Source organism: Ammodytes marinus (assembly GCF_949987685.1).
Source record: "Ammodytes marinus genome assembly, chromosome: 9".
Classification (NCBI taxonomy): Eukaryota; Metazoa; Chordata; class Actinopteri; order Uranoscopiformes; family Ammodytidae; genus Ammodytes; species Ammodytes marinus.
In genome coordinates this window covers 14,136,469-14,690,793 of record NC_137213.1, presented here as the reverse complement: position 1 = coordinate 14,690,793, position 554,325 = coordinate 14,136,469, and the positions used below count along the sequence as shown (strand labels likewise).

The 554,325-nt window shown below is 40.0% G+C and overlaps 18 protein-coding genes across 21 annotated transcripts in view; 6 read left to right on the top strand and 12 right to left on the bottom strand.

Annotated features, from left to right (window-relative positions):
• Nucleotides 1-50,650: 50,650 nt before the first annotated feature.
• On the bottom strand, nt 50,651-53,002 carry snai2 (snail family zinc finger 2). Its single transcript, XM_080033622.1, has 3 exons — nt 52,786-53,002; nt 52,067-52,582; nt 50,651-51,615 (listed from the first exon to the last, which is right to left on the bottom strand). Exons 1-3 carry the CDS (start codon nt 52,862-52,864, stop codon nt 51,434-51,436), a joined length of 777 nt encoding a protein of 258 aa, XP_079889748.1. The 5' UTR covers nt 52,865-53,002; the 3' UTR covers nt 50,651-51,433.
• A 4,384-nt stretch (nt 53,003-57,386) lies between these two features.
• Nucleotides 57,387-83,248, top strand: sntg1 (syntrophin, gamma 1; the record flags this gene model as incomplete). Its single annotated transcript, XM_080034224.1, has 19 exons — nt 57,387-57,527; nt 65,649-65,849; nt 66,655-66,704; nt 68,334-68,468; nt 69,779-69,835; nt 70,055-70,112; nt 70,213-70,256; nt 70,693-70,734; nt 71,048-71,150; nt 71,817-71,899; nt 72,239-72,369; nt 73,373-73,502; nt 76,194-76,232; nt 77,648-77,764; nt 80,242-80,313; nt 80,779-80,931; nt 81,125-81,217; nt 82,807-82,917; nt 83,066-83,248. The coding sequence occupies exons 3-19, from the start codon at nt 66,678-66,680 to the stop codon at nt 83,246-83,248; spliced, it is 1,578 nt and encodes a 525-aa protein (XP_079890350.1). The 5' UTR covers nt 57,387-57,527; nt 65,649-65,849; nt 66,655-66,677.
• A 3,732-nt stretch (nt 83,249-86,980) lies between these two features.
• On the bottom strand, nt 86,981-101,607 carry pcmtd1 (protein-L-isoaspartate (D-aspartate) O-methyltransferase domain containing 1). The gene is made up of 6 exons (XM_080034247.1): nt 101,391-101,607; nt 95,593-96,055; nt 94,659-94,761; nt 93,953-94,124; nt 90,092-90,215; nt 86,981-89,756 (listed from the first exon to the last, which is right to left on the bottom strand). Exons 2-6 carry the CDS (start codon nt 95,897-95,899, stop codon nt 89,374-89,376), a joined length of 1,089 nt encoding a protein of 362 aa, XP_079890373.1. The 5' UTR covers nt 95,900-96,055; nt 101,391-101,607; the 3' UTR covers nt 86,981-89,373.
• Nucleotides 101,608-106,953: 5,346 nt separating this feature from the next.
• Nucleotides 106,954-147,746, bottom strand: st18 (ST18 C2H2C-type zinc finger transcription factor; the record flags this gene model as incomplete). The annotated part of the gene is made up of 23 exons (XM_080034599.1): nt 106,954-107,094; nt 107,233-107,379; nt 107,475-107,578; nt 107,701-107,789; nt 107,966-108,187; nt 109,519-109,599; nt 110,050-110,112; nt 112,134-112,202; nt 112,536-112,598; nt 113,234-113,343; nt 114,423-114,668; nt 116,594-116,793; nt 117,072-117,283; nt 117,840-117,932; nt 118,036-118,126; nt 119,058-119,192; nt 120,180-120,887; nt 124,329-124,516; nt 124,749-124,779; nt 125,621-125,675; nt 128,216-128,331; nt 146,514-146,688; nt 147,693-147,746. The coding sequence occupies 23 exons, from the start codon at nt 147,744-147,746 to the stop codon at nt 106,954-106,956; spliced, it is 3,393 nt and encodes a 1,130-aa protein (XP_079890725.1).
• Nucleotides 147,747-154,366: 6,620 nt separating this feature from the next.
• rb1cc1 (RB1-inducible coiled-coil 1) lies at nt 154,367-168,915 on the bottom strand. 2 transcript variants are annotated; one of them, XM_080034594.1, is made up of 23 exons: nt 168,604-168,915; nt 167,645-167,778; nt 167,425-167,551; nt 167,154-167,324; nt 166,763-166,965; nt 166,032-166,467; nt 165,774-165,944; nt 165,501-165,685; nt 165,206-165,392; nt 163,985-164,066; nt 163,809-163,873; nt 163,592-163,695; nt 163,230-163,356; nt 161,071-163,004; nt 160,604-160,790; nt 159,719-159,827; nt 159,171-159,471; nt 156,804-156,855; nt 156,655-156,702; nt 156,155-156,213; nt 155,827-155,954; nt 155,512-155,582; nt 154,367-155,261 (listed from the first exon to the last, which is right to left on the bottom strand). In XM_080034594.1, exons 2-23 carry the CDS (start codon nt 167,713-167,715, stop codon nt 155,184-155,186), a joined length of 4,896 nt encoding a protein of 1,631 aa, XP_079890720.1. In that variant the 5' UTR covers nt 167,716-167,778; nt 168,604-168,915; the 3' UTR covers nt 154,367-155,183. The 2 variants fall into 2 exon arrangements, with proteins under 2 accessions (XP_079890720.1, XP_079890721.1); XM_080034595.1 differs by lacking the exon at nt 156,655-156,702.
• A 7,601-nt stretch (nt 168,916-176,516) lies between these two features.
• Nucleotides 176,517-436,367, top strand: agap3 (ArfGAP with GTPase domain, ankyrin repeat and PH domain 3). 3 transcript variants are annotated; one of them, XR_013845012.1, is made up of 19 exons: nt 219,297-220,969; nt 228,296-228,354; nt 230,490-230,577; nt 233,982-234,067; nt 235,870-236,011; nt 236,543-236,677; nt 239,189-239,316; nt 239,588-239,743; nt 244,739-244,822; nt 249,341-249,445; nt 251,273-251,444; nt 257,486-257,635; nt 264,479-264,634; nt 275,415-275,569; nt 276,065-276,155; nt 276,719-276,941; nt 286,252-286,507; nt 287,665-288,631; nt 435,096-436,367. XR_013845012.1 is itself a non-coding variant. In XM_080033721.1 (18 exons), exons 1-18 carry the CDS (start codon nt 176,881-176,883, stop codon nt 287,896-287,898), a joined length of 2,790 nt encoding a protein of 929 aa, XP_079889847.1. In that variant the 5' UTR covers nt 176,517-176,880; the 3' UTR covers nt 287,899-290,671. The 3 variants fall into 3 exon arrangements, 2 of the variants coding, with proteins under 2 accessions (XP_079889847.1, XP_079889846.1); XM_080033721.1 differs by lacking the exons at nt 219,297-220,969; nt 435,096-436,367 and adding an exon at nt 176,517-177,250 and having other exon boundaries at nt 287,665-290,671; XM_080033720.1 differs by lacking the exon at nt 435,096-436,367 and having other exon boundaries at nt 287,665-290,671.
• gbx1 (gastrulation brain homeobox 1) lies at nt 297,140-298,827 on the bottom strand (the record flags this gene model as incomplete). Its single annotated transcript, XM_080034349.1, has 2 exons — nt 297,140-297,654; nt 298,377-298,827. The coding sequence occupies 2 exons, from the start codon at nt 298,825-298,827 to the stop codon at nt 297,140-297,142; spliced, it is 966 nt and encodes a 321-aa protein (XP_079890475.1).
• asb10 (ankyrin repeat and SOCS box containing 10) lies at nt 301,641-305,913 on the bottom strand (the record flags this gene model as incomplete). Its single annotated transcript, XM_080033505.1, has 5 exons — nt 301,641-301,829; nt 302,384-302,497; nt 303,040-303,544; nt 304,206-304,473; nt 305,589-305,913. 5 exons carry the CDS (start codon nt 305,911-305,913, stop codon nt 301,641-301,643), a joined length of 1,401 nt encoding a protein of 466 aa, XP_079889631.1.
• On the bottom strand, nt 311,101-311,535 carry h2bk1 (H2B.K variant histone 1; the record flags this gene model as incomplete). Its single annotated transcript, XM_080034500.1, has 2 exons — nt 311,101-311,337; nt 311,422-311,535. The coding sequence occupies 2 exons, from the start codon at nt 311,533-311,535 to the stop codon at nt 311,101-311,103; spliced, it is 351 nt and encodes a 116-aa protein (XP_079890626.1).
• Nucleotides 390,079-404,759, top strand: asic1c (acid-sensing (proton-gated) ion channel 1c; the record flags this gene model as incomplete). The annotated part of the gene is made up of 11 exons (XM_080033794.1): nt 390,079-390,726; nt 393,181-393,331; nt 393,874-394,001; nt 398,353-398,503; nt 398,597-398,653; nt 399,022-399,175; nt 399,411-399,502; nt 399,861-399,940; nt 400,829-400,900; nt 403,436-403,488; nt 404,654-404,759. 11 exons carry the CDS (start codon nt 390,079-390,081, stop codon nt 404,730-404,732), a joined length of 1,665 nt encoding a protein of 554 aa, XP_079889920.1. The 3' UTR covers nt 404,733-404,759.
• Nucleotides 408,818-414,616, bottom strand: cdk5 (cyclin dependent kinase 5). Its single transcript, XM_080034885.1, has 12 exons — nt 414,460-414,616; nt 414,051-414,139; nt 413,884-413,951; nt 413,722-413,782; nt 413,584-413,640; nt 413,374-413,469; nt 413,085-413,159; nt 412,230-412,326; nt 411,927-411,996; nt 411,692-411,752; nt 411,522-411,602; nt 408,818-411,334 (listed from the first exon to the last, which is right to left on the bottom strand). Exons 1-12 carry the CDS (start codon nt 414,494-414,496, stop codon nt 411,248-411,250), a joined length of 879 nt encoding a protein of 292 aa, XP_079891011.1. The 5' UTR covers nt 414,497-414,616; the 3' UTR covers nt 408,818-411,247.
• abcb8 (ATP-binding cassette, sub-family B (MDR/TAP), member 8) lies at nt 417,296-424,899 on the bottom strand. Its single transcript, XM_080033489.1, has 16 exons — nt 424,752-424,899; nt 423,605-423,929; nt 423,337-423,492; nt 422,378-422,472; nt 422,114-422,219; nt 421,841-422,002; nt 421,526-421,611; nt 421,313-421,410; nt 421,094-421,199; nt 420,968-421,001; nt 420,713-420,849; nt 420,512-420,606; nt 420,300-420,433; nt 419,864-420,011; nt 419,534-419,784; nt 417,296-417,626 (listed from the first exon to the last, which is right to left on the bottom strand). Exons 1-16 carry the CDS (start codon nt 424,844-424,846, stop codon nt 417,543-417,545), a joined length of 2,112 nt encoding a protein of 703 aa, XP_079889615.1. The 5' UTR covers nt 424,847-424,899; the 3' UTR covers nt 417,296-417,542.
• On the top strand, nt 425,208-433,792 carry atg9b (autophagy related 9B). Its single transcript, XM_080034651.1, has 13 exons — nt 425,208-425,854; nt 426,022-426,067; nt 426,387-426,449; nt 427,258-427,428; nt 429,386-429,527; nt 429,670-430,418; nt 430,646-430,799; nt 431,007-431,186; nt 431,318-431,563; nt 431,863-432,101; nt 432,221-432,314; nt 432,718-432,802; nt 433,384-433,792. The coding sequence occupies exons 1-13, from the start codon at nt 425,746-425,748 to the stop codon at nt 433,533-433,535; spliced, it is 2,430 nt and encodes an 809-aa protein (XP_079890777.1). The 5' UTR covers nt 425,208-425,745; the 3' UTR covers nt 433,536-433,792.
• A 7,019-nt stretch (nt 436,368-443,386) lies between the features above and the next one.
• obscnb (obscurin, cytoskeletal calmodulin and titin-interacting RhoGEF b) lies at nt 443,387-507,775 on the top strand (the record flags this gene model as incomplete). Its single annotated transcript, XM_080033443.1, has 80 exons — nt 443,387-444,452; nt 446,462-446,731; nt 447,197-447,457; nt 448,275-448,580; nt 448,671-448,937; nt 449,130-449,236; nt 449,697-449,865; nt 452,271-452,546; nt 452,675-452,956; nt 453,270-453,551; nt 454,119-454,394; nt 455,268-455,549; nt 455,885-456,166; nt 457,142-457,423; nt 457,706-457,987; nt 458,395-458,670; nt 458,766-459,038; nt 459,137-459,403; nt 459,490-459,759; nt 459,849-460,115; nt 460,282-460,548; nt 460,687-460,799; nt 460,896-461,049; nt 461,157-461,318; nt 461,440-461,544; nt 462,529-462,795; nt 463,601-463,870; nt 464,003-464,269; nt 464,388-464,654; nt 464,808-465,074; nt 465,194-465,463; nt 465,552-465,821; nt 466,823-467,089; nt 468,225-468,491; nt 468,649-468,915; nt 469,119-469,385; nt 469,801-470,067; nt 470,289-470,555; nt 478,810-479,076; nt 479,211-479,480; nt 479,950-480,216; nt 480,712-480,981; nt 483,491-483,757; nt 484,697-484,975; nt 485,411-485,668; nt 485,921-486,187; nt 486,415-486,687; nt 489,338-489,604; nt 489,810-490,085; nt 490,390-490,662; nt 490,928-491,218; nt 491,746-491,775; nt 491,876-493,195; nt 495,239-495,520; nt 495,931-496,012; nt 496,126-496,247; nt 496,379-496,576; nt 496,681-496,713; nt 496,820-496,918; nt 497,182-497,400; nt 497,550-497,580; nt 497,691-497,743; nt 497,859-497,957; nt 499,421-499,477; nt 500,327-500,466; nt 500,685-500,885; nt 501,005-501,090; nt 501,174-501,344; nt 501,482-501,641; nt 501,837-501,953; nt 502,085-502,249; nt 502,348-502,506; nt 502,604-502,781; nt 502,889-503,002; nt 503,156-503,323; nt 503,571-503,673; nt 503,795-503,924; nt 504,142-504,235; nt 504,445-504,487; nt 505,470-507,775. The coding sequence occupies 80 exons, from the start codon at nt 443,387-443,389 to the stop codon at nt 506,617-506,619; spliced, it is 19,653 nt and encodes a 6,550-aa protein (XP_079889569.1). The 3' UTR covers nt 506,620-507,775.
• Nucleotides 507,776-507,939: 164 nt separating this feature from the next.
• Nucleotides 507,940-514,130, bottom strand: guk1a (guanylate kinase 1a). The gene is made up of 7 exons (XM_080033598.1): nt 514,007-514,130; nt 510,904-511,017; nt 510,462-510,503; nt 510,128-510,363; nt 509,922-510,006; nt 509,748-509,833; nt 507,940-509,413 (listed from the first exon to the last, which is right to left on the bottom strand). Exons 1-7 carry the CDS (start codon nt 514,125-514,127, stop codon nt 509,375-509,377), a joined length of 723 nt encoding a protein of 240 aa, XP_079889724.1. The 5' UTR covers nt 514,128-514,130; the 3' UTR covers nt 507,940-509,374.
• Nucleotides 514,131-514,177: 47 nt separating this feature from the next.
• On the top strand, nt 514,178-521,576 carry cUnh1orf35 (chromosome Un C1orf35 homolog). The gene is made up of 8 exons (XM_080033597.1): nt 514,178-514,781; nt 515,716-515,863; nt 515,956-516,001; nt 516,102-516,184; nt 516,607-516,679; nt 517,053-517,129; nt 517,281-517,403; nt 520,877-521,576. The coding sequence occupies exons 1-8, from the start codon at nt 514,685-514,687 to the stop codon at nt 521,130-521,132; spliced, it is 903 nt and encodes a 300-aa protein (XP_079889723.1). The 5' UTR covers nt 514,178-514,684; the 3' UTR covers nt 521,133-521,576.
• A 1,036-nt stretch (nt 521,577-522,612) lies between these two features.
• On the bottom strand, nt 522,613-526,882 carry arf1 (ADP-ribosylation factor 1). The gene is made up of 5 exons (XM_080034417.1): nt 526,810-526,882; nt 525,068-525,263; nt 524,775-524,885; nt 524,558-524,682; nt 522,613-523,994 (listed from the first exon to the last, which is right to left on the bottom strand). Exons 2-5 carry the CDS (start codon nt 525,210-525,212, stop codon nt 523,839-523,841), a joined length of 537 nt encoding a protein of 178 aa, XP_079890543.1. The 5' UTR covers nt 525,213-525,263; nt 526,810-526,882; the 3' UTR covers nt 522,613-523,838.
• Nucleotides 526,883-539,422: 12,540 nt separating this feature from the next.
• wnt3a (wingless-type MMTV integration site family, member 3A) overlaps nt 539,423-554,325 on the bottom strand; it is a 15,187-nt gene continuing 284 nt past the window's right edge. The window contains exons 2-4 of the mRNA XM_080034687.1: nt 549,383-549,624; nt 542,216-542,481; nt 539,423-542,121 (exon numbers count right to left, since the gene is read on the bottom strand). Coding sequence (XP_079890813.1) covers nt 541,642-542,121; nt 542,216-542,481; nt 549,383-549,624 — 988 coding nt within the window. The 3' untranslated portion in view covers nt 539,423-541,641. The remainder of the gene's footprint in view (nt 542,122-542,215; nt 542,482-549,382; nt 549,625-554,325) is intronic.

Below are 554,325 nucleotides of genomic sequence, written 5' to 3'. Positions count from 1 at the left end.
CCTCCCCCCACTCTATTTTTTTCCCTGTCTTCCGCTCTCTCTCTCTGCCTTTATCAGCAGTAACACACCCTCGGGTGCAATGCATTGAGGTGCGTGCCAAAATGCATGCCAAATGAAGAGCAAGAAGGAGGAAAAAGTGGGGCTCTAAGTCTCTTTATCTGGATGTGATTGAAATCCCCTTTAAAGAAGTAATTCATACAAAGTAACTTTCAATTGGGCTGTGCACAGAAAAGTGTAGTCTTTTGACCTAAGTGTTAAGGCACCTTCACTATCTGTTTTATCTAGAATCTAACCCAGAAAAGAAAATATATTGTGCTTCAATTTAACATTTTCCTCTCCAACAGCATGCATTTCTGTCTGCTAGAGTTCCTGTTAAAATGAAAGGAGCCTTAAGATTCATCAAAATTAATTAGAAGCTTTTCATCCATTGTTTTCAGTATACCCAAATTGCTTTCCTGATATTCATATAAAAGACTTAGGCATATTGTTTACGTCTGCTCTATTTAGTATCTCTACATTGCTGATTCTGTCTATTGTCACTGCGGAGCCTACAATACAATTAACATTCGAGTTGTAACCAGAAACCATCCTGTCAAAGGTGTATATGTAACATCAGAAAATTCAAATCAACAAAGAAATTGCTTTTCACCTTGGTTTGCCTGAGAGAAACAGTGCAGTGCACTGTGCAGCAGCCTCACAGATCAACGTGACACACTTTCTCTCGTCTGCTTGAACAAGGTTAACCCAAACACGCAGACAAAAAGGAAAAACATTTCCACATTACTGATGTGACATAATATTCATTCATCCAGCATCACCTATCTGACTTGCTCCTTACTATCACATACAATTAACCATTTATATCCTGCTTTGTCAAAAGGAAGAGATGTACATTTCACCTGTAATTGTGGTAAGAGTATTGTGGATTTGTTGATTATGTTCATCTTTGTATAATTTTTCTATAGGAGTTTTGGAAGTAGCCTAATGGAACAATAACACAATTCACATTTAATAGTTCAAATAAAACAAGGATTTTGCTCGGGGAATATACAATTAAATGAATGACAATCACAATTTCATGACAATCCAAGACATTTCACTAAAAGCCCAAGAATTTGCGCTATTTTCAAGGGATAATAACTTTTAGGTCTGGATCAAAATAGCGGACGGACTAGCTAACTTCAATAGAGCCACTGGCTTGGCTAAAAACAATGATATGGTAAGGAAATATATAAAAATAACGCACAGGCAGAAACAGAAAAATATGTTATTTTTTTTATAATATGATCATTTGTAGTCATATTTCACTAAATACAGTATTGTTCACAAAATAAAGTATAAGTTTACCGCTATAATAACCTACCTGTGTGCAATGCCTGGACGATCTGCATCTGGACCTCCTCTGAATGATCTTCCTACAGTATATAAGGGTTAAGGTCACTAATTCACAGGCAGTAACTTTCTGTCGGACTTCATATTAAATCCTGGCCATGCTCAACCTATGGCGTCTCTCTGAAGCCCAAACATTTTGACCTCTGACCTCCTGGGAGGTTTGGTTTACAGCCGGAGCTAACAGCGCTGATAGCATGCTGTGAAGCTGCCCATTTGATCTGGGAGACAGCTTGCTGGGGCCTGGTTTACAACCTATGTCATCCAGAAGATTATCAAAGTCCATTAATAATCCTTAAAATAAGAATGTACATGTTTTCTTTCCCACTTCCATGAGTCCATATATTGATATCCAGTGCTAAAAATGAAAGTATCTGCACACAAGAAAACAAGAGTCTTTCCGTTAACTAGAGAATTGATACATAAAATATTTGCTTTATTATTGGTTAAAGAATTACCTTTAAATACTTTATGTCAGTTACAAGTTATTAATAAGAATAACTTTCATTAAAAATCCTAACTATCTAAATGATAACTATCTTTTAAATTTGGTATTAATTCAATAACAAATGTTGGTCATCCATTTTTATAAGCTTATGGGTTTGTCACTTTGAATAACACCTTCAGGTATATAGTTGGAAATGTTAATAAGTCATTAAGTGTTTGTTTTTTTGCATTTCACTACACATCATGTTTACTTTACAGTACTGCCGACCTTCCTGGCAGCCATTTGTTTCCATTTATTGCAACTCAACATGGACTTAAACTTCAGCACAAACAGCATTTACTTGTCAAGGTTATGTTATTGTTGTGTTGTAATGCAACACAGACCTCTCAAATAAAAATAAGATGAAGCATTTAGGCAAATATGAATGTTGCAAATAGGATTATATTACTATTATTGTGTTGTTTAGCAGCTTAACAACCACAAATAAACAAAGCATATTGGCACAAATATTGGCCTACGCTTACAGCTGTGTAGCTGTGCAACAATAACATTACGCAGACAAAAAAAGGAAGCAAATTAATGTTCACATACATTCTTTAAAAGAGTTTCTCCAAGTTGATTGAATACACTTCAAATAACTATACGCTTTGTTGTGCCTTAGGAAATGGTCAGCAGAATGTAAAGTACGTGTGACTTGCAGTGAATTGGAAAAATTATTCAAAACCACCAGTGTGACCTTTAGAGTAAAACTGAACAGCATCTTATTAAAAATGTAAAAGGTCAGTAAAAGTTCCATGTGAACTTTCCCCTGCAGAACAAAAATTAGCAGAAGTTCAGCCTGTGCTATGGTCTTAAGAAAATGTTAAATTATGAAACTGTTTACAAAATTGCATTGCGCTCATTTTCATACCAAATTTTACTATGACTTGGATACCATAATCTAATCAGTATATTTCAAACGTTGAGCCTAAGATGCAACTAATGATTTGTGAAACTGGACATTTGTCATTTAGGCAGCCAAAATAAAACCCTTTTTAAAACATGGCATACCTTCTGTTGATGAATTAATGGAAGTAAATGGTAATCTATTTTATCAGCCACTGATAAGAACAATATATTTGGTCAAGAGCCAGTTTCCTTCTTCAGCCGCAGAGTTTAAGCTTTCGTCCCAAGACAGTTAACACTGGATTTTAATTTGCTTTCAGGATCATTTCCCCCCCTCCTTAATTGAGATAGAAAACCATGTTGTGCCAGGCTGAAACCAATATATTGCAGCGGTGCTCTTGAGTGAGTCTCGCTTCGTCACCGCCATCTGTCTTATTGATGGCCCATAATATCCAAGCCCTTGATTTGATGTCACAAACTCGAAATGGAGGGCACAACACATTTCAACTGTTGAGGTATTTGTTCCGAAGAGGTGCCATGTACAAAATATTAATATATTTTTTTGTTACATATGAGGCAGCTATTTATATACATGATCCCAATGGGGTCAAACTGGAAAAACATTTTAAATCCATGAACTTAAGTTATAATAATTTTGAACCCAAAACGATTGTATGCTTAGTTCTATAGGTCGAAATCAGTGAACATATTATAGTGAATAATAATGTTTGTTTAAGATATTGATATACGTATGAATACTATAATTATATCATAACGTTTATTTATTTCAATATTGTGAAATATGTTATTCTTATTCTGATATTCTCATTCTGGAATAACCAGGACATTTGTGTTCACACTTACATCGCACCTAGCCTGGCTCCGCCCGCCTACCTACTTCCGCTCAATTTTCATTTCACTTCAATAGTCAGTCTGGGGGTGCGGTGTGTTCATGGAATTCTGCTTGTCCAGACTTTTGGCGGTCCAATCAGCGAACAGAGCGAGTGGCTGAAGACAATGACGTCGAAGTTGCGCTCCAGTTTCAGTTGAATGCTGCGTTCCTTTATACTCGGAAATCGAAAATGTACAACTTGGTAGTTCCGAGTTCGACCTGTCTGTGTTCCAGTGCATCTGCTCGGGAAAGTATGGACATCTACAACCTTTCTCATCCAAATAACTAAACGTTAGGCTCTAGCAAGTTACCGTTGCCAGGTACGGTAGATCCATAGACTACAATATGTAGTGAAGTCGGAAATTTCCGAGTTCCCTGTACAACTGAAACGCACCGTCAGAAGCTGGCTCATAACATACGTCTGACCAAACGTGATGCGATTGGTTGGCTAATCCAGAGTGGCACTGGGCAGATCCAATAGTTTTAAACTTCAACAGACACCCGCCTCCAAGTGAGTGAACGTTTGCCAATTACAGCACTTCCAGACCTTCTGTACAAATGAAATGAAGTACGATAGTCTGGTAGCACCAGGCTACATCGCACCCGGGTAAACTCCGGATAATGTCTGAGTCACAGTGTATGTGTGACGGGGCTATATAGTTAGATTATATATACTTCCTCCTAAAATAACAATTTGTCCCTTTTTACATCTGCGTTTGCATACGATTTAAGCAAACTAGAATCAGATGTTTAGACTTTGTGGTTAATAAATCTTTTCATTTTCTCTCTCCGGAAGAAAGAAAATAATAATCCTAAATCATTGAACTGTTCCTCTTGTGAATATGATGTATTTTTTTATGTTAATGACATTGTCAACTGGACAGTCAACTTTTCAACAAATCAACCATACAGATGGATTACGTAAAAGCAATTTATGTATTTCAACTCTAATGCTACAACAACTTGCTTAAACAGGATACAAGTATATACAATTTACAACTGGTCAATTTCCGATGCAGTGTTGAAAACCAATATAAATGAGTGAATAGAAAAATACAGGCCAAGTAGCTGAGGAAATTAACAAAAACATACTTGTGAAAGGTACTAACTTAAACCTTAAATGGAACAAATACCCACAGGGTTTATATGGAAGTAAATTTAAGTTTATTTTGTTATACAAGCTCTAACAAACAGTCTTTGAGTCCATGATGATTGCTTTCAGTTCTGTAATAATTTATCAAAAGAAGCCATCACTGATAAGAACTGTAGCCGTCTGCTCTCTGTATTTGGTAGTGAGTGGTCCATATCTAAAGCTGGCCATGACATTACTAAAATAAGCTTTTGTATAGATTATACTTAAATGCATGATGTGAAATTGCCAAGATAATTAAAGTGATATTAGGCGGGAACATTGTGTGACGTCTTTGATGCTGACTTTTGGTGGCGCCTAACAAAACAAACACCAAATCTAATGGAACACCATAAAAAGCTTTTCTGATCAAACAATGCTTTGTGCGAATGAAGCAAATGAGCTCTAAATGTCCATTAAGAGGGTTCCACATTAACTACCTCATCCCAGACTCTTTTACCACACGTTTATTTCCCAATTAGCAGTAATCCTCTGAATGGCTGGCAGAGCATCTTGCTAGCCTCTCTTTAAATAGGCTACAATTAGACATATTGTATTGAATTAGCATTGTGGAGCCTTGAGTCACACTCTTGTGAGGGCTAGTGTTTTATTTGTCACCTGGGAGCTCTGCTCTGCGGCCGGGTCACAGCTCCGCACAGCAGGGACCCTGTAAATCGTCTGTCGCTGCCGCCTAGGCTGACCTGCAACAGGGCTGCCATTCAACCATCTTGAGAGGAATGTCTCCTGCACCAGTGGGGGGGTTGAGCGGAAGTTAGATGAGGTTAGAAGGGAACAGACGGATGAACCGTGTGCAAACAGTGTTTCCTTTGAACGGCCATTCAAAGAATCCTTTGACAGCCACTGTGTCAGCTGATCAAAAGTCCTTTGACTCTTTTCTCTGGTGTCTATGTGCTGAAACAGTGACACCACAATATAAAACTATAGTATTGTACTTAATTAGGAATACAAGTACTTGAGTACTTCCATTTTCCATTTTTTATATGGAAAGTTGTGCTTATAGTCCACTTAATTTAATTTCAGAAGTAAGCATTGCAGGCTACTATTTATTTAAGATCTTACATACCAAACATGTACCTCTAAAATGTGATAATTTATTTTTGATTAAACTATCAGTACATTAGGCTACATGTTGATGGACCGGTAATATGATTTCAATAATATGAACATTTTAATTGGAATTCTTGTGACCTAATCTTAGCTAACAACATTTTTAGCATTATTTTAGTTTAACATTACAATAATGCCACTGGACAAGTGCTGAAGTTATCTATTGGGAGTTTGGGTTGTTCAAAAGTACTTAAAAAACATTTAAGGATAAACCCATTTATAATTATTAAGTGGATTATTCTGAAGCTTAGGTTAGCTCATTAGCTCATTCAGAAAAATACAGTAGGTCAATACGATTGCATGCACCTCACAGTCACACATTTTGTTACGAATGTTGTTACATTTTATTGAAATTGACAATATTATAGGCAAAAACAAAACAAAAAAGTGTGTTCAGATGTATTTCATATAACCACTGGTTAGATTATGTTCTACCTCATGTGAATAGATTCTAAACAGCTGAGAATGTCATCCCTTAATTGAATCAGATTCAAGTGTGTCCAGAAAAATGTTTCTCACTTTATTTAAAAAAAGAGGGAATATTTTTTTTTAAGTTTATTTTAAAATAATATTAAACTTCTACAAGTATATTTGATATTCACAAAATATGTATAATGTGTCACCCTTACAGAGTATTGTACATAAACTGGATCTATCAAGTGTTAATTGACTCATTGCTCCTGTAAGTATTTATTTTATGATGCCTAATATTTTTTCACATGCTATTAATATTTTATCATCGACACATTATGACAACACCTCATTACTACTTAATGGAGTCAATGCTTGGTTTTTGTATTAAATACATTTTCACCAAGCGACAGGAGTCAGAAAAAGGAAAATTCTGAGGTGATTAAAGGGGTCAGTCGGGATTGCTGGCTGAAGATGGAAAAATGGCGTGAAACACTAAAGCTCACTCTCTGCAGCCAAAAGCACCACGACTTGTGCGTCATCAAATTACCACGAGTGTTGCCAGTCTCAATTGTAGGGTAACATAATGAGTGTGCTTTGCCGTAATAACGAATAATTGCATTTCTAATGGCACGGCATATTTTGTCTTCAGTTTTGTATAGTTTCATCATGCCTCCTACTGTTTTTCTTTCTTTCTTTCTTTTTCTTTCTTTCTTTCTTTCTTTCTTTCTTTCTTTCTTTCTTTCTTTCTTTCTTTCTTTCTTTCTTTCTTTCTTTCTTTCTTTCTTTCTTTCTTTCTTTCTTTCTTTCTTTCTTTCTTCTTTCTTTCTTTCTTTCTTTCTTTCTTTCTTTCTGTTGATTCCAGTTTATCTGTAATTCTCAGTCTGCTCCGACAATCATGTTGGAAAACCATATTCAATTGAGACATTTGAGTGTCAAGAAACATTCCAGTAGTTGTATGAGCCTGTGATTACGTTTGTCCTTCTGCATAGCCACTATCATCAATCTACTCTCTATTATTCCTGCACAAATGATGAAGGAAACCATTGAGCAAGATATGTCAGTCAGTTTTTAGTCAGTTGATACTTGCCTCCAGCTAGCTGTGACAGCGAATAACCCATGACTGGAGCACAATTAGCTGCAGCAGCAGGGGGCCAACCTTAACAATGCTGTTGTTTTCCTCCTGCCACTGCAGTACAGTTTAATGGACAACCTTAAGAGCACATTCTCACCTCTGTTTTTACAAGGTATATCGTCGGTGGAGACGTGATGTAAGGAGTACACAGTGGCAAAGGCGATAAAATATTTATCACATTTATTATTTAGTCTACTTTGGCTGGTGGCAGCGTTCATCACCTTCAAGAACACAACATATTCTTTTTGTTATTTGCAATCGCTGGGAAACCATATAAATAACTCTATTGTATATTTTTCTAACAAGTCAAGTGTCAGGTTCATGAACGCATCAATGCTGCAGCAACCTGCCATAAGCAGCTAGCGCTGTAATGAAATGGCATGCTGAGGTGACCTGTGCCAGCTTGCGGTCGGACCTGTGAGTGTGTATTGCCTTGGAGAATCGGCGCAGTCAGTCGGCCGCGAGTTGAAAGGGCGAGGGAGGTGGTGGCAGGAGTGTGGCGCGGAGCAGTCAAGGATAGACCTCTAGTGTTTGTGGAGGGAGGGAGGCCAGCCAGCTCGGGTTCTGGGGGGACTGTGGGGCTCATGGGCTGGCTGGGGGTGGGGAGGGGGCGGCGGCGGTGGTGGCGGGCAGGAGGGTTTTCTAACCAAAAGACTGTAACTCATTGTAGCCTGACTCCACTGGCTTGGGTGGCAAAGATCGTGAAGTCCTGGACATTCATCAACCTGCCGAGGAGGCCCGACTGACTGGAGCCAGGCTCTGTTTTCTTCCCCCCTTCTTCTCCCTCTCACCGTGTCAATGGGATCCAGTGCGACTGTGCTGAGGCGGCCGCCCTGAGGAGACAGACCTGGGTCAGTGCAAATAATCAGGCCTCTGACGCCTTGCCTCGTTACTGGGCAAGGGGGGAAAAACCCAAAGTTGAGTGTGGGGGATCCCAGAGGAAGCCAGCGACAGGGGGTCGGGCCGTGGGTCTTTCGAGGAGTAAAAGGTCATGATATGGGCATGCCTACAGAAGGTTAACAACACAGTCACCATTATGATATATTTACGTCCAGGATGTTAAGTTCTGTGTTTGTTGAACTTTGAATGGAATAAGTTTGAATATGAGGCATGTGTAATGATCCCCCCTCTCACCCTGCCATATTATAGGCTATGTAATAAAATATAAGCCAACATCAATATCAATCAATCAATTTTGATGCAGGTTTGATGGATTGTGAGTCGTATCACATGTAAGCAGAGAGTTGTTGTCAGTTTGCGTCTCCTATACCGCTTTAATTTTTGAAAATGTACCAAAAAAAGAAACAATCAAGAATCAGACGGACTACATGAAATGCCAATTCTGCAAGGTGACTTTGATGTAAATATGTTTTTTAACAGCAGCATAACACAGTCAGTCGGTTTACAGGGTTGCCAGATTGGCCAGTTTAGCATTATTTTTGGCAAAATAAGGCAGGAAAGAAATTTGTACCATTTAGAACATTTCCTAAACTAAATGATAGACTGTATTTCAAATAAATTGGCTTCTTCTGTAGTCCAAAAAGAAATACTGAGATTGACGGGACAACGTTTAGTGGGCACAGCTTGAAATGCAATAACTGACAACCGATGATAGAAAAATACATATTTTAGTTCATCTCGTCATAAAAGTAGAGTGCATTTCTTTGTTATGAATATAATTGGGGCTACTTGGCGTCAGTCAAGTGGGTGGGCTTCGCTCACAGTATGACAACCATAGATTTCACCAAGAGAAAACGCAAAAAGGTCTGAACCCAATAATTTAAGTGCATGTTAACACACTGAGGGCCGGTTTCACAGACAGGGCCTAGATTAAGCCAGGAGTAGGCCTTAATGTGGACTAGTTAAACTGGGACGTTTAACTCACTGTCATGGATATGGCTTAAGTTTGGTTTAGATAGTCTGAGACTATGAAGTCCTGGAGTAAAGTAAGTAAGCCTGATTGTGAACACCTGCCCATGAGCACGTGCTGCTGTTCCAACGGTGATCATAAAAACCCGGAGTGGAGCAGAAACACCATTGCTTGTGAGAAAAAACAAGGGCAGAGGCTAAAAAAATCCCATCAATAAACTTTAATGAATTTAAAAAAAATCTCTTAAAAAAGAATAGTTTGAAACCATCCGGTTATTGAATCTAAAAGCCATACAGCTGGGACTGAGCAAATAAATAGTTGGGCCGCAATTTGCATCAAATTCAATTAATGAAAATGTTACTAAGAGAACAATACACCAACTTCAGGTTATCTTCATTATTATCGGTATTTCACATCTTTCTCATTTATAATTTTGACATTATATTTAATGATATCTGCACTGATAGACTCTGTGGAAAAACCCGAATCTCGCCTTATAGAAGAGCTTGCCACAACCTTTCAACAAAGGACAAAAAAGATGACGTTGCATGAAAGTTAGCCCGAGAATTCCATGGACAGAAAATGCAATATCTGAAGGCATGAAAATTAAAATTCTACAGGTGGAATTGGACATTATTTAACCTTTATTTTACCAGGCAAAATTGCTTGAGGTCAAATGACCTCTTTTCCGAGAAAGGCCTGGCAGAAAATGGCAGCAGTTAGAATGAATGAAATATAAGACAAACATAAGAAGAAAGCACAGACATGAGAAAACAGAGAAATAAATACAAATACATTCCAGAAGGCGAAGAAGAAGAACAATTTTGAGGCAATGAGAAAAGTTTTAAAAATCATTCTTAGTGATGAGTTCCTGCAATTTGAGTGTTTTTTTAATAGTGTTCCAGGCGGTGGGAGCAGAGTACATGAAAGCCCTCTTCCCAAACTCAGTATGGGTTCTGGGGACAGAGGTGGAAAGAAAGTCCAGAGAGCGTAAACTGTATGACATGAAGTTGGAAGAGAGAGCTATGATTCAAACAAGATACAGTACTGAGACAATTGTGATTACTAATCACAGTGAAGATATACGTAGAAAATCAAAGGTGTTCATGTTGTATTTTTTGTCATATTGTTATTCATGTGTGTCAGTATTTTAAATCACAACAACCACATTTGAAAACACAATTGTTTTAGACACTCATTGTATTGTGCTGAATACGTCTTCAATTTAAATGCATCCATCTAGTAAGCTCAGGCAAAGTTGTTATTTCCAGTGCATTTTCCATATTTAAAGCGGTCTCAAAATGTAAATTCATCAAATAAATGTTTTGGATAAGACCTATCCACAAGTACTCTTCTGGCTGGCCTCTGCAGTGGGAGTTAGTTAGATATTCCAAATAGTCCATGCTCTCTCACAAACACCACTAAACTGAAGTTAAACCTGCCTCCTTGGAGGATTAATTTAAACTCAAATTTAGACCTAGAGTAGCTCTAGTCATCTGTCTTGCAATTGGCTTTGTTTAATCCAGAATATCTTTAATCTAGGACTATTTTAAACTGAGTCTGTGCAAGTAGTTTTCAATTAATCCAGCTCAACAGGCATTTTAGTCTCGGACTAGGCTTAAACCTTGTCTGTGAAACCGGCCCTGAATGTTGTCATAAAGCTTTTAACCAGGTGACAGTTTAAACTAAAAAAGTCACCCACTTCATTCCATTGCTATCTGTAGCTTTCTCATGCCTCAGACTGTTTAACTTGACAGAAACATGGCTGACCCTCGATGACATCAGAGGGGAGGAAACCACATCTAGGACGGAGCTAAAACATTAGTCTGGACATGAGGGCTTCACTCTGTAAGTCATCAGCAGCTTTCCTATGACATGGTCCCAGTGATAATGGCGCTGAGTCAGAGCCTTGAGCTCTGAGCATGGGAAAATGTAAAGGGAGGAATGTGCGGGGGAAACACTGTCTGCCCTGATGGCACTCCAGAGTCTGCTCCAGGTCCTGTCCGAAACAGAGCTTCGTCTTTATTATGACTCAAGACTTGATGTATTAACAATAACTGAGTGACTGATGTTATATTTCATTTTCTGTATTCATATTTTGTGTTTGGCACTATACTATCTACCCCTGGTCACCATCAGGACTAACCATTTCTAACCGGTAGCAGCTCTGCATTTCCTTTCAGAAACTTCTATCGTTGTATTTACTTAGAGCTGGATGATTAGATTTAAGGCACGCTGAAATACCCCGGCTGTGACCTGCTTCCACACTTTCGTCCCGCGGATACATTTCTCTGCGAAACTCATCATTTATTCTCATGGCGACGTCATTCTCTGCTGCTCATTTGCCCTCCCGGCCTCCGCAGAGCCAACTGAGCTCATTATCCCTTTTGGACGAGAATATTCAGACATTTGCTGCACCTTTTGTTCGTGTTAACAGTCTCCGTCCCTCGCTGCTCATCAGTTTCAGTTTGGAGTTCTCACTTCCAAATATCCTCCCCTGCCGCCTCCCCCCCCCCCCTCCACTCCCCTCCACCCCCTCCACCTCCCCCCAAGGCCTCATGGGAGCTCAGCAGTACAAATTTCCGTTTATACCAGTGGCTGGGGCTGACGACACCGCAGCGCTCTACCCCACAGATTGACGAGCCCTCAGATGCCGATTTACTGTACATGGCAGCCACTCTGGAGCCGCCGCACATCTGGAGTGGAGTACGCTTACTGAAAAACAGGGGCCAACCTTGGCCCAAACAAGTGTAGCAGAGCAAAACCGATGAAAGGCAGCCCCCCTCCCCAACCCCCTTATACACACACACACACACACACACACACACACACACACACACACACACACACACACACACACACACACACACACACACACACACACACACACACACACACACACACACACACACACCACACACACACACACACACACACGAAAACCTACCCCCCTTCTCCAGATCTCTCCAGCTATTACAAAGACCTTGGAAAGACTGGATTCTGTAAACAAAAACTTGAGAGAGGCATTAAGAGACATGGTGGGGCTAATGATGTGATTGTGGTGGGAATGTCTTCACTGGAGCTGCTGAAATCTCCACTTTAAAAGTGTGACTGTGTGTGTGCTGTTGCAGCAAACACTTGATTCTTGGAAAAACAATGAGCCTTCAGCTTTGATAAAGTTTGCAAGAGGAACAGTTTCAAAGCTGACAACTGAAAGGAAATAAAATAGCAAAAGAGAGATTTAAAAAAATACAATAATTCTGTGACAATTTTATTTTCTCAACATTTCCTGGGAATCCATTTTATTTGGCTTTTAGACGTGACTTAAAAATAATTATATATATAAAAAAAATCCAGAATGAGTAATGACATGCCACTGTGATTCAAAATTATTTCACAAACTGACGTGGCATCCAAAAACAACAGAGGAAAGCAGTTGGCTTCCTGTAGGAACTTCATATTTTGTAATCTGGTCTTTTGCAATTCACAGCTGATATTGTTCCGCAGAAGAAGGAAGGGTTTCATAAAGCTGGGACTTGGCCAAGTCGGGAAAAAGACACTGTAAAGTGTCAAAATATCACTTAACAAAAAAGGAGAAGTCAAGTCTGCAACCTGTGTCCGTTAAAAGAAAAACAAATGTAGGAGCAACAACTGTACTTGTGTGTCACAACATCAGGTTAAAATAGTTTGAACCTCCTCATTGACAAAGCCACATTTTCTAGATTGTTGCTACATTTTATTCTCATGTGTAAAAAACCTTAAAACAGCCTCGGTTCGCCTCTCAAAATGTGCCTCTACATCCTGCCGGTATTAACTCTCAGATCTGGCTCGTTGCTGAGCTCAAACCGCAGAGACAGCGTCAGGAGTCTCTCCTGTTCACCACATTGAAAGTGTGTTAGTGTGCGCTGCTGAGAGAGTGTCGGCGCGTCTGTGAGTGTGTGCGAGGTGAAAAAGTGTCAAGGAATTCATTGTCTGTTCTCCACCTGTTATTATTCTGGTCCCAATCAACCTGCTAGCCAGTCTGGAGCCAGTGGCCATCTGGAAACACTGCTCTGTTTATAAACTTGGCAAGGATCAGCACTCCGGGGCTCTGACCTCCCACACAAATCTGGAAACAATTAGAGCAAGACAGTCTGGCTGATTACTGCGAAAGGGCCCAGCGTGGATCCCCACTGACGGCTTGTGGGGACGCCAGACCCTAGTTAGAGAGAAAATGCAAACTCAGAGCTAGACTTTTTGCACTATTATCACACAGACACTTACACTTTCAGGATTATGTTGCCCTTTTCATCTAGTGACTCTATTTTTGTATTTCACGACTTGTTTTGTTTTGTTTTGCTCTCACGGACGGATGGACACACACAGCCACCCACACACTCACACACACACACACACACACACACACACACACACACACACACACACACACACACACACACACACACACACACACACACACACACACACACACACACACACACACACACACACACACACACACACACACACACACACACACACACACACAGAAACAAACACAATTTATTGATCTTTTTTTTTTTGCACTGTTCTTGGAATGACTTGCTTGATCTCCCTTTTATATAAGGAAACAGGCTGCCATAAACTCTGTTCACATGTCGACTCATGCTCTTAAAAATCTGCCAAAGTAAAAATCTATGTTTAGAAAACACCTCTGAAAAATGATAAAAGGAAAATAAAACATTTCTTTGCAGACAATTACTTTTTGGATCATGTTCAAGCTTTTCTTTTTATTTGTTGCCATGAATAACATTGATAAACCTCAAGTTGATTACACACATACACTGGCTGTGACTGTGTATGTTCCCTGGGATTTACAGTAACTCGAACTGGTGACAGCTCAGACAAGGGGTTTCCCTAAGAGCAGGGAGGTCACTTTAGATCATGGCTTTATTGATTGCTGGCTGCATCGTTTTGATCTTTCAAGCCTTCAGTAAATCCTCCCGTTGTTGTCTTGACATGCGATACTGCGACTCGTAACTGACAAAAAAGCATTCTAGTTTATCTGAACATTTGATTAAATCCAAACTAAATGGAATTGAGTTTATTAGGATTCATTTGCAATGTAATGTATGCGTATTAAAGCAAACAGAAAAGTCTGACACTAATTTTTAAAAGTTTTGAAGTATGTTCTCATCCTGATGTTATAAATAGAAGTCTGTGCAATGATCCAGGGTCAATATTAACAAGATACCCCAAAAGATTAATTAACAGCTGCATGATTTTTCCTGTAAGAAAGGTCTTATTAATTTCTCACACGGCAAGGCCAACAGAAAAGTCCCAAAAGCTTGATTTTGCACTGATTATTTAATACCAAGCATGCATTTATTACCGGCAAATATCAAAGCAATATATCAAATAATGAAAAACTTACATGATTCACATTTTGTTGATGGTCTCTGTCCAGCACTTTCTGCCTCACTGATTACTGGCAGTTTAAAAATTATTAATAATGTACATTTTGCCATTAACTCCTACAAATGAATGGTTCCTGAATGTGATGTATTGAGCCTAGATGATATAGATACTGAGGAAAAATGTGATACATCATCCCACTCTCTCATGTCACTGAGCCAATCTGAAAAATACTTACCTTCACAGTTAAGGTTTGGTATGTTATGATGTTTCCAATGTGTATCTCAGGGCCCACTCACACTAGTGCCACGGCCCCGTGCCAAAGCTCATTAGCATACTAAAGTCTAGAACGTTTGGCTAGTGTGACCACGCCAACTGTATTCCAGCACGGAACAGCCCCTTGGCCACGGCACACCTGGGAGAGGTGTGCCGTGGCCAAAGTACAGATGCTAATGAGATGACACGCGCACAAGCAAGCGCACAGGCGGCGTTCCTGACGTGAATTTATTAAGGATGCATTGTCCGTTAACGTCCGCTGCCTTACTAGTCGGCACCAGAATTGCCCACCACTTGGACTTGTAGCTATAATGTGTGAGAATTAACGTGTGTGTAGGCCTAGGTGTGGGCTAATAAAAGAGGGAGAGAGCTAATTAGGTCGGCTCAGAAAGCAAAGCAAAAATGTTTTCGTGTTTACTCACGTTCGTCAGATGATTTTTTTTTTCCTCCCGTCAGCTGTCATAACTGCATTTACGCATGGCGGTGGAGACGCACCCAAAACAACACACCGCGGCCCGGTGATAAGGAAACAGTAGCCTACGCTAAGGTTTAACAAGAAACTTTATAAAGACACTTAAAAAAACGATCTCTGCCCATACAAACAGTTCTGACTTGGATTTGATGGAGCGATCGATGTGTACAAAACCATCCGGATACATAGCCTATGGTCTGATGACGGGCCGTTATATTAATAATAAACAGCGTGCTGCACAAATATGAGACTGTCCACCGCGACCTATTACGTCAAGGCTACATTTAAAAAAACAATAGCTTAAGGATTCTCGTTGCTCTAATGTGGAAGTGGAATATTTGATGCAAATTTGGCCGGATGAAAATATTCACAAACAGTCGTATAGCCTACAAGTAGACTACGCTCCAAATCCTAAACGCGCACGGTGCAAGTATGCCCAGGCCACGAGCAGTGTGAGCACGGGCCTGCGGGGGGAGTGGGGAGGGGGGGGAATCGTGCTGAATCGTGCTGAGCACGGAACAGGCAAACGGCACTAGTGTGAGTGCGCCCTCAATAAACATGAGAATAATCAAATTTTCTCAAAGATAAATCCCATTCTACACTTATAGCGATAGTGAATAATTGCTCTGGCCATTTCTCTTTCTCTCGTTCCTCTTCTCTCCCTCTCTCTTTTACAAGGATTTATAGTATTCTGTTGCACGGAGCATGTGAATAAAGCAGGAGGGGCTGCTTTTAATTAGCAAAGATTATAGGAAATGGGCCCAGAGCCCAATAGAACATTTCCAGCTGGAAGTCCAGCCTCTGTGCTTAGCAGGAGTGCAGCTCAGCAGCTATAGTTTAACAAGCAGGGAGATGGAGATTGGATGCAGATACTACATTACATGGTACTTTCCCATTTCTGTTTCATTGCTTATGATGTTGGCCAAGCTGCTCCCGTGCTCCTAGTGGTTGAGGAAATAGTCCGATTCTTTACTCGAGTGAAAGTACCATTGCATTTCTGTCAGAATAGTGCTAATATATGTGCATTTTCTGTCAGATGTAGGTCAAAAGTACTTTGGCAATAAAATGTATTATCCTATAACTTTTATCAGGGATGGATCTACACATAAGAAGCATTACTGTTACAGCTACGAATAGGAGCTAGTACTAGATAGGTAGTTTGTCCAGTGGTTCCCAACCAGGGATTGTATATATTATTTTGATTTTCGGAATCATTTTACTTCTTTCGGCCTTAAAGCTCCCATATTGTGCAAATGCACTTTTCCAATATTTTTGAACATAATTATGGGTCTACGGTGTGCCTACAGACTGCCAAAGAATAAAAAAAAGAAAGCTCTCTCCTTTTCTCACTCTCCCCTTTTCTGAAACCCTCCACCTCTCGCCCCAATATACTCCAGTCAGAATTCTCCCCGTTTCTGACGTCAAAAACTGGAAAGCCAGAAGCTTCCACTGTGCAGTCCACCCCCCTATTTCTTATTGGTCCACGGCCCAGAGATCCTCTCGAAAAATATTCCTTCACCCCCATGTTGTTTGCTTGTTGCTAAGCGACATGATGCCTGTAGTACGGCAAAGCATGATGAATGTTGCATAATCCACTAATTTATCTTAACCACAGCAGCCTCGTTTTTAATAACACAACGGATAGGAAGCTACTTGTGCTTTTTTTCAAACAGTGAAACTGAATAAATGTTTTTATTGGTATTTTTGCCTGACTGGTGTATAGCTATTAGCTTTGGGACAAGCATTCAGCTTTTGCTCATAAAAACATATTTCTATTCCCCACACCAGTCTGGAAATGCCTCGTTTTTAACAGGACAAAGGATTGGAAGGTATACTGAAGAAGTCTGACTTTGAAGAACATTTTTTCACTGATTTTAGTGGTATTGTTAGCAGCTAGCTCCCGAGCTAGCTTCGCAGTAGCCACCATCTTTTGCAGCATTTTTATTGCGAACATGCCGTTTCCATTAGCGTGTGGCTGTAGTCTTTCATGTAGACAAGGATAGGTCATGTCAAACTGTTCAAAGTGCGTTACTAGCACTAGACTTGGTTCTTCTCATGGGTAGGCTAAACCTAACTGTGCTAACAGGCTCAGTATACATCATCATTGTTTACAAACAGACAGAGGGCGAGGCGTATCTGGCTTCGCTTCCGGACAGGGGGTGGGGGGAGCTCAAAGAATGTATATTTACGAGGGGAGCTGCAGCTCTTTTTCAAAAATAGGCCATCGTGAGATTAGCTGAACATCAGCATAGTACAATAAATTATCTGAAAGTTTTTTTCAGCAAACAATTAAAGAAAAACGTGTTAGGGACCACTAAGACCATATACTATGGTGTATAATAGAACCAAAAAATGTATAATATGGGAGCTTTAAGTTGTTATATGAGTGAACCCATCCAAGTTGTTTGAGGGGGAAATCTCTCTTTGGTTGAACAACTCAACATCTGGAATGTGTCGGGATGTGCCAACGAGACATATATTTTGTAACGGGTCACGAATCAAAAAGGTTGTAAGCCACTGGTTTAGTCTTTACCAATACATTGTATTTAAGCTTAATACATGTTTATAGGGTCAAATAAAATTAATCTGAAAAGAAGTGGAAGTTTTCTTGTGTATTTATGACTTTTATATCACATAATTATGACTAAATACAAGATTTGGAAAGTGGTGTTACACTGCATTCTTTGACCTGGATAGGAATTTCATCTACAGTATCAGTTTTCATCAAACCTTATTACATATGCTTTAATTTGATAGCTAAACATAACGTTATCATGAGCACTGCTGTCAAACTGTATAAGGAGGAAATATAAGCAAATCAAATGACGTTTCTGTCTTCTCCAAAAGCAAAGAACAGATACCTTAACCTTTTCTTATAATTACGAGATTAAATTGATTTGTTATAACCGTACAGGCCCACGCTGTTTAAACACAGCAGCCTTGGCACTACAGCCCGTACAATTACTACCTGTGACATATCTCATGTTAAAGGTCACAGAGAAAAATGTGACTATTCAAGAGCAATTTGAATAATGTCAAGTGACTTATGAATCACTGTCACTGCGTTATTGTGACATGGATCGAGTTAGTAATAGCTCAGTGAATCATTGCAGCGCTGCAATAATCACTTCCTCATACAGCGAACCTGTTGGAAGGCCTGAACATCTACACAGTCTATAGCGTGATAAGCCATCAATTATTCCCACCCTATCATCATGTGCTGCTTCTAAATATAGACACCATGCCACTGCTCATAGGAAATCATTAAAGCATCCAAAATGATCCACATGTATTGTACAACAAGAAATACGTCAAACCCCTTCTCATTTTTTGTCAACAATATAAAATGTGGAACAAAAAAAGAAATGGAGTGAAAACAGGATCCTGATGGGGCAGCGTCTGGTGCCTGTAGCTGGTGTATTTTTGACGTAGAGGAAGAGCGAGGGCAGTGTCCTTCCTGGTTTTCTACAGCTTCCTGTGCAAACTGGAATTTGATTCAGAGCCACTTGTTACATTCACTCCCAATGCCATTGTTTCACTGGCCATTGATCTTTGCAGATATGCGTCCACTGACAGCCAGGCCAGCTCCTGTGTGGTAGAGTGTAACTAATTATATTTACTTAGGTACAATTTTATGATACTTTACTTGAGTGTTTTTTTTTTATATTATGCTGCTTTATATTACTATATTTCAGAGGAAAATATTGTGGGACTACTAGATTTATTAAACAGTTGTATTTACATGTAACTGTGCTAATTAAGGCTCTGGCCATCCCACACAGGTGTTTTCAATTAGACCTCCGCCTGGTCAGGTGTAAGTTGGGTGGATCTTTGCAGGGGATAGCATCATGTCACCAAGCTTTGTACTCATAGGGTTCATAACAGGTATGTTTTCTGCCTTGCCCCCTTACCTTTATGAGTCTCCAGAGGGGGCTACATGAAGCATGATATATTGCTTTAACTGATGTTACATGAGAGTTGGTTTAGACCTAAAAACTACAAGTTTGAAATCAAAAAATAAATGTGAGGGTATGGAGCAAGAAAAAGAAGGTAGCTTAAGTGTATCTTATCAGTAGCCTGCTCTTCATCTCTGATTGAGGCTAGCCTCTCGAGGCTACTTAAGCCGCTACTAGCATAACACAGTTAAAGCCCTGACCAAGCCCCAACCTCAGCGATTTTTACCAGCATCCAATAAGGAAGTGACACACATTGTAGTACATACCGGTGGCCACTGGGGGTGGTACCAGGACTGAGCAATTTTTCTTTGACTCACTTGTTAAAGAGGCCGTTTTCGCAGTCTTATTAAACCTATTTACAGCCTGGTCCAAAAAGCCATTCTAGTCTGTATGTTTAGGTCATATCTCCATGACAACACTGAGGGGGGTGAATTTTTTTCTAGCAGGCGCGATCTCTTGAGTGACAGCTCTCCGCCTGTTGTCCCTCACTTTGCCTCTGAGGTATACGTCAGCTAGATGGGCGTATCTTCTTCCCCCCGACGTGAGGCGGAGTAAAAATCTCACAAGATGGCGACGCGCATAAACCAGGATTATTGGATGCCGTGTGAATAACTGAGGTCAGCACGGATGATACATCCATATTATATACTATCTATGGCCCTGACCCAACTGTTGGTGGTTGAGTTGGATTGAGGGTAAAGTATGACCCAGGTTTTGGCAAGGAAGAAAATATTGTTGACAAAAAAAAGCAGTAGGCCTACCTTCTTTTCTGTTATGCTTTGTAATTTCTTTTTTTACTGTCAATTCTGATTCAGACTGTGTTATAGGAGTACAATGATAAATCAATCAATCTCGTTTAACTGGTACAACTTAAGACAGGCGAAGGACCTCTGTGTCAAACAAGAGCAGTGTGTGCACCTAAGTGGACCTGAGGTAAAAAACACATCACACTTCTGGTCTAGGAATTTTCGCTAAACCTTTAACTTTAGATAGAAAACACTGATATACTGTGTTTGGAAATGAAGAGGTTATTCTACAACCTAGTGTGTTATATCAATGTATTTAGGGCATCATCACACGTCATACTAGGGTTGCACAATTCTTGCTAAAATGTGCATCACAATTTTTTGTCCCCATACCCCCCCATGAGACTATTTTACTGTTGCATATCATTTTCTCTATAGCTGTTAACCCAGCTACAGGATTAAAACACAATTTATGTAGTAACAAGTCATTAATATATAATAAAAGACTTACATGGTTTACATGGCTTAATAAGTGCTTTAGCTTTTGATACTTTAGGTCAATTTTTATACTTGCATTTTGAATGACAGACTTTAACTTGTAATTGAACATTTGTACATTGTGGTACTGTTATTTGGTTTGGATGTTTCTTTAATCCTCATCCTGTTTCTGCCTCGTGCTCCTCTTCTTCAGATGATGATCATTTCTTACAATTTTGTCATTGCTTTTGGCACACAGCATGCCTCGCACCCGATGTTTTAATCCGTTTTCCAGTCACTTGCAGTAAAGTGGAGGCAAAGGCTGTCATGTTTCATACAAGATGTTATCGGTTAGTTGCAATGCTCATCAGCATCACACGGAGATGCTAAACACAGCCATCATGGTGGGGTGATTGCTCTTAATTAAAAAGCTTTTTGTGTTTGTGTTTGTGTAAAAAGCAACCTCTGCAGAATGAACACACATTTCCAACATTCATTTCACCTTTTCCTATGAACATGCTGCTCTGACCAACCAAATAATTTTGGTGTATGTTTGCGCATTACTCATTATAGTGGATGTACTCACCTGTCTGTTTGAGTCCAGGTGTTCCCTGCAGGTGATGATGCACTGCTGCTCTGCTCCAGCTGGTGGCAACAGGCCCCTATTTCATCAGGTGCAACAACCATCTTACCGCTCCAATGCAGATCTGTCTGATTCAATATAGGAGGCTATTTAGTGAGCCACAGGCAATATGATAAACATCATTGGCCTAAAAAAGGCTACCATTACAGATTCAAATACTATCCCTTTGTTCATAAGCAGGCTTAAACTGTTTCCTGTTAAGCTATGTTAGTGGCAGAGAATAAACTTACTGTAATCAGGTAAATTCATTTGTTTAACCACCGTTTAGTGAGTTAATAGAACGCATTAGAACAATTCTGCACATATTGTCTGATCAAACATGGTTAATTTTGTGGGCATTTTTCCATTTTGGTAAAATTGTAAAACTTATTGCCCTTTTCAACTAAAAGGCCCTTTTGCGATGTTAGGCAGTCAATGCATCACCATTGGGCTTGGCCATGATTGACACCCGCCTGTAAACAATAGCTGAAATTTGCCCAGTGAGGTAAAATTTGAAGCAGGTCAGACGTTCTCCTGGATATGTGTGGGTTTGCGTCATTCGAACTGAACAAGCAGCAGCAGCTTTGTTGAACATGCAACATCCAGAATTTTGACTGTTCATGCTCAAAGGATTTATTCCTCCAATCATACCAGTTTAAGAGTATATTCATTTGCAACACAGCGTACAGAGCATCACTTTGATCCTGGTTTTAATATAATGTTAATTAAAAAAGGTGTAACTGAAAAACTTTCACCCCATTTTATGCTACTAACCCACTTTATATGTCCACCTTGTTTATCCAACAGCTGTAATTCCTGTTTCCTGTGAAGATGAACATAAGATATGATCAACAAATCGGATATAATGCATTTGAAACTGTTAAATGTTAAAAAATTAAAAAATACAGTGCATCAAATCAATGTATAGCAGTGAAAAGTACATAACCCCTTCCGAAATATGTAGAGTAGAGGTGGCATCAAATGGAAATACAGTGTCTCAAATTTGAACTTGAATGCAGGACTATAGTAAAGGCACTAGTCCTGTATTAAGGGCAATGGAGGCAGGGCTGTGCATGCAGTGAGCTATTGCTACTTTTTAAGAAAACAATCTCCATCATTGGTCCACCACAGATGAAACAAACGCTTCTTTGTGGAAGAAAAACTGAGTATCAGACCTTATCTCGATGTGGTGTGCAGATGTGAAAAGAGAACAATTCAACCACAGCATCAGACAGGATTGTAAACAACAGAGCAAGTCAAACGTGTTGCAAAAGGGCAGTGAATTACAATGAGAAAACCGTCAAGGCAGAGCGATACTATATGCTTATTATCAAGTCAAGTTGAAAGGATGCAGCAGAGCATGCTGGACAGAGCTAATACACAGTCCAGTGGACAGGGATAAACACACTCTGTTATGTCCTGTGCAATCCTGTAGGTGGTGTGGATCCTCCTTCCTCTATGTAATGTTCCTACCAAGCATGATCATCAGTGTGCCATCTAAATCACACTGATCTGCCCGTAATGCCCAGCCCTGCTCTTTATTGCTTGAGAATATGGAGCGCTACACAGTCACACTAGCAAGTCTGTTTGATTAATGTTTCAATTAAAGAAAGGACATGGGGAAAAGATTACAGAGTAGATGCGGGGAGTGGCTTTTATTATTAGGAACATTTTCTGTTTGATTATGTTGGATGGGAATTCAGGAAACTTCCTTTCATAGCTCAAGCAACCCCTGGACAACTGGAATGTAAGTGGGAAAAAAGAGCATGGTTAAAGGAGAAAGGATAAGTATTAGACAAGTGGGGGATATACAGGTGCTAGGAAGTATTCCTATGACTGTGTATGGGATTAATTTAAAAAAGATTGTTGGCCCTGGGCTGGGTTAGAATTTTTTAATGACTATTTTAGTGATTTCTGCAGTGAGCCAGCTGGCGGTGGACACTGTGGAGGAAGCAGGTGTTTCAGATTTGAGTGTCAGGTGGTGATGAATGCAGATCTATGCAGCCGTAGTGAGCCACTGGATACATCCATAATCCATAATTTCTTATTACAGCATGAGAGACACATCTTTATTGCAGGTCTTGTTAGAGCACTTGCAAATATTACCTTTATACATTTATGTTAAAAAAAAGAAAAGTCAAATACACGTTTAATTAAAGGAATTTTTTTTTTACATTTTTGGAAATATGCTTATTTGCTTTCTTTTCTGAGAGTTCGATGAGAGATGGATACCACTCTTACGTCCCCACAGTATATGAAGCAGACGACAGATAGCTTAACTTAGCACAAGGATTGGAAACAGGGAGAAACAGCTAGACTGGCTCTGACCAAAGGTACAGACATCTATTTACCAGAACACTTTAATCGCACAACTTAACATTTTAGTGTGAACCTGTCATTGGCTAGCGCTTTCCACCTGTTTCTATTCTTTGTGCTAAACTAAGCTTAGCTTGAAAATAAAAAAAGAACCTGTTATAACATGGCCCGGAGTTTTTCTGTACAATTAAACAAACATAATATAATGTGTTAACAAGTGCATGTGGAGGTGCTTGTAGGTGGATTACAGACCAAGGCTAGCTTTTTCCCTTTGTTTCAAAGGTGTGTGCTTAGCTAACAGCTGATTGTTATTTCATAAGAAGCGTAGATATCAGAGTATCATCTAACTCTCAGCAACTCACCAAATAAGAATATTTCCTTAGAGAATAGTCCTATTTCTGTAAAACAGGTGAAGGAGATTTTCCATTTTCACCCTTCAAGAAAACTGGACAACCACAACAAACAATCAGTGTTTGGGAAATCAATCCCACCCTTGTCCTAAAGCTATGATCTCTAAACACTAGCTCTGAAAGTATCTACTAAAACATTGGTGGCTCCCGGCTGCGTGTTTTAACTTGTAATCTGTGCTCAGATGCACAGCTCGCAGCCCAGGAATGTAAGGCTGTTCTCCTTGCTTGGGGTGGTGCTGTCGCTCCCACTGTCAGTCTATCATTATGTCAGAGTTGACACAAACACACACATACATGCATGCACACACTCGCACACATAAACATGTGTACACAAATGGTGCAAGGTATTGCATTGGAAAATGGAGCCTGGAAGATTTATTACTAAAAATCTGCACAAAATAATAATTAAAAAAAGCACATTGAGCCAGAATAAATGTCCAAATACTTTGAATGCTGTGCCAACATTTTTGTCTGTGTGCTTTTAGATCACACCAGATTATTGTATTCATTATACTATTAGCTGTGCTGCACACACTCACCCACACACACACACACACACACGCACACGCACACACACACACACGCACGCGCACACACACACACACACACACATACACACACAGGCACAGAAGATACATTAGGATGTTGATCACACCTGTTCTCTATATCTGAGAGGCTTGAATGATCAATGAGACTATGAGATGAAAAGGAGAGGCGAGAGGATTCTCATTGCAGTACAGAAAGTGATTCCAATCAATTTGAGGAGAGATACACACTGCTCTGCTAGACTATTAGATCCTTGCCTCCAATGACAGATCTTTCTTAGAAAGAGGGAAAATAAAAAAAAAGAGACATAGACTTCTCTGCTCCTGTGAAAACTTTAATCCCCTGTCCAAAACCTTTATCCTCAGAGAAAAAATGGCAGCAATGACAGAGATGATTGAATTGCCAGTGTGTAAATTGCAATTACATAATCCTGATGAGTGCTTCTGTGGGGGGTAATTAACATAATGTGCGAGCATTTGCGTTTGCTATGAAATACATTTTTTATAGCATTTTTCATGGAAGACTACTAGAAGAAGAGTGTTGACTGGATTTTTATTAAATTTTTGTCATGAAAAAGTCAAGACCTGGAGAAGGTAACTGCTGCAGGTGATTTGCATTATTTAGCAACAGGGAGTCAAGTATATGGCATGGACCAGTGCCACATACCACAGAATTTATAACCCAGAGCTCGCCATTCCCATCCCATAGATAAGCCTTCGTAAAAATGAACACCCATCAAAAGGAACATCCAAAACAGCACAAAACACAAGCAATGATACAGTAAAATGTACTATACATCTCAAAGACAAGCATCAAGACTACATGGCAACAGGACTGGCCCCACTTTAAAAGCCATTTCAATTCTAATATTTTACTTTTAGCATACCGTTTAGAATTTTATAACTTTTTTTGGCAGTTATTTCATAGTTTTATTAATAAAAACTTATATATTTGCATTTAGAAGAAAAGAATGGATCATAATCTGTAATTTTATTTTGTATAAAATAAAAATTAACCTAGTTTGTCACACTATATTTTTCTATATGACATTAGGTTTTTGATCATTCCAATTGTGTTATGGGTCCCCCCAAACAGTCTGCATTTTCCAAACTCATTACACAATTTGTTGCTCAATTTGATGCTTTTGTTTTGTGGAGATCAGTGGATTGACTCTGTGAGCGATGAACTCTTAACCTCGGCCTTTGGGCTCTTCACAGAGGAACTTCCTGTTGTTTTCTTAGTTACACAGATTGAAAACTGTGAATGGGTTGGAAAGAGCCCCCTTTACTCTCAGCCTTGGGCTACCCTTCTAAAATAACAGATAGCTGAAAGCAATCCGAAGATAGTTTTAAGAAAAGACCTACTTGAACCTGTCCTCTACAAGTTGTAGTACATGTAATACATCTTAGAACGACTAAGTAGGTTTCCAATGTTGAAGTTTCAACTCTTTGCACTTTTATAATTTATAATTACCTTAACTTTATTAGACATGACTTACTTTAATAGATGTGTATTTCTGTCTGAAAGGCAAAAATGGTCAGCAGTGTGTGGGATATTTTATATACCCTGGCAAATACTTTTGGCAGCTAATTTTCAGTTGAAACGTTCTCTATTTGTGCAGGTATATTTCCCAGTAGTGAGAGTTCCTAAACCCACCGTGCAAGTACATGTCTCAGGAGATTGAGTGACATCCCCTGCTTTTAAGAGGATTTTAGTTTGGGAAGCCAGGGAGATGGACCGTGGTGCTAATCTATTCTGACACTGCCATGCTGGTGGATCTGCTATTCATTCAGGCAAAGCAAACAGAGGAGGGGAAGACGGATCATTTTGCTTACCCTGCCCTCATTGTTATGAAACTTCTCCACTCCTTTTAGGTGTCTATGCTGATAACTGCAGCTAAACTTTGTGTTTTTTTAAAGATTCATATCATTGCATTTCCAGCTGCTGATTAATAGCATACACATTGTAATAGCAACATGTAGTGCAAATTCACTTTGCAATTACCTGCTGATAAATTGCCCCAGGCTATGGGCTTAAAGAGGGCTTAAAGCGGTATATTTAAATTCCTCTGACTCCATGTTGTAGGGCATTGATGTGATTCTTTGATTTTCTCTCAACCAGCATGAGGGCTAAAAATCTTCCATATCATCTCAGTCAGTGATGGTTTCTGCTTCTCTTTTTTCAACACAGGCTGAAACAGGCTCTGGATTGATAAATTCTGGGTTGGAAGCTCTCCCGCTCTCTCTCTCCCTCTGCAGCGTGTCATAAATACGTTTGCATGGAACATCTTTGAACCTGAAAAATGAATGCCTTAGGCCATCCATTGCCACTCCTACAACAAGAAAATGTTTTGAGCGAGTGTAGCACATGGTGAGTCACATCTTCAGGAGATTCTTCTTTCGCATTTTTCACGCTCCAGCCTTTTCATTCGCTTTTTCTCCTCCACTCTGTGCGGATGATTACTGTTGCACTGTGATGACAGGAATCCCATGACATGGCCGGACTTGCAAGCTCACATTTGCTGGCGATTCGCTGCACTGTTTCCTCAGCTACAGGTGCCTCTGTGGCGTAAACACCAGAGAGGCCGAGTTTTAATCAGTTCCTCCTGACGCAATATGGCAGAAGGCACTATAAAGAGAGAGGACTTAATAAAGCAAAAAGATGGTTTTATTAAGAAATACAGCCACATTTCTTAGGAACCCTTCAGTAGAAAATGAAAATCTGCTGATCTAAAGCTTCATAGGTGCCCCGCTTACCGTTTTCAACTTTAGCTTAAGGATAAATTCACTCCCATAGAAAGGAACATATTGAAGTTTAAATACAACTGCGGAGAACTTGGGAATGATATGTGACTTTATTTTAAAGTCTATAAATGCTTTCAGTGCTTTTTTTTAAGGGTGGAACATAAAAGAGACAATTCCACAGATTGTAATTGCTGTTATGATGTATTATCTTCCACATTAGCCTCCATGACAAGCATCACAACAATCCTATAATTTTATGTTGGAGCAATGGGATTTTCCAGTTCCTCCATCACATCTTTAGAAGTGCAAGTCATAGTGTGCGGATCTGGTTAGCTTTTCAGAGCAGGGTGGTGACTGAATCCTCCAACTTGTCCCGACAACTCGGCAGGTTGGGTACTTCTCAATACAAACACCTCGGCAGCGTCACGTCTGCTACCTGCACCTGCCACAGGCAAGTGCTTCTGCCTTACAAAGGCATAACTTAATGCTGGAGCAGGTCCCAGCCTGCATCCCCCCCACCTCACCTCCTGCATCCTATTACTCAGCCCTGCCTTGTTGTTCTCACCACCTCATTGTAAGACCACAAGGAGGGCAGGATATAGTGTCTACTTGATCTTTTTCGGCTGCTGTCTTTGCCATGACTTTTGAAATAGTAACTTTTCCCCTTGTTGGTATTATAAAACTTAGCTGGAGAATTTGAAACGCCCCCCCCCCCCCCCCCCCCCCCCCCCCCCAGCTGATGTTATGGGGTTTTGGTAGGACTTATATTGTCGACAAAGCAGCTCACAATGTGTCTTCTATGGTATTAGCATATCCAATTTTTATTTATTAAAAACGTTAGTTAACCAGGTTAGTCTCATTAAGATTACAATCTATTTTGAGAGACCTGGCCAAGGACAGCGTTAGACAGTGACACTAACAACATTACAATTCCATCAAGACCAAATACACGTCACAATGCAGCTGAAGTGCAATAGGGAAAATACATTTAAATTATTGAATAAAACAATTTCCAATGTTCTCAAACAGGGCTTTAAACTCTTTGATAGTCACTAGGTCCTGAAGTCTGGGCGCCTTCTGCACGTTATTCCATTGCAGAAGCTGAAGGCCTTCTTACCCAGCTCTGTCGGAGCATGAAGAATATAATCATAAACACAATGACCTGAGACTGAAACCCACGGGAGACACATTTTCCAGTTGTGTAGACAAGAGTTTACCATATCATATGTATTCCTCTACAATATCACCATGCTGTTGCACTGAAATGTCAGATTTCCATAGCCATAGCACCACAAAATGAAAGCACTTGGCCAACAGTGATCTAGAGAGACAAAAGTCATAACATGATCCCTCTATGCGCATGATAACCCCCTAGATGCATGCCCAAGCAGATATTATTTTGAATTCCTTCTCCTTTATCTCCATCTTCCTCCGCATATGCTGCCAATTACATCATCAGAATGCTTCAGTTCCTGTTTCCTGCCTCCCATGAATGGCCGATCAGACCCATGATGGAATACGATTTAGAAGGTGCATGTACTAGTGTATGTCTGAAAACAATGAAGAGGAGGTAACAATGCTTAGGAGATTCAGTATGGATTGGGCCAAAGAAACATTGTTCTGCTCTAGGGTGAGATTACAATTCAGAATCAGGAAACGCGTAAACTGTAGTGTCTAAGGCTCTTAATATGCAATGGTGGTCGACAAGATAGCAGCTTAGGCTTCAAAAAAGGCTTTCAATATTTGACTAATTTCTGACATTTTATAGGCCAAGTAAACCGTTAATCGAGAAAATAGTCTGCAAATCCAAGTCCAAAAAAAGCACATTTCCCTCAAATGACTTTTTATCTGTAAAAACTTAATTTGTTCATTCCAATAAGAAAAAATCACACACAAATAAACCCATTTAGTTCATTCTAGGATTGAGAGACTTGTAAAACATAAAAATATGCACAGAACTCAAAAGCCTGGAGAGGAAGGAAAAATCCACAGTTCAATGCAAAAAAATAAAAAAATAATTAATCAAGAAATTGCAAAATATATGGACACTGTGGATCAACTTCCAGGTGAGATAAAGGCTCAAGTTTGTGGCATTGCAATACATGTTCTCATATTATTCCTGTTATTTTGTCCACCTGTCCTGTCCATGCAGTCTACTGTCTAACCACTGCAGCCAAATTCCAGACTGACACTGACAATGTTTTGCATGGTTGAGGGACTCGGGCTGAATCAATAGGCCTATACGGTATACTAAAAATTACTTTTTATAATGACTTATGCCGAATTTTTACTCAGTCTATTATTTAATGGAATTGTTTTTTTAGCCTACTTTCAATGATTGACAGGAATATAATGATTGTAATAATAATTTAAAAATGTCTGTTCTTTTCTCAGTGTGCTAGCATGAGAAAAAGCCCAAGTCATTGGTCATTGATTTTTCCCACATTACCTTCAGATTACTCTTGCTCCTTGTCAACGCCTAATGCATCTGGGAGAGCGCAGGAAGAGAAAGAAGGGCAGCTACACCTGTGGCTGCTGAACAAGTGTATCACCGTCTGGGTGCTGTGTCCTGGCTTGTCGGGCCCTCTCACCTGGAATGTGCCGATGAGACAATCAGGTGCAATAGGCGCGTGGCAGCTTGCTGCAGGGAGAGATAACCTGCTCTGAGAAGAGAGCAAAGAGCGGCAGAGGACTTTCCACCCTCTGAGCGGCCTTCACATGATATCGCTCACCGCCAGGTAGGGCGCAGGGGCGCAGAGGAGCTGCAGCCTGCCAGACAGCGTTGCTAGGCAATAGGAGCACCGCATACCGACGTACACAAACAGCTAAGCTAACGTTAGCATTTCAGCAAAATGTACTTTTCCTTCTGAGATTGTGGTATTTTTAAAATACTGTGTTCGGGGCAACACAAATAATGAAGTTTTCCTCCATTTATCTCACCCTACGCTGCTTGGTGTCGCTTTCATTTTGCCTCTGGCAACATCACATAGCCTACAGGTGGTATCTCATCGTTTGTAATTTAAATGTTCCGCGAAAACTACGTCAAAGTTCAAATGATTTGAACTTTGTCCAAGCGGTGCGCAGCAACAAGGGTAACAGTGCTGCTTACGCCCTCTTCATAGGAAAACAATGGGAAAGCTGGCGGAAAGCAGTTTTACTGCTGATCATGTTTAGGGGCCTTTAGTCGACATCTCTCTAAAATCATGACAAGCTCGGCGGCTGATTGCTAAACAGCCCCTCTCTCCGGGACTATGTCTGTAGTCTCATCGTGCAGGCTTGTTTGACTATCCCAGCATGACTCACTCAAAGGGTGGAGTGCTGCGAGATTTTGTTTAGCCTGAGGGAAAGAAATTTTCATTTCTATCAAGAAAAGGTCACGAGCAATGTTCCAGCTTCACAGGAAATGGATCAACGCACATAATTGGATAACCTATCAGTTTTGAGGGCACAATGATTGAAGTGACACTATTTGCCAGTGATATTTGGTCAACTGGATTGAAAGTGAAAGAAAAATGCCAAACGCCAAGTAGATCTACTGCTGCTTAGGTCCAACTGTTGATGTCAACTGCATGAATCTTTTATTAGCATGTGATCATCTTGCGTTTGAATATTCTGTCATGTTAAGCTTTATATACTAGTTGTTTGATTATATTTAGGTATAAGCAACTCTCAGTCTGATTTCCAACTTAAAATAACATTGCAATTTTTTTTACACTATTTTTATAAGTAATCCAAAAAACCACAAAACCTCTAAACTGTTTAATTTCCCCAGAGTTATGAGCTTCCACACCAGTCACAAATCCCCTCCCACAGAGTTAAACAATTTCAGTCTTGGGTCACAGTGTAGTTTTTTTCACTCTACATAAGACATCGTAACCCTTCACTACTTGTAAATTTAGATTAATGGTTTGATAACAACAAGACTTGTGTGTATTATCTCGGGGCAATTTTTGTAAGCTGAGCATGATTTTCCCCCTTTCTGAAGGGAATATCAGTTACCGCTGAAACCCAAGCAAGACGTTTTGAGGAGAAAACGACCCCTCTCAAGTGTTCATTTTTCCAGAATGTGTGTGTTTTTGTTGTCTAGGTTTTCCTTGGTGGCAGTGAACAAAGCGTTCTACTGTGGAGTAGTTTCAGCAATCGCAGACACAGTGTCTGTACAGGGAGTTCCTGTCCCTGGCCCAAACCCACAGACCAACAGCAAAGAAGGACAAGGTCAACTATTGCCTCTGCTTTCTCCTGGCATTGAGGCAGAGGAGGCTTTACCTCAGGCTCAAGCTGTACGCCTCCAGGCTTCAAGTCAGTGGATTTGTTTTGCAGGCAGAGGTGAAAATAAAACCAAGACAAATGTTAAAATAATTATTTCGGTAGTGCTTCATCAAATGAAGTCCAATCTGCACTTATTATGGCAATCAGTTATTAGCTGTGTCAACTAGTTTATTATCAAGTGAAAAAATAAGAGAGTAAGATGAAGGGATGAAGGAAATGTTTACAGTGGGAGAGGGGGAGGGGCAGCTGCCTCAAAGCTCAACACAGGTATTACACTGTGATGTATTTACAGTGTTTTATCTGAGTTTACGCAGAGCCTAGTGGTGACATAATTCAGGACAGTTTGACAGTTATTCTCAGGGGAAACATAAAGCATAGGCCTTCTCTACTTTTAAATAACAGTTTGACTTTTTGGAAAATACACAAATTCTTACCCATGCTGAGTGTGAGATGAGATATATGCATGTGAATGCATACTGCCAGCAGCCAGTTAGCTTAGCCAAGCAAAAAAGACTGGGAAAACAGCTAGTATGTCCATGGTAACAATACTCCTGAACACGTTATAATGTTTACCAACATTGCTCACTACAAAATGTCTGGCACATATCCCCCATAACAAACAAACAGGTTATCTAATCTGTTTCCCCTTTCTCTGTTTTAGGGGCACTTTACACGACAACACGAAACGGTGCAAACGCGGAAAAATTCCCGCGGATGCACTATATCATTTACAGGAAAACAGCAAACGCAGGCATGAAACCGCAGGTTTTTGAGATCACCTCCCAGGGAGGATTTTTTGGAAAACTTAACGGTTTTGGTTTCCTGTAAACACCGAAACCATTTCCCCTGATAACGCTGACGTCACGGCTCCACCCTCACACATGCGTAGTCTATAACATTTGCTGTCAAAATACCCACAAGCGAGTTATAAAGTTAGAAGACAACATGAACGGTGTCTCCACGGCACCATCACTGTGATCAGCGGAGAGTGACGTGCAGGGCTAAAATATAGGCTAACACTCGCCAATTTAGTCCAAGCGATTACCGCAGTAAGTTATTGAGACCACCCGCCACTTTGGCTGGGGAAAGATTTGTGCTCTGCCTGTTTTTCTAGCTAAATAAACGTGTGTCACTTCTATATGCCAGGGACACGGCTCTCTCTACATTAAAAACACTATCAGCGTGCAGCGGTTAAGCTAGCGGCTACTGTTCAACAAAAGGAGCATTAAGGCTACGGCTTCAAAGTAAAAGCATTTCACTGGCTAAACATTAATAGCATTTCACTGGACACACGTGAGTTGACTTTTATTTTGAAGTACGCCTAACAGGAAGGTATCCGCTCACGAAGCCCCTTCACTATCAGCATGTCTTCTGTTTTTACGAGTTCAATGCGGTGAAATAAGAGGACAGAAAGCTTGTCTTTTACAATATTTGTAACCCCAAGCTTACACCAACCGCTTTATGAACGTTAGTGGCATTAATTTTTGGTTACAGTAAGGTTTTATGCATCAAATTGTACCGGAAGAACTAGGCTCTGTCACCGCTGACTATTGGCTTGGCATGTCTACTACAGCGATTTCGGCCCGTTTCCTCTGAAAACTTGTGTACGGGTGAAGATGTCAGATAAATTGTGTCTGAACAGGGTTTTTTTTTAAACCAAAAACTGGAAAACTGTCACGTTTTCACAGTGTAAAGTGCCCCTTAGTGGTAAGCTAAGCTAACCAGCGGTCGGCTGTAACTTTTATTTACCATACAGACGAAATTGTTCATTAGAATGTATTTACTCGCTCTCTTGCCATGAGAGATGATAAGACAAATACTGACGTCATACAAACGAAGCAACAGACGGCTGAGAAAAACAGCTAACAGCTAGCCTAGCTCTGTTAAAAGGAAACAAAATCCTCCTATCAACACATAAACATGTCATTTGTACACTTTGGTTTTTGTATATCTTAAACAAATGAGATATTACGTGTTGTTTAGTGAGCTTTTGGGCAGATTTTGTCAACTTCAGACCGAGCCTAGGTGAGCTGTTTCTCCATAGTGTAATAGGTTTGATCTAACCTAAGATGGTTGCTCGCTGTAACCTGGACAATTGCCATACACATGAAAATGAAATGAATCTTCAAAGCAAGAAAGGGACTAAATGTATTTTCCAAAATGTTTAATCATTCTTAAACATATTGCTCAACTAACAAGACAAGGTAAGCTTGTGAGCAAGTTTGTGAAATATCTTTACTGTCCATGTTGGATTTAACTCTTTGCTCGGGTACACCAAGATTAGGAGACAATTATCAGAGGCTGGAATTCCAGACCATGCTGCACACGATAAGAGAAGCTCACCAGTTGTAGAAGATAAAAGCAGAGACACTCACGAATTAAAACACATAGAAGTCTTATCAGATTGCAATAGACTTTGTAGATCCTCCCTTATCTGTGTGTGTATTTGCTTTGAAAAAGGCTTTCACTGTCACATTCACTCTCTGCCATATGTGATTCGTCCCCTTGGCCTGTGTGGGAATTCAGGCTGTTGTTTCTGTTTTGTTTTTTAAAATTAAAGCTTTTATTCATTAAGGAGAATTTATTTACTTGTTTTAATTAGCTGCATGTTCTAGTACTCTTCAAAGCAGACGGCCAATTAGGCCTATTCTTTCACATTTGAAGACCTTGATCATATCCGGATAACAGTCCAAATTAATTATGGCAAAACAGCGAGTGACAAGATAAATATCCTCAATGTGCTTGTTTTTTTGTTTTTGTTTCAGGTGTGCCTCTGTCAAATAAAAATAAAATAACAAATGTGCTGCTAGCACAGAGAGAACAGGATTTCATAATATGTCAATGTGTAATATGTTCAAATGATGCACCATTAAATACACCTCACAGGATATCAAAGATGACTCAAGGTTTGTTTTACTTGGTATTACTCTGACAGAGAGCTTACACATCCTCTTTGACAACTGCAGGCTCGCTGCGGTGATATCTGGCCTTTTGCAATACTATCGGCAGTGTCATTCGAGTTGCATTAGTCCATGCAACTGTATCTGCAAGGCCGGCTCTCTACAAGGCTTCAGCAGAGTTTTGGCGATTCTACACCTTTGACTTTATGCTTACAGTGTGTTCAGAGCTGGCAAAAAAAAAAACAGGATCACTCGACATAATCTGTGACAAAACCCACGTCACTCTGAAGGGTTTTTGCAGTTAATTAGGATTCTGCAAAAAATCAGGTCTTGGCTACCGCGCAAGCTGAAGGGAGGGAAAATCTCATTATCGCACTCTCACCAGTGAGCCTGTGCAATGTGCAACTGGAGTTTTGGGATTGACGCTGAAAGATTTGGCTTGTTTTGTGTGTCCTCTCTTAAAAGTGTAGTTGCTGAAAGTAATTGGCACCAGCTAGTACCTCTCTGCTACTTTTCAGATGGAGGACATTTGCTATGACAGCTGGAACTCAATGTAACATGGCTATATCCAAATATGATAAGACATGTTGTAAAAAATATTCTTGAGTAAGCTATAACAGGTTAAATAATATGTCTGATGATATCTATATGAATAGATATTTTATTGCCAACAAATCAAATGAAAATACCAGCTTGATACTATAGATTGTTGAAGGCTGAATAGAAACCCTAAAAACACACAAAATTTAATATTTACACTTGGATTTTGTTCATATTCAGAAAACATTATAAAAAGTCTTACCTAGGAAGCTTTTCAGATGCTGATATGGATTTTGGGATCAATTTTCTCAACTCACCGTTGGAAAGAACGCAAATACGCACATTTCTAAAGAATATTTAACAATTGCTTTAACTTCCATATGAAGTGATGACATTACAAATTCGAAAAAGAAAAAAAAATTACAGAAACACATTTTTAGTCTTACAGGTTTTTATGAAACTCCTGAATCGGAATGAAGATAAAAAAGGATACATTACTTTGGCAAAAGAACAACTTAAATATATATCATCACCTTGAAATATGTAACAGAAATGTACTTCCAACCTCACAACTTTGGGTAACAAGTCTTTGATGTGACACCCCACAGAGAGAAAAGCACAGCATGATAACAATAGGACATAATTGGCCATGGTCATTGCTCATTTGAACAAATCATGCCTATGCAAGCGGACCCCACTTGGGAGCTCCCTTGTCTGCACCACATCCTAGTGAGTAAGAGCAGCTCCAGACGCTGATGTACCCCGGGCCTTGCCTACTTCTCCACTCCTACCCCGCTGTGTCATCACGGTCAGGGCTACTTGCTGAGATGTAATTACCTTAGGGCTGACACACACAACAAGGGAGATGCCTTCAAGTAAACACAGTCCAGATTCTGGCCCAGCTCACTTCAAAGCTGGAGCATGCTGATAACAAAGCAGGCCCTGGAGAGTCCCCCCCCTCCCCTCCCGCGGAGAGGGTGGTAGGGGGTTGGCAAAGGGCACGCGGGGGGTTGGGGAGGCGATAGTTGTGGTGTGTGGTGTGTATGTGTGAGAGAGAGAGAGAGGAGGTGTGAAGTGGCTTTGGACAGAACAGCACCTGCTGCGTCTTCACTTTACCAAGCAGGTCCTCGCCATTTGTCTCAACTGACCGGTTAGCACGGGGGATCGGGGATAAGAGCTTGGGTGGAGGGGGGTTCAACTAGGAGGCATGTTGATGGGGAAGGGTGGTGTTGAGAGAGGTGTGTGTGTGTGTGTGTGTGTGTGTGTGGGGGGGGGGGGTGTTGTTGTGTGATCGGACACACCTTCTGTCATCCCGGTGGAACATTCCAGCTGTCTGTGGCAACTAACGCCGCTGTTGTGGGATGATGACGTGTCTGCTCCTACAGGGCCCTCGATTCATATCCAGTCCATGTGCTCAGTGGCATGTCTCATATTGACGCTATCATCAGTGACAGTGATCTCAAGCCAGTGTGTGTGTGTTTTTTTCTTTCTTTTGGTGCCACTTCAATCACAAAGATCTAAATTAGTCTTAATCTGAACGTCATTAGCATTATTTCCCTAATGCAATCCAAATGCTGCCTGTTGCCTTTAAAGTTCCGCCTTATCCCACATCACTCAGTGTCTTCTCTGTCTCTTATCAGCCATGGTTTTCTCTGTGACTCATGACACAGCTGGATCAAGTCTCCTGTGATCAGTCCACTGGAATGAAAGCATCGGTGCAGACCAGGCAATCTCCGAAAATACTCAAAGGCTGCGGTGAAGGCAGAGGAATGCACCAATGACAGCAGATATTTATGGCAGGGAAGACTCTGTGACTACTAGCTTGGAAAGGCAAACAATCTATTTCTCAGAGGGGGATTGTATTATTGTTTATAAGACCCATAATTGCAAAATATCACCCCGGACAAGTATTCAGCTGCCTGTTATGTTTGAAATCTTAAGAGTGCTGAAATATTTCCGACTCCTCTTGAAAAACCGGAAAACGGCAATAGCAAATTGTGTTCAGCATAAATAAAGACCGGCTGTCCCAGAAGAGTTTTCAGTTCACTGTGGACAGTTTGTTGGATACTGCTGTAAACATTGCTGTATATATTCTGACTCAAAAATCACATTTGAGACCTTTGATTCGAGCCAAAAAAAAGAAACTGGTCATGCTGAAAATGTTTCTGAAAAGTTACTTTTGCAAAGTTGCCCATTAGTAGACATCATCATTTTGAGAGGTAGAAGTTACTCTTAACATCATTAAGGCAGGCAATTAAAACTACAAGCTGAGTTATTTATTGTGAGAAAAACTAGTTTACTGTTCAAAGCTTTGGTTTTTAGCTCATCAACTGATAACAGACCACATAAAGAACAAAGAATCAATTAGTAACTGAACTGATAACTGAAACTAAAAGTGTTCAGTAAAGTTCTAGAGATATTCTTATAGCCTACTAAAGTAGACTGTAGTGGTACATGTACACATGGACATTCAAAAGCATGAATTAAGTATAAAGTCATGTCAGTCTGCCCAATCAATGTTAATATTTCTGGTTTCAAACTGATATTTTGGCCGGTTCAAACACTAGAATGTACCCTCTGTGGACCATTAATATCTGGAAATGTGGGCTTCAGTCTTTACATACCTTGTCATGAACCAAAGGGTGTGTTAAAAGAAGTAAAATTGGACAGGATGGCTTATATTAATTTTCTTAAAACCATCCAGATCCATAATCAAATTTGATGACTCATTGTGTGAGACGAAGTGTGAGACGATAGAACCAACTGTCTGATTTGACCAACATACCCAATATAGTAAGGCAAACACCTTAAAGAAGTCTTGTTCTTTTCCAATTTCATCCTATTTGAGATTGTATAATTGTTATTGATAAGATGTTATTGAAGGCAGGGGTTCCTAGCTTAGGGTTTCGACAACCCAGAGAGAAGTTACATTTAAGTTACTAGATGATTGTTCCACTAGGGAACACTAAGGGAAGACTTATGTTTTGGTTTAACTGTTCACAACCTGTTATCATATGCCCCGAAGTAATGTACCTTGTATATATAAGTATACACCAAAGTAAACTTAACTTTACACAAAACAAAAAGGTTGAAAACCACTGTACAAGAAGAGATTTTGCAATGGACCATTTAACTATCTAAAGAAGTTCCTTTTAGCACTTTTCAATTAGTACAGTCAAAACACTTTAGTTTAAGCTGTTGTTGATATGATAACATTGTATTGTAGGATGTTTCTTAAGTTTTGGCTCATGCAATGAAAGATATTGGGAAAACATTTAAATACAACAAACTCAACAGAAAATACAGCTTTTAAATGTACCACTGTCAACACAATAAAAGTGAAGTTGTACCTCTTGCAGGGCTGCTGTTTTACATTGCATAATATCTTACAGGTGCTTCATTAATTCTAACTCTTGTGATTTATTACTTGGCTTTGCATCACGCAGTGGTAACGATACAGAGTTACCTACATCACTTAATCCGCTGAGATCCTTGTCAAGCAAAGGAGTCCTACCCATCGCCGGAAAAGCTTCTCGGGAGGTGCATGTCCTGTTGAGGCTTGTCAGGAGAGTACAATACCCACAGTCTGAATAATGTGGCCGGGAGCTAGTTTATTCAAGCACCTTTTGTTTGCGCTCCATACTCACCTTTTCCCTTGACTGATGATCAGATAACCACTAGACAGAATGGGGGAGAAAAATCCAAACTATCTCAGGAAATGGCCTAGCTGCCACTGGCTCTTTGCAAAGTGTGTCTCGGTGGATATTGTAGACTGATTTCATACAGTGTCATGGTTTGGGGCTAACACATCCATCTAAGAAATCCTAAACATTCCTCAATCCAAGTCCTAAATGGGTTGTGGATGGAGCCTAATACTATTCTCATGCCCAATGTCATGCCAAACTACAAGGCGAGCCTTTCTCAAGCCCCCAGAGTATTCTGTTTCACTATTTACCCATAAGTTAAGAGAGGTCATGCAGTAATATGTGTGTCTCTGAACAGCTGCTCTTTGATGTCTGTACCTGGGACTGGATAGGGATACACATATTTTTATGAAAATTTAGATCCAGCCAGTTTTTTTTGTTTGCCTTAACAGAAAAGTTAGAAATCAGATGTTATGTAAGAAGAGAACATTGATATTACCATTCTAATGAATGTTCATGAAATAAAGCAGCCTGTTGTTGTTCTGTAGTTTAGCATAAAGTCTAGCAAAGGGAAGGACATCTGCTTACCAGAACCACCATATCTCATTAATCAATATATTTTATCTAGCGTCTTTAACACAAAAACACAAAGTGTTCATCTTATTTTCCACGCTGTCACCACACTTGTTTTCTCGTCCCTCTTCCGGCTGAGAGGGACCTAAGCTAGCTGGCCATAGACGATCGACGAAAGGATGTCAAGTATCATGTTCACTTAAGTGGTTTAATATTAATCAGATTAATATGAGAGAATGTTGTGACCATTGAGTGAGCAGGTTGGAGTGTTGTGTGGCGTTCAACAACCTGCACCCACCTCCCAAAGAGAAGAAGCAATTGAAGCTAAGGGGCACTTTACACGGTGAAAACGTGATAGTTTTCCCGTTTTTGGTTTAAAAAAAAACCCTGTTCAGACACAATTTATCTGACATCGTCACTCGTACACATGTTTTCAGAGGAAACGGGACGAAATCGCTGTAGTAGCAGTGTAGTAGGCATGCCAAGCCAATAGTCAGCGGTGACACTTAGCCCAGTAGATAGCTCTTCCGGTACAATTTGATGCATAAAACCTTACTGTAACCGAAAATTAATGCCATTAACGTTCATAAAGCGGTTGGTGTAAGCTTGGGGTTACAAGTATTGTAAATTACAAGCTTTCTGTCCTCTTATTTCACCGCATTGAACTCGTGAAAACAGAAGACATGCTGATAGTGAAGGGGCTTTGTGAGCGGCTACTTTCCTGTTAGGTGTACTTCAAAATAAAAGTCGACTCACGTTTGTCCAGTGAAATGCTATTAATGTTTAGCCAGTGAAATGCTTTTACTGTGAAGCCGTAGCCTTAATGCTCCTTTTGTTGAACAGTAACTTAACCGCTGCGCGCTGAACTGTGGATAGTGTTTTTTAATGTAGAGAGAGCCGTGTCCCTGGCATATAGAAGCTACACACGTTTATTTTGCTAGAAAAACCGACAGAGCACAAATCTTTCCCCAGAAAAAGTGGCGGGTGGTCTCAATAACTTACTAATTGCTTAGACTAAATTGGCGAGTGTTAGGCCTATATTTGAGAAATCCTCCCTGGGAGTAGATCTCAAAAACTTGCGGTTTCATGCCTGTGTTTGCTGTTTTCATGTAAATGATATAGTGCAACCGCGAAAATATTTTCGCGTATGCACGTTGCATGTTTTGTGTTGTCGTGTAAAGTGCCCCTAAGGCTGACAGTACTAAACTTAAAGCACCCCTCCAAGCGTCCATATGTTTGTTTTTTATCATTTTGTGGACTTGGCTCGGCTATGAGGCTCTAAGGTATTGAATAAGGTATTCATGTCGGGGGATGAAGAGGTTGTCAGATTTACGCAAGCTAGCTAGCTGTTGAATTAATTCCTTGTTGGCTAACGCTAAATGTTCCCTAAACCTCTGATGCTGCTGCTAGGGTGAACTAAATATAATATACAAGACAAAATAATATTGGCTCCACCATCACAGTCTTGCAATAGCTCACATTATTTCTGTGTTGGTATCATAGATAGTAAATAATATGGATGTAGCATCCGGGCTGACCTCAGTTATTCACACGGCATCCAATAATCCTGGTTTGTGCGCGTCGACATTCTGTGAAATTTTTACTCCGCCTCACGTAGGGGGGAGGGAGATAGCTGACGTATACTTCCGAGGCAAAGTGAGGGACAACGGGCGGAGAGCTGTCACTCAAGAGATCGCGCCAATACATTTTAACCTCCGATAAAATAAAAACTAGCCTGGTAGAAAAAAATTCACCCCCCTCAGAGTTGTGATGGAGATATGAACTAAACATACAGACTAGAATGTTTTTTTAATCCAGGCCTGAAATAGGTTTAATAATGCTGTGAAAACAGCATGTTTAACATTGGAGTCAATGAGAGATGGATGTCTTCTGCATACAGCCCCCACTTCCTTACTGGATGCTGGTAAAAATCGCTGAGGTTGGGGCTTGGTTGGTATGCCTGTAGACTATCTAGCTAAATCTCTCATTGAAATATTTATATACATCCTGCTGGTTGTCCAGACACCAGCAGGGTGATTACAAGATAGTGTGTATTTTGTCTCATTTATTTCTCTCACACTGTGTAACATGGTTGTCAACATATAGTGAATGAATTATTCCTTAAAATACTCCCCTAAAAATTAAACCAACTAATTTCTAAAATGAAATAAATGAAGCCTATTTGATTTAATTTATTCATTGTATTTCCATAGATATAGGCCTACATCAATGGGTATCAGCTATGCATTGAAAATTGTCTGCACACCATGATGCAAACACAAATGGAGGTTGCATCCAACCATGTCCACAACTGCGTTTTCAAAACCCCACTCCACTTGAGGCCCCCTACATCAGCATATGGGCACACAAATGGCGCTTTTCCACCGCACATGTAGCTCGACTCGACTCAACTCAACTCGACTCAACTTGGTTTGGTAGCAGCACGGGTCGTTTTCCACCGCAAATAGTACCTCCTGAACGTGGGCGGGGTTGTCGTAAGGGGCTGAAAGCCTACTCCGGAGCAAAGTAGCAAAGCAGAAATTACGAGCAGTTGTTGCACTATTAACTGAACCAACCGGCAAAAACACGGATGAAAAATGTTTAAGAAATACCCCCCTTGTATCTGTTTGCTAAAAGAAGTAGAAGAATATTGCTACGGGCCATTAAAAGGGATGGTTGTCCCGATGTGTGACTCTGCAAATGCAAGCCGTGTCTCAGCCTGAATATTTTATTGAGGTAATCAGTTCAGTCCGAGGCTTGTAATGTAATCGCTCGCTATCATGTCTGTCCCAGCTGGCTACTATTTAGCCTAGCTGCTAGCTGCCCTACATGTCTCCTCTCGTATGTTAAAAGTAACTTCCCCAACAACCAACACTGGGTGAGCTTAGCGAATATATAGAAAAAAAAATCGGATCTGTGATGCAAATCAAATGAAAGGCTGTAGGCTGCACGCGGCGTAAATACACTCAAAAGTCCCGGAGAGTTGGGGAGAATAAACAACATAATGAAGCCGGTAGTCTCTGGCCAATCAGAAGTGTCGGCAGACGGCCGGCCACTAATTGGCCAGACAATAGTCTCTGGCCAATCAGTGGCCGGCCGTCTGTCGACGTCACCTTTTAGCATCGGCTCAGCTCGCTTGGAACCTAGAGCGAGGCGATACCAAAAAAGCAGACGCTACCAGGTACCAGGTACCATGAAATTGCGGTGGAAACGCCAAAAATGCGAGTTGAGTCGAGTCGAGTTGAGCTGATACCATGCGGTGGAAAAGTGTTGAGCCGGCTGCGTTCTACATAACTCTGCTGATGAACAGCCACCTACTGCATATCAGCCCTCTACAAGGTTTACATTGGATGCTTTCCCTTCCTTAGCTGAGGACCTTACCAATTTAACAACAGATTCGAGCTACAGCCACGGCATCAGCTCCTGATGAAGCTGTGTCTGAACTTATTGCAGGGCGAGCTTGCTGAAAGGTTTGGCATCTCTCAGTCTATTGTGAGTGAGGCTTGACCTCATGGAGGAGAAAATGAGGTGTTACATACCATGGCTTCCCAGGGAAACAATCCAAGAAACAGTGCCTCAGTGTTTCTGAGAATATTTCCCCAAAAACAACATGTGTGATCGATTGTTCAAAGACACCCTTACAAAAGCCACAGAACTTCAACTTTGAGGTACAGCCATTACTGTGGCAAGAATACCATCAAATAGCTACATCTTCTCAACTGCATCATTGATCGTGTTCATCTCAGCAGCATACAGAGGAAGGTGTAGTGATATTCATTACCTGAAATGCAGGGTTCCTGGAAAAGATATCTGTGTCAAGTTGCTAAAGTCTTGTTCAACAGATGCTTCACCATCAAAGATATGCATTCACCAACAGAGGCATGCAACTCTCTGAAGAAATCACCACAACACTCGATGCATGGCCAATTTACAGGGCCAAGTTGTGCTGGTCTTATTAATCGGAGCATGAATGGCAGTTGGTGTCTCTAGTGCTCTGAAAAACAACAAACACTTCTCATATCATATTTGACCCCAATTACCTATCCTATCCAAAGACCTAATTATCCCAGAGGAAGTTCCTCTGCTCCCCCCCCCCCCACACAAACACACCTACAGTACAAGATAATTATTATTATGATGTGCATAATAGGTATGAGTCTTATGCCTTCCATATTATTGAGGCTGTGACCTTCCAAGGCTAGTGATGCATGAATATCGAGGAGTTTCCACCGATCCCCGGCTGGTAAAAAGTGAAGACGCAGAGCGAGCAGCTTGACTGGCTGAGGTTCACACCTGCATTCAAAGAGACAATATGACCAACACTGTGTAACAGTACAAAACACACTTTCCCGCTGTGTAGATATAGATGAGCTTCTCTAATTCTATAAGGTTCAACTAGGCAAAGTATTAAAAGTGGCTGTGGTGGAATAGGGAGAAAAATACTGCAAATTGTGGTTTTACAGGGATTATGTCTGGGATTGTTTCTTCACAGAGCACAGTGACTTCATGGAGTTTGGCAACCACCAGAGTCTACACAAGGTCACATAACCCCCAAAGATCTAGCGTATCTATTGAGCTTTTGATATACAGGTGGGAAAATGTTGTGAACTTGCTAAGGAGCCAGGCTAGCTATTTTCTGCCTCAGTGGAGCTCATAGCATATATATTTTGACTTGTTAGGGCTGTTCATGCTGTTGCAGTGAATTGTAAAACCACTTAGAAAAGGTTGGTGACAAGAGAGCATTTCCCAGCCCAGATTCATCATATTTAGGTCACAGTCTCGGTCTGCTGGCCTCTCATGGATCATATCACACTCTCACGTACACCTCTTTGCAGCCAACGCTATAAAAGATAATGAGTGATCAAAATAGTATACCTGAAATGAGAATGCAGTCCTTGTATTTAGAAACCATCTTTTTTCAAATCCATGTCCATTTATTTTGTGAACTCATGTGCTGATCTTCCTCTTATTTACTCTTGTGTTTTTGGCAAAGATTCTGAGAGTTGAATCAATTAAAGATAATAGCATTTACTTTATTTACTCAGTGGACATGAAAAAGTGACATATAACTATTTCTTTACTCAGACTATCTAATGGATTGAAAATGTACATTAAGATGCAGAGCACTTCCCACAACAGGTACACACAGTGAGGATGTTAATCTGAATAAATGACTTAGGACTCAGCTGTACAATTAGAAGTTGAATCCCATTTCCATAATGATTATTTGATTATATGTCCGGTGCTTTCTGTTTTGTAATTTCTCCTCCCTATCAGGATGTGAATGAACGCAGCCACAGTTGTGATTGGACCCAGCTGCTAAATATGCAACTGGCATAAACATACCCCAGAGTTTGTTTGTTGCTCAGAGCGGAATTGATTGTGAAATAGTGTAATCACCTCTATGAGTGGAGGGCCAGTGTGGGGATGTAGCTCAGACAAGCTGGCCATGTGTGCCTCAATAAAGTATAGATTTACCAACAGCTTGTTTGGTCACTAAATTATCGTTGTTTATATAGACCCTGTTTCCACCTGGGATTAACATCTGACTTTTGTTATATGTCTTTTGTTCTCTTAGAGCTCCTTCATTCACTGATACTGTGAGCCTTTTTCATGATTTGGTTAAAGAAAATGAAACTTTTGGTGCCTAAAATCCCTTATGATAACCAATTACTGAAGGTACCATCGTGGGTGAACACAGGCTGTATGTGTGAAGAGCCAGTGGGATCAATTTACTTGCAACTTCTGACAGCTGTCAAAACATCCTCTGAAAGAGGTATACAAAGTCTTGTGCTGTCTTACTAAATGAAGAAAATATTATTATTCAATGTTTTCAAAAAACACTGCTGCTGAAAATAATGATCAAAAGCATTGTTTTTGTCGTGAACACAAAATCAAATGAAAATATGACAAAAAAGTAGAACAGGTCATACACAAACAATGGTGTTATGATGGTTTTGTTCCTCAGGAAAAAATGATTTATTCAAGTTAAACTTCCCACATGAAACACCAGTTAACATGCAAAGAAAACCTCTGAAACGCTGACTGTTCCCCATCGGCACTACAATGCCAACCCAGTCTTATCCAGGTTATCAACTTTGGATTGGTATTTCAAAAGATACATTTTCTTTATGGCTGTAATTGCTTCCATTGAATATAGAAATATTTAATCTGTTTGAGCCTTTTAATCTGTTCTGTGTTTGGAGATGACCTTGGTTTGTCCTGAAATGTGCTTCTGCAATTAAAATCTAAATAAAAATCTGTTTGCTGAACCATGAACCTCATGGTGAGATTTTTTTTTGTCAAAAAGTGTTTGTTTAATCTACAAGGTCAACAAGGAACTTTTAATGACAACGTTAAGGCCAAAACGGATGAGAAGTCCAACTTTTCAATGACAACGGTGTGATGCAAGAGAGAGCTCAAGAAAAGCTAATGAACAGCTCCTGCGGTTAAATAGTTTGATAACAACTATTTCCGAGAAAAGAAAACTGAATCCCAAACCTTTCATTTTAAACTATCTCAAATGTGTCATAACAAAATGAAGACTCCACAGCTATATTAGCAGATGTGAGGCTGAGCTTTCCACTTAATTCTTACATTGTCATGCTAAAATGCTAACACGCTGATGTATTGCAGGCAGCTATGTTTACCATATTAAATATCTAAGCACAACTGATGCTGATAGAAAAGTTATTTGTTTTTAAAGTATTTGGTAACGATTGAGGAAATGATTTAATTAAATTTTTGACATGTTAGTAGATTAATAGTGAGGGACAGGTTTATAAAAATCAAATTGTTTTGCAATTACAAAGGTTCATTCAAATCTATTGGGTTGAAACGGACCATTAGCATACCCTGAATGTTCGGTCAATAGTTATTATTTCAGTTTTGGATCAAAGTGGTGGGTTAACTGACAGGCCGACATCCCCATCCATTGAGCCACGCCGGCAGCTATGCTAAGAACACCCACTGTCTGAAGAGTTCAGGGCTGTTTTTGAGCGTAACAAGACTATTTGGATAGTTAGGATTGATAGAAAGTATAGTTACATATCATCGCCATAGCAACACAATTAAACATTGTTTTTATGTGATACTTGGCCCTGGGGAGGGCATGTTTGAAAAAAAAAGGGTTGGGCCAATGATTGAGCCCTAAGGAACTCCAGATAGAAGATGACTTTCTTTGGGTGAAATAAAACTTTTTGTTTAAGTGAAGGGAGATGAATCAGTCAAGCACAGGGCAGGTAACACCACCCAGTACTTATGGTGTTCAAATTTAAATTGGATGATGAGCGGTGTCAAATGCAGCTCTGGGGTCTAAAAGGATTAGAAAATGAGCAATTTGCTGCATTGGCTTTTCAACACCGGCTTCACATCAAGTTACAAGTGTCCCGCACCACTTTGCGAAACCGACAGGCATTCAGAGTTCCCTGCAAGAAGTATAGTTGATAACTCTGATGTCTGTCCTGCATCACCTTGGCCTGAAAATTCAGTGGAGAGGACTCTGAGAAATTTTTTTCGCTTGGACGGTTTCCATTAGGGAAAGGACTCATGACTCGACTGTGAAGAGATGCATGTTGAACGGAATTCAATTCAAATGAAGCTGTTGTCAGTGCCATAAGCTATATATCATGTGGATATACGCCAGTCAGCTTTTCAAAATGTCCATATATGCATAGCACAGCTCATCCTGCATATTTGGAGATTGCACTGAATATGTAAAACTGAAGAAAAAATCAGTGAAAGTTCAAGGGGGTTGTGTTGAAAGAAGTGACCGAACCGTGAACTCAAACCATCGAAGGAAAGTGATTTCCCAACAAATATAAAGAACCATCACAACAGTTGAGGAAATGCTTTTAAAATATTTCCATGCAGCTTTATCGGCTAGTACTTTAACCCTATTAAAACAAATGAGTACTAAAGTACACTTTATAAATAGTTTATAACACACTATAATGTAACTATTAGCAGATGAAATTACCTTTGTTTAGGATTTGTCAAAAAAGTTAACCCCTTGTTAAAGAAATTGATTATGTTGATTTCTATATAGACATTATTAGTAAACAGAGACACCTGCTTGCAAAACAAAGATAAGCCCATATAGTCGATATGAACTATGGACTCTAAATAGTCAACCTCACTCCTCCTGTAGTGCTCTCAGTGCAGTTTAATACATTAACGATCATTTAAAAAAACCTTATCTCTGCTTACATTAACAATATATTGTGTTATAAACAAACAAACATTTGTGTAATGCAGTTTATAAATGCTAAATTGGTGCTAAAATATTTTTTGTGAAATTGCTTTACAATTTCGTCTGTGGTAACTGCTACGGGGTGAAAAGTTTTCATAAAAAGGACCCGTCAAATCCTCTGTGGCCACAAAAGACTGTGTTGTTGTTTACAGAGCTGATCTGTTACAGCTGCGATCATGGGGTTTGCTGGGTTGAACATTAAAGAGGAAATACAATCAAGTAAATATGATCACAGGATCTTTTGACAGCTGACCTCTGCTCAAACAAGAAGGCAACAAAAAGAGACCGCAGAGCTATTGATTAAGACAACACAGCCTTGTCTATCTGTGCTGGACTCATTTTTGACCCACATGGAGAGCCAGCCACCATTCCTCAGATCTGCCACAGATCTCACAACAATAAAATAAACCTTAAAATAAGTATTTTAACAAGTGTGTTTGCCTCTTTACATTAACCCCTTTGCTTTTTAATGAGATAAAACACATACGATTATAAGACCCAGAGAAAACTTCAAACGAATCCATCCTCCCTGGTGATTAAATTGTATTTGCTAGAACTGCATGAAGCCAATTTATCAACAAAAAAGACGTCCGATGCAAAGGACCCTACACAATTAGAGGCAAAACATTACTATCTGGAGAGTATGCACCTCCAGCTGAAAAGCAGCACCACTCTTAAGTAGCTATGCCCAGTCACTTGAGGAGACAAGAGAAATTAAAGAGAATAGTTTTTAACAAGATGCGGGAGCTCAATAAACAGGCAAACATTCCTCCAGGCGGTCGGAGTTAAGGGGAATACGCAATCATCTCCATTTTTCTGATGTGGCTGGGGTTAGAGAGAGGAGGGCTGGGGATCATGTCTCGGGTATAGAACAATCAGCCCACAGAGGACACCCTTAACTTTATTTGTTCCACTTGATGGTCGTAAAGGACTCATGCTCCCCGTTTTGTCATAAAGTCAGCAGGTTTCTGAGAGCTGTACACTTTACATCTAATACATTGCTCTCGAAGGCTGCTTTGGGGGTTTTTATGTCGCCCTGAGCGCTTATATGTGTAAGAGCGAGGACATTTATTTTACATGCGATAGAATGTACATGATACAATGAAGAGTGTTGTGAATTTCAGGCATTAGTGACAGTGAAAATTAAAAGCGTGAACTGCCAAAAGAAAATGTACAGATAGCTGAGGCAAAGATGGTAAAATCATATTTCATGTACACAAGAGTTGCAACGATTAGTCCATCACACATGTAACACTCTTAGTGTTTTGGACTGAATCAAAGAAGCAATTTGAATGCATCACCCTGGGGCTTAGGGAAATTATTACAGGCATTTTTCACAACTATCTAACATTTAACTGACTAAAATGAATTGATTTATTGAGAAAATAATAAGCAGATTATATAATAATGAAATGAATTGTTAAGTGCAGCCCTAAATTGAACAGAATGAAGATAAATGACTTAATCAAGGGCCAAATATGTTAAATTTCGTTCAATTTTGGGAGGGAACAAATCAACTTTAGACCTATCGTCACAATATTTCGCTGGCAAATGAATTGAATTAAGAGCTAAAGTAAAATATTGCTGTGGGCATACTAATACTTTATTTGCACTGAAAATGATAAACGACTAAAATCAGCCCTCTGATATGTTCATCAGGACTCCTGGGAATGAACAAATCAAATTTAACCTCGTCATCAAGATATTGCAGCACAGAGATCGTTCCTTTCTTTATTTTCCTTCTTTTTTTATCTACTTGCAAAAACACCCACAGGATATCTACTTGCATTTGTCTTCTGCGGAATTCACAACAACAGTGTGACTGCTAACAGTCTCCACACCTAACAAATATTTGATCTCACATTCTTTAACACGTCCTCTAACAGCCATATGCTTTAGAAACAAATGAGTTCCTGCTCCTTCTCCTCCCCCTTTTGCTCCCGCTATCATCACTACGACTGAATCAAATATTCATGTTGGAGGGGAAAGCCTTTTAACACGTTGTTGTTATCTGAGAATTCAGTCATGCAGTTAATTGTTGTTGTAAAAGGGGAAATCTTGTATCATCAGGACGCTAATTGGCATCATGCAGTCAGGTTTTTTAGTTGTTTTTTCACCCCCCTTTGACACAGTGTTGCATATAGAATTGAAAATATACAGTATTAAACTCTCCAAAGGAAGCGAGGACAAACAGCTCCACTATCTCTGCAGCATTAGCGTTTAGAGTGCCCTCTCAATGGCACTTTACTTTTATGAGGCAAATGATCTGAAGTATGGGGTGAAGCTGTGGCTGTGGTCTGTATGCTTCAGGCTGCACCTGCTTCTTAGCAAGGTTGTTGAAGAGCCCTGATCCAAAGTGTGGCCGTGAGCACCTGCAATAGCTTGATGGTGACTCACAGTGAGGAGAATCTATACCTACAGGGGAGTTCAGCCCCTCACAGCCAGAAAAACAAGTGTCTGTTTGTCAGATCACAACCTTCAGGTCAGCAGCTTTTGGGCATTAGGGCAAACGGGGGGAAATACACTCTGGGCTTTGTTATAAAGAGTTCAGCTTCGACTGTATCCCTTAAAGCATTGCTCCTTTTGTGCCCTAGTCTTTTTCTGCTGCAAGTAGACATCATATGGCAAAAGACAACAAAATGTAGCCCAAAGGGAACCTATTTAATCCTTGATGGCAAGCATCCCAGAAGTTCAAGGACGTTGTCAAAGTAAAATGCAAATTTGAGCTTTTTGTGAAAACATATTACAATCTAGATATCCTTTTGCCCTGTGGGCCTTCGCAGTGATTGTTGTGATTTGAGTTTTCAAAATTAGGATTACGTTCTAAAACGAAACTTCGCCCTCAGATTTAGACTTTACACACACATTCAGAAATAAAGAGTCATGGGCCCTCAAGGGGTATGGCAAGTGAGTGCAGATCAATATAGCCAGTATGTGTTAGATTTCAAGATTGTTTGATGTCTGGACAGGTTCACAAGGAACAGGTTCAGGCCTGATTCGGAGCTGAGTTACCTCTCTCCTAATTTTTTATTATTTTTTTATTATTATTGTTATATATTTTTTTTACATCTCCATAACATGAGATGTTGCAAGCCGGATTAAATATCATTTTGCCTTTTGTGAGAGTTATTCCACTTGAAGCGTGAGTCCTGCTGAGTCTTGTGGAAGGAGCTAAACAAACAGAAAGCTTTTCCAAATGAAAAAGAAACCTGAAGGATGCCAGAAAATTATACAAAATGTCATGAAACTTTATTTTTCAAAGAGTCATGAAAAATATCAAAATATTAAAAGTCATTCAGCATCACAGTTTTCACTGTTACTATACAATCATCTCAGTCACACTTACATTCAATATATAAAAATATAAACAGAAAACTGTTGTTGAAAAAATACATATTATTGCCAAGTAAAACAGAGGCACTTTGAGATCATTTGTTTTGCTTTTTGAGTGCTGGCAAACTGTTTCTAATGGCTGTGCAAAACTTAATAATTTCACCCTAAAAGCTAAGTTTGCACATCTTCCCTAAGTAACAATGGCTTCAGTATTCCTCTAGTTGTGTTTATACTGTCATTCATAATGCACTTTTTGGTATCGTTTGTGTGGTTCGTATAAAAAAACAGAGTGGAGGACTACATAACAGCCCTTTGAGAGACATTTGTTACAAACACTGAAAATAACATTGTGAAGGCATATAAAACATTCTAGACATGCAGAAAAGTGCATGAATAGCACAGGTAGGTGAGTACATGGCATGACAAAGCTCGAGTCGACACTGATTGCAATCACAGAAACACTGCTTGAAATGAGAAGCACGTGAGCACGGAGCTATTTCTCACTCTGAAATGAAATCAGCCACTTGTGAAAAAAAATAGAAAGAGAAGTGTCTTGGGAACAAAACCGCCCTCGATGTGATTCTCTGACAGTTCAGTTAAAGGAGCAACAGAGGGGTTTCTGTTTTTTTTTCTTCTATTTTTCTTTCTGCTGCTGCTGGTGGAAAACGTATCCCAGTTCAGTGTGCTACACAACAACCAGATTCCTCATGCTTGTGCAGAAGAGACATCCTGGAGAAGGTTTTGGAGCAGTTCTTGCATTGGTATTTTTTCACATCCGAATGGGTCTGTAGGTGAGCCCTGAGATTGGACCTGTCTGCGAAAGCCCTGTTGCAGTGAGGGCAGGAGAACGGCTTCTCACCTGTCAGGGGGGAAGAGAATTGAGAAGGTGTCAGAGATGTTGCACAGACATATTTGAATACAAATTATGTTGCAGAGGAATCTTGGCCTGTTATTTTAGGCTGTTTTTTTTTTAGAACAGCACTCTGCTGGGTATACTCTGATGATGATTGATAGTAACATGACATTTCATCAAAAAAAGAAGGAATATTTTTCTTTTCAACACACTGCCAAAAATAAACCTAATATAATAACATTCTGGGAGTTAAAGACCATATTCTTAGAGCAACATCAGCCTGACTATAATAGAACAGTGCAAACTGTGTAACAGGGTTTCCTGCAGCTGTAAAGGCTTTTAAACCATGCCCTATGGGTTGAACACACTTTAGTCTGTGGCTGCATAAGCCAGCAAAAGCTTTTTCAGCCTCTTCACTCATAAGGCCCCTCTATTATTTCCCATTTAGCCTACTCACCGGTGTGCGTTCTGATGTGTCCTTGGAGCAGCCACGGTCTGGAGAAAGCTTTCCCGCATATTTTGCAAACACAGGGCAAGGTGTGAGTCCTGATGTGCATTTTGAGAGCTCCCAGGCTCACATACTCCTTCTCGCAGTATTTACAACTAAAGGATTTCCTCGTTTGGGCGTCGCAGTGCAGCTGTTTGTGCTTGAGCAGTCCAGAGTACGTGGAGTAGGACTTGCTGCACAAGCTGCACTGGAATTTCTCTGCCTCCACGCCGTGAGGGTCCGTCAACTTGGGCAGCATCTGCTCGTCTTCATCGCTCCTCGGGCTTTCAGAGCCGCTGTGGTCTTTGGAGGAGGTATCAGAGAGCGACGAGGGGTATCCGGAGATGGGCGAGAGGTCATGGGGGAGCGGAGACAGCGGCAGGCTGCTGGTAGTCCACACTGTGATGGGGCTGTATGCTGCCGGGCTCAGGATCTCCGGCTGGGGGATGACTGGCAGGCTCCTGTAGATGTGCGGCGTGAAGAACACTGAAACATAGAGAAAACATGAAATGAATGATCAACTCTTGCCTGTCATCATCATCTGGAGTGAGCAGCACAGATTTCAAAGCAGGTCAATAAGTTTCAAAACAACAAGAAAAAACGTTGTCAAAGCAAAGACGCCACAGAATGTATAGCCCAAAGAAACATAACTTTGAAAAGTCTGTTAACTTTTACTTTGAACACTTTACCTGTTGGGCTCTCCAGCTCACTATAATTTGGCTTCTTTGCGGAGTTTATGTGTTTCTTGACCAGAAAAGAGCGTGGCATCTTGGAAAGCAAGTTGACAACTTTTGGCAAACTTTTTTGTCTTGGAAAACACAGCGGCGTGAGCGTCAGCTTTTACTGTGTAAAGACGGAAATTCCTATATTGCTTAAGTCCAGTGGAGTATCATGGTGTTGCGCTGCGCTCTTGGAAACAGTGCAGTGGGTAGCAGTAAAGAGCCGTAAATACTCCTATCAGGTGCATGGGAGGAGCCTTTCCACGCCGACTTCATGCACTGGGAGCTCAAACCAATTAAATCTCGCTTTTACCACGGAGCCTTAAAATCGCACTTTTAGCCTATAGGATCGCGTAACCGCCCGAGGGGCTGGGTTAGTGCCATTCTACTCCAGTTAGACAGGTGCTTTGCGCGAGACTTGTCTGTGCGTCAAGGATGCAAGTGTTCATGTCATCATTAATTTTGCATTGGTTGTTTCCCAGGGGGACAAGAACGAGGCAGTGCAGAGTAAATCCGCCGAAAATAAAAGAAATCAAAGTGTGCAGAGAAATATAAAAAAATTATTCTGTAAGTACAGAGACATCATGAAAGAGTAAAGTAAGGGGAAAAGAAAGGAATAATAGCTACAGGGTGAGGCAGTCTTGGCAATGGTATTCAGAATCTGAATGCCATTGCTAATGCAATCACTGCACCGGGTTTGCATGTTGCTTCTGATGATTGTTGTGTTACATACCTCTGGGGGCTCGATTATCCTGAATGGTTGGCATATTTAAATATTTAAAATTGGATAACGCTCCTACCATCACCAGATGATGATGATAATGACTCAACTGAAGTAAAAGAGAAGGTTTATTGTCTATATGTACACTCGTATTTCTTCATATCCAAACATATTGAACAGACTTGGACTTCATGATTCATACTTAGACATACAACTGGACCAAATTGCATCTCCTGCCACTCCTCATCTTTATTCTGTGGCTTAGGTAAAGGATGGCCCTTTCCTAATGTAGCTGTGTGTGCAGAAAGCCACACGTTTCCTTGCCAATAACGCATTAAGGCCTCCCCTCCTTGGAAATGTAAATTCAAATGGAGTTCCCTCTCAAGGTCAGACGTGATAATCAAATACGATTCCTGCTGCATCTGCTGCTTCTGCTACTTCTGCTGCTGAACTGGACAAGGAGAGGCAAAGTTAGCAGTCTACGCCCCCTTGTGTTCAACTCAGCTCCTCTGAGGGGAGCGGCGTGAGTTGAACATCTGAAAAGGAACAAGCCAGGGAAAGAAAGAAACACACACAAAGGCAAAGGCTTAGCCACAGTGATATTGAAAAAAGCAGCTCCTGGAGCACTTTGATTGGCTAGGTCAGCAGATATGAAAAGCTCCTTATGTCTGGGGCAAGCCTTAAGTTAATTGTGAACTGCTTATCTTATCTGGGAAACATAATTGCAGATCATGAATAGTTTCCCATTGTGCCCGCTTGGATTATAAAGGGAAGGGAAGGTTATCTGTGTGCACAATAACTCCAGGCTACCATCCCACGTTCAGCTCTCTGTGTGTATGGCAAGAAGGATGGGAGAGGATTGGCTGGGTATTGGTGGTGATCCAGCAGAAAAAAACATGGTGCACCGCAGCAGATAATGCTTTGAAATCAATGGTACCCATCCACCCAAACCATATCCAGGAGAAGCAGACCATGCATGCATGACCAGGTGTAAAATGCCTTCTTGCAGTTTTCTTTTTCATGCTTCATTTCTGTTCTCTGCATTCCATTAATTTGGATGCTGCTGCTCTACTGACAGAGCTGAAGAGAAGGGGTGGGGAGGGGTGGGGGGTGGGTAATGAAAGCATGGTGTGCCAACTCAAATCATATCACTGAGTCTAAAAAGCAGAGGTGGTACTTAATTAATTAACAGAAAGAAAAGCTGTGTCTCCTTGGCCCGGCATTGTGTCACAGCAGGATAGTGGTTATACCAGTGTAAATGTGCTCCATTAGAACGCTAACATGCTTTTGATTTCTGTTCAAGCACAGTCAAAGAGGAGAAGATCTACAGCTGCTCAATACAACAACTATGTGTTTACTATTTGACCATGGCATTGTCATCCATATTCCTCATCCTCTTCTCTCAAAACACATATTCAACCAAACATCTGTTACGTCCAGATTAAAACGCTCACTGATGAGAAAATGCTGGAATAAGCAGAAGTTTTTAAATATATATATATATTTTGTTTAGTAATTGCCATTCCATCCATCATTATTTGATGAATTCCCGCTTATCTTAGCCTGGGTTTTCAGGGAGAGTTCTTTGTATATGGCTTTCGGCTTCCCACCTTTCTTGCACAGGCTTTTGTTTACTCTTAGTCCAGATATAGTGTGTGAGTATATGTAAGTGTGAGTGTCCTTCACTCTCCGAAAATAAAAGCACACTATTGTAGCCTACCTTTAGGCATGCAATGTGTTATCACTGGGGCAGTATCCTCTAAGTTACAGCTGTGACATTGGGTACTTATTTGTACGCTTGTCTTTCATATCCACAAATCTCAAACCTTAAAGAATAATTATTAATTTCATTTTCAGGCTACTCAACCATAGTATACAAGTGAAAATCTAACCTTATCCAAAAAGGACATCGCAAAACCAACTAGTTTATTTTGTATTTGGCCAAACACACACTGTCTCTTGATACTGTACCTGAACATTGAGAAGAAACAGTAGGCTACATGTATGTACCTTATACTGCTTGGGAACATATGAGTATCTTTGTGGACCTAAAAGAGGTGCAGTATCTTGTTAGTTAGTTAGTTGTTATAAACTTGAGGTCCAATAATAGCCCTACATTACTGTAAATTGAATCATCCTATGGGGATAAATACAGTTGTTTGAATTTAATTGAAGTTCCCAAGGTAAATTCCCCCAATTTCTGTCAGTGTTGTATCCTTTTTTAATTTTACATGTTATTAATATGTCAACATTTAAATCAAATAAATAATGTATAAAAAAGACTGCAGTTTTGGTTAAAGCTATAGTGCATAACTTTAGCATATAAATGAATGACGGTGAGATTCAAGCTATCGCCAAACGATTTGACACAAGTAGATTAATTCTATCAGCTCCAAACTTTCTGTATTTCAAAGTATGGTAGCATTTAGGGACAAGCCTGAGACAGGTAGGAAGCAGAAGGTCAGATTATTTAAAGGTAGCCTACTATATAAGGTCAAATGAAGCACACTTACAAGGTCTATGGTAAAACCTGGAGGGGAAAGAGCCATAATCTGGATGTGAATTAGCTTTATTTGCTAATGGATCACAGCTAAGCCATTAGGGTGGACAGAAAGGGATGGACAGCTTCCCAGTGCTACAGGGCTTGGCTCATAGCCTACTTGACATTTCAGAATAAGACACTTGATCTGTGATGGTGAAATGCCCACGTGCCCCTCCTCTTATTAGTGAATAAGAGCTGTCTGTGACGTGCTGCTTCTCAGCTCGGTAGGAACATGAAACGTCAGTAGAGTGTACAGAAAACAGCGGGGGTCTTCAGCTGGCACGACGACAGCTTTGAAAATGAGGTGCACCTGGTCCGCCCCTCACGCAGCTGCTCACGGGAGGGCCAAGTACTACTGTCTGAACACGTATGTAGGCTATGGGCCCACAGTGTGTGCGTGTGTGTGTGTGTGTGTGTGTGTGTGTGTGTGTGTGTGTGTGTGTGTGTGTGTGTGTGTGTGTGTGTGTGTGTGTGTGTGTGTGTGTGTGTTCTTGTTCATTGACAACCAAAAGTGACTAACGAGAAGACTGAAACAATACACCCATCAGCTGTTCTTCCCTTTCCTTTAAAATAACATTTAGCTGAGGGAAGTTGTTACCCACACACAAAGGCACACAAGGTAAACATAACTTTGAGCTTGGAGCTGTGAGTTGAAAAAAAAATCGAATATTATTTTTCGTTTGTCTTTTGCCGCAGATTTCAAGGCAAACCCTTGGTGTGAACCCCCTGTGAATTCCCACATTGACACACACACACACACACACACGCACGCACGCACGCACACACACACACACACACACACACACACACACACACAAACACGCACAACCGCAGTGCAAGCAAATGTAATTGGCAGAAGAAGGGAAAAAAGAGACACAAACCTCTTTTGCGCGAGTGTTGTGTTGAAAAAGAGCAGCAGCTGGCATCACAGGAAACAGAAATATGAAATTAAGAAAAAAGTAGTATCATGTAATATTTAAGAACCCAGAGTTGTGCGGGTGCCTGGGGTAAACGGTCGACGCGCGCCTTAAACCAGCCGCATGTGATTTCCAGCTCACACAGTCATTTTGGCAGCACGATGCGAGGCAGAAGAGACGGACACGGAGCTGTGAGACTGGACCCTCTGCCAGAGATGTCGACGGAGAGGAATCCCTGAAAAACGCCGATGCTCAGGAAATATGGACAAAAATCTCCTTCTCTGTGCTAGTGCGGGCTGATTTTCTTATTATTTTCTCCTGTCGGTATTTTTTTTTACACCTCGCTATACAGAGAAGTGGACCAGGATGCCGTGTGGGCGATGCTGCCACAAGGGATACATTGTGATTTCACAGAGATCTTGTAGCAACCGTTGCATCAATTAAAAGATAAGAAAAAAAAAGCCGTCACCCAAGGGCTCGGAGACCGATGGTGATCTAATAAGACTTCACCACCTGTTACTAGAAATATCAGGTAAGCCTCACACAGAGCGTTTTTTTCTTCTGCCTTTACATTGACAGTGCCTCAGAATACAGAGCTTGACGTTGGTAGTTAATTACTATGGCAAACACCCATGAAACGAAACATTAATCCTGTTATAACGTACTTTTTCTTTTTTAAATCTAACACGTAATATGCTTAAATGCTGCACACCAAGATTTATGAACCAATCAGCTTTATGATCCTATGGATGATAAGGCAGCACATCCTCATACGGTCACATTTTTGTGATGCACTGAGCTGAACACTTATAATGGGTCCCATGGTAGGAGCACTGATACATTATTGTATGATTTGCAGGGAATATATATGGGCTCCCAGAAACCTTTGCATTGCCTCAGACACAGTGCAGGCAGGTAGACCAGCATGCACCCGCAGTTCCTCCAGCCAGTGCAGTTGCAGCAGACCTTATCATCCACAGTAGCTACTCTCTCTCTGCACAGGATGCCAATAACGTCAGCATAGCTACTTAAAAAGGCTATTTTATATCTCACACAACCACTGAACTATTCTATAATCCCCCACCCGCAGTTTTAAGGCGACGTCCGCCAGTGATTAACCAGAGGAGTGTTTCAGCACAGCCTGGGCTGCTGCTGGTCCAGGGTGTTTTATTAGCCTCGCAGAAAAGCTCCTGAATCCTCCAGTATTTCACAAAATTTATGTGGCGTCTTTCCACTATTAACTGGTGGTGTGGGTTGTTTTTTCTCATGGTGGTGGTGCTGGCCAGGTGACTGACCTGTCAGTGCAGTCAGTTTGTATCTAAAATGCCCCTTTGAGATGCAAAAAATCTCAACTTCACATCAGGGATTTCTAGGTTCTGTCAGCCCAGGACGACTTGCAAACAAAACCTCAAACGAGCCACAGTGAGGCGAGCTGATCCATTCCTGCGGTCATAGGTCAGGAGCAATCTCTTTGATGTAGTGAAGGTCTAGCCGTCCTGCGGAAAGGGAGAAAGACGTTGACATGTCATTGACGATTTTATGCCCCGGCTCACGCATCTCCCCCTCCCCCTCATTTCTGCCTATGTTCTAAATCAAAGGGCAGTTGTGGCCAAGTGAAAGACGAACACTGGCAGACAGTCAGGCCTGAGTGAAATGGTGTGTCAGTCATTGTCTGGTCAATGTGTCATACAGAGAGAAAGAGAGAGAGAGAGAGAGAGAGAGAGAGAGACGACTTGTTTGAATCCGTCATAACGCTGACAACTGGTAAAAAGCCAAGACTATCACAAAGTTTTACCCACCAACACTATCACCATCATCAATCGTGATCTGGAAACACAATGTCCCACGCTGCACATCAAGGAGTAATCAATAATCCGCTGTTCGTCCTGCAACTGAATCCCACTGGGTCATTTAAAGAGATCCGGACTAGTTAAATGTCTTGAAATATACAAGTGGGAGAGGTTTGTCCTTGGGCATTACTAGAAGCAGTAAATGTACATATTGTCATCAATTATGTATGTTCACACATTTGCACTGCTGTTACTCTCCCCCATTGCATCACCCAGCAGATTCACATGTAGCAGTTGTGCTGAATATTAAAGGGTAACAACAACACTTTGAGCACTTCCCAAAGCATCATTTCACTTTTTAATGCCACACACGGCTTTATGCAGTGACCTATTTGGACCATAAATAAAGGAGCTTCTCGCCTGAGAACGATGCGACAGAAAACTTTTTAAAGAGGTCCCAGAGGAGAATGGATGAGCAGCAACGGGTTACACAGGGAAAGTAAAAAGTAAAAACCGAGAAACAGGATTACGCTGTTTGGTACCTCACAAAGTGAGTGATCCTTTAACATTTCCCTCCGGCGGTTGTTCCATCTAAAGGGCAGCTTGGAGAGCCTACAGTATGTCATTGTAAAAGCTGGACATCTTCATTACAATCCAGCCCCAGAGACCCGGCAGCAGAGAGACAAATGCACCACCATGCCTGTGTGCTGTATTCTGTGTGGCTTTTATAGTGACTGTGTGTTTGGTCGACCGTCCATTACAAACTGCTCCAGATGTTCAAATTTGCAGACGACAAGAAGCCATATGCTTTTATTGTGGTGTGATGTATGAGCGACATCAGCACAAATAAACTAAAGCTGTAGATTTTCTCTTGTCAGAAAGTGCAAAGAGACATGTCCATGTCACAAAGTCACTGTCATGCAACACGAAAACCATTAGCCTGGCTTGGCGGAGAGACTGATTGCTAATGAAGCGAATGCACAGCAAACTCTCATGGCTGGTAAGACGGAAGACACAACCCCTCATTAATATGCGGCTCATATAGCAGCCCATCTGATTTAGAGGTTCAGGACTGCAACACAGACCCACTGCTCTGGAAGCTACATGAAGGTGATAACTGCCCCCTATGAGCACTGAGGGGGTTAGATTACACATAAAGATTTATGATACTAGCACGGTGCTAAACATACAAGTGACAAAACCTTACATAGACAACATCTTTACCTCCAACACTGGCTTTCTGTTGAGGGCGAGCAGCATTTTCCCTGTAAGCTTTACAGAGTGTAAGTAAGTAGCCCAGGCTGGACTATTTTAGGTCACACTTGATTAATGTGCAGCTTCTGCTTATTCGTTAAGCACCGCTGCTTTGACAGCTCGCTACAGACGCAGCTCAACCTGTGATGGAAGGCAGTCTCATACACTGTAAATTGCATCATTGTGTTTTCTGGGAACATTTGCAATCCATCCATCCATCCTGTGAATAGTAAAATAGCCCCAAGCAGCAATTAACCCATTTTTATTTTATTATTTTTTGCTTATGAAGGAATACACTGTATGGCCATGGCACGTTCTGTAAACTTAAACAGCTGTGAAATTGTCCACACCTCCAGCGTTTCTTAAACATTTAAATAGCGCTGAAACAATTTGTCGATCGATTGAAACTTAATTGCTAATTATGAAGACGATTGATTAATCGTTGAAGTTATTTAATCCAAGCACTGAAGCATTCAGGCATTAAATTCAAGCTTTTTTTTTAGTTTTTTCGACGTTGAATATATTCATGCTTTGCACTCTTGTTCTAACAAAAAAAGTTTTTTTAAGAATTCTCTGCGGGCTCTGGGAATCTGAACAGTTTTTTTTTTAGAGCAAACTTTATAGTAAAAATAGTTGCAGCCCTACATTTACAGTATGTTGTCATATTTTGCAGTTGATATGCTGTATATATATACAGTATATTTGCTGTTTCTAATTGATTGGTCACATTTCACTGATGGAAATGGCCATAATGGGAAATAATGTAAACAATCGCAGTGCTCCACAGGACTTAAATGTGTCATTCCGGTTGAAGCCATAAATAAGTTGCCAGAACAATTGAGAAATAGTTGTATATTTCCCTACTTTATATTTAGTAAGTGAGCAGATGTGTCCCTCGACTGTGCGGCTTCATTTGTGGCCTTGCCTTCAGCAATATGCTGAGCTTTTTAATCCTTTCATGTCCCCTCCACACAGCATGGTGCCTGTCCAGACCCCCAAGTCTCTCCAGGCGAGGCTGTTCAGGCCTCTATGGCTGATATACAAAAAAAATAACTGCATGCACGAGGATTTTTACATTTATTGTATAATAAGGAGAGTAAATGATGATATTCATAGTATAAAGAGCCTGTGTTCATTTGTTGAGCCTAATGAGGACCTTCATGTAAGATAAAGCGCTTAAATTGCCCATTCAATTTATCCACGGGCGTTGCACGATAATATCATCATAAGCTTAAGAACAAAAAAAAAAGATCAGGACCCCATTAAGGGGGCCTGTCCCTTATCCCATGCTGCAGCATCAGTTTCTTCTTGATATAATTTATGATCCTGAATGTGTCTATTTCCGCTCCCTGATATCCAGTGATATAACAGGGAACCGGTTTTTGATATGATTTTCACTGATCTAAGTTGGCACCCACCTGATATCTCGTGACTCCCTGTGGCCAAAAAACATACATCATAGTCAGCAAGGTCAAGAGCTTGAGTCTATAAATATGTCCATCACTAGTTTACTCCTCAGCCTATCATTCATAAAATGTGGACATGCTGAGAGCCGCCGGCTGTTACTTGGGCTCAGGAATTGACTAATGAGGTAATGGAAGACTTCTTTTTTGACAAATGCTCATGAAAGAATTCCAAACACGATAAGTATACTCTTCCTGCCTGAATCCATCTTCAGCGTAAGATGAAAGAAAAGAAAGAGAAGTAGTACCTCCAGCAGCACAATAGACAGACCCAGTTGAATGCCAGATGAGCTCTGTAAATACAACTGTTCTGAGAGTTTGAGTTTGATAGGTTTTAATAATAATCATACCGTGCAGCCCTATAATTTTCAAACAAAAAAGCTGTAAGCAAATATGTACTTTTTCCAGCCTCTTAAATGTAAATATGTGTTGTTCAGTCTTCCATGATAGTCAATTGAATATCTTTCAAGTATTGTTGTGATGTATGGGTCAAAACAAGCAATCTGTAAACCTCACCTCAGAGTCGAGGAATATGTAATCATCATCAACACCAAACCCGTCAAGTGATTCATAGGAAAGATCATTGGCAGACGAATCAATACTTTACAAGATTGTTATTTGCAGCCCTGAAATCAAAGAAGGAATAGTTAAAAAAACATATTTTCTAGAAGCCACTTGATTTTTTTTCTTTGACTAGGGCATATTTCATAAAAAATACCAAATAAAATCATATCACTGCACTTTAATTACATTCTCCATTGCATTCCATACTTATTATATATCTAACTCTAATAAATACACAAAAAACAAGGCAGATACAAATAAATTTGAGAAGGGAAGAAGACTACTTACAACTCGCTAACATTGTTTATCAAAGAACCTTAACATCCCAGCAGCATTCACAGACACCCACAAAAAATCTGCCTTTATAGTCAGGACTGCCTCCAGATTCAGATCCATTAGTTTTTTTGTACATTTCAAAGTCATTATTACTGAAACATGTCCAAATGGGAAAAAAGGGGTTCCAAACATTTTAAAAATTGATCAAGAAATAACTTAAATCTTGGATTTATTTTTCAGACTTAACAAAAATGGGTAAAAAGATTAAATAGATTCAAGATGTTGTACATTGCTGGCAACTCACAACACAACATGTCATTATGTTTTCTAATATTAAGTGTGCAGAACCTGTGAAACATCGCCTCTATAAAGCTGTTGAAGGTGTGCTGGTCTCCTCTGGGATACTGTAATATTTTGAGTAACAAAATATCGGCTATCAACACTTGCCAAATTAAAAAGCTGCACTCTCCCAGGCGCCATATGTTCCAGGTCGCAAAACAAGTGAACATACAAGTAAGTAAAAAGCAATCTCAATTTTTCAAGCGGTAAAACTATATTTGCAGAGCACTCTGCAGACAGCAGCTCCACCTGCGCGCACAAGTGGCCATTCATCATCCTCTATGGGCCACAGCTGTCTTCAGGTCTGAGAGGAAGATGTCATGTTACAATCTCCACATCAAGCGGGCTATCTAACTCCTCTGCTCTCTCTCTCTCTCTCTCTCTCTCTCTCTCTCTCTCTCTCTCTCTCTCTCTGTTGCTCTGCCATTGTGTCAAAGACGAGAGCATCCTTTGAACAAAACGTTGCTTGGCAAATTGGTAGGACTGAAAAATATCTGATGGCGCAGTTGTAAAGAGAGTAACGCTGACTCGACTGTAAAGAGGCACAAAAAAGGGTCAGCCTATTGCATCTCCGGATTCTCCAGGAAAACAAAAGGGAAGTGCTGGCGTCTTGAGGTGGAGGGGTGGGGGGGTTTGTACATGAGTCCACCTGCTTAGACAAAGTGCTCGTCTCTGAGCACTCAGACACATTTTTTTCAGCTGACCATGTGAAGACATTCATTTTACTCAAAGCAGGTCCACAAATGATGTCAGGATTTCTCTAACATCCATTACAGAGCTGGCTTGGTCTCTGACGCCGACAGCTCGATGCTGTAGATTGCAGGAGCAGGTGGAGAAAGGCCGAAGACAAACTCTGATGTATTTCAAATAGATTTTTTCTACTGTCAATTAAACTACAATAATCTGTAAAATCTGTAAGGCAAGGCAAGGCAATTTTATTTATATAGCACATTTCAGACACAGGGCCATTCAAGGTAAGACACATATTGACGGAAGACAACATAATAGATTACAAATACTTGGAAGGGCTGAACGTGTGATGAAATGCACCACAATAAGAGTTTATAATACATTACATTATATGATATTAACATCACTTGATTTTTATTATTTGTACACATTGTACATAATGGATGTATACCATTTAATAGAAATTGTATATTTTGCCGTTTATTAAACTAAAACTCCCAACAAATACCTCATTTATTCAGGGATATTATCTGACAAATCATGTGAAATACCCCCCCAAAAAATTCACAGATCTCTTTAAATTACAGTTCTGAACTCAATGATTTTTGATTTATGATCAGAAAAGACCAAGAAAAGCAGAACATTATCAGAGGTAGAAACATGTTTGGCATCCACAAAATGACTTAAGGTGCTGTAAGCGGAATGGTTCTTTTTGCTAACTTCCTGTCAGTTACTGCAGTTAGCAGTCCCCTCGCTTGTCCCTACGTCACCATATTAATGCACTGCGGTCTTCAAGCAGCGAGTTATCTAGCATCATCTCAGATGAGTAATTGTGATAAAACATGATAAAAACCATCAAAATAGACATTGGGAAGGATTTTTACCTGCTCCGCCATTGTAGGCGCATAAACATTCACCCATCTGTCCTCTGGCATGCACTGGCAGTGAGACCATGAGTGAGACGGGTGTCGGTTTGTAGAATTCTCTCTTGTGATTGGATATTAATTTCGGGATCTGACAAAAAGTTTATTTGCCGATTACATGCAGAGCAGCTGACTTGAGAGATCGGCTTTATGAAATGCGCACATTATGTAAGTGATCACTGTATGAATAAAGAGCGATTTAACACTTATATTAACATAAATAAATCGCTTACTTCACCTTTAATTGATTATCAGAATTCTGCCAGATGAACTTCCTGTCAAATGATTAATCAATTAAATCATATTACATATACAAGATGAGCAGTATTACCATAATTTTCAGTATTCTGTAATTATGTATTCCACACCTACGCTGCAAATTCTATTAAAATGTAGACTCAGTTGCTAGGTACAAGTCCAAATGAATTCATGCTCATTTCACCCATATTAATGAGGTGAGCAAAACATGAGAAAGTGCCGAAGGATGTAATTTAAGAGTTGAGTAATATTATTAAATACACAAAATACCACTCGTAATTACAAAGGAAACTAAACTAAATGTAAGTAAAACGTTTCAAGTGGTGAACTGCTTCAGGAAATGAACCTTTTCTGCATTGACTGTAACATAATATAAATGCATCACTCTCTTTTCTCTCTCTGCACTTTAACACATAACAAACAAACAAGAATGCATTTTCAAGTTAATTCAAGGCCGCTCTTACTGTATAATCAGCAGTGGGTGACTCTGATGCATAAATTTCAGCTTGAGATACATATACATCTGCATGTTTTTTTGATCCTGTGTAGAGCAACATCATAGTGGCAACACTTACAACAATGCATACTAACAAAGACGGGCTTCTCAAGGGTTTGCGCTTATAGTTGGCATACTAGAGATCCAAGAAAATGGAAGAATATGAGTTAATTGCATTTTGGCGTTCGTGCACCTGAATCCACAGGTTTTTTTGTTTGGTTTTCTTTAACGAGTGTGGTATTTGAGAGGGTTCTTCATCACAGGCTGAGGAATGGGATTTGTAGTTTTGAGTTTGCTTTAAAAATGTCGCTTTCTTGTAGCAGGTGACTTTAATTGAGGATTTACGCTGTGAATTGCATCTGATTCAGCATCCCACATACAGTACATGCACGTAGACATGTTGACATAACACTTTCCTGTATGGTTGGCAACTGTATGATCGCATCATTTCAGTCACAGTCAGAAGCTTCTCATCAACAGTGTTTAATTTGTTATTGTTTTGAATTTGTAGGCTTAAATTCAATTCCATTTCATCATCTGCGTTTGGGTTTTTCAGTATTTCTGAATGTTACCATAACCACATCCTCCTGTTCTTACCAGAGCGCGACCACCAAACACTCGGAATAATCCTGCAACACCCTACAGCCAGCCAGGTAGAGTTGACAGCATTGGTCTACCGCCACCCAAGTCTGACAGCCATGATTCGGGAAGACCCTCTGCTGCGGCTTCCATCAGGGACCAAGTCGCTGCTCCATGGCTAGATCCCACCGTAACAAAGAGCAAGGGGCCTTTTCTACTGAGGTAAGTACATAGACTGTCTCCCCGGAACAGGTTCTGTAATTGAAGTGCGAAACCTTTTTTCTGCCTGCACTCGTTTTGTCGAGTAAAGCGGCAGTCCTGTCTGATTAAAACTGAGTGGAACTAGTTTATGCAAATTAGGCTCTGTGTGCATGCTGTGTGTCTGTTTAGAGCCAGTCAGATGATTAAAGTGTGTGTGTGTGTGTGTGTGTGTGTGTGTGTGTGTGTGTGTGTGTGTGTGTGTGTGTGTGTGTGTGTGTGTGTGTGTGTGTGTGTGTGTGTGTGTTGTGTGTTGTGTGTTGTGTGTGTGTGTGTGTGGGAGCTATTGGTGAGCTTACAATACCAATACCTCTCAGGTTGTGTTACTTTTATTGGATTTCTTCTCTCCAAATTGTGACTCCAGTTGTGGTTTAATGCTCGCTCTGACGAGGCATAAAAAAGCTAAGGTTTCAATGAGCGATGGATTGGATATTGAAACATTTATAAGAATACCTGGTTTCTCACCTTTTTGCCTTTGAATTATTCATCACCTTTTAATGGTTTCTGCTTTCCTCCTGGCATTGCTCAATGGGATGTTATACCTCACAGTTGAGTTTAGAGTTTAGAACACATTTAAATGAAAAATCTATTTCTCTCCATAGTCTAAGTTCCCCCATGCGAAAGGCAAGAGCAGGACTATAATGTAAATCGGCATCCTGCTCGCAGTGCTAGTTTAAATCTGCAGTACAGATTTGCTGCAGCGAGTCGGTCATTTCATTAGGCATTTGCCTTCCCCGGTTTAACTCGGTTTTGTTTTTCTCCATTGCAGTATCCCTCACTGCGTAGTAGCACATGGATTTCAAGACTTCAAATGAAGAGGTTGGTAGGACTCAATCCAATGTAACATATTGACAGTGAATTGACTATGACTATAGAGTCTAACTTGGCATGTTTGACTACATATTCAGCATCATCACTCTCCCTTCCCTTTCTTAGACATCCATTGTTACACCAATACAAATAGCTGTATAAGTCAACATGTAGAATATATGAACTCACCTTGACTCAAATCGGCAGTTACATAAGAAGATGGCGATGATGGTCCAGACTATGTGAAAGTGTTAAAGCGGCACCGTTAGCAAGTTGCTTTCTCTCTGATTGTATTATTTCTCGCTCCTGACTTGTTTTGTTTGTTTTTGTAACCTGATTGTAAATCACAATTTCTTCCTCGTCAGCAGCGGTATAATAACCTCATTTGGAGACAAAATTTCAATCCAATTTGCTGCAGGAATGCAATAATCTGTAATGTAACAATTTACAGATCAAACATTTGCACCAAAGCTCTAACCCTCTTCATGTTGTGGCTCTAGGTCCTGGGCACAAGAGATGTCCTTCTTCTACATCTTTGTCCGATCACACACAGTGCAGACTACAATGGAGTAGTCAGTAATAGAGAGGCATAGGCCTAAAAAAGGGGGGAAAGATGAGGCTAATTACGTACAACACAAGAGCTACAAGGGTTCCAGCAAGGCCTGACCACGTGAGACTCCTCCTGTCCCAGCTATAGCCCTCGTTTTGCTTCGGCTAATGACTCTCGCACACACATTACTTTCAATAATGTGAATTAATGCGTCCCTCATTTCATTTCTCATGCTGCAGCTGCAGGCGGAGGCTCATTCCTTCTTCGAGTTTTCTCATTACGGGTGAAAGATAATGTGCTCCATAAACTGACTTTGATTCAAGTTTGACCTGCAGTTGCGATACCAGCCTCTCTATCTAAGAATAGCAACAACGCCGCCAACTGTCTTGTTAAATGATGAGCCACGTATCCCGGGCGACAAGGATGCTGACACCGGTGTCTTTTCTATTAGCAGTCTTGTCAGGTGAAGGTGCTTCTCTTATTTATAATTTTTTTAAGTCAAGGACGACACGGGCATCGCAATTAGCCGGTGAGGAGGGATACGCGGAATGCAAATTTATGCGGATTAGCATTTTTTAAATGGATCACTGGAAATAGACAAAGTCCTCACACTGGCGTTTATAAAGCAGGGAAATTCAAATGTATGAGGGTGAGCTTGGTTACATCCACTTAATTTCACAGGTTCCTAATTTGCCATCATCCTCATCATCCTCCTTATGCTTAGAGAGATGGAATTATTTGAGTTTTTCCCCCTTCTGTCAGAGTGGACGTAAACAAAGCACACAAAGAGAAAGCAAATGTTATCACAACTCAGAAAAAGCTGCACTGTTTCAGAGCCTGCTCATTATTTTACGTTTGGTCTAAATATGGGATTATTACCAGAGCTCCAAATATGTTTTTTTAATGTTCCAACATTAGCATTAACAAGTAAATAAAAAATAAATAACAGGCATCGCATATACACTGATTGCTACCCGATTTCCATTTTCATTCTGCAACAAGTATTCTCAACAAGATTTCATTTCATGGCCAGTTAATTTAGTCACGGAGGGGATGATGAACGATGTTATCTTTTTGACCGTTCGCAGACAAAGACTGGGATTTATTTGATGCAAGAAGGTAATGAGGAGCCATTTAATATTCGACTGCACTTGGCCAAAGATATTCTGACCATTCAGGAACAAGATGTCATCTGTGTGTCGGGGGAGCCTTTTTATTCAAGTGTAAGTAAAACCCAGTTCCTCAATGCCGACACCACACCACGCTTCATATGCTCATAGTACATAGATAACAAGCAACACGTCCTGCACAATAAATGAAGGTCACAGCACAAAGACACTGAGTGCATTCAGTCTCAGTCTGTGTTAATGACAAACAGTTCATGTATTCCTCATACATCAAAATGAGCTATTAAATAGTGACTCACCTGCCACATCATGCAGGTAGAGAGTGAAATTGTTAGGCCACACTTGTCATCATGTCTGACGACTTTTTACTCGCCGGGTCCGTGACCTTTTCTCAAAAAGCCATTATTCATTCTATAACATTTTTACAGGGTGAAAACCTTCAAAGACAAAGTGGAAACATAATAATAAAGACTGACTGAAGACGTTGGTCTGTTATACAACCTTAGCATGTCAGGAATGTGGCTGTAGCGACCGATTCGACCTTTATATTTAATAGAAAGGGTTGAATATTCTGCTCACTATCGGCGCTAAATGTATTTGGAAAAAAAATGTCAGGCATCAAAATCGTAATATGAAACACGAAGGCCTTTGGATCCACAGGCTGTAACAAATCAATAGAAAAAGGGTGTCAAATCACCAAACCCTGAGACAATTACACAATCAATAACATCTCTATTATGATACAAACCAGATAGAATTCAATAGAGAATATCAAACACAAACAAACAAGCTGATGGACTGTAGAAAAGTGTGACGTTCAAATAGGGGAGAAGGAAAGGAGGTTTTGACAGCAACTATTAAGAATTTCATATCCATACTTGAAAAAGTCTTGATATGATGCAATTCTCTCAGGTGGTCTGACACCCCTTTGCGCTTGCTTGTTGCTTGTCGAGACTATTGACTGTATTTGAAAGTTGGTTGAGACCTGTGGCTCTAAAATAAAGAGGTTGTTGTTTCATATGGAGCGAAAAGGTGCATTTTTCATTAAATGTTTGGGGCTGGCAGTGTGCCAGAAACACTTTTTTTTGTTTTTTTTGCAATATTATGCCTCGTTTTGCACCTTTTCTACTGCCACTCAATAATCATCAATATGTATAAGAAACAATTTGTGGAGGGATCACATGTGAATATCCTAACATGACTCCATTGAAAATCTTGTGCTGTTAGAAATGAATTATAACGGCTTACTATGTGTCATAAGTTATACTGGAAAAAACACACACTGATACTTTGAAATGCATGTTATCATTTAATATACAATCCATATGTTTTAAAGTTGTTTGTTCTGTTGTGAGCGCTCCCACCGGCTCGGCAGCATCAGTCTGAACTCATTTCATCTCTTCCAGGAGAGGACTGTAACGATCAGGAGGCAGACAATCGGAGGGTACGGCCTGAGCATCAAGGTAATTTAGATCCCAGCTGATTGGGCTGCTCCTTCCAACTTCTTTAGATTAACCCCGTACATGTGTTATTGATCACCCTCTTGTCAAATGGCAATAACAGCGTTAGCCGAGGGGATTCACAAGACAATTGAGTCGCCCCTCGAGTGTCTTCGTGTCTTGCTCAGTGTCTGTGATGCCCTTTTTTCCTCCTGATTCACTTAATTACATTTCTCTCCTCAGGGTGGAGCAGAGCATAAAATCCCTGTTGTGATATCAAAAATATCAAAAGAGCAAAAAGGTATATTGTTGTTATTCGGAGAACTTTTTTGACACCTTACATTTCATTCCTCTGGTTTGTTTTTCTTTGAAGTGATTACATTTTTAATGTTTGTCCCTAGCTGAACTCTCTGGCCTGCTATTCATTGGTGACGGCATCCTTCAGGTAAACTATGCCAAAATTTGCATGAACGCCCATTGTTTACACATTTCTCACTCCTTCTCTGCAAAATAACACCTACTTTATCCCTCACAAATTCACGTTACGCATTTCCCACAACACTGTGTTGTATTAATTATACACCCCCTATAGGTATATGTCACATTCCAAAGTCTTTCATTTTGTGACACGTATCTGGGTATAAAAATATCTCCCTCATCTCGTCCCTCTCGGCTAATATCGGTGCAGAGGAGACGTTTAGAAGCCAGCCAAGGGGTTTTCTGTATTCATGGCAACTGTGTGGATGTGTCTCTTTTGTTTACAGTGTTGCAGTAACGGTTATTGTGCTTGCCTCATTAACCATTTTGAAGATAAGAGCTAAAGTAATATGAAGCCAGTGGTCTTATTTAGGGTAACGATTTTTACTGTTGTTTTTTTCTAGATAAACGGAATCAACGTGAGAAGCTATCGCCACGAGGAAGTGGTAAGCTGTCTGCCCACATCTCACATATTTCCTCCACTGCAGCAGCTCTTTCAGAAAACTTATCTTGCATCACGTTACGAGCTGTATCTTTTTTCGACACTTGAAGGCATTTTTTACTACTGTATTCTAAAATTTAACTGTGAGAAATACGTGTGTAAGCAGCAGCATAACGTGTGTCTGTGTGATTCTCTTATCTTGGCTTATCGTTGTGCGTTAGAAATTAGCACTCCATGTTTCATAACAGCAATCTATCTGCACAGAAGCCTCACAGTTTACAGCTCCCACAATAAAACATATCGTTTCTACTTTCCAGGTGCAGGTTTTGAGAAATGCTGGGGAAGAAGTAACACTAATGGTCTCTTTTCTAAAGAAGACTCCGGCCTTTCTGAAACTGCCTTTGTGCGAGGACTGCACATGTGAGAAACCTCTACACACACACTCTCATTAAAGTATATAACCCCTACTGCTGCAGTGCAACAAAAAATATATTAAACATGGGTATTTATAGCAGGTATTATTTTCTGTCAAGGATTGGTTGTCCTGGTGACTAAACTCCTGCCTGAAGAGTGTGAATTCAGTTGCCCCCGACCCTATCGCTTTTATTAATCTCATCTTGACAACCACTAAGTAAAAATGCTCCCTTGTTAAAGAATGGGTAAATTAAATAAAAAAGGGAAAGGCGCAGACAAGATGCCAAAGTCTATACAGAAAGCCTGGCATTGCTTTTGCATTTCTTGTGCAAGTGTCCGCCTGCCCATCATCGGACGTGAAAGCTTATATAAACTTCATTCATACTCGTATGTAGGCCAGGTCTACTGGCCATACAAGCAGTCAACTGACTACAAATGGGCCCAGAGCAGGCGCTAATACACTAGAGGAGAACAAAGCGACACACTCTCTGTTGTTGATAGCCGTGATTCACTGCAGTGGGGAGACTTCAAACAGATGGAGGTGTCGCTCTGAGTTTGAAAGGTTTATCGGCCTTTTGTGTGTGTGTGTGTGTGTGTGTGTGTGTGTGCGTGCGTGTGCGTGTGTGTGCGTGTGCATGTGTGTGTGTGTGTGTGTCCCTGCTGTATTTACAGGCATCCCCAGTGACCAGAGCAGCGGGACTTCCTCTCCACTGTGTGATAGCGGTCTGCATTTGAACTACCACCCCAACAACACGGTACTTCTTTTCACTGGCCTTCTCCTCTTGACTTGACTTGACTGACTGTGAACTGTCCCTCTGTTACAATGCAGCAGCAGAAAGTCGGTTCCATTCAACCATTCAACTGTCACCGCTTGCTGCTGATAACCGGGGATGCTTCTAGCTTTATCTTTAGAGGCAGAAGGGGGTGAATCAGCTCTCTTCTGTTAGCTCGGGCTCACTCAGCAGCAGCATAGGAGGATGCAGGACTCAAGCTCTTGACATGTTAGCTGTTTGAAATGTGTTTTCTTGAGGTGCACGGGGAAACAAACGACAAGGCCTTTTTTTCTAAATTGTGCTTCACCACGCCTTCTGCAGGACACGCTGTCTTGTTCGTCGTGGCCCACCTCCCCAGGGCTTCGCTGGGAGAAGAGATGGGTGGACCTGCGCCTCATTCCACTGCTCCACTCGCGGCTGTCACAGTACATGCCGGGCTCTGACGTCTGCAGGTGAGCTGTAGTGGGGTGGGGGGCGGGGGGACTTCATCTTGAAAGAGTAAGGTCGGTTGTCTCTCCCTATGAGGCTCCACACAACGCTAGTACTTCTTAGATTCTTCTTTTTTTTCTTTCCATATACTTCGTCTCTTTTAGTAATTTTATAATTTTCTTCTATTTGATATATCTATTTATATGCTTTGATATGCTGTAGACTCTATAGTGTATGCTTGACATTATAACCCATTAAGGCTGTCGATAAATACATTTCCATTTTGCTACACTGTGATTTATAGAAACAGTAATCTTGTGGATTGACTCCTAATGGACCACTTGGCATGGTGGAGCTGATTAACTGAACATTGCACACAAAGATCCTGTATGTTTTGTTTTTAGATTGATAAGCCATGGGTTAAGTTTATTTTACAGCAAAATGAAGAACAACTTTGATTTTGTTTTCATCATTTTAGACTTAAAGCAGGCTAGAGTAAAGAGGCAGTTTTGCTTTATCATATTTATTGTGGGTTATGAAAGTTTAAGTATGCTGTGTTTTGAAACCGTGTTGATACATTTAAAGTGGCTTTAAGTGTTATTTTTATAATAGCAATGTATCAAATGACAGTGTGAAAGCAATATGATAATGTGAGTTTCAGCTCATTGTTAAGACATCTGGTCTGCTTTCTTAGTGCTGACAGCGGGCAGCTGTTTTTACTTATAAAAAGCTCTTAAAACACATGGTCCACTACCTGCTATGCAACAAATAACAGCCACACAGTATGCGACTAGCTGGTGAACACAGTGGAGCATGTAGCAACCCTTCTGCATTTTATGTTTGTAGTGAAAAGCAGAGTGAATATTGGACTTAAATCCATCAAGTGAAAAGATGAAAAATGTAAACTAATGGCTTCCTTGATTGTTGTAAATCAATAACAAGAGTAATGGTCTCAATGTACTTCGCAGTTATTGGGCTACAAACTACAAAATCACACTGCTCCTGTTTCTCTCTTAATCCTATCAGGAAAAATGCCTTCCAAGTCATAGCTGTGGACGGAGTTTGCAGCGGAGTTGTACAGTTTCCCGCAGCTGAAGACTGCCTGGACTGGCTTCAGGCACTGGCGAGCAACATTTCCAATCTCACCAAGCACAATGTGAGTTTGAAACAATAATACTTGTTAGCTCCACAGCCACTTCCAGACCCGCATGAAAACCAATAAGATATTGGGTTTATGTGCTAATGCAACAGAATTTCAATTGGATTGTCTAACATTCCCTTTGCAAATGTCACAGTTTTAAGTAGACACATTCTTATGTCTTTTCACACTATGAGTAAAGTACACACTTGTGTCCTGCCTGAAGTCACAATAACCATGATTACACTTACTCTCTACAAACAGGGATTTTTAATTATCATACATCCATTGGTGAGGCTGTGTGTGTTTGCGTTTGTGTGAGGGATGGCTTTGTCTGTGTCTGTGGGTGTGTGCTTGTTTGTGTAAGTCTCCCGGGAATAATGGAGCCCTGGTTAATTGGAGTGGACATGAGGGACATACTAAACACTGCACTGATCACCCACTGCCAGCATGGCCTCAATAATCTAGAGTGTATTTCTCATTCTGGCTTTGGCATGTACTGAGGTGTTTGAGTGAGCTGGTGACCTACAGTAAAAGGGTGTAGGACACACAGAGGTCCGCCAAAAGAATGTCTCATTGTAAATATTATGTGATTTTGAAATGGCTGAACCATCAGTGATGTCAATAAGTAACTTTGTGACAGTTCATAATATGCTTCAAGTAAAAAAAAAAAAAAAAAGGGAAAATTCAAGCAAGGCTAGCAATCACTGCTAGCATCTCTGTGAGGCTGTGGGCACATAGGCGCTTTGAGATAAATGCTAATTTTAGCATGGAAACATGCTGCTGGCCGCAGGACTAATGTTCACCATCATCATTTAGTCTCTTAGCATGCTAAACTGTGTTAATTAGTACTCAACGCAAAGTACAGCTGTGGCCAATGGTGAGGCCATAAGTTCTGCAAATATTTGGTCAAACAGACATTTTGACCTGACGATGGCACTTGTTGGAAAATGTAGGAAATCACCAAAGTTATTACCATATATACCCAGAGGGGAACCTGAATGTCTTTACAAAATCCCATGGTAGTCCAGCCAATTGTGGTTGAAAAATGTCATTCAAAACCACAAGTGTCAACAGCATGGTGACGCTGACAGAAAAGTGAGGGGATCCTCAAAATCAGTAGGATTAATCTTTTGGTGACTATAAATGTCTGGACCAAGTTTCATGGCAATCCACGCAATAGTGGTTGATATATTACAGTCAGAAATTAAGTAGTGAACCGAGAATTATGGTGGGGCTAATACATTTTTCATATTTTTTTTATCATTGTTTTAAAAAAATTAAATGATTGCTACACACACACACACACACACACACACACACACACACACACACACACACACACACACACACACACACACACACACACACAATGGTTATACTGGTTTATTTGATACTCTGCTTTTATACGATGTGTTTATGTGCTATGTGTTTTCATATGACGGTTATGCAGCCAATTGCCACAAGGGACCAATAAAGTGATTTATTGATTGGTTTACCGCGCTGAGGATCAGTCAGTCCCACAAAGTAAAACCAATAAACCTTCATGCATTTGATGGGCCTTGTGTTATCAAATTACCATCCATATTTTAAATTCATAGTTAGACCTTTTTTTCTAATTAAATTTAAATAAATGAACAGGAAACCCCCTGAAAATGGGACGATGGGACCCAAAAAATATATAAATATCAACGACCTATTAAAGAGAAAGGTCATCATTTGCTGGCTTTTTCATTTTGATCTGTTTATTGTTGACCTCCATTATTCTACACATCCTCAGGGTTCCGTTGAAGATGAGACTTAAATCTTAATGGGATCAACCTTCAAATAAAGGTTAAAATAACAGATGCCAGTAGCAGATATCATAAAACAGTAAAGGATTGCAGTGTGATGTTATTTTAATTGAATGTTTAATGAAAAAAGCAAAAAGCACAAAGAGGTGTCACATGAATGTGGTGGAGTTAAAAAAACACATACTCTGAAATTATGTAGATTATAGCAATACATAGTATAGCCTATACATACGTTCTTTAAATCAGAAATACCAATGTCAATTCCCTGTTTCCTTTACAGTCTCTCTCTCTCTCTCTCTCTCTCTCTCTCTCTCTCTCTCTCTCTCTCTCTCTCCACAAATTAAATACCAAACATCTTTATTCCTCACTCTAAACTTGGTCTACATTTCAAAATATGCTGCTGTGACTTGTTCTCGCCTCTATGGGAGGACAGGATAGGGTCCGGATGGCTTAATTTAGTGTGCCGCTTCTAAAGAAAGAGTAATAGTGATAGTACAGGCGTGGATTAGGAGCGAGTGATACCTGTGATGTGAGCAGAATGTTTTAATTTGAAGCCTGACTGCTCCCTCAGTAGTTTCCCCCTAGCTTTTATTATCACAGAGAGAATGGATTTTTTTAATGGATTTTTTTTTTAAGGAAGAGCCTGCGGTCCTTGTGGAAATGACTCTATCTATCTCATTTTGTAATTTGCATGCGTTGAATAAATGAAGTAGCTCTTACAGTGTTCCTTCAGCTGTGGTTAACATGTTAGCGCCGATACCCAGGATTCACAGTTTATTTGTTCTTTCTTGGACTTAGGTTTTCGAGGTCCCTACGGGGTCCCACAACACTTTCAAAGTCTACCAGTAATTGGTGTCTTGTTTGCTAGCAGGAGACATTTTAATGAGATATTGATGTTCTTGTTATATCTTAACAGGTGAAGAAGATTAACCGAAATTTTCCAGTTAACCAGCAGGTAAGATCTTTCTTCAGCCGTGGGCGGAGTGAGCTCCTGCTGCTTGTTTAGATTTGTCTTCCTTTAATGTGTGTATTTATTTTCTATTTTTATAATGAAAAAAAAAAATCAAGGCGTAAATCCAACCATGTCAGTCATTTAGATGGAAGGACACAGTCCCAACTTGCCTGCTATTAGAGCACTCTATTTGCATCATTAAAGTCCATCCACAAGAGACATGATCAGAAAAAACAACTTAAGTGCCTTCCGTCAGTTAGCTGGCTGTGGCATCTTTTCGTGCAAACGTGCAGAGTAAATGTAACTGTGGGGGTTCCTTTTTTTATGGGACTTATTTATTCTGGTGCCTGCCTCACAAAAACAAAGTGTGAATTCACTCGACAATACATTTGAAAAATCAAATGACATGAGAAGCGACTGCTTGTCCTGAATCTTTCACTTGCTTGTTTTGCCATCCATCATAAAAAAAACTCCAAAGAGATAAAGACATTTTTTCGCTGGCTGCAATCACCCTGACTTTAATGAGCTGTGGTGCCGAGACACACTCAGTGTCTAAAACTATGCCTCAGAACATTTGCGGTAGACACTTTGCTTTCTGCGTCTCCCTGTTGGACTAGCCTCTTTACTCTTGAATACGTTTGCCTTCCATAGGGACTCGCAATAGGACCATAGCGTGACACAAAAATACCCTTTCCATCCCTTTGACACCGTTTTGGTTACATCTCAAGAACCGTTGTGTGTATTCGACCATTGTGAGCAATGTTACAAATGAATGAGCAAGAAGACTGAATGCCCTTTGCATCAGTGTGACGAACCTTGATTTTTTAAACCAAAAAACAAGAATCTGCATTGTTAATCTTTAAAGCCTTCTGAGAACTTCTCGATACAATTTAATATTCATGAATAAAGAAGTAACAATCCCATTTTAAATTAAGAAGAAAAACATGCTTAAGAATAATTAGTCAAATGTTCAGTGCTTTTGAACTCTGGGTGTTTGGATCAAATTGTATTGACAGTGACTTTAAAACATTAATTATTTCCATGAATATATCACTTCCCCTTCATAGAAACACAATCACAGAAATCTTGCGTGGATAGCAGAGAAAGCGATTTTTGGTAGAGCGATACCATCACATAGATGCTAAAACAAATTAACAAATATTTTTTTGTGAATCTTATGACACAAACTTTATGATTGCTGAGGAAGAGAAGAGTCTTGATTTAATGTGCAACATGATATATTGATCCTATCGTTGCTAGTGTTGACACTCACAGTCACACGACTTAAGTAGTACCCGTGCTTTAGGTATAGATCCAGTCACCCCTTCCTGTGACATTGCAATATTGATCACCTATGATCCCTGTTAGCCTAGTACATTCCTCATCAATCATGACTTCTCTCTTACACTGTTTGATAGATTATCTACATGGGCTGGGCTGACGAGAAGGAGCAGGACTCCGTTCAGGACCGAATGTATTCACCAAAGTTCCTCGCTTTGAGGGGTTCCTCACTCTTCAAGTTTTCAGCACCTCCTGTAAGTTCTCAGCTTGGTCCTTACTACTACTACTTTCTTAAAAACGCCAAACCTCTGCAATTTGACTGGGTGTTGTTCAACTCAATGTTAATGTGTTGTTGAGAGGAAAAGATCTCCCGTTAGAAAACAAGGACGCTCATAATCATTTGTGCTACATCGATCCTCCTCTTGATTGATGATGATCATTAAATCTGTTTACATTCTGCCAGCCACTTAAGTGATCATGACAAGAGGGATAAGCCGTCGATGCGACTGGAGATGGGGAAAAGATTGATAGATAACCAAAATTGCCTGTGCGACTTGAATATGCTGATGTAAATGGAATATGGTAATGTAAGTGGATGGTGGAATATCGGAGCTGGCTTGTTCAGACGATGTGACAAGCTTCTTCATTACTGAAGATCTAGAATATTTCCCGCCCCAAGTGGCAAGATGACAATTTTGAATTCAACAACCATTCATCAATAATTGACTGTTCGCTAAACCCAGAAGAGAGACTGTCCCATCATAGCTTAGCAACCATGACTAGGCATGGCAGGCCCTTCAAGCTTTGGGGTTTTTACACACGATTATGCAGTGAGCATGGGAGTGTAGTTACGATGACTAAACGTCCCGGTTTCTCCAGATTCAAGATGTTTTTCAACATTCACTACCTAATTGCCCTGGTTGTAACCACAATTTCAAAAAGATTATAGACTATTATATTATACTATGTATTAATATAACAACAGTCCCCCATTCTGATGAAAAGGCCTATCATGCATGCCCCCTGAAACTTAAGCATCCCAGTTTGGGTTTTGAAAATGTGGTAATTCTAAGTGGAGTAGAAGATTGATAGGTTACCTATAAAATACAGTAGGGGAGAACGGGGTAATCTGTGCCACTTTTTACATTTGCTCCACTCTAAGCGAGCTAAAATGATTTATCACTCAAATTTACACATTTCCCATTAATTCAGGATGTTTCCTAGAAATGGGCATTAGCAGAATTTTTTCAAGACAAAGGGCAGTGAAAATATGATTGTTTTAAAAAAAGTTGTCATGTGGCTCACTTTACCCCAGCCGTGGGGTAAACTGATCCACTTACTTTTTCCACTCTGAAACTACCATAACAACACATATTGTAACAGTAAGAATTCTGAAAGCTAGCCACACATTCCAGAAAATCAGAACCAGCGAGAACAGCCTGGGACTCAGAACACAGGAGAAGACCCAACTGGATTATAACATCAGCCTGTCATACTCTACAACTAGGCCTACTCTACATTCCAGCCCTGAAGGTTACAGGGAAAGATGAGAAGGTGCTCTTTCTGTGTGTTTGCCCCAGGTCGTCTTCCTGGTGTATTTCCTTGGCATGATGGCTTTTCTACAATGTGTATGACATTTAAATAAAACACATGTCATGTAATATTACATTAAAATATGTTTAAGACTAAACTTAACTTGTGCCTCATGGTGGGGGAAAGTGAGACAGCATTTGGCTCACTTTCTCCCACCACCACAATTTGAGAAAAAACTACTTCTCTTAGCATTTCAGGCTAATCTTTAGCTAATATCATCACATGGTTTTTATATGTTGGTAGTTCATCAACACGTATGATAGAAGTTTTTCTACGTGAATACATTTGCTTTGGCACAACAGTTGATTAAGTTGACAGCAAGAACATTTACTTTTACATGCAAAATACCTATTTTGGTGAAAAAAAATGCTTACCACAGCACCATGAGGTCCTCTCTTTCAGGGCCATGGGGAAATGAGAGGGGCTTGAAAACATATATCTCACATGACCACAAATGTTTTCCGTTGCCTAGATACAGGGGATGGCTCACATTACCTGATGCCTCAGATTCCCCCGTTCTCCCCTATGTGTTTTCCCACGTGTGGGAGCCAAGAGGCTAGTATATTATGGTTAGAACAGCGTCCTGCTCTATAGGCTATTTGGCTTGGGTAAATCCAAACTTGTGTTACAAGGTGTAACGTTTGCCAAAAATATCAGTTCAATTAAAAGTAAATAATATTGTTTGAAATTACAAACATTAGGTTTAAAGCATAACTCTATTATGGCATTGGTTGTCCAAAGTCCCTCTCCTATGGTGGTAGGCCAAAGCATCCAAACCATATAGGGTTAGGTTCGCGAAAATAAATATTTATTTTAAAATGATCTATTTATCATACTAGGATAATACGACTATAGCTAAACCTTGAATACACAGAATAATGCTATTTCTAGCTGACAAAAAACTTGGTGGGATCGCTATATACAGTATGAGAATCCTGCTTTTTTCCTTCTGTGTGAAACCATAGTTACAAAATTGTAACAGTGGTAGCTGAATCTGTCCTTGTCCTTGTAAACATTACAATGGGGAGTTTGACAGCCATGGCATTTGTTTACTGCTAGTGAAACTTTTTCTGCTCTTCCATCACTATAGATAGAGCCACTCTTTTAATCAAACATAACATTTTTGTTACATTTTCAGGTGACAACATGGGACTGGACCAGAGCAGAGAAAAGCTTTACAGCGTACGAAATAATGTTCAAGATTTTAAAGGTGAGGCAGCCTGTTCCATTTTAATTGCTTGAACATTCAGAGCAGCAGACCCCGTCACATTGAGAGAATATAAAGCAGTTCACAGAGGAATGCACTCAACAAAACTATATAACTCACGATTTATTTGCCTGTGTTCTACTTCAGTCCCACAGAGACACTCAAGATTCAGATTGTGTTGTTCCTGCTCTGCAGGTTCAAGGTTACTTTGGATTTGACTGTGAGAGTATCTGCAATGATTTTATTGAAACTTTGTGGGTTCAGCTTGCTTTATGCATTCCCTCTCTCTGGGTGGTAGATATAAAGAAAAATCATTCATGTGCTCTTAAAGCCTACAATTTTTACACTTCAGTTAATAAGCCTCCCTTTAGCTTTGGGAAACTGCATTGCTGTTGCGTTGTCTTATCTGCGACATCACTCTGCCCATCTGTACCTGATCAGTTTGGCAGCCATACTGTCTTCTCTTAGGATAATGACCTTCTGGACAAGAGGAGGCACTGCTTCAGCGTGCAGACGGAGAGCGGGGAGGACCTGTTTTTCAGCGTGGAGCTGGAGTGTGAGCTGCTGACCTGGGAAAAGGCTTTTCAGATGGCCACTTACCTGGAGGTGGAGAGGATACAGGTCAGGCACCCCAACAGCAGGGCAACGTGCAGGGAATTGTGATGCTTTCAATCTAGCACACAGTTCCAGCTCAGTTGCTTCCGTTACAAAGATTGATAATGCTCATATGACATTTTTTGGCAGAAACAAAACGGTTTTCTTTTGTGCCCTTGTGTAGCTCTTGTGGATAATATTTTGATCTCCCATTCTGTAGTGTAAAACGTATGCCTGTATCATGGAGAGCCACCTCATGGGACTTACGGTTGACTTCAGCATGGGCTTTGTGTGCTTTGATGCAGCTTCAAAGGTGAGTGTGGGACTTTATCATGAATAAAAATATGCTAAAGGAGACTCAGTGGGCGATTTCAGACGACTGTTTTATACACAAACAGTAAGATGAAAAGAATCGTGCTGTCTTTTTTCGGAGCTACTAACTTGCTCTGCACTGCGTTTTGGGAGTATGAGCACATTTGTTTTGACGGCTGGTTCCCCCTAGCTCAAACCTCTTATTCTTCCCTGCAGTTCAGTTTGGCCTCTCCTCAAATCTGAGATCCTTGGAGACTACTCCACATTATGTGGATGAGCAGGACACAAGCCCTGCCATATTGTTCTCTAAGATGTTGGCCCTAATTCCTGAAATGTGAAGCAACAATCTACCCCAAGGACATTCAAAATGTTGCCAGCGTATTGTTTACAGAGAAAAATGCACAAAACACGATCCATATGTAGACTGCAATCAGAGACAATATACTTGGTGCGATTACCCTGTAATTAGGTCCCACTGGCAAATTTCAAAAACCATGTTTACAATTGGTTTCAATCGGAAATGGCAATAACATAACTCTGTTCGACAAGTTTAGATGTAATGTGCTGTAATGTTACACATTGGCTCCAGTTTTGATCAAAAGCAGCAACGTTCCTGTATATGGCACAAAATTAAAGCATTGTATTTGGAACATAGTAAACACTGATGACACTACCAAATGTTGCATCATTATATTAAGCAATGTCAGTGTGTTTTGTAATTGTTTTTGAATGTGAAATCCTTATCTGTAAAGTAACCGATATCTGCAGCTGTCGCATGAATTAGAGTAAAATTTAGCGTGCAATATTTCCTTCTAAAATGTAGGGAAGTAAAAAATATACGATATACAGTATTTGGGAAAATGCATACGCCTGAGAATGTAGTAACTTTCTGAGGAACCAGAATTTTTCTATTTAGGTCTGATAAAGATATGTAATAGTAGGCGCTTGTGATTGACACACCTTATCTTCACCTCTGTCACGGTGAGTGCTGGATGGGCTTTCTAAATGAAAAGTTGGAAGTGTTCAGTTTTAGGAATATCTGCACTGATTAAAATTCTTTTTTTTTGCCACGTTAAAAAAAAATCAATGCAAGTTCTTGTTTATGGTATGTGAGACATCCTATGCCATAAATAATGAGATTGGTGTTAGACTTGTTATTATTACAGTGGCAGGAACAGTTAGCAAAGCATTGCAGTATGTGCTGAACAGATTCATATTCATGTGAAAAAGCATGGGCAGCTGTCTACCTGAGGAGTCTGTCTGGAAACGGACTGTCTACTTGGCTGGCTGTGCAGCTTCGGTTTGTTCAGTTCGCCACTAATTGAGTCAATGAAGCTCTGCTATTTCAGGTGAAATTTCTGTGGCTTGTTAAATTTCCCAATGGCAAAAAAAATAACAAGTTCACAGCTCACAATGACTGCTACCTGGTTGATCTGCTGACGTGCCCCGTTTTTCACCCGATCCGTGTGGATTCTAACATGCATTATTCATGAAACGGTGAACCAGGAAAGAATTGAGAAGTTAGATTGCTGTAAATAAGGATTTATAGTTTCAAACCAATATACTCTTTGTAACTTTTCTACATTCCAGGCGGTACTGTGGAGATACAAGTTCTCCCAACTAAAAGGATCGTCTGATGACGGGAAAAGCAAGATCAAGTTTTTGTTCCAAAATCCTGACTCCAAATCTATTGAAGCAAAGGTAGCTTACCTTTGAGAGATGTTTGATGCTGCATGTCAAGGAAAAAGTTAATCAGCAACTATTTCTAAGCAACAAAGTCATAGAAGAAATATGAATTACTTCCTCATGAATTGAGTATAGTATGTCTTTTTTATTCCCTCTCTTTCAGGAGCTGGAGTTCTCAAACCTCTTCGCCGTGCTTCATTGTATTCACGCCTTTTTCGCTGCCAAAGTTGCTTGCCTGGACCCAATTTTTGTGGAGAGTCAAGGCACGGCGACTACAACCGGGTTTTTGTCTCTCCCCAGTATCTCATGTAATTCACAGACACCTAAACTCAAATATGCCACTTGACAGGCGCTGCCCAACCCCTGGCCCCCTCTGAAAGGACGCTGCACTTAGTTTTGACCGTGGCCCTCAAATGGTCGGACAGGGAGCAGTGAGGAAATGTTCAGGGTATGACATTATGATGGACAGCTGTATACAGCGATGGATTAAAAGCCCTTTTGGGGAGGACGATATACTTGATATGTTGAAAGCCGTTTTGGATTTTCTGGGATTTTCTGGAATAAACTGTGGACCTAAAACACAAACCTCTACCTGGAGAAACCTTCCCAAAAAGACTCAAAATGTGTGATTCAAAAAATAGTTTTTAGTTAACTTGTCCTTATCTGGATCCTCAGACGTCATTATAATCAACACATCACCAGGAGAAAAAATGCAGTTATTTTCCCAAGGTAGTCTGCCTTTATGTGTGATTTTTCTGTTCCACATCAGACGGTACCTTACTTGATAGGTCTGGACGCTGGATATGATGGCGCTATCTATATTCCCATTTTTTTTAGTGTGTGTGGTTGTGTGTGTGTTATTAAGGTGAAATCTTTTACCTACATTCACAATTCAAATTAAAGTGAAATGTATTTTCCACTGTAGTCCAACTAAAAGCAAAATGGCAACATCGATCTAATTTCTGAATCGGAATTTTGACTAAACTTAATTACATAGAAGTTTGCTGGCAGTGTTGAACAAAATAAATTTGTTCTATGAGTATACTGTATAACCTGGCTCCTTTTATCTCTGTACATGACGTGTACTCACAGGTTGAGGTGTCCTTATGTGAACTCTTTCTTGGATAACTGAAAAAGTGTAGTTTTTATTGTTCGGGTGAAGAGTGATAATCCACACAATACCACTCTAGACATGATTAGAAAAGCCTTCCATCTTGTTTATAGCATTTTTTTTTTACCCCCCTCCAAAACTCGATTATGTAAATAAACACTGACACTCAGATGAACTCAAAGAGTCATGAATTATGGCGATTACTTGAGGGATTACTTGTTTGGATTATGGCATTTGTTAATTTGATGTGCACCAGAGACGACCGGGAGACAGCGCTCTTTATCATTTACTCTGTGGACCAATTTAGAAGAATAAAATCAGCTATGGTGTATTTTTGGAATATTTTATCTTTTGAACTCAGCTTGTAAATATGAATAATAACCATTCACTGACGCCACAAGGAAAAAAGAAGTATGTTGCTTCATGGCCTCCAAAGGTTTCAAGATGCCCCTTTAAACCTGACTGTATTAAACTGTTAATATATGGGTGAAAACAAAATGGTCATATTTAAAATAATAATAATAATAGTTGAATTAGTCATGTTCTTACCTTCCATTTACACTGTAATATCCAAACACGATTCTAAAGGATAATAGGCCTAAAGTGCTTTGAACTGTGCCGGCTGTGAGGGGAACTGTTGGTGGTGCATTCTATGCAAGGAAAGTCTGAGTGATGCTTTTGGTCTTTGAAATGATGACTCCGTTGCATTCCCATCATAATACAGGATCTAGAGAGTGCGGTTAATTTTATTTTTTGCAGATGTTTTATTAACAAATATACTGTATAATAAAAACAATAAAAGAGAAGTTTTTTAACATGGCTCACTTGTGGTTGTTGTTTTTTTCACACAGGGTTTTACACATGAAGTTCAGCGTAGTTCTCAAATGTTTAAATTTTCAGTTGTTAATAAAACTATATGTGGAAAATGTATTTTGATCATACTTAGTGTGCTATGAACTCAACTGCGGGTATTTTAGTTGTACCAATTTAAACATAGTGTAAGCCTAGGCCTATTATTGATGTGTAGGCTAGGCTAAGTAGCCTAAAAACGCTTAAAGTATGCTTGGTTCACTTAAAACATATTTCTACATTTTGAGAAATAAAATTGACGCAAAAGTATAGCATTCAAAGTTAGATGATAGTATTGATACCACTTTGTGCACATCTTTGTGCTTTGAATATAAGGCTTGAGCCAAGAGACAATAAACTTAGCTTAGCATAAAACAGGTAGCCAACCAGCACCTCTGAAGCTCACAAATCAACACATTGCATTGCTTTTGTTCGATCCCCATTTAAACCAAAATTTTAAAACAGTTTTGCTATCTGTGTCCATCTTTTTCCATCATTTACGGTAAGCTAAACTAAGCTAACTGCCCACTTATGGTAGGTTCATGTATTAATGTTCTTGTCTAATCCATTTTCTAATCCAGCCATTGTCCCCCCACTCAAAACTATGGAAGAGTGGCCATGCTCGTATTTATCTCGTGCTAATGTGGTAACAAAGCTAGTTTCCACTCATTACTTTAAATATGAGGTTCTGTTATATCGAAATCAAAAGTTAATTAACTTGTTTTCACAAGAAAATGAGCTGTTTTCTCCAGATATCAAGATAACGCTTGAGTTAATTAACCCTTGATCTCCAGAAACGGACAATAATAATGATCTAATGATCAAAAGATAACAGAATAAAAAACATACGAGCATAGCCACTCTCGGCTTCCATACAAAACTATTATTTTAATGATGTATACAGGTGTTTTGTAAGCAGTATACTTGAATGCACTTGACTGTTCCATTTTGGGACACCATTAAATTATAATTAAGTATATGAATATATTTGTTAAGTACTCAATATATACTTAAACTATAGCTAAGTGTGATATAATCTTAATTAAGGTTTTGGTTTATTGAATGTTTATGGTTTTGAAAAATGTTGTTCTATGTTTTTTGAGACACAAACTGAAGCAATTTTCTGTCACTAAGTAATAGACTAAATATATACATTTTAAGTTTAAATAGGTAAAATAATTTAACTATACATTGAAGATCCTATACTGCAAAAAAAATAAGTGCAGTGACATGCAATTTAAGGGTTTTCAAGTTAGCCAGTTAACCTTGCACAGAGTCTACAAAATAACCCTGAAGATGTCTTAAGCATTATAAGAATATAGAATACGAAACTAAGATTAACCATATCTTGGCTCTTGTGATTCTCCCCAACTTCTCTGCTGCATACCTGTTCTAAGTTTAGTGAATTAAAAATCTGAAAGTGCTTTGCAGGTTCATATTTCAGAAAATAAAATACATGTTTAACAAATTCAAGGTTCTAAAAAGTGTTTTACACAGCAGCTTCTGTTTCCATCAAAACATACCCCTACCCTAACCTCTCTCCCTCTGTTTCCATACAAACCAAAACCAATTAGGCCAGTCATTGTAAACTCACTTACTCAAATTATACGGAAGATATTAAATACATCAGGCTGAATTAGAGAATTTAGGAATAATAATTCAAGTAAATGAGAATGATAATTCTAGTAAATGTTCTTAGGTATGTTAACTTATGTTAACTCGACGTCATTGTAAATGAGGGTCACCCCTCAATTGGTCTCTCAAGGATAAATAAAAGTTAAATGAAAATGAAAATGAAAGGTACAAGCATTAGGTTCAGGGAATTTCTAATCTGAAACAGTTGCTGAACAAAAACAAAACATTTCCTGCAGGCAAGGCAAAGGCAGTCCTGTCAGAAATCCAATGTACTGTACTATACATTTGTAATGCATCCATATATTTCACCCAAAATGTGTCAGAAAATCCAAATATATCAATTAAGAAAAGAAAAGAAAAAATAAGTCTTAACACAAGCTCGCCAAGGATAGTAGAACTTGCAAAAGTTACACACGTTGGACATATCCGGGAAACCATATAAGACGCTAAAAAGAGCAGTTGCAATGATCAGAAGAGGCATAATGTGATTGTGACCTTTATTTGTGTGCCAAACATTTACGGAGGAACAACACATTTTCAAAATTAACTGCACACACTATGGGAAATGAACCTAGGCCTGAAAAAAAAACATAACTGTTTTGGCTCTCAATGGATTAACTTCAAATAATAGCACAGAAAATGGTTATGACTTGGTCTCCGCCGGGTGCCATTTTTTGTAGTCGACTCTCATCCACACCAAACGTAATCACAGCAGTCCTATTAACTTTGGTGCAAGGCATGACCTGAGATTTGAAGTCGTAGGTCCCCTGCTTTTGGATACTTTGTGTGCTTTCTAATTAGGCATACCATTTTAGATAATGGCGTATTAACTGTCCCATGCCTGTAATTAGCCATTTGAATTTTGATGGATACTATGCAAATCAAATGGGACTATGGTGTTGTTGGTAATTAAAAGCTAAGACATGATTCCATTATTGCTTACTTGCAAAGCTTTCCCATCAATGTAAAAAGAAAACCTGGAGGGCAAAAGAATAAATGTTACCTCTTCACACATAAAACTACCAAGAGAATAATCACCCCCTTTTTTTAAACAAAATTTTTTTCATTACACCAAAACAAAATCAAGATCTATAGCACTAATATATCTTTATCTATTTAACAGACAGCAGTGGACTTATGATTTTATAGTTCCCAGTGTCAAGATACAGTACAGCAAGAGGGCGCTACAACAAACCAAATGCAAATTAAACTGTATGCAGAATCCTATGATAACAATACACATATCACTTTTAGATTGAATAGAATTAATATCAACAACATTCAACTCAGTTTTTTGGAAATACTAAATTATGCATTCAAAGTAAGAAGAAGGATATTTCCAAGTCTGGAACCGTAAAGCATGACTAAAAAGAAGTGTGACATATATCAGTGATGTTCTGTTTTTCATCATTTCTTTCTTCTCACAGTGGAATGTTCTTTTGTAGAAATATACTATAGTTTTTTGGGTAAATTTGCTGTGCCAGAAAACTCACAGAAGAACCTACTGTGATGGGGTATGTTGGCACTTAAAAGCCATCACTATGAGGGAAGTTCTGCAAGCATATTGAACTTTCATTAAACAAGATTTAACATTATAGGAAGTCCAGTCCACAAATACTATTTGGAGGACTGCAGAATAAGGTGCTTGGTGGACACTTCTACAGTCCAGGATACAAAAAGGCTTCAAAATCCTCACAGATTCTTGCATTGTTGTCGATACAAAAAAAACAAAGTACTATACAGAATTTCAGATCCGTCTCAAGGCCATCAAATTGATTAATATTTTTTACATATCCCCCCCAACACCTTTTTTTGTCGAAACATATCCTGACTTTATAACTAGGGACATCACCTCCATTGACAAATCATCACATGTGAAGCAGAGTCAGGAACACCCAACACATACAGTATAAAGTATATTCATGCATGTATTCATTATGGATTAAAATTTCCCATTTACCATTTTACAACAAAAAAAAAGATGTAAATGTGAACCACCTCCATCAAACGGCTTAATTGTTATTTTTAATCCCCTGATATGATCCAATAAACACATTTTCTATTTACATCAATGATGGAAAGAAAACCATGGAGAGGGGAGAAATACACCCTATCCCTAACACCTTATCATACAGAGTAGGATGTCAGCTACTCATCTCCCAAGTGAGGAAACACAAGTGCGTAAGCACTCCGTAGAAAAAGTTACATTTAAAAAGGCGCCCTGTAGAAAAAATTATGAACTAATCTAGCTTCTCTGGTAATAGGAAGATACAAAACACTTTGACAAAAAAATGGAATATCATTACAAGTAATGACATCAAGTGCCCCATTAATGAGTATGCAAGAATTTCTTACTCTTGGATTTAAATTGGGGGGGATGTGGCCTCATTTAGCCTCAGTGTCTTTTCCACTTTTCAGCATCATTAACCCCAGCACTTGTAGTAAGTTAAAGCTTTTAAAAAAGCTGCAATATAAGTCTTTATCTGCTCATGATCATATTTTAACAAATATAGAAATCATTTCTTATTTTTCTTTAAACAATTTTCTATCTGCACTCTTCTGCAGACATTCTCACACTGTGATAAAATTTGAATCTGAAAACGGGCTTTCTGAAACTATGATCATTTAGTAAACTTTTTTACTTTTTACATATTTGTTGATATACAAATCAAAAGAAAAATGTCAACAACAACAAAAAGAACATCTTGAACTGACAATCATAACATTATTATCCAATATTATCTATATGACCTCTCTTTCCATTACAGTTTTGCCATCAAGATTGAATGGAAATAATGCTACATTTGAAAAGTGTGACGAGGAGAATTTCAGCAAGCCCTGCACCAATTAAGAGTGTATACTGGTGGGCGCGTATGTCATTTCTCTCTGTAGTACAGCAAGTATGCCTTTAGTGACTCGGGTAGAGGTAGAGCCATTATTTGGTCTCTCAACATGTTGACTTGCTTGAGGAGTTCAATGTCGCCAAGGTCCCTTTCCTCCTCCTCCTCTTCCTCCTCCACCTCCTTGTGTTCTTCCTCAGTGTGCTCTTCTTCCTCACTCTCCACCATTTGGGGGATCAGCTGGTTGCCTACAAAAACGTAGGTGTTGATGCGTCGCCGTCGGCAGCGCCTGCGTTTGCGCTTCTGGGGAACCCTCTGCACTAACCCTTTGCCCTGACTGTCCTCGTTGGTCAGGTCTCGGAGGGTGCGGCGAATGTAGATCCGAGAAAGATCCTGCAGGCTGCGCACGGTCACCAGAGCTGAGGACAAAGAGAGATGACATGGTACTTCAGGGCAACATAAAGGCAAAATAAGAATTATTCTTAATACAGCACCAGTCCTTCAACTAGGTCAGCGCAAAACAAGTGAGGCCATCCAACAGAAAAAACTGCATCTCTGTGTTTCAAGGAAAAAAATAACTGGAAATAGCTGCAAGGCGAGCTTCATATGTCAAAGGGAATATTGCTGCCGGAAACATCACATCACTTTGAATGTATTTTATAACATTGCCTGCTTTACACTTCATAACCAGTTAGGCATGATAAAACAATGACTTTTGTTGGGGGACAGGAGGGACAGAGGCTGGAGAACTTACGCAGCTGGACACTGTCAGGCTTCTCTCCATCAGCTCTGCTCTGCTGGACCAAGGGGGCAAAGGACACAGCCAAGATGTTTTTGCTCTCCCATGCGCACTGACCAGTCCTAGTTATCTGGGTCAGCTGCATAAAGAGACAGAACCTGAACTCAACACTGAACACTTGTAAAAATGTAAACACTGTGTAACATTAGCAGTCAAAGAGCTAAAGGCCTAAGCCAGCACAGCTTCTTTTGACTTTTTTCCCCATCATGTTTGCCACTGTGTCATTGCTTATTGTGTATTTTGTGAATAGACATGATAATGAGGATGAGTCTCTGTTTGATTCTCTGCAAACACCAGCAATATGCTGTTCCAATTGTCTCTGTATAAATACACTCTTTGGTCATTTGTTAACATTAACACTTCTAATGATCCCACTCAGAATTCCAGGTGTTGACTCCAGTCTGCAGATGTACACACACCAGAGAAATACAAATAATGCTCCAAGAGAGGAAATGGGCCCTCCTTACATTCGCATCAATTCTGTTACATCAAGCAGGTGCAAATGTTAAACTACATTTCCACTCTTGATTTGTATGCAAGCAAATTACTGCCAATAGATTCAAAGAACAATCTCACAGACTTTGAACAGGTGAGGTGGAAGAAAAATGTCTTCATCAAAGCAAATTTAAATGTATAAAGGTGAGAACACACCAAACGCGTTGGGTGCGGTGGCGGCGTTGAAAAATCCTATTTTTGCATAGGGAACCATTGGTTTAGGCGCGATGATCCGTTGGCCGCGGCAAAGCGGCGCTTTGGGCGCGTTACCAAAGCATCAACGCGCCACCAAAGCGTCACCGCACCATCGCCCGAGATGAAAAAATGTAACTTTCAACGCTCCAGCGCGTGACGTTTAGCCGTGTTGGCCAATCAGCGGTGAGCTTGACCCGACGTCACAGACATCGGCACCATGCATCGGCACTGTGGGAGGACAACACAGAGGCTGAGAAACACCGTGGAGGAAATGCGGCTGGCTGGTGATATGAAGCCGCTCGGGGTGGGGAAAGTGAGCCAGGAGAATGGGCTTCCTGGTTAATTCAGTGAATATGTGTGGCTGTGCTTAAGCCGATAAACCAAGTTAGCACCGGTCGGATAGCGTTAGCTAACTCACCCGGCTGTGTGCGGCCACCACCTCCATATAATGAACCCAAACATAACAGCTAAGTCCGGGGAACTTTCACAACGAGTAAAGCGAAGCACCGGTGTTTATGCCTGCCCTATAGGCTATCTACGCCAGCCACGGTCCCGTCACAGCCAGGTAATGTAGGCTACTTGCCTTTATTTTCTACTGCCCTGCGCACAATGCTGCTGTAAATGTGTTTGGTATGGTGCTGCCTTGCTGTTTGTGTTCATTTCCGAGTGGCGTGAATCTTCAATGCTGTTTTAAGGCTATTTGTTCCGTTCACTTGCTGTTTATTTGTCTTTTGGCACAATTGTTGTTGTTTTTGTGCTGACATGAACGCTGTTGTGTCGGGTCGGGTCTGATCGCAGCCATGGTTGATTAGGGGAATAAATATATCGGGGGGGGAGACTAGCTGCGTAGCGTTGGGCGCGTTGGACCATTTTTTGACACAAAATGACCAAGCGTCAGATCGGGCGCGTTGGGCGCTTTGGCCACCGCGCCCAACGCGTTTGGTGTGTTCGCACCTTAACATTTATTAATATATATTTTTTAAATCTTTCCAACATAAATTAACAATATTTGAATAATTTAAAATACAAATCAGAAGTAATTTAGGCCTATAACAATTATAATCATTCATAAAAATAAGAGGGAAACCAATACCTTCATCATCAGAAACAATCACAGATGTCTCTAAAAAGACGCCCAAGGCTAAGATTTCTCAAGTTTAAAGTTCTTGATTTAAAGTTGTCTTGGTCCGTAACCATAAACAGTATATAAACAACATAGAATACATCTTTAAATGTCTAGCTTCTTCAGAGACAATTATTACGATACGATATTTAGCTCACTATTCCATAAGACAAGGAACAGCAGGGATTCTGACATTTGAGAAACTGGAGCCATCAAATGTTTGTCATTTTTGCCTGAAAAATGCCTTAAACAATTATTCACTTAATAAAAGAGTAGGCAATTCATTCTGAAGATTTCAGTGTTCGTCTAATCGCTGAATTCATAGTGAACATCACGTCGTCATGACGCCCACCCCTGCCAGACACACATCATTAAAATGTCAGCTGGGGTGAGAAGTTATCTATGTCAGACACGGTCTTCATGAGATGACAGATATCTGGGGGCTCGGGCCACAACAAGTCATTACACAGTCCACAGAATGACAGTTATCAAAACACATCTAAACCATGTTAGGCTGTGGACTGTGCACGGGTACAAAGTAAGTGTGTATCTTGGTAGGGGAAGATGCAAACGGTTTAGTTTAATTCCTGTTAGAACTGCACAACTTTTAAATAGTATTGTGATGAAGGTTCAGAAATGCTACATGCTAAGTGAGGCTAACAGTAATTCCTGAGCATGGAGATCCTTTAATGTTTTGTGGTTTTGAGTGCGTCTACCAGCATAAACATGGCATCACGCCATATTAGTTACACTAAGACACAAAATGATTAACACATGACAGAACTTGTTTCTTAATGTTGCGTCTTCACATTTGTACCCAGCCGCGCCTTTAATTAGGCTTAATTTCATTATGTCAGCACATTAAAAAATCTCTATTCTCCTAATAAGACATGATGATTCATGTCTGAGTCACTTTAAGCTTTTGTTTGTTTGTTTTTTCGGGGTTGGTGGTGGATAAGAAAAAGATGAGATGGCAAAGTGTTTGTGAAGTGCAACTCAGACTGTGAGTTTGGCGCGCACGCAAGAGAGAGAGAGACAGAGAGAGAGAGAGAGAGAGAGAGAGAGAGAGAGAGAGAGAGAGAGAGAGAGAGACAGAGATAGAGAGAGAGAGAGAGAGAGGCACATGGCCAGACAGATGGCACCTGTAAGACCTAGAAGGGGGAGGACAGAGCTGTCAATCCCTAGATCCCTAAAGAAAATCTCTGAATTGCAGAAAACCCCTAGCTCAATTCAGACGACAATGCTAGTGTTCTTTTAGATTTTTCTGGTTTAGTGCTGATGAAAGGCCTCGACAAAGAGAAAGAATAACGTTGTGCTTTGTGAAGTGTTATGAAAATCACTCCCATTACTGTGAACACAGTCTCATGTGAGTGCGAGTGCTTTCATGCCGCTCAGATCCCTGCAAATATCTAATCGAAATGAGGTCTAATTATTTGCTCCGCCATGACTCATAAGTGTGTGCTGTTTCCGTTCCTACTAGTGCCTTCCACCTCCTTGAAGAAAACAGAGGACAACATCCATCCAGTTGATTTTAAGTGTACTGCGGTCTCTGAACACAATCAATGAACACACTCCAAACTTGGGTCACAATACCTAATCTTAGTCGAGCATTCGCTTCACTTCAGCTCTGTCTCTTTTTAAGATGTCTCCAATTGTCCCATATGCTTGACCAAGAATGTGTCAAGATCTTTACCATCCTCACCGGAAAAGGCCCCTGCCAAGCGTTTTCTCCACCGACTTCCCAAAATATTCTAAATGCCCTCTTGCATGCCCCCGAGTCTGTCCACATTCACACATTAATTTTAAATACAACATTAATTTATACAGCACTGTGTGTGCTCCTTATAAATCCAGGGGAAGTGGCTCAATATTGCATGGGAAAGTTACATAACCAGCCCTAAGGGGCAAAGCTATTTTACCTTGTTTCCCTTCCTGTGTTGGCAATTTGAATTGCAATAATGATGTCTTGATTCTGTCACATTCTGACGGCGTGTGGCACTTACCTGATCCTCTATAGGCATCACCAGAATGCCTCCAATTTTGAGCAGTACTTTCATGTAATTTTCATGGTCTTTCTGCACTCCTGCGCCACAGTAAATGCGATCGTATTGGTGACTGTCTGCTGAGATTTCAAGGCAATTTCCCACCACGAAGACGGGTTCACAGAACTCAAACCTGTGACAAAATTATACAAAAGTAGAGAGGAAAAAATACATAAAACAACAAATAAAAAACATGCTTTTTCTTCATTTCTTTCAAGACTCCTCATACTATTTCTGAGCTGTGATAGAAATATGAAAATTAGAAAAGTATAATCATGGATATGTCACCGACTGCAGTGCCTAAGCTTTGAATAAAACAAGTTTTTGTTGAAGGAATAGACATATTGTGAAATTAATTTTTCCACTTCCCTTCTGAGAGTTCGGTGAGAGGATTGATACAATGTTTTAATCAATCCATTAAATATAAGGCTTCTTCCAGCAGCTGATTAGCTTAGCTTAGCATAACAGCAGGGGTCGGGGATGAATGATACATAGCTTCCACCTGTTTCAAATCTTTATGCTAATCTAAGCTAACTAGCTGCAGGCTGTAGCTTTATATTTAAGAGATAGATCATAGAGCTGTATCAATATTCTCATCCAACTCACAGCAGGTGATTGAATCAGAACATTTGCCAAAATTAAACATTCCTTTAAAGTATGTGTTTACCTATCGAAGCTGTCACTATTCTTTACGAAATCATCCAGTTTCTCTCTGGCATATTCAACCACGTCCTTATGGAGCTCAACTCCATGGTTCACACCAAATGGCCCTTTGGGAAAAATAGCACAACAAGAACAATATTGTCAAAGATTGCAATTTGAAACAATGTGATAAGCACAGAGCCTGCGATTAAGGATATACATTATGCAGTGCTTCTGACCAAGGGTTTCAAGACATTATGTCTAGTAACATCATGACAAAGTGAATATTAAGTTTTTAGTTCTTTAGAAAATTGTATTGCAAATCAAATTACAATTGCAAAAATCAGTCAGAAAAGTCAGAAAAATAGCATTTAGATATTTCCCCCAAATAGTTCAGCCCTACTATCTATTACCATATCACGTAGAACAAATATACCAATGAACACAATAAATGTTAAAATAATTTAGGAATATTTTTATATCCTTTTGCTAACACAAATGCCAAATGTGGGTATTAGTTGCTTTTCTTTGATTTTAAAGCTATAGTGCATAGCTTCTGTTGCCGCCATGAGGATTTCTGAGGAATTACAACAACACAACAACACTGTCATCGCATCTACATGAGGTAAGCTTTCGGTGATCGTGCATGGATTTTATACCTTCTGCTGTACGTCCAGTTTTTTTTCTTAGCAGTAGAATCAACAACTAAAACATTTATTAGGCGCTTCTTGGGATTTATCTGAGCTCCAGTGTCAGTGACACCATTTTGTAAACGGACTTTTGGCCAAACAATAGCATTTTTTTGTAGAAACTCCCTTTGCCTGTAGGAAATTGTGATGGGCATCTAATTTAGACATTCTATATAGACCAAACAATTATTTGATGAACTAGGAAAATAATCGTCAGAGTAATGGAAACATTCTGACACCTCTGTGAAAGGGAAAACAACCATGCCTTACCTATGATAAGACCAACCATTGTGCTCAGGTAGCCGGTTCCACTCCCCAGATTGAGGAAAGAAAGTCCTGGCTGCAGTTTGAGGGCCTCCATCACCTCGGAGTATATACACGGAGCAGACAGGTGTATGTTGCCGTGCTTCCACGCCAAGTCTTTGTAGGCACTGTCCCGGTAGCCGTCCAGATAGTAGTCCCCACGGTCTATGGCCCGAAAAGCCTGTTCAACTTTCTCCGTGCGAATGTACTGGGCTTCTTTCAGATTATCGATGAGGTCGTCATTGTCCTCCCCGGCGCTCACCGCTCCCCCCATGGTGACAAGAGAAGAGAAACACACACAAGGGCCGAAGTCTTTCTCAAGTCGAGCAGTTCCTCCTCATGGAGAGATGAACTGACGGCTGAAGGACAATGCCAATGTGAGTCCTCAAGTGTTACTTCAGACCACAGTCATGTCCAGGCAGTAGGAGACCTGAGGAAAACAACAGAAAGATCACAGTGCCTAAATTAAATCTGAAAGCAGGGTGCAGATTTATTCATCTTCTGGGATTGTCTTTTGACGACAAATTAAAAAAACTTGATAGCAAGAGGCTCAAGGATGAACAAAGTAATACAAAGAAAGCAGTGATTTTGTAAATAATTTCCCTTCCAAATATTCACCAAAATGTCGCAATTAAAACTATTTAATAAAGCAACATTTAGACATTTAAATTTGGATATATAATATGGACACCTTTTGGCATGTCATATCAGCTGCGCAGAACTAACCTCCAAACACAATTCCTTTATTCCAGTTGTTTACGCCCATTCACTATATACTGGCCTTTTTTACAACAGATGTCGAAGCAAGAAGAGAAGAGGTGTAATTAATAACCTTACGTGACGGCCTTGCTATATTACACGCCAGCCTTCCTGAAACACTTAATGGAACGGAGCCATCATTGGTGTAATTTGTTGAACCTGTGATTTTCCTGCAAACACATTACAAAATGTCTGTTGTTCAAAAAGCTCTATTTGTCATGTTTAAGTGGTTGAGCAAAATAAAGAATGAGCTGTTTTCAGAAGGCGTAACAATATATCTAACACAAAGAAATGTCCTACATGTACAATGTGTGGTAATGTTAACCATTAGTTTATTGATTTAATGAAAAATGTATCTGCAATTTACAGAGACATGCCAGAATTCACAGCTTGGAAGCTTGAATGTGAATATGATGGTACTGGTTACTTACTGGTTTTCCTAAACATACTGTTTATGACAGTGAGTGCACTGATTATCTTTAGGTTTTAGACCATTTACCAGACAACAGAGGATGTCAACCTGGTTGAGAAATAATGTTTGACATTCAATTTATAATGAAAATAATCATTTGTTGCAGCTGTACTATTTTTATAAAACAAATTGTATTCAGTTACTAATACACTGTCTCAATCAACACCTTGTGTAAGACATCTGATGCTGCTGACACTGTCACATGCCTAAGTGCCAAACGACTTACGACTAGAGTCTGTTAAGTCTAGATAGGCTTATAGTTAAGTGATATATAACTGACATTCAGACAGGGTATAAAAGTATTTAATTTCTTAACCTGCTCACATCATGTCCATACTAAGCGGTGATGTGGTGCCACAAGCTTACATTCCCCTTCATTTTAAGTGTACGTGAGCTAAAAATGGCAAATGTTTGTGGAAGGGGTCAAATAAAACATGCACTGACCTCTGCTGGTCTAAAGGTTACCTACTCTGTAAATATTGTGCTACTTGCTTTTATATGCAATACTGTACTATTTGGGACGATGTTGTATCAATAAAGAGGAACATCCTAAAACATGCTGGTCTTTAAACATTTTATGCTTGGAGAACTAAAACACCTCACACTGACACAGAGTTAATGTGTGTAGCTGGAAAAGCAGCCAAGGAGTCAAGTCTTGAATTCCCTCTCTGCCTCCTCAGCATCTCCACATCTGACTCAGCTAATAAAGATTCAATTCAGAGGTGACTTTGTAGCGGAAGGCCCGCTAAGGTAATTTTCCATTGGCTCTTTTTCTCGCAAGGAAAAATAATCATTCAGTCGCTCACGATCACTGATTCTACAGCAGAGCATTTTTGTATTCATTTTTTTCACCCCTCCTTCCTCTCTCTGTAATGCATAGTCCCCTTGAGTTTGCCTGTAGTTGAAAGAAAATCTAAGAAAGTGGGTCAGGCGAGGTATTCTACTAGCAAATTGCTTTGGGGCACTGCCGTACATACAGTCATGGCAATGACAATACTTGAAAGGGGAGTCATTACTCATCCACCCCTTTAAGACAAATCAACAAAGGGACCAGATGGGTAATAACATTTGTTGCTATAGTGAAGCTTGCCCAATACAGAAAATGAAAAAAATGCTTCTTTGTTCATTAGAATCCACCGGTAGACACACACACACACACACACAGGATGTCCAGGTTGACCCCTTGTGTTAATAATAAAAGTATCTTGGGACAAGCTCAGGTCCGGACAGGCGTCTATGACCTTGTTAGGGACAACTCACTTAATACGCAGGGTAACGAAACATGTAACAGATCCATGGGCAACACAAGATCAAGTGCAGTACTGTAACTTGATACCAAAGGCCTGTCGAGGCAGCGCACCAAGCTACACACAGAGCAGAGCAACAGAAGGTGTGAGATGAACTGATAATCGCCCTGGTTACCAGCATTTATGGTGTGAATTTAGACATTTTGCTATTTTATCAGCTAATTTGCCGTTCTGCCAGCCCGGAAAATTATGTTCATTCATCTGTGGCAAAACACCAGAGCGATATAATTTGTAATACTAGAAAATACTTACAAGTGTATCAATAAATCTCATCATGAATTTACAGTGACGAGTCTCAAGAGTGCAGAGAATTAATTTGTGATGTTGTAATGGCAGATTACACAGCCGCCACTTAATAATCAATTTCCATATTTTTTCACAACAACTTGTACAAATCCTGCCCGGGGATTTAGATTGTATGCGGCCGGAGTTTTGAATGTTTTTTTCCATATCCACTGTGGCAAATTATGTGTGAGAGTGCTAGATTTCACGTTGAGGCACAAGAAAGTAGATAAAAGTCATGAGGAGTAATTAAATTGGATCTTCAATTACACTGAGTGATAGCTTTCTCTCCGATGTCAAATGTATCATTAATGCAACATCATGTTTGTAGACATGCCATTCTCAGGATGTCTGTCCGTCTGACTTTTCAACTTGTCCAACACTTTATTTCATTTAAAGATTCCTTAAAAAAGCTACCAGGAACAACCCACTTCCCATTAAATCTGCAGAATCTAAAACCATAACGATTTTGGTCAATCAATTATCTTAATCCGATAGCTCCACCAAGTTACACTGGCACCTCCAATTAAAAGCAATATGCCTCAAAATCTGTAAAGTGGAAAATGATCATTATATTAATATACATTGAATGTTCCTTGGAGGATACATCCTTTGGATGTGATGACCTACTGACCCCTCCTCCTCTAGAGCCTGCCCTGGGGGCAAACGTTTACACATAAACTCTCATATTTTATTCTGAAAGGGCGGCAAGGTTATGCTCCCGACAGTTCATGTTTTTGACTGCTGTGACCTTTTTTCTACTTCTATTAAATTGTCAAGGGACTCTGTGGGTGGGACAATGGTAATATACAAGCACAGATATCATGGAACATTATTGATATGAATACATAAAAAGGAGAGGCATATCCGACATTTAGACGCTTATTCATTTTTTTCAAATGTGTTGTAGCATGCCAGGAAAACCTCTGAACATGTTTTAATGGTGAGCCGTGAATAAACCCTTTTGATTAAGGTAACAATGGGCTTTCCCTCTGACTCCACCCATAGGCTAGGTAGTGATATTATGGCATGTTAGACTGGATGTAGAGTGAACTGTCATACAGAGGTGTGCGTTCAATTGAGCTAGAGCAACAGTGGAAAAATCGATAATGAATCGACTAAAAAATCTTTAGTCTTTTTCAGCCATAAAAATTCTGGCGTTTCATTAACAAAATGAGTACCCAAGAAAAAAAATATGAGTTAATTCTTTGATCATTGCTAGCTGTAGCCTTTGATATTATCATGCGGAGTCTTAAAAAATAAATGTTTTAGGTTTTCACTTGTGAACTGAAAATCTGCTGCTTTTCTTATGTGAATGTCTTTGGTTTTGGGGAATTGAAAGGAGTCCAAAATAAGCAATGTGATGACATTTCCTTGGGATTTAGGAAATTGTGATGGGAATTATTTGACATTTTCTTAGTTTAAAGACCAAATTAAAAAAATTAGATAATTTGCAGAGAAGCCTAATTGATACAGACAATAATCACAAGTTGCAGTGTTCTTAACTGTTTAACCTGTCGCCCCCATGAGGAATTCTGAGGAATTACAACAACACTGTGGGTCTATCTACACAAGGTAAGCCTTTGGTGATGCATGGATTTTGTTCCTTCTACTGTATGTCCAGGTTTTTTCTTAGCAGTAGAATTAACAACTGAAACATTTTGTGGGCGCTTCTTGAGCTCCTGCGCCAGTTTCAGGCGGTGACACCAGTTTGTAAACACTGCCATAGGCTACTGAGAAATACAGAGAGGTTTTTGGAGCTGATAGGCTTAATCAACTTTGTGTCAACTCATTTGGCAATGGCTTGAATGTAACCAACATACATTTATATGAAAAAGCTACGCACTCTAGCTTTAAAGTCGTTTAGGCAGGCTAACTTTTTAGTAGTTTGTGCATTAGGATACTTTTAGTGAAATAGGCCCATCCATGTAAATTAACTAACCAAACTATTGGTAAACCTTGTTCACGTGAATGTGTGTTGTATATTGTATGGACATGCAGCGGTGTCCACAGATGTTCCCACAACTGACACCTGGTGAAGCCAATCAGAATTTTACCTGGTCACGTGCCACGGTTGCCACACAGACAGCAGCCCGTCAGCCAATCAGCTGCCGGAAGCACTTTCTTCGCACTGCGTGTGACGAAGGAGCAAAACAACAACAGCGTTTTTTCTCGAAGTGCTGTCAAGCGTTATTAGGTAATCATGGCTGTTCCCTTAACCCTGCCCACACCTGCAAGATTTGTGGCGAGTGCAGCCATTCATTGCACAACCTTACAAACACCAACAGAGCCTGCGCGTGTGCTTATTTTCTGCCTTCATCCTGCTTTTGTTCCCACTTATATAGAACCACACGCAGTTACTGTGCCAGCCGCTCTCTGCAGTGCGATTAACCTCAATCTTTGTCGGCGTCTAGCTAAACCGACTGAACTACCGACCCTGTAGGTTTCATAAGGAACCGCTACAGAAAAATCCCACAAAAATACCTAAAGATACCGCTTCTCCCTGTTATCTTCTTCCTGCCTGATAAAGCCGTAAAAAGTCCCTTCGAGCGCGCGTCTACACACATAAATAAAGGACGAGTGTGTTAATTGTACACAAGATAAAACGCTGGTCACACTAACATGAGATAGCCTAATGTTTTCATTTTTTATTTGCAGTTCAAGTGTTTAAAGTGTCGGGACATCGCCATCTGCCAATGAACCAAGCTAACGTTAGCTTGTGTGGGCCTGAGTGCGCCATCGTCAAAACAGAGACAAAGCAGGTTAGGTAAGCTTGCCTCTTTATCATGCCTACCCTAGCAAACATTCTCCACACAGTTACACCGGTGTTGTCACGTTCAATAAAGCTGAAAAAACTATCGCATATATAGACTGCAAAGGATTCAGACCCCTATAACTCACAAATAAACACTTAAAAATGCATTTAACAAGAAAAAAATACTCACAATGCCGTGTCGCATTAACTCACTCCTTGTAACTGGATGTGCACTGCGACGGTCGGTGGCAGTGACTTTCTTTCGCAACGCAGCCTCCTGCAAAGGCGAACTGCTCGTTAACCGAGTTAAATAAAGTATCTAGTGAACGGCGAAGTAAAGAGGTAAAGAAGTGACGAAGAGTCGCTGTGTCGAAGTGGAAGAAGAAAGAAACAGCTGAGAGGAGGATGTAAACACGCGTCACGTGGTTTCATAATGTTGTCGACAGAGGGAAGCACTGACAACCTCAGCACTGTTACCCCATCTATCTATCTATCTATCTATCTATCCATCTATCTATCTATCTATCTATCTATCTATCTATCTATCTATCTATCTATCTATCTATCTATCTATCTATCTATCTATCTATCTATCTATCTATCTATCTATCTATCTATCTATCTATCTATCTATCTATCTATCTATCTATCTATCTATCTATCTATCTATCTAGCCTATCTATCTATCTATCTATCTATCTATCTATCTATCTATCTATCTATCTATCTATCTATCTATCTATCTATCTATCTATCTATCTATCTATCTATCTATCTATCTATCTATCTATCTATCTATATATATATCTATCTATCTATCTATCTATCTATCTATCTAAGCTACACAGCACTAGGCCTATATGCTAAACAATTATGCCTACTTTTATATTTAAAGTGATAGGCCTACATTTGGATAATCAATCAATATACAATAATAAATATGAATTGTTCTGCACAATTACTTTAATTGTTGGTACTTAAAATCTATCTATCTATCTATCTATCTATCTATCTATCTATCTATCTATCTATCTATCTATCTATCTATCTATCTATCTATCTATCTATCTATCTATCTATCTATCTATCTATCTATCTATCTATCTATCTATCTATCTATCTATCTAAAAACATACAGAGTAAGAACTATTCCAGGAGTAACATGACTGGTCCACTGTGACAAGCTTGGTTCATTATCATTACCTTTAACAAGAGAGTACAAACTTAGAAATGTCTTGGAAAACCTCACCCGCCTCACCTAACCTCTTATAGGCCTAAATTTAGCGCCCAGCTGGTTTCTGGACAGTTTTGGAAGTGTGGGAATAAGGCAGCAGTCCTGGACCGCAGACACACATGGGTCTGATCAGGTCAGCAGGCCAGGTTTCAGGGACCTCGCTTCACCTCATCCTTTGATTATCATTGACTTTGTAAGTTAATAAAACTTTAAAAATAAAGCTTAATTTTCCTGTTTCCAGTATCTTTGCTCAGACTATGGAGTTGTTATTAATTAAAAAGCTGATGATGCATACTGAAGGTCCATACCTATGTTATTCAACATGTATAGCAAGGATAGTCAACTAGTATCAACTGCAACTGTTTTCTGCAGTGTGAGCTGTTTCTATTCTGCTGTAGGTTGTCCTCTATGGTGAGTCAATTGTTTACTTCTGCAGATGGATTTCATTGCAAAACACTGTCTGAGTTATTAACCCTAATTCTGTGATTAAAAACTACACAGTCTTGCAGTTTACAGTGGGGTTCATTCTAGTTTTTAGTAATTGAATACTGCACCTTGTCATCTGGGATTATTAGTCATGTCAGTCATTCATATATGCATGCCACTTTACGTAAGAGGCCTGACCTCAACAGGGTCTCCCACTCCAAGTATGGCCTGCTTTTAGCATCATAATTAGTATGTGATATATGAAACCAGGACAGTAGCCAGGAATTTAGAAACACTGAGGTCAGAGGAGTCTCCCCTACTTCTAAGAAAGTTTTAAATTTACCCCCGCTCAAAACAATTATGAGAATTTGTAGTCTAATAATAGTAAAATGTAAATATGGTTCCTCTATACATAAATCACAGTAAGCTCCTAATGTCATTACAGGTCTGAATGAGGACATGACCGTGGTGCCCCTCAACAGTAGCTCAGACAAAATAAAACATATTCCTTTTAGACAAAACTCTAGAAGCAGAATCCTGGATAATTGTCCCCCCACTTGATTCTTTAACGGAACCACTTGTATTTTAGCCACCTGGCGTTGTTTGATAAATGTAAACAGATATTGTTTACTGCAGGGTTAGGTTGAACCTAGCTGTCGAGCTACTCTATATATCTGCACCCGGTACCACTGACATTCTCATCAGTCTGCACACACAGTATGTTACAGACAGTCTGAGGCCTTGTCTGACATGATGGAATCTGTGTGTGGTACTGTTGAGTGTGAGCCAACAGACTTATGTCTCGATGTTGTGAATGTTACTACACCGCAATTGAAACAATGTGAACTCTGGATTGTTATCTTTGTTATCTTGAGCCCTTGTTTCAGTGGCACCTTGCAATATAACGAAGGTTAAGGAATAAATCAAAGTCACAGAGGTTTAAATATGTTTTGGAAGACGTTTATTTTTGTTTCACTGTCACTATTATTACAAAGCATTACTGCAAAATCATCACCTCAAGGAGGTGCATTTAAAAACGCTTGCTTCTACAATTGGTTTGACTCCTGATCCATTAGGAAAAAGAGATCCAACCAGACTTCAGTTTGAAAGTCAAACCGTTTTTTCTAATGGTGTTAGACATCTGGAAATTGTGTTGAGTTTGGTTTGTAGGATGCCAAAAAGATATTTTGTGCCCACAGCTGTGAACATTTTCAAAGATGTGTGAAATTTTCTGGTTTCCTGAGACACATTTTATTTTTATTTTTTTACATTACTTATTTTGTGTTCCTGAGGTTTCACATGTTGTCTACTGTAAATCGTCTGCCTTGGGATTAATAAGGTATTATCTAAGTAAGAAATAGAAAGATTAGTCAACTGTTTACTTTTTTCCCCCCAATATTTTTATCATAACAATGACCAAACTTTAATGTTATTTTCCTGTAAAATCTCCTAACATTAGTCAATTGTCAGTTTTCTTTATCTTCTGATTATAAACAAACTTTCAGTCAGTCGGCCAAAACAAGCAATGGAAAGACGTGATTGGACTTTTAGTTTGACCATTGTGACATGTTATACCATGACATTTTATAGGTCAAATGATTAAAAGAGACAATAATTGGCAGATATATTTATAATGAGAGTAATAATTAGTTATGGCAACTGAATTAATTGAAAACATTTGTTGTGTGCTCTTTAGTTTGATTTAGGTCATTAGTTAGGCTATTTAGTGTATTTGATACAAACAAGGACCAATTAAGAGAGAACTTGACCCCGGGACATTGCAGTTACATGGTTAGGCATCTTACACCATACACACCAACACACCCCCCGCTTGTGGTGGGCAGCTTTAACTATAGTATCTGGACCCCATTGACCACTCCCTGTCACTATAGATGTAATACTTTGAATTGACCACTTGGTGGCGGTGACGCCAAAGGAAACTCGATAACTCACTTGATACTTATGGAGTGAATGTGTTTTACATTTCAGAAGCTTTGACAAAAACCACAAAACCATTTGAAAAGTTTATTTCTACCATACACAAACTGTACAACACAGCGCATATCTGTTTATTATGAAATAGTAAAAGTAATAGGAAGTTTCAATTTACAAACTACTTCAACTGAAAAAAAAGCATTACATTTTAATGTAAAAGAAAAGAAAAATACAATACAATTTCATATCATACTAATATCGGTCCACAAAAAAGCATTTCACATTACAAAACATCAAATACTAACAGGGGAGAAAATAAATATTATTCACAAAACTTCCTGAGCAAACAATGTGTGGTATAGGAATTAAATATAACAAATTATAAATAAAAGGATTGTTAAGTTTAAAGAATCATTCAAATTTCTAAAGATTAAAATTCTTTAAAACGTATTGAATATTTGGATAAAATAGGGCGTTATTTTTCTGTAATTTGGCTCATTTGCTATTACATTTTTGTTGTTCCTCAACATGTCCTGCGCAACATGTATTTTACTTCTTTCCTGCAGAAATGAAAAATGTATTGCTCAAATGAACCGGTTTAATTTTTTGTTGTAGCTGGGATTTACCTTTACGTAAAACTTAGACGTGTTTTGTACAGTGATGCGACTGCAGCGTCCCATTTCCCTCTTTTTGTTGGAGTCAAGGGCAGTGTGGTTAACTAAAAATACTTAATAATTAAACATACAAAAGTGCAATTGATGCAAACAAACAATTGATTAGCCAACAACTATCAATTATCTATGTTTTCATTTAGTTACTTTTCTTTCTTTTTTTTTTCTTTTTTTTGCATTTAATGATGAAAATTGAAATACGAGTTGTAGTGCTGGCCAGAACAGTTTTAACAGCTACTATTCAAATCTGCCCCAAGCGTTACAAGAATACTCAAAGACTGGTTGAAATATTAAGGCTTGTAAGCAGTTAAAGATAAAACAGGAGAATGTTTGTTTTGTTTTTTTAAATCACTCCTTTCTTTCTTTTAAAAGTTTAAAATAAATCACCAGAATATTCAATCTCAGTCGCGATATTTTCAAAACCTGACTCTGAGATTACAGCTACTGAGACAACGGTATTAAAACAGTCATCAGGACCGTTCCTTCTCCTATGAAAATAATTGTACCGTATAATAAATTAGACACCATCCACATAATACTGTCCTACCACAAAACATAGTACTCGTATATTTTTATGGATTCATATACATTTAGGCACATACTATATGCACACTCCGGAGTGTGTGCACAGAAGGCAGTTTAATATCTATATTTATATAAAAAAGAGAGAAAAAAATTAAAATAAAAAAATTCATCTCGACAAAGTGGATTTTTTGATTTTTGATGCACAATGCAAAAGGGAGAATCTTAACATTCGGTTCACCCAATGATGTTGCATCTTTGCTCAGTGTCACCTGCCGGTTGCATTCAGCTGTTATTGGTTTAGAAGAGAAAAGGTACAGTATAGTTGCATTGCATTTTTTTTCTCAGTGTTCCCTTTGTCTTTCCATACATTCAGTTTCCAATAAACAAAGCAAAAGCAATGTTTAAAAAAATTGATGCTTAAGTCGTTTTGGTAGGTATTTACTTTGAAAGGAGATCCAACTTATGGTCTAATAATAATAATATACGTTTTTTCAACACTAGATGGCGAAAGTATGCCATGAAATTGGAATGTGCTTCTGTGTAATTTACAATGTGCAGAAAGTCCAACGGATCTTCTCAAATATTAAGCATTTACAATTCTAGAAATAAATGAAACCCGAGGAAATAAATACACTGATGAACAAATATATTAATAAATAGCAATTATATAAGAATGACATGAACACGTACAGATTAAAATCAAGCAAACCATACAAAATCATTAAGTGCAAGAGGGGGTAGAAATCTCACCGGGATAAACATATCAAGTGAATGCAGAAACAGTACAAGCATTACAAATCTGGCTGGTCATTTTCTCAGTGCAGTGCATTTACCGGGAAATGCCAAACACATCTCCAAAAAGCCTTGTCTTATACATGCAGCCAAGCCAGCACTCTTCAGTAAAATAGAGCTATCTAGTGCCATTATTCCAAGTCAAAGAAACCTCCTGGTAGCTCAACAGCTTAAACGTGGATGCCCTTAATAGCCTGTTTGATATTATCCAAGAGGACCTTGCACTCCGGAGAGTATTCGTGCTCCGAGTTGTTGTACATATCAGTTAATGTGTTCACATAGGCTTCAAAATTATGCTCACTGATGGGTCCCTGCAACAAAAAATATGTTTGACTATTAGTGAAAACAGCAAAGCAGAAATGACAATTTATAGAAAAATAGATTTTCTTCCAGAACAGGTCAGAAATATAATGAGTTGTATTGGAGTCTATGGTCAAGTCTTACTATACCATTTGCGGCAGCTGAATGTCTGTTAGACTGTTAATGAGAGCTTGGCTAAGGCGAGCCAGCTCCTTCAGAAGGCCGTCGTTGTGCTGCTCGATCATCTTGTTCTCCTCCTCAATTGTCCTCAGGTTACATTCCATTGACGAGATCTGCTTTCGAAAAGAAATAAAAAACCCATTCAAAATGAGCGAGGGAAGATCTCAAAGCTTTTCGTCCTTAAAACCAACTAGGCAGAGTGGATAGTTACCTGGGTTTGAAGTTGCATCATGTCTGCTTCTATTTTCATATTGGATTCATTCAGCTCCTCGATTTCATGATCCAAATGCTGAATATCTTCCTTGTTTTCAACACCTGAGTTTAAGAATACCATCTAGTTTATTATGTGAACTGAAAATCTTAATATCAAGATACATGTAGCTGCATGTAAAAAACTAAGTATTTCCATACCATAACAGTATGTCAGAAAAGCTTACCACTGCTGGCTTTCAGTTTGATAGTCATCATCTCTTCTTCTGAGTGTTTTTTCTTGATACTCTGTGCGTTCAGTGGGCAACCCGACAAGCTATAGTTAAGCGGATCATAAATGACAAATATTTAGGCTGGAGAACATCATGTTACTGACATAGTTTAAGCATCGGCAGAGATCGTGAATGAGAGCAAAGGTGCCATTGTGAGAACTCAACAACATGTCGACCAGCAGCATTGTTTAGAGATAAAATGGTGGACAGGCGACCTCACCTTCTGTGAGTGGCAAACACATTATTGGCATGTCCAAGGCCATTGCAGCCAGGCAAGGGACAATGTGGCAGTTCCTGTTTATTGGCCTTCCAGGCAAAGGGCAGGCCATTGATGGACGACTCCTTCTGTCTTTTGGCAGCAAGTGGACAACTGCCTGCGCTGCGATGGGATGTGTATTTCCCCGATATATGGCCCTGTCCGTCACATCCAATCACTGGACACCTACCAGAGGAACAAACACAAGAGGCGTGCATGTTGTAAACCTGCAAACACTGCTGTTTCACATGGTGGAAATGTGACTAACTTGCATTTTTTTAAATGTTTCTATGCTACAGACAAAAACAACGACATTTAAATGCTCAAAAAAACAACAACCACATCATTAAAAAAAATCTCTCTTTTAATAACTAGACCGGAAGATTTGTTAACCATTAAGTTGATTAATCCAGCCAAATGCTGATTAAAAATAAAGTCGCCAAAACTAGAAATAATCGCATTAACTCTAAGTTACTAATCCACTGAAACTTGAGGTAGAATGAACACTGTTTACGGTGCATACATTTTCCAGCTTGCTGATGTTTGTGCTTGAAAACACGAGCACAACTCGCGCTGAATGTCATTAAGAGTTTGTCAGTAGGAATCCAGGCCTGTTTTCTGCAGGTCAGTAATGGAGTGACATGAATTACCGATAATTGTCATGTATCCCCTCATGCGAAAGAATGTAATTTGGAGGTGGCTAACCCCTTCCCTTATTGATAAAGGTGAAAGGTCACCTGAGATGATACAAATGGCACGCATGCTGTAGAGTGCTGCTGCAAAAAGCATGTTTCAGCATTTTGTTACTCCACAGCAGCGCAGCACTTAGAGGACAAAACAACACCAGTCCCATTACTTTCAACTACCACAGGTAGATAGCTTAATGCAAGGCACCAGGACAATGGAGGCATGCCATATGGCCCACTATTTACAATAATCTAGGGACATTTACTACCCTCCCCCTTACTCTCCCTTTCTCTGTGTATGAGATCTATTCCAGTCTAATTCCTAAGCTCATGCCCTTGCATTAGTAATTAAAAAGAAAAAAAAATCTCTGTGTCCAGATGTATAAGTAAACAAGGGCTCATATATCTGACTTTGGATTTGAGTGAAAATCAATTACATTATTATTTTTTCAATAACACTTTCACGGACAATGATAAAGCTGCAAGTGAGCGCAATGCCATAGGAGCGGGCAAATCAACATTTTCTTAATATACTATAATTATGAAGAAAGCACTCAGTGAAGAGTAATAAGCCAGATATTCCATTCAGAAAACTGGGGGGAAAATACAAAAGCCTGAAAATAAAAATCCCACAAAAACACGTCGCTAATCCTTACAAAAATAATTCACTAATGTTACCACAGGAGAAGTATTATTTTCTTTGTTTAACTTAATGGCCTACAGGTTTATTACCCAGGGCACAAAAGCCTGACACATTTTCACAATGTTCTATTTTTTAAAACAAAACAAAATGACAGCATGGGATGCGAAAAAGAAAAAAAAATCTCTTACTTAAGCTCTTGCTCATCTTTGTCATCCTTGTTTGGTGTGAGCTTCAAACCTCCCTTTCTGGCACGTGGACATCCTGACAAGCTAAAAAAAACAAAAACGTTTGGAGATAGTATGGGTTAACATGAGGGAAATCTATTTAGGAATAAAAAATAAAAAAATAAGCTAAATTGTTATAGGCAGCTATGAGGTTTGTGGACTTCCACTTGCAGGTTTAAGTCTATAATTTTAAATAAATAAATATTAATAATTGCAAAAGTAATACTCCTATGGTTCACATAGCAACATTTTGTGTTGTTGTAAAGTTTCACTAAACAGACAGCTTGACATGTGACAAAATTTGGATTTCCAAACGATACATAAATGCATAGATAGATGGATGGATAGATGGTTGAAGTGGCAGCCAAATGAATCAATCGACACGAGAAATTCAAAAAGTGCAGCATAAAGTGAGACTTTCCCCATCTGTTTGAATGTCATGATGCATCTGACAAATGTATTTCATGCTCAGTTGCGATGGCTTTTCTCTGCTACCTTCTGTGCGAAGCGTAGTTCCCAGTCACATGTCCAGATCCATCACAACCTGGTGTTGGGCACCTGCAGGTTGAGAGGCACAGAGACCAGGTGCTTTTTACAGCAAGAGCGGTGGATTCATGCTAATATACAGAATGGTAAATACAAACTAGAAAATCCCGCGGAGATTTTGAAAGTACGGGCAGCCCGGGGCCGACCGCCAATCCCCGCTTCGGCGGTGCCTCGCCTGTCGGCCGGGCCAGAACGCTTCTACGAGCCGCCGCCGCGGGCTTTCCGAACTCCAATCCCGAGTTGCGGCCGATCGAAGGTCGCAATCGTGGCAAAATGCAGAAAAACGGCCGTTCTCGCAAAGACGTTTTCGTTAAGGGCGGCCATGTTCTTTGAGCTATCTCGCTAAAACTTCGTACACACGGGTACGTCGATCCCCTGATGCTGTGTATACAATTTGGTGATGATAGGTTGGAAATCCACAAAGTAGATGTCACGTGACTGTATTTCAGGTCACACAAATTTGGGATGAAAAAAATAATCATGGCTGACCCCTATGGTCCGAGAGGCTATATTGTAGAGCACCATGAGCTGTACAAGTGTAAGAAATTTCAAGTCAATCAGAGTCAGGGGGCATTTGTGGCGCCCCCTATGGGTTAATCTCGATAAGTTTAGAGGGACATGCTACCACATGACTTCTGCACATACCCAGCAAATTTGATGATGATAGCCATCAAATTTGACGCCCCTGCGTAAACGTTTTGGTCAATGGCGGCCATATTTTTCAAGCTTTCTTACTAATCTTTTACGGGCATGTGTGTCATAGTCCCCCGAAGCTTCGTGAGAAATTTGGTGTTGATAAAGTGAAATTTGAGAAAGTTGTGGTTCAAACCCTGTTTTTCAGTTTATGCTAATTAGCAAAAAATATTCCCAGGCGGATTTATATGGTCCCAGAGGCTTTTTTGTAGAGCACCCTAACATACACCTGTGTGAGAAATTTCAAGTCAATCGGACTTACGGTGTGAGGGGCGTGGCCTCTCAAAGTTTCTTCAGTCGGGGCTTAATAACAGCGCCCCCTAGCGGAAATTCAAAAAACTGTATAATAGCACACCATTCGGGGTAGGGAGGGACGTTCTGTGAAATTTTTGCGTTTCTAAGGGCCTGTTCTCACGGTGAAAACATGACAGTTTTCCCGTTTTTGGTTTAAAAAAAAAAACCCCGTTCAGACACAATTTATCTGACATCTTCACCCGTGCACATGTGTTCAGAGGAAACGGGACGAAATCGATGTAGTAAGCATGCCAGGCCAGCAGTAGGCGGTACAAGGTAGTAGTAAATAGCATTTCCGGTACAATTTGATGCATAAAACCTTACTGAAACCGAAAATTAATGCCACTAACGTTCATAAAGCGGTTGGTGTAAGCTTGGGGTTACAAGTATTGTAAATGACAAGCTTTCTGTCCTCTTATTTCACCGCATTGAACTCGTGAAAACAGAAGACATGCTGATAGTGAAGGGGCTTTGTGAGCGGCTACTTTTCCTGTTAGGCGTACTTCAAAATAAAAGTCAACTCACGTTTGTCCGGTGAAATGCTGTTAATGTTTAGCCAGTGAAATGCTTTTACTGTGAAGCCGTAGCCTTAATGCTTCTTTTGTTGAACAGTAACTTAACCGCTGCGCGCTGAACTCTGGATAGTGTTTTTTAATGTAGAGAGAGCCGTGTACACAAGTTTATTTTGCTAGAAAAAGTGGCAGAGCACAAATCTTTCCCCAGACAAAGTGGCGGGTGCATGGTATCAATAACTTACTAATAGACTACAGACTAAATTGGCGAGTGTTATAGGCCTATTTAAGCCCTGCACGTTAATTGTCTTCTAACTTTATAACTCCCTCAATACATTGAGGGCCCGTACTTAAAAACAACTTCATGTGGAGCACATAGAAATCATTCATAATGGGGGAGTAGAAAGGGAAAATAAAAGAAAGGGGGAAGGAATAGGAAAAGCATTGACCTAAAACCAAGGCAAAAAAAAACAGGGTTCTAGTTCTATGTGAAAAATCCTTTAGCAACAATAACAGTTTTCAAAACACACATACTTTAGTTCCTGAGAGTTGGCTGCCATCAGTGATTTGAGTGTTTTGTCAGCCAGGGGACATCCAGACACACTGGAGAGGATAAAGAGCTAACAGTCATTTTAATGCACTCTTTGATCACAGCTGAATGGAATAATCTTAATACAATGTCTCAATGCATATTTATACAAAATTACGGGGAAAAACACAATTTCCACTTTCTCGTCACACGGGAAAGCTTTTTCATGTCACTGTGTTTACAAGAAAAAAAATAGATAAGAAAAAAATGACATGTGATATAAAACTCTACAAGCTATGTGACAAGTTTTCAATTGTAATAATCAACATAATTAAGCAATCAGCACTGTTTCCCTTGTCTACATCTCTGCTAGCGGGCGCTAATGAGAGTGTAATTAATTACAGTACCTCCGATGTGATGCATAATTCCCCGTCACATGGCCGCTGCCGTCACAGCCTGGGGTCGGACAGCTGCAGGAGGACACAAAGCGTTTAATGCACAGATTACTCTACTTCCCACAGACTTTGCCAAGCATGAACTTAATCTTTCTTTATTTTTTTTCCTTTTTTTTTTTTACAATGACAACCTTTTCACAAGCAATGAAGAGAAAAACCAAAAGAGTTAGTACAGCTGAAAGTTTAGTAGGAGAATTGTTATTTACGCTGCTTGACATTCAGTTTTAATAAAGTCTCTGAATGTCACTGAAGAGATCTGAAGGGGGGGTTTCTGTGCTGCAGGAAACTAGAGGGCCAGGGTCCTACTTTTCTGGTGGTATGATTCTCAAGAGGAGACCCAGCAGAGCATGCACTCTAAACTACAAGAGTCAAGAGTTGTAAGCTTGTACAGGGAGAAAGAACTCACTTCCAAATAGATACATTTCTGCTCCGCAATGAACCTGCAGACACACCAGTTGCAATAATAGGTAACACACAGTGAGTTTCAGGGCATTTTTTTCGACTCACTGTCCCACTCAAACAAAGGTATGGTGTGGCGTTTTTTAATCGTTATTTACTGACCATCTGCCAGCCATGAGGGAAGCTCACATTATACACAGTTGGCTGGATATAGATGCCTGGAGATGTTTCATTCTTTTAACGCGACATACCTCAAAAGCTCTTTCTTTGATTCTCGTAGCAGCAGCTTGGCTTTGGGACTCAGCATGCTGAGGTCTCCTTGGTAGTGTTGGTCCTCCAACAACATATGATCGTATTCATCCTGCAGAGTAGGAACAGAGAAGGTAAAAAAACATGACCTTAGCTGTCAAACTATCAAACCTGACCACAGATCTGCATGACCTAAAAGTGAATAATTAATGATAAGCCCAGTGTAATGCTCTTAAAAACCGTTGGCCCTAAAGGGTTACAAGATTGCGCAGTCAAGATGTTGTGTATGATATAAAAGCAGGTCAATCGCGATAACTCCCGATACTACAAATGAATGCCACCGCTTACACACAGAAAAAGAAAAACCTTAAGATTAAGATTTATTCAGGCCCCTGGGTAAAAATGACACGTGGAGACCAGATTAACACCGGTCCTGATCGTAAAAATATGTTATATCTCCAGAAAAGTTCCGACTGGAGAAAGTTGTCTAAGAAAACTGCGCCATAAATGTTCTTACCAACAATGTTCCTAGCAGGGCCTTAGCTTGTTTGTTATGGAAATGTGGGGGAATCGAATAACCTTGGTGAATATGATATTATACAGATAGTAAATAGTTACGAAACCCTTTTATAACCTTTTTTCAGTCATTGCTAGACTAAATTAGACACACTTGATTATTTTTAGTATTTGACTATATCCTACACTGAATTTGCCTTCTTCAAGTATTTTTAAACTCATGACTACTTTTGACTATGAACGTTTCCTGGAAAGAAGGATCTAATCTCGGAACAAATGTAGGGATAATACAGAGAGAGAGAGACAGAGAGAGAGAGAGAGAGAGAGAGAGAGAGAGAGAGAGAGAGAGAGAGAGAGAGATAGCTCTGGGACAGGCTTTCGAGTTCAGTATGTTGTGTTTGTGCCAGAGAGATCTCAAATAGAAATATATTTAAAACAGTTAAACTGTAAAATTTCAAATGATTTCAACAGTTTTGTGAAATTTAGACGCATGACCTCTGCTCGCCAGTAACAGAATGCACCGTATTCTCAATCTACACCAGACACTCTATAGCATTTGATCATCAAATTCTCATCTTTCATCCATCACATTTCTTTTGTACATTATGCCTATCTTACAATTACAGATTACACGCAAGATGTCAGATGTTTGGTGCTTTGTTTTTTTTGGGTTACCTCTGCCTCCTGTAAAAGGTGTGCTTGGCTGAAGTTGACAGGGATTGGGCTCTCCCAGCTGTCTCTCTCACACAGCGGCTGGTAGAAGGCGGGGCTGATCAACACACTCCCGCCATTGGCCACGGCGGACTCAGAAGGGCACAGCGATTCGTCCAGAAGTGTTTTTGTTTGGGCTTTTCCATTTTCCTTGGACTTCTTCATACTCAAGTCCAGGGTGCCATTCTCATCCACCTCTATGAGCGTGTCCTATAGGCAGAGAAAGGTTTAATCATCAACATTTAATCAAGTAATATTACATGTTACAGCATGCTGAGGAAGGTTCCTATAAATAAAGTATGCTTCCCATATCGTTGCTGCGCATACGAACATAGGAAAACAAATGATTCAGGGGATAAAAATAGGGCCGGTTTTCTAATTACACTGCAAGGAATATAAATAAAACAGCACGATGTCTCATTAATATGACAGCAGCGATATGGTTAACTTGAACCCAACAACATTCCTCTGTAAACATGAAAAATGACTTGAAACGCAGCGCAAACAAACAATGTATTTAAATAATACATACAGTGGTTATCTCACACCAGACAAAGTACCAAACTAAGCCTGTGTTAATTCTGCTGAACACAAAAAAAAGAAAAAAATCACTGGTGTGTAGTTTTTTTAGTGACAGCTGTGTCATCTGTTTTCTAGGACACACAACCAAGATGGCAGCTGGGGGGGTGGGGTGAGGGCGGTTGTTTTAGGTCATCATTATTATGGCAAAAATTAAAAAGCTTAATGTGGCATAAGTTTCCCCCACTGACAGATGTGTTTGTCGTTTCCGTGCTGAAACGCAATAGCACGATGATGACTTATGGCTGTTTTATGGTATTAAAAGTTTTACCTCATTAAATGCAGAAATCCTTTTCCATAAATGAAACCAATTATTCCATGCATATGTTTCATTAAACCCTATCCATCATTATTTTTGTGGTAACAAAGGGGAGCTTTTCAAATTAATTAAAGGGGATAATTTATATGAACATTGGATGTCCACTTTAATTATCCAGCCATTTGATGATGTGTGTACCTAATCAGAATAACACCAGTGTAAAGGATGCACAAGACTTTTTGTGATTTATTTAGATTTTAATGTTTTTAGTTGGAACCAAAAACTAAAACTCTGCATTTTTTGATACTATTGATTAATTAATGATGGCATTTAAGCGGCTAAATAACTCAAATCGGCTTATATCCCGATTTAAAGGCCAGCTATTTGGTGCTAAAAGTGTGCTGTATTTCTACATGTCATTTACATATGCATATCAGATAAAGCATATAACATATAACACTCTAAATATGGCCCCCCTTTTTTCAGACCTGAAAGCTGTTCTTTATTTTGTACATCTCACAGAGACAAATAAGCTGCAAATGAGAGCAGATGATTAACTTGCTAACACTGTTTTATTCATTCAGTGGGCTGGTACCTGGTACAAGGCCACATTCTCAGCGCAACAAGCTGGGAGACAAGGATCTGTGCTGTGTAGGTGTGTAAAACCTTGAATAATCTACAGTACAGTGTGCACGTATGTAACCCACAGAATGCAATCAATATTAATCATGAAGGGGGTTTTGGAGATCGCCAAACACAATGCCGTGGCGGAGATAACGACAGCCAAAGAGATTTTGGATCCGCGCACATTACCAAAAAGAGTTTGGATTTTGTGCGAATTAAACTTTTCAGATGTTAACTCCTTTAGCTGTTTGGCTTAATCCGTTCAAATGCTTTAACGACTGTTGGGTGTAGACACACAGCCTATGCTGGATCATATAACTAAGCAAAATATCCCCTGCCATCTGCAGCAGGCAAGATGCAGTTTCAGACAACAGTTCAGGGTTTTTACATGCCAGCTGATGTCGAAACAAAATACACTACCACATGTTTCCTAAAACAAATATGCAAGTAGTTGTAATTGGGAAGGAAGGCTGATTGTATTTCTTCTTTTGATGTGATTACACAAATTTTCATTTGTGTACATTAAAGCTTTATGGAGTGGAAACCTCCTTGTTTTCCTGCCACCAGAGCGCCGGCTCCCTTTGCCAAATTCTGTCTTTTGATGTCTTTCCTTTTTATACACAAATCAGTGTTGCTTTAAAAATGACCACATTAAGTGGTCTAATTTGATTACCTTTGTGGAGGTTGCCAAAGGCCGGCCGGCGACAGCCTCCATGTTCTTCCGGTAGCGAGTGGAAAGGTTAAGGATGGCGGCGGTGGCTGCTGCAGCTTGGAGGCCATCTTCTTTTTTGAATTGACTCGGCGGGCTGTGCTGACCAGAGGTGGGCAAGCGGCCACCCAGAGCACCAAGGAAGCCAGGATACTGCTGAGGTGCTAAAAGACAAATAATTAGAGAATAATTTAGTAACTAAGACACCAGGTGTCTCTACCCAGACTTAATAATGCATAGAACACAAGTCACACATTTGTTTTTATTAGCAACAGCAGCTGACTCAAAAAGAGAGATGCAATCTTTGAAAAATGCAGATTTGCTTTTACATCTCTGGTTGTCGTGGGTTTATATTTATTTTGTGGCTGATATTAAGCACATATCAACACCATATAGACATACAAATAACCTTTTTGCATCATATATCATGTATTCCACTCACAGTCAGGGTAATGTGGCATTTCCAGGTCCTGGTTGTTGTTCCCCATCAGAGGCTGTTTGCCGAAGACCTGCGCATCGAAGCTGGCGTAATCAAAGCGGATTCTGCTGTACTTGTCCATGTCTTTATCGAGGCTGGTTTGCAAGGCTGCTACTGGATGAGAGAGCCTGTAGTTCAACTGGTTCATCTCCAACTTCTTTATCAAGCCGATGGCCCTATGAGGAGACCAAATGAGAAGAAAAAAAAAGACTTCACTTTATTGTGCAAAACTTGAAATAACACGTGCCCCACACACTCATCTTAATCACTTAAGCATAGACATTGTTTAAAAACATTCAGGGATGCCAGTGCTTTTGTACGCATAGAGTCTGGGATCTGATGTGTGTTGTAGATCCACAGCCAGGTTGCCAGACTAATTAATATAGTAGGAGTGGGCACCCTGCCCATGATATATCCACAGGGAACAAAGAGTTCTGCTCTTTTATCATCTCTAATAGAGAGGAACTCACACGGCGAGCAACCGTTGCTTGTGTCTGCTTGGAAAGCTCCAAATGGGCTCTGCTGGGATCAAGGAATAAAAATATCCCACACTCTTCTCAACAATGATAGTGTTTATCACTCTTTTGCATAACCTCAGTTACACTATCACAACTTCAGTCCACTGCAGAGCTGAATGCTATTTCTGGATAACTCGCTGTAATTATTTTTTCCTGCACATTTGACCACATAGATCACAGTGAAAACCCCTTCAAACGTAATGTGGCGGCGTACCTGGGCGAGCGGTCAGGTGTCTGTCTGCATTTCAGGCTCTCGTCCTGAGGTTTGGAGACTTTCACGGCGGCAGCAATGGGGCAGCCTGAGAGACTGGTTTGGGAGGGGGGAGGAAATCAAACACATTAGCCTAATACTGCCACTCATGTATTACAAGGGGGCAGATTTTCTAATAGCTCTTTTTTTGTGGATGTACCTCCGGTGGGTGCTACGGTTGCTGTTGACATGGCCTCTCCCTGTGCACCCGGGTGTAGGGCACTTGAGAACATTCTCATGCATGGCCAGGACTGAGGGGATGAAGACAGAGAGAGGAGTTTTAGTTTAGAAAGATGTCCAACATAACATAACAAGTAAGACATAATCAAGCTGAGACACACACAAACACTTATATGTGTATAAATATGTTCAAACACACACAGACCATTATGGTAAAAAAACAACTATATTTTCCTACATTAAATGGTGATTTGTGTAACTAGCTGGTACATTAGTGCCTATAGAGCAAAGATCCTTCAGACACAGAAACAGAGGAAAAAAGCAAAAGGCATCCTCACAGTGAGGAAAATGCTGTAATGTGGCCGAAACGTAAATAGCTTAGTGCAAAAAGGAGCGTAACAAGACAGCTGATTATATTCTTCAAAACAAACGCGTCGTTAAAGGTTCCGCTCTGTATCCTTAGAAACTTCGTCTCTGTACATATTCTCCAATTAGTTTGTTGGAGTTGTCTATTTATTTTTGAATGCTGCGTTAGCTAGCCCTTTGATTTGCAAATACTGCCTCCAGACTAAGAGCACGCGCGTTTTTGAAAAGTTAATTACTTTTTCTGTTCCTTTTGTAACATTTCTGTTTAATGTTGAATGTTTGTGGAGTTATATTGAAATGACTTAACAATCGCCAATGTGAAGAGAAAGAGAGAGAGAGAGAGAGAAAAAGAATTCAATATTCACATAACACATTATGAAAATGGGAGAGAGAGAGAGAGAGAGAGAGAGAGAGAGAGAGAGAGAATCCTTTAAATGTATTTGAAAAGTTTCATGTACATCTTTGAATTGAACCAAATGTGTAAGCAGGTCTTTCTTGTCTTTGGGTCTGCGCTAAGAGGATTGCAATTACCGTGACTGATTGTAAATCCTGAAACTGGCAGTTTTTCAGTTTTTTTTTTAAGTATAAATCATCTCTTATACAGCATGTATACACACAACTGCTTTTGTGACTTACTCTCTGGAGGAACTCGGACTTTATGAGGACACCCTGACAAACTCCTGTGGTGTGGGTACAGGCCGGTCACATGACCGGTGCCGTCGCAGCCAGGAGTTGGACACTTTATATCCTTTTTATCTGTGCGTGGAGAATCTGGCAAGAAAAAAAACAAACATACAATACATATAAGACAACCACTGTTCTGCTGCCTAAACCTGCCACAAAGACCTTCTGTCAAAGAAATGTATAAATAAGTGAAACTTACATATAATGCACTCATGCACATTGTACACAGGTCAACAGATTGAAATATCATGCAAAGCTCAACACTTTCCCCCCTCCACAACATGCATCTATTAATCTGTCATTTTAGTTAAGGCTGCAGGTCATTCACTTCTTAATGCCCATCCATCGAAAGATTACATGTAGGATTACACATTTAGCTGCAGTCATTTGAAGAATCAGAGGGAAACATGAGAGGTACTTTAGGAGGATTTAAGACTTATGTTCATGGTTAAATATCCAGTTGATTCCTATCAAAATCCAATTTTCAGAGTTGTAGCAAAATTCCGTCAGAAATGTTTTGTTCTTCATTTTAGTCAGTTTATTTATCACTTCACTTGTTGCCAAAATGTTGTAGTACTTAAGAGGATTTCCTCCCTCTGATTTCTATCCCGTCTTTTATTCCTTTTAATGCTTTTTTGAGCGCCCAATCTGATTTTATGCTGGACCAAGGTACATTCGTGAAAACTGTTAGTTGGCATAACTTTTGATTCTTAAAGGTGGACTTGGGCGATTCTGGAGAATGCGAAATCAGTCAATTTCTCCTTACGATTCGCTACCTGTCCGTACTGTGTGTTTGCTGAAAAAAAAACTGCTGTTAATACACAGCCGAGGCTCTTTAAATAGGCATGTTGCTAGCTACAGCGGGGCCCCTTTCTTTATATACCCATTTACAGAGCCTTGGCTGTGCATAAACATCAGATTTTTTTTCAGCACACATACACAGGTAGCAAATTGTAAGAAGATATTCACTGATTTTGACAAAAAGTGATTTTGACAACAAGCGTTCTCCAGAGTCGCTCACTCCACTTATAAGACTGTGTTTATCTTTCATTTGAACTTCATCCTTGCTTTTACCTTTCCCTCCGTGAAAGTTCAGTCTGCCGTCCATCTCCATCATCCTGTGATGCCTTCTCTCGTTGGTCATCTGCTCCATGAGGAAGCGGTCCATCTCCCTGTAGGCGTGGTGTAGGACCTGCCTCTGCTCCGTCTGCAGGGCCATGGCCTGCTCCAACATGTTGAAGTTCACCGTCCCTCGGCTCATCTCCAGGCCTCTCTCGTGGAGACCCAGGGCCCAACCCTCCAGCCTCGGGGGCCTCTCCATCTCCTCCTCCTCACTGTCCTCCTCTGTGGGATGCGGCCGGTATCTAAGAGCCTCAGCCTGAAAGATACCAGCCCGGCCCATTAGGCCGCCCAACTCTTGCCGAGGGTCTTTTGTCACATGGCCGTTCCCGATCCTGCCTGAAAGCTCGTGGGAGGCTCTGGAGGGGCTGCAGCTGGAGCCGTTCACCCTGGCGGATAGAGCCAGGGGCCCCCACTCAGCCTCCCTCATGGCTTCGTATGGACTCTGTGGTGGTGATGGTGTCCTGGATAGCCTGTCTTGACTTTGTCCTTCTTCTACGTTGTGAAGGACCTCCTCATCAACATCATCTTCATCATCCATCGGACGTTCAGATGTGTCGGGCTCGCACCGCGGCGAAGCGTTAGATGTCACCTCCGACCATCCTAGAGAATCGCCCGAGCCATTTTGGTTGGCAAAACCATTCATTGCACTTAAGTTTCCATCTGAAGGAAAAACAAGAAAGCACTTATTGTTTTATTTTGAAAGAACACACATGTTAAAGAGAAGAATTTGTATGTCCTCGATAATCTTCTCCAAATCCTTTAAAGGTTTTAAAGATTTTTTGGTTACTTTTCCACAAATAATATCCTCAGAAAAACATGTTTTTTTGTTCAACCTTCTAGAGGATTAATAAGAACACATGTTGCAATAGCAATGATAATCATAAGGTTGCAAGATTCCCAAGCAATCCAAGTATGTTTTTAGATAACATACAGTATATGACCCTTCCTTCTACTAGTTTAAGATGAAACGTTGAGATGAGAAACACAATTGTTTTCTTCTTCCTCTGTGTTTCCGATTGAAGCAACAACCCAATGGAGATTTAGGATGAGATTATGGAAGGATTTACTGCGTGGTAGACGGCGAACATCACTTTTCTAATTAGTTATGTGTATATTTAAGTGTGAGCTAAGCAGCAACATGTTGTCGTCTAAACCAAAAAAAAACATATTTTAAAAGCAGATAATTGTTGTTTTCTAGGGATGAGAGCGAGGAGAGTGTAGAATGAATGATCCCCTGAAAAAACAGAGGGAAGAAACCGCAAACATGAAGATAAAAAGGAGAAATCTCAGTGAGCTGCTAGCTGTCTGTGTGGCGAAACCCGGTTTAAGAACTTGTATTTTAAGTTCACCTGCAGTTTATTGAGAAGAAAAAAACTGTGGTTGAAGAATGAAATCAAAATCATAGACGTCACGGTATAAAGAATACATTTGATTTTAAAAGTGATTTGTCAACCAGTGTGCACAAAAAGAAGAAAGAAAGGTTAAAAGAAATGTCCTACTATATACAGAACATGTCCTGAAAAATCACTTATCTTAATACATTAGTGTAAAAATATTAACAACTTACAATGACCATTTCAATGCAAGATTCTGCAGGAAGAAAAAAATGACTCTAATAATGTCATGTATTTGTTCTGAAAGATGACTCGCTAAATTCCTGGCTTTAGAGTTTTAAAATCCCTGTGGGTGTGATAGGATAACGCATATGATAAATCTAGTACCATTACTGCAGATTAATAAAATATATATGTATTTCTTCTTATTATTATTTTTTACAGTGATTTCCTATAATCTCTTTTTCTCCTGCTTATTTTCGCTCTCAATAATTTAATTTGCTTTGACCTTTTGCCATCTATCTTTTTAGTATTAAATCCAGAAATCCCCACTCATATGTACAGACAGCCACAAGATAGTGTGAAGCCCTACACATTGAAAGTCTGATCAGCGGGAACAGACAAAGAGGGTTATCCCTTTAAAATGCCCCTGAAACAACACTTTATTAACACCACTGATTATATGAAGTCGCGGAGAGTGATTAACAATGGAAAGCTATCATCTGGATTGATTCAACAAAATCTCTCCTGATCCTCCAAAATCGTTCTAACTTATGCTCGATTAATGCTCTTTGGACTGGGAGAGTTTTTACTTTAAGTTGGCTGGACCGTGGGCCTATATCCTCTTAAGTGGCTAGACATCAAAACCAAAAAAAGTAGGATTGGAGAGGTTCAGGAGATGGATAACGATGGATTGTGAGAATCAGATCACAAACTGATACAGGCATTATCAGACAGCTATGACTTATTAATGGGAGCAGCGCAAAAACTAAATCCTCACCAAAAGAGCTTTTACATAAATGATGTGGTGCTAATGAAAAGACAAAATGCTCATATAAATATAGGAATTTGTACATCATTAAAATAAAGTGGAATTTCCTATGCAGTTTGCTCAGGCAAAACATTACAGTGTGTCATTTTCAGTTCCCCGCTGTTGAAGATATTGGAAAAGCAATGTCTGAAGACCAACCCTGTTGAATGAAAATTTAAAGCCAGTTACAAGTATTTACATTTATGAGGCAAGCAACAAGGGTTTTGTTTTTCATCCAGATGGACTTCCCGGCCTGACACAGCCGCATACAGTCAGACAAGCACAAAGACGTGTACACACGCAAGCACACACACACGCACACACAGAGAGACACAGAAGTGCGGTGAAAAAAGGAAAGAGATGGAGGGAAAAAAACTTGGATCCCTCCGGTGGTTTGTGTGTTGGAACAGGTGAACAGTTTGTACTCCAGAATAGCCATTACCAGCACTCTGCAGCAGGGCTGCAGTTGGCTGGAGTTGAACGCAGTGTGGCTCAACCAAACGAGAGGCTTATTTTTCTCCCTTTTTTGTTAAAATGCAGATATGACCAGCTTCCCACCGCAAAAATTCTTACTGCCTCCAGTCCACTTTTCCAATTTACGTTTTTACCACAGAAAATAGCCCCCAAATCTGACGATAACAGCAAAATATGTTCTGATTTTCAATAGCCGTGTTCATTTGACACTCTTCAGATACATTTGTGTCCATTCTGGCAGTATTTTGTTTTGTTTTAAAGCCGATCCACTGAATATTAGGTTCAGATAAGGAAAATATACAGCAGTCAAACAACCGTTAAAAAAGTATTTAGAATTCACCACAACAAAAGGGAAAAACTGATGATGCATAGTGAATTACTAAGATAATTGTAATGTAATATGAACCCAGGAAACAAATAAATTCCATTTCCAATGAATCCACACAATTCAGTGAGCTACTCTCCTGGTCCATTTAACTACACACATGTGTACTATAATGAGCCGTAGACATTATGTCTAATTATGTATTAGACTGTGTTAGAGGGCCTAACAAAAGCTTTTGAAAGGGACAATTACGTTTGTTGCTTAGTTACATCGTTAAAAATATACCAAATCAGTGCAGATTATAGTGGGCGAGAATGCACACGCACACGTCGAGCATTGTTGCCAAAATGCACAAAATTCAATTCATTAGGAAAAAAGAAAAAAAATTTGCTCCTGAAAATAAACAATTTTTAAATGTTGTTGATGAAATGTCACCGTGGTTTAGTGAAGTCCTCGTAAAATAAATAGATTAAATAAACTGCAAAACATCAGCCAGGCGCTGTCGATGCCTCATTTGTTTTCCACAATGGGCAACTTCAATAAGAAATTCTGCTTAAGAGAATGGGAGAAGTTTAATTTAAATCAAAGTGAACCGGTGCACTCCCCCATTCAGTGTCTCATTCTATGGATTCAATGGGGTTTGGCCTGGCTTTTGAAAAAGGACAGATGAGGGGTCTGAAATACTGGCCTCATCAAAGGAGGGGGTAACGCCACGCCAGAAATATCATGGCAGATCAGCTGTCAAAACTTCAATTTGCGGACGTGAGACACAACTAATGTGGACCCAGCAGTGTTAGTCTTTCACTTTCCACTGCACAATGACTGAGGCTGCTGGCTGATGGCAGAGGGAGGGGGAAATATGAATGCAACAGATGGGATTTTAAAATTCAGCGTCAATTGTTCATCAAAACAGACAAAACAACAGGACATCTGTTTACCTGCTGGAGTGTCAATGTTCCTCAGCTCTTCTTTGTCCTGTGGCGGTGCCAGGTCCTCGCTCTCCTCTTCACATGCCTCACTGGGGCTGTAGTGGCGCGGCTTCATCAGCAGGGACTTTCTCTTGTTGACGGGGGCGCCCTGCACCCCATCCTGAGCACTCCTCTTCCTAGCCACGGACCCATATGGGCTGGAGGGGAAGAGAGAGGAGAGAAGGAACGGACAAAAAGCACAGCAGGGTCAACAAAGGCCTCAGTTGGCTCATTTAAAAGGCCCCAACAATTAAAAATTTAAGATTTATTTTTTAATTGAAGTTAAAACCCTTGTAATGAACCACATCCATGATCTAGGAACATTTTAGTTTGTTGGCATGCAGATGAAAAAGAGATGAGAAAAGTGTTCACATCATAAAGAAAATTCACCTGTGAGTCTCAGTGATGCAGTCGGCCAGCCCTGTGTAATAAAAGCAACAAAAAAAAGATAAAAAGTTATGTTTACATTTCCACTACAGTAGCGGCAGCATCTGTCCACATATTCTTCATCAAAGGTTAAAAACCGGGCTCACTACTTTTGGGCTACTGCTAATGAAATGTTATGTTCTGTAAATATTTGTTTTGTCGATAATGTTTTAAAAGGGATGACACCAGCCGGGCTAATACTGCTTTTATACACAGCCGTTTCACCTCAGATTTCCATTGTCTTTTTACAACACCATTGGGTATAATCAGAATTAGAATGGAGACGTGGTTCTTTTCATTGATCTGCGAGGCCTTTTTCATTCAGTTTGCTCATTCTCCGGGACACTGACAGACGCTCATCCTTTGATGGCGTTGACAACATGATCTGAAAGACTAAATCAATTTTCCCTGAAGCCTGTGTCAATCTCATTCACAAGTTTATTCACCTACTCTCGTCAAGCACAAGCAATAATAACACTTTTCATGAATGTTCCCCAGATGTAGTAATAGCTCCAGCGCGAGCAGGCAGGCCTCAGAGTCCCCTGAACACTTGTATAATGACATATCCAGTCTAGAGGTTTTCAATCACACGATATATACACACTCCTTAACTAATTTGAGCCAGTGTTTCCGATTTAATGAAGTTATTCCCCTCTGAATAATGAAATGGCAGTGCAGTGCTCTTGAGACCGGTAAGATAATACATAAAATTGACAGTTATAAAGTTGGATTGTTGAACTGATACCCCTAATCCATGACGGTAAGTGGAACATTGTGTGTGCGCGCATGTGTGTTTAGGCAAAAAAAACTGAACTAAAACGGGAAGCTGTACTCACCTGTGCTACTGTTACATGTTACATTCAGGGTTTGCTCTTCACCTTCAGAATCCATCTGTAAATAAAAGATGCAATGTACAAATGAGACACAAAACAGGCATTTGAACGTGCCCTAATTTATGATTTCTATTTTATTTCTTTTAAATAGAAACGGGCAGGAACACTTTCTGGATTATTAGAGATTTCTGTCAGTAAACCAGAGGCAGTAGTGCACCTTAAATAACAATTTGTGTGAAGGACAACATCACAAAGAGCTCCTAAAACATCACTATTATTCAAACACATAAAGTATAATATTAGGGGGGGAGTAGAAAAAAGTTTTAAAGGTGAGCAAAAATGTAATGACACCCAATAATGACATGAAAGTACGGACTGTGCGTCTGTTTAGACACAAATAGTTGCTAAAATCCATCCACTCTCTCTGGCTGTTTCTGGTGGGTCCCAAATAAAACCTATTAAACATAATTATTCCGGGCTGATGGTGGCGTATAGTGGTCACAGGCCAGTGAAATGTGTGAGTCATAGGATATGCTGTTACTTTTCCCTGGTAATGGGAAACATGACTCCTCTCTCTCGTTTGCTGTTGTGATTGAAGGCACTGACCTGTCATACATTTATAATAGGGGAGCAGGTGTGGCAGTGATGGACCTTAATTTCCTTTAATAAACCTTTTATGTGCCACACTCTTAATGCCACGCCGGGCCCTCAGAGGTCCTGCTCGTAATAGGTTCATTACTTTTGATTACTACAGCCTATTGAGACAAACAACTCCCCAACACTATAGATTACATTCTGTAAAAAAAACGAAATGTACCTCATTAGTTTTGGAACACTTTTGCACACAGACATGCTTCAACATTTTGTATAGATTTTTTGTTGTTATGAAGGCAAAAAATGTTGCTCTGACATCCTGTAAAACTGAGATTGTAACGTTGACATTAATCAGTAATCAAGTTCAAACGATGTTATCGGTGTTACGGAAATATCACGACTGACTCACGCACGTTTATTTACCCGGGAGTGTGTTTTTTCCTTCATTTGACATTTTAGAATTCCCCTTTCTGTGTAAATGTTCTGAAGACAGTATTGTATCATTAAACTTGTTATACTTTAAAGAACAAATATTTATTCTCTGCATGAATTAAGAATTATATGTTTGCAATGATATTGATATCATAAAAAAACTACAAAAAACAGAATGCTACATTAATTGCATGTTAATGAGCTATGGGGTCCAGAACCTCAGTTTACAGTCAAGTCTTATGCAATAGGGCTGTACTGTCTGATTATCGCAGTTTTTTTCATCCTATGAGCTGCATATCCAGTTTCACACATTATATAAGTTTGAGTCGCACAAGCAAATCTTAACCATTCTTCTGTGAGCAAGCTTGTGGCGTGTGCATATTTCGACAAAATTATGACAGGACTGGTTTTGACGAAGCAGAGGCTACTGTGTATATCTAATTCACATAACAAGAAGTGACAAGTAACAAGACAACAAGGAAGGCCTCGGCGGATGCTCTGGCGTACTAACAGGTAGTCCTGGCAAAGGCAACAACGTGGACAAACATGTGACACTGAGTGTTTACAAAAGCAGATCAAATAGATACATTCAGGGTCAAAGCGGAGCTTGTATTTGACCGTCCCTACCAGTCTGGCTGAGAACATTATAGAATTGACCTTTTTGTTTTGTTATTTGTTTGGATTTTTTATTTATTTTCAATGTATAATTTTTTCTTTAAAAATAAAAGAAGGCCTTATTCCAGCATACTAGTCCCAGATATTAATTTATTTAATAACATTGTGCTACTACAAAACAATGCTCTATTTTTTTGTAGAATCTCCCTATGGATAATGTACGTATGTATTTTTCAGTGATTTTGCCATTTTATTATTTCAGTAACACAACATAACCTGGTTGTGTTGGTGTTATGGTGAAATGATTGGGATTGTTGAAGGATCACTTTTCCAAAAGTCAACACACGGAAATAAGGCCACTAATGTTTAAGCGCAAAAATAGTGTAAAAACAAAACACGCTCCAAATCACTGCTAGGTTCTTATGTCTTACAGTAGTCTAGTTTTGATCAAATGTCAATGATTTCCATTCATTTTTACTAAATATTTTTAAATACACACTGACATGGCCTTAAAACTTAGTTGATGACAGTGAACATTTTGCCTGCTTTAATGATTATTATATCTAAAACACTGGTATGTCCGTTTTAGAACATAATAACTAGTAACAACAGCATCTCTCTAAACGTCCTGGTATGGTTTTAAAGGCAGTTTGTTTTAGCTGGGACAACCTGACAACTAAAGGCAACCACTACTTTGGGAAAAAGCCTACTCAGCAATGCCTTTTTAAAGAGCAGCCACCCACAGCTTTGCATAAGTCAAAAAAACCAACTCTGCTTATGATCACTGTGGTCAAAGGAGCAGTGGCACTCCACCACTCAGTATGCTATATATCCAAAACACTGTTACACAATCATTTTATCCCCGGAGACTTTTTGTCCCTGACAAAAGTTACTTTCACTTTGTGTTGTAGAATTTACAACACCCTGTCTGGGCCCCATCTGTGTCGGATTATTTACCTTTGATTGTAGTTTTCCAAGCGCCTTGTGGGATAAAATGCCAGATCCGCACTGTCCAACCCGGTTGATGCTTTCACACTTGTTATTTCTCAGGAGGTGATCATGTAATTCATTATCTAGGACAGAAAAAAACACACCATACATTTAAGTATAAAAATTGTCTACTTATAGCGCACTGGAAATCAATTATGCGTCTCGAAACCATTTTTTTCGGAAGGTTTTTTACTATTACATTTTCATCACCTAGAGACATGGATGTGAACATGCAGTCATGAAAAAAGGTGGAAAGAGCGTATTAATACCTCAGATCAAATAAAAAACATGCAAATTGATTGCTTGACAGAGATCAAATTGCCTGCTTCTAATTAATACAAAACATCCAAGAGGGAAAACAAGGATGAGCACAATGAGTACATTAAGCCTCTTCACTTCACAGATCTTATTATGGAATTATTTATTTCTGTTAGCTTTTGAAAAAAAAAACATCATCTTAATTATAGCTCACAGAGCGCTACCCCGGAAAAACAAAACTGGGGGAAAAGGAGGCGAAGGGGGGTCGAGGGAGGGTTATTCACTCAGTTAAATTAGCATATGAAAAAAAGACTCTACTATTGGAGCTGGTTCGTCATGTGCTAGTGCTGAATCATATAAATGCACCCCTTGCCCACCCCCCACGCACACACACCCCCACCCACCACACACACACACACACACACACACACACACACACACACACACTCTCTCCCCTTTTCTCTCTCTCTCTCATGCACGCACCCCAGGTCCAACCCAAAATAATGCTTCTCTTAGGGCCGTTTCCCTGCGTCTGGGGTAGATTTCTCAGGGGGGAAAAGGAGGCAGCCTGATGCTTAGGGTCTATGAGATTTTCTATGTGTTAATCTGGCTTGCTAGCTGTCCTTGAGCCCAGCCCTATTTCCCCCCTAACCCCATCTGCTAGCATTCCCACCACAGAGGAGAGAATGGGGGTAGAAAAAAGAGAGAGGGAGAGAGAGACCTTCCCAGTCCAGCAATCATGAATAACCATTGCCTCGCACCATTATTAGAAAAGGGCTGGATCCAAACTGAGATGATGGTGGAGGGGAAGTATCTGTAAAACACCCCGACGCTCTTGACAATACTCTGACTGCGCACTCTTGCGTTTCTGTTGTAAGTGATGCTATTATGATTATTTTCATATAAGGCCATATTAATACAGTGCAGCTGCTGTGGATATTCATCACTGACCTTGAGTCTTTGTGTCCCCTTGTTCCCAGCTTATCCATGCACTTGGGACGCTCTCATGTAATTAACACAGACATTATTGTGATGGAGTAAAAAAAAAAAAAAAAGGAAAAAAAAGTGGTACCGCGCTGATACCTCATCGTGAAACCAATAAAGCAGCCTGACTAGCAAAGTAAGATTCTGGAGACCATAAAATTAATTACATTATTTACATTTCCTTTAGATAGGGGGGGTACAGGCGAGATGATAGAGGCAAATGAGATTACACAAAATAAGATTTCAAAATGTCAGGGCTGCACACTCCAACCAACCAACTGTTATGATTAGATTACTCTTTTAATACAATTACTGTCTCGGGCTGTGTGTGTGGAAACAATGCATACATAAAAAACAGGAGCCCGCGTCTTAACTGATCCCCATCCTTTTCCTCCACGAGCCTTTTTCTCTTAACCTTTCTTCAACAGTATCATTTTGAATTATAGGGAACGGATGGGTGCTCTGTGCAAGGTCACTGTCTGGTGTGTGTACTCACCCCCCTCCGCACGCCCCCACCGCCCCTACACCCCCGGCCCCCCCTCCCCTCTCCTTGTTTTTGTTTCCTCTCCCAGAAGCACACTGAGTGAAGGGTTAAAACTGGAATGGATTTAATTATGGAATGAATGGAATTATAATGCGCCTGCAGCAAGTTTTCCTCCTTATTTATTAAAGCAGCTGATGGGCCAGGTTTGATGAGCCACTTCTGGCATAATTGAGTCATCACACAAAGAGGGTTCCTTGCATTCAGAGTGGTTTTATCAGCAGCAAACAGACCTGATTACTGGCAATTACACTCTGATCTAGGGGAAGGAGAAAAAAAAGGGTAAATGTGCGGGGTAACTTCTGTGTTTATAGTTTACCCCGGGAATAATTTTCACATTAATTTTACACGCTAAGTGTTTTCTGTTTATGTATTATGGAGAGAGCAAACGGCGGAAGATAGCACCTTTTACTTTCATATTTCTTTGTAATGAATTTCGGAGGATATAGTGAACTGATTGCAATTCATACGTACCCTATAGGAGGTTGTGAATAGTGGAGAGAACCAGCTGAACATAAAAGCCGGTTTAAAGTTGAAGCAAAAGGTGAGCTGCCAGGAAAAAAAGACCTGCTTGGAAAGGGTTCACACCTACTTGGCGGAAAGCAGGTAGAAAAAGAAAAGCATTTGTACAAAACGCAGGCAATTGCTTTTGCAATTTTTTTTTTCATTGAGATGCAAATGGGTTTGTGGTGAGTAAATGAAGCACTGCTCAGAGATTAAAATCAACTTCTGTTCAGAGAGTATTGAGATAAACAACTTTTTGTCTTTTTTGTGAGGTGGCCAGGGAGCAATCAGACGCCCCTTGCCTAAATACCAGCTGGACATTAGAATTATAGCTCAGGTTTATTTTAGAGGGGGTGGGGGGGAGGGGGGAGGCAGAAGAGGTCTAGCGTGACTAATATATATATATATCTCTAATGTAGTCTTTTATATTTTTTATTTCACAATATTTAATCATTGGTTACCTGCATAGTCAAATAGAGTGTTAATGATAATAATAATTAAGACTTAAATGCACAAAAAAATGCACTAAAAAAATTGCGGTGTTTCAAACAAATTGACTTCCTTGTATGTTTAGAACATTAAGATGAGTGTATTTAGCATAATTAAATTTCAGCTACAAAAATTATCAGGCTTTTAAATTAAGTTTAAAAAAAGTTTAAAAAAAATGTCTTCCTACAATTTATGAGCATTCCTCTGCCTGAAAAAGGTGTCTGGATTCATGCAGACACACACACACACAAAAAAAATAACTTGAAGTCAACTGCGATTTCAGATATAACAGCCTCACAGCTACCCTGACGGCCAAGCAAAGTGTTTGTGCCTTTTGCCAAAGAGTACTTTTATAGAGGAGCGTATTGGCATCTTATCACTTCTCCAAGACAGAGACGCTTCAATAAAAGAACACAGCTCACAGAATTCTTAACAGACAATTAGGAGCCTGGCTCGCCACTATCGCTTCAATGATTTGTTATGATGGCATAACTACAGGGGAAACTTGTTATTGGACAGAGTTAGCAAGAGTCCCATAAAAGAGTCAGATGGTGACACCTTTTGCCGAGGTGATTTATGAATCTTGTAATCGCTTTCCAAAGTCACCGCAAAGCCCTCCCTCTAAATTGAGTTCATCTGGAGCCGGACCACACAGAGGCACCAAGTCCAGATTGTTTCTTCTGACATCAAAGAGCCAATTTCTGTTTTTGACCAAATTTCCAGTGCTTTTAGTTCCCTTATCGTATGAAAGGGGCCTGGGTGATATGCTACTTTATTTGTGAATTTCAATCCAATTAGGAACACCAAAAAATATTGAGGCAAATCAAAAATCAGTATCTTCTTGCACTAACGTTACGAATCAATAGCATTGTAAACGGAGGGGCAGACAATTCATCCATTGGCAAGACTCCAGTCTGCCAAACCAGTCTCACGTTATGTTTGAATCTTTGAAATTCTGTCGTGGAACATGGTTTTTCAAACCTGTCTAATTTAGGGGACAGGTGTTTGGGGAGAAAGAAGTTCCAGCCCCGGTGTAACAATGAGCAGAGTAATCCTGGCCATTGTTCCTGCCCAAGGAGGCCCTTTCATGGAGGAGGTTGCATGAATGCTACCAGGTGGTCTGCAATTTGGAGGAAAACGTAGTAACCGTTCCAGCTAATCCCCCGTCACAAAAGGCAGGTCTCCAGTGCTCTGGGGCTCTCCGGGGCAGAGGGAAAAGTTTACCTCGAAACACACAGTGTCTGAAAGGAGTCAGGGACTCGAGCAGTGATTCCTAATCAGATTGCGCTGAAGTGAACAGCTCGCATGGCAGCTGTAGTTTTCCCAGGGTTAATTACCTTTCACTGCTCTCTCTAAATGAGTCAGCTGTTCCTGTCATTAAACAACTCCACTCTATCTGTGCTCCTCTGTCCTCCACACACATGTGCACACGGGTGCGCACGTTCACACCCCTCCCTCCCCCACACACCCCCCCCCCCCCGTATTCTTAATGTCTTGGATATGGTGGTCAAGCAAAAGACTATTCAAAGATTCATTATTTGAATATTATAGATAGTTTGATAATTTGACCAATCAGTCAGAGGCCAGTGAAATGGAGGTTGCTGTCTTTTTTTCATCAATGCTACTGATGTTTATGCAAATAGAAGGCAGTATTCCCAATGCACCTCCCTGATCCTGTTGAAGCAAAATAATACCAATCTGTCGAGGTCTTATTCCTAACAGCCCCTTTAGTACTAATTGAGTATATATAGGAGGCAAACATGGTCACATATGCGCACATACAAACACAGGCATACGTACGTACGCACAAACACGCGGTACACACACCCATGCGCACACGCTCACACACAGACGCAGAGTCCAGCTCTGATATAGCTGTGCTGTCATCAATTCTGAACAATCTGTCTGCTTACTGAGCTCAGTGGCTTAGGATGTTGGGGGAGTTTTAAGTGATTTTTGCCACTGTATGGTAAAATCCCTTGGCCACCTGGATTACAAACTCTAGTCCTTTAACTCATGCCAGTATAAATCCGTGTTAACTCGGATTTACCTCTGGCATATGAATTCTCAATCTGCGTAAGCTTTGTTTGGAATGAGTTGAACATAAGTATTTCGTGCAGCAAAAGATGCCCAATGCTGAATTCCTATTTCTGTGAAACTCACACTGGTAGACAGTTCACGACCAAATGTCATTATCAGAATGACTAGAAAAGGCTCAAGCGGCGTTTTATTGCGCTGAAGAGGTGAGGCCCGTACAGCCGTTCACAACAAGGTGGAAGTGTGCACTGCTGCACTGTGAAACCCATGTAACCATGGTGACGGATATAAACTCAGAGCTGTAACGCTGTGGTCAAGAGTTTAATCAGTTTCCTTATACCAAGATTCTGCTTTGCTTATTGTCAGACAAACATTATTTGCTCAGTTGTTCAAACACAAGCCCTGGTGTGCCACCAAAGCGATCATGATAAAATAAAATATGGCATGAACAGCCCGGAGGATCTAAATGAAGTATTATCCAATATCCATACAATCTCTCACACTCACACATACAGTACACACACACACACACACACACACACACACACACACACACACACACACACACACACACACACACACACACACACACACACACACACACACACACACACACACACAGACACACACACGTCTGGGCTAGCAGAGTTAAGCCAGACTATTTTGTACTTAAAAGGTTAGCAGGGCTGTTTTGTGAGTTTGATCCATGCTTGCCAATTCAGCAGATGGTCCATGAATATGATTATATGCATCAATAAAAGGAGTAATCTTTAACAAAATGTAAATTTGACTTAAGTCCAGGGTTTAATATACGATATGGACTTTAACCCACTTTCCAGCCTGACAGTGGAGCATGATAAGCTAATGCACTTTCATTTTTTGTATTACAGCAATCACTAATGATGCTCCTTTGCTACAATTCAGAGATCAAAACGTTTAAGGGAAAGTACAAGATATCTGTGCAAAATGTGCACGTGTCTAAAAAGAACATCCATTCAGTATTTGAGGGAGCATTTAAACAGTTTAGCAATCGATACAGACTCTAGAGTCTTCGCAAGACCCTCTGCTGTGCTGTCATGCTTTTCTCTATTATACATTTCAGCGGTCTTTAGATAAATCCTTTTCAAGCTTTACTCAAGCATCAACAACAATAAACTGCCTCCGAAAATAATCTCCACCACCAACAAATACAGGCACAGACCCCAGAAATACACATTTAGACTTTTGTGAAAAAAAAACAGAAAGTCACAGCTCCGATACAAACTACCATGGAGTGCACATGACATAAAGTGCATGAGTGAAAAGTTAATACCAAAGTTAAGACTGGTCAAGTAAAAATGCGCTGATCTTATTCTGAGACACATAGAACAGTCTCACTGCTACTGACCCCTTGCATGGATCCACTTATCTGAGCCTGAGGCTTACAAAGCACAGCACAGCACATCCTTCAACAGACCAACAGAATCACTTGTCTCCCACACCTTAATGCACTCATGTTAACATGTCCGACAGGGCAGAATGGCGAGCTGGACTTACCATGCCCCTTTTAGCCTTTGTTTTGCCTCTCATAGTGACGTTGGGGAGCAGACGGAGCAGAAGGATATCGAGGTGGGGTTCAGGGTAGTCCAGAGTCTCGCTGCTGAGAGAGTATGTTTGGTTGGTGTGTGTGTGTGTGTGTGAGTGTGAATGTGTGTGCAGGGACACTGTGATATTCACTCGAAACGCTAAGCTTTTTCTTTTTTTTTGTAGCCTTTGTGTCATTCACTTAACAACCAATCTCATTAGCTGCCGGGTTACAATGGGCTGAATTATTTTCTGTGTAAATACACCACATGGTGATCCTCAAGGTAAGACCTCTGAAGGTCTTTTTAATTACATAAAAGATAGATTCACCTCAGAAAAAAACAGGATGCATCTAAAAAGACATTTATATAGAGTGATTTCAATTGAGAAAATATGTTTACTTTCCTCATAGTATGTTGTGAAAGGACTGTTAATGTAGTAGAGCCTTCCATATGAAGGAAGGTATGTAGCCTTGACTAGATTATGATACTTTAAAAAAATATGCGATGGGTAATTTAAGGAAGGATAGATGAATGCTCAGGAGTGCTCCCTCTTAGCTTTATGAAAAATCTTTAAGGATTTTGCAGACACATTTATAAATTAACGCACACAGAAAGCTGATTGTTTAAAAAAAAATGTGGAACATGTTAAGTGGTTTAACGAATGTCTTGCTGCAGTGGTTGTTGGTGCAGACCCATGAATCCATGTAAACTGTAACTATTGTAAGCACTTGAAGTCATGACAGCTGTCTATAAGCATCAGGGACATGTCTATTGGCCAACTTGACCCTTGTTAGAAAACAAAACAAATACAAAAAAGAGAATACTGCAGCCTGGGACCGCCGAGCCGGGTCACTGGAGATTTTCCAGACAAACGCCGCACAGGGGAGGGGAGGAGAGGGGAGGGGAGGGGAGGAAGAATAAAAAGGACAGGCTCAGAATCTCATTTTAACAGACCGCACACAATCTGGGCTCCCACAGAACTATCTCTGCCTGACCGCTTTCTATTTATCCCTTATCAGTGTTTACCAACCGCTAGTTTTCTTTCATTCACACTGTGAGGCAGTTCTCTTACTATCAGTCAACAGCTGACACCGTGGAACAGCCTCAAAGGCAAGAGGAAGGGATCAAAACTAAACCAAAGCTGTTTAAACAATACAACAGAGGAAATAAATTCATAAATCCTAATTCTTCCCAACCCACAAGGGTATAAGCAGATCCTTTATAGTTAGGCCAACAAACAAAACCACAGCCAATGAGGTACATTACAATCAAGGTACATTCAGAAATGTATTTTTTTGAAGACAGGCGGAAAAAAAAATCCCATGTAATATTAATTGGGAACATTTCATAGTCTTGCCCTGTCAAGCAAATATAACTATTCAATAACAGGCTTTATCTGTTATGTTCTATTCTCTCTTTTTTTGGGGAAAAATCCCACCTGATTCACATTTCTAACATTATTAGATCATTTCACTGTAAAGTAGAACCAAGCTACAAAATCAGACCCAGCTAACATTTAATTAAGATGTATTTTTAATGATCAAATAATGATCATTAAACCAGACAGACTGCCTTCTTATGATCAGTCCACTTCTAAAGGAAAAAACTAAAAAAATGACACTGTAAGTCTTTATAATTTATATAATGCGGATTACTGTTATCCACAATTCTGTAAAATTAATTATATATTATAATATTTAATTTACATTAGACTGAGCTCTAATTTATACAATATTACTAATTATATTTTGTATAAGTGATATCTTGGCATTCTAATACGTTCTAGAAATTACTTATTTATACTAATTTATAATGTAAAAAAATATTTACACAAGACACATTTTAAACAATAGGTATAGGGCTACAAGCAAGGACGATTTAATATATAACATGTAAGTAAGGACTACAGAGAAAAAATTAATACATTTGAAAGGTATACAGTACATCGCACTGTTGCACTTTTTTTCTAGAAGGACACACAGCACAGTTTTTCTGGAATACTGTTCAAAAGTGAAGTAATTAATTACATTTATCCTTTCACCAGCTGCTCAACAGCAGATGGATCATTTCTGGGACCTTGTTGAATTAAATCCACATAATTCATTTTCCTGGATTAACTAACTGAAGTTTTAGTAGGGTAAAAAAAACAGGTAACACAGTATGTGTCAGACTGGCATGTGAGCTGAGCATCTTTTCGTGCAATTTTGTCGTTTACATTGTGTGCACCCGACGGCACTCGACTTAGAATTAAAACTATCCATTAGATATCCAAACATTACAGAACAACAGTAACTTTCATATTTTTATAGAAGTGGCAAGGTGGATTGGAAATAGATTAAAACACTTATTTACATCACAAAAGTTAAGCATGTGTTGTAACTATATGAATTAGTTTGAGAATCCAGTTTTGTTGCAGCACCACCAGGTACCATGGACAGTTCCTTTCGGGCGAACAGAGGTTACATTTCTGTGTTGTGTAGCAACGAACATCCTGCTTTGAAGCAAAAGGGTGGGGAGCGGAGAGGAATAATGGCTCTTACTTATCACTGCTTTGCCACACATCCCCTGCTATAGCCTGTGCTGCTTTTGTCATTAAAAAACAAAGGGCAAAGGTGTAACTTTATAACCTCCCTTTCACGACCTGTCTCTTCGCAATGTTATCGTCTTTGAATAACTTGCCAAACTTTATTATCGAGATGTGACGTGGTTTTACACAATGTAAATGTCTGTCGCTCTTTTTCTTGTTTGTTGAGAGGTGGGAGAGCCTGACTTGGAATAAGCTAATGGAGTTATGATGAAATGGAGGCTAACAGGCAGAATGACAACCGGCGTTTCAATTTATTTTTCACCGCTGAAAGTTTTCCAAATTTTCCCACTGAAATTCTCCGAAACCTAAAAATGAATCATCAATCACAGAGTATAATGTATCTGAAAGACATGGCAATATATTTGACAGATACAGTATAGCAGAGGCTAGTTTACATGACAGTTTTTTTTTTATTCTCAACTAAATTGTTTAATTTCTGCTCAAAAGAACTAAAACTAAAAAGACATTGAAGTTTTGCTTAAAATTTCAGGAAGATTGTACCTTATTCCACCGACTAAACTCTGCTCTCGTTTAAAACAAAAAAATACTTCTTTTTTTAACAGTGACCAAGACCAAGTCAGGTCATCAAGCAGACTGTGAGCCATTAGTGTGCCACAAGTGACTAGTAAATGATGAACTTTTCTAACCAGTATCCGTCTTCCTAAATCAATAGTTGCTCTGGAGACAGTGGAGTGCTTTGCCCCCCCTGAATTTCTTAAAGGGTAAGACTTGTCCAGGTATAACACAAAAGTTCACTTTTACACTAGTTCACTATCACACTACAACTTAACAATAGCAATAGTTACAATCCAAATAATAACAAAAATACAGAGCACAACGCCATTATTTGACCCTTCTTCTTTTTCTATAAATCTAAAACTTGCCCCACCAAAAATAACGTGAAAGCGAAATTATAGACAATTTTACTCATTTCAAATTAGCATATCGTTTTTAAACTTTACCAGACTTAGACTGTGATTTACAGGGGGGGAAAAAGCCAGAACAGGACGCAATAAAATACTTTACTCACTGTTCAAATATGTTATTGGAACACAGAGTCAATGTTTAAGTGCATTAGGCTCTGTGGTCTTGTATGTACAGCTGTCACTGTCAAAGCCACAGGCAACCTGACAATGCTTTGTCTCTGCACACAATACGAACATGTGCTCTTCTAAGACAAGCTTATACTCCACACAAATGCTGTGAATTTAATCTAGATAGACGGTATCTTATGCTATCTGGATGATCAAAAATAGGTCATGTCTCTCAAAAAACAGTTTGAGCCATTTAATCTCCTCTCAAACTGTCTGAAACCCTGGACAGAAGCTACGCTCGCTTTCCAGCAAAGATTTTTAAGAACACTGATTTGATTCAAGCAAACAATGCTCACCACCGGTGCAATATTTTCTAAATTCTCCCTGACACAGCTGAGAACAATTGCCAGCCTCGTACTATTTCACATAATCTTGTAAAATACACAATACACGAGTTCAGCTGCTGAGTAAATCTCAGTCTAAATCTAAGTAAGTTTCTAACTACAACATTTCAGCTCCTGTTCTATGGATTTCAAACGACAGCATCAAAGAGCAAAAGCTAAAAGGCTTGTCGTTCGCTATACAAGGGTATCAGTGATGATAAAATGCTGACCAAAACTGACAGTATATTAAATAGAAAGCAACTTTGACACCAACCTAGTGCTGTGATCCAAAAAGTTTGATTTTCTCCCAGTCTCTTGATAGCTGAGCTGGTGCTGTGGCTTTGAAAGGTAGTCCCCAGGAATATGACATACTGTGCCTTTGACAGCCTCGAGATAAGCACCTGCGTTCGGGTCCCTTTTTACGTCACACCTCCCCATTCACAGCCCTTCAACATGATGCACATTTGCACATCAACAGCCACCAACCCCCCGCCCCCCCCCCCCCCCCCTCCTCCTCCTCGCTCTACTCCCACATCCGCAAAACACACAAACAGGCACACAAGAAGGCAGATGCGTGCACTAGCCTCTACTCATGCGCGCGTACACTCGCACAGACACATGCACAGGCGCCACAGATTTGTGTGCGCTTAGTGAAGATGCAACATAAACGCAGGCAAAGGCACACACACGTAGATACGTATGCAATTACAGGTGATTTATTACCTATTTTTTTTACTCCTTCTTCCAGCATTATTCATATATTGATCCTTGTTCTATGCGTTTATAAAAAACAAACTTTCACTTGCTTTGTCATAAGACCGGGGCATATGCCCTCCCAAGCTCCTCATACATCACTCATCATGCAAATGAGAGGGAATGTCACTCCTCAGCAGCAGATGGCCAGGGATGATAACAATGGCTCAACAGACCAGTTTCAATGTCTGCGACTTTATCGCTACGGCAACAACAAAAATAGATGATATGAAATCCTTGTCTGTTAATTTGATTTCCCCCCCTTTTTAATGTTTGTACCTGTCAGTCTGTTTCATTTCTCCTGGACCATTTGAATGTAAAAGCTTTGTCCGAGGTTTTCTCCGTCACGGGAAGTCTGGCTATCAGTAAAAGGCAGAGACCTGGAAATGATTTTTGGTGACTACGGAGGGCTGCTGCCTTGCAGTTATTCAAGTAATTAGGTGTAATTCCTCCCTGTAGGCCATGTTAGCCTCCTGAGTTAGCTCATGCGTTCGACAGGCCCCGGATAGAGACGGGGAAGAATAAAAGAAGAAAAGGGGCCCAGAGAAAATCACAAATGCAGCTTTTTTAAATCCCCCCACCCCATCCCACAGCCAAAGTGATGTCACCCTGCGTCCTGCTGACTCCTGTTCATACAAGCCCCCATAGCAGAAAGTAAACAGTGGAAGCGTTTAGCAAACAGGGCCAGATTACAATGACAAAGGCAACCACACTTCTGGGTGGAGCCTGGGGCGACTGGGGCAAAAGAGGGGGGTGGAATGGTGTGGCTCAGGATTTAAAATAAGTGATACCCATGAGGGGGCCCCCCTCAAGATCCAAGCGTAGCCTTTCTCCAGCTGATGGTAGGGGCCACCCAAACATGCTTATCTTTTGGTTATGCCCCCCTCCCCTCCCTGGTCTCCCGGGGGACTGACGTGTGAACACAATATGTAATAATAATGTATTTTCACTTCTTTTTTCTGTGATTTGTGCATTTGGTTATGCAAGGCCGGGGACTTGAGGATAGAGAATATCATTACTTAAGGTTTGGCAGTTGATCATCACCTTGTTTAATGCCTCATTTGAAAGTCTAATTTCTAACTGTCTTCAAGAGCCAATCCATGGTACACTGTGAAAGAGACGTACAAAGAGAGTAGACCCGTTCTGTTTTCTCCTCTTTTCACCATTTGTGTCTGATAATCATACAAACATATGAAAGTAAAGAATCATCTATCCAAGCATCTTATCAAATAACATGTTCTTTGTTTGCTGAGGCCGACAATCTCGCTGCGAGGACACAAGAAGCTTGTTGTAGGGGATGATTATTTTGTGTCCTGAGCAAGACAACAGTATTGCTGGAAGATAACACAGAAAGAATCAACTCATGTAAAGCAATCTTGTCAAATTGTGAAAGAGAGCAACATATTGAAGACTACACTACGCTGCCATGACAAATTGTAACATTTTCTTTTAGTCCAAACATCTGGTTCAATTTGGAAAGAAAGAGGGGGAGAGAGCCCTCATTCAGAGCAACATATAAACTAGTGTTTTGTCAAGCTATTTCATCAACCGAAAATGTGGGCATAACTGGAGAGAGCTGATGGAGTAATGAAAGAGGAGTGGGTTGGACAAAATTACATGTCAAACAAGGGTTCACATTTAAAAAGTCCTGCTCATATTTGTAGAAAGTGTTTGATTGCATTTAGAAGGGTATTACAATGGGTCACATCTGTGTCTAAAAGCTTTTTGCATTCTGCCGCAAATTATGTAAGCAAAGCGAAGGGTCACAGCACCCTGTTGTTTTGAGCACTATACCTTCCTCCTGAAAAACCTACACAAATATGTATGACTGAATTCTTCTAATGCACCGCAGGATCAAAATGTCACCAGTATAACTTTAACAAACCCCCCTCAATCAACACACCCCGGCCCGTAATTTCGACAAAGCAATGCGACTAATTTCACATGGCAGCCCGTACACCCCAACAACAATGCATATTCACACTGTGCTATTGAATATGATCGACGTGTACAAAATCTATATTAAACTGTGGTTAATTTCAGCGATAATGCTTTAAGCTTGGTCTCAAATGACATAAATGCTTCTTCTTGGTGGTACTGAACCCCACATTGTGCAACCACTTGATGCTGCTTGTTCATCACAAAAAGTCACATAAAAGGACTGAATTAAAATTTAAAAAAGGTATTTGCATATGCAAATACAAGGAACCAAACATAAGTACATGTTGTTGATATGGCTTCAGGATATAGAACTATCTTTATGTTAATGTCAGCAGACTGGGAATATTCTTTTGAAAACACAGTACATTTTTCATGGGGATCATTATCTACATTGCATGTCACTGTGTCTCAGTTAAAAGAAATGATTAGATTACTTCCCAGCAATCCCCGTTGGGGCGATTTGTGTGTGACCGTGGGCACCCTTACAATATGTTTATTCAGTGCCCTTTGAAGACACTTCAATAACATTTCAAATGTTCTATGGACAAATATAGGAGCTTTTCTATCTCTGCCTAGAGATGCCGTTGGAACTAAGGCTGTTATATATGAGTTTGTTTTCCAAACTCACTAAATCTACCTCTCATGGGGTATAACATCCTTGTATAGTTCTCTAAAACGACTAAGTAGTAGGCTTTATGGTAAACGAAACAAGGGCACAAAGACACTTTAACAAGATGTGACATGTAACCAAACTTTAACTTCTGTGGTTTAACCACCACACTTACGGCTGTTGGTGTTATGAGCAAGTCTTTTAGCATTGCAAGTGGTTCTAGAAAAAATTGTTTGTTAATTTTGTATATATATATATATATATATATATATATATATATATATATATATATATATATATACACACACACAACTGTCTGTATAACTTCATGTTTAAATTATTGACTTCATGAGTAAGAACTAAAAGCATCAGTCATTGATGGTCACAACTGTTTCCTTATATTTTCTGCCGTAAAATGAGAGCATATGATTGCTTCCATCCAAGAAATCAATGTATGACCGGTCAGTCGACGTCTGGCTTTTGTAGTTCATAGGCCATGGACTCATTGTGTTGTGTCATTGAGAGGTGAGTTCCAGATCTGGGCGTCTCTGGGGGTCCCTGCCCATCCTTTCTACTCAGGCTGGGCAGACAATGAAGCAGACACGCCTATAAATGGCCTGATAGGAGCTTGGATGTTCAGCCAAAAGAAAAACGACCATTCTAGACAATGGTAACAGGTGTGTGTAATGTGTGCTTTGATAATGACCTTGGTGGTCGTAATAGTACGTCTAGACACAACTAACACGAGGAAATTCTGTCTGGTTTCCAATGCAAGATCGAACGGGTCAGATATTTGTTGTTTGCTTGTCAAGAAAAATATGCTAGATGATAGACAAAAATGTTCCACTATGACACTGGAAGCATGAGAAGGATCAGAAAAGTTAAGATTGTTTTCCCCGTGTATCATTAAAATATTTCGTAGGGTAGTTTGCATAATAAGCCAAAATTATCTTGAGCATTCAGAGATATGCACTTGACTAAATAGAAAAAAAAACTCCATTAATGTGGATGGGCTGCCATTTTTGATTGCGCCAGATACAGGAAGCTTGCTGACATGAACTAGAATGCAAATGCCCTTTGAGCAAAACAAAGAAATTGATTATTGAAGTAAGTTTCTTCAGCACAAGTAGCTGGCTTTGAGTGATTAATGGGGGTGGGCCATTGATTTCCTTTTGTTTAGATCTTGGTTAACTTTCTGAAGACACAATTATAATTTGTTTCCAAACAATAAATCCAATCTAGCTTGAGTAAATTAAATTTCCCTATGGCCTACTCTGTGTCATTTTACATCTGAAATGGATTGTTATCAAAAGGCATTGCATGAAAATCTCTCCTTTTTCTGTTTATATTTTTTACCCTTCTGATTAGATATTGTTTTTCTCAGTATATTGGAAGGTGAGCACCTCCTCAGATTTGAAAAGAGCTGTTTACAGCGATGTGCGTGACTTGTCAGCCACAGTGCCAAGGGTTAATCTTCCAATTCTCACTTTTCAAAGCTGTACGTCACACACACCAACATTTCTGATGAGCCACATATCTACAATATGAGAAAAAACGTTAACATGTTTTTCTGAAACATGCCAAAATATGATGTTTTTGTTGAACGAGAACATATTGTCTATCTTCACATTAGCTTTACTAAAGGGTGGGGGAATTTTTTTTTAACCATCATGACACAATATGCTTCATATTTCTGTATATTTGCAAGTCAAATTGCGGTGTTACAGACTACTTTAGTGAAAGGCTTTTGCCATTTTTCTTGAGCTTTGCAACTTTGAAAACTTCCACAGATCCAGACATTTATACTTCCTGATTTCTCGCATCATCTCTCCAAGATAGTGATAATACGATTTCTGTGTTTTTCGCTGTTGAGAAACAAACTGGATTATGAACAGATCACTACATAAACAGCTTTCTAAAAGGAGGCAGCTATTTTAAAAAAGGCTGAAGAAATGCAAAGAGGGATTTAAATTTTAATTTGAATTTATTCCAGCAAGTGAAAGGTTCTTTTGAGAGGGGATTTCAGCAAAGATGATGGTATTTAAAAGTGATAAACAAGCATCTAAACCTCCAGTGGAAAACAGTCATTTTGCTTCTTTCTAGTGTAGGGGAGGAATTGGGCTTGCTGTGGTCACATCCAAAAAATAAGAATAAGTAATAGTAGTAATTAAAATGTAAATAAGCAACATCCGCGGAGATACTTCAACTGATTCCTCTCATAAATTGTGCAATTAAAATTTTGTCTTGACACACCTTGTGACGCCGAATGTATAGCTATGTCTTCAGGTTCAAATTCATGTTTGTCTGTGTACTTGGCATAGCATACTTTATAATGTACATGGATGCTGGAGAAAAAATCTTTCACACTTATCACATGAAATTTAAATCCTGTGCCTCAACACCGAAGAGGAACATAAGGCTCAAGTTCAAAATGAAAATGCCTTAAAAAATAGGACTTGTTATTTAAGGATTGTTGTTGTGCAATTTGAGACAGTATCGGGTAAATCTAATGTAGTATTTTTGGATGAGCGGTTCACTCTGGGCAGTCACATTTATGTGACAAAGGATGACTAACTAAGGCTGTCATCTATTACATTCATAATATATGGATTATAATGATATGACTGGATTTTGAATATTTCCATTCTCTTCTGGATGACCACTAAACTTAAGCAGAGAAACCTATGCCACACAAGAAAGACAAAGAGTTACATCATTTTGTTGAACAGTTAATCCGATCATGGACAGTGTTTGTGCATTTGCTATCTTCGGAAAATGCCAGCAAAGGCGCTAAGTAAACCTATTTTACAAGACTCCCTCACAAGGATACAGTGCCAGTATTGGGATAAAATTTCACACAGCGGCATGGCTCAGTCACATAACCTAAGCAGGCTTAGGAAAATGGAACACTACAAAGTATTGCACTTTCTTCCTGTATGTCTGCTGCCGCATAAAAAAATGCTGGGGTGACTGATGCGAGTTTCAGCATGAAAGCCAAAGTGAACTAATGGCTGAATAGCATGTAGATACTGTTGTTAATGCTCCGAGTTGTTTAAAATGGTAGATTATGGAAGTGTGCACCTGGCATTCTGCAGGCTAGCCTGGCAACACTCCTCCCTTATAATTATAATGAACACACAGTAATTCAGGGTTGAGGCTGAAATACGAATGATGTCCTCTGAGACAGCTTGTTTTAATGGGTATGCAGAAGAGTTCCTAGAAGTGCAGATGGCAGATGCGATGCCTTTTTAAGCTATTTACAGATTGTACACTACAAGGTATGGACAGACCCATAGTGTGAGGCCATATTGCTCCTCTGTGCTCCTGGATGAGACATTAGGCTGCCTCATGAACCACTAATGAAAGCTTTAGATGTATTTAAGAGTATGTTTACTGCAAAATTGATAGCCTATTATACCGGTACTTTCAAATTAGAAGAGCATATCAGGAAAGAATGACACTGGCCTGATAAGGACTGCATTTTCTGTGTGTTGTATCTAAATGCCCCACTGTTCATACTTTGTCCACATAGGGGTGCATTTGCTCAGAACATGGACCCTTATATAGTCTTTCATTTCAGTCTGTCAGAAGCCTTATTTCAGTTTTTGGATGGATACAAATCTATAATAATATACTGTGTTCTATTATTTTCACTATATAAAACATAATATTCAGCAAATAAGACATATGATATATGAAATAAAATCACCATGAAGGGTATTTTGAAAGCAGCCATATGTCCCTCTTGTTAGAACATTTTGCCTTGTTACATCTCCACATAAACACTAAGCCACCTGAACTGACACTCGAATCTCCAGTTATGTAAGTATGCATGTTTTTAATGTATATAAAATCCCTCTAAATAATAATTGTAAGACAACTACTTGACCTCCATGACTTTTAAATCCACATTTGTACCTTTTTGCACTGAAAACATAACGGCAGTGTAAAATCGTTCTATACGTACAGCACAACTCATATATCCCTATCCCTGGCACAGTACCAAACCTCCATAAAAGAGTGTGGAGCCTTTGAATCTGCCCACTGCTGTGATACAATGAGCAGGTATTGCGACAACAACAAATGTTAACTCCAAGAAAAAGTTTTGCCGCATAAAAGTCACACAGGAGCCACATTAGCATGTGAAAAGAATAAACAGAGGCATTCTCAGTTACACACTCCACCTGGCTGCTAACCAACGTCCTTGTCAGAAGTCCACCCACTGCACTGGCTAACACTGAAAGACCTCCTGGGGACCGCAGTGACCATTCACTCGGTTCCCTCTTTTTCCCATGCACCTGTGACTGTTTTTGTGTTTGCTATTTTTTGCTTTGTCTTTTTTTGGCAACACTGTATCATCGGAGACACACTTTCCCTCAAAAGGAATTCTCCTGCCCAACAATGTGGTTTGTTTGTTCACCGGATATGGCAGGCCAGAGAGTAAAATGCATAAAAACCACCAAAAAAAAAAAAAAAAAAGTCACCACAGTCATAATTACCATTGCCACAAGAAAAAATAATAAGCTGAGAGACACAGCAGTTTGAATGGACCAGAAATAAGAAAATAAGGTACTTTTACCAACTGGTTTCTTGCCGAGTTGGGGGGCTTCACAGGTGCAGTTGGAAAGGCTCTCCTCCTTACTCTCCTCGGACGGCTCATCCGGCTTCTCCATGGTCCTGGACCTTAGAGAGATGCTTTTCCATTTTCCAAAGGACTTTGCCACAATCGCTTTGTCCGCTCCTTTCATTGTTTTCTGTAAAACACATTTACAGCATGACTTCCCAGGTTTATCCCTCTTGTGAGCCATCTGCCCCCTTTTTTGGCTCTCAGTAAACCTGGGCTCATCTTTCCCAAACCCAAAGTAAGAAAGAATTAGGGCATTGTGTGCATATGCATTCTCTTAAGCATTCCAGAAAATGTCCTGATTGCCCTGGCATCTTTTTTTAGGGAGCGTTTGGACATTGTTTTTCTCCTGACATTTTACAATCCTGTGTGGAGAGAGCCCTATGATTGAAACCGTATAAAACAATACTTTGCAAAGTACCCACACAGTAAACAGTAGATGAAAACTGGGAGAAAACAAACATGCTTTCGGATTTAATCCAACTTAAAGGAAATAAAAATAGCACATTATGCCCTAATTGAGTGCTGTACAGTCCGCAAATACTATTACAAGGCCGATCAGGATTAGCAGTGGAACATACCTAGTTATCTATTTCTGAGTGCCAAGACTGCTAGCAGTGGGCAACTAAATTTCAAAAGCTGGCAAATCCAGTTGTCTCCTAAATACAGAAAGTACTTAAATCCAGAGCTAACAGAAGAAAAAGACGGATAAAGGGTGCTCTGCATATCACCGAAAAGCTTGTGCACTTTTCAGAATCACTGGCTAGGTTAAACAAATATGCTAAGTAGAGATCAAAACAATCCTTTGATCTGCAGCCTAGTTTCCAGAGGAATGGCTTGGCTGTTGTTGTAAATAACTTGTATAAATCTATATACCATTTGCCTTCAGGTAATATCAAAAGTGCCAGGGATTCGCAGGCAAATACCTTGTGGTTAGGAAATAGATCAGATAAAAGCATATAAATATTTCAGCAACACAGCACTGTCATTTTGTGTATTAAAGCTGGGTTTTTAACCCTGTATGATAATTTTACTGGTTTAGTTCTACAGCAGAAAAATGAATGAGTAATATTTGACAGCTAAAAAATTACATTCTACCCCTTTCTATTTTGTAGTTTGGAAAAATGCTCCTACCTCCAGCACGCCATTCAGGTCAAACACAGTGTAAAACATTGTGCTAAACTTCATACAAAAGAGGCTTGAAGAATCAGAATGCAGAAGCTATGCAACTTGCTGACTAACTTTGCCCTCTGTTTTGATCGAGCACACAAAGAAAAACGCTGTCTATTCAAAACAGACAGCATAACTCTTTTCAGAGAGGGGGGACCGTGAACAAACGAGGCCATGTCCTGAGCTGCAGTCAGTTTCCCGTCAGGCCTGCACAGTGCACGGTGAGGGCCGCAGGGACTGGGACCGGCTGACACCACACTCAAACGCAACAGTACAACTTTTGTGCACACTATCTTCCTCTGGAGTTTTTTTTATACCAAATTAAACAAGTATGCTTTTTGGTTTGCTTTGGGTCAAACTTCAGAAACATGTGGGCAAATTTGGCAAATAACTAATCTCTGGAAACTGCTTTATAACAATATAACAAATAGTCTGGTATATTACAATTGTCATATAAAAACATTACACATACAAACAAAAGAATACAGATTGGTCTTGTATTGTAATGGTTTGACACAATAAATAGGCTCAGGCCTACTTGTTATTACAGCAAACTAAATTCAGCATGATAAAAATAACATACATTTTAATGCTAACTAACTTATACATGCTTGCTTACAAGCTGGTCCAACATAGCCTACTAGCTTTCTAGCTTAATTTCATTTGAATTAAACTTAGTCAACTCAAGAATTGCTGTTACCAAACTATACCATCAAGGTTGGTAATACTTAAGCACCAAGCTAAAATAACGCTATAGCTAACATAGCAGATACTAACTTCTAGACGCATTGCTAACTGACCCACTATTATTAATTTTTTAATTGTTGTAAAAAAAAGAGAGAAAGGGTACATTATATTCATTAAAAAATAAACATCCTTGGGTTTCTATTTGATATGCTATGCCATTGTGAACAGGCTCTACCAGTTGCAGGCATAGCCTACATTAAAAGATGAAAATGTTTAAAATGACCAATTTTTCAAAACTGTTTGGGTACAAACTGAACTTCATCGGGTCTGTAATGGCTGTAGAAATTATACCATTGTTAAATTTCAAAAAGCAGACCTATTTGCTGTTGCATTGTGACTCCCCCGGATTATACTAATTCACAAGATACATTATATTTGAAAACACGACACTACTTCCATCTCTGGCATTTAAACATCCAAAACATGTTTAACGAAGAATGTTAGTCTTTTAAAAAGCCAAGTTTTTTCTTGTACATGCCTCTGATATCCCATTTTACTGTGAATGCAACATACAGTTTATGCTATATGTGAATGTAAGGTGTGAGTGTTTTATGTCTCATATTTCTTACTTGTTAAAGACTTCTTGATGGATTTAGAGGTTTAATAAGAAGTAATTAAAAAACTCTGACTGTCAATAATATATGATTTTTCATAAAGGCGATATTGCTGGCTTTCATTAATAATACAAAATAGTTTTAATTGATTTAATTTTACACCAGGCAAACCTTTTAAATACTAAAAACTTAGGTGTTTAAAAGCATGTCATGGGAGCGTTATCTAGCGTCTCTGGAGTCCTCGAAAAGCAAAATTGAGAGAGAACAGAATGTACCATATTCTTGACCCGTCTGCCTCAGATGCTTGCTGTATATGGAACTGAATACTGGATGTGAATTGTATCGTTCTCTGTGTCAACTTGTTACATGGCAGTTGCTGTAGTGGAGTGGTGAGAGCGGCACATATGCATTATAGGAGAAAATTGTGAAATGACAGATTCCGGGTGTGATACTGAGGGAATGACTAACTAATAGGAGGGGTGCTTCAGGCTGTTAGCTTCGAAAAGCAGTTTGCACATTACTTTATCTTGTCAATCAGATTCCTGGAATGGAAGAGGTGACTGATAACTTGAATTAATTATTTTCTTATTGCATGCATGTGTTAATTCATGTTAATTTATGTCCCTTACAGGCCCAAGCCAGAATATCCAGAGTAAAGCGCCACCTCTGGCACCCAGATCACCACACCACTCTCTTTGCATATATTTATATCAAATGAAAGACTTTTTTTTAATCCTGTTGGAACAAGGACTGACTGCCAAATTTGATTTTAAAATGTACTTTTAAGCTGTTCATGGTTTACGTTTGCGTGTCTTCTTAACAACTGAACAACGTGGAGCAGTTTTTACGGCAATAATGGGATTTGGAAGTTACAGATATTTTTTTTGTAAATCCTAACACTTAAAACATTCCCCCTTTCTTAAACAGCACAGTTAAATGATGTAGCACAAGGTCAACACTCACAAGGCATACCCTTTAAATTCTCAAATTGTGTATGTATTTATTTTACTTGATCAGTTCATCGTCCAAAGCAATGTATACATTTATAAAATTGCTTTTATTTTATTTTTATTTTTTTATTTACTGTATTTGATCACAAACAAGAGCACTAGCAAATATGTAGAATGCAGGGCACACGTTAAACAATTGCATTTCACTAAACATCTTTAAACATTTTGACAAATTTTACTTCCTCTGAACACAGAGGATGAGAGAAAAAACATTTCTCTGATGAGAACAGAAACAGCAAGAAGTTCTAACAAGGAAAAGCCTGCCAGGTGGCGAACTGGCTGCACCAACAGAACGCACAATCTGTCTGCTTCTCCTTCCAAACCATTGACAGCTGCCATCACCAGCCTTGCACACTCGCACTCAGTGGCTCCTCAGCTCCCTGCCCATCCCTCTTTAGTGTTTCCTGCTAACCTCAGAGACAGGGTCACCTGGCCCCCTAGTTGCCCGTCTGTGGGGCCCTGCTGGCCCCCTGGAGACCTGCCTGCATGGGGATGCGTGGCTAACAGAGGTCTAGCAAACCCTTTAATATGCAAACCAAGGGGCTATTCCTTTGACCCTAGACCATAGCTTTTCTAACAGTGAAATCCAAAAAAATATTCAAGTGATGTACAACGATGAGATTTGATGAGCAGTTTTTGATCTTCTGGTTATTTGATTCTGAATAGTATCAAAGAGAAAATGGTCCCGTATTCAAGCATCTACTTTTATCAGGTATGTTTTTATTTCAGGTGTATACTAGAGTACTATCAGGTTAAAGAGAACATCATCTGATTTCATTATGCTATATGAAAAATAAATTATGATTAACAGTTTTACATTTTTGTATAATTGGAACAGCTTTTCTCCACTGAGTGAAACCTAAGCACACAGATGCACAGAGGCTAAACAGAAAGAGTGTACCACAAAGCTAGCATTGCAACTGGGCTAAAAATAAAACCTGGCAAAGTTATTCTGATCCCTTATTGGTCCCATAGTTTGATTTCACATTTAGCATTTGCATTCCCCTCCGCATAAACATTTCATTCTTCCCCTCCTGCAATACAATGAGACTTGAGTGACTTTGGCAGCAGATTTTGGATCGGTGCTCCTGAATCCACCAGTGTATGTTATCAGCAGGTAAACAAGCTTTCGAACAAAGCCATAATGGAACTGCAAGCGGCATAAAGAGGCTCATCTCAAAAGCTATACAACCCATCAAAGCTGGTGTCATTTCCTCAATACTGCACTGCAGCTGGAAAATGCATGGCTGTTAGTTACAGTATAAATCGCCTGTCTATTTTCAGACACTTCGGAACTATTTGTATTGATTATTTACTTGTCAGTAAGCAGCCAGATTACCAAAATAAGACAACAGATTTTAATGTTTACTGGATTCTTTCTCCGTTGTGTCTTGTGGTAGGGAATCAAACACAGCGTCATGCACTAAATTAATGGGATTTTCACTATAGGGTATTTGAATAATTATTTTCTGCAGAAAATTAAATAGTTCTGTCTATATTTGGAGGGATTACTGACAGCATTGAAGTTAATGTGAAAATAATTTGCCCTTTAAATACGTAGCTAAGTTATATCCTACACTTTCTGCTAGGCAGATGCAATCTTGTTAACGGCATGCCTGGATGCTCGTCACCAAACTTTCCACATATTTGCCTCTTGGGTAAAGCTCAGATGCACGACTAAACCTACGCATTCTCCTCCCAGTGAGTGGAGAAGCCTCAAAGCTTCCCTTTCATATGCTGTATTATCTCTATGGCGGTAATTATCCATAAAACTATGCCATCAGATGGTGATGATTTCCAATATGAACCCAATAAAATGTGTTTAAATTTCGAATTATCATATTTATGTGGATATGTGTTACTAATAGTGATTATGTTGGTCATGTGGGTAGAAAATCAACCATCCTTATATATTGCGCGTTCTCACATATTTCGCAGACATTTCATCACACATTTTAATCTGCCCCTGTCTAAGATTTCCTACTGAACCTGTAGTCAAGGCAGAGAGGGGGACAATAACGGATGAGATTATGAAGCATGTCTGTTAAAGCATGTCTGTTTGATCATCATTCTGTTTAGGTGAAGTTCTCTTCTTGGTCTCTCCAGTCCCTGACAGCAGATATATAACCTAATCTCTTTCCCTAACCCTTTTCTTAGGCATGAATAGAGTGGAAATGTGATGGCATTAAGTCGATTTACTCCTTGGTTTGCAGTTTCAGCCTTAATGCCTCTTGGCTCTTCTTCAACACACAACGTTCCATTTGGATTTTCGAAAAATATAAATGTTATGTTAAGGCTTTCCTATTTATTTTCATTTATCCATCATTTGAAGTTCATGCATATATTTACTCTACAAACAATGCTTGTTTATTTGCAGCTCCGTCTATCTCACACAGAGTCAGAGATATTGGAAAAATCAAAAACAACTTGTGTATTATCTTCAAATACAGAGGATATCAGTAACAAAGGGCACGATCTGAGATACTGTATGACATTCTGTGTGACTTGTCCCTGACATCATTTTGATATTTTACATTTTACTCATCTAAACCTTAATTTAGTGCCTTCAGCATATGTTGACATGCAAAGAAAAGCCATTATGATGCGTCTTTTGAATTTCCGCTGATGGCATTTTTCAAAAGCTGCGCTAATACACCGGTCCTTATACAATAATTGGGGTGCAATTGTGATGAATTTATGGTTTTGTATATGAAAAAAGTCTGTGTTACTTTGGAAAATGAATAATTGTATATTTTTGATTCACTTGTGTATGAAGAAGTATTGTTGGTAAAGTCCGTATGAAGTGATTTTATTTTTAATTTTCATCATGAGTTGATTTCAACGATACCACAGATAATGTCACTTTAAGTATTATCCCAAAAGAAACACGAAGTCCTACAGTCCTTAGCACACGTGTCATCTTGTTCATTAGAATCAGTCCTCTTGATTCTAAAACTGTTGTTACAGCGCCTCAAAATTAGTATCCTATTTTAAATTGACTCTGAAAAAAACTTTTTCATCAAAAGGCTTTTATAAAAAAGAAATTCCATGTGTGCCTGTAGGTCGATATATGTATGTATGTATATAATTTATATGTAACATGTATGCTTGTATTTATGATCTACATTTTTACAGCTTACCATTTACATTTTTTTGTCATTTTTCTTATTTCCCCATAAAGCAGTTTGTAATCTTTAGCTTTGATAAGTGCCACATAAAAAAAAAATTATACTAAAACAAAGGTTTATAACCTATGTTTTTTAATAATAGCCGTTAGTTTTCCATTGAAATTAAATCATAAATCCTTATCGAAATGAATATTACAAAACGGAAAACAGAAATGCACACCACATTATCAGTTACTATACATACTACTTCACACTATGAAACAGTGCTGAAGATAAGTAGTTAGAAAGAAGTCTGAAAGCAAGTGAAAGGCAGTTTTAATGGTGGAACTAGCTAGAGACTGCACATGGCAATGTTAAATCCCATTCAGCCTGATGAGAGTGACTCCCAGCAGCACTGAGCTCAGTGGGGGGTTGTAAACATTTACACTAAGAGCCTGTCCAGTGCACATTGTTGATGCTTGCCAGCCACCTCGGTATCGAATGTTGTGTTGCATATTTTGTTATTTCAGGCCTGTCCCGAAATTGTAGGAATCACACCATCAATTTATGAAGGAGCCATCCAAATGTGACAACGGGCTTATGCTAAATGGAGAAAATAGAGCTAAACATTGTTAAAACACCCCTAGACCCACATGGTAGAGTGCTCGGCGGAGAGCTGCTATGCACCCCGCTGTGAACTGGGAAAGTGATGTTGGTGGGCTTCCTTCTCCATGAGGGCCGCATCGTTCTTGGGCCCCGATTTGAAGCCTTTTTGAAGTCTGTTTCCTGCAGCACTGTGCCAACATTAATGTTTCCACAAAAGCAAAAATACTAAATCAAATGAATACACTATACTGTGCAATTCCATATTGACTCATAAATCCCCCAGATATTTTTAAAAGCTTCCTTAAAATGCTGTTAACTATATATATTTCCTCAAAGTCCCTAATGTTTATTTTTTTCCCATAACAAGCTATATGATTTTCTCGTTAGTTGATACAGAAATCTCTGCAGAAAAGCTAGTTATGGTGAAAATTAGCAATTGTCAATTGGTGTAGTGAATTAGTTTTTGTCCATTAAGCAGAAAATGTTTAACCGCCTGATGAACATGATACGGGTTTCATAGCATCATATACATTCTTTGGCATCGTGTGAAATTCCCTGATGTGGAAGAAGAATAACTGGCCATTAATAAAAAACAGCAGAATGTGTTTGGGATCAATCCTTTATTGTTTCAAAACTCTATCTTTTACAATACAGTCATTTATTGTTACATGTGTGATTCTATGGGTAATGTACAATGTCCTCTGATAATGAAACACAGTCACAAAGTATTCCTTTCTACATATCAATATTCTATGATAATGAGAAGTTTGTGCTGATATATTTACTTAGTTCTGACAGCTCAATTAACTTCCCTTTTCAAATCAACAAAAGCATCGGTTTTTTGAAAGTGCATTTCAAGGATTGCAAGGATGACTGTTTTCCATCAGTCAGCCATAATGTACATTTCAGTATTGACAGAGGGCCACACTGCTTTGTGAGTAACAAACAGCATTAACTACATTTCCAACTACAACATTTATCTGGATAAGTAAATGAAAGAAAATATATCAATATGCATGCCATGAACATTCCTCCATAAACATTTATAATAAATGTATATATTTTTTTAATTATGTTGATAATGACACAGTATTTTCCACAAAAGGACAAATGCTGATAATGAGAACTAATATTTAACATCCAAATTTTGTTCAATTTTACACACAGGTCAAATGGCATAATGCCACGGTGTTTAGGGCCTTGCCCTAATAAAGTTAATAGCATTTGGTCCACAATAACAAATCTGGGTTTAAAAGAAAACAAAAATGTCATAGCAGGTGGGATTTTGAACTGAAACTGAAAATAGCATGATGTTGATGTTAATTTGTTCCGTTTTTAAGGTATTTGATTTTCAAGTTATGAATTATGATGTGAAGTTTCTGTTCAAAAATTAAGCAATATAAATATACATTTTAGCTCATTACTTGGCTATTATACTTTTCTGTTCCATGGAACAGCTTTCACTCTGTAGAACTTGGTTCCTAAAGGAACCTTGAACCTGTTCTGGGCCTGGTGAAGAAAAAGAGACAAGGAAAGAAATCTTTGTCAGACAAAAGAAGATTGAAACCATACATACCCTAACATAATATTACTAACTCTGACATGAATCAAGACAACACATACAAAACGAATGCAGTCCCCAGTGTGGAAATGACCATAAAAAAAAAAAATATCGAGGACCGCACTTCATTATGGTTTTTAAATATTAATTAAAAACAATAATTAAAAAACACTTCAGAACCTTTGCTGAATACATTACCTTTTTTGCCTGGCAATATTCCTTTTCCATCACCTTTCCAAGTACCCATGGCCGTCTTGAAGTCCCTGATGCTGAATGATAAAATACATTCAAAAAAAAAAAATACTCTAACAGTAAACCACAAATAAATGCTATCATAATTCTAGCAAAAAAAAGTAAATGCAGCATGCAGTATCATTGTTATAAATCCATACATGCCTGACATATGAAATCTAATAAACAACCTGATACACATTTATTTAATTAGTAAATTAAATACAGAATGTCACTACTACAGTTCTCAACATGTTTGCAAAAGTTCTGGGCAAGGCTGACCTGGTTTGAGGTCCAGTGCAGTGAGGGACTCTGAGTGCAGGAAGTAGAGGGTGGGACCAACTGTGAACAGCACGTAGTTGTCATGCCTTTCATCCAGGATGATTAGGACCAAATCGCCCACCTGGAAACTGAAGCAGCAAAAGATGGACAGAGATAAAGGGATGATGACACAGAGTTCTGCAAAATGTTAACAAAAATGACAAAACATTGATGGTAATTATAAAATAATGTCTATAATTATAGCGCGTGTAATGGTGGTCAGAGTTTTAACAAAACAAAACATCAGCGAGAGTATGTTGAAGCCATTTGTCTTTTTTTCCCCACTTACTCTCTGATGGCGATTTTGTCTGAACTCCGTGAAGACACAGACGACATGCTTTGAGACATCTACAAAGAAAAGGATTAGGAGCACGTTATACATGTTACTCTGAAGGGTTACCAAAACTGGCTATATTGGTTACAGATGACTTCAAATGTTTGCCTTATTTGCTTTGGCAAGAAATAGGTTTTGTACTTAGTTTTAGCACTTTACCCTTTAAAGCATTAGACTCTAATCTAATTGTTGTTTCATCATCCTCTGTATATTAATCATCTGAGCTAAATTTACAACAAACCTTCAAACCACAGAAGTGTAAAATAGTTTATAACGATATATTATGTTGTTTTACTCAAATGTATTCCTCTACGTATTCCAATGATGTTCTTCCTAAAAATAAATTTTTCCTCACTGAGCTCTTTGGCAACCTGTGTCAGGATTTTACTCTTTGATGCTACTGCCACCTAGTGGAGGAGGTGTTACATAGCCCACACAGAAAATAAATAACTGACCAGTCTTTGACTGAGGCGCTTGTTTTCCTCTTCCTTCATGTGTAAAGTCTGAAACATACATTAGATTGATTAAACAGATAGAGACAACCTGAAACATTAGCATTGTGTTCTGTAAAATGTAACCCAATTGATAAAGTGCCTCTACTTACCCTTTCAAGTAAGAGTATCCGCTGTTTCTCCTCTGACATCAGGACGTTATCACTATAAGAAAGAAAACATCAGATTTTTTTGCTAAATGTTCTCCAAAGAATGGCAGCAAAACGTGTCGCATTATGTAGAAAATGAAAATTGATTAAAATATAAATTGTCTTTCATTGTTAGTAACTACTCTTACTCTTAATATAAGTAAATGGAAAAACTTACACTGTCTGATCCTAGCCTGCCTTCCTTCCACTGTCAAATGTCCTTCCTGTCCATCCATATTTGGCTATTTTATACAGTGGTCTTTTGAAATCCTTCTTCAATAACGCAAAATACCTCCTACAAAATCCATGTCATCATAACAAAAGGCTCTATGCTCTAAAAAAATGCAATAACTTTCCAATGTCTGTTATGTGTATACTGTTATACAAATATATATACTGTATATGTTGATATAAAGGCCAGTTTTTTTAAAAGGTAGTTTTCGTATCTCAATAAGGGGTAATATATTGGACATGTTAATGTGTAAATTAGTTTCCGTTTCTTCTTACCAAATAAAATCTACTCGTGAAAGCAACAGTGTTGGGAGGCAGAAAAAATATTTTTAACGTTTGAATGAACAAAGTATCTATATCATCATCTTTTCATATTAGTTTTTTTCGCTGCTCGCAGGTCAAGCAAAATTAAAGATAAGAGCTTGGCAGTGTAGAATTACGAGGAAACTACACTGAAGATGAAAAATTATTCTGTAATTCAGTTGCATTCACCTTTAATTGTACAAGTAATACAATAAGTTTAAACTCACTACAGTCACCTAATTATTGTCATCTTCCCTCAGTATCCTCACCTTGTTAACAACTAGTTGCCTTTTCTGTTGTCTGACTCAGAAATGCATTTCTGCTCATTAAACCTCATTTAATCACTACACACACAGTATATACGTCACTAAAGGGTTGTGCAATGTGCATGTACTGTATATGACAATCAAATGGAACCAGGTTAGGGTGTGCGCTCGTGGTGTAGTGGTTGGAGTGCCCCCCAATAGAGACTCAGTCCCCAGAAGCAGCAGACCACGGGGTTCGAATCCGGCCCGTGGTCGTTGTCTGCATATCATTCCCCTCCCAGCCCCATTTAATCTATGTCTAATGAAAATCATAAAATGCGAAAAAATAATAAAAAAAGGAACCAGGTAAGTATTGAAGTCAGAGCAGAAAGACGCTTCTTTCAGTTTATTGTCAAAACACTACGTCCTAAATTATTTAATTTTTGGCTTCAGCAGTACCTATCACACACGATTTCCTATATATTATTCAGTACTTGTCAAAACTCAAAGGTGTGGAATACATGTCACCACAGGCCTCAATCAAGTCAATACAAGGCATGTTCATGTGTTGCCCAAACCTGATTTCTTCCCAATAACCTACTTTCTTGTGTGCATGTAACCACACGTGTGAACAAATATCAGATGACATCACAATCACCACAATAAAAACAGTTTTATTCTACTGTTTGTGTGATTTGATGTGAGTCTAATGCCTCGTTTCCACCGAGTAGAGCGGGTCGGGCGGCTCAGAGCGGGACGGCTCGCTTTAAGGAATCTTTTAAGAACCCTACCCTCACAGGTAGGACGGGGTTTAGGCTGGACTGCGATAGCCGCTTCCAGAATATGAGTCAAACACTATCGGGCTGTGGAACAACTGTGGTCAAGCCAGCGGTCTCTCGTTTTTGCTTGGATAAACCAGCCGCTTCTTTATTTATTTCCCATGTTGTAAGCGTATTACGCCGGTAAATGCACAGAGTCGGCTCGGTGCAAGCCGACAGATACAGTAAAAGCGAACAGCGCTGGCTGCGGCAGCAACGTGACATTGTATCAGTGGGACGCAGTGTAGCCCACTGATTAATTAAATGACGAGGAAAAACACCTAAAAAAACAAAACAATGTGCGGTCACATTTTTCGCCAACACACAAGACTCTCTTCATTCTTGCCGAGGTGACTACACATGGCGGAAATTATTATTTCGATCAATCAACGGACGGCAGTGTGTAGCCCCACCTTTTTGGCACCCTTTAGGAGTCTGGTACCCGAATGGAGGAGTACAAAAATGGGAGTGGCTTAGAGCGGTTAGGCTCGCTTATATCCGTACCCTACCCAACTTTTGGCAAATGGAAAGCCAAAATAACCGGAACGAACTACTTCGACACGACCCACTCTACTTGGTGGAAACAAGGCATTATGTTCTATTTATGTTGTGTGCCTCAAACTGAAGGCAATTTTCTGTCACTATGTGAGAGACGATAACGCTTTTTATGAATTGAATCGAATACATCTCAAACTATCAAAAAGGACCATGTTTATTGGAAAGAAGACGCTTACTGGACTGTCACCATGCTGGCTTCCACCGCGGAGTCCACTTGTTCGTCATCTCGAATGGCTGCCACAGAGGGCAGTCTGTCGGTTTCGGTCATGGGCTCAGAGAAACAAGCCCCGGCGACGGGCAGGGCTCGAGCTGCTGCGGCCCCTGCTCCGGCTTCAAGCTCCTGAGCAGAGAGCTGGGGAGGAGTGAAGAAGGCAGAGGAGACCAGCGCCGTGCTGCGCAGGCGGTTCAGCTCCTCTTCCAAGTGTTTCTTCTCCTGCATGACACTAGCTCGGTCCTCTGAGAGCGTTTCTATCAGACCTGCAATTAGTTAGAAGATTCATAAGAAACACTGACAAGCCACAGCCAGGAAATCTACAACGACATGAAACCTCAGAGAACGGCAATTCTTAATATAGAGAGGGATAGCAAGGAAAAAGTGAATTGAGACCATTTATTAGGTGTAATATTAACAAGAATATATCATCTCTACACGATCTTGTTTTTTTGTTTGTTGTCATTAGACACAAAAATACACATTGTGATGAAGAATAAATACAACACTCACCTTTGTCCTTCTCCTGCTGTTGGGTTACACTATGCAGCTTCTCTGTGAGGTCATTGATGATCTGCTCCTTCTTCAGCTTCTCTCGGGTCAGAACTGTGTTGAAATTAGTCTAGAGAAACAAAAGAATAACCGTCACTGATTTTCACGGCCACTTTGGTCACACAAGATAATTTATACCAAAGCAAGTGATTTGAAAAAATGCCTTCTGATTGCTATATTCTTAAAATGCTGATCAGCTTGCAGCCATGGGGAGTAAGTCATATTGTTGATTGTTCTTTTAATAACATTTTTTTACAATCTGTTTGATTGTTTCATTACTGATCTTTCATTTTATCATATCGAGTAACAAAAGACAAAAATTAAATGTGATTATGAGTGCTCAACTGCTTTTTTTTTAAAACAGCAAGTAAAGCTTAATGAGCTTATATTTGCTTATCAGCTTAAACTATGAAGGGTGGTGCAACAGAACGGTCCGACATCTCCATAAGTGAGATTCAGAGAAATTCTTCTTATTAATAAGTGACAAAATAATAATACTAAACTTGAAAATAAGGCTCAATAGTAACCAATGAGCAATGTGTTGGGTATCCTTTGGTGTAAAGGGATTAGGCAAACCAAGATCAGCACAAATAAGAATGTGATGTGCCGAACAAAACAAATTGAGACGGATCGTTGATGTGCGAGGCTTAACTTGTCATTGATTACAGCTGGCTGAAAGTGACAAGTCTCAATAACTATTAAAAATGAAGCACACACTTCTGTATTGGATTGCACTATACTGTAAATCATCACTCTGTATAATGTTAACCAGGCAGTGCTTACCAAAACACTTTAAAAATCAGGCAATAGAACTTTTCCCAGCCATTGAAAGGCCCATACACAAACCTGCTGCTCTGCGATTAGTGATGTCTTGAGGTTCTGCATCTCCTCGTTCTTGGTTTTTTCCAGGAGCTCCATCTGAGACTGCAGCGAGGCCCTTTCCTGCTGTAGGCGCTCCTGTAGTGCAGAGTCAAGAGACAGAGGAGCTCCGGCATCGGCACGCCCCTCCGCATGCAGTGGCAAACCTAGATCACTGAAAAGGCACACAATAAACATCAATACTGAAAAAGGAATGACATAATCTGGACAAAAAAATACACAAAAATAAAAGTAATAGTCAGGGTCATTTTCAATTAGTGGTAGTTCACTTATCTAGAACCAGATTTTCTTTCAGTGTGTTTCAAATTTCAATTCTATGAAGAGGACATTTGTTTATCAGATGTTTACTACCGTCAGGTTAGGTGTCTCTCAAAGCGTAAACTGAAGCTGGGTTTCTCTATGTGGTGTTTCTGAAATTGTGACCCAACATTTACCTTCTTGAAGATCTTGTCTCCCGAAGCTCACTCTCAAGACATCTAACTTTGTCCAACAGTCTCGTCTCCATTTCCTCCTTCTGCTGCTCTAACTCTTTAAAGGCGTCTGGTGATGATGCAGCCTTTGAGGCCTCTTCTTTCTCTAAATCTATCCGAACTGCTCGTCTCTCCTGCTCTAGTGTTTTGGAGAGAAGGTCATTCTCGGCCTGCAAATCGCAGATAGCAGTCCTCAACTCTTGCTCAAGTTCTTGGAAACTGCTGGACTTTTTCTCTGCGTCATCTCTTTGAGCAGCCACTTGCTGGTCTAATTCCTGCTTGAGAGACTGTTGCTTCTCGGTGTGGTTCCTCTCAGCGTCCTGGCCTTGCTGCTGTAGGGAGGAGAGCTCGGTGCGCAACAAAATAATCTCTTCCTCGTGTCTGTCCACCAGCTCTGAGATGCAGTGGTCCTTCTCGATCCTCATGAGCGACCTCAGCTCTGCTAGGTCCACTTCGTACTCTTCATTCTTCATCTGGAGATGTTTGTTTACACCTGCTAGCTCTTCACTGAGGAGCTTGGTTTCAGCCTCTACCTGGGCTTTCACAGCCTCAGCCTGCTGCATCTTGGCCTCCTCAAACAAGCGGCTCACCTCCTCTGTCTCCGACTCTTTGAGGGCCAGCTCCACCTCCACTTTGCAGCGGAGTTCTGCGAGCTCAGTAACACGAGCCTCCAAGTCCTTCAATTGGTTGTCCTTGTCTCTGAGCGCAGTGGTATGCTGATCAACGGCCTCACTTAACTTTGCATCCTTAACATTAGCCAGATGATCCAGAGCCCCTTGGTTGTCCTTGGTGAGGCTCTTCAGATCTGCCTTGTGTTCCTGCCTCAATCTGTCCTCAAGCTCTTTCAAATGGGTCTGCTCAGCAACCTCCAACTCCTGCCGGATCTTCTGCTGGCTACGTTCAATCTCAAAGTGCAGGTTCTCTAGCTGGCTGCTCAGAGAGTCTCTTGAAGTGGAGAGTGTTTTCACCTCTTCGGCTTTATCACTGATCGTCTGCTCCAGGTTTCTAATCTTGTCCGTCTGGTTGGTCTCCGTATCGACCCATCGCTCTCTCTCACTCTCCAGCTGAGTTAGTTCTTTCTCTTTGCGCTCCATGAGCCCCTCCAGCTCCAGCATGGCGCGCTGGACATCTCTGACAATATTCTGGTTGACTTGGTTTTCCTCTGTCAGAGAATGGACCTGCTTCTCAAGCTCTTGCCGAAGAGAGAGAAGCTCACTTTGATGCTGCTCCTTCAGTTCCAGTTGGTGGGTCTGGCAGATGTTGTTCACGATGTTGCGTACCTCTGTGGTCATGCTCCTCAAGATAAACCCAAAGTCGTGTTGTTCTTTTAACACCAGGCCTCTTAAGACATAGAGGTCGTCCTTAACACTTCTCAAGTGAGAATGGGACTCCTCCGCAGCCGACCGGTACTTGTCGATAACGTGTTTGAGGACGTCGATCCTGGAGTTCTCCCGCTCTAGTGTTGTGGTGTCCTGCATGCGCTTGTTGTCAATGGCATTGATGACAGAAGAGTACAGCGACTCCACCATCATTTCGGGGCTAATAGGGTCACTGATGGGGTTAGGAGAGGCCAAGTTCTCTTCAATCACAAACTCGTTAACAGCAGACATGAAGTCCGATTCGGGACTCTCCAAGTCGAGAGAGCCCTGCTGCAGGAGTGGATCCATGTTCGGATGGCCAATGGTTTCAAAGTCAAATGTTTGTGCGTCTATGCTGTCCGGGGATAAGTCTTCCAGAGGTGCCGGGACCGGGACAATTAGGGGCTGTCCGCTGGCTCCCTGAAGACTAAGAGAGGGAGGGGTTTTGGAGGACATGGAGGTCGTGGTCCCAGCTATGCTCTCAGACTGTGGGGTCAATAAGGTTGATCTCCGACCGCTCTGACTATAGGTATAGGATGACTGCAAAGGACAGAAGAGACCAAGGGAGAGGGAACAAAAGGAAATACTTAATACATAAAGAAAAGTGGCAGAATCAAATTATCTACACAAAACATTTTAGATTTCACACAGCGTAGAAGAACACTGTATATGAACCATCATTTAATTGAACCATAACCAGCCATATTGATATTTCTACTTACTATATAACAGCAATAAAAAGGTAGTTAATGAATCTGTCATTACCCTTTGTTCATTGAGCAGGTCAGTAATAGTTTGAGACATCTCATCCACACTCTGCGCAGCTTGAACCAGCTGGTGAAGTGTGTCTACGTGGCGATTTAAGTGCTCAAAGTTGCACATTGTGGGAACCCTGCAAGAAAAGGAAATAAGAATTAACAGGAAGGACAGCATGTTCAACACTACAATATTTTTATATGTAGAACATGAACATAAAATGACTCAAACTAAATAATTTCATTTAGACATAGACAAAAACTTAAGTTTATGTTTTTAAGAGCCATATGTAAGGACAATTCTGGTGGTGTTACATATATAACAAGGTTTTACTATTAACCATTTCAGTAACTGAGGGCAGTGAGACTCACATAAGGAAAGGCTGCACTTCTAAAGGACAGCAAGATTTCAAGTACTGCAGGTCGTCAACCGAGATGTCTGGAAGTTCATCGTCAAACCTTCTGGGCTTCCGTGTCTATAAGCAATGATAAACAGAGCAAATTAAAATACCACTTCGTAAATAATATACATGATAATACCAATTGGGAAGAATAGAAAATAATCAGTTAACAATAAATTCGAACTTACACAAAATGATGTGGGAGGCCATGAATCAAGTCCTCTAAACAAACGATTTCTGAGGAAAGACTTCCCTGAAAGGAAATATACAAAGATCAAGAATGTGTATCACTTCAAAAGGATACATTGTTATACACAGTGCAAACTCAAATGTCATCAGCTGAGAAGTCTCAAGAGAAACTTACTGAAGAGTTTCCCAAAGGATTCCCTTTTGAACTTCTCCGCCTCGTACAGAAGTTTCCCATCCTTCACAAGTGCATAAGCCCACTAAAAAAAGATCAATAGCAAAGATTTACCCAGAATAATAACACAAAATTGCATCCGACAAAGTCTATTTAGATTCGTTTTTGATGTTACAGAGGCACTATAAAAAGGCAATTTTCTATTAAATTAAATGCCTTAAATAAGGAGATTATCTTGTTTCATTCTAGTCGAAACTGTAGAATCAATGTCTTATTATGCTTTAACTCTAGAGAAAGGGGCCAGGCCCTCAGGAGCAAACTGTCTAAGACACTTTCACTCTGTTGAGAAGGGGGGAAAAAAGAGAAAGCTAAGAAAATGCAACACATCAGATCAATAAAAGGGAGGACAAATACGAGCAAAATGAATTACATTATCTGCATCCAAGTATTCTCTACTCTGCACTCGTAATGTTCATTTAGAAATAGTAAAACAAAGAGGAAGTCAGCAGTCTTTTAAAGCATAATACATGCGCAGGAGCACTTGGCAAAGACTTAATGAGTGGATAAAGCTTGAGACTTATTTTAAAGCAACTGGCCACCAAAAACACAACTCCTAAACCAGACAGTGTTAACCTCCTGGCCCTTCATGAGCCTGCTTAATAGGATATCCCACTTAAAACAGTTTGAACCGGACAGGTGCAGGACCACAACACCAATGACAGTAATACTGTAATTATCATGCAATCAGATTAAATACTGTCACAGTATTTAATCTGATTGCATGATAATTGTTGTAGCTGTCCTGTCTAACCCATGGTAGTGGTTAAGAATGTTTGTTCTTCTGTTCTTATATCTATTTTTTAGTATGTTTTTATTATTTAAGTATTTTGGGTTCATTTTAACATCTTGCCAAAGGACTGCAGTTGAAAATTAGACTGCTGTCTAACACTGGCACTTTTACAGAAATGTTGATTAATGTACAATGTCCTTTTTCAATAAATAAATAAATCGAATGAAACAAATTAAAGTGATGTATTTGCTTAAAAAAGTGCTTAATCACAGTCATAAAACAACTATTTAATAAGAGCTCAAAAATGTAGATTTTGTGTTCAGCGCAAAACACACCCGAGAGCTACAGAGTCATTGAGGCAATGGAGCTCACCTCTTTGTATCACTATGTCAATACAAGTGTATCAGTGTCAAATCATGGCATTAAGCACTGACCTCTCTGTAGTGGCGCATGAAGGTTTTTCTCCTGACGACTTCCACCACTGCCAAGCAGTACATCTGGGGAACAGAACTGAGGGCCTCCACCACCCTCACTCTTTCAATGAGCTCTGTCAGGAGTCGGAGCAGAGCCTGGAGCTTCTCGCCATCCTGATCTGCATGGAGCATCACGTAGCAGCACCATCTAATGCAAAAAAACAAGTTAGACTAAATTCAACAGGTCAAGCCAAAAGCCTGATGTATACAAAGTAAGGAGTAGATATCTTGGGAAAAAGAAGTTTTTCAGTTTTACTTTAGTCGAACTTGAAGGTTGTTGGCAAGTTCTTGTTTGGCAGTGGTGCACTTCTTCTTGATGTCCAACAGCTTCCTGTGGTTGTTCAGCATGATCATCAGCTGGTTGGTGTGACTCAGACATAAATCGGGCAAAACAGACGTATCCTTCAGGTTTTCAGCCCGCTTCTGATTGGCCAAAAATCCCTGCAAAAAACATGTATGAACAATTTTTAAAAATCATAAAATATTGAGCAAGTGATGTGATCTTTAAATTATCTCTTATTTGACATACCTGAGCAAGTTCCTTCTGCTCATTCACCAACTTCTTACAGCTTGCAATCATTTGGTCTAGAGCATACAACCTGTCCTCAAGCCCCTTGATGGCTTTCATGTTTTGATTATCTAGCTTGGCAATGGTGTCACGACAATCGGCCAGGAAGGGCTGGATAATGCGTGGGTCCAGCTGAAAAAAATAATAATAATTTCAGTAGACATTTTTTCTCCTCCAAAGTGTCCACTATTTTTACACATCTACACATATGTTACTCACCCTATTGATGGAGTCAAAGCATTTCCTCACAACCGATTCCACATCATTGGGTCTGTCTTGCACGTTGATCCAGTCTAATAGAGTGACATTGAAGGAGGACGGGTTGGCAAACTCTGGAGTGTCATCTTCATCATCGTCATCATCATCGTCTAAAAGTGCAGCCCTCAGCCCACCGCTGTCAGTCATCTCATGTGTCTCCCGGTCTCTAGGTGGCTCACATGTGGCTGTGCCCGAAGCGGAGAAGGAGGCCGATAACATGGAGGGTCTCTGTGCATCGGTTGCACAACGCACAGAGTCAGTGGATTTTTCTACTTCCGTCTCATCCGAATCCTTTCCTGGGGTTGAGCTGGACTTCTCCATGCTCTCTCTGTAACTGTGTCTCGTCAAACATTCCAGCAGAGGTATCCTCGCCATGACAGAAACTGATGTCCCTAACCTAGAATGAAACAAAATGTGCATTAAGACATCAAGTTCATAAAGCTCAGACATTTCCCTTTAGGCAAAAATATATTCCAACCTGCATTTATTGATTGTTTTTTTAAGTTATATACTTGAGCTAGGATTGTAATTAAATGAAATGTAATTAAATGACTTATAAAGAGTGACTACATAAGCAAAGGCCATACATATATACACATTACTATAATAACTATACATTACTTGAAGTTCAAAGTTATCGGAGATAAGATAAGCAAAGTACCAAATGTTGTGTTCTCTGTGCCGTCACTTACTTTGAAAGTTTCACCTTAATTTCCTCCAAGTCACGTTGATAAGTTATGTACGCAGTTTCAAATTTCATGAGCAACTTCTGATAAGACAGAGTACAGTCCTCCAGATTAGCCATAATAGCAGCCCAGCCTTGGTGTTGTAGGTGTTCATCGTGAACCAGGCGCTCACAGAAAGAGCTTAGTTTATTGGCAACTTCAAACATTTCCTAGGGAGGCAAAAATATAACAGTCAGGACAATTTAGGAGAATGCTAGTTCATGGATAAGTTACAATCTTTTATATTATATTGAGATTATTTTTTTTATCTCATGAATATAAAAAAGGCAACATCTTAAGCAAATTCTGAGGACAGAGATGCTAGAGAGAAAAAATAATTAATAAAAAGGTTAACTACCAGAGCAAGTTGTGTTCGGGAGGCAACAGTGTGAAAGACAGCTGGCATCAGTAGAGACTCCTCCACCTTCACCTGAATCTCACTCTCGATGGAGAAGGTGGTTTTGGGGATCGTTGGATCCCGGTCACACAAGATCATCTCTTTATTGAACAGGAATATGGGGTTGGTTTCCTAAGGATCAGCAGTAAGGCATCAGCAATCAGAGCATCAAATTTACAATCTATAAAGCATTAAATCAAATTTAAAGCACACTAACGATGTATAAACTTACAGTGCCAGCACTGTAGCTGCAGACACGTCTCTCTGCAGCCATACATTCCCCTCCATTGACAACAAGGACTTGATGTTGAATTGAAATCTTGTATTTGGCTTGGATGGCATGTTTAAGCTCCAGCACACTGAGACAAAGGGGGAATGTTATTTAGATCACGATAGGGAGGATGTACTCAACACTATTTCTGACTCATATTAGTAAAATGCCAGTTGCTTACGTTTGGACAGCAAGATCAGTGTCAAATGTCAATGTGCTGCCATTGTTGACCTGGAACACATACAACTTCATGTTGAATCTCCAAGAGTTCCTTCGCAATTGCCTATCTTGCTCATTTAGTCATTCAAGGCCACCCTGCAAAATAAACAACACAATTATGAACATATGAATGATGATGACAATCTTGTTTTTTTCCACCGTAAACATAAACATCAATGCCTCAAAGCTACTTGATTACTTCTGGGCTTCTGGCCTGGCCGTTGCACTTTTTTTAAAGTATACCAAATAATAATAGTAGCTGAGTCATCATGTGGTCGGTGACTTGCTCATCTGGCTACTGTCAAATGTTTACTATGTATGATGTCACCTTATGTATGATTGTCTTATGCAACACAAAGTCAAACTTTCAGGACTGCCTCAAGTAGATCTGAAGAGCAGCGAGCCAGAAGGCAAAAAAAGTTAAAGATATTACAAAGTAGAGTTTGCGCCAGCTAACTGGTCACTGTTATTAGCTTGACAGTGTATAAACATCTAACCAGCTGATTCACCATCAAACCAATGTGAATGTCGGTGTAGCTAATTGCCGTTACTAACTGTTTGCTTTCAGGGTTACCGAGTACAAATGTTGATGCCTGCTGTTTTTAAGACTGAGAACACTGTCACTCCACTGTTGCTATAAACCCCGAGGCCTCCGGTTAGTCATAGTTACAGTGCCAAACAAGGGGCCACCAGCAGCTGCTAGCATCTAGCTGGTCAATAATAACCCTCTGACTGCGCTAACTGGCTATTAGCTAACACAGCTGTCAGGCTAGCGCAGGATAGCTACTTCTAACGTCGATGAATATGACAAATGTAACGAGATTAGCCAACATAGCCAATATCACCTGGTTGAACGCATATCAGTATAAAAAAAGACACCCACCGCTGTTTTAATTAAATAAATGTTTTGGCAAGTCTTACCTCACTTTGCTCGCATCTGTCTGTTCTCTGCCTCCTCCTTCCCTGGGCGAGTTGGCTAGCAAACAGGCTAGCAACTGAGCTAGCTAGCTAACTTGTTTTAGCTTGGCATACATAGAGCTAGCTTAGCAAGCCACTTAGCTAACGTTAGATGGAAAAAACTAGACTAGAATAACTGACAGCCATAGTTAGTTGCACAGACTAACCACATCATTGTAGAATAAATGTCTTATTTGGCAAACTTCAGCCGAGATGGCGTAAAACAAGGACAAAACCACCAGCAGTGTATCTTAGGTAAGCTACGCTAGCAGCCTTTGGTAGCTCTGTCTGTTTTGTTGTTGTCATCTGCTGATGCGCGGTTAGTGAACGATCCACTCAACAGCGACACATCTGATGTAGGCTAGAACCACAACACAGTTATTTCGCAAGATAGGTTAATTTGCTGTTTTTATATATTTTTAAAAGTTAATTGTATTCTTTTGGCTGGCCTTAATTCCACTTGCAGTATGAAATTAAGAAATTCAGATAGTGTCAGAGTTAGATAGACGGATTATCTATCTATCTAACTCTGACACTATCATAGATAGATAGATAGATAGATAGATAGATAGATAGATAGATAGATAGATAGATAGATAGATAGATAGATAGATAGATAGATAGATAGATAGATAGATAGATAGATAGATAGATAGATAGATAGATAGATAGATAGATAGATAGATAGATAGATAGATAGATAATAGGCCCGCTTCAATTATCCCCCAATGGGAAAAAAATATATGATTGAAGTGAGACTACATGTTTTTATGCTTACAATTTTAATATTTATTTATTTTCGTTTGTGTTTCTTTCATGAGCTATAAGCCTACGGTAATTCTAAAGGAAATTAACAAATGTGTTGTAGCCTATGTCTCACTGTAAAGGGTCAAAAGAATCGGATCTTCCACCATCACGAATTTCCCCTCAATGTGTTCGTTCGTCAGTGTACTCCTCCAGGTGTATGCTGGGAAAATAACAGGAGGGAAAGAAATTCTATGGAGTGTTTTGCTGCAACATGAGAAGGGGTGTGGTTAATGTAGGCTGCAGTGTGTGAATGATCCCATTCTGCTGCAGAGAGGGGGTAGTGTTTGGGTGCTCACCAGCTCTAGTGCAGTTGTATTAAACTAAAACTTTTCATTGTCTCATATATTCTTTTTTTGGTAATTTTATTCGTTTTTTTAGAACACGATAGGCAATTAGGCCCTTCAGGGAATAAGACACACATTCAAAAGTGAGTAATCTGAGTAACAGAATAAGAGAAAGAGACAATCTAGATCTCAGACATCCAGCCAAACAAATGTCAATACCGTGTATGTGTTTTTTAAAAGTGTGCCTTTATTATGGCAGAGCACATTCAATGGGCATGGGCTGCTGTCGTTCATCCCATCTTTGCATTCCAACCTGAAAGAGCATTATACACATTTCTTACAAGTAACCTCAAAACACATCTCTTTAAAAGAGCATTTAGCTAAACTTTCTTTGAGGTTCCCCCTTTTTAAACACTTTGAGATTCTTGAATATAAAGTACATCATAAATAAAATGTATTATTATTATTATTATTATTATTATTATTATTATTATTAAGTAGAATAATAAATACATGCCTCTAAATTAACTCTGAAGGTCTCATAAAAAGTAAGCCCTGAAAAAAGTAAAATCATAAATATTATCACTCCCCAGTGTCTATATGTATGCTTAAATTAGTGTAGGCTGGTGGGAAATTTGAGGTCAGATCCTGTCCCAAAACTAATTTTTGTACATTACATCACGTGGTAAAATAGACCAGTATATCCCACGAGCTAGCTATTTAAAATGTTGCCTATTGGCACCATAAATGTCAATAATGAATAACCCTTTCAGTGACAGTTTGTGTCAGAACATTTTTCAAATAAAAATATAATTGGTACAGCCACTAGACAATCAACCTACATGATAATTTCTGTAACTGTTTTATTTGTTTAGTAATTGTAATATAGGTGAACTGACCCTTTAATCCTTTTCATGTTTTTGAGCCAAACTCTCCCCCTAGAGGTCACTGTATCCCAATAAATGGTTTCACTCAAACACAACTAATGGAAACAAATGGGTGTTTTCTTTGTCCTTCTCTCCTTATTTCCTCTCATGCCATCACATTTTGTATCACATCAGTCAAAAAAATTCTTGCAACAAAAAGTTTTAAATGTATTCTTTGTACACCAAATAAAGAAATATTGTTGTATTTAACTGAACTGTGCATGAAAAAGGATATTTCTTGGTTGTCAAAAAGTAATTCCATGACAGAAAACTGTGCAGTATGTTGTCCTGAAAGAGTGATAATATTCTTGTTTGACCCTGAGCCTTCTGTGGACTCTCTTTTAGACATCCAATAATAGAAATACCATAATTAAAAAGAAGCAATGCATAATTTCCTGTTGTCGGAAAAAAAACTAATAATTGTTCGGACCTATTAGCAAATAAATTAAATTAATTGGAATTGTGACAACATATCAAGATAAAAAAAAATTAAAAAATGTTTTGAGTTGTTATAGAGTGCACAGTGTACCCCGGTACCTAAACACAACACTTGGTTTACAATTACTTTATTGTCACACTTTCCCACATGCATTTGTCTGCTTTTACGCCCCAAGGCATTTACTGCCAGCTCATTCTTTTTGTATTAAGCGTGGCCCGTGTTGAGTTTTGAAACATCATTGAGGGCTAAGATGAAAGTCAGAGACTTAAATTAAAATCCACCCCAGAAAAAATATTTTCTAACACTAAACCACACTGCAGGAACAATTGGTCTCTTGTTCCCTGGTCTGCAAATCAAACATTGGTTTGGCCTTGGAAGTGAGCACACTCTATAACAAGTTTGTTTTTCTTTCTTAAAATAAACTCGATCAAAGTCAATTGCAAAAGGATGACCTTGTTTTATTGGAGTTTTGTTTACTGTGTTTGATATGGTTTAACAACTTGAACCTGAGCCATATAGAAAAAGAGTGAAGCGCTCACATGGCTGGCAAGGTCACTGGCCTGATCCAGGCACAGCTATCTATAATTCCTGAGAGGCCTGTGCTTGTGAAGGCCACTGGCCCTCTGTAGCACACCGGTTACATCCTTAGATGGTAGTTTAAACTTATGTGTCTGGATGGCATGCTAGAGTGCCTGAACATAAAAGAAGAATCAATAGAGACTAATTTCTTCCCTCTGCGCTTGTGAAGGGATGCTGTCTCCTGTGCATGCCCTAAAGAACAAATCTATTTTTGTCACTTACTAAGCTACCAGTTCCCTCTATTCTGTCACAACCTACTGTTTGAAAGGTGTATAATGTTGGCAATGTGTTTGTTATTTTAAACTCTCTCTGACCTCACTCACATATCAATAAAGGCTGTGTGAGAAACCACAGGAAGTCACGCACACAGCGACACAAAACAAATTCAGAGTTTTGTTTACCCATACTTCAATGTCCATGGGAGACTGCACTTCAGTTTGTGAATGACCACATTTAACAGAAGAAGATACATATATGAATATAAAAAGCGATGTGCTTCTTTTTTTGCCTTCTGTTAAACTGTCGTTCAAAAAAAAGAGAAAGTCTGAACGCTGGTACTCTGTGTTCCGTAAAACAGAACTCATTTTGCATTACATGTATCCAGTTATGAATTACGTATTGAGCTTCAACATGAGCACACGAGCTGCTCCTGGCAAATTACTTGGGGTTATTCCATGCCTTGGCTCTTCTTAACTTTGTTAGTCTTTAACTGGTAGTCTCAAGTCTCTGGAGACGAAGATGAATTGTCAAGAAGAGACCTTTTGTTCCAGAAAGCATACGTTTAACAAGATAAGATTGAAACTAACGCAAACAGGAAACTCAACTCATAACGAATTATATGAAAAGTAAGTGAAATATACTGTATATTAAACAGTGTGTCATTGTGTGCACAACTCAGCCTATTCACTTAACATACATGTGACTGGGCCTTCACAGTCAAACTTAACCACACAGTTATATGGAATTTTATTATTACATTTTTCGGTCAGCTGGCATGATATCACTGAATGTTCTGTTTTAGCTGGGTAAAAAAAGAAGGTTAATAAGATAATAAAGGGTAAGTTTGAAATATTTCTAGTCTTGACCGCATTCTTTGAGTGGTGATGGCTCTTCCTTTGAGTCCATCTTGCAGTTGGCGATTATGTGCATTAATAAAACTAAGCGAATATTATATGATCCATGATAATTCAATTGCATTTCCTTCGATGTGTTTGTGTATGTGCTACATTTCTGGAAGAAGTTTTTTTTGTTTCCAGGGGGTCATCTGTGGGTTAATGGATAAATATGCAATCATTTGAGAGTGGCTTGTCTTCAGTGAAGCCACTATTGCGATCAAGTGCAGGATACACTCCGGAGTCATAGTGAGGCCCTTGTGAAGAGGTTAGGGCAGGAGTCAGTTCCAAGATGTGCATTTAGTCCTCTGCAAGTTGAAAATGAGAATCAATAATTCAGACAGGTTTTTCATTGACATTTTCTCTGTTTGTGTTAATGAAACTCTGCTGTTTTTGCATTCATGATGGCAGCACTCAGAGCTCTCGCAGATCATTGGGAGCAGCAAGTCACCAAATGAGTCAGTTAGGAGTAATATTGCTGAACTTGCTGATGACATAGTGCAGTTCTGTGAGGGAAAAAAAGCCTAAAAAATTATTGGACTAATTTCAGATAATGACATTGGATGAAGTCTTCAACACAAAGTTTTCACTCTTCTTCTTTCTGTTAATGTCTTATCTCCATAATGCTGTGAGAAATGGCTTGGATTACATGACAGTGACTCTAAGTGCCATGTTGTGTACTGTGGTTAGGCTACTGTTACAACATAGTTTGCCGTGGTGGAAGAAATACTCTGTTACAAGTAAAAGTCCTGCATTTAAAATTGAATCAAGCACACAAACAAAGGTATCATCATCATAATAAACCTGAACTACCAAAAGTGAACATACTAATTATGCAGAATGGCCCATTTCAGAATGGTTATCATATTACAGGACCGGTTGGATTATAATTATTTAAGCAAAATGGGTTCATCACTTCAATTGTGCCGCTGTGGGGTTGTGAATTTTCCCTATAGGAATAACAATGTCTTGTCTTAATATTTAATAGTGCATCATAATGTATTTGTTGATTATATTTTATAACACTAATCTGAATTTGTAATTTAACTAGTAACTAAGGTTACAAATAAGTTGTGCAGCAAAAAGTAAAACGGTTTCCTCTGTAATGTAACAGAGTTTAGGTAAGAAGTAGGGGAAAATGGAAGAGCAAAGAAAAGATCAAAATTGTACTTAAGTAGTCTAATTGAGGATATCTTCTTTGTTAGTTGCCACCGCTGGCCTTTTGCCAAAAATGGAAAGTGTCACAAAGTGTCTGGATGAAATGATGGTCCCTCATAGTAGTGCCAACATTATCATGTGTCACTGTCAATACATACTAAATGAGCCAGAGAATTAACTGCATAATTCATGTGATTGCTCATAGCATGATGTAAGCCATACAAGTTGCAGATAATCAGAAACGTGAAGTTAGTGCAAAAATATTGTATCAGAATATCAAATTATTTAAAGATCCACAAAATGTCATTTGTGGCTCCCTGCCGCTTTTTATTAACCAGAAGAGCTCACCTACAAGCAAGTAATTGTTGTGCAAAAGGATGATGAATGGAACATTGCTGTGAAATGGAAAAGTGGAGAGTGACAAAATCTTTATGGCCAGATTGAAAAATATAAATGTTGTTTACTAAAATAAAGTGCCACAAGATGAGCGTAGTAATGTTTGGGAGGGTAAGTTCCGAGTGTGGTCAACAGATGGAAGCAGAAGGCTGACATATACAGTAAAGTGTGTTACATAAATAGAGGGATATGTTTTATACTGTCTTCAGATTCTGACATGGTATTATAAAGAGTCACTTTCCATAAAATTATGTTCTGTCGCCTTCAAACATGCCAAGCTACATAAAAGTGGCTACTCAAGATTGTTGCTAGTTGTTAATTTGGCTTACGACAGGATCGGCTATTAATTTATAGAAAAAAACATCAATAATGATCATAATCTTCAAAACAGCAGGTTCCTCTTGCTGCTGAATCTTTAATCGCTCAGACGCAATGCTGCTGGAGCAAATAACAAAGAGTTATGTGTCTGTGCAGCTGCTCAGAGATGTATATTACCATATCCAATAAACAGGGTTGGTTACATAACAAATGAGATATATATAATTACATAAATATGCGAAAGAAAAACTTTCAAATGCATTACAAAGTTATTGAATGCCATGTCACCCATTCAGGTTGTATTGGAAACCACTGCCACTTTATAATGCCTTTAAAAAAAATACTGAACAAAAAAAAATATGCTAAAATGGGAATTATCCAAATTATCATGTCCCCAGGAAATCCCTCCTGTGGTAAAACCAATATTAATCTCCAGATGAGAGGTGGGTTTCCTACTGTTACTGTACTGGGAAGACTTATGAAAAATTGTAATTGCACTCTGTATTATTAATGTGTGAGAAGATATCTCTGAGCCGCAGGCTGCCTGGGAGTTCAGGAACTGTACTGCTTGAATTTTTCCTTATTAATATTTGACTTATTTTAGATAGAACTTTCTCATGTTTTCTTCTTCTTTGCAGCGTCAAAAAACGGTCAAGTCACTTGAGCTGAAAGTGTAACACACTGACACTGCAGACATGCAATTGCCATGTGTCTAGCTGTGTTCAATGAGTCATCATCTGCTACACCACGCTGCTGCACCAATACCAGAACCTTGACTGACTGTGACAGTCATCTGGCCATTGACAGCTGTTGTTGTAGTGCGCATTCAAACCAGCAGGTGGATCTGTCGCCTCCTTTTCAGTTCAGGCCGACCCACACACCACTCTACTTCTCATGAGATTCCTATAATGTAAGAGAGAGAGAGAGCCTGTAGTAATATTTGATGATGCATGATGTGGAGAAAGTTGACCCAAGGTTTCATACACAACACAGGTAGCCTATGTGTTTAAAATAATAAAGGGAGTGACACGACTATGCTTTATCACTGCAATGTAAGGGTTTACCCACATGTAAATATATTGCAAATAGGCTACATGGGCTATGCGTAGGCCGAAGAGATTGGTGTTTGGTATTTGAACAGCTGTGGTTTTGAATCTGAATTGCCCAGACATCCACCGATACGAACTGTTCAAAGACAGCCTACATCATGGAGTAGGCTATATTGGAGTTAGGCCTACAAGAGAATAAACATTTTGCCCAAATATGTCTCTCACATGTCTTATAGGCTATCTGAGTAGGCATACGTGCTTACCTGCGTGCCAACGCGCAAGCGTGCACTTTGGAAAGTGGGAGTGTGTAGGCCCACATGGGATAGGCTTATAGCCTAGGTCTAATCAATCGAGGTGATATAAAAGAAAAACATTATTTCTAATTTGGCTTAATAGCAGCATCTACGCTTGCGTCTAGCAGCAGTCGTTTGTGTGTGTGTGTGTGTGTGTGTGTGTGTGTGTGTGTGTGTGTGTGTGTGTGTGTGTGTGTGTGTGTGTGTGTGTGTGTGTGTGTGTGTGTGTGTGTGTGTGTGTGGTGTTGCATAACTGTCAGGTAGGGGTAGGATATTATAATGATGCACGTTGCGATTCTCTCCCCCTCCACCAAATCCAATCACACCCTCCCCCCTCAAAAATTACGTGATGGGTGACGTTTTAGCATGCGGAGGAGGGCTCTGGGCAGGGACCACTTGGACCAAAGAGGACTAAACGCTATTTCGTTTCAGCGTAGAGACAACGCATTCAAGGCAGAGGACCAGCTAGGGCGCCTCGCTGAAGCCTAGCCCATTGTCTCCTTCAAACAGAGCAACTGAGGAAAACGGCTTTGACCAACACAGCGGTGTGGCCCATATAGGAGTGTCCAAGTGGTAGGCATTGCGGGGTTTGTGCGAGCCACTGAAAAGAAAGGGCCGTGGATAGATCTGGCCAAAATAACGGAAAATGAATCACAGTCAAGTTTTAGTAATATGAACAACAGCCGCGTTTTGTTGCAATTGGCGACCAACTATTGATGCTTCTGCGCCGATCGTTTTCCAGACCATCAATTCGCGCGGACTTCTTTTGTTCGCTTCTTCGCCTGAAATCCCAAATTCTAGTCTGCAGATTTGTGCTGCCGCTGTAAAAGAGTTAGTCGCTCCCTCCCAAAAAAAGAAAGAAGAAGAAGCAAGAAACAAGATGAATTTCCAGTCGAGTGTCCCAGGGTCCGGTATCTCGCAGTCTCAGCCGGCCATGCCCTCTCCAGGCACAGTCCCGGTGGTTGTTCCCGTCCCGGTGCCCCAGTCCATCCCTTCCCAGTTCGGATCCGGATCGTCCGGGGGCTCAGGCGCGGGCCAGTTCGGTTCGGGCACCGTGTCAGGCCAGGCGAGCCAACCCGGCCAAGCGGGCTCGCAGCAGTATGTTCTGTCCAACTCAGCGGCCATCAGGGCAGAGATCCATCGGTTCGAGTCAGTCCACCCGAACATTTACGCCATCTACGACCTGGTTGAACGCATCGATGACCTGGCCCTGCAGAACCAGATCCGAGAGCATGTAATCTCCATTGAAGGTAAGTGTATGGGCTAGGCTTTCACTGCCGTTCGGCGCGATCTCATTCATTGAGGGTTGTAAGGGAGGGAGGTATGGGGGGTGATTTGTGTCTGTTTAGAGAAGGGGGGTCTCTACTTTCCTTTCATTTCCTTTTATGTGCACTCGGTAACAATTGTCATGGGCGCAAGCACAGTGTCAACAATCGCACTTTGAGGCTGGCTGGGGGCGTCGCCGATCTGATAGTCCTGCTGCTCAAGGAGTGAATCTCCCCCCCACCCCCCCAAATGCACCGCAGTGTTAACAATCAAATGTTCAACTGTACTCACAAGAGGCAGCCTGTGTGTGCAACTGTAGCCTAATTGGCTGCATAATGCCCTTTGCTAAAGGGAGCACTGTTTCCGCCTATCATCCACTGAAGTCCAGTTTTCTGTTTAGTTGTTTGTGTTTTTTTAAAAACCTATGTCCATGGCAGAGGCTACCAATGTGAAGTCACATGTTACATGAAACTAGTGATTGCCCTCAACAATGCAGAGAGGGAGAGAGAGAGCAGAGGAAGTGCCACTAGAGATGGCATGTTGGTCAAAAAGCCACTCTGCAGGTTCTTTGTCTCACTAGTTCGTCCAAATGGTTTTATACCTGACCAGGAAAGGATGACTGTAATTGACTGTGAACCAGCGCTGCATGGTGTGTGGAAAAGCTACAGCAGCTTGTCAAATTCAAGTAAGGGTGATGATAGTACACCTTAAATGATGGTAGCAGTTTCTTGCATGTTGCTTCCCCGCCACTCTCCTGCCCGTGTATCCAATCTATGGCCTGGTCTTGACATGTCATTCAGTGTACTGTCCATCAAAGTCAGCTGTCTGAAATGTACACGTTTTCACCTTTTGGCTTAGTCCTGCATTTGGTAGCATCATCTTGGTTTTAAAAATACATTACAAAATAACAAGCACGATGTTGCAGCACACACTCATTTTGTTTTGCACTCAGTTGTTTTGTTGTGTTTTTCTTAATTCTTAGAAGGAACGTGGAGTAGCTATCAGTGAAACCAACCAGCTCTTGTTTCTGGCAGAAGTGATGAGTTGAGAGTGGAAAGAGTGTTGTTGTATAGTGTTAGATTGTGCTGGCCATGACAATATGAAGACTTTGCCTCTCAAACAAAAATATGGCTGAATGGATATTTTGTCAGTCCCAGCTACACTTCCTGTATGGCGCTGGCCACATAGCCAATAGCAAAGATTTATGGGATATGTTGTTGAATGCCTAAACACAATCAAACATATTTTTGTTATTGTTGGATAACCTCAGGAATCAGTCAAAAGATAGGAGGAATCGGTGTGTGCAATCCACATTGAACATGTTTCAAGATTTATTTTTATTTTGTTATGTTATCCATCAATTAAACAGCAGGCCGTGACATCTTGTTCTGCTTGTTGAACAATATTTTTAAGTTTTGATCTTTACCTTGAGGGGTTAGGAGGACAGATCAAAAAATGAAAATGATTACCTGTTTTTCTCGTAAAGATCAATCAACCAGTGGGCCTGTGGTGTCTCAGCCCAACCATTTTTTTAATTCTTTTTTCTCGTGCCTTAGGATTGTTGCATAATGTTTTCAATGAAGGCAAGTCTTTATTCTGCTTCTTGATTTGACAACACTGGAGCCTTTTTATGAGCTAATTCTAGATTTGACTCCTCCATAACAAAAAAGCTTACTGCTTGCCTTATTCACAAACGTATGTTTCGATACAAAGGTTTTGTTTCTGCTACCTACAGGAAACTCTGAAATACTCCAATTTTAGGTCTCATAATTTAATTCATAATAAAAGAGTAACTCTCTTGTGGTGAACGTCACTTTTATTGTTGATCCTTACATTCTCATTCAAGCAGTTGGAGTTTGTTTCAATTACATACTTTTATTTTTCAAGAGTGCCCTTTAGCAACCCCCAGAAAAAGAGTGCAAAGAACAGGGTCATAGATATTGGATAATGTGCGAACTAAGCCACTGTACCTTTTTATAGCTCCCATAACATGACGTATGGATTGCATTATTGTCCACCTCTGCTTCTGTTGGTGGAGGAACTGGGCTGTCTGTGACACTTTCAAGCTTTGTGTGATTTTGATTAAAAAAAAATGGAAACAAGACCTGGGTTTCTGATGTTGATGACGTGCCGCATGCTAAATGTGATGCTCATTGATTGGTGTGGTTTGAGAATTCAAATCTCTTTTGTCACATTTTCTGTGCCTTTGACACTTATCCGTCGGAATATAAAGAAAACTGTGATGATTGTGGCACTGTGCCCACACCTGCAGGCTTGTACAAAATGTCAGACTGGGAAATAGTCAATCCCAAAACAATTAATCCACCAACAACAACACGGCCACATCAATGCAAAGTGAACTCCCCTGTAATGGTATTTTTATGAATCTGTTCAGCATATTGTTGGGGGGAAACTTTGATGTTAAGTACATGCTTGATTTGATATTTCAAACCTACACCGTATGTCAAAAGGCATAACAGATTGATGTTGGATGTGGTATGTTGGATTAGCTTTGATGTGGTCTACCTCCTGGTGTATTTGTTAAATGAGATGCAGCCTATTAACTGTAACTTCAACAGCTTTGAAGAGCTGCAGCGCGAGACATTGGCCCACTTGTCTTCACCTGCACTGTGAAACTGCAGAGATGTTCCTCTTCAATCTTGCATCATTTCAGAGTCCGTTGCTAAGGAACCAGTGGCTCATGCTAGAGACAGAGTGAATAGAAATTACAGCCTTATCATTTCTTACAAAATGAGTTCCCATCATCATTACCAAATTGTCCTGGTTTTGTTGATTAATACTACCTTTATATGTCATATGTGTAGGAACCCTGATATTATGATGACACTCCATTCTGGGATTTGTATTTTTTTTTTGTGTGTGTTTTTTTGTGCCTCACATTGTTCCAGTTTGCGGTGATTCATATTCAGGGAGCTGCTTGGTGTCTGTGAGCCAATTAACAATTCAATTCCAAGTAACAATTTGTTTCTGTCTATGGACAACTAAAAATTATTTAAATTAGACAATTAGAAGCGTGTTATTGTCGACGAGCTGTGAGAAAGACCAGGCAAGGAAATGTGCAAGGCGAATTGGCAGTGTCAAAATATAGAGAAGTACTAAGTGGTTGGCAAGTGTGGAAGACGTTCAATCCACAGGGCCTCAATAAGTATGTCCAGGTAATGGCTCTGGGGCAGAAATAGGCTGTTCGGCCCCTGTTGCCTCCAATTCCCCATCCAATACAGTGCACACAACACACTTAAGGTGGCGCTTCATTATATTTTGTGCAGAGACCAACCTGTATTCCTGTACTGTACTACCTGGTCAGTTTGCAATAATTTAATGGAACAGTTCCAGAACTAATTTGCCGGAAATAAAAAATTATATAAGGAATACGGAATAATAACAATAATAAGGAACTGACATACTGTATACCTTGCACTTTTTTGGTGGGGCCCCAGTGGCAGCTGGTTGGTATTCCAGCCTTGTGCCAAACCCACATAACAGCTTGGACCTATGACCCGAGAACCATCATTGACATGAATGCTAAAAGGATTCTAAAATCCAAAGGATTAAAGGTTGGGGTTGCTGCTGGAGCAAATCAGCACTTCAATCAATCAGACTAAATTGAAAAGTGCAATTTCCTGGACAATACTTTGGCTTTATCCGTGTGATGTCTTCAACGACAGGTAGTTTAAGCTTCTGTCTGAGAATAAGTCCATGGGAGTCGGCATCATATCAAACTCTTTGAGACTGTGTCCCCCGAGGAAACATGTTGGGGAGTTTCTGGATCTTGTCGGACACACTGCTATCCAGCAGATTGTTCAGATCACTGCGGGATGCTGCTGATAATAAGAAGTAAAGATTTGCACATAGTGACTACAATGCAATTCAAGAAAGAATCGACTCCATTTGGATCTACATATCCATTGTATAAAAAGTGATTATCCTGCATATAAACATGAAAACATGAGCATAATACTTCAATGTGCATCTGATAAAACCAAAGTTTGTTGAGTCTAATGAGCAGTGGCTTACATTGGGAGCCAATCTGTTGAAATCTCTTGATGTTGCAGTCTCCATCACAACAATCACACTGGCCAGTCTTCTTGCCAGTGGTCCTCTTTGAGCCTCACCGTGAAGTAACATTGACGATGCAGCAAAAAGCTGTGGTTTGCTGCAGAAAGTTTTTTTAGCTGCCAGCCAAGACAGACAAATCCAGCTGATGATTGCACCACAGCAGTAATCAACTGATAGAAGATTAAACCCCCATCCAGTGTGCGGATGAGTCACACATGGCGGACAAGAAAGGAAATAAATACCATAAGAAAGGATGTGTATCTCTTTTATTGTTTATCGACATCACAACATGTGATGTGCTAGCTGGGCAAAATATGTCGTCATTATATGTCGTCAATCGTCCTTACATTGACCTTAAAGGTTACCCTTAACAGCGTTCATAATGCACCAGTTAGAGTTAAGTCAGATAGCCAAGGTTATGAATAGTCATGCAAGATTAATAACTTAAGTGTTTGTAATATCAGAGAGGTTAAAAATGGTAATATTATTCGCAAATGTGTTTTTTGCTGAGACATGAGACATAAATAAGTGGCTAACACTGTTTACAACCTGATCTTTGAACTAGAGTAGGAACCTGGGTTTGTTAAGGGCCAATATTTGATTTGTTAGTAAGTAGAAAATAATCCAGATTGTTGAGATATGGAGACAGACAGCTGCAGTGATTGTGTGTGATTTTCAGATATATTTTTAGCTTTTCGTTTCAATGTGGAGTGTTCCATTAACATGGCTATACCCTGGGAATAGTTTTTTCTTTGGTCTCTTGGTTCAATGGGACTTGTGATTGCTACCCTAATTTATATTCGTATAAGTCTGGCAAAATAGTCTTTCATCTTCTTCAGTCTTGCTGTAGGTGGTTGAAAAGATATGTGCATGTATGCAGGTACATGGTGCCCCTACAGACGTGCTGACTTAAACATTTGACTCCTTCCTGCTTTTTAAACTTCAAGGGTGGCGTCGCACTTCCTCGGCAGCAGGTGATGATTATTGACTGAGGGTTATGATGTTGCATTGTTCTAACATCTTCTTGTATCTTGAGATATTACCGTGTTTTTAATAAAACATAAAGACCACGTTGACTTTGACATTGCTAACTGACACAGTCCAATGTCAGAGCAAGGGCGGTCACGTAAATCCTCTGCTTCTCAAGAGGGGTGCTTGGGATTTCAAGAAAGCAATAATAAGCCCGTACAATGGGACATTGTGTGCTCGGATGGCAATAGGGACGACGCAGGGAGATACAAAAAGGGCACAGACTGAAGACTCAGAGCGCTCTGTTGGCATTGTGTGGCACCTAAGCAGCTCCCTGATACACACTGCAGCTCTCTTGTAGTCCATTGCCAAGCAGAGCATGGACAGAGTGCTCATCTGCTAATCACACGCAGACAATTATGATAATGCATGTTTCCATTGCCTCTGAAGCGTGGATTTATTTCCTCCACTGAGATATCAAAACACTGAAATATCCTGATTAACATTGTTTTTATTGACCACATGCTGTCATGGCGTAGCTTTTGTGGTTTACTACTACAGTCAGTGCTGATTAATTATTATTCATTGAATATGAGAATAGAGGCTGGGTTTACAGAGGGTTTCCATTGAGTTGTAACAGTTTAAAAGTTCAGATTTGGGTGAATTTTATTTTCGAGGAACTGGGCTTACACAGTTGTCACTATGGGCCATCTGTGTCAGGGAAATGCCACTGCTACTTCTGCCAAGCGAACTCCTGTGACAATGTGCTCATTATATTTCCAAACTGTATCTGTGAATATGGATTAGAAACTGTTATAGAGTTAGCAATGTCAGTCAATACCACCAGCTGTGTCCCTTCCACAGCATGTCAATGTAAATTGCTGTTAATGTGGAATGCTGGTGTTTATAGAGTAGCTCAGTAAGTATTTACTAGTTGTAGATCCTGTGCCTAAATAAAACCTTGCATAAATACATCTTTGAGGCATGGAATAAACCCAGCAATGGCCTGTTTCTCTCTCTCCCCCTCTTGTTTTAATTTTAATTTTCTGTGTTCTGACTGAGTAACAAAGGAAGCACAAATAAATCGTAGGTGGGTATCTCTAGAAATATGTATATGCTAAATATTATCCCATTATTCTGAGGCATTTGTCTTAATAGGCTACCTCAAAATCCTGTAAATTGACATCTTTATGCTGGAACCACAAGTCCTTCATATAGTATTTGTGCATGCATTTTTGCAATATGCTTCACCCACCCTGTCAATTGTATATGTACAAATAGCAAGTCAAATTTTAGTTAAATGATAAGCTCATAAAGCTGTTATGCACCTAGAATATGTTTTTGGGCTGTAAACCTTTTCATAACATCGCTAAAATAAGGCAGGAATGATCAGAAGCAAACTAGTTGACTAGATGGCCTTCATCCCACTATTTTAGCAAACTTATAATTTATTATGTAATTGTTCGATATCTTGGGAAATACGCACATCTGCTGTGAGAGTTAAATCAGTAGACTTATACCACTGTCATGTCTGTCATGCTAAGCATGAAGCTGGAACCATGATATGATTAGCCTAGCTTAGCATAAGGATTGTAAGCAGGAGGAAACTGTTGGCCTATCTCTCTCCAAAATTCAAAAACTAATCAAACATTTACCGCGATTGAAAATAATTTCTTTAATTTGTACACAAACAGAACTGAAAAAAGTGACAAAAGAGACAGGACTCAAGGAAGTCGATGCTCCCAAATTTTGTTTTCCAATAAAAAGATACAACACACAACTTCCTGTAAAACCTCAAATCATTTTGATTTATTGTGTATGGGTTAAACAAAGTCTCTGTCAATTAGTGAGATTAGGAGAAGTTTTTCAGACAAAGCCAGACTAGCCGTTTAACCCTGCTTCAAGTCTTTATGCAAAGTAAGATAGCATAAAGCATCCTCGCTCCAGCTCTGCACTTAATATATGGACATGAAAGTGGTGTCAATCTGGCAAAATGGCTTACCATGATATTTCTAAATATATGCATTAAATCATTTAAACACGGATTACCTAGCAAAATTGTTTACACATTTTACTTTAGCTGCACCAGTGTTGGAAAATAAAGCGATCAGTCTGTCGGAGGATAGAGCAACAACATTGCTGTATCTCAAGTCTCAGTGGTCTCAAACACCACTTTCAACATGACAGTTGAGCCTTTTTGATGTAATGTGGCACAGATTAATCCGGGCACTTGAAATGTGCAAGCAGCTCCCATGACAAGTTGCCGAAGAGGGCATTGATAAAAGTATAAGCTTTTTTTGATTTCCCCATTCACTCGGAAGACATTGTCAGATCCTCCGCAGCATCTGTAGCAACCGAACCACCTCTGTGTTGAGCGTGACAGGTACTGGGTGTCAGCCAGGGTTATTCCTTGAGAGCATGTGTTGAGAAAACACTTCGCATCAAGTTCTACGTCACGGGTTTATTCAATCTAGAGTGTAGTAGTAACAGACTTTTTACCCCTGACCCTTAACAGGGGTTTGCACACGTGTCACTCTGAATGGTACTCCCTGTTTTCTGATTAGCCTAATACAGTGTCTCTCGTCAGTGGCTTTGGAACGATCATTACGCCCTCCATTGAAATGCATTTTGACACTGCACCCGACTCTTGACCGTGGTTCAGCAGCAGAGATGAGCTGAACTGGTGAGCTGTAAACAGAGCCTTTGGTCTGAAAGGCCTAGGAGGTCTTGAGGGGTCACGCTGCTATTTCTGCACATGCCCGGCTGTCCTCTCTCTCTCCCTCTCTCCCTCTCTGTTGCAGGACCTTAGCAAAAGGCTAAATGACGCTATCCTCCACAACAGAATGTCTACCATTGTGCTGCTGAACAAAAGGCTCTCTCTCTCTCCCATTGATCGACAGCTAATTCTTTATCTCTCTTGTGTTCTGAATGTGGAGGGGCAGTAGTGAGCTGGTCAGGGTTTCCCCTTTTTTTTCTTTTTAAAGGAAAAATGTAGAGCCTAGCCTACTCATCCTATTCTCTTATGAGCAGAGAGGAGAAGGTTGTTTTTCCATTTTGACATATTCTGACATTGTTAATGGATTGTGCGGAGTAGTTCTGGTCGAATGTAGGGAAGAGCCATTGAATTTTGGTGTCGAGATAATTTTGAATCCCTACGTTTTCACTACAGCAAAAGAGATATGCGTTGGCACCAACAATACATGAATCTATGGGTGTTCGACATTAAGCAGCTAATGGGGAGGACACATTACTTTGATGATTGATGCTGAGACAGCATGCTGTTTTTCTGTCGGTCAAATAATGTTTTTGCAGCTTTACCAAAAATGTAATGATTAATCCAGAAAAAAGATAAATGGATTATGAAACATGTTTTAGTTTCTCCCCTACAGTACATCTAAGGTTGTTTTTTCTTGTGATATTTTAAATTCACTTTTTCAAAATTATCTAGTTTTTGATGTTAGTGCCAAGACCGTGAACAAATAGGCTATAGGCTTTTCTTCTTCTTTTTTTTCTTCTTTTTTTTTACAATGTGTGCATCATCCATATCCTATGCTGGAAGTGCTCATGTTTCCTGCCAGTGGGGTAGGGCTGGAAGCAGATGGCTGCTGACAGAGGAAGGGGTTTGGAAAAGCAGTGAGTGAGCAACAGATGGAAAGGCGCATATGCCTCCAAGTCCCCTCAGCTTGCCAGCAGTCCCGTGACTAAACTGTGGGAAGATTCGGGCCTCATCCAGGTTGGGGATGGAGAGGGAGAGAGGAACATGGCGAAGAATAAAGTGTCCTTAGAATAGAAATGGTTATCTGAGACCAGTGTGTCTCTGGAAACTCAACAGTGGGGAGGATTCAGATTCCATTTAATTGGGGATGAATGGAAAATTGTGGCAGAGAATGAACCTGGAACGCAGCAGCATTATTTTTCCTTTTTTTCTCTCAATCTTTTACTTTTTAAAAAAAATAAAAAAACACCATTAAGAAAAGCAGGCAATAATATAGATTTCCTGTTAGGAATAGAAGCTCAGTTGCCTTTTTCTCTTTGAAGAGAAATCTGGTACTTTTTGGGACCCTTAGGGAGAATATTTTCTGCACTAGAGAGAAAATGCCGGATAAAGGAAGTGTGGCCTGAGCCCATACAGCATACTGTATGCTAGCTATACCTTCTGTGTTAGTCAGCTCTTGGAGAACTTTGTAATTGAGGGTGTGCCGGTTATTTAAAGCTCCCAAGGCTGTGCAGATGCGATGTAATACCCTTTATAGCGTGGCGACATGTCTGTTTCCTCGTGTCACTCAATCTTTCAAGGACGTGTTTGAGATTGTTTGTTTACCACACAGGTGGTATTCCTGAAAGTTAGTGTTTGAAACCTGCCGAACAAAAGGTTGAATGGCTGTGTCAGTCCATACCTGGTGGCATTGAGTATAGAACAGTTTTTTATGAGGATTATGTGTTTTACTTTATTCATTCTTGCTTGTATTTGTATCGTTCTGGATTTGTATGCAGCAGTTTGACATTTACTCTCTCAGTGTATCACTTCCTCCCCTTTTCTGAAGTTAGCCCTCTCTCGTCAGTACATCTTGTTTAACATGTGCCAGCTGAGCATTATCACCCAGGTCCTACATTCCTTTTGCAGTTGTCATTGTTTTGATGGTGTGTTTTGACATGTCCTCTGGCCTTGTGTGCGCGGAGTCTTCAAAGGACTGGCTTCAGACAACGTGCCATTTGCTTGTTTTCCAGTTTATTTAGTTGCTGATTGTGGTAAAATGAAAAGAGAGAGAGAGAGAGAGAGAGAGAGAGAGAGAGAGAGAGAGAGAGAGAGAGAGAGAGAGAGAGAGAGAGAGAGAGAGAGAGAGAGAGAGAGAGGAGAGAGAGAGAGAGAGAGAGGAGAGAGAGAGAGGAGAGAGAGAGAGAGAGAGAGAGAGAGAGAGAGAGAGAGAGAGAGAGAGAGAGAGAGAGAGAGAGAGAGAGAGAGAGAGAGAGAGAGAGAGAGAGAGAGAGAGAGAGAGAGAGAGAGAGGAGAGAGAGAGAGAGAGAGAGAGAGAGAGAGAGAGAGAGAGAGAGAGGAAAAAAAGCTGCAGAGGGACAGTTGGTTTGAATTTCAACAGTATTTATAAAACAAAAACGAAGCAAAGTTTGAATCTTTTGCTGAAGCATCTGTTGTTCGGCTTAAGTTTGAATGTTCAGGGATATTTTGGTCACTTGTTTTGTGAATCATAACTAAGCTCTGAGGAGGAGCCGGGGGGTGGGGGGGTGGGTGGATTTGTTGTGAAGAGATGTTTTTATTCTGTGGGAATAACTGGAGAGGAAGTGTAATGTGACCCCCTTCATTTACTGTTTATACCCCCGTTTCCTGCTCTTCCCCCGACTGGAATGACCTACAGTTGTTCCACTGTTGAATCCCCCTCTGGCCATGACCCAGGACTCATGTCACGCGGTGGGGTATGTGAACTGCATGTACAACAGCCCCCTCGAGGAACACAAGCACGGATCCCATTTTGGCCCCCAACATCTGAAGGGCTTTTTTCCCCCCGAATAACCTCCATCAAGAGGGGACATGGGCTCCAAGCTGTAAGGGTTTACTTCCTGTGGCACTCTTTGGCCAAATGTCGCCCCCTCTTTTACGTGTCTTAAGTTTGTATTTCTTTCCCTTATGTGATTTTTTATTTTTTTTAACATGCAAGGTTTGAATGGACCCTTTTGTCAATGGTGCATAGACCAGATGCTGCCCATAGCTGATAACTGCATTATTAATGAGAGAATACTTTAAAACTGTGGAACATTTTACCGGCGTCTGAAAACATTTTCTTTTCCATTTCGCAAGCATCTAATGACTCGTGGTGAGCATAAATCAGCTCTAATGCATACCCATGTTGTTTTAGGAGTGTAAGTTTATTGCACACTGAGCCTTTCAATCTTTTACTTCTCCAAAGGCAAAATGGGTAATATCTCCTTGTGTGTAGGGGAGCTTAATGACTCATTTGCTGCAGTATTTGTATACTTATCCGTTAATCATGCACCCTATGTTAAACAAAAAGTCATTTATAAGAGTCATATTCTCATAGCTCGCCAGTTAAGAGCAATGTTACTATGTTGATCTGGAAGAAAGAGATTCCCAGAATGCCACAGTGTTCGCCCTAGAAACACATTCCTTCTTCTTTTGTTAATGCAGTGTTTCCAATATGAGATAGGGCTGTGAGCGGAGTGACTGTAATGTCCTCTGTGTGAACGTGAGCCTGGGGTTGGTAGCTGCAGCTTCTCACCCGCTCCGGCTTTGGATGGCGAGATTTTCCTCATTTTAGGAGTCAGGTGTGAAAAGTGCACTGTTCAGCATGCCTGACACTGTTCTCCAAAGATGTTCTTCCTCTATTTTATGATCACGCACGAACCGACTGCTGACTTCATATAAATCATTGTACGGTTAAAAAGCAGGAATTATGACACTTGGATTGCCACACAGTACATCTAAGGCCCCTGCTGTGCTCTTGGGCCAGTTCTGTTGTGAAATTGGACCAACTGGTGTCTAGAGATGCTCCCTGCTGCTGTAGTAAAGTATAGTGAAGTGAACCATTTTGGCCAAGATATTTACTGGACATTTTATTTCACTCCAGCAAATGGGTTTCTTAGCTGCCCTGTGCTGTTGACTTGCAGGGCTCTGTTTTATTTGTCAAGTACTTCCACCAAAAACATGTTTAAAGCAAGGGATAACTCTCATTACTAATGTTTATGTAGGGCCTCCCTGGAAATATTCACTCTACTTAAGTGTGGCTTTACACATATTTGGCTTCAAGAGACTTTCCACTCAAAAGAAAAAAAAAATAAGGGGGGTAACTTTTGTTGTGTCAGAATCTGGCAACAAATCTGGCATAGGCCTTTACAAAATTGGGCGTCCAATCCAGGCCCAGGCTCCATTCAAAGCCGCATTTTGTCTGTTTTCTCAATAAAACAAATCTTCCTGAGGTCTCTTTATGCCAACGGGGCTTTTTGAAAATGGGACACTACTTTTACAGGGCTGGCGGTAAAGACACGATTAGTTGTCCACTTTGAAATCAAATCCTTTGGCCACACTCACACTCACGTTTGGGAAAAGGTCCATCTCACTGAACTCTTACAGTTAACAAAGTCAGGACAGAAGTAGTAGTAGGTCATTTAGCACCAGCAGCCCAGAGGAACTGTCCTTGTGCCTGAAATGAGCCTTCTATCTAGGCAGAGAGATGGGGACGGACACTGTTATACTTTTACTATGTAAGAGCTCTGCTGATGAATTTGTCGGTGGCTGAGTGTTGTGCTGTTCTGTCGGCGGATGGGTAGGCAGTGGCATGTGTTATGTAACAGGAGTAGGTGGCTAGAGTAGCTCTGTGTGTGTGTTTATGTGTGTGTGTCTTAGTGGTGTGCGCTGGATGTGTGAATTAACCCACACACACACAAAAAGGCTTTTGCCCCTCACCTGGATGGGGTTGTCCGTCCAGTTCAATGCCCCGAGGAGATAGATGTATAATGGGAGTTTGGGTTTGTCAGGGAGTAGGGGACAAGGTAATGGAGCGGTGTCATGTTTTGATGGCAGGGTCAGGAATTGGGGTAGTGAGGGTTGAGTCTGCAGTCTAGGGAATCCTCTCAACGCTACTTGTCTGGCCAAATCAATCTAAACAGTTTTTAGGATTTTAACCACTTTTTTTTTGCTACCCTGGCCTTCGCAATATCTCTAGGCTCTGTGAAGATAATTGCCAATGTATCGCACTGACTGCTGCTGGCTCAGTCAGACCCCTTTTGTTTGCCGCTGGTCTAGGACCAGACATCCTTATTTCTGACAAAGAAGAAGCGATTGGAATCTCATCAGATACAGTGAGTCCCCAGAGGGCGGGCTGACCTGAGATTGTCTAAGCCTGAGTAGCGCGACTGGATAGATGGGATGAACTGAGCACAGATTACTTTGCAGTAGTGCAGTTTGTGCAATCACACATGAGATCAATTCTAACCTTTTGGTCACCTTTTTAAACATAAATTAAAGGTGCTACGAGGAACCTCTATGATATGTAACAGCAAATGAGACCATTAGTGCAAAGGAATGCTATTTTTATATTGTTTTTCTTAATGTGTGGGTTCGCACATCCAGGAACAACAGCTGGCGTAGTAATAACACCACCACTTTTGTCCAAAAGGGTTGCAAGAATTAACACAAACTGAAAGTTCCTCGCAGAACCTTTAATCTAACATTTTAATCTATATAGTTCTGTTAAAGGTCACACAGGGACACGTTCCAGCATGCACAGGGTGACAGGAAGGAAAATGCGTAGTAAACTAGCGTCTGTCATTGGAGAGACACGCTCCCACTGAGTGACAACAGATCATTTCCACTCAACCATATCCGCAACAGGAACTGGCTAGAGCTTAAATGATTTGTTAATTCATTGATTCATCTGGAACTGTTTTGGTTACTAATCGCTGATACGTTTTTCATGACGTGCTAAAAATGCCTATCATTTAAGCTTCTCAAATGTGAGTATTTGCAGCTTTACTTTTTTATGTATGATGATAAATTATAACAGCTTTGAGTTTTGGACTGTGTTAAGATCACATACAAGACGCCCTCTTCAGCTCATGGAAATTAAAACATATATTATTTTCACCCTTTTCTGGAATTTTACGAAGAGCAAATAATTGACAAAGTGGTCGGCAGATTAATAGTTTGTTGCCTCCCTATAACAAAACCTCCCACCACCTCATGTGTAAAAGTTTTTACTTTTACTCTGAGGCGCTTTGCTTACTTTTTTTGCTATGTGCCTTGTTTGTCACAATACTGTCTGAAACACATCTAGTTTCTTGACTGAGCAAGCTATTCTATGATGCACTGTGTAAATTACCTGGTATGCTGGTGACTCATTGAAAATTCTTCTGGTTGCATATGACCCATGCTAAGCAATGCAACCCCTCCGTCTGCACTGACTCAAGGACGGGGATAGCTGCTGCAAAGCCAAACATGGAGTGGGTTCTGATGAGTTATTGGACATAAGAGTCCAAACCAAAAAGAGCCACTACACATGTAAATGTGTCCTCAACATAGAAGCAGTTTGGTCTGTTTGGTTGTTGTTTCTACGGTGCCTTACTCGAACATCCTGGATAGGGATGGAAAATAACACCCACTTCAAATAACAATTTTGTTGGATAACTTCAAAGTGAACACAAGGTGCTACGAGGGAGATTTTTTTTAATGTTCATCATATTCTGCAAATTCTCTGCAGGACAGAAGTAACATTGGCCTATTTATGGAGGGATTGTTGAGATAAAGTCTCATTGAACTCATTCTGGATCTGTGAGACCTGGATGGCTATAGAAGGACAGAAAATGACTGTAAATGCAGGGCAGTGACATTATAATGTATCTTTTTTTGGACAGGAAATTTGTTCGGTGACATTTTTTACGAGATTTCTCTCTGTCAGAATTGTTTCTATCAGGTCAGATAGAAGCAGAGAGGACAGCGGCCGGGATACATGAAGCATATATCTACTAACTCAATTTAACGTGTGGTCGTCAGCAGATTTTGTTGTCTGGGGATGGAAGAAACAAAGCCTAAGATTATGTATACTGAATAAGCAACATCTCAGATGTGATTTCTTTGATGTGATATCACTGAACAGGAATGACACCAGATCTCCAGTTTCGTAAAAAACAAAACACACACACACATTAATGTATAATTTTTTCATTTAATGCTGCTATTCTAATATGACACATAACCACACCAGGGCTTTGCTGTCGGCAACAAAAAGGTTTTAACTGTCACTGAGATATAACTGAAGTCTGACATCATTGATTTTATTTTTTGACATCTTAAAGAAATGTGAAAATGTCAACCCTGTGGTAATTCGTTCTGGTTAAAGCCTACCCTGACAAGTCACCAGACTGACTGCAGTGTCATAAGCAAATGTCAACAAACTTTCATTAAACTATTGACTGTCTGAGCCCACTGATAATTGCATTACTGAAACTGAAATATCTCCAACTTTGAATCATATTGTTTTGAATACAGAAATGACAAGAACACTGATATTTGACAGCTTAACTACCTAAAATGAAACATCAAAATCTTGCAGATAATCAGTCTGTCTACAGATTTTGTATTTTATCATGGCATGTGCATTACAATTACACACTGTAATATATATGGTTATATATCCTTGGATGTGTGATGGGTATGTAACTATGCACAGGGGTCATGTACGACTAGATTAGGGTATACTACATACAGGCAAATGGATCTATTCATAGTGGAAGACTAGGGCCTTATTGAGTAATCCACTGAGGTCTGACCAAATGATTTATTCTCAATTTAACATCTATTGAACTTCTCATTGATTTTCTTTTTTTCTTTCCTCTCTCTTGTTCCATCGCTGCATTTTGGCCCACCTCGATGGTTTCCCAACATCTCGCAACTCTGCAGGTAAGCCCGCTACAATGCATTGCACGCCCGTTATGAACACACACTCAAAAACCCAAGTCACCATATTGTTAGATATCGGGATGTAAATTTACAATAATTGTTTAGGGTCACACCTGGATGGAAGCATACATGATTTAAGGGGTTATCACAGATGCCACACCAGGCCAACTCTAAGTTTCACCGTCTGCTCTGTGGCTCCTCAAGCAGGACAAAGCCCTGACTCCCTGCCCTCTCACCCTGACTAGTTTTAAAAAGCCAGCTGTTAAATCGGCTGCAAGTTAACCGTGGCCATCTGGACTTTGCGTGTGACAGCAGGTAAACTGAGGGGCAGGGGACTCGCTGAGCACCGAATAAGGAAGTAGCAAAATATAAGTTTTTCATGAGCGGAAATGCCCAAAGAGTTTTACTTTTCTGAGTGGATATAAGACAGGTTTTCTTTTTTCGCAATGCGCAAGAAGCCTATCTACCCATAAGCCCTCTAATACGTTGACTCGGCTGATTTTATAATCTGATGAAGAATCGAGTGCAAGAAAAACGGGGGGCCCCCCATTAGCCTTAGGTTTCTGCACTGAATAGATTTCCCAGTGTTTCTGACAAATGCTCTGTGAAAGGCAAAGGAGCATATTGCCCAGGGCAGGTTATAAGCAGGGCAATACTGATGATGTATTAAGGGGGTTATCTCAGGAACACAAGGGTTTCTGAATCTTTTTCTGGAGCATGGGGGGGGGGGATTGCTCCATAATGATAACCTCCCGAGAGGATCGCAGATGGGGATGCCATCCTCTCAGCTGGCCTACTTCCTTCCCACTCATGACACGTAGCAAATTTGTCCAATCTGCTTGCGCTTCTTCTCTTGCTAAGCCAGCCATGTAATTATTGTGTAAATTGTGGCGGCCTTGCTGCAGTGGAAGGCGCTCTTCTTATGCAGAATTTCCATACGGCTGAGGAAACCCATGTGGCTCCACGAATCAATTGTGGTCAGAGCATGGCACGGCACGAGTTACAGGAATGTGTTTGCTAACAGTGACGCTGCTATCTGTTGGATGCAATCGAAAACGTACAAGTAGGAGTGGGGGAAAAATTTGTCTGCTTTACACAAAAGTACTAAAAGCTGAGTAAAATAGATGAGGATTTCTTTCTAGTCACCTGCATGAGGCTGGTAAATGGGACTATGAATATTGGAGGTCAGCCTAGGGTTTCTCCTCCTGTGTGTATTAATGCATACAATCAAAGGCGGTATCAGTAAGAGTTACTTCACACATGAAAGGGGACGCACCTTGTATCAGCAACATACCGCAAGCTCGTAATTTAACCTCGCCGGTGACTCAGTCATCCGTCATACCCAATAACTATACACTCAGGAGCACAGGGTCCTCTCATATTTGTTGTTCATTTAGATTTAAACAATAAAAAACCTCAAGGGGGACACACAAAAGGAAATTAAGCACCCCAAGGCCAATTGCTATTTGGGATGTTGGGCTCTGCAAAATAAATTGACTTGAAATTTAATAAACTTGGGAATTAACTTTCAATTTCACTGCATTGATTTATGCTCACAGAATTGTTGTTTGCAGATTTGATGCGAGTGCTACACGGTCCACACTCTGCAATTTATCCTTCATTATTTGCACTGGTCTCAGTGTTTATCATTTTAACATGTGCACTGACTCATGAGCTGTTGTCAGTCGAAATGTAACACCTACGCCCCTATTAGCACTGATTTTACCCACGGATAGAGGTCCCTTTGGTCGTTCTGCAGTCGGGGGTGAGAGGCTGTGGTTTGGAGCTGTTTGAAGTCCCACTTGACACCCAGCAGAATGATTTGGACTTTGTTTACTCTGCTTAATTACTTGCTTTCATCATATTGACAAGGACGGGACGGACTTTGTTATAGTTGGACACACAAATTACATCTAAAAGGTTTTTTTTTTAAAGAAGAAAGATCAAATATCACGATACACAACAGACAAATTTGGCCTGTGCACATGTTATGGGATGAACATTATGTTATAGAAACATATTGATTTATTTGTGTTCATATAGGTATTGTATTGGACAAAGTCAGAGTTAAGCATGCATTTAGTGTACATTTCCCCAGCAGGTGCAGGTGTAGGTGTTGAGTCCTGCATTAGATGTATGAGGCTAAAGATAAGCTGTACTGCCTCAGAAACTTAGTGCCACATTCATCTTTCTTTGTTCTCCTTAATTGATGTGAGCTCCATCTATACTTTTTTTTTTTAAATTATTAGTTGGCTGACTTCTGCATAAATAAACTAGACCAAATTTCTTTAAAACAAGCTTAGTATTTACCAGTCTTATCTGGCCACACCACCATGGAATGCATACTTTCGAGTTTTAATTAAATTAAAATGTATTTATGTCTACTTCAGAAAGAATGATTAACCAGTAACACAAGGCCATAGTTCACCCTCAGCATGATCATACGTTTGATTTGGTCATTGACAGTCATTCAGTCTTCCTGTCTGACCAAAGCATATCTATGTTATTTTTGATGCTTTTGGAGTAACTTGTTTATGGTTGCTCCTTCACATCCCAGCGCCTAATGACATGCAATTTGTTATTCATGCAAGTCGTAGCTCCTCAAGCAGTATTTGTGAAAATGACCCCATTTACTTAAATACACATCATGATACTCTTCTGTGTCAGATCAAAGAAAAAAATGTCTTTTAAGGGGCACTTTACACGGCCACGCAAAACGGTGCATACGCAGAAAAATTTCTGCGGTTGCACTATATCATTTACAGGAAAACAGCAAACGCAAACGCAAACGCAGGCATGAACCGCAGATTTTTGAGATCACCTCCGAGGGAGGATTTTTTGGAAAACTTAACGGTTTTGGTTTCCTGTGAACAACGAAACCATTTCCACTGATAACGCTGACGTCACGGCTCCGCCCTCACACATGCGCATTGCGTTTGGATATAAATAGGCATGCGCCGTCTTTGTAGGTCCATGTGCGCCAGTTGGAAAACAACAACAACAATGGCGGATCACCGAGCTGTATTCATTGTGCTCATGGACGTTGTGCTGTTGCTGATGAATTTGTTATCGTGCCACCAATCGCTCCTACAAGCAAATAGGGAAAGAGTTGTGCTCTGCCTGTTTTTCTAGCTAAATAAACGTGTGTCACTTCTATATGCCAGGGACACGGCTCTCTCTACATTAAAAAAACACTATCAGCGTGCAGCGGTTAAGTTAGGCTACTGTTCAACAAAAGGAGCAGGCTACGGCTTCACAGTAAAAGCATTTCACTGGCTAAACATTCATAGCATTTCGCTGGACACACGTGAGTTGACTTTTATTCTGAAGTACGCCTAACAGGAAGGTATACTGCTCACGAAGCCCCTTCACTATCAGCAAGTCTGCTGTTTTTCCGAGTTCAATGCGGTGAAATAAGCTTGTCTTTTACAATATTTGTAACCCCAAGCTTACACCAACCGCTTTATGAACGTTAGTGGCATTAATTTTCGGTTACAGTAAGGTTGTATGCATCAAATTGTACCGGAAGAGCTATCTACTAGGCTGTGTCACCGCTGACTATTGGCTTGGCATGGCTGCTACTTCAGCGATTTCGGCCCGTTTCCTCTGAAAACTTTGTGTACGGGTGAAGATGTCAGATAAATTGTGTCTGAACGGGTTTTTTTTTTTAAACCAAAAACGGGAAAACTCACGTTTTCACCGTGTAAAGTGCCCCTAAGTGTGCCCCTTTTTGTGAGTGCTGGCTGTCTTTTGTAAAGATCAGATGCTGTACGTGTTGTAATTGGCCTGAGGTTTGACAATAGAATGTGAAGGGAGGCTTTTTTTTTAATCCAGACTGGTCCAGACTTTTCTTTACTTTTTTTCCAGTCCTTTTCCTGTAAGGAGTGCAAAATCAAGGGATTTGAAAAAAGGAGCACACGCACTGTTGAGTCAGCGTGGGAATCTTTCATTTGCCGCCCTATGAAGATATGGCTTCATGACTTCTCCAGTTGGATGGAGTTACATAAGATCTTTCTGCTGCAGCCTCAAATGCTTTAAACAGCAAGAGTTATAAATCAACCTGCACAGTCGCAACAACGCAGCAGCTTTTGCCCGAGGACTTCTCTCATCTCTTCTCTTTTGTCCTCCAATTCCCTCTCTTTTACTCCTACCCCGTAATGTGGAGGACATAGAGATGAATGGGGAGGAAGATGATGGTAGCATTTTTTTTCTATGAGACTCCCCGTTTTGATGATTCATGATTGTTCTGTCCCTGGGCTCCAAGGGTATGCATATTGGTAATGATAACAATTTGGTGTAAAATGACATGATATGTTTCGTCTTTTTTCTTTTGTCACTTGACCCCTTCTGTTCACATTTCTTCACTGCAGTACACTTTGAGCCTATAAGTCGTAGATACTAAATATTAGTTTTTGTTTTCTCGCAACTCTTGCCACTTTCTTTCGTCTCGTCAACTTTTCCGAACATACGGGGAAGTCTCAAATTCTTTGTTTCCTGCTCTTTTCTTGCATTCTTTCGGCATCACATAGTAGGATTTCTGGCGAGCGCATCTATTGAAAGTCATCCAAAAGTTTGAGAAAATTGAAGCTGACGCAACCCTTTCCACGCTATAGTTGAATTTAGCAGTCCGTGCCAGCCGATTCGCTTTGCCAGTCTAGGACTGTGAAACTTTTCTGTGACGCGCCCGCTCTCTCCATGTCTTTTGCAGTCCCTCATTCTTCCTGCTAAATCCAAACAACTGTTTCTCGTCCCCTCTGTTCTTCTATCTCTCGCGCACACACGCACACGCACACAGAGGTTGTTACTCAGGCAAGTCTGATTTTTTCACTAATAATCACCCATAATAAGCTTAAACCAGATCTCTTTGCGGCTCTACTGTTGTAGAAAGGGGGGTCTGAAAAAACAATGTTTTGCATGGAGTCATACAAGGTTTTGTTCTGGTTTTTCAAATCAATGTTTGTCATTGATCGGCAATTCCTGCGCAGAAATAAATAAACCATTATTCAGTACACTTTACAGCACTACCACACAGCATCATGTTGGGCGACTACTAATAACCAGCTTAACACCTAGACGAAGCACAGAGACAGGGGAGCATCCGGCCTCCTTTGGCATATGACGGCAGGAGGAGAAGGAGGTGGAAAGAGAATGGGACTCAGCCACCGGACGTGTAGTCAGGAACCAGTCATCACTCTCTTCCTAATCTCCCTCTTCACCCCCCTTGTTCAGCACCATCTGGAGAGGATGCCAGGGACTGGTCTGGTGGCAGCATTAAACTCACAGAGCTCTGAGCGACCGCCAGGCTCGAGAGGAAAATCCTGTAGAGAAAAGGCCTTTTTTTGCAGTTCACGCTTGTCTCGTCCTGCGTCCTCGCGCAGCGGTGTTGGACGGCAGCCCGCGGTGCTGACGTAGGCTGCCCTGCCTCTCGACAAGACAACATCACTAGCTCATCTGGCATCCAATACATGCCCATAGGAAACAAATCCCCCGACTGCGGATTAGCCAAAGGCAGCAGAGAAGCATCACCTCAGGGTGTATTGGCATCGAGCTGCACCCCGCCAGATCAATGCAGTTATTTTATCTTTGTCTTTATATTCTTTGGCCTAGCAGGTTAAATTGAGTTGTATAAACCATCTAAATCAAAGCAGTTAAGGTCAAAATCTGGCAAAGTTATCTTCTCCTTATCTTTCTCTCTCTCTCTTTCTAAGCTTTATTCCCCTGGAGAGCACTGAGCTGCACAGAAGCTATCTTTCTCTGAGTAATGAGAGTTTTAGCAATGGAGTACCTGGCTGCAAAAAATAAGGAGACACACGGAGCACGTGTTGCTGCTGTGTGTGCTGTGCCTTTTAAGTCTTAATTGGCTTCTCCGTGCTGCAGTGTTCATTAATAATGCTATTCCTGCATTATAATGAGAGTGCATCAGAGTCCTGGGTTTCAGCTTTTGACTCTCTCGTCATTAGATTCAATACAGTTTGGCTAATTGACGACGGCAGCATAGATCATGGGGAGTGAAGTAATCCACTCTCCTTGATTACCCAGGTTGTAATGCGTGTAGCAAACCTACAGTAAGGAACATTTTGTCTCGGGACAGTGTTGCCGGTAAAGCCAGATGGAATCCAGGGTGCATGGAGAAATGATTTTAAGGTCGCTCGGTGCACTTGCAGGTGCCAAAACATCTGATTATCTCCTTTTATTCGCACTAATAAACTGGCGGCCACTGCTTTGCTTCCATATCCTGTCAGCTCCAGAGGTCTGCAGGGAGAAGGTGGCTAGGTTAGTTATAATAGGGCGTTTAAGGGAGCGCTTGCCAGTGTTTGTGTGTACTTATAAACCAGCAGACTTGAATATGAGCCAGGAGACAGACTCATCCCAGTAGAGTAGCTCATCCTCACACTGATTGATTTCCCCCCCTCCCTGCCCAGTAATATGGGTCACAGCCATGAGTGATCTTCAGATTATAACACAGATCTGTCAAGAGCGACGCGATTCGCACTTCATGATTTCTGCTTAAATGTTGTTGTCAGCATCCTCTATACAGTTGTGGCAATAACCAATATTTAAGAAAGCCCCTACCTCTCCTTTCACCATACACCAAAAAGGTCCCTGTGTTTTCCTCCATTATTTAGATTTTTAATGATATCGTTGCTGTTCTTGTTCAATTACTATGTTTACATTCAAGATTATTTCTTAATCCCTATTTCTCTAATCTCCATTTTCCCAATAGAGAGGTCCACATGTTGTTTAAAAGCGCTTACGTTACTGGGATGAATACAAATATCGGGGAGAAATACTTAAAACAAGGTTCATCTATAATTTATGTTGTCCAAATAATAGCTAAGGTTAAACATTTATCTTTAGAAAGTAAATTTTAACATGCTTGTGAACTACTCTCCATGTTCCAAGTGTGTCATTGCAGAAACTTCTTCCATGTTGTTTACACCCCCAAACACCCCCCAAAGCAGTTGCCTGCAGTCCTGTGCTGCAACATGATACCATTTTAAAGATCTTAATGCGGTTTTAGGACAGCAAAAAGTGTCGCTCTTACATAACATGGCTGCACTTTTGTTTTCTTTGCGCAGCTCCTTAATGAGGCGAGCTGTATTTCAGGAACACAGCTTTCATAATGATGCCGCAGCATTCACGGTTTTAATTTGAATCTTGTCTAGACAGGGAAGCGGATGTATCCAGTATTTCATATGTTAACAAAAAAAAGCAGGAATTGCTCTCCTGCTTCATAAAAATCAATGTTGCTCTGACCTGAGGGATAAACCTGACTCTTTGCAATGGACTTTTCAAACAAAAGAGGTTGTTTTTGTTTCATGAAAATTAATTCACCAGGAAATTGCTCTACTTTATGAAGTGTAAACATGTTCCCCTTGTATAAAGAACGTAAACATAACCTATTGGTGTACCGATTGAAATAGCACAAATTTCCTTTCGGGCTCCATTGCATACAAGGCTATAGTTATCAGGGTCTGGCATGCCTCCTTGGATTTTTACAATATGTGCGTGTATTGTTTAGTCATGTAGTGGCTTGTAAGAAAAACAGCATGGAGCAATATGGTTTGTCTTCCCATAATGTATCGTTGGTCTCTCACTGTGAAAGCAAGGTTTTCTCTCCTACCTCCCTCCCACTCTCTCTTTCTCTCTGTCTCTCTCTTCCAGTGTTTCTCTCTCTCCTTTCTCCTTTCTCTCGCACTCTGCAAGGGTGAGCGTGGGCGGCTGTACAGAGCATGACAGCAATGCTCTGTTGAATGTAGAATCTAGAAGTGAGGAATAAAGAAATAGGCCTACAACACCCATGGAAACACTGAGCTGGTCTTAAATGTGCTTGATTGTCTTAACGACTGTGTGGATGTGCAATTGTTGACCTTATAATTTTGTCGCACCACCATTCTGTGGCGCGTGTGTGTGTGAGAAGAAAAATGTCTAGCTGAATTTTGTATTTTTAATTGGAAGTAAAAGTCTTCCATTGCCACTCCAGTACAACAGCAAATTTCAGAAACAATTTTTTTATGATTTTTTTTCCCTTTCATGATGTATATTTAGTCTGTGTTGGTGCCAGGGGATGTTTGTATACCAAAGAGCCTGTCTTTCTCTATTCGCCTTTGTGTAAGCATCCTCTGCGCTTCCTTCCATCGTCGGCATCTCCTGCTGCGATTTGTGCAACGAAAGGACTCTGCAACAGTGACACTGATGATGAGCACATCATCAGCCTCCAGCCGTGCGTGTATATATGTGTGTGTGTTTGTGGTTGCATGTTTGTTGCTCTGTGTGCGTGTGCTGCTTCATAGTGAGTTGGCCCGTGTGTGTCACGCCCCCCTTGACGGAGCGTTGGCATTGATGAATGCAACAGCAGCTGGGCCTAAACTGAATATTACTTGTGATTCTGACCTCTCTTTATGTTTTTTAATTCATTTCATTCTCTCTCTGAAACAAAAAAAACAGCAGTTTAAGACATGTTTTCCAATTTCCTAGCCCGTTTTACTTTCTGATGGAGGGAGGAAATGGTTTTAATACAAGCAGCATGGCCGCACAGCAGTCAAACTGGGTGTGGAAACTAGGCTGCCATGGTTTGCTGGATGATGGGTGACGTGAAAAAATAAATCACTCAAGGCTGGATTAATATTAATACTTCCATAAAATACCTCTAAAATGAGCTGAGCTAACACAAGGCCTCACCTATCAAATGTGTGGAGGTGTTACAATCAGCCCTGTACACTTGATTTTCAGGGCATTTGTTATGGTTGCTTAACAGCTAGTTGCACAACAGGACAGTCTTCTAAAATCCTACTCCTGATATGTAACTGTAACAATGCTTTTTACTGATACCTTGCTTACTCAGTATATGTTTGATAGGTGATTTTTATCTTAACTTTTGGCTGTGTTTCACTTCAGCTTCATTCCTACACATTGATGGCTTCGGTGGGAATACAGTTATTGGAATTCATAGTATGCTCATCCGTCGGAGCTATTTGAAGACGTTCTCTATCAATGTTTTCACTGCTCATGGCCTGGAACAAGGTGGCAGTTTTATTCATTCTTGTCATCTGTAAGACTGATATATTGTATAATGTATATCGGATCACAATTTTATTTAGAAACTGTAGAGTTACAATTTGAGCATCAGGTCTGTTCACAGAAAGAGACAGGCAGATGCTAAACTCCACTCATGGATGAATGGATGAATGAAAAATGAACAGTTGTGCATTTTAATGCATTCTAAAATGTTGCTTTTACACTTGAAACTGACGGGAAGGCTTTGAGGTTGCCCAGGCAACTGGTTGACTGTGTAATGGATGGGAAAGTGGGCGTGGAGTCAACAGGGGTTTGTGGGGCGGTGAGAACGGAGGCAGGCGATTGGCTCACAGTGCATGCAACACGGGGGCTCAGTGCTGATGAACAGGCAGCAGTGTTGACCCTCATTCCATCTGTTGGTAATCTGGGGTAGGTGGTGGTGGGGGGGTTACAACAACGTGACATGTTGTGAGTACACACACCTGAGCCTTTGTGGCGTGCCGCATCTGGAAAGCCAACAGCAGATTGTCAAAGCTTCACCGTGGGGGGGGCGGGGGGGGGGGGGGGGGGTGAGGTGGCTGCAACTTACTATTGCTACTAACTATTTATGTAATCAATTAATCAGCCTTATGCATCCAGATTACTCTTGTGGTCAATAGAATGTCAAAAAATAGTGGGAATAAAATCTCGTAGACCCCTGTCTGACCGACAGTCCATCAAATCCCAAATATATCCAGTTTACTGTAGACCTATGTTAACCGTTTAGTCTTTAGAAGTGCAGAAATAGTGAAGAAATTCCCTTTTTATTAGCTCCAGTAGCCCCACAATGTTTGTTGGGACCATACTCGCTTTGGATTTTTGGCTTATAGTCTAAAAAAAAAAAAAAAAAACTTAAACAAACAATTGAGATTGGTATTTTAGTTCTCTTACTATTGTTATAAACCAAATGATTGATCAATCATTAATGAAAAATAAGATTAATTGAAATGTTAATTTGCCTCAAACGCCTATCCTATGTGTATTTGTTAACTGTTACAGCATGCAGATCATTTTGATGAAACAAAAGGACTGGTTCCCAGTTCACTTTGTCGATCACTCACTGACACGTCGAGAGCACTAAATCCTACGAAAAACTGCTGTACAGAAAAACCGCAGCCTCGTATTAAAGGTCAAGGATGGTGTGGTTTTTACATTAGTACTCACTCTAACCACGGTGAGGACCCCACTGACCACCCTCTGCTGTCTGTTTGTGAAGCTAAATTACACCCTTAACCGTAGACCAAGACTGTAGACAACCGTGGCAAGAAATGGAAGCAAAACTAGTTTCCATAGGTACATTTATTTATGCAATATATGAATAATGTTTGTTTTGCAATAGGGGCCTAATTAGCATTTCCTTCCCTGAGGCATTAGATGTTGTGTGTAAATATGTTGAGCGAACTGGGACGTCAGCTGCCATTTCTTCCGAATTACATGGCTGCCCAGGTCATTTGCATTGAGCAGCAGCACCTCTTCAATGGCTAATTATTCACATAAATTCTTAGCGTCTGTGCTGCATTCCCCCTCTCCCCCCCAGCCTAGTCGCCACAGCCATTTTGTTCTTACATTGAGTGAGAGGCCAATCAACAGTGAGAGATTCCACTGAGGATGCGGAGTGCGTGGGCCACTACCCCACTGATGAGCTTCTCATGTAATATCCTCCTTCCAGCCTCTCTCAGTGCACGCTGCTGCTGGTGGATTGTGCACAGTGAACAACACAGGCTGGCAGATACTGTACTACTGTGTGCCTGTGCCTCACATTTAGGATGCATGCATGGAGTTAATCTGCACATAAACCTCATTTTATTAATATCTTCCAGATTATATAAAATATCAGCAAGAAATTTCTCTTCCTTACGATTACCCTGGAAATATGCATGAACAAAATCGGTTCATCTTGTGAGATGTTCTACATTTCCTTTCAGTGCAAACATTAGAAGAAAAAGCCTGTAGCTGCAAATATCAGTATGAATCTCTGTTTCTGTAAATGCATTTTGCATTTTCCTACAGCAACAGTGACTCCCTGTGGTAGCGCTATGCCACCACATACACTATACACACAGGAGTTTATTTTTCCTTTCTTTTTTTGACCTCTGATGTGAGATTGACAGAGGAACAAAAAACTGTACGCTCCATCAAATTAAAATGGGACCACAACAGAGTCACTGCCACCAATGGCATTACCCATGAGCACCTAGGAGAGGATGCAGATATTGAGGGGTTTGTCTGTTGAGCTATGCCCGTCTCTGTGCAGTTCGTGGGCAGGGGCTTATGTTGGGATTTAGATGGATCTCCTCCGTTTATTGTGTCAAAGCAGTGCTCAGCTCCTGGCTAATGTCAGATTAGCTATTTGTTTGCTCTCTCCGTAGCTGCACAGATGCTTTTTATGTTTTCGAATATTATCTGCAGATCCAAAAGTCTTTTATGGTGAAATGTCAAAACTAAACTCTTATCTCCTAAACTAATCACTTGACGGAGCACATTTTCTAATTCATTTTCTGTCTTCGGTTGAACGGACCGGGGACAGTTAAGGCTCAAGGCACCTGTATATTTAATTAAAGATGTCCTTTTTCTTAATTATTTTTTTTACCATTCTGTTTTTTTCTTCTCTGCGGTGCTGCTATATCAGTCACATTTCCCGGAAAGATTTAGTTTATGATCACTAGAGAAGTCTTCGCTTTGAAGGGCTGTCGTATGACTTCGCCCCAAGCTACTGCCTGTCTGATGACACCGATGCTCCTTGAGTGCAAGGACAGTAGCAGAAGATACTTATCCACAATAGCTTATTTAACATAATATAAATATTAAACTTGCACCTCTGATGGTTTTGATATTGACCTTATCAGCTTTGAAATACGCAGCCGTTTCCTCTGTTAAATGAGCCATAAAATAAGCAAGAATTTCCCACAGTGCCTGCTAACTTTACTCGTGAGTGTGAGTACGCTTTTCCGACTTACAAACACCTTTATAGATGGATCGGTTTTTTTCTGGACTTGCAGCCATTGATCCATTGCAGCATGTGTCACCACCTGACCATTCATAGATATGGCGATGACAATAGGATGACAGCAGGACCGAGCAGCGATTTGCATTCGAGATGGACAATTAGCAATCCTTCTCCCACATATTTTGTATTATTAGAAACAATTAGAATAGTCAAGTGAGTTTATCCGCAGCTAGATCCCCGCAGGAGGATCCGCAAGTATTGGACTTCGCTGTAAGTTTTTTACCAGTGGTGTTTGTTTTACGGCGAATGTGCATGTGTCATGACTTTTTCACTGCATGTGCTTTCAAAGCAAAGCCTGCTGCTTGGCACTGGGGTAAGTAAAAGCCAGGGCAAATCAGACTGAATCCCGAGAGCAGCTGCTTATCTGTCAAGTATTTCACAGGCTAAACATGTATTTACCTCCTTACAGTTTACACAGGAAGTTCATTTGCCATTGGAGTTGCAGGAAATTAGATTGATGACTCTGTGTCATTTGTTTCTCCCAAATATTTTCATTTTTTTGTGTCTTGCACGCTTATCTCGCTGGGTTTTAATTTATGATAAATCATTCCAATATAGGTTTAAACCTTTTTAAATGTGATGCCCATGAAATGCTTCAATCTAACTTTTATTTTGTTTAACTGTTGCAGGCCTTAAGAGAACATTTCAATTACCAACCGACTCACTGTCTATATTATAACATCTTCAAGAAGGGGCTAATTCATATCAGGCAGTTTTGAGAACCTTGAGCCCTCAAGCTCATTGCGCCTTTTTAATTTATGCATTGGAATCAAATCTATTAAGTTTCTATCTGATCAACTCGCTGCTGTAATATATCAGGTGAAGATTGACGATCCCTGTAATAATCACTCACTGTGACAGTAACTTGGATAGGCTCTGTCTTCAAGCACACATTAGGTGCGACATTGTCACTTTGCCGTCAGTACAAGATGGAAGCAGTGATGTCACCTGAATACATGGATATAGACGATCAGGTGGCAGATAGTTGATAATGAAAAAATACTGCAGTCAGAATGAAATGAGGAGAGATTGTATCATTCGTCTCCTTTTACTTGCAGCAAATGTTTAAAAAAGACCCACTTTCGGCTTGTTTTCAATGTAATCTACAGCACTTCTTATTAGCTCCCAGGGACTTAAATCATCCGTTTGATCCAGTGCGTCAGGTGGACTGCTGTGCTGCTGATTGAATACTAACACACAAAAAATGACTTCAAAGAACATTGGGCTTGCTTTTTTTACACGGTTGTCGGGAACACCTGTTTTGTCTTTTGCTTAAAGTCATTTCACTGGAGCCAATTCAGTTTTCATTACGTTTTCTGTCCTGTTACATCATTCCCCAACAAGTCCCAAAAACCCAGACTACACACTTTTTATTTAGGCCTTGGATAGAGATTTAACCAAAAAGACTAAATTCTTTCTTTTAACATAGTGTATCTTTATCTTATCGTACACTTAAATTATCCTTTTATTTGATCGCAGAATCTATTTGGGATCCTGCCATTTTTGCATTTGCTTGCATTAAGGCTTCCTCTTTTTCAAGATATTTCTTAACTTATGCAACAAAGGATACATATGACGGGTCTGGAGATGACCAAACAGAAAAAGGCCGATTTTGGTTACATGGCTTGGAGCTAAGACATTGTTATAACCGACAACAAGGGTTCACTGCTTCTTTCTCAAGGAGTCGTGAAACCCAAAAGGTTGGGAAACACTGCCCCTAAAACACAACATCAGTGTGCTGTGTGTCGAATTGTGTTTTCTGCTTGACAAGCTACACACACCCCTTGTGTTCGGGCTGGCATTCAGACAACCAGTGGAGCAGCTGAGATATTGCAAACCTTTCTTGTTCAGCAACACACACTGAAAGATGTCATTTCTGATATCAACTGTAAAAAAAAAGGGGGCCACTCGAATGCCAAATACCATCCTGCCTATTGGATTGTTATTCATGAGGTTCTTTTCATCAGGCCTATCAATGTGCCAGTCCTGGGTTTCACCAGATAGACAGGGCTTGCGTTATGAGAGAGGGGAGGCCGACGTCGGCATAATGCCGGCCATCCTGCAGCTGTCACTGTGATGAGGCGCAAAATTGACACTGCTGCTGTGCTGATCTCATTGGCATGCAGCAGCAGCGGCCGTGCAGCCGGTTCGGACTCAACACAGACAAAGGGTCTAGAATTCCAGAATAACAGCAAGCTACAAGGCTTCACCTTTTGATCTCCCCACACAGTGACCTTGACTCTCAACTGTTTGAACCGCCTCCGTCACACTAGACGTACAACACGGGCAGAGTTGGAATCCCACTCGTTTTGTTTTTTTCCTGCGCCATGCGGTATCTTTCCACCACCAGCCCTGAATCAGAGGAGTGTTATAGCACCTTTCAGCAGGTTTCTCCCTACCACCAGCTCTCACACCTGTCTCCTCCTGCCAGGAGCCCAGAAATAGTGCACTGCAGCAGTGTGCTTCTCCAAAGGGGGCGGGCGGCCATGTGACCTCCAGAAAACCATAGTACCTATAGCGTATGCCTGAGTAAAAATAGCAACATAACCTGCCATCTCCTCCTAGTACCGGAGATCAAGCAGTCCGGGGGGGGGGGGGGGGGGCTTCCCCTGAATGTAATTTATCTTGGAGTGTCTGCGGTTTATTTATCACGCGGGCTTACGTAACAGAGAATCACATTATGGAATCGCATCGGCCCCAGAAGGTGTGGGGGTGCAGATGAAGCCAGTGCATCTTAGTGGATTTTGAAGTGGCAGTTATTCGCAAAGGTCTAGATAAAGAACAGGTCTCCCCTTCTCCTACGGGATACTTCTGATGCAGTGTTCAGCAGGCACGGGGGTGGGTGGAGGGTCGTGGGCGGATAGGATCGAGTTAAAGATGAAGAGATGCAGAAGAAGAAGGGAGGAGGATGAGGAGGAGTGGAACCTGGAGGAGAGCATGTTTCTGTGTCATTTCTGCTGCTAAGGATTGTATCCTAGTAGCCCCAACCAAAAGTCTCAGCTCATTAGGCAGCTTGTGTGTGTGTGTGTTTGTGTGTGTGTGTGTGCGCGTGTGTGCGTGCGTGCGTGCTACATTCAGACACAATCAATTTAAGTAGCAGGGGGAAAAAAATCACTTGCCGAAAAGTTAGCATGGGTTGGAGGTGTAGGAGGTTATGACACTTCAGATCTCAATGAGGCAGTAATGCTGAATAATAATGTGCTGTTCATACTCTGCATTCAAGATTACTGCAATAAAGTGCATTCAAGAGGCCTGAAGTGTTGCATATTTCGCTCTTGTTCATTAAATGCCTGTTTATTGCAATTTAGATTACATTTTCTATTTGCCTCCGATGATTTGTTTCAGGTGGGACGGCACTTAAATGTTAGGTGTACTGCTCACTTAGTGAAATAAATGCAACGTTAGCACAACATCTGAGTTTTTCTGCCTCTGTGATGTACAGAAATGTGACATTTAATCACTAGAGGTGCAGGGAGGATGAGTGCGTCTTTCCAATGGATGTTTGCTTCAAGGTCTTAACTGTACTCGTATGGCAGCTGCCTGCTTGGACACACTCCACACTCCTGCAGAAGTTATTAAATAAATCTCTTTGGTACAGCAGATATGTGCCTCCATTAAATTGACTAGATTCTGGCACTTCCCAAAGGGAGAACTCCCCCTTGTATAACAAAGATGGCTTGTCAGCATTTGGAAGAATTCAATCTCCATGGTGGATGTATAAGTCTTAACAAGTTGAGTGGATCTCGTGCGATGATTCTCCAGGAAAAAAGAGTAAAAGTTTAGATATGTATCAGTTAATAGGAATTCCGATGAAATTTTTTCCTATTTTCGTCAGGTTGATTAAATAGCTCCCCTCCCGTCATATCCCCTCATGTTTCCCTTGAACCAACTAAACCTGGTCTATACAGTTTTTGTCTACTTTTGATTTTGCGCAATTATAAAAGTTGATATCTTCTGGGGGAGGATTTGAGTTGTGTCAAAATCTCACATGGATTCTGCATTAAAATATCAGACAAAGTCATTGAAACTGTGTATTCAGCAGGTCAGCAGTCGGTGCGGAGAATCTCATCTTCTGATCAGCAGTTTTACTATTCTAACTTAATGTTAAAGCATGACAAAAAGGCAAAACGACAATGGCCAGCTTATGTTCCCATTTTCAAAAGAGCTGCTTTTGTTTCTTTATATCCCAAAGCTTGTCCGTGTCAGTCGCTGTTTCCATGTTCGGACCTGGTTGACATTATAACAATTTCTCGAGAGCCAAATTGCAGGAAATATTATATGGGCCCCAATCACTCAGCGCCTTCCATGTCCAGTTCGATCACACATGGGCTTTTGCTGCCCAGGCCCACCTTGTGTTGGACTGAAGCAATGAGCATAAGGAAATGTTTCCACCTCCGATGTGCCTGGCACGGACAGGATGATGCTTCACTATGTTAAGGGCACCTGACACATGTCACAGGGATGGGTATGATGTAAGTGCTTCATACTTGACTTTTTACAAATAGAGCCGCCACGAAACGTCACCAATTAAGGATAAAGATATTTCACGCCGGCCTCTCCAACCGCGACGTCTCTGTCATTCAGGCGCTATGAACGGGCGACTGAGCTGGAACTAAGCCTCTGTGAGTCTGGCTGTCTGGCTGAGGAGGACGCGTTCTCATCCAGAATACTGATGGCATGTCATTTTCTGATTGAGGTTCAAAGCGTTTTATCATACACAAACCTAAAGTTATTCAATTTCACGCTAAAGCTTACCTTTTTGAAGACCAGGGTACATTTCAGACCTGTGCAAGCTACCAGGAAAGAATGTATGCATCAGTTTAGTGTTTTTGATATTGAGGTATTATAGGTAAATTTAATTCTTTTTACCTCACCGTCTCCCCGCGTGCCCTTCACTCTCTCTCTTTTGGACTATATGCTTACTAAATTACCACGGTGCCAGTCCGACTCGGTGCCATTTAACTTGAACTGTTGGAGCGTGGCTTGTATCGTCAGTCACCTGTGGAACCAAAACTCCCAGAGCTATTTCACAGTCTGAGGATTTAAGACTTTCATCAGTCACAGATGTGCTAGTTAAATGAACATAACAACAATTAATCCCGCATTGAATTCAGAATCGATGATGCGTCACCATCCCCGAAGCCATTATCTGATGAAACCTGATTGCATAACTGTTTCCAGTAGGCAAATGGCAGTGCATCAGGGGAGGAACACTGAATCTCCTCACGCAGAGATGTTTTATTGTAAGCCAGAGGTCTTATGAACTGCACCAGCTTGATAGAAAACGAATAAATACTCCTGTGTTGGATCAGTCAGCCTCATTGGTCCGCATGTTATTAGCGCCAGTGGGGCGGTCATCGATAGGAGCTATGGTATTCCTCCTGCCTTCTTTGTTAAACTGGTGTTGTCAGCTCCATAACAAAGCTCCCAGTTTATTGTTTCAATGTGCATGGGCGGCAAAAGGAACAAGGAGACAAAAGGCGTGGGAAATTACATGGGAGAGCTTGTGCCCAAATGTGTGGCTATTCCTGGCCCTCTTTATGGAACAGCTTGAAAAAAAACGCCTTGAAAGGAGTGAAGACTGGACCGAATTATACTGTACAATAATGTGTAGATTTACTTCTTCTTCTTCAGAAATGCAGCGGAGAGAAGCACAGCAGACTTGGGGTTTTGCGCGTAATCCACACAAAGAAATGGCTTATGTTATGACTTTCATCCAATGACAATCATAAGCACCTAATGAAGAGTGGCAAGGGCACATAAACATCAGAACTTAAGTTAAGTTAGCTTAAAGCGGCTACGAGGAACTTTTAAATATCTTTAAAACAGCCCAATTTTTCTTCTGATAATCATAAATTACCTTTAACAGCAAACGAGACCAACCGTGCAAAGAAAGCAGTTTTTATATAGTTTTTATTAATGCCTTTGGTCTGGTCGCACACCCAGTCCGATTTTCGGCTTGCGCATGCAGGCTCTATGCTCACACATTTGTATTGGTCGCAGATTTCAGTGTAGCGCAGCAACGCGATTTGAGTAGCCTATCCCCCCAGGTAATGGAAGGAGAACCTTGTTTGAGACAGTTATTTGTCGTCATAATGGCTGATAACGGGGCAGAACCATCAAAGGAAAAAAAGAAAATTCAATGAAAAACAATAAAAAGTGAAAAAGGAGAGTGATAGACGGGCGGGAAGAGGGCGTTGCCAAGCAACGTGTAAACAATTTAACAGGAGTGAACTAGTCCTGTATTGTTTACTCCTAAGTGAATGAACGGTACTAAAACAAAGTTTACTTTGCTTCATAATCATCAGATGACCATTATTCATCTGAAATAGTAATTATTTACAACAACATAAACATAACCTCATCGTGATCCATACTGCCGTCTCTCGTTCATTCGCTTTCTGTGAGGGCACGGAATCTTTCAGCTCCGTGAGAGTGGTTAGTGACACTGCATCAACTCTGCATTGCAATCAGGTGTGTGTGGCACTGACTGGCATTAGTTGATGCAGTGTCACTAACCACTCTCACAGAGCCGAAAAGATTCCGTGCCCTCACACTTTCAACACACGGACATGCACTATATTGTGTCCTAATCATTTGACACTCGCACCGGCCGGCACGCGCTAGAAAACAGCTTTACGACAGCTGGTGTCGTACAAATACTACCGCTTTTGTCCAAAGGGGCCGCCAGCCGCCAAAGTTCCTCGCAGCCACTTAAATGTTTCAAGTAATTTAACCGTGTTGTAGCAGGAAGGTTCCATTGTGGCAGTTCCATTTATTCCAACAACTTCAGGATTTATGGTGAGACACAAGAATGCAAGTGAAGGCCAGATGGTGTATGACATTTTACATGTCGCTATTAGAAGAAGAAAATTGGAGCCGGGTACCATGATCGCTTGAGGGTAAAGCTTTTGGTGAGCAAGATGGATGACATATGCAAGGCTTCCTTACTCGTCTTATCAATACTTCGCTCATTTCCAAAATGATACAGAGGCCAGACCAAAAGGGATTTATTTCAGTTAAAACGTGTGGTCTAAAAGCTTTGCCCTACCTCTGTCCTGCCTAAGTTAACAATAGTATTGTGCTTGCCAACAAATTATTGCACATTATAGCTATCATAGATCATTAATATAAGCAGATTTATTTAAAAAGCAGGCATCTTTCATCCCTTCCTTCCTTATGGTGTGTTGCTGTGTAATGAAACAAAAAGAAAACTGAAAGCACCGTCACGACTCCTATATTATTATTATTATAAAAATGACAGAATGCAGTATCACATTGGAGCTATTGCATAAATGGCAAGATTTTAAAAGATGTTTTTTAAAAGAAGTAAGCGGGGGTTTTGCAAACTAATGTGTAGAGGAGGAGGAGTACTGGGAGCCACCAGCCCACACAAACATGTAAAAAAGAAAAAGCTGTGCATCTCTCTGCAGCTCCCTCCTACGTTCTCCCACTTGTCATTTTGTCATCTCCTATCAACCAGCACATGCCTCCGTGTTTCCCTGCCCATACGTAGCTATTGAAATTCGTAACTGACCGTTGCTACGTATAAGGCTGTTCTATCCCCTTTGGCCTGGTCTACAAAGTTCCCACACAGTTTGTCTGTGCCTTGCGTGTCTTCATATGACACATCACAGGGGAAGAGTAACACTGGCGAGGTGGTTGTGATGGTTGCACGAATCAGCAGTCAAAAAGTCAAGACTGCTGCCGATTCATCCACCCGTGTATGTAGGCTAGAGCATATTTTACACGTAGACACACACACACACACACACACACACACACACACACACACACACACACACACACACACATACACACTGATGCTTGTTTTGTATTAGATTCTGTAAAATTAGCAGTGAGCGCCCTGGATGTCAACATTTTAATGAGGGATATTCATGCTGCTAATACAGCTAATGTCTGCAGCTGAATACGAAGCACATACACACACACTCTGTTCCTGTCTCTCTCTCATACAATCTCATCCATTCTCTGTCTCTCTCTGTCTTTCTTTCACACACGCTGGCTGTGCAAATGCAGTAGCTCACTGTCCAAACGTGAATTTTGGAGACAGAAGCGTCTGGAATTTCTTTTCACAACCTCCCACAGGCGTCCTCGAACCTATCATTTTCTCTGCAGTGGAGCAATGGTGACGTATGCTCGTCGCTAGTGCAGCTGCTGAATTTTAAAAAGCTCTACACCCACGCTGGATACCACTACTGCGAGCGTAATTATCATAAACTTTGCTTTGCAGTCTGTAGCCCTTCTGTCTCTGTGTACGATTCTCCTGACTTATTCAGCTGCAGACATTAATCCAGTGTCGATGCAGAAAAGGAGAGAGTGAAAGGGGATCTGGTAAATGTTTGTCCTTTATGGAAATGGTGGACTCAAGAATACGTTTGCATATTGACACCCTGTGTTTTTCTATCTGTACTGGACAAACTGCAATCTTTTTATTTTAAGATTTTAAATTTGAGTTATTTTTCCCTAGTTGTGTTGCCAGCATTAGTGTCAGTCAGGGATGATGTGTTTGATATGAAACTTCATCACAATGTGATCAATTAGATACAATGTGGAACTGTAACTGAAAACCTAATAAACTGTATAAGACTATAATTAGAAATTATTTTTTGAGATGGCTTCAATAATCTTTTTATACGATGGAAATAAATAAATCAATGCTGCATCGAAGAAATTATAATTACTTTGGAAAATATTTATACAGTATAGCACTTTTGTTTGAATATTTGGTAACACTTTATAATAACTATCCGTTGTAACTCGTTAATAGATCATTAGTAAACTCTTAATTAATGATTATTAATGATTTGTTAAGTGTTTGTTAGCAGTTTGTTAAGGATTTATAACAATGGTAGATAGTTAATATCTTAATAATTGAATCAGTTCATCTGGGAGGTAATCCGAGATTAACTGATCACGTCACGTTCAAGTCCATGGCATGCACAGTGTGTATTGAGTTTATTTAAAAATATTTGAAAATGGGGCTGCCCTCAGTTGCCCATGCACTGTGTATAGTCTATAGCCTATTTCAGCCTCGTCGGTATCTCGGATTACCTCCCAGATGAACTGATTCAATTATTAAGCTATTAACTATCTACCACTGTTATAAATCCTTAACAAACTGCTAACAAACACTTAACAAATCATTAATAATCATCAATTAAGAGTTTACTAATGATCTATTAACGAGTTACAACGGATAGTTATTATAAAGTGTTACCGAATATTTACTGTGTCAATGGTGTTTTTCTGATGATCGACTAAGAAATTATAGTTATCGATTGCAGCTTTTTAGATATGTTCTGTTGAGAACGATATTGTATATCAATTGAATAGTCAATCACTGGCTGTGTCAGAAATCACTCCCTTGTTTACTCATTCACCACAAGCATATTTAACCTCCAATTCCAGACACCTAATAGTGATCACTATATCCATATTTCGGACACTTATCTAACACTTATAACCCCCTGTATCGATAAGAGTCGGCTGACATTCATGTATAGCTCAACATGGCTGTGTCACTGTATCTGAAAGCAGTTTAAAAATCATGAAGGAAAGGACCTTAAACTATAAAATAATGAAATGCAGTTAAACACAGTCCTGATCAACCAAATAACCCCCCCCCCCTGTCATGTTCATCTGTATTCAAACAAAACATCTTGCAGTATAAGAATGCTAATGCTTAAATGTAACATATGGCATGAGCTTATATGAGCTCTCATGGTAGTAAACTGATTATTTATAGCCTTTGAAATGTAAAATTCACATGATATTTATTTTGTTTGGCATTTAGCCCAGATCCATGTCTCCATAGTATTTCTAGAAATGCTCTTCGTCAAAGTCCATTACTTCTTCCCTGTGTTCACTTGAACTAACACTCAATATGTTTCTGTCTTTTGCCCAAAAGGAACAAAACCATTTTGCTTTTTGTTGCAACCGGCTGAAGGGAAAGGAAAAAGAAAAAGTCATTTGATGTGATTGAAGCCTCAGGGAAAATCTTGAACAGGGTCGATTAGCAATTCAAATCTGTCTTTGAGGAAGCTAATGACGCTTTCTGACTCTGTCCAGTGAGGTCAGACGGCTCTTCTATCACAGACTCTTTTTTTTTTCTGAGAATGAGCTGTGAATAGTTTTCCTGGACTGTTTCTATGACGAGGCTCCCCGCACCACCTGTTACTTTTTACATGTGTGTGCTCACATTAGGCTGTATATAGAAGCATGGCATCAACACCTATGACAAGTCTCAAACATTATTTTCTTCACTAAAGCTTGTGAATCACTACTGTTGTGCTGGTGTTTGTGTACGTGTGGATGAGGTCAGCAACACCTCCATTGACAAAAAAATAAGGCAGTTTTCGACTGCAACCACCTACCAGCCTATGGTGACTACTGGGAACCACCTCATTGACTGTTCCTGTTATTCTGATTGCCAGAGGAAGCAAACTGTCCTTATGAAAGAGTGTGCTTGTGTTGCGCATGGCTATCTTCCTCACGCTGACTCATGTTCTAATATGGTGGAGTGGTTAGTAAGCGGTACTCATATGGCTCGGATGCATCACCCTATCTGATAGACAACACACTAGCATTTAACGTAATAGTATATAGCGTCTGAGTTCTTAGGCAAATACACCAATGATGCCCGTCTGTCATGTCTGCTGTTTAAAACTAATCAGTACCGCGGTTCCATGCCGATAGATATGCAAAAAGTGTCACAACAAACAAACCCTTGAAACTGCTTTAGCCCTGAAATTGACGAGGCTGTAAAAAAACACCGTAAGGTAGGCGACTGTAGCAATAGTTAGCTCTAACTCTAACATGAATTTTAGTTATAGGGGTGTTTTGTGTTTGAGCCCCCCCTTTTTTAATCAGTTTGCAGCTCCTTAGTGATAAGATTGCTCCCCTTTCGAAGCAACAAGGTGTTTAGTTATCTTAACTGAAAACTACAATAACATAAGCCCTACTTGAGTTCAATTAAAATGATTAGGCAAAAATAGATAATATCTTATTAGGTTTGCTTTACCTGCCTTAGCTACCGTTAAGGACTTAAAAGGGTCTGTTTTATGATTATCTTGTCAGAGACTCACGAAATGCGACTGTCTAGCTCAACGCCATAAACACAATCATTTTCCCACCCAATATATCTATACAATGATGATACCTGCTCCAAACCAATTCTGGGTGTTATTTCCAATCAGTTCACAGACACATAACCTTTTCCATATTGTTTTTAGACCCTAATTTTTATTGACTTGACGTACCCTGTACTTCTGTACGGTATATTTATAAAATGCAATATAAGTAAAAAGTGTTCCTTGACAATATGCATTTCACAATCTTTTAGTGTGAATTTGATCAACAACAAAAACAAGTGTGCTGATTAGAGGTGACAATGATGAAAAGAAAATATATTTTTTGGTGTTTTTGTTTGTTTGAATGTGTTGCCTCAGTGAAGCCAGGACAGGGCCATGTTGTAAAAACAAAACAACAGTATACGTATTTGTTACAGTGCAGTTTGCAGATTAACAGAAAGATGGCCAACACACATGGTATGACATCTGCTCACAATCTGGCAGATGTGAACACACACACACACACACACACACACACACACACACACACACACACACACACACACACACACACACACACACACACACACACACACACGCGCACGCACACACACACACACACACACACACACACAGATAGAGATGCAGAGGCGGCGGGTGGTTCAGGAAACTCAAAACATGCTAATCCAGTTTTTCTGTAAAACCCTCCCAGCTGCCATCAAGATACAATTACAAGGGGAAGAAACATTAAGCTGTGGGACAGAGGAGGAGAGAGGGTCACACAAGGGGAGCTCTGTTTGTCAGTTTGTCAGCACTTTAAAATCCGAGGATTTACCACAGCGCAGGTTTCCTCTGGACCGGACAACAAGAAAGACAAAAGGACAGTGGATTAACTTTAATCCTATCAGTGTTCCTTATGTAGGATCCTTTTAAACAACACCTGCATTACGAGTTACTAGGAGGAAACGACTCCAAGTGAACCACGATGACACACAGTTTCTCTGGGCCTCTTCTTCAGACTGTCCAGTAACGCTTTCTGCTGATGGTAAACACATTATCATGTCTGCGTGGAAGGCACAGCATGATGCACATGACAAAAGAAATGTTTTTGGTTGTACATGCGTGACTAAAGCTATGGAGGACTACTAACATGCTGCAGGGAGATTTTTTTTTTTGCAACAATTCACCTGAAGGAATCCGAACAAGATGAAACCCAAGAGGAGAGAAAAAATTGACAAATTTGGACTAACACGTTATATTTCCGCCACCTGGATGTTTTCTTTTGAGCAAATAATATTGTGAGTCGGCGAGAAGTCCCCCTGAAGATAAATATATACTTGTAGTTTAGCTATGTTGCTGTGCTTCGGGGGTCGTAGACAAACTCAACAACACCGGACGCAATCCGAAAAGGACTCTTTGCTTGCTGATGAGACTCAATTCATTCCAAACCCCTGCTTCATAGACAAAGGTAAAGCACAGTGTGCCTTGGTGGCTTAACATTGAACCTAACTCCACTGTCGAGGCATCTTGACATTTCAGCGGTAGAACTCATTCAATACTCTCCCTCATAAGAAGCATCCGCATTTCCATGATTGCGCATGTGTGGTTACAGGGTGTGCTAAAAAACAAAGCACTGGGGGTTCTCTGGAACAATACCTTAAATACTTTCAATTGTTGTTCCACCACCTCATAGTCTGCTGATAAGAACACAAAAGGAAAAAATGCAAATAACGCCTCCAACATCAGTACTGGCACGTAGCGTAAATGTTATGAAATCGCAAAGCCTTGATTCAGGTGAGCTTAGAAATGATTTGCTTTCGGTGCATGTTTTCTTTCAACCTTAATAATTAATCAGCGTTTGACTCTTTTTTTTTTTTTTTTATTAAAAGAGGTTTTAAAATCAACCGTTACGAGATCAGCTTTTGGCTCGAAGCGGCTGTGATACTTGGACTGCAATTTCCAGCTACATGGTTAAACTAGATTTCCCAAAGTGATACAGTCATGATCATAGTGAATTTCCCTCAGTGCTGACTGAGAGTGGGCAGTCAGTGTTGCCATTTTGTTCTTCAGTTTTCACCAAAAACCCTCGAGCAACATTTCTTAATTTTGATCCGGCACCTGTTTCGGGGCTTTGTATTCCAATGTGGTAATGAAGAGTTTAACTATAACATTCTAGTATAGAGATGGTTGCTCTGATCTTTTGTCTTTTAACATTCTTAAGGCAAGTTTTACCAATGATCAATTTAATTAGATCCATATCAATGTAATCTCAGGGGAAAATATTTCCCAAGTTTTCTGTTTCCTATCAGCAATCTTTCTCTTTTCAACCACAAAGGGGCAGTGTTCCAGCCCTTACCGCACTGTAACTAGAGTGCTGCAGAGTTGAGCAGCCAAAATCTGGCTTTATTCAGATGACGATCTTTAATATCACTTTACATTTGGCCCTATATTTGATGGCTCGGTTTTAGTTCACTTATACAATGTAGAGCAGTGTACCTCTGAAAACAAGTAAATGGAACATGAAAATCTCAAGACTGTTTGGACCATTAATCGTAAACTCGCCCACTGTGTGTAGGCTGCGCAATAGGAGCCACTGGAAGATTGTGTGTAGTTGTGTGGATACTACATGTTACAAACAGAGGTTATATTTGTGTTGTCTTCTGTCCTAAAGTGCCATGCAAGCATTCTTTTCTGTAGTGTAAGTTTTTGTCTATGAAAGATATTTGACCATACTACAATCTAAGCAGTTTACCTATGCAAGACCCTTTTGATTTTATACAAGTTAGTGGTCACTTATATATGGATAATTGAACAACGAACTTGGTGATGGATTCCCTATTCTTCCATGAAACATGGGTAAGTGTCCCCCTTTGGTGTTTTGTCATTGGTCAGAAGAAGACAAACTGGCCATTCATGACAGGAAGTATTTGTTGATTACACACCAGTGTAATCAGCTAAGGCTTCTCTCAATCTCATGTACACTTCTGTCTGTTTTATGTCTCTCGGGTCTACTCGCAGCTCGGGAGAAATCAGGAGGGCGTGTTTAAATGCCTGTGGGATCCACTCCTTGTTTTCCATGTGTCCCGGGGGTTGGAAGGCAGCTGAAAGTTCAAACAGAGACTCACTCCCTCATGCTCTGCATGGCAAGAGCTCAGAGATTAAGGGGTTTGTCTGAACCGCCAACAACAAGGATTGCTCTCTTTTCACAACTTGCCAATGAGGAAGGATGATTCAGTGTTTTTTTTTAAGTTTCAACTTTTGCAGCTAATACAGATAGGACTTTGTTGCAAAACAAGCAGTGGATAAGAGGATTTTTTCTTTTGTCCTGCCTGTACAGAACACGTAGAACAAAGTGTGGGGAGAAAGCAGCTACCATCTAAATGCCTGTGTGAGTCTGCTGAGTAAAGGAGCCAGAGGATGCAGGTGGTAGCAAAGCTTTGCTCTAACTTGTTTGAAGTTTTTTTCCCATGTCAAAGGTGAAGGATTATGCCTGGCATAGGAATTTAGTCTTCAGATGAAGGACTTTTCGAGCTGAATCTCAACAACTCCCGAGCAGAATGTGAGCATTGGCTTGTGCTGTGTGTGTGAATGAGGATGTATTTTTAAATCTAGTTTTAGTGAAGTGTCATGCTATTCCTAAGCAATGGACCCGTGGATGCGACCCCAAGGAGTACAGCTATTGACCAACAGCAGCAGGGGAAAACAGTTTACCACATCTCTGTAATCCTGAATGAAACACAGGAAGATGTTCCAGTGTCAGAGCTGGAAATGGGCCGGGTCACCCACACCCTGGTGGACAATTGCCAGCCGAGAGGAGAGATACTTACTGTGATGCCAATGGAGAACAGCCCCAGGCTGGGCAGGGCGCGACAGGAGCCCGACAGGTGGCCCTCCCTGAGCTTGACAGGTAGAGCTAGGAGGCAACGAGAGGAGGTGGTTGTGGAGGAGAATGAGGAGGAGTCAGAGGAAGTTGAGGGAAAAATGAAGACGGACAGGTTTTTGAGAAAGCACTCTAAGAACTCATGTAACACCTCACAGCAGGATCCAGACGTGGCAGAGTTCGCTGCGAAGACAGACACCCAGCAGCAATACATTCAGAGCTCAACATTACCCTCTACCTCTGCCTATGCTAAAGGGCTCGGTACTGTTGCGGGACATGGCTCTCTGCCCCGGGCCTTGTTGCGAAAGCCACGTCAGGATGAAGCTGCACTGGCTTGGAAGACGCTGAGCATGTATGGCGACTCAGTCAATCAACAAACAGATTCTCAACGCGATCAGGACAGACGGCTGCGGAGGCCCAGGAGCGTGTGCATGCTGGCAGGCCCAGTCCCGGTCCTGTCGGAGTCCCGGACCCAGCACTCCTTCAAGAAAGGAGACATTTTAGAGAGCAACCAGCAGTTACGGAGCAGAAGGGCTGAGTTGAGGGCTGTGGATGGCCTCAATACTGTTTTGCCTCAGAAGTCTGCGGTCCCTGCAGAGGTGTACCCCAGGGTACGCCAGAGGAGCGGAAGGCCCAGGCCTGTCAGTATGACAGTCCTGGAGCTTAGAAAAAGGGGTTCTGATGATGAGATAGAAAGCCAGAGTAGCTGCAATGATGGAGGAGGCTTTCTCAAAGGGAGCTTCCGTTGGAGGCTTTTTAGCAAAGCACCTCAAGATAAGTGCAAGGAGAGGGAAAGTGATGAGAAATCTGATGCTCCAAAAAGTACACTAAGTTCCTTAAGACGGAGCCTCAGTCTGCGAATCAGGAAGACTCGGCCCCGGGACAAAGTCCCTTTAGGGTCTGAAACCGAGTCAAAGGAGCACTCTCGGACTCAAAGTACAGCCGAGGAGACAACAATGTCTCCAGTACCTTTCTCATACCTCACAGGAAGGAGGCTTCCATCTTCAACTGAGAATATAGAGGATGGGGGCGTGCAGTACATTCATTACCACAGCAGGGGAAAGGTCAAGGTAATGGAAGTACCCCTCTGTCCGACAAAACTCCAGACTACAAAACCAGTTCAGGAAGAACCAAGTATATGGCAGCTCATAACCAACCGCTTCAAGAGGAAAGAGCAGCCATGCAGTGACAAACGTGAGTTGATACTGCACAGAAAGTTACAGCCCAAGAGCAAAACGGAAGTGCACTTTTTTTCTTCAGAGGGACGGGCAAATTGAAAACACATGGGGAATTGAGAGTTTGGATGGCGTTCAAAAACGTCTGGTTTCAGAGTCTTTTTGGAATTTCTATTTTGGGTTTCTTTTTTTTTCTCCAGTGTTTTTCATGTGTCAACCGGCTGCGTGTGTTTGTGTGTGTGCACTTACACAGCAATTACTTTGACTCACATAGGATATTTGAAGTTCAGTCAATCTGTAGGTAAGTACAGTAGTAATAGCAAATCACCAAAGATAAGATAAGAAAATAACTCATTTGAATGGCTTGTTTAACAGTGGTGCAACTGTGGTATAACCATACAATTTCCAGCACTGTTTCTGTGTTACCCAGACACAGGACATGGGAGTCTTGGTAATGCTGTCTCTTGGCCTCACTGGGACACAGCTTAAAGCAAAAGCATTAAAGCAGTTAGTGGCTGTAATGGGGATGCGTTTGGCAGCCTAGCAGGGCTAAATTAAGAGGGATTACGTGTGATAATGATGGGGAGAAGAGAAGAAGATTTAAGCACTGTGTTTAAAGGTTAACTCTGACAGTGGAGCGTATTTGTCCAGTTGCCTGGAAGATCAGGCAGAGAGGGGCAAATATTTGCGACTAGTTGATTTAACAGCTGTGATTTGTTATGTTTTGTGTGTAATGCTCAAATGTCATACCTTCATATGAAGACCTAGTTGCTGTGACGATTTAAAGACTTTAATTAATGTCAGGTCATACATATACTTTATTCATTTTCATGAAGCCTACCTTTGAACCACCAGAGTCTCATACTAGCAGAATGCTCGTAATAAAGAGCTGAGGTCAAACCTGTTGATATCCCAGGCTGTTTGTATTTTCACGTGACATGTGACCAAGGATACCTATTGCTGTGGTGGACGGTAAAGACCTACTTGTCCATTTCTTCAGTCAGTCAGGCATTAGGAATGTAGGTGTGCCAACCGGACTGAGTAAAGTTAGGTGTTCAATGCCTTGGGCGGGACTCTGCGCCTGTTGCTACTTGTTTAAGTGCTTCTTAAATTAAATCCAGAAAGCTGAAGCCTAGCCCTAAACTGCGCACACACAAACTCAGTTCAAGTGTTAACTGATGATAACTTCTACATTGTGTGTGTGCTTTGTGAGGTTTCGGGGGAAGAGAGATGTAGAGTAAAGGGGTTAAGGTGTGCAGGCTGTGTCCCCACCCCCACCTGTGGATGAACAAAGCTACATTCTGTCATGAGCGTGGAAGCATGAGCGATCAGTGAACCATAGCTGAGATGGGGGCTCTCTGTGGCTCTTCGGGTTGGAGGAGGGGTGGATGGTCATTTATCTAGTGAAGGTTGAAATACTGTGAATGGGACGGTAGATAGAACTCTGTAATAAGCCTGGGTATGAGGTGTCAGCGGGCTTCAGTGGAGAGAAAAGTGCTCACTGATGCGTATTTATTCTGACTTGCGTTGCCATCACCAATCGAGACTCTGAGAAAAATCCCTGATGTGTGTGATACATCCTCCATCTATCTTGAATCAAATGTATTCATACATCTATTCTTTTTTTTCATTTGCTATGTCTCAATTAATATCCCCTCCTGTGAGCTCTTGCCAACAGGATTTCCTGTATTTACTTTACCTTGCAATTGGACTAAGTCTACCGACTTCAAAACTTGTAGATTGAATATTGATTTAAAAGATGCATTTGCCTAATCAATTCATACCAGCAGAGGTGGATGAGCCAAACTGCCAGCAGGTATTTAGCTTCAAGACAAATGAACACTTTCAAGAAAATAAGGAGAAACGGTTACAATGGAATAATGCCTGCCCACCTGCTGCTTGAGAAATGTGGAGACAGGTAAAATGTTTGTATCACTGCAAATCTCAGCCTCTGTAAGCTTTGTTCTTCGGAATTGTGGTTCAGCATGTAAAAGCACCGTGGTGTTCTAGATACAGTTAGCTTTTAACCAACAAGTCAAACCGTTGCGTTCATCGAAGATTAAGTTTGGGTCATCAATTTGAATAGACCTTCCCTCACTTTGTATGCAGTTTTTCCTCTTTTACTCGCGGTTGATGTCTTCATCAGTTTGTTGACTCGTTCTACTTTGGGTAGCAAAGAGGTGAAGTTAAATCTAACTAACACATTATTTCTCCTAACTCTACAAATTGAGTAGATCAACCTGGGCATAGTACTCCTAAGACCTCATTTGCAAATGTAATGTTAAATGAGGAGCTTGTTTGAAGCCAATTTATTTTTGCGGAGAAGTGAAGGCCTAAGTAGGCCAGGCCACTAGACCGCATTAGACTGGCATTGCATAAAGCTTTTTACCTCGTCCTCTGCTGATTGTGTTTGTCACTTACCCCCTTTTGATAGAAATAACAGGCTGGTGTTTGAGCGCAGTACGAGCTCTGAGTGGGTTGTTTACTGTGTAAATGGTTCTGGAGAGAAGCACAAAAAGAAAGATGGAGAACCATTTTGTCAAGGCAGGCATGAAAAAAGTTGTGAGACATGGGGACGTTGGTTGGTTGGTCTTGAGGTTGGCAAATAAGGGAAGTAGGAATACTAATTGCTTGCTCAATTCTCACTCTGTAATTTGTGACAGTGGAAAAGTATGTTTGGAAAGCCAGGCAGAGCTAGAGTAGAAGTTTAGACCTCAGGGTTGTCCTCTCTCGTTCCAAAAACCACTTAAGATTCACTGCATGTAGAAATTCTCCCATGTATGAACCTATGGTATGAACACATGCACACACGCCAAAACAACTATATGCAAAGGGTATTTTTTGTTCTCTTTGCATTTTCTATTCTCACAAAATGGAATAAGTGAAGGGGGGCAATTGTGCATCACTACCCTCAGACTGAATGGTCATTTTTATCTGAGTAGACATGAGCAGTGAAGTGAAAAACCTAACAAACAAGCTGGCAACGCATTTTCCCCTCGCAGAGACAAAGGCACTGGTGTCCTCTTTAAGCATCACAAGTGCCGAGCCTTTTTTGTTTCCATAGGCATTCTGGGACACAGTGATGTGGGGAGGATCATTTTTAAAGAATGACGTAACACCAAGCACATGGATTCAATTAGGGCTTTTTTTGTAGCAGGATACCAACTTGGTTCTACTGTATTTGCTTAAAGGAGGGCAGAGGTTGGGTATCTTCGATGGTAACACTGGTTATGAGTGTGACCTTGAGAGGAAATGTGTTAGATGATTACCTAAAAAGATTTTGGTTTGAGTGTTGTGAAAAACGTGTTAGATGTTTTAGATCCTGTCCAATTTTCGGTAAAAGCTCCTAATGCCCTCTTCCTTTCTTCTTTCCGGTGTTTTTTATGTCCTTGAAAGCCAAATTGGTGTTATGTTCAATACTAAGAGAGTGTGCTGTTCCAGAAATGCAGCACTTGTCAGCGGGCAACAACTTCATTTATGTGTTGGCCTTTGATGGCACTTCATTTTTCTGCATGGTTATCTCTGGCTTGTCCTTTGTTTGAAAGTGTCCCTGTTTGAAACTTTGATTATGGGGCGGTGAAAAAATCTGCCTTTTGGCTGCTTCTTCGATCCATTTAGTAAGAATTTACTTCTAGTCCATTTCTGAAACAATTGCTTCTTTGTTGATACCGGAACTTATCATTTGTTTGTCTCAAATAATGTGAAATTACAAGATCATCATAGTAGACTAGGTAGGAATGCATCTCTAAATAATAGGCTTGTAAAATAAATCACAGGAAATCCAACACGATTCGGCTACAGCATTATCTGATTTGGTTTCCCAGAGCTGTGACCTGCATTCAGTTTCCTGCACTGCGAAACTGATTCAGATGGGTGTCTTCGCTCGTGTTCTGACATGTCAAACCCACTCTCAGAGGGCTTAACATGAGGCGTGCAGTTTAAAGACTAATCTGCTCCACACAATGCCTGATGAAAGGCCCTTCTGTTAGGGATGTGTCTTTCTCCTCACCCTCAACAAGTGAGACATTCAGAGCTCTTTGAAAATGGAGGTCAGAAATAAGTTAACATTTTAGCTCAGGGTTTCTTCCTCTCATTGCAGTAGGTAAATAATTTCTTTTTTCGCCCGGGGTTTTCGGAGCCATGAGTAATAGGTACTTTCAGATTACATTTCGAAAGAGAAAATAGAGACGTGTTTTTATACTGACGGCGTTCACCTGACTGTTCATGTTGTCATTCTTTTCGTATTTGAATTGCCTCGGGCACAAAGAGAAACCACCTTTGCTGGAAAAAGACAGACTTACTGTAACGATGGCTAACCCCGTTGTTGCTGTATCAGTGTAATTGTTATGGTTTAGACGTGGGGGTTTCACCTGGTATTACACACCTTGTTGCCAGGAGACGGGGAGTCTACACTTGTGTTTTAGAGAGGTTGGTTGCTTCTTGGGGGGTTCGGATGGTGAGAAAGCCATGATCCAAAACAGGAGGGTGGTCTTTGTTCTAATTGCTGTTTTGACACATAGTTGGGTGCTCCTTCTCTGTAGGGAACAGGCTCGGCCTGTGGACTAAGAGTTGGTATTGTTCTTTAGTGCTCTTTAGCTCTGCCCTATTTCAATGTGTGATTATCTAGTCAAAGTCTCCAAATGTCACTGGAAAAAGCAAACAAGTTGTGTCAAGCCTAATAATGGCTTTCTCTTACAATGGATTAGCCAAATCCTGCTCAGAGATCGCACTGAGCTGATACTGATTCTAACATGGGTGTTCCACAACTCCTCCTTGCCAGTTGTCTGTTTTAAAAGTTGTAAGAGCATACACAAAACTTAACAAATAAGTCAGGGGTGGAGATATATCTTTACTGACTATGTGTTGAATGTGTTTTAGGTGTGCAAGCAACGATCAGTTAAGTTCTAGATTAATTTATCGATTACTTTCACTGTTAGTTATTCCAAACCCCCAAGTTGGCTTATTCACATTGTTTATGTTCAAGCAACTGTCATGTGTATAGGCTCAAGTTGCAGTGTAGTAGTTAATGTTACCTAAAGGCTGTGGCAGGCCGCCAGGGAGAAATACTACCTGCCAAAACACTGGCTTATGTCTGAGTCGGGACCTCTCATTGGCTCTACCTCTTCACCTGCTTTCTATCGTTTTGTTTTTAAAATAATCTATTATATGCCGCTTCATTTTTGGAAAAAGGCAACTGGATTGCTAAGTGGACTGTATGTAGCTGATAATAATGAAAGTGCACGTACAGTAGAGAGAAACAGAATGAGCCAGGATTGGAAAAAAATACTTTCAACCATGAATTCATCTACATGAAATTTTAATTAGCGCACCCTCAAAAATGGTCGCATACATATGCCAGAGGTTAGGTCATACATAAAGGTCAAAGCTTGAGAATTTCTCCAGCCATTTGACCATTTTCACTTCAGTATGGCTTGGAACATTATGGCTCTGCAAATATAAATACAATTTTAAAGTGTGACACAATCCCACCGGTTAAAGCGACTCTTACCTTTGGTGCATTTTTACACTTTTTTTGGATTAGGTTAAAATGGTATTAATAAGGTAATTACACTCTAAAATATAAGACAGACCCACCAGGAGTAAAAACAAACAATGATTTCAATCTCATAATATTATGAAAAATATATATAAAATTCAACCAATCAAATCGTTCGGACCGAACGATTTGATTGGCCGACAGACCTGTCTGCTTGCGGTCTGCTTCTGTATTGCGCATTCTCAACTAGAGGGTTTGTTTTGATTCCACGGCAGACAGTAGCGAGTAGCGACCATTGTAGAAAAGGCCCCAACGTTCATAAGTTACAGTGTTGTTAGTTCTTGTGTGTTAAAATGTGTTTTGTTCAGTGTGGATAGCAGTCAGTTAGGGCCGTAACGTCAGTCGGACAGAGAGCCTGTTTAGTTTCCGTTCTCTTTTCCCTCGGTCAGATGTGTGAGCGTTGCCGCAGTAAGCGGTCATTCCACATGGAAACGTGTTTATCTGAGTTTAAATGTGAATCACCCGTGTGTGAGTATGTACATGCAGTCCCGATCGCTGTTATAATATAGTTTGCATGCGATTCGCGGGTCGCAACAGCTGTTGTAGCGTCTCCTCACGAGCGGAGTTTAAACCTTTGTTCTTTTCCCGCGATCTATATGTGACTGTGCCTGTGAAAGAAGGAAAATAAAGAGCGGATAAAACCCTACTCCTCCTCTCCTAGTCTCATGCTTATAGTCTGACGCCTTTGGCCATAAGTGGTATTCTGGCCGACACCTCTGAAGTGAAACCAGTGATACAAGCATGGAACGAGGGTGTGGGGGCATTGGAGGGAGGCGGGATGGTATGATAGTGCTGTAATTCTCAATTGCACGATGGGTGTGAGTCCCTTTAACTGTTAAGCGTATGTGCTGGTATAAAAAGATAAGATTAAAAAAGCAAAATTAAAATTATTTTAGAAAATGTTAGAAAAAATTACATGAATTAAATTTCTATACGACAGCTGAACAACAGTCCATCATAAAAATTGTTACACACTACAGATATTCTGCAAACTGTTGCTTTAAAGCAGGGGTGTCCAAACTACGGCCCGTGGCCCGCTTTTTATTGGCCCGCGGCCGATTTTTAAAATATAATGTAATATGGCCCTTTGAATTTTTTATTTTTTTATTTTTTTTTGTTAACCCACTAGTGCAGGGGTGTCAAAACTGATTGATTGGCCCGTGGCACATTTTAAAAATATTATGTAATATGGCCCTTTTAATTTTTAAATAATTTAAATGCACTCATTATATTACAGAGAAATAAGAAAAAGAAAAAGAGCACCAAGCCCATTCCAGAGGACCCTGCATAATATTGTATTTTAAATTAATATTATTATGGAAAATCCATGTGTCCTTCTCCAATAGCTTCTAATTCATCTGACACAGTGTCTCCATTTTTTTCATACAAAATTCTTCAGCTTTAGCCTCTTAATTTCCCTCTCAAAGTGCACCAGATTCAAAATACATTGGACACAAAAGCAGAAAACACTGGGTGTATCAATGGTATCAAGAGGGGGGATGTATCTGTTTAATGTGCAAGTAAAGTGTTGCCGTGAAGAAGGATTACAATTTACGAAGACACTATGAAACTAAACATCAGAGCAGCTACATGTCCTGATAAATGTGTTATTTTTGCAAAGTGGCCCGGCCCTTCGTAGATTTTTCTGTATGTGGCCCTCAGTGAAAAAAGTTTTGACACCCCTGCTTTAAAGTCACCTTGACGTCATCCAATGGGAAATGCTGTTTCTGCCATAGTGTCTTTAGCTGCTGTTTGATTAGTTTATTTGTTTTGTCTTCTTCTCTTTAGATTCTTTTGTCAACAGCCAAGAATGGACATTGAGTCGGTCCGTGCCCGAGCTGAAAGTGGTGAGTAATTTTTGAAATGTCCAGTCATTTCTCATATTTTCCCCATCAGTGTTAACAGGCACCGTGTTGATTTTTCCTCAGAGATGTCATCTTACTGATTACAATATAAATGTCATTTAGAAAGCCTGTTCAGTCCATGTATTACTGGTTTTGCATTTTACATGAGAGGGAACAGTTGAGAAATTGGCTGGACTTTCTCCCTGGCACATAGTGGGTGATTTTTAATGAGATGCGTTGGCATGGAGATGCAGGATGGCTTGCAGTAGAACGTGAGATGAGTGACAGTTTTGGGCTAGCCTAGTGACACATCCTGGGTCTGATCCCACCCGCCAGTGAAGCACACACACAGCCACAGCCAAATGCACAGCTAAGATCCTCACATGATTTAATGCCTTGCACCCATAAAGACTATCGGCCCTGAAAAAACTGCACTCCACCATTCTGACAGTTGAAGTAATATATATTTTTTGTGTTCGACGGATTCGTTTGTTGTGGCGTCTTGCCCATTGAAGTTAGAGAAAACTTCAATGGAATGAAGAAGGGGAGAATTCACAGGAAGCTCAAAGACAAACTTGTTTTCTTTTTTTAAACACGTCTGTTTCCTTTTATGTTTCCGATGTGTTAATTGGCAGCCTCCACACAGGGGTTTTTGTTTGAATGGACCTGGTATGAATTAAGTGTCTAAAAAATGTCCATCAATCCTTTCGAAATATTGAAGGTGTTGGTGTTGAGCATCAAGGACATACAAAAAAGATGTCTCAGAAGCTTGTTATTATGATGGCCAAATGAGTTTGTCATGCCACAGTAATAATGATAGGGACTCAAAGCGTTTCCTGCAGATTATTTAAAATGATGATAGGGTGACGGAACATCTACAACAGTAAGCTGTACCCTGGTATTGTCATTTTGCATGGGCAACTAAACTGTGGTCAAAAACTTATTTTATTCACATCAAATCCCCACACTAATATTCCCACATCAAACAAATGTCTACAAAGAAGAGTTGGGGGTCTTATGCTGGAAAAATGCTGACACAACCCCTTTGGTTTCATGAGGGCTGTATACCAGCAGGCCACAAAGCCCGACAGTTAAAACAGCAGGAACACTGGTTCAGTGGTACATTCAAAGTCGTTTTATGTTGACTCGTAGCTTTCACCACGCTACAGCCTACCACTTTTGCTAACTTTTGCGTTTTTCATTGTTTACACTACTGGAGGTACCTCATGGTATGTACCATATATACATATACACTTCAATTATAGAGGGGAAGGCTGGGAAGGTCCTTTTTAAACCAGATCTTTTTACTTCCCTATAATTAGAACCATACCTGACGTTAACACCCACTAATGATCCAAAGAAGACGAGGGCGATGGTGGTGGTGGGTTAGTAGAAGTAGAGGCGGAGGAGAGGGAGGACATGAGGCATGTTGCAGCCTTTGTTCTTCCCAGACATGCTGGCATTGTCAGCCCACCCTCAGCCCATGCATCAGCCTAAAGGCGCTGTAGCTAGGTCAGGTCTAGACGCCAGGGAGAGGAAGCGGAGGATAGATAGATCGCAACCAAACCGATCTTATGTTAATAGGATTTTTTCTAATAATGTTTCAGCCTCACATGGCCTGCATAAAGCAAACACATCTGTGATTTCTGGGACTGTTCCTTATTTACTTTCCATTACTACCCTCCATTCTCTAATGGGTTTTCTTTGTTTCATTTTTTTTTGTTTGTTTTAGTTCAAATTTAGTTGGAAATCAAATCTCCTAAATAATAGAGAAGCAATCCATAACAGTCAACAACCTTTGTGAAGAAACTAGCATAACTTCTGTTCATCTTATCACACTGTGCATGGAACAGTAGTTAAGCAGAATTTGTAGATCCTGCACAACCAACATTATGTTTCAAGCTTAAATGTTAATTATTGACGTTAGAAGCAGCATCTTGACGAAAACAGTGTCAACACAAGTTCCCGTAACCTAGCTTTTCTCACTCAGTGGATGGAGTCAAAGGACCTTGTGCTGACTAAGATTGCTTTGTCAGTTCAGAATTACGGCCCCTTTACGTTTACATATGCTGGTGGTTTGTACCTGCCTTGTTATTCCTGTCAGTACTAATCACATTATTTTACTCTTGACCTTGCAGGGCATTGTGGGAAATCTGTCCAGTGGGAAATCTGCCTTGGTCCACCGGTATTTGACAGGCACATATGTGCAGGAGGAGTCTCCAGAAGGTAAGATACTGCTGATGGAAGTGCTGGTCAGGATAATCACAATCAAAGTAAAAAAGATTCAGATTAATGTGGTGTGTTCACTTTGGCTCTTATGGACCTTTTACATGCTTTAAATTTACCTCACAACTTGTCATATGAAATACATGGCAGCTTGCTGAATTAAGAAAAGCGTTGTTATTGGCTTGATGACAATCTGATTTGTTTTCAAAAGCATTTTTCGAAAGTGAAATTAAACAGAAACGGGAAAATTAGATTTATTTTAATTTTCACAAGACAACAGGCAAACATGTTGGCACTGATTGCTACACTGTACAGACGGATAACCATATCACAATGGGCATAATTAGATGTTTACATGAATCATGGTGCTGGTTTTGCCTTGTGAGAATATTTTTCCAATTAGTTGGGTTTTGGATTATGTCAAGCTTCCGGATGCCAAAAATGACAAATGTCTGGGTTAATTTTTTCTATATTTCCTGCAGAAATAATGCCGAAATAATGAGAAACTAAACATAACATTTTCAGCATTTAAGGGTGGATAAGATTAGTCATTTTTAAACCATGAAGGTAAAACAAAACCCAATCATGTCTCTGGGACTTTAGATAAAAGTTTTCTTTTTAATCACAATCATAAACCGTTTCCATTCCTGGATATCCTGATAGAGAAAGAGCCAGTTTATCTCAGAAGGTAAAAAGGGATCCCTCGCCAATTCCATTCATTCTTTGAGATTTGAAAATCACATTTCCTTCAATTAATCATCTAAAATCATAATGAGAATGCCCTCCCCCTCTGGCCGGAAAGTTAAGTCCTCCCTGAAAATCCAAACACAGATGTTGGAAAGTTAACTGATGATCTTTGAGGGGGTTTGCAGGTTTTCGTTCCTGTGTAATTATAGCGAGGATGAGACATGAAGCGCATAATTACTTTCTGGCATTTTTTCTTTCTTTCTTTTTTTTTCTGTTGCGCCAAGGGACAAAAATGCTTATAGCTTAATTAGTCCTTGAGAAATCAATGGTGGTAATGCTGGAAAAAAATGAGCATTGTTGCTGTATTCAGGGAAATATGTACACTGTGATACAACATACCTGTCCCATGATTAGCAGATGTTTGGGGCCTTCTCTCATTCATGTCATTCAACACTGGCTCCCCTCCACATCGGGTATTTACATTGCAGCAGTGTTGCCCAGCAGACGAAGGTTCAGTGATGGCTGTTACTTCAGTGTTTTGTTCCTGGGCTTTCACTATGATATCTGGAGAGGAAAAAAAGTACTGGGGTGTGTTTCCATGGCAACACCGGATGGAGCTCCGTTGGATTGTGGCTCTGTGTCAAGGACTAAGCCTCCGTGTAAGCAGAGTATGCTTACTGCGTGTTAACCATGCCTACCAACTTACCTTCCCTCTGTAGACTGTCTGCAAGCTTATTAGTCGCCTCCTTTTTTTAGGTAAGGTTGAGCCTTAACAAATTCAAGTAATTCATAATTAGTTTTCATCATGATGGTAGATACGTGTTTAATGCCGAAATAGTAGGATAGGAAACAGGCACAGGCTTCTGTCTTTTCAGGTGCATTGTGTTGGCTCGGCTCTAAATAAAGACGAGAGCATCCTGTATGATTATGTAACCGAAATGTTCACTTCAAATTCCGTCCGTGTTCTCACCAGGGCCGCATGCTTTCATCACAGATTGTGATTTGCAGAGAGATTTTCCATAATCTGTTCTGGCGTGTGTACACACGGCCACGCTACATGCAGCAAAAAAAAAAGTATTCTGGTAAATCTTTGGTTTTCTGTATCGTTAAGATCCAGTCTTTTCCACTTTGTAATGAGATCCCTTCTTTACCCCCTTTTTAAAAAGTATTCAGCAACGTACAGACACAAAGTTTCTCAGTCCTTTGTCTGTATCTCCAAAGCTCTGCCTTAAAAGAAAAAGAAGCTGGCTGGTGGTACATGGATCTCTTTCTCTCTCTATGTTACACAACCAGCATCCAGCAGGGCTTCAGAGCCTATGCAAAAGGCTGGGAGAATCCTCTATTTGCCAAGCGGGCTAAAGTGGACTTAACAGGGTGGAAGTGTGGCTCAAGTGGATATGTATTGCCTACTGAGGCAGGAAAACTGTCCGCCTATTAAAAATTACAGGGCCCTGGCTACTTTACGGCCCCTGCAGCTTGTCTGTGATGTGAGACCTTTGGCTCCCATGATGCCGTTTGAACAGTGTGATCGCCAACATTCTATCATCTGATCATTCGAAGATCTTAGCTTACATCTAAAAAAAAAATCTAGACAATCTATTTATCCAAGTTCTTAGTGTAACAGGTGTGCTTTTACTCTACATGGACACCTGCCTCCTCCAGCAACCTTTTCTTGATACATTTCATGATCATTCCTTGACCTTTCTTAAAATTCAGGCATTGTTCACTTCCCTCAAATTGCTTTCAACACGTTTTCGTATTCATAAGGCACTGTGTTCACTCCCTGGGACATATCTAGCCTCACGGCTTTCTCATTTGAATGTTTTTAATCTTCACAGGATCGCAAAGCGTTCAAATAACGTTCAGAATCTAATTTACTGCGTAGTTCTCCCAACGGTCTCTTCTTTATCTGCAGCCTGCTTTGCTAGCGGCAAGGAATATGCATTTGCATCAGAAAAGCAATGAGGAAAGAGGGAGAGAAACTCAAGGCCAAATGTTAGCTCCTTGCTGCTATGGTGCAGGACATGGTGCAACCTCAGGCAGACTTTGGCAGATTATATTCACCATCGCTTCCTTTCCAATCTTTTAGTTGGTTTGCTCAAATTACTCGACTCATCTTATCATTTCATTGCAAAGTGTAATGAGTTATGTTGTGAAAACCAATCTTGGAAACCCACTGTAGCTCATGCAGATAAGTGATGGCAACTGAACGTACATGCTGATAATGTTTGTGAAGATAAAGTTGGGTTATTCCAGGACTCGTGGCGGTGCAGTAGTGGCAGTGGCGCGGTGAACCTGTTCCCTCAGCAGCTGTGTATTGGACACGCTAAATGGCAATTTCTCGCCCACATAATTGGTTGCGGAGAGAGACCTGGTTTCCTGTTGGCATATAATTCTAACAGCAACACATTCAGGAAGTCTCTCAATTGAGAACTCCACATCAACTTATACATATCTTACCAAACTTGTATGAGCCTTGTCGTCAAGCTGTGATTTTATACTTTTTATTCGGAAATCTGCACTCCATTTTTTTTTTATGATTGAGTGTGAATGTGTCTGCCGGTTTCTTTTTTGGGGGGAAAACCCCTTGTGCTTGGTTATTATTATATCCCAAGAGAGACAATTTTCCACCAAATCATCTTGTACCAGCAGCCAGACTAGACCTGCACGTTATAAAAGTGACCTTGGTACAAACTGACGGCATGTCTCTTCCGCAGGTGGAAGGTTCAAGAAGGAAATAGTGGTGGATGGACAGAGCTACTTACTTCTGATCAGAGATGAAGGAGGGCCTCCAGAACTGCAGGTAAGACTGTCTGTCCACTAACTTTACTCTAAGGCTGCCAGATGCGTCAGACAAAGCCCGTCTGGAAAACTGTCATGCAGACAGGAAATGTTTAAGAGACAGGCCATTACTTCCATTGCAGTACTGAGCAGAGCAGTGTCACAGCACTCTGCGGCCGCTCTACCAAAAGCACTTATGGGGGAATCAACAGATCAATGAGTAAACAGCACATAGTTCTCCTATCAGTGTGTGAAACATTCATATTTCACAGTTACGGCGCTACTGTTTCAAACAAAGTATTTGCAAGAGAACATGCAATTGATATTCAAATGCCTTTTTCAGTATTATTTGCCTCTTCCAAATGAATAAAAAATCGAGGCAGTGCTTCCTGGTAATCCCGTCTTGTGTAATGACAGAGCAGGCATTAGACTCTTTATCCTCAATTATTCTTGAGCCATGTTCTACCATTAATTTTTTTTTTGCTTTTACCTCTAATTGACAGCTCTTACAGGACTTAAATTTACTGAAGATACTTAGTCCGTGTTTCATACTTTTTAATCCTGCCTATTTTATCCTGCTCTTGAGGGCTACTATAATCAATACTATTACATTAACAATGGAACAAGTGACTGCAATGTGAAAGTGGACATTCGTAGTGATGAATCCAAAGAGGGGTTATCATCTGACTCTACAGAATAGAACATTTGAGAACATCTTTCAGCTCATTGTTTTGCTTATATGCCACTCACCTTTACTCTTTCTGTAACTCTTACATGCAGAAGATGTTGGTACATTTTCACCCCAAATGCTCTGATAAAACTGTCTGCTGCACCTTGCTTTTTTAACTGTCAAGCTAGCTATCAAGTACCGACCGGTATGTCGAATTTGTCTTGTTTTAATTTTTTTTCAAAAACTAAAACTACAATTAGCAGATTCAAATAAATGTTAACAAACCCCCAAGAGGCGAGGATATAAACCAATTTGCTTTGTGGCTTCCTTCAAGGGATTCAATATGTTTCTGGTCAGATGTAAGCTCAGTGTAAATGCACCGTGCGTATCCATTAGCAGCTAGCTACAGATACCTGGCCTGGCGAAGCTCCTATTCATGCTTGCATTAAACTCAGCAGCAGAGATTAGGGAATAGAAATGAATTTGGTTCAGTTGTCAGCTGCCTGTATAATTAGTGGCATAATTAAGGGCCTCCATTATGTTCAAACTCGCAGGAGGCTGAGCAGGGTATGTGGCTTGGAGGCTTGATTTGCCATTCAGTCCCTATGGGCTCTGGGCCGAGGTGTGAAAGCTGAATGAAGACGAGGGCAACACGGCACGATGGTTATCACTTGATTGTCGCAGTCAGTGCTACTCCTGGGTTCTGCTTAGCCTCTTTCCATACAATGGATGGTGATTAGGATTGATTTCCTCCGCTCAAGGGAAACCTCTCTCACCTCCCTATCATCCCAAACTACGCAGCAATTATGAATGTATAGAACACAAAAAATACAATGATCCTAGATTATGATAGCAGTAGGAAGACACAAAACAGATAAGGATGCAGCAGTAGTGTTATCATCCACTGGCATTACATGTAGTGCTGGTATATTGCCTGAAAATAAGACACATGTGGCCATGATGCTACACTGCCCCCTTCTGTCTGTATGTATGAACTACTATTAACTAACAATAACTGTATTGTCTGTAAAATTACAGGAGCAAACTGTATTCATTCAAAACATGTTTTAAGACATATATTTAAAATTATGTCTCTCTCTCTCTCTCTCTCTCTGTCTCTCTCTCTCTCTCTGTCTCTCTCTCTCTGTCCTCAGTTTGCTGCCTGGGTGGATGCGGTGGTTTTCGTCTTTAGCCTGGAGGATGAGATCAGCTTCCAGACCGTCTACAATTACTTCTTGCGCCTGTCCAGCTATAGGAACACCGCTGAGGTCCCCATGGTCCTCGTTGGAACACAAGGTGTTTGCTCTACTTCTGAAATATATATACCATGCTGTGTCAAAATATTGCTTTCTCTATGGCGGAACTACACACAATATACAGAATGTTGTTTCAAATATGATTTAAAAGTTACATTCGGCATATTCTATATTATTCTGTTATTCTCAATATCAACAAATTCCACAAAAAGACCAAAACTAACAAATTATTCATACTAACAAGGATTGTATTTGTAGCCAAAAGCCTGATTTACAGAAGCCTGATGCACAATATCTTATTTCTGTGTTCAATAGAGCCTCCTTTGTTGACCCAAAACAAGTACCTCAAATGAGTATGATTCTCCCAATAATTCCAATATTTATTTCTAATTTAGTAACATCCGTCAAAGTGCCCAGCAGTTTAAGGAAATTACTTAACAGTTTGTATTTATGAACGATTCTTTGATCTTTTCATGAAATATGTTGACAATATGAAAAATACCGAATGTCACCAGGCGTATCATTGAAATTTAATGTGCGAGTCATTTCTTTTCTTACCCGGTTCTTCTAGATGCAATCAGTGCTGCCAACCCCAGAGTAATTGACGACTCGCGGGCCAGAAAACTGTCAAACGACCTGAAGCGCTGCACATACTATGAGACCTGCTCAACCTATGGCCTGAATGTGGAGAGAGTCTTCCAGGACGGTAAGAGGGGGGTACACTGTATGAATAAGTAAAACACTCTCCACTAGTTTAGGCAAATGAGAGGTATTTGGCTGTCCCTTGGCTGCATTCTTTCTCTTTGATTGGCATTGTATTCACTAGAGCTGATTTAGTTAGTTTACAAATCATGGAATTGGAACTAGTTTTATAATTGATTAATCATTTTAGGTCATTTGTTAAACTAAAGTGTCACCTCTTTTAACATCTCAAAAGGGAGCTTTTGGTCTACACACATCCAATTTGAAGTCGTAAACTTAGGCTTTGGGAAATTGTGCCCTAGTTTTTGACGTACTCTCCTCCTTCACTCACTCAATGAGTATGATTATGAGTGAAAGGTGGGAACATACCAAGTATACAGGGTCTTTTAACCTCTTTTCCATTCAAAGAAAATCTGTCAAATTAGGTCTAATTTAGGTCTGTGTAAAACTCTTTGAGTCCCCCCCCCTTCACTCGGGGCTAATTGAAAAGTATCTCATGCTGTTAATGAGTTATTGCAACATTCATTAATGCTAGAGCCTGCTTGACTCATGTGGAGGGGTGTACATATGCACATTAATATTCCCTATGTTGTTCACTCAGCATGCTTATTAGCATTGCACAGTCTGAACAGCAGAGGACCAACGTAACATACAGCGACATTTTATAATTGATTACAATCATGGAAGTTAAAATAAGAATGATTGATTCCATACAAATGCAGAGCTCCCGAGCTAGAGACCAGTTGTGTATCAATGGTGAAATCTTTTTCTTTAAAGTGTCTCGAAAGTATCTGGAATCTCTGAATCCACAACTGAAGTCATAAAACTGTCATTTGGAAAGTCGGCTGCATCAACCCAGGAACATTATCCCCCCGAAGGCTGCAGGCTCCTTTTGAAACGCCTGTCATCCCTTAACAAAACATCTGAATATGTAACACAGCAGCGTTCACTTTGCATTTCTCTGACTTTGACGCGTTCGGCACATTGTCTCCTCTCTCCCGGCCTTAATTGCTTCCTGAAGCCCAAGTTGAAATAATTAAAAGAGATGAAGGAGCGTGTGCTGTCTGGAGAAGTCGCTCTGTATCACTCTTTTTGCCTTCTTCCTCTATTTGCCATGCTGCTGCAGCAGGCAGCTGGGCGGCATGGTCCCAGCTGTCGGCGCAACTTCAAATCATCTCTCTTTCCCCTCGGTGCTAATTCACGTCATGCATCGCCTCCCTCCCACCCAGTGCCCCACTCGAGTGTGCCGCGAATTAAGTGACGGGCCGCACCAGTGGCCATGGCAAATCCAATTGTTCAGATTGTTGACAACGGTCTCATTTGTGGCTAACATCATTCTGTAGAGCTCTGTGAGTGACACGGACCAACAGAAAAATTGCAAGTATAATTTTGTACGGAAATGGAAACCCAGGGACTTTTTGTCCCAGGGGATATGTATAATCCACGTTGCAGTATGCTGCTTGTTACCTGACTGGAAAACAAATTGCCCGAGGTGGAAGTGATAATTTGCTCTGTGTCCGGCTGGAATTAGCTTCGCTTACTCTGTTGAGCTGCACTGGAATAATATAGTGTGTTTTGTTTTGTTTTGTTCTGCACAAAAATGACAGAAAAATAATGTTCTCTGTTTTAGTAATTTATGGAGACTTTATTGACATTGCATCGCTCACACTGGGTGTACACGTAAACCTGCAGACCTAACATCGCCATGGTTGCCTTTTGTTGCATGCGCAGACATTTACATTAGTCCTAAATGAAGGTAGCAGATGTAATTTGTACAACATCTGATGCAATCAAGGGTCAGTTCACCAAAAATAGTAGGCTGGAAGGATGCGCTTTTTGAAATATTTCCCTGTCACTTATTATTCTAAATCTAAATTCTCTTTCACCCTTTTAAAAAAGCTATTTAAAATCTCCCTGACCCCTTTAAAAAAGAAAATGAAAAATTTACTTAAACGATTTATCTGCTATTTGCTGCTAAATAGAGCTATGTAAGAACCGATGCTATTTGGCTGAACTATCCCTTTAAGTGATAGCTAGTACGTAGTAGCATATACCTAAAATAAGTGACCTTTAACGAAGACTAGATCTCTGCAATTGCATGCAAATTCATACATGAATGAAAAATACTAAATTACGACAATGTTCCTAGCATTTTATTTTTGGACCTGCAACTGGAAGGTGGCTTTTCAGATCAGTTTAACAACCATCTGTTTTTATGTACTGTGCAGTCACGAGTCAACCAAGTCTTTTGGAAATCGGCATACTGTACTATAGTTTCCGGTTGGTTCACTTTCAACAGTTTATGTTGGGTACATTTATCCAAGACTAACATGCTTATTATTGAATTATGCATCAGGTCTGATAGCTGATGCAAGCAAGTTTGTGTCCATTTCTGCTGACACCTATCTCAGAGCGGAGCAACAAAACTCTCCTTGACATTACTAATATATAGGAAGACTGTGACCGAATGAATGAACAATCTGTCGGTGTGTGTCTCTGTCACTCTCTTCTCCAGTTGCCCAGAAGGTTGTGGCCCTGAGGAAAAAGCAGCAGCTCTCCATCGGCCCTTGCAAATCGCTCCCTAACTCTCCCAGCCACTCGTCAGTCCCCGCTGCAGCTATCCCCTCTGTTCACATAAACCAGGTAAGATCCAGATCATCAAAGTGCGGTTTGACTTGCTAAGCATTATGTAATTCAGCTCATAATCATTGCTTTTTGTTGTTGTAAAATTAGTGAAATCCATAATAGTCCATATGTTATCAATATAGCATACTCAGTTGACCTGCTTGTTTTTTTTGTTTTTTTTATTCCCTCTCCTTTTCCCGTCTCTCTCTGTCTTTCTTTCTATCTCTCTTTCTGCCCTCCTTTCCCCCCTGATTCTGTAATTTCTTTCTTAACTGCTCTTGCTCCCCAGGCGGCCAATGGCGGGGTTGCGTTCGGCGACTACTCCTCCTCCGTTCCCTCCACCCCCAGCATAAGTCAGCGGGAGATGCGCATTGAGACCATCGCTGCTTCAAACACGCCCACGCCCATCCGCAAGCAGTCCAAGCGCCGCTCCAACATTTTCACAGTAAGTATGCGACAGCTGATGCAAAGCAACACCCACTCACACTACTAGGCAAAAAAGGAGATCGTTGCCAAGCACACTTTGTCCACCAGAGGGAGGCAGGTAGCTCGAAAAAAATGCTTCACGGCCACCTCCCCTGCCCTCCGATGCGGGCAAAGAATCAAGTGTCTCGTTCATACAGCACAATGAGCAAAGGAGAAAAAAAGACTCATTAATACTTATATGAGACCCCCCGAAATGCAAAAAAAAAAAACTACCCTTCTTTCTAAAGCAAATATCGAAGATAAGCACTGTGGGAAAAAAAATAGTAAAAGAAACGTCAACTCTTTTCATGTCCTCTTTTATTTCTTAATTGGATTTAGAAGGTGCACATGGCCTAAGTTTCTCATCTCTAAATCTCCCCCAGCTCCTCTTAGTGAGATCCTTTCTGGAGAGACAGCAGCAACAAAACCAATGCCACCTCTCCAGCCCGGCCAAGCTACACTTTCAAGTCCGAGCCAGCCTATGCCCTGTTTACAAGCTGCTAATACGTAGAAATAAAAACTCACCCAGCCGCTAACCATCTCCAGAGCCTAGATAACTCCCCCAATCCTCAGCCCTTTCCCACACTGGCCCCGAATCAGATCTCAAAACGACAAGGTTCCGCTACCACACCTCAAGTATCCCAACCCCACCCTGTCTGCCTGCTCTCTTTTTTCACCCCCACGTATTTGTCCCCCTTTGCTCTAACCAATAGCATATGTGTGCACTAACCACTCTACTTTCCTTAGCTGCCCTACGCTTGTCTTTTACTTACTTAGCCCTCTGCCCTCTTTCTTCTACCCTTTCCTACTCTCTCTTCCCTCCCACAACTACTTCTTCTTTGCTGCTATAGGCCTTTTCCTAATCTCGCGTGGCCAATACCTCTGCCTCTTTGAGCTCAGGAAGGTCTGTAGAAACGTCTACCAAAATGGCCATTGTTATTCTTCAAATAGATTCATCTGTTCTGGCTTCATGAGTTGACTTTTCCAAAGTTTCAGTTATCTCGATTTATTTTATCCAATTTCTACTTTCTTTTTTTCCCCAATATTTTTCTTCTGAACTCTGTGAGCTTTATGAGACAGAAATCGGGCTATGTGAGATTATTTCTTCCCTTCCCCACCTCTAAAATGTCCCCCGCTTTTTCCTCTTTTGCCCTCTCACTGCTGTTCCCTACCTCTTCCCTTCTCCTCTTTTTCTAATCAACTTCTTCTCTAAAAATCCCTATCTATCTATTCCCCAACTTTACTCTATCTACCCGTACTGCCTTCACCCTGTGTACCCCCGTAGCTGCTGTGGAAGCCGCATGCTCTGTGGCCTCCGAGCAGTACTACAGGCTGTTTTCGCTCTAGCTCCCCCTTGTTGTGTCTCCCTTCCCTCCCTGCTAGGTAGTGACTAACCATGTGCACCAGAGACACGAGCCTCTGCCCGTCCGCGTCATGGAGATGCCGAAGCACGCCACCTACCCAGTGTGGGTGCCGGAGTGGCAAGCCGAGCGGGAGTTTCAGCTCATGACCTTCTGAGGAGCAGCGAGGCCGAGTGTGGGAGGGTGAGGGAGGGAAGAGAGGAGAGGAGAGGAGGAGGAGGGAAGTTAACCGGGTGATGTTTCTTCAGTGACACTTGCGATGGTCGAAAAGGAGAGGAAGACTTTCAGTGCCAATTTTTTTTTTTTTTTTTTTTTGCCATTTACAAAGAGAAAATATTTCATCAGCACTACAATATCGAGGATGTCCCTTTCCTAGATTTGTTCGTTAAAAACAAAAAACAAAAAAGAGAAAAAAAAAATCACATCCGTGTTAGTTCTCCAAAATGTCCTGCTACTCACCGATAAACTAGCAGGCTGCCATTCCGAAGAGCCTGTCAGGTTTTTTTCGGCACAATCTTATAAGTAGTTCACCTTATGTTTATTTGGTGGAGTTTTAAGACAAGAAATCGAAGAAAGAAAAAACATGCCTTAACGTCATCAGTAGACAAGCTTTGACAGACTCACTTAAGATATCACACATAGTAGTACACACAGTAGTATTTTGTTCCAGTCTTACAGAGGAAAATATTGCTGCAAGAAAATGAATCCAATCCAGTTGTTATTAGATATAAAGGAAATATATGTCACATTGGTGGCTCTGGCTATGGTAAATTTAAGAAAAATAATTTGCAATGTGCAGTTAACAGGGTTGCATTGTAAAGATTTGTTTTGGGTTCAGATTTTTTGGGCCCAAATTAAATCTTGACGACAAAAATACAAGATGTTGTTTGTTAGAAAAAGAAAGAGGGAATTCCCTTTTTTTTACGTCAGTAAGTAAAAACTCAAAGCTTTACTACAGAAGTTCTTATCACTCTTGTCTTTTCACCGCCCTCACAAAATCAATCTCACCACCCACAAATCATTTCAAGCAAGATCTTTGCCATAACTGTCCTTGGCCACTAGGTGTCAGCACAGTACACATTCTCCTTTCCTAGTGCTTCCATGGCCAAGAAACTCTCTTATCAATCTCCGTTTTGTAATCTGTCTGTGGTTTTTCCTGACGTCTTCAGGCTGTCTGTCCCTTTTTGTGTTGAAAAGCACACTGTTTAGAAATTTAGAGGAATACTACGGCATCTTTTATACTTAAAATTCCATCCCACACAACCCATTCCTTTTTTATTTTTTCCATTTATCGATGTCGACCATTTGGTGTTTCCCCATTTCATTATTTTTTGAAGTTCCTTGACTTGTTCTGGATCTCCATCGTACGAACACAGAAACATAACCAAAACACAAAAAAATAACCATTTGACACTGTTTTTCAATATTTGCAGATTTGTGCTTCTGCTTCCAACCTTTCTTCAACAAAAAGGGCTTTCCAACTCCTTCCGAATTAGAAGAGCATGATGGTTTAAAAAAAAAGAGAGAGTACCCCTGCTTTGCCAATCCTGATAGAGAAGAGATTATTTATTGAGGATTTACGGCTTGTCCCTGCTTTACCCTGGATGCTGTATCGCATTTAGTGTAAGGCATAGAGCTTGCACCATATGGGAACCGTAGGACGTTGCGTCTAACGCCGCCTAAAGTCCATTCCATTTGGGTGATTGAACGCACTCGAAGTAGACTGTCAAATATCACCAAGTAAAACAAACTGTAGGGATTCTTCTGGAAATGCCCCGTCCTGCCCCCACCCCCACCCCCAAACTCCCATTCAAACATCACACACACACACACACACACACACACACACACACACACACACACACACACACACACACACACACACGAGTACAGTCAAGTCACTTCTTGGAACTGTTTTCCCAAAGGACCTTTTCCTTACATGACATCACACTGCCTTTTGCCATAAAATGAGGACTCCAGGACTAGAGGTGACAAGTTGTTTTCTGTTTTTCGTTCCCTTTTTATTTGATTCCTTCTTATTTTTCTGGGAAGTATTGAATGGAATTAAAAAAACAATGTGGTATAAATGTATTATCAGAAAGGTATCAGAGTATATTTGGGTGATTTTATGAAGGCCTTCATAAATAAATAGAGTAGGGTGTTGGGGTATTATAGAGATATTATACTGAAAAGTTGCCAATAAAAGAAACTGGGTTGCACCGACTTGTATGAATGTAGTTAAACTTAATATTTGTTTTGCCTTTATTTATTTTTAAGTTATTTATTTATTTTTGCACATTACATTTTTTTTTTTCATTTATTTATTTAAAATTTTTCTCAATTTTAGGTTTGGTACAGAGATTATGAACTCTCGCATAATCGCTTTTTCTATCATGAAAGGATTGACGAAAAAATAGACTGCTGTATATCTTGTATTGTATTTTATTTACAATGGTACTGGTATAAAAAGTACATAACATATAAGGAGTATATGACATAATGCCTTTATTGTCCATCCTATATTTTGTGGGAACTGCAATGTTTGGCTCAATATGTTGAATATTTTGAAGTGAATTTGTGACTTGCTTTGTATGGTGTCTGTATAGAAGCTAAACAAGTCATCATTAAAAAAAAATAATAATAAAATGTTGGAAAAAATATAAACACCAGAGTTGGTTTACTTGAACTCAGACTCTACCTCTTCTCCATTGGTGACTGGACATAACTCATGTTCTGAGTGAGACCATACCACCCTCATGTCTGTCCCTGCCTGTATCATCTATTTGTTTTGGGGTGGGAACGTTTTTTTTTTTTTATATTTTGATTTCCATGTAAGGTTATATTAACTGCCTAACCATTTGTCCTTATACGGGTATGACCAGAAACTTGAAATGTTGATATATATTTTTTCTTAATCCTTAAATTGTTTGATATTTGCCTAATAATGTCATGTCCCACCAGGCTTTGCAGGTACCAACAAAGGAAACTACCTTCACTAAAGTATTTTCAAAATAACCCTAACCATTTTCCCCTTCTCTCCCTTTAACCTGTTATGAACTGTAACATATTGGTCGTGCTCAAAAGCCCTAATCCCTGCAACTACTGTATGAAGCTGCAGTGGTGTAGCTTGCAGTTGGTCTGCAGGTCCACTATAAGGGCTCACTGTGGCTCTCAGACAAGAGGGAAGGATCCTCCCAAAGGGTTTACAGGGCTGAGTCATGACTCAATTGTGTGGTCGTCCTTGGTCTCCTCTGTGTTGAAATGTGTCTAGTGTGGTCTTGGTTTGGTCTTTTTTTTTTTTTTTTAACTTGCACGTCGATGTTACTGCTGTTTGTTACGCTGGTCTGCTTGTCAAGCTTCTTTTTGAGACTTTTATTTTGCAACGTCGAGTTCTTACACACAAAACCCCCACAAATGCTCAGAACACAAAACCCCCTCACCTCCATGCCTTCTGACCCCCAGTCTCTCTCTCTCTTTCTATCTCTCTCTCTTTCCCTCTTTTTCACACACACACACTCAGCCCCAACACGCACAACTACGCCCCCCACAATTCCCAACTCTGCTTTGCTGTCACTGTGTTCAGTTGCTGACTCTCTTTCTTGTTTTCTTTGCAGTCACGGAAAGCCAGTGAACAAGCAAAGAGCGTTGACAGTAAAACAGACAGCATAGGCAGTGGAAGGGCCATACCTATCAAACAGGTAAGCACTTTTCCTTTAGGTTTTTTACACTACATTTCTAATAGTTACTCTGGTAAGTGTTCCCCTTTTTGTGTGACTATGTTCTTCTCTGTTTAACGTTGTTATTCTGTGTGCAAAAGATTCAACCACAATGGATAGTGGGATTTTTGTCATGTGCTACTGTAACCACTAGATGGCGACATCATACAACATAAAGAAAATGACCTCAACATTAGACCAGTGTAGATGAGCTAAAGTACAGCAGAGAAGAAGGCTGGGGGTTTACACATACCATTGGAAAGGATGTAAAAAAAATCACACGGCTATCAAATTAAAAATAGATATTTATTGATAGTTAAAAATTACGATCAGTTTGCTTCAACTTCATAAATTGCAGGTAAATTCATGTGTAATCTAAGAGTTCTCCTATTGATAATAAACTTAATTTCTTAAATTATTACAATGAAAATAAAGGTCTGCTTTAACTCTGCGAAAACAAACGTATTGCCGCCTTAGAAAACAAAAAAACAGTTATTATGTAGCATCAATTCATTTGTTTAAAGTCGTGCCAGTCAATTTAAGGGAAATGATGCCAATCCTGTGACCAGTTTTGTATTCTTTTGCATAAAAAATCCTTAATTTACATCCATGTAATCAACTTTGACAACTATGATTTTCCTCAAGCTGTTAAAATCCCAAGAGACATTATTTTCTTTACCTAGCTCATTTATTTTTGAGTTTATTTCAAGATATGTTACATTGTGCTACATTTAAATAATACAGATTCATTTTTGTTTTAACATAGATGTATTTTTTTACTTTATCTTTTAATTGAAAACAAAAACTATAATTGCCATTTCATAATGAATATATAAAAATATATAATTCACTGCTGAAAAGAACCAGTGGGGGTAGCACTGAACACTGAATTGTGTGTCAGGGATTATTTCTAAAGGTCCCACTGTAACCAAAGGAGAAGTAATTGACACATTGATTAGTAATCACTCATGATTGTATGAGAGCTTCTGAGAATGGGTCAGCATCCTTATATTATCCTCTTTACCTGCAAAAATAGAATGTCCTTATTTTTTTTAAATTGTTGAAGCAAACCATATCATTCCCTTTGGAAGAAAATTGCCGACGCTTTGGTCCAGCTGAAATAATGACAGGGTGACGCTTCCAAGCCCCCTCACTCAATCAGAGAATAGTGCTTTGGGGGACATCGCTTTAACAGATACAGTATCTATCGGTCGATCTGTCTTTCTTTGCTAGTAGAAGTTCATGTAATGAATCCAAACGTTTCCTGATATTATGGAATTTTAAATCAATTAAGAAATATTACATTTATTTTACATGAACACTTATTGGCGAAAGTTTAAATTATGGCTTTATGTGTGCACAACATCATTATAAAAATGGCTAAAACTACCTTCAAAAAACAAGGTAGAAACATAAAACTTGACAGTGGCCATTCTACAAATGTGTAATTTCTTTTTTTAATCTCATTAAAGCTCTGCTCTTTTATGGAGATTAGTGTAATTCCCAGCAGTAGCTGGTAAAGTGTTATGAGTGCAGGTGAGCAGGAGGTTTTGTTTTGTATTGTTTTTTTTCACATAAGAAAGAATCCCCTTTGAGCAATCTTTACTGTAAACTCTCCCATTCTTAGCCAATACATTATGGGGGAGCTCACTTCAGAAGTCCAGGGCCGGTTTCTCTGAGTATCATGGCAACTTTTGACAGGATAAGCCGGCCCCTGTCTTTATCTACAAAGGTTTTTTTTTGGGGGGGGGGCTATAGAGATGTTTAGAGAGGGCTATGAAGGGGGGTTAGTGGTGTGACTTGCTGATCCCCAGGCCAGTCAAATGCACAATCAAGGAGATCAAAGTGTCAATGTGTGCTTAATTACCACTCCCCCCCAAACCTCACCCCCATCGGGCCAAATTACACATCACATACCCCCCCAGCCCCTCTGCTCCTCCCCACCTCCCATCTATAAAAATAGTGAGTGAGGATAACAATGCAGTCACTGCTGAGCAGCCGCCAACAGCTCCAGTGACTGCATTCTTGCCCCATCGGGGCCCCCCCTGCACCTCCAACACACACACACACACACACACACACACACACACACACACACACACACACACACACACACACACACACCCTTCTCTGCGGCCTGTCACAAAGGGCCGGCCTATCAGTCAGCCACAGTGGCAGGATGCAGCTTTTCTCCTGCTCGTCTGACAAAAGAAGGGAAAGACACTATCTCCTCTGTGTAGATATGACAATTGTGTGGACACAGAGAGAGTGTCTGACGATCTGCCTGTTTCCTTATGTCGCACAGGCTGAACACACTCATCCCTTGGTGTGTGTGTGTGTGTGTGTGTGTGTGTGTGTCAGGGAAGCACAGGCCTCCACTCCACACATGTTGCCGTTCGATGTCAAACTATCACGTAAAGAGCACACTGCTCAATGCAACGTGGCAAACGATTGAACAATTATGATGAATTAACTCGAATCGTTTGTCAGGCTTCCAATTACATAAAGTGACATGCTTTATGAAGAGATATCACAGCCATAATGGGCAACTGCTCCTATAAAAACAAGAGAAAAATGAGTTTGCATTGGTAAAGATTTTCACATTATTGTTTGAGCAGTGTGTATATTGATCTGCTTCGCGGCTCTGATAAATATATGAAACTCGGCACTGATTGCACATATAGATTTATTTATGCTTCGGTAAGGCCACGAGACGGGCAACATATTTGCTTGTAAAAACATGCAGTATCAAATGGCCAGGGGCCCTCGTGTCTGGATCATTTGCTTTGTATGATTAGAAAGCCATTTAAAAAAGTGTTTACATTTCTTGTATTGACTAAATTGAGAAGAGTCTGGGCAGTCAGCAACTTATCGATTGACGGACACAATGTTTCTTCCTGAAAAATCACGAGAGGTATCAATAGTAACAAAACAGTTAACCAAGGCTTTCTGATTTGATGTACAATACTGAATGAAAAGAGAATTTTATAACTTTTTATTGTATTGAAATGTCCAACAAGTTGGTCAGTTGGTTTTTTACAGCAACTCACCAAACAAATGATAGGTCTGTTTTCTTAATGGGCCCTAAAATGTTGTTATCCATTTTTAAAGCCAGGTTTAATGATAGGGTAACATCAGGACATATTATTCCACACTCTGTTACTTAATGATCTTAGTAGAGAACAGTAGATATACAGTCGAAGAGTTTTTAAAGAAAAAGTTTCAGACATATTTAAAGTCCTGCTCCAGTGAGAAGGCTGTGGTGATATATACGCAGGTTTGTTGATTAGATGCAAAGAAGCCCTAAACTCTTGAGTCCCAGCATGCAGCCTGACAGCCAGTACTACTTGCCCCCCCCCCCCCCCCCCTCCTCAAATGAATCAGGGTTTGGGATTAGGATGATTGTCGGCAAACAGCCTGGTGCCCAGGTCACAGAGGGTCAGCTCTCCCTGATGTGTTAATAAGGATTAAAGCCCAACAGGATGGGCCTGGCTAGCAAAAATACAACCCCTCTCACCCCCCTCCCCCCTCCTTATCCAGCCCACATACACACACACTGGCCCTGGCTGTAAAAGCACAAACATTACAGCGGCTTAATCCCCTAATTAAGCGGGGCCCCTCCTCGCTATTTAACCCCAGAGAGCCTCCTGGCCCCCTTTGCACTCAGCAGCGTTTGGTCACCTCCAGCAGAGGAACTGCATTGTTTACCAGTGGATTTACTCAGCAGATAAGGAAAGCATTTGAGGCCCCTTAAAAGACCCCCAGAAGATAAAGTAGAATAGAAAAAAGAGGCAAGTGGGCTTTGAAGAGGGCAGATCACACTCCCTAATCCCTGGATTTGAGAGGTCTTCCAGAGTTCAGCATGCTTTGTGTATGAATGCAGGGAGGAGGTCTGGCAAATTGGATTGTCTCTCTCTCTCTCTCTCTCTCGCTCTCTCTCCCTCTCTCTCTCTCGCTCTCTCTCTCGCTCTCTCCCTCTCTCGCTCTCTCTCGCTCTCTCTCTCTCTCTCTCTCTCTCGCTCTCTCCCTCTCTCTCTCTCTCTCTCTCTCTCTCTCTCTCTCTCTCTCTCTCTCTCTCTCTCTCTCTCTCTCTCTCTTCCTTCTGAATGGTCTCAGTGCCTCAGCCCAACTCTGGAGGTTCAGCTGGTCACAATAGGAAAAACTAACACGTCATTAACGTCAGCCAACAAATGCTGTAAAAGGATAAAAATGTAATTGGGTTTAATAACTTGTAAATCTTGTGTTTTTCATATGTTTAACATAATTATATATGTATATGTATTTCCATACTGTTTCACAACTGTCATTTGAAATGGAGATTGTTGACTCTTTGACTTATATAGAAGATGCTCAGTGTAACCCGCCATAACCCATCTGTAATAGCAATAACAATAATAATGCTGTTTTATGGTATTTAACCTCCACGGAGGCTCCCATCATCTGCCATGCTGCTCTGAGAGGAGCATATGTTCACTGTGGAATGCCTTGTCTCTCTTACAGGGAATCCTTCTGAAGCGGAGTGGCAAGTCCCTCAACAAGGAGTGGAAAAAGAAATATGTCACACTGTGCGATAATGGCGTCCTCACTTACCACCCCAGTTTACACGTGAGTCCCCACCACCTCCACTTCTTCTCCCATTCCAATTTATTTTCCAATCGCATTCGTGTGTTTGCAAGCTACGCGACTGTTTGTACTCGAGGGGTGCTGCTGTAGGGTTTTAATGTAGGACTTGTTCAACCACTGTTTCTACTGATGCGATTACATTTGCCAGCGCCGCTCGCAGTGGTGAACTGGATTACAACCGTGTAGTAGTAGGCTCAGGATGATTTAATTTTTTCTACAGAGATTTATGGCTGTATATAGAAGATATATTAGCTAACCCTGGTGACTTAAAGCGTAGTATTAAGAAACAGGTTGTCCTAGTGGTCATCTCAGCACCCCCCTACCCTCCCTGTGGTGCCCATCCCCAGTGCTGGCTAATGGAGACATGGCTGTGGCTGTGGCTGTGGCTGTGGCGTGCCCACCGCGCCCGGGCTCCACGCTGGCTTGTATTTCTAATGCTTCTCTCCGCATGGCAGCAGAGCCTCCCCACATCCATCTTTGTCAGAATCCCGCTGGGCCCGCTAATACCTCTTAAACACTCGGCTGGGCCGGCAGCAAGACAGCTCAGGCGGCCCGGGTGCCACTGTCAGAAATGCCCCCGTCTTTTATCCAAAAATCCCTTCACCTCCTACCCATCACTCTCCCCACTCCTCCAGTGCTGCGTGTGAGACGTTTAGGGGGTAATTTGGGCGAGATGAAATGAAAGATATTAGTGGTGTTTTGTGTTGAGGGGGGGGAGACTTCTCCACCTTTTTTGAGCATGAGGCCCAGCAGTTAGACGTGAACCTTGTGTGTGGCCTTGTTGCACTGACAGTGTGTTAGCGCTTTAATTTACAAGCGGTTATTAGTAGAGCAGCGCTGTGCTATACACGGTGATGTATGTAATTGACTGAACAGGCTATCGCTTGATCATTACAGCTATTACAGGTCATCCGGGCCAATCTATGAATCTATGAATCTGTTGACTTACGGAGAGAGGTGAAATAAAGGGAGACAGTTGCATTACCCACGGAAACGGGGCCGAGCTCATTTGGAGCAGCGGAGCAGAGAAGGAGAGAGAAAGAGGGAAGAGAGGGAGATTGAGGAGGGTAGAGAGAGAGGAAGAAAAAGGGAGGGAGGGGAGGCAGACTGCGAGTGGAAGAGGGGGAACCTTTAATTTCGCAGTCAGCCAAGCCATCCACACAATCACCTTCTGTTAATTCTATCTGCTACATCAATTAAATTGTTTGTAGAAACTAATTGAATGTGGCTTAATCACACATCTTAATAGCTTTGCACGCTTCGATCTGGCTGTTAATTCCAGCAATAAAATGAAATGAGAGCGCTCACTGGGTAATTAGCGAGGAGGCTTGGGAAAGAAATGAGTGCTTTATGACACGGTAATAAAAGCAAAAGGAGCCGGTGGGGCGACGGCAAAAGGCCGAGCTCGCCTCGATCAGGGTCTGTTTTCTGCTGAGCCCAATGATTTTCACCTTGGCTTCCCACATTTGGGCAGTAGTTGCTTTAAACCAATTTTCAAGTGCCCAAATTGAAAGAGAATGAGACTGTTTGCATTCATTAAGCCTTACATTGCGCTGTTCGGAGAGACGGCGTGGGCACAGGTGATGTGTATAATGGCTTAACAATCATTTTCCCACTATCACGCACCCTTAGCGGAAGGTCTGAGATGGGTTGTGACTAATGGGTATGGAAATTGAATAGTCTTTTAATTTGTTTTTCTTTCATAATTCCCGGATTCTCGTCGGCCCGCTGTGTATAATCAGAAATATCTGGACTCTTACTTGAGTAGAGTGTGTAGACCATTCACAACTATTGTCGTTTTTTCTACAGGACTACATGCAGAATGTGCACGGCAAAGAGATAGACTTGCTGAGGACGACAGTCAAGATTCCAGGGAAGCGACCCCCCAGAGCGGTGTCTACCGTGGCCCCCACAGCTAGTCCCAAAACCAACGGGCTGACCAAGGACCGCAGCACCCTGCAGCTGGGCATAGGCAACACAGGTACAATTACCCCTCCCTATTATGAGGCTGAAGCCAAGAGTCATAAAAGTAACTGTGCATCTTTACAACTTTCATATTTAGCGGACATATTCATTCAAGATATTTGTTAGATACGATGCAACACAATTATTGATTTATTCTACCGGGAAAAACATTGTTTCATATGAATGCTGTCTTAGCTTCAGGTAAAGTCTTCTGGTAATGGTTAGAAAAACATACACCACAGTTGATTCTGGAATTGACAACTCACTTCTAAAGAGATTGAACATTGTAATGTATTATTATTAATAATGCAAGTGTGATCTAAATTAATTAATGTACAACGTTTTTTCTTTTAAATACATTTTTCTGAGCCTGATAAAGCGCTGAGCAAAATGTGTTGCTCTTTTCAATGTTGATTTAAAATATCCGGGGTGGTTTATTTTTATGGGCTATCAAAAACCCTTGTCGCTTAACTTTTTGATTATTATATTCATCTTGCTGCTGCCAGCTCATTCAGTTCAACACACTGCACACTTTTTTTCCCCATGTTTAACTTGTAGTTGTGGTATTACAATTGATACCACATAGTAATATTAATATTCACTTATAATGGTGAACTTGAAAGGAATGCACATGGTTGGTAATGGGGGGTCTATATTAATTTATGCACTGGGGTAACAAATCCCGGTTACCCTATATAATGGTTGCTCAATGAGTCTTTTATTACTGCACTGATTTCCTATGTCCTCACTTTGTGATTAATCATAAAAATGGGTCCCAACAGGTTAATTATCCACTTTCCATACGTTTTATTCATGCAAATTAGCTGCCCTAAAGTACACACAATGATGGCTTAATGAGCGTCTACTGTATGGGAAATCTTTTAATTCTTCAAATTACCAAACGGGGAATTTAACAAATTATGTTTAAACATCATAATCATGTTGAAGAAAATATCATGGAAAAAATTAAGGCTTTTTGATGTTTTTGCCACCATGAGTCTGACCTAGTTTATTTTATTATTATTTATTTTTTTCCCTCTATGGCAGTGTGGGTCAAAGCAACACAATGCAGTTTGGTCCTGAGCCATGGTGCCAGGGGTTTCTCCACCTTTTTCAAGTTTAAAAATAGAGCTTCCTCCCAGCGAGCTGTGCCACCGGAGGCTGCATAGAGTCTGGCGGGTTTACAGACAGAGGAAGGGAAGCCAGTGATTGGATTTAGGGGTTGGGATTAAGAGTAATTAATACTAATTAGCAAAGCTATCCCCTAGAGGGAGGCGGGGTCCTCCCATCGGCTGTGAAGTAGCCACAGTGTTTCCATCACTCAGGCCAAAGCTTAACTGGCTGAGGTTTGGGTATAGAGCCAAAGACCATTAAGTATGGGTCCAGGCAGGTTAGCGTTAAACCTAGCCACGGTGCTGAACGGATTAATCAGTCAAAAGCAGGAAAATGTAGGAGTTTACGGAGCAGAGGGACCGTTGGATCGAGGTTGTACAGTCCCACACACTGTCAACCTTGAGCGCTGGGTTAAGGGGAGTCATCATGGGTGCACACAAAAGGGCCTTGGAAAAATAGGGCAGATCAGGTTTTTGAGAAAACAGTTGCAGCTGATTTGTTCTTTGTAGTTTCCTCCTGTCTTTTCTTCTTCTTCATATTATTACTGGAAAAGGGACTCCTTGATGACACATTTTCCAAGATGTTCAGATGTCCCATTTGTGCATCAGGGAACAATGTGAGGGAGATTTGCCTTAATCTCCACTTAGGAAAAAGAAAGGTTACAAATCACATCAGGTCTCTCTCTCTCTGGGTGGAGGACCCACTTCTGATTATGTGATCGGGATTTTGATTTCATTAGACGTGCAATTGATGAAGGGAACAAAGGGGTAATTTTTCATTCGCCGGCGTCCAAATCACAAGCCTTGTCTGTGCCTTCGGTAATTCATTCATTCCTTAGATCTAAAGACCTTTTATAATCACTGGGAGAAGAGGGATAGCGACGGAGCGGAGGGAGGGAGGCGTGGAGTGGATGAGAGGGACATGGGGAAGATGAAGAGGAGAGGGGCTGAGGAGACAGAGAGTAAATGAGAGAACGCATGCGCCCGCTCCAGTTTGCCAAGCGGCCCAGGTTTAATTCCTTTCTCTGTGTGCTGAGCGGAACCATTTTAAATATGATCCTCCCTGTTAACACGCGTCCCGCCGTGTCACCGGCGACAGATACATTGTATCAAAGTATTAATGGGCTCAGTCACTTTGAATCAATCCTCTTGGGGAGTGAGAGAGAGATGCAAGTGGAAGAGGTGGAGATTTCAAGTCAAGTGTTCAGGTTCTTTCCCTTCTCACTCTCTGTACCACAAATGAGTGCAGCTCTTAACCAGCAGTTCCTGCCACTGCCAACACTGGTGAAACTATAAGCTACTGCTATAGTATAATGGTCCAAGTCTTTGTTGTTGGACGTACCCCCTGCATCGAGCCATTTGGAACCAATTTTAATTTAATTTTTTTTTACTTTTAGTTATATAAATTGGATATTTTTACAATATATTTTTCTATACAAGTTATCGTTGAATTGTCAGTGGGTTGTTGGCTCAGTCATGTTTGAATTTGTACTGCCGCTTATTGCAATCGACCCAGCACATTAAGATCTTTGATTGTGCCCCCTTATGAAGTACCCCCTGCGCTACACGTAACCCTGGTTGGGTAATAGTTTGCATGAATATGTGTTTTGTCTTTGGACATAGTTGTTCGGCCTTAAATTTTGTTTAGTTAATAAATTACGTAAGCGCCTCATCTCTGAGGAAAAAGTATATCAAATTCTTAGTAACAGTGTGACTTAACAGGGGTTAGGAGCTGGAAATGTCTCCAAGCATCCTCTGAAACCACATCATCAGACCTAAACGAAGACGAAAAATAAAAGAGTTGTATTTTCAGACACAAGGGTAAAAGTAAAAATACAATTGTTTTAATGCAAACAGCTTGTATAAATGCAATTTGTAATGCACACGAATCAATATGAGCATCTGAATGACTTGTGTGGGGACTGGCAATAGCAGCAGCATCATCATGATGATAGTGGTGGATTACACACAGCCTCAGATGATGTGCCGCGCGGCCCACATTACCATGAATGCTTCATTATCCCACTACTTGTACATAATGGCAACAACTGCACGGAGGGGTCAGGCCTCGTCACCGCTCATCTACCCACTGACGGCCCCGGCCTAAAGAGAAATGAGGAGCAAAGGCAGCGCCGCTCCCCGCTAATCCATCGCCTCTACTTAACATCCTTAGCCCCGGATAGCCTGCAGAACACACTACATGGCTTTTGTTATCTCTTTATATACACAACATGACAATACAGTCGGCAGGAAATATTTACCCATTGTGCTTTGTACTGTTAAGTTTTCTTCTGTTCTTTTGAGGATTGCAGAGGAGCTTACTACGGAATGTATTTGAAATGTATTTGTGTTGTAAGAACAGGACTTTCCTCTTTGCTAATGTTTTCTCTACGACAAAAAGGTTCAAATAGCAATACCATGATAGAAAAATACTCAGTTAAAAGACCTTAAAAAGTGCAGACTTATGAAACAGAATAGCGGCTGTAAATTATTCTCAAGGTATTTAAAAGTGTCAGCTGGCCAAAGGTGGACCAACGTTTAACTACTTTATGCTGATGTGTTTGTGTAATGTAAAATGGAATGATAAAAAAGAATCTTAATTTGAAAATACACTGGTAAATCAAGTTGTCAAATAAATGTAGTGGGGTAAAAAGTACAATATCAACATCTGAAATAGAGTGGAGCAGGCATATAAAGTGGAAATACAAAAGTAATGTATTCCCATATAATTGTATTCGTACAGTAATTGAGTAAATGTTCTGAATGCAGAAGGCCTTTATGAAACAGCACTTACTGTTTTAAAACTGTAGTTTTGTTTCATTTTATGTATAACAATAATGTATTGCATCAAAATGAAATGTTATACCTAATGCATTTGTATTTGACACTTAACTCACTTTTGCAATCGCTAAAGTTAGCGTATAGTGTCTAATCTAATACCATGGACGTCAGTTTGCACTACTTGTCAGGTTCGTCAATGTAAGTCCACAGTGGATCCACTGTAGAAACTGTAGCGGAGTCAGGCCTGGCTGGAGCTGCGAGTACAGTGCTCTTTTTAATGCCACAAGCTGATTATTTCTCCACTGTAATTACATTATCCTCGCCTTTATGCAGGAGTGGTCTCTGGGGACTAATGGATACAGCCATGTATAATTCATTAATCATTAGCATCCAATTTGACAATTAGACTGGTGATTGTTGAATTTTAAAATATCAATCGAAGTTGCCGTAGTTATCTAACAGTTTTTTTACTCTTTTTTTTTAACGAGTAAAACTTTGGAGATAAAGAAACGTTGGTCTTCGTGGTAGGAAATAAATACTTACGTTTAAAACAATAAGGTTATTAAAATTCCATCTGTGTAATATTTGGTCTTCGCTAGAAACTAAATTACTAGACAAAGTTGTGTTTCAAAAAAAAAAAAGTATTTAAATATATACATTTTAAATTCCGTAATGATTTAAGCAACCAAAAGCGTTTCTGTAGAGGTCATGAGGTTTTTTTTAATAATTTTATTTATGTACCTTTCATCCGTCACTTTAAAAAAACTAAACTTTCACATTTTCTTTTCAGTACCGCTCCTCCTCGGCTCTGTCTCCCCTCCCTTTCTCCCTCCTCCACTGCTCTGATTTCAGCATGCTAATTTAGTCGCTGCTCCTCAGCGTGATTCCCTCGCTCTCTCTCCCATTTCTCGCTGTGATTCTGCTCCCTCCCCTCTGGGACCCGAAGATTAATATTCCTGGGCCCAACAAGATAATTACTGATACTAATTAGACATGATTATGTGAATTTGATACACTTATTACTCTAGATAATGAGTAGGACATATTATCCTAACAAGCACCCGTGCCGCTTAGTTTACTTTACACACGACCCACACGCTACATTTTTCTGTTATTGTCACCTCAATCAGAAACTGCTATTCTTCTTGTAATTATTGAATAAAAGGCCTTGATGTGTAATACCTGAAAGATGAGAAAGCTCTTAGAATAGAATTAGAATAATCAGAGATTTGGCTTGTTTTCCTAAACAAAGCCTGTGAAATTTGAACCTCACGGTGTCAGAAGCAGTCTCTATTTACCTCATTAATTTTTATTGTCTTTAGAATGTAGTTGTGCAGCTTGTAAAGGGAGTAATTTCGTCATCTTCTAGACAGAAAATGTTGTGGAAATGAACTTTTCTGATTGCGAATTTTAACTATTAACATCCCATTTTTTCTTGAAGGTCATAAAAAAGCATTGTCTTATTAGCACAATGTTAATTTAAATTCAGTTAAAAGTATTTTTCAGATTTAAAATCACACAGCTTTGGTACAAATAACGTGACTATGATATTCATTTTGAAGCATTCTAAAGCTTAAGCAGGCAGTCTGATTCCCACTCACGTGACTGAAATGTATGGATGAGTTTTTCGGAGTAGTTAGGACGTGTTGTAGCGACTGTTTCGCGAACAGGGGGGAAGGACCACACATGGCGCAGCCTAACCCATGAATTAGTAAAGAGAGCCAGGCGTCCGTGGCTCGCCTGATTGGAAGTCAGGGAGAGAACGCCTGCTGACGCCAGTGGAGATCGATGTGGCAGTCAGAGGGATGAGGCGAGATAATTAGCGTTCAGAGTGTATCTTGTTAATTAAGGGCTAATTAGAGGCAAAGGCGGAGGGAGAAGGGTTTGGTGTGTGTGTGTGTGTGTGTGGGGAGGGGGGGGGGGGGGGGTTGTTCGACAGAGGGATGTGCACGAGTAAAGGGTGGCAGCAGCTTTGCCGTGCTTTTTTCAGAAACACTACCAAAAACTGTGAACTCAATTACACCATTATCACTTCTTTGCAGAGGGTTTAAAGAAAACAATCTTAGCAGACTAGAAGTTTTTAGAATTCAAACTGTTGGTAGAGACCCATACAGAAATCAGGATTAATATTACATGTGTGTCTGTCACTTCTTTTTTTTTTCAGGCGCTCCTCACTCCAACAGCAGCAGCTCCCTGCAGACGGGCGGCTCGGTGTTCGGCGGCAGCAAAGACGGCATGCACCAGCGCTCCTTCTCCGTGTCCAGCGCCGACCAGTGGAACGAAGCCATCAACACCAGTACAAGCAGCGGAGCCCGTAAGTCCTTCAATCCCCTCCCTCACCTTTTCTACCTTCACACACCCTCAAATCTCTTGCAAGGTCTCAGATATTAGAGTTTATTAGAAGGAAGGATAAACCCCCTTGAGATGAATCATCTCATCCAGGGGCGGCGTCCTTAACACAAAAATACATAACGACAATACAATAAAGAATGAGACCCCGTGAGATTACCTATATAAATAAATAAAAAATACAGAAAGTACAAAATACACACTAACACACAGCTCCCGAAAGCCCAACTACTCTGACACCCACGGACACACAGTGCTATCAAATATTCAGTGCTGCCACAAAGATGAGAGTGAATTAAACACAAATTATAAAAAAAAAAGGATCTGATCTGGAGTTGGGCTGTGAGATGGAGGTGTGATTTCCCAGGATCCTTAAACACATGGAATTGAGCTTCATTTTCATAATGAGGTGATCAGGGCCGTGATCGCTGTGACCTTTTTGGCTGCTGCTCTTTGATAAAGGCGGCGGGCGTGCTGCTCAGATGAGAGGAGCGACGGAGGTTAACTTTCTGCCATCGATGCATCTCTCCGCTTACTGCCTCCGCCTCACGTTGCACCATGTCACTGTACTTGGAGTGGAATGAGATAATATATTCACCATGCATGTCACCCCTCCTACCCCAGTCCTGTCTATTCCTTCCATCTTACTCTTAACCCCCCTCCCTCCCTCCTCATCTCTTTTCTTCCGAAGAGGAAAATGAATGCTTTTTGGGGGGAACCATTCATCACCAGTTATTTCCCTCTCTTTGTGGTTGGCAGTAAAAAAGCACTTAAATGCACATCAACAGAATAACAGTCATTTCCATGCATGTTTGCACTCTGGTAGTTCTCATTAGCGCGGCGGCGGCTCCCCCCCTCCCCATGGGCTCCCAGGGGCCCCGGCAGTTTAAAGAGCGCACTTTACGAGCGCCGCTGGAGTCCAAACTGCAACGGCCCTCGTGGTTCCGCAGACAAGCCTGTCTCTCATTTGGAGCTGCCAAACGATCAATTCTGCCTGGACGTGGGCACTTCCATCACCCCCTACCCCTGCCTCCCATCAACAGCACGCCCCAAAGCAGAATTACTTAGATTCGTGGGGTCCTCAAATAAATGAGCGCGACTGTGTGTTGTCGTGTATGTGTGTGTTCTTGCAAAAAAAGAAGGATTCTGCGAGGGGTTGTTTGTATGCAAGTTTTTTTCACAGAGCGTGTTTGCGTCTGTATAACAATGTGTGTAAGGGGGGGAAGGCTTAAAAGTGTGTGTCTGGCTGCCTGTCTGGAGAAGACTAATATGGATTCCTAAACATTGTTTTGTGAAAATAAGGAGAGGCATTTTCTATTTGGCAAACTGATAAAAGCCAGCAACATTAACAAAGTTCATTAACCAGCATCCAACTAAATCAGATCTACAAATTTGCTCCATGATTCTGCTTTTTTCAATTATTTTCATGCTACTCTTAAGGTAACCACAAATGAGCTTGAGTGAGGCAAATGAGCTGAAAATAATAGTCGAAACGTTGCGTCAAATGATAGATATGTTGCTCGTCCTCGGTGTGGAGCGTCTCTGTAATCAGTGCGTAGTCAGTGCAGACAGTTTAAGGCTCGCCGTGTTCATTAGAAGCAGCGTCTTTGTGGCTCGAAAAAGTTTCTCCGAGGATCGTGTTTTTTTACATCACCTTTTTAAAATGTAAGAATCTGACTTAAAGCAGCAGAATATGTCTGCAATGTAAAGTGGGACTGGACTATCATAAAACAAACTTGATTTAGAATGCGGCCATCTTATCTTTCATCCTAACGTGCCTTTCGATTATCAATAGTGGGTGTTCCACGGTGAAGGGTGCTCATGTTTTGCCATTTGAATTGACGTGAACCGAGCCCAATCACTCCATTATCCTTGGTGAAGGTTGCAGGTTAACATAAAATGTGATTCTGAGATGCAAAAACAGCAGATTGATGATTCACTGGCGAAATGAATGCATCTTAGCCATGGTAACCATTTCCATATTATTTAAAGAATGTCCTCATTTGTAAACCTATTGAGTGGAGGCCTAAAGCAGAGTAAGTAACGTCTCTTGAATATTGAGCGCAGATTTTTGATTAAATCCCGGACCAATTTCTTTCCATTGCTTGCATTCATAAAGACAGCCATTCTTAAGGCTTGTTTAGATGCCACTCTCTCCATGGCACAGCTCAATCTTTAGGTCCTGAATTAAAAGCAAGAGGCTCAAACAGACATCTGGGCAACGTGACAGGGCTCGCTGATGAAAGTAACTGAAGTCACGGTCAAAGTGTGAGTGATGTCAAATTTCGAGTGGCAAACGATTACTGCAGCTCATTGCTCTTAGTGGGTAAAGATTCAATCATTTATTCAGTAGTGTCCTATCGCTTTGAGATTGAGATGTCAATCAACTGGTTCACAGTGCTAAAAAATATATAATAAGTGAAATGATGCCTAAACCTTTCTCAACTGAAGAATGTTACATATAAGAATTTTACATTGTCAAAATATAATTTCTTATTATATGATTTAAATAACGGAAAAATTACAGTATTTGTCAACTAGAAGTCAGTTGGTCACAGACCAACTTGTTGATTTTCTTCATCGAACGTTACATTCAAATGTACAGTATATTTTCCAAATGCCAAATGTTGGCCTGACATAAAAAGCAACGGCAAACATAACGTTAGGCTCTTGGAAATAATAATTCATATTAAGATAATCCGGAAATTAATCCACGCTGAGAATAATTGTGAGATTCAGCCATAGTGTAAAAAGAAATTAGCTTTATTACAGAATATAATTATAGCATATTCATAATTCAGCACTAACTACAACATTATTGTCTCTGTGTTGCACACCCATTGTCCTCTGTGAAACCATTTTCCTCTGTCTTTCTTTCTTTTACATACATGTATGCAACTCTGTTCTGCTATATGCAAATTTATATATAAGTGCCTTTTTTTCTAAGTTTGCATATCAGGACACAGGTAGTTAATGTACAGATAGCCTTTTCCTGTGGCACCGTGTTCTATACCTTGGCCTCCTGATTCGAGGGTGATAGCATGCGGGGCGTTTGATTTCTGCGCTAGGCCGTAATGAAGTTTGACATTTAGTTTGGAGAGAGCAGCAGAGCGCGATCAGGCCTTGATTAGTACGCTCTAATTGAGGATAATAAGAGGGAGGCGGTGATTGTTTCTAATTTTTGCCATTAATTGCAGCCGTTGGCTTTGATTGAGGACAGACAGGGCTGCCATGTCAAGGGCCTGGCGGAATCATAGTGCTCCTCACCCGGAGCCTCTTGAATAACAATGAAATGAATCCCCCACCCCTCCTCTACACACCACCCCTCTACCTCTCTCTCACCCCTTTCTCATTCATTCTCAGTGTGGCGTTGGAAAAGGCAGGAAGCTGTTAGCAGCCCCCTCTTTGTCTCACCCACCGCCTCCATCCTGAAGCATGTTTAAACTGTCATCTCGGCGGTGGGAGTGTAATACACTGTAATCACAGGTTAGGCTCATACCTATTCTGCTGCCCAGGTGATCTTGGCTGAGTGGGGAAAGCGACTCCTGATCCCCAGTGTGCTTCATTACCCAGCTTGGCCCTGATGGCCCTCATACACTCCAACAGCTAGCTAATATGGCCACAGCGAAACGCAACGCAAAATCAGTCCGATTCAAACTTCATAATACGCAATTTAAGAAAAATAATCTACCCGCGATGCATAGTATAGAGTTGTGAACCCATTCAAGGCAGGAGGCTGACGGTGCTTTGATATTATTGCTCTGTGACGTATACTGTAGTTGTATCCATTTCTTGCCCTTATACCGTCATGTTATAGAATACTAAATTGATGTGCAAACAAAGGGAGTAGGTGTATCACTCTATGTGTTTTCACGTGCTGGATGTAGCAGGGCCGGGGTCATTTTCCACAACATTAGGGGCCGAAATTGATAATTAGAGGTGTTTATGACACTTTGGGGGCCCCTGAGGGGCAGCCCTCCCCTTTAACCTCAAGCGACATTAAACAAATGCTCGCTGTCACGTCAGAGGCAGGTTGGAGCACAAGTCTTCCACCCGCCATACGGAGCTGTGCTGGCGGGACAGACGCTGGGATGAGGGAGGGGGGGGGGGGGGGGCACATGGAGGACCCCTGTGCCCCCAGCTGTCTGAGCCAGCTAATGACTCGTCTCAGGGGGGCTGTTGTAAGAGAGCAGGGAAATTGAAACAGACGCCTCGACTAGGAGCTGCTACATGTGTGGCTGCGTGCTGCCATTCAAAAAGCACCAGAGAGCCCTAATGTATGTAGTCCAGCACGAGCCTCAGTGTTATGTTTATTAATGTGATGCTGGCACATAATCACTATTATTATAGTAACAATGTTTCTATTTCTTTTAGAATACTAACACTACTTCTAAGAATGCTTCCCCTCCCATCTTGTAACAATTTAAAGATACCGGTAGTTTTTACAAATTTCTTAATTTTTCCCAGCAATGACATTTCTTCTTTGTATCAACTCATCTCTAAACAGACATAACAATGTGCATCTCAGGTGTTGCCTCCTATATTTTGCCCACGCTCAAACAATGCATCCCCGGGCCTCCGCTTCCCCCCCACACACACACACACGTTAGCATCTCCAATACCCCGCTGAGCCCATCTTCCTCCTCTCAAGACAGCCCCATCTCCCTAAAGGTAATGACCGAATTAGGCCTAATGTTGTACACTGGCTAATGGCACAGCGCTGCACATTATAGCATGTGCAACTGGCAACGACAACAGCAATAATCCCTGAGCCCCCTTGTCCTCCTGCACTCCACCCCTGGGGCTGGGACGGTGCACAGGGAAATGAATGGAGTTTGCCACACTACAATGAGCTTTTGATGGGAGACAATGGAGGAGGCTGCCAGCACCACACAGGGTGGTAAGAGGGGAGCAATATGGGGCCCATCTAGCAGCCCCCCCTCCCTGTTTCCCCCGGGCCCCTGGCCCCCGCTCTCCAGATTCATAATGGCATCCGGAGGGGGAAAGAAGGGAAAGTGATGTCAAATGTCAGGAAATCAGAAAGATGGCAAGCTGACATCCCCCTCCTATCGTCCTATCCCTCCTATCCCTTTGCCCAACGGTAGCACAGGTTAATATCACATTTATAAAATCACTTACAAGAAACAAAGCCGGCTCTTAGCCCCCTGTCACTCTCAGACGGTCATATAGAGAGCTTTGCCGCGGGCTAACTTAGGTTACCATTTGTTCACTGATGGCCCCATACCTGTCCGTCACTATTTCTAAAGCCGGAGCCACGCAGTTACTTTTAGAGCTCTTAAAGCCACTTCCAACTCATGCTGCTTTAGAAACATTTAAGGATGTGACAAGTCTGCCTCAACTTTGAATGAAGTTTTAAATAAAACTTGTTGATGATTATGTCATTTCACAATGACTAGTGGATTCAACATTTGATGAAAATTAGTACATAACTTTTTTGACTGAAAATTGAAGCCGTCAGCTTTGATTATTTTTAAGGAATAGTTTTGCTTTTTTTAAATATCTCTGTGTATTTTAAAGTGTACTCATGTAACACATTGAGTGCTTTTTTGTTCACAGTAATACATTACTTTCTTAATGCTGGACTTGCAGTTTCAGCCGAGAGCAATCATGCAATTAATAGTGGACTAATTAACAGTCCTCATTAAGCTCATCAAAATCTTCACCGACTTAATGCTACAGTACTCTGCCAGAGCAATTACAAGTTGATACTTCAGCGAGTAATTTTTATTTTCACGGACCAAACAAGCGCTCCGAGACCCAGCTGAAGAAGTGGTCTCGGTGCGCTACCAAACGCACTCTGCTGCAGTTCGTTTGTGGTGTGAATTTTGACGGACTCGATCCGACCCAAATGCAGGAAGCACTGTGCCTTATCTTTCTCTTCTTTTCGCCGTCAGCTTGTTATTAGGCTAATTGTTGTTGTCACAATTGTTGAAGGAGAGAGAGCGTCTCTCGCACAGTCCCAACATGTTCACGCTGCACTTTGCATGAAGTGTGTGTTTTTATTTTGCTTCCCATGTTATTGGGACCATCCATACTATCCCAGTGTCAGTTCGGAGCTGAGCCGCGCCGAACTGACCCTATTCTTCAATTATTTTTAACCCCATATTATATCAAACTGTAGATCATCCAGTAGTGCACCCCCTATCCCCCTTCCGCTCTCTAAACGTAAATGACTTGCAGTCTAGCCTACAGACTTTAGTGACGCACAGTTGTTATTTGTTGATGGCACAAAATAAACACAATCGTATATACTATATCCATGATTGTTAACAATTTCGCAGTTTTCACTTAGTTCCTCCTGCTTCTTTCCACCCCAGAATGTCTGTCCAATGAATGAATGACCTCAGCACATGTGTGGTTTTGCTTCGTAATGCTGGTTCACTTGCAAAAAAGGGCAATATGAAAATGGACTACACCAAACAAAGAAAATCTAAATTCTATTTGCTCTGGACCAAAGCGAGTGAACTAGTGGACTTTCCCATTGTGAATACAGTAGAAGCTACAGTATGTTGTAAAATCTTAGTTATGTTTTTGAGCGCTGTTTTTTAACACGGTTCCCTGGTATATCGGCCTTAACATTTTAAATGTTTGGAAAACTTATTTGGTCGGTCTAATTTGGTGTTTTGATATCACTGAGCAAAGATGGTGGAGTTTACCGAGTTAGTATGGAACTGTAGACAATCCAGCTAAGGCTGTGTCTGTGAAACTTAAACCTCAGAATCAAACCATCCTATCTATTTTACATAAAAGGTAATGATTTATTTTTTTACTGTTTTTGTTTTCGCAGCAAATGGAATGAGTGATCCTGCGAATTCCACCTTGGGCAGCGCCACGAGTCCTAAACTTGAGCCCCCTCCTTCGCCACACGCCAACCGCAAGAAACACAGGCGGAAAAAGAGCACGGGCATCACCAAGCCAGACGGCTTATCTGCGGGCAATGAAGGTACACAGTCGCAATGCTACAGCTTTGAAATGACAAATATGTGCCTAACTGGCAATCATTTACAGACCAACCAACACATTAGAACTGTGTGGATCACAGAGGAGACTGTAAGATTCCTCAAATGAATACATGAATGAAAGAATATATCCATGACGTTTTCAACTTTGTTTTTCACCATTTGAGATTTGACTGGTTAAATGGCACCTGGCTGAAAATTAGAGGGTAGTGGGTTCATTTAGGTTAAATGTAGAATAGTGCGAGTATAAAAAAAGGAGTTTAAACACACCTGAATGCATCTGTTTTCCTTTATTTATAAGTTCCTATGTACAGTATCTCACAAAAGTGAGTACACCCCTCACATTTCTTCAAATATTTCATTATATCTTTCCATGCGACAACACTGAATAAATGACACTTTGATACAATGTTAAGTCGTCAGTGTACAGCTTGTATAACAGTGTAAATTTACTGTACCCTCAAAATAACTCGACACACAGCCATTAATGTCTAAACTGCTGGCAACAAAAGTGAGTACACCCCTAAGAAAAAATTTCCAAATTGGGCCCAAAGTGTCAATATTTTGTGTGGCCACCATTATTTTCCAGCACTGCCTTAACCCTCTTGGGCATGGAGATCACCAGAGCTTCACAGGTTGCAACTGGAATCCTCTTCTACCCATTTATGACAGCATCACGGAGCTGGTGGATATTAGAGTCCTTGCACTCCTCCATCTCCCGTTTGAGGATGCCCCAAAGATGCTCAATAGGGTTTAAGACTGGAGACATGCTTGGCCAGTCCATAACCTTTACCCTCAGCTTCTTTAGCAAGCCAGTGGTCGTTAGGAGGTGTGTTTGGGGTCGTTATCATGTTGCAGTACTGCCCTGCGGCCCAGTTTATGAAGGGAGGGGATCATGCTCTGCTTCAGTATGGCACAGTACATGTTAGAATTCAATGAACTGTAGATCCCCAGTGCTGGCAGCACTCATGCAGCCCCAGACCATGACACTCCAACCACCATGCTTGACTCTAGGCAAGACACACTTGTCTGTGTACTCCTCACCTGGTTGCCGCTCCACACTCTTAACACCATCTGAACCAAATAAATGTACTTTGGTCTCATCAGACCACAGGACATGGTTGCAGTAATCCATGTCCGTAGTCTGTTTGTCTTCAGCAAACTTTTTGTGGGGTTTATTGTGCATCATCTTTAGAATAGGCTTCCTTCTGGGATGACAGCCATGCAGACCAGTATGATGCAGAGTGTGGCGTATGGTCTGAGCACTGACAGGTTGACCCCCCACCCCTTCAAGCCCTTCAGCAATGCTGGCAGTATTCATAGGCCTATTGTCCAAAGCCAACCTCTGTGTACGACGCTGACCACGTGCACTCAACCTTCGTAAACTGGGCCGCAGGGTGGTATTGGAACATGATAACGACCCCAAACACGCCTCCAAACGACCACTGGCTTGCTAAAGAAGCTGAGGGTAAAGGTTATGGACTGGCCAAGCATGTCTCCAGACCTAAACCCTATTGAGCATCTTTGGGTCATCCTCAAACGGAAGGTGGAGGAGCGCAAGGTCTTTAATATCCACCAGCTCCGTGATGCTGTCATAAATGGGTGGAAGAGGGTTCCAGTTGCAACCTGTGAAGCTCTGGTGATCTCCATGCCCAAGAGGGTTAAGGCAGTGCTGGAAAATAATGGTGGCCACACAAAATATTTACACTTTGGGCCCAATTTGTAAATTTTTTCTTAGGGGTGTACTCACTTTTGTTGCCAGCAGTTTAGACATTAATGGCTGTGTGTCGAGTTATTTTGAGGGGACAGTAAATTTACACTGTTATACAAGCTGTACACTGACTACTTTACATTGTATCAAAGTGTAATTTCTTCAGTGTTGTCCCATGACAAGATATAAAGAAAAATGTGAAGAAATGTGAGGGGTGTACTCACTTTTGTGAGATACTGTATGTTCAGCACAGAGGACTAAAACCTATGAATCTTTCAGCAACTGTTTGCTGTTGTTACGCCAGTGGAGATGCCTTAACCCTAAACATTAGACCCTCAAATTCCCAATGGGCAGGAGAAAGGAAGAGGTTGATGAAATGTTTTATATCAAAGAAGTCATGTGCCCTTCCTAAGCAGGCAAAAAGTGGAGTTCATTTTCAGACTGCAGCACAATAGGACTGCCAATACCAAAAAAACAAAATATTTAAAGAAAATGTGTCATGTTATTGTCTATGCATTTACCCATTTGTTATTAAAATGAAAATATTACCTTTGCCAGTCATAAAGCAGCCACACACAGACTCAACTTCTCAAAATGATAAAAAAAAAAATCCTCCAGTCTTTCTAAAATTAATGTTTAAAAAAGAAGAAAAAAAAAGTTGTTTGTAACCTTATGTATTCCGATTGAATGTGCCTTTAAAGCACATAAAGGTGCATAGTTTTGAACCCCTCCCCCCCTTCCTTTATATAGTGCACCCTATACAGCCCCCATTTTTTTAACCGGAGTGTGAATGGCCTGAACCCCAGAAGCCGTGGCCCGTCCACAGCAGGGGAGTGGCAGTCGGCTCTCCACCCAATTAATAACGATTCTCTGGCCCAATGATGAATGGAGAACCCTAATTGCATGGCATTGTGAAAACACTGGGATGCATTTCAGAGGCCATAAAACTGATGTCACCGGAGCGGGATGATCAATCAACAAGATTGATACGCTGGATAACAACAACAATGGCATTGACGCCTCCTAAATGGGGCAAGGCATTTATAATCATTATACTTTTTTATCATGGTCTATGACAGCTTCTCCTTAAAAGTCTGAATGGCTCTGATGACCACATTGTCGTTGGGAGTGAACATCATTTGCCCTCTCGGAGATAAGTGGTGTGAGATAAGCTGAGCAGTTTTTGTTGTCATGAGTAGTGTGTGTGTCTTCAAGTCAGGATGCCGGTGGAAGTTGATCTCGGATTGGATCATTTTCGGTCACTCAGAGTTCCTATGCATGCACAGAAGCCATTAGCAGCACATTGTTAAGGTGTCCTGTCCGTAACTTCTGTTTTATTTGACATTACTTAGCTCTTAATGACACTAACCCTACTCGATCATATCTCACTGATAAATGCCAAACCGGGAATAATTGGAGTCGCATAACTCCTGGACTTCTTTGGGAGGAAAATCTAAAGACTAATCGCGACCGGAGGAGGCAGATTTCTGAATGTTTCTCACGTCATCCAACACGCACATTGTTTTGCATCTCTCTCATGCTTCTCTGCTAAGGTTTTCTATTAGCATCACCTTGTCTGTTCTGCTGAATGCTCTGGGATACAGACGCATCGCCTCAATATTGGATTCGCCCAAGTCTAGGGAGGTGGGGTGTGGGGGGGATGGTATGAGTGGTGTCTCTTGTTGAAAGGACAGAAGGGAACTGAGAAAGAAAGAAAGAAAGAAAGAAGAAAGGGGAGGGGAAAGGAGAGGAGAGGTGGGATCCTTGAATACATTGCCATCAGTTTATCTCATTTACGGGGCAATCAGAATGCGTGCAAGGCAGGCTGAAATTGAATTTTAGTAGTTGTGAAGCATCATAAATCAAAATAGTGCAAGCGTCTTAAGGTGAGGAATCATTTTGGTCAACGCGGGACGTGTGGGATGCAGGAAAACTGTTGCCGTGCCATCACTTCCAAATATACTTCTACAGTACTTCTACGAGACTCTTCTACATGGCTGCTGAAGTGAAACCAGAACACCTTAGACGTAGTTTTGCGACTTAAGTTTATTACTATGATTATAAAGGGGTACATGTTGCGGACAGTAAGAGCACGGACATATTATCTCTTAAAATAAACTTTTCTATTGGCTATTATTTCAAATAAATGTAAAGCTAAATTTATAACTAAGCGTTTTTATGCCCGTATTTTAGGATTATGTATGAATTCTCTGTTACATGTATGGCGCTACACTTCCACCAAGGATATATGCACAACGGACACAGTCTCTAATATCCTATGCACTGTCAGAGCTGTGTGCTGTAATGAACTTCTCATGTGCTTAAAGAATGATGCAGGATGCATGGCGAGACAACTGACAGCCCCGTAATGTGTTTCCCAGCAGCCGCCCGGCGACGAGCTTTCTCGGTGTGTCGCTCGCCATAAAACCCACTGGAAAATCGATGGCCGATAAAGAGTTGTGTTCAGGGGGAGCCCCCTCTGATTAATGCAGACTGTCAGGGAGCATCATTAATGTATTTCTCTTTTAAAGAAAGTGTATCAAATGCTCATTGTTTTGGGTTGGTGTTTCTTTTTTTTTTAGCTTTTTTCAATGTGAGCAGAAAAGACAGGTGCAGGAACGGAGAGAATGGTTAACTTCAGGATTCATTCAGTTTTATGGATGAAGACATTAACTTGTTCTAAGGTCACAGAAATCACGGTGACACTAGAGCCAAGTGTTGGCCTGAATGCTTGTAATGTAAAGAAGGTGTTTATTTGTGTCCCTGTCACAGCGTTTGATTTAAAGCAATTTTATAGACCAAATCACATAAAGTTTTGCCGGCATTTCTGCACATTTTCAGCATAATTGCAACTGGCCCTACAGCTCTAAATGAAAATGACAGAGAAAAGTAGTTACTAGTACTGCAGGACATCAACCCTTTAATGCTGCAGAGCACTGTGAAGGAGTCGATTAATTTTAATTTTGGTGATTAACATATTTAAAATTTACTCAAATATATGTCCAATTGGTAAAGAACCACTCATCATGGAAATTCAATAATGGATTTTATACATTGTTTTTTTTTACAATTTTAAATGTATTGAATATAAATTGTTTGAAGGGATTTGTCTACTGAATCAGCTGTGTAGAGAAAGTGGAGGGTGCTAATGTTGACTGACTTTCAGACCTTTTGGAAACTCTTAACTAATGTGCTCAATAGGACTTGTAAGTAGAAGGAACACTGGTCGAATGGGACTAAATATTTCACACAAAAACACATACACATTTACATGTTTCTAAAGATACAGTATATGGTGCATACGGATTCATGCAGGTAGAATCAACTGCAACAACTTTGCTGATCTACCGATATCATTTTAAATGAAACCAAGAATATGAAGAATATAACAAAAATGTGCAAATAAGCGAAAGTTGAACAGCAGTTGGGCTTCATTCAATAGAAAACCAGCCTGTTTGGGCAAAGAGTCTTCTTCAGGGTTACAAAAGATGGAAGCTGTTGGAAAAGATCACTTAGCACTGGATCCAGCTGGGGAGCATCATACACAAAATAATGATACTCACTGGGATATATGGTTAGTTACCAGTAAATGAACAATGAGAAATTTGGAAGAATTAGCTACATTAACAGAATCGGCCATGTTATGTTCTTAAAGTTAACATCACTTTGCAAAATCAAAACCAGTTTACAGTGATGTTGAATTGTAATGTAGATAATGTACACCAACCTTAACTAACAACAGTCTTAAAGGTGGAGAGATTATCTTACACTGGTAGTTTAACTAGCTATCAGATATTTCTGTTCGTAAATTTTTTTATTTGTTTTTGTTTTCCTCCTGCCCCCCTTCATGACCTTTGACGGTCTTAAACTATATGAATTATTCAGATTTAGATCGGACCTGTCTCGTTGTTTCCGACTTTTTCTCCAGATTTACTTGAACAAGGAATTACACTGAATGTTAAGTTGCATCGACTGTGTGGATAATAGAGAATATGTTCTTCAGTTACGTATTGTCAGTCCAACTTAATCCAGTATCCTTTTGTCCTGCACCTTGGTAAAGTAAGGGTTGATATCCTCTGGAGTCCAGCTGAGGATTAGGAAATGGAGGTTTAACTGCCTGTGCTAATGGTGGGTGTTTATCTCAATACTTTGTTTTGTCACTCCCCGACTTGCTCTCATTTCCGAAAGCTGTCCCTGGAGCCTCCACTCTTGTAATGGCTTAGCTTTCCCGAGCGCCACAGTATGGAAGGAAAGGAATAACAAGATTCTCATTTGGGGCTCCATACACACTGCCCACAGATACATGTATAATTGGACCGGTTCTCATTCTGCTCCGTTGTTAAATGCACTAGCTATTAGGGTAGTGGTATTGGGCGCTGATTTCATGTGTTAGTTTATTGTTGGAAGGTGTGTTCTGCTCTCCTTGTTTGTTTGAGCACGTCCGTGTAAAAGTGTGTGTGTGTTGTGTGTGTGTGAGTGTGTCAGATAGATAAAAGAGTGTGCTCTATCTCTTCCTCCCTCCCCGTTCTCCTCTTCTTTCTGATTTTGGTCGTGGTTCCCCTGGGGCCCCTGTCGCAGTAATGGCCTGCTCCTGATTGCTCTGATACAGGTTAGGAATATTGGCTTTAATGATGTGTAAAATGAGCAAGCAGTGCCTGTGACATTTACAGATGGCACCGCCTTGCCCTGTTCTTCCCAACTGCTCGTTAATTCACGGGAACGGCGAGCACTTCTTTAAGTGACTGCCTGATGCATGTGTGTACGACGCGAGACACACAACACATCGCGCACACCAAAACAAATAGCTCACCTCGTGCACCTCTGCACCTTGTCACCATTCCAGCCGAGCGTTCACACAAATGGATGAAGAGGAGAAGGAGTCCTCAAGGCTAAGAGCTGTTTGCTAAGTCGTTTCCAAGGGAGTCTTTCCCACCGGTCTCCAGAGGTCTTCGAAAAAGGCTTAGACACAATAAACGCTGCTTTGCCATATAGACAGCACAGCTGGGCTCAGAACTGAACCCCCTGGGGTGCCAATCTGGTCCACAGGTCCTCTGCGGTGCATCTGCTGCACATACACAGCCATAGAGGAATCGCCGTCCTGAGGTCACCCTCTTTTCTGTCTGGTTCCACTTTGACTTTCAGGTCAAACAAAACACCTTTTTGGAGTCATAAAAATGTGCCAACTAAACCGGATATTTTGATGACAACAAGTCAGTGTTGGGAGAAGTAGCCGGATCCTTTAAATAAATGTAAAAAAAAAATAGAAGTACAAGTACTGCGATATCAAAACTAAAAAAACGAATCTGCTTTCATTTTTTGGTAACTTTGCTTTTTGGAAAGTAGTTGGTAAGTTGTCCTCTTTGTGACTTGAACAGTTTTTTGTTTTAGTTTTTTACCATTTAACATTAAAATGAAACTATGTAACAATGTTTAAAGGTAAAATCACTCTTGGGTAGAACTCAAAATAACTCACCAACATGTCAATAAAAGGAGATTACGAGCTAAAATGGGTTGGGAACTATTGATTTAATCCTTTACAAATTTATTTTATAAGCTTGTCATATGTTTATGTGAAATTCTAATATGAAAACTAGCCCCTGACTATAGTTTTCAGATAAATGTGATGTTAAATGGACAAATTGTTTTAAGAAGATGCATAAAATAAATATGTCTACTGTCTATTTTTGTATCTTCAAACACTCTTTTATTATTGGCTGAAGTGTTTCCGCTAACAGCCATGAAGTATCTGATACAAATAATCTGTAACTGAGCGGTTACCCAACAGTTTTATGATCCATGTAAATGTGGACCAAGGTGTGAGTCTTTATCTGTTCCTTCCCTCTTTCCTCTTTGTTGTATCTCCGTGGCCATTACACTCTAATTTCCTTTTTATTATGCCATGTTAATTAAGGAAAATCATATTTTGCTCATTCTTCACAGTTGGCTCCTCCATTGGCTTTAAATTGTGTTCTTCCCTGTCCGCCCACTGGCAGAGCTGCGTTAATTTATTTCTAATTGGCAAGACCTTGTTGATGGTAAGCTTGCAGATAGATTTGGTCAGGGGGTTAATGTTCATGTTAATGTGTCGAGGTGATCGCTCCTCCTCTAGCCATGTGCTAACCAGTAACTATTGAGTAATAACAGAAGTGCTAATGGCCCTTTTACAAGCTCATCATGGCAGGTGCCTTTTTTAAGATGGCAGCGATACCTTTGACACGTTGTTCCCGCTTTACTGTCTATGACCACTTTGACCCCGGTATCGTTCTTACATTGAGTAGAATTACTTTGGCTTACGGAGCTGAATTGCCACACTGTGGGGACGGCATTAAAAAGTAATATCTGTGCGCTGGAATTGCGCGTAATGGCAATAGCCGATTCTCACACAAAGAGTCCTGCCGCACATTGTCGTCCGCCTCTTTAGTGGCTACAGTATGTCTGTCTTGGATGTGCATTACTATGCATGGAGTATTAGATTTGTTTTGCCTTGTATACTCATCAGTTTAAGAAACCGGCCATCCGTTGCTTTTTTAATCTCCATAATGAAAGTGTTTTAATGCCTCCAATTTACTGCCTGGGCAGCCAACAGAATAATTAGCTTTGTTCAGGTTTTTGTAAAAGATGAAAACACAAAGTACAGCAACATTCAAGTCCGGTAACCACAGATTCTAATCAAATCCATTTGTTATTGTACTGGTGTAATATTGAAAATTAAATTTTTTATTTTTTAATGTTTTCCAATAATAATATTTTGTCTTTTATTCAGCTCTTTAGATCTGAATCCCCTCCAGTGTTTATATGCCACTCTGGCATAACGTCTTTTTCACTTTAAGACCAAAGAAAGAGACTTCCAAGTCTTTTATTGATTCCCTGTGACCCGTGGTCGATCTCACAAACTAAATCAGATAATTGAACGCGGTGTCGAGCTAATTGGATTATCGCTTTCCCCCTGAAGAGATGGCGACCTCCGCGGCAGCTCAGGGATTGCTACATTAGTGGCGTCCGTCAGCCCTGTGCCCGTTCAATGACAGATGTGTGTCTCGCACCAAGGAGGGTGAATTGATTATTAAATAGAAAGTGTAGTTATTTTCTTTGATTAGAGGATTTGTCTGACACTCTTATCATCATTAGATTGCCATCATTCCATAACTCCAACAGAGGTAATTTAATATTTCACATCTTCTCACCGATCAAATGTCAGACATTAGCAGGATGAATATATTTTGTACGTTAGAAACATTTTTCTTTTTGATGCGACTTCTTTCAATGATTGATTGAAGCTAAACAAGGCAAAAAGAAAAACATTTCCCTTGTGTCTGCTTGCCTCCAGTCCTCCGAACATGGTTTATGCAAATGAGATGACTATTTGCATAGACATAATTAGGTAATTACAAATCATTTGGCTATGAGCTCAAGCATGTGCACAGACCAGAGATGTTAACACGAGTCACATTGTACAGTACTGAGGTAATGAATTGCTTCCGAGCAGCAGAGGCATCATAGCATGTGTTGGAACATATGTTGTGTCAGGCCTCTCGTTGGAAGACGACAGGTGACATTTTCATAAATCTTGGTTAAACGCAAAGAGCGGGAACGCAATACTGGCATCTCACAACTTGCATACGGCCAGTTTGAAGCTACTTGGGTTTTGACAGTAGCTGACCTGTATACCAATACTAATATCAAGCATTAATAGAATCATTATTGACACTAATTTACTCCATAGTAATATAAAACCAAGGCTACACTTATTCAATAAATCCTGTCCTGAAAAAAAATATCATTTGAGAGATTAAAGGGATATGAGTTCTACTCTAAGTAACATAGTTTTGATAAACTGGATTAAATTTATAGCTAACATCTTGAAATGAATAACCTATCCCTAGCCTTGTCAAGTACGCTAAAATACAAAGTATCAAAAGGACAGTACTAGCATTGGCATTAAACGAGGATTCACCTAAGAACCCTGTTAAAATGTCAGTTAAAATGGTGTATAATATGTCACTACAATTCACAGTGACTTGGATTAGATTTTGGTGAGGAAGCGCTATTTATTTACTCAAATTGTCAAATAAAATAAATCTCAATCTGTTTTTGAGCGGATTAAAAATGAATTTATAACCACGAAAAAAAATATTTAGAAAGCCAATATCCTTTGTCTCTAGTCACTTATTGTGATTTTGTCTTCAAAAGTCATTCAGGGAAATGTGGGGATTCACAAAACTACAATTTTGGGATCAGAGCTGGGACAACCTGGTTGGTTTTGCCGACAATCGCTCCATCTGATTTTCAACAAGCACAGAATGGTCAGGCTAGATACACAATAGATAACCTAATATTCCTTTACGGTGAACGGCTGAGAGTGCCACACCAAAAGAGGAAATATAACAAAGTTCAGAGGAGGTATTTACGGCAAAACTCGTTCTTTGATAATAAGTTGTTGTTGTAAAACGTTATGTAGAAGTGAAGTATGACTCCCAAGGTGCATTTCATCAAGAAACAATCTAAATCAGCAAGCTTAAAATTCTGTTACAGACATGAGTGACAACCAGTGGATAGATGATGGAATCTTACATTCATTTACTCCTAGATTCTGGATAAAGATCTGATTTTCTCAGCAATTATAGGAGCATGTTTGGGCTTTGCTACCACTCTCTTTTTGACTTTGTAGCATTTACACTAGTAGTCCATGCAAAAACAATATCTCAGAAAATAATAAGTAGAACTAAATATTCAGTAATGTCTCCAGAAACCTCTTTTCTCTTTTCTTTCCCTATTTTGTCACGGCAAAGGTCTTTAAAATCATTTGACTCATAATCATTTGCCACATAATGGAATTTAAAATCTATCCCAGTATGTATAAATTGGGATTTTGTGGCATCATCAAACAAGGAGGTACCAAGAAATATAATTTTTGAATCTTGACAAGTTTAACAGAAGCCCATGGATGAATGGACCTCAATCACTGAGTGGCACCACTGACTTGCAGACACTTTCCAGTAATACTCTACCAGTATTTCAAGTTCTAATGTAGTGTGCACTTTTGTGTTTTCCAGAGCAAGAGGATTCCTTTGAGTTCGTCATCGTGTCGTTGACGGGTCAGACGTGGAACTTTGAGGCGTCCACGTACGAGGAGAGGGAGCTGTGGGTCCAGGCCATTGAGAGCCAGATATTTGCCAGCCTGCAGTGTTGTGAGAGCATCAAGAACAAGGTACGGCGGCAGGTCATGACACATCAAGAGATTTGGCTATTACCGTCTAATCACAGCAGCAGCATCGTCATCATCATCCTGCAATTCCGCTGCTTCATTTACATCCCCCCTCTTTTTTTTCTCTCTTCTCTCCGACCTGTATTGAGCCCTGAGCCCCCCCCTCACCCACTTCAAGCTGTCACACGCGGGAGGTTGTCAGACAGGTGCACCGCAGTGTGGGGGGGATCTCTTATTAGAACCGACAGACATCAGAGATAGAACACGGCTTGTGTCAGCATACACGAGGAGAGACGCGGCCTCATTTTCATATTCATATTTTTCCCCTCAGTCTTCTTCTTTTTTTTTGCCCCAGGACTTTGTAAAAAAAAACACATTTCCTCCCTCTCCTCGTTTGGTTGTCTATGATTCGAGGTCCAGATATAATTGTTTGCCTTCTCTTACTCTTGCAATAATTAGTTCCCGCTGACTTATTCCCTACCCTCATTTCCTTTGCAGTCTCGGTTAGGCAGCCAGAGTGATGCAATGGCCATTCAGTCCATACGAAACGTGAGGGGGAACAGCTTCTGCGTGGACTGTGATGCACCCAGTGAGTATAATTCTTTAGCAGAACAGCTGATTTGTTCATGGATAAAGGGCTTTGCATAGTAGGAAACACAGAGTTTCGTATGAACACATTCCCATTGATAGGACTTTAAGTAAAGCTTTAATCTGATGACAACAAAAAAAATACAATTCTTCTTCATTACGGCATTTCTTTCAATACAGTATTTAATTCCCAATGCCGCACAAGTAAACCTGATTGCTCTACTAAGGAAAAAATGTAATATTCTAGTTTGCAGCATTTGGGTTTGGATTTAGGTTTGCCACTTGCTTGCTTACTGCCGTTGTTGCCAGTTACTGGAGACACAAAAATCTAAACTTCGGGAATTGCATGCAGCTAAAGGTTGGATGACCAAACAGATGCAAGTATGTCTTTGTCTGATAGGCTGAAACACCTTTTATTAATCTCTCCAGGAGAGTTTACAGAAGAGAAAGAAACCCATTGTAAATCTCTGCCACTCTTGGTTTAAATGATGAAGCTGCTCTCTTTTTGCTTTCCTATTGTTTTTGATTATTTCTTCTCCCCCCCCCCCCTTCCCCCTCGTGCAGACCCAGACTGGGCCAGTTTGAACCTAGGCGCTTCCATGTGCATCGAGTGCTCGGGGATCCACAGAAACCTGGGCACCCACCTGTCTCGCGTGCGCTCCCTGGACCTGGATGACTGGCCCGTGGAGCTCAGCATGGTGATGACGGCCATCGGCAACGCCATGGCCAACAGTGTGTGGGAGGGCGCGTTGGAGGGCTACACCAAGCCGGGCAGCGACAGCACCAGGTAAGCAGCAGCAGCAGCATCCTGCATTACAAATAAAAAAAGGTGCTGGCCTAATGAAGTGCAACAGAGATTAAAGAATGTAGAAGGCAGTACCATTAGCTGCCGTTTATTAGCCACCTACATTTTCTTCCACACAGGCCGTTGAGACACCACAGAATGCTTCATAAGAAGCACCGGGGGTCCATGAATGTGTGCTGTGTGCTTAGCCGAGACGAGAGCACAGTATTTTATGTGTCAGAGCCATCAGTCCATCCTGTATGCATTGATGAGTATTGGGGGCTAAATAAATTGTGTCGAGATAATGGCTGTCAAAGATGGTTATTTAGGAGAAATATACAGACGCTAAACAGACGAGGTTTAGAGAAATAAACACAACCGCAGTTAACCACTGTTTTCCTTTTGGTTAATTTTTTTTGGCCAAATAAGTAGCTTTGCATATTTTTAATATATACCTCTTAGATAACACCTAATCCGTATACTGGCTGGCCCCAGCTCACCCCTGATGACTATCTGTTCCACTTTCCTCTGTGCGCTACCACTAGCAGATCTGGTAGGAGGATTGTTTATCTCTCTGTGACAGGTAAGACCTAGCGTCCCGGTCTGACTAATGACCTGCTGTGTGGCTGTGCAGGTAATTAAGCACACCATTACGGCTAAACTCCACCCCAAGAGCCAGGCCCCTCGGGCCCCAAAGCTGCCGTGTCACATATCCATCACACGGGGCCGGGTCATCACTCTGTCTGTCGCGGCAAAAGACTGTCTGTAGGGCCTCCCTGGTGGCATTAGACTGTTTTAACATCACAGCTTTGTAACTTTGTTCCCCGAAAGTCACACACCAATAGAGAAACAGAGCTGATTTTACTACTACTTCTGCTGCCACAGTTGTTATTCTTAAAAAATAATTCAAATAAAGTATAAATACAATCTAAAGGCTTTAACAATGATCCTGGCTAATAAGTTGAGATATAATTGATGGCACATGAAATAAGTAACAGCCTTGGTGGAGGTAGGCATTGCCTGCGTTGCTTTCTTTTTGTTCTATTGTGAGTCCAGCTAGTGCTGAAACATTTAAAGGTATAGTACAACATGCAAAATAACATATATGTATTACAAAAAGACCATCATTTATAGTATTTTTAGTGAATACTTTAGGGTTTTACACTATTGGTCGCAAAAATCAAGTAATGTAAAGATGCCACTTTATGCACCGATAAAATCTTATAGTGTAAATGCTTAATCCGTATTGAAAATATCAAGCAATATATGAATTACTAATGAAAACAACATCAGGCCTAATTGGTGTTTCAACGAGTTGATGTGATGGTATGGCTTGATTGATATTCTGTATCTGTAGGTTTTTTCAGTGCAACCAAACCGAAGCTTTTGGTATCTGAACCAATTCTTAATTTCCATGGCAAATTTGTGTGCTTTTTCAGTTTGTAAATGAAGTTTATTGCATATGAGTTTTTCATTTCACTTGCAGTCTCAGGCCTTATTCTCTCGCATCCATCCCACGCTCACCGGCCAGTAGAGAGCTGAATGATGGCCTATGGTTATTTATTGAATCGGTATCTGCTGCTAAAGTGCTCCGCTGTGGACTTGATGAAAGATTATTGATGTTGATTCCTCTCCCTACCACTGTCAGTCCCACGTCGCCTCGAGCTGGAAGCTTCTTCATTGTCTTAAAAAAATCCGATCTTAACCCGCAGCGGCTTCTCCATTAGTTTTCACTGTCAAAGAATAAATCTCATTTGCAGCATAAGTAATCTTCAGACCCCCCCCACCCCCCCACCCCCCCCCCCCCCCCCCCCGGTGGTGAATATCATACACGGCCACTGGTTGTTGAGATGCTGATGATGTACCCTTGTGGGGTAAACGGTGGTATCAAATGATTTTTGCTTTTTTTCGTGAATGATAGATTATAACCATCTTAATGGGATGTAGTTTTTTTGATTTCTTTCAACACCAAAAATCCTGCCCTGACTCTTTTTTTTTCTGCATGTGCTCCTCTTAACATGAACGCAGCACATATGAGAAGATTTTAATTGTGTCAGATGGGTGACATGTAGCAGCTTTCTGATGGCACCCAGGCAGCAGGCAGTGTGTGGCTCCTGAGTCCCGCTAAACATTAGTGACACCTAATCTAAACGATTCAGTAACTACCTGAATATCAACTCAGTGTCTGATTGAATGTCTCCTGCAACACTAGTTTTACCCCCTTGCATTTTTGAGATTTAACTTAAAAGCATTCATCCACAAGATTGGTTTAGCTTATGATATTCTGGATTCGAAAGAACACAATATATAGATTTGTCGTACGCGGAGCCACACATCAACACCGAAGATTACTGGTGTACATCAGACTGATTACAGGCATCATAATGGCAAGCATGTTTGTATCCATGCATATTAACTTATATACAGTATGTGTAACCTGTTTTTAGAACTTGTAGAAGAATGAATGGTCTCACTTTCTAATAAGGAGTCCTTTATATATTAGTAATGAATCATTAACGGTTAATACATCGTTTGCTAATGCTTTTTAGGTCAGTTATGAGCCATTGATAGTGATACATTTTGTGTTGGTTGGTGTCAGTCCTTTGCGGTTTTGAATGTTGTCAGTGCTTCAATAATGCTTATATGCTTATATTTCCTCACTTTCTAATAAACAATAGTATCAAGCCTGCAGTTCTTTAAGTTGGATACATTATTTGTTAAGGCTTTTAATCATTAAGTTTGCATTTGTATGTGTAAATATTTGAGTAAAATATTGATTTATTCATGTCCAGATTGTTTTTATCCCTTTTTCAGAAGGAAATAGTTCCAAACAGCCAAAAGGATTTTTCACAACCTGGCAACCCAAATGTTCTCTTATATATGGCTTTTTAACTTGTCTATAAACAGTTAATCATTTATAAACCATAATAAACTCATTGGTACACTGTAAAATCCATTTATAAAGGATGCATGATTTAAAAAGTGAATGTAATGGAGGCATTGGTCAGACCTGGCTAGGCTACAGTTAAATCCCGGGATGATAATTTTGTTTGAGCCATGCGACGTGGCTGATCTCTGCAGTCAGCATATTGGAGGGGAGTTGTTCTTTTAATTAGCGCCTGGGAGTCGTTGTGTTTTGCACATCACCTCTAATTGCTTGGCATGTTCGTGAAAGAAAACACCGCAGACTATTTTGACGGATACTGTAGTGGTGGGGCGGGGGGGGGGTCCACCAGTTCACTTTACCCTTATATTTTACTGGCACACACACACGCTTAGAAACACACACACACACACACACACACATGTACACAGTTCTCATTTGGGGGGAGATGTCCCGGAGCGTGGACGGATGTGGACGGCTATCCCTCACTGACGCGATGCCTCTCACTGTCACCCTCTGTAGGCTCCGTGCTCGCCCTCGGCAACAGGCAGGTAATAGCTCTGATGAGAGCCCTCCACTTTGTTTCAGAAATAATTTGCCACTCCTGCCGCCTGCAGGGGCTGCGTGGTAATAAAAATGAATCACACCGCTAACCTCTCCAAACCTGGCCCCCCGCTGCCTCTTTTTAACCCCATATGCTCCGGTTAGCGGCACGTCACTTCACCTCGTCCTCCCCAGCAAGTTTGTCTGTGCGGTGGCCATTGGATTCCTGTCCTATGATTTGTCCCACAGTGGCCCCATGTTCTTCACGTTGGTTAGTTAGCTACCACAGCTTTTGGTGGGGTTGCTCACAGGTTAGGAGTTCTGGAACGCCAACTCTCTAAAGGGCTTTTAGAATAGCCTGGCCTTGCCAGGAGGAGCCCATGGTGGAGGAAGAGTAATTAATTAAGACAAATGAATGACTGGGTCTTCCCGAGTCCTCCCTCTATCTCTCTCTCTCACGCTTTCTCTCTCTCTCTCTCTCTCTCTCTCTCTCTCTCTCTCTCTCTCTCACACACGCTTTCTCTCTCTAAATGAAACCCACAGGTCAGTAATTAGCCTTGTGTGGGAGAAGTCAGTCAGTAATTGCCCACATGCCACTGGGTTTTCAGAAGCAGGTAGACATAATAAAGGGAAAGGTGGTTTTGTTATGACGTGGTTGTCTACAAAACTATTAATCTAGTCAGTTTTAGTATGGTTGGCTTTACAGAATCATCCAAGACGGTCCCTTTTATGCGAAGGAGATTTTCAAATGTGTGCGTATACAGGGGAAACAGGCTGCATACATAAGCAGGGCATGTGTTATCGCCCCCTCAGCTTTGTATGTGAGGCGAGGGTTCAGCAGGGGTTAACAGCATGAGCATTTAAGGGTGTTAGTCTTGCTGGCACAAAAACACAGCCACTCCATCACTAGGAGTCTGACAACCTCATTAATGTCACAATATATTCAACTCATCCCCTCTGCCTGCCTACGGCACCCAGATGCTCTCCCATTGGCCTCTCTACAAGCTCCACACAACACCCTTTTCAATTCTGGTCATCTGTTCAAGTCACACTCGTAGGGAAGCAATAAAAAGTGGCGGCCATTCCACTTGTAAAAATATTTGTCTTGATTCTTTTTTTTGCAGCTGTTATTCCGAGAGAGTGGAGCATACCATGTCTACACACTGTATACCCGCTGGACCATAGGGGGGGCCTTATTTGTGGCGTTCACTGGGTTGCTCCTTCATTTCTAGCCCTTAGCAACCTTTGATGCTTTGGGGCCCAGCTTTCTGTCCCTGTTGTGTGCGCTTTTTATTTTTTTCATCACTGTCGTTTTTCCCTCTGAGCCCCCTCTCTGTCTTTCTGACACTGTCCCTCTTCCCTCGCTCCTCTTGTCTCTTCCCTCCCCTCGGTTTGTGGAAGTGAAGCTGCTTGCTGCATGGGAATCGCTCCCATACAAGTTGCCCACCCCCACTGTGAAGTCTGTTCAGGCCGGTCAAACCCCAAGACCCCAACCACCATTTCTCCCCTTCACTGCGTCTATTTGATGTGTCCGCAGTGAATTTGGATCATTCGGGGAAGAGTAGGAGGGGCCCTGGAAGAGCTTTGATTGTTTAGGAGGACTCTCAGTATGTGTTTGAAAGATGGCCCAGTGGTGGGACGGACATCCTCCTTTCCCTATGGGACCGATGCACCTTTATTGCAGGGCCGTCAGATTGGTCATTCCGCGGCTACACTACTGCTGGCTCCGCCCCCGCCGTCTCAGTTTCCCCAACCCCTTCTTATAAATCACCATTCGCCTTTGTCTTTCAAGCTTGACTAATTATCCTTGTTTGTCCCTCTTTATTTGAATTCAGTCATGTGTTCTTGACTCCGTGGGCTGGGTTTAGGAGAATCATTCCGCCATTTGCCACTTAATTAAGTCAGGGTCAGCATCCATTGCTCAACGGAGAGCTGAAAGGACAGAGCTCTAATAGAATTATAAAAGGGGCCTTTCTCTACTGTTAAGGGCTTGCCTTTATCTAGGTGGGCTCTGCCGAGGCAAATGAAAGGGGACACCAGCTCTGGACAGGAGCCCATTACCACTTTAGCATTTTGATGTTTGCCCGACAATTCTTTCAAATTAAAATCAGCGAGAGTAGAAAGTTAAAACAATGATCAGCTGTGAGATTACTTGGAATGGTGGAGGAAGATTGTGGCGAAGCGAATCATCATCATCATCATCATCAACCTTTATTTAAACAGGCAAAAATTGCTAAGAAACAATGTCTTATTTAAGCAATGGCCTGGAATGCCGCTTGTTTTTCGTAGAAAGAAACACTGGCATTTTTATTAGGAACCTTAAGCCTTCCCTCTGTCCCCTAAGCAACAGAGAAAATTAGAACAAGTATGTGCTTAAGGGTGGGGAAATTGGTGTCTGTTCGTGCTTATTCCTGTGTGTGTGTGTGTGTGTGTGTGTGTGTGTGTGTGTGTGTGTGTGTGTGTGTGTGTGTGTGTGTGTGTGTGTGTGTGTGTGTGTGTGTGTGTGTGTGTGTGTGTGTGTGTGTGTGTGTGTGTGTGTGTGTGTGTGTGTGTGTGTGTGTGTGTGTGTGTGTGTGCGTGTGCGCATGTCCGCATGTAAGAGTAAACCTCAGTTCAATTTCCTAAATATCCCCCCATGCTGTGAAAATTCACTCTCCAGTCCCTCTCCACCTCCCCTCCTACTCTGTCCTGGCGCTTTGACATGCTAAATCTGCTGATTTTATTTTTCTTCCTCCTGTGGTGAGGAAGTGTCCTTTTCAAGGTTCTCAGTTTTCCCCCTGACTGTCTAAACCCTACCTCTGTTTGGATTGTTTTTCTTTTTCAAACAAAAGACAGAGGCGGGATTACCATTTCACTTCCTTTCACACTCTGTCTTTCAAGTGGCTGCAGTTTAGGAATTTTTCCCAAAACAGCTGCCTTCACCGCTTTTGCTTTTCATTTTCCCCCCTTTTTTAAATTATTTTATTCATGTAAAAAGAAGTGTGGTTGAATTTTGGAGCTCAGCATCGGCAGTGAGCGAGGCCTTTTCCTTTGCAGGTCTTAGGGGCTGATTTCATAGCGGCGGATAACAAAGTGTCCTCAGGGCTCCTTTCTGAGATGTTGACGTCTTCTTAATGGCTCTCCTCTGCCTTTTTCTTTCACATCTCGGTGCTAACTTTCTGCCTCATTTAGCTCATATCAATTCACTGGGCTCCACAGTTTCGGCATCTCATTCATGGTCTAGCTTTGTGAAACAAACTTTGGACCACAGTTTTTAACCATGCTTGGGTTATTTATTAAGTGTTGTAGATTTACATTTTTTGGCTTTTGGATTTCAGTTTTAGAGTTTTTCTGACAAACTCTCTGGCTTTAAAAAAATAAAATAAGATCAAAATGTTTTCAAAGCGTCCACCGGAAATAAGAGGGGAGGGCAGGATGGCCCCTTCCTGTTTCTGAGAAGTCCACTGGTTCCAAAGCCAATTGATTTGCTAACAGGCTTGTCCACACATAATGACTGAGTAGGGATTGATGGAGGTCTTACACCATAAAACTCTGAGCCACTGCAATTGCCTGCCATTAGGGCTGTATTGTTGCTCACATAATACCCTCATCCTTAAGAAAAGATATTCTTATGGTTCTAGCAGGGTTAAGGGCTTTCTCCTCTGCATTTCCTGAGAGGTCAGAACAAAAATGAACCCTATATGCTTATCGACACAATAGCTTTGAGGCCATTTTCAAAATGTGGGCTAAGTTGCTTTTATGAGCTTCCGGTGGTGTTTTTTGCAGTCAATCAATCGGTGCTCGGGTGCTGATAAGGACCCGCACCTCTTCCATCACATCTTTAACTCCTGTAGTTTGGGCGGGTGCCAGGCTCCTCTGTGCAAGACGGACTGCTCTGTGAAGTGAGCCTGGCAGCTGACATATGAGTCTGAAAATGGTTGCTGTCTGCGGTAAGTTGGCAGCCTTGACACCTAGCCGCTAAGGTCGTAATAAAAGAGAGTGACTAATGTTGAACCGGTTACTATTGTTAAAAGCGCTTGTGTAATTGAAAATGAGATATTTGGGGGAGATGCGTCAGTTCACACAAAATGATTGTTTTTTTCTTTTATCTCTTCTATTTTGTTGTGCTATTTTTGGTTTTACTCGATATTCTGTATTTTTCTTTTGGTCAACAAAACCCTTGAACAGACCAAAACTGAGAGAGTCGATCTTACTCACTCAATTCAGCTTATTATTCTGTGCCAAAGACTTTCAGTGTTGTCCCAACACTATTAAAAACACATCAGTGAGCCACTCTGTTGCACTTTTTTTTTTCAATTTTCTTTGTGGACACTGTAGCCTCTCGTAAGTCTAACCCACTGCTGTAAATTCACCAGAGCTTAAAATGCGTATTCATCCACAGCTCACAATAGTCCCCAACAAATGTACACTATTTACCCCTGTTTGAGTTGTGTCTTGCAAGAACTATGGTGGCCAGCTGTTTTAACAAAATTACTTTTTATATTATAGCTATTTTTAATTAAACTATCCATCTATGGGGAAGGAAATGTGTGAAGTATTGAAAAAAGGAATAACACATAGTTCTGGTATTTGGGGATGAGATTCATTGACAACAAAAAGAATATAGTAACAGCTTTATCCAGCAAATGTCATTCTACAAAGCTAACCAAACATTTCATGTACTGTTGGTTGCTCCATTGTATCCAAGTGGAAATCTTAAAAAAAAAATACACTGTGATAAAACATAGAATTCAATCTGTGATGATCCATTGCTCGTGTTTAAAAAAAGTAACATTTTGGTAATTTAGTTGTTCTGTCCGTGTTTGTTTTGACTGTGATTATGATGGAATGGAATTGAAGTGAATGAGATTGTCGGTTTGGACTTGGCTGCCAAAGCCTTGGGCCCGTTGATAGAGCGTCCCATGAGAGACTTGTCACTCTAGCCGGCGTCCCTGCTTCAACTTATCCGTACAAACCTTCACCTTTCTGTCACTCACCCACCAATCCAAACAACAGCTTCTTTCTGATCCCCTTATCACACCAACTGACAGGGGTCACGGGGTTAGTGCCACACTGGGCATGCTCAGTCATTCACATATTGATATTGATTTTTTTATTTCTTTTTCTTATTTGGACAGTTTGTATATGGGCAGAGAATGAAATGTGGGGGGTCAAGATGAAGAGCAATAGATAGAATTCTGCTTTGGCGATAGACGTCAGAGCCTATTCTCTGCTTCATGCCAGAGTGAAGGAGCCCCACATCCCACCGTCTCTCTCTCTCTGACTGCCATTCAGCCACATCGATCTGACTCAGGGCCCAGCCACCCCAAGGGAGACTGGGGCTTTGGAGTCACACTGCCTCTTTTGTGGAGGGGAATCCGCCAGTTCAGACTGACAGGCAACAGCACTGATAAAAATATGTCCCCCTCCTTCTCGTATTGTCCGCCGCAGACATGCTGTTGAAGATATGTAACCTTTAGAAAAGCTGGCCTGGCTCTAACCGTCTTGCTGTCGACTGCAATCACTAGAAAGTGAATATTGGCCGAAGCGACGCACCCTTTGGCATTCTCTCATCTCTGCAGCCAATCTCACTCACTTATATCATTTTCCCACTGTGATAGTGGAGGCTATAGTGTGCTTTCCTTGAGCTCTAATCATTTAGAAAATGTCACTCTACACCAGTGAGTCTCTAAGGCCAATCATTGTAATATGTCCCGTGCGAGTCTTCATTCTCCCTCTCTCTTGCCACATGGCGTTTGCCTTTTTAAAATCACTGCCTTACCGAATTATGAGATATGCATTGACAATTCTTTAACTTGGGTGCTAAATTGCTGCAAGCATGTTCACCATGTTTTTCACCCCCCACCTGACCTGTAGCATCCCTGTCATTTCCACTTTTCTCTCCAGGGAGGAGAAGGAGCGCTGGATTCGAGCCAAGTACGAGCAGAAGCTGTTCCTGGTGGGGCTGCCCCAGTCGGACGTGCCCCTGGGGCAGCAGCTGCTGCGGGCGGTGGTGGAGGATGACCTAAGGTTGGTGGTGGTGCTGCTAGCCCACGGCACCAAGGAGGAGGTTAACGAGACCTACGGGGACGGAGACGGACGCACCGCTCTGCACCTCTCCTGCGCCATGGCCAACGTGGTCATCACACAGCTGCTCATCTGGGTGAGTTAGAGTTCCTTGCGACCGAACAGGAACGGTCAGAAGTGGATGAGCATTGTAATGAGAGGCAGGTAGTGTTGGGGGTTTAAATGCCTTTTTAAAGTCCCACTCCACACTGACAGGAATACATTTCAGTGGAGAAAAAAACTGAATCGTTTCTTTTTTCTTTTCTTTTTGCTGTTACACAGTAGTGCATTTTCAGATGAAAAAATATGTTGCTTGGCAGTTAATGTTTTAAAGGTGCAGTGTGTAATATGACATCATCAAGAAAGTTCTACAAAGTTCTAGAATGCAATGCTTCCTGGGTAACCCCACCCCTTTCGAATAATAACAGAAGCTACAGTGGCCTTCAAGGACAAGAACAATTCTAAATTTTAAACAATGCACCTGATGACATTCCAACTATGACACTTCCAAAATGGCGGTGACAAGGCCTTGGTCCAAAATATGCAGAAATATGGACATATATGAGACCCTTTCTAAGGGAAAAAATTATAATAAAAAAAAAAAATTCAGCTATTATGCACTAAATTAAATGTACTTATGGATATTATAATTACTTTCTACAAAATCTGCTAGGAAATAAAACCCAAAATTCTACACACTGCAGGTTTAACATCCCTACTACAGAACTTTTTGTTCATGTAATCTAATATTGTCATGTAACTGGAGGGCTTCTTCAAGAAAATATGTAGGCAAACATTTGAGTTCAAAAACTTTCAAAATGCATTGGGTATTTGTTAAAAATATGTTTAATATATTTTACAAGAAAAATTTCCAAAATATTTAAAAAGGCTAAAACTAATGTCCCCTTTCCAAGATCCCAAGGGTCATTGTAGTTTACCCTTAACAAGTATTTTACCCTTAACAAATACCTCTTGGGACAAACACACCTTCCAGTTGTACAAACTGAATAGGAAAAATAGGTAAAACTCAAATGAATAGATTCGAAAAGGATAACTCGACTACAGTGTGCGCTCCTTGCATATGGTAATTCTGTTATCCCATGTTCCCACTTTTGTTTGAATAACCCCCTTTTTTAAATTAGAAAATAAAATATTAATAAATGCCCAAATTTTCCTTTTGAAATGTGTGATTTGTAATATGTAAGATTTAATACCTGACCTGACTTCCATACCCGTCATTTTCTCCTGCGACAGTACGGTGTGGACGTGAAGAGTCGGGACGCTCGTGGCCAGACGCCGCTGTCCTACGCTCGGCGGGCGGGCAGCCAGGAGTGCGCGGACATCTTGGTTCAGCATGGTTGCCCCAACAACGATGCGGGCAGCCTGACGTCCGTGGCCACGCCCAACATGAGCCGCCGCAACCCCAACCCGAACATCAACAACAACAACGCCCAGTGCGAGCTCAACCGCAGTATCAGCATCATGTAGAAAAACCCAGAGAGCAGCCAAACCCCATCCCTGTCTCTACCCAGTACTCCCACCTCTGCTTCACACTGTGTATCCCAGAAATCAGTACCAATGGAGAGATGTCATGAGTGATGGACTTATTGTTGATATTCCACTACGCTGAAAAGAAGTGGGTGCTTTGGGGTTCGGACATTGTACATTGTTTGTTTATATTGTTTTTTTTTATATTTGTTTTGTGTGTTAAAATTCATTCAATCTTGGTCTGAAAAGATCATGATCAGCTTTAAGCTTTGTTTTTTAAAAGCATCAACCAAACAAATGACTTGCTTTTGGCATTCATACCTACCCTACGAAAAGCATTTCCTTAATGCTTGGAATATTTCCTTTTATGTCTTCCCCCTTCTGCGACATGAACTGATTTTTTATAATGAGCTTGAATGAGAAACTTCCTTCGAATTTCCAAGTCTAAGCATGCTAACATAACAACTGTGAGGAATAGTTTCTACAAGTGACACAACAATGAGAACTAAATCTTCCATGATTTCAATGGCTGTTACAGCTTTTGTAATGATGCATGTCTCCAACACATCTATCAAACTCTTGACATACTATTCGTATACGAAAGGCAAAGCAATTATAGTTGAAGAGTCCAAATGATTAAGATTCTTAATTTGCAGGCAAATGGGTTTGGATCATCATAAAGGAGTTGATTGCAGATTTTCCTTATCTGTTATCGTGATTCTTCAGTAAAAGTGTCCATAACTATATAGGAATTAAGGGGCTTAATGTTTTATGACCATTGAGCCACATGGCTTTGTAAACGTGCCTATTCAATTAGAATTCATTCAACTTCAGAGGTTTGATTGAAACTTAAAATGTAACCATTATGATGTCTTTCGTGGAGTAATTTTCAAATTGACTAGAATGTCTTGATAATTGTTTAACATAGATTTTCCGCAGTTTCAAACCATAAGCGTACTGGAATATAATTTGTCTAAGAATGGTCCTCTTAAGAGCATTTACTCTTTTGTTGCTGTGAAATACATATATAAATATGGTGCTGTGTTTGTCCGCATCCATACATAACTGTACGATACGTGTGTGCTTACGTCTTCGTCTGTGACCACATGCGGCTGAGAGTGACTGGGCATTTCTGTTTGTGAACATTGGAGAAAGGGCACTGCAGAGAAGACGCCTACAGTGAAGATTTGGCGACATAACTGTGTTTTAATGTACAGACATGTTCCTTCATCTTAGTCCTTATAAGAACAGTTTGAACTTACTCTGACTTTAAGAGTAAAGAACAAAAACAAACAAAATTAGCAACTCTTTCCTGTTCTTGCCCTCCACCCGTCCTGAGAACCTGTCAGCCTAAAAGCAGGGCGTTAACTAAAACTATTCAGTGACTTAAGCAAGAACTGCATTTAGGGATGTAAAAGGAGTAAGGAGTATAATAATTAGTATGTCTCTGTTTTCATTATTCCAAATGTACAGTATAACACAGACATGGTTAGCCTATTCATTTATAGTATAGGACTTGGGCAACAAATTAATTCAGGTGGGGTTGTCACAATGTCTTCGTTGTATTATCCCTTTTATTAAACTGCCTTTCTTTGGAAGGTTTTAAACCGTCTTGATTTTTAGTTTACAAAGGCAGGATTTATGTTTACAGAGCAAGTTATTTACTTGGTTATCTTCCCCGATTCTGTTGAGTGATTAAGAGTTCCCAGTGAAGGTTGAATCTCGTGGCTGGTTTTTGATGTCTGTAAATGAATAGTTTGACCGTTTTGGAAATAGGTCTACACTTTTTTGCTTTTTTTTAATCAGAAGATGGATACTGTAATGTAATGTTTGTCTGTTAAGTATGCTGCTGGAGCCCAGGAGGCAATAAGCGCGGCTTAGCAAACCGTTAACCACCTAAACCCCTCTAAAAAATTTTTTTTATTTTCAAATTTTCTTAAACAATATATATTATGTTTTTTTTATTTATAAGCTTCAAAGATTCTGGTTGATGGATTTTTGAACATTTGAGAGAGCTTTGCTTACTGTGCCCTCCTGCTTCCAGTCTAGCCTATGGTAACTAGGATAAGTAAAGCTAAACAACGCACTTCCTGGCTGTAGATCCATTCCAAACCACAGGCATGAGAGTATCTTACTCTCTCAGAGCGAATTAGCATATTTCCTAATATAAAGAAAAACAGCCACACATTCAACCTTTGTGTTTACTTCTACTGTACAGTGGTACTGGCCTTATTTCTGATTTCTACTTGATCGACTTTTCCAATAAGTACATTTCAGTGTCCAAGGGGATTATTGAGAGGAGTTTAATGTTTGTAGTGATGACCTGAACTCTTATTTACATCTGTAGATGCTGAAAAGAAACCCTAGAAGGTTGCCTGTTTTCCCCCAAAACTTAACATGAAGTACACATATGCCTATTGTTTTTATTTCAAACAAAACTGGTTTTAGGTCAACAGTCCCCTTGACCCATTAACCATATTTTGATTTTGATTTTTTGCCCCCTTGTTTGTTTCTCTTTAGCCATATTTTTTAAGGTACTTTCAGTTTGGTCTCGACACTAACCGACCGTCTTTGGTACTTGTGTATAATGATGTACATTTGACATATTTATAATGCAGTATGTAAATATCTTTTTTCTGTGTTTTTTTGTTGTTTTTTTCAAGTTCATTTTCCTATTGTTAATTCCTTTTTACGTTCAGAACGAGAAAAGAAAGTGAAAGCTAAAGAGTAACTTGTATGCTTGGCTGCTTAGATGACTGTTGAACTATTAATAAAAACTCAAATAAAACGAAGTAGCCTTCCCTGTGTTTAGGGCAATCGACACATTTAGCCAGTGTTTGCGCTTGTGTTCCATCATGCTCCTATTGCTTTACTAAAAGACCTATTTCAAATTAAAGGTCTTCCTATTTCTCTTTGAGGTATTATAGGCCTACTGCCATTTCAATACAACGTCATCATGTGTCTGAGACAACTTCAGCCAAGCCTGTCTTGAGGTAAGTAAAGCAACCTCTCCACACTTCCTGCTTGTGGGACACCCTCACACACCCCCACCCCAAACAGTTGCTGAAAGAGGATTAAGATAAAGAGCCAGGCTTAGTGTCAGGCAGCACGACACTGTGTGGGGAAAGTGAAAGGTCTCAGTGTTCCGAGGAGTCAAGCCCTAACTAATCCACTTCTTATTTCCTGCTAATCTTGTCTCAGCATATCTTCATCCCCTTCCTCTCCCTTGTTGACCGGCATTGTTTGAGCTTTATCACCTGGTTTGTCTTTAGTGTTTCCTCTTCCTCCCTCGGCGCTGGCTTGACATGGATCCCTCGATGCCCAGGGGTCACGCTTAACAGGCCCCGAAAACTGACTTTAATCAATGGGCTTCCTTGCTAGTGGTAATAAGGTCGTACATGAGCGAGCTCTACAAAAATAAGGATAATCCTGTCCTACCTTTCTTTGTTTTTTTATTTGTTATTAGGATTTAGCTATATTTAATTCAGCATGTGATGACAGCCGGTAGGTTGTTGGGATGCTGTCAATAAAATCGAATCAAACCCCACCCACAAACAGACCTATTGAAGCAGATCAGTTTTTGACTTTTACATTTTTAACATTATTTTTATTTTTTTTACTTTGTCACCTTTTTTGTTATGTAGCTATGTGAAGTTTTATAAAGAAAATCTTAAACCTGTTTGGCCACTTTGGAGCAGCAGAAACAAGCATTAAACACAACTTTGACATATTTTCACCTTAAATGTGGCAAACTTGTTCGCAAATGGTTGCCCATTTACACCTCTAGTACATTATGGAGCATCATTGCCGTGCTTGTGTCCACCTGATGAATGTAAGTACAATATTAACTCTCTTTTAGCTCTGTTTTTTTTGTGGCAGAGCTGTAAATGCTTAGTTATGTTCCCCAGCTAGTGGCTCACATTTTCTGTCTGCCAATTGCTGCTGGGCAGGTATTTTTCAGTGACTTTGTGTAGCGGTTTCTTTTTTTACTGGAAATGAGAGCACAGAGATTGAACCAAAATAGTAAAGTGCGGTTGGGAAAACCCCCGAGAAGGATTAGATTAGAGATGCTAAAATACACTCAAGAAGCTCAATTATGAGAGGAACTGCAGAGTCAGGTGATGATTATCTGAATTTGTCACTGCAAGCAACCATTTCACATTACTTAACCTTAACCCGATCACTTGTTTAAATCAGAATATTGATTATATAGCATTAGTTTTGATGCCAAGTCTGAAGAGGCTTCAGGTGTCTGGATGTTAAGGCCTCGCTTGAATGAACCTTTAAACTGAATAGTATTTATTCTACCACTCATTTGAAATATAAGCAAACATGTCCTGTTATTTATCAGTAGCCCATGTGGCTTGGCAGACTCATGACCACTGGTGTTTGCTGGTGGTGAGACTGGAGCGCTTGTTTGCTTGCAGTTCTGTGTGTGTTTTGATATTTCATCAGGCTCTGCTAAACAGTGAGGAGGGCTCTCTGCCGCCCACCTCTCCTCGGACAAATTGCCTGCAAGATTGCAGAGGTGGGTCTGAGGCTGATGGATGGGTATACAAAGACCTGACGAGACCATATTTGCAAAACATTAAATCCATATTTCCATAACATGTAGGAGCTGCGTGGCCATGGGGCCACTTTAACAGCCTGTTAAGCAAGCAATTCTGTGACGTGCCCGGTCGTAACATAAATGTTTATATACAGTGGTTTGTCTTGCATGTTTGTGTCAACCTGTCCTCCATTTGGATTGGCTACTGTTGCTCCTCCCCTTCACCATTTGAACCAGTATATGCCTTATTAAATATCTGTATATATTTTAGTTGTGTAGTAACAGTATACCCTGTTGCACGAACTGAATCAAATAAGTTGTTTGATCACAGTATTGTTCTCAAATAATATTTGTTGGTTACATGATACTGTGACACCCAAAGTCTTCTTGTTTGGTGTGAACACGGTCAGCCATAGACCATTCAAGACAGCAACAGACAAAAAAGCACAGGTACAGTATTGATATAAAAAAATGGCTCTGTTCCATATACCCTTTGAACCTCTTTAAGCAGTAATTATATCAGTCTGAACATCTCTCCATGTCCTGCATCCCCCCTGACCTGAACATCCATTTATCAATTTCATCCTCATCATGTACGACCGATGGTCTCCTTGTTGCCCCCTGCCCTCTCTGACTGCTCCTGAACTCCATGTCTCCATTTCTCATTTCCATATCCTTGAACCCCCTTGCTAATCAGCAGATTTCAGCACGTCCCTGCCTCTCTTTCTCTCTCCCGTTGCCAACCTTGTGGCTGCTTCCTATACCTGACTGTGCTATCTTCCTCTCTTCCTTTGTCCATACATCCATATCATGTATTTCCATTTCACTTTCAATATGGAACCAACACAAACAAACAATTTCAGGGGCATTTCAGGCATGAGAGTACAGTTTCCTTCTCCTTTTCATTCACAACTAGTCCATTTAGCCAATTTGTTGGCATCACCTTCTCACATACAGTATATGGAGTCCTTTTAATCCTGTTCTTGTCATGTATATGTCCTTTGAGTTTTAGTTGGTATATGGTATATATATCATCTCTTACATTGAATAAATATCCTGGATCCTCTCAAACCAGAGGCTCTTTTTTGGTGGTTTCAGCTTTGTACCACTTCCTAGTCATAGCGTTATCGCTTCTTTTGTCTTATACATAAACGCTTGGCTGCCATAGCTCTCTCTCCTCTTCTTCTTCTTCCTCTTCTTCTGCTTCTTCTTCCCTCTCTCTTTCCCTTCTCTTCCCCCGTTGGCTTTCGCCTGCATTTCTCTGTTAATTTGCCTGAGAATGCATTAGCTGTAATGAAGGCTGAGGGCCGAGGGAATCCTCCAGGGTTCCATTAATCATCCCCCCTCAGACAGGCAACCTTGATTACAAGTGGCAAGAAATTCATTTAGAGCCGGGCCTCTGACAACTCTTATCTCCGCCACTAGATCTGACTCATTAGGCAGCCAAATTAAAGCTATGATGGCCCTGATGAAACTCATCGCTTGTTTATCTTGTGCGATTTGATGCATCTGCCCATACATCACTGTATAGCCACCGCCGTCCCGGACCCTCCCAAGAAGTCAGGCCTTCAAGTCGAACGCTGCCGAGCAGCCTGCACTCACACACACACACACACACACACACACACACACACACACACACACACACACACACACACACACACACACACACACACACACACACACGCATACACCAGCAAGTAATGAGGTCCCTCACTTTCCTTTACCTCCCTCTCTCTCTCTCTCTCTCTCCAGGTGGCAATGTGGAAGTAAGTGGTTTAATGTCTCTGCTGGAGAGAACTTGTGATATTTTAATTTATGATTCAAGAGGCAAGAATGGTACAGGTGCTGTCTGGAGACGAGGTGTTCATTTAAGATGTGGCTTCAATGGAAGAGAGATTATCAAAGGTGCACTATGCAGTTTCAGAGGGGACAGGGGTTTGTTTACATTTGCAGAACCCGCACATGTGTACAACACATACCGTATTTACTCTACATTTAATTCTTAGTATCGCAATATTCTATTATCATACAAAAAAAATTTCACTTCTCCAACAGTTACATAGTGCACCTTTTAAAACGCCTTCACAAAACACACAATATTGGTTACAGACAAATAAAGTGGCATGATTTAAGTTGTTTGGTGTTTTGAATAAGCAACACTTATAAGATGTCACCTTTTTAGTTTGAAGTGTAAATGCTAATTCATGTTTTCCTACCAAGCAACAATAACAAACAAACAAGTCTCACTCATAGGATCTTGATGAAACAACCAACATGAACCTTGTCTCATGGTATGGGGGTTGTGTCATGGCTCCTTGTTTGTCACCTCCACCGTGCAGCTCATGGTGACTGAAATAGCCATTGCACCCTGGCACAACGTCGTGGAATTGACCGTCTACATTAGTCAGCTCTTTGGACCTTAATAAAACTTCCACTGCTCCTTCGCACGATCATCACTCCTTGGAATCCCCATCCAAGTGTCACAGTCTTGATGTATGAGCTGGACAGTGGAACAAACGTTATACTACTCATGGGTGCCCAAGGTCACCAATATGGCTATTCATGCTCCGAGGTCAAACTGAGATAACATCGTTTTGAGTGTGCGCATCCATGAAAGGCTTGGGGGTGTATAAAACGTATGATAATAACGTGCTCCCTGCTGTATTGGAAGAAGACTTTTACCCAAACCCACCAAATATGGGCTTAATGCTGATTTAAAAGGAGGGCTGGTTAGTTTATATTGATCAAATATCTGAAGCTTCTCACCCTCGCCCATACCTCATCAGGTGCTGTCTGCAGGAGGGTGAACATGCATGGTTTGAGGCTTGTGAGCCTATTTTGGAGAAAACATTTCTATCATCTGAGGGGAAAGAGAAATTATTCCAACATGAGCCTTTTCTGGAAACTGTTCAGAGAAACCCACGTCAAACCAGAACCATGCATATGAAAGTTGACATAAAACATCAAGCACTGCTTCTGCCCTGTTCCTGTAATTGGATAGCTGTGTGGCCAGACATTGTTTTAGTTACAGATCATTTTAATAGTGCTGCTCTGTAATTTTACATTCCCATGTAACTTTCCATGTTTGGACTGAGGGCGCAAGCCGTGGCATTTATTTGCTTATGTAACTATGGACTTGCAAAAGAGGTTTGTAAATAGTAATGCTGTTGTAAATAATTTTCTTCTAACAGTAATATTTATTTTTTAATTTTTCTAATTACAATTCATGAAATATCCTCCCATTCAAGCATTCATTCAACCCTCATTCTAATAACTATTTTAGAATTCAAGTGTCAGAATGACTCTGTAAACATTGAGACAAAACTATGTAGAAATAAGTTGTATGTAAGAAAATTACCCATTATTTAAGAGAAATATTGTATCATTTGTGTGACACAATGTGATATTCCATAGAAACAAAATTGGCTTTTTTTCTCTGTAGGTTTTTTAATTGGATTTTAAGCCAATAATATAAGTGCCTTACACCACTTTTTGTTGGGATTTATATTCATGCAAAAAAATTGAGTAATATCCAAAATAAAATGTAAGTTCTAGTGAGGGCTGCTGTTCCTTTGGTTCAATCTCTTTCTCTCTCTGCAGTGACTGATAAATAAGTTAATCACAGCGTGTTGAATGTGCCCACTCTAATGAGGATCCATCAGTCCACTTGAGACAACATGGCCTCCTAAAGAGAAATCAATCAGTGCTGCTATTGAGAAGAAAAAATACATCAAAATGACCCATCTACCTTTCAGGTCCTGGTTTTTCTGTGGTGGGAAAAGTAACATCAAGGGATTTAAATTACCAAATGTGTAAACAAAGCTGCATCACTGAAAGCTGTAAAATATCAGTGAATTTATAAAATATTAAAGATAAATGCACAGTGTTTATGTTAAATCTTTCATTTGGAAAAATACAGAAATATTGTCGTTATGATATTTAAAAAACGTCATAATTGATATTTAAAAATGTGTCAAATAATGTCAAATAGTCTGTAGTTATAGGCTCCTCTCATCGCTATGTTTTGCAGTATAGGCCACATTTTCCATTTTAACACGATGATGTATTTTTTGCAACCGTTAAAACATTGTGACTATGCCTCTGAACAACAAAGATTCTGGATTTCAATTTTCGTATAAAGCGATTTATTAGGTCAATATACTTTACAGTTGTCCCTTGTTTGGTCATTATTTCCTTCAAATCTTTCCTTTTTTTCTTCTTCTTCTTCACAAATAGCTGTCAAATGTGGTTCCTACAGTTGCCAAACAAGATGTAAATAAAACACGTCTTTACATGCAAATCGTATAAGAAAACACACAAAAAAAAATAAAAAAATCCAGCTTCACCAAATGAGGACGTGCACATAACCAACAGAACGTTTTGGCCCTACATATAAATACTTAAAAAAATCTTTACAGTTTCATATCTCATAGTGCCCATTTGTACCAATTTTTTAATCCATCTATATTTACATATTCACAGGACAATAAATAAAACTGACAGCATATTGCCAAATAACTGATCCGTCCGGGAGCTTCTCCTATGCTCAGTCTCATCTCAGACAAAATAATCGGATCCTCCTTTTTGTGCTTCATGCGTTCAACAAATCAGTGGAACATAGAGTCAATGTAGGCCTAAGTGTTCTTTTTTTCTTAATCATTCATATTTTTTGCATGTTTTCATCAGAGTTCATGGCCTGGTCCCTTGTTCTATTTGTTGATGCTGACTCCGCACTGCAAACCTGTTGACGTGCACGGGGATGGGGACCACAATTTTGGGATTTCTCACTGGTTCTCCTGACCGGTTGTTAACGTTGCCGGCCTTGATCCGTTTCCATTTGGCCCTGCGGTTCTGAAACCAGATCTTCACCTGCACCTCGCTCAGTTTAAGTGCGTGCGCGATCTGAGAGCGTTCAGTCAGAGAAAGGTACTTTTTACAGTGAAACTCCTTTTCAAGTTCGAGCAGCTGCTCGCTGGTAAAAGCAGTTCGTCTCCTCCGGCTCTTCCCTGCCGAGCTACCGGTCGGTAGCGCCTCCTGCGAGCCGCTCTTCAGTTTGTTCTTTTGGGACAGGGAGCCACAGTTGTTCCCGTCCGAGAAACTTTCGTTCTCGCTATCTGCGGAGCTGTCCTCTCGATCACTGCACGCGGCGTCCGCTGATTTTAGGTCCAGCTTCTCGTCGTCTGAGCTGTACAGTTTGGTCTCACCTAGGAAAGAAAAAGGGAAAAATTAACAAACAAGATTAAACACAGTCACTAGTTCACGAGCCTGCAAACCAAAAGCGACCATTACGCTTCACAACATTAGACGTAAATCATAATGTCTTTTTTAAGAGGCCGGGAGAGAATATAGTGAAGAACATTATTTTTTATAAAAATAAACAAATAACATAGAATAACATAAAAAAACATCAAAAAGAACCAACTTTAACTGAACTCTTAATGAGCGTAAAGTGATTTCTCATTCGTGAAAGTGAGTTTTGGGCAACTTGGAACAGGTTTAATTTCCTAACAAAATCGTTTTGCTGAAGTTTTCTTAAAACGTAGCAGAACATTATCTTCAATTCGTTTTCATTAATAGGCTATAATATAATGTGATTAATACTAAGGAAATAAAAAAATTATTACATTTACAGCCTGTTCTTTAACAGGACAGTGTCTGGGCCGACAGGCTATAGAGTTTAACTTTCATCAGGTTGCATCCCTAATAATTTGGTGCTTTGCAATAAATGTTGTATAATTAATATGTCTGTCAACGGTGTCCAAACTGATGTGAGATGGATTTCACTTTTAGTCCAATTTGGGTGGATCGATTCGACACCAACAATCTCTGCTTTTAAGTATTTTACATACAGTGTCCAGTTTTTACGCAACCGCCATAGGCTTAGACTGGATAAAATACCGTAAATACACGATGAGGCCTAGCTTACCTGATATTGTTTGGAAAGTTTCCGAGAAGTTCAGTAGCTCGGAGCCCTTGTCCCGGCTGTGCAGCTCTTCAGAGTGCGGACTTTCCTGCCTCCTCCCCACGGGATCTGCAGCGCTTAAACGGGGTCCTGGGAGTTCTTGCGGTGGGTAGAAACTGTCCGGCGGATCCGAGAAACTAGGCATCGTCGTGCTGAGCGCGACCATAGATGGCACCCCTTGTCCCAAACTGGCACAGAACGTGTTCGTGAGCCGTCCCGCGAAAGAAGCCAAAGGCGCGAGCGGTGGTATACCAGATGTTAAATGCGAGTGGGATAACGAATGTGGAATAACCAAAGGTCTGTACGGCATGAACATAGGGTAGCCCGTGTAGAGCAGGTGTCCCGTTCGGGGCTGAGAGTTACCTATCAGGGAATCGATTGAAAACGCCGTCCCATGGCCGCCTGGTCTCTGCATTTTTGCAGGCGAACACTTTTCTGTTTGGCGGAAAAACAAATTTGGAAGCTGTTGGTGTCCTTTTCCCCGTGCGACGCACAAAACTTTCACTGCAAAGACAGAGTGAATTGGAAGTAGATCCTATGCCGTGTTGTCATCCCTTGGAGTGGACTTCTGCTTATCCGGACCTCTGCAATCTACGTCAGTCAGTCGGGCGCTCTGTTGTGTGCTTCCCCACGACCGCTACCTTTTCCCTCTTATTTGTCACACACTGTGACATAAACACACGCTCTCTCTCTCTCTATCTATCTACCTCTCCTCTCTCTCTCTCAGCAACTCCTCCCTCCGACCCTGTGTGTGTGTGTGTGTGTGTGTGTGTGTGTGTGTGTGCGAGAGAGAGAGAGAGAGACAGAGAGAGAGAGGGGGGAGAGAGAGAGAGGGGGGGAGAGAGAGATGAAAAGGGGGTGTTTCCCTGGGGGCTCATCCATCTTCCTCAAATTACGCTTCATTTCCTTATTCAGCCTCTGACTTTTTGGCCGTCTTGAGAGGCGGTAGTTTCCCAGTGGAGAGACCAAATAGACGGATCGCACCCCCCCCCCCCCCCCCCTGGTCCTCCTCCTCCTCCCCCTTTTGCCAGGTTCACCATTGACTGCAAAACGGTGTGAGAGACTGCTCCAGCCCTTCCCCTTCTATAATCGTTGACCACCAACCCAATCAGCTATTATTAATTTTGATTGATGATAAGTAATTACTCTGGATTCAAGGGGGCAGCGTAAAACAACGGTGACTTTTGTTGAAATATTGGGGGCCGATGGGGCATCTGAGTCGAGAGGGAGGAGAGAGGCAGATGTTTCTCCGCTCTCCGTCCCATTCTCCGCCGCTTAAAAACAATTGCGCTCGGCTTCAGAGGGAGAAGGAGAAAGAAAAAAGAAGTGCTGCAACAATTGTTCCCCAGAGAGAGATACTCTGCGCGAAATTAGATGCAGATAAAAGACGTTTATGCGAGGTCAACTGCGCTGGGGGGGGGGGGGGGGGGGCACGGACACAGGGGCCAAAGTCAAAATTGACTGATTCACCTTTGTTTGTACCTACTTGGAGGGAATTAATAAAAACAAATAAAACTAAAAGTTTAAAAAAAGGGATTACAAACGTTTAACGTCTCTCATATACATCCCTCTAAAGGGTATTTTTTAATATTATTATTAAATATATATTCTAAATTATTAATTAAAATGTTCTTTTCATTTTGGAAACCGATATTCATCCCTGATCAAACATGCATGTGGAGGAGGGAAAAAAAATCACATTTCTCTTTTCTCTCAACACTGGTTTAATCGCAGATCATTTCACCTTTTAAATGGCAATGGGAACTGATGATGATTAGCCCTATTGAGTCCTGGGTGCCCGGGCTCTCCAACTGGTCGTCTGATTGCACGAGGACATAAACATATCACCACCGACTCTGATTAGCAGTGGAGGGCCAGGCCGGGCTAATTCTTGTAATTGCATGTGACTCTAGCAGCACCACTTTCTTTGATCCACTGGGACCAAATCGCCGAGCGCCTCTCTCCTCATGATGTCACATAGCTCATCTTTACACTTTGTTATTAACGAAGTTTAAAAAGAAATACATTAATTTAAAAGACCAAATCAAATATACATTATACTGAATATTCAACATTGTAATATATGGTCATCCGTTTTAAATATAAAATATAATACGACCAAATAAATATGCCTTCAACCTGTTAAAACTTGATCATTTACATATTTTAATTGTCCATAGAGATACAATCGTGTCACTGCTGTTTTTTCAATTTCAATTTTTAATTGAACTTTTTTGTTGTTGTTGTTTAGGCTTGCTGATGAGAATGACTCATGAGAGACTGACAGGTGAAAAACTGAAGTCTTGCCATTTGTCATTGTGTCCAGAACTTGTCATTCATTTCTGGATCATATGGCAAGGTGAAAGAAGAATTACATGACCTGAGCATTTTGATAAAGGCATAAATTACAATCAGTATTTGACATGATTAAATAAAATGATAAATACAAATCTTTTATGTCAATGTTTCTACTTAACCTTCTTTAAACTCAAGTGTTTAAAAACTAAATATTAATCAGGTTTATAAAAAAAAAATCTGTCATTAATTTTTTACTTTCCAAAAGAAAATTGTATAAAAAAAAAACAATACCACGCAACAGACAACCAGCAGACTCATTATAGAAGAGATAAAAAAATATATAAAATACAAACATTACATTTTTTTTACTGAATAACATGGCATGGTGGGATATTCAAATTCATATCCAGCCTATTTTTGATGTTGAATACCTAATTAAAAAACAAATCGGAGGGAGTAATTATGCAAATATTTTATAGCAATGTACAACACATCATCACAATGCACATTAACATCAAACAACAACAATTATTTTGTATAAAAATACAAGCATCACAGCATCTTAACTATCAAGTACAATAGTAAAAAAAGAAAGAAAAAAAGATGCAAAGTAAAATAAATAAAATATAAAACATACAATTGCATAGCTGCTCCTTTGCTTTATCAGCTCTGGTCTCTAGCTCCCTCTTGTGGTGCAGAATCAATCATGTAGCTATGCTGAAAGACAGATCCGGAGAAAAATGCGACAGAGAACAAGCAGCTTCTTCAGCCTCCCAAAAAACTTACAAAATGTGTGAGTATCAATTTTTAGTGCTAGAGCGACTATTGCTATTTTAGTTGGTTATAATATATTGTCCTTTCTCACATGTAGCAGCACTCAACCTGCATCAGGACCAACACACCTAACTCAAACCTGCACCAAGTGTTTATTCAGTGGACGTAGCCTCTGTACTCCAGCAGCAGGTAGTTCTTGATGAAGGTGGGCAGATCCAGTTTAGGGATCACCTCGTGTAGTGGCCGGCCCTCGAGGAATTTCCTGACTTTGCAGCGTGCCAAATGCTGCAGGGAGCGAGGAGTCCTTTCCAAAGAGAAGACTGACTCATAGAACCCTTGATGCTGCTGCTTGGATAAACACACATATCAAAACTAGATCAATTGTCTAAGCACTGGTATTTGCCTTACTGTACAATCAAAGTTAGTTATATAAAGTATATTTAGTAAGCAATTTATCTAAAATTAGCTATGTTCTAATGTAGATATGAGCTCTTTGTGATCAAATGAGGCTCAGTTAGTGTGGTCCACACACCCATTACAGCTACAAGCATGGCTCACAACCTTTAAAATATTTTTTTTTTAAATGTTGATGATCTCATACAATCATCATAACGTTTTTGCAAATGAATGATGTTTTTAAAGGCCTAACCTATTTCAGAGTATAACAGCTGTTAAACCATCAAAACTAATTGAATCAGCATTGATTTAGTGGAGCTTTTACAGCAGATACTGTGCCTCAAAAAATGCAATGTACTGAAATTCCATAATGACATTGAAGAAGATATAATTCAAAGCAATATCAAATGTTAACAATATTAAAAACAAATAATTAAAAAAACACATTGAAAAAGAGGCTGGTTAAACCCTATACTCGTGAATCAATTATCTGACAGGCTTGCCTTAAACACCTCCGATGACACGGACTCGACCCAGGTGTCAGTAACTTTGAGTTGACTGTAGTCATTCAGCAGAACCTCGATGGTGCGTGGAGACTCAGAGCAGTGCTTCAAAACCTAAAAGGACCAATGCAACACAGAGCAAAAGCAATCCGATTCATATAATCATCACTTAAGTTCATGAGCGAGCTTGCCATAGAACTGAAGAAACAAAGTAATTAAACACTTGTGAAATGAACAGATTGGTCTTCCCTCCAGGGGTTTAACTGGAAATTATGCAATTAGTGCTAATTAATCTCCTATTAACACTTGCCTAATTAGGAACCATGCATTTTGTCTAGTGCACGTGGGTTCACTGATAGTTGTAGTCTGTTTCCCGCAGAGAGTGCAACACTTCATGTTGTGTGTCATGAGATAGGAATGATTTGAATGTGAAATTGGGAAGTCTGGAATATTCCGAGAATCATTTTAGTGTTTCTAGACTCTCAAGGTGTTACATATGCAGTTAATGCTCATCGTGCAAAACATAAAACCTTAAATAATTATTTATACAGGCCACTCCTGAAAACTTATTTATGAATGCTTAACGGCCAATAAATGCACATGCACACATTTTATCCTTTAGTATTTTTAGATTTTGTGTGGCTTGGATCTCCTACCGTGGGCAGAGCTCCAGGCCATAACCGGATAGAACCGTGGTTGAGTAGAGCACGGACAATCCTCTCAGGTTGATAGGGAACCTTGTAGCACACCACCTTCAGAATGTTGTGCATGGGGGTTTCACCACCGTAGTTCATTTCGTTTACTCCGGCACCATTGTCCAGCAGCAGATCCACTATGTCGGCATTGACATTCTTACAGGCCATGTGCAAAGGACTTTGCTTGTCTTGGTCCATGGTGTGCACGTTGGCCCCTGCCCCCAGCAGCATCTGGCACACTTTGAAGTACCGCTGAAGGTCCCCCAGCTCCTGGGGTTGCGAACATGCGGCGTTCAGGGGCGTGAGACCTTGGTCGTTCTTTTTGTCCACTGCAGCTCCGTAGCGCAAGTAGAGCTCAACGTGGTCCGGGAGGCCGTTCCTGGCTGCTACGTGTAAGGGAGTGTCATTTTCATCTACAGTGCGACCATTGATCGCCGCGCCGTACTGAAGGAGATTCTTCGCACACCTGTGGACATAATTAAATAACGTTTTATTGTAATATAAAACAAGTTGTGTATTCCCATGTATACATAAAATAAGTGGCTCCCAAACACACCTTTTTTTCTGACACACAGTCCTATTAGATGAACCAAGGATCCCTTTATTAACACCACACACCATTTTTACAACCATGCTTAATTATAAAGATTTAAAAAACCCAATGTCATTTAACACCATTTGATAAAAGTGGGGAGTATTACAATTATTTGCTTACGTTACATTGATTCATAATTAGACAGTCTTTTTTGGCAAAAGGTTGGATCAGGTTTTTATTAACAACTTTGAGTGGTTATAATACCAAACCCACTAGTTTGGGTCGGTGCTGTTGAAGTCTTAAAGAAAGAAATGACACATGATGTAACCTACCCATTTTTTGCTTTACTACTGCAGCCTTCTGTCTAGTAGCATAATAATGGTAACTAGCTGATTTAGCAAACTTTGGATAGATAGGCCTATTGTTGTTAACTGATTTAAAATAATGTTTCATCTTACACAAATTTACAAAGGTTTTAGCATTCACAAATCTTAAAAAAAACTAAACATAATCTTAATGTACCACTCCATCTAAATCCCTGCTTTAGATTAATCACTGCCATAGACTTTCTGGTTTACTCTGTTTTACTCACCCAAAAGATTCGGGCCTTGAACAATCATGCAAAGGCATGAGGCCGTCTTCAGAGACAGCATTGGCGTTGGCGCCATGGACCAGCAGCAATTTGGTACACTCAGTGTGGCAGTTTTCACAGGACTCGTGCAGGGCAGTGATGCCCCCAGGCGCCAGGTCTACATCGGCCCCACGCTGCAGCAGAAGTCTCAGGCAGTCAACGAAGCCTCGGCCAGCTGTGATCTGAAGGGGTGTAGTCAGCTCCTGCTCATAGCTCAGAGACCATAGTCCTGCCAGTGGGGAGTACAGTTTGCATTTAATCTACTTTGATCATTGTAAATAAAATAAAAAGACAGTCAAATATAAGTAAACCATGAGTAGTTTCCATTTGAATTAGAACCTACAACATCATGAGATTTTCAAAATATCACTGGTTGCATGACTCAATAAAAACTACTCGATAAAATACCCAATAACTCTCAATAAAATACCATGATTTCCTGAAGAAAAGTAACACCATAACTTATTTGCATGACTACTTGCAAATATAAACCTACTCAGGCCTCTGTAGTTAAATCTGAAGTTCTTCCATTCCTCGATGTTGCTGGTGTCATAGATGGCATCGATAAGGTGGACATACTCTTCGTCGTCAACAATGCTGAGAATTGTCAGGTCATCGCCCACAAGCAGACAGTTCCAGAACTGCAGGACACACCCTGTGGCCTTGGCTGTGGCGATCACATCGTTGCGGTACTTCTTTGTCTTGCGCCATATAATCTTAGGTGCTACATAAGCCATTGTGGAGCTAACTAGATAGTTTTTTGGTAGGGTGGTTGGTTTCTCCCTATGTTAACACGCACTTATGCTGGTTGTTTGTGCAGACAGGGCTATATCAGGGTTGTGTAATGTGATATTTTGGTTGACCCGGTAGACCTCGCCAGTGCAGTGGTATGGGCCCTAATGACACATGTGTTACTTGTCAACTACCCAATGATTCAGTTTATCCACTGAAGTTAAACAAGCCCATTATCAGTGTTGTGTATTCTTACAAAATTTCAAGTCGAGCGCGTTCATTTCCAGGGACTCAAGAAACCAAAAAACAAGTAATTTGCAAAATAACAAAAAGCAAACTGCTTGTTTTGTCTTCCACCGATGGTCTTAATTGAATCCAGTTTTATTGTGTGGTGGACATGATGGTTTCTATAAATATTAGCTTGTATTCTGTTTCTATAAATATTGCACCAGTTAGGCCTACATATTGCTGGTGGTTTATTTAAATAATTTTAAAGCAGGGATTCCTTATTTTGGTTGATGTTCTTAAGGAGATGCAATAAATCTACAAAGCTGTGCTGAATCATATGCATTCCGAAATCAATTCCTAATGAAGACAAATGTTAACTCCTACCTTCCCCTGTGGCGACCCAGCGCATGTCCCCTCCTTGTGGCTCGATGATGAGGCTTGCTGTGGCTCCTCGAGGAAAGAGTTGCTGTATAGCCTCCAGGTCTCCTGTATACAGTGCGTTCTGGATGACCACATCATGGCAGACAGCTACTGGCAGGGCAGTGCTGGGCCTCAGACGTGCCCTTTCCCTGACTTCCTTCTTTAGCATATAGCTATTGAAGTGATGGGAGGACAGCTGCTTCTTGTACTTGTTTCTTTCCAGCATATCCTCATCCATTTCAAGAGAGCGTAAGGCCGTGGATGAGAAGACAAAGCTGCCTCGCGACATGCTGAATGGATTGCCGGCCGCTCAGGGAGAAAAGAAGTCTTGTTAGATGGGTAAAATTGAGAAAAGGAGACCGTCCAAAATGGCCTTTCTCTCTTCCCTGTTGTTGTTTCCCCCTCTCTGGGCAATGTCCACTGTGTGCCTACCGGCTGTTCACAGGGTTGGTTCACAGAGTTGTTTTGACATTTGGCACGAGACCCTCCCTGCAGTGTGACAAGTAATGCTATTTTTATGTCTCACATGCAGCCACTTGAGCCTCTCCTATTTGCCTCCAGCAAAATTACAGCCATGAAGCGTTTCTGTCAGGCTGCAAGTATCAAATGAGTTAAATAAATTCATGTTCAGTAACTACAATACATCCTATTTTTTGTTTGTTATAACATGTTTTTGTTTTTTTATTACACAGTATCCTATTAGAACATTGCAGGGAGAATGGGAGCTTTGCTTCCATAAGAAATAAAGCAAACCTTAGATAGACAGCAGGTAAAATGGAGCCTAGAGTGTGCTGAGCAAAAAGACCTTTACCATTCCAAGCAGTTACTTTACACTCAACTACTTAAAGTGACAAACATTTGGGCAACTTTTAAGGTCAAATTTTTTTTCTTTGAGGAAAAGCAAATACAAAACTCTATTTTTAAGCCCTTGTTCATATGTGTTTAGAAAATTTATTTTTCCGCTCAGAATTCTTTTCTCAAGAGCCTTAATGGATTTTATGTATCCACATGGCTCCCTGCATTAGAACATTAGGCTGAATGACTGGCAACCGCTGTGTCACTCTGCCACCACGTGTAGTGTTCTGATGGCGGAGGGATGGTGCATAATTAAGCCTCTTAAGCCTACTCGCTATAAGCTTACATTTCTTTTGACTGATGGACCACCATTTTCGTGTGCTGGAAACATTCTATCCAGTAGCAAAACTGGTCCCATCTTTTAAAAAGGGATAGGTTTCATGGTCAGCAAGGATGACTTTACTTTTGACTTTTTGGTGGACACTTTAATTGGACACATAGTGTATTAAAATGCACATACTATAATGTCTGTTTATCCACCTCTGCACATCCAGATGCTTGTAGTCTTTGTGGAAAACAAGGTCTGCACCACAAGTGGAGAAATATGTGATATTTGTGGGGAGGTCTTACATTCTTTCCCATTTGAAAACATGGAAGCATCACTGCATCTCATCTATACCTTAATGACTGTTCTGGTATAGAAATCAAGGTCATTTATTTTATGTTACAGTTTGGTAATAGATGCCACATTAAACTGAAGGCGAGTAAGAGTTTCAACTTTGAAAACACACATTACCAGAGAGAGACTAGGAATATTGTTTTTGCGGCTGGAGTACATCCTTTTAAATGATATACATAATGAGTTTATAATATGCATCTGGGCTACCTCCTCTCTACTTTGATGTCTTCCAAATGGCCCGGGTGTCATCAGCAAAACATGTAGGCACTTTCCCGCCTCATTGACTCCCAAATGTATTTTAAATATCATTCCTGGGAACGCAATTATTTAAAACGCTGAACTAAACACTTACTAATGGGGAAAAAGACAGCGACTTCGATAAATTCATTTCTCAAATGGTGGGCATTCATGTTTCTTTCTTTTTTTTCCCTCTGTGAAGCGGAAGCAACTCTGATGACAACAAAAAACATCAGCAGTAGTAACACCCCCTGCCCTCACAGCCCCCTGTGGACATATTAAATCTTTGGCTTCCTCACATTACCCACCAGTAGCTGTCTCTCCGACGTTTTCTGCATTGTGGTCAACCACGTTTCTCTCCCAAGGCGGTAAGAGGATGGACATCAGCAACTGCCCTGATGAGAATGAGGCACTTCATTTATGCAATCATAGGCAATTAGTTCCCTCTGATTATGTGCCTCTTAATGCTGTTTTGAGTACTGTGGCACACAGTAATACAGAAAAAGATTAAACTATAGCCCTCCCTCCACACTGAGCAGTCATTCAATATACTAAGAACATAATGAAATGTACACAGTAATTACAGTAATATAAAATGCTAATGGGTTTGCAATTGCATCAGCTGTTAGTTTAAGACAGAGTCAGTGCACACAAAGAAAGGCTAAGTTTAGAGAGTTGGTCACCATCACATCCAAGCACTCGGTTATCCTTTTGGTGTTTCTTATTTGAATGATTTATGCGTTAATTATTGTCATTCCAGTCAAAAAACATAAGAACATGTTTGGCATATAGGCAATTCTGGTAAGAACAATTAATCTGCAATTTACACAATTCAGTTCACATGAAGTTTGTATTTCAGAGATAGAACAATTGGGAGGTCACCATGGAAACATGATAAGAGATAATGAGCATGCTTAATTGGCTCGGGACATTATCAAAAAGGGAAGCTAGTTGCTGCATTTATACATTTCTCTTATTGTTCTGATTCACATCTTGGCTAAGTATTATTATCTTTGATATCACCTCAACTGATATGGACTCAGACACTCAATACGGACACATTAAAGCAGAGACACCCTGTCTGCTAGAAGTCTTCAATGCCTTTAAAGCACGTTTAATAGCCAATCAACACTGGGTTACTTCCATATGCATGGATCTTTTAGAGTCTACAAAAGCGCTTAGATAAGGTACTCTCTTTGCAAATCTCCCCCAGGGAGGTCACAATGCTTGAAATGTTGGTGGAGAACCTAAATGAATTTATAGAGCCTCGAATTGAACAGTAGCTCCAAACTATTCTGTGGAAGCATGATTACTTTTTCTGTACTCTCTCAGCTCTAAGCCCACCACCTATAATGTATTGTATCGGTCTTTGCAGATTCCAATTGTCTCTCAATGCACTGATCACCACGCAAATAGCCCTCTGTTTCATCATGACAATTGAGAGGTTCATATTTCAACCTAATAGTCCTGTATAACTTTAACCATCTATCACAACCTCATTTCATTGCGGTTGCAGTTAATACGCGCTTCCCTGCCAAGTGGAACATTTTCTAATGATGCACTCTCGCACGAAAACAAGGCAGGCCAGCCCGGGCTCTGCATCACTCACTAATGCACCCATCCATAATGTGTTCATAGCAGTCTGCCTAAAGGAGACAGCAATGACTACCACTTGGCATGGGCATGAGAGGGGATATGGGGAAGGGTGCAAGATACAAAACCTAAATGGCCATGATAATCATGAACAAAGTCACTGCCATCACAGACTATTGCACCACTCATAATAACATCTGTAGATTTCATATCATTACATAGAATACAGGGAAACATCTTAAACAATATCTCAACAATAACAGTGTGGTGGGAGTCACATCCAAGTGTGTTATAACATTGAGCTCGGCTTTGGAGGATGTTGACTAGGGTCGCCTAATAGGTGTATGTAAAGCCTGATAAACACCATCCTAATTAGAGAGACCTTTATCAGTTCCTCCATTTTATGCAGATTGAACTGGTGCAAACGCTGGAGTCATTATCCTGTAATCAAGTACTATTCAGTTGGCAGTGACATCGTCTTTGAAAAACCTGATGAGAATACATAACAAGGACACAATGTTGTATTATGTCCTCTGTCAGTTTATCAATATGTCAATTTGTAAGCTAACTGTATAAAAGATCTTTGTTGGTAATTCTGTTATAATTCAACAACCCTTAGGCCTACCACATTTAAAAAAAAAGATCCCCTAAAATAGGCTACACTCCTGAATTTGAAGTTTTTATCACATTTTAAGGTAGCCTATATTAATGTAACATTCCATTTTTATGCCTAGCCTACATAATTTCTTCTTCGATAAAACATTAAACAAGCCAGAAATGTCACTTCCGGTAGCCATCTTTGTTTGGAAAGTCACAACTTTGAGAACAGTGTGGGAAACAGGCTTTAAAATATTTTTTTATTATTCATATTTTAAGTTATATGAGGCGGAATATTTGTTTTGATGCAGATGGCAGCTGCTTGGAGAGATCAAGAAACGTCTTCAATACACCGGTAATGCAGTTTCAAACGACACTGTTATCTTTAACAAATTGGAGTTAGCCTAGCGAAGCTAGCTTGCTGTAGTCACTTGTTTTCTGACAAGACACTTTTATTTTTTATTTGTAAATGTGGTTGTGTTCATATCAGTTGACTGTCAAACTCATTCCACATCACGTTCAAGATGTTTCAGAATCACCACAAAGGCAGAAGCTTCGGTTTGTTAAAAACATTTGACTTTTTCATACCTGTTGCGGCCTCGTGGGCGGGTTCTGTTTTTTTTGTTTCGTCATGAAACGCAGACCTTTTTTTATACTGTAGGCCTAATGTGTAGTACTGTACTCCTACCTATAGGCTACTATGTGGGACATGAGCATTCGTTAAAAAAAACTAAATGACTGCTATGTTTCTAAAATCAAAACCGAACGTCACCATGCTCTGACAAGTGTAATATTCTAGTAGGCCTATATTAAAGAAACCATGGCTTTTAACATAGATTAGGCTATATTAAAATATTACCAGGTCTTGTAGCCTAATAGCCTATATTGTGATCAAAAAAATTAAAAATATTTTGATTTTTAATTTTTTTTAAGGAAAGGGGTAGGATTAAATAAGTGTATACTTCTTCCTGCTCCTTTTCAGGCATATTTATTGTATTTCCATGCTTTTCATTTTGTTTTGTATGTGGATGTCTGAAATAAACTAAATCAAAATCAAAAATCAAAAAATCATATCCACCGAATGTCGTGATCTTCACAGTCTAGGCATGCTGGCAGCGAGGGGTCCGTTTTAAGAAAAAGCAGCGGAGTTAAAAGAATAACTTACATTGTCAGGTTGTGAAACTAGGATATTTAATGATTATTTTCAAAATAATGTTACAAAAATGCAGCTATTCGTTAGAACGTGAAAAAAAATCATAATCCAAACAGCTATGTAGCCTATTACTGAGTTTAAAATATATTAAAGATGCAACATCATATCTTTATTGTAGCATTTTTATTTTTACATAATTCTCCTGTATGAAGGTCGTAGGTCTGGTTACACTAACCCAATAGTGATTGAACAGATGTAGGCTACAATTTCACCATCTAGTGGTTGGTTAATAGATATAACCACTCAATACAAAATAAGGAGAACATTAATAGAATGGAGCCTTAAAAAAATTAAAAAAAAATCAGCGTTTTATGAATTTATTGAAATGACAAAGTTTTCAAAGCCACCGATGTTGGACGTCTTCATTTGGAGCTGGTGTACTTGGTGACAGCCTTGGTGCCTTCAGACACTGCATGTTTAGCCAGCTCCCCGGGCAGCAGCAGCCTCACTGCAGTTTGCACCTCTCTGCTGGTGATGGTGGAGCGCTTATTGTACTGAGCCAGCCGGGACGCCTCTGTGGCGATCCTCTCAAACAGGTCATTGACGAAGGAGTTCATGATGCTCATGGCTTTGCTTGAAATCCCCGTGTCCGGATGAACCTTCGGAAGTCAGAGGGAAAACAGTTTTGTTCAATTTAAGACAGTTAAAGCAAGTGTGTGTTTTTATTTCTTTTTAACACTAACCTGTTTCAAAACTTTATAGATGTACATCGCGTACGTCTCCCTCCTTTTGGCCCTTCTTTTCGCCTTTTTCTCACCAGAACTCTTCCCCTTCTTTTTAGATAGATCATTAGTCATTCTTGAAACCCTGTCAAAAATGCGTCAACTTTGACAATAACGGCAAATGGTGTATCAGGTAGTTCAGGTATATTTGTCCCGGTGTTCTGGGCGTGGACAGCTGTTTATGTATCGTGCGTTAATTAGTGACTGATTGAGCTCACCTGCTTCATCTTTGGAGCTAGACTCGCGCTTTATAAAGAATGATGATGTTATTTGTTGCCGTCAGAGTTGCTTCCCATTCAAAGAGAGAAAAAATATATATGAATGAAGACTGGCTGGCTGGTGGTGTTCTTTTGTTGTATTGAAATGATGCCCGGCACCAACGTGATAAATAGAGGTCGAGTTAAATACCACTAATGTTATTCATTTGTACGTACATATGGTGTCCACTGGGTGGCACTCTTGCACCAGTTTTTATACTCCATGAAATCTTGACCATGGGAGGTATAATTTGCAGTAGATTAGATTCCACTGTAATCTTCCATGTAGTTTGTACGTGACCATTGTTTTATGCCTAGGTTTATAAGGTATCATAACATTATCATGAAAACCCTTTTGAGTTGCATTTATTGTGCCTTTTAGTGTTAAATTAAGCTTATCCTTACATGTATGCCTTCCCTGTTTTCAGATAGATTGCAGCCAATGCAGCCATTTAAATTCATGTACACTTTGGTTATTCTATGTGTGGTATTATGAGCAAGGCTGGGTTAAACTAGGCACTTGCCCCAGAACCCAAGGCCCCAAAAGCCCTAAAATCGTTTTGTCTGATTATGTGTGTTGCATTCAGACAACATGCAAATGTGTTTTGGAAATTTCACTATTCAATTCTTGTCTTGAAGCTGTCTAATAGAGTGAAGTGGTGTGTTGAATCCCTATCTTTTAAATTGGCACTGCTGTTTATAATGCAATAGCTATACCTTGTCTAAATTAATATGCATATTTTCAACATATCTTTTCATCACATTAAAATACCAGATACATTTGGATACTGTAGTTTGTTTTAATAAATGCACAGTGGTGGTAGAAATGGTGTTAGTAGGTCTTACTAATAATGGAAATGATAGGGTTATTTGTTTTTGCTGTTGTAATGGTGTGTTTACATCTCTAACTTTGTGTTTGATGATCCCTAACATGTGTATAACATCTTCATGATGATAATTTCTTTCTTAGATATTCTTGTTGTTTTATTTAATTATTAAACATCTACTGACTACAGACCAAATGATGTCTTACTCCCACCTTTTATTTCCCAAATCCTACAATTGTATTACATTTTTCTGATTTCGGTTGACCATTGTCTACTATGACATTAAGACATTTCAGTATACTGACATACCAGTTACAGGGTAAGCCAATAACACACTGCATGTATTCATCTTGTCTGATTTCGTACTCCTAGCTCCTGTATCACGGACATTTTATCTGTTTGATTGATGACATCCAATGCACTTGAAGGCAACTGACCACAAATGATAACTTTCATCATGTGAGCACATTTGTCTAAGTGCTAAAGCGCTCTCATTCATTATTGTCAAACCAAAGCATGGCACAGTTGTATTGGCTTCAAACATGCCAATAAGGTTCCACTCAATTTTCAGACACATTCACATCAAAGATAATCTTATGATAAACAAGCAGCAGTGCATGTGAGAAATCGATTGGGCTGTTAGGTTGTCTGTAGTTTAAGGCAAACACCTAAGAGCTGTGGAGCTTTGCAATAACAGCTTTATCACAGAAACTCCTAGGGTTTGAAACTCAATAAACAATGAGCAAATTGTAGTTATTTATTTAAATGTTCACAAAAATGGACAATTTCTATTTGTCATGTTCGTGCACCAAAATCCTCTTTCCCAAAAATGCAAACTCTGGCCAGCTGTGCTTTAAGCCTAATTATATATTAATATTCAGTCTAAGCAATATGACATTTTAGTGAGCTGCAGTTTTCACATTACTTTAACATGTAAGGCTTTTGCTGTAAAGCTTCACTGACCCTCTGATATTCTTAGATTGAATAAAATATCTGCTTTTATTTCTGTTTCTATCATAAATTAGTACATTTGTAGAGAAACATGACACATTTATATTACATCTTGACTCAGGGCTAAATCTCCTCAAAGCAGTTTAAGACCATGGCCTTACTAATGTCCAAGGTCTTAAGCTTTTTATTCCCCTTCTCAGTTTGTTCTCAAAATGTGCACAGCAGATCTGTTGAGCATTGGATTGCATATGAATAGACCCTCATTTTAGACAACGTTTATGCAAGGTCATTGTCAGCAACTACCACACATATTGAATGGCTGCTTTTGGTTGACTGTATTTTGTATCTTTTTCTTTGATGGCAGATTTCTGTAGCTTGCTTGTTTCATCTGTGAAGAGAAAATGGGAAAAAGGTAAGCGTGTCATCCTTCTGACAGTCACAGAATAAGAAAAATGCTGGTTGTTCTGTTTATCACCACCTTTTATATCAACATATTGCTAAAGGCTACCGGCAGTGTTTGTTTTATTTATTTGGTTTTCTTCAGGGTTTGCTGCTTAATAGAACAAAGCATAGCTTGATCCCTGCAGTGTTTACTCAAAGGCACAAGTTGTTTCACAGTCTTTTGTACAAATGCTATAACAGTTTATGTTTCTGTGAATATATTGGCATTCAAACAAATGTTACAGCTGAGCTTTCTAATGTTGTTCTTCATTGAATGGAGAATTAAAACCCTTAAAGGCATACTAGGTCATCTAATCTACAACACTATTTGTCAAAATCAGCTAATATCTCATCACCATCCGCTACCTGCCTGTCTGTCATGTCTATGTGCTGAAAAAAAGTTTGGTGTTTACACACAGCCAGGGCTCCACTAACAGCAATCTAAAAAGCCTGGCTCAGTTATTTATGTTTTTTATACAAACGTGGCCAGAAAGTCACGGATTGACGTTTCGGGGGACGAGTCGGGCCAAGCACTCGCTCTGACTTTCAACTATTGACACAAACAAACGTTCGCCAAGCGTTCGCTGGAGATGACCAAGTATGCCTTTTAAGGATGCCAAAACAGTGTTTAGTTTATCTTAGCAATAAAAGACACATCTCTTACAGTACAGGTACTGTAAATGATCGTTAACATCACTCACCTAACTACCATTGTGAACTAATTTGTTGTTCTATTTCTATCATGATGGTCTACACACATACTAATTAGGGCTGGGTATCGTCAAGGACTTCGCGATACGATACGTATCACGATACACTGGTCACGATACGATATATCACGATATATTGCGTATCTTGATATATCACGATATATTACGATATTCCATAAACAAGTTGCCTTGTCAAACATAACAGCACAATATATTGATAATTGTACAGACAAATGAAGTCAAAACTATTTCATTCACAACTTCCTTTACTATTTTTCTTCCTTTTTTTGGTTTTGGCAAATTATCAAACACTGCTGCAGCTGCCATAACATCAAAATAACAAATCCAATTCACTCTTGCACTAACTGTACAGGACACAATGAAAATGAAAACACATCAGTGTGCTTTTGTGACACAGTGAATCTTAAGTATTTTTATAAACAAAACTGATCTAACTTCAATAGTCAGTATCCTAGAGGCTCAGGCCTGACAGCAGACATGGGTTTGAATCTGACCCGTGGTTGTTTCATTCCCTCTCTGCCCCATTTCATATCTGTATCTCTGCACTGTCAATAAAGCCTTGAAAAGCAAAAAAAAAAAAAAAAAAAAAAAAAAAATCATAAAAAAATTAATAAAAAAAAATCGATATTTTGATATAAAAATCGATACTGATATCGGGAAACTAAGTATCGCGATATATCGATATTTCGATTTTTTGACACAGCCCTAATACTAATGTACTGGAGACTGGATTTTTAATTTACATCATTGCATTGAAATACAAACAGTTCCAGTTTGTTTTAGGTGCAATCATTTGTTTAAACTTTGAACTTTTTAAAAATAGTATTGCGCTTATAGTTAAAAGGATCAGACCCCCGGTTTACTGTTTAATTCAGGTTGGGTTTTTCCTCCATTATACGGCTCTACGCACTGCAGTTTTTCATCTCTGCTGATCCTAACTGATTCTAACTTCATGATCTATGTGCTCTTAAATGTTGACTGCTTTAGTGCAGGGTTCAGGATCTCTTCTGCGGTGCTTGCCAAATCTGTATCACAAAGAAGGACTTACCATAGCTGCTCCTTTTAGCTCAACTTTATATCATGGTGGTTTGCTTGTCATTGGAAATTGTGGTTTAACTGCTGTAATTAAAGCACATTATTATCATTATTTACAGTCACACAGTGAGAGTGGCTACTGGTCCATGTGTAAATGTCAAATTAGGTTTAACCTTTGTTAAGTATTTTGCAACACATCTTTGATGACAGACTTGCAGAGAAATATGACCTATGACAAACATGGACATGTAAACTAAAATATTGGTATTTAGACAAAATTACAGGACAAATAAAGATTATGGGTTACTACACTTAAACAATGTATTGTATTTAGTGCTGTATTATGGAGGTGTTTATCAAATCAAACAATACTGTGAATTTAAAGAGTAAAGGCTCCTCATTCTGTTTGGATGCTTCAGGGTCAACCACCCTATATAAGTGACTGCATCTTGCGATGTTAGGTTGCTTTTAACAAGGCTAGATAACACGTGCTGTTAAGACTTTGTGTCATGATAAACAAGACCAGCTGCTTGTAAACCATAAGGTATTTTAAGCTTGGAATCCTTTCTGTTGATATTTGAAAGTCAAATTCAAACAGAGAGTGCAGTGCTTAACAGCACCTCAAATCCCCCCCGCGCCCAGTCCACAATTAATATTCACTGCATTATGTTGTGCATTCTACCATCCTCTTGAAAGCCAATTACTGTTGAAAAGTCCACCTCTTGCATCCTGAAATCTGCAACAAACAGACATGCCTGCCACTATTAATTTGGAATTAAAGTTTGCTAATCTTTACACAGGACAATAAATCTTCAGAAGGTGCAAATAAATGCAGCATGAACAGTGTTTGCATTCCGTTACCAAGTATGGAAATTGAATGCCAAATGCAGATAGATGTTGTTTTACTCAATAATACCATTCATTTATTATGAAATATTTTTCATCTCAGGTCAGTAACTGGGTAACCCTGTATGTAACATCACTGTATTTACAGGTTTCGCCTTAGTGTTTCCTGTTTGCCCTTGTGTAAAAGGTGAGCTCAGTCCTGATGAGACACTTGATATCATGGACACATCAAGCCAGGTTAGTAAACTCTGTGAGTGTGCACATCCACTACTACACCCTACTGTATAAACTTGCCCATCACTTGAAGATGGTCACTTTGACAAATTGCTGCTGTCGGCTGCTGGTTCACTGTGTTATTTTCAAGTTAACACCATTACACTAAACATTTTTTAGTACTCCCTACTTGATCATTAATTTATGTGTGTTAAACTACATAAGTAGTATGAAGTACCAAAACCTTTAAGCCTAATCCAAACTTGATTTCTGTTTCAGGCAGTCACTCAAAGGCGACTGCTCAGCAACATTGACTTACTCGGCAATGTTTGTGAATGAAGACATATTAAACCTCAGTGAAGGTCTCACACGTTAAATGGGCACAGCATCATCAATCACTGTTGGGTTAATTTGGGTTGATTTTTCCCCATGAATCATAATCGGTCATGACTCTGAATACAGAGGAGGTCTGCTGAACTGTATATATTTTAAACTAAAGATGGGAATCCTATCCTTGAGTCAAACATCTCATTTAAGTCATGGCATTTTGATAAGGAATATTGTTGGATATGTTATATCAGTGATTCTTGAGAAGTGGGACAAAACGGGGTGCAATGTTGAAAAAATACAAACCCTATGTTTAGGCAAACTAAATTACATGTAGGGGAGAACGGGGTAAGTAGGCACACTTTTTACTCTAGTGAGAATTGCTTATCACCTAAACATCTTTCAATAGTCATTCCTACATTAAATTGAAGCTTAAGGTGTTGGCTTGAAATGTGTACCCCTCACCTTTTCTATCTTATTGTAATAAAGAAGAAATTAATCATCAATTAAGACACCCTTACACATTGTGACAATCAACCCCATCAAGGGGTCGGTTGTCAAACACTATGGGGTTGTTTGTCACAATGTTATCTTAATTGGAATAATCTTAAAAAGAAGGCAAGAAAGTAGAACTAAATTTGAAAGTTTAATTGCATTGTCAAGTTGACAAATAGGCCTACATAACTTACTGTAGCCTTGGCAGCTGGTCTAGTTTGGGATGCACTGGGTTGTTTTGATTTTGTTGCCCTTTTTTCTTTTGCATGCTAGCTGCCTTTTCCTGCTCTATTCTTTCCTTCTCTGGGGTGTCAGTGAGGATACAGCTTGACAATTTCTTTCGTTATTGGGTTCCTTTTCTGGCTGCAGCCTTGAGATAACATGTGACAACCAACCCCCCAAAAAATGTGATGACCAACCCCAACTTGAATTTCTTGCTAGCATCAAGGCCAACAACCATCTGACAACTAATTAGCTTGCTAACCACAATCTAAACTATAGTTTACCTTTCACACTTTGTATGGGTAACAAGTGTTTTGTTATAAACCCATTGTGTAAATGCCTAGAAGAAAAATACTGAGGTGCTAAATATTTTCAATTTTACATGAAAAACACAAACAGTCGTCTCACCTCAAATTCAGCAGTCTAACTCCAAGGAAGACTATGTAGGTGACCTCTGATCCCAATTCTGGATATTTACATACCAAAATTTCACAGACAGCGCCTTCTGGTTCCGAGATATAACGATTGTGACAACCAACCCGTGTGACAAATTACCCCGTTCTCCCCTATGTATCCAACATATACTAAGCTACTGAGCTAAGGTTTGACACAACCTCCCAGCTTTTGTCCTTTTTATCAAAATTGACTTTTTACCTTGCTTCTCCTTTTTAACATTGGCTTTTTAGCTTGCCATTCCTTATTTTGTGTCAACTCCGTCAGACACCAAAAAACACAAATAAATGTTCCCTCATTTTATGCTAGACCCATGAGATGTATAGTGATCACAAATATTCACCAAAACTGATAGAGCCACAAAAAAATATTTTCAAAATGTATATGAATATAGGGGAGAATGGGGTAATCTGAGCCACTTTTTACATTTGCTCCCCTCTAAGCGAGCTAAAATGATTTATCACTCAAATTTACACATTTCCCATTAATTCAGGATGTTTCCTAGAATTGGGCATTAGCAGAATTTTTTCAAGACAAAGGGCAGTGAAAATATGATTGTTTTAAAAAAAAGTTGTCATGTGGCTCACTTTACCCCAGCTGTGGGGTAAACTGATCCACTTACTTTTTCCACTCTGAAACTACCATAACAACACATATTGTAACAGTAAGAATCCTGAAAGCAAGCCACACATTCCAGAACTAATGTCGGACTAGTAAAAGAATGATGGGGTTTGGTCAATTAAGCAAAGCAAATTTTCTAAACACTTGAAAGTAACTCTGAACAAAATCAAATACAATATATTATAATTCAAATGGTTTTAATAAGATTCAAATGAAAGATAGAACCAGTTAGATTAGAACACAGTCTTAGAGCCAGCTTGTGTTTGAGGGTCAAAGCATAGGAAAATCAGAACCAGCGAGAACAGCCAGGGACTCAGAACACAGGAGAAGACCCAACTGGATTATAACATCAGCCTGTCATACTCTACAACTAGGCCTACTCTACATTCCAGCCCTGAAGGTTACAGGGAAAGATGAGAAGATGCTCTTTCCGTGTGTTTGCCCCAGGTCGTCTTCCTGGTGTATTTCCTTGGCATGATAGCTTTTCTACAATGTGTATGACATTAAAATAAAACATATGTCGTGTAATATTACATTAAAATATGTTTAAGACTAAACTTAACTTGTGCCTCATGGTGAGGGAAAGTGAGACAGTGGCTCTGTTACAGAAATTCTTTTATCAAAAAACCCAAGTGTTTTTTAATAAAGAGATCAGTCGGGCATTTTCAAAGCAGGTTGGTTTTTACTTGCAAACAGCAAAAGCAAGGGTACAACAACAATGTATCAGATTGCATACATGGTTGAATACAAAAACTGAACTGAAATAGCAGAGTTTATATGTCTGACAAAATGTGTATGTGAACACATTTTGTTTGTGTGTCCAGGGTCATTGCTGACGTGGATGAGTTTTAATTAAACTGATAAGGATTTTCCCAGAAACTTGCATCCTGTTTCCCAGCACCATCAGCAGGTGTTATTCTGAATGTGTTAATTTTTTATTGATATGAGAGATTATATAGTGTTGCCCTTGATGAAAAAAGCTCTTTTAGTCATTAAAGTACATTTTTAATAGGTTTTATTGCATATGAAAGATTGAAACCTTCTCTGTCGACACACTGTTTTTGACGTCATGAGAAGATAACAAGTGTCATAAATTTGACATAATAATAATAAAATTAAATTTAAGGGGATAATTGTGCTCCAGACATTCTATTCTTAATCCCTAATAACATCTACAATTTTAAATATTTTTATTTTTAAAGATAACAGCAGTTACATTTTGTCCCAGCCTTTTGTCCCGGTTCTCAAGAATCACTGATATGTCATGATGTTATGAGTTATTAAAAGTGGCTCTGTCCTGTCCTGATTTGAGCTATGCTGCCTTAGGGTAGACAACACCAAAAAAGGCTGCTGTCATGTACTTTTGAAATTGCAATACCTCAGACGTTGTTCTGGTAGACCTATTTTGAGTCTTAACGTTCCCTGTCGAGGAAAAAAAGCTGCGATAGGGGGATTCAAAACAACAATAGTATATCACTCTAGGCATCGTGTTGCATTCCCCTCTGTGAACATTTTTTAAATTGCATCTTGACTTGGACAATGTATTGTTAGAATTGCATTTCTCAGAAGTTTACGGATTAAATGGTTTTCGTAGTTTTATCTAAATTGCATACCTCTGTAGTCCTGTGGGTAATGGTTGCTATGGTCCCTGTGCTTGGTTACCAGGGCAGAATATTGATTTAATCCTAAAGGGCTGTGGTCATATCCTTGGCAGTTCACCTATTGTTATGATAATAAGACATCCGCGTCTAGCCAATGAGTGATCATCTTCTTTGGTCCTCGGACAAATGAAAAAGGTTTTCCTCAGAATTGTGTGGTGACATTTTAACCCCAATTAGATAACCAACTCCATTCCTGGTCATGCCTGAAACTCATGTAGTCACACATGTGGACCATCTCCTGGGACCGCTACGACCGGACTATGATATGCTTTTGGTATTAGTTCATACTACGAGGAAATGGAAATATTTAGCGCATGCTGTCACATTGGAAGACGATACATACATACAATCACATGAAAAAGTTTGGGAACCCCTCTCAGCCGGCATTATAATTGACTCTGCTTTCACAACAAAAATATAAAAGTGGTATGTCTTTAATTTACCAGGAACAGCTAAGTACTGGGATGTTTTCCAAACAAAGATTTTTTGAAAAGCAGTATTTGGTTGTATGAAATAAAATAAAATGTGAAAAACTGGCTGTGCAAAAATATGGGTACCCTTGTGGTTTTGTTGATTTTAATGCCTGTAACAGCATGTAAAACTGATGACTTTAAACACAAAGTTGGTTGGATTATGTTGTTAAGCCTTGAACCTCATAGAAATGTCTGTTTAATTATGAGAAAATGTATTTTAGGTGCCTAAATGCAAGTTGCACTTCTCTTTGACTCTCTGCTGAAGTGAGACAGAATGGGATCATCAAAACAGCTCCCAAAAGATCTGAAAAACAAAGATTGTTCATTGTGATGGTTTAGGGGAAGGCTACAAGAAGCTTTCCCAAAGGTTTCAATTGTCAATTTCGACTGTAGGGAACATTGTCAGGAAATGGAAGGACACAGGCATAGTGGCAGTTAAACCCAGGCATGGCAGACGAAGAAAAAAACAGGAGCGGCATAGGTGGAGGATTGTGAGAATGGTTGCACACAACCCACAGATCACCTCCAAAGACCTGCAAGAACATCTGGCTGCAGATTGTGTATCTGTACATCGTTCAACAATTCAGCGCAATTTGCACCAAAACATCTGCTTTTTATAAAGACCAAATAACTTAATTTTTGTCTCATAAGTCCAAAGCATTTTCTTCCAATATGAAGCTGGCTTGTCTAAATGAGCTTTTGCATACTCCATGCAACTGTATCTGTGGCGTGGGCGCAGAAAGGGCTTCCTTCTCATCACCCGGCCATACGGATGTTTTGGTGCAAATTGCACTGAATTGTAGAACCATGTACAGATACACAATCTGCAGCCAGATGTTCTTGCAGGTCTTTGGAGGTGATCTTTGGGTTGTGTGCAACCATTCTCACAATCCGCCGCATATGCCGCTCTTGTACTTTTCTTGGTCTGCCATGCCTGGGTTTAACTGCCACTATGCCTGTGTCCTTCCATTCCCTGACAACGTTCCTTACAGTAGAAATTGACAATTGAAACCTTTGGGAAAGCTTCTTGTAGCCTTCCCCTAAACCATGACAATGAATACTCTTTGTTTTTCAGATCTTTTGGGAGCTGTTTTGATGATCCCATTCTGTCTCACTTCAGCAGAGAGTCAAAGAGAAGTGCAACTTGCATTTAGGCACCTAAAATACATTTTCTCATGATTAAACAGACATTGCTATGAGGTTCAAGGCTTAACAACATAATCCAACCAACTTTGTGTTTAACCTTCAGTGCATCCTTAAAAAAAATCACACTCTGCCTCCTTCGGCGCTTAAGATGTCACTTTGGATTGATATGTAGATAAAAATAACATGAATGTATTTTTCCATCAATTTTTTTTTATAACTTTCTTTTTCAACTCGAGTCCTCACCATACAAACCATATTCATCTTTATTTTAAGGATTTTAACCCTTTAAATTACAGTTGTTTTAGAAAAAGTCACTCGTTTTTTTTAATGGAAAAACACAAAATATCAATTAAAAGCTAAATAATTAGTCTGAATTGGATTTTTTTGAGGGGGATTGTAAGAGTGTGATAGATGTAAAAAATGTGCAATGAAATTGATTTGAATGTATTTTTATATTTTTTTATATCTAAGATTTAAAAAAAGACTCACACTCAGCCTCCTTCGGCGCTTAAGATGTCACTTTGGATTGATATGTAGATAAAAATAACATGAATGTATTTTTCCACCAATTTTTTTTATAACTTTCTTTTTCAACTCGAGTCCTCACCATACAAACCATATTCATCTTTATTTTAAGGATTTTAACCCTTTAAATTACAGTTGTTTTAGAAAAAGTCACTCGTTTTTTTTAATGGAAAAACACAAAATATCAATTAAAAGCTAAATAATTAGTCTGAATTGGATTTTTTTGAGGGGGATTGTAAGAGTGTGATAGATGTAAAAAATGTGCAATGAAATTGATTTGAATGCATTTTTATATTTTTTTATATCTAAGATTTAAAAAAAGACTCACACTCAGCCTCCTTCGGCGCTTAAGATGTCACTTTGGATTGATATGTAGATAAAAATAACATGAATGTATTTTTCCACAATTTTTTTTTATAACTTTCTTTTTCAACTCGAGTCCTCACCATACAAACCATATTCATCTTTATTTTAAGGATTTTAACCCTTTAAATTACAGTTGTTTTAGAAAAAGTCACTCGTATTTTTTAAAGAAAAAACACAAAAAGTAAAAAGCTAAATAATAATTAGTCTAAATTGGATTTTTTTGAGTGGGATTAGAAGAGTGTGATAGATGTAAAAAATGTGCAATGAAATTGATTTGAATGCATTTTTATATTTTTTTATATCTAAGATTTAAAAAAAGACTCACACTCAGCCTCCTTCGGCGCTTAAGATGTCACTTTGAATTGATATGTAGATAAAAATAACATGAATGTATTTTTCCACAATTTTTTTTTATAACTTTCTTTTTCAACTCGAGTCCTCACCATACAAACCATATTCATCTTTATTTTAAGGATTTTAACCCTTTAAATTACAGTTGTTTTAGAAAAAGTCACTCGTATTTTTTAAAGAAAAAACACAAAAAGTAAAAAGCTAAATAATAATTAGTCTAAATTGAATTTTTTTGAGTGGGATTAGAAGAGTGTGATAGATGTCAAGAATTAACAATAATATTGAATTGAATGCATTTCTATTCTTTTTGCTATTTAAGATTTAAAATGTGCCCTCCATTAAGGGCCATTGTACGGCACACAGAATTCTATTAAAACCACACTTTTTGACCCTGCTGCCAAAAGTAGTGTATATGTGTATTTCAACAAATATGTATTTGTGAATATGTGTGCCTGTGTGTGTATCAAATAACAGATAGTGAAATTCACATAGAAATACAGCTCAATGTAAATCCATGAAAACAGCATGTTTCGATCCCATGGTTAATTGAGGATAAGTTTGTGAATATGGTAATATTACACATTCATCCTGCTCTTATAACTTGAAATTTTATATTTTTATGATTTTTTCAGATGTTTTATGAATTAAGTCCTGCCTATAGCCTTTACAACTGATAACAATACAAAATGAATCACAGTTCCCTCGTTTCCACTAGGGGTATCTTTGCTCTTCAGGCCTATAAGGATGAAATTCACGCATCAGCTGTAAAATAGTAAAAATGTAAAATTTCAAGGTATAAGAACAGGATGAATGTCTAATATTACCAAATTCATGTATTTAACCTCAATTGACCATGGGATCAACACATGCAGTTTTTATGGATTTACACTGAACTGTTTTTCTCTATGTGAATTTGAGTGTCCGTGTTTGGATACACACACAGACACGCACACACACTTATTTGTCGAAAAACACATCTATACTATACTATGCCATCACTAAGAATACAGAGAGAGCATTTTAGCTGAAACAATTTATTCATGTGGCCTGCAGTGGCTAGTAGCAGAGGAGAGCAATATTAAATCTCAGCCTGTAATTAAAACCAATGGTATATGAGAGAAAACCGATGTAATTAAAAAAAAAACATAAAAAATTTAAATTTTCAAGACATTAGTGCAAGGAAATAAAACAAAACAAAAAAAATCTGGTTTCTATCAGCTATTGGCAGAAGGGTCAAAAAATGTCGTTTGAATGGGAGTCAATGAGGCGCTTATTTGGCCAAGGAGGCTGAGTGTGAGGAAAATTAATATACAGTGCATTATAGTGTAAATTAATGAATTGAGGATAAAATTCATAAATTGGTCAGAAAACATTAGCCTTGACCAAATATGAAGCCATTTGCATGAACACAGCCTCAGCAGTTGTGAAATGAAAAACCAAAATGTACCAAAAAGGGCCTAAGATGCACTGAAGGTTAAATTCATCAGTTTTACATGCTGTTACAGTCATTAAAATCAACAAAACCACAAGGGTACCCATATTTTTGCACAGCCAGTTTTTCACATTTTATTTTATTTCATACAACCAAATACTGCTTTTCAAAAAATCTTTGTTTGGAAAACATCCCAGTACTTAGCTGTTCCTGGTAAATTAAAGACATACCACTTTTATATTTTTGTTGTGAAAGCAGAGTCAATTATAATGCCGGCTGAGAGGGGTTCCCAAACTTTTTCATATGACTGTATCTTGAATAAGATGAAAAAGAAATACTGTGTAAAAATAAAGAAAGCATTTACATGTAACTAGTTGGTTTGCGTCACATACTGTATAGCTTGCTTCTCCTGTTATTAAAAGGTTAATATGTGGACATCTCTGGAGCTTCAGTACATATGTTATTTCAGTATTCATGCAACATGTGGTATTCTCGTATGCATGGAAACATGTTGGCGGCGTGTTAGAGGATAATAACACAGGGAAGGTGGTGTCCAGATTGAGAGACTTCCTTTGTGAGCAGAGACACAGCCAAAGCAGCCATTCAGCAGTGGGATGAATCCTGACTACTAAAGAGGAAGAGGGAGAGAGAGGGAGACTACAAGGTAGAGAGAGAGAGAGCGAGAGTGCAAGAAATGGGGGAGTGGTGGAGGAGAGAGAGAGGAAGCGAAAAAGAGAGTGAAAGGCTCCACACAGCAGAATAGAAATCTGTATGTTAACAGGACTAAGGCTGGAGGTCTCGAAGCGGCTTTAGTGGTTACGCTGGTAGGGGGTGGACATAAAGAAACAAGAGGTGGTCTTCCCTTTTAACTGAGGATCTGTGCAAATAAGGAAGTGGAACCCGTGGAAGCTGTGAACGGCGGTTGTCAAGCACAGTGGTGGGCTGCTCGGAGGTCTCTGACCCCCTCATTCTTATACCTGGAAGAAAAGAGAAGAGCAAAAAAGACACGAGAGAAAAAGGGAAGGTGGCTGCGAGGGACCAGTGAGCCGTTTCTCTCTTTATTACCTTCATTCACAAAACCATTGCATCCCATTATCACAGCAATGTAGAGGCATTCTCTCCGATCAGAGGAGGAAGGGTCCCATTGACTGCTGAGGCTTAGCACCTCTCTCCAAACGCTAGCCCTTTTCATTACAGCCACCCTCCACCCCCCTCCTCTCCCACTCATCTCTCGCCTCAATCGTCTGTTATTATTTCTGTTCTTCTCTCTTTTCTTGTCCCTTGTATTCTTGTCCCTTTTCACACCACTCAGGAATCAGGAGGCATTGTGTTTTGGTACAGTAGAAGAAGTGGGTGTTTCTGGAGCTGTCATTGTGGCTGGTGCCGCTACAAAGGACAGCTGATTGGGGAGTGAGTGAGGCAGCTTTTGGAGATAATAAAATAGCTGCGTGAAAGAAAAGGGGGGGACCTAGAGGAACAGCTGACTACCACTGGAAGGTGATTTGTGATGAAAAGAAAACTGTTACAGAGACTGACAACCATTTCAAGGTAGTTATTTATTGTGAACATCACCACTTCTTGAGGGAATAAAGAAGCACTGTGCCAAGCAGAACACAGCCGGTTGCATTCTGCTATTGCTGTTGCTAAGCAAAGTCTTTAACCTTAAGTTCTCTGGGAGACCGTGTTGAGCATCACTCTACAGCCATGAAAGGAAGCTCAGAGGAAAGCATTGAAAGCGCCAGGCCCTCAAACCTACAAGCTTTCGCTAACATATCCACCCTACATGGCATGAGCCACATATTTGCCTATGGGCACATGACATTCCGCCGGTTTCTTTGGACTCTTTCCTTCCTTGGTTCACTAGGCTTATTGATGCTGGTATGCTTTGATCGAGTATCATACTACCTGGAGTATCCACACGTCACCAAGCTGGACGAGGTGGCAGCGACCAACCTCACATTCCCATCGGTTACCTTCTGTAACCTCAATGAGTTCCGCTTCTCCAGAATCACCAGAAATGACCTCTATCACGTAGGAGAGCTCCTGGCCCTCCTCAATAATAACTACCAAATTGCCAACCCACACTTGGCTGAGCCCGAAGTACTGGCCGCCCTTAAGGATAAGGCAAACTTTCAGAACTTCAAGCCCAAACTCTTCAACATGACTGATTTCTATAACCGCACAGGTCATGACATCAATGACATGCTACTGCAGTGCACCTTTCGAGGAGAGGATTGCTACCCGGTGAACTTCTCCACAGTAAGTATTCATGCGTAAACACTCTCTTAACATAACTTTCTGTAATGTTGCACATTATGATCGTTGTGATTTTTCCTGCCAGAATGTCCCCTTTTCATGTTCAGATGAGGTCAGACAGAGTTTTAGTGTTGCTTGAGCAATTTATTTGAGCAAGATCCCAGATTTTAATGAACGGTGAACCACTGGTCCATGTTTAATGTTGTGGTTGTTAAAATCTTGTCAGTAGTCACTCAGCTGTATTTGTGGCTGTTGCATTGTGTACTGATGCTGGTGCTTTGCTGAAAGCAAATAGTGCTTACAACTTGTGATAAGGATAAGGTCCTAAGGTAAAAGGCTGCAAAGGTTGTATCTTTTGTGCCATTACTGACTCCCTTGCTGATTTCCGAAGCAGATTGGCTCCTGAGCAGAGGTGCTTAATTTTTGTGAAAAATGTGTTCTGCATCTCTTTATCTATTTCTGAAAGATCTCTTTCGGAAAGTTATTTATTAGTTGTAAGTGGAAACAATGTGATGTTTGTTGTGAAGTACAAATGTGTAACCAAAAGCTATAGGCTACTTCTAAATAGTTTTTAGAGATTGTTCAGCAACTGTGCTATTGTGCTGAGTTATCACCATGTAGTCACCCCTTGTACTTTGATTCATTCTATTCTTCGTTTGGCTATGGATCCAAACTAGAAGACCTATTTATTCACCATACATCATGAATGAAGACAATTAAGCTGTATATTTGTTGTGTTAACAATGAATCCTCATTCATTGAAATGCATTGCACATACCTGATAATACATGTCTAGGCAACATATCCTTTTAAGTCTTAACTCAGCTAAGAACTTCAGCTGCATTATAGTGTACGCGTGAGATGTGTCTGTATATTTTATTTTAAGTAGCATTTACACAGTGAGTATATTAGGTGGTAATGTAAAGCATGGTCTTTTTGTAATTTTTTGTATTTTTAATAAAAAAGAAACTTAGCTTAATTAATTATGCTGTTTCTGAGCCTTACTTTAAAGAGTTAAACGTTTGCTAAAATGAAATTGGAATCATGAAAAATATCAACTAAAAAAGTAAAATGACAGTAGTTTATCTGAAATGTAATGTTTATTATTATATCCCTCAAAATGTTTTTCCTCCCATGCAATGTGCATTCCCCACTCATACTGCTAAACAATGCAGGTATTTATAAGTTTAATCAGACTGTTTGATTTCAATTAGCCCATTTTACTAGAGTGAAATACAGGCCCTAACAGCTCTCAATGGCTTAGTTTGGATTCTTTATTGAACACATTATCTCATTTAAACAAGACGAGTACTTTACATTGGCCAAAAAGGAAACAATAATAAAGATGTAGCCTAGGGAAGGGGCAGCACTGCAATATCACTTGTATCTGTTTCACTTCCCACTCTTGTTATAAGATATTTTATTATTCTCACTTTGTCTGTATCTGATATTCCATCTCTTAAAGTGCCGGTTTGATGGATTAGCACCCAACGTATCCCTCATTTGAGTATTCACTCTCAAAAATATGATTTCTTAACTTTTAACCTACCACTGAGAGAAACCCCTGCAGACGGCCAGTTTAAGTGACTGGCTCTACAATCTTCAGAGTTGATTAAAACGGTTCTCTGATTTAGAAGACACAACACAATTTTAATAATGCTTTTCAATTGTATTCCTTTCCAATTTGTATCACTAATATTGTGAATTGGGAACCTAGTTTTCAAGCAGCACTCAAGAGTGTCTTTAGAAACAAGTCATTCATGTAAAGCTAATTGCTGTCATATTGCTTGATTGAAAATGCTTTGTTAATGATTTTTGTCTTACTGCGTGTTTGCTTGTTTTTGTTGGGCACATTTGGTGGTCCAGCAAAACAGAACTCACCAGGCCATGAACTACTGGTATCAGACGTAAACATTCTTGTTGAAACGCATTCATCATTGTTGTGTGCCTTTTAAAGCAGTGGCACACCATGCTAGATTATGCTCTCAGGGGGCAGACATGTGTTTTTAGAATGAGTGCCTGTGCCACCATCTAGCTCAGTGTTTGGTGCTGTATTTGATAAACATCTCACACAACTAAACTTACTGGGAACACAGAGGCTTGCTCACTAATGGAGAAACTCAATGCAGCTCCTGTTTATTAGAAGTCTTCAGCAGAAAACAGGAAGGAAGACCTGTTCCTAATAGGTGATATTTTTTTGACTTTATCTATTACATGTCCATGTTGTTTCCTTTTCAGGAACACATAATTAATATTCAAATTAAAATTTACTGGCAGTATACTGACGATTACTACAGGAAAATTTCAATTACTGAATTCCCCCCACAGAGTAAGATTTACAATGCAAAGGACTGTGGGTGTGATGAGCTTTGACCTTGAATAAATGAAGGAAGAATTCCATTAAGTCGGTGTCATGATGCAGTTGAGAAACAAAGCATTCAAAATGTTTTGCATTGTAATGGATGGGGTGGGCAAGAGGGGAATGGCAATTTGTATTTCCAATGTCATTAACAACTAAGCCCTCTTAATGATTTTATCAAGCATATGTTCAGTAGCGGCCTTAGCTATGTTTCAACCGTTTCAATTGAAACAGGCCCCCGACTAGGACAGATTTTTTTTAATTTTTTTAAAAACTTTTTATAAATAATGCTTGTGCATGCTACCAGGCCAGAGATAGTGACTTTACATGTCGTATTGTCAAATAGCTCAGTCACTCATGTCAATAACAGGGTCCAAAAAGGAATAGCCTAAATATAAGGAAATAAATCATCATGGGCCTTTCAACTATAGGGGAGAAATACAAAAGCAAGTGCACAACAACAGCATTATTAACTCTGTCTTAGGGGCTTAATGAGGTGCCTGTAAGGCCCCCACACACATACAGGAATAAGCTTTATATGTGTAAATTCTGTACTGTTCATAAAAAGTAGCTATCCACCCTTTATCTGTTGAAATGGGTCTCTCCATCATATAAGATGGGTCTGCAGACCAATCTGTTGTACTGTTTTTACAGTAGAAGAGTGAAGAGTGCTGCCTGTTTAAGGGTCCCATTATGTTCATGTCTATGGACCAACTGGATTCCACAATCTTTTTTTTATCTATTAAAAAAATAAAGTGGGGGGGCCCCACACTAGATCTTGAAACGGGCCCCCAGATCACTAAGGCCGCCCATGCATATGTTTACCATAGACATGAACAATTGGGATTTGTTTTGCAGATCATAGCCCAGTTTGAAGAATATTTTGTACCATCAGTTGAAATTCAAAACTGCCAGTTGAGCTTGACAAAAATCCAAGTTTTCAATATCTTTTCTCTTCAGCGGCCTGTCAGTTATCCGTCATTCAATAGGGGAGATATACATATATTTCAAGGTATTATTTGAGCTAAAACTGTCAACTGTTTTCTGTCAACAAAATTACATTTATTAATATTTGTATTTATTGGCTTGCCGCGGGTCTAAAAACACATGAGTAGCCAATGTGTAATGCTGCATGTAAATGGCAACTTGGTCGATGATAGACTGCAGTGAGTGAACAAGAGGTTGATTATCATAATCTGATAGCAAGCATGCATTTTTAAGCCTTGATAGGTCACGACAAGTCCCTTAGGACTACTTTTTTGTCCATTTCTTACAGAGTTTGAAAAATCAGTATTCATCATCACATTTTTCTGAAGCTCAGTATTGAAGATGTGAGTTGTCTTTCATCTTATCATCGTGATGGCACCAAGGGGATGAAACACGGCGACAGTTGAGATGAGGCTGACTGACACAATGTGAGTTATGTATCGAGACATTGGATATTTATTGTTTTTAGGCACATGTTTGTCATTATTTGGAAGGAAATGTTCCCTCTCAATCACCGCTGGAGCCAAACAATATTCTTTTATATGCCAAACATTTTCATTTTAACACAAATACTGTATGTCAGCGGTGGTGTTGGCTGATTTGCTCAACTGAGAGTACATTGCAGTAAAAAGTAAATTAAATTAAATTCAAAAACATTCCATTTCATTGTTTGCGGGGCAGGTTCTTTTATTGACAAGTCTCTCTGGCAGCTGAGTTGGCAGAGTAAATGATCACAAATCAGTTTAGCAGATGGTGATGCAGATTATTAGCTGTGGAGTCCTGTAAAACACATCTTTGTCCCAACTATTTGCTAACCACATTTAGAGTTACTCGAACAAAATAAAATAACAGCTGGTAGATCTTTCTCACAGAGGACGAAGTCAATATTCATCATGTGTGACTCAACATTAATAACAGCTGCATTTCGCTTGGAGTGCAGCAGTGCCAGCAGTTACGCACAATGGGGCCATCTTTAAAGCAGCATTTTGTTTTACTTTGTTATACTTACTTGTTGCGAATATGTTTCTGAAAGATTTAAGACAGATATCCCCCTGTTAGCTAATTTTTGGACTCCACCAAGTCTTTGTATCCACTGAGAAATTAAAAAACATTGATTGAGCTTAAAGGTTTCCGTTACAATTGTGCCTTTCCTGCCACCAGAAAGCTGTGTATTATTGCAGGTGCACACCTCTGCCAAAATTCAGCAGCAGTCAAGGTTAATTAACATGCATGCTTGCATCTAGGAACATGGTTGCTAACACTATATATTACCATTTTTCTACCATATAGATAGAAAAATAAATAATTTCATTAACCTTCAAGGAAAATTGTTACGTTGCAGCAGCAATAATGGAGCATTATGTACACTTACAGCGATGGGAGCATTTAAATTGGCATTATGAAGCTGAACGATTTTTGTTAAAAAAAAAAAAGTATGTTTCCATGCTGTCCTTCCAGCTGCTCTGACTGCAACAGCAGTTGCTACATGGTGAAGGGAAACAACATTAGAGTATCGGGAAGGAAGAAAACAAGACGATCCATTGATTCATCTTTTCTGATTTTCTTGATGAGTTGTGAGAACTTGGTGTGTTGCGGACAAACTCCATATAAACTCAGGAACAAAAGGGAGACGGGAAAAACAGGTTACCATGGGCACTTCACGAAAAGCATCGATGCAAACTCGGACCATTCTCTATATCTTCCAAAGCTGAAATTTTAATGTATAACACAGCTCTAAGAGATATTTGACTGACTCCATGGTAAAGGTTCCTAATTTGGATCCACACAAGCAAAGATTTCTTTCTTTCTTTTATTTCCATTAAATATAAAAAAATTTGATCCTGATAGTTTATTTGTACACATTAAACCTGTCAAGATTAATAGTGATGAACTTTAAGCCTTTATAGTTACCTCATTGGTGAAATGGAACACTGCTGCTGCCCTGACTCCCTGACCTGTGGCCTCAGAGGGAACAGGTGTCCTTGTTAAAAATACTGGAAGCTTTGTCATATACTGTACGACAAGTCCTTTAAGTTAAGTATCGTGGATCACCAATCCCCTGCTAATATTTACAATCACTTATCTGGGTCTCCATTACATAGGAGCAGGGCATGACAAGAGGTGTGTGTGTGTGTGTGTGTGTGTGTGTGTGTGTGTGTGTGTGTGTGTGTGTGTGTGTGTGTGTGTGTGTGTGTGTGTGTGTGTGTGTGTGTGTGTGTGTGTGTGTGTGTGTGTGTGTGTGTGTGTGTGTGTGTGTGTGTGTGTGTGAAAATAATGTCTAAGTGGGAGAAGAGTGAAAAGAATGACAGAAAGTAAGCATGGGCCTATTTGTCTCAGCCACCACTTCATTCATTAGTACCAGAATGAAACCAGATCTAAAAATATGAATGCTATGGAAAAGCAGGCTGTAAGTGGGGGGTAAAAGTAATTACATTTGAGGCCCTTTCTTTGGATTTCAGTTATCTTGAGCTAGAGTAGTTGGAGTGACACACATGGTGTAATGTGATACACAAGGAAACAGTGTGAATCAACCTCTGGGTAGTAGGAGTACCTACAGTAACTGAAAATAGCCAAATATATGTAATTCCTGTCTTACAGAGAAAGCCAATCTTGTTAACAACTTACATGATGTTTGTCATTAACTGCTCCTAGGAGACTTGTGTTCCCTGACTTCAGCCTTTAAGGCAGTGCTTCCATGCAGGAAGAAATACTGCTTAAACTTCCCTTCCCTTGATGTTGTTTCCTTACCCACAAGCTTCATGGAAGGGTAAAGAAATGTAAGCGTAAAGGCTAAACACTAGTAGCAGGCTAATGGCGTGCATGCAATAGTATACCACACAAGATATCACTCACTACAGGTGAATTAATTCTGGGAATTCTGACCACTGAACTAAAGCAAGCAGAGAAAGTACCACATCAGTGTTGGATGGAAGAAATAATAGGTCCTATGTGTAATTATTTTAACGGTTGTTTTGTCATCATCACTGAGTGAATAATAATGATGTGATCTTGACCTGACAAGCATGCTGGTTAAAATGTTTGTGTGGCTTGCTGTCCCATCTTATTTAACGAGTTTGATTTAATGGGGACATTGAACAACCAATCTTCATTAAATAAACAGCAATTACTGGAGACTGACAAGCTGTTTGATAGCAATTTAATTTTTTTTTATCTTATAACCCACATAACATGAGCAGCAACATTGTTGCAATATAGAAAGTAGTATTAGACTTTCAGTGTCAGCATTCTCCTCTACATTCCAGTAAGGGTTTGTGAATGAGCCTAATCTCTGCCCAAGATTGGTTTATGTCACAGCTCACATTTAACTTCAGCAGATCTTATATTTGCTATTACAGCCTACTGCCGCTGCAACCATACAACAAGTTTTCTGTAATATCCCTTTGAAATAACTAAATGATAAGTGATAACCTCCTGTCAGTAATCAAAAGTTAGGGATTTCCTTTTGCGTGATCTACAATCACTATGAACTAACAGGAATTTGTACACGTATGGGTGGCAGTCTTTGGTTATGGATTTTAATTTACTTTCATAATTGGTAAAAGTTACGTAAATTAAATGGACTTCACTTATTGACAAGGTTTTTTGCTATTTGTCTTGAAGATGCCCCAGTGATGTAGCCTTTCTCTTTGCTATGCCCGTGTGTTCTGACAGAACACAAACTGAAATCCAGAGGTCGCATGATTGGATAATAAATCAATGGAAATAAGCGATATACACAAATTCGCCCTTAATTGAAGAAACGTCTGAGCTTATCCCTGGGCTTTATTAATCTTCTTTACAATCGTACAGGGACAAGAGGAAAAAGGGAAATAAAAGAAATAACTGGAGCTCCTGGTGAGATCGGAGTTCAGTCAGAGGCTGAGCTGAAAATCTCACAGAGACTCCCAAGCATAATCAATGCTTCAAGTGCTAACTATCATAAAGCTGTGGTCTGTACAGTCAATACATTGGCTGTTTGCGGCGAATGACATGAGATGCCAAATTACTCTACTTACAATAGAGTTGCCATAAAGTGCAACGGTAGAAAACAGTTAATAAAACACTACATCGCTTTATATGGAATTTTTCTATTCTGTGTTTACTTCACATGATAAAAGTAAGCAGGGTCCAGTTACTTGTTAAAGTGAGCATTATGAGAGTCTTCCAAACATCAACTCAGAATCTAATAATTTATGTAATGCTCCATAAATTAAAAGTTCGAATGAGTGCTCCACATGAGTAAAATCACTTTGCCAGAACGAAAGCTGTCTGAAACTTGGAGATATGCAATGGTCCATTGCCTCCATTATTATGGCAAATTGAAATGAGCACATAACTCAACCAATTCTCTTGAGACAGTGTTTGTTATGAATCTGTGAGTCACATCAGGTTATCCAATATATTTTGATAAAATTATTTTGAGAACTCTACATTTTTATTGTGGAAAGCACTCGTATTTGTATTGTATAAGCAAAGATAAATATAGTTTAATTTACATTATTGATTGCCAGTACAAAATAACAAATAAACTGACAAGATGTTGCTCTTTTAAAACAGGCTATTTTATATTTGTTGGTGTTGCTTGGGCACAATTAGCATTCTGCACCTACAATTTGCATGAGTGCTTTTTCCATTAAGAGACAATAACACAACAAGGAAGCTCCTACATGATCAGAATGTTTATTCATTGAGATGATATTTTACCCAGAGTTTGGAAACAAGTGTAGTTCTGTACATTTTAAAATTGTTCTATAACTCATTTTACCTTTCACTACCTTGATTGTGAACTGCGCCACACCATCATAAATAGGGCCGCCGTGCCTAATTTAACTATATACATTAATGGGCTGTGGGGGTTTGTTTATCTCCACCAAGACTAGATTACTTTTAAGTCTAAATTGACAATATGTCCCTCTGAATTGTACAAGCTTAGTTATGACTTTATGAGTAACAATGCGTCAGGGTTAGTTCCTTTATGTGAAACTAAATGTTTCTACTGACACATGATTTTCTTAACTTCCCCAAAAGATTGAGAATAGTTTTTACTTCAATGCTAACAAAGTTCCAAGTTGTTTGTCTGCTGTGCTTTTTTTTTTTTTTAAGATATTGTTTTGGCATTTTTATGCTTTATTGATAGTGTAGAGACAGAGTTGAAATGGGGCAGAGAGGGGAGTGACATGCAGAGAATGACCGCGGGCTGGAATCGAACCCGGGTCCGCTGCTGGCCGAGGCCCATGGGGGGGACGCCCTACCAACTGAGCTAAGGGCGCCCTTTTGTCTGCTGTGCTTTTGCTTTCATGAGATAGCTTGCAGTCTTCTTTAGTTACTGTTTCAATTAAATTAATCTTGGTGTGTGCCTCTGAGCTTAACACTAGTTTCTTAATTTGATCTTGGTTCATTATTTTCTCTGTCATGATTGTCCCCTTTCATTTGTCCTTTGAACACAAATGGCCAATACAATTATGTTCGAGTCTTCTAATTCGTCCAACATGCTAAATGCATTATTTGCCTCTTTTTACAACTTGTGTGTTACATATGGTCAAGTAACATATAGTGGCCAATGGCCCTTAAACACTCCAGCCCTTGCGAAAAATTAAACCTTGTCTACTTACACACCAGCTAAATAACTGATTTAGCAGACATCAAATAGACTGTGAAATCTGCTCCAATGCATGAAACCGATGACATTTAAATGGTTAATGGAATTACATAGGACCTAGTTAATTGTGGTGACAGATTATATCAGTATTTTCATTGCTGCAAATTAATGAAGAAAAAACCCAATTACTCCATATTTCCCATGCTCTGCAATCATTAAAGTGTCATCAGCAATCTTGTACCAATTGCTGTACACATGGATGAAAAATAAATATTTAAAATGCTGTTTTTCATCAGGGCTATGTCTAAACAAAAATGATAAACTGCATTTGTTAAAACTTAAGTCTTTTGATCAGTAATTGCTCTAACGGATCAAAGCTTTTACATAGTGGTTCATGATGAATTGGTTTTCTCGTTTTCAGTGAGAACTGAACTAAAATCTACCCCTTTGCTTGCTACCTTGGGCCAGTCTGTTGCCATGGCATTCGTCTGTGAGGCTTGCTCTGTTATCAGGAATTGCATTACTCGATGTTCAGCGCAATTACCCGACTCATCTAACCAGCTGTTAAGGTGCAACAGCACTCTTCCTGCTGTTAACATGGGGTGCAATGTAAACTCCTATATATCCCGTATATCCTATATTTTCCCTCCCCTTTGTGTATGTTCCAGACAGAGCACTTCTATGTGCAGCACAGTGGATCACCAACTTTTGACCACTTTGACAGCAAAATGTCATCTCATTACCCTGCTGATCAATATATTGGATCTGTGAGCAGCATACTGTAGGAGACACACTTCCCTCAAGAGGATCAATATGTGAGCATGTGCACAATGAGATAGTTTTCCAGTATGTTTTAAAGGGATAGTTTGGAATTTTGGACTTTGCTATGTAACCGAATCACTACAGCAGAAAGTAAACAGAGCAGCGTGGGACAGAAACTGAAACTAACGACTAGGCAACATGGTGCGTCAGTGTGCATTCAGGAATTGTACAAATAAACCCTACAGATGGACACCACAAAGTTTCCACAAATTTCCAGTGCAAGATCCAGAAAGGACGCAACTGTGGCTTGTTGCTGCTGGCTTGGACATCAATACACCGGCGGAAACTGTTCGCGAACGGTGTATTTGTAGCGATCATTTCAGACCGGACGACTTCGAGAAAATAACAATAAGAAATCCCTGAAAACGAATGCGGTGCCATATCCGTCTTTTCAGATGCACCAACAGGCACTGATGAACAGGTAATAACTTTTGGTAGGCTACTCTAGCTAATAAAGCTTGCCCCTTTCATAATGTTAGCCTACTGATAGATTGATGATGACATGCATTTTGGAGAGTGACAACGTTAGCTAATGGTATAGCTACAGGTACCTGGCTGGGCTAATTGCAAACTCCCGTTGTTCTGTCCCGGTCCTCTACTGCAGCTCCAGCGGGGGCTGTCTGTCTCTAAAGACGCTCTTTCTCTTTCTGCCCTTTGAGCATCCATCTCTCTCAGTTCATCATCAGTGTATTCCGGCTCGTACAGGTACGGTTCGGTGGATACAACAAATTCCTCATAATCATCTTCAAAAGCAGATGCATCGCTAAGTCCTCCAAACGTGGCCATATCTTGTTTATTGAATAGGCTAATAAAATTCCTTTGTGCACTGTAGGCTACTCTGCATCTGTAGCAATGACAGTGGCAGGTGAAATACCTATTATAGATCCGGTAACCTAGGTATCAGTCCGCCGCTGCCGCATATAAACACTGCTGCTGAGACACACCAAGTCTCTCAAAATGCAATATGCAAGGTTGTTTTTATTTCTAACATTATTCTATCAACACAGACATTTACATCTGTAGTCTAGCGTTATAATTGATTAGCCTCGGGTGTACTGTGGAGTGGGTAAGACTGTTTTAGTAGCAGCTCTGCTTGACCCCAATCCCGTGCGCTAGCCTAGCACGAGCCAACTCTGCAACTAGAAGGACTGAATTAAATGTGTTAATTTGTCTCCAATGATAAACAACACTCAGGCTAACTTTGGAATCAGGCCCTATGTCCAAAATTCCAAACTATCCCTTTAAGAGAGAAAAAAACTAATGAATGAAAATAAATATTATTTATCTTTTCATGTAGTTTTTAGCATCTTAGCTGCTTTGAAGAATGATGTGCTTTTTTTCATTCTGCACACTACCTTGCCCAGACTTAATTATTTTGTGTTTTTTATATTTATATATTATGTACTTTATATCAATACATTTTGATACGATGTATATCGTGATATATTGTGATATTCTAGATAGTTTTTTTTTTTTTAATATATTTTTTGGCATTTTTTATGCTTTATTGACAGTGCAGAGAGACAGAGGTGAAATGGGGCAGAGAGGGGAGTGACATGCAGAGGACGACCGCGTGCTGGAATCGAACCCAGGTCTGCTGCTGTGCCCGGCCCCGGGGGTGGGGGGGACGCCCTACCAACTGAGCTAAGGGCGCCCCCAATATTCTAGATAGTTCACCGAAAATGTAAAAAAAGAAGAAGAGAGAAATACACTATATGTATGATCTGGGTAGTCTTAATACAACACAATATATTGACAATACAATGGAAAATGTAGTCAAAACAATACATTTAAAGCTTCTGAAAGCATTTTGAGGGAACTAGCTGTAATGCGACTTCTACAGAAGTGGAGGTTGTATAAAGATATCACGAAAATAAATATCAAGATATATTGCTGCATAATTTTAGCTCAGCCCTAAAATACCTGTTCACATGGACTTGTTCAGCCCTCTGTAGTCACTGTTTTTCTTACAGATAGTATTCGTATTGTTGTCAAGACAATACAAACTGAGACCAGGTCATGACCAAGACCAGAATATATAGAGATCAAGACAAGACCAAGACTTATAGGGGTGGAGAGACAAAGTCAAGACAAACACCAAAGCAGGGCGAGACCAAGCCCCAACCACAGCAAGTTTTACCAGCATCCAATGCGGAAGTGACAAAAAATTAAGTTCACTGAGTGGCCTCTAAGAGGTGGTACCAAAACAAAGCAATTTCTCTTTGACTCCCATGTTAAATAGGCTGTTTCCACAGCATTATAAAACCTACAGCCTGGTCCAAAAAAACATTCTAGTCTGTATGTTAAGTTCATAGACCAGGACGATTGTATGCAGTTGGAATAACTGAGGTAGACCCAGATGCTACATCCATTTTATATACTATCTGTGGGCGAGACAGAGTTAAGACTAGAACCAGACCAGTGTGAGTTCCAAATTGCGGGGGGTGACAGCTATTAACGGTAGCAGAAATGAGTCATGTTATGGATTGGATTTAAAGGACGTTTTACATCCATAGAAATTATGTTAACAAATAAATGAGACAATGCACAGGCAATTTAGTGATATCTGCAGCAGTTGTGATCTTGAATGGTCAGTCCCCTTTGTCTGAGACCGAGTAAAAATTGGTCCAAGACACAACCCTCAAATAATGGCCTTGTGATTAATCTTGAGTACTACAACCCTGGTTAGTACTGGTCCCACAACAACCTGTCGCTGTAAAAGGGTTCCTACTTGTGCTGTTATTGATTCAAAACTTGACAACTGTAACAAGTTCCAATTTATTAGTCTCCACAGTCTTCATTTGAGTTTTGAGGGAGATGCTTGTTACTATGCACTCCCCTGAGACTCATTATGGCTGTGCAACAGGAGGATATAAAATAATGGTTTCACTAGGGACATGATTCTCACCAGAATGTAAAGCTTCCGCTTGTAAGTGTTAGCTTGTTTTGCTGGGCTGTTGCAGCTTTGATGCTGAAAACACAAGTTTGTATCCAAGGTCACCTTTCAGAAGCGCTAAATTGACTGTTGTCATGGATATCCAAATGTGACTGGGATAAATTCAGAGATTAGTGTAAATCAAAATGACAATGGCTCTCATTTAATAGTGTCGTTCATTCGAAGCCCACATGCCACCTGTGGATTTTAATTGAGAGCAATCGGAAATGGGCTTTGTGTTGTTGCAGAGCCCAGCCACACATGCACTGTAGGTGTTGTAAATGTGCTTTCTGAGTTTACACTCCTGCTTATATAGAGAAAGTGCAATGAATCAGATTGTCCCTGCGTTCCGAATCGCATACTTTCTACTATTTAGTATGGTAGAAAAAAGATTTAGTATGTCCCAATTATTGTGGCCAGATTTAGGATGGGTAGAAAGACCCGGATGTCTTCTACATCCGGCCAAGATTTTTAGTGTTGAAAAGAGCATCCTATTTGGGCGATTCTGACCCACAAGGCCATAATCCAGTGCGAACTTTAAGTGACGTCACATCGACAAAGTCTCCATATGAAAACAAACAGGGATGCGACGGATATAAAAGCAAGAGGCAAGATCAAGGCGCAATGTTATGATGACATAAATAAGTGAAAGTATGTCCCAATAGTATGCCTACTGCATCCTAACTATCTTATTTTTTATCGTCGGACGTAGAATAGAAAAAAGAAAGAGTATGTGATTCGGAACGCAGGGTTAGTCTGTATCACCACCATGCAGATCTTTAGATTTGCAGGGGTTTCAACAATGGCACAATATTTGAGGACCAAAGCTGAAGAGGTTTAGAGGGAGGCTGAGGACATCGACAGAGCTGCAAGCCTGCAAGAGGCAGCGAACACACAATCACAAAGTTAGCCAAGCAGGGAATTCTGGCACTGTATTGTTATCCGTAATTGTAATGACCTTACCTGAAATGTGGTGTTCTGATACGTTTGAGGAGGAGTGGTGACTCATCTAGTTTGCATTTTCTGTAACTGTGCTTATCTCAAAGTGTCTCCGCTGAAGCACAGTTTGTACCTTCCTGTCTCTCGTCTCTGCCTCTGCATCTGTGGATTAGTAAACCTCTCACTGCTTCTGATTCACAATTTGCTCAATACAACATATCTACAGCTTTTTTGATCAGAAAGTGTTTCAATGTTCATTTCTTGGTACAATGTTGGTTAAAAAAAACAGCATTTTAGATATCTGATTTGAAAATCTGTGCATGTTCTGTTTGTTTTTATAATATATAACAGTATATGATCTTACAAAGACCCCTCTGTTACACTTCAAATGGGTTTGTTTTTAATGTTTTGTTTGTGTGAATTTTTGGTGCCTCAGAATACAGTAATTACTAAAATAACGTAGCCCTACTCTTACAATATCCTCTTTGCAGTTAACAATTACAGCAGTCAGTAATATAGGCTACCCCGGAAAGCCAAGGGAATCTCTCTCTCTCTCTCTCTCTCTCTCTCTCTCTCTCTCTTATTCCATCCTCATGTGTGCTTCATCCCCTCTTTTATTTCATCTCTCCACCTTCCTCTCTGTCTCTGCCTTGCTCTCGTATCTGCTGATAAAGTCTATTAGGAGTCTCTGTATGTAGGCCACGGGGGAACATTGCTTTTTGAAGACACTGAACACTTAAAACAGTAATTGTTATTAAGAAACTGCTGCTTTGGTGTCTGAACTAGCTCTCCCTAATGGCTGGTTTTAGGCTATATGTTCCCCAGATGTGCTCCCTTGATAATGCTGCCTTTGTCGTCATTCTTTTGAAATCCCTGTTAAGCAGTTTACTCTTCAAGCCGATGCCATATGGTGACTGTGTGGTGCAGTCAAAGTCATGTTAAGACAATGCAGGCTCCATACGTCAGGTTGGCGCTGCTGCCCAGAGTGTTTCTCTTCAGTGGGTTGTGGGAAGTATCTCTACATACTAGTCAATGTCTCACTCACTCTGCTTAGTCAGGCCTTACACGCCCAAGGCAGACCACTCTTTGCTTGCATATAAATTAAAGCAGATAGCCTTCTCCATGCTTTATTATCTGCTGCCGTTTCAAACATCTTACTGAGAGGTGGTGCTTATTTCACTGAGGGTAATGACGGGAGTGTCGACCTCATTCGCATGTTTTCGCATGTTTGAAGCTGAGGGTGAGTAACGACCCCTGCCATGAATTTATGGGATGCAACGCAAATGATTGATCAGTGATTCATTGGCATTCTGTTTTTGTTTTTTTTGCCATGGTTTTATTACAGTTCAAAAGCAACACCAGTTGGCAGATAAGGAACCAAATGTTTGTGCCATATTTTGAAAAGGTTGAACACAACGTGACTCACACATGGATCTCGCTGAAGATTCGGGTTTTCCACCCAGGTAATTTTCTGTGGCGTTTTCACCAGCCAAGGAATGATCACTGGCTAATTCATATTGTAATTAGCACTTAAACACCGCCAACATGTTTCTAAGCGGCTCGTACATATTTAGTTGGTTGGACATTTTCAGTGACTTTTCTCGACTCCACCATTTTGGATTTTAAATAAAACAATAACTGTGAAGTTAAAATGCTAACTTTCAACTTAAGGGGTATTTAAGGGTGTCCACATCCACATTGGGCGGAGAGTGTAGGAATATATTTCCTGCATTGACAGTGACCCCATGCGTGAAGCCAAGGCAGTTAGAATGAAATAATTAAGTGTGAATATGGCTGCAGTGAAGAGATTAACTGATTGGGGAAATTTTAAGAGACTTGAGTCAATTGGTCATATTTTGTCAAAGTGTCTGTGTATAAAAAGGACTAGCGTTCCTAACATGTTCTGATGGTGGGTAGGAAAAACCTCAAATGACAGACCCTTATCACCCATCCACAAGTGTTTCCAGTCATGGCACCACCAGATTAGACTTCTTTTCAGGATTATGTGGACAATTTACCCTGTTATTATTGTAATTGTTTTACAGAGTTTTTGTTACATAACATGATTCATTTCATCATCCAGAGTAAATGAAAACACATGTATGGGTGTTAAGTCATCACTTACAAGAATCATTGTTTTTTTTTATTCCATGTGGCCAGTTCCACAATGACTTTGACTATGAGTTAGATCTGACTAATAGGCAGAGTAAAACTGAAAGACATGGCTGACCAAGCAACTGCATGGAACCACTTCAATGCAGCAGAAAATGTTTTCCTGCAAAGGAGCATAAAAATCCCCAGGCAGTGCAGACCTTAGCAAAGGTGAGATGCTGTGGCTTCTTTAATGTGACTAAATGTTGTCTGTGTTCTGTGAAAACTCGCTCCCTTCTTTATGATTTTAGGTTAGTTAAAAACTATTGTCTCAAATACATAGTTTGTCCACCAGAGAGCACCGACAAGTTAATTTGGTTAAGTGTAAAATGTCCTGATTATTAAAATGGATTAAGGTGATAGATTTAGTTATCAGATTATTTTAACACCCTCAAACATTGATGACAGCATCGGTCCCATTACCTAGCATCGGTCCCATTATCAAGTACAGAGCCAGCATAAGAATATTTGTCTCTTTACAAACAGTCTGTGTTCATCTAATGAACTTTTACATTCCTCTTAATTCTCACCAGCAATTATTTTGGTTGCTTATGTTTTGTAACTGTGTGTTCTGCAGCAAACCGTCTTATCTGCTCAATGCATTTTCAACTCTGTGTTTGGGTCTGCTAATCGAAATTGCTACTGGAGAACCTAATACAAGGCTTTAAGATGCAGAGAAGAAAATTAGCCTTGGCTCTTTCATTATCCTAATGAAGTCATTATGGGTCTGATAATTGTCATCAGTTGGTACAACGGATTGGAAGCTGTTTGCAAATGACATTTCACCACAAGTTTATTTTCTATTTTTCATTATATGTAAATATCAGAAACCCTGTAGCATACTGTCTTCACATAGGCATAGTTATTGGCACAATAATTCCTATTTCCAAGCAATTAAAGGGCCATGTTGTCTTAGTGGATCCTGCTGTGATTACAGTTCCATTAGAGTTGATGTACTTCTTTTGCACATGGATTATTAAAACATTTAAATAAATTAAATCATTAGATACAGAGATACATTGCACATGTGAGAAGATTAGCTAGATCCATGGGAATATGCCCGCTTGACGTTTGGGGACAACAGTTCGTGCTAGTGATGCAAACTGGGGATTTTCAGGGCATATCACACATGAAAGGGTAAATAGTGTTTGGACATTGCTGCTAAATAAATTCTCTAAGGAAATTAGAATAAAAATATCTGTAAGCTTTGAAATCAGAAGGATTTCGTTTTTAGAAGGAAAAAAGTTGCAGCAGGAGAGTGCTTGGATGCAAGTTTGTATGCAGTATTACTAATTGGTATGCATCTAATTTGAGACCTATGTTGTTGTTTAAAAATGTTTTTATTATCCGAGCAAATTTCTGCCTGACTCAGTGTCCGAGCAGGGTTAATGTTCACTTAGACTGCTCTTTCTCCTTAATTTGCAAGGTCCGTCCTCACTCAAGCTTGTCGCAGACTATCTTTCACCCTGTCCCTTTGAAGAGGATTTAAATCAAACTCCTGCCTTCTACCTCCTTTACCCACAGCCCACATCCAATCTCATTTACCAGACCAATTCCTTCTCTCGTCCTCACACCACAGCCAATGTGAAAAATGCCATGTTCTTGTCTCTTGTGAATGTGTGGGCACATTCTCTGACATGTTTGGCACATGAAGGCAGCGACTGGCCTGACACCGATACATAAATGTGGATGCTGCAAGTAATAAGGGTACAAGAAAAATAATTCTAACTTAGTTCTGAAAATATACCATATATGTCATTACTGTATTTTTAAACGTAGTCTGTATGACGCCTTTGTCTTTGTCTGCTCTGTTTAGACATGGTATTGATGCTGCTCATGCTAAGAGCTTAGTACTATTAGTCCAATCAATTGCTACTAGAAGTGTAACATCTGTGACATGCTGTGCCGGGGGATTTTTACCTGGAAGAACACCTACCTGTTTTGAAAACATGTGCATAGATTGACAAAATCTTATGCAAGGACTTAATAGGGGTATATATATATATATATATATATATATATATATATATATATATATATATATATACAGTATATATATATATATATATATATATATATATATATATATATATACTGTATATACAGTATATATATATATTTTTTTCCACATATAATATTAATAGAATTATGTACATCTAAAGTATAATATAAGTTAATATACTCTTTCTGTAACAGTCAAATCGTACCAAACTTCACAATTCTGAAGTTCAGCTTCTCCCTATGAGTCTTGGTGAACGTCCCACATGCCACAGGGTTGTTCTGGCAGAAGGGTGCTCAGCTTGTACCAGTGAGAAACAGCTCCCTCAGCCAGCGGGATAACATTCTTCTCCCATCTAGTCTCATAAAGCCGCCTCCTGCCAAGAGCCTCCCAGTGCACTGCCACCTGGTCTTTGGTTGTAAATCTAATCCCAGCCAGAGACCCATCCATAAGGCCTCCAGATTTCCTTATGAAGCTGTCGCCCCACCATCAGACCTCGACAAGGACCCTGGCAACGACTTGTATGCATAGACGAGCATCACTGCCAAGTGTTAAGCTGATCTCATTTTGTTTAGTTCTGATTGAATTACAGGATTGAATAAGCAGAAGATTCCTTCTTGACTTGTAATACCAACCCCACAAAAAATGTGTTGAGGTAGTCAATGATGGATGGCATTGCACTTATAATAATAATTATAATAATAATAATATTATAATACTAACCTTTTTATCTATATCACATTTCAAAGTAACAAAGTGCTTATCAATGAGACCTAAAAAAAAGATATATAGGAAGGGACATTTGTGTTTGCTTAACAACCTTCTTTGATTTCCAGAAATTGGTGGTTTTATCTAACAAAGGAAAAGGCATTTAAGTTGCATGCTTGTGGTACATCGGGCCAGAGCCACATAGAGACCCAGACATTTAGTTATTCAGTATGAGAAGGGTTGAGCCGAGGCTGACCTTTTTAAATGGAATATTCCCTTAGAGCTGTCGCCAGTGAACAAATTTAAGTCTTCAATCTTGTAGACGTTAACTCTGACATTCAGAGCCCTTATGTTTATCTCATTGATTCAGCAAACCAAGGCGTTGCAAGCAAATTCTCAGCTCTCCTCCCCTTCCGCCTTCCATGTTTTGCACTTTTTTTTTGGGTTGTGTGAATGGTCAATACAAATTGTATGTGATATTTAAACAACCATAGCATTTGCCTAAATCAAACAGTTGTTGCCCAAAGCTGGTTGCTTTCATCAGCAGCATGTTAAAAGCGTTATCTTGAATGATGAGTGTTTGTAATTTGCTCTTCTGTCTTGGGTGAGTATACAGCACATTAGCCTTATGCTTAGAGGTGACGAGGTAGCTGTCAGGGGGCTCAAGCACAAACTCCTGTCCTACCACCTGTTATTCACAATTATCAATTTAAAGTAATTTAACAGTAAACCAACGATTAAAAATGGAACAAACAAAAAAGAGGGCACTTGTTTCTGCGCACTGTGTGCCAAACGGTTTCCTCCAGCTTTTAGTCCACTGAATATGTGGAAAATAGTTAAGACAGTTAAGCTGACTAGTATTGACGAGCTATGAGATGATGCTTTCACTTTGCTTTTACTGAAGTTTCTCTCCCAACAGTTGAACACATCCTCTCTGTTGCCATACTAGCAACACAGAAAACCCATTGTCATCTTCAATGTTGGTGCAGCTAAACCAAACTTGCTAACGAGTCACGACCAAGATATTTTCACCTCTACTAACAGATGCACATTTTTGGCAGACAGCCCTATATGTCAAAACGCGTAATTCCCTTAAATGCTATACTGTTGAAACATGGTGGTCTTCGTGAAGGGCGCCCGCTCTTATGTAGATAAAAAAGCGGTCAGTCTAAGGTAATAAAATAAACAACTTGAATTTTCAAGAAATTAAACACTAATTGAAACATACTTATGAATATTATTTCCATTTCTACCAAGTCTGTTCTAAAACAAATGTAATACTCTATAGACACTGGACCTTTAAAATGTAATTTAGTTTTTAACTTTTTACGCCTTTAACGCTGCAGGCTAATGTTATAACAGCAAAAAAAATCCAGTGATATAACTGGGCAGGCTTGGCATTTTAGAAATAGACCACAAGACTATGGTGTTCCTGCAACTTCAGTGTGGAAGATTGTAATGTTTTGTGTTTGATATTGACTTCAAAAAAGTTTGTGTGTTTGATATTGACATAATATTATGCAAATGTAAGTTATAGATAGATAATAGCCTAATAATTGAATCAGTTCATCTGGGAGGTAATCCGAAATGATCTGATCATGTCACGTTCACATCCATGCACAGTGTGTATTGAGTTTATTTAAAAACATTTGGAAACGGGGTTGCCTTCAGTTGCCCATGCACTGTGTAGGCCTATTAGTCCAGTGCTTCTCAATTATTTTCTGTCATGCCCCCCCTAGGGGACAGAATTTTTTTTTGCGCCCCCCCTAAATTGAAATACTATTGAGAACCTGCCAATATTTATTTATTTATCTGTACAAAACCACTGTATGAGTTTCTGGCACGAGCATTCTGCATACAATCACCTTATTATCAAATTAGATAACAAAAATTAGCTGAGATAACTTCTGCAGCAAAAACATTCAAAGTTCAGTTTATTAGCTCAATTTGTAACATTTAAACAAGACTGCTCAGTCTGTGTGAATCTCAGGACGGAGAAACAAGAGCAAATGATTCACTGAGGTTTGCATTTCATTCAAAACATTTTTAAACTGTAAACATAGTTAAGGTGGTGTTTTTTTATTATTAAAGGGCAATAGGCCTTCTGTCATGCGATAACCAATAATTCATTAACGTTAATAGTAGTCTACTTGCTTGATTTCTTTTTAAATAACCTACAGAGACACTTGGAGACACGTGTACATTTATTTACTGCAAATCGCGGCCTTTCGCGCGGATATGACCATACACAAGCACACATAGAGCTTGCTAGCACTTAAAAAAAAATAAAAATAAAATTGTCAGTTGGAAATCAAGGCAGCCCGCGCCCCCCCTGACAACTCACGGCGACCCCCCAGGGGGGCGCGCCCCACCATTTGAGAAGCACTGTATTAGTCTATAGCCTATTTCAGACTTGTCTGTGAAAAAAAAGATAGCTGGACAACAGAGTTCTTCTGCTTCGTTCCTCTCACTGCATTTAAATGCATTCATTATATTACAGAGAAATATGTCCGTAAAAGAAAAAGAGCTCCAAGCCCAACCCAGAGGACCCTCCATAATATTTTATTTTATATTAATATTTTTATGGAAAATCCATGTGTCTTTCTTCAATAGCTTCTAATTCATCTGACCCAGTGTCTCCAAATTATATGTTCACACATAATTTCTTAGATTTAGCCTCTTAATTTTCCTCTCAAAGTGCACCAGATTCATGCATTTCACTTTAAAAAGGTAAAAGAAATCACCCAGGGGGGCATACCCCCGGATCCCCCTACGAGGGTCTGGATCTCGGCTGTCTAATATTTTCACACAGCTGCACAGTGGAGGCACTAGCGGAAAACACTGGGTGTGTGAATGACATTTAACAAAGGTTTATCATTTTGGCAGCGCTAACATTGGAGAGGGGCCCCCTAATCATATTTCGCTTAGGGCCCCATGAAGGCTTGGGCCGGCTCTGCTGACACGACCGGGAAGATAGGCTCTTTTACGCAAAGCTGCTGCATATGAACAGCTGCAAGCCTTCCGTGTATCAATTGATAGTTTCTCGTATGGATTCAAGCCAATCAAATATTGTAGTGGGCGGGACATTAAGTGAGCATCAGTGGTGATTGAAACGGAGGGAAAGACACAGAACTGAAGGAGTAAAAAAAAAGTTCTAAAAATTCCCATTTCAACTCTGTACTATCTAATAAAGCTTGAAAATAACAAAAAAAATAAAAATCAACCCCTATAATCGGCCAGGCCAATAATTGGTCGACCCCTAGTAACTTTAAATATTTTCAAATCTGTAAACTGATATGTCATAGGTTACACTGTGAATTTTCTCTTAGGCAGATATTAGTAAGCAATATTATGATACACACCATTCCATAGTTACGAAAAATATATGATTCACGAGTCACACCTCTCCCGATTCTCCTCCAAGCCCAGACTGTGTGTTATGTTGACCGGATTGCATCTGCAGATTCATGTCAAGGCAGAATAATGTTGGGCACACTCAGCTAATTTTCATGGCTGTGTGCCACTGGGGCTGGCCCGGCCCGGGGAACTCCGCTTCCTGCTCTGGAAACACAGTATACACACAATCCATCACTGGGCCTCGGCGATCAGCTATCCCGCCAGCCTCCAGTTGGATCTAAGCACCCGAAGGCACACTTCCCTGATTAATTGAGTAAGCTGGGTGCCTAATAAAGGTCTTTATATACCTCACATTTTAAATTAATCACACCAGATCAGAGTCCTTAGGCATGTAAATTCCTTTCTCTTTCGTCACTGGCTTTTCTCATGGTAAATGAACAGGGTGCCTACCCTATGCCTTTTATCAAGCCCACTTGTCTATTAGTAACGGTTGTAATTTTACTCCCAATGTGCTTAAATTGCAAACAAAACTGCTTTGTCAAATGAATCAATAACCTGATAAATCAACTGTGCCCCAAGCCAGCGTCATGTATTCAGAAATGAACGATCAGCCATGGAGCACACAGTCCCATATGGAGGTGAGAATCCCAAGGCTCTTCAATTTACGGACTGTCATTGAACACGGACATTGTCAGAAAGAAAGGAACATGAGAAATTTACTCTGCAGCTGCATTGTTCCTTTGTTCTGTATTGAAGCACAAAAAGACAAGCCTTTTTCCTCCAAGTCTCTTGCTGTATTGCACTGTGTTGAACATATGCAATTACCTGGGCCTCTGTAGGTGGGATTAGGAACAACATTTAAATAGTGTGGATGGGAAAAGGGAATACAAGGGCAGAGAAAGGAACAGCCGTTGATAATTACATACATACAAAGGCTTTGCCGCACCAACTCTCTTTTTGTGTGTGTGTGTGTGCGTGCGTGTGTGTGTGCGTGCGTGTGTGTGTGTGTTGTGCATGAGGGGTTGCATGCATTAGGAGCAATCAAATATTATGCTACTGCAGTTAATGCATTCTGTACACATTCCCATCTGGCTGTGGTGCAGTGGAGTTATTTATGTGAAGTTGTGTGATACACCCAGACGCAGTAATGGTGGCATCTGTTCTGTCAGCCTGACCTGAGGGTCCTCACTGTTTACAGAGCACCGTGATGCACTGACCCAGCTGTGTCAGGAGGCTTTTGTTTTTATTTCATGAAGGTTCCTCTAGTCCTGCTCAGTTCAAAACTGTGCTTGAGTTGAGGAGTTTTCATGGTCAAGTGACGATTACCAGACTAGATAAACCTATGTTGATTGTACAACTATTAACCTATGGCTGGAATAATATCTGCAAACATTTACACATTTTTGGTTTTTGCAACACAGCTTTGGCTCTATATCCCTGCATACAGTAATAGTGTGAATGTTGTCACTTGAAGAATCACATTCTTTAAGGCGACGATTGAATGGGATTCAAAAGGGCAGAGAGTAGCTGCCACAGTGGTTGATGGATGAGCAAAGGGATTTAGTTCCCTGTAAGCCTTTCTATCAATATAAATTGTATGTGTGCAACCAAATGATTTCACAGTATCAGGGGAGGATTTTCACTAGGTTAAAGAGTCAAGTCTATTGCATATTTACTTCTTGAATAGCTTTTTCCCAGTCAAACATCGTGTACCTGACGTGAAAGATTGTAATGCTCTTTCTAATACCAACTTTTGTCGATTGTTGTTGCAGCCCGAGGTCAGAGACTGTGAATTTAACACCTGGAAGGCCATGAAAACCTTTCAGACCACTCAGGTGTACAATCATATCATCATATCGTTCAGGAGGTCGAAATCTGTTGGACATTCAGACACTTGGTTTTCTGAGTATGTTACGATGCCACAAGGCAGCCTTTTTGCCTCTTCCTTCCCTGCCAGGCTTTTTGGATTGACTGCATCACCTTTTGTACGTTGGTGAGCTGTTTGCTTTAGTCTCTATTGTATTTGTTGTGCACACAAATGGTGTATATAAGTATATATAACACTTCAGAGCTACACATCTATAAAATGATTTATATTTTAGTCAATATATTAAAAAGTATTTTTTTTCACATTGAGAGTTTCTATAGCTTCTGTGGCTGTAAATAAGACATATTCCAGACCACAGCCATTGCTGTAGAAATACACAGGGAAATTTTGCCAGCAGCCCTTCAGTGTGAAGTTTAGACTTGTAAAGCATTTAGCCCAGCTGGGCACCGAGCTAATTGCTGCGAGAGGACGTAGTGTCAAATTCAAAGTTCTTACACTATTGCTGACCTAGATCGCAACTACTGTTAAAGCGTTGATGTGGGTGGATGGAAGAAGAGAGATACAGTAAACAGAGAGAGACAAACAGACAGGCATTGACACACACACACACACACACACACATTGACATATTGGTACTATTAGATGATAATGGAGGGAGTTTCTCCAAAGTGTTTAATGATAAATTATCAAAAGAGGTGCAAAAAATAAATCTGAATTGGCAAAAATTGGTATGGGCCGGTTGAACTCTACAAAATCAGCTATCGGGATCGGCCAAGAAAATTGCAATCAGTGCACCCATAATTATTAATTATCAATAATAGCTGATTGTATTGGTGCAGGTATCGGGGCACTTTGTTTAAATATTTGGGAAACAAATTTGAAGGAACTAGCTACATCTACAGCAAGCCCCAACTTCAGCGATTTTTACCAGCATCCAATAAGGAAGTGACCAAAACTGTAGTAGACCGGAAGGGCCACTGGGGGTGGTACCAAACCTGAGCAATTTTTCTTTGACTCACTTGTTTTTCAAAGTCTTATTAAACCTATTTATAGCCTGGTCCACAAAACCATTTTAGTCTGTATGTTTAGGTCATACCTCCATGACAACACTGAGGGGGGTGAATTTTTTTGGACCACGCTAGTTTTTATTCTTTTGGAGGTTAAAATGTATTGGCGCAATCTCTTGAGTGACAGCTCTCCGCCCGTTGTCCCTCACTTTGCCTCGGAGGTATACGTCAGCTATCTCCCTCCCACCGACGTGAGGCGGAGTAAAAATCTCACAAAATGACGACGCGCACAAACCAGGATTATTGGATGCCGTGTGAATAACTGAGGTCAGCCCGGAATGGATGCTACATCCATATTATCTACTATCTATGATCTACAGTAGTGGAAGTTGTATTTTTATTTTTTACTTTTTGGAGCTGGAAATCAATGCAGATTAAATTATTTGTTTGCACTATGTAGAAGCCTGACATATTTCTATCAAGATCCAGGGGGGAAATTAATAACAATATTGCAAAACACAAGTGTAATAATATGTCTTTAAAAACAATTGTTGAAAAATTGTTGTATTAAAAACATTTTATGTTGTGACACGTTATGTGTCTTTATATCTGATTACAACTACATTATTGTGTTTAACAAACCATTTAAACCAAATGTGTAACTAATCCTTTAGTTGAAGCAAAATGATGCCACTAAGGTAGAAGCACAACATGTAAATTTAAGTGTTAAATTGAAATGTGCATTCACAAACTCTGGGTCACACATTATACCAAATCAATATAAAATGATTTCATGTTCTGCCCAGTGCCCAATACTTATAACATCCCTACAACTTTTCACCAATAATGTGTCTCACCTGAAAGCTTTGTCTCTGTTGTATTATTTTATTTAAACTAGGGCTGTCAAGCGATTAAAAAAATTAATCTAATTAATTACAGGCTCTGTGAATAATTAATCTAAATTAATCGCATACTTTTATGACACTTTTATACCTGTTTATAAACAGCTGTATAGCCTGCTACAGTTTGTTTCTCTCTCTCTCTCTTTCTCTCTCTCTCTCAACTTCTGTCTCTCTCTCTCTCTCTCACTCAACTTCTGTCTCCACAACAGACAGCGCTGCACTGCCACATATACCTATGCCGATTCATTCACCATCGTCGTACTCGTAGGCAAAAATATTGACACACACACAAACACACACACGGGGCGGGCGGCGGGAGACGAGACAGCTAGCAAACAAAATTGAGACACACAGAGGAAGATTGAGAGATACTGTTTTGAACATATTGTTGCACCACTAAATCAATAATGCACAGACACTGCGGAGAATAAAGTAAGATGTCTTCCTACCTTCATGCTTATTTTCCATAGAGCCCTCGGCCCCGCCCTTTCCTCTGCTTCTCTCTCCTTTTCACCCGTGCGGGCTGTAAGCTACAGGTGCAGCTCGCCGAGCTGCGCACCACTTTTGCACCGGGTCAAAGGGCATTATAGAAGTGCGATTAATCTGCGTTAATTTTTTTAATCGCGTTAATTTTTCTGTGATTAATTAATCGACATTAATTTGACAGCCCTAATTTAAACAGGTTAATCCCATTGTGACCGGAGACTCTTTTTCAAGGGAGACATGTTCCCATCCACACGTTACCATCCACATACACATTAATACACCGATACCAGGCTCACTATCGGGAGCAATTGAGGGTTCGGTGTCTTGCTCATGGACACTTCGACATGTGGCAGGGAGACGGGGGATCGAACCACCAACCCTGTAGTTAAGGGTTGTGGTGAGGAAAAACAAGCACAATGATACGTTTGTAAAAGCAAAAGATTTATTTTCAATCTATAGCAAGAAACTCCGCGGAGTGGTCACTAGTTCCAACACATGTAAGTATGTTGCAAGGAGTGACAACGTTTCCTTAAATCGTCAGCTATTTAAGGAACATTTGCCCCCCAGGGGGAGGCGTCTAACAGTGGGTTTGGAGGAGAGACAGGCTGAGAGGCAGACAGTTCTAATATACATACATTGTTATTGTAAACATGGGAGGGGTCAGGTTGATCTGCATAGGAGGGACAGGAAAGGGTGGGGGAGGTAGGAGACAGGTAGACAGGTAAGCTGGGTGGGGGAAAAGGGGGGGGAGACAGGTTGGGAGGCAGACAGGTTTGAGATATACATTCATATTATGATCGTGGGTGGGGCAGGCTGACCCAGAACAACAGGAGGCTGTCTGCAGGAACATTGTCCTCTTTCAAATGTATAGTCAGGCTGGCTAATCTCTCTCTACAGGGTCAACCCCACTTCGTCACAGCCACCCATTCAATGACACTTTTGACATTACCAAAATAGATTATACTTCAAAACCGGAATGTAAGTAAAATCCATACTTGTGCAATCATGTGATTGAAGAAGCCTCTCTGTGTCTGGATTAAACCATGTTATTGCTGTGTTTGTTCTCTGTTTGTGGTCTGGAACACATCAGGAAATCGGCATCGCTATTGGCAGCCAATTTTCTTGCCACTTGTACTTTCTTACTATTCCTCTCCTTAGGAAAAGGCTCCCCTCCTGCTTTTGCAGAAAAATCTGCTGAGAGGGCAGCTTTACATTTTCGTTTAAGATGTATCTTTGCAATTGTGCAGTCTAGCAGACCATGAAAATAGTGTAGTGTTGTTGCCTTGCTATAAGGGAAATTGGAAAAGGTTAGAAGTAAGACATTTAATGTTCTAGTCATTACTTTACTGCTTGTAGCAACATATTGACAGGTGAGAGATTTGTCTGTGTGTGTATGGAGATCTATTAGGTTATTTCACCTACTGACAGCTTTAACTTGTGCACATCATTTAGAGAGTTAACTCTCAGAAAATATGTTGTTATTTTGTTGCCTGACCACCAATCTATGAGTCCAGATTTCGTGCATCTAGGGGTGGCTTGAATTGCTTTCCGTAGATAAAATAGGGCCATCCGTCAGCCCAAGGCTTTCAGCAAGTTTGGATAAAGCAATGTGGAATATTGACTGGTATTACCACATTTGTGTTGAGTCTTGTGTTTCTCCTGAAAATATCACCTAGTTCATTGCTGAACCCACCTTGGTATTTATCCAATATTGTACAATGTCAGGATTACAGACTTTCTCATGTAATCATCATTGCTCGTGGTCAGATACTGCCGTTACTAAAAAAGAAAATCCAACCACCATCCATCATGATGCCGGCTAGTAAGTTTGATTGGTGCATCAACTAGCTAATATATATGTAGTAGACCTCTCAGCCACCTGGCTCTACTTAATCAGGCTTTTGTTGCAGGTGATTTCAAACTTCTGAACAGTTGTGTAGATAAAAACATAAAAAAAAGAGTTATCAACAAGCGATTACAAAATAATCAACCAGTTTGCATGCATGTAAGCACACAGTGAGGAAATGTAGTTGGCAAATGCTCATAACAATTGTTTGCACATGAGCTAAACTGACAAACAGAATATCTGTAATTTTGTTCAGAGAAAATAACAGTAGAAGCTCACTTTAAATGAAGAATCTGACAAACCTGTTGAAAAAAATATATCTAGTAATCTACTCGTAAATTCCCTGTGAATTACATGATGCTGAGATGTTATTCTGTTGTAGGGATGTAGAGGGGAGGAGCGTTGCACAACTCCTCTTTGCATCAGGCGAGGTGTGTTTCTGCTAGACAGTCACCCACTTCTTTCTCTGGGCACCACCACAGGCAGTGAAGTATGACTCCCTAATACAGATGCAGATATGACGATTATCAACTCTGCTGAGGCCTGTAGTATTAACAAAGGAAGGGCTGCATTAATTAATTATCAGTCACTTCATTATACTTTTGATTACGGGGTAAAGTTTTCAGCAGAGGAGTTTCGCTGTGCCGTAGGTCAATTCATTCTATTTTAGGCCAGAGTGAAAAGGCCAAGCAGAAAAAACCCTGAGGACCAAAAGGTGGGAAATGAGTGAATTGATCTCTGTCACAGTTTTCATGATCTTTTGCCTTTTTCTAAGCTTTTGTAAGATGTTGAAAAGGTCAAATTCAGACGGTGTACATTCAAGGCAAGAACTGAAAGAGCAAATAAATGTTTTTGTATACATTCACACTGACACATTCCCATGCGTGCACTTTTTCCACCCCCCCCGTTTGTACACAGAGACGCATAAATACACCACGCAGCCTCCCACTCACATATGCACACGGCATAGAAGTCAGAAGACACAAACACACACATGACACATACCATGATGAAACACATCACAACCTAAGCATTTATATTCAAATTCAAACCTGTCTTTAAAGTCTGCTTCAGAGCATTTGAACCTTCACTCTTTTCTCCCTGGGAGTTAAAAGGAAATCTCAGACATTTTTTGACAAAAGAAAAAAAAGAGAGTCATTAAGCATTCAGTACTGTCATTATCTCCTTTAATTATTTCATGAGGATGTTTGTGTGTGTGTGTGTGTGTGTGTGTGTGTGTGTGTGTGTGTGTGTGTGTGTGTGTGTGCGCGTGCGCATGCGTGCATAAATGACAGGGATAAGGGATGTATGCCATCAGTCTTTTAATGTTTTAAGTTTTAGTAAGATTGAGCTCTATTCAGAAGTTTCAACTCAGATCTGCTTAGAGAGGATTATTTTTTTGTGTGTCTTGTGAGAAGGATAATAATTTTAATTTGAAAAAGAAGCTTCTTGGTGAATTGTCATTATATTTCTACTGGCTCTGACAAAATCTCTATGCTTAGAGACAGCACACTCCTACATATTCCCACAGCCTGTTTGAATGTAATAACACTGCTATATTTAATGCTTTTATGTAGCTCATTAAGATACATAACTGACACACAGACAGTGTGTCTTGATTTGGGTAAATGGTAATCATGCAGTAAACGTCCCAGCTGACTACCCTTGTACTGAATATGAGGCAACTGGCATCTTATTCTGATTGGCTTCCCTTTATACTTTTTTCAGCTTGTCCTGCTTGTGTTTAAAGAAGATGGGCCAAGACAAACCACACACATCATCATTTTGGCTGTGGGGTATATCTTAACCGACAAAATAAAATATATTCAGAAGCTACTTTAAATGCAGTTTGAAAATGACAACAAGCCAGAGGGGTATGGCAGAAATAAGATAAACACTAAGTAGGGGAGAACGGGGTAATCTGAGCCACTTTTTACATTTGCTCCCCTCTAAGCAAGCTAAAATGATTCATCACTCAAATTTACACATTTCCCATTAATTCAGGATGTTTCCTAGAAATGGGCATTAGCAGAATTGTTTCAAGTTGTCATGTGGCTCACTTTACCCCAGCTGTGGGGTAAACTGAGCCAGACCAGGAAAATCAAGGTGGTAAAGTGAACCAGCTGGGGGTAAACCACTTACCATAACAACACATATTGTAACAGTTATAATCCTGAAAGCTAGCCACACATTCCAGAACTAATGTCGGACTAGTAAAAGAATGATGGGGTTTGGTCAATTAAGCAAAGCTAATTTTCTAAACACTTGAAAGTAACTCTGAACAAAATCAAATACAACATATTATAATTCAAAAGGTTTTAATAAGATTCAAATGAAAGATAGAACCAGTTAGATTAGAACACAGTCTGGTGGTCAGAAAACAGGACCCTTAGAGCCAGCTTGTGTCTGGGGGTTAATACATAGGAAAATCAGAACCAGCGAGAACAGCCTGGGACTCAGAACACAGGAGAAGACCCAACTGGATTATAACATCAGCCTGTCATACTCTACAACTAGGCCTACTCTACATTCCAGCCCTGAAGGTTACAGGGAAAGATGAGAAGTTGCTCTTTCCGTGTGGTTGCCCCAGGTCGTCTTCCTGGTGTATTTCCTTGGCATGATGGCTTTTCTACAATGTGTATGACATGTAATATTACATTAAAATATGTTTAAGACTAAACTTAACTTGTGCCTCATGGTGGGGGAAAGTGAGACAGTGGCTCACTTTCCCCCACAGCATTTGGCTCACTTTCCCCCACCACCACAATTTGAGAAAAAACTACCTCTCTTAGCATTTCAGGCTAATCTTCAGTTATCAGCATCACATGGTTTCATATGTTAGTTGTTCATCAACACGTATGATAGAAGTTTTTCTACGTGAATACATTTGCTTTGGCACAACAGTTGATTAAGTTGACAGCAAGAAAATTTACTTTTACATGCAAAATACCTATTTTGGTGAAAAAAACATGCTTACCACAGCACCATGAGGTCCTCTCTTTCAGGGCCATGGGGAAATGAGAGGGGCTTGAAAACGTGTATCTCACATGACCAAAAATGTTTTCCGTTGCCTAGATACAGGGGGTGGCTCACATTACCCGATGCCTCAGATTCCCCCGTTCTCCCCTACTATCATTTGATCTGTGCAATATATCTATGTTTACAGTTGTGGTGATGGCGAATTACCGCTTGCTGTAAAGTGAACTAACTTTCTTCTGTCTCATAACACTGAAAAGGAGGACGGTGGGCAACAATTGGTGCTAAGAAAATCCTCTGTAGGAGAACAAACATCAGAAAAGGCAAACTGTAGCCTCCTGGTTTGATTGGATTTAATTGTTTTGTCGTTATAAATTATCTACAGCCCTCGGCACAAGAAACGCATGAAGCAGCTCACATCTCATTAACCATTCTATCCTCCACATTTGGCATGTAGCCCTCTACTCTTCTTTATAGCTTCTGTCCTTTCCATATCAGTGCACACACAGTCGCTGCGTCCTTCTCAAGCTGCATTTAGGCAGGAGAAGACAAGTGTGCGGTGTAACAAGTTCCTTCATTTATATTTTGTGTAGCGCATTTCCACCTCATTTGACACAGTCTTCAAATAATTTCCTCATCCTGTTGTATCAATGTGACCCCACCTTGATATTCCCACTGCTGAAAGGCCTGGCAGCTGTCTGTTATTACCAGCCATTTGTTGCTGCGATAGACCCACACAAATAATCTTGATTCAGTGCACAGAAGCCATTTTGGAATAAAACCAGGACTGGTTTGTTTTTCAGCTTATTCCCTTCCCTTCTCTTTTCCTTTCTCTTCTCCCCTGGATATTCTGTTATCTCCTTCACAGCCTAGCTAGGTCTTTTAGCATGGATTAGGCATGGGAAGGAAGCACACCCATCGGCATATCAGAAGGGAATTTTCAAGTACTTCAAAACAATGTATTTCTACACTTAAAATGTGTTTCAATCTAAGGCTCATTTGTTGATATTTTGTTGCATTTCTCCAAATGTTGCCCCAAGAGGCTGAAAGCTTGAGTTCACCGTGGCGTGGCGTTTGATTGATGCAGCTTATCTTCGTCTATGTGATGTGTTCACTGATGCAGCGGTGATGGAGTTAGATACCCCTGCCGAAGCTGATCTTGTAAGCAGCTGGCCCATGTTTCCCATTCATTCATTGGCTTTGCAGTTGTTTCCTATCACATTTTTCCTTCTAGGGTAGTGGCAGGATTTACTGAGCCGTTTTATACCCCAGGTTAGTCATTTTAATGATACCCCAGAATGATTTAGATTCACTCCCGAGGACAGGGACAGTGAAAGGGCAAACAAAGGAAGATATCAGTCCTCTCTGCAGCCAACGTAGATTTGACTTGATGAGTTCCATTTTGGATCCAGTTCTATCACCTATTAAACGGCTTGACTATCATCTCTCTTCATTAAAAATTATCAATGTTGCAAACCTTTAGACAGTACTAGGCTTTGACCATTGCTTTCAACATAACAAATATCACAGATGGTTGATAATGTCAGCTTTGGCTCATTAACGTTAATTCCATCATGGCTTGAATGAAACTATTGGCTGGTTGTAGTGCTTTGCCCAAGAGAGCGTTTGTACCCAGCCAAGGATTGTTCCGGGAACAAGAACAGTACTCCTTAATACCACCACAAATGTGTAGTGTGCCAATTTTCAAGAGACTGTCCCTTTTTAAAGTCTCATTCATGTCATAGAAATACGTTCTAAGAATACACCTGAATAGTTCTGCATGGGATCTCCAGTGTTCGGACAAGCATTTTGTGGAAAAGTGAGGTTTTAAAGTAGGTAGGCCACACCTGCTGTTTGCTATTTGTCAGAGACATATTTAATCATTATGTGGTATTTAATCATGTTAATCTAATGTTCAGTGACTGCTAACATTGATTAGTATACCACTAAAAACTTCAGTGTTTCTGCGTCCTAAGCTAACAAAAGGTGAATACAAATTGTTGGTTTGCAAGTGTTGATTCAATTGGGGGATTTGAGAATGGATTCAGATCAAATGCTATCAAACAACAACCCTGAATGTGATTATAGTTGTTTGACAATTATGAACCGTATGTGCAGCTAAGTGTGTACGAGCTGCAGTCTCTAATGCCTTGCTAACGTCTGTCTAAACACTATACTGTCCTCTCCTTTTAAAACAGAAAAATCATCTTGTCTTAGTACCTGTTTCTTGACCATAACCTGAGCCTCTTTATCAATGCATGCACGCTGGGGCTTATGCTGGAAGGAATGCAATTTTTTAGCATCCAGTTTGTTTGAGAAAAATGCTTCCCCTGGGCTGAAGTACCTTTTCTCCTAAATGCTCATAAAATATATTTTGTTACCAGAAATATTTGAAAACCAAAAATTTAATTGACAGTATAGGGAAGGCGAAGTATTTTTAGTATGACCGGTTTTGCGCAGTGATCATTTAATGCTTGACAAATCTTCAACTTGGGAGCTTATTGACTTATAATAACTAAGTTTCGGTTGAATCTCACTGTGACAGTTCAGTCAGTATTGTTGCCATGAGCAGCCTGGGAAAACTAGACTCTAATCTTTTACGCAACGTGGAACTGCTGACTTAAAAGACTTGGCCAATGTTTGTTTGTATTTGTATCCAAATGAGCTTTACATTTACACCCATGCCTTGACACCCCTATCAGTTCTAAACAGAAATTCTACCCAAGAATACTAGAAAATATTTTCAGGTAGTTTGTGTATGCAGCTGCACAATGATGTGACATGGACAATCTCCTTGTTGCATGCCATAGTAGCAATCAGCAGTGCATGTTGGTGTAACTAATAAAAACACAGCTGAGCGTTATCATTCTTACAGATGGAGGATCAGGGCTCTGGACTGCTAGAAATTAGTTTTCAACCATTTCAACGATGTAAAATAAGTTATTTATTTTCACAGTTCCTAAAAATATCCAGTATTTAAATAGTTAAATGTTCAGTAAGCGGAATTGTCAGTTTAGCTAATTTCCTGTCACTGACTGCAGTTAGTAGTCCCTTCACGTCACCACATTAATGCACTGCGGTCTTCAAGCAGCGAGTTATCTAGCTTCATCCCAGATAAGTCAGTGCGATAAAACATGATAAAAACCATCAAAACAGACATTGGGAAGGATTTTTTTCTAAAATATATTTTTTGGGCATTTTTATGCTTTATTGATAGTGCAGAGAGACAGGTGAAATGGGGCAGAGAGGGGAGTGACATGCAGAGAACGGCCGCGGGCGGGAATCGAACCCGGGTCTGCTGCTGGGCCCGGCCCGGGGGGGGTGGGGGGGGGATGCCCTACCAACTGAGCTAAGGGTGCCCCATTGGGAAGGATTTTTACCTGCTCCGCCATTGTAGGCACATAAACATTCACCGATCTGTCGCTCTGCGCGTGCACCGGCAGTGAGACGGGTGCCGGTTTGTAGAGTTCTCTCTTCTGATTGGATATCAGTAAAGGGTTCACAGAAAAGTTTATTTTGCTGATTACACACAGAGCGGGGGACTGAGAGATTGGCTTTATGAAACGTGCACACTATGTAAGTGATCACTGTATGAATAATTCAATCTTCTTATATCACAGAGAGACCTTTAAATCTAACATTATATTGTGAAACCTGTGGTTCCAATATCTTACACATTAATTGCTAGTTGCAGCCATAGTTAATTGGAAAATATTCAAATGTTAGACATTTTATGTCAAACAATGTTAAACTGTGTCCATTACAGTTTCTCATAGCCTATTTCTTGCTTTTCTTTGTGTAATATGAAAAACGCTGTAGCCACAAATTCACAGAGAATTATCACCAGTCTCTGTATTTCAGTATGTTTTACCTCATTGTTTTTTTTCTTCACACAATTCAGTTTATTTAAGAAGGGGACAGTGCAAATTAATAAAACACAAAATCAGGGTTAAAAATGCCAGTATTAGTCAAGAGGCTACTTTTCATCTGTAGTTTACTTCCCGCAGACTTGCTGTTTGGTTTGCTTGCACACACAGCTCTTAAACCATAGCAGACAGCTATTTGAAGCCCATTTTATGAAACCTGCTCAACACCGTACAACCGACTGAGTAGCTGTTCAATATAGTGCAGCGTTTAGCTGCTAAAGAGCCCAATTTCCCCTTCGAAATTATTGAGACCACAGAAGGGCTAAAAGGAGAGTGAATATTGGATAAGCGAATGCTAATGTTGCTACCCAGCTACAGTAATATGTCAAAGTTTTAAACACAATGTTCTTGTGCCATGAAGCTGCCAACTTTTCTTTAACAATTCACAAATTATGAAAACTCTTGTAGATACATTTTCAGGCAAAAAAAAAGAAGAAATTAAAAAAAAAGCCAGAACATAAGTGTGATGATCATATAGAATTACCTTTAAGCTCCACAGACATTAGCTTCTCATTAGCAGACCTCAGGCATATACCTACGTGTCAATAGTGATTACTTGTTTCTAATGCTATTGTACGAATATTAAGTGTCATTTAACATTAAATTACTTGTTTTGTAGTTTTACATTTAAACCAGATAGTGTGGCACAGTGGAAAATTCCAGAAATGTATGTCTGCAGCAAAGATTTAAGGCAAAAAAAACTTACCGGCTCAAGATTTCTGCTCCACTGAAGCAAGACCATTGGATTTGTCTAGATACACCTCAAACCTATTCTTGCTATGTTTCTACCAAAAGAAAAACAAATGTGTTACTTTTTTTTCAGGGTTTGAAATGTTACATTTCGACATTTAATTATACCAGACCTGATTAAACTGCTGCTCTCCCTCAATTCAAGGGAACAAATGGATGCACCATATTACGTTGTGTCTGAAAATGTGCTTCCATTCTTTGCTGAACCTTCAATCATGAATACTAAGAGAGTATGCGAGACACTACGAGAGCAGCCTCATAATTAGGGAAGGGCTCAAGAAACAAATTCACTCCTGCTGTGGAAATAATGACTTTAATGAGGTTTTAACAGCAATGCCCTCCATAATATTTTTCCTGAATACATACATACATACATATAAACATATATATAAGGGCCAGATTATTGCAGTTGTACTGAAATAAATCTTCAGGATACAGAGGCTGCTCTGGGATTTATTATTAAGGGAAAACTTAAGGATGGTTTCGCTAATGACGAAAAAAAATTTCTTTTATTTCAATCCCAATTATTTCTTCTCCTCCTTGTTTGTGTGTTACAAAGTCTTATTGCTTATATTCAATGATAAAGTAAAGCAACTTTATTATTGGCTACCCCAGAGCTCTTCAGAGGATTTATTACAGATTATCAAGGGATTATTGTTGGTTAAAATAAAATGTAATCTCTTACATCAAGTGGATTTGCATCAGAACCCAACATACTGCATAGCCTGGCACCGCCCGCCCGAACTACCAAAAGTATGTCCATTACTACCAGCGTTAGTGCACTGTCTGCAACAGATTTTTATGGATTTGGCCCAAATATTATAACTTTTCTGTGTAACTTGATACAGCCAAATGACAAAACTAAATGAAGGGAATGGAATGGAATGGAATGCATGCACTACTTCTGAATAGTCTGCAGTGTATTGCAACCTGTTGCACTCAATTCAATACATTTCAGTTTTTTTGCCCCAAATGTGGTCTGAGCCTGCTGTTATATGCTTCCCTTAGGTCATATTATTAGTAGATGTAGAGATATATGGTATCACTGTTAAGCTGATGATATATAGCTCCACTTCAGTTCTATTTTAAGCCTGATAAATACTGACAAGACAGAGGTTCTTATCTTTGCTTCAGACAGTATAACTTAGGGTTGCTCAGAGTTTTGGGTCCCTTCTCTCAGCTGTACATTGGTTTCCCATCGTGATAAGGATTCATTTTGGGGTTCATGTTTTTCCTAATAGAGCTCTGCATGGTGAAGTACCCGAGTACATCGGGTGATCTTTTCCACCCCTAACTGTCATTTGGCTCCTCTGACCAGGGTCTACTGACTGTCATCTGCTCTCTTGAAATCATAGGGCGATTGTGCCTTTGAGATAGTGGTAACAACACTATTGAACTCTCTTCCTTTAGACATTTTGTCTGTGGTCTCTGCAGAACCTTTTTTTTAAATTGGCCTCTATCTCACCCTAAGATGTTTATTGATTGTTCTTTGTGTTTCGTTTAGAGTTCCCTGTTGTTATTAATGGTATTTTCTTTAATTTCCCTTAGCCTACTTTGTGACTAAGTTAGTCTTCTTTTTGACTTTTGTAACACAAATTTCTGTGAAAGTGCCTTACTTACTTTAATTATCAAGCAAGTCAGTGGTCTCTCCATTTCAAGTTTGTAGAGGGAGAGATCAGTTGTGCCGGCTGCCTTGTATTGGTTGCGCATGGGTGAGTAATTCATGTCAAGTCAAAGTTCAGCTGGGAAAATGAGGTGAGATATATGCAACAACACATTTGTTACATACATTTTTGATGCTCCTTTTTACAGTTAGAGTTAACTAAAATGATCTTTAACTGTGCAGTGATACAGTGTGTTTGTCTTTTGTAAGTCTGCCAGGACAACACCAATTCTCTGTAAATTGGCAAATGATCGGCAACAGCCACCATCAAGTGAAATATTGCCCATTTGAAAAAAAGCATGCAGGGGAAGTGGGAGCCATTGGGAACAGAAGTTTAGTGAGGTGGATCCTGTGTTGGATATTTAACCAGAATTCAACCAGAAGTTAATTAATGGTCTTGTGAGAATTTGTACTATTATAGTCATATGGCGCTTTTCCACCGCATGGTATCAGCTCGACTCGACTCAACTCGCATTTTTGGCGTTTCCACCGCAATTTCATGGTACCTGGTACCTGGTAGCGGCTGCTTTTTTGGTATCGCCTCGCTCTAGGTTCCAAGCGAGCTGAGCCGATGCTAAAAGGTGACGTCGGCAGACGGCCGGCCACTGATTGGCCAGAGACTATTGTCTGGCCAATCAGTGGCCAGAGACTACCGGCTTCATTCTGTTGTTTATTCTCCCCAACTCTCCGGGACTTTTGAGTGTATTTACGCCGCGTGCAGCCTTCTCTGGCTCTCTTTCATTTGATTTGCATCACAGATCCGAAGTTATTTTCCATATATTCGCTAAGCTCACCCAGTGTTGGTTGTTGGAGAAGTTACTTAACATACGAGAGGAGACATGTAGGGCAGCTAGCAGCTAGGCTAAATAGTAGCCAGCTGGGACAGACATAGCGAGCGATTACATTACAAGCCTCGGACTGAACTGATTACCTCAATAAAATATTCAGACTGAGACACGGCTTGCATTTGAAAACACGTATCCTGAAACAAACACTAAACAGTCAACTTTATCATGCCCGTGTTTACGTGCATAGGGATGTACGTGACGCATCCCTACAGCTGACTGTGTGGCAGAGTCACACATCGGGACAACAACCATCCCTTTTAATGGCCCGTAGCAATATTCTTCTACTTCTTTTAGCAAACAGATACAAGGGGGGTATTTCTTAAACATTTTTCATCCGTGTTTTTGGCGGTTGGTTCAGTTAATAGTGCAACAACTGCTTGTAATTTCTGCTTTGCTACTTTGCTCCGGAGTAGGCTTTCAGCCCCTTACGACGACCCCGCCCACGTTCAGCAGGTACTATTTGCGGTGGAAAACGACCCGTGCTGCTACCAAACCAAGTTGAGTCGAGTCGAGTTGAGTCGAGTCGAGCTACATGTGCGGTGGAAAAGCGCCATTAGAATCACACAATTGTGACCAGTTTTCTACAAAAATTATACAATCCGTTAATCTCCAGGGGCAGGAGGGTATGATCATACTGTGAGTGTGAACTGTAATAAAGCTAATGGTGAAAAGATTAGATATTCATTATACAGAAGCCATGAGAATAAGAGAAAATGGCATTAACTTGATAGGTTAAGGAGATGACAATGCAAGAACTGGCATGTTATGGCATTGACAAAGAGTAAAGAAAATTGGGCTGTCAATTTAATTAATTGTGAATTTTGCATAATCACTGATTAATGGTAGTGTTGGTAACAACGGCGAACATTTGTCTTCATCATCTAATTCACCTTGTTGTTGTATGACTGAATATGTCTTAGAGCAAACAATTTCTGAAAAGATAATTATAAATTATTTGTGTCTGCAAAGCTTTTTCAGTTTGTAAGAGTGTAGAAATAGTTAACCTATTTAACATTTCATGAGACGGATACGCCAACCGTCTGAGGTTGACTGTGCCACCAGCCAGCAATGTTGTGCTGTTATTAACAACCCCCAACACATCGGGAAAAACAATATAACGTAGCCGGGGGAGGGTAAATTCCATCTAATTTAAAAAACTATGCCTTGCCAGCTAAGGCATATTTTTTTTAAAGCTTAATTGTCTTTAGTCATATGCAGCTTCTGCGTGCTGTTAAAAGTGTTAATTGGGGCCACAGCCAATAAGATTACCATGCATCCATACATATTTTCACATTAGTGCTTACTTTATTCCTTGCCATCATATCTGCCACTCGTATTTGACCGACACAGCAAAAACCCTCCTATTCCCTTTGGAGAGAAAAATCCATTGTAAATCTTTTCCAAGTCCATGCATTACTCTGCTTTAAATCACCAAACTGCCAATCGACATGTTTCTATAAATAGACCACTGGGTTTTTATTACAGAGCCTTTATACTGATGGCAGGAAGGGCAGATCTACATGACACACGTGCACACCTCCCCTACAATTAATAACAAGAGAGGCCTCATGCTAATCAGCTAACTGCCTCATCTCCATTTCATTTGAAAGGGAGGTATACACTAGAGTAGATGAGTGCAGTCATGCACACATTTTGTGCAATTGGTCAGAACCAGATTTGAAGAGAAAAACTTTGAAGACATTACATTCCTCATTACTAAATTGGTGTTTTTATGTAAGACACAGTTTGATCCGTGTGGTTTAATGACAATGACAAGACCTTTCAAATTTTGAAACATTCCAAATTAAAATTACGTGTTACTTCAAAGTAAAAATTTATTAAACTACTGAAGGTGATAAATAAGTAGTAAGTAAAGATAATTTAAGAAAACATTATTCATTTTTCTGTATTTTAATGCGATAAGTTGCATATCAGGCATGTCTTTTTTTGCATTTTTTTCTTTGAGATTGTTTTTTTTAGGAAACACATGAAGGAGTCTATTTCCTCTTCCTTTATTTTTCTTTCGGTGTCAGTAAAAAAAGAAAATAGGAACACATTGGGTATGCTACAATTATACTCAATCTCTTGGAGCAATCACGATCCAGACATCAATTGAATGAGTGGTTTGCCTCGGGCACTTGATTGTATAGTTTTCTTAAAATTGATTTGGGGAGAATGCCTAAGGCACCATATGAGTGGTATATGGATAAAAAAAACACATCCACTGCCGTGTAGTTTATTTTTCAAAACACAGAAGGCATAAGAATAAAATCCTTATTTAACCCCCAAGTAACCATGGACAACAGCACCTTGAGGTATGAGAAATGCATGGAAAATATGTGTGGCTAAGTGTGAGGCAGGCAGAGCAAAATCACATAAAGCATACTAAACATTATTCTAAACCTTTATGGCATTATGTCTGAACTTCATGAGTGCCATATTTCAGGTTAATCTTGAACGTGAAATTATATTTCATCTTCAAATAAACCTGACAATGAAGCACAAATCTATACTGTACTTGTGTTAGAGATACAGAGACAAGTTGCCATAATCTATTTATACCCTGTGGGCTAATCGAAATCAGCTTTGTACACTGTGTGCATATATGAATTTACTTTACATAGTGACTGCGGCAGTAAGCTAGACCCCAGCCTGATACTCCATGCCCACACACATTGCTGCTTGTGTAGGAGGGGGATTGGAGGACACGTCCAGGATATATAGAGCTTGAATCAAGCCCACTTGGCATTCCTGTGTATTTCAAAGGCCACATAGTTCACACAGAAAGGTATTTTCACACCAAGAAACACCACGTACAGCTTGCAATGGTGTTTGACCTTGCACTGTAATGCATGAACCATACCTTGTTCTCGCCAGCTGTGAAGGCTACAACAGCAACTAGATGGATGAAGAGAGTACGCTCTTGTGCCGCATCTATTTGATTCCCCCACCCCCTAGAGCTGCAAGCAGGAGCCCTTCTCCAGCTAATGATCCTTCACAAATTAAAAAGCTCAGCCCTGAAACCAAAGTCATCCGCTCCCATCCATCAGAACGTGCTCATCGTTGGACCAGTCTGTATTTGAAATGCACTTAATCCAGTGTTTCTCACACCCTGATGACACGGCAGCACACAAAATGCATTCTCAGTGTGAGGGAAACTAGAAGATCTAAAGGCCAATTGAGCACTACCGGGAACAGCCTTTCCTATACGTTCTGTCTGACTGATTGAGCATCTATTTCTGTACAAAGGAGTATACAGTAAATACTGCATATATACCAATGATTGTGTGCATAATTATCTCTTAACTGCATTGATTACGCCCGTAAATGGATGTAGATTTGAAGCGATGTGGCTAACAAACCTTATCCAGACCTCACTCTTCTCTCTATCCTTCTCTCACAGTTCACTAGACGTGGACACAGTGTAAGAGAAAAAAATGATTGTCCTTAAATTATATGGACTGTGAACATGAGAACAAATGGCAGTGCATGGAACTGGATTTTCTGTTACACACAGATTTGCCCAAAGAGCATTTATCATGGTTGGACAGATGTTTTTGCCTTCCTGTGTGCCTTTTGGTAATGCAGGCTTGAGAGTAATAGGAGGAAAACCAAGGTAGCGTTCCGAATCGCATACTCTTTCTTTTTTCTATTCTACATACTACATCCGACGATAAAAATTATCTAGTTTGGATGCAGTATGCATACTATTGGGACATACTTTACTCTCTTATTTCATCATAACATTGCACCTTAATCTTGCCTCTTGCTCTTATATCCGTCGCATCCCTGTTTGTTTTCATATGGAGGCTTCGTCGATGTGACGTCACTTCACGTGCGCACTGGATTGTGGGTCAGAATCGCACAAATAGGATGCAGTTTTCAACACTAACAATCTTGGCCGCATGAAGTAGGACATCCGGGTACTTCTAACCATCCTAAATCTGGCCACAAGAATCGGGACATCCTAAATCTTTTTTCTACATACTATATAGTAGAAAGTATGCGATTCGGAACGCAACCCAAGTCTTCTTCCACTGCCATGTACCAGCGCCTCTCACAGCCATTCAGGCCCACTGTAATCTCTCACACGAGTGAACATAAATTAAATTGAAATTCTCAGGTGTCAGAAATGTATGACAACCACTAGTCCGACTACTTACAGGCACTTATTATGCCTTTTGCCCTTAGGCACAGAAATTATATTTTACACAGGGATAAAATTTGCTTCAGATTAGATGAATCCACATTCTTAGACGCATCGGAACAAGATGAATGACGGCCATCATTTATTAACGCTAAACTGTGCAATCATTTGAATATATTTAGTTTGAATTGGGTGGCATGAGTCATTTTGAAATGAGAACGACTGAATGTGACATCCATGAGAATGATAACATTCAGATTTCACAGAACACAGACTTCACAGGTCTTCGTCAAGACCTAATCTGGAGGTTCACTTCTGCTGACAGGACCAGATCTGAACTAGGATAGATAAATAGCTTGTTTGTCTACGCAAACAGAATGATTTGTGGTGCAGTAGATGCTGTATGATGGAATATGCATCGTGTGTATGTGTTTGTGTGCCGCTGTGTCCACATACCAGCACATTGTTCATCACTTCATTAGTATGTTGTTTCCCAGGTCAAAGTTGACTCATTAAGTTTTAGTCTGTAAAACAACTGTGTGTAGGGTGTATTACTCCAGCTGCATACATGGTGTATGCAGATTGTGTTTTCCATTTTGTAACAGAAACTAAAAGTAATCCATTCTGTCACACTGAAATGCTTTTTAGTTTTTTTTAAATTTGAATGGCAACTTTATTATAACTACACCAGGCTATAATTTCATGCAAACCAGTCAAGTAGCTCTTCATAATCCTTTACAAAGCTTATAATGGACAGTTTTTGTTTAAACCTTTCAGTTAACTTTAAACCTATTAAGTGGTGGTGTTGAAATGGACTGCATTATGTCGAAAAGTGTTTCTAATATTTCACCCCCCTTATGTTTAAAATGTCCAAAATGTCAAACGTGCGAGGGCATAAACTTAGGAAACAACTTCCTACATGATGTAATGCCGTCCAGGTCAACACTACTGCAAACAACAACTTCAGTTATAATTAGATGGTTAAATGAATCCCTCTCTGGCAGTGGCAGTAATAATAATAATAATAATAATAATAATAATAATAATTATTATTATTATTATTATTATTATTATTATTATTATTATTATTATTATTATTATTATTATAATTATAATAATTATAATAATAGTTTTAATTAGAAAGTGTCAACCAAAATTAAGCGATTTACAGGACATAAGGAGATTTAAGAATAATTGCAAAGAGTAGTCAATAATAATAACTGTATAATATTTTGAAAAGATAAAAAACAATCCCTGTCTCAGACAATAGAACTCTAGCACATTACTGTTTTGCGGGCTAAATAAACATTGCCACCTGCTGCCTGCCTCCTTTTGAATGTGTGTATTCAGATGTATCAACAATGCATTAAGCATCGTAGATCAAGTTTTTCTTTTCACCGATTTCCACAGGCAATAGAACAGTTTGAATTTTAAAAGTGTTTTATGTTGGAGAAGCAGGAATGGATGTTTTGAAGACTGTACTACCTGGGGGTGAAGATAGCTTGTGGGGACAGTGTCAGTTGTGTGTGTTTGGTGGACGAACTGTGGAGATCTGAAGCAGATAGCTCTGAGGCACACAGGAGAGCTTGTTAAGGAGGCAGCTGAACATGATAAAGGAAGCTTCTCACTTAACTGTCTGCTGAAGTTCCTAAACAACAAGAAAAACACTGCTTTGAGAATAGACATACACCCAATGCAATGGGCACTGGTACTACATCTAAAAAGGAAAAAAGATATGGCCTGACTGTACGGTAACTGTCAAAACAAAAGACAGAGAGGCAACACCTCTGCACTGCTGAAATGAAAAGTTGGTCTTTTCAGTTTACACTCAACATATCTTTATAGACAGGTTCGGTACACACGCCCACATAGTTGAAAGCCAGAAAAAGCTGTAAAACAGTGGAGATAATAACCGAGCAGCAGTACAGCAGGAGAAGTTGGATACTGTTGTTTATTTCTGCAGAATAATAGCCATAGTTGTCTAACTTGTTATATCTTCAAAGTATGGGTTTAGAAACCAATGATTCATTTAAAACTTGTATCATATGTAATGTTCCATAGGTATAAGTCTTGGTGTTCTGCTTGGTTAACCATCAGACTGATTTAGTTAATCCCAGGGGAATAAGTAAGTAGGACTCAGCAGTTTGGTACCATGGATTAATGTCACAGGTTGTAGTTGAGTGAATGTTTACCTGCCCAGTTTAATTGAACTCCTCATGCTTCTTACGCAGCCATTAGGCAGAAGATATCCGATGCATTAATTTAAGCCTGCAGCTCCTTGTCAGTTCTCTGCCATAGCAAATGGTCAGATGTAATGGGGAAAGATGCTTGCAATCAGTGCAAATACAGAGTTTAATGCCATCGATTCCCGAGCCGATTTACACGTCCATTTTTTTTTGGTCTCAGCTTAAAGTTGCCTGTCAGATGTATGGAGAAAAAGGTAATTGGTTTCAGTGTGTTGGTCACTCACTCACACCACAGCTCAGAGGAGGCCACATAGGAGTTTTCAAAGGTTTATTAAAACAAAGTGACAAAAAATCTCAAATATGTCAATTATTCACTTTGGGAGTGTGTGCAGGGCACAGATGAAACAGCAAGAAAAAGATCATTTGGATAGGGTGAATAAATGACATTTGGGAACATAATTAAATTAGGTTGTATAAAACAAATTGGCAATAAAAAATGAAAAAAGATAAGTTATAGCACAGTTTCAGTGCAGAAGTGCATTAATAAATGGTCATACTTTTGATACAGGGAATAAGAAAAAAAAATGAATGGTACATAAAAGGTTAATTTTTTCATTTAGATATACAGTAACTATCTGGAAGCATGGTCTTTAGTCTTGATAGCCTGTATTTAAGGCGAGCATTAACTTATACTTAAACTTAAGGATGCCAAAAACAAATGTCTCTGTCTGGTCTTTATTGAATTAGAGGGGAACGTAATCACATCCAGTTGTTTACTTACTTTCTGAGCACTGACACCGTGGAAAATGTTTTGTAATGTAGAAAAGAAGAAACACTGGTCTTATCCCACCCGAAATAACAAAGCAAATACCAGGGAAGGAACAGACAGACTGACTGCCTCCTCCATCTTATAAAGCTGAGGGTCCAGCCAGCAAAGGTGTCAACCTTCCCTCTGGTAGAATTCCTGCCAATCTCCCAGAGGGAGTTTTTTTTCTGCCTTCCTCCTCTACTTCCTTTTCCAGACGTCTTTCAGACAGCTATCAAAACCTTCCAGCTCCCACTTGTAGTATATTAATTGGGCCGAATAAATTTATAGCCGCTGTAATTAATGGCTGTGGGAGTGAATCAGAATCAAGCGTGTGTTCTCAATGCAAACACTCATAAATGAGAAGAGGGAGTATGTATTTTATTGACAAGAAGTATCCAGTGCCTCCACTTAGACTGTCATTGCTAATCCAGTTAGCTGACTTTGTACAGCAGTGCAAAATCAGGGCAAGCAGCGAGGACCATATGCTGCGCAGCATACTCCAGTCTACTTAATTATGTCAGCATTCCTCTATATATAACACATAGTATTGACTAAAGGTATCAGACTGCTTAGCTGTGATGATTAATAGTAAAGTAAATCTAATGGATTCCATCAGTCAACGTCAGAAACAAACACTTCATGGATTTATCACGATTTATAAGCAGGCGGAGCTTTCACAGATAGAGAATGGAGGACTTTTGTGTAAAATACCTCTTTTAGGTTACTTTTTGCTTTGTTTTTTTATGTATGATTTTTTCCGGCAGGAGTCTTGTTTCCAAACCCATTCTCTTAAATGCAGGAAACATCACCTTTTATTCAATGTAACTGTACTTGCAGCTAATGGCTTAGATGGACAGAATTTTTGAAAGCTCCTTTGAAGTACCCACAGTGAAGCTTTTCTGCCTTTTATACTCCGTTTGAGTACTTTGGCAGCTGTATGAAGTCCTGTGCTGGTGCATGATGAATAACTGTCAGCTTGTAATTAGGTATTGAATCAAGTGGGGACAGATTCTGATATAGAATATATCAAACGTTGTTGACTTTTTAAACAACCACTATGTTTTACACTAGGGTTGGGCGGTATCCAAATTTTAATACCTTTAAACATTCTCCAAATTATACGGTAATACCTTTTTGTATAGGCTTCCTATTGCTACATTTTACAAGATTACATTGAACTTATTACTATGACGTTACCTCCGCCAAATACACATTTTTACTGACAGCACTTGAACACATCACAATCTAGGTTCCAAACGAGTGAAAATAACGCATGCCATTCTATGTCATGTGTTAGGGGCAATTCAGAAATATTTTAATTCCCCAAAATATTGTTGACAACTTATCCTTGCTATAAGTAAAATCAGCCTTGGTATACATTTACTGAAATTCCAGATTCTAATTGTTGGCATTTTAAAAATATGCTTTTATGGAGTGAGATTAGAATACTGGAAGGAGGCAGCAAATACTGTGCTGTACTGGGCTGTCCTTTTGGCTCAGTTGGCAAAGATTTATCAATAACTTGGAATTGATGTTGCTTGTTTTTATTTTGCACAAGTAGACAATAACAATCTAAAGCTGTAATATAAGTTATGCAAGTTACAGTTCAGGCATACCAGAAAGGACTTTTTTGGAACTTTAAAAAAAAACTTGATTGCTGCTGGATAGAGATGTTTATTTAGTTATGATTTGATTGTGTTTTTGAGAAGGGTTTTTGTTTGTGAAAGTAATTTGCATAACATTTACATTTTTGAACAAGCATTGAGATGCATGTCAAGGGCAATTAAAATATGACTGTTTTTGACAAAAAAAAAAAAAAAGTTTAATGTACTACAACTAACAGGATCAGAAAAAGAAATTTTCAGTTTTGATCAATTGATCTTTGAAGTGTTTTTTAAGCAAAACATGCCCCAAAACAACGGTTTCTGGTCTCGTAAATACAACCCTGTCTTGGTCTCCAGGTAACTGTTCTGGACATATTTTTATTGTTTTATGACCTTTTAAAATATTTAAAAAAAATATTTATTTATAAATTAATTACGAAAATAATAAGCAGATTAATCTATATTCTAAACAATTTGTTGTGGGTGAACTTTGACACTTATGAGGAGCTTGAGGTTTTAGGGTTGAAAAACATTGTACATGATTACCAGCATCCTGCTCCGTCTGCCTGCATTTTAATGAGATGATTTGCTTCCTTGTTCATCATTATCCCGGTCAGGCTTATTGATGTGAAATGTGTTGTCACATTAATATGTTAGCTCAGCGCTTTCCAACTTGGCTCCTTGTCCTCGCTTCTGATTTTTGGAAGCACATGAAAGGCCCTCTCTTCATGTGAGGAAGGAAATTGGGAAAGACTGTTGGTTTGGAGACAGTTGGATGAAGTCTGTGTGGGTTGAATTTTTCTTGCACAGGACACGTTATCCCTCGCAGCTGCAAGGACACTGTTCTGTTCTTGACCTCTGAATTTCTTTGGAGGAAAAAGACAGAAAAAGATAGAAATTTTAATATTTTGTTAAATCAACATTTGGATTGCTGGATGGTCGCTGAGATGCACTGGAGTTGACCAAACAACAGGAGAGGTTCATTAGAATATGAGGAGCCGAGGGACCAGTTGAAACCTTTACTCAGTATTTAAATGACCTTTCTGCATTATGAAAATGCCATTCTTGTAGCTGCCTGTAACTTTTCCGCTGTCAGAACCAGCAGACAAATTCTGACATTCTCCACACAGTCAGGATACAAAGTGGATGATGAGAAAGAGCACTTAGTCTCTGAAGATATCAGTAATTTCGACACGTATAAATGCAGCCTCCACTTTTTTCAGGCCCCAGAGAAGCCATGATGTACTGAATTGCTGATTTCTTAGAGCACAGCATCAACCAGTACACCTACAGTAACTTAAAGCTCTAACCACTACACCACCAGCTTTTGAATGAATTTGCTGTCACTTAAACAAAGACAACTTTTGCAAACTGTGCATGGATTAGCTAACGTTTGAAGCTGCCTGTTTTTTAAGTTGCTCGTTGTCTAAAATTCTTTAGTTTTGAAGCGTGTCTTCGGCTTCGGTTAGTCGCGTATGTTTTCTCTGCTTGTCTAGTTTGTTAGAGCATCTCAAAGAAACAGATTTAGATTTAATTTGGTAGAAAGTTACAGTAGGACTTCAGCCAGGGAACAATTGATACATTTTTGTTGCAGATCCAGGAAAAAAGACAGTCATTTTGCAGCCTTGGCCCTACATCGCAAACAATAATAAAAAGGGCAAAATAAGAAGTATGAACAGTATACTCATTATAAAGTATTTATTAATTATAAGGTAAAATCCTCTCCTTAGATATTACTTTTCAGGCCAGCATGAATTGAATAATGGAGTAATAAGAACTCAGTCAGTGTTTAGTGCAGACACACAATGACAATCACTGGTAATGTCAGAGCTGCTCCAAACAATATTTTAACATTAACAATGGATGGAAAGGGTACATGTAACTTGAAAGTTGTAGTTATTACAATAAATAAAAGAAAAATAGAGTCTTTGTTGGCGTCTAATTGAGCTGGTGGACACAAACTATGGTAGCTTCTTATGAATGCTACCGTTTTCCATGTCTGTGGACGGTGTTGATAAGCAACTATTTGCTGAAATGTAACCCATATAATTTTTAAAGTGTAAACAGATCATTGTTGTCTTTCAAAGGTTTTTGAAAGACCCCTAATGTGGAAAAACCCCAATCTAATGCAGATTCAAGGTTTACATGCACTATATCTCCAGTTTTCGGATCAGTATCTCTGAAAATTCACTGTGTTCTTTGACACTTAAAGTAGCTTGAATCTGTTAACTTATTTGTTCGGCCACTTGGGGGCAGCAGAAACAATTTGGGAATTTTCTATTATTTAAACATCCAGCAGTCGAGGAGAAACATAATCATTCATTTGGAGGCAGAAAGCGGTACAGGATTGTTTTAAGGAGGGGAAGGCTGGAGAAGGACTAGAGGAGGAAATAGATGGGTAGGAGGTTAGAGAAGTAGATGTATGTAAGAGTGCAGACGCATGGATGATGAAGAGAGATTGGTGGGTAAAGAAATCTGAGACAAACAGGAAAGGATGTGTTAACCAGGAATATTCAAAGTTGCCCTGACAGGTGATTAGAGGTGCGGCTGAGGTCTTTGCTTTGCTCCTTACATCACTTATCTTATTAGCTTCATTTAAAATGAACGCTGCTCTGAGAAAATTGATTTCAGTCCAGGCAGAATCTCATCAGAATGGTCTGGAGTAACCTCAGGCCTGCACTCTGCGTATATACACCTCTGTCCATGAGATGAAATGTATGCAGGAGAACACATTAATAATTGATGTTGTTACAGAACACGATAAGGGAGGCTGCAGCAAGATAGAAGATGATGTGTGCAGCAAACTTTAGGGATCGGCTCTGGTTGGATGAGAACTAGATTAACTAGGGTTTAAAGATAGCCATTGAAAATATGTACAATAGATGAATGTCCACTTTGGCTCGCCAGAGTGACCTATATCATTGTACTATGTGGAATCGTTATAATAAATGTACAAGTTCAGGAGAGATGATGGGAGTCTAAAGATTAGAAATGGGAGTCTGTGACTGAGAAGCGTGCTAGGTTTGGATCCAGCTTCAATAAACCTAATCCGAAGCATGATTGCAAAATATTCTTGCCTTTCACAACGATGTCTGTAAAGTTCTAATAAAATAAAGCACTAGATCATTGGCTCTCAGTGGCTACTGGCTAACAATATATTGTTTGTTGTACATGGCGGAAACGCCCTGTTATCGCTTTTTTTCAATGAAATTTAATCGAGTTGCAGTGTTTTGTCACCGAATAGCATTTCATTCTTCTGAAATTAAATATATTATATTATATTATATATTAATATATTCCTATAATTTGGAATTACAATGTTATATTCACAATAAAATGTATGTTTGTCCAGATATTACAAAAGAAAATAGAATTTGGTTGCTGTAGTTAGAGTTCATTTAATTGAATATGCTTCAGTTTTCATCTTTGCCTAACCCTGTCTGATCCATCAAGTGTGTATCCATCACTGTGGGATCAGGTCTTATATCCCAAATGAAACAAGATCTCTTGAATTTAATGTGCCCTCTAAGATCTCAATAAGGATTGGTTGATATAACAGTCCATCGCTACTTCCCAGCTCCAAACATCCAACCCCTTCGGCTCTCTTGGGTGCAAAGAAGAAACTAGACCCTGTCTCATACAGCCTCCCTTGTACATTTAGTTTGGGTGAACCTCTCTGTTAGCACCAGTATCCAACGTTTACCACTGCAGCAAGACAACATCCAGCAATTACAGAGTTTGATTGGGATCTCTTTGGTGACAATGGGAGCCCCAGAGGAGGAAGCGCCACGTCCACCATCAGACATCACGGTGTTCGGGGCCAACTGTACCCTCCATGGCCTCAGCCACATTTTTCTGCCGGGCGGAGTGACTTTCCGACGGCTACTTTGGGCCGCCGCATTCAGCTCCTCTCTTTCCTTCTTCCTTCTCCAAGTGGCTGACCGCGTGATCGAGTACTACAAGTACCCCCATGTCACCACCCTGGATGAAATGGACGTTCCCGTCATGTACTTCCCAGCCATCACAATGTGCAACTACAACAGCTTTCGAAAGTCCCAGATCCGTAGGAATGACATCTTCTGGATGGCTGGGCTCTTGGGCGTGGAGCAGGGGGACTTTGATGACTTCATGGACGCTCTGGGTCAGCCCACAGACAACAGCAAATTTTTCCCCAGCAAGACCTTCAACATGCTGGAGTTTGTGCAGAGGACTAGCCACAACATAGACGAAATGTTGCTTGACTGTAAATATAGAGGCAGGGAATGCGGTCCGGAGAACTTTACTACAGTAAGTATCACTCCTTCTATGGGTCTGGTCCTGGGTGAAATTAGTGTCTACTGCATCAGAATCATAATAGAAAAAATAATTATCTGTAGGTTAGCTGTGAGAGAGGGAACAAGTACCATCTTAAATATCTTAAAATATCCTAAGTTAATAATTAAATATTTGGATGAAATCTAAATCTAAAATGGTGTGTTTATTTAACGGAATTGTAAATCTTCAATAAAAGCAATATTAGAAAGCGAAATTAAATGTACGTATTTTTATGTTCATGAAAGCAAGGAGACTTTACTGCAGGATCTGCTGTAATGGTGTGTCACTTTCATCCAAATTATGTTTTCATTTCTTAATTGTTTTCCCAGAAATGGTCCCATTTTTACATAATTAATGGCATGTTTGTGGAAAGTTTAAGTAGCTCTAGGGGGAACTACAGGTCTGGGGGTGTAAGAGAGGAAAATGTTCCAAAGTAATAAAGCAATTATTTATCTTTGTTTAAAAGCAGAAATATATTCCCTGGCCTTTTATGATGAAGTCAATATTTACACTGTGTCCAAGTCGTTTTCTCAAAGGAGAAATCAGTCACTTTCTTAAAAGTGTCCTCAGAAAGATGTAAACTGAGGAGCCATATGGTTCAACTAATCTCTGTTGGCATCATGCGTCATGCATTATGAAGCAAACATATGCTGTTTTCCAGACCAGTAGAGTTTTTAATACATTGGTGTTTTTCCTAGTAAGTGCCTCAGGATGATCATCTTCATAGTAGCAATGGAACCGAATGTTTGATTTTTTTCTTTCATTACATAATCAAAAACACACATATAAGCAGAATACTATACATTTTGAAACAAAAAAAGGGATTTTTTCTTCTTCTTAACACGTTTTCTCTCATTTGTCAAACCTTTTTTTTCACCTCAATTTTCAGGCCTTTACCAGGGAGGATACAATCATGTCAGCAGAATTTGATGCAACTTAATCATCCTGCTGCAGAGATAGGGAAAGGATTGTATTTCGATGAAATGGGCCATTGATTTGAGAGATGAACGCCTAGCACCAAGATGCGGTTGTCATGCGGCACAATTTCTTTGAGAACCAGTTACAGTGGAAGTGAAGCAAATTATTTAGACTAATAACTTCAGTAATTTTCTTTTGGCTATACTAATAATTTGTGTGAGAGACAATGTTTTAAATTGTAAGATGAGGTCTGGCTTTTCGAAACCACACCAAACCCTGAAATGTTCTAAAATGAAAATGGCTCACCAGATTTAAGGCCGTAGCTCAGGCAAGTTAATAAAGGCAGATTTTGATATCACTTTGGTCAGTCGGGTGACCTTGGCTCTTTCTCATCCCCACGAAACAAAGGGCAAATTTCAGCTAAATGTCAGAAACTGGAGATGCTCTGAGGGGCCTAAGTATAGAGGGGACTGATTAAAGATTCATGGAGCTGCCTGAATTCCCTCTCCTCGGCCTGCTGATCTTACTGTGGGAGGCTCAGAGGCAGTTGCTCTCACAGAAAATGAGGTGTGATGGATTTGAGATTACCCATTATGTACGTCAACATCACTGCGAGATGACTCAGGCAAGAGTAGACAACATCTGACAATTTGCTCTCTGCATGGTGGAAAAAACAGTAAATGTCTGCATAAAATCCTTCCAACGCCTCTGCTGATATATTTCACTGTTGAGTGTCATGCAGTCTGAAGCAGCAGAACATCAGCATAAATTGGATATACATTTTTCCTATTTAAAACCTTGGAGTACTGCTGTCCTAAAATCTAACATAACCTCGTAAAGATACTTTGAAGAATCTTAAGTTTTCTTGTTGTGTGTGTGTGTGGGTGTTTGCTGTCTAACTGTGCACGTCAGCTGACAGCCAGCTTCCGCTTCCAGCTTCCCATTGGCCATACACTCAAGTGGCGCCTTATTTAAACTGCTCTAGCCTCCCTACTGGTGCTGCTTCCTCTGCAAGCTCTTGCAACCTACCTTCACCCCACCGCCTCCTTGTTTACTGTATTGTACTGTATGTCTATCAATGTAATTTCTGTTGTCATTGAAGCTAGTTCTGTTCTGAACCCTAGGGGGTCCTTGCTGCAGCTCTCCACACTTACCCCGGAATTCCACTGGCTGCGCGTGCGGTGTCCAACGGTTTTGCTTCGTGCGCCCACGTCCGTCAACACCCACCGGCTCCGTTTTCAAAGCAGGCACGGCCAGCTCCGCTGAACAGCTGGGGTCGCGAGACCGAGGAGTTCCCGCGGTAATAAAAGTGACGGGCGATCGCTCTTGATAATATGATTCTCCTATATATGGTATTTTCACAACAACGAACGCACGGAAGGTTATTGTTCCCATCCGAACGAGTAAAAGAACAGTGGACATGCTTGTATGTGTCTCTGTTTTGAGATTGTTACCTGCAGTGAACACCTGACAGCTCCGCTGCCGTGCTGGAGCGGAGAAGGACCGGACAGGCAGCCGGTGGAATTCCATGTTGCTCATGTAGGCCTTTCACACCGCAGCAAAATCGGAGCCGGTTCCGGGCTAGTTCAGAGCTAGAGCCAGTGTTTTGGTTTCACAACGCCAGAGAACCGGCTCCGGCCTGTAAAAACCGGTTCAACTCAAACCCCAGGATTGAGCAGGGTTTGAAGTAAGAACTGCTTGCGCCAGCGGCCGGGGGAGGGATTATCCTGACCAACCAGACCAACTCAAACCTCATGCCCGCCATATTTAAAAACACCGCTACTACGAGACGTAAATTTAACATAATTACCGAACGTAGCGATTAAATTGACCGGCGAAAATACGCTGTATGGGTCCTGTTTGCAAAGTAGGGTGACCAGATCCCAATTCACTAGATGTGGGACAAAAACTACGTTTGTGCGGGACAATGTGCCATTTTTTTTTAGCAAAATAAACTTGTGTCACCATCGGTAATGCCAGAGACACGGCTTTCTATATTAAAAAACACTATCTTTAGATCAGCGCGCAGCAGTTAAGTTACTGTTAAACAAATAGAGCATTAAGGCTGCGGCTTCACATTAAAAGCATTTCACTGGCTTCACATTAGCATTTCATTGGACAAACGTGAGTTGACTTTTATTTTGAAGTAACATGAAAGTAAACGCTGAAGCAGGCAGCACCTTCACAGCATGGACATATAAACACAGAGCCCACTGAGCCGAGCAGCGCGACAAACGGAGACACACACACACACACACACACACACACAAAGTGAGAGCCCAAACATGTAAAAATAAGACGTATTCGCCGCTGTTTTTGTGCTTAAAGCTAGCGGTAGCTTTAGCGTTAGCCACAAGAGCAGCGGCGTCGGGCGACGTACACACACGTTTACAGTGACGTCATGACGTTGCTCTCTTGCCGGCTCCATGGCTGGCTCTGGTCGAACCAACCGGTTCATAACTGGGATAAGGCTGTAACCAGTTTTGAACTGACACCAGCACTGGAACTGGCTCATGGTTCTTTTTGGTGTGAAAGGCCAAATGGAGGGCAGAGGGATGGCTCTCTCTGCCTTAACGCCTTCCACGTGTGCGCATGGAGGGTTTGGAGATCCCAGATCAGAACCATACCGCCAAACATAACTACTGCAAAGTATTATGTTAATTGAAATAAACTTCTATTTTGACTTAAGTATTCCTTACTGAATTAGGGTTTTTTGTGACAAAGTCAGAGAAAGAAATGGTGGCTGGAGAAACAGGCATGCCTAGAGCGACAAGAAAGACCAGATGTTTCAACTAATGAGCTGGAGATGGGTGCAATGGAATTGAGAAATCTTGGAGAGGAAATATCAGGGCACCAAGTGCAATTATTCCCTATGCATGAAGAATGAAATATTTTTTGGGTAGGAGGGGGCTGTAATTCACTGGAGGAGAACGAGTCTCAGATATTAAAAGGCTGGCAGATGGTAGAAGCTGGAAATAATTGTACCCACTGTGCTAAACATATACAGGAACACTGTCTTGAATGTTGAATGTATCAATCCATGTGTGAATTGCGGAAAAAAGTTGTGTCAAGATGACATTGAAGAATTTGTGTGCTTCTCTTAGATTTCGAAACATAACTATTTCTGAAAATCAGAAACTGTGTATTGTTCAGCATTACATCAAATAAATTTTTTTCAGATTCCCACAGAACTGATCCGCTAAATCAACATTTCTAAATAGATGCTTTATTCCATCATCAAAATGTATCTGATGCCGCCATCTTGTTGCCTTACACTGTCTCTGAACTGGGGTGTGATTGATTGCCTCATTAATACTCAAAAGCACAACAGATCCCAGCTCACTGCTCTGTGTTGAACCTGGATGATTGGCTCTGACCAAATAAATCATCCATCAGTGTGTATATGCAGGATGCATGCTGATGTTGGTGTAATATCATTTATATTGATCAGCAGCTCGGTGCCTTATTCAGCTTTTGCCAATGCGGAGACTTGACTCCAACACATTTATCCTTTTACCATACATCTTGGTGTTGTAATTGTACTTCCTGAAGAGGTATTAGCCTGTGTTGAAACCAAAGCCGGAGCCCAATTTTACAGATATTTTTTGGGTGTTTTTCACCTTTTTTTTGAAAGTCAAGAACAGTGTTGAAATGAGTACAGAGTAGTAGACGACATGCAGTAACCAGCCTGGGCTGTAGTCGAACCCGGGTATACTGCAACAAATAATTAGGCTCAATGGTATACACTCTACCTGGTAAGCCATGGAGATGCCCCACCCTTCTTAATATTCCATTTGATTTAAATTTGGATTTTGATCAATTTATTTGCACAATAAAAACAGACAAAAAACACAGGCAACATAAATATAAAATATATAAATATACATACAAAGGAACATATAATAATAAAAAAATAAAATAAAAAACCTAAAGACTTGTTAAGGTTGTTAAATATAAAATTAAAACATAAAAAACTAGAACCAGTATGCAGTGTTTAACTTCATCCACTGCAGTATAGTCTGGGGACTTAAGTTGACTTTTTAGAGGTCAATGAAAAGAGAAAGATGAGTAAAGGAAGCAGGAGTCAGGATTGAGTGTTAGACCTGAAACAATGAATGTTGGTTCAGACGGAGGCAGGAAATAGGCATTGTCAGTGTGGGTGAGATATGAACAGAGACAGAAGAGTGTTAGGTTGTACAGAGAGAATGAGAAAAGCAAGAAGTAGAGTTGATGGAGAAAGCTTAGACAAAGTGGAAACAAAAGAGGAAGAAGGAGTGGGAGGAAAAGTAAGGCTGAGCTGTTCTCAGATTGAGGTGGGACTGGGACTCAGCAGAGGACTGACACTATCAGTATGATTCAGCCTGCTTTGGAGCTGAGCCAGCGCTGCCATGCAGAACTGTAAGCATTAGGACAGATGAAGGGAAAAGGTCTGTGAAGGAGCACAAAATTACAGCGCTGCCTAGAGAAAGAAAAGGGGTGAGATGAAATAAAGCACCACAGCGCAAATAATGAAAAAAAAAACTGAGACAGTGAGTGTGGATGACAGGTCAGATAGCAAATACCTAATGTGTTTGTTCCATTACTCAGTGTCGGTACAGGCCAGTGTTACTGTAAATGCAGTATCGGCACTCCGATCAATGGCACTGAAGAGACAGAGTAAAGGAATTCATAATGGGGGGAGGAGGCTCTGCACAGGGATGCTTTTTGCTGACTTGCAAATTGGGGAGCAGATACTACCAGTGGCAGACATTGGAGGTTCCAGTTGACAGAACCTCTTAAGTATATTAGCTTGTTAGGTGGAGACACCAAACATAAGCACGACTGTCCAAAACCAATGGTGCCACTGTGTTATGTTGTAGAATACCAGCCTTCTGGCATTGTGTGATACCAAAACAAAATCATCTATTGGGCCATTTCATATCCAGATTTCCAGATTTTATTTCCCTTATGATAGGGAGAAGAAACAAATTGTGGTTTCATATCACATGTCCATTTGATCATAGATTACCCATCAAGCCCATATTTAGCTCTTGTTTTCCACTAATGGCTTCTGGGATCTATATCCTGCTCTCTTAGCTAATGAAAGCATTGCCTTGCACTTTCTAAAGTATTGCATTGCTATTTTAAGTACATTGAGATTCCCCTCGACACCACTTGTCATTGTACACGAGAAGACAGATTGTCGGAAAAAGCAATTAATTTTTACGTAAGTATGAGCGATGATTTCATCCACCTTTTAAGTGTTAGAAAATATTGTACAGTTAGATTCAGAAAAGGACATTTATTTGAATGTCGGAACGAGAGAGAGGTCTGTGTTTCGCCTCAATGATATAATTTGAATTGATTCACTTAGCACAAGAGAAATTGATGGAATTACTCTGTGGCAATTGTAGGACCCTGGCAAGCGCTTTGCATAATTTCTGGGCAAGCAGGTAGCGTATTCAGGGACGAATACCAAAAGCATCCAGCTGAGCAAACACGAAGAGAAATATGTTTTGAAAAAAAAATTGATTATTCCTTCAAATGAAAGTACCAGTGAGGAGAGTGAGTTAGAAGTGAGTTTATCACAGTGTGACTGCAGGCTGCAGAAAGAGAGCTTGAGTGACAGTGCACTTGTGAGTTTTTTTCTAGGGAGGAGGGGGGAGGGGGGGGGTTGCTTGGAAGGGAACAAGAGGGCAGGTGTAGCCAACAGCATCTGTTTCTTATTGATACGGACAGCATCGGCACTCCTCCTGGTCTGCCAGGGTCAGCTAGACCGTGCAAGTGCTTTGTCAGAGATGTCGGCAACTACTGTAGATTTCAAATGAGCAACACACACACAAGTCTTGCCTTTCCCCTATTGAACCTTAAAAAACATGATGCAGCAATTTAAGTATACAACACTCAAACAAACAAAAGGAGATAGCATATGTACCTAACCCACTCAAAACGGCTTTGGGGTTTACTTTATTTATTTAATTTTCCTTACAAAGTACATCCCAATGTTTTCCCCTTTTGATGAATTTTATATGAGGTATTTCAAAGTATAACCCCCCTTCTTAGCTTAAAAATCCATTCTTGCTTCCGTTGCATTACTCATGCTGCATACAGAGTTGCTGTGTTGCTTTTCAAGGCTGTAAAAAGGGTTAGTTTCATTTAGAGGCCGGCCACAAGATGTCTCCCTCTGCCAAAGATGCTGCCTGTGCAACAGAGTGACATCCCTGATTGCAAAAGTTTTTGGCTCTAACCGTCTGTCTCTTGGAGTCGACTTTTTGACGTGAATCTGAGTGTGAAATGCTGCATACTGTATATCAAGTGACTCCATAAGGAGTCCTGAACTCACAAAGGGAAACTCAACTTTGGTGTAATATATCTGGAATATTTCCTTAATATGAAACAAATCAGCTTTGATTTATTTAAGCCGCAAATATCACATGATTTAATGGATGCTTATCTAAAAATGTCAAGGCCAAATATGGATACTGTCAGTCCATTCAAACTTAAATGCATTGAATAGATTGGAATGGTTGATTGCATTGATTTGTTTATTGAGAGGAAATAATAATTAGCTGATTTTCTTTATTATAAATGATATAAACTGAATATCTTTGGTCTTTCTGTCTAAAGCCCCAAACTATTGTGTTAACTCTCATTTAGGATTGAGAAACACATTGAGCTACAATTAAGGGGTAAGAATAAACAGATTTTTACTGGGGCAGTACTACTAAATAATCTCTTTTCTAATCACTCATTTTGTCAATCTACAGTAAATGGACATACATGTTGGATATTGCTCCCCCCCCCCCCCCCCCTTTGTCTGTGCCCTGTCTGTGTTTTATCAGATGTTCATTTAATTGCTGTCAGTTTTTCATTTGGTGTGGAACATTCTCACTGGACCTTGAAGGATCTTTCCCCCCTTTCCTCAGTCAAAACTCTGCACCTCCTCTAATGAGACCTCTGGGGTTCATCTTGGCTCTGACATGCAAGCGGATGAAAAGACTCAGGCATCACTGAGCTGGGCAATATTTGTTCAAATCTGAAGGAAAAAATAATAATAATAAAAAAATAAAATTAATATATTGTAGGGGAAGGTGGGGTGATTTGTGCAACTTTTTACTTAAAGTGATTTTAAAGTGAGGCCTTGACAGTTATGTCTCCAACTCAAATATGTACATATATTTCAGGATGTTGTGCATCCCTGGCAATAAAAACTTTGGATCTGGAATAAACTGTTTAAGAAATATAGCTTTCGGAAAAAAAGTTGTCTTGACGCACAAATCACCCCACGTAGTGGGGTGATTTGTGCGTCATTGTGTCACAATGACAAAGTCACCATCATCATCTTTCTGGCCATCTGAACTCTCATCAGTGGTGTCGTTAAGTGGAATTGAGATGTCACTCTCTTCTGAGCTACTGTAGACAATCACTTTCTTTTGGTGACCAGCGTATACAGCCATGCCACTGGCACAACTCTCAGAAATGTACTTTGCACTAGTTGCTCCGTGCTTGTGGAACCAACTGCCACCTGACAAATGTGATTCCCCCTACATTTCTGCCTTTAAATCAAGGCTCAAAACCCATATGTACACCCTGGTGTTTCCTCCCCATTAACTATCTTACCTCTGCACTACTATCTGTGTTTATGTGGATGTATGGGCTTTACGTCTTTTATTTTGGTTATTGTTATTGTACCTTCATTGTTTACCTACTGAATGCACTATGTACAGCACTTTGGACAGTGCAAACTGTCATAAATGTGCTTTTATAAATACATTTTACTTACTTACTTACTTATAACTCACCCAGGCCCTTGCGCACAAATCACCCCATCCCCAGAATTTTGGATAATAGGCATGATGCAGCAATTTAGGGTTGACATTGTGCTAACTATATAGACTCAAAGTGTAGCATACCAAAGCACTAAACATGTGTCAAATGTTTTCAAACGTGTCTATAATTGTTCAGACACAATAATCAAAAAACCTTGATCATGGAAATTTTACTTTGAAAGGCAAAACACAGTTTTTTGAGCTTAAATGTGCTTATATCTTATTCCTTGTGTCTCCCTTCTTTACAGGATGAGTCAAATGGATGGCTCTTCTTAAATATGTGGTCACATTTCCAATTTCTTCCACGGTTTTCTAGAAACAAGGGGTTTTGCATCTTCCAAAATGCACAAATCACCCCACCTTCCCCTATATAGTCCTACTTCTTACAGAAATCAGCTTCTCATTTGAATCTGGTACATTTTATTACATCATGATCTTCTAATTACGTGCTTGAATTTTGAGACAAAGATAAATGTGTTTGCATCACCAGTAAGATAACAATGGAAATATGTGAGCAAAATAAATGTCTATTCAAAAAGGAGGATTGCAATCTCACAGAGAAGGAAAATCATCTCACCAGAGCACATTATATTCTGGGGTGATTGCAATGTGGTCTTTGAAAGATTTAAATTTAAATGATCAATTCATGATTTTGTGAACAAAAATCAGGTCGATTTCGCACAGAAACTGTTTTAAAAAGTTTGTGAGTAAGTCATATTACAAAAAAGTTCTAAAACCTGCAGTGCAGATACGAGATTGCAGACTGTTACATCAGATTTGCTAGCTTTGTTGTTTAACACAGTAGAATAGAAATGGACTCATTCATGTTGTATTTCCAATAACACGGGTGCTGGATAAAAACACAATTATTTTTCTTTAAAGCCCAACACATTATTGATTTAGCTAAAAAAAACATACATTGCCTTCATCAAAATTGTTTTAAGCAGACAGCAGTTTGAAGCATGAAATCTCAATAAAATCAACTATACTCAGTAAAGACAAATAAAGTTAAGTACAAGCCTCTGTCCATACAAGCAGAGACAGATACTGTATGACTCTCACAAGCTGTTAGAGACCAAAAACCGAGCTAAAAGGAAAGTCAATATTAGACTTACATTCATCAGGGACACAGTTATCCCTCAAAATGAATGCTAATATAGCTATAAAATACACAGTATATATGTTTTAATACACATATGTTTGCTAACACTAACACAGTTTCTACATCATCTTCATAAACTTAGAATTATGTTGAAAGCTTGTTGTACTGCTCTAAATGGTCACTTTTTTTCGTTGTGTTAACAGCTTGTTTCTGCTGCCCCCAAGTGGCCAGAATGTCAATTTAAGCATTATTTAAGAATTTAGGAAAAGCACAATTTGAGAGGCTGAAACTGTAGACAATTTGGTATTTTTGCTGAAAAAATTGCTATGTACTGGTTTGTCCAAAACAAAAGATGGTTAATCATCATCATAAGCGGGGGGCGCCTTTAGCTCAGTTGGTAAGGCGTCCCCCTCCCGGGCCGGGCCCAGCAGCAGACCCGGGTTCGATTCCCACCCGCGGTCGTTCTCTGCATGTCACTCCCCTCTCTGCCCCATTTCACCTCTGTCTCTGCACTGTCAATAAAGCATAAAAATGCCAAAAAAAATATCTTTAAAAAAAAAAAAAATCATCATCATAAGCATAATCAATATTTAGTTATTGATACAAAGGCCTAAAGTTAATATATATAAAACTGAAGAAATGTTTGTCCATTCAAACATAAGGCTGATATTTTCTGTAAATCCAGAGAGTCTAATGACAGAAAGCAAATGTTAAGGAGATTATTGATGATTGTAATGCATTTATTGTGTATGACTTCTGGGTATGAGCTGCGACTAATGAAAATGAGCCTAGGACCAAACTGCTGACCAGGCACAATTCAGAGACCAGGAGACCCCTGGTCTCAAATGAGCAGGAGCCTGTACTCACCCATTAAATGCACCTCGTAACTATTGACATGTTCCAAAGAAAACTAGAATAAAGGAATTCAATGCAGCCGGTCAATAAGTGGAGAAACCAGGCAGCTTTAGTAATGTTTTCCTCTTTGTAAAACTGCAGTAGTTTTCTTTGTTGATTCCAAAAATAGAGCCCACTGTTCACTTTGATTGGACTTTTTTCTAACAAAAAGATAAAACTCTTTTCTAAAATTTAAAATAACAAATGTGATTGTTTCTAAGAATAAAATAAGTTGCTAGAAAGAAATAGGCATGTTGCGGAAATGTGGAAACACATTTAAAAGAGAATTTTTTTGTCTTTTTCTCCAACTACCTAGCTCCCTTCAGTTATCAATTATAGAGATATATTGATCAATAAGGATGCTGCAGAATGTTCAATGTTAAGTCGATTTTTCTGTGCGTTAATTTCTTTATCAGAATTAGTTCTAATTCGCCTCTATTGTAGGTCTACTTCATCACGGAGGAAAACAATTTAATCCACTGGCTCCACCTCACTCTCCATTCGACTGTAGAGAGCGTGTGTATGAAAGCAACAAGCCTTTTTTTCCTTCCTGCAGGCTGCAAGTCAACAGACTAAAGCCTCTCCTCAATCTGTGGAAAAAGGGAGGAGTTGGGTTCTGGGCAGCTACTGCACAAAGAGAAAGACCACCAAAATCGGCTAGTATTGTCTGGCACTGGAGAGGGACATGGAGGAGTGAAAGATCTGAGCAACAGGGGTAAGCCTCTCCGGATTTTCAAAGTGATTGCCTCTGGGAGTGAAGTCGTCGCTTACATCTGTAATTACCACCTCCATTTATCCATTGATGAAGGACTGCTGATGGTTACGCTGGATGGATTTTGTTAATGGGGTGATTCAGCTGTTTTTCTCATAAAGGAATCATTATGTAAATCAATGTTACCTCCCCTAAGGAGCACAGTTCCTTTGCTTCAGTATATCTTCACGGAAAATAATTGTCAAGCCTGACAGTGGGACAGCTGCACATTGGGACTCCATTCGCTACCTCCAATGTGTGAGACATAAACCTGGAGATGGAGAAAGCTGCTGTGTGTAAATTGGGGATGTCTGCTGTGGGCTACTAAGAAACAGCATTTGGTAAGGAAGTGCCTTGACTCAAGCAATTATGGTTGAAGCAGCGACATCTGAATCAATCACCCTGGGGCCACACAAACTGAAGGATGCCCAAGAGACCCCTCTCCGAAACCCTCCGGTGGAGTCCAGCTCACTTAAACCATCGTTAAAAGAGATCACAGTGAATTTCATAACGCGGACCAAGATTCACGGTTTGAAGTTTGTCTTTTCTCCGGACAAGTCAAAACCGCAGCGGGTCATCTGGATTATGGCCTTCTTTGTTTGTGTCAGTCTCCTGTTCACCTGGTCCTCGAATCGTATTTTTTACCTGATGTCCTACCCTGCCATCACTAAGATCTACATGGTGTGGGCTCACAACATGTCCTTCCCGGCTGTTACTTTATGTAATAAGAATGTGTTCCGCGTATCCACTCTGACCAGGGATGACCTGTATCACAGCGGTTACTGGATGGACCTCATGTATCCTAATCACACTGTTATGGAGAGGAGCATGTCCATCCTCAGAGACAGCCACAAGCAGGGTCTGCTTAGCCTGCTAGACTTCAACGACTACAGTCCGCCCCCTGGTTACCGCGTCAACACTACAGAGATGATGGGACGCCTCGGGCACCAGTTGGAGGACATGCTGCTGGAGTGCAGGTTTCGTGGGGAAACCTGCACCTACAAAAACTTCAGCACTGTATGTACAGAGAGAAATACGGGGTCTGTCAGGTGTGATATGAATGTTGTTTACAAGGTGTATTAATAATTCATGTAAGCAAGCATTCTCTCAGGGTGTTGTTAAGGTGTGGATGCTTTTAAAGCTGCAGTCAAGCTTGTCATATTTTTTCCACTCAAACATGACAGTGTTTACCTTATTAAATGTTATATCTTCAAAGAGCATCTCAGGGAAACAAATGTAGTGCTATCTTCATGTTGTGTCGGGGACAAAATGTCATGTAATTATCAGTGATTTTGCTATCTGCTTTCGATATCTCATTCATTTTTACTCACCATGGCGAGTACCCAATTGCTTCTCCGTGTTTTTCTTTATAACCTCTGACAACAATATTAAGGAAGAATAATTGTACCATTAATAATTCAGATGCCGTAAATCAGTACAAATTAAAATTTCAGCTTCTCTAATTGAACATCTGGAGGGCTTACCGAGTATATGGTCTTGTCTTAAAACTGCAGTTGAGTTTGCCATTTAAAACTTGAGACATGAGTCTACCAAACATTCATTTTTAAATATGCACTGAATGCTAGAGGAAGTGGATGGCATTTGCAAACCATATTCACACTTTCACGAATGGTAATAATTCTGTCAAATACTTTCCACTCAAACTGGCATCTTAGGACATCAGCTGAAAGCATTTTAAAGGCTAATGCAGAAACTTCTGCAGTGAAAAATATACATGCATGCAGAGATCTGAGCACCTAGAATCCACCATCCATCTTGGTGAAATGCAAAGTTCCTCACAGTACAAAATGTCAGCTGTCCACGGTGGCTTCCCTCTTTTGGACAAACCAGTACATAGCTTCGACCTCTTTGGAAACAGTATTGAAGGCCAACTTAAATCTAAATCAAAAAACAATGTTTTATTGTCACTTTGCAGACCTCAGGCGAGCAGCGGGAGAGGACCAATGTGCTCTCTTATCTGTCTGAGCTGCTTGTAAGTCTCTCTAAATCTGGACATGGACCACTGGCTTTGATCTCCTGAGATCAGCTTTGCCATGCCGGTTGAGTTTTTTTTGCCAGCAGCCCTCTATCCAAGACCTTACCACTTTGGGTAGTAAAAATCAAACATTAGATTATTTTCTTTTATCCCAGCAGCTGCAGTTTATTTTGTCAGGGACAGGGTTCTACAGTGAATTATGTATTCCTGTTGACTAAGTAAGAATATTTTATGAATATTAATGTGGGAAGTATGGCTCCTTGTAGCAAATATACATAAATGGTTTCATATGGAAGCAAAAAAGGTATTAGCAGTAGGAGTTTTATGATCAACTGAATAGCTAATTCTAGAAAGTAGTATAGTAAAAAGTATAATTGATGTTGAAATCACAAATAAAGCCAATTTGTTTCATTTGTGATATTGGCTTTAAAAAATCTTAATGTATGTGATTTTAATTATTCTTTTGTATTCTCTTGTTTCAACCATACTTTTATAATTATGAATTGGTATAAAACTAATATGCCAGCAGTTTCTAGAAGTTCTTAACACTGCAGGTTTCTACTTTGTTTTGAAATGCATGTGGTATAGGTATACTTGCTCCTCAGAGTGTGTGTGAAGTGATAATTCTACAGTATCATAGTCGTACCTCAAATTGATAGATGTATCTCGGATTTACTCAAGCTGTATTTAGAATGTTAAGCATTCTTGCTCTTTATCCAGACTCAGTAGTATCATTTAAAATGAAAAACAATAAAAATCATGATACAGTTTTATGAAATATATTCGCCCCAGGGCAGCTGTGGCTACTATCGTAGTTTACCACCACCGGTATGACTGTGTGTGAATGAATGGAACCTGGAACCCTGTAAGCGCTTTGAGTCCTTAGGGAATAAAGCGCTATATAAATCCTATCCATTATTATTATTGTCAGAGGATTCCAATCTCTGTGAAAATCCAACAATTTAAGCCAAAAAGCAAAAACTCAAAATAAATAATCCAAGTCAACTCGATTAATTAGATCAAAAAGATATTTGGTGCGAAGCTACTTTAGTGATCGCAACTCAGATGTTAACTACTCATGAGCTTTACTGGCACAAGCACAGTCTCTTCAGAAGTCAAGTCACACAAATGTCTTTTACAAACCTAAATTAGATTTTGTTTGTGTGTCCAGAGCCTCAGATATTTCTTATTTAATGGTGGCATAATACTACGTTCACTCTTGTTACATTGATTGATAGCTGCTGCTGCTAAAGAACGCTCATTAATTCCTCAAATCAGAGCCAGGTGCTGCAAGCTTGAGGTCGGTTCTGCTAATTCTCTCATGTTCCCAAAACCTCTGCAATGATTAGCTTTCCAGCACAATTACAAGCTTTCATGTTATACATCGCATACAAGTGCACATTTTACCACAACACAGAGGAAAAGGTTTGATTTTTCATTCACGCTCCTGTTATTTTTATGCTCCCCCCCTGCAGATTTACACACGCTACGGAAAATGCTACACGTTCAACTCGGGCTTAGATGGCAACCCTTTGTTGACCACGTTAAAAGGTGGCACGGGAAACGGCTTGGAGATCATGTTGGACATTCAGCAAGATGAATACCTGCCTGTTTGGGGAGAGACAGGTGAGTTTAGCTTTTTCTGACATTTACAGAAACCTTTAACTTGAATAACCCTTTTTTGAAAGTCTCTTAATTTGTTGGGTTACCCTGGAAATCCCAGTTCGTCCTCTAGCCCATCATCATTTCCAATAATTGTGGATGTATCACTTTAGATAACCAGATCCCAGGTCTGCTCAGTCAGTCACTGATAAATGCCTGCAGAATTTGTGACGGACAAAAGTGATGTTCTATCTAACTTGTTTGATAGCATATTATCTTAAACTGTTTCTCCATATCTCCACCTGACATCACGTCAATTAAATTGCATTCACCAATTTATGACAGACAACAAAGCCCCTGTACTCTACCTTCATAAAGTATACAGCATGCACTTAAGCTTGGGTTGTAAATATGTTTCAATAACCATCCACCACACTAACATTTAAGTGTCTTAGCTTTCAGCATGGGCCGAGGAGCATTAAGTATCAGTACCAGACCAAAAAAAAACGGGTTTCCACCGGAGACTGTACTTGTAGTTACATTTTTCTGGCGTGCTGTATCCACAGATGAGACCTCCTACGAAGCAGGCATCAAGGTTCAGATCCACAGCCAGGACGAGCCGCCCTTCATTGACCAACTGGGATTTGGTGTGGCCCCTGGTTTTCAAACTTTTGTGTCGTGTCAGCAGCAACTGGTACCTAATGTTTAGCCTCCTCCCCCTCCAAACCTCGACTTTCTTTTTGCTCTGCTTCATTCTGTGTTTTTTCCCCGAATCCTCGCCAGCCAGTGGCCATTACCTCTGCATCAGGGAGCCGGGAGCAAAATCAGATCATTGCTTTTACCTGCTGAGGGAAATGTGCAGTTAAGGTAGTAAATAAACACCCAGTGATTTTTGGGTAGAGAAATAATTAACTGAGAAATTATAGCAGCTAAGAAATATGGAGAAAGCAGGGACTTTGGTGATGATTGGATCCGAGCATACAAGAATACTCCGCTTATTTGAGCCAGAAGAACATCAGACTACACAGCAGGCAAAATATCTGGCAGCTCAGGGTGTTTGCTTTACTGAAGAAAACATGATAAGAGCTTATTTGAATACTGTGAAAACTGTCTCTTGAGGCGCATTCAAAGAGTAGGCAGAGTAAAACTTTAGGAATCAGAGAATGAACACAGATAGGGTTTGCAGTCTTTAATGATCAACCATTAACTCTTTATAAAAAACAATATCAAAGTGTTTGAAGAGAGAATTAATAATTTTCTTTATAATTAACATCCTTTCAATACGTTTTTTCTAGGAAGTAATGTTAAACACTATAAAAACATTTTTTTCCACTGAAATAACTGCTATAATGTAATCTTGGCAGCAGCAATTAGCCAACAATTTTTTTCTTAATGTTTCTGTGCAGGTACCACCTAGGAAAAAACCTTTAGATCAGCTGGTGTTGTAAAAACACTACTGCTTTTGTCCAAAGGGGCGGTTATAATAAACACAAACTGAAAGTTCCTTGGCGCCACTTTAAAGATTCCTAATAAAAAACTGACTTCTGAAGACATCTTGAAGGAAATATGTTAAAATCATCATGTTTGTGATGTTTAAATGCACTGGAAGAAAAATCCTGATGCATCTCTCATCATATTAGTTTAACTTTACCAACAGAAATGGAAGCAGAAAGTCCTGTGTCAGGGTTGTTGATGTAGAAAATCAGTCCTCAGATATTTTTTCACACTGCCGTCAGTGAAGGAGGAAAAGTAGATCAAAGTTAACCCTGCATTGATCGTAAAGCCTGAGTGCATGGTCATAATACCAAGCTCACATGGATTTCCTATTTAAATCTAATCCAAGTGTACAGCACTTATGTGATGTTGCCAAGAGAACACATTCAAATTGCTCTCTTTTGCTTTCACTGGAATAGCACAAAAGCCAAATCCTAGTCTTTTGATTTCCAAACAGAAACAGTATCAGAAATAGTGGGAACATCCTCCGGGAAAAATTTAAATACATGGAACGTAGCAAGAAAATGGTTGCGGGTTTTGAAATGATTACCTTTGAGATCAAGTGTATTCTTGTATTGTGCTGCAGGCTCATTAAAATGTCTACAACTTAATTAATCCCTGTGAAGTCTTGAAGTAATGGATGCTCCAGCAGTAAATTAAATTAATTATTTTCACAATTAATCAAGCATAACTTAAATGGTTTTGCTCCTAAAGTTAATGGTGTTGGTCAATTCATGAGCCGGAGCTAAATGATCAAATAACATCTTCCAACCTTGTTGTAGCAAAATAATATGGGATGTTTGAGACTGAATCTCCAAAAAACAGACACTTGGACACCACAAATATGACACATTTTATTATTTTTGGAAAGCAGTCTTGAATATGTAACATCTCTGTCTCACTCTCCATCTCTTTTTCTGTATAGGTGTTGTCAAATGCTCCCAAGTGTATCATCATTCAGCCATCTCAAACAAGGGAATCTGATCTATTATTACCATCTCATAGTTTCCGCCTGAAAGCGAAAGTGGATGGATAGCCATTTATAATCATGACACGAGCACCCACACTAGTGACAGCTTAAAGACATGTTTATGAACTAAAAGATGTGCCAAATTAATTAGACTGTCATTAAAGCCTGGCCGTCATTCATTTCAGTCAGTCTCCTACGAGTACAGTGACACTCTTTTCAGTGTAATAATGGACAGCTGGCTGAAGCAATGATGATGATTTTAAAGTATTTTATTTGTAATGCTTCTGTTGGAGGAATTTCATTTTTAACAGGAGCTAATGACTTGTGAGCTCAGAAAGCCATGAAGACTGCATCACCGAATCTTGGACTAGAATCATGCAATGGTTGAAACTGGACCGTGTCTTCACTTAAGCTCAAGTGGATGTAAGAAGAAAAATGGCTGAATGACAACCAACCAGTGAACCAAAGCTGCAAAGTCTTCACGCACCCCTGGGAGTTGTATTTGTCCCTTGCCTTGCTGTTGCTCTTAATTATTTTGATAATGATATGGGCTGTGTTCCCTCACCCCTCGCCCTAGATGAGACGTCCTATGAGGCCGGCATTAAGGTACAGCTTCACACTCAGTCAGAGCCTCCTTTCCTCCATGGGCTGGGCTTCGGGGTCGCCCCCGGCTTCCAAACGTTTGTTTGCACCCAAGAGCAGAGGGTAGCGTATGACTGTATGGGCTTGCTGCATGCCAGAAAGAATGTATTGTTAAAGAGTTACACACCCATCATCAAGTTCCATCACCTTTCTTCTGCTGGTCCCCCCCACCCACCCTGAGGAATGGTTCATTCTGCCTCGCCTCTGTGTGGCTGAAGCAACAACATCTGCAGTCCGTCCTTGTTGTCACCATCCTCTGTTTAATAGATATCAGTAGAGAGCAGCAGCGTATGGGTTTCATTTCAGCTATAAGCCATTCATCTGAGTCTGTATCTCCATCAAAGCGATTGTTTGGCTTTACCCTTTCAATACTATGTATGGTTTCGTTCACATAGGTTTTGCTTTTGTTTTGCTTTTATCAGTTGCTGGGGCGATCCACTAGACCGCTGCTTAATGTCACCTGGAGGGTACAGACACTGGGACTTATTAAGTATTAATACCCATGAGGACTCTGGTATCAATTTGAAGTCCAACATTTATTGCACAAGGGTTTTATTCCTGGTGTAACTCCAGTTTTGAGAGTCTTTGGGCTAGAAATGGAGTCCAATAAAGGATTAATCATATTCGCCAAGTCCACTCCTTCAATGAATTTCACTCTATCGCTGTCACTTCCTATCGACTAAATGACCATTAGATTGTCAGGCTTAGCCTGGTTAGAGCTGGCGGAAATGATTTGGAATCACAATGAGCTGTAATGTGACAATCGCAGCATCATTTTCCCTGTGAAATTTGTCAGGAAGAAGCCTTTGGCATTGATCGTTGGCTAGCTCCCACTGCAATTAGAAACTACTGCTCAAATGCCTGAGCAAGAACTGGTGGCCTTTATAAATAATTGGTTTAGTTTTAGTCATGAAAATAAGTAGTAGGCATGCATTACCATACATTACTGTAAACAAGACTTAAAGAAGAAACATTGTGACACACACACACACACACACACACACACACACACACACACACACACACACACACACACACACACACACACACACACACACACACACACACACACAGGGTGCATTGCTGCAGTTTTAAGATGACCACCATGGGTATAATGTTTAGGGTGAACCAAAACCCAAAATTCAGGCATTACATTTTCCTGAGTCATTAGTGGATTCATTTCAAATTCCCTGGGTTACTCCTGGACATAATGACCTGCTCTTCACCTTTTTAATGAGTTTTAGACTGACTTTACACAACATCCTCACTTCATTGTAAAATTCACAAGGCTATGCAGTCAGGGTAGTTTGGAAGTTTTGTAATTAACTCATGGGATTAGAATAAGAAAAATCTTAACGGTTAATCAACAGTAAAACCACTTGTATACGCTTCTGATGAGTTTATTCATTAGGATTTATTAAATAATTCAAACTGTACTATACAATAGGATCCACTGTTCTGTATTATGTTAAATTCAGTACTATTCATGTATTTGTTCATTCAAAAACTGTAAAATTGTTGATTGTTCTGTATTCAAGGTTGTAAAATGTGTGCATTGATTGTGGTGTCCTGTCTGAAACTACATATTTTAAAGTTTTCTATTAAGCTTGTCTCTATTCCCATGGTATTCTGCTTCTTACCCGGGACTTGAACTGCATCAGTAATGGTCTGCATGTTGTCTGCTTGCTGCTATACAGTACATGAGCAATAATGTTGGTCTGATTGGACATTTTGTGCCAATATCGTCACACGGCACATTTTCATTTAAATTATTATATTTTTTTCCCATGTATTTATGTTTTAATGTTTGAGACGTGTGCGTTGGGTTTTTGTCCGCTTGTTGTCTTGTTTTGTACTTTTTGGCCTGACATTTGTTATTCCTTGTAATCCTGACCTGTGCGTGATCAACTGAGGGGAACTGTGCTGTTTGCTCTTTCAGCTTCAGTACCTCCCTCCGCCTTGGGGAGATTGCAAGTCTACTCCCATAGATTCTGAATACTTCTCCACGTATAGCATCACCGCCTGCCGCATTGACTGTGAAACCCGGTACCTGCTGGAGAATTGCAACTGCAGGATGGTTCACATGCCTGGTATGATTTCACAAATACTTTACCCATTCAAAAATGTGGCAAATACTTGTGTTTTTTATGTAAATGATTTACCTTTTTTATTATTTCAAACAGGGACCTCAACAGTTTGCACGCCTGAGCAGTACAAAGACTGTGCTGACCCAGCTTTAGGTGAGCCCACACACTTCACTTGCACAAGTATGAAATGATAGTTTTATACTGTAGCTTTGCATTCATGTCTGAATTCAAATATTATTCAAAATATTCAAAATCAAATAATTGTTTATAAATTCCATTAGGGAGATTTTTGATCCGTCTTTGCCAAATACAGTATATCCCATATAGAGTTCTTTTCCCTCATCTGTGTTATAGCTTCAGTCATTATTTGCATTAATAGAAAGTGAACGATGGCAGCAAATCTAGACATTTTCTGTTGTGTGCAGAGATATTATTAGCAGAAACTGAGAGCCTGTGTGCGAAGGTTTGTTTGAATATGTGCAGTGATCACACTATTTTTAAACGACTTTGATCATTCACAGACTTTTTGGTAGAGAAAGACAACGATTACTGTGTCTGTGAGACCCCCTGCAACATGACTCGTTATGGCAAGGAGCTGTCCATGGTTAAGATCCCCAGTAAGGCATCTGCTAAATATCTGGCTAAGAAATTCAACAAAACTGAGCAATATATAGGGTAAGTATTATTTGGCAGCAGTCAGTTATTCAGTGCTCAGCTTTTTTTTGTCTGTTTTCTGCTGATGGATGGATGTATTGTTCTGTGGTGTAGCGTGACCTGGGTCTCCATCGTTCACCTTCAATGTAACAATAATGAAAGGGTGTTATTCAGGGAATGTTTCATTTGATGTAATATTATATCATTAGAAATAAACTGTATTGGGTATGCTCTTATCTGTCCTGTCTCTCTCCAGAGAAAATCTATTGGTCCTGGACATCTTCTTTGAAGCTCTGAATTATGAGAAGATTGAGCAAAAGAAGGCTTATGAAATTGCAGGCCTTCTAGGTAAGACTCTCACAGTTTTTGGGATCATTGTGACAGAAAGAATGTGGTTGACCTCTGTATCCGCACTCTCAGCGGGCCCCCACCTGCACATTTCACATCGTGTGTTCACGCCTGGTGCGTTGAGGTTTCCTCTTTGAACTTCTGAAGCAGACTGAACCACATTTTCATAATCTGATGCTCTTGCAAGGGCAGCCCGGTCGGGTCTGATGACAAGTAGGGGCTGGATGGACACTTTTGACAATTCTGCTCCGATTACTCTGAGAGATACCAAATGAGAAGTGACAGCTCAGGGAATGGTTTAACACACCATTGTTCAATTACTGTACCTGCCCATATCTGTTAATCTCTCTTCATCTAGGTGACATTGGAGGTCAGATGGGGCTGTTCATCGGAGCCAGTGTTTTAACAATACTGGAAATATTTGACTACCTATATGAGGTAAAGTGACAATTTTCACCAATTAAAATGGAAACAATAATTTAGTTTATTCTTGTCCCTGTGTATATATAGGCAAATAGTTAAAGCTATAGTGAGTTACTTCTGTTTCCCCCATGAGGATTTCTGAGTGTGTTCGCGCACGGGTTGTATACCTTCTGCTGTACGGCCAGGTTTTTTCTTAGCAGTAGAATCAACAACTGTAAAATGTAGTGGGTGTGTCTTGGGATTTTTCTGAGCTTCTGTGCAAATGTCAAGGGGTAACACCAGTTTGTTAACGCTGCCATACTGAGAAATGCAATGAGCGTTTTGTGCAGCTGTCAGGATAGGCTTAATCAACTTTGTATCAACTTGTTTGATGATGGCTTAATTGTAACCAACATTCATTTATATGAAAAAGTAATGCACTTTAGCTTTAAGTATAGGACTGTAATGCTCACTGAGTCTTGTATCAACACCAGGTCCAAAAAGTCAAAGATCAGTTCTAAATATTTCTCTACTTGGTTTGGAGCAGTACCTTATGTACTGTACTGTACTGTACCTAATACCTTGTTGCCTGATAACGGCTCCCTTTGATAAAATACCATAGAACCTCAAATAAAACCACAACTTTTAACTGTGGTTATTGTATGGGTGAAATAAACAAGATAACACCTGTTAATTACCTAGCTGCGGTGAACTGTTACCCATATGTTTATTCTTATTTAATGTACAGAGGTGAGGGAGGCATTAGTCATCTCATCTGACTCTCTGAACCAATATAAATAAGCATAATAAACCAAATTTACTTGATATAATGCTGTAAATGTACTGCTAATGTCTATTCTTAATGTCACTGACCATGAGTTATTCCATCATTGATTAACGGGTTTCTGATGTTTCTGCATTTAGGTGTTCAAGGATAAGGTTTTGGGCTACTTCATACGCAAGAAACGACCACAGCGGTGTCAGAGCGACAATCTGGTAATTTTTAGTCTCTCCGAATGCATTTGATTGAATGGAATGGAATGAATGTGGTGTGATATTTGTTGAGCTTTGGAACAACAACAAAACAGGCGGCTAATACTGGAAATGCTTTTGATAGACAGCACCAGAGAGAGAGAAAAAAGCAGAGCCATACCACAATGTGTCATCATTACCTTAATTTATTATGCAGAAAAAATGTATTGTGCTGGAAAGTATAGTCATTAATAATGGATGAAGATAGTTTTATCACAAAGTACGAATGCATAATTACTTCATCTAATATTTCGCCCATACGGTACTCTGTATTTACATGGGGAATATTATGGAAAAGCAGCACAAATTATTCTCTGTAATGACACAAATCTACAATAGTTTCACAGATGCAGATGAGTATTTACAAGGGGCCAACTGACTTTGTAAGCCCCTCTGTCCAAGCTGTTTTCAAGTGTTTTGCTACCCGAGTTGCCTTAAACTACAATGCATGGACAAGTAGAAGTGAGTCCCTTGTCTGACCTGCTGACGATTAACTTTTTTACTACGGCTCGTAAACTGCCCTTTAATGCAGAGGTTATAAACCCTTGATCCCACAAAACAACCACATTTCGATATTTATACAATGCACAGTAGCTTGTTTAATGTCACCGTTTAATCATGCTATTGCAGTTCACTTAGTGCAGGAAAAACTGCTTCTGTACTCGGGTGTTATCGCTTAGTGTATATGTGAGAGCGGAATAAAGAATGAGCATAAAGCAGAACAAGATTAAGAGGTCCGCAGATTTGTATTAACATTTCATGATCAACTCATTTTCTAAGCCTTCGAGGCAATAATAACTCATTTTAACATCAAAATGAAAACTAGAGTAATGTGAGGCATTTCTACCCTGCCCTAAATCACAGCATTTTGTCAAGCCCGGGGGTTTAACACACCGTGTCCAGAGGCAGCTCCACTTCTCCTGCATACTGTTATGTAAGCTTTATACAGAGCAGTCTAGGAATTATTTATAACTCAAATGCACCTTTTGAGTATCAGTAATCTTCAAAGCAAATGTTACTGAATCAAGCCAAACCAAAAGATGCAAAGGCAGGTTTTAGTGGCTGCAGTGGTAGAACCATGATTATTCTCACTGTGCAGAGAAAAATACTTCCGATTATTATTTTCAGTTCTCACCTGGATGGAATGTTAGCAGCACAAAGCGAGTATCTACTCCGATAGCAAATAAAGGAGTCCCGCATGGAAGTTACTTGGGTCAACTTTATTTTCAGATTATTGTCTCTAAATGTTTATTTAGTTATGTACCGGTATCTGGACAACTTAATAAGTATATAGCAGAAGTAGATCTTAACGACTTACTACTTTACACGTTGAGCTACATGCTATAAAAAAAAATTGAAAAAAGGAGCATAGCTTTAAGTTCAAACAATAATTCTTATTCTCAAAAATGACATCACAAATCACTGTTTTGTCAAATTCTCAAAAAAGAACCTCAATTTCCTTTCAATACAAATAGAACAATTTAAAAAAAACACGCTTTAGTAACCAATGACTTAATCTTCATGGGGACCCCTGGTCATGTCTCAAGTCAAAATAAGACACTAATCCAGCAGCTCACTGTGGGGGTGGAAGCACTGACAAATCTTTTCTGGTGCAGTGTTAATCAAAAGCATTTAGTGGGTTTAGTTTATTTTTGTCCCTGAGGATATTGTATCTACCACTGTGCATCCAGCCCTCTTGGCAGACTCTTTGAAATGCAAGGTCTTGTTCTTTGTGTGTCACACAAGCCCAATACTTTTTTCATAACCCGCAATTCGACATCAAACAGAAAAACATAATTTTTCTTTCATTTGGTAAAGAAAAAAAGCCATGGGTTTGTCTCTTTGCATGTGGATTGTGTTTTTTGCATGCTCAGCTGCCTTGAGTTCAGGATTTGGTGTGTGGGCTGATATGGAAGAAAAGATGATTAAAAAAAAGTTGTTTATTCTGTTTTGTAGCAGTGGAGATATTTTTTTCATTTAAGCAAACTTAATTGTGAAGGAGGTTATTTTAGTCAGTCTGTGTTAGTAGAAGAAGCATTTATTTAACTGGCTGATATTAACAGCATGTGCTTTTACTGGAGCTTTACATAGTGAGATATTTACTGTTTTCTTCCTCTTTCATGTCATATATTATTTTGCTTGCAATAAACCATCCTTTTGTACCTTCTTCCTCTCATATTCAATAACCGTTTTTCAACTAGTCCATTGTCACATCTCCCCTCAAACAAACCCAACAATAAAGTCATACATTTAAAGGTTGACTTACATTCCTTTCAATGACCGTCAACACTGCTGGAGGAGAGTTATTTCCTCTGCCTTTGAGAGAGAAAAAAAAGATTGTATTTTTAAACTTCAATATTTAATTACAGCATATCGCTGAGGGGTAAAGACGCTCACTTGCCGTATTCCCTCGCAAGTTTATTAGCAGCATTTGCATTGTGTTTTTATTTTCATTTCAGTCACCCTCACCCATCTTTCTTTTCATCATGTCTATTCCAGGAGTTTCCAGAGAACCCAACCAGCCCTGGTGTCACGCCTAATCATGCCCCCAGGTAGCACACCCCATTGATAAAAGACTCTCCCTGCCATGCTGTCCCTCTCTTTCATACATACTCGAGACCATCTCATTTATCATTTCCTAGGTGGCTACAAATGACTTAGTTGGCTTCAGTAGACGGTTAACTACAAAAGAAAAAGGCTGATTATGCAGCTGCAGAGAGCGTTTCAATATCTGCCATCATGTTAGGAAAGGTTAGTTTAGTGTGTTTCTGTGTTTATCGGCTCCACAGAAGACACGAGTTGGTTGGATTCTCCAGGTGCACAACGATTTATTCTCTGCACTATGCAATACTTTCTCCTTTCGCTGAATAATGATGCTTTATTCCCCATAGGAAAAAGCCAAGTGCTCCTGTGAAAACAAATTACGTGTTTATTGAATTGTCGTACAAAAAGATGAACCCCGTGAGATCTGATTGTTTCACACAGAGGGCCATTTAGAGGCAATGCAGTCGAGGCTCAAGCCAGATAACATCACTAGATGCATTGCTTTGTGATGTTATCACAGGTCTGCATGCAGTGAGTTTGCACAAAATATAAATGGTTCCTTTGTCTGCTGGAATAGCCATTTTTGCCAACGGGTTGTTATCCACAACAGTTATCTATCTACTAAGCGAGCACCTCTGCACATGCAGGCAGACATATGTGCCTGATTCCACTTCGAAATTATAACAATTTCACATGCTAGTGTAAAAACAGGACTTAAAATCTGCTGTTTTTCTTTCTCTTCTCCCTCCTTTCATTCATCTCTTCCCCACCTTCCTCCATGATTTCCTGTTAAACTCTCTTTTCACTTACTGTGAACATATGCGATGTGGCTGGTCTTGGAACTTCCCAATCTGTTTTCATTACCTCATCACTGTCCACCTATGTTTGTGTCATTCATTGTCCTCGATTATATATCATTTGTGTGGTGTGTAAATAATGATCAACCTCTTTTTTTTTTCGTCTTTGGTTTTTGCACAATTTTCCTTCACCACATACATACATTTTATTTGTATTTTTTTTAACATTTTACTCACGCCTGTCCACTGTTTCCGACGCTCCCATTTTACCTGTGGGCTCATTTCTTTCCTTCATCATCACCATCACTCCCTTCATCGCCCCTCCCTTAACCCGGTTGAATTCGTCTTCCCTCCTTCCCTTCCCTCTGTTTTGCAGAGCACCTGTGACACCCTCCGGAGTCACTCGGACAGTCTCGGATTCACGCCGAACATGTTACCTCGTCACCCGACTCTAGGCAACTTTGAGGAGTTTGCCTGTTGACACCATAACGTAGGGGTGTGGGGGGGGGGGGGGGGTGTGGGGTGGGAGGGGGGAGTTTGGGAAGGGACATCCGGGGACTCGACAGCAAACTGTGAAAATAATGTATGTATTTAACCGAAAAAATGGTTGAGCCGTATAACTCAAAAAACATATAGTATAGTTTATCAATGCCTGAATAGAAATAGAGTACTATCATCAGAAGAAGAAGAAAAGAGACCACTTCCAAAACAGAACTCAGGTTTAAGTGCCATGTCAAGGCATCAGTGTTGATTTATTCATGTTTCATTTTGTGGGTTTAGTTTTTTTTCCTCACGCGGTCACTTTAGGGTATACAATCAGTAAAGTTAAATGTGTCGGAAAAAAGGTTTTCTGACCTGTGTTGAACTGAGTTACATAACACTGTTGTGATAGTTTTGCTGTACATCAATCCAAAAAGAAAAGAAAAAGAATACATGTGGATTAGTATGTGTAGCATTGCAGTTTCTGATTATTGTAACGTCTCCGGCATCTAACCAATGCTGTATTGAGTGACCTTATACTTGTCACTAGTTTGGACAGGAGAGCCTTTTATTTTTAAATATATATATTTAAATCTGCTCTACTTTAATGAGCTAATTGCTCGTTTAAAAAAAAACACTAGACAAGTGTTTAATGTTGCCTTTTGCTACAATGAGGCTTTGAATTGACTCATTATTTAGACAACTGTGCTTATTCAATTAAAAAAGATCAACAGAAGAGGGAACTTGATTATTTGTACATGTTCAAGCGTCTAGTTTTGTTACACTTGGACAACAGAAGCTACTGAATTGGGTGGTTTTAATCACTTTTTACATACAGAAGGGATGAAAAAGAGCCAGGAGGCCTCAAAAGGCAGTTGATTGTATCTTTGTATCTCTATATAGCTGACATTTCAGTTGTCATTGTTCACCCATTTTATGAATAGCATTGCTATGCTGACTGTCATAGCAAACAACAACCCTATTTAGATATTTTTCTTTCCCTTTTTCACAATTTATTTATTTTACTGTGTCTTAAAGGCGTTCATCAGCACAATCTCCTATGATAGTAATCTATTCTCTATGGAACATAAGAGTTTAAAAGGCTTGTTGGTGGCATTCTTCACCTAAAACATGTATATAGCCACAATCAAATGCCATAGAAAAAGTCTATACTGCTCATAATTTAATATTATATATAATATATAATAATATACAATATCTATTATATATAGAGAGAGACAGTAAGAAAAAAAATGCTTCATTTGTCTGTTATACCGGAAGGAATTCGGACTTCCTATCTCAAGTGGACCATAAGTGTCTTTTGAGTTTCTGGTGATTATAATGTGACAGACTTGTAGACTTTATTAGATACAAAAGAATTGCCTCAAAACATCAAAACCACCAAGCACCTCAGCCCATTCAGTTCAGTTCAGTTCATTTAATACGGAAATGCATTGTTCAATTTTACCATTGTTTCCTTTTTTTATTATTATACCTATTATTATTCCAAAACATGTAATAAGTCACAAATAGGAGTTTGTGATGTATAAATGATCAAGTATAATAAACTCTATATTTACCCATCTTACTCACGTACAAAACTTTTCTTCTTATCTTTGTGTGAGTCTACTTCTTCTATTGTTATGTTCGCTTGACATCTACAGTTATGGATTTGTAGGTACACTTACATATCCTCAATATAAATGCTTAGCTGGAATTTCAGAGTTTTTTTAAAACGTGAAACTTTCAAGTATATTGCAAATCAAGTAAGTGGTGTTCATGACACTGTAGCGTTATTATTCTGTCTGTTGTATGAGTATAAGATGACTGTTGATGTGAAGCACAAACCTTTTGGAGAGCAGCCATCATTTGAAAGCCAATGACTGGACATCTATTGTTGTGAATGCCATTTTATGGTTTAAAACAAACACACTGTTACACATGTCTACTGTTCAAGCATTAACAGAAAGTGAGAGTGTTATCCTGAGAGGAGCCGGAGATCACCTTGTGATGAGACTTTATCCAAATGGAGATATTTATTTATTTATATATCTTTCAGGAAACAAACGAAAAGTTGAATATGTGGTGTTTTGTCATGAGCAATAAGTGCAAAGATTTAGATACAACTGTTATCAGATTAATGTTTTTAAAAAAAGAAGATGATTTGGGATCATGACATATTCAATAGCTGAAATGGATGTTAACAGCTGTAGACTGACAGCTGCCAACTGCAACACAGATGAATATGACATGACTATTGTATATTTAACCATTATTATCCAAATAAAGGGACACAAATACCAATTCATGTTACACAATGACGCTATTCTAATGATGCGGCATTGCCATGGTGATTTGTGAGTGTGTGTGTTTGTGTGTGTGAGTCATGTTATCGGGTTCAAAAGTATAAAGATGACCCAGCATTTACCGCAGACTGTGGATGAAAGATTTGTTTAAAATGTCCTGGGTCTTTACCTCTCTGCCCCCACCCCCTGCCTTACTACCTGTCAACAGCAGAGTGAATGAATTGGCAGACACTACAACAACCTGATTGTGCTCATTAAATAGTCCTCAATTGATATTTACCGCATAGCTATGGTCAGGTAAAAAACAGTAATCTATATATTTCTGTCACTCAACACCCTAGAATTTAACTATTTAGTTCTCATGATGACTAATAGTTTAGGGGTGTTAGGATGGCATAGAGGTGGCCGACCAGTAACCATAAGGTCGCTGGTTCGATCCCCGGCACCGGACAGGAGGTTGTTAGTTGTAAAACTAGTAGTGGCTGGTATTACGTCTACGGTGCCTACCATCTCTACCATTGTGTCCTTGAGCAAGGCACTTAACCCCAAAACTGCTCCAGGGGCGCTATACTACAGCTGACCCTGCACTCTGACCCCTCAGAAGTGTGGTAACTTGAGAGGGGAGATGCGGAAAGACAAATTTCAATGTAACCATTGACTATGAACCAATAAAGTAACTTAACTTTATGTAACATCACCCAATTCCTTCCCTGCATGACCATTGTGTATTCCAATTATCTCTGGTCTCTTTATGTAATCTTAGCCATGGTATTCCCTTTGTATGGTCCAAAATTTATTTTTGGAGCCAGATTAATCAAAATGATGTTCTCTACAACATGTGATACGTCTTGAAACGTTTTAATAAAACAATCTAATATATATTTTAAAAAGATCCTCCTAAAACCAGGCTTGGGATCTTGCAATACTTGACAAAAGGAAGATGTGCTGTCGTGAAAATGTTTAATATAATTTCTCTGGATAAAAAAAAATATATATGTGGCTTGAAGTGAAACTGAAATGTGCCTTCAACGCTGGTTCTTACAGGTAACATCAAGATTATCATGTGCTCAAAACATCTGGGGAACTGAACTTGCTTCATCTGGCTCTACTTGCTTTATGTGCATTTTACTGTAGATATGTGATTTTAACTCTGAACTGTACATTAAAAAGTTAAACTACACTTATCTATGTGTAACGTAGTCAGTATTAAACTGTCATGAGCATTTAAATTACGTTGCTACCAAATCCAACTTTTTGAAATCCAACTGTTTGCCAACTTAAATGGCCCTGAAAACCTATTCTGTCTATAACGCCTTCTCACAGCCAGCACTGGGATCTTACACAATCACAAATGTATCTGTTTGGGTTATTTGACATGACATTTAGTCAAAGGTGGGCAGGGCTCAGCTGGAACAAGGTGATGTCACAAACACCCATCAGAATTTTGCAACATTCTCTTAATACCTCAAATAGTTTATTCCAATCCTCAATTGTATTGGTCTTAATTTTATTTAACATTGTGGAGAAAAACTGTTAAATTAATGGAGTGATAAATGTCAAGAATTAATTTTATTTTTTTATTGTATAAGAATTAATTTTTAATCTCAAATGTTTATGCCAACATGAATGAGAAAGGTCCTTATAGTTTATCACAAAAAAGGGGGATTTAAAAATCTACATTTCCATGACCACTGGGCAAACAAGTTTAGTCAACTACTGCTTTACAAGGTCAAGAATGAACTTTCAATCCCAGAAGCACACGTGTATTTGCGTCCACTTTACTGAATATTGAGTGTTATCAGATGAAATTTACAAATAAGGAAAAACTGACATCCATCTCAAGCTCTACCGATGAAAGCAAAGATACTAGCAAAGTGCAAAATCCACTCTTCATTCAAAATTTAAGCTACATATGAAATGATTCTACAGCAGTTTTTCTAAAATATCCTATCATCATGGGATTATGAAATACTGAAAGTAAATTATTTTTTTCATTATAACTTAATCCACACAAACACACAACACCTTGACACATTTTAAATCCTACAAAGCATCAGCTAAACGTGTAGACCATTAAATCATTCAAAAGGAGAGTTTTGTACCAAACCAAGTTGTTACATTAAAAAAGAAAATGCAAAACACAAGCAGACATTCCATAATTAATAAATACATGCATCCATTGTCTCTTCTCACATGAGCAAAAGTGAAAAATAGATCTATTTCACTATTAAACACAGCTACTTCAAACACATCTCATTATGTAGGCTTTTATGGGATGAGTAGCATTGTAACAATCTGGAGTAAAATAACACTGCAAGCTGTTAACCTTGTTAATATGATATGTAACCAACATGGAAACAGCAAATGATGCAAAACAATCATTGTATGAAATGAAAATACAGATTATCGGTGGATTATCTGGATTTCTTTATCTCTAATTTGACTCTTAACAAAGCATTTCAGAAAAGGTAAGACATTGGATAATAATAGTGATAACAAAGATATCAAAAGAAGAATTATGCGTCACATAATGGTCCACTAGTCATTAACATATATATATATTTATATTGGCCCATTTATTGATAACCGGCTATAATCCTGGATGTCAGTGTTCAACATATTCAGTAAAATTGATAATTAAACCGTTTTAAAATAAAACAAAGTGCACAAATGGGGGAAGTAAAAAGACTGAAAAAAAAATATATATAAATAAGCTCCCCATGCTAATACACAATCTTGTCATAGGTAATGGGACAAAGCGTTGTACTGCTGGTTTGTGAAACATCATTGATAATCTGTTCGGTTCTGAATTGTCTATATAAATAAGAAAACTAACAGGTCTGTATTTCTAGGGATGTTTCCAGGTAATTTGGTGCTAATTACTGGCGAGATAGAGACGGTGCATAATTAATATGCTTGTGATTAATCTTCTCTTATTAGCAGCTGGTGAAACCTCAAGTCTTTTAAATCTTTACTTCACACAGATCAAATGAAAATCAAAAATGTGTATTGCATGACAAAAACCAAACAACATAGTATACACAGAGAATAACATTTCCAATATTAAGTGAATAATGTATTTATATTTACTCTGGTTTAATTGGATGTTCTTTCTGTGGTATACATTAGTACCAAATGAAATTTGATGATTTCTATATTCCTGGGAAATTTGTTGGAAAAGACAGACTTCCAAAATAAAGCGTTACAAAAACGACATTCAATACTAAAAGAATAACTTATTGACTTTAAGTCTTGCCAATGTTCAAATGTATAGCCCGCTTTTGATTCTTACTAAAACTGACTAAATAAATCAATTTAATTTAAAAAACTGAGAGCAAATCAAAACGTTAGCATTAGCCGCCCCCAGGAATCTGTGGTCTCCACTAAAGCCAATACACATTATTGATATTAACTTATCACAGATGTGTCAGTACCAGCATGTATTGATGCTGATAAGTAACAACAAACTGCAGTACAGAAATATATGTTCAAAAGCAATTGGAAAGGTTTCACCATTCTTTTAATAACACAATTTCAGTGGTACTTATCAAAAATGCTTTTTCATGTATCGTGTTTATATAGAAACCTATATATTAGCTAATTTCATTATCAATTTTGCCACTGGCATAAACTCTTGTATCGGTCTGGCTACAGTCAAGATTTTAATTAATATAAGTGAATTTGCAAAACCGCCTCGAAACACATAACATAGGAACAGAAACCATATTTTTTTAGAAAGGCTATATGGGAACATATTTAATTGTTTAGTCTCCAGAATGAATGAGAGGACCACAGATTCAAAGAGGCCTTTTCCTCATTCATGAAAAACTATTTAAAAGTCAAAACGACACATGTACATTTTTTGGTGTTTTGGAGCTGAGGGGCTTGATGTTGAAAACCATTTTCACAGGTATATAATGTATTCGATGCTACAAATATAGTGCAACCTCCCAAATCAGTGCTCGTGAAATGGGAGGCATATGTACCAAAATTAAACAGGCTTGTCACTTAAAAAAAAAAACTAAAAAAACTAAAACCTTTTTAGAGCCACTTTGTTCCACACAGAGGAACAGCAGAATTAAAGCAGGGGAGAGTTTGAAAACCAGTGAGGGATTTGCCTTGTTTGGAACGGTCGTAATGACCCAGAGGAGTGAAGGACGATTGATGTTGGCAGCTGAGGTTTTTTAGGGTGGGCAGAAATCAGCAAAGTACGGGTGCTGCAGGGCCTCTTCTGCAGAGATCCGCTGGACCGGATTACATTTCAACAGGTTCTGGGTGAGATCAAAGGAAACACTAAATAAGTGAGGAGCAATATCACACTTCTTGCAAGTAAAACGTGTGGGTTATTTCAGGTAAAAGTACCACATGTTAAAATGTGTTTATATATTTGAGGACAAGCCAAGCTTTACTGCAGACGTTTTCTTTATAAAATAAAAAGCAAACTGGAAGTGAAAGTACCTGGAGTAGATCCCGTCCTGTGCTACTTAGTTTGGGGACCACATTCACCAGTGAAGTTGTGGCTGGATACATGGGGTATGGCTGCAGGTTGAAAAAAATAAAATAATGATTTACAGTGTATTCTCCTAGCCACTGTGGGTGTTGCAAAATAAATGGCATCAATAATTTACCTTGTAATCGGGGAGTTTCGTCATTGTCTGCCACTGTTCTTCAGTCGGTGTACCCAACAATGTACGAAGTGGTTAAAGAAAACAACTTCTTGCACCAATGAGGTGTGCCCAACTTGGTCAGACTTACTTGTTTGCAAATCATTGATCACTAGTGATAACTAACAAGCAGAACAACTATCTACCTGCTTCTGTACAACCATCAATACAATACAAAAGATGGTTAAAAAAAGGATATCTGAAGATTCTTTTCAACTGGTCGTCCACATCGTTCCCAGGGAATAAAGGCCGTCCTGCATTCGCCAGCTCTGAATGGGAAATGGATTTAAAATGAAAACAACTGTTAAATATAAACATATAGATACTGTAAGTTAAAATAATGTAACGCAAATTGTAGAGTTGAATAAAATTCCAAATCCACCCTACACTTCAAATTGATATACGTATTCAATCCATAGTCATACTAGTAGGCAACGGGACACAGTTGGATAGATAAGAAAAACACTTATATCCTCATCAATGTCAACACCCAAAAACTAACCTGCGAATATGCATCCAGCGGACCACATGTCAATAGAGGTAGAATAAAGTTTAGCACCAAACAGCACATCAGGGGGCCGGTACCACAATGTCACCACCTACATACAAACCAGAGTAAAGCGTAAGAATAAACAGATTATAGCAGCCATACACGCCTATTCTCTGGGGTTGGGGTTGTTTTGTACAAAAACTGACTTCACAAAAGGAAGAGATTTTGCAGCAATTTCAATTAACCATCTGTTTTCTATTGTGCCTACAGTACTTGATATTTTAACAACCTGCTGCTTTAATGTATTATAGAACATATATTTCCCCCCAGAGAGAACGTGTGGGCTGACTGAATGCAATTGGAAGTGTTCATGTTCCAGCTTCATTTAGTCTTTATTTCGAATAAAAAATAAAAAAAGCAAGTATGACACATCATACAAATACAAAAAGTGTCATAAACAATATTTATAAAATAAATGTAGTGTCTGTTCGAAAAGGAGTGAGAGGATGCCGAAGCTTATGTATTCCGACCCCTTATTCAACTGCTCTTAATTATCATAATGCACATTCAAATTATTTATATTTATACAATACTCTGATATTTAGAAAATGTGTGAAGCCTTATAAAAAACAAAAAAATATTGGAAATAAGTCATGGGGGAACATTGGACAAGTGTGTTGCAGGAATTACTAATATCATCATACAAGTGTTAATGTATGTATCAAAGGGTTAAATTGAGCATTTATTAAGTGCCCTAGAGGAGATTCCAAATATTATACATATAGGCCTATGTATGCCGGTTACATATTTTAAAATGGAAGAATAGTCAGTCATTAGAATCAGCTGTGTTAATGAATTGTAACTTACCTCTGCTGAGTAACACCTCACAGGAATGCCAAAGGCTCGAGCCAACCCAAAGTCAGCCAGCTTCAACTCTCCATTCTAGAGCAAGAGACACAAGTTACCAAATCTTCCCCAGATGTTTTAGCTACACGTTTTATAAATACCTTTACTGATTTAAAGTCTGCGTTATTTGCCTTCCTCTTGGTTTTTAACATTACAGACATATTAAAACAGAGCTAAATGATTTTCTCATACAGTTAAAAAAAATGTGGCCACCTTCAAGTCAAAGTCCAAGTACACTTCAAACACTCACTCTGTTAATGAGGAGATTCTGCGGCTTCAGGTCTCTATGAAGAACGTTACGACTGTGACAGAAAGCCAGACCTTTCAACAGCTGGTACATGAATGACTGTGTATGAGAGAGAGAGAGACAAAACAATATTAATGCCGCTCAGGTTTCACAAAATTGTAACTGTTATACTGATGACATTCAAGGATCATCCAGGATGTTTACTCTCCTCACCTTAACAGTTTCAGGATCTAGATCCCCATTGCAGCTGTCAAAATACTTCTTCAAATCCTGCAGGCGATAGGACGACCCATAGTTAGCCTCAGAAGGTAGACATTTTGAAAAAAATACTGTAGCTGTGTAAGATCTTACCTGATCACAATATTCAAAAACCAAGGTTAACTTCTTGTCACTGTGCAAAACATCATGTAGCCTAGAGAAGACAGGACAGATTAGAGTTGATGTTTGTGAGTGAAAACGCTACTTATAATTCCCACACAAAAAAGTTAACTTGACTCTATGCAGCAGACTGACCTGACAATGTTTTTATGCTTTAGCTCCTTCAGAAGGCAGATTTCTCTCAGAGCAGAACTTGGCACCCCCTAGAAGAAATGACACCCAAATGGGTTAGCATCAGCCTGCTAACCACTTGCTAGCAAACGATTAAATGAAAATTATAATACTATTTTCCGAAGACTCACCTCGTCATCGTCGTCCAGTCTAACCCTTTTCAACGCCACAATTTCGTGGGTTTCTCTGTTTTTAGCCTTAAAAACTGTCCCGTACGTACCTGTGGAGGATATACTATTAATAAAATAAGTTATGGCATTTATGAATAGGACAGCAACACCAGCTAGCTACCTACCTAGCATGCGTTAATATCGTCAAAGCTAGCAGGCAGATATTTCTGACAGGTCTTGTCACCGACACATACAAGTGTAAGTAAAGACTGTACACACAGTTTTGCATTTTGTTCACAAGGGAGGTATTTAACGCAAGCACAAAGCTCACAATCTGGATAACGCAAGCTAGCTCTGCACCTACAAGAATGCTAATTTAGCAAACCAGACGAGCTAATATTAACTTTAGAAAAAAGAGTATGAAACTTACCCTCCCCGATTTTTTCAAGCTTTTCATATTTCTGCATGTTTGGCCACTGAAGCCAGCCTTGAAAGCACTAGCAAACTAGGAAATGGTTAAAGCCCCAAATGGGGGGTGGGTTGATAATGTTGTGATAGCTAGCGTTAGCTCACAGCTAACTGCACTTTACGGCTACTGCTCGGTCTACACAGCAAAGCTCGTCTAGTTGGTCATCTAGAGGCCAATACATGAACTGCAAAGACTCTTGAAACCTAGACCAGAGATCATGCCAGAGATCCCCATAACAGCAACAGCAGTCATTATTTGAATACATTTAAAATAAAGGATAAAATGACTGTGTACAAAGAAGTTAAAACCCTATGATTTCCAAGTAGGCTAGCAGATTCTCAGATTCAATAGATTCAACTTGACCCACATACTCTAGCAGGGTTCCTTCCTACTGTTCAATGCAAATTAGATTCAAGATTTATTTTCAATCCCAGTCAGAATTAAATGAAAGACCCATTTTGAAGATAACAACCTTTTAAAAATGTTAAATTGCAACAACATTAAAACATATCCCTTTTCATAGGCTTTTAATACCAATTAATACCACATTATTAATTTTAAATATAATCTCTCAACCTACAGATAGACAGCTAAGAAGCTGTCAAGATTTATATTTATAAGCACAAGCGGCCTAATTTTTCTGTGTAAGGATCTAAATACTTTTTTAAAGAGATACAAAGCTTATCTTTTGAATTGTCCCTTTTGGTAAATGAGCCCATAAATAATACAGGTAAGCCAAAATAGCAGTTCCACCCCAGCCTTCATGTGAAACTCGAAAAATTAGAATATCGTGCAAAAGGTCATTTATTTCAGTAATTCAACTTTATAGGTGAAAATAATATCTTATACAGAAGACTCATTACATACAAAGTGAGATATGTGAAGCCTTTTTTTGCCATATGTACTAAGTACTTGGTTTGGGCCCCTTTTGCATGAATTATTGCCTAAATGCAGCGTGGCATGGATGCTATCAGCCTGTGGCACTGCTGAGGTGTTATGGAAGCCCAGGTTGCTTTGATGTGGCCTTCAGCTCATCTGTATTGTTGGGTCTGGTGTGTATCATCTTCCTCTTGACAATAGTCCATAGTTTCTCTATGGAGTTCAGGTCAGGAGAGTTGTCTGGCCATTCATGCAGAGTAATACCATGGTCAGTCAACCAGTTACCAGTGGTTTATGGTACCGTGGGCAGGTGCCAAGTCTAGCTGGAAATAGAAATGGTCATCTCCATAAAGCTTGTCAACAGACAGAAGCATGAAGTGCTCTAAAATCTTCTGGTAGATGGCTGTGGTGACTTTGGACTTGATAACACAGTGGACCAACAGCAGCAGATGACATGATACCTCAAATCACTCATCACTGATCCAAATTAAATGTTGCGTTTCATTTGGAAATCAAGGTTCCACAGTCTAGAGGAAGAGTGGAGGGGCACAAAATCCAAGGGGCTTGAAGACCACTGTCAAGTTTCAACAGTCAGTGATGATTTGAGGCACCATGTCATCTGATGGTGTTGGTCCAGTGTGTTATCAAGTCCAAAGTCACCACAGCTGTCTACCAGGAGATTTTAGAGCACTTCATGCTTCTGTCTGTTGACAAGCTTTATGGAGATGCTGAATTACTTTTTCCAGCAAGACTTGACACCTGTCCACAGTGCCAAAACCACAAGTAACTGGTTGACTGACCATGGTATTACTGTGTTGATTGGCCAGACAACTCTCCTGACCTGAACCCAATAGAGAAACTATGGACTATTGTCAAGAGGAAGATGATACACACCAGACCCAACAATACAGACGAGCTGAAGGCCACTATCAAAGCAACCTGGGCTTCCATAACACCTCAGCAGTGCCACAGACTGATAGCATCCATGCCTCACCGCATTTAGGCAATAATTTGTGCAAAAGGGGCCCAAACCAAGTACTTAGTACATATGCATGATTATGCTTTATAGAGGGCCGACATTTCTGTATTTAAAATCCTTTTTTTATTGATATTATGTAATATTCTAATTTTCTGAGATTTTGAATTTGGGGTTTTCATAAGCTGTAAGCCATAATAATCACAATTATAACAAATAAAGGCTTGAAATATCTCACTTTGAATGTAATGAGTCTATATAATATATTAGTTTCACCATTTAGGTTGAATTACTGAAATAAATGAACTTTTGCACGATATTCTAATTTTTCGAGATTCACCTGTATATCTGTGGTTAAGCGGGTTGGCCATCGATCCAAGGGTTGGCGGTTTGATCCCCGCCCGGCCGCCTGTGTCATGGTTGTTGTGTCCTTGGGCAAGACACTTCACCCACCTTGCCTTGTGTGAATGTGTATGATTGCTGTATGTTTGAGGTGGTGGTCAGAAGGGCCGATGGCACGGAATGGCAGCCTCGCTTCCGTCAGTCTGCCCCAGGGCAACTGTGGCTACTATCGTAGTTTACCACCACCGGTATGACTGTGTGTGAACAAATTGAACCTGGAACCCTGTAAAGCGCTTTGAGTCAACAACAGCGAAATAAAGCGCTATACAAATCCAATCAATTATTATTATTAAACAGAATGGATTATTGTGGGGAAAACTGCGGCACAGACTGAAATTATACCTGAGAACTGCTCATTATTTTCATTCACTGTTTAGTTTCTTTAACCTCTACATTTGTGACAAAACATGGACATTATCTTTATAATGATCCGTAAAAGGAAGAAAAATACAGCATACTCTAATTTAAACAAAGTTTAATTCTTTTGTGTACCACATTATAACTTATTATTTTATACAGAATAAGAGTACATACAGTGTTTTGAAATTCCTCTTTAGGTTAGGTCCTGTACAGTAGTGTAGTTTGTTAACCTCCACATCCAGTTGGTCCACTTACACACTTTGTTACATACATATATTTGAGTTTGTCATAAAACTAGACAGAGAGCGAGTAGATTTACATTATATGTTATACATACTTATTCTGTTCAATCAAGCATTTCCTTTACATTTTAAAATAAATTCCATTACTCAGTGCAGATCTGCAGTAAACACAAGTGTTGCTGTGTTCATTTTGGCTCTTCAGCTCTTTGCCTGCGGATGAGATCAAAATAAAGTCCTCCTTTGCTCAGCAGCTCAAAATGAGTCCCAGCCTTGAAGGAAAAGAGGAAGCTATTAGATATAATTAAAGCCTCTGGGAATCAAGTCTAAAATAGTACAAAAAAATCAATATGTTACCAAAGTTGGGTGTCTCAATAAGCTTTTACGAAAATCTGATTGAAAATAAATGTTTATATATAACATCAAACTTAGTTAAAAAAACTGCTATTTTACAATATATATATATATATATACAGTCATATGAAAAAGTTTGGGAACCCCTCTCAGCCGGCATTATAATTGACTCTGCTTTCACACAAAAAAGATAAAAGTGGTATGTCTTTCATTTACCAGGAACAGCTAAGTACTGGGATGTTTTCCAAACAAAGATTTTTTGAAAAGCAGTATTTAGTTTTATGAAATTAAATAAAATGTGAAAAACTGGCTGTGCAAAAATATGGGAACCCTTGTGGTCTTGCTGATTTTAATGCCTGTAACAGCATGTAAAACTGAGGACTGAGAACACAAAATTGGTTGGATTATGTTGTTAAGCCTTGAACCTCATATAAAGGTCTGTTTAATCATGAGAAAAGGTATTTTAGGTGCCTACATGCAAGTTCTACTTCTCTTTGACTCTCTGCAGAAGTGAGACAGAATGCGATCATCAAAACAGCTCCCAAAAGATCTTAAAAACAAAGATTATTCATTGTCATGGTTTAGGGGAAGGCTACAAGAAGCTTTCCCAAAGGTTTCAATTGTCAATTTCTACTGTAAGGAACGTTGTCAGGGAATGGAAGGACACAGGCACAGTTGCAGTTAAACCCAGGTCTAGCAGACCAAGAAAAGTACAAGAGCGGCATATGCGGCGGATTGTGAGAATGGTTGCACACAACCCAAAGATCACCTCCAAAGACCTGCAAGAACATCTGGCTGCAGATTGTGTATCTGTACATGGTTCTACAATTCAGTGCAATTTGCACCAAAACATCTGTATGGCCGGGTGATGAGAAGGAAGCCCTTTCTGCGCCCACGCCACAGATACAGTTGCATGGAGTATGCAAAAGCTCATTTAGACAAGCCAGATTCATATTGGAAGAAAATGCTTTGGACTGATGAGACAAAAATTAAGTTATTTGGTCTTTATAAAAAGCACTTGTTTTGCTGCAAATTGCGCTGAATTGTTGAACGATGTACAGATACACAATCTGCAGCCAGATGTTCTTGCAGGTCTTTGGAGGTGATCTGTGGGTTGTGTGCAACCATTCTCACAATCCTCCACCTATGTCGCTCCTGTTTTTTTCTTGGTCTGCCATGCCTGGGTTTAACTGCCACTATGCCTGTGTCCTTCCATTTCCTGACAACGTTCCCTACAGTCGAAATTGACAATTGAAACCTTTGGGAAAGCTTCTTGTAGCCTTCCCCTAAACCATGACAATGAACAATCTTTGTTTTTCAGATCTTTTGGGAGCTGTTTTGATGATCCCATTCTGTCTCACTTCAGCAGAGAGTCAAAGAGAAGTGCAACTTGCATTTAGGCACCTAAAATACATTTTCTCATGATTAAACAGACCTTTATATGAGGTTCAAGGCTTAACAACATAATCCAACCAACTTTGTGTTTAAAGTCATCAGTTTTACATGCTGTTACAGGCATTAAAATCAACAAAACCACAAGGGTTCCTATATTTTTGCACAGCCAGTTTTTCACATTTTATTTTATTTAATAAAACTAAATACTGGTTTTCAAAAAATCTTTGTTTGGAAAACATCCCAGTACTTAGCTGTTCCTGGTAAATTAAAGACATACCACTTTTATCTTTTTTTTGTGAAAGCAGAGTCAATTATAATGCCGGCTGAGAGGGGTTCCCAAACTTTTTCATATGACTGTATATTGTAGTAGTCTAATAGATGAGCCTGGACTTTTTTTTTTGGACGTTTCGCCAAAACACTGCTGACTCACCTCCACGATGCGGCCGTTGCTCATGACACAGATGAGGTCTGCCCCTTGGATGGTGCTGAGCCGGTGGGCGATGATGAGCACAGTGCGACCCCTTGTGGCCCTGTCCAGAGCCTCCTGCACCACTCGCTCCGATTCTGCATCCAGGGCGCTGGTGGCTTCATCCAGTACCAGGATGCTGGGGTTCTTGACCAGGGCGCGAGCAATAGCAATGCGCTGCTTCTGGCCACCTGATAACGTAACACCTCGCTCACCTGGGATTAGAAATCTGGAGCTTTAGTATATTGGAACACAGATTGTAATACTTCAAAAACCTTAAGCGAGGGCACATACCAAGCACAGTGTTGTAGCCGTCTGGGAAACTTGTAATAAAGCGGTGAGCATTGGCTTTCTTGGCTGCACCGATGACCTCGGCATCTGTGGCCTCAGGCATCCCAAAGCGGATGTTCTCCATGACAGAGGATCCGAACAAAACAGGCTCCTGTGAAGATAAAAGTGTGGAAGTTACAGTGGAAACTGGTTATCTACGAATGTTACTAATTAATAGTTTTATTAAGGCGAAGTTCTGGCTTTATCCAACATCCAGATTTCTTTTTCAAAGAGATGCAACTTTACACATAATAAGTTTTACATTGCCAAATTTGCATATTTATTCAGTTATTTCAAATAAAAAATTGTACCCTATTCACCTGCAGTGTCTCACCTTAAACCTCTTCTAATCCCTATTTTTTTTCAAACTGGGATTCACTGATGACGTAACAATCTTTACCTGATTGATGAATCCAATGACTTGTCCCCTGAGCCAGAACAGATCAAGCGTTCGAATGTCAAGTCCGTCCAGCATGACGACGCCGCTGGTCGGGTCGTAGAAGCGCTCCAGCAATGAGGCCACAGTGGACTTTCCTAAAATGTTTAGGATACGTCATTTGTAGGCTGGCCAACACACTGTCACACAATCCAAATCACTGGCTGTGAATTTACCTCCTCCGGATTCTCCAACAATGGCAACAGTTTTACCAGGTGGCAGTGTCAAGCTGAACTTATTCAATATCTGCTGGCCAGGTCTGGTTGGATAGCTATAAACACACAACAAAGAAATCAATACATAGCATCCTCTGATAAAATATATGTTCAGTTCATGTCTGGAATCGTCTTAAAATACACTTTTTGTTCCGAACTAACCTGAATGAAATGTTCGTAAAATCCACTCTTCCTGTCAAAGAGTCGTTCGGGATGCGTCCTCCTCCCGACATTGGTATGGTTGGCTTCAAAGCTAGGTATTCAAAAACCCGAGCCCCGGAGCTTATTCCTCTAACCATCTGTAGTTAACATTAGAGATTGACTGCTTGATTTCTCTTTCAACAATATTTTGTATGAAATATGCACATAATAAAAACGATTGTTTCAGATAACGCAAGCTCTACAAATGTAACTCACCTGTCCAAAAAGGATGGAGATACTGGCCAATGACCTGAGCGTTAAGAAAATACAGGAGTTATACCCTCTTACATCAGCTTCATTTGAACTGATCAATTCAATTGTAAGCATTGTTGTGTATTTTACCTCTGAACAGTCTGGGAAGCAACAAGGAAAGACATGAGGTCTCCAGGGGACATTTCATTGCTAGAAATTAAGGTCCCTCCAGCAAAAATAGTTCCTAGGACAATGCCTGCATTAACAGTGCACAAAACAACATCGTTACTACACGGGATAATTGTGGGACACTGTACTAATCTGCTCCACATTGTTTTTTATCAGTTAACATACTAAAAATACACTCACAGTTCAGGGTAATGTTTGACAATCCTTGGAAAACTGCTATTCCATTACCAAGACTTTCATTCATTTCACATGATTTGTCAACTTCATATGCATATAACCTGAAGAAATAAGAAAGATTTTGAGAAACGTAAAAAATGTATTTCTGACATACAATATATCGTGTCACTACAAGCGCTATGACTTTATGTGTATAACAAAATATGTCCCACTTACTGGAGCTCCCTTTCCTCCATCGCAAAAGCTTTCACTGTCCGCACATTGCCAAGAGCCTCATCTGCTACTCCAGTTGCCTTTGACACCTGCATTTAAACACAAGACATCCAGAAAATATTATTGTGTTAGGAGTTAGGAACAGTCTGTCTGTTCTGCCTTTCATATCTGCGGACTTGTTAATCATGGCTCTTTTGATATCCAATAGTGGCAATCAAACTCAAACACTATAAAATAGTAGATAGATAGATAGATTAGATAGATGGATAGATAGATAAGCAAAAAAGAGCAAAATTATATTATTACATTCAGTATTACCTGTTCTTGAGCTTTACGGGATAGTTTGCGAAGGAATGAGCCCATAAGTGCCCCTGCTCCCACTAGACAGGGAAGGACCACGACTGTCAAACCTGTGAGTTTGGGGGAGATGATATAGAGAGAGACAAAGCATCCAATTGTCTGTGTAATACTCCGCAAACCCTGCAAATACGAAAAGAAGAAAAAATAGGAATAAGAAGGCGAAAACTATTTGCATATCCATTAGTATATTATACAATGTTTTATTATCAATGCAAATATAGCATGTCATACCTGAGCAATGACAAGTTTAAAGGATGACTTGAACTCCTGAATGTCAGCAGTCAAACGGTTCACCAGCTGCCCAGTTTTATTTGCATCGAAGAAAGCCACATCTTGCCTGAGACAGAAAAATAACAGTGACAACGTTTTTGCGTTAGGAAAGAAGAAAAAAAATAGCTCAACAAAGGGCCTAAGAATCTAAATGAAAGCTTCTTGTCTGGTGACGATTGCATCTACTGTATATCCATCTATTCTCTAACATTGTGGAATATTTACCTCAGTAATGCTGCAAAAAGGGTCTTCCTCATGTCTGCCGCAACTCTCTCCCCCACCCTTGAAAGCAGGATGATGTAGCCACTCGTCAGAAGGCCCTGCGCAAAAGGATGTGATTAATGATCAGCGCATTGGGTGGTTTTCCAGTAAACAACTGTGACATTTAAAGTTTTAATGCACTTTTTTTTTAATTAAGAGAAAAGAACAGGCAGACATTGCTCTAGGAAAGAATTGCTTTCACAACCCATGAGATCTGCAAAACATAACTAAACAACATAAAGCCACGGTTACACTTTGTAATCCAATACATCAGCACCCTAACCAAAGCCCCTCACGTGAATGTATCAAATTAAACAGTATTTATCTGACATTGGTTTTTTTTGGTTGTTTTGTATAGAAAAGTGAAAAAGTTGTTAATTTGTTACAGACAGGTAATATGAAAGAATAAATAAAAAACAACTTATGCCACTTACATCAAGACAAACAGTAAAATAAAATAAACATCAAAATACCCCAAAATAATCCCTCCCAAGTCACTGCCAGTTCACAGAGCCTGAAATGAGCCCAAAAAAGGTCCCCATGCTCCAGGCAGGACATAACATCTCTCAGCCATTGTGTATGAGTGGGCGGGACAGGTTCCCTCCACCTCAACAGAATTATCTGACATAGTATTGACAGAAATAATAACATAACGGTGGTATTTTTTCAATATTTCAAAACTGTTGTATTGGAATGCATTTTATAGTCTTGCTTCGAATACTCCTTGTGGAACTATCCAATATACAGTATATATAATGTAAAGTAATACTACACGATTACTACTTTATCAGAAATTGAAGACCCTGCTGTGTGCTAGAATTCTTAACTCATCATAGATTGACTGCACTTTACTCTTGTGGTAGCTCTGGCTTAGTAAGTTTATGCAACTGCTTAGGACACTGACAGATCTCTAGCGTACTTACTTGGATACCATACAGCCCAAGTAATTTCAGCGCAGGACCTCTGATCTCATGGACATAGTTCATGGTTTGTTCTCTCAGATAACGTGCCACAACATTCACAAGTTCCCCAAGCATCAAGGGGATTTGAATATTCAAGATAGCGGCACCAAAAGCAAGCTGAAAAGAAAAATACTCAGTTTAGTAGATCAGCATAAATGACATGTCTGTGTTTGACATATGTCACATTGTGCTTCCTTGTAGAAACACTGACATTACATATCTGGCTTACCACAACAGCACCGGTGAGAGCAAAGAGTTGGGGTTTGACAAATTCCCACAGGATATGCCACTTGAACTCAGGGACAGGGTTTTTGGCGAAAACGTCCACCGGAATGTTGTTATTGACATCTGCCTCACAGTGAGCTACTCGGTAAAGCTGTCGTGCAGAGACAGTGAGCACTGCTGGTGCAAGGATGAACCTCAGAGTCCCTCCTGGAGATTTGGGTGTCCGGGTAGCGGACTGGCGGACAGCTCTCTGAGAGCGGCTCCAAATACGGCCGACAGCATTCCCCGGCAGCTGTGAGGAGGCATTAGATCCTGGAGATGTATACCACCTGGATAGGAGAAAGAATAGCAATACAAATAAGCTGGCATTAACCTATCCATCCTATCATAACATAAAGTTAATGTGACAAAGGCTATATTTTAGGCTACAAGACTTTAAAGTGATGTGAGTTAAGGCTGCAACTAGTAATTGTTATTAATATATATTAATCTGATGATATTTTTCTCAATGAATCATCCTTCATTAATCGTTACATTGTTATCACATTAGGAGAGATTGTGTCACTGGCAGCATGATTAGCTAGCATGCTTACAGTAGTTACTATGCATGGATACGTTGCAAGTATTCTCTTTAAATTGATTGTTTTGTTTAAAAAAAGGAAACTATTAATTTACAGGGAGGATGTAAAACACATCCCTGTAAATGAATAGCCTCACATATGATATGACAAGCTGGAGCGGGCAGCTAGATTTTTGCCTCAAATTTTCAATGTAGCTTGTAAACATATTTAATTTAATTTAGGCTGTTTGGTCATCTTTATACTCTGGACATGAGAGGAGACATGCTTTAATTTGAAATGTTTTTGTTCTGCTTTTAAGTTAAAAAGATTAATCAATTTAAGCATATACCATTTGTTGTGGATTAACTTCCTGTGTCGACAACAAATCGATCAATCGTCTGTTTCTGAGTATAGGCTATACATAAGTCAATCAATCTATATCTGAGCCGGAGAGAACAGTCAGCTATGTACTGTCCAGAAAATCAAAGAAGGCCAAGGTTGTCTGTGTTGATTAACCAACATGTGGTTTATACAGCATGTAGGCTACAGTTCAGCTGTCATATATAGACACACCGGTCACATTAGCCCTACCGTGAAAGTCTCCATATGTCTGCTGTTTTATTGCATCGCGACAAACACCGCACGGGAGCAGAGGTGCGTGCTCTGCAATAGAGTAACTGAAACATGTTTTATGCTTATTTCAGAGATAGTAGTTAAGCTCTGCAGTAATCCAGGAGCACCCTGCAGGCTGCCATGTTGACTCTGACCCAGAGCGCATTTCTGTGACTACAGACGACCTAATTTTTGCCCTAACCGTTTATTGGTGACAACAGATATGGCTTTATTTCACATCAGGCAACAAGCGGACGTATTATACGCTATTTGTGCAACGTTGTTTACCAGAGACAGGGCCAAAAAGCAGACTTTTTTCGGGAAAATAAAAAAAACTACAATTAATACCAGGAAATGACGTTAGGTTAAAGCAGAAGTGACGTCAATGACGTTTTTGTTGACATTTGTTTGTGAAAGACAAAAACAGTGCACACACAGAGGATGGTGTATTTTTGGACACCAACTAAAGGACCTAGGGACAGACTGAAGAGCACCGTAGCGTGACTGAAACGTATCCGTTTGTATTAAACGAGCTCCGGGTAAAGAAGTGAGGACGAAAAAAGAACAAGAGCAGCAGACGAGCGCACCGAGTCGGGAACAAAACAAACCGTGTCACCCAGACTACATGAGAGAGGCTGAATCATTCACAGGCTAAACAAAAACCAGACAGTTGACTAAGCTACATAATAAACTCAAACGGAGGTTTAGTCATTGGAAGATTCGTCTGCTGAACTTCAAACTGCTACCCAGCATATTACATGTTACCATGGTAGGTTAGGGTTACACAAGCGTTGTTTGTCAGACTAGCAAATTAGCTGGCTAGTGCTAGCCGTTGCTAACGTTACCCTTGTTTGAGGCGCTCGAGCTCACTGCAGAATGTACTAAGGTCGCGAGACTGCATTCTTTTCACAAAGCTTTTTACAACAAGCAGCACGTCGGGTTTGAGAGTGTGACCATAAGAATGTGAAGCACAATGGCCAACTTAGAAGCGTACCAGGAGTATCAGAGGATTGAGGACTTCGAGGAGGACTCACCACCAGGGGAAGAGGATTTACTGGTGCATGTGCCCGAAGGCCTGAAAGGTATGTAAACATGGCATTACCACTCAACTATACACGTGCTTTAATATAATTGCCTTACTGAACATTGAGAGTATTGTAGTCTCTCTTAAACATATATGCATCATTAAAGGAAGATGATGCAACTGGACTGCAACCAAAGCTATCTAATGTTTTCATTTATGTTACAGACTCATGGCACCATATCGAGAACCTGGATAACTTCTTCACAAGGATATCCTTTTAAATTACACTTGTTGTTGTTAAATAGCAAGTCTCCCGAAGTACTCGGTACTGCCTTACATATATTGCTGGCATGATGCCCCACTGACATACTTGCTAAGATGCATATCAGAACTCAGAAGTCTGTATTTAGAAATATGTTGGATGGATGGATTTCACAATGTTTACCTCCTAACTGCAACATACTCTTGCGGTGTGTATATGGGAAAGTTAGTTTTCCTGAGATTGCTTGTGCTTAATCTAGTGACCGCCAATGTCTATGTTTAAGGTCAGGTTCAATGTTTTAATTTTTCCTTAACCGTCCTGTCCACATCTATCATTTCCACCAAAAGAATGGCTTTGCTTGTATGGTGGTGTCGGAGATCTTTGAACTTGTGTAAGTATTAGTTAGAAAATACTGATGTCCTTGACTGCATCGTGAGACGTAGTAATACGTGTGTATTGAATAGCATTAGGGTACAGTTTGCACTTCACTTCCAACAGGACGTTTGTTTTCAGTGGAACTGGGGCCTCAGTTATGTTGCTGGTAGCGTCTCACGTTGTTATGAAAGTTTTTGTGTGCCTCAGGCTTCAACATGAACAAGTTAAGCCTGAAGATTTCAACAGCAGGGGTACTTGGATGTATACTATAGTTTAATATTTTTCTCCACTCCAACCTAACAGTTTGATTATTGCCTTTTTTACAATTAACATTTTATTATACAATTATTTTACTTTTATTATAATCACTTATTTAGTAGTTTGAAAACTTAGTTTAGTATAACTTAATCATATCACCAGGTCAATGTGTCAGTGCCACATATTGTTTATTTTTTTTCTCCAATCCTGCCACATGGGATAGTTTTTCTTTTGCTGTGAACGTGCCTTTATGCCATCTTTATTATTGGGCCTTGAAGTGGGGTTTGTCTGTATCTGGCCATAGTTGTCTTACCAATATGGAGCCCCTTAGAGCATTAGCTAAACATATCTGTCCACACAACGACTGCTCAAAACAAAACTCAGCCTGTCGATATATATATTATAAGGGAACTGTCTGTAATTGATCTGTTTCTACTACTCTACTGTTGGTTAGTCGCTTCTATCTGTAGTACATACCAATATTGATCTCCTCTGTCGTTATTATTGTCTTGTGTTTTTAATGTATTTAAGTATAATCTCTTTCTTTTTTCATTTCGTCCTAACAGTCAGTTTTTGTTTGTGGTCATATTCTCGACGTTCCTCGTGAACTGTGTGGAGTACGATGTCCTGTTTGCCAATCGAGCGGTCAACCACACAGGACCGGGCCAGAACCCTTTGGACAAGAACAAGGTCACTCTTCCAGATGCCATTCTACCCAGCCAGGAGTGTACTGAGAGGTAATCACCTTTAATTATGTCTTTTTCCCATGTGGGGGAAAATGAAGGCAAAAAGTCAAGGCAAATGAATCGGAAGGACTAAACATTCACATTAAGTGATGCGCCTGTTCACTCTTTCCAGCCTTTGATTAGATACCGTCCTGTGCTCAAGCACACAACAACTTGGATTATAAGCCCTTTTAGAGACATGCCTTCAGAAGGATTTCATTTGTCTGGCTTAGTGCAGTTGTGATCAGACTTTTAGACCTAATTTGTAATTGGATTGTGTCAGATGTGGATTCAGACTGCAAGATACAGTCACAATCACAGGCAAGGATTATAGAACAGTTGGTTATTTAGCTTTGCACTGTGGGTTTCTCTAATGATCTCAGAAAATCATGAGAACTCTCTTGAATTTGTAATGGTAAGATATAACTCTTTAAGCTCTTTTATTAAGTTTCAGCACCCAAAGCATTGATTTTGTCACACACATTTCATTTAATTTCATTTAACTTTTATTTATCCTCGAGAGACCAATTGAGGGGTGACCCTCATTTACAATGATGTCGAGTTCAAAGCAAATTCAAAGGAAAAACAACAATACATAAACAATATTCAATGCAAAAACATCAAATACACAACAACAGGTGAAGAGAAAAAAACAATTGAAAATTTGTTTGTGTTTCATCACAAACGCATACATAATAGATATCGTATGAGACCAGGAAGACTCGGTTATACGCTGATTTGGGTTAATTTATAAATGTATTTGGTAAACTTAAAAGAAGCAACTTTAACATATGTCTGAAATGTTACTTTTTTATTGTCTCTGCCAATACTTAAAGTTATTCATATAATAGAAAAAAAGTCTTAAAGCCAGTGGTCATAGCAGATTACAACCTTAACATATCAAATGTCAAAAGATTTATATGTTATTTTTATGTTTGATTTGAAGTACAAGTGATATCACTTTTTCTATGTATGTATTTCTTTCTCAGTTTTGTTTATTTCAACCTGAGATTGGTAGCTTCAAGATTTAAGACACCTGCAACTGATGGTTACTCGGAGGAAGGAATTTGTGTACTGTGTTTAGAATGGCTTAAGAAGAGGGCAGTGTAATTGATAGCTAAGATGATGTAAAACCGGCCTGCTGGACTTGGCTGGGCCAGCAAGCTGACAACCACATGACACCTCACTGGCTGGCTGCAAGGGACAGACACCCGCCCCTTTCCAAACCCAAATGTTGTCATATATTTTTCTCAAGATGTAGCCTACCCTCTGCTTGTTTTCTCCAGCTCATCTAATAGGCCTGTTATCAATTTGTTGCTCATTTTGACCGTGACTCAATGGTCGTTTATGAAATTCAATGACGTACACAATGCTTGGAATTCTAATTTGGGAACAGCTTGTCCCACACTTTGGAGCCTGCTGTATGTCCTCCTCATAGCCCCTCTCTAATTTCTCTTTTCTCTTGACTTGTAATACTCGGAAGATTCCTGGATTTTAGAATGAAGTAAGCAGACAACCTGACTCACGATCTGTAAACAGGAGTTGAGTTTCACTTTCATAGATTACAACATACACTGAGAGCGACAGTGGCTCATTTTCTTATCTGTTCATCACCAGGTTATAGGTTAAATACTGAATAAAGGGTCAATGTACAGTGTCATGAGAGGGGATGTTGTGTCCCATATCTGCCATGCACACTTTACAGTAGACATTTGTCATTTTACAGGAATTCTGAATCCCAGATTCCAAATAAGCTTCCCCCTTAACCACATTGTCAAGTTTATATCCTTTTTTTGCTAGCTTTCCATCCTCTTCCAGCTATTGCATGAGCATTGTGTCTCTTTCTGTAAATGTTCTTACGTGTTTAAATACAGCTGTAAATAACATTTACAAATGCCAAAAACAACAATGCTTTAACAGATGTGTAAACTCTCCCATCTTTTATAAAGGAATTTTGTTTGTTTTTCAGGATTCAAGAGAACAGCTGGGTTATATTTCTTCTCATCATGGGAACCGTCTTTTGGATCTATCGACTTGTTAAAGTCTTTTGCAACGTTCTGAGCTACTGGGAGATCCGGCAGTTCTACATCAAAGCACTGAAGATAAGAATGGTAAATATTACACCTGGGATTCATTATGTGTTTACTATGCATCCCTTATGTCATGGGATAACCATCCTTCAAAAGAGTCTTGTGGTCATGCATTGCCCCTGTAGTATTAATTTACTTTGTGCTCCTTGCCTCCGTGTACCAGGATGAACTATGCAACTTTACATGGCAGGAAGTCCAGGACCGGCTCATCAGCCTGCAACGAGAACAGCAAATGTGCATACACAAGAAAGAGCTGACGGAACTGGACATCTATCACCGCATCCTGCGTTTCAAGAACTACATGGTGGCCATGATAAACAAATCCCTGCTGCCAGTGCAGCTGCAGCTCCCCCTGCTGGGTGACGTGGTGTTCCTCACCCAGGGCCTCAAGTACAACTTTGAGCTCATCCTCTTCTGGGGTCCCGGCTCCCTGTTTCAGAATAAGTGGAACCTGCATCCCAAGTACAAGCGGAACGGGAACCGCCTAGAGCTCGCGCAGAAGCTCAGCAGAGTCATCCTGCTGATGGGTTTGGCCAACCTGCTGCTATGTCCCTTCATCCTGGTGTGGCAGGTGCTCTACGCTTTCTTCAGCTATACGGAAATCATCCGCAGAGAACCCGGGAGCCTGGGCGCGCGACGCTGGTCCCTGTACGGCCGTCTGTACCTGCGACACTTCAACGAGCTGGACCACGAGCTGCACGGTCGTTTAGGCCGCGGCTACAAACCCACCTCCAAATACATGAACTCCTTCACCTCGCCACTGCTGACCGTGCTGGCTCAAAACGTTGCCTTCTTCTCGGGCTCAGTGCTGGCTGTGCTCATTGCGCTGACGGTCTACGACGAGGACGTCCTGACAGTGCAGCACATTCTGACTGCCATCACTGTTCTGGGGGTTGTTATCACTATCACCAGGTGAGTTTTCAGAGCCAGGGTTTTTTTCGTGGAGCTGTTCCAGGATCTCTTATCAGTAGGTGTTTATCTAAAGGAAGTTGTCTGTACTTTTTAGATTTTCAGTTAAAAAAAATATATCAAACTATAAAAAATGATCCTGTTTTCCTGATTTATTTCATACAGTATGTAGAGAGTGACATAGTAGTACTGTCAATTTTTTTAAATATTTTGTACCGTCCCTACACCAGGTCCTTCATTCCAGATGAGCATATGGTGTGGTGTCCAGAACAGCTGCTGCAGTGTATGCTGGCACACATTCACTACATGCCAGACCACTGGAGGGGCAACGCTAACAAGAGCGAGACCCGTGACGAGGTGGCACAGCTGCTGCAGTACAAAGCGGTGAGGAGTGGAAAAACTCAGTGGAGTCTGACGAAAGTTAACACCTGGCAAATATGTTTTTGTCAGCCTGGATTCAGTCTTCTATTGCAATCGCTGGATTCATTGATACATTTTTGGGACTATTGATCTACATTTGGCTTTGGCGTAGAATGTGAATCTATTTAGAATTTGAGAATGTAAAATAAGTGTTCTCTTTGTCCACTTTAGGTGTTCATCTTGGAGGAGTTACTCAGTCCTATTGTCACACCCTTCATCCTCATCTTCCTCCTGAGAAACAAGTCTCTAGAGATCATTGACTTCTTCAGGAGCTTCACTGTGGAGGTGGTTGGAGTCGGAGACATCTGCTCCTTTGCACAGATGGACATCAGACGCCATGGAAACCCAACAGTATGCCTTGTTCTATAGTTAATTCAATTGATTTGATCAAACTGGAGAGAGTATGACTTAATGAGCAAAGGTCCAAGTGACTGTTCATTTCAATATTGTGATGTTGTTGCTTGTATTTATTTGTATTGCAGTGGATGTCAGACGGCCAGACGGAGGCCTCTGTGTACCAACAAGCTGAAAATGGCAAGACGGAGTTGTCGCTTATGCATTTCACCATTAAGAACCCGCGCTGGCAGCCTCCACAGGAGAGCTCAGTGTTTATCAGCCATCTGAAGGAAAAGGTGCACCACGACGCACAGGGTGGCCCCTCCACTCAGCTGCTCCTCTCTGAGGCTCCTCTCTGCACCTCACTGCAGTCCAACGAGTCCGGCTCTGGGGTAAGAAACCCTGGGAAATGACTATGTACCACACATGATTAAAGAGACCAGGCACACGCTAAAAAGTTAGCTTTGAATTACATTTTCTAAACCTTTATTCCTTTAACTGACAGAATGGTTAATGTTGAAAATGTAATATTGGATGTACCTAAAATATGTGCTGGTACGCCTAAATGAAAAAGTAATTTAAACTATTTATCCAAACACTCTGGGAAGTATTTTCCTCTTTGAAAGTATCAAAGTTATTTTTTTTACTTTTTTTTTATTGTAATCTTATTTACTTGATGTTGATTTTCCAGGCTGATGACCTGTTGGCCAGTGTCCTAGCCCACCCCATTCTAACGGCATCTGGGCTACAGGGACGAGACCATCGCTTCGTCCCACCGAGCAGCGCTGCCTCTGCTGCTGCCAGTGTCCTGGCCTCTTTGTCCACCTCCCAGATGTCACAAGGCAGCCGCGGCCGCTCACAAAGTCTTCTGCCCACATCCATCAACCCCGAAAGCACCATGTACCGCAGCGATCGCACCATTATTGACAGGTAGTTAACACACATTACATTTTATACTGCATCATTTCAAATCTAATAGCTATTAGTACTTGAGAAAAACATTTAAAGGCTTGTTTTCAGCTTTGGTTAACGACGTCTGTCTTTTTCAGTATGACAAACAGTGACTCCCGCATCCAGAGCAATGCACTGCACTCGGAGTTTGCCTCGGCAGAGATGAGTCTCCATGCCATCTACTTGCATGAGGTAATGAACTGTAGCCTCGAGGCACGACAGTTTACATTAGTACATCTAGCTTCCTTTTCTCTTCTACTGTGTTACTGCAGTTTACATCTATCCTTTGAGTATCAGACATGAAACAACTGTAGGCTTTGAAAAATTGTACTTTAATCCCTAATATTATTTTGTGTCTAATAATAATAATGATACATTGTATTTATATAGTGCTTTTAAGATTATCTAAAAGAAAAAATGCCATATATTAACAGTCACAAATGATTCTAATGGAGACCCCTGTAAAGAATTGCAGCAAAACATTTCATGTCTACGAGTGTTTTTTCGAGCAGTGTAAAAAATGTCAGTATCTCTTGTTGACCACTACCTGTAGTCAAGCAGCCTTGTCATTGATGTCTGCCCTCCTTCTCTCCAGCTCCACCAACAGAGCTCCCACCCACAGAGAACGTCGGGGCAGTGGCAGAACCCAATGCCAATGAGAGATCTGCACACAAACACTGGTAAATTAACCATTTCAATCTCCAAGAACCTTGCAGCCCCACTGTAGCCGAAAAAAAAAGTAACACGTTAACTGTCAATGTGCCGTTCTGTTTGTTGAGTGTGAGTGGTGATTGACGCCCAGCATTTCTTAATTATTACATTGTATCGTATTGATTACTTGTGTTGAAATCCTGGTTATGACCTGCAGCACTTCATTTTTGAATCCGTTCAGATCAACAACTACAAATTGAGCAGAGCTTTAAAGGACTTTAGATTTCAGAAGCAATTATGTCCAATTTATGTTATAATTCATGGTAAATTGACTAATACATGTTGAAACACTGATATGAATCATTAACTGTATTCTATTTTGTTCACAAAATGATGCGTAGTATATGGTTTGTACTGAACACAGGCATCGAGAATGTAAATTTACAAGGACCAACCCTCAAAATCATTTAACATGTAAACATATACCGGTAACCACATCATTAAATGTGCGTTTCAAAATCAAAGGCGGAAAAAGATTGATCCTCTTCTCTTGTATTAACTACACTCTGCCCATGAAAGACGTTGACTTTGTATCAATACTCTTTATCAGGTCTGATGTCACATAGTGGCCTCAGCTCCAGTATTCCAATGCCCAACCCTGTCCACCTTGGTGGCTGGCAAGAGGAGGAGGAAGAAGATGAAGATGATCAGGAGATTAACAGTGGATCTACTCCAAAACAGGGCAGTGGGAGTAATTGTTGAAGTGCCTTATTTCATAAGGTATAGCTCTCTTATATATATATATAAAAAAAAAAAATCAACGATCTATGCTATGTGGTTCTGTAACCAATGACATACTTGTTTGTCAAACCTAACATCAATGGCCTTTCTCTTACAAAGAGAAACCTAGACCATGACAATTCTCTCTCCCCTTCTTTTTTGTTTTTTTAATAGTGTTTACATTTTACTTTCTTCTATGAACATTGTGGCCTTAGATGATCTTCATGGAGAACTTAGCATGGACCTTTTTAAAATCACCATTCAGCGTTTGTTGTTCAGAAGAGGGGCTCATTGAATAACCACTGTCTCTGCACCTCCACGCCTCATCCTGTCACACCAGGCAGACTATGGCATCAGGGAAACCATATGTCTTCCGTCCGTTTCATCCTGGTCATGTCAAGAACTTGTACAGACAAAACTGCAAGTGAAAGTGGCACAGAGACAATTGAGTGTGTATTCAGAGGATCACTTTGTGACGGCCAGTGTGGCTGGTTTTATTGTGGAGTGCTAAAGGCTTGTCGCGACTCCTGCTGAGTCTGTGTGCACATTTTGTGTATTTGTTTGTTTCACAGCGAGTGTATTAGAGGTTTCTCACAGAGTGGTGTCTTTGACTGCTGCAAAGAGTTGAAAGCTGGATTGTAGCTGCCTGAACAAATTTGATCACCTGGAGAAAAAAAAGAATTTCAGTTATGTCAGGATATGCTGTTTGACCCTGGTGATTTGTAAATACACTTTTGCGTCTTACTTATCCTTTTTTTAAAGTCCAGATTTCTTCTACCAGATCTAATCCTTGAAAAACATACCAAGTATTGATATGATAAAGAGCTCGGCTGGACAGTAGCCGTAATGTTAAAACACCATATGTACCAGGCAAAAAGCCCAATTGGGGTTGACAATACCAGTGATGCACATGTGTTGATGCTGCTGTCTGTGTTTAGAGGTCCTAACTACAGATTTTATTCAGTATTTAAAAATAATTTACAGCTGATGTATCAAGACGTTACCAATTTTTTTTTAAACAGGACAGAAATTGTGGGCTCCAAGTATACATATTATGTCAAAATCCCAATGCAGATATAAGATGTCTTTTTAAGTCTATTTAAGCTGCACAAAGTCAGCTTTATGCCTTAACACCAATATAAGAACATGTATTTAAATCCTAGTTTTCCATTTTACCTCAGTGGTGGTGAAGAAAAAATTAATATTCCAATCAGAACCTCTGCCATGTAATATATTTTGTGTAAATATATACAGTATGCAGTCAAAGTTTTTTTTTTTTTTGCCGTGTGCAGGTGCATCTTTTAGCTGCATTTAGATTTGAAGGCAGGTGTAAATGGAATCTTTTAATTTTTTTCCGTGTCCAGCAGAAGTGTTGAGTCCTGCTTTGATGTCCCAAAATCATTTAAGACATTTTTTTAAAAGAACAAAACAGGGTGTTATTGCTTTTACAAATCGATGTTGTGCACCTAAACATTTTGCTTGTCTTTTTCCCCCCATAATGCTCACATAAAAATGAAACTCCATTGTAAGGGCTGATTTTAGAGGGTGAGCTACAGTCAAGTGCGAAAGTTTGTGAACCCCTTGAACATTTTGGAATTTTATTTATTGTAACCATCATTAATTCATTTTTATCAATACCAGTATTTTTTATATGAAATAACAGATGTTTGTTTATCAATTCAACATTTTTCTTTTCCACAAATCAATTGTTAAAACAGATAAAACAAATTATTTGACGAATGTTGTATGTGCAAAAGTTTGTGAACCCTGAGCTGCATTGCTTAAATGGAGCAGGTAAACACAATCAGATGGGCCAAATTGAGTCATGAAATGGACCAATGTAGTGAGAGATCTTTAGGGAAGAAATTGGGCGGCACTAGATACAACAGAGATAAAACCAGGTCAGTTTAGGCTCACCAAAGTGAACCCATACAGGTCAGACATGCTAAAAGGGGAAACAATCTCAGAGGATCTCAGGAATAGAGTTGTGATGCTGCACATTTGTCTGGGGACAGCTATAAATTATTTTAAAAAAAGTTTGAGCTCCATCGGTCCACCGTGAGGCAAATCATCTACAAATGAAGAGCTTTAAGAGTGACTGAACATCTGCCTAGAAGTGGACTTCCTTCAAAAATATCCACAAGCGCCACAAGATAAGTGATTTTTCAGTTAAAAGCCAACCCAAACATTACATCTGGTGATTTGCAGACCTCTCTTGCAGCATCTGGGACAGATGTGCATGGTTCCACAATAAGAAGAAAACTCAGTCAACATGGCTTTCATGGGATGGTTGCTGAAGAAGCCTCTGCTCTCAAAAAAGAACAAAACTGCTTGTCACAACTTTGCCAGAGAGCACCTGGAGATACCTGAAGTCTTATTCTGTGGACAGATTAGTCAAAAATTGAACTGTTTGGTCATAACCAAAACCGCCATGTTTGGGCAAAAACGCAATTCTGCCTACCACCTAGAGAACCTTCTCCCAAGTGAATAATGGTGGTTTCAAATTGTCTGCAAATCTCCAGGTGTAATGTTTGGGTTGGCTTTTACCTGAAAAATCACTTTTCTTGTGGCGCTTGAGGATATTTTTGAAGGAAGTCCACTTCTAGGCAGATGTTAAGTCACTCTTAAAGCTCTCCATTTGTAGATGATTTGCCTCACGGTGGACCGATTGAGCTCAAATTTTTTTTTATGAATTTATAACTGTCCCCAGACAAATGTGTAACATCAAAACTCTATTCCTGAGATCCTCTGAGATTTGTTTCCCTTTTAGCATGTCTGACCTGTATGGGTTCACTTTGGTGAGCCTAAACTGACCTGGTTTTATCTCTGTTTTATCTAGTGCCACCCAATTTCTTTCCTAAAGATCTCTCATTACATTGGTCTATTTCATCAACCAATTTGGCCAACCTGATTGTGTTTACCTTGCTCGATTTAAGCAATGCAGCTCAGGGTTCACAAACTTTTGCACATACAACATTCGTCAAATAATTTGTTTTATCTGTTTTAACAATTGATTTCTGGAAAATAAAAATGTTGAATTGATAAACAAACATCTGTTATTTCATATAAAAAATACTGGTATTGATAAAAATGAATTAATAATGGTTAAAATAAATAAAATTCCAAAAGGCTCAAGGGGTTCACAAACTTTCGCACTTGACTGTATGTGTGTCTTGTAGGTTTGAAGATTTGTGTTGGCTGTATAATTTCAAAGTAAGAGCATGAGGGCAGAAAAGCCTTTACACATTCGGCATCAGTTGTTAGCTTTAGGGTTTATTTATTACCAGTTCACCGGTCAAGTATTTAATTGATATATGTGTATTATTTATTTAAAAAATATATGTTTTAATCGCTTTGTCTAATCATTTACGTTCACAAAACGTATCATTGTGTTAATTAAGAAAGAAATGGCATGCCCCGCCCTCAACACAAATTGTTATTGATGTTTTTATTTGATTTTTTGATTTTTAAATCCTGACTTTAAAAAAGTTATGATAATGCAAAGATAACATGGCCCACAGCATGATGTTGAATGTGATTCAAGATAAACTAGGACTAAATCTGTTTGGTGATACGGTGCGTAAAATGTTTCTACCAATTTTTTGTTCAAAGTAAAACAGATCCTCTGTCATCCTCCACAACTGCTATTCATTCAGAGGGCACACAGTGTAGCCCCCTGTCAAATGTTTAGAAACATTTAGTGTGACTTTGTCTGTGGAACGCCTCGGTCATTACGCTTACATGAACCCTGAATCTTTTGCACTGACAGAAAAAAAACACAATAAATGTGTTTGTGTGTACAGTACTTTCAGCAATTTACATAGATTGGAAATGGCAGGTCTCCAAAGGGACACTGAGTCAGTCGCCCTTCCTGAATGACCTCTTGTCATTGTTTGTATATAAGCAAAGCATCAGCACGTATTGTGTCGCCATTGTCCACAGCAGACCACCTGGAAACACTGGCCAATCACATGAGGTCTTTCTTACCTCCAGTCAGTAAGAGGTTGCCCTGTGGGGGGATGTGGTGTCTCCATCACATGTTAGATATTGTCGCCGTGCTCCCTGCCCACTTGTGCAGTGAGTTTATGTTGAAGAGACACTGGAGCTCGGCTCTGCGCACAGAGTTGATTTCTTTGGACGGTCTCCACATTTACACCTCCCTGTCAATGTTAGAAATTTTTCTTTGAAGCAGTGCCTTTTTATTAAGGATAAGTATTTGCTTTGTATTGAAGCCATTTCATGTAAACCATTCAGATTTAGCAGCACATACTATGTACAGTTTTTTTTGTGTATAGCATCAAGTATGTAGTGAAGTTGCGGATGTGGCTTGTGAGATGAATCTCAAACTAGTCTTGTGTCAGTCTGTTGCACCTGATAGCACACTTCTTCATATCATTGTGTCTGAATTTGCACTGTCCTCAATATCCTAAAGAAGCAGGAGTATGCCTTGTAATTGGCAGTGTCATCATGGCCAACCTTCTCATCATACTATGGTTTCTTTTCCACTATACCAGTCCAAGAATCACACTGACTGGAACAAGGTGCTAAGTTTTCATCCTGAAATGTTTTTAAGACATGTTTTTTTTTGTTACATAGGTTTGTCTGTTTTTGTTCTATAAATTAAGAAAACACTAGCTGAACAATGAAACATGCCAAAAGAACTTGTTTTCGGCAAAGCTTTACAATACTTTTTTTTTGTTTTTTGTGAGTGAGTAGAGACGCAAATCAATCTTATTTTGAGTGTATTTAATCCTTTCATGTGTGGTTGATAATGTGATGTTTATTTGAAATAAAATAAAATTATATTTTAATTTTGTTTTACCTCCGTTGCTAGTGTGCTGTGTCGGCTTGTGAAGTCATAATGTGAAACTTTTTCTCTAAAAGTCTTGGACATATTTGACAGATATTAATGATGTTAAGTTGTTTCACAACAACATGGGTTTCACGAAGTGTTATGTAGGATGGTTCAACTATCTCTATAAGTGTTTACCACAGAAATTCATGGTTTTTCGTTCACGAATGAGTAAGTGTGAATTCATGCCTTTTCATCTAGCACCCAGTGTTTAACATGCTAACACAATGGCCCCTAAGATATCTGAGTCTGATGCAGTTGAGACTGAGGTGTCATAAAATAGGTATTTCCCAGAGGATGCCCACCACTCTTCAGTTAATAAATAAACCCAAAGAAGAAAAGACCCTTGATGAGAAAAAGTCGGAATTTGCTGACTCCTAGTGGCAGAATAAAAAAAGACACTATCTTAGACGGCAATGGAAAGTGCAATGAATGCAGATATGAATACAGACAAATCACCTAACCATAAAAAGGAAAAAGTCAACCAACAAGAATAATAATTTATAATAAGATATACATATAATATATACATACTGTAAATAAATAGTTTTTCTTTATAGACTTATTCCACCTTGTCTTATCTGGCACAAATCTTCACTAGACTTAATTCAGTGCTGCACACAGACCTGGACTGCTTTTAATAAGAGTGGAGTGGCGGTCCAAGGAAGTGTAGGAATCTTAAAGACCTACTTCACCGGCGGCCGCGGGAATATGAATGTGTATTGAACTCTGAGATCCTATGTAGTAAATGTGCAAACATTTTTGAAATCGGTTCATCCTAGCCTGAGAAAAGGCAGAAAGAGTGTTTTATGTCTCTAACCCTACATTTTACTAGTGTGACATCACACTAGTAAAAATATAGGGTTCGGATTAACAGGACAGCTGGGCCAAAGGAAGACTGAGGGAAGAAAAACCTCATTCATTATATTATAATAGCGATTTTATAATGATAAAACACCGGTTCTGTATGCGTGAAGTATTCCTTTTAGGTATTCGGTGAACCCTTTGTTATGTGCACATATGTGCACACGGTTACCCTATTGTAATCTTGTAAATGCTTTACATCCTGTAAATGCTGTCCAAATTGTAAATAAACACCACATCACATGCCTCTATTTTGCCACACATTATTTTGTCTCATCTGTTTTTTCATTTACCTTTATATAGAAGATGTCTCCTTTCAACATTTTGGTGACATAAAGGAACACCATCTGCTGTTTATTTTTGGCTATCTGTACTTGTCTGACTTGTCATCTGCTTTGAGATGACACCGTGTGTTTTTCGGCTGTGAACTTGATACAACCGTGACCTCGTCTTTTTGGCATTGCTAGGAGGTCAAGTGGAACGCCATGTAGTGTCAAATATTGGGGAAGTGCACATTGCAAACAAATGTTTTACCTATTTTTTTTTTTTTTTTACTTTTAACAATTGGCCAAATTCATAGTCAGTTGGTTTTGTTCTTGTCTACTGGCCTCTGCTGCACTCTGCTTCAGGTGCCAGAGGGTGGCCCGTGGAGCCTTTGGCCTTTGGCAATTACCAAAGGGTGTGAAAATACCATACATGATTTGATTTGATGCTATTAACTGATTGGGCATCAAGAGACACCAGAGAGAGCCAAGAAGAGGGAAAAAAAACTATTTGAGGTAAGTTGAAATATAAGTTAACATAAAAATATTCTTTAATTTTTCCCATATATTACAGTGATCTGAGTGAGTTTGGGTGATTGGGGGGCAGATCATCCTCAGATTTCTTGTGTTTTTTCTTTCTCTCTCTATACTTTCAGGAGCATGGAAACCAAACGCAGTAGCCAGAACAAGATGAAGCAGAGGCGAGCAGCAACAGTGGATTAACGTCTGCTAGAGTTTCGGGGAGTTTAAATCAGGGTAAAAGCGACCTGCTGCTGTCAGTCACTGTTACCGGGGGGAAGCCCACTCTGGAAGACCGAGGGAAAATACCATGGATGCCAAAGAATAGGGAAGTAAGGAGTAAGACTTGTTTCTCTTGTTTCTGGACACTACAAGAATTAGATTAGATTTAAGTAATAACATTAAGCCTATAATCTACTAAATCTGTAATAAAGTAGGTCATAAAAAGTGCCACACACATGCCTTCTTACCTACTGACAATGTTTTGTTTTTTAATTGTTATGAGGATGTCATGGGAGAAAGTGTTTTATGTCTCTTTATTTTGGGCTTTGTAAAATATGAAGTCATAACTTTATTATGGGCCTGACCAGCTGAGCAGCTGTCATTGTGGTGGCTGAGGAATACAATGTGCCGGGGGCAAGTTCAGCCAATCTCTGTTAGTGTTTACCCAAATCACATTTACATTCAGTGGAAACGGGCTTAACACATACTACATACATACATGTGGATAACCTGGAAATGCCTATTACTCAGAACTTACTGTCCATAAGAAGGGAAAGCTACTAAGAAAATGAACAGAATGTACTAAATTGAATGAAGAGAATGACATTGAAAAACATACAATTTGCAAGTAATATATAATTGCCATTGTATTTAGGCCTACCACTGTATGGTCCAAGGAATGGAACAGAGAAGGAAATAAAAAGGGGTTTAAAGGAACACTCAACATTTTGGGTAAATATGATTGTTTTCCAAGTAGTTGGATACAAAAAGTAATACAACTGAATAAATGTCATATTCAAAATGTAAATAGAATTTTTTTTATGGTGTCTGTCTGGTCATAATAATTACCCCAAGGTGCATTGGATTTGCACGTCCTTAGTAGTCTTTTAAGCTGCTATAAGCATAATAAAAACATGGAGGAGGTTATGGTGGATAACTGTGCATTTGAATATAGAATTAATTATGCCCATGAAATTCGACTTATTTACGACCTGTTGCACAATAAGTTGCTGTTACTGAAAACTTTCACTCAGCAGTTGCAAGCCATTTTAGGTGCTAAACATTCTGTAAGTTGTTTAAGAATGAGTTGTAGTATTCTGCAGCCTGCAGGAGTAGTGTACAGTCCGGCAGAGGCCAGGCCTGTCTGCTCACCGACAGGCGAGCTCCTATCTCCACAGTGAAATGACAAGTCTATTTTGGAAAAGAGGCTGCGCCGAAATAGGGACGTCAGCTATTTGGCATCATGAGGTACCACCACCACAGAAGAAAGAAAAAATAAGTCTAGTCAACCGCCCACCACAGGGGACTGGGGGATGTTCCACCATCCTGGATTTACAACCATTTCAAGGATATTTGAGCACAAACAAGACTTTTTTCAACTTTTTTTTGGTGGAATATTGGAGTGGGCTATCATCTGGAAACCAATTGACGCCAAAGCCCTCATGATTCAGCTCGTCCGATTTAACTGAGGGGCTGAAGACTCAAGGTGAAAAGTAACGCAGGATAAAAAAATATAAATGAATAACAAATGTTAATTCAATAAGTATATCGATAACCTGGTCGTTTTAAAATGTTTTTTTTTGTGGGACGTGTAGGCCTACTGGAAATTAAACTTTTACACTATAACGGTTAGGCTAGGCTATTGCCGAAAATAACTTAACAACCGCCTAACTAAATTCCAACACATGTTTTTTTTTCCTCCAAGAGGTTGTAGTTAACGTAGGCTATAGAAAACGAACACAGTGATAAGTTAAGTATGCTTTCTGCAGTGGGAGCCTTATCAAACAGCTGATTCCCCTTTCGCTTCTACAAATGGCAATGGACAGAGACGGGGCCTGACAGCTGAGGTTATTTTTGGGGTAGGCGGTTCGAGCGATAGAGGTGACAAAGCTGGCAAATGTCAGTCTTTGAAAGACACACAGCTGCGTCATTCGACCTTGTTAAGCGGGAATTAATTTGTTGTTGTGTTATTAAAACTGCTTTCCTATTGAACTGGCTTCATAGCACGAAGTGAAGTCATTGTATTGATTGATTGTGTGTGCAGGCCAGGGCAAGGGCAGGGTGGGTTATTTCCCCCTGTCACTTACTGTAACTGCCAGCCATAAATATGCCCCTCATAAATATGCCCGTCTGAACTGTGGTTTTATGTCTATTTTCACAGCACAATATATTTACAGAGAACACACTCAATGAACTATCGCACTACTACCGTAGCCTAGGGCTTCTGTGTTATTGAATGTGTTTTCAGTCAGAAAGTAACCTTACACAACCTCTGCATTGTTTTTTTTCTCCAAACATTTAACATCAGATTTATTTTAATTTCCAGCTTTATTCTATTCAATAAGTCTGCAGTTGCAGCCATTATTCCCAATTTCACGCATATTAGTATAGGCCTAATTATGTTGGTGTTTGGCAGCTAAAAGTTTGTGAAACTACCACTGCTGTCCCAGCTCTTAAGGTGAGTAACTGCAGGTGAATAGGATACACTTTAGATAGCATCATGAAAGTTTACAGTTGATAACTTAAATTTCAATTATTCTTTTTTGTATTAGGCCTGCAGAAATGTTTTTTTAGGAAATAAGCAAATTTGACAATCTCTAATTTATTATAATGCTTAAATTTGCATCTCTTTAAAAAACAAATAATCTAGCTGCTGGATAAACCATTAGTTTAGCATCTGAAAAAACCCTTAGCCTATGTAATCATTTTCAAAATATTGCTAAGAATGATTATTGAAAGTTTAGTTGAAGTGCTTTAGAAGTTGAGATTTTTGGTTCAGACTAGTATTGGGAGAAAAAAACTAACGGTGAAATAATCATCCTTTAGAAATGGTGTGTAAGAGAAATATACAGACGCAAACATATACGGTTTAGTAAAATAAACACCTAAATATACATTCTAGACATTTTATTTATACTAGTATGAAAGAAGACATGTTGTGGAAGCCAGAAATCCCAAAATGTACCAGTTCTGGAAAAAAACAATGTTTCTGCCTGCAGTGTCTTGCCTCTTCCTGTTCTATGTTGCATATTGTTTCCTGTAAGCTATACTGCCTGGTACTGTTTTGTAATATTCATCTTCTCTCTGATTACAGTAAAAAAAAAATTTAAAAAATGGATCCAAACTTGTTTGGGGGAGTCCCCCGTTTTCTCACCCGCCCGAAGGCTGTTTTGGTGTGTGCGGGCAAGGATGCCACGCTGAGCTGCACCATCGTGGGCAGCCCGACCCCGCTGATCACCTGGGAGAAGGAGAAGCTGAGGTTGACATCTGGAGGACGCTTCAAGACTGTGGACGACGGAGACGTGTACCGCCTGACCATCTATGATTTAACACTGGAGGACAGTGGACAGTACATGTGCCGGGCCAAAAACAATGTCGGTGAAGCTTATGCTGCTGTTACCCTCAAAGTGGCCCTGCCAACAGAGATGGCTCAGCGGGCCCCTGCTTTCCTGGTTAAGCCTGTTTCTACACGTGTGGGTCTGGCTGGCGATGTTGTGTTCTACTGCCGGGTTGCAGCTTACCCTGATGCCAACTTTGACTGGGAGAAAGACGGGCGCTACTTGGGGGAGAGTAACCGCATCAAGATCTTTTCTGACAGCGACAGCAGCACCTTGAAGATCCAAAGTGTTCGTAACCTGGACGGCGGCACGTATACCTGCAGGGCCCAGAACACTGTCGGTCGAGCAAACGCTTCGGCTGCTCTCGTTGTGGATGCCCAGGATACCCGCCACCTGACCGCGGACAAGAACACCTCCCTCCTCTCCCACCTGCAAAAGCGCAAAGAGGAAATGAATAAGGATATCGCAGTCTATCGCACCGAGGACAGCAGTTCCTCTATTTCTTCCACCGCCAAAGTCAGAGAGAGCCTGGAGCACGAGCTGAGGGCGTCTGCGCTGGCAAAGCTGCCCAAAGGTGTGTTCACCCGTACCTGCACGGTGACTGAAGGCAAGCACGCAAAACTCAGCTGCTTCGTGACGGGTCACCCCAAACCCCACATCATCTGGAGGAAGGATGGATCCAACATTAGCGAGGGTCGCAGGCAAGTCATTTATGAGGACCACGCAGAGAACTTCATCCTCAAGATCCTGTACTGCAAGCAGAGCGACAACGGCCTCTACACCTGCAATGCAACCAATATGGCTGGGCAGACCTACAGTGCCGTCTTGGTGACGGTCAAAGGTAAGATGGTCGGTTCAAGAAAATGCTACATACTATACATTACTGTGATACATTTTATAAACACTTTTAAGAAAATCCCCTACAACTAAATTGTGATTAGGGACATGTTCATGAATTCAATGCATCTGTCAGCACGTCTAAAACTTACAAAGAGACTGTCACTATATCACCACTTGGTCTGTCCAGCATTTACAGCGTATTCCAAGCGAGGGATCAAGGATGACATTTATTTCTTGAACCAGAATTATATTAGTCTGTCACTTAATACTCCCCAACCTTTATAGCATGTCTGTGGCACCCAGCATAAACAATATACTATAGAGTCTAAAGAACTGACTTCCTAAAAAAAAGCTGGTCACTCACTGCAGTTTATATAAGCAAATGTTACACTAATAGGAAATAGATAGTAATTTGTTCGGGACTATTTTGAGCTTTCAATTCATGCACATTTGGTGCTCTTGGGTGAGTATTAATAACACTAGAATGATGAATATGTTATTCCCTTAAAAATAAACTACAGTTCATTGCTGTGAAGTAACATGTCAACCAGTACAGCAATGTGGCTAATTTTTATGCTTTTAATAGCAATAAAAATGGAGGCATACAGAACGTTGCTATGAGATATATCTTAGTGGAATAACCTCATTGGCAACTGCAGAACTGTAAGTGTGGTCCAAATTACTAGACCAAAGCCTAATTTAAACCTCTCAAAATGTGTGTGGCTGTTCACAACCAGGTTCAAGTCTGGCTCATGCTCTGAAAGAGGGTGTTGTGTTGCGTCTATTTTCTGCTGGTGATGAGTCGTTTACAGTTGCTAAGATGGTCACTCACTCACTGGAGCACGTTGACACGAATTCTAGTTTGACTTCCCTAGGGATGAAATTGAAAACGTGGAGATTGATGTAATTTCTTAATCTCCACTCTATAACTTTCAGACGACCATTCATCAATTTTACAATGCAATACTGAATGCAAATGAATAATCTGTTTCTTCTGATTTACCAGTTAAATAACATTTGACATAAGGTGATTCAACAAAATAGACAGACACATTGTAATTTGTGTAACCTTTCCTTTAATAACTTTGTGTTGGATTATTATCTATCACTTGAAGTCTCCTGGTAGAAAGGGAAGCCAGTAACTTTCTTGTGAAAAAAATCTATCAAAGTATGTACTGCATACATTTTTGGATTACAAAGAACAATTAATAAAATAAATGTAGTTACTGTTTAGTTTGTGCTGTTGTCAAATCCAGGTTTACTTAAGGTGTAAATGTGTGTGTGTCTTTGTTGTATGACTAGTGCTTTTGTACAAATGAATATTAAGTATGAAAAAATATTCAAATATGACAGCTCCCTTGTCCAATGTATATTACAGGAATAAAGTAAATATTTAAATAATTGAATATGACATTTATTATGTCAGATACTTAGAGGGATGTACTGAACACATAACTCAAAGTGGAGTTCTACACATTTCAACACTTCATTCCTAAATTTAAAACAGTTGGCTCCGAACCAACGTATAGCTTTGGATACAGCTTGAAAGGGAAATAACTAACGATATAAATTATTACAGTTTACTTGAAAGCATTTGTCAGAGCATGTTGAACGTTTTTTGACTGTTTTCCCATTTGTCACACAACCTTTGTTTGTAGACTTTTAAATCCCTTCCACTACTATCATAAAGATAATCTAAAGGATATGCAAACACACAAGGAAAAGTATAATGTCATTTTTAGAACTTTTGAATATAGAAAATGTTGTTGAAAAGGCAGCGCTCAAATTTTGGGGGCTGTACTTTCCTCAACCACTGTGGTGAAGTATCTCTCAAATCCTGAACTACAACTGACATCACATGGAAATGAATGTAGAACATTTGGAAAATATTTGACAGTTTTGTAAAGTATAGTAAGTGCTGCAATTTGAAGTTGATAGACTGACGTATGCAAAACCCTCACCAATAAGGTGTCGTAACCGGAAGTCTCTGTTTATTTTTCATCTTTTCAGAGCCTAAGGTGCCATTCAGGAGAAAGCTTCAGGATGTGGAGGTTCAAGAGAAAACCTCAGCCACAATGATGTGTGAGGTGCCTGCTAGCGCCACTCATGCCAACTGGTTCATGGAGGAAACGCGGCTGGAGCAAAGTAGCAAATTCTTCATGGAACAGGAGGGGACCCTGCGTCGTCTCACCATACACAACGTCACCACCAACGACGACGGTGTTTATATCTGCGAGATGAAAGAGGGCAGCCGCACTGTGGCTGAGCTCACCGTCCTGGGTATGGTTGAGACATCTTTATTTCTTGCGAAATATTATGTGCAAGCCAGGCATAACAGTACTATTATCAAGAGCAATGTGACCTCCTTAGAATACTGATAAAAGTTTTGGAAATTATATAGTTTGAAGCAGCCGCATAGTACCTGATCATTGGAATTTCCTTTTTCTCTGTCTATGTACTGTGCCTTTAAGGTGCACTATACAGTTTCAGAGGAGGGGTATATGTTTACATTTGGCAGTCAGTTTACAAAACATATTTTCTCTACATGTAATTCTCAGTATTGAATAATCTATAATCCTAAATCAATCATAAAACTAGAATATGTTTGTAAACAAAACTGATTTTTCCTGTGTGCAAAGTTGTGAGAATATACCTTAGAACACTTTCACTTCTCTGACACACGCAAAGTTACATAGTGCACCTTTAATGTGTCTTAAATTAACGTCTTTTTCTGTCATATCCAAGGAAACATTACTAAGAAGCTTCCCAGGAGGACCGTGGTTCCTGTCAGCGACACTGTCATCTTCTGTGTGGAGCTGGAGAATCCCTGCCCGGATGCCTACTGGACCCGCAATAGCGAGAAGCTGAAGGAAGACTCCCGTATCTCCATTGCCTGCGCGCTCAGACAGTACACACTCACAATCAGAGATTGCCAGGCAGATGACTCAGGAGAAGTGGCCTTTGTAGCTGGAGACTGCAAGACTTCCACTCGGTTCTCTGTCACTGGTGAGGAGGAAAATGACAATAGATCAGTATTCAGGATAGTTAAGAATTGGGTAATTATTGTCTCTATAATTGAACTAAAATCAACTAAACAGTCTAACTAATCATACAGGACTTTTTGATAATCACATTCATTGTCTTGCATACTTTTATTTTTATTTTTTATCATTGTTAGGTTTTCTGCTGCAAATCCCAACCATGCAGCATATTTATAGATTAAAGCAAGATATGAAATATTAAAATAGAGACACAATAATATAAACTACTTGTGGAAATTACTTCAATTACTACTTTAATATGTGAGTTTTCAAAACAACATCGAAAATTGCAATGGACATTTTAGGTTATGTCATCTTCGTTTTCACCTTTAATGATGAAAATATGTAATAAAACATAGATGCTCTTCAGGAAAGGTACAGCTCAATGTGCTTGTGTATTGAAATGGATGGTTCTCAAGCCATATTCCAAAACAGGCTTTTAACTTGTGCTGTATTGTTATGCAGTTCCTTAGGTTTGCCTGCCATTAATTGAAAAATAAGTTCAAGTAGACTTCTTTAAAAAGGGATTGGATTGCTTATGCCTGTGAGTCCCTATAACTTCTTTCAGCATCACAGTAATTAAGCTGGTAAACCAAATACTGTAGTACTGACAATAATGTCACCTAATATGAAAGTAAAGTACAGGTTGGAAAAATAAAATAAAAATAAAAAATAAATCAAATACATTTTCTTCTAACATTTATGTTAATTGACTACAATTACTCGATGCTCATCTGATCATATACAAGGTTATAAAATGATCATCTCCCATTCTGCTTTAGCTGCTAGGAAGCATCCTCCCGATCCCCCAGTCGACGCTGTGGTGCAGAACAAAACTGACTCATCCGTCAAAATTCAGTGGTCTCCTCCTGACAGCGACCGCCCTGTGCCCATCAGGGGCTACTATGTGGAGAGGAGGAAGGTCGGCACTAATACATGGCAGAGATGCAATGCTGGCGAAACAATTCTTTCAACAGAAATCATCATCAGCAACTTCAGCGAAGAAGCCAGCTACCAATTCCGTATCTGTGCTATGAATGACTTTGGCCAGAGTGCCTACCTGGAGGTGCCTGGAAGCTTCTACCTAGGTAGGACTGATGTATCTGCGATGCCTATCGTTCAATGGCTACATATTGCTATGAACTCAAGTATTATTCTATCCTGTCTGTTGTCACTAGAACCCATTGCTGAAATCAGGACAGGCCTGATGAACAGCACTGCCATCACCGGGGAGGAGTTCTCCATCTCCTTGGAGCTGTCCACTACTTGTTCTGGCCACTGGTCTCTGAACGGACGCCTCCTGCGCAGTGGAGGCGACTACCTCATCACCAGGTCCAAGAACACGCACACTCTGCTCATCCGCGTCGTGACCATGGAAATGAATGGAACTGAGGTCAAGTTTGTGGGTGGAGGCTCGCAAAGCACTTGCATCTTATCTGTGACGGGTATGCACTCATAACCAGTTAAGCTATGTGTAGAGAAAAATGCTCGAATCACATTAAATTATTGCAGTGCATTTTCTTTAATGTACTTTCGTAAATAAGCCTTGTTTTTAATTGAATTCCATTGGTAATTGATATAATTCTCCTGTGAGGAGCAAATCAATAATGCCTTTTACCGGGAATGGTATTTTTCAGAGCCTCGTGTTAGGTTTGTCAACAAGTCCGGTCAGCAGGATGTGGTGACTTGCAGTACCCAAGCCACTGCTCAGCTGACTGCTGAGGTGTCTGACTACGATGCACAGGTTTGTGATGGGTTCATTGTAACTTTGAAACTTATTATAACTTTACAAGTTGAATTGTAAAGCATAAAAGCATCTTATTTAATAATTGAGACCCATATTCCTGTGCCATTTGGAGTCTTCTCTAAAATCAATAATTCTGCTTTTTGATTCAGCATTGTACTCAAATACCTTTGGCCATGGCAGAGGGATATCAGAATGATGTTACATTTAAGTAACCTTTGACCCTCATTGCCATTGTAGGACAATCTTTGAGTGGAAAAAGCAACTGTGTTGAATTTATGTATTGGGTTGAAGATGATACGGTGCATTTTATTTCTATTTCTGTAACCCAACATAGTCTTTGAAAAAGCCACTATTGTATTTGAGTACTTGTCAACACAGGTATTTCTACTAAACAGTTGTTCTATTTGAGTAGAATATTGAATATGTCTTTTTTGGAAATCGTTTTACATTCTTTTAGGTGGTTTGGATGAGGAACGGGCGGGAGGTGAAAATAGGAAAGAAGTATGAATACATGGTCATCGACCGCAAGAGGATGCTGATTGTACACAATGTCACAGAGGAAGATGTGGGCATCTACGAGTGTGCTTTAGCTGATGACAGAATGTCCCTGCAACTCACTCTTAAAGGTAACTTCATCAAAATCATTTTCATTTCATTTATTTAACTTTTATTTATCCTCGAGAGACCAATTGAGGGGTGACCCTCATTTTCAATGGTGTCGAGTTCAAACAAATTCCAAGGAAAAACAACAATGCATACACAATATTCAACGCAAATACATAAAATACACAACAACAGGTGAAGAGAAGAAAAAAACAAAAAACAAAAAAACAATTGAAACATTTACATAGTGGTGAAGAGTGGCAGCAATTAAAATGAAATTAAATGGGTGAAAGTACAATATAGCCTAATTAAAAAAGTTACAGGTAGAGTTTGGCAGATTTAAGATAGTTTGTTTAAATTGATTAAAGGATATGAAGGTATTTAGTTTAATTTGTTGCTGTAAGTTGTTCCAGGAGTCGGGGGCACTGAAGCTAAAAGCTGTCTTTCCCAGCTCAGACCGGGCTTGTGGGACATAAAGCATGAGCATGTCAGTGGAGCGGGTCTGATAAAGCCCATCTGAAATTTGCAACATTTCTGTTAAATAACGAGGAAGCTTCCCGGTCAAGGCTTTGTAAATAAAAATATGCCAATGTGCATCACGTCTCTCTTTAAGGGAGTACCACCCAACCTTTTCATATAATAGACAATGGTGTGTGTCATAAGCATCTCCTGTGATGAACCTTAAAGCAGAGTGAAAAACAGAGTCTAGGAGTTTAAGACATGAATGAGATGCATGCCGGTAAACCACATCACCGTAATCAAGGACAGACATAAAAACTGCCTCAATAATCCTTTTCCTACTAAATAAAGGGAAGGTGGTTTTGTTCCTATAAAAATAGCCAATTTTTTGTCGTAGTCGACGAACAAGATTTTTTATATGAAAATTAAAAGTGAGTTTATCATCTAACCAGATGCCGAGATATTTGTACTCTGTGACTCTTTCAATTAAAAATCCATTCTTTGTAAAAACATTAAAATCATTCAAATTTGTAGTTCTTGCTCTGGAGAAACACATATATTTGGTTTTGTCTGTATTAAGAACAAGCCTGAGGTCTACTAGACAGTCCTGCAGAGTATTAAAAGAGCTTTGTAGGTTCTGAATAGATTGGTGCACCGAATCGGAAATGCAATACAGTACTGTGTCGTCAGCGTATAGATGGGCGTGACAGTTTTTTAGCGATGAAACAATGTTATTTATATAAATTGTGAAAAGAACTGGACCTAAAATTGAGCCCTGTGGGACACCATTTGTAACAGTTAAGAATTCAGATTGGTATCTTCCCAGTTTAACTGACTGCTGTCTATCAGAGAGATAATCCCTAAACCAGCTACATGCAGACTGATCAAAGCTGTCATAAAGCCTCTGTAAAAGCAAATGGTGGTCAACAGTATCAAAGGCCTTTGAAAGATCAATAAAAAGTGCTGCACAGTGCTTTTTCTTGTCTAATGCTGCAACAATGTTGTCTACAACCAAAGTCACAGCAGAGACAGTACTGTGGCCTGCCCTAAAACCAGATTGGAATGGGCTCAAAATGAAAGCACTAGTTAGAAATGTTTTTAACTGATTATTAATAAGTGATTCTAGAATTTTTGCCAGGCATGGGAGTTTGGAAATTGGCCTGTAGTTATTAAGATTATTTTTGTCACCACCTTTATGTAAAGGAATTATGTGAGCTTTTTTCCAAATTTTAGGAACTATTCCAGAGGAGATAGAAAGATTAAAAATATGGGTTATTTGTTTTGATATTATATGTGTCGAAAGCTTGATTGAAAACGGGTCCAAATTGTCCTCTCCCATGTACTTCTTGGGGTTGATGGCGAGGAGCGCATCTACAACAACACTTGTGGGAAGAAGATCAAGGCTGAAAATAGGAGTTTGAGAGACAGGCGGTACGTTACTACTGGTTGTAGAAGGTGTACAACCTCCATTTTGAAAGAGTTGACCAGCAGCTACAAAGTGTTTATTAAAAGCTAAGCCAAAATCATACTGAATGCAGTTATACAATTGAACTTTATTGCAGAACAAAGTCAACAATTTATCTGGCATGGTTTTTTTGTTGGCTTTTGAAGCAATTCGAAGTCAGTATCACCGACGTGATCTGCTCGTTGCTAAGGTAATTTCAGAAAGGTAACTTGGACCAGTGTGTGCAATAAGTATCAAGCCCAAATAATGCAGGCAGTTTGTCTGTGACCATGTGAAATGTGACCTGCTCTGATAGCAACTAGTGTATGTTTGTGAGCCTTCAAAAAAAATATCTTACGAAATGATGTTGTCAACTCCAGTGTCTGCTCAAGTCATGCTCTTTCTACATATGAGCTGCTCTGATGACAAATCTGTAACACAGGTATTTGTTCAAGTGACCACAAAACAATTCATTCACATATAAAACATAAGAAACTCCAAAATGTCCGTCTTTTCTTCCCAAAGATGAACCTGCCAAGTTTCTGAACAAAGCCAGTGGTCCCATGGGAATGTCATCGTCCCTTAAAGGAGATCTTGAGCTCACCTGTGAGGTGTCTGCTGCCAGCGCCACCGTTGTGTGGAAAAAAAATGAGATGGAGATAACTGAGGACCAAAGAACCACCATTGTCTCCAAAGGGACTCAAAGGAAGCTCGTCATCAAGGCTGCCAAAAAGACTGACGAAGGACATTATTCCTGTGAGACAGCAGCGGACAAAGTCACATTCAATGTCAAGATAAAGGGTAAGACTGAATAATGCTCTAGCACTCTAGCTCTAGCACCATTCAACACTTGTCTGCACATCACACATATACTGTACTTTTTTTTTTTTTTACTTCAATCATTAAATTTTTTTTTTCATTTTTCTCAGAAACTCAAGCCGTGGCTGCCTTCTCCAACAAGGAGTCAGTGCAGAAGGAGGTGAAAGCTACTCTCTCCCAGAAAGCCACTCTTAGTTGCACCGTCTCGGATAGTAAGACAGAGGTGAAATGGTATAAAGACGGCAAGTTGTTGATATCCAGTAGGACAATATACTCAGAGGTGAAAGGCAGTACTCGTCAGCTGGTGATTGAAAAGGTGGAGAAGAGTGATGCTGGGGAGTATACGTGCGAAGTTGGAGGGGATAAGCTGGTCTTTAAGATATCTGTTTCAGGTAGGACTGCTTGATTAAATAATTAATATACAGAATTTCATATTTCCAGTTTTATAGAATTAATATGAATGCTCTCCGTGACCTACAGTATGAATATACGTAGTTAGCTGCTTCACATTTGATCGTCTTTGCACAGTATATTGATAGGATGATGTAGCAATGTTATGATTTTAAATGTCCCACATGAGAGGGTTTGCCTGGGAAAGTAAATAATGAATATTTTACATAGGTAAAGTAGATGTCTCTCATATCTTTCGACCTTTGTTGATTGAAATAGTGCTCATAACAACACTGTTTTTCTCATTGACGTTAGCCGCAGAGGCCAAGTCAGCCTTCTCCAACAAGGAGTCAGTGCAGAAGGAGGTGAAGGCCACTCTCTCCCAGAAAGCCACTCTAAACCTTGAGGTAGCTGATACCAAAACAGAGGTGAAATGGTACAAGGATGGCAAGCTGCTCACTTCCAGTAAGACAGTGCACACAGAGTCCAAAGGCAAGAGTCGTCTGCTGGTGATTGACAGCGTGGAGAAGAAGGATGCTGGAGAGTACACCTGTGAGGCTGGGACTGAGAAGCTGGCTTTCAAGATGACAGTGGAAGGTAAGGGAGGGTGTGGATCTGCATGAGATAATTATGTAGACAACTAAGAATTTACTTAGTCAAACCTGATTGGTCGAATGTTGCCTATAGTCAAGTAATAATCAAATCATTTTTTTCTGCTTATTGATCCATATTCTGATTTGCGACATTGGCTTCCTTTCCACACCAGGCAATTGGGTTGAAACACCGACTTTTTGACGTGGCATTAGAATTTTATTTATTGCGACTTAGTGTACCATGGTGATTTATTCACGCACACTAACAGGATTGATTATAAGAACATGAGCTATTTTCAAATTTGTATTAACAGTATTATTAATAGGCTAATATTTATACCACAATAGGCGATGTATCATGATTTATTGGGAGAAACCAAGCAATGCGATATAAAATCAAAAATTCAGTGCCCCTATATAAATGGAATAGAATGATCCTTGTTTAATTACCACATTTTGCGACTCGGGCTCCTTTGAATGGAAGGAATAATATAACATACAGGATGTTTATTATTGAGCTATGAATGAATAGCATCTGATGATTTTTTTCCCTGTCATGCCCATCTATCAGAGGCCAAGTCAGCCTTCTCCAACAAGGAGTCAGTGCAGAAGGAGGTGAAGGCCACGCTCTCCCAGAAAGCCACTCTAAACCTTGAGGTAGCTGATACCAAGACAGAAGTGAAATGGTACAAGGATGGCAAGCTGCTCACTTCCAGTAAGACAGTGCACACAGAGTCCAAAGGTAAAACCCGCCAGCTGGTGATCGACAGCGTGGAGAAGAAGGATGCTGGAGAATACACCTGTGAGGCTGGGACTGAGAAGCTGCTCTTTAAAATACATGTGGAAGGTAAGGAGAATGCAATACAGTATTTAAGAAAAGCCAAATTATGCCTTTTAAATGCTTACCTTGGTGATACGCCTTTCAAATGTTTTTTTGTGCACAGTTTAAAAAAGAGTAGATGCAGTTTACTTAAAACCTAAACTTTTAAACCATGTGTGACACATATTCTGACCACACAATGCTTAGAAACAATTGGTTAAAAGTATAAATAAAACATTGAGTATTTCAAATGTTGATTTATAATATGTATAGGATATTTTACCTTTAAGTCATTATATTAAGTCTAAGCTAGCTTTGTTTAAATAAAGAGATAAAAATGTAATTTACTGTGTGAAACTGGCTGACATTTTGTGTTTTCTATTTGTGTCTCTTTGTTATGTGTTATCGTAAATGTCACAATGCATTGTGGCTGCATTGTTGGTTGCTTCAGTTTTGAGATATTCTGCGCGCTTTGCTTGAACATCCAAAGTTCAGTATTGACTTGGAGTCTCATGGTATTAGATTGCAATTGAAATTACTTTAATGTTTTGAGCTTTGTCGCTTGTATGAACTTCTGTGCTTCGTGCTTTGAGTTCTTGTAGCATTTGTTTGCTGGGGCAGCTCAGGGTGTCTTGTGGCTCTGTAGTTTGTAGGTTCCTGGTCACTGATTTGGCAGCTTTCGTTCTAAATGGTTGGTTTTTACATAGTTTGCTTTCGCTTTATGGATACAAAGTGCAATGTAATATCTCTCTCAATTTGATGTGCTTTAATAAGCTTATTGCTCTATGCACTGCATATGTAAGATTTGGTTGCATTTGTCCAGTTAATCTGAGGAGTCAAGTCCTTTTTTGTATTGGAAATTGTACATTCCACCACACTCCTTCACTGTTACTACTACAGGAGTCGGGGCTAAATCCGCTTTCCTCAACAAAGAGTCTGTCCAGAGTGAAGTGAAACCTACTATCTCCCAGAAAGCCACTCTGAGCTGTGAAGTAGCTGATAACAAGACAGAGGTAAAATGGTACAAGGATGGCAAAGTGCTGAGTCCAAGCAGAACAATTCACATGGAATCAAAGGGCAAGCTTCGTCAACTGGTGATCGACAGTGTAGACAATAAAGATGCTGGAGACTACGCCTGTGAAGTCGGAACTGAAAAATTGCCATTTAAAGTACGGGCGGCAGGTATGAGGAGTCAAAGGGAATAGTGTATTTTGATGACTGCAATTTGTTTAGGCTTCAATCTCTGTCTGTCAGTCGATCATAAACAGTTCCAGAGGAGGATATGAATTTTTGGTTTTGCTGTTTGGGTTGAATTATGTTTGTTGTAGTATTTTGGTATCACAGGTATTTTGCATTTTTTATTAATTCAGGTACCTACTAAATACAGTTTGGCTGCACATTTTTCCACTTAATTATGCTTCTATAATATGTTAACAGTAGTTTTTCAATGTTTTAATTAGTTGTATCAAAGTGAATTGGTCGAGATGCCATAACTGTCTTCCTTATTACTTTTACAGAGACCCAAGTCAAGTCAGCCTTCTCCAACAAGGAGTCAGTGCAGAAGGAGGTGAAGGCCACTCTCTCCCAGAAAGCCACTCTAAATTTTGAGGTAGCTGATACCAAGACAGAAGTGAAATGGTACAAGGATGGCAAGCTGCTCACTTCCAGTAAGACAGTGCACACAGAGTCCAAAGGCAAGAGTCGTCTGCTGGTGATCGACAGCGTGGAGAAGAAGGATGCTGGAGAATACACCTGTGAGGCTGGGACTGAGAAGCTGCTCTTTAAAATACATGTGGAAGGTAAGGAGAATGCAATACAGTATTTAAGAAAAGCCAAATTATGCCTTTTAAATACCTACCTTGGTGATACGCCATTGAAATGTATTTTAAGGGCATAGTTTGAAAGATTGAGAGTAGATGCAGTTTACCTAAAACAGTCTCATACAATGGCAATTGCATTGTAATAAACACAAGTAAAGTACAAGAAAACAAAACATTTCAAACCATGTGTTAAAGCTTGACACTAATTCTGACTACACAATGCTTAGAAACAATTGGTACAAAAAACATTGAGTATTTCAAATGTTGATTTATAATATACTGTTTATATGATATTTTACCTTTAAGTCATTATATTAAGTCTAAACTAGCATTTTTTAAATAAAGATATAACAATGTAATTTACTGTGTGAAACTGTCTGACATTTTGTGTTTTCTATTCGTGTCTCTTTGTTATGTGTTATCGTAAATGTTACAATGCATTGTGGCTGTATTGTTGGTTGCTTCAGTTTTGAGATATTCTGCGCGCTTTGCTTGAACTTCCAAAGTTCAGTATTGACTTGGAGTCTCATGGTATTAGATTGCAATTGAAATTACTTTAATGTTTTGAGTTTTGTCGCTTGTATGAACTTCTGTGCTTCGTGCTTTGAGTTCTTGTAGCATTTGTTTACTGGGGCAGATCAGGGTGTCTTGTGGCTCTGTAGTTTGTAGGTTCCTGGTCACTGATTTGGTAGCTTTCGTTCTAAATGGCTGTTTTTCACATAGTCATTGTGCCTCTCTGTGGCAACTTGCAGATTCCCAGTTTGCTTTCGCTCTATGGATACAAAGTGCAATGTTGTGTCTCTCAATTTGAATTGCTTGAATAAAGCTTATTGCTCTGTGCGCTGCACCTGTAAGTATCAGCTACAATTTTCCAGTTAAACTGAGGAGTCAAGTCCTTTTTTGTATATTGGTAATTGTACATTCCACCACACTCCTTCACTGTTACTACTACAGGAGTCGGGGCTAAATCCGCTTTCCTCAACAAAGAGTCTGTCCAGAGTGAAGTGAAAACTACTATCTCCCAGAAAGCCACTCTGAGCTGTGAAGTAGCTGATAACAAGACAGAGGTAAAATGGTACAAGGATGGCAAAGTGCTGAGTCCAAGCAGAACAATTCACATGGAATCAAAGGGCAAGCTTCGTCAACTGGTGATCGACAGTGTAGACAATAAAGATGCTGGAGACTACGCCTGTGAAGTCGGAACTGAAAAATTGCCATTTAAAGTACGGGCGGCAGGTATGAGAAGTCAAAGGGAATAGTGTATTTTGATGACTGCAATTTGTTTAGGCTTCAATCTCTGTCTGTCAGTCGATCATAAACAGTTCCAGAGGAGGATATTAATTTTTGGTTTTGCTGTTTGGGTTGAATTGTGTCTGTTGTAGTATTTTGGTATCACAGGTATTTTGCATCTTTTATTAATTCAGGTAAATACAGTAGTTTTTTTTTGGCTTCTAAAATGAGTTGTATCAAAGTGAATTGGTCGAGATGCCATGACTGTCTTCCTTATTACTTTTGCAGAGACCCAAGTCAAGTCAGCCTTCTCCAACAAGGAGTCAGTGCAGAAGGAGGTGAAGGCCACTCTCTCCCAGAAAGCCACTCTAAACCTTGAGGTAGCTGATATCAAAACAGAAGTGAAATGGTACAAGGATGGCAAGCTGCTCACTTCCAGTAAGACAGTGCACACAGAGTCCAAAGGTAAAACCCGCCAGCTGGTGATCGACAGCGTGGAGAAGAAGGATGCTGGAGAGTACACCTGTGAGGCTGGGACTGAGAAACTGGCTTTCAAGATTTATGTGGCAGGTAGGAAGAAAACAAAAAGTCGCTAGCAAATGTGAATTGGATTTGCGTTTTGTAGCAAAGTGTGTGGATTTTTTCTGAAGTATAAGAACTATACAATAAATAAATAAATACATCTTCACCTCATTACTTGATATTTTGGAAAGACTTAAGGCTGTGGTGGATGATGCCATCTTAAGCTACTAGCCTCTGATCCTTGAAGGCCATCGTAGCTTCTGTAAATTCTCCGAATGGGAGGGGAAGATACGGAGCGCTGCGATGTAGAAACTACTGGATGATGCCAAAATACTGCTATAATACCTTTAAGTCTGCTCTATTCTGCTAAAAGCTTTTGGCTGCGTACATGAATTTGAGGTCGACTGACATGTTGCCATCATTTGTTTGTAACAAATGTTCGGTTTGCTCCGCAGAGGCCCCAGCCGGCTTCTCGAACAAGGAGTCCGTCAAGAAGGAGTTGAAGGCGACCATCTCGCAGAAAGCCACTCTGAGCTGTGAGGTTTCTGACTCCAAGGCAGAAGTAAAGTGGTACAAGGATGGCAAGCTGCTCACTACCAGCAAAGCAGTCCACATGGAAACGAAGGGCAAGAGTCGTGAGTTGGTGATAGAAAAAATGGAGAAAAAAGATGCCGGAGAGTACACATGTGAGGCTGGATCTGAGAAGCTGGTATTTAAGGTGCAGATGACAGGTAAAAAAAAACATTTTCCAAAAATTATACATTTTGTTGCACAATTGATAATTCTCTGCCCTGAGACTGAAGAGAAGCTCTTTACCTCTCTTTAGAAGTTGCCGTCAAGTTCCAGAAGAAGAATGTCAAGGACTCATGTATTGTTCAAGCAAGTGAAAACATTGTTTTGACCACTGAGCTAAGCACAGAAAGCGGCAGCGTGAAGTGGTTCAGAGATGGTGTGGAGATCAAGGAGGGAAGCAAGTATGAAATGAAAAAAGATGGCGTCTCTCGTACCCTGATAGTAAAATCCACCGAATCCAAAGACGGTGGATCATACTCCTGTCAAACTGCCGATGACAAACTGGAGTTCAAAGTTCAAGTCAAAGGCAAGTCCTAAATAGTTTATAACGTTGGGAATATTGCTTCGTAAACCTCTTTCGGAGCCAGATTGTTTTGATGCCTAATTCCCATCTTTTCATTTCAGATTCGGCTTTGAAGTTTGTCGTCCCTTTGAAACCTGCTTCAGTGGAGTTGGGAGGAACACTTAGCCTCATGTGCGAGCTAAATCAAGCCTCAGGGGATGTTGTCTGGCAGCATGACAAGCGTGAAATCAAACCTGGAGGCAGGTACTGTGTCAGGGCAGATGGGGCTAAGCGGCTCCTTACTGTGACTGGCATGGCTAAAGAAGACGAAGGAGAATACAGCTGTGAATGCAGAAATGACAAGACCTCAGCTAAAATCTCCACAAAAGGTAAATCATCATTTAATAAATTAGATTCAAACATCCACACTTTCTCATATGAGTCTGCTTTATTTGATGTGACTCTTTCCTTTCAGCACCCAGACTTGTGAGGGTGACCACCAAGCTAAACAACATGGCTGCCATGGAGGGAAAAGACGCCATTTTCAAGTGTGCCGTCACCCCGGCAGACGTCAGCGTGAAATGGTTCCACAATAATCTACCCGTCACTGCTGGGCCTAAGTATAAGATTGAACACGGTGGTGGCAGTCACTCACTCACCATCACCTCTGTCACCCAAAAAGATGCTGGAGAGGTTAGCGTTGACGCAGAAGGCAAAAGCTGCAAAGCTACCCTACAAGTGCAACGTAAGAATACCCATTTCTCATTCAAATATCTGTGCGCTACGTAAAGTAAAATCCTCATTAACTTCAAAATGTCTTTGCGCCCCAATTAGATGAGCCTGTTACATTTAAGAAAAAGCTAGAAAACCTGACAGTGGAGGAGCAGAGTGAAGTGAAGCTGGAGTTGGAGCTGAGTAAGCCTTCTGAAGAAGTGAGGTGGATGAAGAACAGCGTAGTGCTGCAGCCCGCAGGGAACCTGGAGGTCAGGGTAAACGGAGCTAAGCAAGCTCTGGTCTTCAAGAGTGTGACTCATGCTGACCGAGGAATCTACTCCTGTGAAACTCTGGATGACAAAACCCAGGCTAAACTCACCGTGGAGAGTAAGACTGACTGACATTTTAACATGCATTATTAAAGTACATATCTTAACTGTAGAAAGTGAACACCATTCTCCAGTAATGTTTGTTTGGAGATACATTTTGAATTAAAAGATAGGAAGCGATGCCTGCATGTTAGCATTTAAACATTTTCACCTCCTCTCTACAGTGAAGAAGATCCAGGTGATAAAAGGCCTAACAGAAACCAAGGCACATGAGACAGAGACAGTAACTCTAGAAGTGGAACTCAGCCAGGCTGATGTTGAAGGTGCCTGGACCAGGGATGGGGCCAAGTTAAGGCCAGGGGCAAACTGTCGTATTACCGCTCTGGGAAAAAAGCATGCCTTAACATTGTCCAATCTCAAGATGGAGGATGCAGGAACTATTGTCTTCCAGGCAGAAGGAGTGCATAATTCTGGAAAACTGATTATCACAGGTAAGAGCTGCTTCCTGTCAGTCAATTTGTATCCTAATTGGTCACTAGGGTTTAAGCCAACCGAAATTCTATTGTTGTACTCACCCATTCTGCCAGCAGTCATAGTCAACTTTTGACCAACTCATGTTGATTCTACAGAACCTCCTGCTAAGATTTCCAAGCCCATGATGGATATCAGTGTTCCTGAGAAGGAGAAGGTTACTTTTGAGTGTGAAGTGTCCAGAACAAATGCGGATGTTAAATGGTTTAAGGTGAGAAAATATTGCAGCAGAGTGAAATAATACGATGTAAAAACGTGTTAAGTACCCATGTAGTTAAAAAAATATATATATATATATTATTATTAGGATGACCTGGAACTGAAACCAGGGAAGAACTTTGGCATCCATTCCCAGGGACGAAAGCGCACTTTGGTCCTCAGCAAATGCACCCCTGAAGATGCAGGCACTTACATCTGTCGCACTACTGATGATAACACCGCCGCCAAGCTCACCGTCAATGGTAATTATTAGAAAAGTCTTGAGCCATACCAATCAGTCAGGTACTACTTAGGGGTGCAGTCTAACAATTTCCAGTACACATCTTAAAAATATATATTTTCCCTGCAGCCAGAGAAGTTAAGATTGTTAAGAAGCTGGAGGATGTGGAGGTGATGGAGAAGGAGAGTGCTGCGTTTGTCTGTGAAGTCTCCCATGATGAAGTGGACTGCCATTGGTTCAAAGGAAGTCACAAACTCAAAGTCAGTGACAACATCAAGATGAGGCAAGAGGGTAAGGTCGATTTGTGATGTAACCCTCTCTGTATTCATACAATGTTACAGAATTCACCTGAATAATGATTTTCACATATAGTGAGATTTTATGTCTGCAAGCTGTCTATTTCTTATTCCAGGCAGAACATATGTACTGCTGTTTAAGTCTGTTACCGCAGAAGATGCTGGAGAGATTAAATTCACGGCTGAGAAGGCCTCTTCAACTTCAAAACTTAAAGTGAAAGGTAAACAAGTCTGTGCTAACAGTATGCATGGATTAACTAATTTTATTACAATGTTCAGATGCGGTTGCAAATGGATCCTTTCTATTCATTATAACGAAAGCTGTTAGAAAGATGCAAATTATATAATACTTCTGCACATTTAAATCATATTTTCTTCTAAATGATAACTACTGTAACCAGGTTATTTGGCTATGCATAAAACTGATTATGTTGGCATTTGAGCTAAAACTTCCTGAATCACTATTTGAACTGAACTCAACACTTCTACTGGTTTAGTGAGCCAAACGTTGCCACACTAAAGTAAGATGAAATGTTGTTTTCCTAAAAGAATAAACAGAGTGCATCATTCTGACAATATTGGTGAGATAGAAATCCAGTTGCAACTTGCATTTACATTGTTACACCTCATTGAGGCCTGATGGCAAAGGGAACACAATTAGCTGACGCAAAGGATTCTTTTGAGGGATTTTTCTCATAGCTTTCTTGTTTGGATGTAGGTCTATGCATCATTGGTCCGGTAATTTAGGACATTTTGGGGCCATTTGATGATTGGAAATATTTAGGAGTTTGAGAATTTAAACAAAGGTGGCACAAATTCTGTCAAATAAGATTAGAATTAAACTTTGCTATCAGTCGCTGAAATTTGCACAAACATGCAAAGGTTTTCTTGTTTCTATGTCAGTTTCTCAAACAGCAACTGATAAATTAACAAAAATGACTTTCGCACGCACAATAATTTCTCTCTAATGTAGTGCCATATCTGCTTAATCTTTTGCACAAAATTGTATAACTGGTGCATCAAAAGCATTAATGTTCGACTACGCATTAGCCCAATTTGCTTTGGCTATGACATAATTCTGTTGTGAAATTGCCTGTCATGTAGTGCGCGTTGGCAAGAGCTTTGGCAAGGCCTTAACATTAGGCTTTAATATTCCCTTGCGCTATACGTGACTTTTCATTGATTCAGTGTTATTGTTACTGTAGAGCTACCTGTCAAGTTTGTGAAGAAACTCAGGGATAAGATAGCGATGTATAAGCATCGTGGTCATCTTGAATGCCAAGTGTCGCGTGCCAGTGCAAAGGTGAAGTGGTACAAGAACAAGACGGAGATCAAAACCGGCAAGAAATACGAGATCAAAAGTGAAGATGTGTACCGAAAAGTCACCATCAACGACGTGGACTCCGGGGACGAAGACACGTATACCTGTGACGCGATTGATGACAAGACCTCCTGTAAATTACTTGTGGAAGGTAAAATGATGAAGGATGACAAAGGTTGATTGGAAGTTTATCTTCAGGTTTATTATTTGTAGGGCATTTATGTACTCGACTGTATACATGTTTGTACACCCACAACGTATTTACACAAAATAAGCCATCAGACTCTGAGTCAATGAGGTATGTCTGTCTGTCTGTCCGTCCGTCTGGATAGTTTTATCAGATTCACAGAATCTGTATCAGCCTTAATCCAGTATTGGTCTGGATAAGTGTTCACTTAAAGGCATAATAGGTAATTCTGGAGAATGTTTGTTGACAAATATTTTTTTGTCAAAATCATTGAATATCCTCACAATCTGCTATCTGTCCGTACTGTGTGTGCACTGAAAAATTATTCTGAGTTTCCAGTGCACACACAGTATGGACAAGTAGCAGATTGTGAGGAGATATTCAATGATTTTGACAAACAAGTGATTTGTTTACAAACATTATCCAGATTAACCTAGTATAACTTTAACATTGCTACTGCATTTTTCAAAGAATAATCCTTATCTTTTTTTCTGGAATGACTAAAAAAGTCTTGTTACTCATCTGTAACAAGGTTTAATTTCCCGCAAGAATATGTTTTATTGTGTCACACAATATTGAATTTCATTCCCTGATTTCTGACCACTACTGCTGTATTTTGCAATAATGTCAAGTGTATGGGGTTGATTTGATTTGATCACAGAAAAGACCTAACCATTGGTATGGGGTCATCATAAATCAGCATAACTTTCATTTTAGGAAATGATATCATTGACTTCTCACTTCACTTCTCTTTTAATGACCCCTCCAGAGCAGTCCATCAGCATTGTGCGGGAGCTTAGTTCAGTAGAAGTGACCGAACCCTTTGCAGCTGTTTTTGAAGTTGAAATCAGTATGGAGCTGGTGAAACCTCCTCTATGGACTCTGAATGGAACTGCAGTGCAGGAGAGCGCTGATGTTGAAATGGAGAAAGAGGGCACTATGCACCGTCTCACTTTCAAAAAGACCAAGGCATCGATGACAGGACCTGTGCAGTTTACAGCTGGGAAGAGCAAATCTTTGGCACAGCTCACAGTCAAAGGTAATCATTTTATTATTTTGTACAGCAGTTGGCCACAATAACTTGTGTGCTGTAATACTCTGTGGGGTTTCCAGGTAAATATAACCAGCATAGTACAGCTGAGTCTAATCACAAACTGTTCCTCACATTAAGAGCGTCCACTGGAGATTGCAGAGCCCATCAAAGATGTGAAGGCAAAGGAGAAAAGCTCAGCCATACTCAGCTGCAAATTCTCTGCCCCACCCAAAGAGGTTAGATGGTATAAAGATGAAGTACCTCTGTCAGATTCAGACAAGTATAACATGAAGAAAGACTCTACAAGGGCTCAAGTCACCATTAAAATGTTGACTGAGGAAGACAGTGGAGAGTACCGCTGTCAATCTGGACCTGCTGGGTCCAAAGGCAAACTTAGTGTTGAAGGTACTGTATGCATCTTTAAATACCACCAAAAATAAAGCAAGTGTGCATTTTATCATTAAAACAACATATAAAGCAGCTGCTATGGAAGGTTTAAGGAAAGTGTTTTTCTTCTGTCCAGTGCGTGAAATTAAGATCACCAAGCACTTGGCTGACACAGAGGTTGACGAAGACAACGACGCAGTGTTCACAACTGAGATTAACTATGCGGATGAGAAGGTAGAGTGGCTTCTGAATGACAAGGTGCTCTTCACTAATGAAGTCAACACCATCACTCATGAAGGCAAGGTTCACAAGCTCACGCTAAAGAACCTGGCACCTAAGGACGGGGGGACTATCACCTTTAGAGTCCGCAAGGTGAACGAGTCTGTGACACTGAAGGTTAAAGGTAAGCGCTACGTTAACAAGCAGACAAAATATAATTATAAACCTAATAGGGGCATTGGCAAAAACCATGAAAATTGATTATTAACTCAGTGATGTGAATGAGGCTTCCAACTAATTCCTTCAGTAACTTTTTACTTTTTCAATGCCTTTCCAGAGAAGCGTGCTGTGTTCCTCAAGTCTCTAGATGACGTCATTGGAGAGGAGAAAGGCATGATAACTCTGGCGTGTGAGGCGTCCAAGCCCAGGGTTTCTCCCACATGGAGAAAAGAAGCTAAAGTCTTGAAGGCTGGATCAAAGTATGAGCTCCTTCACACAGGCAAGTCTCTGGGACTCATCATAAAGGACGTCACCAAAGAAGACGCCGGAGAGTACAGCTGTGATCTTGGAACCGAGGTTTCTAAATCAAAGGTCACTGTAAGAGGTTGGTACTGTTGTTTGAGATCTAAAGCTTTACAGGGTTAACCTTTAATACTATTTACCTTTATACGCATGGTATTGTTTGGCATCTGCACCAATGTTTGCTCTACGTCCTAAATTTAGAGATTGGCATTGGAATTACCAAATGGCTGAAGTCAGCTGAGGTGAATGAAGGAGAGTCATGTAGCTTTGAATGCATCTTGTCTCGCGAGAGCACCGATGAGTGTACCTGGACTCTCAATGGCCGATCTATTACAAATGGAGGCCGCTTCAATGTCACCAGTAAAGGACGCAAGTACATGCTGGCCATTAAGGATGTCACTCCTGCTGATACTGGAGAGGTGGTCTTCAACATTAAAGAGCTGAGCTCCAAAACAACATTATCAGTTGAAGGTAACATACTTGTCTATTTTGAAATCCTAGAAAAAGTACCAAAATCTTTAGGGTATTCAATTAAACACGCTATCACCCCTTGTTGCAGGGAAAGCTTCATCTTTGTCAAAAGAACTAGTAAATATCAGCGCTGTCCAAGGGGAAGATGCTGTATTTACCTGTGAGGTAACACAGGCTAGTTATACTGTGAATTGGACCAAGGAGGGCAAAGCCATCAGAAAGAGCCAGAAGTATGACATCAGCCAAGTGGATAAGGTCATGAAGCTGATCATCCATTGCGTCTCCGCTCAAGACTCTGGAGAGTATAGTTGTGAAGTTGTTGGAGGCGCAACCACCAAAGCCAAACTGGAAATCAAAGGTAAAACTTTAAATTACATATAAGCTGTCCATCTCACTGCATTTATTTGATGTGCTAAGACACTAACTTATGACAACACTCATTTAGAGGTAGTGTTAAAAGGCTCAAGTGAAATATCTCAAATATCTCAAGTAAATAAAGAACCAGTTCTCGGAGAAACCTATTTTCTGATACCATAGATTAAATCACTATTTTCCTTCTGTGCCTAGAATTCAAGCTTCCCGCATTTTGGTTTTATGATTTATTGTTTCACGAGATTGTCCGCCATTTTGGTAGTTTTCTAAAACTCCCGCCCTGTAGTACCATTTGGTCCCCTTTGTTACACGCACGCACGCACACACGCACACACACACACACACACACACACACACACACACACACACACACACACACACACACACACACACACACACACACACACACACACACACACACACACTGACCCCTACAGACATGGTGTACAGAGGTACATTTTCCTAGACGTTTCTTCTTTTTGTTACTTGTGATAGTTGTTTCTCTGATGGTATATTTGGATGATGTTACCTTAAGTTCATTGTTGTTAAAATAAACTTGCCCTTTTATTGTAACTAGAAGTGTCTGTCAGTCATTTATGTGAATATATTTTGTGGGATGTCAGCCTCTAATACGTCAAGAATTCATTAACCTTCAGTAATGTGGATATATTATCAGATTTGTAAGCTCGTTAATAATTGATTTATTATTATATTTTATAGAGTGATAATTAAACTAGGTTTTATTAATATTGATTTATTTTAACTGATCACTAGACTTTAATCAACATTAATTCCAAACCATTGATAAAACGAGACAACTTGCTGTTTTTGCTTTCCCTAAATGGATCGCTGGTGCCCCTTTGAACTTTAATAAATTATTAAAGTATTATTATTAATCTTCAGTTAATTTCTGATAGCAAAATTAATCTGAAGGACCTGTTGCTGCTACAAATTGTAACAAGGTTTTTTCCTTCTTTTTTCTGATAGAGCCAATCCATAAATTCACTAAAGCACTAAAGGACAGCCAAGCAGAGGAGAAAGGCTCCGTGACCCTGCAATGTGAGACTGCACAAACCCCATCCACTGTCATATGGCTCAAAGGTCACACCGAGCTTAAGGCTGGAGGTCGGTACGAGATGGCCCAGAAGGAGGGAGTCTTTACTCTCACAATCAAACAACTGGAGGAGAATGACACTGACATCTACACGTGTGACGTGGGCACTGCTAAGAGCATGGCCAAGGTGACCGTCAACGGTAAGAATCGAAGCATGTATCTATACAAGTTTAGAGTAAAACATTATGGTAAGAAATGATAACGAAGGTGGGGCATGCTATTTTTATCCTGTTAATACATTTTTTGACAATAAGTAGAGTCGACTCTCAGTATCTGAAATTGAATATTTTAAAGTATTACCCAGAAACAATTCCACAGTTAATGTATACATGTCGTGTTCACTTCACTCATAGTTTGGTTTGGTTTTTCTTTAAAGGCCAATTGGTGGTTATAGTGGAAAAGCCGCATGATGTTAGCTGTTTTGAAGGGGAATCTGCTACATTTGTTTGCCGTGTCAGTCCTGCTGATCTGCCTCCTGTACAGTGGGGCTTAGATCATACCCCACTGCAGCCAAGCCCCCTCAACCATATTCAAGTTTTAGAGGGGGGGCTCCACTCCCTTACTGTAAGAGAGCTCACTCCCAGGGACTCAGGCACCATCTCTGTGGTTGTTGGGAATCAGAAAGTATACGCTTCCCTTGTTGTTACAGGTAACTGAAACCGCTTATGGTCACAAATCTACCTAGAGTGTAGATTTGTCAGATGTACCATGAATAAAGTTGAGTTTGCACAAAAGTTTCTGTATTTTCCCAATAGAAATTAGCTTTCTGTATTTTGCATTGCGAGTGTAGTACTGAAGGATCTGCTTAACTCTTTTGTCAAGCACTATCCTATGCATTTTGTCTTGGGATTTATAAGAATGAGAGACTGTTTGAACATTCAAAAATTGTGAACGACCTCCATCAGCATGCGCAAATGTTTTCAAATTACCTGTTTACAAATGCATTGTCTTGTAATGCAAGGACTGCACACTGCATACATTTTTTAATTTTGTTCATAATCCTCTGTGCATTTCAACAAGGATTTCATACTGGAGTTACTGTATGGATTGATAGAGTTTGTTTTTAAATAAAGTTCACTATTATAACCAAACCTTCATCAAAAGGAACATCATCCCAGCCGTAAGGACAGTGTTTGGTTTCCAGAGGCTAAAGTTGGACGACAGGAGCACGACAACTCACTTATCATCTTCGCCTCTAATCATTTCATCCTCCATCACAACCCAAGAAAATGCAACATCTTGTTTGATATAATCGAGTTATTCATTTTATTTTAGCCCTTCCTGCCAGTTTTAAAGAGAAGCTGAAGAACCAAGAGAAAAAGGAAGGCGTGACTGTGACACTTAACTGCACATTGTCAAAAGCTGTGGCTGAAGTTCAGTGGAAGAAAGGTTCTGAAGTACTCAAAGCCGGAGAGAAGTATGAGATGAAGCAGGACCAGACCTCTTGTGAGCTCCAGATCAAGAACTTGAAGGTTGAAGATAGTGGAGAGTATTCTTGCGTGTGTGGGGACCAAAAGACAACTGCAACCGTGAAAGTCAATGGTATGGATCCAATAACTATTTTTTTGCAAAGTTTAGGAAAGGTTTTATACTTACATAAGAAAGTGTTATTTGTGTTTTTGTCCTATTTTGTTAAAAACTTTTGTTTAACTATTTATTTCACCTGATTTTGACAAGTAATGAAAACTTGGTTGTACAGCATTGCCGGCAACCTTCAGTCAGAAGCTGGAGAGCCAGGAGGCTGAAGAGGGAGCAAGTGTTACTCTGCACTGTGAGATCTCTAAACCTGGAGTCCCAGTGGAGTGGAAGAAGGGAACACAGGTCCTGAAGTCTGGAGACAAGTATCAGATGAAGCAGAAGGCCTCTGTGAATGAACTCCTCATCAGCAAAGTGCTGCCAGAAGACAGTGGAGACTACAGCTGTGTGTGTGGAGAACAGAAGACCACAGCCAGCCTCAACATCAAGGGTAGGAAGAGGATTTTCAAAGAGTCATTCGGTCTAGCGTGTTTTTTTTGTGTTAAATGTTGAGAGCAGCTTTTCATATGTATACAATTAGTCATTTTTGTTTTACAGTATGCACGTCATTGTAGATTGCAACTTCTTGGTGTGTTTTTAAATATTGTAAATCATTGCATGCTGCTGCTTACTAACCAAAAAATACATGCTTAGCCCAACCAGTGACCTTCAGTCAGAAGCTGGAGAGCCAGGAGGCTGAAGAGGGAACCGAAATGACTCTGCGTTGTGAGATCTCTAAACCTGGAGTCCCAGTGGAGTGGAAGAAGGGATCACAGGTACTGAAGTCTGGAGACAAGTATCAGATGAAGCAGAAGGCCTCTGTGAATGAACTCCTCATCAGCAAAGTGCTGCCAGAAGACAGTGGAGAATACAGCTGTGTGTGTGGAGACCAGAAGACCACAGCCAGCCTCAACATCAAGGGTAGGGAGAGGATTTTTCAAAGATTTGATATGTGGAGCAGGAACACAGTTACATTTGAAATCATTTGTACACATTTGTTTTGGAGCTGGGAGGTCAGCATTATGTCATCGTCAGGCACAAGACTGCAGATGTAATTGCCTACAAGGGCACACGTGTTTAAAGTGCAGCAGCTATTTCTTGCCTGTAAAAGACACACTAGGCCACGTCTTCATCTTTAGCTCTGAATGGCGGTTGTATTAACGTTTCTTGCCCTGTAGGTGGCAGGTTGGACTTGAACTGCAATTCCAAACGATTCATATGTACATATTTAGACTTTGTGGATTACAACTTCTCAGTATTTTTTTAAATATGTATTTTTAAATTTTAAGTCATGACATGCCACTATTTAAATTTTAAACAAATTATGAATGCACAGCCCGACCAGTGACCTTCAAACAGAAGCTGGAGAGCCAGGAGGCTGAAGAGGGAGCAAGTGTTACTCTGCGTTGTGAGATCTCTAAACCTGGAGTCCCAGTGGAGTGGAAGAAGGGAACACAGGTCCTGAAGTCTGGAGACAAGTATCAGATGAAGCAGAAGACCTCTGTGAATGAACTCCTCATCAGCAAAGTGCTGCCAGAAGACAGTGGAGACTACAGCTGTGTGTGTGGAGACCAGAAGACCACAGCCAGCCTCAACATCAAGGGTAGGAAGAGGATTTTCAAACAGTCAGTCCATGTAGCGTGTTTTTGTTTAGAGAAACTTTTCATATGTAGGCCTACACATTTAGTCATGTTTCTTTTAGAGTCTGGGTGGCATCGTGTGTTGCAATTAATTTGTGCCATTTTTTTTTTCCGTCTTTTGTATATGTTTACTTTTTAAATCATTGCATGCCGCTGCTTACTAACCAACAAAATAAATGCTCAGCCCATCCAGTGACCTTCAAACAGAAGCTGGAGAGCCAGGAGGCTGAAGAGGGAGCAAGTGTTACTCTGCACTGTGAGATCTCTAAACCTGGAGTCCCAGTGGAGTGGAAGAAGGGAACACAGGTACTGAAGTCTGGAGACAAGTATCAGATGAAGCAGAAGGCCTCTGTGAATGAACTCCTCATCAGCAAAGTGCTGCCAGAAGACAGTGGAGAATACAGCTGTGTGTGTGGAGACCAGAAGACCACAGCCAGCCTCAACATCAAGGGTAGGAGGATTTGCGATTTAAACCTTTACTTTGTCTTTGAAAATTAGAAAATCATATTTTAGTTAACAATTACATTTTGTATTGTTTGAACGGTTTTATTATATTTTCTGTGATATTTCTGTCATTTACAGTTTGTTTTTTGTTGTCTGTTTGTTGATTCATAAAATGTCAACAATCGTTGTGTGTTTCTAATTTTAGTTATATCAGATTCTTCATCCACATTGTTTTCTACAGGGTGCTGTGTGCTGTGATACAGAGTTTTTTTTTGTCTGTGTGTGTGCTACTGTTTTCATTTTTAATAATTTTTTTTATACACATGTCTTAGTTATGTCTTGGTTTTAATTGGTATAAGTGTTGACTACTGATAATGAATGTGTGCTGGTCCAAAAACCTTTCTAGTCCATGTAATCAGACAAGCGAAATGATCACGTTCTTGTTGTTTGTAGTATTAAAGGTGAAGTAAGAGGTTTATTTATGTTAATAAAAGTGTAAAATCGCTCTTTATTCATACAGTGATCACTTACATAATGTGCACGTTTCATAAAGCTGATCTCTCAGTCAGCTGCTTTGCACGTAATCGGCAAATAAATTTATTGTAGGCTAGTATCCCGAAATTTTTATCCAGTCAGAAGAGAGAACACTACAAACCGACACTCGTCTCACTCATATAGTATACTCCATGGTCTCACTGCTGGTGCAAGCCAGAGCAACAGATGGGTGAATGTGTATGCGCCTACAATGGCGGAGCAGGTAAACATCCTTCCCAATGTCTGTTTTGATGATTTTTATCATATTTTATCACGCTTATGGATCTGAGATGATGCTAGATAACTTGCTGCTTGAAGTCCGCAGTGCATTAATGTGGTGACGTAGGGACGAGCGAGGGGACTGCTAACTGCAGTAACTGACAGGAAGTTAGCTAAAATAACCATTCCGCTTACAGCACCTTTAACTATGGTATCGATGTTGCTTGCTATTTCCTTAAATTGGTTTGATGATTGATGATATTAAATGTTTCCCCTATTTTGGTAAAGTACTGTAAATGATCACGTATGTTTCAGTAAACAGTGAATTCAAATTGTTTCCCTTTAGCTGTGAAGCTGTCAGCTCCACCTTCAGCTACTAAACTGGAAGCTAAGAGGCAGGAGACCAAAGAAACAATAGAAGGTATTGAAGGAAGATGGCAATGTGCTAGCTTGACTTTCAGCTTTATGTGCTCTTTCCATCATGATAATGGCTGTTGTGTTGCCATATGACGCATGTCCTCAAATTGGGCCTATTAGGGGTAAGGGGATTGGTTAGGACAAATGTGTTCTGGCAGCATTATGTCTTTTTAGGTAACCTGTTTTCTGAGTTTGATATCTGTTGTCAACAGTTGTCTACGTGTGCATAAATGACCTAAATGTGGCATGATTCATATTAAATACTGTAGGCCTTACATAACTGCTAAAGACAAGCACAATAGGCAAAAAATAAATGAGACAGTTGTAGGTCATTCTCTGAAGATTCACAGGTTTGCCTGGTTATGTAGCCCACATCTATGTTTGCAATGCATCGCTTTGTTGAGCCAGAAGTGAAAAACACATTAAGCTATTTGGTACTTTATGCTTTCACTCCGTGTCCTGGCTGCTGATTGGTGTTATCAGACAGAAACTTGTATGGTCTTGAATTGGCTTACATGGTGTCATGTTGTTGCTTCAAGGAAATTGCCCTATTTTATCTGCCTGCTGGAAAATGTCGCTTTTTTTATTCACCCGTTAAATGTCTTGGTCCTTGTAATTTTCGTGTCTTGTGGTGCTACTGTTGGCAAACAATCTTTGTTTCAGTCTCAACATCTGTGGATTTGTCGTCTCTGGGTAACTTTGTTACATGGTGGCTTAATTGTTCCCGTCAGGTGTTATATTACATGTGGCTAGTACTATTTTACGTCAATTTCAAATTGTGGCTCCAATGTTGTGTTCGATTTCATAGCTGTGACACTTGGAACTACTGGACAGACTTCTAAAGAGCAGCTCCTCAAACAGGAGATTCAGAGAGATTCAAAAGAGCTCAAAGTGGGAGGTGAAGGTAATGAGACACATGTTTGCACAGCTTTTGTCAGATACTACTCCATTGTCCTTTACATCATATACTGTATGTGTGGTTTTAGAAAAATGAAGCTCTTTGAATTTGTGCCAGTTTTACAGGCTTTTCTGTCTTTGTTTTCTGTTCTTACTAAATACTGCAAGTCTGGCAATGTCAGCATTTCTATGTCCATATCATATTTGCATTTCAGCCAAGACGCCTGAAGCTCTGTCCATAGCTGCTACAGACAAGCACAAGAGGCAAGAGATAAATGAGACAGTGGAAGGTAATTCTCTGAGGATTCATAGCTTTGCCTAGTTATGTAGCTCACATGCATTTGTGATGTATCAGTTTGTACAATGCACCGCTTTGTTAAGCCAAAAGTGAGAAACTCATTATGCTATTCTTGGCTGCTGATTGGTAAACAGACAGAAACTTGTTGAGTCATGAATTAGCTTACATGGTGTCATATTTGTTGCTTCAGGGAAATTGCATTGTATCTGTCTCCCTGTAAATGTGACTTTTGTTTATTCAGCTGTTAAACGTCTCGATCCATGTCATTTTAGGCTTGTGGTGCTACTGTTGCATATTTAATCTTTGTTTAAGTCTCAACATCTGTGGATTTGTGTCGTGTCTGGGTTACTTTGTTGCATGGTGGCTTAATTATTGGTATTGAGACCATTGAGGCATGCCTTTGTTCCGGCTGTTATTACAAGGCTAGTTTTATCCTAAGTCAATTTCAAATTGTGGGTCCAATGTTGTTTTCAATTTGATAGCTGTGACACTTCAAACTACTGGACAGACTCCTAAAGAGCAGCTCCTCAAACAGGAGATTCAGAGAGATTCAAAAGAGCTCAAAGTGGGAGGTGAAGGTAATGAGACACATGTTTGCACGGCTTTTTTCGGATACTGTGACTGCAGACACTTCTGCACTTTATGCAGCATTTCTTTGTCCATATCATATTTGCATTTCAGCCAAGACGCCTGAAGCTCCGTCCATAGCTGCTCCAGAGAAGCACAAGAGGTTGGAGATAAATAAGACAGTAGAAGGTAATACTCTGAAGATTCATAGCTTTGCCTGGTGAGGTAGCCCACATCAATGTTTGCAATGCATCACTTTGTTGAGCCAGAAGTGAGAAACACATTAAGCTATTTGGTACTTTATGCTGTCACTCCTTGCCTTGGCTGCCAATTGGTGTTATCAGGCAAATACTTGTTCTGTCATGAATTGGCTTACATGGTGTGATGTTGTTGCTAGCTATCCTGTCCTGTATGTGACTTTGGTTTCTTCACCTAAAACGTCTCGATCCATGTCATTTTTGACTTGTGGTGCTACTGTTGTATGAAGGAAAATCCTTGTTTCAGTCTCAACATCTGTTGATTTCTGTCAGCTCTGGGTTACTTTGTTGCATGGCTGCTTAATCATTGGTATGGAGACACAGCTTTATTTCCATCAGCTGTAATTACATGTGGCTATTACTATCCTATCTCAATTTCAAATTGTGGGTCCAATTTGTTCAATTTCATAGCTGTGACTCTTCAAACTACTGGACAGACTTCTAAAGAGCAGCTTCTCAAACAGGAGATTCAGAGAGATTCACAAGAGCTCAAAGTGGGAGTTGAAGGTAACGAGATACGCGTTTGCACGGCTTTTGTCGGATACTGTGACATTTGTAAATATTGTTAGCACGGTAACCATTCGTTTTTGTCCAATTGTAATCTCAAGCTTGTTGAAATCAAACTTAGAAAGAAAGAAGAAATTTAAAAATCTAGGGAGTCTGCAGCTCACTTAGGATTTACTATCGTTGCAGTAGTTTATGTCTACATATTGTTAGGCCTTGTCTGTGTTGCTGTTCTGTCAATTCCTTTGTGTAGCAAGTACTGTATTTAAACCAGTTTTTTAATGCTTTTGTTCTCTCTAATTTGCCTGGTGAGGAGGCCCACATCAATGTTTGCAATGCATCGCTTTGTTGAGCCAGAAGTGAGAAACACATTAAGCTATTTGGTACGTTATGCTGTCACTCCTTGTCTTGGCTGCTGATTGGTGTTATCAGGCTAAAACTCGTTGAGTCATGAATTGGCTTACATGGTGTCATGTTGTTGCTTCAAGGAAATTACCCTATTTAATTTGTCTGTTGTAAAATTGTGAAAGACACTCTTTGTTTATTCACCTGTTCAACGTCTTGGTCCTTGTCATTTTTTAGGCTTGTGATGCTCTTGTAAAAACATTTTTTTTTGTCTCAACATCTATTGATTTCTGTCATGTCTGAGTTACCTTGTTGCATGGTGGTTTAATTACTGGTATAGGGACATGCCTTTGTTCCCATCAGCTGTTATGTCACGTGGCTAGTATGACCTTAAGTCAATTTCAAATTGTGCGTCAAATTTTGTTTTCAATTTCATAGCTGTGACACTTGAAACTACTGGACAGACCTCTAAAGAGCAGCTCTTCAAACAGGAGATTCAGAGAGATTCACAAGAGCTCAAAGTGGGAGTTGAAGGTAACAAGATATGCGTTTGCATGGCTTTTGTCGGATACTGTGACATTTGTAAATATGTTTAGCAAGCTCGCAGTGGCAGGTGGTGAAAAATATTCTAGTGTGGCTGTGCCATAGTCAGCCAATTGTAGTAACCATCCCAATACCATTTAGCAGAAAGTGTAGTATCACATCACTCTATAAACACTCAGTAATTATTTAATGTCAAAGTAAAAAAGTTGACGCATTCTTACAAAAGACATTGACAACATTGATTAACTTATTTTATTTTTTACACATACTATTGGAAAGGCACACACTCCCCTTATGGATTCATTCATTCCCTGGCTGCAAAACAAGATACAAAGAGGCAGGGGACCAAAGAGCCAGTATTAGCCAGTAGTAGAGCCAGTAGTAGAAGGTATGCAAAGATTTAAGCTGCCAATTGGCCTTGCGCGTCTTCATTGTCTCCTGCCACATCCCAATCCCAGTCTTTGTGTTGCCAAATGCAGGTGTTTACTGATGTATCGTAATTTCATAGGTGTATCAAGCATGTTGTAAGTTTGGCTGTAAGGCAATGCAAGTGTATTTATATAGGACATTTCATACACTCGCTTTACATAAAATAATGCTTTACATAAATATTTTAAAGAGAAAGGAACTATAGTATATTAATAGTAATTCTAATTTCTTCATAATAGTCATTTTAGTTTGTTTGTGCTGCTGTGATGAGTGGGATATTGACAAGTAATTAATAAATAATTATTTCTTATGCAAAAGAATGCAAAAAACTTGAATATATAGGGAGATGGTATAATATTTAATCATATTGGAAGTTTTACTTATGCCTGGCTGCAGCCATTATGTTATGTGCTTTGAGTGTCCTCACAAAGCAGTTCCTTTGGTTGCATGTTTGTATTTTCTTAATTTCTGGTGAAAGTGACATGATTGAAAGGAAAAAAATAAGATTTTTAAGCATTTATGATCCTTATACTGTATAAAATTGTTAACTCGGTCTTGTTACTCTACTTCTTTTGTGAGATGCACTGTGTATTGTGGTTGGTGATCCATGCTTTGGCTTCAGTCTGTATATTGTTATGCTGTGTGTGAAGCATTCTACACAGAAGTAGGTACAATTAGGATTAAATGTTTTTTTCACAGCAGTGACGTCACCGATTGCACCTGCAGCTGTGCCAACACTACACACTAAGGATTCCAAAACAGTGGCGGAATGTATGAACCTATAGTCTTACATTACCAAACTATATACAGTAGACAGTATTTTATCAGAAATGTACTTAACTATGTGTTGGTGTTGATTGCCCTCTGCCACTATGCTACTTCTACCTTTTTAGAAAAAAAAGCTCTTGGAGCTCTCTAGCTCTTAGGATCAAGTATATACTGTATGATCTAAGAAAAACATCCAGTAAGGTTTTCATAGTCAGTTTTTAATGGAAGTCAATAGTAGTGTGTTGTCTTGGCTCTAAAGCTTTTCATTTGTCGTCTTGTTTCGTCTGCTGCTGAAGATTTATAGTTTTTGTCAATTTAATTCAAAGCAACAACTTCAATTACAGCGGAGAAGTCAGCAGCTTCAGCAGTGACCTCTAAAATTGAAGCTGAGATGCAGGAATCCAAAAAGAGAACTGAAGGTATGAAACTTCCAGAGAACAGTTTCTACTGAGTTTAGGTGGGATTAAGTTTTTACTCTTTGTAAACTGGGATTTTTGCCAAAGCAAAAACAAAATTGGATTGTGACATGATGTCTATGTGTCTAAATAGTCCGGCCAGTTTGTTCTTGTTGACTGATGATTTGGAAATTGTGTATTGGCAATTTTTTGTGTAATTGATTATTTCAGTAACATCCTTTTGTTGCTTGTGTTTGTTCTGGTCTTTGTTTATTAAAGTAGATATTTAATGTCTAATTAAATGTATTACACCTGCAGAGATTCAAAAGCCGGCTGTGTCTGAAGTCATCTCAAAGCCAGAGCCTACAAAGCTTAATACCAAAGTGAAAGAGCAAGGTAGACGTTTTGTGGCGCCCACACAGTGTTTTCTTCCCCCGAATTGTGTCATGTTTTCAATGTGGAGTTTTGTTTTTTGTGTGATCAGTCTGGCTTGATGTTCGTATCCACATCTCAGGTGAGATCAGTTGCGTTCTGGATAATTGTCGTCCCCAGGTTGAAATAAATAAGAGCAATGCTTGAATGACTTGATCATTTTCTAGTTGGCCCCCTGTTTTGAATGTAAGTCAGGATCAAGAGCTGTGCATCAGTGTCATGCTGTGTGTATATGTTTTTTTGCTTTGTTCTTATTTAATTTTTTAATTTTCAGGGAAGTTAAAAATAAACATATTTACTCTACACAAGATATTGTAATCCTCATCCGGTATCTTACTTGAAAGCCTGCGAGTAACAACAATAGACATCAACAAACCTATAGTCTTACATTACCAAAAATACATTGTTTTATCAGAAATCTACTTATCTAATGGTGTTTGCCATTTGATACTGTGCTACTTCTGGCATTGTTGGATAAGCTCTTGGTCATGGCACTGTCTGTACGTCCGTTTAAGATCATGTATATACTGTATGATCTAAGAAAAACATCCAGTGAGGTTTTCATTCAGGTTTTTAATGGAAGTCAATAGTAGTGTGTTGTCTTGGCTCTAAAGCTTTTCATTTGTCGTCTTGTTTTGTCTGCTGCTGAAGATTTATAGTTTTTGTCAATTTAATTCAAAGCAACAACTTCAATTACAGCGGAGAAGTCAGCAGCTTCAGCAGTGACCTCTAAAATTGAAGCTGAGATGCAGGAATCCAAAAAGAGAACTGAAGGTATGTGGCAGGGCTATAAAGAAACTTCCAAGAACACAGTTTGTATTGAGCTCAGATGGGATTCTATATGTACTCAGTTTTTCATTTGTATTCTGGGGTTTTTCCAAAGCACATGTGGTGATAGCAAATGCTATATATTCAGGTTGTTGTGTTGGGACATGATGTCCTATGTCTTGAGGGTTGTGTCAGTAGTCCGGCCAGTTGGTTCTTGTTGACTGATGATTTGGAAATAACGTATTGGCAATTTTTGTTTAATGACTTAGTTCAGTAACATCCTTTGTTGCTTTTTATTTCAGTTTTTGTGCCGGTCTGTGTTTGTTAAAGTAGATATTTAATGTCTAATTAAATGTATTACACCTGCAGAGATTCAAAAGCCAGCTGTGTCTGAAGTCATCCCAAAGCCAGCAGAGCCTCCAAAGCTGAATACCAAAGTTAAAGAGCAAGGTAGACGTTTTGTGGCGCCCACTCAGGGTTTATTCCCCTGAATGTTGTCATGTTTATCAATGTGGAGTTTAGTTTTTTGTGTGATCAGTCTGGCTTGTTGTTTGTAACCACGTTTTATGCAAAATCAGCTGTGTTCTGGATTGTTGTCGTCCCCAGGTTGGAATGATTAAGAGTAATTTGAAGGACGTGATCATTTCCTAGTTGCCCCCCTGTTTGAATGGATGTACGAATCAATGGCTTTGCATCAGTGTCGTTCTGTGTGTATATGTTTATTTGATTTGTTTCTATTTTAGTTTTTAGTTTTACTAAAAAAAAATCACACACTCAGTCAGGTAAGTTAAAAATTTTAATATTTTAGTCCTCATCTTGAATTATTTGAAAGCCTTCGAGTAATAACAATAGGCATCAACCCCTCATCTTGTTCATTAAATCCCTCAGTTCTTCCAGTTGTAGTCGTTCGAGACCTGGAGGGCCAGGAGGCTGATGAGGGAGGTAGGGTCACTCTGCACTGTGAGCTCTCTAAACCTGGACTCCCTGTGGTGTGGCAGAAGGAAACTCAAATCCTGAGTTGTGGGGAAAAATACCAGATGAAACAAACAGGATGCAGTTATGAGATTCTCATCTTCGATTTGATACCTGGAGACACAGGAAGCTACTCGTGCTGTTCTGAGGACACACAAAGCTCAGCCTCTCTCGTAGTCAAGGGTAGGATTGAGACCATGTCACTGTCCCATTGCTATCTTCTTCAAGTCTTTCATTTCATTTTTGAATCCACTTTTCTTTATCTCATTGTATTTCGTCACGGCCACTCTTCTTGACCCTGTTCTTTCATTCATCAGCTGCTCCAGTTATTTTCACCAAAGAGCTTCAAAGCCAAACGGCTGATGAGGGTGACAGTGTGACACACCTGCACTGTGAGATTTCTAAACCCGACGCTCCTTTGGAGTGGAAGAAAGGAGAACTTGGTCTTTGTCCTTGTGCCAAGTATGAAATTAGACAAACAGGACACTTAGCTACACTAGTAGTCCATGATGTAGACCCAGAGGATTCTGGGAGTTACACATGTGACACTGGGGACTGTCAAAGCACTGCACAACTAACTGTGAAGGGTACGCCTGCCTAAACCCTCTTTTTTTCTTTTTTTTTTACAGTGAAGATACATGAGATGCAAATCTGTTGACTGTAGAGTTGTTTGTCAAAAATACTTACTACTGTAAATATTGCACATTAAATATGATTAAGATTTAGATACATAGTATTAATAAATAAGATTGTATCTTATCTATCTAGTTAGTTAATGTGGGTAGTTTATACATAATTGTGTCACTTTCATGTGTGATGAAAAACACGATGGCCTCAGGAGCTGACCTCTCTTTTTTGGCATTTTATTGACACTAAAGCCATTTTGACAGTGCTCCATGAGGAAGAGCTAAATTTGGGAATTTCAAACATGAGATCTTCTGACTTTTTTACTGACTTTTGGAGCAGAGAAGTTTTATGTGTGCAGAGAGCTATAAATTGTGCCCGCTGTCTCTAGGCTGTCCTAAATTTGTCCTCATAATTTCCCTCCCCCTGCAGCCAAGCCTGTCCTTTTCAAAACCCAGCTGCAGAACCTTGAAAAACAGGCAGGGCAGAGTGCTAGTCTTCACTGTGAGACCACAAAGCCGGGAGCCAGTGTGGTGTGGAGGTGTGCTGACAGGCCGCTAGCTTCCAACAGCAAGTATCAACTGAAACAGGAAGGGAGCTTAGTCGAGCTTGTCATCTATAAACTGCAGGCAGCCGACTCAGGAGAATACTCCTGTGATACAGGCAGCCAAAGGACTTCAGCTGTCCTCACTGTGCAGGGTAGGAGACTGTTTTAAGGTTTTCCTCTTTTATGCCCCACTCTGGAGTCAACGTCCTTCTGCGTGTCACTACAACACTTCAGCACTTGAGCATGAAGTGCGTCATCCTTTCATCTGGAGATCCTGTGTGCTGGCCCTTCGTGATTTAAATGTCCAAACATTATTTCTCATCCCACGTGTGTTCTTGCTTTTTCGGCCCACCATTTTCAAATCACTTGTAGTTACTCACAAAACACTTTTCTGTCGAGTTCGATCACTGATCTCATCTCATCATTTGTGCCTGTCTTTGGTCCCCTCTTCTCACAAACATTCACACACGGTATGCCATTTTCCCTCACTTGTTACTCACAATAACAGATCAACCAATTTCTTTTCACATTTAATAACACTTTAATCACAATATGCACTACTTGAGAAGTATCTTTGTCCAACATACCCTCACTTCAGACAACAAATATGTAACTACTCTACTCAAATGTAACATTTTGTCAAACAGAGGTTGAGGTTAACATACTGAAATTCTTGGAGAGCTGCGTTGTCTACGAGGGTGAAGACGTCCACTTTGAATGCCAGGTTTCTCATGAGGAGGCACCTCTGGCCCAGTGGAAACTCCAGGATGTCCCACTGCAGAATAACGAAATGAACTTGATCAAGGCTGAGGGCCGAGTACACAGCCTCACGCTCAGAGGCGTCACCACAGCTGACTCGGGAACAGTCACATTCACAGTGGGTAACCACACTTCCACTGCTTCTCTGACGGTCAAAGGTAAGGGAAGCATTTTGCATTTTGTTTTCTTGAGACAAGAATGAATACTTAGCATTTCGCCTCTTCAGTAACATTTGGGGCCTATCCGAAAAGTCCAATCTCCTAACCTATAAGCCTCCTTTCCTATGCCTTAACCCCTAAACGTCATCGGGGTTAAGGAGAGATGAAAGGTGCTTCCTATCGAACATAGGAAAGGACAGCGCTGTTTCAAATGAATTCGACTCCACTTTTCCTAACCGACGTCATTGCGCGACGGCGAGTATTGCTGACGTGAGTCTAGCATGAAACTACACTATTCTCCGAAAATGGACTACAACAAGCGCTCGTTTGATCCATGCATTCTTTTCATATTGATTTTAATCAGGTTGTCGCCAACAGAGTGAGAATCACTCCCATATCCCAATTCACATGTGGAATAAAAAGAGGCTACACTTAAGTTGATGTTGAAATGAACTGCCCCCAGTAACTTCATTAAATGTGAAGTTGGTATTTTCTTTTCTTATGGTGTAAATTATGTGCTACGAAAATAACTATTATGATGTTGGTCTTTTATGAGTTCTTTATTATCTTAATGGGGGAGAGGGGAGGGGGGTATTTTGTTTTAGCCGAGTTAAATCTTCCTCTCTTCTCTTCTCCTCTCCTCTCTTCTGTTTTACCTCTCGTTTGTATTCGTGTAGAGTCGGTAAACTCCGGCGGTGGCCTGTTGCTTTAAATCTTGACGCCGTAAAGGATTATGGGATACCACTATCTACGTTCCTTTAGCAAAGGTTGGTCAGGAGTAACCTATGCTAAAGGAGGGTTAAAGGATGAATCGAGGCTCCTTTCCTATGCATTTTGGTTATTCGGATTCACCTATCTGCCGAGCACTTCCGGGTCATCTCGATAGGAAAGGAAATTTCCTATGCAAAAAAGAGTTTTCGGATAGGCCCCTGGACTTCTTCTTTTCATTTGACATCATCTTCCTTGAGGGACAGCTTCCGTCAAAAATGTTTTTTTAAAACATGGATGCTTGTATTTTCCTTAGGCTCCCATTTCACTTTCTTTTCACCTTTACTTTCACTCATTCATCTCGCTTTAATATGCATATTTAAAAGGTGCATTTCAATACATTTACATCATATTTTTACAGTAGTATATTCACTCCTCTTTCCATTGAACTTGAACTAATAGCATTTCCCATTTTCTTTTCAATTTAGTATTCAAATGACATTGGTGATTAAGATCAATGTGTTTCCTTGTAATTCTTCATTACAGTTTATGCACTATACACTTTCTCATCAGTTATATTTTATTATACACTTAACTCAAATATATTCATAACAGTTCTTTTTTCTGCACAGTTTGTTCAAATAACTTGAAGCACACTTTTGAGTGTCAAAAGTCATATTAATAGATAATCAACATACAGTATGTGTTTTCTGTGATGTCCTGGTGGTTTAAGACGCTGACAGTTGTAGTCCCAATGTATGTGTTTCGAGTCCTGCTGAGAAACCTCTGTTGCATGTCGCCCCCAATCTTTCGCCCCTCATTTCATGTCACATCTGTGTTTGTTCTAACTCTAATAAAGGGGAAAAATCCCCCACAAAAAGGCAAACAAAAGATTCACAAGATTGTGCTGGTATTTGATCGTAGACGTGTTGAAATTCTATGTGTTGTTTTGTGGTGCTCACATTCACCTAAAATGATGTACAGCATGGTTATGTAATGATTCACCACTATTAAACAGCCAAATAATTTCCCTATGAACATATGACTTGACTTTATGGATTGCTAATATGTTTTCTGTTTCAGTGTATGGTAACACTTTATAATAACTATCCGTTGTAACTCGTTAATAGATCATTAGTAAACTCTTAATTAAGGATTATTAATGATTTGTTAAGTGTTTGTTAGCAGTTTGTTAAGGATTTATAACAATGGTAGATAGTTAATAGCTTAATAATTGAATCAGTTCATCTGGGAGGTAATCCGAGATTAACTGATCACGTCACGTTCAAGTCCATGGCATGCACAGTGTGTATTGAGTTTATTTAAAAATATTTGAAAATGGGGCTGCCCTCAGTTGCCCATGCACTGTGTATAGTCTATAGCCTATTTCAGCCTCGTCGGTATCTCGGATTACCTCCCAGATGAACTGATTCAATTATTAAGCTATTAACTATCTACCACTGTTATAAATCCTTAACAAACTGCTAACAAACACTTAACAAATCATTAATAATCCTTAATTAAGAGTTTACTAATGATCTATTAACGAGTTACAACGGATAGTTATTATAAAGTGTTACCCAGTGTATCTGTGTTTTACCTCAAATTCTGAAATGGCCTAGGTTCAGATACACATGTGACATAGTTCCTTTGTTGCATTGTTTTAAGATTCTAAATTATATGGAATTGGTACAATGGTTACATTATTTTTTTTAATTGTCACTTATATGTAAAGTGTGTGGTAGCCATGTTTTACCCAAGAATAACCCTTCACACAAATTAATTATGATCTTACCAGCAGCGGCACCAGTATTATTCAAGAAGGAGCTGGAAAGTCAAGAGGCCACTGAAGGAGACAAGGCCACCCTGTCCTGCGAGACGTCCAGCCCTGACTGCAAGGTGATCTGGCTGAAGGGCACGGCTGTGCTCACCAACGGGGAGAAGTACAGCACGGAGCAGAGAGCAACCACTCACACTCTGGTCATATACAAGCTGAACGAGAAGGATAGCGGAGAATATACCTGTGATACAGGGGACAAGAGAAGTATTGCTTCCCTGACTGTGAAAGGTAACAGAACACGGCTTCATCTTATCTACGTATGTCTATGTCTCACATTGTCTTCATTCTTCCTGTAGGTTATTTTACACTCATCCATCCGATTAAGCACTGGATCATATATTCTACTCAGAATCTATTTTACTAGTCCTTGAGTTAAAAGTGTGATTTTATCAGCATGTAGTGTAAATAGCGTATGTAGAGTTTTACCTAATATCTATGTTGTCTTTTACCCAGATATGTATTGTTACAAATATAATGAATGTATTTAAATTAAGCTTTGTTTAATTTGTAGTATTTGGTAAAGTTTAGTTAAACCTCCTACAATTAACTTTTTTATGTTTATGAAACAGTCTAATTTTGATACCTGTTACACCAAAACAAGACCATCAGCGAAAACAACGCTATTTTTATATAGTTATAATTAATGCCTTTGGGTCCGATCTCCCGGGAACTTCAGTAGACTGGAACATCAAGTGTTTTTTTCAAAAGGTACTAAATCAAAATGTAATCAGCTTCACCAACGTCATATTGCCATGATTAATCTGACATAAAGATATGTTACCTCATTGCGATTCATCCTGAGGTCTCTCTATCTCTTGCACCCAAAACAAATGTGTGCGCTTAGGCGCCTGGTGTCGTAAAAAAACACTACCGCTTATATCCAAAGGGGCCACTAGGATCAACAGACACAGAAAGTTCCTTGTAGCTACTTTAATTATTTTCTGTAAAATCTTGTTTTTATGTAAATGTACTATTAGTTGTTGTTAGAATGGTTCATGCCAACTACAGTATGTACAGCATGATCCTGAGATCAAACTTGAGGGATGAAGTATTAATAGTATAAGTAGTAAAATGGGAGTCTGGCTCATGGATGCACCTCCTTACTGATGCCTTATAAAGCTCTGCTGAGATCTGATCACTGACCTCCCATCATCCCATTCACCTCAGAGCGTGTGCACATCATCCGAGAACTCTGCGATATTACCGTGACCACTGGGCAGGATGCTGTCTTTGAGGTTGAGCTGTCACACTCGGGTGTGACGAATGCGGAGTGGTGGCTTGGAGACAACCACCTCCAGAACAATGATCTGAATCAAATGAGCAGCCAGGGCAAAGTGCACCGTTTGGCCCTGAAGATGGTAACCACAGATGAATCGGGGGATGTTGCCTTCGTGCTGGGAGAAGAGAAGAGTGTGGCCTGTCTCCTGGTGGAGGAGAAACCCAAAGGTAAAGGAGATGACATGGTCCCTTGAGAGATTTTACACCTCCATCATCCATCAAACAACAGCTTTGTCTTGGCAATGGAAATATGCTGGCACCATCATCTTCAACATCCTAACCTCTAGACGTGTTTTTAATTCTTTGCATTTAGTGTTTGCTGTAAAAAGTAATGCTTTAAAATGCTAACCAATATTTTTACTAACTCTTTCCCAAAGATGGATTGTTTTCCATACTTAATATACAGTATAAATATATATTTATTTTACAAACTTGAAAGGACATACAGTACATACTTAATTTCTGATGGCATTGTCAGATCTTTATTCTCAATGCTATAAAATATATGAAAGCATATAATAATCACTGCACGTATGCATGTGTTTATGCCGTAAAGAAAAGGAAAAAATTAAATTGTAGTTTTCGGGTTTCCCATATTTACAGTGCTAATACTAGAGAAGCCACACAACACGTTGGCATTAGAGGGTGAAACTGTTACTCTGGCCTGCACCATCTCCGACCCCAAGACCACTGTCACCTGGAACAGGAACAGTGTGGCCATCAAAGCAGGTCTCAAGTATGACCTGAGGAACAACGGTGCGTTCCACGAGCTTCGTATCCACAACGTGGTGCCTGACGACTCGGGGACGTTCACCTGTGACACCGGAGATGCACAGTGTGACATCACCTTGACTGTGGAAGGTAAAGATAAAGAACGATGCCACCTCTAAAATAAAAATAAAAGGTCCCTTTACTGTTGAAGAAAATGTGGACTAAGATAGGATTAATATGAACAACTGATATATTCTTAAATGTCCCCTTCCATCGACCAAACACCCAGTCTGGCATCACTCTGCATCCTTCAGAGATGTCTTATCATCTCAACTATCTGACGCAAAACTTTCCATCTCAACATCTGATGCCAAACTTTCCCCATTTTAAAATTTTCACCAGGTGCTCCAGTGTTCTTCCGCAAAGAGCTCAAGAACCAGGACGCGGTAGAGGGTGGTGATGTCACCCTGCGCTGTGAGCTGTCTAAGAGAGCCGCTCGTGTTGAGTGGAGGAAAGGAGGCATGGTCCTCCAGCACAGTAAGAAGTATGAGATGAGGGAGGAAGGGTGCGTTCATGAGCTCTTTATACGAAACCTGGAGCCTGAAGACAGTGGCTACTACACCTGTGATGCAGGAGACCAGCTGACTACAGCTTCTTTGGCAGTGCAAGGTAGCAAATCTCAGTACTGTTTCATCCGTCCTCAGCCTAAGACTGATCAGTTAAATTCTGTATTCTACAAATTATTCTCACAAATAGCAAAGTAGGTTTCGCTTTTAGAAATGGCCTAGGTCTTTGTCATCTGCTTTGCATGGTATGATAATGTGTATGTCGAGTTGATATAATGCTTAGAATGTTGAAGGCTCAGTGTATGCTTATGTGTATTTTTCACTCAACAGAGACAGAAGTCCTCATTGTTTGTGGTCTTAAGACCACAGATGTCTTTGTTGGGGAATGGGCAACCTTCTCCTGCCAGTTGTCTGGTAGGGCACCTGGCAAGGTGCAGTGGTGGCTGGATGGCAACTTGCTGCACAACAGCCCCTTTAGTGAGATTGGGCTGAGCCAGGGCCACATCCACACACTCACCTTAAAGAACCTGGCCACAGATGACACTGGCAGTGTCACATTCAAAGCTGGCAGTGTAACATCAACAGCCAAGCTCTTAGTCAAAGGTATCACATTATAAAGTTATTCACTAAAGAATGACATAATAACTATCTCAGTTTTTCACAAAACCCTGCAGAATTTGAATTCTACATTTCAGATCTGACACCATTTTTTGTAGTTTATTTTAAATCAAACGTTGTGTTGCTGTCAATACAATACACAATTTAAATAGTGTCAATATTAATCAGAATTATGAATTAAATACAAGGTGCAGTAGACTAAAATGTAACAAGTTTAACATGGTTAATAATTTGTGATTGGCCTAATAAACCAAATAAAATTTGTTTTGAAGAATGTGATAACACATATAATGAATTATCATCAAGAGAAAAAAACAAAAGATTTCTGCAGGGTTCTATAAAAACTTTGAAGTTTGTATATAGATTATTAGTGGCTATTTTTAAACTGCAGTGCTTCATCTTGCATGAGCAGCATTGTTTATCATTTCATCAATAATAATAATGGCAGTAGAGAGTTCCATGCTGTATGCTTTGATACAATCAAAACATACAACTGGGTGCAGCATCACAATTAAGTTTTATTAAATAAGACAGTAAAATCTAAACCCAACATCTAAAACTGGTCAACTGGAAAAAATATCCATAATAATTTGAATTAAAAATAGGAACTAGAAAATTCTGCAGACATTTTAAAAGTACAGGCCCCCCGACGCCGGCCCAGTTCGAACTGCCGCCGCACTCTTTCTGAAGACGGGTCTCATGTTGGGGCCGATCGGACGGTTGTGGGAAATTAGCAGCAAAGGTCCGCTCTCGCGAAGACGTTTTCGTCAACGGCGGCCATGTTTCTTGAGCTATATCGCTGACATTTTATACACATGTGAACGTGGGTCCCCTCAGGCTGTGTACAAACATTAGAGGATTATAGGTTGGAAATCCATAAAGAAGATGTCACTTGACTGTATTTCATTTTATGCAAATTAGGTGGAAAAAAAATCATGGCTGATCCCTATGTTCCAAGAGGCTATATTGTGGTGCACCATTAGCTGTACGTGTGTAATAAATTTCAAGTCCATCAGAGTTAGGGGAAAAGGGGCGTGGCCTGTCAAACATTGCATTTCTGCTATGGTTTTCGCATTTGTGGCACCCTCTATGGGTTAATCTCGACAAGCCTTGGGGGACAGGCTACCACACATCTTCTGCACATATCCAGCAAGTTATATGATGATAGGACCTATGGTCAATGAGTTATGGCCAATTAGCTGCTAAGTTCTTCCCCTGCGTAAATGTTTTGGTCAATGGCGGTCATGTTTTTCAAGCTATCCTACTAATCTTTTACAGCCATCTGTATCTCATTCCCCCGGTGTTTCGTGATCAATTTGGTGTTTGCGTAATTGCGTAATATTTGAGAAAGTTGTGGTTAAAAACCTGTTTTTCAGTTTATGCTAATTAGCTAAAAATATTTCCAGATGGACTTATATAGTCCCAGAGGCTTTTTTGTGTAGAGCATGCTCAAGTATACCTGTGTGAGAAATGTCAAGTCAAATGGACTGCGAGGGGCATGGCCTCTCAAACTTTTTTCGAGTGGGGACGTACGTTCTGTGAAATTTTTGCATTTCTAAGTGTAGCCATGTGGGAGGAGATAGAGCTAGAAAAACAGCGGAAGAAATAAGAAAAAGTATGGCCCTCAATGAATTAAGGGCCTGAATTTAATTAGGTCAAGAATCTTCTACTGTAGTTGGCTAATCCCTGCTAGTATTGATATCAACCATGCAAGACGAGAAAATTACATATTATGTTGCGGCCTTAAAACCTTTTGATTACAGAAACACTCCTGTTGTCTCGTGATTATGGCTTGGTCAATCTCAATTGTTGAAGCTAGCTGTCCTGGTTGTTGACTTCTTCTTGATGTTTTGCAATTTCCTGCTCAGTGCATATGAAACCAACATACTTCTAGACTCAAGCCCATATCACAACCCATTCAGAATTCCTTCCTGCTTGACATCCAAATCAGAATCAGCCTTGGAATTCAATAAAAAAACGAGATTGTGATCATTTTAAGGTTAAATGTGCGTGTATGGGTTTATAGGTAATGTCATTGGTGAAAAGTACAATTTTAACTATTGGATTTTGTGGATAACATATAGTAGGCTTGATGTTGGTGGTGATAAGGTCTGATCTGAGTCTTATTGTACAGAGTTAGCTCATAACTGAATTGTGACAACAGAAAAGTGCTGCTCCACCCATCCATGCAGGCCATCTGCTGTTGAGTGCTTACATTCCATACATTTCCACTTCCACATCCCACCAAGCCCTGCCCTTAACAATGAGCACTAAAACTCTAACGCCATCACAATGCAAAATTCGTAAAGTTTGGCATTTCCATCCACTGATCATCTGTCTCATCAGCTGGCAGCACTTCTTGGCCCTTGACTGTGACCATTACCCCCAATCTTGACAGTTGGGCTTTTTGACCCCCTATTCAATCAGAGTGGACATTGAAATATACCATGGCTCAGAAATGTTTTACTGGACAATCCAGAAAACCCTATCATATATATAATATCACTCACATCTAAACAAAATCTTGACTTGCTTTTGGGGGTTATAAAGCCCATATGTCAGTCGGCATGTCCTGCACTTATCCTTATACCTAATGCCCGAGCCCTGACCCTGTGACCCATGACTTCGACCTCAGATCCCACAGTTGAAGTGGTGAGCGAGATGGAGGACCTTCGTGTGCTCGAAAAACAACCTGCTGAGTTCATCTGCCAGTTCTCCAGGCCGGTCAAGACTCAGTGGAAGAAAGATGGGCAGCCATTGCAGCCTGATGGCCGAAGGGTGCTAGTGGAGCAGGACTGGAATGTGGCCCGTTTGTACATTAGCATCGTGTCCACTGCAGACAGGGGCACATACTCCTGTGAGGCAGAGGGGACCTGCGTAGTTGCTTCACTTCATGTGGAAGGTGAGCTTCCCTCCACATGGAAAGAGCAACAACCTTTGGGGATTCTCCTCTGTTCCCTCATATCTCACACCTATGGGGCTAAAAAAAACTGATCACTTGCTGATCATGACCAAGTTCATGTCCTATTTTTGGAAAATCCTGAATTATTTGACTACATTTTATTACATATTTTTTTCTCTCTTTTTTCCCCCTTTGTTTGTTACAGACAAACCCATTGAAATAGTCCAGGGCCTGGAGAATATAGAGACCTTTGATGGAGGTGAGGCGCTGTTTGAGTGTGCCCTCTCCCGTCCTGAGAACAAAGATTGCTCTTGGCTTCTTGACGGGAAACCAGTGAAGGAATCGCCTAATGCCGAGATTGTGACATTCGAGAGTGGTCGTCGCCACCTGCTCCTGCTGAAACAGTTAGGTATAAAAGACTGTTGCACAGTGACCTTCAAAGCTGGCACAGCGTCAACATCGGCCCAACTCTCTGTAAAAGGTGAGTCATCAAAATTAATACCACAAGACTTGTGGTCACCTATTATGCAAAATTTACTTTTTTTTGTTTTGTTAGTCTGGGTCCCCAGTGTGTCTAGAGACTCCAAATTTATCAGAAAAAGTCAACCGTCTCTCTTTATCTCCACATCCACTTTTCTGAAAGGTTTTTTTGGACACAAGTAGAAACCCAAATTACAATTTTGAACCTGATAATGATCATAATATGTGACCTTTAATTACGTATTCTATAATAATACACTTCAACTAACGTTTTATATTTTATTGTGTTTGTTTTCTCTTGTAAGGCTGGCAATTGGATGTTGTAAAGGGTCTGGAGGACAAGTTGGCTGCAGTGGGAGAAAAAGTTGAGTTTTGTGTTGAGCTCACCGAACCTGTCCCTGCGGCAGAAGTTGCCTGGTACGCTAACGGAGTTGAGCTCAAGGCCAGTGACCTCTGGGCTATGAGGGCTGATGGTTGCTCATATCGCCTCGTTCTGAGAAAGGCACCTCTTTTGCCACAACAGGAAATTACATTTGCTGCTAGAGATGCTCTTTCTCTGGCCAAGCTCACCATCATCAGTAAGTTTGACAAACGTCACTGCTGGGAAGCAATGCTATGCTTCCTAGCAATGATGTTTGGTGTTGGTACAGTTTTTTTTTGGATTACTATGTCTTTCATCTATTTTAGGTTAATAGAGTATCTCCGAACCAACGTATGTATTCTATTAATGTACACTTAAGGAATAGGATGGATAGACTTTCGTGACACTATTGAAGTATATATGATAAATAAACATTGATATTTATAAAGATATCTAACTCCTGCTTCTTTCCTTCCCAACAGCTGTACCTGATCCTCCAGAGGACCCCGAGGTCCTCAAAAAGACCAAACAGTCTGTCACCCTCTCGTGGTTCACTCCTCTACATAACGGAGGCAGTCCCATTCTGGGCTACAGGGTGGAGATGCGGCTGGTAGACAGTGCCCTCTGGCTTCCATGTCATTCTGAACCTGTGTTCAACACAGACTTTGTGGTCGATAATCTCGTACCTGGGAGCAGCTACAGGTTTAGAGTGGCAGCCATCAACAGAGCTGGGACTGGAGAGCCTGTAGAATTGCCTCAGACTTTGCAGCTTGGTGAGTGGATGTGTCATTTAGTTTTTGATATAGTTAATCTTTACCTTGAGATTTTTCTGACAGATGTTGCAACAAGCTTAAGTAAACACCACGTCTTTAGCGAGGTAGTGCATTATGGTATGGGTTAGCTCAGGGTGCCTTTGTGGTTTTTTTTCATGATGTTATAACTGTTCCACTACAGGCCATGCAGAATGTGTGGCAGCCTTTGCTATTTAATAATAGCATTGCTTCACATCTTAATTTCAGTTAAAAATCGATTAATCGTCTAGCCTCAGTGTTTAGCAATGCTTTTGTAGTTATTATTATAATCAACATTTAAATACCAAATTTTAAGATATGAGATTAAACCTTCATCAGGACTCAACAAGCACAGTTTGGCTTTACAGTACTTTGTTTTGCTATTATTTACCTACATCTATAACATTTTATTGTGACATACATATTTAAAAGGTTTTACCAGATGATTTGATGTTAGCAATGTAGAACTGCTATGGGATAAATTTTTCTGTTTTGTCATTGTAACACAGAGGCAGCCGTGGAACCACCAATTAGCCCAAGTAAGGCATTGTTTGTTTTTGTGTATGTTTTTGTATTTCTTCAGCAAATTCTTCTGTGGTACACAACATAGTAACAATGAAAACTCCATTGTTGTTATAGGTGTAGAGGAAAAACAGGTAGAGAGTAAGACACTGGGGCAGCCCGCTCTGCCTCCAGAAGCAGCTGAAGAAGTTGCTGTGCATGAGCTTTGGGAGGAATCGGCCAAGAAACGGCGCATGAGTCGAGAGCCGTCTCTTGACTCCATCTCTGAACAACCTGAGGGGCCAAAACTGAAGGAGAAGAAGGCGGCAGAGAAAGTAGAAACAAAATCAGTAGAGAAAGAGCAGAAGGCGGCAGAGAAAGTGGAAATAAAATCCGTAGTGAAGGAGCAGGCCATTGTGAAGCAAACCAGCTCTGAGGACGAGTCTGTGTCTGGGGGTCCAACCCTCGTGTCCTACCTGAAGAAGAGCAGCACATCTACTGTCACAGTGGCAAACGAGTCAGAGACTATGAGCGCTGCTGACAGGTTCTTTGCACATTTCCAGATGACAGAGAAAAAGACAGTAGAGCAGACCGAAGTGAAAACAACCACAATTCAGCAGACAGAGGAGACTAGCATGGAGATCAGTAAAGAGGATGAGCCTGATCTGAGAGATGCTGCCATTAAGATTCAAGCTGCCTTCAAGGGTTACAAAGCCCGCAAGGACATGCGCCCCGTCTTTAAAGATGTCTTCCAAGACCAGACCAAGGAACCCAATGGCACCATACATCTAGAATGTGTGGCGGAGGGTAAACCTGATAAGGTGCAGTGGTCGAAGGACGGAGAACCACTGATGGATGGCAAACACCACCATATTGACATCTACAATGATGGAACCTGCTCAATGGTCATCACTGCCATTACCACAAAGGACACTGGGGTTTACACTTGTGAAGTCACTAACAAGTATGGTGTCACTTCGCACAGTAGTAAGGTGACAGTAGGAACGTTGAGAGAATCCTCTGGGCGACGGCCACTGACCGTGGGCTACAGCGCAGACAGCGAGCCCGACAGCTCCTCGGGCAGTGAGATGGATGAGTCACTGAGACAGGCCAGCAAACGGCTCCGACGCCTTTTGCGAACACGCCTCCCACCAGATGTTGAGGAAGAACCATTTGTCAGCGCAGATGAAGGAGACCTGTCCTCACCAGATCCTCACTCCTACCGGGAGGATGACAATTACATCTACATTCGCTTTAACTCGCGGGCAGAGGCTGACGTTGCCTCAAAAAGGTTCCAGGAGATGTTCACAATCCATGGGGTTCCTGTGGATACCACCATCTTGGAGGCAGGGCCTCTGAAAGTGGAGCTGAGAATTAAAAAGATGGGCTACACGCAAGATGGCACACAGACCCCCACCCAAGAAAGGCAGCCTCCTGCATTGCTGACTGGAGCCCCAGGTATGATGTTGAAATTATTATCCTTTTTTATTTTATTTTTTTCAAGACATTCTAGATCAACAATAGTCTATATTACTTTTAAAATCATCAATATTTTGACATTGGCATGCATATTCAGGCAAACAATCCTATTACAAAGGAGGGCTGCCTCATCTAAACTTGTACATCTTGTTCTACTTGCATTCATTTGCACATTAGTTTACCTAAATACCAGAGCCGGCCCGAGGCATAAGCGAACTAAGCGGCCGCTTAGGGCCCCCGACTGCCTGGGGGGCCCCCTCCAAAAAAAAAATATAAATAAAAAAAAAATGTTTTTTTTTTAGTTTTTTTTTAGTTTGTGTGTTTGATATTAACATCATATTGTGCAAATGTGAGTTATCATACAAAAAAAGGAATAAAATGTTTTGGTCTAGATAATTAATAGCCTAAAAATGTAATCAGTTCATCTGGGAGGAAATCCGAAATTATCTGATCATGTCACGTTCACATCCATGCACAGTGTATAGTTTATAGCCTATTTCAGCCTTGTCTGTGGAAAAAAAGATACAGTAGCTGGACAACAGAGTTCTTCTGCTTAGTTCCTCACACTGCATTTAAATGCATTCACTATATTACAGAGAAATATGTCCCGTAAAAGAAAAAGAGCTCCAAGCCCAACCCAGAGGACCCTCCATAATATTTTATTTTATATTAATATATATATATTTTTTTTTAAAGATTTTTTTTGTGCATTTTTATGCTTTATTGATAGTGCAGAGAGACAGAGGTGAAATGGGGCAGAGAGGGGAGTGACATGCAGAGAACGACCGCGGGTGGGAATCGAACCCGGGTCTGCTGCTGGGCCCGGCCCGGGAGGGGGACGCCTTACTATATTAATATTTTTATGGAAAATCCATGTGTCCTTCTTCAATAGCTTCTAATTCATCTGACCCAGTGTCTCCAAATTATTTTTTCACACAATTTCTCAGATTTAGCCTCTTAATTTTCCTCTCAAAGTGCACCAGATTCATAGCCTGGAAATCCAGACCCTGATATCTTGAACGATAGAGGGTCTGGCCACGATCAATAGTCATTTCCAACTCAAGGGGCGGCTCCTACTCGTGCATTTCAAATGCCACTGCACGCAGTTGGATAGCACTACAACCATTCAGAGCGATGCGATGCACAAGGTGACGGAAGCCCCGTTCGTTTAGCGAACAGCTGTTAAACTGTTAAATTAAACGTTTGCCGTTGTCGGTCGGCAAAACAGAACATTCCACTTACTTGCTAATGAAAGATATGAGTGCCGTCTTCCAAATCGTTAAGGGTCGAGGCCAAAGCAGTCTCAAACTCACACAACATATCCGCAGTCATCTTTGATGTTTACTATCGCGGCTTCGACGTCGCATGCACGTCACTGTCGTCATCCGGTTACGTCCTCCCCAGAGTACCATATAAAGGGCTCTGCCGCGCACATATTAGATAGAACCAATTGAAACCATAGCCAGATTTCTGGTTTTCTTGATAAAGCTTCAACGGAGCGTGTCCAGACCAACACGCGCAGCAAATTTAATTTGCCAGCGCCTAGTGGCAGGTCTGGGAATGCCAGGCTACCAGATTCATGCATTTCACTTTAAAAAGGTTAAAAAAATCTCCCGGGGGGGCATACCCCCGGACCACCCTAGGAGGGTCTGAATCTCGCCTGTCAAATATTTTCGCACAGCCGCACAGTGGAGGCACTAGCGGAAAACACTGGGTGTGTGAATGATATTTAACAAATATCTATAGTTTCAGCAGCACTAACATTGGAGAGGGGCCCCCTAATCATATTTCGCTTAGGGCCCCCTGAAGGCTTGGGCCGGCTCTGCTAAATACACATGCATGTCTGCAAAACTTATCCACAAAACAAAAGTGATGGACAGAGTGTCATGTTTAAGTGTTGTTTTCCAGATTCAGTGTTCTGTGTTCTTGTGTGTTTACTATTTTGCTTGTTACTAAAGTCCATCCAGTATGTGTATACTGTATCTCTCTGACTTTTTGATTTTCTGCCACTTTTTTGCAAAGCTGCCCCAGTCTTCTTGACACAGCTACAAAGTCAGGATATTCCAGATGGTTATCCTGTCAGCTTTGACTGTGTTGTGATTGGCAAACCCCCTCCAACCGTTCGCTGGTATAAGGATGGCAAACTGCTGGAGGAGAACGATCATTACATGATCAATGAGGACCAGGAGGGCTGCCACCAACTCATCATAACCACTGTGCTGCCATCTGACATGGGTGTCTATCGTTGCACAGCTGAAAACAGCAGCGGCCTCGCAGCCACTAAGGCTGAACTCAGGGTTGACAGTGAGTAAACAAACATAACATGCACACACATGTTTGTTTTACAAATAAGTGTGAGATTCATTGGCTTGACTCATTACTCAAACTTTAATTTTGCATTAATACAAGGAAAATCCATTGTAGGAAAAGAAAATGTGAAAAATGTTCAAACACTGCAAAAACTGCAAATTCAACATCTGCCTTCAGTTTAAACCGTGTAATTATCTTAAATCTTATCCTAGTAAATTTCTTAACCTGAAAAATAAATAAATAAATAAGACAGCTTTTTAGCTCCGGTGTGCCTTTCCTTCCGATGCGGTGTTTATCATCTTCGTCCTGGCGGAGTTTTTTAACTTTTTTACAGTACCACACATAGATACACATCTGATTCGACTGTTTACTGTATATTTCTTTACGTCAATGTTTTCCATCAGTGTCTTGCAGCTCAGATTATGACACGGCGGCTGATGCCACAGAGACATCTTCCTATGTCAGTGCCAAGGGCTACATGTCCAGGTGAATTTACTATGAATCAGGGTTCATGTTATATGTACATATTGATAATTGAATATTATAATTTTATTAAATACTGAATTATTGAGGTGTACTGTTCTACTCACCTCGTGCAGGGAAACTGAAACATTTGAGTCTGTAGCTGAAGACGATCAGCTACCACAAGTTATGGAGGAGCTACGTGATGTTCGTGTCAGTCCAGGTTCACCCACTGCTAAGATGCAGCTTAAAATAAAAGGTACGTTTATTAACCAATACTTATAGTTAATATCCTTCTAATATTGCTGACTAACAGCTGATTTGAACTGTTTTATAACCTACGTCAATCCACTAAAGAATGTTTTTTCTAAAACACCTATTGTCTTCTAGGTTTCCCCAAACCCAGAGTATACTGGTTTAAAGATAGCCACCCTCTGCGATCTTCAGAAAGGATTAAGTTGCTAGCAGAGAGAGAGGATCATGGTGTGGAGATCCTGAAGGTGAAGCGAGAGGATATGGGAGAGTACTCTGCGTACATCAGCAATGCAGCTGGTTCTGCCTACTCCTCTGCCCGACTGATGGTTCTGAGTATGTATGCAAATGCATGAATGGTTGGAAGCTGTAATGACTTTGAGCTTAAAAGTTGCTCTTAAGATGTTCAAAGGTACAGTAACAGCTTTATTTTACAACAGGTCCAGGGGAGATTATGCAACAAGAAAAACAAGGTAATCTGCCAGTTATCCTACAAATTTATCACAGGTTATTTAGTACTGTAGATACAATAATACATTACACGTGACTATGTGCTTGTTTTGCACGTTATTTTTACAGACCCAAAGGTGCCACTGGTGCCACCCCGCTTCATTGAAAGGTTCAGCAACAGGAAGGTGAAACAAGGAGCCAGCATCACTCTGTCTGTCAAAGTAGAAGGTTTGTTTACTTCACTTTTTTTTTTTTTTTTTTTAACCTTTATTTATACAGGTAAATCCCATTGAGACCGAAGACTCTTTTGCAAGGGAGACCTGTTTTCTTTTCCCACGTTACCATTCACACACCGATAGCAGGCTAATTATCAACATTCACACGTTCACAATTCACACATTTTTAACATCCTTACGCACTGAAATCCTGAACGTTTGTTTCATCTTGTGTTTTCGCCAAAAAAAATTGCAATACTTACTTCTATTTATCAGGTTCTCCCACTCCTACGGTCTCCTGGCTAAAGGAGGAATCATTGGAAGATGTCCTGTGGATCAAGCCTGATACCAAGGGATACAAAATAGCAAGCTCAGGGCGCCAGCACAGCCTCATCTTGATGGACGTGGGCAAGGAATACACTGGCGCCTACACCTGCATCGCCACAAATAGGGCAGGACAGTCCATCTTCACCGCACACCTAGAGGTTGATGAAAGTAAGGAAAGCTACATCATTTATGCACTTTATAAAGAAAGGATATCGAACTTCTTATATTCTTATATTCATAGATAAGAAACAGTAGTTGAGTACAAACCCCACGTTTTGATTGGAATTGTTTATGTGTTTCCCCTCCTTATTCCCTAGCACCACAACCGAAAGAGACCAAACCCTCTGAGTACGTTTTTTTTGCATTGCATTTAAAAAAGAAAAATACATTAATATATACTACATTTAAATGGGTGCATATATGTGAAACAAAAATTAACATTTCTTTTTTCTATCAAGGGTTCTTGGGATTACAATTAGTCCCCCAGAAGAGGAGGCTAGCAAACCAAAGGGTGCGACATATCACTTTATACCCTGGCATATATTATTTATAGTGATATAGTCTGTATTTTTTGGTAACTTTATAGTACATTTATGGTATTGTTTCCTCTTTGTGTGTGCCTTAAGAGGGTAAAATGCCTTACCTAGGGGAAGTAGGTACAGAGGAATTCCTCATGAAACTCACCTCCCAGATCACTGAAATGGTATCAGCAAAGATCAGCCAAGGTGAGTCTGTGTTATGTCTTTCTCTGCAGTTAAATGTTGAATGTTGATTTTAATTCCAAACTTGAACTACGAAAAAAATGCTAGAATATGTCCAGGGGGCATTCCACATGGGAAGCTGGATTTAAAGGAAAAAAATATCCTGAGTTATCCTAAACCGTTTGAAGTGTTTCCTCAAACAAAGATGAGAGTAACATCATCAAGGTTTCGTTAAGTCTGATATAAACCAAAATCAAAACAATGACTTTGTTAGTGTTTGAATGTACGGTATGTCAATGGTTTTAAGCAATGGGATATGTAGTTGCTAAATACATTGTTTACATTGATAAGTTACAGTAGGCCATTTGGCTTAGAATATGGAAAAAACACAAAGATGTTTCAGTTCCCGAGGCTATAGCAAGGAAGCTATGCTAAGACGTTGGCTGTAGGTATACGGTAATACCACAATTAAACTGCATGTACAACTAATACTATTGGTGTTAAAGTGAGATGAAACAGAATTACAGATCGTTTTACTAAGTGTGGAATTATTAATTAAGCTAACTGTGACCAGATAACATTTTAAATCACTGCAAGTGATTTAAATGTTGTAGACCCTATGTCTCAAATCTACTAGTGTTATCTGTGGTTGGAATATAAATCTGTTGGTTGTCTCTCCCTTTGTCAAATCACACTGATTAATAATTGTCTTATGCTGCATATGAAGCATGCAAGCTGCCATGAATGGCTTTACTAGGTGCTAATGCTAAATAATGCATATAATCAATACATTATGTTGGATTCAGTGCTTCTGTTTAGTGTTTGGTTACATGCCTGTCAGGTTTGGTTGATATCAGTCAATTCATAATGATTAGCCTACTCAAGAAATGTGAAATTGTTGTTAAAGGAGAAGTAAGTGATTTGGTCCTTTTAGCTAACTTCCGGTCAGTGACTGCAGTTAGCAGTCCCCTCCCTCCTCCCTGTGTCACCACCACATGAGCTTGTAGCCGTCTTCGTCAGATAGTGTCGTGATGGAGAGCAGCGAGGCATCCATCGTTCACGGAGACCCTCCTCTTTATAGCGCTCCTGATTGGATACGTTTTTTATCTGGCAATTACTGCAAAGCAGAATGACTGGGAGAATGACCTGTTATGAACTGCACATACTGTTTAAGTGACTGCTGTATGAATATAGAGTGATTTAACACTTATATTAACAAAGAAAATCACTTACTTTTCCTTAAATCTGAGTTCTTTAGCATTTAAATACTTGGATAAAAATTCACTTTTCATTAGATTTGACGGTTGACACCAAACTTGAATAAGAGGTGTTCCTGTCCTGCTTGTTTTTCTGGCATGTTTTGCTCTATAAATGCGTAAATAACATAATAATTTGCTTCATACAGACGTAATTTCTTTACCACTTTTACATCCATTAGTCTAGCTACACACAATGAATGCTCATCCAATCATTAATGTGTTATTCAGACAGCTTAAAGAATCATGAAGTGCTCCAGTGGATGAAATCTTGGCCCAAAACTACCAGTATGTATCCCAAGTGCATCAGCCTCACAATAATATTCTTTATTCCCATTTAGCTATATTTGTAGCATTAGATGGCTACAAAGATGACTTGTGGAAACAATCTTGACTTACATTCCCTTTTACATACAGGGAAAAAATATTTTAAGGTGCAATCATAGCAGTTTCCTGTCTTTCTGTCATGTGTCAGCATTATCATTGTTAAACCATGTTTTCTCCTTTTCATGCTGTCTGTGCCCATGCATCATCAATCCTGTATTTCCAACATGGATTTGAAAATGATTTTAAATGATTCTAAATTCTCAACTACAATGTAATAAATGTAATACATGCTCACAGACAGACATGCATGTGGAGAGCTCAGGCAATAAGTGTTATCCGTACTGTAGATTTATTTTTTTATTTGTTTGCATGTTGTCAGAATACTAACATAGTCATAGAAAATCATTTAAAATTAAATGATTTTTGTGGAATATTTTTTTCTTTATATCTTAAAACATATTATTGAACTCTAAAATGACATAATTTACCAATTAAATGAAGCACTAGTAGATGCCAGCAGAGAGTCTGTTTTTGCTTGAACTATGACTTTAACCTGATCGGTCACTTCTCTGCCGAGCACGGACAAACTGGAGCAGCTTAGGTACAAATAACTGCAACCAAATCTAAAACAAAAAGTTATTTATTTTAATCTAGAATGAATTACAGTATGCTAATCCCAACCTTTACCATAATATCAAGGGTTTATGGTACTCAAATGTCAGAAACTATTTTAGTGGTACATGCTTTAGTTCTTCCCACAATTGACCGGTCCTCCTCTGATTGCTCCCCCCACCGTCCTTGCTGCCTTAGCTTCGTTACGCGTACCAGGTGCCGACAGTGATGATGAGACCAAGACCCCTTCTCCATCCCCTCACCACGGTCGCTCTCGTCCCCCCTCCCTCATCGCAGGCTCCTCCTCTGAGTCTGATGAGGGCGATGCCAGGGGAGAGGTGAGATAGTATATCTCTTTTAATTATCATATATATGGTTTGGTCGTATGTGTCCTTTTTTTAATAAAAATGTTATCAAGAAATCCAAGATTTTATTTGATAAATTAGAGCAAAAGATGTCCCAAATGTAACCTTTTAAAAAGAACTATTTTACACACAGATAAGTAATAATGCGAATAGAACCAAGAATAAGCAACTTTACTTTACTTTTTATACAGATGTTTGACATCTATGTGGCAACAGCTGATTACAACCCCACCATAGCAAGCAAAGAATCCATCGCTCTAAAGGAGGGCCAGTATGTTGAGGTTTTAGATTCAGCTCATCCACTCAAATGGTTAGTCCGGACCAAACCCACCAAAACTACACCATCCCGCCAAGGCTGGGTCTCACCTGCCTACCTGGACAAGAAACTCAAAGTACGTCTTCATACTATTGCCACTGATCCAATAACATAACATGAAACACTTTTGACAGCGATTGAATTTATTCTTACTGAACATTTTATAAGTACTAGCAAAAATGTGTGTTCTTCCAGCTCTCTGCTGAACCAGGTGACCTTCCAGAGACAAATGTAGGAGGTGACGAGGAGGTGTCTGAAGGAGAATACAAGAGGAAGTTATTGTAAGTGAAGCCTTTCGGCACTCACTATAGAAATACTGGAGCTGAAGGATAAAATTGACCATCTTTTATTTGTATGTCCCTAGCCAACTGATCAAAGACCTGATACATGGAGAATCAGAGTTTGTTAAAGAGGTCGACTTCTTTACCTCGCATCACCTGAAGCATGCAGGCAGCGCCGATGCACCGGCCGATGTCAGCAGCCAGAAGGACGTCATATTCAGGAACATAGATGATATCAAATCTTTCCATAGCAAGTGAGCTCACCTCTTATGACTTGTCATTTAAATGTCATTGATTTATAAAAAAAAATCAAAAGAAAAAAAGTTTATAAACTTCCTTTCTGCAAAAATAGATTTTCATTGCATTAATTTGACCTCAATTCTTTTTTTAGGGCATTCCTCCCAAAGTTGAATGAATGTGACACAGATGATGATGTGGCCATGTGCTTCCTGAAGAACAAGGAGGGCTTTGAGAAGTACCTCCAGTATCTCGTCGGTCAGGGTCTGGCTGAATCTGCTGTCAGTGACAAGACCGTCCACCGCTTCTTCAAGGTAACACCAGAACTATTGTTGCAAGTTGGTTATGCAGTGTGAAAGCCATTCGTTTGGCCATCCTACTTAAAGCAGTCATTTTTTTGGTTACATACTTGTATTTGCCATCATGTACATAGTTCATAATAAGGGTGACCGTGAAAGGACTCAATAAAGTTGTTTAAATTTAAGGACCTTCCTTTTATAACATTGTAGGAGTACACTGAGAAAGAGCAAGCCAATGCAGACCCTGCAGGTCCCCCTGTACGCAGCATCAACGCTGGCCTCCAACAACCACTGGATCGGGTTCAGAAGTACAAGGCCATCCTCAAGGTGACAGCTTTGACGCACAATAAGGATAAGGATAGGAATAAATGACTTGTCTGTGTAAGACATTTGGTTGTAGACCTGTATTACTATCACTGACTGCAGTGTTGTTCTAATTGTACCTTCAACGTATGTAGGAGCTCATCCGAAACAAGGCAAGAAATGGCCAAAACTGCTGCCTTCTGGAAGAAGCTTACGCCATGGTGTCTGCGCTCCCTCAGCGCTCTGAGAATACCCACCATGTCTCTATGATCGAGAACTATCCCGCCACCCTGGAAGTATTGGGAGAGCCAATTAGACAGGTTGGTACAGCGATTAGATGCATGATTTGTGTTTTTTTGTTTGTTTGTTTGTTTGACTGTTTATTTATTATAATTTATCTTCATCTTTTAAAAATCAGGGACCCTTCCAAGTGTGGGAAGGGGCTCCAGGAGTTAGGTCGTCCTCTAGAGGTCACCACCGCCACGTCTTCCTGTTTAAGAACTACTGTATAATCTGCAAACCCAAGAGAGACAGCAACACTGACACACAAGCATATGTCTTTAAGAACATGATGAAGGTAAGACTTATAGTACAGTCAACACTTCCTTCCTTTCTACCATCCTTCCCGATCAGCAGCCTTATTGATGCTTTCTGCTTTCTCGATCCTGTTGCAGTTGAATAACATTGACGTGAATGAGACAGTGGAGGGTGATGACCGTGCCTTTGAAATCTGGCACGAACGCGAGGACTCTGTGAGGAAATACACCTTGCAGGCCCGAACTGTTACCATCAAGAACTCGTGGCTGAGAGACCTGAGAGAACTGCAGCAGCGATACAGCCTGCCTGCATGGAGTGAGTACAACACATCCTCATACAGTCTTGACTTTGTCCTGTTTCCTATTCACCTTTTATTCACAAATTTTCACACATTATCTTTCATGATGAATCTCTGTTGACAGGTCATCCTGACTTCGATGAAATCCTGGCAAACCTCACAGCAGAGCTGGGACAGACTGTTAAGCTGGCCTGCAAAGCCACTGGAGTGCCAAAACCTGAAATCACTTGGTATAAGGGTACGTCATTCACACCATTTCTTCTTTTGTCATGTTTTTCTGTTGGACTGTTAATACAATAATGGCCTTAACCACAGATAAACGTCTGTATACAAGCAGCCTCTGAGGCCTCAATGTGTTTCATCAATGCATGGGTTTATGTTTTGGATGTAGATGGACGTTCAGTGGAGGCAGATCCTCATCACATCATCATTGAGGACCCTGATGGTTCCTGCACTCTGATCCTGGACAACATGACAGCTGATGACTCTGGCCAGTACATGTGCTTCGCCACAAGCCCAGCTGGCAATGCTAGCACTCTCGGCAAGATCACTGTTCAGGGTAATTGGCAAACAGTGTCCAAAAATACCTGAATACTTTGATTTATCATTATTTTGCAACACAGAAAAAGCAATTAATAATTTGAGTATAATGAAATACCGTTTGGAAAATGTTTTGATTTTTGTAAAACAAATGTATTCTGTTAAAAATGACACTTGGCAGTGGTTAATTCAACTGTTTCAGGGAACTACAGAATTATCACGAATAAGCTCTATAGTGTTTAATCATTTTGACATGTATCTTGCAGTGCCTCCTCGTTTTGTAAATAAAATGAGGAATGCCATATTTGTTGCTGGCGAGGACGCTCAGTTCACCTGCGTCGTACAGAGCGCTCCCAGCCCCAAGATCAGGTACGTATGCACACATTAGGGACATTTTCAGAACAGTTTGTGTGAATTCAAGATATCTTTTGATACTTTGTTGTCCCCTCTTCTTCTATTATCTGGCTGTGTGTGCTTGTTCATGTTCAAGGTGGTTCAAGGACGGCAGGCTGCTGACCGACCACGAAAAGTATCAGACCTACAGCGAGCTCCGTAGTGGCGTTCTGGTCTTGGTTATAAAGAACCTGACAGAGAGAGACCTGGGACTCTACGAGTGTGAGGTGTGTTGACCAAAACAAAACCAAAACACTTGAATCACAAACTTTATTAAGCATTATTTGAACTAACATGTATAAGTGAAGCATAAAAGTTGCATGTAGGCAGCAATTCTATTCTCTTTGTGTTTGCACTGAAGAATTGACTGGAAGTCAGTTGATATCAATTAGCAACAATAAGCCATCTTCAGCACTCTAAAAATAAATTCCCTGCTTCTGCCAGTTGTCCAACCGTCTAGGCAGTGCCAAGTGTGCAGCTGTTTTAACTCCACCTGCTGCTGTGGCTCGCACTGGTGAGCAGGCCATCACTATTGAAGGTAAGAACACTGATGTTACCCATACAAATGGAAACTCTCTCTTGTCGCTTTTGGTGATATGCAAATTTTTTCAGGTTCTGGGTAATATTGCTTTGAATGCCAGTTGAAAGATGCACAGTTAATGCGTCTTACGTTCTAGATATGATTAATCTTCAACTCAAGCTATTTTGTGTCATTAAATCTAATTTATTCTGCTTCCCTCCCCACAGTTACTGAGCAAGAGACGAGAATACCAAAGAAAACCATCATCATGTAAGTGTGAACGCTGTGAAAATGTTTAACTTATAGATATCATGAAACTTTGCCAGCTGATTGCTTTAATGCTTTGTAAAAGTTATCTTAATGTGTACATTTGCATTTCTTAAAAAATATAAAATCTAGATTTTGGATAAAGCCAGATTTAAAATCTTTATTTAATTTTTGCAACATATTAGTTTCCAAAGTTTTTACAGAATTATTTTTGGATACAGCCTTTCTTCATTTTATACATCAAAAGTTACTATGCACAGTTCTTAAAAATTATTTTTGGGCATGGTTTTAAGAACGGAATGCATTAAAAATTAACATATGAACGAAACCTTCTGCAACAACCTTCAGTATTGTGCTAAGAATGACTGTGGAAAGTTTAGTTGATTTAGGTACTTTGGAAACTGAGACTTTTGGTCTAGTATTGAACAAACTAATGTTCTGATAATGGCCATGAAAGGTTGTATTGAAAGAATATACAATAAAAACCTAAATCTACATTTTGAAACTTTAATTTATACTTGTACGAAATAAATATCAAAATTGAACAGTTCTTGAAAAAACGATGTTTGCCTGCAGTGTCTTTCTTTCGCATTTAGCAATGTTGTATGAGTGTGTGCTCCTCTTTGCGGCCCCATGTATTTAAAGAGTGCAAAGGATTCTATCACAAGGATGACGAAAGGATGGGCTCTCTTCACCAGGGTGCTGTCTCCTTTAAGCAACAACTTTATTACTGCAGCTCCTGACACACAGCATTTATATTTGACCAACGCCAACACTTTGCACTGTAGCGACACAATATGCATTGCAGCTACCGTACGGTGGCATGTGGTAAGGGCTTACTTGACATTAGACTTTCCCTTTTCTAGTTTTTGGTAAGCCCACAAGCTTCAAGCATACATGGGAAAAACTGCATTCACTCTTGTACTATGTAGAGAAAGTCTTTAGGTCTAATAATGTTTGTGTTGTCTCTTTGTCCTTCTTCCAGTGAGGAGACTATTACCACGGTGGTAAAGAACCCGCGAATGAGGAGGCACAAGTCCCCCGGCATGACTGTAACCAGCACGCACCGCTCAGAGACATCCACCCCGGAGCCAGCCATGGCCAGGCCGAGGAGGATGCCCACTCCCAGAAAGACCACTGTCCCAACCCTCTACGTTACCGAACCTAAGGGCGCCGAAGCCAGGGTCGTCCTGGAGAGCAGTAACCCCAGATGGGTGGAAGTAGAGGAGGTCATCGAGTACAAGGTCAACAAATCCCCCAGGCTGCTCAGGAGGAGAGGCATCTCACCGGCGCTGTCCGACCGCGGAGCCACTCCCTCCAGAGCCAGACGCTCCCAGCCGGAAAACCCAAATGCAAACAACTCCAACAACAAGCTGGTGGAGCAGAGCCAGGCTCAGCTTCAGGGGGACGTCAGCAGCCCGCCGCTCTCCTGGGAAGAAGAAGAAGAGGAGGAGGAGGGCGCTGGTGGTAACGACGTTGCATCTAATGTCTCTGGAGTCTCCGGAGAGCCACACGAGCTCTCGTCCGTCCTCGCTCAAGCCGGAGAGGACAGCGATGACCTGGACGATCAACACACTGTCATCTTTGAACCCGACGATGATGAAGACAATGGCCAGAACACGTTTGGAAAGCAGGGGCCTGAGATTCTGACGCAAGGAGGAGGCCGTGTTCTGACCCTGGAAGACCTGGAGGATTACGTCCCGGAGGAAGGAGAGACGTACGGCTCCTCCAGCACCCACAGCCCCGCTACAGAGAAGCCCTGTGAGATCTCGGTGCTCCAGAGGGAGATCGGCGGGTCCACGGTGGGACAGCCGGTGCTCCTGAACGTGGGCCGGCCTGTAGTGGCAGTCTCCCGGCAGAGGAGCGGCTTCTTCGGTCGCTTCAGGGAGCATCTCTCCAGCAGCCTCTTCTCCTCGTCCGCCGTCCACCCCCAAGCCAGTGGAGCCGCCCGGTGCAGGACGGAGAGGCACGTCCCCATCCAAGTGAGCCACGCCAAGCCTTCATACTGCTCCGAGGTGCAGAGAGTGGAGGGCAGGCAGCAGAGCTTCAAAACCAAAGTGTCAACTCAGACCTACAGCTACACGGCGGTGGGCAACCCAGTCACTCTTCAAATTAGAGAACCAGCCAATCAGTAGAAGCAACTGTTTTAATTTGTTATATCCATAAACCCTCTTAGTCTTAAATTGGGACATTTATACTCACATGATGAATAGGACGTATCCTAACCTGAATTATATATTGACTGCATTTGACAAGCCATTCCATTTTGAAGCTGCCCATCAGAAAATAGGCTCATGCTCTGAGTCTTTTTCTTGATAGATGGAGTCAGATGGAAAATGTAGATTGTGATGATGCCACTGTATGCAGCTTTTAGCCCCAGACTGCTTTTACAACAGCTTGTTGAGCTGTACAGTGAAAAGGAAGGGACAGAAAGCAAGAAATTAAGGTTTGACATTTTGCTGAATTCACATACTTTCACGAAATCTTGAGCCTTGACCCAACAATATTAATTGATCCAGGTGTTCTTAGTCCTTACTCTTGCTAACCAATAGTTTTCCAGTATATTTAGGTATATATATATAGATACATTTCTTTTCCATTTTACTTTTGTACCTTTCACCTTGGATCCCTGGATATTGATGAGGTCATGTCTAAATGTTCCTAATTCTGTTTTGCTTTATACGTTAACTTAAGCATCACTGATTATGTCAAATGAACAGAACAGAGCTCTGGTGACCGTTGTGGCTTTATCAAAGATGTGTTGTCAAATGATGTTCAACTTGATGAAGTCTAACATAAGTACTTTGGTCATTTGTGACTGATTTACTGGTGAGCAGCTTACAAAAAATATGACATTTCTAGAAGCAAATTATCTGGTAAGTGAACAGACAATCTGTTTCACACCAGATCTTGGAGTTTGACTGCATTTACTCATTGGTTTATGTGAAACAGATGTGTCTATCAATAATTGTGAATTGAATGTTCAGCTTTCTAGACCTTTTTGTCTGTTAATGCAGTGCAACTAACCGTGAATTCGCAGGATATTCATATGTAAGAGATAGATGTTTAGATGAGTGACTGCATGTATTTGTTTTACCAAAGCAGATGTGTTTATCCAGGGTAACCTGATGTGTATTTGATTGCAATTAAATGTTTGTGTGAAAGTTCTTGAGCTCACAGAATTTACTACCTTTACAATGATGCAATTTATAAAAGAAAGTGACTAGAAATACAGTAACTGCCCCCTTACAGATGTGTGGTGTGTTGTTTTAAAAGGTCAGTTACAAGAATCATGTTATGTATTAATATTAAGGAACTAACAGATTGTAATCGCTTGTGCTGTACATGTGTAGTTTTTGGAAACATGTTTGAGTACTGTTAAATCTGAATTAAATAAATGTACTGCAAATAATAACTGTACAATTTCTTCTACATTTATTTAACGCACACATGCTTCAATTTAATTGTCCATTATTGCAACATATTTATTAAAGTTTTAACAGACAACATAGTCTAACTGCTGGATGTTTAATGGATTTAAGGAATACATGATATCATTTTCCCACAACAAACACATTAGTATAAGGGCTGGTTAAATTATAAATGGAAAAGGTCTGAATGCATCTAATTGAGTATGATGAAACATTTGCACAATTACTATATTTAAGTTGATACTGAAAAAAAGGGCAATAAAAAGTGCAAAAAAGTATCTGCGCAAAGGAATGCCTGAATATGATTATTTGGGTGTTTTTACATACACTCAATTGAAACATTGATAGTTATGGGACGTACCAAATTACATAGAAATTCTTCATTTTTCATGTAAAAGGAGATTTGTGTACTTGAGTCTAAGAAATGTAAAACTGCAAAAAATGCTATTTAAGTGTTCTTCAAAGTTTAAAAAAAATCCTTTAGTTAGGAATCAAAATGGTCCATTGAATGTCATGTTACTGTACAGGTGAAGCTGCAAAATGATAGTTGCACAATAAAAAAAGTTTTAATTTTTTTTTTACTGTAAAACAAGTTACATTGTTCTACTTAACCTTCTTAAAAAAGCTTTATTCTGAGTGACATTATATTAGCAACATTTTCTGCCTCCATCAAGGTATTTAATCCTACTAGAGCACAACAGTATGTATGATCACAAGCAAACCAAACTCTTTTGAATTAGCACAAACTTTACAAAAACCTATCAAAGTAAAGCATTTACCAGCACAGTGGAAACATTCATTAATTCAACAGTTAAGTTGACTTGCATGTTCCACTTGAAATTAAACAGCTGCCATGTTTTGCAGAAATTACTTGTAATGCATGGCATGAGCAAGGGCCTGAAAATCACACTCGTACTGTGTCTGTCAGCAGCACATTTCACTGTCTCTTTAAACCCTCACCAGCTAAACCATGCCACTGCACAAAAGAAAAGAGTTAAGAAAAGCATCACTCGTATTTAAGACCAGTTTGTCCACATGCTGGAATGATTTACGCCCTGGTGCCGTAAGATCAGGTTTGTGAGAGATGAAATCTTAAGCTGGTGTACAGCTGTGTTCACTAAACCCTCTCCAACAAAACATGCTGCTGCATACCATACCAGTCACATACAAAGTAGCCTATGCGTTATTGGAGTAGCTTTTCCTCATACAATTGAAAATAAAAAATATGCTGAGCACTTTCTGTCACTAAAAAACTTCCACTTTACAGTATATTACCATGTGTTAATAACTACAGCTAAACACCATGTAAACCCTACATATTTGTGTATCCGCTCAGAGCTGCACAGACCACCATCTGGGGGAATGTTCATGACTGGAATGGAGGTCTGCGGTGTTGTGAGGAGTGGCTGGATGGGTCATAAAAAAAGAAAAGAAAAAAGTTTCCGGGTGCTGCTGTCTCCTACGAAGACATGTTGATTTTCTTGACTTTATTTATTTCCTAAAAAAGAAAAACATAAATTTTTATAATTATCCCAATGGATAATGTTGGTCAAGAAATACATACAATTTAACAATAACAGACAAACGAAATCAGGGCATACTATACAACTTTTACTCAACAGTGAACACTGTGGCCACAAGTGGTAATTACAACCCTGTATCATCGCTCAGGGGAGGGGGTTCAGCAAATGGTCAATTCATATCTCCAATTGTAAGAGAAACAATGTGTTGTACTTCTTTAAAAAGATTTGCTTTAGACGGATTTCTGTAGAAAAAAACTGTTACATTGAGTCAGGTGTGGATTATCTAACTGTTCGGTACTAGTAACTCACCTCCAGAAGAGCATTTTTTAACTGTCCATAAGCATCCTCAAGATGATTATTGACAATTACGGTATCAAATACACCATCTTCTTTACCTAGAAGGAGAGTACAAATACAGAGTTGTGTCTTTAAAAAGTTGTACAATGTACGTGTTCACATCTTTGAAAACAAATAAATACTTACTATACTCCATGTCCACCCTGGCTGCATGTAAACGCTTCTGGAGGTTCTCCTCCGACTCCGTTTTCCTGTCTCTTAGACGTTTTTCCTGAATGAACACAAGAATAAACAAACTGGCTTTGATGTAGAGAAGAACGCATTCAACGTCACACACAGAACTCCTCTCTGGCACTGTACAGATTCAATGAATTTCCTTCCTCCTTGCTTACCAGGATGTCCATGGACGGCGGCTGAATAGAGATGTAGATGGGATTGAGGTCCGTCCTTTTGATGTTCCTCACACCCTGCATGTCAATGTCAAGTATACAGATGAGGTTCTTGGCCTGGACCGCTTGCACGGCAGCTTTACTCGTCCCATACATGTTCCCTGAAAATACTGCGTTCTCAATGAAATCCCCATTGTCGATCGCCATCTGCATCGCCTCCCGTGTGACGTAATGGTAATCTAGAGACCAAAAGAACACAGATAAAGAGAGCTACAATTACACAGACTCAAAGACTGTTATTTGGACTGTGGTTCGTGAAAGGAGGAAAATGCCGTACCTTTGCCATTCTCTTCGCCAGGTCGAGGATTTCTTGTTGTATCTGAGGGTTTGAGAAGACACTCATGTCATAGTCTGAATTTTGTTTCAATCCAGAGCTGAATTTATAAATAGATTATTCTGTTGTTGTTGTTTGTCTCCATAAAAACAAAAATAAACAATCACAATTTGCTGAATCTCAAAGTTATGTCTTGAATCACTAGTCTTTTTTTCTGAGCAGCAGTCAATTTTTTTTGAATATTCAGTTGACTAAACAAGGCAAAGAAAATAAGGAAATCTGCACATACAAGAACCTGGAAGCCAGCGGCGTAATGTATTTATATGCAACTCACATCTCCATTGTGAACTACATGTTTAACCGTACATGGATCAAGCGTCACAACGAGTAAGAAGAACATCACAAAATGAATGTCAAATGTTGTGACATTGAGTAACACACTCACGGGAGACGCTGAAGCCAAAGACACTGTCGTACTCTTTCATAAGCTTCTTCAGCAGAGTGCTCTTCCCTGCCCCCGACGGTCCGCTAAGCACCACAGGTCTGGGTCCAGCCATAGCTACAGACAGAGGAGGAGAGGAGACATCCGTATAGTTAACAAATGGGTGAGACCTGAAGGGATGACACATATCCACTGGAATCTTATTCTTCTGGCAACAGGACTTGACCGAACCTTCTGTGTGCAAACAATATACAGCTTTAGTAAGACAGATTCCACATCACAGAAGGGTATAACATGTTTGGACTAGCCAGGACAGAAGGACGAGACCAAAACGTCTCCCACAAGGGCAATGGCAATCAACTGTCCGGAAAGCCGCAAGGTTACCATGGTGCTGTCAGGGCTGTTACTAATTAGAGAGACCTCCTCTGCTCATGATGGGAAGAACTGCTAAGAAATACAAAAAGGCTCATACAAAAATGTTCTCATATTAAACTAATCCTGGAAGTAAAGCTCATTTGAACTCAAATATACAGCCAACCAATCACTGACAAACCTATGATACAGGTTGTGTTCATCTTTACCAAATCATACCACTTCAACATTGTACCTGCTCTATAATATTGGGATAGGTTTTAGTACAATATTAAAGTAAGTTTTTAAGTTAAGAAACAAATAATGCCAGCGGTGTTCCTCCTTACCGTTTCAACAGAGAGCTCGAGCAGACAGGAAATGTGAGAGACCCGGAGAGGGTGTGACTGTGTGCTGGTAAAATGTGTACAGAGGGCGGGGGAATCGGAGAGGGCGGGCCATGTTTACACACTAGTAGATTTAGCTGTCAAGGAAACATTTTAAATGTTGAGCAGACTTTTCCATAATAAAGACCTGGATGTATGTTTTATTTGTATTAGTCAAACACGCCTGAACCACACTCCATTCTTCTCTGTAGGTGTTTGTAGGATCTTTTCTACAGGTGACGTAAACACAGCTATAAATGCCCTGTGTTTATATAAGACTAATCCATCCTTAAAACCAAAAGCAAAATTAAATTGTGCTGGACTTTGGAAAACCCTTGAGATCTTTTTATAGCCAAGAAAAAGAATCCCAGCATTATGAGCCAACTTGTCTCCAGGCAGTGAGGTTGTCTTTGCAGGTGCAAATGACAAGGGTCATTCTCTTGTCGCCTCTTGAAAGCTTCCCGTAAACGGCAACGTAGCTGATTGAAGCTTCCCCTTTCAGAAGCCAGTGGCTATCACAACCCGACACAGGATTTTCCAAGTTAAACACAATACTATTTTCCCATGTTTCAGTGTCCTGTTATGTGGAAACAAAATAATTATCTATTTTTCATTATTGATCATTTCAATTATTGGATTAGCCAATTTTTTTTAAAAAGTGAGAAAATTATGTCACACAAGACACAACCATTTGACCATAGCCTAAAATCACCAAAAAAACAAAACCCAAAGACAGTCAATTTACAGTGATAAAACAAATACAGCTTATCCCATCAGAAATGCTGCCACCACAGAATGTCAACCATTTTTGCTAGATAAAACAAAAAAACAGATAAGTTTGCTTGTTGGTACATTTAAATGTGAAGTTGGCCATTAGTAATGGAACAATTCATTAATATACTAAAATATGAGATTTTATATAATTATTAATGTTTTTGTTTACTATAAATGTATCATTATTTTGCTTATGCTACTGCTGTGCTGATCACAGTTAATGGGCTATTTTTTTTTATTCATCTTTTTGAGCATTAGATGGCCACTTATCACAATTTCTGACATTTTACAGACAGTGAAACTAAAAGTAATGGATAAAACTGAACAAACGCAGCTTCTGAAACTTGCAGCAACCGAACGAGAATCAACTTTTAGACCGGTGTGTGACAAGAAATGAGAGACATGCAAGTTTACAATGAGAAAGAGCTGATACTCATTGAAACCTCGTGCACCACACCCCATGTGATTTACATTTGCCTGAAGCAAAAGCATGTGAAATCTATCAGTAGTTGGAAATCCAGATTCTCAAATTTGGTCATTTAATGCCTGTCTTTGGTGTCTTGTTTGATGAAAAATTAAATAGCTTTGGGTGTTTGGCTTTTGTTTGGACAAAATAAGCAATCTTATATGTCGCCCCAGGCTCGGGAAAACGGTGATCAGACTTTTTCACAATTTTCCATTGTATAGACAGAATGATTTAATGCGTATTAAAAAAGCCCAACTACATAATAATGTGTTGCAGCAGAAAGTTGAACATACAGTATTTAATGTCAAAACAGAAGTTTTGTTTAGTTCCGTTTACCCTGAAGTAGAGGGTATGTGAGAAACATGTTAAACCAGTTCTCATCCTATTCAGTCAAATGCTTTGATCTCTCACTTCATCTTTTGTCAAACCAAATGTAGAAACAGCAGAGTAGCATTTTCAAGTTGTATTATTATAGAGTTGAGTGTTTTACGTTTTAACGATCTTGTGACTGTCAGGTTAATAACAGCTTACTGGAGCATTTCACAGTGCACTTTGGATTGATAAGAAGCAATACAAATGATGTGATTTGAATGGAAATGCTGACTTTGTTTTGCATGGTGGTGAATGCAAACTAGGGGAGCATTTCCTTTCGAAATGTGAGTGATTGCTTGCTTTGTGCATTCTATCTTATGGGTAGGTATTTCTTCATAACTATATAATCATCATATGGAAACTAATTGACGTTCAGAGGTTAATGCTGAGTTAAAAATGCAAGGTTTTAAAACACTTCAGTATTAGGCTGTAATACAGTATGGTATAAACCCCATGTGTCAACATAATTCACAGTTGATCAATGGGCCAAATTGAGCATTTGGGGAGTGGATTTGAAACTAAATCACTAATTGATGGCTCTCAATAGCAACTTATAACAAGAAACAAGACAGCAATAAACTACGGGCAGCGTAACATCAGCTAAACTGCCTGTGATGCACACAAAACAACCATCCATCTTCTACCTAGCCTGACTCCTACTCCCTACCCCGCTGCAGGAGATGGGTGGCATGGCAGTTAGCTAGAGTGAAACCACGGCCGATTCAAAGAGCAGAAAATAGGCAAATGTTCTATTTCATACCTGAAAGTAGCCTCGAAAAATATCTCAAGTACATCGGGGGGTTAACGTGGTCCAAGACGTTAGGTTCGTCTGGGGAGGACTTTGTCCCTCCTCTCCTATCTGTCTTAGCCGCGAGAGCCATTAAGGAATATAGTCCTGCTACGTCATCACTGCGGGTCAAAACATCAGCACGTTACGTTCGCGGGCGTCGGGAATGCGCCGCAGAAAGCACGGAAAACCTGCGGTTCTTGTAATAATAAAACGATACAAGCGCACTTTAAATGTGTGAATTTAACTGACGGGTAGCTGCAGTTTCACACACATGCGGATGGATAGGCAGTGTATATCACTGTAGCTTTGTTTTTAGCAGCAGAGAAACTATAGCTTTTTAGCATGAATTGAAATCCTCTTTCCTACCCAGCTGTTCCTATCGCGCTCTGTAGATATTTATGGAAACAGATTGCAAAGTATGAGTGACCGGCTTAGTTTAGGTGCTCAAAGTTAACGCCACCATAAGGAAGAGCGTTCCCATCAAAACAGGAAGGTTCAAGTCAACACAAAACTCCCCGGATGAGTGGACGCTGAAGGCCACGCACTTCTTGCACGTGAGCTAATGTGGCTAAAGTCAGGTGGCTGAGCTAACAAGACGCAACTTTTATTTCTCCAAGTCTGCAAAGTAACTAACTTTCAAAAAAAGAAATGTTTGGCTCCTCGAGATCTGGAGGGGTGCGGGGAGGACAGGACCAGTTCAACTGGGACGACGTGAAAGCCGACAAACACAGAGAAAATTATCTCGGTAAGTCTAAAAAAAGAATTGCAACCGTGCCATGTACGCTATCACCGCTAACCAGACATTGCTAATAGCTGCGAGGTTTTTCAAATCGCAGTTAAATCACACACACACCACTGCGTCGGGGCCAAATACAGCTTTTTGACCTGTACCTTTCTTAGTAGAGTCCCTCATTACACAGTGTCCGAGCAGCTCTGGTCGCTCGGTGTTCAAACTGCAGGTCCTGGTTGTCTGTAGTTCCTCTCTCACTGCACAGACCAGACACGTAGCCTCTCATCCATCTGAGCCCACACTGCTGGCAACATTTCAGCATAGCAAAAAACAGCTACGCAGCGCCCACCACAGCTGTGAAAGAAAAGGTCAAAATACACCACTCGCATGCAGTTTTATTGACTTTAAACACATGAAATGGGTTCATTTAGTGTCACCACATCAGCAGCAGAGTTTGTATCTATTAATTTTAATATAAAAGTGAGCAAGAAGTGATTCTGGGGAGAGGATGCGATTCAACATGTGTATTTTCCGAAGTGAAATATAGGCAAACAAAATGTCTTCTTCATTCATGTGTTGCATCAAAAGGAAAAAAGTTGACCCTTAAACAAGTAGGCTACACATTTCTACAAATGACAGTTTTGACAATCGATAATTTTTCAATTGTTTGCGCTCTAGGAAATGGAAATGTTAAGTATTGTAATTATTATCATATTAATACATAATAATAATTCAAAAAAAAGTAATACAATAAATGAATAATATTAAATTAAAATGTGCGCATCTATTCATGGCTTAAAGAGCAGACCCAGAGGTTGTCTCAGAATTACATCACCATTGAAACAGCGTCTGTAAAATGGTGTAATCCTTAGCTCTCATACAGCAGAGATAACTTGAGGCTTATCACATCTTTCCTCAGGGCTCTCAATTCTGCTGTCTTGTTTTTTAGGGAACTCTTTGATGGCACCAGTAGGACGATGGCAAAAAGGCAAAGATCTGTCGTGGTACTCAAAAGACAAAAAAGGGGCAGCTGTGTCCAAAGAGGATGAAATTGCTGCTGTCAAGGCCGCAGAGCATGAGGCACTGATGGCTGCCCTGTACGTATAACTTCTTATTAAGAAATGGTTGACAAATAAGTGTGAACCAACCAATACATGTAATCATTTCAACCTTCTATTTCTCCATCTAGAGGCCACAAGAATATAAAGAGGCAACCAACTGGCCTGACCAAAGAGGTATGTCACTTAGTTTTGTCTTGATTTCAGACCATTTTTAAAGAACTCTCATTCATTTGAAAGCGTTGAATGATTGGACTTTTTCTAATTTCGATACCAGGACCTTGCAGATGTTTGCAGGAGGGAAGATGCTGATGGTGAAGAGAGAGATGTGGACCGTGTCTCCGGCCTGGGAAGCTCCAGGTGAATTTTTTCCCTCTAAAGACAGCATGTGCAATGGGGAAAAATGACCCTGTATTGAATATGCACAGAATTTCCGGTGAAATCACTTTGATATTGTCACAGCAAGTTATTCTTAGCACTTGTATTCATATTTTGAATATCATGATGATAACCATCAATACAGTATTTCAGAAATTTAAATGTTCACTATTTAGTTTGCAAGGTTATCTTACACAGTATTGTCTGACTGTTTTAGAGCAGACAACATAATAGGGAAAATGGAAATGTTTTTTTTCTCCGCCCTTCACTGTGTTCTATTTTTGGTCTGAACCTCATTAAAATGTCCCTCTTGACAGTGAGGTGGTGGCAGCAGGAGAGCCTTGTCTCCTAATCAACTGTGATTGTGAAGTGTTTGTTTATAAATAGAGTGTTTCCATCTACAGCGTCGGGTCACGGAAAATGGTTCTATCCCAGAAGGAAAAGGAGGCAGCTAAAATGGGCTTGCCTGTTTTTACAGTAAGTTTTCATTTTACTGATTGAAAAAAAATGTCACTGAATGTTTTAAGATGCAGATGTTTTTAATGGATGTGCAAAAGCAGCACTTGAAAAAACTGGTTTTGAATATCTTTGCGGGTAGTGAAAAGACTTTAAAGGTTGAGTCTTGCTGACAAGAATCTGTGAATATCTCTTTACAATCCGCTCTACAGTGGGCCCCCTTTATTAACATACCCTTTGTTGACGTACCAGTTTACAGAGCCTAGGTTGTGCAGTATCACCAGTTTTGTCAGTGCTGACTCCACCTTTAAAGCATTGAGAATTTAATGAGTCAGACTTTCTTTCATTGGATCTACAACTTGATGCAAGAATTAAAGACAAGGTTTGTTTACAGCACCAAAAAACAGAGCGCTGTCCAGAAACCTCAACAACAAAGGTGTCACAGAGCGTAGATGAAGAGGACGGGGAACGGTGAGTGCATTATATTAGTTTCTCCTGAGACAACTTACTGAACGCTAGTATGATATTTCAGATGCAAAATACGTGCACTTCTTGATCCAGTTTCCTGAAATGTACTTAAATAAAGATTATATTTGCTTTTTTCCCTTCTCTCTCTCTGCAGGCACGAAATCAAAAAGAAGAAGAAGGAAAAAAAGAGCAAAAAGGAAAAAAAGAAGAAGGAAAAGAAGAAGAAAAGGAAAAGAAAAGACTCATCTTCCTCTGAGTCAGATGACGACAGTAAGAGGTAAGTTCATGTTGCAAAGGGATATTTTGGTCTTTAGCTGTTGCCCTAAGGTGGACAAAGTAATGTATGGTTTAACAAAAAAAACTATTTATCTTACATTTGGAAAAGCAAGGTTGCATTAATGAGTTAATATTTTATGATATTTAATTAAGGGAAAAAATACATTGATTTGACATTCAAAAAATCTCTCTGTTGGCACTAGAGGGCACTAAAGCACTGTCCTACACACAGCTTTTTGAAGCCTCACTATTGTACAGGTGAAACTCGAAAAATTTGAATATCGTGCAAAAGTTCATTTATTTCAGTAATTCAACCTAAATGGTGAAACTAATATATTATATAGACTCATTACATTCAAAGTGAGATATTTCAAGCCTTTATTTGTTATAATTGTGATTATTATGGCTTACAGCTTATGAAAACCCCAAATTCAAAATCTCAGAAAATTAGAATATTACATAAAATCAATAAAAAAAGGATTTTAAATACAGAAATGTCGGCCCTCTAGAAAGTATAATCATGCATATGTACTAAGTACTTGGTTTGGGCCCCTTTTGCACAAATTATTGCCTAAATGCGGTGTGGCATGGATGCTATCAGTCTGTGACACTGCTGAGGTGTTATGGAAGCCCAGGTTGCTTTGATAGTGGCCTTCAGCTCGTCTGTATTGTTGGGTCTGGTGTGTATCATCTTCCTCTTGACAATAGTCCATAGTTTCTCTATTGGGTTCAGGTCAGGAGAGTTGTCTGGCCAATCAACACAGTAATACCATGGTCAGTCAACCAGTTACTTGTGGTTTTGGCACTGTGGACAGGTGTCAAGTCTTGCTGGAAAAAGTAATTCAGCATCTCAATAAAGCTTGTCAACAGACAGGAAATATGAAGTGCTCTAAAATATCCTGGTAGACAGCTGTGGTGACTTTGGACTTGATAACACAGTGGACCAACACCATCAGATGACATGGTGCCTCAAATCATCACTGACTGTTGAAACTTGACAGTGGTCTTCAAGCCCCTTGGATTTTGTGCCCCTCCACTCTTCCTCTAGACTGTGGAACCTTGATTTCCAAATGAAACGCAACATTTAATTTGGATCAGTGATGATTTGAGGTATCATGTCATCTGCTGCTGTTAGTCCACTGTGTTATCAAGTCCAAAGTCACCACAGCCATCTACCAGAAGATTTTAGAGCACTTCATGCTTCTGTCTGTTGACAAGCTTTATGGAGATGACAATTTCCATTTCCAGCTAGACTTGGCACCTGCCCACGGTACCATAAACCACTGGTAACTGGTTGACTGACCATGGTATTACTGTGCATGAATGGCCAGACAACTTTCCTGACCTGAACTCCATAGAGAAACTATGGACTATTGTCAAGAGGAAGATGATACACACCAGACCCAACAATACAGACGAGCTGAAGGCCACATCAAAGCAACCTGGGCTTCCATAACACCACAGCAGGGCCACAGGCTGATAGCATCCATGCCACGCCGCATTTAGGCAATAATTCATGCAAAAGGGGCCCAAACCAAGTACTTAATACATATGCATGATTATACTTTCTAGAGGGCCGACATTTCTGTATTTAAAATCCTTTTTTTATTGATTTTATGTAATATTCTAATTTTCTGAGATTTTGAATTTGGGGTTTTTATAAACTGTAAGCCATAATAATCACAATTATAAAAAAAAGGCTTCACATATCTCACTTTGCATGTAATGAGTCTGTATAAGATATTATTTTCACCTATAAAGTTGAATTACTGAAATAAATGAACTTTTGCACGATATTCTAATTTTTTCGAGTTTCACCTGTAAATCTGGGGCCTCTACAATAGTCCAATCTCCTAACCTTTAAGCCTCCTTTCCTATGCCTTAACCCCAAACGTCATCGGGGTTAAGGAGAGATGAAAAGGTGCTTCCTATCGAACATAGGAAAAGACAGCACTGTTTCAAATGAATTCGACTCCACTTTTCCTAACCGACGTCATTGCGCGACGGCGAGTAATGCTGATGTGAGTCACTCACGTGAAACTGCACTATTTTCCGAAAATGGACTACAACAAGCGCTCGTTTGATCCATGCGTTCTTTTCATATTGATTTTAATCAGGTTGTCGCCAACAGAGTGAGAATCACTTAGATCGGACTTGGCCAAGGGGAATATTTAAAGGCCTACTTCACCGGTTTGAATATGAAGGTGTATTGAATTCTGAGATCCTATGTAGTATAAATGTGCAAAAAAAAAAAAAATCAGTTCATCCTAGCCTGAGAAAAGGCAGAAAGAGTGTTTTTTTTAACCCTATATTAATCTTACTGTGACATCACAGTAAGATAAATATAGGGTTAAAAAAAAAATTACTTTGTAAATATTACTGTGATGTCACAGTAGGAGAAATCACAGTAATATTTACAAAGTAAGGTTTTTTTTAACCCTATATTTATCTTACTGTGATGTCACAGTAAGATTAATATAGGGTTAAAAAAAACACTCTTTCGGCCTTTTCTCAGGCTAGGATGAACCAATTTCAATTTTTTTTGCACATTTATACTACATAGGATCTCAGAATTCAATACACCTTCATATTCAAACCGGTGAAGTAGGCCTTTAAGGCCACTTGAAGCCCAATTCACATGTGAAAGAAAAGAGGCTACTGCTGTTGATGTTGTAATTAACTGCCCCCAGTAATCTTCATTAGACTAAATTTGAAGTTGGCATTTTATTTTCTTATGGTGTAAATGATGTGCTACGAAAATAACTATTATGATGTTGGTCTTTTATGAGTTCTTTATTATCTTTATGGGGGTTTGTTTTAGCCGAGTTAAATCTTCTTCTCTTCTCTTCTCTTCTCTTCTCTTATCTTCTCCTCTCTTCTGTTTTACCTCTCGTTCTTATTCGTGTAGAGTCGGTAAACTCCGTCGGTGGCTTGTTGCTTTAAATATTGCTGCCGTAAAGGATTATGGGATACCACTATCTTCTTTCCTTTCGCATAGGTTGGTCCGGAGTAACCTATGCTAAAGGAGGGTTAAAGGATGAATCGAGGCTCCTTTCCTATGCCTTTCCTAAGCATTTTGAGAATTCGAACCACCTATCCGCTGAGTACTTCCGGGTCATCTCGATAGGAAAGGAAATTTCCTATGCAAAAAAGAGAATCCGTAGGGGCCCCCGGTGTGCATGTATCACAAGAAGGGAGGTGGGGCAAACCAAATCGTATAATGTAGTTTATTTGCTCCAGTTGTTTGATTATGAGCAGAAACATAACATACACCAGCATACAGTATGATGGTATTCTGCAGACTTCAGGATGTAAGTTGTGGATTAAACAGACATTTGTCCAAGCAATAGCTCGTTATATCCACTTAACAAGCATAACGCTTGTCCCAGAGACTCCATTTCCCCAGCTTACAAACCTCTTACCCGATCTGCCACGACCCAATCACGGATTGTTTGTTTCCTTTTTACTCTTCAGACAGAGAAAGGACCACCATCATCATAATCCATCATACCACAGTCGGAGTGGAGCCAGGCCCCATGACAGCCATTCAAGGGGGGGACCAAAGGCTGAGCGACAGCCCCCCTACCCCCATCACCGACAGCGGCGGCATGACACAGACTCCTCTGATGGGGGGTCTCCTGTCCCCCGTAACCCTGTCAGGCACAAGACGGCCCCTGCTGCTGCCACACAAAGCCACAGGCGGCGCCACGACACAGACTCGGACGACTAATGTCCTCTCCCCCGCCCCCCAAATTCAAAGACACACAACGTGGACAGAATGCTCTACAGCAGCTTCTCTTGCCCAGAGGACCTCATTTAACTGCACTGTGGATGGAGACGGGTCAATAGTTCTGATTAACAGGCTTTGGGAAACACTAGTTTCTTTTGTGGTATTTTGCGTTGTCTGAAAACAAATTTGTTTTTAAACTCCTTTAAACCACCAAATATCACATTTTCTCTATTTTGATAGGTTATGCTTTTTATCCCTAACTCATTAGTTAAATACTATGCAAAATAAAATATTTTGCAAAGCGAACACGGATCCTGTTATTTCTATTTCTGGCTTTAATGGCTGTTACTGTTAAATCTATGAAAATGTGCAACCAGAACATTTCTGCTGCAAACTGATACAACAATTTATTTTTCTGGAAAACTGATACTGTGTGTTTATGATGGATTAAGTAAAATAATCCAAAAACTAATACTGATTTAATAAAACATTTATTTTCAGCAAAGCAGATACTTTCTTAAGGTATTTACAAAGAAACTTATTTTATTAAATATGACATTGAAGTATCTCTAGTAAATTAAGCCTAGTAAGTGTCTTAAAATGTTTTTCTTTAAATCTTTCCAAGATGCTTATTGAAGCCTTTTTTTTCCCCCTGGGCACATCTCCATCCCACTGTGCTTCTTGCACTACTCGGCAGCTCTAGTCCTTTTATTTTCTGGATCATGCCAACGCTCCCTAATCCCTCATCGTTCTAGGTTCAGCTCCCCGACTGGTGCGACACCATTGGAATGCTCTCCACTGGCCATAATAGAGTGTAGTGTTTGCATTTGCCTTGAATTGGTCTGAAAGAGGGTATTCTGCTGGCCGGCACCTGGGGAGTGCACTTAAAAAAAGAGCAAGGCATTCATAAAGAAGAGTGCAAAAAACCAGGCTGGTCCTTTTTTATATGACCGAGTATCGTTAGACCGCCACACACAAACCAAGCTGATGGAGCAGCAGGAGAGGAGGCAACACAAAGCAAGAGGGACTCCAGCTCCCGCCCCTTTCCACCACCACCGCACTCTCCTGCCATGTTTTATAGGCTTGGCTGCATTATCCATAGCAGCCTAATCAACCTGCAAGAATGTTGTCCAAATTGCCACCCCTACACAATGTGAAACAGGGTGTGCTCTTCACATAACTGCTTTAACCTAAACATTGGGTGGTTTACACCGCCAGCTTGGGGCATCACATTTCTCCCTGGGTCAAAGGGTGACAGCAACCCCAACAGGTTGCCATGACACCAGTTTTTGGGGTTAGTTGCTAAATGTTTGTATTTTATCAATGTTTTTATCTTCAGTGAAACTATTTTTTTGGATGAATCATTCTGTCAATGTCTTTTCTTTTTATCAAGTTGTACTTAACAAAAAAGTTGCACACACTGTCAATTGACATCCAGGATTGTTGTTTTGCTCAATATCTGGCAACATTTATTGGGTCGGCTGTCTGTCAACTGAATAATCACAGCACTACAGTAAGATTAATGTTGCATGTCTAGTGTAGATGCAAATTTGCCAAGTGAGAAGAAAAGCTACATTCAACACCTTTGGCAATTTTATTGCATAGTGAAATAATGAAAATCAGTTACAGAAAAAGTTTATCAAGTCAAGTCACTTTAATTATAGTGCTTTTCCCTCACAAAACAAATGCTTTACATAAAAACAGACACACTTCAGAGATTAACTCAAATATATTAAAGCAGTTCAAATCAAAACACTGTTAACCCCACCCCCGAGCCCTCTTCAGAGCAGTGAAGAAACACTCACACCTTGCTTGAAAATAAGAAGGCAACGTGTCATGGATGAGAAGGACTATGTCTAGCTTCCTCCTATTTCAGACCAAAGACAATGTACCGCAAAGGAGGAAATACTGGCATTACGTTAAACATGAAGCTAAGGCTGATTTTGTATTGCCAGTAAAAAAGCAGTTACCCAGATTTTGATAACTCATTAAATCAAAAAAAAGGTATGACATTCTAGAGCCTTTAGCTAAGACAGTAGGGCCATTGTAGTGTGCAACTTCTTTAGTTATAATTGCCTAGTACAGTACACAGGTTACAGTATTGGGCTATTGAAGTAAGTACTCAGTCGGGTGAATAGTTATTGTGCAACCTTACTATGTAAACACCCTGTAAATATGTCCTTCGGGTCCTTAAAGACCAACAGACGTTTTTGCATACAAATATATTGCAAAAGGCAGCACATGATAAACCTGAGAGTCAGAAATACAAAAATCCAACAGTCAATGGTAATTTAGGGGCATGGTACATGAAGTCACTGGTTAAAGTAACCATAGTACTTGCACCAGTTTTTCATTCAGTTTTTTGAAAACTAAAAGCCCTTCATGTATAACACCCTACAGTACGTGGTGCTGGTATATTCCCTCATTCCTTGCCGCCCTATTTTTATTCAATGCACACATGGCTGCCCAACAGCCAGAAAGAGAAATAACCACGGTAGGATTACCCCATTACCAAATATATTTACAGTTATACAAGATAAAGAAGGGGGAAAAAAGAGGCAACTTTACAAGAATGAATTCACCTTAACAACTGGCCTGTATTTTCGTGACAGTAACAGAAGCACAAGGTAACTCTTGCGACACCTTAAGAGTAGAGAGCAAGGTCAGAGGTGGAGTACATTAGTTGTGGATAGCCGGTGATTATTATTACTTCTTGAGCTGTTGAGACAACCAGTCCAGTCCTTCATAGAGGCCGTCACCACTGGTGGCGCAGGTTGCCTGGATGTACCAGTTTCTGTTGCGTAGGTTGTGAAGCTCCATCTTGTCTGTGAGTTCTGCTGCGTTCATAGCGTTTGGAAGGTCCTACAAACAATACACAGTTGGAAAACATTTAAAGCTAACCCAGTGAATACAACATTAAAAACCTACAGGAAACTGATATGGTATAAACTAGGGATGGGCGAGACTGATCAATTCCTCCACTAGTTGATTTGATTGATTCTTTTAATGACCACACAGCCAGGCTGGTGGAATTTGTTGTCAGTACAGCTTGGTACAGGTTCCAACTTACAAAACAGTTGTTTAGACTTGAACCATTTATTCGACGTTAAGTCAAGACCCGCCTATTAAATTACTTTTGATAGGAAAAAGTGTTTTGAACTTGTGAAAAATAAATATATCAATTGATAAGTGTGACTGTTTTAAATGACAAAAAAAACATTGAGTGATGGGTAGGCAACATTGCTGTGCATCGTTGCAACTGCAGACAGATGTGTAGCGTTCTAAAAATGGATTTAGATAAACGAGTACTCGATCAAATCTCGACGAATTAATGCAATCCTTTGATCTTGAAATAAACTACTCATGCCCATCCCTAGTATAAACCTGCTTATATGAAAGATTTTTTTTTCGCAAGTATGACTGACTTGTTTGTTGGCAAACACTAATATTACGGCATCACTCAGCTCCTCCTCTGCCAACATTCTCCTGAGCTCTTCACGAGCCTCTGCAATTCGCTCTCTGTCGTTGCTGTCCACCACAAAGATGAGACCTGGAACATAGAAAAAAGTGGGGAACAAATTAGTGTGTGTGTGTGTGCGTGCGTGCCAGGCATTAAGGTTTTGGAAGAACCTTAGAACGTACCCTGTGTGTTCTGGAAGTAATGACGCCACAGTGGTCGAATTTTGTCTTGCCCACCGACGTCCCATACTGTGAAACTGATGTTCTTGTACTCTACTGTCTCCACATTAAAACCTAAGGGAAAAGCAGGCCATACATTATAAAAAAAATACTTAAAAAGTTGTAAAACTTATAGTAACCCACTTTACATGTGTTCTGTGCCCTCATGAATCGTCTTATTCTGTGGAACGGAAAACACATAGCAGCGATGTAATAGTAAGAGGCAAAACCTTAATATTTTACAATGTTTGACTTACCTATTGTGGGAATGGTCGTCACAATCTCTCCAAGTTTGAGCTTGTACAAAATAGTTGTCTTTCCAGCAGCATCCAGACCCACCATAAGGATCCTCATATCCTGCTTCCCGAACATTTTGAAGAGATTTGCAAATAAATTCCCCATGGCGGTTGGGGATGTGAACCAACCTTAGAAAAAATTAAATATGAAAGAAACCTGTCGAGAAACAACAGACCACGCATTAAAATCAGGCTAGAAAAGATTAAATGTGTGGCTACTAATCCAACATGATTTGGAGTAGAGCTGAAATTATTGGACAGAAAAGGATGTAGAAAAAATGTATTGACATAATTTTGAGGCAGTGTTAATTTTTTAGGCACAAATACAAATATATATATAAAATTTTAAACAATTGGCCAAATATATATAAAATGTGTGGATTCGCTGCTAATTTTTTTTTAAATGTTATGTCTCTTTGGGTTTTTCGCCAGATGGAGCCACACAATCTATTTAAAGATTCTGGACGACTATTTTCTCAAATGTTATAGACCAACGTATTAAATAAATTATTGGCAGATACATTGCAATTTAAATAAACATAAATTGAACACCTTTGTAAACCACATTTGTGACCAGGAAATGACGTGCCCAAAGACTCTTCTAACCATTTAGTGGATGACTTAATCGGTCTACTGCACAAAATACAATAGATGTTTAACCGGTTTCTGTTGTGCCTCCTTCTAATCCAAAAAGAGTGTAGGCAGATATTAAATTGTTTTTACATTGCAATTGTCAGAAACTAATTATTGATAAAATTTAACTTTTTTAAATTTATAATTTTTAGACTCATGAAAGATTTATTTAAGACATTTAATACCAAAACGCCTTCTTTTTCTATTAACTTATTCATATGCCGTTCAAGCTATTTAAGGATATGATATATTAGTAGTTTCGAATAAATAACAATAGGTTACATGACAAATATAATACTGACAACTAGAACTTATTGATCTGAACAGTGTTTTGAACATACTTTTACAAAGTCAGACACTTAGCCATTCCCTACTTATTCCAGTTAAACCGGAACCCGGAACTGAAATATCATCTCGATCCCTTCATGTTTCTTTTCCAGTATAATTTGATCAATTTTCATAGAAAAAAAGGTTCCGGCAACCTGCATTAAGAACAGTGGTTGCAATTTGAAATGCATCGTTTGATTTTGACTGTGAAAGAATCAGAGAGCAAAGTTCACAGTGCTGAGGGCTATCATTAACCTTTAATCATAACCAGTCCTTATCCTGTGCAGGAAAATATGTTGCTCTTCGCAAGATAAGACTAAATTCTAGCCCAGTTGCTTAATTTAGTGTAAACGTTTGCCAAATAATATACGTAAACAAACAACATTAGTTTGCTAATGTGAACAATGCCAAAGTTGTCCAACCAAGTTAATATTTGTGACAATGTAATACGAAGACTACTTTCAAGAACGCCAAGACTGGTTTAGTATGTTTACCATGCCAACTTAAAACACAAGATATGTAAACACTAGTTAGAAAAGAAAGAAAATAACTTCATACAGGTGAGCTATTCGGTAAAGTTAGCTCTTAGCATCGAGTCTGTTTCTCTCTTGGCGTCCCGACTGTCGCAGGCGGCGCTCACAAACACAGTTTATTCTATCAATGAATGGCCTTCTTGTGCGATCGCTTTCAAACAGAAATCACCAGTAAATTAAATTCATGAGACTCTTGTCTTCCACACTTACACAGCTGATGTGCTCCTTCAAAGGCGTTTCCTTCCTCACGATAATGGAGACACTTTTGACACGTCAGAGGTTCCGTTTCGGCGGAACATCCGTGATCATCATAACGTGGACCAGGAGATGTCGCCCCCTGCGGCCGAGGCAAGAATTACACACATAACTGATCCTACAGCTCCGGAAAGAATTATTAAGAGACCAGTCTGGATTTTTCTTAAATCTTCATCTCTACATTACTTAATAATGGAAATGCTTTAAATGAAAATATTCGTATTGTGAATTTGGTAGAAATGTGGTCAGCAGTTTATAGTTTAAAACCAAAATGTTAATTCTACTTAAACCTCAAAATAGTCAAACGAGAGACACTGAACATTTCCCAGAGCGGTAGGCTATATTTAATGTCGGATGATTGGCTAACTTTAACCCTCCTATATAGCATTAATTAACTGTGTGTACACTTAATAAATGTTTCTAATAAACAAACAATATATTTATTTTACTGTGTAGCTGTGTAAGGCTACATGGGCTATATCATAAATGTTTTACACATCTTGTTTCTTTCTCCTACGTATAGGCTACTTTTAAATTCTTAAATCGAAGCATCTTTAACAAACAAAATTGTAATAAAGTGTTACTAGTAGGTGGCTATGCGTTATAGTTTATCTATTTTCAAAATGTGAGTTGTGCACAATTAAATCTTAGATGCATCTGAGGTCTAATGTCTAATTAAGGGGTCAAAACAGCATGTAAACTAATCATACATTATGAAAAGATTTATTATTTCATGTGTATTCATGGTTTAATCTATGCTTATAAAGCAGATATACTTTACTTCCAAAGAAGCATCCTGGTGATGGCTTGATGTAGCCTGCCATACTATAGGCTACAGTTTAAATTATTCTAAAATGTACTGATGTGTTCTTTTGAAACTTTGCCACTTCCACTTTCTTTATGATCCACGGCCAGGTCATTAAGTAAAAGTCTAACCATGTTATTGTCGCGCCAGTTGAATTTTAACCAGGGTCAACTATGCCTGCTACCCCCAGCAGAGGGGGCAGCAGGAGGGGAGAAGGGCAGGAGAAAACAGCAGGAGGGGAGAATGGTCTATAGTTGGTGATGGACCACACAGTGAAGGCTCATAATGCTGTCTCACTCTGCAACCATAATTTGTGGTTTTGCCCTGCCAAATGCCTGAGAGATCGTTTTCAGCATATTTTCACAGCAACGTCTTTCTTTCTTTCTTTTCTTTCTTTCTTTCTTTCTTTCTTTCTTTCTTTCTTTCTTTCTTTCTTTCTTTCTTTCTTTCTTTCTTTCTTTCTTTCTTTCTTTCTTTCTTTCTTTCTTTCTTTCTTTCTTTCTTTCTTTCGTTCTGTGTGTGTGTGTGTGTGTGTGTGTGTGTGTGTGTGTGTGTGTGTGTGTGGAAGGTGCTTACTGTGTAGCAATTGTTTTTCATTCCTGTGGATTCACTAATTTAACTTAGTCAATTTCATTAAAAAAAACCTGTTGCACATTTTAAGTCAGTGTTACAATCAAACATAGTCATTTTTCAAATCCTGATTTACCTGTAACAAACCCTTAATATCCATAAACTCAACTCGCTCGCTTCTTTTCAGATAGGCCTAAAGTTTGCATCCAAAGAACTTTGTTCAAACAATAAGGAAGTAGGTCTTAAGCATATGGCCAAAACGTATTCAATTTCAGAAAATACAAATATATGTATAATAATAATTAAAAAAAAACATTGTTCAAGAAAAAAATGGTCTGGGTCTTCAGAAGAGAAAATAAACCCTGACATGGGCCAGATTTAGTAATTGCCATGAATTGGTTCCAACAAATGTCATGCATTTTCTTTTATATTAGAAACTCATTTATTGTTCCAGAAATTAATTCAAAATAATAAAAACACGTGACAATAAATCTGAAGACAAGAAAAGGCTGCAATTTGGAGAACACAGTGTCTGTGCGTAGGTTGTAGGTTTGCATGTGTTCCTCCACACTTGTAAAACAAAAAAACAAAAATAGAAAAGGGCAGGGAAGGAAGAGCAGTCAAGGCTTTATTTACTTGGGGTTAGTATTTAATTAGACATTGGGAAAGCTTGCGCAGTAAGGACAAGTTTGGAGAGTTACATTTTCATATTAAAGCATTTCACTTTCCCTGTCGTGCGGTTCTTCTGATTATCTCAAGCAAATACATGTTCTAAAATATCTAATTTTCCTATTGATTAACCTTAAACTAAGTTATCAGAGCAAACCCTGCCATCCACCTGTTGCTCAACACTGTTGATCATCAGTACTTTTATGAGAGCTTAAGGTTCAGTTGGACAAACATAAACCACCACATTACTTAAAGTACAGCAGAAACCCATAAAGAGCATAGAACAAGGGCTTGGACTCTGCACTGTTCTGTAATTCTTCAATGCAACACACTAAATCTCAGACCACAAAATGTTGCTTAAAAACAGAAAGTTTAACAAGGCACAAGTATATTGTACATAGGTGCAGGTGTTGAGGAGTGACAACAGAGATCTGGGCAAACTCTTGCAATGGAACCTGTCAAAATCACATTTTATAACTTCTCTATCTTCTGAGGAAGCCAATTCCATGTCTGGGCTCTGAGACGATCCCTTTGTGGAAATATAATATTTACAGGCTGAAAACCTTTACAGACCAATTGTCATCGTTGTCTTCTTGGATGGACATTTGGAAAGAAAATAGATATATGAGGCAGAAATAATGCTCCTTGATCAACTGGATGAGCTAAAAATGTAAGTAATATCTCCAATAGAAGCTGACTTCTCTTTATTTAATGAATATAAAACATTTAAAAAAGCAGAGTTAATTGGGTCACATTATTATATTATATATTTACAACGTACCATGTAGTGAGTCGAAGGTACGGTAAGGGTCCTAGCGGTAGTGCTAAATCCATCTTTCCATGCTCCACAGGCGAACACATTGGTAATATCCATTTGAAAGGCTCCCCTGTTTCCTTCTATGCTTTTCGGCTTCATATCTTACTAGATACTGACAGTTGTGATGTGTGGACAGAGGACTAGAAAAAGGACAGTAGGGGGGGTATATATATTACGCACACCCCCCTCAAAACACACACACAAACACACAAACAAGTTCTGATGGCCCCGTATGTGTACACGCCTAACAACCTTCCTCACAAACATGTGCACACACAACCACATACGTGCACTCTCTCTTTATTTCAATTTTAAATCCTTTCTTTTTTGTGTGAAATGTGTCCACAGTACACCTAGCTCCACCTGGGGGCCATGGCACCATAGGGTACAGCTACAGTAGTCTCGAGATCAAAGAAGCGACCCCTTGTCTGCAGGGAAAATATGTTATTGGGTTTCAACATATGGGCAATGTGTACGTACTATATCATCACCTGAGAGGCGTTATCATAGTAGCTGAGTCAGTCAAGTCCAAATCAAAGTAAATGTATTGTTTATGAGACAGTTTATGAATGGAGCAAGGCTGCCAAGGAGCCAAACAGGCTTTGCAGTAGGATGTGGGTTAGGATCTCAGTAGGGGCCTTACTCCCCTCTGAGATGAGGCCTAGCAAGAATAAAAACGCTCAGTACGGGGCTTGGGAATGCTGATCTGGTGTGAGTGAGTGTGTGTGTGTGTGTGTGTGTGTGTGTGTGTGAGAGAGAGAGAGAGAGAGAGAGTGTGTGTGTGTGTGTGTGTGTGTGTGTGTGTGTGTGTGTGTGTGTGTGTGTGTGTGTGTGTGTGTGTGTGTGTGTGTGTGTGTGTGTGTGTGTGTATTTGTGTGTGACAGGGATATAATCGGTGTGTAACATAGACTGTGTACACATTGGTGTGTATGCATGAGAGAGAAGTGTTTTTAAGAGCCTTCACATTATGTTATAGAACTTATTTTGGTTTTCGAGTCGGGTCTATACGGTGTTGGGTTTTGGTAATCATAATAAACGTGACAATAGACACACATTATGAAATGGCCCTCGGGCAACCAATAGACTGCTGTGTGAACCGTACAAAGGAGCTTGTTTGGGCTAAGCAGTGCTGGAACTCAGATGGACAGGCATGGGATGCCTCCCTCTGCGTCTCATGTACTGGATTATAGGGCGGGCAAAATCCCAAAGGAGGTGTGAAGCAGGAAACAAACCGAACATTATCACGACGACTAGCATCGTTGCCATGAGAGGTTCCATGCTGGCTTTATCCATTGGCAACAAGTGCCACTGGGCACCCTACCCCACGCCTCTCACAGTAGGGGGCGCTACAGAGAGAGACAGGCTGGGGCAAAAGGATAAATGTGCACCGGTGTCGGCTGCCAATCACCTTTGTATGGCGATTGTCGGCGCCCTGAAAAGGTCGTTAAGGGGATTTACATAACATTTTGCACTCCGCCCTGGGTATATGAGGAAATGTTTGCTTCCATATTGAGTCATTACCGCATGAAGATTGTTCTCATGTATTTTGACTGCATAGCTTATGGAAACAAAGGTGTTGAGCTGATGTATTTGAATTGCAATGAAGAGTATGAAATGCTTGGAAACCCCTACATTTGAGCAACAAGAAAATCAAAGATGTTAAGGTCCATTAGCCAAGTTCTTCGCATCATCTTTTATTTTTCCAAAAACCTACTTTTGCAGTATAAATTCTTTATCCTTGATTTGACCAATTCTTTCCTCAAATGACAACTGGTGAGCCATTGGTTTCTATGGGAGATGTTCAGGGACATCCGTGACAGATGGTTGAGACAAGCTCTTCAAGGACGGACTTCCTCAGAAAGAACTTGGGGTCCTCTGGCTTGGATGGTTTGGGGGGAGTATTAAGAATGGGAATCGCTGGCTTGCAGGATGTGGGTATACTGGCAAGGTGTAAGGGTTCACATAGAACATGTTGTCCATGCCAGGGAACTGGATTTCCTGGTAAAGGATGACTTGGTTGGACGTGAGGTTACCATGGTCCATTGATTCAAATTCTCAGCAGCCTGGACCTTAACAGGCCCTTTTAATACCTTATGTGAACCCAAGGTATATGTTGACTGGTGTAATATTTGAGGCTACCTCTGCTGATTTCTCTTTGAAACTTGCTTTAATCATTCACATCAGCTATGATGGGCCATTGCAAGATGAAACAATTGTGAGGATAAAGGTATTTCTTTGAAAGACCTTTTTGTTTCCCTCCGTGGCTCGGTTTGAAGTTGATTCATGTTTGCTTTGTATACAGGTTTTTAAGGGTTGTCCCACCCCTGTTCCCTGTTTTAAATCCAGCTATATCCCATTGGAGGAGAGATCAAAGATTAAAGTGTGAACCTGTTGCACCTTGGGCTAGATAATTGGTTGGAATGCACAGCATGTTGAAGCAGGGCCGTGAGGACAACCAGCACCAACCAAAACCTATGGCATCAAAACGTCCAGATTTGGTATTTGGGATTTTTCACTTGTCATGTTGATGCCAAATGATTTGTAACGTGGTCTCATCCTATTTCTCCAACGTTCAGGCATCCGTGACATTGACAAGTTGATTGTAAGTGGCCCTGTGGGCCCTTTAGAGAGGCCTCATGGTGACATGCCTAACATGCTCCCAAGGTGGTCCAGGTAGGGTGTTTTTTATTGCTACTGACAACTGATCTATCCCTTGGTTATGTAAGCCCCTCAAAGATAATCCTTAAGTGATTGAATAATGAATTTAAAGGCATTTGAACATTGAGTGTGTGCACCACAGGCCAAAAAAAATGATACATTTGTAAAGGTTAAAACACCTAATGAATATCGTGATGTTTTGCTTATCACAAACATGATAGTAGATATATAACTTATAAGCAGTGTTAGCCACCTATTGTTTTTTGGTCATCGTTCTTTGTATGTGTTTGGTGTGTGTGTCTGTGTGTGTCTGTTGCTTGATGGTGCACCTGTCTGCCTCGAGGCTGGAAAGGCTACAGCCTCTCATTTCTGGCTAGAACTCGTGTGGTAATGCATTAGGGGGCTTGTCATTGTACTTTATTGAAGGCCTTTGACAAGCTATTTGACACCCTGACAGGGTCAGAGGTGTCACCCTGCACAGACTGACAGGGAGATGGACACATAAAGGCACAGGTGAATTAGGTTGCCACTCGAGTCAATTGCAGGTTGTATCCCAGGGGCTGCAGCAGCCCTCCGCCAATAAAGCCGGATGTAGTCATAGTGTTGATCCTTTTTCAGCATATAAACCATATTCAACTTGTGTTTGTATTCTGTAATTGACCTATTTAGTATATTTATCTAATTATGTCTATGTGTTTGGTTTCTTTTAAGGCAGAACAAAAACTCTCTCAAGCTTTTCTTGGGGAAATCCCAACCTGAAAAGGCCAGTTGCAAATACTTCCAAATGCAATTTTTCCAGATTAAATAGAGGAACATACATGTGGGAAACAAACTGGAATAATTTTAATGAATATGAATAAAGGGATACATTATGCATCAATATTGTGTGTACACTTGCATGCAAGGATGTGGAGAACTTAGGCTTGTATAGGCCAAAAAAACTGCAAACAATTTAGCTGAAACTGCTCAGGATGGAAATAATGGCACACTGAATTCTAAAGTCTCAAATCCTTGTTAAGACCCTCCATCTTTCAAACTAAACTAGATCAGACCAAGAATCTCTTTTCCCCTTTATCCTGTTTAGATCCTCTAATCCCTCAGCCATTTTCCATTCTTTCCCTTTTTCTCATTTCAAATGGCAACAGTTTGGTTGTCCGGCATTGGAACGTTGAGAATTTGTCCTCTGAGTGAAAGGAAAGTAACTATATTGAAGAAAGGAAGAACAGCTTGACAGAGCCAAGAATCCTACGGATCTCTTTAAGTCCCATAATGAGATGTTTTCTCTGCTCGGAGCTTGTATTGACATGGAGACTAATGATTTCCACAAAGTAATAGATTGAGAAAGTAATGCGCAGGGGTGGGAAAGTCGTAATGTAGCAAGATCCTCAGTACTGTTCTTTGTATGGGATGTGAAGAGCCTTAATGATATCACTCCTCTGGAGCGGACACACAGAGTATTATTATTGCAGGGTTTGCACGTAACTTCATAATGCATATGGTAAATGATTACAATTTTAAAGAAACTATTTTCAAAACCGATTTAAAGCAGAAACTCAAGAATTGCAAAGCAATATAACAAACTTTCTTCGGGTCTGAGGCCTTCCAATTAGGGACTAATGCTATCTATATTAACCCTTCGCCCCTTCCCTGACTTAGCTTTATTGAGGGTAGGGCAAGGGGGTTGGGGTTGCCTCAATAAAAACAGCACTAAAAAGCAATTACAGTGCTGTGAAGAATAGGACTTGTCAGTAATTTGCTGTCTAAAACCGAGGAGATTGCAGGTCTGGGGCCGATTGGAATTCTGAGCCTGCAGTGCAGTGTGGGAAAAGCAGTGGGAAGGCAAGCACCACCCTTTGTGAGGTAATTACTGGAACTACCAGAGGCCAGCGCCAGTCCCTGCTAATGATAACCCCGCTCCTCTCCCCTGCTAGCCACCTTGTAATTGATATACCCAATCTCACTCACTCAGGACATGTCCACAATAATGCAGATGAATTTGGACACGCATCTTTTTGAACATCCATTCACAAAAGCTGAGATTTTCAATGACCAATAATGAATATATTTTTTAAAAGGTGAATGGATACCTCGATTTAGTTAATAATTTATTCTAGCATTTCAAACATGTTCTGCATCAAACCAAATTCTCCCAAATGTGCATGATGTTGTGCTATTGTATGGAAAGATGAATGGAAACCAAGTGTCAAATAGAATTAGAATAGGAAAATGGAGGGTGTTTGGAGGTTTTGGTACTTTTTGTGAAAATCAATCCACACACCGTTTCTGCTACTTGAAGTGTAAGTTCTAACAAGAAAGCTGTTTCACAAGTTTTATATTATTTCAAAGAAGCTGTGATACTTTAAAACAAAAACTGTCTGGTTAATTGGAAAAGTCTACTGCAATTATATTAACTTAATGGGAAATATTAAACTCATTAACATCTTACATTAAGAGTGTAACATTCCTTAGGTTTAGTATTTTGAGTCAATTGAAAATGAATATATAATATCCTTTTACCCATATTTTGGCTACACTGACACATAAAAGCGGAATTCTTTCCATCACTGCTAAACAGAATGACTATGACAATTTTTGTTAAACAAGATAACAGAATAACTGACATGGTTGACATTCCCACTTCAGCCTTTTTTCTTTAAATTGCAGTTTTCCTCTTTTGTACAAACAACACAAAACCTGTGATTTCAATTGTATCTACCCTGGATAGCTATAAACAGTCTCTGGTCATGATTTTATTTTGTTTCATTCATTATTGTCTTATCTTACTGTTTTTGCAGTATATACAGTTAAAATTGCATTGATTATGACACTGCAGAGCTTTATGTCCAATTTACACAGGCTCAACTCTAAAAACTGTCAGTTTAAGCAGATGTCTAACTCTTTTGGCTGCACTTCAAATTTCACGAGTGGCCCACACAGCAAAATTTCACGTAGGGGACTACAATTTCTTAGGCAGGCCAATTGGCAATTGGCACATGTAGCTTTCTTGTGAATTTAAAATGAGACACACATAATAGTTGTTTCACTCTATATTTCCCAATAAACAACAAACAATACGACCAGAGCAAATTAATGAAATTTACGCTAAGTGCTCATCCTACCTGCTGCACCGCTTTGAGGTAAAGGTGAAACAGGGACAAATGAGTGATCATGTCTGCCTCCTCCTCCCCGGCCCTCATTGATCTGGATGATGAGCCCTTGTCAACCTCCAGGCTCGACACCCCACCGCCACCACCAACGCAACCACCACGCCACAACTTATGGCAACATACCTGAACAGAGGGTAACAGAGGGCTCACCCTGAAAAATCCTTAAAACAGAAGACTCACAGCAGTCAGTGTTGTAATGCAATGCGCACACATGCATGTGCAAACACACACCTGCAGACAGTGTTAGGCCATTAGGCAGTCTCCCATAGCATGACCCCCCCACCTCCCCTCCCTCCCTCCTTGTTATCTCCCCAGTTTGACTAATGTTCTCTTGTAAGTACAGAGGTGGCAAAATTCCTTTGTTGGCTTCAACAATACAAACAGTCACTTCAAACGGGGATCAGGCTGCTTTACAGGTGTCACATCTCTTCTGAGGATGGCCATCCTCTTTAGACCTTGCAGATAACCCATCATCCTCATTCAAGGCGGGTGTCATACTTCGCACCTTCCCCCTCCCCGGCTGTAAAAGAGAAAACATAAAGCCATGATCGCTACAGATGTTGAGATGTTTTGACAAAGCCATTAAAGAAAAGTTAGATTTTTCTTTAAATCAGTGCATAGAGTTATCTGTAGAGGATGATTGTGTCTGTCTATTGAGTCTAAAGTTGAAACAAAAATGGCAAAAGAGTGATTAGTATTGTGTGATAACCAACACATTGGAGAATCTTAAGTTAGAATTTAGTTAATTTAAGTGTTGGATGGAGGCATGAGTGCTGTCATGATCTATTTATTTAGAAAATAGAAGTGAGAACTATTATCACTCAGTCCTGTTCAGAAACAGGACTAATAAGGAAAAAATAATTCAATTTAAAAACGTGAGGGGGATTACTTTGAAATATAATTTAATTTGGGAATCAAATACAGTGATTAAAAATAAGACTGTGGCAGTTAACCAAGACTGCTAATTTTACCTTTAATATCTTCCGGTCGGTATGGCCCTATGTTTTAAATGTGCTGAAGACAAGAACTGAGGGAGGGATCTAATTTCAGACAGAAGAACACATGGACATCAAAAGACTGTCTTCAAAGTCAGTTACATAATGAAATGCCCACACAATGCACTCTCCTCTCACCTTTGGTGTGTATGACCTATAAACAAGAAGAGCTTTGAGAATCACATTCTTTAAGGCCACAGTCCGTGCTCAATACATTTACATTTTTAACTTTGTGTCCCTCTGATGTCCTTTTTCATATCAAAACTCAGTTTTTCAAAACGTTAGCACGCAGATTAAAAAAAACATCAGATTCAACATATTAGGTATCAATTGTCATCCTAGTTTGCATTTCTGTTTTTTAACTTTTTTATGTACAAGCTGACATCAAAAGACCCCGGGAAGAACAAAACAGAAGCTGGCTGGAACCAAAGTGTGACTTCAGTGGGAGTATTTGCATCGTGTCAGTTGAGTGTGGGCCTTTGCACCACTCCACTGTATATACGTCGCTCCGGTAAGCCCCACAACAACACGGTTTTATTGAAATGCATGCTGGGGTCCCTTGTGAATGTCAGGGTGAAACTCGGGGACGTAAAATAAAAAGAGGACACTGATTGCAATTAGGTCCATTGTCTCCCATTTATATGGTTATTGGGTGGCGCCTCTCGGAGTCTGGTCGCGTCAAAGTTCTCACAGTCAGGATGCCATCTCTCTCACTGGAGACGCTGCAGCCTCCATTGGCAACTATCTGCTAACAATGTTCATCTCACTTGGGTGATAAAGCTGCTAGGTGGAGTCTGGCTGAAGGGAAGGGCCCATTTCCTTCGGCCAAAAGACAGCGTTGCTGCAGGGCCGGAGTTTCTGTCCATCCTGTGATCTGTTTCATGTTTTGTACTTGTTCTCTCCCATTCAGATGGTGTGAAAAGAGTCAAAGGTCGAGGTGTGGAATGAGCTGCCGACAGCCTCCCAGTCTTTAAACCAAACCTGAACATGGCTGGCTCCCAGGAGCTGCTACACAGTCTTCAACAAGTCTCCATTCATTTTTAATCATGATGAAGGGTTTAAATGCCATAGCATTTTTTTGTTTGTCTGGGGATATAAGATCGCCAAGTAATGAGGTTTTGTCATAGGACAAACTGTGAAAGACGGCTTAAAATATAGTTTAATGTGGGGGTGGGCAGACTAATGAATCCGCATGAATGAGAACGGAAGGGTCTCACTTTTTGTGGTGCTTCTACTCTGGAGGGGGTGTGTATCAATCTTTCTGTGAGATAATGGGGTTAGATAACAGTGAGACCTGGCCTCTGGTGGTGACATTGTTGCAGGGCTCAAAGACTATCAGGGGTCCAGTGGCTGAGCCGGAGCACTGGTGGGCTCTATTCACATCCAACCCCTAATCTACCTTGAGATCGGCTCTTTCTCTTCAACAAAGCTCCGTCTATTTCTAAACTCTCATCATTGGGATTTTTTCTTTCTGTTATTATTGTTTCTCCAAAAAGCACAGCCGGCTTCTGCAGTCTCTGAAAGGAATCAAATTATTAGTCCAGATTTTTTTTCTGCTTTCCTACAAATCCACATCCCAATGTTATTATGGCATTATGGCCTGAATCTATGAGTATTCACGAGTGACAGCTTGTCTGTATTCCAAGTGTGGGACTGTGCATAGATTTATATTTTTTTCTTTTGGAACCATAGATCAATAGAAGGCATCAGTGGTAAGTTGCAATATTGCCTTCATAATGAGGCACCACCTGCAGACAGGCCAGGCCGTCTTGCAGCTAATTCAATAACATAGGGTGAATCACCTACAGGTTTACATACATGATTGCCACTAAAAAGGTTTGTTGAACTTTCTGTAGTGCGGCTTTTGACACAGATATTTTATTTTGATGATATCCTTTTTGTGTCGTGGATAGCCAACTAACTTAACATGATTTAACTAAGTAAAATATAACACAAGGAAGTATTCTTCACTTTTCGTATTGGATGCCTGTGCAAAAAGGTAGTGTAGTGGCAATCAAAATATGAATTATTGAAGTTTCATTGCTGAGGTATGAAAGGACATGTTAAGAGACCTTATATGACGTTAACATTCCAACAATCATACCCACCCTAGCACTATATTACTATAATTACTTTTTGATACAATTATTATACCAAAATAGGGCGCTCCTGGACGAATCATTTTTGAATCAGCACAACCTGTTAACATTACTTTACAAAACTCTGAAGCATGAAAATAGCAATCAAAGCAACATTACATAAAGGTCCTATTTGAGCACCCTTTGGAAAAAAGTAGATACGTGGGACTTTCCAGTCATAGCTGTTTTCAGTCTTGTTAAATATTAGCTACTTAACAATTTTCATCAAAACTGTCCAACTAACTCCTAGCTAACTGAAACTCACAGACAACTCTTCCTACCACTCGCCACCCTAGGCTCAATCAAAAGGAAAATTGCTTTATTTTTTTTAAAAATCATTGTTTCGTCCAAAACCAGAGCAAGCTATTACACTATTATTAAAATGCATGCATAATGAAAGGTCTAATATGAGACGGTGAGGGCTTTGGGTTCTTTGTTGTTTTAGATTTTCCAAAGCATTTGGTGGCTGAAGACACAAGACAACAGTTACTTAATTAATTCACATTATGCTATCACATATAAGTTCTTTAAACACAAGTGGCATGCAGTATATATGATATTGGCGCCGGGGTATAGCAGCATTCCCTTGAGGAACATGGACACTTCATGGACACTTGCCATTGATCCATCTTTGCTGTTACTTATTTCTTGGCATGATTCCCAAAAGCGAACAAAAAATGTCCCACCTGTGAATTTCTTTCATAGATAATAGAACAACAGTTTGGTTGTTTATGATGCTTTATTTTGGTGTTACAGAGTTAACTTAAGAAATCTACTACAGGCTACAGCTGATGCCTGTGTGCAGTCAGTGAATAAAAAAAACAGTGATGAGGTAAAAAGGCTACAGTGTTACGAGTCACAACACTGTTTAAATTTTTTTTTCTGCAAATATATACTTTTACTTACTAATATGTACATAGCATGAAATAAATAATTATAAAAAAAACATCAAATTTTAGAAATCCATAAAAACGCAAAAACTACTTTGTACAAAACTTTGGATATAAAAACTTAACAAGAAAAATTAGAACATAAGCAAATTGTCCACACAAGAAACCAATCACATATAAAGTGTACCATAATGAATGCAAAATAACAGATCATGTACTGATAGTGGTTGCTCTGTAGTTTGTTAAAGATGACTTAATATAAGTGGTTACGGATGCTCATTAATATTTTCCGTTCAGTGAATGAAATCCGAGACCTACAGTATACATGCCTGAGACATAGCATTACACTGGCTGTAAACAATAATTTATCAATGACTTTACACATCTCTCCATAATCAGTGGAATGTCTCATAAACGTTATGTTACTCGTTCTGCCTCAGTTTTTCACTTTCCAAATAAATAAATACTTTGTTGTATTTCTTCTCAAATTGAGGGATGGAACAACATGAATCATTTTTCACCCTGATATTTAGCATGACTACAAAACCAAATGCATCTTAAAATAACATAAACTCTATTTCGGTCTATTTGGTTAAATTGAACATTACTGTATGCAAGAATTAGTCAAAACTTCACATTTTATTTTCCAAACTATTTATAATAGATTTCTTTCACAGAAAGAATCAACACATGCAAGAATATATATAGAACACAAACAGACATACTGTATGAAAAGGACCTAAACAAACACACAAGCACACACAGAGACACATGCACACAAATATTATGTCGACTTAGCAGCATTAAGATAAGGGAAGTATTGGTCATTTCTGTGATGCTGCTTGTTGTTAAGTCAGGGGAACAATAAGCCACAGGTGAGTCATGCAAAGGTTTTGGTTGTCATTTGACTGCAACCGAAAATTAGACTGCATTTTACAGAGCTTAACAGCTTAGTTAAGGGTTATTATTTGTTTGACTAAGGTGTACAGAACTTAACTCTATTTCATTAAATATCAAAATAAAATAATATCGTATGAGTATCTAAATGAAACTAAAATATAATGGGAGTAATCCCATTTATAAATAGCAGTTTTCCCCTATACCCAATCACATGAGATATTGCTAATACTGATAAAAACAAGAAGAACATGCTTCATATTTCTTTAAGCGCTGAACTTTCAGATTCATTCACAGCTCTCTGAACACCGCAGACTTACAAGTTTTATTCTTCTTTACTCGTCTTTAGTCATGACTCTCAATGTTGTTCAAAGCATTGTTACCCTTAGGAAAAAGCTCCCAGTGTTTCAGAACATGTGGGGACTGTGAAAAAGTCTTATTTAGCCAGTGTTCGCTTGATGTGGCTCATGTATACTCTTAAGATTAAATTAGTCATTCAAAGCAGATATTAACTTGTTAGCTTAAGAATTGGAGAATATCTAAACACATTGCAGCACAATAACTACATTCACTCAGGTGCAAGTGCATTCTTACTCAAACATCAGAACCATATTAACACTATTAAAAAAACATTCACACTGCTATAATGTTAGATTTCACATATACACATACACATACATACTTATAATGTTGAGGAGGAGAATGCATGCTGTGGAGTGTCACGTAAATTGCTGTTTTTCTAGCAAAAAACTAATAATGATCAAACACTGAAGAACATTTGAACCATTGGCAGTGCTGTACTATTTTCAACATAAGTAACTACTTGGAAAACCCCCAAAAAAGTCACCAATATGGTGTTTGTCAATTAGCCGACAGTTCTCCTTTCCTACGTCAGTACACGAAAACTCGTTTGTCAGCACTACAGATATCAACAGTGTTGTCATCATCACCATTATCCCAGCGGTACATATGGATGATGCCTTGTGATTTCAATCGCTTCTCAACTGTTTTAAGTTGAGGCAGAGACAGGCTCTGTTTTAGCATCACAGCACAGAACACAAGGCCATTATGTCTGCAGAAAAGTCAGACAGCTTCAGTCTCTCATGTCTTGTAGATAAGTTGCTGTATTTGCCAACTGATGTCCTAAGGTTTCGGTGAGAAGAGACGGGAAGCAGACGTCCTTATTTGCAGGTGTGCACATCGTAGACTCTCACACACTCGTGACAGCTGACGTAGCAGCACCAGTGGAAAATGCAGTGACACTTCTCCTTTCTCTTCTCAGTTCTGGTGTTGTGACCTCTGCCACAGCAGAGCAGGTCGCACCCGTCTATGCCATGGGACGTCAGGTTGCAGACTCGATCACGGGTGCCAAAGGAGCCGGTCTCAGGATTGGGGTCACAGAAGTTGGGTGACTTTTCATAATAAACCAGGTCGCGCTCTGTGGGGGGTTTGAAGTTGTTGTACTTGGGTCTCAGGGTCTCCACCCATCCGCGGGACTCCTTATGTTTCTCCACCACCATCTCCGATGCGCTGTCATACTTGTCCTTCATGTAGTCACCAATAACTCGGAAGTCAGGCTGAGACCACCAGCAGGTCTTGACCTCGCAGCTTCCAGAGAGCCCGTGGCACTTACACTTCAGGAACATGTTGTCGTTGAGGGACTAAGGGTAAAAACAATTTGTTAATCGAACATGTTGAGGTAAAACAAATCCGACAACACAAGTAGGAAAAATTAACTTTTTTATGAAAATTCACCATTCTTCCAGCCTCGTTGTTCTGGCGGTTCATGGCTGAGCGTGCATCAGGCCGATTCTCCCTCGCATCGGCAAACTCCCGGGACACCATGCTCCCGAAATCCACATCCTCGCTGCAGCCGCCCCACTTCCATCCCTCACCGGGTGGGCCCTTGTGGCGCGTGTCACATCCACAGATGGTGGCTGAACCCTCAGCGCAGGCACGGGTCACTGCAAATGCCACTCCCGCCGAGGCAATGGCATGGACAAATGATGACTCTCGAGTGGCTGGAAAAAAAATTCAGATATCCGGAATTAACTTGACTCTAAGCATGTGTGCCTGTTTACTTTGTGAGAGTTTTAGCTATAGGTCACCACTTGTTAATATGGATATCTGTTTTTGTTTGGTCTTGTATGATTGCATAAGAAAATATGTCTCAGCCCAAGCCAACATCACAACATTGAGCATGCTATACATACTGAAGTGTTTATTATGATTGTTGGTTACATGCCTTTAGGTCGCATATATCAAGGTGTACCAGTGTGTGGGTTAATTTAGCCCAGACATCAATCGTCCTGTCTCTGACTAAGTCCAACAAGGCTTCTATGCCTCTGTCTGACATAGCTAACGGATGACTCAGAGGGATCAGGATCTTCCAAAGAGATGAGAGGAAGAGACGGGCCTGACAGGCCTATAATTAAGAGACTCAATTAAGCTTTTGAAAGGTTAGGAAACTGCCTCACACTGCCGGGACAAATCATAGGCACAACATTGTGTCGGGACTGTAGTGTCCAGATATGCTTCACTGTTACAGAAGGGGAGACATTGTCTGCTTCACATTCCCTGCTTTGACAGAAATCATTATGACAGGAAGGTTGCCTTGAAAATATACTTGTATGGTCTTGCACAATCACAAGAAGAAGAGACTGAGAGAACAAGACAAAGAAAGAAGAAACACCAGGTCCAAATATGAAATGAACAGAGTAAAGAAATAAGGTTTAAGATCAATAGTGACATTTGGGATTGAGTGGGTGAGTGTGTGTGTATGAGATAGATAAAGAGGCACTGCATGTTTCTGTCTACAGGACAAGAACGACAGAGTAGAAGAAAGAAAAGAAAGAAGGGAGGAGTATACAGCTAAGGGGGAGTAGGGGCTCCTCCCTTACAGCAGGTTCCAACCAGTTTGAGGACTAAAGGGCATTAGAAACAATGATGCAAGAGAAAAGGTCTACTGGCATCCTCCAACACCCACTTCATAACACTATTGTATAGGTACAAGGTTACTAATGTTCACAATACACATGTCTTGCAGTAGAGGGATCAATCCTCAGCTGCTCTTCTTGAGGTTTGTTCCATTTTCCCCCTCAAGGCACAAAGGATGTTGTATGCTTTACAGTTTGTAAAGCCCGCTGCGCCATTTTTATTTGTAATATTAGGCTTTCTGAATAAAACTGACTTGAATTAATACATCTCCATCTCTGCTCTCCTTCCTTGAATCATGCTTACTGAATCCACCACATATCATTTCATATTATTTTCTTTGCAATTAATGCAGGTGAAGGCTGTGTAGTGTAATTCACCACATGAGGAAAGTGTATACTGTACATAAAATATACTTGTTTTATTTCCAAGGCTTTACATTGGCTCGCCCACCTCCTTTTAATCGATGAATCAATATGGGGCTGACTTCAGCACCAAGGCCACCACTAGAGGGGACTGTTAGGTGCCATACAGCACCCCATTTGGACAAACTGTGCTGACAGTGAAGGGAGTTAAATATTGGAATAGGCTACCACTTGCAATAGGATAGTTCCTTATACAACACACTTTGAACCCTTCTTGGGTAAAGACCAGAACCAGACCAGAACTGTATGTTATTATTTGTATGTTGTCACTTTTAATGTCATTAAAAAAATAAAAAATAAATCAGCCTTGGTATACATTAGCATTTCAGCTCACATATTGTATATTAGTATTCATGTTTATTCATGTGCTCTGTCCCTATTAAATAACGAAAAACTAGTATATAAACCATGCACTATATACTACCAAGACAGTTTGAGCATATTTTTATTGTTTTAACCTTAGGTGTAAGTACTACATCACTTAAAAATGAAACATTATTTAATTTAAGTTCCTTTCAAGGGATTCTATAACTAAGAATTAATGAATCATCCGCATAGAAATATTATTTTATTTAGTGTGTCACATAATGATTATCATTATTTATGAAAAGTGGGAAGAAATGTGGACCTAAAGATGTACCCTGGGGAACTTTGGAAAACGTGACCTTGATGACTGGCAGTAATGATGACAGGAGGAGGGAGGAGTTAAAATGGGAGAAGAAAAGAGGATTATTTTAGGATAAAATGAGATAAAAATAATAAAAATGTGCCTATATCAATGGACGGTCTAACCTAGTTGCAGATCACTTGTGAGAGCCCAGCACTCTTTAAATCAGTGACAAGATTACCCAAAAAAACTGGGAATAAGGAGAGCTAACAAACAAATGTAGTTCAGTACATTACATGATCATTACGCACAGTAAATAATACCAAGACTCATTAAACTAATTTTGGCTATACAGGAACCTTTAGCAAAAGCTGCAAACCTATGTGTTGATGAAATCTTTCATTTTAACCATGCAAATACAGAGCATAGATGGTTTATGAGAAGCATACTAGTCTCTATACACACACTTCTCAACCCTGCATAGTGAACCTGGTGACAATTCCAAGGCATATTCCCAACCTTGTGTGTAGTTGAGGCATTTACACTTATCAAAATTCCAACAAACGTTATACTTATAAAACGCTTTCACATTTTGAAATATTATTCAGAAATTAGGTGTGCCTCAACAATTTGTGTTATAGAATAATAAAAGGATATTTATATATTAGGATTATTATTGTTTATTGTTTAACCAAACCACTACTTATGTTACATGCTTGGCATTTATTTCAGTATCTATACACCTGTAATGGCATGTAATTCACCTATAAATACCATCTCTTAATTAATTGTTCAGCTTTTCTTGGTTTTATGACCAATTTCTGGTATTCCGGGGGACTTTTACTCTGACAATGGTTCTTCACCAATCTGTGCTCGACCCTGGCAGACCAAGTGGTCCCTACAACCTGCTGGGGGGTTGAATCCCCTATTGTGCTTCCACTGTCACACTGTGTTAGTCCCACAATGGCCCCAGATATTTTATATGAAATTTGCCCTGGCCAGTGATTAGTGAGGACCAAGTTAAGTCATAGCAACAGAGAACTATGCATTGGTCGGACCCTGCTTGTCGGCAGACAGGGAAATCCCTATTCAAATGGTTTAATAAAACAATCTAAAGGGCGTGTGAATGGGGAAAAGCACTTTTTCTCCTGCTTAATCTCATGGTTGCGAAGATATTGTGCTCTGAGCAGCGCCCAGCAGGGAATGGGGCTAAGGTCCCCCCATCAACTCCATTTACCACACCCCTTCTTTCTTTCTTGCCCAGAGTTAATGATATACTGGTGTGCTAGCTTCCCTCCCCCAGCATGGAGAGACATACGTCTCATGAAAAGCAGAGACCTCTTAGCTCATCCTAAATAGTTACACTTTCTCATCCTCAGGTCATAGGTCGTAACCCACATCCCCTGACCTTTTCCCAGTTAGTTTAGATGGGACTTAATGATTTAGGTTAATGTATTAGATGGATTTCCTGGTTTACAATGTTTGGGCAAATGCAGAGGTGCCTATGGTGAATGAAAGTTCGATAAGTCAGAGCAACAACATTATAAAACATTTCAATCCCTTCCACATCCTTAACATATTACGTAATAGGAGTTTCCTATGTGCCTCACTTGAATTCAATGGTTTCAAGCAGAATAGTAACAGTGCATGTCTAAACCTGTGCGGATGGCAACACCTGCAAAATTGTGACTGTGCACTCTGTAGAAAAGTTGCCTCTTTACTAATGCTATAATATGACTCATAAACAGGAGCCTGATTATACCCATATAGTGGGTAGGTGTTCTGTAAATACCAAGAATGCCGAAACAGCTCTGGGATCGGGTCTGAGTACCAAGAACACCTGCACAGCTTTCTATTACCATTCATCACAGTCAGATTCCAGCAGTGCATGTTTTGACACTTTAGTTAATGTAAATTAATGAGTGCTGACGCAGACATAGCCTAGAGGTAGGGCTCGTGATTTTGGGTGTGGAGTGAGGGAGAACCATAGAGAGAGCATCAGGCCATGTGTAAGGGAGAGAGAGAACACGCTCTTAGAAGAAGCATAAATCCATTTTTAGGGAAGGAGTAATTTAACCCTTTTGTGTTTTGGTGCATGAGGTTGGGTGTGAGTATGCATCACAGTAGATTTATGAATGTTTGTGTGTGGTCATGTCAACGTATGATCACATTTGGCATGAGCATGTTTATGCATATGTATTTGAAAATAAGTTATGTATGTGATTAAATTTTTTTTCGAGAAGCGTATGTCTTTTTTTAGCTTGAGTCTCAACTCAATTCACAGAACTGCCTTTTTGCCTTAATGGTCCATGTCTTTCATTCTTCAAGTACCCTGCTTAATCCGCCCCTGTAAAACAAACTTCTAATGTCCTCGGTGAAGGTGAGGAGGACATGGGCAGCAATGGGCTAACTGATAGGAACTAAGCCTCTGAAGCCAATAAAGGCGCCTACTCTTCCTTTCAGTTTTGGCCCCCAAAAAGGAAGGAGGAAACTGACACACAACAGTCTGAATCGCAGACAAACAGACACCAGCGAGGACAATGGCCCTGTTGCACAGACAAACACCAGCATCAATCAAATCCAATGAAATGGAAGCCCTCTCCTACTAAGCCCTATCAAAGGCCTGTGAGCCCCTGAGTCACTTTCCTTGGCCTCTGACAAAGGCACTTAATCCAGCCACTTTGACCTCTCACATTATTAAGGGCCTCAGTGACCTTAATCCAATCAAAATTATTCACCAAAGCCCAGTAGCTGCCTCCTCTTTCCACTCAGAACCCCTGCATTTTAGGCCTGTGAGGGGAGGCAATGTGCTGGCATTTTGCACCACAATAGGGCTCAAATTAAGAACCCCTATCGTTAGCCACCTACTTGAGCTCAAGCCTCTTCTATCAACTAGCTCAGGAGTTTATTAAAAGCAATTGCCCCGACTAACCTCCAGCCCCCTGCGTTTCCATCAATCTTCTGTAAACTAGGTGACAGGTTTAGATCTCCCAACCCTAAACCCCTGTGATTTGCACTCATTCTCAATTTTCAAAGCCTGCAACTCAATTTGAAGTTAGCAAGAATGTCAAACTTTTGACATTATTGATTAATGTTTCCACATATATTTTTTTTTTCAAATTATTTTATTGTGAGGAGGGAATTTCTGCAGTCTGAGCCCATGATTAGACCTAAATTGAAAGTTGTAATGCACCATCACAGAATGTAAGGGGGGGGGACAAAAAACTTATTTTGAAAAACTCCATAACTCAGTTTGGAGTCTTGTGTAAGGCACTTCAGAGGATTGTACAGTGGAACAATCACAGGGGATTCCCTCCCAAAGAAAAACTCCAACAAGACAGAACTTACTCTTCTTAATTGTCTGCACTATTTCATGCATACAGGCTGCTCGGAGCTTGTTCAGTCTTAAGTCTATTTAAACAAGGATTTGAATGAGCATAATGAATGATGCCTGAAGGGACTGCAGCTTTTTCTAATGCAAATATAAGAAGAAAAGAAGAAAAAAAATTTAACTTGGTGTAGTTCATCCGCAAAGAGATACAATAAGTCACTTTTATTCATTCATTTACTGAATTTATTTTTTGTTATAGTAGGGGAGAACAGGGTAATTTGTCACACCAGAAGGCGCTGTCTGTGAAATTTTGATATGTAAATATCCAGAATTGGGATAAGAGGTCACCTACATAGTCTTCCTTGGAGTTAGACTGCTGAATTTGAGGTGAGAGGACTGTTTGTGTTTTTCATGTCAAATTGAAAATATTTAGCTCCTCAGTATTTTTATTCTAGGCTTTTACAGAATGGGTTTATAACAAAACACTTGTTACCCATAAAAAGTGTGAAGGGTAAACTATAGTTTAGATTGTGGTTAGCAAGCTAATTAGTTGTCAGATGGTTGTTGGCATTGATGCTAGCAAAAAATTCAAGTTGGGGTTGGTCGTCACATTTTTTGGGGGGTTGGTTGTCACAAGTTATCCAAAGGCTACAGCCAGAAAAGGAACCCAATAATGAAATAACTTGTCAAGCTGTATCCTCACTGACACCCCAGAGAAGAAAAGAATAGAGCAGGAAAAGGCAGCTAGCATACAAAGGAAAAAAGGGCAACAAAATCAAAACAACCCAGTGCATCCCAAACTAGACAAGCTGCCAAGGCTACAGTAAGGCTTATATAGGCCTATTTGCCAACTTGACAATGCAATTGCATTTTCAAATTTAGTTCTACTTTCTTTCCTTCTTTTCAAGATTATTCCCATTAAGATAACATTGTGACAAACAACCCCATAGTGTATGACAACCGACCCCTTGATGGGGTTGATTGTCACAATGTGTTAGGGTGTCTTTGATGATTAATTTCTTCTTTATTACAATAAGATAGAAAAAGTGAGGGGTACACATTTCAAGCCAACACTTTAAGCTTCAATGTAATGTAGGAATGACTATCGAAAGATGTTTAGGTGATGAGCAATTCTCAGTAGAGTAAAAAGTGTGCCTGCTTACCCCGTTCTCCCCTAATGGTTTAAAGAACTAAGAACTTCTAAAAATGTAGAAGAGGCTATTATACCCAAAATCATAGAAACATGATTTAAGGCCAATAGGGTCAGATAGCATCACTTAAGTGAAATTATTTAAGATGTAGATGTTGGACTATACTTTGATCATTGAACTCTGGCCTGTTCATGGCTAAGTTGCACTGTTTGCAAACTGGTTTTGCCTGAACTCTCCAAAGCTGGGGAACAGTTTTGAAAATGTGAGATCGTCGATGGCTTTGACTTTTGTTAATTGCAAATCACAAAAAAGGCAAGTAAGCCACAGGGATGGAGCCAAATTAAAAAAGCTATTTGCATGAAAAAATAGCAGCAGAGGCAGCTCGTTTGTGCACTGCGATGACTGAGGAGCACACTGCATGTCTCATTATGATTAACAGAGATGTGGTTAATGTGTTTTGGTGTGTTGCATTACCTTTGTCCAACACTGGCCCAAAAATAGCCAGGTTGTCGTTGACCGTGGTGCAGTTCCAGCGTCGGCCTCTGAACTGGTGCTGGCACTCCTGGATGCCAATCTTCACCCCCTCAGCCACGCTGGGCATGATTTCCACGTAGTTCCGGCAGAAACGCAGCTGCTTGGGCACCAGTCCCGGGATGCTGCCGCAGAGGATAGGTTGAGTGCCCAGTGATGAGTACTGGTGGCCCACTGCTAGTGACCTACAGGGACAGATGAAGTCAACATCGTCAGTGCATTTCTTTATTGATGTATAACACCACTCAAGTGGAAGACTAATTTCCCTCTCCAGGTGGCGTGTAATTTTACGACTGAGTATGTTTCGTTGTGTGTGTTTATTTGCTGTATCAGATGCTACCATTAGGCATCCATCCTTTATCCCTTCAACTACACTCTCTGCAGACACCTGGCCTTTGTACGTATTGAAATTGCAGCCCTGCTACCGCAGGAGCAGGCAATGTTTCTGTCTAAGATGAAAGTCCACAATACATCTAGAGGTCTCCATAGACCTTAAGCTGACAACTTGGAAAACTACACCATGTTATTAACTGTCCACACACTTAACAGGCCTTCAGCTTAGGGTAATAAGAGTGCAAACCCTACATTGAAACTTCAGAGAGTGTATTAAGTGTAACACAGAACACAACCCCCCTCTTTTTCTTTGAGGAAGGTTTTCTGGGATACAACAAGTGCAAACTTGGTTCACTGATTACATCTCTCCGTCTCGCTCCCTTTATTGCTTTCTCTCTGTCTTTATTTTCTGTGTCCTCTCAATTAGGACTTTTAGTAACTAGTAATCACATAAATAGGATATCCATTGGATCTTTGCTTAGCATGTAATTCTGTCAGTTTAAAAAAAAACATTTTGCTGTACTGTGCTTGTTGAACATGGCCATTTGTTGGTCTATCCGTTGGCATTTCCACATCACAGTATACTATTCATTCATGTAATGGTGGATAAAGGGTTTGATTCAGATGTTAAGATCTTTACTAAAAGGCAAATAACAGCGATCAGTATTGCAATTAATTGCAAATATATAATGTTGTTCTGTAATTACATGACCCGCTGACCTGAGTTGCTCAGTTTTTTATTGAAGTGTCACCAAAATCAACATTTTGACTACTTGATTACTTAATAGCAGAGTTCCTATTGTCTTTGGCAAAGGCTTTGCAGAGTAGCTACAGTAGCTTGTTGGCAATCCAGACAGGTCTTCATTTTAACTCAACTGTCTATTAAAGACCAAACACTGGCAGCAGTCATCCACTGATCCTCCCCTGAGTGATAGGGGCTTGATAACAGTTATTGTAGCTTTTGCAAAAAGGCATAGCAGGTGTGCAGTCTTCTGCCGCTCAGTTAGCTCACTATCCATTGACCCGTTCACTGTCGTTCAAGGACTAATCGCTGATCACAACAAGATTACCCAAACTCCTGACACTGGCCTCGGGCTGTGTTCTCTAAAACCTCTCCTTAGCCGAATGACCCCTTGCTGACGACTTATGTTGGCAGCAAACAGGTTGAACTTGAATACCTCAATTATATTTTGAAATCTAAGGACTGATTTCATGTTCAATATTAAACTTTAATGTTGTCTGTCAGGTGTCACGGTGTGCAAGCCATCCGCTGACCCGGTGAGTGAACCACTGTTATTTCCCCTGAAGCAAATGTCAGAGTTATGTGTCACGCTGGTTTTAACAGAATTTCTGGCCTAATTTCTACTAGACTAGACTGCTCTAGTTAATCATAAATGAGGCATCCAGTGAGTGGGCAATGGCAAGTTGAAAATGACTCCAGAGGAAATCACATTTGTCTGCAGTTTGTCTGCAACATCCATCAGTAAACAAGGGCACTGCTATTACAAAGTGACCTCTCTTTGGCTCTTGTCAGTCCATATACCCTGAAGCACATCGTTCCCCGCAGAAACCTGAGTCCACATCACAAACTGGTGGAGACTTTTCATGCCCAACTAACACAGCTTAAACCCCACAAAAGCCATGCACAACATCATTTGTCAGTCTCGTCCTGAACCTCACCTGCTTCCTTTTCCTCTACAGAGAAGATAATATGGCATCTTTGAAGTTTTTGAACTAAAGATTTTTGCATGAGTGAATGAACACCAACTGTATCTAGACACAGGTAATAAGTGAAGGTCATAACAGCTCTTATCAAGGCCGGAACAAAAGCGTAAAACACAGGAGTTTCTTCTTGGCTGGAGTCTGTAATGAGCCATGTTACTTATCAGGGCTCTCTGCATGCATTTCTGCCTGGTCATTTTCCTGAACTGCGTTTCACAAAAAATGATCATGAGTCAATGTGCTTTGGTTGCTCGACTCAGGCCTCTGTGTCTGTCTCAGTGGGGCTGAGTAATCCCTGCCACCTCTTCCTGTGTTAGGAAATGGCCTAAGAGAGGAGGCACGGCATGTTCCACCAGGGATGATTTATGATCTTATTTTACAAAGAGCATAGAACAGTTTTCTTACATACCAGCTTTAACACAATCTTTGGACATAAATGCTGGATTTTAGGTGCCTATTGAATGCACTTTGCAGAAATCTATAAATCCTCCTCAGTGCCGTCCAAAGAAACTGATATTCAAAACGTAAAATAAAAGAAGCCATACGTATGCTGTTCATTTTTATGTTGTGAAATAAACACTCTATTGGAAATTGTTACAAATAAAAACGTACACAAAACATATATTACATACAATTTTTTGTCTCAGTTCAGACTTTCCCCCTCATCTAAGTGTATCCAGCGCAGGTTTAATGCATATTTCAGCAAGCCCAAGCAGTGTACCTTTGAATTACCACTTTACTCGTGGGCCCTGGGGCCTTGGAGCCGACTTTGACATCAAGAGAATATGTTTGGGAAAAGGAATGTGCGGCAAGCTTTCACCTCCAGGTATTTATCTTCTAAGGTGGGGTGGACTAGGGAAGGGGGTGGTGGGGCAGCGGGTGCAGCCAGGCTATGTCATGGCAGGTCGAGAAAAGACAGACATGAACCTGTCTTAGTGCATATCCCTATCTCCAGAGACTACTGTGGCTACAGAGGCCGAGTGTGATGCAGCTCCGATGGCCACTTGAAGCCAAGTTCGGCAGAGTCTGTCAGCAAAACATCACAGATTGCTTTTTTACAGAAGCGATAGCTCTTAGATAGCTGACAGGCTGTTTGAAAAAAAAACAGGAGGAAAATGAAGACATATTGAGTGCTATCCAAGAGGGACCTTATTATTTGACTTGGGATGAGTTGCCATGAAACCAAAAACATATCAAGAAAAAAAAGAAAGCTTAAGTGTTACGTCAAGAACGTTCAACTCAAGGTGACTGTGTGGTACTTTGCACCCGAAGATTGTTTGTGTTGGTAGGAAACTTACAGCAAGCATGCTCGTGTTGTGTTTACCTGCCTCCATTTTTGCTTCTGTAGTTATCGCTCAATCAAAGACCTGACCCACCCTCGGAAATCAAACCATCAACACAGACACTTTTTCTTGACTTGCAGCAGCCTTTTTGTTATGACAGAATGGAAAACCTGCCTTCCATTGTGCCATTCATAACTGGCTCCACAGAAAAATAAATGTAAAAAAAAAGAAGAAAAGGAGATCAAAATTCAAAGCCTTGTTCTTGCCAGTGCACACGAGTGTGTCAATCAGCAGAGTTAAAACAGGGAACTGCAAACACAAGTGCAGAATATGCATATCAGATACTAAAACACTATTTAATAGTAGTAATAATATATAAGAATATATTCTGAACATCCAGTAAAGAGGTAAAGCAATCATTCTGTCGGCATACACTTGCTCTTACAACCATGTGTACAGATTTGGGTCAGTTTTTTTTTCTTACAGACTCTCAGTCCACTGTTATATCAGGATTTCCTTCCAGCTGTGCGTGTAATTAGTTTCTCATCAGTATTACCACCAGGGGACCCATTAATGGAAGATTAGGGTACACCCAATATCCAAGCAAAGCCAGAATATTGAATGATTTACTGTAAAACGGATATCATTTGTTTGTTTAGTGATAAAAATCACATGTGTGATTGATGTGTGTAGCTGATGGATGAAGCATAGGGTACATCGTGCGACCAGAACGAAGCTTTTGACACGTTTATTAAACAAAAAGAACAAAACGTCAACCCTTGTTTCTTAAATATGAGGAATGATTAGGCTACTGCACCATTCAGTTTCAATCACAAAGTTACATTTGTTTATATTTCTAGAGCAAATCTTATTACATCGTTACCATATTTTATGAAATACATAAATCATATCCTATGTAAGCCAATAGGCTACTACATTATCAGTTTGTACCAAGCATGAAGGCTATATCCAGGGCAAGACTTCATACTTGTTACTGTGCAAGTTTGACCCCATCATAGACACACATACACACGAGTGGACACGCACGCAAACACACGAACACACGTGCACGCACACACTTGCAAGCAAAGAAACTGCACCTGCTGCACTCAGAGTATGAAAATGTATCTCAGTCAAATTGCATCGTTCATGCCACAGATATCGTGTATAGCATAGCCTACCATCACATGGACATAAAAAGTGCGATAGAAATACTTTTTTCTTTTTTACATTTAGTTTAGGTTTACACAAACTATGTTCCCTGCTTTAGTTTTACAATCTAAAGCGATATTTAAGCACGTGTTTTTTCTGCTTATCAAGCCATCCTCTGCATCGCAGATAGTCATTGTCAAACGTCTCAAAATCCAGTTTGAACAACCTTAGCATCAGTGCACCTAAATGTTCCGCTGCTGTCAGAATCAGCCACACAATACAGCCACTCAAAGTGACACAGGCGCGGATCAGCAGATCCTCCGTAACATAGCTGAATAATAATAATAACAATAATAATACAGGCTACTAAAAAAATACGTTTCCCTTTGAGCGCTA

Excerpts from the sequence above, each read along its gene's own strand:
- pcmtd1 (XM_080034247.1), bottom strand. The coding sequence starts at position 95,899 with ATGGGGGGAGCGGTGAGCGCCGGGGAGGACAATGACGACCTCATCGAT. Across the intron at positions 90,216-93,952 it reads TGATGCCTATAGAGGATCAG|CTGACCCAGATAACTAGGAC; the intron begins GTAAGTGCCACA and ends CTCTTTATGCAG. Across the intron at positions 89,757-90,091 it reads GCCTGACAGTGTCCAGCTGC|CTCTGGTGACCGTGCGCAGC; the intron begins GTAAGTTCTCCA and ends CTTTGTCCTCAG.
- abcb8 (XM_080033489.1), bottom strand. The coding sequence starts at position 424,846 with ATGTTTCAGTTACTCTATTGCAGAGCACGCACCTCTGCTCCCGTGCGG. Across the intron at positions 421,200-421,312 it reads GTCAAACATTACCCTGAACT|GCATTGTCCTAGGAACTATT; the intron begins GTGAGTGTATTT and ends CTGTTAATGCAG. Across the intron at positions 417,627-419,533 it reads GCAACGGCCGCATCGTGGAG|GCTGGGACTCATTTTGAGCT; the intron begins GTGAGTCAGCAG and ends TTTTCCTTCAAG.
- cUnh1orf35 (XM_080033597.1), top strand. The coding sequence starts at position 514,685 with ATGTTTGGCTCCTCGAGATCTGGAGGGGTGCGGGGAGGACAGGACCAG. Across the intron at positions 516,185-516,606 it reads TCCGGCCTGGGAAGCTCCAG|CGTCGGGTCACGGAAAATGG; the intron begins GTGAATTTTTTC and ends TTCCATCTACAG. Across the intron at positions 516,680-517,052 it reads TGGGCTTGCCTGTTTTTACA|CACCAAAAAACAGAGCGCTG; the intron begins GTAAGTTTTCAT and ends GTTTGTTTACAG.
- atg9b (XM_080034651.1), top strand. The coding sequence starts at position 425,746 with ATGGCCAACTTAGAAGCGTACCAGGAGTATCAGAGGATTGAGGACTTC. Across the intron at positions 426,450-427,257 it reads TCGGAGATCTTTGAACTTGT|TCAGTTTTTGTTTGTGGTCA; the intron begins GTAAGTATTAGT and ends TCGTCCTAACAG. Across the intron at positions 431,187-431,317 it reads GACGCCATGGAAACCCAACA|TGGATGTCAGACGGCCAGAC; the intron begins GTATGCCTTGTT and ends TTTGTATTGCAG.
- agap3 (XM_080033720.1), top strand. The coding sequence starts at position 219,523 with ATGCTATTCCTAAGCAATGGACCCGTGGATGCGACCCCAAGGAGTACA. Across the intron at positions 228,355-230,489 it reads CCGTGCCCGAGCTGAAAGTG|GGCATTGTGGGAAATCTGTC; the intron begins GTGAGTAATTTT and ends TTGACCTTGCAG. Across the intron at positions 264,635-275,414 it reads CTTATCTGCGGGCAATGAAG|AGCAAGAGGATTCCTTTGAG; the intron begins GTACACAGTCGC and ends TGTGTTTTCCAG.
- arf1 (XM_080034417.1), bottom strand. The coding sequence starts at position 525,212 with ATGGGGAATTTATTTGCAAATCTCTTCAAAATGTTCGGGAAGCAGGAT. Across the intron at positions 524,886-525,067 it reads GACGACCATTCCCACAATAG|GTTTTAATGTGGAGACAGTA; the intron begins GTAAGTCAAACA and ends CTTTTCCCTTAG. Across the intron at positions 524,683-524,774 it reads TTACTTCCAGAACACACAGG|GTCTCATCTTTGTGGTGGAC; the intron begins GTACGTTCTAAG and ends TCTATGTTCCAG.
- guk1a (XM_080033598.1), bottom strand. The coding sequence starts at position 514,127 with ATGGCTCTCGCGGCTAAGACAGATAGGAGAGGAGGGACAAAGTCCTCC. Across the intron at positions 511,018-514,006 it reads TTTTTCGAGGCTACTTTCAG|CTATGGCTGGACCCAGACCT; the intron begins GTATGAAATAGA and ends CTCTGTCTGTAG. Across the intron at positions 510,504-510,903 it reads CTTTGGCTTCAGCGTCTCCC|ATACAACAAGAAATCCTCGA; the intron begins GTGAGTGTGTTA and ends TCAAACCCTCAG.
- cdk5 (XM_080034885.1), bottom strand. The coding sequence starts at position 414,496 with ATGCAGAAATATGAAAAGCTTGAAAAAATCGGGGAGG. Across the intron at positions 413,160-413,373 it reads AGAATCTCCTCATTAACAGA|AATGGAGAGTTGAAGCTGGC; the intron begins GTGAGTGTTTGA and ends CTCTTGCTCTAG. Across the intron at positions 411,753-411,926 it reads CAGTTGAAAAGAATCTTCAG|ATTGTTGGGTACACCGACTG; the intron begins ATATCCTTTTTT and ends ACCACTTCGTAC.
- snai2 (XM_080033622.1), bottom strand. The coding sequence starts at position 52,864 with ATGCCACGCTCTTTTCTGGTCAAGAAACACATAAACTCCGCAAAGAAG. Across the intron at positions 52,583-52,785 it reads TGAGCTGGAGAGCCCAACAG|TGTTCTTCACGCCGCACATC; the intron begins GTAAAGTGTTCA and ends TCTATGTTTCAG. Across the intron at positions 51,616-52,066 it reads ACACATCAGAACGCACACCG|GTGAGAAGCCGTTCTCCTGC; the intron begins GTGAGTAGGCTA and ends CCCCCCTGACAG.
- rb1cc1 (XM_080034594.1), bottom strand. The coding sequence starts at position 167,715 with ATGAAGTTGTATGTGTTCCAGGTCAACAATGGCAGCACATTGACATTT. Across the intron at positions 165,945-166,031 it reads GCTTTGACTCCATCAATAGG|CTGGACCCACGCATTATCCA; the intron begins GTGAGTAACATA and ends TATTTTTTTCAG. Across the intron at positions 155,955-156,154 it reads GACAAAATCGCCATCAGAGA|TTTCCAGGTGGGCGATTTGG; the intron begins GTAAGTGGGGAA and ends TTGCTGCTTCAG.